This window comes from Ornithorhynchus anatinus, chromosome X3 (genome assembly GCF_004115215.2).
Source record: "Ornithorhynchus anatinus isolate Pmale09 chromosome X3, mOrnAna1.pri.v4, whole genome shotgun sequence".
NCBI classification, from domain to species: Eukaryota; Metazoa; Chordata; class Mammalia; order Monotremata; family Ornithorhynchidae; genus Ornithorhynchus; species Ornithorhynchus anatinus.
In genome coordinates, this window is record NC_041751.1 from 20,639,567 (window position 1) to 21,152,763 (window position 513,197).

Sequence of the window (513,197 nt, forward strand, 5' to 3'; positions counted from 1 at the left end):
TCGATCTGGTATAAAGCGGTGCCGTTTTGGGGAAAATGACGTTTAGCCGTAACTTCGTTTCTCCTCATTTTCATTCTTCCTGCCTCCTTCATAGGAGAGGCGGGCGGGGCCAGAATTTCCCCGTAGCCTCTTAGCCTTTGTTCTCTCCCCACATCAGCCTATCGCCGGGGGGAAGTAGAACTCGAGGATGTCGACGGGGTGGATAAGAGAAAGGCAAAAATGTCAGTGGAGAAAGCTTCTCCGGTTATTAGGTCGAAGGTGGCAGACAGTACCGTCGACTTCTGCCGTGCCATCCGGGTATGGATCTAAAGTTGGCCCAACAAAGGATATCGTCATCGCCGGCGGTATTTAATTGAGTGCTAACTGTGTGCGGAACACTGTGCAAAGCGCTTGGGAGAGTACAGTACGACAGAGTCGGCAAACGTGTTCTCCATCCGCAAGGAGCCTAGAGCCCCTTCCCCTGCTCTGTCAGTGTCTTTGATGCTGTTGACGTTTGAGGGTGGTCACGTACGCAGCCCCCCCCCCCCCCCGTAAAAAGCACCTAATCTCGTCTCAGACCACAAGCTAAGAAAGAGTTGTTCTTTACTGCTGTTAGTAATGATTATTGCCGTTCTTGCTCGAAATGTGAACTTACAGACTTATTTACTTTCCACAAATGACTGTAGAGCCCTGCATGACCCTTTATAAATATTTAAACAGATTGTTCAACTGTTAGCATGTGAGGCATGCTGAGGGAATTATCTGCCTTTATGTGCTCCAAATGAGCATAATTTACTAGAGTTAGTAGCAGATGGGCACTGTTCATTTTTTGGCATTCATAGACACGTATTTAGTATTTCCAGGTGGCTCTAAAAAGGCTATGAATATTGTGGTACCATTTATATCTGACTGTGCAGTGTAAATAAATATATAAAATATGTATCCTGTATATTTATCTCCATCCTGGTTAGACTCCTCACGCTAGGCCAACTGCTAGCGTTCTGGGGTAGCCACCTTAGCGAGTAAAAAGGGGTAATACTGAAGAGACCGGCCTTCATTCTTTGCCTGCTTATGATTACCGACTTTCAGGGCTTATGGAGAAATCTGTGAGGGGTGGGGGTGGGCTGGAGAGGAGAGGGTTTAAGGGAAGAGTGCCGGCTGATGGAGTAGCGTTGATGGGGGTGGGTGGTTTGGGACAAGAGTGAGGGAGGAGAATGTGGACGAAGTGACCGGGCGAATGGTGTTTCCTCTGCCCGGGTAATTTCCGAGTTTCCTTCCGGGACGATGCTCCAGATTCATCTCCTCATCTCTTGCCTCCTCTGTCCTTCTGCTCGCCGTAGACAAACGTATCTGTGTTTCGGGCCATTTGCTTTTAGGCGATCTGCGTTCTCAGAGAATTTTTTCCGTTTGGAAGCACACTCCAAACTTGGCCTCACTCATCTTGAACTAGATAGGGACCGGTCTCACAGTGGATTTAAAAACGGTCATTCCTTTTTTTTTCACCTGATGTATGGCTGGATCAGTTAATTAGTTAAAACCTAAAAAGCTTTCCAAGTAGCAATTATAGTCGTCGTGTAATTCGAAAACATTCCCATTCCCACCCTGAAATGGAAAATATTCTTCCGAATCATTAGGCAGCGTTAGGTTTTGTTCGCCGATCCTTTCCGTTCTTCGCTCATGCTGCCGAAGATGCCTTAATCTAATTTAAATCTCTTTCCAACCCGTGTCTTTTCCTTAAGCGCGCTTGTCATGAATTTAGAATGGTAATTGTAACCCCAACCCTTCACCCCGTCGTCAGTCGGCTGCCAAGTCCCCAGCCTGATTTGCTGGTGCCGGTGGGACCGGCCCAGGGGAGAGCCGGGGGGCTTGGAGGAGTGTGGAGAGGGAAGTCAAGAGGCAGTCTGTCAGCTCTTTGTTTGGGGACCCATCTGTCTCAAATGAGACTACAGGAATAGCAAATAACCTGCCAACATAATTGCTTTGGGGATGGCTGTGTTATTTATACTTTCACGTTCACATCAGTGTGTCAGCAAACAGAGCCGACCCCAGGGTGGTGCAGCCTAGCGAGCCGTGATCCTGGGCTCCCTGGCCAGCCGTTCCTGGAAGCAGTAATCTATCCGAGCCGGCCGTGGGGAGCCCAGAGTTGTGGGGTGGGCCGGCGGGCGTGGGGAGCTGAGAGTTGTGGGGTGGGCCGCCCACGTTGGGGCGGGGGCCTGGGGGCTTCCACGGGAGGAAGCGAGACGGTGCCCGACTGCCTTTTTCCCAGCCAAGAAAGACCCTAAGGACCCCCGCGCCACCCCTCTTCCGCCTTCCTTCAGCGGCGTGCTTCCGCCGAACCTGGCCGATGCCCTCGTCCCCCGACTCCAGCTCCGTTTGGGTTCCTAGGCGCTCAGGGCGAAACGAGATCGATTTAGTCCTCTCTGTACATCCCACAGTCTAAGAGAACGAGGGTCGTTTCAGTAAACATTTTTACTAAATCAAGAGGTTTAGTCTCATTAAGTCATATCCAATATCTGAGGTGATATTGGAAATTTAGAGTCAAGCAGATGACTTGGAGATGTCTTCTGGAAACAATTCAGATGAATGAATTAAACACAGATCTTTTCAAATGCTTGTTTTATTTAAAATACGTTCCAGTTTGCATCCTTCATTTATAGCACTCCTCTCCCCAGTGGATATTAGGGAGGAAAAATCAGGAGATCTCTCCTGAGCCTGGCTTAATGTTAATAGGGATAATGCCTATTGCCTGGGGAATCAAGTGTTTGAAATTCATCACTGAACCCACCAGCTAGGGGAGGGACCATCCTTAATTTGTATTTGGGGAGGGGGAGGGGGGATGGAGTCACTTGCTACAGGCCTTGTGCTCTGAGAGTTCTTGAAAACCTGCTTCGGGGTGAGGGGGTCCAGGCCTCATGAATTATGCTGTGGCAATCGCAGGCCTTGCTTGGATAGACTCTTTGTGATGCACGTCCAATGCAAAGCTTTCTGTCCGCCCCTGGGATCTGCAGTCCCTTTAGTAGTGCGGGCGAGAAGCAGCATGGCTGAGTGGAAAGAGCACGTGCCCGGACCTGCCTTCTAATCTGGGCTCCACCACTTGTCTGCTTCGAGACCGTGGGTAAGTCACTTAACTTCTCTATGCCTCAGGTACTTCGTCTGTAAAATGGGGACCGAGAGCCCAGGTGGGACACGGACAGCGTCCAACCCGATTAGCCTCCATCTACCTCGGCGCTTAGTACGGTACCCGACGCGTTGTAAGCACTTAACAGATACCATTTTTTTAAAAAAAGGCTCCACTCTTGGGATCCCATCCACTATTGTGCTTCACTATCACTTCCCATCCTCCTCCCCTCCCCACCCCCCTTTTCCCTAGCCCCAGTGGGTCTTTTAGCGTGCCTCTCTCAGAATGGGAGGATTGGACAGAGCTGGGCAATATTTATTATTTCTGTTTTTCCCTATACAACAGGAGTGACAGTAGGTCTTACCAGTGGGGTATCAGGGTGTTTTATAGAAGTGAAGTCTTTGCATCTCTTGGGAAAATACACTTGGCTGAGATATAATGGCTCAGTGTCAAGCTTCCGGAGAGTGAACCTCTTGCAAAGCGCGCTGCGACTTCATCATCATCCGAGAACCCCATCCGCAAGGACCAATGTGAACCGTGAACAGGCACTTCTCAGTGACACAGTCCTGCAGGCATCCTTCAAACACACGCGTGTAGCAAGGCAACCGTGTTGGGGTTGCTGGCCCGTTCATTCAGTCGTATTTACTGAGCGCTCACTGTGTGCAGAGCACCGTTCTAAGCATATGGGAGAGTACAATATAGCCATAAAGGGACACGTTTTCTGCCCACAGTGAGCTCACAGTCTAGAGGGGGAGACGGAAGCAGTGATATTGGTGGGGGGAGAGCCTGTCCCCCTGAATCAACAGCTTAATCAGACAGGTGACCTGCACACCCCGAAGCTTGCTCGGTGCCACTCGAGTGTCCACCTCTGAACCCAGTGGTCATCGCCCTTGACCCAACCCCCTGCAGTTCATCTGGATGGAAAATAGTGCCTTACCGGTAGAGACAGTCTTGACCCCGGTATTCCTGACATCTGCATAAAAGAGGTTGAGTCAGGAAGAAAGATAATCAATTAAGTGACCTGAACCGGGCTGTTCTCTGCACTCGGGGAACCTGCAAAAAAAGTGAAACACACAGCCCCGACCTTCAAGGAGTTTATGACGTAACGGGAAGATGTAGGACATAAAATGCCAAATATATCCTAGGCCCAAAGGTAAAAAGAAGTGCCAGCCACAAAAAAGTAACCAAGTAATTAATAAAGCGATTTGCCAGTGAGGGATGCTGCTGGGATGGAATAAGCTGGAAGACTGACGCCTGTCTCTCCCTCTAGACTGAAGACTTGTTGTGGGCAAGGAACACACCTGCCAACTCTGTTGTATTGTACTCTCCCCAGAGCTGCATTCACGCATTCAATCTGTCACCCAATCCTCTTGGTTCTGCCTTCGCATTGCTAAAATCTGCCCTTTCCTCTCCATCTAAACTCCCACCACCCTAATCCAAGCACTTATTCTTTCCCGTCTTGATTACCGCTTCTGCCTCCTCACTGACCTTCCGGCCTCCTTGTCTCTCCCCGCTCCAATCCATACTCCACCCTGCTGCGTGGATCGTTTATCAGCAGAAACGTTCAGTCCGTGTCTCCCCACTCCTCGAGAACTCCCGGCGGCTGCCCGCCCGCCTCCGCATCGAACAGAAACTCCGTACTGTCGGCTTTAAAGTGCTCAATCAGCTTACCCCATCCTACCTCACTGCACTGATCTACTGTAGCCCAGCCCGCACACTCCGCTCCTCTAGTGCCGGTTTAGTCACCTTGCCTCGATCTCATCTGTGTCGCCACTGACCCTTTTCCCACGTCTTCCCCCTAGCCCGGAACTCCCTCCCCCTCCGTACACGCCAGGCCCCCGCTCTCTCCATCTTCGAAGCATTATTAAGGTCACATCTTCTCCAAGAGGCCTTTCCCGATTAGGCCCTCTTTTCCCCGACCCCCTCTCCCTCTGCGTCATCTGTGCACCTGGATCTGTGACCTTGGAAATTTGATATTCGCCCCAACCCTAATGCCTCAGCATTTATGCACGTATCTTTATATGTTATGAATGATTTATTCGTATCAATGTCTGTCTTCCCCTCTAGACTGTAAGCTCATTATTTGCAGGGAACGTACCTGTTAATTCCGTTGTATTGTACTTTCTCAAATGCTTAGTACGGTGCTCTGCACATAGTCAGTGCTCCATAAATACTATTGATTGATCGATTGATTGATTAAGCACTGATCAGTGATGGATTGACTGCACAGTCAGGGGAATGCCTCTCTGGAGAAAAGGCTTCTTAGGAGGACTTGGATGGAAAAGATTGCTGGGTAGAGCATTCTTTTGAGGGGTGTCCTTTGCAGGGGGAACGGAAGAGTCCTGAGCAGGGTTCAGTTGGAAGATTGCTTGGGAGGTACTGAGCACGAGTGGAGATAATAATAATAATTACGGTATTTGTTACGCGCTTACTATGTGCCAAGCACTGTTCTAAGCGCTGGGGTAGATATAAGGTAATCAGGTTGTCCCACCTGGGGGTCACGGTCTCAATCCCCATTTTGCAGATGAGTTAACTGAGGCATCGGGGAGTGAAGTGACTTGCCCAAGGTCACACAGCAGACAAGTGGCGGGGCTGGGATTAGAACCCATGACCTTCTGACTCCCAGGCCCCTGCTCTATACACTACACCATGCTGCTTGAATCCAGTGATTAGGAATTTTTGTTTTATGTGAGAAGAAACGTGTAGCCATGGGAGGCTTTTGAGGAGGGGAGTTCTGAATAGTGTTTGAGGATATTTGAAAGAGAGAGAGAGGCTGGAGTCGAAGAAGTCAGGTGATCAGTAGTATTTATAGAGTGCTTCTTACGTGTCAGGAGGTAGACTGATGTAGAAATTTGTGCCGGGCGGCGGTAGGAAGGATGAAAAGGAAGCAGCGGATCTGAAATATAGGGGCAAAACGTAGCCCGAGTGAGGAGTGCTTGCGAATTTTAGAACAGGGAAGATGGCACTGTTGTTAGGATGAGAAAGATAGGAGGAGGAGGAGGAGGAAGTTTGGGGCAAGAAGATAAGCCGTTCTACTTTTCGCATATTGAGTTTAGTGGAGTGGTGGGTCATCCAGGTGAAGGAGGGTCATCCACGGGCAGGAGGAGAGATGAAACTGGGAACTGGGGACGGGCTCAAGCGGTCGCCGCGAGAGCCAACGGCACAGAGGGTGTAGCTGAGCCCCGGGGAGCTGAGGAGCTCCCTGAGGGAGTGATTGAAAAGTGTAGAGAACCCAGAACTGAATCCAGAACATTCACAGTCAAAGGGTGTGGAGGGAAGTAAGTGCCAGCAAAGGAACGGGGATAAGCAGTGTGGTCTTGTGGTCAGTGCCCAGGGATGAGCGTCCGAGCACCTGGGTTTTCATCCATGCTCTGCCACCCGTCTGCTGCGTGACCTCGGGTAAGTCACCTGTAGCTTCGCTAGGCCTCGGTTTCCTCACGTGTACAGTGGGGAGCGAATACCTGTTTTCCCTCCCCCTTAGTCTGTAAATTCCATGTGGGAAAATAATAATGAGAGAAGTATCTGTTAAGCGCTTATTATGAGGCAAGACCCGTACGAAGTGCCAGGGTACATACAAGATAATCTGGTCCCCCGTGGCCTAAATAGGAGGGAGAAAAAAGGATTGGATCCCCATTTCACAGATGAGGGAACTGAGGCACAGAGAAGTGAAATGACTTGCCCTAGGCCGCACAGCAGGGAAATGGCAGAGCTGGGATTAGAACCCAGGTCCTCTGACTCCCAGGCCCGGGCTCTTTCTTTTCAGACAGGGAGTGTGTCCAACCCGATTATCTTTTATCTATCCCAGCACTTAGCACAAGGCTTGGCACATAGTAAGTGCTTAACGAATGCTACCGTTATTTTCATAAACTGAGATTGTCAACTCAGGAGGGGTGGTTATAGAAGAGAACCAGGAGAGTACTGCATTTGTGAAACAAAGGGCAGAGAGTTTGAAGAGGAGAGACTAGAAGGGTCTGTAGCATTCAAGGGACTAAGAGGTCAAGGAGGATTAAGACAGCCAAGTGGTCTTTTGAATTTGCTAGATATCGGTCACCGCCGGATGAACTCCGTAGCATGAAGAGGGCCAAATCCAGGTTGCACGGGGTCGAGAAAGCCAAGGCGAATTAGAATCGTGTTTTCCAAGGCCCTTGTCGTGCTGCGGTCCCGTTTCATTTTCACCCTTGACCGAATGTGTTCATCCATGAAAATACCCGAAGGTATTTGTTCGTTCCCGGACCGCCTCTGGACAGCACTGCTAAAGTCCTCACAGTTTGACGCTGGCCATCACAGTTTTGAGTGGAGACATTCAACCCCTGTGTCTCTCCCGCCTGTCGGCGGAATCAAACAGTGGATCGTTAATAGTAAAGACGGAGAGGCTCAGAGCAGAAATCCACGTCCGGTCCTCTCCCTCGGAGTGCTTATTGGGTGCAGATCACTGTGCTAAACGTTTGGGAGAAAACCCAACGACCGAGTTGGTGAGCACGGTTCCCTGCCGAGGTGGGTAACTAAATATCTAGAGTAGTTGGGTGCTTTTCCTTTTCAATAATGATAAGAATAATTATTATCATATTTGCAAAGTGCTGACTGTGTGCCTAGCATTGTGCTTAGTGCTGAGGTAGATCCAATATAATCGGACGGGACAGAATCCCAATCCCACACGATCCCACGTCTCTCGCATTTGCCTTCTCCAGCATTATCACCGTCACTGTCGAGAAGTTCTTCTTTCTGCCCGAAAAAGACTCTCCTACTTCATTCATTCATTCAGTCGTATTTATTGAGGGCTTACTGTGTGCAGAGCACTGTATTAAGCGCTTGGAAAGTACAGTTCAGCAATAGAGACAGTCTAGAAGGGGGTAGACAGCCATTAAAATGAGTAAACGGGCATCGGTATAAATGAAGGGAATTATAGATATATACTCATCGAAACCACTAAACAGGCATCAGTATAAATAAATAGAATTATATATACATAAGTGCTGTGGGGTGAGGAGAGGGGAGTAGAGCAAAGGGAGCAAGTCGGGGCGACGCAGAGGGGAGGGGGAGCTGAAGAAAAGGGGGGGTTAGTCTGGGAAGGCCTCTTGGAGGAGGTGAGCCTTCAGTAAGGCTTTGAAGGGGGGGAAAGTGTGATTGTCTGGCAGATTTGAGAAGGGAGGGCGTTCCAGGCCAGAGGTAGGACGTGGGCCGGGGGTCCACGGCGGGACAGGTGAGAACGAGGCCCAGTGAGGTGGTCAGCACTGGAGGAGTGGAGTGTGTGGGCGGGGATGGAAAAGGAGAGAAGGGAGGTGAGGTAAGAAGGGGCAAGGAGATGGAGAGTTTTGAAGCCAATAGTGAGGAGTCTTTGTTTGATACGGAGGTTGACGGGCAACCGCTGCCGTGCCCAGAACGTTTCCGTGGAAAGATAATCCGGGCGGCAGAGTGATGTATGGACTGAAGTGGGGCGAGGCAGGAGGTAGTTCGATTTGAAGCTATTTATTTGCTCTTGTTCTGTTCTGAAGGGACAAGGAGAACAACTGATCAGCCCCCTCTGTATACTGTCAGCTCCCTTGAGGGCAGGGATCGCGTTTATCAACTTCCCAAGCACTTAGTATACTGCTCTGCACACCCTCAGCGCTCAGTAGATCAGAATCAGTGCTATTTGTCGAGGGCTTACTGGGTGCCGAGCACTGTACCGAGCAGATAGGTTCCCTACCCGTAACAAGCTAAATACCGTCGATCGATTGACTGACTGATCCCCCGCGTAAAACCTTTCGTTAGCTGGAAGACAGCGGTTAAGTCTTTTCTCAATTTCCTCTTCGTCAAGCTACGCACCCACAATTCCGTCAGTCTCATTTCCCCCTAGTGCCTTGTTCCAGTCCAGTCGCCTTCTTTGGCAGTCTTCTTTGACCCTCCCCTAGAACCTTGCAGGGCCCAAAATTTCATAGCCAGACCCGACTCAGCCTTCAGCAGATGACCGAGAGAGGCTGGATGGAGAGGAAAGGGTGGATTTTAGCAGTGTTGCGAAGGTAGGACCGACGGGAGCTGGTGACAGGTCGAATATGTGAACCGAATGAGAGATACGAGTCGAGGATGACGCCAGGGTTACGGTCTCGTGCTGGAGAGAGGATAGTGGTGTTGTCTACAGTGATGGGAAAGACGGGGGGAGGACGGGGCTTGGGTGGGAGGATGAGGAGTTCAGTTTTGGATGCTTAATTTGAGGTGTCGGGGGGGGGGTGGTGGTCACCCAAGTAGATACGTATTAAAGGCAGCAGGAAATGCAAGATTGCAGGGAAGAAGAGAAGTCAGAGCTGGAGATGTAGATTTGGGAGGAACTAACAACCTGCTGGGCCGATTCAAAATGATTTCTCGTTTACGATTTGTGGGTGGATGCAGTATGTACTCTTGGGGATACGTTGGGTAAAATTAGAGAAATGATATAGCCTTATTCTTTCCTGTTTTCTTGACCTCTCTTCAATATTGTACATTCCAAGCACTTAGTACAGTGCCCTGCACACAGTAAGCGCTCAATACAGTCGATCGAATGAATGAATGAATGAATGAATATTTTGTGTAAAACGCCCCCTCCTTTCCTCTCCCCCTGCTCGCTGCACCTGTTCCCCTTGTCGGGAAGCCATCCTCCTTCATTAGTTATTCCAGTCTGTTACCGTGAATGTGGTTTTGTCAAGTTATAAATTCAGCGGAATGAAATCCACTCTAGGTTCAAGTCCGTAAATGGGTGTGTTTTGAAGAATAAAATCCTTGGGGTAAATGGAAAGTGTATTTGGCCGAAAGCAAAAGACAGAGAAGAGAAATCATAAAAACACCACTCTGCAAAATAATAAGCCCTGAATGTTAAATATTTGCGGTGTGGTAAGCTCCCCTAAGTATAATTTTCCCTTAAAAGAAAAATGATATTCTAGCAATAAAATACGTATTTCCAAAAAGTGCCTAAATCTAGTTTTTACCATCACTTTCCTCTAGTCTCTATTACTGGTGCAATGACTAAATAAAGTTTTCCTATTGGGTTAGAGAAGAGAGGAATTGAGGGCATTAGGAATAGCTATACTGTTTGCGATGAGCCAGTTGGAAATACATGTTCCAAGGTAAATGTGCACAGTAAACTACTGTACAGGAAACGGATTCATTTATAATGAAGTAATTTCATCCCCTTTACCTTCCCCAGCATCAGCACATTGAATTGCTCATAAGAAATACTGAAATATCTACTGCTGGTGCTCCCGGGGTGGAATTGCATCTGTTTCGCTTTCAGATGTGAGAGGAAAATTGTATGCAGGCACCGTCTGTCCAGGTGCTTAACTGGCAGCTAATTCACGTTGGTCGATACCCGATTTTGGAAGGACTTACAAAGCTATCGAAACATCATCATCAAAACAGTGAGAGAGACAGTCTCCTCGGATGTGAAGCTCTGGAGAAAGGATTGGGAACGCACTGAATTGATGCAGAATCCAAATTTCTCTTTTCCCTACATAAAAAATTATTCAGTGAAACGCAAACGATGGGGGGTGAAAGAACCTGGCGTAAAAACGCATAGTTGGCTCAGTGGAAAGAGCCCGGGCTTGGGAGTCAGAGGTCGTGGGTTCTAATCCCGGCTCTGCCAGCTTATCAGCTGTGTGACTTTGGGCAAGTCACTTAACTTCTCTGTGCCTCAGTTAACTCATCTGGAAAATGGAGATGGTTCCGTGAGCCCCACGTGGGACAACCTGATCACCTTGTACCCTCTCCAGCGCTTAGAACAGTGCTTTGCACGTAGTAAGCCCTTAACAAATGCCATCATCATCATCATAGTTCTTTATTTTGTGTGTTTTTTAACCTCGACATTTCTAAAACTTCCTCTCCCCTCCAAAAAATGTAGCTGTCCCCCATCAAAACCATTATCTTTGTGCTTCTTTCACGATAGTGTTACGGAATTTCAATGCGGGTGTATTTCTTACAGCTCAGTCCCTTCATGACAGTGCACCAGTTTGCCCACGTTTGGACTCCTAAACTGCGAATTGGATTCCTTCTGTGTTTTGGGTCCACTGCACTACCGCTGTATATCAACACCCACAGCCTCGCTGTTCTACACTGAACTTACCCGGGCCGATAAATAACAGCCCAGCGCTCTTTGATCTCAAAGCGAGTCTCAAATGGTGCGACATAGCAGCAGTCTGCTTGGGCAGCAATGGGGACATGCTGCAGATTCTTGGAGCGGAGGCTTTGGGGTGGCGTGGATACTTAACAAGCGCACTCGAAACTAGTATCGGCTGCTACGAGTGGTAAACTACAAGAGCTGAAATTAATTGTGTCGAAGCGAATGACTACTCTGAGAGAAATATGGAAAAGCTTCTGCTTCGGTGGGGCCAGCGGTGAAGACAATTACAGTTTTTATTTCTGCGCCTGTTAGCATTTAATTGTTTACAATTAAATTGTTCAATTTACAATTAAATTGTTTAATTCTTTCATGCTTTTATCACTGGTGAGTATTCAGATTGCTGTTTGATCATGTAAGTTGAGAAACAGCGGTACTGTATTCATTCAGTTGTATTTATTGAGCGCTCACTGTCTGCAGAGCACTGTACTAAGCGCTTACTGTATGAGTAAAGTATAGGCTGGAGAGGGGGAGAGAGGGGAGGCAGGGAAGTCAGTGAGGATCTGCCTTTGGACCAGTGTTGGGAGCATTTAGGTGGAGAGGAAGGGAGGGATTCTGAAACTGTCATAGAGGAAGAACTGACAGGATTTGGCAACAGGTCTGATGAGGGGCTGAAAAAGGACAACGCCATTTTTTTTTTTTAATGGCATTTGTTAAGTGCTTACTATGTCCCAGTCACTGTACTAAGCACTGGTGTAGATCCAAGCCAATCAGGTTGGACACAATACGTGTCCTCTCTGGTGCTCACATTCTTAATCCCCATTTTACAGATGAGGCAACTGAGGCACAGAGAAATGAAGTGACTTGCCCCAAATCACAGAGCAAACAAGGGGCAGAGCCGGATTAGAACCCAGGTCCTTTTGACTCCCCGGTCCGTACTCTATCCACTAGGACACTCTGCTTCTCTAGGTTTCGGTCTTGAGATTTGGGAGGATGATGGTGGTGTTGACTGATAGAAAGATACGGAGAGGAGGAGAGTTGGGAGTGGAAATGAGAAGTTCAGTTTTGGAGAAGTGACAAAGAATGCACTCTTTGAAACAAGCTTTTTTTTTTTAACAGTGTTTGAGAAGTTGCTTTTTTTTTTTTTTTGATAAAAAGGTTTTTATCAAAAGCCATGTTGGTATTTGTTAAGCGCTTACTATGTGCAGAGCGCTGTTCTAAGCACTGGGGTAGACACAGGGCAATCACGTTGTCCCACGTGAGGCTCACAGTTAATCCCCATTTTACAGATGAGGTAACGGAGGCACAGAGAAGTTAAGTGACTTGCCCACAGTCACACAGCTGCCAAGTGGCAGAGGCGGCATTCGAACCCATGACCTCTGACTCCCAAGCCCGGGCTCTTTCCGCTGAGCCACGCTGCTTCTCTTGTAGAAGGGGTGCCTCTATCGACCTAGCCCATTGAAGTCAAAATGAACCCCGCATTGCAGGCTGTTTTTCACCCATTACAAGCGAACGTGTATCCATCCAAAATTTAATGTCTCTTTCTCAGAATTCTCTCCCAGCTATGCGTCCTTTATGTATTAGGTGGAGTTAATCAATCAATGGTATTTATCGAGTGCTTACCGTGTACAGAGCGCTGTAGTAAGCGCTTGGGAGTGTTCAGTCAAGTTAGTAGAGACGATCCCCATCCTCAGGGTCGGTGGGCAGATCACTTGGAAGCGTTTCATAAAGTCGGAAGACACGATCCCTCATCTCGAGGAGCTTGGAAACATTTTGTCCACTAGTGTGGAGGAGCAAACTGTAGAGTTGGAATCCTGTGGTTTGAAATCTCTCCTTCCTTCTAGGTGCCACCTCATGTCTGGCATAATAATAAGAAGAATTGTGGTGTTTGTTAATCCTATGTGCCAGGCACTGTACTAAGCGCTGGGGTAGATACAAGGTAATCGGGTTGGACTCAGTCCCTGTCCCACCTAAGGCTCCCAGTCTTCACCCCATTTTCCAGATGAGGTGACTGAGGCCCAGAGAAGGGAAGTGACCCACCCACGGTCACACAGCAGACAAATGGCGGAGCTGGGATTAGAATCCAGGTCCTTCTGACTCCCAGGCCCAAGCTCTAGCCACGTCCCCCGCTGGCCATCACAAATTCATTTAGGTAACTTGGACTCTCGTGAGGCTCTTTCCTCAGAAGGGTGAATTTGGGGCGGCTTTGCTGTTCGCCGCCGGCCGCAGCTACAGTTACTGACCACCTTATGTTTGATGCCATCCCAGTCAGATTTGAGATCAGCCCTTCCGTCCAGGGCCAGGTGGGCTGTTCTGTGGGAGGATTCAGCGCCCCAGACCAAACTCAACTCCCAAGCCAGACGAGCTCAAAGCTGAGATCTAATTAACAGCACAAATGGGAAAATATCACAAAAACGGATACAATAGACAAGGTTTGCAAGGTTTAACTCTGTCAGGGTCGAGCTGAGGAGTTAATTAACACAAGTCATGCGGTGAGAGGCCAGGTGCTTAATCATGTGCTAGGCTTGGTGAGAAGGCTGTTAACTAAAGTTTAATCTGTAACCTCAAATGAAGAAGATAACCAATTAACCATCTCTAGCTTTCCTCTGACTCCAACCGTACCTCTGGTAGAGAGAATCAAATTCCCACATGAGCCCCTCTTTTGGGTCAGGAGGCAGGAGGAGCAGCATGGCAGAGGCCTAGGAGTCAGAGCGCCTGGGTACTAATCCTGACCCTGTCGCTCGATGTGGGACCTTGGGCAAGTCACTTAATTTCTCCATGCCTCAGTTTCCTGATTTGTAATACGGGGATCGAACACCTTTTCTCCCTCCTACTTAGACCGCGAGCCCCATGCGGGACAGGGACTGTGTCCGACCTGATCAACTCGTATCCACCCCATTACTTGGGACGGTGGCTATCACATAGTGAGCCCTTAACAAATGCCATAATTATCATTGTCGTTATTATAATAATAATAATGTTGGTATTTGTTAAGCGCTTACTATGTGCCGAGCACTGTTCTAAGCACTGGGGTAGACATAGGGGAATCAGGTTGTCCCACGTGGGGCTCACAGTCTTCATCCCCATTTTACAGATGAGGGAACTGAGGCCCAGAGAAGTTAAGTGACTTGCCCACAGTCACACAGCCGACAAGTGGCAGAGCTGGGATTCGAACTCATGAGCTCTGACTCCAAAGCCCGTGCTCTTTCCACTGAGCCTTGACCGCCCGTCATAGCTATAACTTCAACTAAATCAATCGTATTTATTGCGTGCTTTCTGTGTGTAGACCACCCTCTGAAGCACCTGGGGGAGATGCAGGGTAACCAGGTTGTCCCTCATGAGGCTCACAGTTAATCCCCATTTTACAGATGAGGTAACTGAGGCACAGAGAAGTGACTTGCCCACAGTCACACAGCTGACAAGTGGAAGAGCCGGGATTCGAACCCATGACCTCTGACTCCGAAGCCGGGCTCTTTCCACTGAGCAACGCTGCCTCTCCCAGGCAGCTTCTCCCAGGTAGACACACCTGCCTACCCACAGTGAGCTTACAATCTATAGGGGGAGATGGTCATTAACGCAATTAAACTATGGACATAAAATACCTTTTATTATTCTTCAATCTTAAATTATTTTTAAATTCTTAAAATTAAATTCTTAATCATTATTAGTGATTCATAACCAGACGGCATTGAGGATACGAGGTTGGAATCTCCCTCTGAAAGTTCCAGACAAGTCTAGATCCAGACACGATGTCAGTGGATCCCAGAACGAGTTTCAAGAAACTGATTCAAGCGCTGATGGTTTTTGTAGTGTCACTTGTGCCCTCTAATTAATTCCTGCCCATCATGGTCCCGCCGGAAACCAGTGGGTGGGTCGTGGGGAGAGGTGCACAATACATGAGAAGACATATGTGAGTGCTAAAAAGATATGGAACGGAGAGTGAGTGCTATAATCTTTAGGGCTTCCGATTGGTTGCACGCATCATTCGTTTCTTCTGAGTATTACACAGCTGCATTCTATTGGGACCAAAAGAGGTTCGAATATTGTAATAATGGAGAAGGGAGGTGTAAAGGACTAACCCCTATATCCTATTTATTGCCATTGTTCTTGTCCGTCCGTCTCCCCCGATTAGACTGTAAGCCCGTCAAAGGGCAGGGACTGTCTCTATCTGTTACCGATCTGTACATTCCAAGCGCTTAGTACAGTGCTCTGCACATAGTAAGCGCTCAATAAATACTATTGAATGAATGAATGAACTTAGGAAAGTACAGTACAGCAGAATTGGTAGACGTGGTCCCTGCCCTCTAGGAACTTACAGCCTGAGAGTGGGGTGACTATAAAAGTGCTGAAGTGATACAGACCCAAGTGCATAAGAAAAGCAGACAGGAAGGCCAGTAGGAGATGTGAGAACTGAGTCAGGGAAAGCGTCTTGGAGGAGATATTAGTCCATGCGAATTTAACATTCATGGTGTCTGTTACAGTCTAATACCAAGGTGAACTGACAGAGAATTGGGCGGATGTTTAAAAAAATACACACAGTGATCATTTTTCAAGCAAATTCAAACATTAAATACTGTGTCTACATCTTGTAAATCATCTCAGGTCTCTCACACTTCCCCCCTTCAAAGCCCTACTGAAGGCTCATCTCCTCCAAGAGGCCTTCCCAGACTAAGCCCCCCTTTTCTTCAGCTCCCCCTCCCCTCCGCGACACCCTGACTTGCTCCCTGTGCTCTACCCCCCTCCCCACCCCACAGCACTTATGTAAGAATGTATATATAATTCTATTTATTTATATTGATGCCTGTTTAGTTGTTCTGATGCGTATATATCTATAATTCTATTTATTTTGATTGATGCCTGTTTACTTGTTTTAATGTCTGCCTTCCTTCTAGACTGTCTCTCTTAATTGCCAAATTGTACCTTCCAAGCGCTGAGTACAGTGCTCTGCACACAATAAGGGCTCAGTAAATACGATTAAATGAACGAAGGAATGAATGAACCTTGCTACCTAACAGAAGCAGCGCTCAGTTTTGCTCCCTCCGCTGACGGCTCCGTCGTCTTTGGAAAGACAGAGTTATCTTTACACACAGTTTGGCTTCACCTTTAAACAGCCTGTATCCCTGCTGCCAATAATAATACATGGAATACATGTAAGTTACACCTGCGTTATTATGTAAAGTTTATGATATAAAGCTAAGTAAAATGCTTCATGTCATTTTCAGTTCTCTAAGAGGATTAAAGCAGCACAGAATCTATTCTTAAGGGTGAAAAGCGTGATGTTCCTTAGTTTTTCATTTCATTTAAGAAGGCACAAACAACAAAGTTTTAATTTTCTCTTGAATTTCTGGTGATTGGCAGGGTCTGTTTTTAAAGGGCGAGGATGTAGAGAGGAATGAAAGTGCATGAGAAAGAGCTTGGGCCTGGGAGTCAGAAGACCTGGGTTCTAATCCCAGCTCTGCCACTTGCCTGTCTTGCGACCTTGGGCATGTCACTTCACTTCTCTGAGCCCCGGTTTCCTCATCTGTAAGATGGGGATTCAATACCTATTCTCCCCCTCCTCTAGCCTGTGAGCCCCACGTAGGATGGGGTCTCTGTCCGATCCGATTAACTCGTATCTATTCCAGGGCTTAGCGTAGTTCTTGGCACTTAGGAAACTCTTAACAAACGCTATCGTCATTATCATGATAATTCTTACGAAGCCTCCGGATCAACCGTGAGAGGAGTCCCCTGAGTAAAATCAAGTATGGTAATAATGCAGGCGTATCCCTAACCCCGAGTAAATGTTTGTGGTCTGGTTGTTTTCCCCACATTCCTTTCCTCCTCAGTATTGCAAGCAGAGCGATCAGCCCCAGTTCTACATCCCCTCTGTATCTCCCAACAGCCTGGCCCGTACCAGCCGACGCTCACTTGCGAATCCGGGAGTCATGAGAATCCCGGGCGGTCTGGTCCAGTCCCTCCTGGGATCTGCCCAGGCTGGGGAGTCTCCCTCTGACCACGTCCTCACTGCCGAGGGAATACTTCATGGGCAACTGGGATGAGTTCGGGGACCCTCTTCCCGAGATACTCTGGAGGTTCCAGTGTATCCCGGGAGAAGCCCAGCCAGTCGTAGACTGGGGGAAACCGGCCAATAAAATAATAATATTAACAATACTTATGGTATTTGTGAGCGCTTACTATGTGCCAAGCACTCTTCTAAGCTCTGGGGTAGATACAAGGTAATCGGGTTGTCCCCTGTGGGGCTCACAGTCTTAATCCCCATTTTATAGATGAGGTAGCTGAGGCACAGATAAGTTAGGTGGCTTGCCCAAGGTCACACTGCAGACAAGTGGCGAAGCTGGGATTAGAACCCACATCCTCTGACTTCCAAGCCCGTGCCCTTTCCACTGAGCCACACTGCTTCTTAGGTGATACTAAGGCATCATCTCTACCATCGTCTTACCGTGCCCCTCTAGGAAAGCACTTTTCCGAATTTGCCGAGTCCTGTGCCACGCTCCCCAGTAAGAGACCGTGTCGAGGGTCACCCGTGAAGCTGAAATGCTTCTTTGGAAGGAAGCTTTATGAGTTTTTCTCGAGCTCGAGAGATACGGATAGTGACGTAGCACACGACTGAGACCGTTCTCTGTCATCGGAAATGGTTCTTTGGTTGCTGGGCCAGTTTAAAAGCCAGGGTGCGTTTGGGGCAGAGAGAGGAAAAAAAGAAGAAACTCTTTGATCTGTCTTCTGTTCCTTCCTTGAGTCTCCTCGGCTTGATGATTGCCAAGTGTGGGGAGCCTCCGCGGTGCCATCGTGAGCAGGTAGCTGCCGCCGACCGTATTTTTTCCTCTCCAGACCTTGGGTGGCCTAGAAACTCGCTTTCATCTCCTTCCCTTGTCCCTCTCCCCTTCCACCCCACTTCTCTTTTTCCACCCTTGCCCACCTCCGCCCCCACACAAAAGCAGGAGCCCCGAGTGTGATATTATTTTGGCAAACTCAAAAGCAATGGTGTGTTTATTCGTCGTTGTTTATTGTTTGGGGGGGTTTTTTTGAGCAGCTGGGTTTTAGGAGTGAAAATTAAAAGCATTTATAATGGAAGGACTTACGACGTGCCTATCAGGATAGCACGGGAGTTATAACCGATCATGAGTTTTGAGGTGTGAGGATTCTAGAAACGATTTCCCTGATCAGCGGAATTTTTACCCTCAGGCTGTTTTCCCCCATCTTTCTCTTCCAACTCATTCTGTTTTAAAGATCCAGCTGTGATGTAGAGCTCTTAGGTAGCTGTCCCAAAATAGGGTTGCCGGCCAATTCCCGGCCGGTGGCTACGGTATCTTCTGTGCCTTCCACATCAATGCCGTTTGAGTCTTTGCCTTTATTCACAGCTGTTAGCAGTTTCTAACTAACCAGGGTGTTGAAGAAACATTGCGGCGATATTTCCGGTTCTCTTCCCACCGGAGGCTGCAGTCTGGTTTGGTGGGTGACCTGTCCTGCTCCCACAGCCCTTTGACTCTCCGTTCTTTGGCTCGCGCATGCTACTTCCAGCCTCGAGCATTTCTGTGCAGAAGAAATGACCCACCTCTGATTTCCCAAACCGAGGTGCAGCGCTGCAGAATTTTCCATTTACTCATGCTCTTGCCCTTACCAAATCATGGCAGCTCTGTTCGGCCCCGTCAAGAGGGTATGCCTTTTTGGAGCTCAATCAGTGGTGTCCGTGTACACGGAGGACGTATACTGCGACAGAGTTAGTAGGTGCCATCCCTGCCCACGAAGAGCTTAGAGTCTGCAGTGGGAGACGGACAGGCAGCGTGGCTCAGTGGAAAGAGCCCGGGCTTGGGAGTCAGAGGTCGTGGGTTCTAATCCCGGCTCCGCCGCTTGTCAGCTGTGTGACTCTGGGCAAGTCACTTCACTTCTCTGGGCCTCAGTTACCTCATCTGGAAAATGGGGATTAAGACTGTGAGCCCCACGTGGGACAACCTGATCACCTTGTATTCCCCCCAGCGCTTAGAACAGTGCTTTGCACATAGTAAGCGCTTAACAGATGCCACCCTTATTAAAACAGAAGGGGGATAGGGGAAGTAGCAGAGTAGGAGGTGGTGTCTTTACACTGTGTGGCGGGAAGTAAGCTGTTCCCACAGAGCAGCGCACCCCTCCTGCGGCAGAGCCTCCTCTCGCCCAGAAAGCATCCCGTCCCTGGCACATTTGCAGAAGTCTTCTGAGAAAACCATCCCCTTAGTCCCGATCTGGCGGGCACTGCATTTCTGGAGAATAATAATGGTTTTTGTTAAGCGCTTACTATGTGCCAAGCACTGTTCTAAGCGCTGAGGTGGATACAAGGTCATCGGGTGGTCCCTGGTGGGGCGCACGGTCTTCATCCCCATTTTACAGATGAGAGAACTGAGGCACGGAGAAGTTAAGTGGCTTGCCCAAGGCCACTCGGCCGACAAGTGGCGGAGCGGGGCTCAGAGCCCACGTCCTCTGACTCCCCTGCCGTCATAGGGGAGACCCGTTCATTTCTGTGGGTGGAATAGAAAGCGTCCTCCTTTCCTAAGTAGCAAATGTTGTCTGGTCTTCGCCTGTGAACGAATGGATCTCCTTCCAAGCCGAGTAATGACAGGAGATGACACTGGGTCAGGGGTCCAGATAAAAGTCCTTGCTGGCCGTTGAAAGCAAGGGCAGAGGCTTAATTTCCCAGTAAAAGTCAGACTGACATAATAGTTCCCTCTAGATGTAAGCTCGTTGTGGGCAGAGAACGTGCCTGCCGACTCCGTCGTACTGTATTCCCCCAAACGTTTATAGTACAGATCTCTGCCCAAATTAAGTGCTCAATAAATACCACTGATTGCTAATAAAAAATAGTGGTATTTATGTAGGACTTACTGTGTGTGCAGCACTTTGTTAAGCTCCGGGGTAGGTACGAGATCATCAGGCCGGAAACAGTTGCTGTCCTGAACAGGGCACACGATCTAAATAGGAGGGAGAACGGGTTCTTAATCTCCATCTTACCGATGAGGAAACTGAGGTATGGAGAAGTGAAATGACTTGCCCAAGGTCACCCGGAAGGCAAGTGGCAGAGCCGTGATTCAAACCCGTTCCTCTGACTCCCGGGCCTGTACTCTTTCCATTAGGCCACACTGCCGGGTGCCTGATAATCTGTCAGTCGATCGTATTTATTGAGCGATTCTTCTAGCCGTCATCCATTTTAATAGCCGTCTCCCCCATAGGCCGTAAACTCTTTGCGGTCAGGGATTATTCGATCGTATTTATTGAGCGCTTCCAGTGTGCAGAGCGCTGTACTGAGCGCTCACGTCTACGAACTCTTGGACTGTACTTCCCACGTGCTCTGTATACAGTACCGCCCTCTCTGTTTTTGGCTCTTTTGTTGGAGCGTTTGGTTCGATCTCTCCCTATTCATCCGTCCCCAGTTCCCTCTCCCTCTTTTCGCTTTAGGGACCAGGACCGTGTCTAATTCCCACCTGTGTATTCTTTCCCGGTGCTTAGTATAGTGCTCTGAACATTGTAAGTGCTGAATAAATACCGTTACTACGTAATCTGTGTGCAAAATCACATGTAGCTACTGATGTGATTCATTATACGGAAGATCGTGCTTGGCCGATTTTTTGTCAGGGAGGAGGATTTTGACACTGTTGCTGCCAGAGAGTACATTTCCTATAAGCAAATGATACATTTGGGTTTAAAGGTTATTTCCAATCCAGTGGGCAAGCGTTGCTGAAAACATCTTTTCAGCCCTAATCGGTGGCAATGGAAGAAAGGCCCGTTTGAATTTAGCCATCTATCTCCCGTGCCTTTTCCGGCTCGATCTTGGACTCCGGAGACAGTTCTAATTCTAGGGAGACGGCCAGCCCCCGGGCCGGCAATCAATCAGTCCGTCCAGAGATTCCACCAGACTCCCCTTGTGGATGGGTTTACGGCTTTGTCACATCTCCACCTCCACACTCTTACGCGCTGTACTAACCTCTGAGGTACATTGAGGATCACCATGTTGGACCCAGTCCCTGGATCACAGGGAGCTCACAGTCCAAGTGGAAAGGAGGACAGGTATTGACTCCCCACTTTACAGATGAGGAAATGGAGGCACAGAGAAGTGTCACACAGCAGGTAAGTGGCAGAAGACAGCTCCTCTGACTCTCAGACCCGTACTCTTTCCAGTAGGCTACGCCGCATCTCCGAGAGACGGGAAGGAATGCGTTACTCCGTGTAGACAGAGATCTACGGCCTTACGTCGTCTATAGACCTCACAGCCGCAGAACCTTAAAAATCAGAACGTTTATCCAGTGACTACTTTCATAAAGACTCATTTTTAGTCAGCTAGATTTTCTTAAAAACAAGCTGGTGTTTTGTTGACTTTCTACTTCGTAGCGTTTCGGTTCGGCCTGGGCACCTGCCCCCAGGTGAAGTAGGGGTTCTGATAGAAGCTTTCTATTTTGTTTTCTTTCCCTCTGTCAAAAGGAGAGAGAAATTGTCGATACACTAAATGCCTGAGTACTTGGGGCAATCTATTTCCCAGCTCGCCCGGCGCAGCAGCCAAAGAAAATGCTAGATCGATGTATTATTCATATATTTTTTTTTGGCCTTCTTAGTAGTGTGCAAACCCAATGGATTTTTCAGGTACCACATCCTCTATGCCAGCCTTTGGCAGGCAGGGACTGGGGAATACTAGAGAACAGATTTAGCGGGATTGACCTGGGCCGGAGCCTATCTGGGCACCGAGGAGCCTCAGATGAGTTAAACTTGTAATGGAAAAAGGACCTGGCAAGCATCTGTTTCAGGAAGATGAGGAATTTGCTCTTCTAATGACATCTGCAAAGGGGAAGGAAATGCAGCCATGCCTGGTTGTTCATTTTGTTAAAAGAATTCACCGCAACCCAAGGAGCTGTCGTCGTCCTGCTGCGATAATGTAGTGGAAGACTCAGGAGGACCCTCTCGAAGATCTAGAGGCAGTTTAGGCCTTCCATGCCTTTTGGTTTTCATGGTATTTATTGAGTTCTTCCTGTGTGCGGAGCACTGTACTGAGCACTTCTCCAACCTGACTCGGATCTCCACTCTCCCGGCTGAATGAGAGCGGAGCAGCATGGCCTTATAATAATAATAGTGATGGCATTTGTTAAGCGCTTACTATGTGCAAAGCACTATTCCAAGCGCTGGAGGGGATACAAGGTGATCCCACGTGGGGCTCACAGTCTTTTACGGATAAGGTAACTGAGGCACAGAGAAGTTAAGTGACTTGCCCAAAGTCACATAGCTGACAAGTGGCGGAGCCGGGATTAGAACCCATGACCTCTAACTCCCAAGCCCGGGCTCTTTCCGCTGAGCCACGCGGCTTCCTTACGGAATGAGCACATGCCTGGGAGTCAAAGGACCTGGGTTCTAATCCCAACTCTGCCACTTCCCTACTGGGTCAGTCAGTCGTATTTATTGAGAGCTCACTGCATGCAGAGCACTGTACTAAGCGCTTGGGAGAATACGACTTATCAGTAAACAGACACGTTCCCCGCCCACAACGAGCTTACGGTCTAGAGGGGGAAACAGACGTTAATATAAATAAATCACGTGCAGATATGTACCCAAGGGCTGTGGGGCTGGGACGGGGGGACGAATAAAGGGAGCAGGTCAGGGTGACACAGAAGGGAGTGAGAGAAAGGAGGGCTTAGTCAGGGAAGGCCTCTCGAAGGCTTCGAAGGGGGGAAAGCGTCTGTCGGAAGTCATTTCACTTCTCCGTGCCTCGGATTTCTCATCTGGAAAGTGGGGATTCAATACTTGTTTTCTCTCTCTCCTTTACACCGTGAGCCCCATGGGGGACAGGGACCGCATCCGACCCGATTATCTTATCTGTACCCCAGTGCTTAATGCAGTGCTTGTTATAATGAATGCTTCCCCAATACCACAGAATTGTTGAATTTTGTTACCTGTGTATATTTTGGAAGTAGGTGGGAGTAAGCTAACCCCTAGACTTTAAGTTCTTTACGGGAAGGGAACGTGTCTGCCAATTCTGCTGTATCGCACTCTCCCAAGCGCTTAGTACAGTGCTCTGCACGTAGTAAACACTAAATAAATTCCATTGATTGATCGATTGATTGCACGTGTGCGTACATGTGAGCACTTAAAAGGGTATTTTAAGCATTGCTCGTAATCGGTGTTTCTTTGACATTAAGCGTACTTTTTCCATGTCCTTGTGTTCAGGATTTTTGCCCAGCTACACAGGGATTTAGGAGCCAAGCCTGCTCATCCATTTTTCATCTTATTCCCTGTTGGAAGTTTGGCTACACGTAGCCACCAGGGGCCTTCCCAGGCCTTCCCAGGCCATCCTACTTCCAAATATTGGAGCTACGAGGTGGTTATATTTTGAGTGGTGTAAGGAAGGCAGATGACTGGGATCAGGAGAGGCGGATAGTCAAAGAGTTTTGTGTGTGTGTGTGTGTGTTTTTAATGCCAGATCAATCAGTGATATTTAAGAAGCACTTACTGTGTCTAGAATGCTGAATTAAGTGCTCAGTACAGTGTCTACAAACAGAGTGGACACATCCCTTGCACACAAAGAGCTTGACGTCTAGAAGGGAGAGAGACATTAATATAAATAACTTAGAGGTACGTTCATAAGTACTGAGGGTGGAGCGAATATCAAGGGATTAAAGAGTTCAGGTTCAAGCATGAAATCAGTGAACTTAAGTCCCAGAGTAGCAGAGAGAGAGAGGACCTCTGCTAACAATAGCTGTTCATCGGTCTTTACAGAGTCCTAGCTCCTCAGGACCCTTTTTTTTGTGGCCGTGGGTCCGGCCCTTCGGGTGTGCTGGGCTGGGAAAAGGGAATCCGGAATTGAGTAATCCACTACTCTTCCACATGGCCCTCTGTAGGCAAGATCACCGGCCTTTTCCAGTGAGCTGACTCTTTTGCATTCACCCATTAGCCTCATCAAATCTGGTGGGGGTTGGGAGAGTAGAAGCGATTTCTCAGGGTTTTATCATTGTCGGCATCAACTGAATCATCTTCAAATTCATCAAGTGTATTTATTAGACATTCAGCTGCACAATGTGCTGTGCTTGTTACTCAGGTTGAAAAACAGTGGCCCATGCCCTCAGGTGGTTTACAATCACAACATTAAGAAAAAAAATGCATTAAAGATGTTTGGACAAATGAACTAATGCATGGACCAGATTAGGAAAACTGGAAACCAAAAGGGCTTGATTGACTTAGAGAAAACGTTACCGGGGTAGTTGAGTGTTTCCATAGGATGGAGGCTGAGGGAAACTGAAGGTTCAGTTTGTCAAACAGCTCCTTCGCAGGAAGGACACTGGTGCCGGAGAAGAGCTCACCTTATTTGTTAGATTTGTTTTAACCGGCCCTGGCTCTCCGTAACAAAAATCGTAATAATACTTCCTCTGTCTCCCTCATAGCAGTGCTGTGGAGATGAAAGAATGATCTGATGTGAAGTACCATGTAAATACAGTGACAGAGTACTATATTATCATTAAAACCGGTGTTTCAAATACAGAAAATAATCTGAGATGGTAGAAAGAGTTAGAAGGTTTGCTTGGGTGTAAGATTAGAATTTGCTACTCTGTCAGTTTCTGGCTGATTTTGTGGGTTTATGTGTGTACTTAAAACATCCCAGCTAATAAAGAAGAGGATGTTGTTTATGTATTTAAAACCGTACCTCCGAGAGAGCCTTATGAGAGACATGCTTTGCTTTTTATAAGAACCTCAAGAGGTGATGTGGTAGCTCCATACAGCCTGGCGATACAGAGTGGGCGAGGTTGGGGGGGTGAGATGGGGTTGGGGGAGCGGGGCGGTGATTCAGATGAGAGCGGTCATTTCTGGTGTATTAGGCAGCAACATGAAATAAAGCTAGCCTGGTCAAGTGAACTAAATGAAGGGTAGAAGAAAAATGCATCCGAAGAGTTTATAAGAATTCAAATGCGAATGAAACGTAGGCTCGCTATTCTGGAATGGATAGAAGGCATGAAATCTGCTTTCGTACAGCCAAGTAAGCCATTCTTAGATGACTTGGGAGTCTGTGGCCAGTCCCGTAGGCTAAGTTAGGAAAGTTGGATTGATATTGATTGAACTCTACATGGCACCATAAATCTAAGACCAAAAAAAAAAAAAATACATGCACTATTTGAAAGGTCGGTCTAAGCTACATAAGTGAACTTTCTTGTTTCTGGAACATTTTGTTTGTATGCCAACCAACACTTTTCAGTGGAATGACACAACTATGTCTGTTGATGATATTAGGGAGTTAGAATTAAAACCGGTTTTGAAGAGAGCAAATGCTGAAAATGCAGGTTAGACTTTTATATATAGATATAAAATTCCTAAGGTGGCAAGCTCTTTGGGGGCAGGGATTATTTCATCTTTCTCTGTTGCATTTTCTGCCAAGAATATGAGCTCAGTAAGTGATATCAATCGATTGATTGTGATGGTCAGTAAAGTTATAAGACTAGCAAGTGCTTTAATTCAACCTCTGATTCAGATTTATGCAGAGTGCTTTAAGTAAGGTTATGTTTTGGGAAATTAGTAGGATCCCAACAGAAGTTCTAGAGGAAGCATAAAATGAGCAGTGCCCTTATGTTGAGGATTGCTTATTTTATTAGTGGTTAGATGACTTAGAGCAAAGGGGTCTATTGCCCAAGTTTCTGTCTGTAGAATAATAATTTGTTTCTTTAACAATACAGTGCACCATAGAAGACATATGATATGTAAAGATAGAGCATGTAGGATTCCTTTTTGCAGTACTTAGCTAGAATATTGTACAGTCCACATTTTGACCATTTGCCCATAGATTTATCTCTTATATATTGTATACTCTCCCAGGATTTTGGTGATTTAGAGTAAAATTACTTTAGATATACAAATCATAGCCTTCTGATTCAGGAATCCAAAAAGGTCACTGTGGGCCGGAAACATGTCTACCACCTCTGTTATACTTTCCCAAGTGCTTAGTATCAGTCAGTCAATCAGTCATATTTATTGAGCACTTACTGCATGCAGGGCTCTGTACTAACTACTTGGGAGAATATAGCACAACGTTATAACAGACACATTGCCCGTCCACGATGAGCTTACAGTCTAGAGGGGAAGACGGACATTACTATAAATAAATGAATGACGGATATGTGCATGAGTGTTGTGGGGCTTGTGGGGAGGGCAGTGGGTGGTAAATAAAGGGAGCCAGTCAGGGCGATGAAGAAGGGATTGGGAAAAGAAGAAATGAGGGCTTAGTCAGGGAAGGCCTCTGGGAGGAGATGTGCTTTCAATAAGGCTTTGAAGGTGGGGAAAGAAATTGTCAGTTGGATGTGGAAAGAAAGGGTGTTCCAGGCCAGAGACGGGACGTGGGTGAGAAGTCGGCGGCGAGGTAGATGAACTTGAGGTACAGCGAGTTGGTTGGCATTAGAGGAGTGAAGTGGGTTGCAGTAGGAACGTAGCAAGGTGATTGAATGCTTTAGAGCTGATGGTGAGGAGTTTGTGTTTGATGCGGAGGTGGGCGGGCAACCTCTGGAGGTTCTTAAGGAGTGGAGAAACATGGACTGAATGTTTTTGTAGAAAAGTAATCCGGCAGCAGAGTGAAGTATGAGCCGGAATGGGAAGAGACAAGAGGCAGGGAATCAGCAAGGAGGCTGATAGAGTAATCAAGGCGGGACAGGATGAGTGCTTGGATTAATGTGGAAGCAGTTTGGATGGAGAGGAAAGGACAGATTTTAGCAACGTGAAGGCTGAACCAACAGGATTCAGTGATTGATTGAATATGTGGGTTTAATAAGAGAGAGGAGTCAAGGATGACGCCAGGGTTATGGGCTGGTGAGACAGGAAGGATGGCGGTGCCGTCTGCAGTGATGGGAGAGTCTGGGGAGGACAGGGTTTGGGTGGGAAGATAAGACTTCTGTTTTGGGCTTGTTAAGTTTGAGGTGACGGCAGGACATTCAAGTAGCGATATCTTGAAGGCAGGAGGAAATGTGAGACTGCAGTACAATGCTCTGCACATTTTTAGTGCTCAATGAATACCATTGATGATGAAAGGTTGACAGCAGTGGAGGTAAGAATACCGACCAGGTGTTTGGCTAGACAATGTTTCGGCTGCTCGCGTATTCCTTTCCCCCAAACCCATAAATTAGGACAGAAAAGCAGTATTTTCAAAACAAGTAAGCAGTGGGTGGTAGGGCAGCGTGGCTCAGTGGAAAAGAGCCTGGGCTTCGGAGTCAGAGGTCTTGAGTTCGACTCCCGGCTCCGCCACTTGTCAGCTGTGTGACTGTGGGCAAGTCACTTAACTTCTCTGTGCCTCAGTTCCCTCATCTGTAAAATGGGGATTAACTGTGAGCCTCACGTGGGACAACCTGATCACCCTGTATCTCCCCCAGCGCTTAGAACAGTGCTCGGCACCTAGTAAGCGCTTAGCAAATACCAACATTATTATTATTAGGGCCACATAGCATCAAGCCACTCAATGGTGGGAAATCAGGAAAAACGCCCTAAAATGCTGCGAGAGCATCACTTCCCTGACTTGTGAGGAATTTTCTTCTAGGGTGGATGGGAAGACTAGGGAGAAGAGACTGGAAATGAGGGATAAATCGCTTCCTGGAATGGTTCCCAGAAGTTAGATGGGCAGAGTATTTACATACTTTGTCCCAAAACATCTTCCTCAGAGGGTTGACTACTATTCAGTTTTGACTGAGAATATTTATGACACAATCAATAGATTTATTTCAAATCTTCACATCTTATGCCTGCATATTGAAGATCTTTTTTTGGCCAGCACTGACGTGCAGGAAGAACTGGTCTAATTAAATGAGCGGAGGTCATCAGTTGGAGAAAGACTCTTTCAGACTTAGCTCTCATCTTGCCTTGTCTTTTACCGTCTAGTCGTTTCTGACCCAGAGCGACACCACAGACACATCTCTCCCAGAACGCCCCGCTCTCCATCTGCGATTGTTCTGGTAGTGTATCCGTAGAGTTTTCTTGGTAAAAATACAGAGTGGAAAAGAATAAACCAGCGTGGGGAAAGCAAAATACTTGCAGCAATAGAAGCTAATACTGTCAGTTTATTTAGGGCTTTCGAAAATGGTCGATTTTTAGGCAATTGGGAGAAAATGAGCTTTATCAGTGTTACTCATGCTTTCTTGTTGTACTCCTAGATCTCCTTCTCATTCTTTTGGATTGCTATTGTATTTCTAGTCACTGGGAACAGATAGGGCTCCGGATTGAAAACCTCTTCCTGTACACTATAATGGCTAGGTTTATACCACTTGAGTGACACCTTAGGGTTGTTCTGGAGGGAGTGCGTTAATAACGACAGTAGCCACATTAATAATTGTGGTATTTGTAAAGCACTTACTCATTGCTAAGTTTTGGGGTAGATACAATACCGTCAGAATAGCTGCACCCCTGTTTCACACGGGTGAAAGTGTCTTAGGCAACTCACTTTCTAAGGGGGAGGGAGAACAGCTATCGAAGCCCCATTTTACAGCTAGGACACTGAGTTTCTTCAGCTGCAAAATAGAGATTCAACACATGTTCTCCCTCAGAACTCTTTGTAATTAATAGCAAAAGGTTAACTTGCCACTGGGTATTTTTTTTTGGCACCTATATCGAGAAGCTGCAAAAGTGAAGAGTTTGGAACAGGCAGCATTAGTTCCAACTGGGCTAATTATTTCCAGCACCTACTCTTTTCAGAGCTCGGCAGCAGCATGGAATCAGACTCCCACCTGAAAGTCCACAGAGTTGGAGTATTTTTCAGCCTTCTCGGGGACCGGGAGACTGAGACCCCACACATATATCACGTGGCTTAAGGGATAACGCTTAGAACAGTGCTTGGCACATAGTAAGAACAGTGCTTGGCACATAGTAAGCGCTTAACAAATACCGTGATTATTATAAAGCACAGGCCTGGGAGACAGAAGGACCAGGGTTCTAATCCCGGCTCTGCCGTATGTGTGCTGTGTGACTTTGGGCAAGTCACTTCACTTCCCTGGGCCTCGGTTACCTCATCTGTAAAATGGGGATTAAGGCATGCGGGGCCCGGGCTGTGTCCAACCTGATTGAGTTGTATCTACCCCAGTGTTTGGAAGAGGGGTTGGCACATAGTAACGGCTTAACAAGTACATGTCTTAACAACAAGACTCAGTGTCAAATGGCAAGACACGATCACAAACAGTGAAGTCCCGGAAGGTGGTCATCAAAGCTCTGGTCACTTGGGACAAATGAGGGGAATGAGTGACAACGGGATACCCAAACACCTGCTGACTCGAGAGCGGAAATGGGGAAACCTGCACGTATTTCAAGGATACGGGAAAACAGAGGCTCAGACGTTGCTGCAGCCTATCTGAAACCCGGGAGTCATTTGCCATCAAGAAAGGAAGGGGGTCTTTCCCTGCAAAAGCTCTGTGGGGAACGAGAGAAAGGGAAAGCAGCACCGGGAACTGCAAACGTCAAACATAACACAGTAAAGGGTGGCCTTTTCCTTTGGTGAATGTGGCCGGATCTGTGAGTCCCGCATTGACTGTTTCGACCACACTGGCGCCCCTACGTGAAATTCACCATCAGTGGCGTCTTCTTTGAATGCAAAGGACAGCTCTATCTTTGGCAAGAAGTGCGAATGGCTACCTGTAATATTTATAAAATATGGTTTTGCTTAAAAGAGTGCCGTGGGTTACTCGTTAGGATAAACGATGACCTCCTACCAATAATGAAAATTGTGGTATTTGTTAAGCGCTTACTCTGCGCCAAGCACTGGGGTAGCTACAAGGTTATAATAATAATAATGATAATGTTGGTATTTGTTAAGCCCTTACTATGTGCCTAGCACCGTTCTAAGCGCTGGGGTAGATAAAGGGTAATCAGGTTGTCCCATGTGAGGCTCACAGTCTTAATCCCCATTTTACAGGTGAGGTAACTGAGGCACTGAGAAGTCAAGTGACTTACCCAAAGTCACACAGCTGACAGGTGGTGGAGCCGGGATTAGAACCCATGATCTCTGACTCCTAAACCCGTGCTCTTTCCACTGAGCCACACCGCTTACAGTCCCTGTCCCACCTGGGGCTCGCAGCCTACATAATCCCGTCTCTCATCCCATCTATTAACGCTTACTTGACTCTTCAGAGTCAAAAGATGAACTGCAAATGCCCGACAAGCAGCTTGGCGTAGTGGAAAGAACACGGGCCTGGGAAACAGAGGTTCAGCCGCTCGTCTCTTACGTGACCTTGGGCGGGTCACTTAATTTCTATGCTTCGGTTACCTCGTCTGCGAAAATGGGGATTAAGACCGACCGCCTCATGTGGGACCAGGGACTGTATCCAAACTGATTATCCTGTATCTACCCCAGCGCTTAGTACAGTGCCCAGCACATAGTAAGTGCTTAAAACAGACCACTGAAATAGTTTTATAAAAGGCGGTAGAAGCTAGGCCATCGAGTTCCAGTGAGCTTCTCAGATACGTGTCCGTGGTGGCTGTCGGGAGAGGAGTCAGAATGGATAAGTGAAATCCACAGGTAATCGAAAGCTTCGGTTTAACCACCCGTTTCATCTTTCTTTCCCATGAAGTCTTTGATTAGAGCCGTTAGGAAACAGCAAAATTATTGACCCAACTGAGTTTCACCTCTTCCTCTTTCCCACCCTCTGGCAACGGGAAGTTCAAGAGTCTGAGACCGTGAGGTTCATGTGGGACGGGGACTGGGACTGTTCTGATTATGCTGTATCTGTCCCAGCACTGAGCACAGTGACTTGCACACAGTAAGCACTTAAGAAATATTACCATTGTGGTTATTGATGTTGTTATTATCGTTCGGAGTTATTATTTTTACTACCAATAATAATAACGAACAGAGAAGTGGCCGAGAACTAAGAGGGGGAGGTAAAAGAGCGAGCAGTTTGGGTAAAACTACATACTGGGTAATGATAATAATGATTATGTTATTAGTTAAGCGCTTACTATGTGCCAGGCACTGTACTAAGCGCTGGGGTGGCCATAAGCAATTTGGGTTGGACACAGTCCCTGTCCCATATAGGCCTTACGGTCTCACTCCCCATTTTACAGATGAGGTAACTGAGGCACAGAGAGGTGAACTGACTTGCCCAGGTCCCACAGCAGACAAGGGATGAATGGTCCCCAAGTAATTGAGAGTTATTTAACCTCTCTGCCAATGACAGAAAGAGGAATTGGAGAGTGGAAGTTTGCCCCAAAGATTCCATTTTATATGTGTAATTTTAGAGTGGCAGACAATTAAAGGCCATGAAGACATAAGGAAAGTGACTTGAACTTTAAAATTCTCCTCCACCCTCCCCCTTCTTCATCCCGGGGCCTTCACATTTGTCCTAATTATCTCTTCAGCCTTGTAAGAGCATTCCCCAGTGGCATCTGAATTTCATGCCTAGACCCAAATAAATGTCACAATCAGAAATGGTGTCCGCAGTCTCTCTCGGATGATTTTGGAGAAAACGAGCAAGATTTTGTAGAAATTTCGTGTCACGCTTTCATGCCACGGGGATGCCTCTTAATACGAGATCAACCTTAGCCTTCAAGTCCCATCACAAATCCTTCCCCCACACAGTGTCCTACAGTAGTACCTAACTTGGCGGCTGTGAGAATTTTTGAGGACCTTGTTGATCGTGAGATCGTTGCAAGGCCGTTCTCAGTCTGCACCCACTTTCTCGGCGATCTCATCACACCCCCAGGCGGATGACTCCCAGAGTTTCCTCCCTAGCCCCGACCTCGCTCCTTCTCTTCAATCTTGAATCTCCTTCGGCCTCCAGACATCTCTACGTGGATGTCAGCTAACACCTCAAGCTCAACGTGTCCGAAACCAAACTCCGCGTCGTCCCTCCCAAATCCTCTCCCCCTCCTAACTTTCCTATCACTGTTGACAAAGCCACCACCATCTTCCCTGTCTCTTTGGCCCAGAACCTTGCCATTATCTTCCACTCTCTTTCAGCTCTCCTATTCGGTCAGTTACTCTAGACCAGAAGCTCCTTGTGAGCAGGGACCATATCGAGTAACTCTGTGATAGTGCCGGGCCTGGCATATAGTAAGAGCTTCACAAATACGACGGTTATTAATTATTATTATTAGTGCGTACTCTCCCAAATGCTTACTGTAGTGCTCTGCACATAGTAAGCGCTCAGTAAATATGATTGATCAGTTGACTGATTGGCAACAGCCCAGAATCCGTTTCTTCCCCATCTAAGCGTGTCCAGGAACTTGTCAGATCCTGACTTGATTACTGCATCAGCCTCCTCATAGACCTACTTGCCTCCAGCCTTTCCCCTCTCCAGGCCAGATTTCACACAGCTGCTCCGATCCTTTTTCAAAAGCATCGTTCTACGCAGCGTCCCCACTCCTCGAAAGCCTACAGTGGTTTCCCACCCGTACGTAGACGTCGGCCTGGTGCGAGAACATTGTACTCGAGGAGGAAAATCTCTCATCCTTAACATCCAACAGACCACTGCTCTCCCCAGCTTCAAAGCCACTATGAAATCACCATCCTATTTCTCTCCTACTGTCACGTCAGCTTCTCCACCTAAATGACACGTACATCTCTTTAAACTCTGTTGCTTCCTCCTTTCTGTATTTTATTGTAATGTCTTGTAAGCAAGGTCCCAAGGACAGGAGTCAAGGACAGCTAACTCTTGTGTACTCATCTAAGCGTTGAGTGCTCTGGTCAGAGTAAGAACCCAATACATATGATTGATTTGTTGAATTTTTTAGGGTATTTGTTAAGCGCTTACATTGTTCTAAGCACTGGGGTAGATACAAGCTAATCAGGTTGGGCACAGTCCTTGTCCCACATGGGGCTCACAGCTTTAATCCTCATTTTACAGATGAGCTAACTGAGGCACAGGGAAGTGAAGTGACTTGCCTGAGGTCCCAGTGGCGGAGCTGGGATTAGAACTCAGGTCCTCTGACTCCCAGCCCGTGCTCTTTCTACTAGATGGTGCTGCTTCTCTTCATTCATTGACTTTCAAAGTTATACACTGACAGGATTGTCAGTGCTTTTCCAAGCAATTTTAGACTAATCCCTTTGGGTACACTATATAGAAGAAGGGAATTTGTTTCCTAGAGGCTGTGATTTACAGCTGTAATCTTTTCTAATAGCTCAAAACGATTCTTATTAATAGTAAGGTGTGCTGCTTCTAAGCAGGTTTTAATTTTATTCACTGCAAATGAAATTTTTACTGGCTGAAAAAAGATTTTTCTTTCCACCTTATCCTTAGCAGTTTCTGTTCAAAATCTCCTAATCCGCGCGTGCAGCATAACAAGATTTGTGCGAAATTATTAGAAAGCTAAAATTCATGGTTAATTAGGAATTATACAAACACCTTTGAATATGCAGAAGTAGAATTACAACTCACTAAAGACTTTTCATTATAAACCAAAGTGGTAAGCATTGATAAATTGAAATACCGTGGTGCTGGGTAAAGAGCATTTTATATGCAGTTGACTTCTGAGGAACTGACAGGGCTGGGTGAGACCCCAGTGAGACGCGCTAGAGTTTTGTACTTTTCCAGGTTGAGATGGGGCGTAAGATTTCTGGCCTACTCACAGCCCTGCCCCTTAGTGGTATTAATAGGATTCATTCATTCAATCATTCATTCAGTCGTATTTATTGAGCGCTTACTGTGTGCAGAGCACTGTACGAAGCGCTCGGAAGGTACAATTCAGCAATCCGCAGGTGCCCGTCCCTGAAAACTCACCCGTAATCTGGCATTCAGGAAATCAGTCAGTCGTATCGGGCGCTTACAGTTTGCAGGGGAAGGCACCGTACGCTTGGGAGACTTAAGTTGGTAATTAAGTCTAATTATAATGAAGTATAATTAAGTTGGTAGACACGTTCCCTGCCCGCCACGAGCTTACAGTCCAGGGAATGAGTTTACAGTCTAGAGAAGGAGTTTACACTCCGTGGTATTCATTGAGTATTTACTGTGTGCAGAGTACTGGAAGCAGCGTGGCTCAGTGGAAAGAACCCGGGCTTGGGAGTCAGAGGTCATGGGTTCGAATACCGGCTCTGCCACTTGTCAGCTCTGTGACTGTGGGCGAGTCACTTAACTTCTCCGTGCCTCAGTTATCTCTTCTGTAAAATGGGGATGAAGACTGTGAGCCTCATGTGGGACAATCTGATTACCCTATATCTACCCCAGCGCTTAGAACAGTGCTCTGCACATAGTAAGCGCTTAACAAATATCAACATTATTATTACTAAGTGTTTGGGAGACTACAGTGTAATAGAAACGGTAGACGTGATCCCCGCCCATCAGAAGCTTACAGTCTAGGTGGGGAGACAGACATTAAAATAAGTTACAGGTGGAAATGGTGGATTATAGGAATAGGAAAGTACATAAGTGTTTTGGGGCTGAGGTGGGGTGAATGAGTTTGGGACATGGGCTGAAGTAATCCCACTGCTAAATAGCTTTCTTATTTCCTTTAAGAAGGGGTATTATTATACTGCAAATGAGGTCACACATTTGGTCAAGCATCCCTAGTCAAGTGAGAATTTCAGTTGTTTGGCTAACATTATCAATTATTATTCTGTGGCATCTGTTAAGCGTTTATGTGCCAGGCACTTGGGTAGGTACAAGCTAATCAGGTTGGACACACGGTCCCTGTCCCACCTGGGGCTCACAGTCTTAATCCCCATTTTACGGACAAGGTAACTGAGGCACAGAGAAGTTAAGCGACTTGCCCAAGATCACACTACGGACAAGTAGAGAAGCAGCGTGGCTCAATGGAAAGAGCCCGGGCTTTGGAGTCAGCGGTCATGGGTTCGAATTCCCTCTCTGCCACTTGTTAGCTGTGTGACTGTGGGCAAGTCACTTAACTTCTCGGTGCCTCAGTTACCTCATCTGTAAAATGGGGATTAACTGTGAGCCTCAGGTGGGACAACCTGATTACCCTGTATCTACCCCAGCGCTTAGAACAGTGCTCGGCACATAGTAGGCGCTTAACAAGTAACAGCATTATTATTATTATGGTGGAGCTAGGATTAGAACCCAGGTCCTTCTGACTCCCAGGGCCATGCTCTGTTCACTAGGCCTCGTTTCTTCTTATCTTCATCTTCAAAATCTTTATCTTTATCTTCTTTTAGAGAGGTGAAAAATCAGAAGAGAATGGTAAAGTGCATTTAACTAACCAAACCCCGGTTATGCCCTATCACGTACATTAATTATTCTTAATTTAATATTTTGAGGGTCTATCATTGGAAGTTGTTCCCATTTGAATCCGTTTAATTACGGAATTTAACCTACTTACTTGACTTAGGCGAACAGCGTCCTCTTGGTAGTTAAGTGCTATGATTTGCAGAGAGGAATCCATTTGTATTTCTCTCCATCGTGGGATACTTTCCTTTGATGTATACTGCAGGATTTGAATAATTAAGTGGCTTCTGACGGGACAGAGCGTCTTTCAACTTGCAGTCGTGGAAATCTGATTTTTATTTTTAGCTAAAACATTAGGGATAATCATTTCGTAGGTAAATTGAAGTGGTCCGGTGAAAGCATAAGTACAGTCTTCGGAATGGGAAGGTTGCATTTTATATTTAGGTCATAATCAGAAATTTCCAAATTTCTTCTTTTACCTTTTAAGCATATGCCCGTTTAATATTTAAAAAGCCAATAACCATGACAAAGGTAGCCAGCGATGACTTGAACGTGAAAGCCAAATGATTTCCAGAGCTCTAGGATTAGTGTGCTCTGGTGTTGCATCTCTCAGGGTCCACCCACCTTCTCTATGCAGCTGCCAAGCTTTCTCGCATAATTTTCTCGACGGCTGGTGTCCTCATTCATATTTCAACCCTCCCTCTGCCAAAACTTGGAAGCCATACGCCCCGGGCAGGGAAATAGAGTTCCCTCTCGCACAGGCAGTATAATCCCTCCTTCCAATGCTTCGCCGAGACCCGAGCTGGAGCCATTAAGCCGAATCCATTTGAGCCAGGGAACCTTCTTTCTGGATTTTGAGTGAGCAAATGAATGGGCTGTACCCACTAACTTGTTCCAGGATCCTCCCCCCCCGGCCTTGGAGGGTTTCTCTGATTACTTCACATCCCAGAATCAATAAGAGAATCTTTCATGTCGAATCCTTAGAGAATCCTCCACATTCTTTTATGTGGTTATTAAAATCCCATGTGTTAGAAGCCAACGCTAGAACTTACCAGTGCTCCATCTATTTTTAGACCTTTATGCCTCGAGCGTCGAGGCAGGCCGTGGGGAAGGTTTCGGAGCCTCTCGGCAGCTCCCTGTTAAAATACCTGAAAAAAGAAATCGAGGGGCAGAAACGAGTGGTGAAGAAAATTATTTACCACATTCCTCGTTGCCAGACTCTTTAGCTGTTAATCTCTGGAAGGACAGGCATCGATAGCTTCTGACACCGTGAACCACCCTTTTAGCCTGGAAACAATATCTAACCTGGACTCCACTCTCCTGGTTCTCCTTCTATTTCTCTGAACGCTTCTTCTCAGTTCCCATTACGGGCTCCGCCTCTGCCTTCCACCCCCTAACTATAGGAATCCCTCAAGGCTCGGTCCTGGGTCCCCTTCTATTCTCCACCCACCCCCACTCCCTTGGAGAACTCATTCGCTCCCATGGCTTCAACTACCATCTCGATGAAGATGATTCCCAAATCTATATCTCCAGTCCTCACCTCTCTCCTTCTCTGCAGGCTCACATTTCTTCCTCCCTTCAGGGCATCTCTACTCGTATGTCCTGCTCAACCTCAAACTTACTATGTCCAGAAGCGAATTCCTCATCTTCCAACCCAAACCCAAATATCTTTCCCAGCACTGTAGACGACACCGCTAGCCCCCGTCTTAGCATTAGCGTGACTCATCTCTCTCGAACAACCCACACATTTGATCTGTCATCGTATCCCTTCAGTTCTACCTCCACATCATTGCTAAAATGTGCCTTTCCTCTCCAGCCAAGCTGCTACCATGTTGAGCCAAGCACTTATATCCCTCCTCCCCCAGACTATATGGTCATCATTCTCCTCCTCTGCGAGGTAGGGTGCCAGTGGACTGTAGGAACTTTTACTGGGAGGTAGTGGGGGAAGCCCGTGTTGCGTAGAGTATTGAGAAGCAGCGTGGCTCAGTGGAAAGAGCACGGGCTTTGGACTCAGAGGTCATGGGTTCGAATCCCCGCTCAGCCACTTGTCAGCTGTGTGACTGTGGGCAAGTCACTTAACTTCTCAGTGCCTCAGTTACCTCATCTGTAAAATGGAGATTAAGACTGTGAGCCCCACGTGGGACAACCTGATTCCCCTGTGTCTACCCCAGCGCTTAGAACAGTGCTCGGCACATAGTAAGCGCTTAACAAATACCAACATTATTATTGTTATTATTATTATTATTAATACGTATTTATAGTAACATGTGTTTATTATTAAACATTTCCCGGGTGCAGAGCACCCGACCCAGGGCCCGGAGAAAACGCATAGATGGGAATTAGTCACCGTCCCTCAGGGGGCTCACAGTCCAAAAAAATCAAAATGAGGAGAAGGGGCTGGGAAGAGTGAATTGGCAACCGACGCGTAAGAGCAAAGCAAAGATCTGTGGGATACTGTGGCCGGAGGAGTAGAAATCCTGCTGACTACATCTCTCCTTTTGCCCATTTAGACTGTGAGCCCGTCACTGGGCAGGGTTTGTTTCTATCTGTTGCCAAATTGTACATTCCAAGCGCTTAGTACAGTGCTCTGCACATAGTAAGCGCTCAATAAATGCTACTGAATGAATGAATGAATGAAATACAGCTCCCCACACCTCTGAATCCACAGCCCCAACCTCGGCCAGACCGCAGCCGACAGCAGGAGCTGCCAGAGAGTGTCTTTAGTGCCCCAGCCAGTCGCCACCTGGGACCATCTCTGAGCCAACTGCAGAACTCAGTGATGGCGACACTGTCCGTCCGTTATACCGTATTTGCTCTCATAAGTCTGCCTCACGTCAGTTTTTGAAGAGGAAGTCCGAGCCTCCGCTCCTGCAGACCCAGTACCCGACAGCTGTTTTGTTTTTACTTCGTGCATTTCCCTCATCTTACATGGTTTTATTGTGTTTTTACAGTTTCATCTCCTTTCGTGTCACCCCGTTTGTACTTGGGGTGTGAACCCCTTGAGGGTCAGAGACTCCATCCCCGTGTACTCTTTCCCAGCGCTTAATACTGCTCTTTGCCTTCAGTAAGTACTTAATAAATACTATTGCTTCTAATAGTACAGAGCTTTATATGTAATAATAATAATAATAATGTTGGTATTTGTTAAGCGCTTACTATGTGCCAAGCACTGTTCTAAGCGCTGGGGTAGACATAGGGGAATCAGGTTGTCCCACGTGAGGCTCACAGTCTTAATCCCCATTTTACAGATGAGGAAACTGAGGCACAGAGAAGTTAAGTGACTTGCCCACAGTCACACGGCCGACAAGTGGCAGAGGTGGGATTCGAACTCATGAGTCCTGACTCCAAAGTCCGTGCTCTTTCCACTGAGCCACGCTGCTTCTCTAATCCTCACTATGTCACTGGCAGTCGATTAATTGATTGCCTTTCTGAACTGACCCTTTTCTTTCGGAGGAGAGATGAGTAGGAGGCGGGGGAAGATACCTGTGTATGTATTTATGTATGTACGTATGTATTGGAGAAGCAGCGTGGCTCAGTGGAAAGAGCACAGGTTTTGGAGTCAGAGGTCATGGGTTCGAATCCCACCTCTGCCACTTGTCAGCTGTGTGACCGTGGGCAAGTCACTTAACTTCTCTGTGCCTCAGTTCCCTCATCTGGAAAATGGGGATTAAGACTGTGAGCCCCACGTGGGACAACCTGATTCCCCTGTGTCTACCCCAGCGCTTAGAACAGTGCTCTGCACATAGTAAGCGCTTAACAAATAGCAACAAAAATATTATCATTATTATTATTATTATTTTTATTATTATTTGTGAGATGCAGCAGCCTGGAAAGAGCACAGGCCGGGTAGTCAGAGGATCCGGGTTCTGATCCCGGCTCTGCCACCGGCCTGCCGTCTGACCTGGGGCAAGTCACTTCATTTCTCGGTGCCTCCGTCTCTTCATCTTTAAAGTGGGGATTCAGTAGCTGTTCTCCTTCCTACTTAGACCCCGAACCCTATGTAGGACAGGGACAGTTTCTGACCTGATTATGTTGTAGCTACCCCAGCATGTAAGTACAGTGCTTGTCACGTAGTTAGTGCCTAACCAATCCCACAATTCATTCATTCAGTCGCATTTATTGAGCACTTACTGTGTGGAGAGCACTGTACTAAGTGCTTGGGAAAAGTACAGCACAACAATAAACAGTGACATTCACTGCCCACAGTGCGCTTACAGTCTAGGGGGAGGGAGACAGACATCGATGCAAATAAATCAAATTACAGGTGTGTACCTAAGTGCTGTGGGGCTGGGAGGGGGGAAGATCAAAGGGAGAAAGTCAGGGTGATGCAGAAGGGAGTGGCAGATGAGGAGAATTGGGGCTCGGAGGAGATGTGCCTTCAATAAGTCTTTGAAGAGGGGGAGAGTAATTGTCAGATGTGAGGAGGGAGGGCGTTCCGGACCAGAGGCAGGAAGTGGGCTAGGGGTCGGGGGCCAGACATGCACGATAGAGGCACAGTGAGAAGGTTAGCGCTGGAGGAGCGAAGTGGGCGGGCAGGGTTGTCGAAGGAGAGAAGCGAGGTGAGGTAGGAGGGGGCAAGGTGATGGACCGTTTTAAAGCCAGTGGTGAGAAATTTTTGTTTGATAAGGAGGTGGATGGGCAACCACTGGAGTTTCTTGAGGACGGGGATGACATGTCCTGAACGTTTCTGTAGAAAAATGATCCAGGCAGCAGAATGAAGGAGGGACCGGAGTGGGGAGAGACAGGAGGCAGGGCAGCTCAGCAAGGAGGCCGATGCAGCAATCCAGGCAGGATAGGATGAGTGATTGTATTAATGTGGTATTAACAAGTACAGTTATTGTTTCCCGCCATGGTGATGACACCTGATGAGCATTTCATGTGTGCCATTTGCAGAGGCTGGGTGAAAAAAGCTGCCATGGCAGCCGTATCAAGCCTCACGAGAGTCACCGCGCGTCCCTCCGTCACACGGCTCCTGTCTGTCTGGGCCAGACGGGCCAGCGGCGGCGGCAGAAAGGCTCCCTTCACCCCCACGGAAGCGTCCTCCAGGACCCTAGAGCTGCTAGGCAAGTCGTACCCTCTGGACGCCCACAGCAACGTGAGGGAGACCATCCTGGCCAAGGTGGGCAGGAGCTTGCACAATCAGCGGCAGCATCCCCTGTGGCTCATCAAAGAGCGGGTCAAGGACCACTTCTTCCGGCAGTATAGAAACCGCCCGCGCACCCCGCTCTTCTCTGTGTACGACGACCTCTGCCCCGTGGTCACGACCCAGCAGAACTTCGACAGCCTGCTCATCCCGACCGACCATCCCTGCCGAAAGAGAGACGATAACTACTACATCAACCGGACCCACATGCTGCGATCTCACACCTCAGCCCACCAGTCCGACCTGATCCACGCGGGCCTGGACGCCTTCTTGGTGGTGGGAGACGTTTACCGGCGGGATTCCATCGACAGCCTCCACTACCCGGTTTTCCACCAGCTGGAAGGTGTCCGACTGTTCTCAGGCCACGAGGTAAGGGGGCCGGCTTCTCCGGCCCGAGCGGCCGCTAGAGCCCAAGGACCGGGTTTTCTGACTCGGTGGTCCAGACCGCCTGACACCGACCCAGTGTTTGAAGGAAAAACCAGACCACGGGACTTGTTAGAAGCTTACTCTGGGCCGAGTTCTATACCCAGCGCTTGGATTGCGTTTTCGATTTCCCTCAAAAAAAAGGAGATTTGTCATTCGTTCTTTTGAATGTGCTTTTTTTCTGGTCATTTGCACCCCATTTTGGGAGGAACAAAAAGGCACCTTGTTGTAGCCTGTGAGATTAGTCCTTGAGAGCGGTCCCTGGGGGACCTGAAAATCTGCTCAATTGGTGATTCCGAGAAGCAGCGTGGCCTAGTGGGTAGAGCTTGGGTCTGGGAGTCAGAAGGACCTGGGTTCTAATCCGGGCTCTGCCACTTGTCTGCCGTATGACCTTGGGCATTTCCTTGACCTCTGTCTGCCTCAGTTACCTCAGCTGTAAAATAGGGGTTGAGACCCATGTGGGTCATGGACTGTGTCCAACCTGATTATCTTATACCTACTCCAGCACGTAGTACAGTGCTTGGCACATAGTAAGTGCTTAACAAATGCCATAAAAAAAAATAATGCCCGGGGAGTCCTTATTTATAATAATAATAATGAAGATGATTATGGTATTTGTTAATAATAATGCCAGTGAGTCCAGTTTAGTTTGATGAGGCAAGCGCTTAGGACAGTGCCCCACACAGAGTGAGTGCTTAATAAATGCCACTGATGGTGATGAGGCAGGTTCTTTTTCGAGACCCTGTTTCGTGCCCCACCCCTCATTCGGGGTGAGCGGTGCATTCCCGTATCGGGCTGCTGGAACATCCGGGGGGGCAGCTGCGTGACGCTGCTGGGGCTTCAACGGCCTCGGGACCGGCAACTGTACCCTCCGAACCATCTCCTCGTGTCAGGCACGTCAGAGTGTAGGTTAGGGGACATATCACCCGCAGTAGAATATCGGCTTGAGTGGCTTTCCAGTAGTGGTTTTAGATTGTGCAGAACCAGCCCCAATCTCCTGTTCGGTCCTCTGGTCGTGTAATGAGAGATGGTTGGGTAATGGATGAACGCAGCGTATGGCCAGGGCACAGGGTATTGCTGTGTCTCTTTTCAGCATCAGACCTTGCCGGGTCCATTCGTCGTCGTTGGGTGAACGCCTCACGTGACATACCGAATGAGGAAAATGAGGTGTGACATGTCGCCATAGAACAAACTACCTCTGTACGCTTTTCAGAACACCCCCTCTCTGTTCATAGGGAGTTATGGTGGTATTATTATTGCTCTTTATTAGAGACTTTTTAGGGCTACCTATTCGCAATGACTATTTTACAGTCACATTTCTGAGTATGAGTAATTTATTCCTTATTAGTAAATAATGAGGTGGTTCTGCCTAGTAATTACTTGTATTCCCATGGAATTATTCAGTCAAAGGGTGACCGGTGACTAATTTAGAGGCCTGTCCGGGCTATTTGTTTTACAGCAAGTGCTGCCTACTTAGTGTAAGCCCTAGTTAATGAATAAGGAACTCCATGTGGTTCTGGAAGAGTTAGTGCGGGCAGTGAGCAGTGGGAGTCAGTAACTCCAAATCCCTCTCTCTACAAGCTAATTTTTGAAGGAGTTTCATCTGTGAGCCAGTCATTGAACCAGAAAATCACTGAAGCCTCCCCTTCCAGCCCGTGGGACTTTTTTAATGAGAGGTCGGTCGTGAGCCGGGAATGTGTCTACCTCCTGTCTTGCTTAGTTCATTCAGTCTTATTTATTGAGCGTTTACTGTGCGAGCTTGGGAGAGTACAAAACAACAATAAACAGACACATTCCCTGCCCACAACGAGCTTGCAGCCTGGGGGTGGAGCTGGACATTACTATAGATAAATAAATGACAGATTTGTACATAAGGGCTGTGAGGCTGGGAGGGGAGAAGAGCAAAGGGAACAGGTCGGGGCGACACAGAAGGGAGTGGAACAGGAGGAAAGAGGGGCTTAGTCTTTTAGGGACAGGGAAGGGAAGGCTTCTTGGAGAAGGTGTGCTTAGTGCAGCACTTAGCACATAGTAAGTGCTCAATAAATGCCATTAATAATGATGATGATGAGAAGAGACAGAAGTGTGGCCTAGTGGAATCAGAGGACCGGAGTTCTAATCCCGCTCTGCCACTAAGGCACTCAGTAAATACCACTGATTGACTTCTGTGTGACCTTGGGCATATCTTATAATAATAATAATAATTTTTGTATTTGCTAAGTGCTTACTATATACCAGGCACTGTACTGAGTGCTGGGATGGATACAAACAAATCAGGTTGGACACAGTCCCTCTCCAACGTGGGACTCACAGTCTCAATCCCCATTTTACAGATGGGGTAACTGGGGCACAGAGAAGTGAAGTTACTTGCCCAAGGTCACACAGCAGACAAGCGACAGAGGTGGGATTAGAACCCATGAGCTTCTGACTCCCAGGCCCGTGCTCTCTCCACTACGCCATGCTGTGTCTCAGTGCCTCAGTTTCCTTATCTGAAAATGGGGATTCAATCGCTGCTCTCCCTCGTACTTAGACCGTCCCTACTTTCCCATGTGGGAAATGGACTGCCTCTAACCTAATAATAATGTTGGTATTTGTTAAGCGCTTACTATGTGCCGAGCACTGTTCTAAGCGCTAGGGTAGACATAGGGGAATCAGGTCGTCCCACGTGGGGCTCACAGTCTTAATCCCCATTTTACAGATGAGGGAACTGAGGCACAGAGAAGTTAAGTGACTTGCCCACAGTCATACAGCCAAGTGGCAGAGCTGGGATTCGAACTCATGAGCCCTGACTCCAAAGCCCGTGCTCTTTCCACTGAGCCACGCTGCTTCTCTGATAATCTTGTATCTGTCCCAGCGCTTAGAACAGCGCTTAACACCTAGTAAGCTCTTAACAAATACTACAATTATCACCATTATTATTAGATTTACCAGTGTTGGACAAAAGCCTTCATACAGGGGCTCTGATCAAGCTGCAGTGCCCTCAAACAGTCCATTCATTAGTTACTTAGGGTATACGTGGAAGATTATTAATAGATTGAAGAAAGATGGAGGAGACGTTCAGGTGTGTGACGTTTGCGAGGAAAGGAGACTATCCCTCTGAACCCAAGAACACAGATAAAGCTGGTTGTGTTTGAGGAATTCAATATGTACTGGGCTAAAGAGGCCCTGTCTCTGGGATATTGGGACCTAAATAGTAATAATAATAATTATGATATTTGGTAAGTGCTTACTGTGTGCCAGACACTGTACTAAGGACTGGACACAGTCCCTGTCCGGAATGATCCCCATTTTACAGGTGAGGTAACTGAGGCCCAGGGAAGTGAAGTGAGTTGCCCAAGGTCACACAGCAGACAAGTGTCAGAGCCGGGATTAGAACCCATGACCTTCTGACTCCCAGGCTCGTGCTCTATTCACCTGGCCGTGCTGCTTCTCAGATGCTTCTCAGATCTGGTGTCTGCAGTTGGGAAGCTCTGAAAACCTTTCAGCTACAGTGATGGGGATTAGTTTCTTTTTCTGTTTCTCTTAAGGTTTTCACTTGAAAGAATCTACTGTTACTGGAATTAAAATAACTCTGATGAGACCAAGCTGAAGATCTTCTTCCTCTTTTCTGCTATTGCCCTCCTTCCCCATTCATTTTTTTTCTGAAGGCATAAAATTGCCTTTTTGTATTCACAAACCTACTGGGGCCTTCATCTTATATAGGTGGAGCTGTCTGCCTTTCATTTCTTCCCGCTGCATAATGTGTTAGACCAGGTGTGCATTACTGTTCTGTTTCCAATCCCTTCGCTTTAACAGTTTTAAGGATTGTGCTGAGGGAGATTAAGCAAGCAATCCCGCTTCCAGGAAAGACATATAAAGAGGTGTTAGAGATCCTTAGGTTTCATCAATTTACCCTTGCCCCCGTTCCTTCCTTAAAAAGGAGAGGTGGATTATGCTTTGGAGGCAAAATCTGTAGCCTAGCTTTAGGCACTTCACTGAAGCTCGGTGGCTAACAAAGTCCGGTGGCTAACAAAGTCCGTCATGGAGGGGAGGAGGGGGTGGCGGGGGTTGGGGTTGGGAGTCAGGGCAGGAGCCAGCCAGAATTAGGGGACTGCCTGCCGGGTCAGTGCCATCAGTGGGATAGATAGCTGACCGAAGAACCCTCTCTCCATCCCACTGCCACCTCCAATTATCGTTCCATTTCTCTGCTCCCATTCTACAATCTGGTTTCTGCTTTCTTTGCCCCACTTCCTTAGGTCGCCAAAGACTCCCTCCCTGCCATATCTGTCTCCTCTCTCCTAATCCTCCTTGACCTCTCAACCATTTTGGAAACTGTGAACCACGCCTACCTTCTGGAAGCACTATCTTGGTTTCAGTGACACAGTTCTTCTGGTTTTCCTCCTACCTCTCTGACTACTCTCTTTTGATCGATCTCTCTTGCCGACTCCTCGTCTTTCATTAACTCACCTCCTAACGAGCCCTCAAAGACTCTGTTCTGGGGCCCCTGCTCTTCTCACATTATACTCAATCCTCCAGGCTCATTCTGCCCCACGACTTCAATTATCACCTCGATGTAGATGACGCCTAAATCTATCTGACTAATCTGGATCCCTCTCCTTCTGCCATCTCACATATCCTTCTGCCTCCTCCAGGACGTTTCTACGTGGATCACCTACTTGCACTTCAAACTCAAAAGATAAAAAAATTCTACTCATATTTTCCCCTCAAATTCTCTCCTCCCCCTGCCTTTCCCAATGCGGTCGGCAACACCACCATCCTACCTGTTTGGGAAGCCCGCTATCTTGCCATTGGTTAGAGAAGCAGCGTGGCTCAGTGGAGAGAGCACGGGCTTGGGAGTCAGAGGCCGTGGGTTCTGATCCCGGCTCGCCACTTGTCAGCTGTGTGACTTTGGGCAAGTCACTTCACTTCTCTGGGCCTCAGTTACCTCATCTTTAAAATGGGGATTGAGACTGTGAGCCCCACGTGGGATAACCTGATGACCGTGTATCTACCCCAGGGCTTAGAACAGTGCTTGGCACAAAGTAAGAGCTTAACAAATACCAACATTATTATTATTATTATTATTGTCCTTGACCCTTCCCACCCTTTCAGCGCCCGTATTCGATCTGAGCTTAATGGTGTTGTTCTCCCTTTGCCTTATGTCTCACTTTCCATGTGAAGTTGGGCTCAAAGGGAACCACCCCCTTCTTAATGGCAGTGTGCCATACAGGTCCGTCCTTAGCAACTGACTCTCAGTTTTCAGCCAGAATGCAGGATCGTGTGAGGCTTTGTTTTACCATATCCTGGAAATGCTACCTCTGTCTTCCTGGCTTTCAATTTCCCAATTTCAGCTTCCCCTACAGCAACTGTGGGTAGAGCACCGTATTAGGTGCTGGGAAAGAATGTACAACTGGGAGCGAGACACCTAGATTGATTGATGATCGATTCTCTTATGGTGAAATTTCCATTTTTGTTGACCAAGCCTGGCAGAAAACTTGCTATTGCAGTGAAAAGATCCCCGCGGATTTTTTTGTTTCGCAGTTGTTTGCCAACATCCAAGATGGAGGGGACCTCCAGCTGTTTGAGCAGAGCTGCCGCACCGCTCATAAGCAGGAGACCCACACCATGGAGGCAGTGAAGCTCGTGGAATTCGACCTGAAACAAACGCTCAGCAAGCTGATAACACATCTGTTTGGAGACCGTAAGTGCCTCACCCACGCTGGGTTGGCGGTGGTGGGATGGGCTCACAGCTTCAGGTTCTTGTACCTCTGTTATGCATCCCATGCGTTTAGTACATGGCCTTACACTCAGTAGGCAACCAACCATCTCTCTCCCCCGCCGGTTTGTAAACTCCTCTGACCCTGGCTCTTGGATCTGTCCTGTGCTCAGACTTGTAACCTCTAGGACGTCCCGACTTGATTCCGGGATTCCTCTCCTTCCCCGCTAAACCCATCCCCCATCCCAATCTTCCTCATCACAGATGACAGTGTCACCATCATCCCTGTCTCACAGCCTTGGTTTTATGCTCTGACTCCTCAGTACCTTTTAACCCTCACATTCAGTCTGTCGCTCTGTCCTGCCAGTTCTTTCTCCACAATGACTCTCGTATCTGCGCCTTTCTTCCCACCCAATTGTTGCCAAGACCCCGGTTCAATCTCTTGCCATCTCCCAACTACACTGCTGAATAACCTCTTCGTTGGTCTCCTTGCCTCCTATTTTGTAGCCCAGGATCACACATCTCTCCCCTCGGCAGTCAAGACTATCTACCGTCTAGCAGGGGAGAGACGCATACATCAATTACAGATAGAAGGAAAATGAGATGTATATATGAGGCGGTTATGGCCTTGTGGAAAGAGCACGGGCCTGGGAGTGAGAGGCCTCGAGTTCTAATCCTGGCCCTGCCATTTGTCTGCTGTGTGACTTCGGACAAGTCAGTTGACTTCTCTGTGCCTTAGTTACCTCATCTGTAAAATAGAGATTAAAGCTGTGAGCCCCATGTGGGACATGGACTGTGTCCAACCTGATTATCTTGAATCTACCCCACCCTTAGTACAGTGCCTGAGGCATAGTAAGTGCTAAACAAATACCATAAAAAAAAAACAAAGGAAGATATGTACCCAGGAGCTATTGGAGGTTGTCAGTATTTAAGTGATTAAGAGTTGCAGAACTGCTGAAAGGGCAGCTGTTGCTGGGCGAGACATAGAGGGGAGCTGCGTGAAGCTGTGTAGTCTGTCAGATTTGCATCGGGAGGGCTTTCTGTGGAGGGAGTTCTAGGCATTGGAGAGAACGTGAGCGAGACTTCAGAGACAAGAGACAAGAACGGGGCACAGTGAGGTTAACTTGAGAGGAGTGGTGATTGTGAGCTGGGGAGAAGAGGATGCGTAAGTGGGAGGCATCTGATTGAATGCCTTAATTCCAGTTGTCTTCAGATTTTGTTTAATGCAGAGAGGAATGGGTAACTCTTGGAGGTGTCCAGGGAGTGGGGAGGCTTGTGCAGAATGACATCTTAGAAAAACGATCCAGGTAGCAGAGGGAAATGTGGACGGGGAGGGGAGAAGGCGGGATACTCGGGGGAGACTAGCGAGGAGGGTGATGTGGCGATTAATTGGGAATACGACCAAGTGCCTGGGGCAGCGTGGTGGCCGTTTGGATTGAGAGGAAGGGGAAGATCTGGAAATGTCGTGGAGGAAAATAAACAACAGGATTTGGGGTCAAACTGAATTTGGTGGTTGAAGCAGCGTGGCTCAGTGGAAAGAGCCCGGGCTTCGGGGTCAGAGGTCATGGGTTCGACTCCCGGCTCTGCCACTTGTCAGCTGTGTGACTGTGGGCAAGTCACTTAACTTTTCTGTGCCTCAGTTACCTCATCTGTAAAATGGGGATTAACTGTGAGCCTCACGGGGGACCACCTGATTACCCTGTATCTACCCCAGCGCTTAGAACAGTGCTCGGCACATAGTAAGCGCTTAACAAATCCCAACATCATTATTATTATTATTAAAGAGAGGGACTGACTAGTCAAGGATAACTGTCTCTATCTGTTGCTGAATTGTACTTTCCAAGCGCTTAGTACAGTGTTCTGCACACAGTAAGCGCTCGATAAATACGATTGAATGAATGAACGATGAGGTTACGGGCTATACGGGTGGGAAAATGGTGGCGTTGTCAACCGTGATGGGAAATTTGGTGGAGGAGAGGATTAGCGAAGGAAGATGAGTCCATTCCCAAGTGCTTAGCCCAGTGCCATGCTTAACTCCTCAATAAGTACCAGTGAGCGATTAATTAACCGATAAATGAAATATTAAATTTTCCCTCTGCCTTTTGATATTCTTTTCATAGACGTTTCCTTTAAAAAAATTATTCCACATTATGAGTTTTGAAGTCCGTTAAACCTTACTGACACAGCAGTCTTTCTGCTAACCGCAGACATCCTTAAATTCAGAATTGGCAAAGAGTTTTGTAGCTTTCTCATTTTGGAGAAAAATCTTTGATTCTTTTTATCGATGCAGAACCAGCTTGCAAGTTCCTAGATTTGATTAGAGAAAAAATATTATAGACTAGAGAAGGCTGGGGTGTTTGCTATTATTTCATAAATCCCAGTGGTTGCCTACTTTCAGATTATGGAGTCAGCAAAACAGTTTAAATGCATTACATATTCCATCCATTTGGAGAACATATATAGTTCATGTGCACTAAAATAGAAGGGGGTTTGTGAAAATATTGCACCTTCTTCTCCCTCCAACCCACAGATGAGTCGAACTAAGCTCAGAGAGCAGTCGTCGTACTTCCAAAACTTAAAGGCACGGCGATGCTCATTCTAGGTGTACTTCCACTTCTAACTTTGATTTGGAAACGAAGTCAACTGTCAGGGAATGTCATCGTTATTTTTTTGTGCATCTGCTAAGCCTCTTCATTAAGAATGTGGTATTTTAGGGCCTGCCGATCCATCCATCTATCAGGCATCGATACCTATTGAGCACTTACTTTGTTCAGAGCACTGTAACCGGGTTGGTAGACACGATCCCTGCCCATGAGGGGCGTACGCTCTACAGGGTTACACCAATAGCCTTTTTTCTATTGTAGAACATTATTATTATTATTGTTGTTGTACTTGCTAAGCGCTTACTATGTGCCAGGCACTGTACTAAGCACCCGACACAGTCCCTGTCTCACGTGGGGCTCACAGTCTCGCTCCCCCTTTTACAGATGAGATAACTGAGGCCCAGAGACGTGAAGTGACTTCCCCAAGGTCACGCAGGAGGCGGGTGGTGGAGAACAGTTTCGCTTGTGCATCCACAGCCTATGCGTTTTCATTTTAAAAGAAAACACACATACACAGCCAGGGCACATAACCCACCTGTCAATCAATCAATCAATCAATCAGTACTTAGGTCTTGCAGAGCACAGTAGAATTACTAGACCCATCCCCTGCCCTCATGGAGTTTACGGTCTGAGGGTTGTTTTTATTTTATTTTTCAATGGTATCTATCAATCGCTTATTATGCACCCAAGCACCGTGTTAAGTTCTGGGATAAAGACAAGATAATAGATCCCATAGTAGGCAGAGCAGGTATCTCATCTCCATTTTACAGATGATGAAACTGAGGCCTAAAGAGGTTGAGTGAGTTGCCTAAGGTCGCACAGCAGGGCAGTGGCAGAGCTGAGATTAGAACTCAGGTCTCCTGACTCCTAAATCTGTGCTCTTTTCACTAAGCCACGCTATAATGGTTTCATTTCCTTTCTCACAGTTTTCTTAAAAAGTGTGTGCTTATGCATGAGCACCATAGAAAGTGGTGATTATTAGTATACGTCGAACATCATAGAAACAAGTCATTTTGGTTAAATGCTTGGGAAGGTAAGCTTCTGGGTGATCAGATAAGTGGAATTATCCTAGGTTCTGGCCCGTCATTAAATATTCAATTTTAGCACATTCATATTGTCAGTCAGCAGAGGAGGTTTTGACTTAAGTTTTGAATTCCGAGACCTATCGGAAATACCAAGAAGGTGCATTTTTTTTTTAAATTAATGACACCCTTGGTAGATTGTTAAACCACACAAAACCTTTATATTTTTATATTTTATTGCTTCAGCTTAGCTTGTCCCCATGATCTGTCTATTGCCTTTTGAATATGATTTTGCATGAAGAGAGAACTTAAAACGGCATCCTACTTCTCTTGTATTGGTTTAGGGTCTTATTACCGAAGTTCCTCTCTCGGCCAGTTTAATATTTAATTTGATGTTTTGGTGGTAGCTGTGCCTCGAGGTTGCCTTTGCAAAGACTGTGGTTTCGGAAACCGTTTTACGCCGGTGGTGTTTTGTCTTTTTCCTAATTTGCTTTCTGTTCAATTTCACAGCCTGTAAGAAGAGTCACCCGTCACCAACGTTCAGGGCAGCTTGACATTGTTTTTCACTTACAGTGTTCCCCCTGCTCTACTTCAGAGAGGCAGCATGGCCTAGTGGCAAGGGTGCGGGCTTGGGAGTCAGAGGTCGTGTGTTCTAATCCCGCCTCTGCCACTTGTCTGCTGTGTGACCTCGGGCAAGTCGCTTCACTTCTCTGTGCTTCAGTTACTTCATCTGTAAAATGGGGATTGAGATCGGGAGCCCCATGTGGGACAGGGACTGTGTCCAACCTGATTGCCTTGTATCTATCCCAGTGCTTAGAACAGTGCTTGGCACATGGTGAGCGCCTAACAAATACCATAATTATTATTAATTATTATTCTTTGTTGGGGAACCTTGAATTCATTTCCCCATGCTGTCTCCCCTTCTAGACTGTAAGCTCGTGATGGGTAGGGAACATGTCTGCTAATTCTGTTGTATTATACTCTCTCAAGTGCTTAGTACAGTACTCTGCACATAGTAAGTGCTCAGTAAATACCAGTGATTGATTGATTATGTAGTAGTGACCTTGTGAGCACTATTGGGTTAATCCAGATAAGTGACAGATCATCTCAGATGTACTATGAAATGCTCAGCCTAAAGTGACATCCTCCCATCTGACAGTTCCCCAAACTGCATGGGAGGCATTTGTCAGTCAGTCAGTCATTCTGTCCCGAAACCGAGCCGGGAGGTGCCCGGGGGATGGATGTGGGCGGGGGAGTGGGCGAGGGTCACACTTCTGGCCGACCCTGAAGCTCGCCCGAAAAGGGGAAAGGTATTTCGAAAAATCGAACCCAGGCCTCACCCAGCCCTGAGCCCAGAAATATCTGGGCCAACAGGAACCTGGCAGCTTGGCTCTCTTCCAAGGGAGTGAGTTGGGGTTTAATCAGAAGGCCATCAGAAACCCCCAAGGAAGAATGAGCCCCGAGTTGGACCCCTCACTCCAGTCAGCACTCCTCCTGCCCCTCCAGTAAATAAATGTTTCAGCCCGCCGACCCAAAAGTTGGGAAGCAATTTCGTCTGTGATCACTTAATTCCTTTCTCATTCCCAAATGGAAAAACCACAGCCACGCACTGGGCCGTGACTTGGTGTCCGCACTTCACTTTGACCTCTTCATCTGTCACCCTCCGTCTTCCCTCCTTCCTGGCAGCCTCTGGAGTCGCCCGGCTCCTTTGATCCTCTCCTGCCTCCCCTTCTCAGAGCCCTGGGAAACTAAGCCGGCTATTAGCTTGGGGCCCGTCTAATGCCCTCTTTTCTTGTCACCTGCAGATCTCATAATTGACAAGCTGTCATCGACAGCTCTAGTCAGGTTCCTGAGGTTATTAGACTCTGACAGGGCTTTTCCCCCATGAGATTGAAGTTCGCCGAATATCCCCGAACTAGACTTAAAATTCCTGACTACTGAGATTATCCATCTCCACCGATACTAGAGATGTAGCATGGCCCGGCGGGAAGAGCGTCGGCCCGGTAGTCAGAGGACCTGGGTTCTACCACTTGCCTGCTGCGTGACCTTGGGCAAGACACTTAATCTCTTTGTGCCTGCAAAATGGGGATTAAATGCCTGTTTTCCCTCCTACTTAGACTGTGGGCCCCATGTGGGATCTGGTTATCTCGTATTTACCCCTGCTCTTAGTAGAGTGCTTGGCTCATAGTAAGCACTTAACAAAAAACCCAATTATCCAAGAAAAGTAAGGGATTAAAAACTCCCATCAGGATGTAGTGGAAAGTCCTGGGAAGACCCCAGCAACCCCAGCTGGGCCAGAATAACAAAAAAGGTACCATCAAAATTGTAATTTAATTAGTACTAAGAACTGGAAAAGGACCGCAGCAGAAAATACTAAATTTAAGGCTCAGAAGGTATTATTTAAAGGCGCTGACGTTTACACTGCTATTGTCCAGTGGATGATCTGTCAATCAATTGTATTGACTGAATGTTTACTGTGTGCAGAACACTGTACTGAGCGCTTGGGAGAGAACAATATAACCGAGTCGATAATAATGTTGGTATTTGTTAAGCGCTTACTGTGTGCAGAGCACTGTTCTAAGCGCTGGGATAGACACAGGGGAATCAGGTTGTCCCACGTGGGGCTCACAGTCTTAATCCCCATTTTCCAGATGAGGTCACTGAGGCACAGAGAAGTGAAGTGACTTGCCCACAGTCACACAGCTGACAAGTGGCAGAGCTGGGATTCGAACTCATGACCTCTGACTCCAAAGCCCGTCCTCTTTCCACTGAGCCACGGATAGGCATGTTCCCTGCCCACAATAAGCTTTGACCTTCCTTGAGAGCTTTGCTTAGGGAAATGGATGAAAATAGGGTTCTGTCTAAGACAACCTCCCAGTTAACTAGCCATCAATTCCCTTTCATACCAGATAAAGCTTAAGTGAAGAGAAATAAATGTCTTAGGACATGAACCTCTTTATCTTTGCCTTTATCTGGCTGTGCACCCAGGAGAGGAGCCAGCCTCCTCTCCCTCCCCCACCACCGAGGGGTTCCAGTCAATTTTGCAAGGGGTTTGTCCTCTGGTTTGTCCTGGGACCTGGCTGTCCTACAGAATTCAACTAGTTAAGTTCAATGTTAGATGATTTATCATGCTACCGGACCTCACTGGCTTGAGCCGTATACCGAATGGCAGTGTAATCGGCCGCAGGGCAACGGGGGAAATGTGAACCCTGTTTTCATCCTCTTCTGCCTCATCCTTTGTCTTTTCCATCCAGGCCGTTCCTTCAACCAAGCGACTGAGGGAATATGACATTCGTATTAGGCAGAGGAGGGAAAGAGCATGAGACGGTTGCCCATCAGTGTAGTGACCTTTACTGCCCTGTTTTGGTTTTTTTTAAGTTATTTGTTAAGCCCTTCCTATGCGTCAGACTGTACTAAGATCTGGGAAAGATACAAGCTAATCAGGTTGGTCACAGTCCCTGTCTCACATGGGGCTCACAGTCTTAATCCCCATTTTACAGATGAGGTAACTGAGACATGGAGAAATGAAATAATAATAATTAATAATTATGGTATTTGTTAAGCGCTTACTATGTGCCAAGCACTGTTCTGAGTGCTGGGGTGGATACAAGGCCATCAGGTTGTTCCACGTGGGGCTCACAATTTTAATCCCCATTTTACAGATGAGGTAACTGAGGCCTAGAGAAGTTAAGTGGCTTGCCCCAAGTCACACAGCAGACAAGTGGTGGAGCTGGGATTAAAACCCAGGTCCTCTGACTTCCAGATCCGTGTTCTCTCCGCTAGGTCACTTTGCTTCCCACTGTTGGGTAAAGCACAAAGGAAACAACCTCTTTCCTGAGGAAGGTCCAGGGTTGTCCCCTCTCCCTGTCACCCCACTTTCCCCATGGTGAACTCGGTCCCCGCCCTTGTCTTCCAGCCCCTTCAAGCTTCCACTGGCCCACCGTGTCTTTTCTCTCTTTTAATATAGATGGGACAGGGACTGTGTCCAACCCGGTTTGCTTGTATCCACCCTAGCGCTTAGTACAGTGCCTGGCACCTAGTAAGCACTTAACAAATGCCATTATTATTATCATTATTATTATTATGATGATGGACCTATTTCCCTGACTTTTCCTCTAGGAAATAAATTGAAGTGCAGTAATGTCTTCCTAAGATACAAAATCTCCTCCAACACAATATAAGCATATCAAAAACAGTGATTAAAAAGTCAGTAAACATAGTTGCAGGATGAAATAGCAATGAATAATGGATGATTTTTTATTAGATATTACTCTGAACACATGTAAATACAGTATATATTTTTCCAAGCGTCATCTTTCATATCCTGTTCATCACAAAGCACAATATCTGCACTAAAATGACAGCGTTCTCTATACTAAGTGATAATGTTAAGTGGAAATGGGCTATAATCTATTCAGGGCTGTCAAAAATACCGTCTTACAGTGTACGTATCGGCATTAAAATTTGAACGAGGGTGAGACAAAAATCACTTGACCCAACTGTGGAACTTCTTATACGGTGTGGGTCTGAGAACGCATCCGCCTGTCCGGCATCCCCTCCAGTTGGGGCTGGAGACAAAGGCTGGGGAACATAGGGCCAAGAGCCCGAATCACCTTCCCTAGGCCTCGGCGGCCCAAGACCTTCTGGTTCCCAAACTTTGTTGTAACTAGTGGGTAGAGCCCAGGTCTGGGAGCCAGAGGACCTGGGTTCTAATCCCGGCTCTGCCACTTGTCTGCTGTGCATCCTTGGGCGAGTCGCTTCACTCTTCTCTGCCTCAGTTACCTCACCTGGAAAATGGGGATTAGATCCTCCTCCCTCTGGCTTAGACTAAGCACCCTATGTGGGACAGGGACTGTGTCCAGCCTGATCAGCTGGTGTTTCTGAAGCACTTTTTCTTTAATGGTGTTTATTGAGGGCTTAAAAAAAGCAAAAAAACCCTCAACCTCCCACCCCCAGCCAACGCCCGGTTGACAGATTCTGCAGCTCTGTTTTCTTCATTTCTTCCTCGCCAACTTGCCAGGACTCGGGAGACTTTTCGTAGTCTGACTTGGTGACAGCAGGCTTTCCCGGTCAGGCTTGGAGGTAAGACTAAATGACACCAGGCTCTGCTGCATTAGTATTGTCTGCACGGGATGGTCCCCGGTGCCGTTAGCTTGAGGCTTAACTTTAGACTTGCCTCGGCAGAAAAGAACTTGCCCTGTGCAGACATGGTCCTTGTCAGCTTAAGATCGAAAACCTAATCAAAGGGATTCTTGTCAACATAGATCCCACTGTAACGGCCTTAACAGGGCTGAGACGAACCAACCTTCCTAACAACAGCGACAGCAACAGAAAGACTAACATTCTTGGGCCCCGTTATGCGATCGTCAGGCGGGTTTTAAAAATAATTCCTCTCTTTTTTGTTTTTCTTAAAGTGTGACTTATAGGAGAGGATAACTGTGGCAGAACTGGCCGTAAGATCTTGCAATGTGGGCTTCGAAGCCCTCACTGGAGGTTTTTATTACTCTCTGTAATGAGGAAAACACAGTGTGTAATGTTAGATTTATAGCAGTAGGAATTTAATCCACTTAGAAGTATGCAGTCACATCCTCAAGGGCTCAGACAAACCAGATGGGAGGACGTCCTTACCTACCAAGGTGTTAGGGAACCTAAAGCTGTAAACTCAATGACTCCTCAGTTTTTCTGGGGGAAAGGCTGTGGAATTCAAATCAGCCCACTCCTCCCAAATGAATGTTTCTGGAATCCCCCCCCCCCACCTCCAGAAGTACCTTCTCCTGGTCTTTACTCAGCGTAAAGGCAGTATTACCCAGCAAAGAGTCTTTTTGGTTTGCAAAGGAGAGAAGGAAGCAGGAAGGAATTATGGCCCCACAATTGGCACATTGTTTGGTCCCTTAACCCATGGGTTCTAATCCTGGCTCTGCCACTTGTCTGCTGTGTGACCTCGGGCGAGTCACTTCACTATGCCTCAGTTACCTCATCTGTAAAATGGAGATTGAGACTGTGAACCCCATGTGGGACAGGGACTGTGTCCAACCTGATTGCCTTGTATCTATCCCAGTGCTGAAGGACAGAGGCTGTCTCCGGGACTGTTTCGATAAATGAGCGCTGAGGAAGGAGCGTAGACTGGGTGTATTTTAAAAGCCAGACCTTGGTAGGAAGGAGCGCAGGGCTGGGAGACAGGAGTCCTGAGTTCTAATCCTGACCCTGCCACTTGTTGACTGAGTGACCTAAAATGAGTTACTTATATTCTCTGTGCCTCACGGTCCATATCTGTAAATTGGGGATTGAATACCTGCTCTCTCCCTCCCCCTTGGAGTGTGAACCCCTCTGTCTGACGTGACTATCTTGTATCTACCCCAGAACTCAGTACAATGCTTAGCACATAGTAAGTTCTTAAAAAATACCACAATTATTAGTAGTAGTAGTAGTAGTAGCATGGCAGTTTCGAGGAAATGCCCGATAGGGGGTTGATAAACGGGTGTTGAACTGGGGAGAATGAAGTGATGCCTAGGGGAAAAATTTAATATGAAGGACGTATTCAGGGTCTCACACCTTGATTTTTTTTGTTTTGTTTTTGTGTTATGGTATTTGTTAAGCGTTTCCTATATGTCAGGTGCTGTCCTAAGCGCTGAGGGAAACACGAGTTATTCAGGTTGGGCACAATCCCTGTCCCACATAGGGCTCACAGCCTTAATCCCCATTTTACAAATGAGGTAACTGAGGCACAGAGAAGATAAGTGTATATATCTATAATTCTATTACATATATATATCTATAATTCTGTTTATTTTGATACTATTGACGCCTGTCTACTTGTTTTGTTGTCTGTCTCCCCCTTCTAGACCGTGAGCCCATTGTTGGGTAGGGATAGTCTCTATCTGTTGCCCAGTTGTACTTTCCAAGAGCTTAGTACTGTGCTCTGCACGCAGGAAGCGCTCAGTAAATACAATTGAATGAATGAATGAAATCCTCCCCGACTGATTCACAACACCTGTCACATCGGACCAACATCCATCCGTAGCATTTGCGGACTTTATCCTGGCCTCAACACTCCTGTAAATTAGAGCCACAGTGTTTATTGAGCACCCCGGGTTCACTCATCATCATCAGCATCTACATGACATCTTTAGTAACATTTACTGACTGCCTTCTGTGTGCAGCACACTAGACTAAGCACTTAGAGGAGTCAAAAGAGTGAGCAGACGTGATCCCTCCCCAAAAGACTTTAGTCTAGCAGGGAAGAAAAGCAGTTTATATATATATATATCTTAACTATATATGAGATATATAAAAGCAGTTACGTTAGAGGGAGAAATACAATATGTTAGATATGTACATCATCGTTATGGAGGCTGTGGTAATATGAGTGCTTAGGTAGGTGGAAAGGCCTAAGATGGCAGCTAGGGGATAAAAGCTGGGGTGATTAGAGAATATTCAAGGAAGGTCTCTTGGGGGAAAAGTGATCTCAAAGTAGCTTGGAAGATTGAGAGAGCCGTGACCTGTTGTCTGTGATGAGGTGGTAGTTCCAGAAAGTGGGGAAGGCTTGAGTAAGAGATTGGTAGTGGGAGAGTTGAGAACGACGCACTGTGAAAAGACTGGCTTGAGAGGAATGAAGAGTGTGAGCCGGATTGTCATGGGGGAAGAGGGTTGGAAGTAATAATAATTATGGTATTTGTTAAGCGCTTACTATGTGCCAAGCACTGGTCGAAGCGCTGGGGTAAATGCAAGGTAATGAGATTGTGCCACGTGGGGCTCACCGTCTCAATCCCCATTTTACAGCTGAGGGAACTGAGGCACAGAGAAGTGAAGTGACTTGCCCAAGGTCACACAGCAGACAAGTGGCAAAACCGGGATTTGAACCCACGACCTCCGACGCCCAAGCCCCTGCTCTTGCCGCTAGGCCATTCTGCTCCTCTAAATAGGCAAGAGAGAGCTGATTGAATACTTTCAAGCCAAAGGTCAGGGATTTCTGGCCGTAGGATGGTGTTTGGAAGAGGGGGAAGATGGGGACTGGTGTGGTTTAGAAAGACGATCCAGTCAGCAGAGTGAAGTGTGGACAGGAGCGGGGAGAGGCTGGAGGCAGAGAGATCAGTGGGGAGGCTGATGTGGTAGTCAGTCAATCAGTGAATGTTATTTATTGAGTGCCTACTGTATGCTGAGCACTGAGATGCTGAGCACTGAGCTAAGCACTTGGGAAACTGTGATACAACAGAATTGGTAGACATGGTCCCTGTCCACCAGGCGCTTGCAATATAGAGGGGGAGAGAGATATTAAAATAAATTACGGGTATGTACATCGTGCTCTGGGGCTGAGGGCGGGCAGCATGGCATAATTGATAGAGCACGGACCTGAGAGTCCTGGCTTCTGATCCCAGCTCTGCCACTTGTCTGCCGTGTGACCTTGGGCAAGTCACTCTACTTCTCTGTGCCTCAGTCATCTTGTCTGTCAAATGGGGATTGAGACTGTGAGCCCCACGTGGGACAGGGACTGTGTCCAACCCGATTCGTTTGTATCCACCCCAGCGTTTATTACAGTGACTGGCACATAGTAAGTACTTAATAAATATCACAGTTATTATTCTTATCATTAAAGGGAACAGATCCAAGTGCGTAGGTGACACAGGATGGAGAGAAAGTTACAGAAATGACGACTGTCAGGCCAGGCCTCTCAGAGGAGAGGTGATTTCAATAAGCCTTTGAAGCCGGGGAGAGTGATGGCCTGTCATATAAGAAGGGAGAGGGAGATCAGGCCAGAGGGAGGATGTGGGCAAGGGGTCGGCAGCAAGACAGATGAGATGGAGGTACAAAGAGTAGGTTTCATTACAGGAGTGAATTGTGCAGGCTGGGTTGTAGTAAGAAATCAGCAGGTAGGAGGGGGAGAGCCATTCGAGTGCTTTAAAGGACCTTCTCTTTGATGGACAGCCGCTGGAGGTTCTTGAGGAATTGGGGGCCGTGGACTGGAGTGGTAAGAGACAGGAGGCAGGGAAGTCAGCGAGGAGGCTGTTGGGGTAATCATGGTGGAAAGCTTGGATCAGCTTGGATCCTCTAGATTGGAAACTTGTGGGCGGGGAATGTGTCTGTGTATTGTGAATTCTCCCAAGCGCTTAGTAATAATAATAATTGTGGCATTTGTTAAGCTCTGATTATGTGCCAGGCACTGTACTAAGCGCCGGGGTGGACACAAGCAAATCGGGGAGGACACAGTCCCCATCCTACGTCCAGTCTCAATCCCCGTTTGACAGATGAGGGAACCGAGGCACAGAGAAGTGAAGTGACTTCCCCAAGGTCACGCAGCGGACAAGTGGAGGAGATGGGATTAGAACCCATGACCTTCTGACCGTCCGCTACGCCGTATAGTGCTCCGCACACGGTAAGCGCTCAATCAGTGCGATTGGATGATTGATCGATTGACCGACCGATCAGCTTAGTCGCAGTTTGGATGCTCTCCGCTGTCTTGGGGGTTTGGTGATGGATTTTGATGGATGCTGTTGTTGCGTCGTGTGAATTCGGAGCCCATCAGATGATGGTCTTCCCAGCCCTCTGCTTCTGGCATGGCTGAGGCGATCCAAACATTCTTCAAGTCCCTCTGCCATCTTACGAGAAGCCCGTTCTGGGCAGGTAGCATGTTGCTTGTATTGTTGCGTCGGACTCTCGCAAGAGCTCTGCACACAGTAAACGTTCAATAAATATGATTGATTGAAGAGCTACCACTCTTTTGATTTTAATTTTCTTTGGAGGGTAGAAGGCGGGGTTGGTGATTTGGAATATGCTCTACACTTAGCTATTCCAATAAGTTTTTCATTTCTAAAAAGTTCAGTTTATTATTTATTCAGGAACTGGAATGAAGGGAGACCTTCAGGTCACTAGAGAGTGCTAAAAATAAAGACAGCAAAGTGGGGAAAAAAAAGATCTCCTTCCATCTATGAGTAGCTGTTAGTCACTTCCGCTTAGAGAGAATTACCTGCTTCCCCATGATCTCCGCTCATTTTCCTCCTATTCCAAGTGGTCGTTCGGGAATTTGACGATTGATTTAGTTTCAGAGAAGCCTTGAATTGCATAAAGCGTTTTTCATATTAGAAGAGACTTGACCATTTTTTCCCAAGATTCGAGATTTATCGCCTCCTACTAAAGTGTTACAAATTAGTTTGTTTGCTCTTCATTTTCTTCAGGAATACAGTAATTGGTGCCATTAGCTGAAGGGCAACTTTGATCGTAGCAAGGGTGGTAGCCCTGTAACACTCAGTATTTGTTTGTTTGTTTCACACATTTGTTTCAGGACTGGAGATTAGATGGGTGGACTGCTACTTTCCCTTCACTCATCCTTCCTTTGAGATGGAGATCAACTTCCAAGGAAAATGGATAGAGGTGCTGGGCTGTGGAGTCATGGAGCAGCAGCTACTGAATTCAGGTACCGTGTTTTCTGCAGTGAACAACCACTTCCTCCCTAATTCATTTCCTAGCAAAGAAGGTACACAGTCTCACATTTGCAGCCTGCCACAGGAGAGGCTAGAGACCCAGTCGTTCGTTCGGTCGTATTTATTGAGCGCTTACTGTGTGCAGAGCACTGCACTATACGCTTGTAAGCAACTCAACCAGCCCGTGTCTGACTGGAACACCGTGTTCATCTTTGCCCGTTCTCTAAGATGGTGGAGATGTTGGGGTGGATATAAAGAGTAGAGCTGCCCTGCTCCCTTTTTCCCCCCAATCTCAAAACATTAAAATCTACATATTTCTGAGCTTTACTGACACGTCCTCTCCTCTGGCCGATCCTTTTCATCCCCTTTCACCAACTCATTTTCTTCTCCCTGCCCCCACCCACCCCCCAACAGTGGATGTCCTTGAAGACTCTTCCCTTTCCCTTTGCCCTTCACACTCTGTTGGGATGCTCATCCCCTCCCAAGATTCCCACGGAAAGGACTCTCTGATGTTTCTGATGCCCAGTATGTTTCCAGAAAATAACAGTGTGATGGGGAAGGAAGGGTTGTGTTTTTTATTTAAAATGTTTTTAAATTCAAGGAAGCAGCATAGCATAGTGAGTAGAGCACAGTCCGGGGAGTCAGAAGTTCCTGGATTCTAATCCCGGCTCCTCCACTTATCCACTGTGGGACCTCGGACAAGTCACTTAACTTCTCTGTGCCTCAGTTACCTTGTCTGTAAAATGGGGATCGAGGGTGTGAGCCCCACGTGGGATAGGGACTGTGTCCAACCTGATTTGCTTGTATCCACCCTAGCGCTTAGTACAGTGCCTGGCACCGAGTCAACCCTTAACAAACACCATAATTATAATTATTAATTATTATTATTTTGGAAATCATCTGCATTAACAGGGAATTGGTGGGAGGGGAAACCTTAGGTATCCTTTTTAATGCGTTTCGTCGACCTGACCATTTAATCCTATTCTCCAAATGCTGCCTGTTTGGGATGATTTAAAAAAAAAAAGCCATACAAATTTCAGTTCTGCTCAAGGCAAAGGCCAGTGCTTCAAAAAGAGAGGCTTGTTAGGACAGAAATGTTATTTTCGGTTAGCTCAGAAGGTATTTCGAAAAAATAACAAACTTTGCCAACTATGGAAAAGCACACCGCAGACCGCACTGTCCTTTCAAACTAAAATAATTCTTGATTACTTGGATAGAATAGACTAAGAGAACAGAGACTCCTTCGGGATTTGTTTAGAGCCTGACTAGATCCAAGATACATTAAATTTTCAGAATCTGCTTTCTAGCTTGTATAGAATTTAGTACTCTAATGGAAGAGTTCAGATTTGACAGTGAAAAATGAGGCACCGTCCCAGAACTTTCCAAAGACGATTTAGTTTTCTATGTGTTTCCTTCATCATCGAAAGCACAGATCTCTACACGATACACGCCTCGGCAAAGGAAGAATTAAAGCGTACAGTCTTCCGAGTCCGAATGGCCGTCTCTCTGATGGGTGGTCTCCAGGCCCTGGGCAATCACCGTCACCAGTGGTGTTTATTGAACGCTTACTGTGTGCAGAGCGCTGTAGTAAGGGCTTGGAAGATTACACTGCAACGTAGTTGGGCAGACATCTTCCTTGCCCACCACGAGCTAGCTTAAGACTAGAGGGGGAGAATGGTCAGAATCTACCAATGATGCCGTTGCCCGATTCAATCATTCCTTTCCGTTCTTGGAGATTTGTTCTGTCTGAAGCCATCTTCAATTAAATTGAGTTTTAAAAAAACCTGATCGGTGCCAAATTCGGCCGGGCCCCTTGACCCGGGCAGTGAAGGTGGGTGGCGACCAGAAGTGGTGAGCCGCAGTAGTGGATGGGGAAGAATGGAACAGTGCTTTCCTGAGTGACTTCACTCCTCCCTCTCCCTTTTGTAAAAGGCAGCAGGGACAGGTCCCATTCCCACAGATAGCCAATGGATATATAAAAAGTTTTGAGCCTTGGGCAAACTTCTTCACTCTCTCTCTCTCCCTTAATTATCCTGAAGGCCCTTTGATAGTAGGGATTTTTATGCTAATCCAGAGACAAAAGGGCAAACTGTTAACACCAGGAAGAATTTCTTGCATCATCTACCTCACAGCTTCCCACACCATCTCTCCTTTTAAAAGAAGCGACCAACAGATATAACGAAGATCACATCGGGCCCCTCAGTCTAGGAAATCCTTGCTCACTTTCCTTTTTTCCCCAAGAGACGATCGATCGATCGATCACTGGTATTTATTGAGCGCTTACTGTGTGCAGGGCAATGTACTAAGTGTTTGGGAAAGTACAATCAACAGTTCTGTAGACACATTCCCTGCCCACGAGTATCCACCCCAGCGCTTAGTACAGTGCCTGGCACACAACAAATGCCACAATTAATAGCATTATTATTAGCTACCCATGAGTTGGAATCCTACTGTGGCCATGAAAGAAAGGGAATCGGGGTTCATTTTAAATTAGATTAAAGCTGCATGTCAAACTGAATGGGTGGGTTCAGACAGGAGAGTAACGACTTTCTTTTCTTGGATTATTTCTGATCGAGATTCAGTAAGTTCAGTGACATTGTGCTTCTGACCGGCTCCGGCCCTTCGAGAAGGAAAAGAGTGGAGGGGCAGAGCCAGGGGACGGAGGAGCTGGGGAGATTAGATTATGAGCTGGATCATGGGGTGGACCCGCCTTGCCTCTTGGCCCAACAGTCTAATACCAAGGCATGTGTATTTCCACGGATCTTGGATCACCTCCATTCTCTTCCGGCTCTAGTACACACGGAAAACATTGGCAAAAGCTAGTTGAGGATTTTCCTAGCAGCTGTTTGGCTTCAAACAAACCTCAGGTCCTGAATTTAATTTGTTGGGAATGAAGGGCAGGGTTCTGCCTTCTAGACAAGTGAGCGTTTTGCCATATTACTATTATCCCAGGGGATAGGGATGCATTGTGCAGGCCCACCTAGAAAGATTGCAACAGGTTTCTGATGTTAAGATCAGCTCTACAAAAAAGCCCATCAGACTCTTAATTAAAGAACCCCCCAAATCAAAGAAAATCAAATTCTTATACAGTAAAGGTTGATTTCACCTATTTATGAACTTCTTGCTACATGGACCAGGTGTACAGAAACATAGTCAAATTTTCCCTCGAGGCACTACGTAACTTTCTACCTTGGAAAGAAGAAAATCGGAAATTTAGCAGGTATGTGTGGTTCTGTGAATGAGCCTTAATCCATCCTTTTCAAGTATTTATCTTTTACGCTTTTTAGGTTGAATTTGTCTTACTTAAGTTTAGGTTAGAGTCTCATGAAATTGATATATTATGTCCGCAAATGAAATAATAATATAGTAAAATGTATACCAGTGCTGTTAGAACATGGCCATCCTTTCTTCCTTTTCCCCTTTCTGCTTTGGAATCTTTCTCCATCTATTCCTCTACCTCCCACCATTCCCTAACTGTGGGGTCCCTCCTGGATCAATTTCCAGATCTGCTTCTCTTCTCAATCTCCGGACACTCCCTTGGGGAAGCTATCTTCAACTACCCACTTTCTCTGTATAACCTCAACTCTTCCTCGCTCACCTTTTGTTTTGTTTTTTAATGGTATTTGTTAAGTTCTTTCTAGGTGATAGGAAGTTCTTTGTGGGAAAGAAACCTGTCTGCTGACTTGTACTCTCCCAAGTGCCTCGTACAGTGCTCTGCACATAGTAAGTGCTTAATACATAGCCACTGATAGTGCTGTACAGTGCTCTCCGAAGCACTTAGGGGCAGTGCTCTCCACACAGTAGTCGCTTAATAATCATCATCGATTGATTGGGTGATCGATTACTGTGTACACCGTAGTAAGTGCGGGGGGAGAAGACACAGGTGGGAATTATTCATTGTCCCCCTCCCTCGGGGGGGCTTAGGAAGCAACTTGGGAAGCAGCGTGGCTCAGTGGAAAGAGCCTGGGCTTGGGAGTCAGAGGACGTGGGTTCAAATCCTGCCTCTGCCACTTGTCAGCTGTGTGACTGTGGGCAAGTCACTTAACTTCTCTGTGCCTCAGTTACCTCATCTGTAAAATGGGGATTAATTGTGAGCCTCAAGTGGGACAACCTGATGACCCTGTAGCTCCCCCAGCGGTTAGAACAGTGCTCTGCACATAGTAAGCGCTTAACAAATACCAACATATTATTATTATTATTATTACCACCTAGGAATATAAGTGGGGAGAAGAGATTGGAGACAGGCACATCAGACATGATGATGACGAAGTGGGTAGAGCACGGGCCTGGGAGTCAAGAAGTTTGTGGGTTCTAATCCTGGCTCCGTCACTTGTCTGCTGTGTTACCTTGGGCGGGTCTGTTGACTTCTCTGGGCCTCAATTGCCTCATCCATAAAATGGGGATTGAAACTGTGAGCCCCACGTGGGACAGGGACTGTGTTCAACCCGCTTCTCTCGTATCCGCCTCGGCGCTTAGCACAGTGCCTGGCACATAGTAAACGCTTAACAAATACCACAATTCTTCTTATTAAACATTAAAACACAGCACAGACAAATACATAGAAGAAAAACAGAATTAGTAGGGTGCTGAGACTAGAGGAGCAGAATTTCAAGCTCCCTGGGGCTCGGAGTTTGGGGCACACCCACAGCCTCCAGCCTTCCTGGGGATTTGTGGAGACCTCATGCCATGAGTGCCCCCCGAGAGCAGCTTGTGTTCCCTTCCCGGCGCACACGGAGTAAGCCGGGAGCAAGGACCCTCGGTGGCGGGAGGGAAAGCGGCAGTTAGCACGGATGTTTTCTCAGCGGTGTTGGAAGGGTGCGAGAGCGAGCGGGAGCAGCTGCAGTGAGGAAACATCAATAGGATAAAGAAGGTTTTAGATGCATTAATGGATGAACGCTCCCTAATGCATTATTAATGGGTGAGATGGGATGTTGGAGGGAAATGTAAGGAATATCGGATGTCACATCCAGAACCGGGAGGATGAAAACCTGGGCAGTGATCACATCATTTCTCCAAGAGTGTTTTGGTATCCATGAAGGAGACAGAATATGGAGCTGGATTAACAGTCAGTGGCATTTATTGAGCGTTTGTCGTGTACATAGTACAGCGCTTGGGAGATTACAGAGTTGGCAAGTAATACTTCTGCTGGACTTTTCAGTTGTTCTGTTTCGAACACCGAACTTTAGAAAGTCTATGGAGAGGCTAGAGAGGGCCATCCGAAAGAGTGGCAAAAATGATTAAAGGAATCGAAAGTAAGTTTTCTAGGGAAAGGTTAAATTGGGGTTGTTTAATTTAGAGCAGAGAAGCCTAATGAGACTCAATATCAACCTTTAAGAATACGAAAGGGTTTTATGAGTTGGAAGCCAACCAGTTGTTCACTGTGCCCACAGGGCTCTGAACATACGGAAATGACTGTAAATTAACACCCGTGAAATTTTGGTTGGGCATAATGAAGAACTCAGTGATTATCGACGTTTAAATATACACTGGATCAGTCTCCTTTGAAAACTTCAAGGAAAGAATGGACATTCTCTTCATATCTGGTAGACCACTGGTTTCTCCCATCTTCAAAGCCTTTCTCAAATCATGTCTCTTCTAGGAGGCCTTCCCTGCTTAATCATTCATCTCCCCACCTCTCCATCCAAACTGCTACCCTTTAATCCAAGCACTCGCCTTAATTACTGTCTCAACCTCCTTGGTGACCTCCCTGCCTCATTCGGACATTCACTCAATCGTATTTACTGAGTGTTTATTGCGTGCGGAGCACTGTGCCGAGCCCTTGGGAGAATACGGTAGGACGATAAACAGTCACAGTCCCTGCCCACAATGAGTTTGGAATCTAGAGGGGTGGGAGACGGACATCAATACAAATAAATAAAATTACAGGTATGTAACCTAAGTGCTGTGGGGTTGGGAGGGAGGAAGAGCAAAGGGAGTGACTCAGAAGGGAGTGGGGTTGAGGAAAAGTGGGACTCAGTCTGGGGAGGCCTCTTGGAGGAGATGTGCCTTCAGTAGGCTTTGAAGGGCGGAGAGTACCTGTCTCCTCCCCACTCCAGTCCATACGTCGCTCTTCTGCCCAGTTCGTTATTCTACCAAACCGTTCAGTTCACGTTTCCCCACTCTTCAAGTACTTCCAGAGGTTGTCCATCCCCCTTCTCATCAAACGAAAACTCTTTATCATTGGCTCTGAAGCACTCTATCACCTTACCCCGTCCTGCCTCACCTCCCCGATTTCCTAGTACAGTCCAGCCCACACGTTTGGCTTCTCTGATGCCAGCCTACTCGGTGTACCCCCATCTCGTCCGTCTCACCGCCGACCCCTTGCCCACGTCCTGCCTCTGGCCTGGAATGAACTCCCTCTTCATATCCGACGGACCATCACTCTCCCCACCTTCGAAGCTTTATTAAAAACCCATCTGCTCGAAGAGGCCTTCCCTGACTAAGTGCTCGTTTTCCTTTTCTCCCTCGCCCTTCTGCATCGCCCTTGCACTGGATCTGCACCCTTTGTTTACCCCTCCCTCAGCCCCGCGGCACTTATGTACCTATCTGTAATTTATTTATTTATTTCCATGTCTGTCTCCCCCTCTAGACTGCAAGCTTGTTGTGGGCAGGGATCGTGTCTACCAACTCTGTTATATTGTGCTCTCCCAAGTGCTTCATACGGTGCTCTGCATACCGTTAAGTGCTCAATAAATGCAATTGATCGATTAATTGATTATATCACACCCCAAAAGAATCGTCAGGATTTCTGGGGCAGTTGATTACTCGCTTCCTACTACCCCCGTAGTACTTATGCACAGATCTTTTAACTCAGTTTCTTTCCCCTACCTATTTTTATTTTAGTGCCTATCTCTTGCGTTAGACCATAAACTCCTCGAGAGCAGGTATCATATCTGTTAACACTCTGATGAACTCTCTCCAAGTGCTTAGTAATAATAATAATGTTGGTATTTGTTAAGCGTTTACTATGTGCCGAGCACTGTTCTAAGCGCTGGGGTAGATGCAGGGTAATCAGATTGTCCCACGTGAGGCTCTCAGTCTTAATCCCCATTTTACAGATGAGGTCACTGAGGCACCGAGAAGTTAAGAGGCTTGCCCAAAGTCACACAGCTGACAGGTGGCGGAGCCGGGATTAGAACCCATGACCTCTGACTCCTAAACCCGTGCTCTTTCCACTGAGCCACGCTGCTTCTCAACAGTGCTGTGCCCAGAGTAAGAGCTCAGTAGGTGTTATTGATTGCTTGACACCATCACGCAGGATGATTTATTTACCACGGGTATGGATGAGGTGGTCATTCCCAGTTCCTTTCTGATTCTGTGATTTTTTTTTTTCCCTCAGATTGTTATCCTGCCATTTCACGTATCAGAATTAGCCCAGAAATGTTGACTCCTAGAACTTTATTACCTAAGTCAGTTTCATTATGTTTGTCGGAATATAGTATGCATGGGAAGAATTAATGTAACCTTACTGGCAAATGTGTTTGTGTTTGCATAGAGTTAGCAAACTTTGCTTTGCATTTTATGAAAATTCAATTATGCCTGTCTCCAGGACTCATGATCTACTTAGTATTTGTATGATGGAACTCGAACTGTTTTCTGAATTTGAGTTTCGGGAATCCAATCAGTGCACATTTTTAGAGTCAATGGTTCTAAATATTCCTGCATCTGCACATCTCTCCAGACTCAGAGAGAGCCCTCTTTGTCATTTATATTTCCGGTGCTCCAGATTTAGCCAACTCTAGGATATTTGGAGACCTGAGAGTCAAAGTTAGCATAAGGTAATTAAAATTCACAGATCATCCACAAACTTTATTTTAACCAGTGTGGCTTAGTGGATAGAGTCCAGGCCTGGGAGTCAGAAGGACCTGGGTTCTAATTCCGGCTCTGCCACCTGCTTGCTGTGTGACCTTGGGCAAGTCACTTGACTTCTCTGTGCCTCAGTTACCTCACCTGTAAAATGGCGATTAAGACTGTGAGCCCCATGTGGGACTTGGACTGTGTCCAAATTGATTAGTCTGTGTCTATCCCAGCACTCAGTACTGTGCATAGCGCATAGTGAGCCCTTACCAGATACCAAACAAAAAAAATAGTGCTTTCAACATCCTCACCAAAGTTTATATCAACACTGCCATTGGCGTTAATCTTCTCTCCCTTCCTCTGCCACTCTCCAGAGATCAGCGTGGCTTAGTGGAACAGGCACGGGTCTGGAAGTCAGAGGATGTGGGTTCCAATCCCAGCTCCGCCACATGTCTGCCATGTGACCTTGGACAAGTCACTTGGCTTCTCTGTGCCTCAGCTACCTCAACTGTAAAATGGGGATTAAGACTGTGTGGGTCAGGGACTGTGTCCCACCTGATTACCTTGTGCTTATCAATTGGGAGATATCACTATTTCCTTCCCAGCCAACTTTCCCACTTCTCTAATCCATGTCTCTCCCAGTGAACAGTGGTATTTATTGAGCCCTTACTGTGTACAAAACAGTCCTCCCCCTAAACTTGGATCTTTCCAAGCCATTTTTTTCTAGAGGGAGAACAGTGTGTGCATATTTTCTGAAATTGCCTCGATATTCCTCCTGAGCCAGGCAGGAGTGCTCCTTGATATATAGTGCTTGCTCTTCCCAATATACTTTCCAGCACTTCCCTGTAACAGAGCTTTTTTTTTTTTGTTCCGGGGGAAAAAAATCCATCTCTGCTAGTTGTTTTGGTGGTTTGATGTTCGCTTACAAAACTTCTGGAAATGATTTTCATCGAGCACTGTCATTTTCAATATTTACTGAAGTAATATCTAGCTATTCCAGCTGCAGTACCAGGCCTAATTCATTATCCTTCCCACACACACTCTTTTATAGCAAAGGGATGGCTTTTGAACCTCGGGTATATGCTGTTCTCTTGAGATACAATTGGAAGCCTAGTCACATGAGAAACACCCTGATGTGGTGGGTAGAGCACAGGCCTGGGAGTCAGAAGGTCATGGGTTCTAATCCCGCCTCTGCCACTTGTCTGCTGTGTGAGCTTGGTCAAGTCACTTCATTCCTCTGTGCCTCACTTGCCTCATCTGTAAAATGGGGATTGGGACTGTAAACTCTCTGTGGAACAGGGACTCTGACCTGATCAACTTGTTTCTACCCGGGCTCTTAGTACAGTGCCTGGCACATAGTAAACGCTTAACAAATTCCACAATTATTATTATGAGTGGGTTTAGCTGAGTAACATCTGATGTAGTTTGGAGTTCTTTTAAAGCAAAGTAGAAGTAATCTAAGCAGTTCCAAGCAGCAGCATTTTTAAATCAGAGAGAAAGATGTTGCTTTCATTTTATTGTCCTGAATCAGGATATCCCCCCCCCCAGTTTCTTTTTGATTACCTCAGTAGTTGTCACTGAGGCATTGAAAAATATTCCAAATTAAGATTCCTTATAGTCCTAGATAGGGCTATTTCTGTAGTTTCACATGTTCTTAATTAGCAGGGATTGAAAACACTAACTGGTCGCTGCCTTTTCTGAAGCCTGAGATTAAGGTTCAAAGTTAAAACACTTGAACACTCTGACTTGGTGTTGGGGATTATTCTACCTAAGTAGGCGAGTGTCCTGTGTGGGATTAAGAGAGACTTTTCTGATGTATCTGCATCCCTTAATTAAGATTTAGGAAACTACAAGTCAGGTGTGTCACGTGTGGTGACCAGAGTATTTTGCCAAGACAGATGTCCCTTCGGATTGTTTGTATTGGGCTAGTGTGATGATTTTAACAAGTTGAGAGATGATATTATTTCTTTTTTCCAATGGGGAAATTGAGTCAGAGAGCAGGTTCTACACAGAATAGAAGTCTTTGCCCCAGTGAAAATTCAATTTTCTGAGTTTTGTTTTTGTTTATGCTAGTAGCCTCCATATTTTCTTCAACATTTCCAGGGAAAAATTATGTGGCGTGAGCAGGGGAACAAAGGAACCACAAAATCATTATAATTTAAAATTTTTCCAGATTGTCTCTCACTATGTGCTTGTGGGTAAGAAGCGTTTATTGATTTTTAAACTTCTGTTTATTGACCTAAATGTGGCGTGTTCTAGAAAGCAATGACAAAGCAGGAAGCTGAATATTCCCACTTTGACTTTCACCCCTTGTACAATGAAAGAAGAGATAAGCCAATCTCGACCTAGTAGAATTGCTCGCTAGCAGCCTCAGCCAGCTTCTCTGTACTTTCACACATTTCATTTTTCTGGAAGAATGTAACCGGCTTCAGAGGCGCAGCTTTCTGCTTTTACTCCTGCAGCCAAATCCTTCAGGCTGTGTTGCACAGGCTCAAATTTGACTTGGCTCTGCCTTATGCTTTGGGGGTTTTCCTGGACTCGACTTTGTGATCTTTTCAGGCCAGGGTTAGAGGGAAAGAACATTTGGGAAAAGATTGGCCTTTCTCTGGAGAGAAGAAGGTAGAGGCACAGACTGGCTTGACAGAGCCTTGCTTAGATCTGAAGGTGGCTGTTCTCCAAGAGAGGGTGGAGGGGGTGAGCGAGCAAGCTGGTCAGCCAACAAATTCCTGCTGTATTTAAAAGCGCCATCTCATCTTTCCTGAAGAGATGTGGTAGCCCCATGATTTCCCCCAGAATGAATCTTAGCTCAAGCAAGGTTCGGTTCTTTCGTGTCAGGAGAGGCCACGTCAGCTGCGAATGGCACAGTACTATGCCGAGAAATGATTTTGTGCCCTGTCTTTAACAAATATCTCTCCTTGGGGGGGTGAGGGGTGGAGACAGCCCCTCCTCAGTTCGGGGAGGTCAGGGAGATGTTGGCCTCTTGCTGAAAACAAAAAGAGAAAGGAAGGGCAGAGCTGTTGCTCAAGCTGCGGTTGCTGAATGGCAGAAAGAGTGAACGGGGAATCTCACATTTGCCACGATTCTAGGGTCAACAACTGCACCCTCTCCCTTGTCTCTGCCAGTTGGGAGGGGCAGAGCACTTGAGGGGGAGTGAGGGACAACAGAGATATGTTACCATCCACCGGATTCCCTTCCTGACTCCAGCTGAAAACGCCGCCCGCCATCCAGTAAGTGGGCCAGAGAGCACCCATACGTCGGAGGAGGTGAATCGGGGGAGGTTAGCACTAAAGATTGCTTTGGCGAGATCCGTCCGGATCGCCGGTCAGCCCTGCCTTTGCTGTGGGCCACAGCCCTTGTATCTTGTTTTGGGGTGACAACAGGGTTGACCCGAAAGAATGCTCCCCGCTCTCCTTTATTGTGTTTCCAGAGAAATGTAGCTCTAATGGGTTTTTTGGAGAACAGTGGGTTCCATGTAACCCCAACCCCTGATTCCAGGAAGAGTGGGCACAGAGCCATACTCAGCCAACTTTACAAGACCTTCCAGTTCCTCACTGTCCCCCACTGCAGCTCCATCACCCCATGAGAAGCAAGTGTTTGCCCACTTGTGGATGAGTTGGGTCACCTCTGGTTTCCCGGCACTCTGGCCGGTGCTGGCCTGGTCCTGAGACCGTGTAGCTTTCCAGGATCCCCGGGAAGTCGGGCTGTGAACATTTTAGGACTGCCTCATCTTCGCGTTAGAGCCGGCCACTGAATAATCGTGGTATTTGTTAAACGCTTATTGTGTGTCGAGCACTGTTCTAAGCACTGGGGTAGATACGGGTTAATCAGGTTGGTCACGGTCCCTGTCCCACACGGGGCTCACCGTCTTAAGTCGAGGGAGAACGGATTTCGAAAGCCCTATTTTACAGATGAGGGAACTGAGGCATAGAGAAGTTAAGTGAAGTTACGCAGCAGGCAAGTGGCGGAGCCGGGATTAGAACCCAGGTCCTTTGACTGCCGGGCCCATGCTCTGTCCACTAGGTCACGTTGTTTACCAAGAAGGGAGATGTAATGTTAACTAAATGAAAGAACTTCTTGATTATTGCACTGTGAGATGTCCCACATGGCGATTGAGATGATAATAACAATAATAATAATAATAATTGCGGTACCTGTTAAACGCTTACTATGTGCCAGGCACTCTACTAAGCGCCGGGGTGGATAAAGGCAAGTCGGGTTGGACACAGCCCCTGTCCCACGTGGGGGTCTCAGTTTCAATCCCCGTTTTACAGGTGAAGTAAGTGAGGCCCAGGGAAGTGAGGTGACTTGCCCAAGGTCACACAGCAGACAAGTGGCAGAGCCGGGATTAGAACCTCAAACGGTGCTTGCAGGTTACACCTCCTGGGCAGTGGTGTTCTGGGAAGCAAATCTGAGCGTGTGCCGTGTCACCAAAGCCCCAGGCCCATTTTCTTTTCTCTAGGCCACCCTGCTTCTCACTAATCCCATTTTAACTTCACCCAAACCAACTAGGATTTTATTTATTTATTTAGAAGAGACTGGAACATACAATTACATCATGTTTCTATTTGCAGAATCAGAGTATTTGCCGTGAGGATTTTGCCATCCTGAGTTAGAGAGGCCCAAGACTGAAATAGCCGAAGATATTTCAAGTACACTGAGAAAGCTGTGCAGAAGAAGTTCGTGTGGCGATCACCCACACTCTGTCAGTCTCAGAGCAGGACTTTTCGTCCCTCGCTTAAACAAGTGTTAAACGCATGAGACATCAAGGTAGTATGGCTGTTAAAAAAAGCAATATTCTATCATTCCGGTGATAAATATAGAAGGATGCTGAGGGTGTATAGTGAGGGCAAGCAAGTTTTGCAGTGCATGACCAACCAGAAATCTCTAAATATGGCAGTAACATTACACAATATAATATCTATCTCATTGTGTGTGTTCGTTATGCTTACTTTTGGGGGCTGAGGCATCTAGCGATCCATCGGTGACATTTACTGAGCACTGAACTAAGCGTTTGGGAGGGCACAGTCGAGCTGGTAGACATGTCCTTGCCCCCGGAGAGTGTACAATCGGGGCGGAGGGGGAGCATTACATTCAACAGCAGATAGGAGAAGCCGCAGAGTATATAATAATATTTGTTAAGCCCTTAGTATGTACTGTACTAAGCCCTGGGGCAGATAGGACCTCCAGTGTTGCTGTGGAGAATCAGAATGCTGAAGGGGTACAGACCCGAGTGTATAGGGGGTGACCCAGGCGGGGGGAAAAGGAGATGAGATGTTAGTTATGGAAAGCTTCCTGGGGGAGATAGGATTTTCGTTGGGCTTTGAAGATGGGGAGAGGGATGTTCTGCCCCTCTAGACTGTGAGAGTCTACCACCTCTGTTATAACGTACTCTCCCCAAGTGCTTCGTACAGTGCTCTGCGCACAGTAAGCGCTCAGTAAATGCAACCGATTGATTGACTGAACAATCGATTGAGTTCGACTCCTTCACGTCGATTGTGGAGCCAGCTTCAGTGAATATCTTACTTAAACATCAATCTTGTGAAGACGTAGAAGCAGTGAGATTAGTCATGTTAGAAAACAGAACTCTTTTGTCAAGTTAAACAAGACTCAATTAAAGTTAACTCGGGACCGGGCTTTATGCCAGACAGGTCTGCAGATTCCAGTTTACTCAGAATTTTGCTGACTGACAGTGCTCCAGAACTGAGCCAGCTCAGGATCCTAAATTGGCTTCTGGTAGCATCACCCACATTGATTTTTCTGTTCTTACTTATGGCTTTTTTTTTTTTTAAAGAACGTCGTTCTCTTGGTCTTTCTGTGTTGTGTAGTTTGTTACTTCCATTCAGATAATCAAACCTTTGGTTTCACGAGCTGAGGATCTCACGGTAATGATGATAGTTGTTAAGCACTAACTATGTGTAAACACTGTTCTAAGCACTGGGGGAAATAATGGTTAATCTGTTTGGACACAAGTCCCTGTCCCACATGGGACTCACAGTCTCTCAGTAGGAGGGAAATCAGGCACTGAATCCCCATTTTAAAGATGAGGAAACTGAGGCACAGGGAAGTTAAGTAACTTGCCCGAAGTCACACAGCGGGTAAGTAGAGGACCCGGGATTAGAACCCAGGTCCTCCGAGTCCCAGACCACGCTGCTTCCCTACTGGGAGGCTTTATATTTTTATTTTCTAGAAAACTGAGTAGATAATTTGGAGAAGCATATTTTTCAGTAGATCAGAGTGAAAGGTACTCCTCCAAGTTGTATATGTTTCATAATTCATGCCTGTGACAAATTCACTATCTACAAATTTCTCTCTCTGCCTTATTCTGTTCCTTCTGAGCAAGTTCTGTTCAATTTAAGCCCCTCTTTGTTACTTTTTACTTTTTCCTTTTCCTCCCCAAATCTTTCTCACTCTCATTACCTCTTAGCCTTCCATCGCCTTTCCTTTTCGTCTTTCTAGATTGTAGCCTCCTTGAGATCATGTCTAATGATTGTAATAACAATAATTGTGGTATTTGTTAAGCACTATGTTGGTATTTGTTAAGTGCTTACTATGTGCAGAGCACTGTTCTAAGTGCTGGGGTAGACACAGGGGAATCAGGTTGTCCCACATGGGGCTCACAGTCTTAATCCCCATTTTACAGATGAGGTCACTGAGGCACAGAGAAGTGAAGTGACTTGCCCACAGTCACACAGCTGACAAGTGGCCGAGCCGGGATTCGAACCCATGACCTCTGACTCCAAAGCCCAGGCTCTTTCCACTGAGCCACACTTATGTGCCAAGCATTGCACTAGGTGCTGGGGCACCTACAAAATAATCGGGTTGGGCACAGTCCCTGTTCCACATAGGGATCACAGTCCAAGTAGGAGAGAAAACAGGTGGTGAATTCCAATTTTTCAGGTGAGGAACCTGAGGCTTTCTCCCCCTCTAGACCAGAAGCTCCATATGGCTGAGGAACATGTCTGCTGATTCTGCTGTATCGTACTCTCCCAAGTGCTCAGTACAGTGCTTTCCACTTAAAACACTCAATAAATGCCATGGATTGAGTGATTAGAGTTCTAAATAAGAGTGGCCTCTCTGCTTTGCTGGTCAACTCTCAGCCGACGTTTAACCGAACGTTGGGAGATATAGCTTCTAGTCTACCTCAGTTATAACTCTTTAAGCCCCAAAACCTTGTCTAGGAGTTGTTCTCTTCCTTTGGAGAAAGTCCTAGATGGCCACTGCCCAGTTTTTTCTTAGTGTGAAAGCTTTCAAGAATTCCTAGGTAACTAACGACTTACCCGAGACGATCCCTCCCTCCACATTGGAAAAATAATGGTGCTTGGAAAAATAGCTGTGGTATTTGTTCAGTGCCCAATACGCGCCAAGCACTGTGCCGTAGAGAGGTTGGGTGGCTTGTCCAAGATCAAATAGCGAATGGGCCAGTGTCCGACCTGGAAATGGAGGCTGGGTCTGCTAACTAGCCCAGTTCTCTTTCCACTCTCATCCTTGACTTTCCTACAGTGCCACCTGGATGTACCCTATTTAAGCACTCAGCTAAAGCGGCATGGCCTAATGGAAAGAGCCCGGGCCTGGGAGTCAGAAGACCTGGGTTCTAATCCTCGTTCTGCCACTTGTCTGCTGGGTGACCTTGGTCAAGTTACTTGTCTTCTCGGGGCCTCAGTTCCCTCGTCGGCAAAGGAGGGATTCGATATCTGATCTCCCTCCTCCTTAGACTGTGAGCCCCCAGTTACACCTGAGAATCTTGTATCTACCCCTGCGCTTAGTACGTACTTTACGCATAGTTAAGCACTTAACAAATACCACGATTATTATAGCCACTTTCCTTCTTTCTATCTTTCCATCTAATTTTAGCATCTGTTTCCCCTGCTAGACCGTTATCTCGAGGGCGGGGATTATATCTGATAACTATTGTACCCTCCCTAATGGGTCCTATGGTGCTCTGTGTACAATAGGGGTTCAGTAAATACAAATGATTGATATATTTTTCCTCTAATAATCTCATTGAGATGATTAGATTTTTAGATTATTGAGTTACCCTCTTTGGGATTTCTAGTGTCCCCAGATCTTCTGTTTATAATCCTAAATTTCCCTTCGGTAACCTCTGAACTTTTCCAAACACTGCTTGAACTTCTCATTGTTTCCACCATGAACAACTTGTCTCCCAACTGTTATACTGTACTCTCCCTAGCACTTAGTATAGTGCTCTGCACACTGTAAATGCTCAACAAATATCACCGATTGACTAATTAATCGTTTGCGGTTATGGATTCCACGTGTCTATCACTTCACTGAATGAAGAAATGCTCGTTTGGGCATCCCACCTTCCAGGTTCCATGGGCGTGGCCCTGGCCCACTGTGGGATGTGGTGAACAGTAATCTGCCCCCTTCCTTCTTGATTTCAGTTCATTCGTTCAATCGTATTTATTGAGCACCTAGTGTGTGCAAAGCACTGTACTAAGAGCTTGGGAGAGTACAGTATAACAACGGACACATTCCCTGCCCACAGCGAGTTTACATCCTCTATACTGTAAGCTCCAGGTGGTCAGGGAACATGTCTGCTAAGTCTGTTGTCTTGTATTCTCCCAAGTGCTTACTTAGAACAGGGTTCAGCACACAATAAGCACTCAATAAGTAACACAGATCGATTGATTGTATTGAACCCTGGGGTAGGTACAAGATAATCAGGCCAGACAGTTTTTTGGAGGGCCAGAAGGTAAGGTCTACAATCACACATTCAATCGGTCGTATTTATTGAGTGCTTACTGGGTGCAAAGCATTATACTAAGTGCTTGGGAGGGAATACGATATAACAAACTTGGTCGACATGTTCCCTGCCCACAGGCAAAGTCCCGAGTTTAGACTTTCGTCTTCTGTGTCTTTTTCTCTCCTCTCTCTTCTTACCCTTTAGGGTTTGGGGGTCAGAATCTCAGGAAACTAGATCACTTTAAAAAAAAAAAAAAAAGGTATTTATTAAGCACTTAGTATGTGCTAGAAACTGTACTAAGCGCTGGGGTGGATACAGGTTAATCAGATTGAGCAAAGGCCCTGTCCCACATGAGGCTCGCACTCTTAATCCTCGTTTTGCAGATGAGGTAACTGAGGCACAGAGAAGTGCAGTAACTTGCTCATGGTCACACAGCAGACAAGTGGCAGAGCTGGGATTAGAACCCAGGTCCTCCCACTCCCAGGCCTGTGTTCTTTCCGTTGGGCCACACCGCTACAATATCGTTTCACGGATGAAAGCCGGAAGCAGAATGCGGGAGAGGGAAGTTATTTTTATTGATTTATTTCTGGCATCTGCTAAGCATCTGCTTTGTGCTGAGCACTGGTCTCAGCACCGAGGAAAGTTATGAGGAAGTCGAATCTGCCGTGGTCCCTGGTGCGTAGCGGGCTCACTGTGGGCCAACGTTGCAGTAAGAAGGTGAAGGATTGCTGCAGTACATCCCTGCTGATAGGGAATGGTCAGTACTTGGGCTCCTCCCTGCTTTGGGCAGAGCCATCCTCCATCTATTCATCAAATCCTTCCTCCCCAGGGCTCTTTGACTTCTGCCTCTCTCCTCCTCCTCCCGCAGGATGGGAATTCTCCCTGCCAGTCGCAGGGGAAGGGAAAGGGGGAAGAGCCCAATCAGAGATCCCCACCCCGGGCCCTCAGAAGACTTTTGGTAGTTGCGCCTCTTGGTTTTTCCTCCCTCCCTCTCACGAGACAGGTCGTTTTCCTCATGGACCCTGGAATGAGTCCGCTTAAAGTGACAGTAGAAAAATCGATGGGATGTGCGCATCCTTCTAAGGAAGCCATGGAGACTGTTTTCAGGCTGAAAAATAAAGAAAACCCAGAGAGAGACAACCAACAGCCACTCTGAAGCGAAGGAGCTTAAGTGGGAAGCAGGGCCCCCTAAGGAAAATAATATGTGCCTGGGAGTCAAAGGACCTGAGTTCTAATCCCACCAGCGTGGCTCAATGGAAAGAGCCCGGGCTTGGGAGTCAGAGGTCATGGGTTCAAATTCCAGCTCTGCCACTTGTCAGCTGTGTGACTGTGGGCAAGTCACTTCACTTCTCTGGGCCTCAGTTCCCTCATCTGTAAAATGGGGATTAAGACTGCGAGCCTCATGAGGGACAATCTGATTCCCCCATATCTACCCCAGCGCTTAAAACAGAGCTCTGCACGTAGTAAGCGCTTAACAAATACCAACATTATTATTATTATCCACCACTTCTAGATTGTAAACTCACTGTGGGCAGGGAACATGTCTACCAACTGTTATATTGTACTCTCCTAAGCGTTTGATTGACTGATTGCCTGTTGTGTAACAGTGAGCAATTTACAACTTCTCTAGACTTCACTTTTCTCATCTGTGAAAAGGGTATTAAATAACTGTTCTCCCTCCCCCTTAAGACTGTGAGCGGTACAGGGTATCTTGCATCTATCCCACGGCTTGGCACAAAACTCAACAGTTATCATTATTATTAATACTATTCTCATTCACTCTGATCAGGGGAGGAAATAAAGTCACAGAGGGGTGGGTGACTTGATAAAATCACCTAGAGGCTCCATGACAGACCCCCTGGTCTGTTGCTCTATTAAAATGGGAGTATGTTTAAAGTGGTTACTGTGTGCCAAGCACTGGGCTGAGGAGTAGACTGTCCTTGCACCACATAGGGCTCATAGTCTGCTGTCAGGCTCATTCTCCTCATTATTAGTAGAATCTTGCGGCTTCATTTTTTTTTTAACTCACATGGGCCCTAAAAACCTTTACTCCCCCTAATAATTTTTGCTCCCACTAATAATCCTTGGTCCCTTTACTGGAAGTGAAAAAATGAAAAAAAAAATATGATCATCCTTTCAAGCAACTGTGAACCTAAATATTGTCTTCTTGTTTGACTCGAGAAATTAAGTACACTTGACTTTTGCAGTTTATTAAGAGAATCAAAGTTACAGATTTTGGCTCCTGGGGGAGAGTTATGCAAAATTGTTCTTTGGGGAAAACCCTGCCCTGTGGGAGGGAGGTGAGTGTGGTCACTGTCCTCTCCGGTTTCTCCTCCTCTCTCTCTGGCCGCTCATTCTCAGCCTCTTTCGCGGGCTCCTCCTCTGCCTCCCACCCCATAACTATGGGTGTCCCTCAAGGTTCAGTTCTGGGCCCCCTTTTATTCTTCATCTAAAGCCACTCCCTTGGAGAACTCATTTACTCTCGTGGTTTCAACTACCATCTCTAGGCAGATGAATCTTAAATCTCCATCTCCATCCCTGATCTCTCTCCTTTTCTGCAGCCTATCATTTCTTCTTGCCTTCAAGACATCTCAAGACTATGAGCCCCATGTGGACAACCCAATTACCTTGTGTCTACCCCAGCGCTTAGAACAGTGCTTGGCACATAATAAGCACTTAACAAATACCATAATAATCATTATTATTATTTAAGTCCCATACTGGAATGGACTGACTGTGTGTCGGTCTTTTCAAGTCATACCTGCATGCCTGGGTAAGATCTTATCAGTAATATCATCTTCAAAAGCGAAGGATTTCTCTGATTATCCCTCCTTTCTATGGTATTTATGAGCTCCTACTAAGGGCCAGGCACTGTACTGAGCACTGGGATCGATATATTCAGGTTGGATACAGTCTGGACACAACTGATTCTCACAGAGGGACAAGGATTTAGTCCCCATTTTACAGATGTGGTAACTGAGGCATGGAGAAATTAAGTGATGTACTCAGAGTCACCCAGCAGACAAGCGATAGAGCGGGGATTAGAATCCAGGCCCTCTGACTTCCAGGCCCGTGCTCGTTCCACTAGGACATGCTGCTTCCCTGTGTGTATATATGGGTAGATAAAGCTCAACTTGGAATTTTGGGGCAAAATATATGTGAAAATGAATATCCTTAAGGCTTATGATTATTGAGTTTCACATAGCCCCGACGTTTAGTACAGAGATAGGCATATTCATTCATTCATTGTCGTCCTAAGTGCTTGAGGGAGTACAGTATAACAACAGACAAACACATTCCCTGCCCACATCGAGCTCACAGTCTAGAGGGGGAGACAGAAAGTAACATAAATAAATAAATTACAGATATATACATATGTGCTGTGGAGCTGGGAGGGAGGATGAATGAAGGGAGCAAGTCAGGGCGACACAGAGGGAAGAGGAGAGGAGGGCTTAAGTGAGGGAAGACTTCTTGGTGGAGATGGACCTTCAGTAAGGCTTTGAAGTGGGGGAGAGCAATTATCTGTCTGATATGAGCGGGGAGGGCACATTGTAAGTGCTTAACTATTGCAGATTTTGATAATAATATTGACCGATGATGATGATGTAAAGAGAAACTCTCATTATCTTTCATGTCAAAGCCCATAATTTTCCTAATGGTACTTCCCGCCCTCCTGGACAAGTCAGATTGTTATTCCTGACCTGTTTAGAATAGCACATGTGTTGTATAGGTCTACTACTTGAATATTTCAGGTGTCCCCAATTAGACATTTTTCAGCTCGGCAGCTAATGAAAATAATTTTCATTCTAAAACGAAATCCAGGGAGATTTCTGTTATGGTTAGATATTTCTGTTCTCATTAGGATAACTTCTTTTTCATATTATTAGCGAATGCGTTTATATTTTGAGCACAGATGTATTGAAGAAGAATCCATGGTAATATGAGTACATATTTCAGAAAGGGAAACTGACCTGGAAGCTTCAAATCGGTTTCATTCAAAATCACTAGAATGACTGCTAAATATCAAGGTTTGCTCTTTAGATCTTTCATCTCTTCTTCCTATCTGCAGAATGAGCTGCCTGTTTCATGTTGTAATCCGTACCCCGTTTCATATCCTGGTAATTAGCAAGTTAATCAGACTTCCAACAGGTAAAGGATTAATGGGAAGTTACTTTCATTTCTCGAAATGGCGTGATGAGTACCTGAGAACTGCAGGGTTTGTTAATGAGGGACACCTCTTTTTTGTCCTGCTCTCCGTCTCCCACCCCTCAACAATTATCCATTATATTAAACTGGGTCTCCTGGAAGAATATTTTTAAGGTGACAAGAGTTTCAAACAGAAGTCTATTTATAATGAACGTTCGTCTGTGACCGTAGCTCGATTTTGGCCATCGGGTATCCTAGAGCCTCTTTTCCCGCTAGTTTATTGGACAGACGATTTGCCAACACGCTCAACTTGCCAGATTCAGTTAGCCGGATTCTATTCCATTCCCAGGCTGAGGGGAACCCGGGACTAGAAAACGACTAAGATACCCCAGTTGCCACCACCTTCTTCCCCATCCACGGCTGTTTTGACAGGAACCGGTCTCTAGCCGTTTCTAATTCCACCTTTGCCATTTCCTCGGGCCCCTGGAGGGCCTGATCCGCTTTCAGCCAGCTAATGAGGGCTCTCTAGTGTTTCCACATGGCTGTGGCGCTGGGTGGCTGGACCTGCCATGTTTCCTCTGCGGTACAGATCTTTCTTTTCACTAAGCCCTTGGCTGCTCACACCCGCTGTGGCTTGCAATCATCAAGGTGTAAAGTTCTTAGCTCTCCCCGGCTGCAGACTTTTCTGTACAAAAGACTTCCGAGTGACTGGTCCAGGGCAGGCTCTGTGGGCGGGGGAGAGCGGCTAATCCTTTCTCTGGGCGGTTTTCATCCCCTTGGGTGCCAACTGCTTCGAGCGGAGAAAAAACCCTTCTCCCCATCCCCGAGTGTCCAAATCCAGCCTATATCTGCTAATTGCCTTTCCCGTGATTCACACACCATCTGCCGGTCCCTGGAATCTGGTCACATGCAGACAGCTTTCGATTGCGAGGCAGCTGATCTAGCTGGAGGTGTTCTCGTGTCAATGACACTGACTCGGTTCAGCAAGGTTAAACCGACGATACCCTCTTGCAGAAATTAAACGTGAAGACAAAAATACGGACTTGACTGGGGCTCCCTCTTCCAGTCGCTGAGAGTGTGGGGCGAGGGAACGCAGTAAATATTTACCTGGATGTACAACTGAATATCTGCATCTAATATATGATACAGAATTATATCAATCATCACGGTATTCATTGAGTGCTTCTTCTGGGTAGAGCATTGCTTAGCGCTTAGTACATATGATATACGTGATATATGAGAGCTACATCTTCTAATTATATGATACAAGATATGGATAAATAGATTCGATGGATCGATTTTTGAGGTATCGATTCCCATATTCTATTTTCGTGCCTGTCGCTGATATAGCTGGGACAAGATATTTTTGTGCTCACAGGAAGTTTCCAGATTTTACCTTGGAGACTCTGTCCTTGGGACTAGTAGAGAGAGGACTTTCCCCAAACAACATTCAGCATCACTCCCACACAGTGGTCTGAGCATGTGCGGGTTGGCAGCTGAGAGAAAAATGCAGGCAGTAGGGAAGAAGAACAGAGATGAGGGATTGGAGAAAGAAAGGCAGACAGGCACAAATACTCAAAGGCAGATCAAGGGAGAGGGGGAGGGGGGTCGGGGGGAGAGGGAAGAAAGAGAGACAGAGACAGAACGTATATATATATAAGGAGGACAGAGTAAGTGCTCCCTTCTATATGAAAATCCTCCCCTTACCAGTAAATCCTCTCCCTCTCTGAAAACCTGCCGGTCTTTTGAAAACCCTGCATCCCCAAATATCCTCTTCACTCTGCAGCTGACCACATTCCCCTGACAATCTCCCCCTCCTGTCTGATAATCCCATTTCCCTCTGTCACATCCCCTCCTCCACCAACCAGAACTCTTCTCCTCCACAACCATTTGGGACTTTCAGTTTCTGGCCACATGGGGCTCACAGTGTAAGTAGGAGGGAGAACAGGCATTTAATCCCCATTTTACAATGGGGAAACTGAGGCACAGCACGGTGAAATGACAGCCACAGACAGGAAGGTGAGTGGCTGAGCCAGGATTAGCTCTTCTGACTCCAAGGCCTAAGCTCTTTCCACTAGGCCACGTTGCTTCTATACCCTTGATTGATTAACTGGAAAGAATCTCACAAGTTCAGAACGGAACTAATTTGAGATGCAGCATGACAGAGTGGAAGGATCTGGGTTCTAATCCTGGCTCCGCCACTTGACTGCTGTGTGACCTCGGGCAGGTCACTTAACTTCTCTGCGCCTCAGTTTCCTCTTCCGTTAAACGGGGATGAGGACTGTTAGCCCCTTGTGGGACATGATGGATTGTGTCCAACCTGAGTAACTTGTCTTTACCCCAGCTGTTAGAACAGTGCCTGGCACATAGTAAGTGCTGAACCAATACCATTAAAAAGGACAACCACCTCCCTCCCTCCCCAAAAAAGCAAACAACAAACTACCTAGTGCATTCGAGTATCATGGAATATTAGGATTTGGGGCTTGGCTTTTCTAGGAGGCCGAGTATGCAGAAAATTCCCGCAACCTTCCCATTATTCCATTCTTTTTGGGTGGAAGAGGAAGTTAGAGACCTTGTCTCCTTAGTCTTTTGACCTGATGCTCTCTGTTAGGAATCAAGTATTCAGAACTTTAGGCAATCTCTTGCTTGTCCGCAGTACGTATTGTGCCGTCCCTTAAATTGTCTCTCGACTTGCATCTGGGGGGGGGGGGGTTTGGATTTAGTCCTCGCTCGAGCTCCCTCTCCTTCTCCCTCATTTTCTTCCCCATTTTCCTGTTCTCTTCTGCCTCTGACGGAGCGGCCACAGAGCGGGAAGGGGGAAAGCAAAGACTTCAGAGAATCCTGAAAGGATCTGGTAGAACGTGGTCCCGATTTTCTGCGAAATGGTGCGGTGACAGTAGGGGGCGCCACCCGCTTCATTTAATAAGCAAGTCATACACAAAATCTCAAGTCGCTTCCATCTGAGGATCTGAAAGCAAACTGCTGATATTAATTCAGCCTTGTAAAATCTTCTGAGGGAGTAGGGGGTGAGAATTTACCGAAGCCCTCGTCTTACCTAGAGGGAGACTGAGGCATCATGAGGAGATGGGGTCGGGATCTCGAAGAAGAAGAATCATCTGTGCCCCATCTATAGTTTATTTCTCATTTCTAAGTGTCTGTTCTCCCCGACGGAGATCGCGAACCCCTTAAGGGACAGGGACCGTTGCTGAATTTGCTCGTTTTTGTGCTCACCCGAATTCTCGGTGCCGTGCTCTCAGCGTTAAGCAGGAGCTCAATAAGTACCGTGACTGTTCCTACGACTGCTGCTATTACTGAGAGCCGCCTAGAACCCTGAACCTGTTCCCCTCAACCCCAGTTCTGGCCAATATCCTTCTACTGAAGGAGTCCACTGTGAGGACAGTACACTGTGGCCTCTGACCTCCTACGTCCACACTCCGTATCGTCCCCTTACCTGCCTGAATGAATTACCGCTTGAACAATTGTTCCAGTTCGAAGCGGAGGCAGCGTGTGTCTTGTGAGTGTCGATCATTTGCCTATGCCTACGTTTAGTGACTACGGCAAAAGTAATCCCCTCTGCAGAACGGTCCTTGCAGCCATGTTTTGCTTTTGAGTAACAGAGGAGCCCCGGGCCCTTAGAAAAGGCCCCCCCGAAAAGCCAAAGAGATTGGAATCTGAAGAGAAAATCATTTCTACGTGATCTCGTCGGCGCTCATGTTATGAGGTGATTAGAGCGGGGCTTCAATCAACCGGAGGATTCCCCTAGGCAAGGTCTCGTCCCACCAGCGCGTCTAGCCTGCCCCGGCTGACACGGGGGTGACTTGAGAATCGCGCCGAGTGAGGCTGCGGTGTGGTGCCGCAGACGAGCACCGGTGGTTGCCATGGAGAGCGCTAATACGGCTGAAACTCAAAGAAAGGGCACTTGCTGAAGCCCAGGAGCTCGTCGGAGAACGAGCGAGGAACAAGCTGCATGTAGAATAGGCCCACGGCTACTGGTCCCTCGGAGTTCCAATTTCCCATCCTCTCCCTTTGGGTTTTCGTTCTTTCTTCCGTAGAATAGACCGTTCAGCCGAGCTGGTGGCACGTAGATCCCTCTACCCCCTCCCCTGCGAAAGATGTATATTAATGCTGTCGGAATGATGGACAGCGGGGTCGAGAGCAACGGGGTGGGGGAGAAAGGGGTTGGGGGGCGGGAAAGGAGAGGGGGCAGAGAAGCCCGGCGGCCCGTATGGAAGGGCCCGCGCCTCTTGCCGCCGGGGCTCCAAGTTGGTGTCGAGGGATTTGTCTGCAGCATATGCGCTGCTGTTAATGATTGAAAAATTACCACAACAATTAGTCACGGATCGCTGGAGGCAGAGCCCCCAAACACCGTGGACAATGTGATTAAATCCATGTATGTGACAATTAACTCTCCTGCAGGTTTATCCATCAAGGAGTTGGTGCTGGTGGGGAAAGGAGGGGGGAGAGAGTGACAGAGAGAAGGTAGGGGTAACAAAAAGAAAGGAGCCCGAATTATTCAGCAGAATAGATCCGATACAGCTGGCACTATCAATTTTAATCTGACATTGAATTAATCACCTCCTGATTAATCCTGTTCTTATTGCACCTTTTCTCTTGCCCATTTATTTAGCGTTCCCCTGCTTTTATGAACTACAAGCAGGCGTGACTGATGAGATGCTTGCCCATTCTCTGTTTTTAAATTTAAAAATCAAGTCTCTTGGTTAACGCCATGTTCTAGGGAGGCCGACGTGCAATTATCTCATAAAAGCTAAGTAGGCACCAGACGTAACATGCCGGGCGGGAATCCCCTTATGGATCACAGCTGAATAACTCAGAATAAATATTTGTTTGTTCAATATTCTGCTTAAGCAGGAAGAAACTCTGTGATGTCAATCTGCTAGCTTATCCGGGTGAAAAAAGAATGGAAAAACACACACGCACACACACTGTCGTATGTGTGAAACGAATATCGAACACGCCGTGTATTTGATACCTAGAAAAGATGAACATATGGATAATTTGATAAACATACTTATATATGAATGGGTAATCTGGTGTTCTTTATAGATCGTTCTTTAAAATGGGACCAACCTGTTCTCATGCATGGTTTCTTTGGTTCTTACATGAGTGCAAAAATCAGCATTTAAATAATGACACATCTCCAGCGTTACGTCTATTGTCTTGGTTGATCCTTTGTTACCGGATTTGAGTGTCATCAATTAGATTCACAGATGTCAAAACTCCAGCATCGAACTGAAGGACTTCCCCAAACGGTGCTGAGTTTACCCGCTCGTCCTTGGGTGTTATGATTGTTCCAGGCGAATGTATATAGTTGTCTTTCGTATTTGAAGAAGACACCGCTGCCCGTTTCTAGACTGTGAGCCTGTTGTCGGGTAGGGCTTGCCTCTATCTGTGGCTGAATTGTACTTTCCAAGCGCTTAGTACAGTGCTCTGGACACAGTAAGCGCTCAATAAATACGATTGAATGCATGAATGGATGATACAAGTCACCTAGGATTCTGTGTGTGTGTCTGAAAAGGTCAATAAGGGATGTATAGTCAATCAGTCATTGGTGTGGATTGAGTGTTTATTGCGTGCGGAGTACTGTGCTAAGTTGTTGGATGAATACAAATTTAATAGAATTCATTCATTCATTCAATAGTATTTATTGAGCACTTACTATGTGCAGAGCACTGTTCTAAGCGCTTGGGATGAACAAGTCGGCAACAGATAGAGACAGTCCCTGCCGTTTGACGGGCTTACAGTCTAATCGGGGGAGACGGACAGACAAGAACAATGGCGATAAATAGAGTCGAGGGGAAGAACATCTCGTAAAAACAATGGCAACTAAATAGAATCGAGGCGATGTACAATTCATTAACAAAATAAATAGGGTAATGAAAATATATACAGTCGAGCGGACGAGTACAGTGCTGTGGGGATGGGAAGGGAGAGGTGGAGGAGCAGAGGGAAAAGGGGAAAAAGAGGGTTAAGCTGCGGAGAGGTAAAGGGGGGATGGCAGAGGGAGTAGAGGGAGAAGAGGAGCTCAGTCTGGGAACGCCTCTTGGAGGAGGTGAGTTTTAAGTAGGGTTTTGAAGAGGGAAAGAGAATCAGTTTGGCGGAGGTGAGGAGGGAGGGCGTTCCAGGACCGCGGGAGGACGTGACCCGGGGGTCGACGGCGGGATGGGCGAGACCGAGGGACGGTGAGGAGGTGGGCGGCGGAGGAGCGGAGCGTGCGGGGTGGGCGGTAGAAAGAGAGAAGGGAGGAGAGGTAGGAAGGGGCAAGGTGATGGAGAGCCTCGAAGCCTAGAGTGAGGAGTTTTTGTTTGGAGCGGAGGTCGATAGGCAATCACTGGAGTTGTTTAAGAAGGGGAGTGACATGCCCAGATCGTTTCTGCAGGAAGATGAGCCGGGCAGCGGAGTGAAGAATAGACCGGAGCGGGGCGAGAGAGGAGGAAGGGAGGTCAGAGAGAAGGCTGACACAGTAGTCTAGCCGGGATATAACGAGAGCCCGTAACAGTAAGGTAGCCGTTTGGGTGGAGAGGAAAGGGCGGATCTTGGCGATATTGTAGAGGTGAAACCGGCAGGTCTCGGTAACGGATAGGATGTGTGGGGTGAACGAGAGAGACGAGTCAAGGATGACACCGAGATCGCGGGCCCGAGAGACGGGAAGGATGGTTGTGCCATCCACGGTGATAGAGAAGTCTGGGAGAGGACCGGGTTTGGGAGGGAAGATGAGCTCAGTCTTGCTCGTGTTGAGTTTTAGGTGGCGGGCCGACATCCAGGTGGAGACGTCCCGGAGGCAGGAGGAGATGCGAGCCCGAAGGGAGGGGGAGAGGACAGGGGAGGAGATGTACATCTGTGTGTCATCTGCGTAGAGATGGTAGTCAAAGCCGTGAGAGCGAATGAGTCCACCGAGGGAGTGAGTGTAAATGGAGAACAGAAGAGGGCCAAGAACTGACCCTTGAGGAACTCCAACAGTTAAAGGATGGGAGGGGGAGGAGACCGAGAATGACCGGCCAGAGAGGTAAGAAGAGAACCAGGAGAGGACAGAATCTGTGAAGCCAAGGTGAGATAAGGTATGGAGGAGGAGGGGATGTTCGAGACACAATCCTTACCCTAGGAGCGTACGGTCTACAGAGGAAGACGGACACTAAAATAAATTTAAGATGTACATAAGTGCTGTGAGAATGGGGTGAAAATCAAAGTGCTTAAGGAACACAGCCCCAAATTAATGCAGAAGGAAGGGTGAATGGGGAGGTGAAGGCTTAGTCAAGATAGGCTTCTTGGAGGAGATGAAATTTTCTGGTGGCTTTGAAGATGGGAAGAGTGGTGGTCTGGAAGATATGAATGGGGAGGGCATTCTAGGCCAGAAGGAGGATTTCTGGGCAAGGGATCGGAGGTGAGAAAGAAGAGAATCGAGGTACAATCAATAGGTTGGCATTAGAGAAGCCAAGTGTGCGGGCTGGCTCGTTGTAAGAGATGGACGAGTCCCAGTCACATCATGCACAGGAAAAAGCTGCTCTTGATGTGTTGTTATATTTAATGTTTACAGTGAATAATAATAATAGTAATTATAGTATTCAAGTGCTTCCCAGGCACTGGATCGTGTATCGTTGCAAACCAGCAGATTGGTTAGAAGCTTCTCGAGGGCCGGGACCACGTATTAATGCTTCCCGTAGAAAGGCCCCGGCTGGCGGCGATCCGCACCCCATAGGGCTCAGTGAATGTGGTTTTCTTACTGGCTTTTTGGGGGAAGTTAAAGGGAAGCGAAACTGCCAGAATTCAAATCCGTCTTCCTTTCCCTAGGTCTCCCAAGTGCCACTTCCCCCAGTCAACCAGTCTCTCCTGAAGATTTTTCCCCAAGGGGCATGGCTTTGTCTTTTTGGAACAATGAAACCTCAGGTTTCGGCTACCAAGTCAACAGGGAATCAGGCAGCCTGAAAGCAGCCTACCAGAGTGCTTTCCTCCCACAGACAGGAGGAAGCCCTTTTGGATGAGTGAGTCAGCTCGGCGAATAATCTGTCGGGACTGTCGTACTGAAGCGGAGTTGTCATCAGGGAGGTGTGGTCCAAGAGATAGAAAACTGGTTGGGAACGGCCAGCTTGGTTCATGGTGGGAAACATTTAGCGAAATGACCAGGACAGAGCAGAGGAATCTGTTGCTAAGAAAGTGAGAAAGTGTGGAAAAAAAAGGGGGCCCTATCCCAGTTTGGGAGTATCGTACTTATTTTAGTTCGGTATGTTTAACAGCCTTCTGATGAAAAAAATCCCTCGACAAGGTACTGACGGGTAAAATAAACCTTCCCCAAAGAACCAAATGAGAGCAATGCAGAGGAGGTATGTTCTTGTATTTTAATTTTTTCTCAGTGATGCTTAGGTATGTGGTGGGTGACTCCCGAATCTGTTTAATCAGTGCTACCGGACCTATTGTTGAAAAATCTGTTCACCCCTCACCCTCAGCTCAGCTCTCATTGGCTGTAGAAAAGGGCTACGATTTAGATCCTTGCCTTCTATTCCTTTCCTCCTCTCTCTTTGTCAAGTGAAACCCTTTGGCTGAAGGCTCTTTCCTTCCCCAGTCAATAGGCCTGCCACCTGCTTCCTCCACCAAGAGAAGCCCTCTCTCCTGCCTGTGTTCCCAGACACACCATATGGTTTGAGCCACACTGTGCTGGACTGATGTGTTAATAGCCAAGGGGGAAAAGAGAAATAATAGATGCCGGGGAGGGGGAGAGGTGGGAGAGGTACTGAAGCATCACAAAGCGTTTAGCCACAGTCACCTATATATTAGCTAGTTAATGCGGCCTGTGGTCTTCTCGGAAGAGAATAAAGGAATTGGGGCATATTGCGGAGTGTTAATTGGGCTCATAGCTCTGAAGTGTAATTACTGGATGGGTTTTCTTTATTTTTCTTTTCATGTTTCTCTCTCTGTCTCCCCCATCCCCCCCCCACCCGACCCCCACGTCCTCATGCAGAGACAAGGGAACAAAAATAAAAAATACAGCCATTGGTTCCAATTGTTGAATTTTTACATTCAATGAAATTATCAATCGGATCCATCGACGGCATTTATTGAGCAGCTACTGTGTAGCGGCCCGCTGGACTAAGCACTTGGTAGAGCACGGAAGACTGTGAGCCGCCTATCGGATGGGGACGGTGTCTGTCCTGATTATCTTTTGTCTATCTCAGAAATTGGTACAGTGCTTGGCACGTAACACTAACACAGTGCTTGGGAAAGCAGCGTGACCTAGTAGAAAGAACACGGTTCTGGGAGTCAGAGGACTAAACTGGAAGCCCATTGTGGGCAGGCAATGTGTCTGTTATATTGTTATATTGTATTCATTCGTTCATTCATCCAGTCATATTTATTTAGTGCCTACCGTGTGCAGAGCACTCTACTAAGCATTTGGAAAGTACAATGCAGCAACAAAGAGAGACAACCCCTGCTCGTAACGGGCTTACAGTCTAGAGGGGGAAGACAGACATCAATACAAGTAAACAGGCATCAATATAAATAAATAGAATTATACGTATATACAGAAGTGCTGTGGGGCGGGGAGGGGGGGAAGAGCAAAGGGAGCGAGTCGTGGTGACCCGGAAGGGAAGGGGAGCTGAGGAAAAGCGGGGCTTAGTCTGGGAAGGCCTCTTGGAGGAGGTAAGCCTTCATTAGGGCTTTGAAGGGGGGACGAGTGATTGTCTGGCAGATTTGAGGAGGGAGGGCGTTCCAGGCCAGAGGTAGGACGGGTACTCTCCCAAGTGGTTTTTACCGTGCTCTGCACACAGTAAGCAATCATTAAATATGATTGACCGACTGACTGACCAGGGTTCTAAATCCCAGCTCTGCCACTTACCTGCGGTGTGACCTTGGGCAAGTAGCTTAACTTCTCCGAGCCTCAGTTCCCTCATCTGCAAAATGAAGATTCAATAGCTCTTCTCCCTCCTCCGTCGACTGTGAGGCCCATGCGGGACCTGCTTATCTCGTAGCTACGGTGCTTGGAACGCAGTAGAGCTCAACAAATACCATTATTACGATTATTATTACCAACTCGACTGCATTGTACTCTCCCAAATTCTTAGTACCTTTCTGTGCACACCCTCAATAAATGCCAACGATTGATTGATTCTTTTCCGGCAGAAACTTCTTTCTTACGGGTGACTTTTTCCCCCTTCCCAAAGCCTGCTGGTGTCCTAGCAAAATGTCTAGGTGAAATTACCATTGAATGTATATATCTATATATCGTGTGGTCCTCTGCTGAGAAGGATTTTCTTGCATTAGTTGTCTAAAGGTTCTGTCATGAGACAGCAATAGGAAGCGAGGAAGGAAGAGACCACCTGGGACAGGTGACAGTTACCTTAGGAGCAGCTGAAGAATTAGCTAGAGAGAGCTGGCCTAGGAGAACACTGGGAAGGAGATGACAGAGGGACAGAGGAACTTGGCTGTAGGAAGCTCAGCTCTGCTGATTTTTTTGATCCCTAGCCCTTTTTCTCCTCCTCTGCAGAAGTGCCAGCAGTTTCCAGGAATAATAATAAATGCTGTGGTATTCATTTAACGCTTACTGTGTGGCCAAGCACCATACTGTGTGCGTGGTAGATACAAGACAGTCAGGTCAGGCCCAATCCCGTAAAGGCTTCACGGTCTACATGGGAAGGAAGAGCAGGCATTGAATCCCCTTTTTACGGATGAGGAAGTGAGGCACAGAGAAGTTAAGAGCCCAGGAAAATGGCTGATATAGTAATAATGCATAATTATGGCATTTATTAAGCACTTCCAGGTGCCAAGCCCTGTTCTCAGCGCTAAGGTAGGTACCAGCTAGTCAGGTTGGACACAGTTCATGTCCCACATGGTGCTCACTACTAATACGTGTATATCCACAACTCACAACGCGTATACCCACAAACATATCTTCGAACTCCCAACCCTCATTCTCGTCCCAAATATACATATGTGTGCATGAATGTGCATACGTAGATTCAATTCACATACATTTAAGAAAGACTCACATGCTTGAAAATGTAGGATCCTGCTCAGGCACAAGCTCAGAGACCTCCCACATAAGGATTCACACACACACACACACTCACACACATTCAAACACTCACACACATGGCAAGAGCCAGGTAGAGAGTAGAGAAACAGCAAGGTCACATGGATATAGTACGGGCCTGTGAGTCAGAAGGACCTGGGTTTTAATTCCAGGTCTTCCATTTATCTACTTTGTCACCGTGGGCAAGTCACATAACTTCTCTGTGCCTCAGTTCCCTCATCTGTAAAAAGGGGATTAAGAGCATGAGCCCCATGTGGGACATGGATCGTGTCCAACCTGATTAGCCTGGACCTACCCCAGGACTCAGTAGAGTACCTGGCACAGAGTAAATGCTTAATAAATGCCATTAAAAAAAACCACAAAAAACCAAACCCAAGTACAAGACCAGAAGTGGGCAGGAAAAGAGACTTAACATCAGGAGCATAACAGTGGGGAAGGGAAAACAGAAACAGAGAAAATGAAAGATATATTGTCTTTCTAACCTAGGGAAAGATGGCATCTTTACAGGTACGGTAGTTCAAAGTTGCAGGTTGTGCTTTTTTTCTAGCTAGTTGAGCTTAGTTCATTTCATAATGAAATTTCTATTTCAGTAATCAGCGAACTCGCAGTAGCTCCCATACCTGAAAATTATGTGTGAAAATTCATTCTGCCCATAAAGGACTTAACTAAAGTTGTCCCTGTGCAGCCATGTTTGCTTATGTATATTCATGCATTTTGGTGGACATTTTTATACTTTTAAGGTTAGTCACCGATTCATACTATAAACTGCATGTTTAAAAACAAGGCGTTTGTTCCTGTGGTCAGTTCACTGGTTGAAGGACATTTGAGTTGCATTTCAATAAATCGATGGAAGCCATGAAAAGAAAAGGCCACATATGGGGCACGAGGATCGTAACTCCATATTTTGAAAGAGGGCCTGGGCATAAGCAGTTGACTCGTTCTGTTTCACTTTCTTAAAATCAGCCTTGAATGCAGTCATCACTAACCAGTCAAAACCTGGTTCAGTTGCTTAAAGGTTTACCACGCAGAAGTGTTGAACAGTTTTTCTAGCTGTCAGTCTTATGTCTTCTTTATATTTTAACCTCCCCTTCAGGTAAAGGCTGCATGAGTGTTTACCCTGTGGTGATTCAGCAAACAATCAGTTATAAATATTTGTTCAGCAGAGAGAGGGAAAGGGGAGGAGAAAGGTTAGATCACAAGGGAGAGTGTTCTGTCATCAGAATTTCCGAGTAAATTACTGTTTTACTTTTGTTTGTAAAGGGGTTATAGTCAGAGCTGTATCGATTGGCTTCTCCCAATATGCTGCCGGTTGCTAAGCGACAAGCCTCCTCTTCGCATCTTGTTGAGGGGGCAGAAGTGGTGGGAGGCCCAGCGCTTTTAGCTTGGCTTTGCTCCCGCCTTCACTACACACACACTTCTTCACATGGATTTAAAAACAACCAGGTTTCCTAGAGTCCCGAGTCAGACGGGCAGGACATCCAAAGGATGCGACTTCCAGAGGTGGGGTCGGTGGTCCAGCCTCTGAATGCGGGGCAAGGGGAGGGGGCGGAGAGAGAGTGAACGCTGGAGAGAAAGGCAGGGTCTGTGAGAAAAAGAGGCAGATGTCAAGGAGAGCGGAAAAGGCACATCCGACATAGGAGAAATGCAAAGAACGATGATCAAGTCCTTTATACTGTAGTCACAAACCTTAAAACAATCGTGCGATGGCATCAGCAGACCCAGACTCTGGCAGCTGCTGGAAGTGTTTACCTGCTCTGAAAACCGTACAAGATCCCACCGTTATTTTTGTGTGTGCCTAATTACTCTCTTACCTAAATATCCGCTTTCCTTCTTCCTATAATTTATTTCAGGGTCTATCTCTCCCACTCTGTTGTAAGCTCCATGGGGGTAGGAGTTATGCCTACTAATTCTTTTGTACTCTCCCAGGCGCTTAGTGCCCAGTCTGGCCCAGTAGGTATTCACTAAGTACTGTCGGGGGAAAAAAAAAACCCAACCCCTTTCTATGCTATGACTATGGTTGAGAATGGAAGGGTTTTTGTCAGATAAACAATGGAGTAAGTCAGGGATGTGTACTTGTTCCAGTTCTTTTCAACCTGTTTTACACAGGCACGATTGAGGATGCCCGGTAACAGAACACATTTCCACTCCTCTGGGAAAGGATTTCAACTCCGCAGGCCGAGAGCGTCGTCTAAGGTTTCTGAATCACTCGTAGAGGAATTTTTATAGGAAGATGGTCTTACTTGGGAAGCTAACACCCAAGGAAACTCACAGGTGACTATGAACCACTTTTCCCGAATCAACAGAACAGACTGATAATTAGGATGCAGAAAAATTTATGTCGCAAACCACATCTGGCAAGCCCTCCAACACAGTCAAGGATCGGTAAAAACCAATCCGTCAGTCGTATTTATTGAGCGCCTGCCGTATGCAGAGCACTGTACCGTATGCAGAGCACATGGAACAGTGCAATATAACAGAGTTGGTAGACAGGTTGCCCGCCCACATCGAGCTTACAGTCTAGAGGGGCATATACAGACATTAAAATGAAGACATTATGGATATATATGCCTACATATATATGTATAAATTCTTTGGGGCTGAGGGCGGGGGAATAAAGGATGCAAATCCAAGTGGAAGGGTGACACGGAAGGGAATAGGAGAAGAGGAAATAAGGGCTTAGTCGGGGAAGGCCGCTTGGAGGAGATGTGCTTTTAATAATAATGATAATTTAATAATAATAACAACAATTGAAGACGAGGAAAGTAATTGTCTGGTGGATATGAAGAGGGAGGGCACTCTAGGGGAAAGGCAGGATGTGGGCTAGAGAACGGTGGCGAGATAGATGAGATTGAGATACAGTGAATAGGGTGGAATTAGAGGAGCCAAGTATGTGGGCTGAGTTGTAGTAGGAAAGTGGCGAGGTAAGGTAGGACGGGGCAAGGTGACAGAGTGTGTTAAGCCTGTGGTAAGGAGTTTCTGTTCGATGCAGAGGTGGATGGGCAACCACCGGCGGCTCTTGAAGCATAGAGAACGTGAACTGAACATTTTTGTAGAGAAATGATCCAGGCAGCAGAGTGAAGTATAGACTGGAGTGGGGAGAGATAGGAGGCAGGGAGGTCAGCCCGGAGGCTGATACAGTAATCAGGGTAGGATAGGAGGATTGCTTGGATTAACGTGATATAGATATGGCAGACGTTACCGATGTTGTGAAGGCCGAACCAACGGGTTTTGGTGACAGATTGAATACGTAGGTTGAATGAGAGAGATGAGTCGAGGATAATGGCAAGGTTATGGGCTTGTTCATTCATTCATTCAATAGTATTTATTGAGCGCTTACTATGTGCAGAGCACTGTACTAAGCGCTTGGGATGAACAAGTCAGCAACAGATAGAGACAGTCCCTGCCGTTTGACGGGCTTACAGTCTAATCGGGGGAGACGGACAGACAAGAACGATGGCAGTAAATAGAGTCAAGGGGAAGAACATCTCGTAAAAACAATGGCAACTAAATCGAATCGAGGCGATGTACAATTCATTAGCAAAATAAATAGGGTAACGAAAATATATACAGTTGAGCGGACGAGTACAGTGCTGTGGGGATGGGAAGGGAGAGGTGGAGGAGCAGAGGGAAAAGGGGAAAAAGAGGGTTAAGCTGCAGAGATGTAAAGGGGGGGTGGCAGAGGGAGTAGAGGGAGAAGAGGAGCTCAGTCTGGGAACACCTCTTGGAGGAGGTGAGTTTTAAGTAAGGTTTCGAAGAGGGGAAGAGAATCAGTTTGGCGGAGGTGAAGAGGGAGGGCGTTCCAGGACCGCGGGAGGACGTGACCCGGGGGTCGACGGCGGGATGGGCGAGACCGAGGGACGGTGAGGAGGTGGGCGGCGGAGGAGCGGAGCGTGCGGGGTGGGCGGTAGAAAGAGAGAAGGGAGGAGAGGTAGGAAGGGGCAAGGGGATGGAGAGCCTCGAAGCCTAGAGTGAGGAGTTTTTGTTTGGAGCGGAGGTTGATAGGCAACCACTGGAGTTGTTTAAGAAGGGGAGTGACATGCCCAGATCGTTTCTGCAGGAAGATGAGCCGGGCAGCAGAGTGAAGAATAGACCGGAGCGGGGCGAGAGAGGAGGAAGGGAGGTCAGAGAGAAGGCTGACACAGTAGTCTAGCCGGGATATAACGAGAGCCCGTAACAGTAAGGTAGCCGTTTGGGTGGAGAGGAAAGGGCGGATCTTGGCGATATTGTAGAGGTGAAACCGGCAGGTCTCGGTAACGGATAGGACGTGTGGGGTGAACGAGAGAGACGAGTCAAGGATGACACCGAGATCGCGGGCCCGAGAGACGGGAAGGATGGTTGTGCCATCCACGGTGATAGAGAAGTCTGGGAGAGGACCGGGCTTGGGAGGGAAGATGAGGAGCTCAGTCTCGCTCATGTTGAGTTTTAGGTGGCGGGCCGACATCCAGGTGGAGACGTCCCGTAGGCGGGAGGAGATGCGAGCCCGAAGGGAGGGGGAGAGGACAGGGGCGGAGATGTAGATCTGCGTGTCATCTGCGTAGAGATGGTAGTCAAAGCCGTGAGAGCGAATGAGTCCACCGAGGGAGTGAGTGTAAATGGAGAACAGAAGAGGGCCAAGGACAGACCCTTGAGGAACTCCAACAGTTAAAGGATGGGAGGGGGAGGAGGCTTGTGACACAGGGAGGATGGTGGTACTGTCTGTGCTGTCTACAGTGCTGTCTACAGCGATGGGAAAGTCAGGGGGAGGGCAGGGTTTCGGTGGGAAGATGAGGGATTCCGTTTGGACATGTTTTGGGCATTCAGCCCACAGAGCCGAGTGCTGTTACTGAATTCCGTAACCTCGATAACACGTTACTCAAAAATGTAATAATAGGCGAGGTGGTAGAAAATGAAATCCAGATGGCTAAGATGTCCTTTGGGAGGCTCAAAGACAGAGTGTTCCATCATGGAATTAAGATTGAGCCCAAACTGATGCTATTCGGGAGAATCATAGTGTCTGGCCTTCTTTATTATGACTGTGAACCCTGGACCTAACTTAGATGTTATATTTGGCTTCCAGTCGCTCAATCTGCGGTGTTCATTTAGTCCTTACTTGTGCAAAGCACCGTACTAAACGATTGGGAGAGTACAGTAGAACAGAGTTGGAAGGCACATTCCCTGCCCTCCACAGGCTGACAGTTCCACCCCTTCCACCAACGTACGATGGTTCTATCAAGTGAGAAGACAAGATGACAAACAGTGAAGTCTGGGCTCATCACGTTCGCACTGGGCTAGAAATATAGAAGAAGGGACACCACCAGCCAAACAGCTATCCGAGGGTGAGCTGAAATGGGAAAGCCCTCGGCAAGGTGGCCAGAAGAAACACTATGAAAAGCTAATGGGGCAAAACCTTCAACATTCATTCCTTCATTCATTGTCGTATTTATTGAGCGCTTACTGTGTGCAGAGCACTGTACTTAGAAAGTACAGTTCAGCGATAGAGAGAGACAATCCCAGTTGTCGAGAGACAATTGACAATTGAAAGAGACAATAGAGAGAGTGTGAGGGCTGGGATGTAGAAGGAGAGAAGGGAGGTGAGGTAGGAGGGGGCAAGTTGATGGAGAGCTTTGAAGCCAATAGTGAGGAGTTTTCGCTTGATCCGGAGGTTGATAGGCAACCACTGGAGGTTTTTGAGGAGGGGAATGACATCCCCAGAATGTTTCTGTAGAAAGATAATCCGGGCAGCAGAGTGAAATGGGGACAGACTGAAGTGGGGAGAGACAGGAGGTTGGGAGATCAGAAAGGAGGCTGATGCAGTAATCTAGTGGGGATAGGATGAGCGATTGTACTACCGTGGTAGCGGTTTGGATGGGGACAAGGAGGTGTGACAACAGACATTCATTCATTCAATAGTATTTATTGAGCGCTTACTATGTGCAGAGCACTGTACTAAGCGCTTGGGATGAACAAGTTGGCAACAGATAGAGACAGTCCCTGCCGTTTGACGGGCTTACAGTCTAAAAGTTGAGACGCGTCAGCAGTCAGTGATATTTATCGAGAGCTTACTTTGTGCAGAGCACTATGCTAAGCCCTCGGGAAGTACATCGCTAAAATCCACCCTTTTCTCTCCATCCAAACGATTATGCCACTAATCCAAGCACTTTTCCTATCCCGCCCTGATTACTGCATCTATCTCCTGGCTGACTTTCTTGCCTCTGGTCTCTTCCCCGTTCCAGTGCATACTTCACTCTGCTGCACGGATCCTTTTTGTAAAAAACCGTTGGGTCCACGTCTCCCCACTCCTCAAGAACCTCCAGCGATTGCCCACCCACCTCCGCATCAAACAGGAACTCTTTACCATCGGCTTTAAAGCACTCAATCTCCTCGCCCTCTCCTGTCTCACCTCCCCGATTGGCTCTTCTAACACCAGACTACTCACTGTACTTCGATCTGATCTGTCTCGCCACTCACCCCTTTCCCATATGCTGCCTCTGGCCTGGAACTCCCTCCCCCTTCATATATGCCAGGTCACCACTCTCTCCACCTTCAAAGTCTTATTTAGGTCACATTCCCTCCAAGAGACCTTCCCCTATTTAGCCCTGTTTTCCCAGCTCCCTCTCTCTTCCGCTTCATTCGGACCTGTGACCTCTGGGCATTCGATATTTGCCCCACCCTCGACACCGCGGCCCTTATGTACGTAACTATAAATTATATACAGTAAATGATTTGTTTCTATCAATGTCTCTCTCCCCCATTAGATTGTAAGCTCTCTGTTGACAAGGAACATGTCTACCAACTCTTGCATTGTACTCTCCCCAACGCTTAGTACAGAACTCTGTGCACAGTAAGCACGCGGTAAATTCCATTGATTGATTGACTGATACAGTATCACAGAGTTGAGAGCCGTGATCTCTGTCCACAAAGAGCTTCCAATCTACAGGAGGAGAACGCCAATTGCGGAGAAGACACATCACAACCTGGAAGGCAGCAGTTGAAAACGGGGTGGTTCTCCTGGATCAGTGGCAAAGCGACAACAAGATCAGGCACTGGGAACAACAGGGCAGCCAAGGCCAACCTTTGCATGTACTTGTCATCTTCAGATTTAAAGAAAAGCAGGGTGGAGACTTCTACTTGCCAGTTGGAAGTTCTCCCACCCGCAGCCGGTTCGCCTGCTTCGCGGCCAACTCATTGGTCTCATTGGACCCCTTGCTCCCACCCTCCTTTCCGCCTGGAACGCCTTTCTGCCGATTTCTGACTTCTGCTCTCCCTATCTTCAAAACCCTTCGGAAACCCCATCTCCTCCAGGAAGGCTTCCCCGCTTAATCTCTCTTAATCCCTATCCTATTTCCCCACGTACTGCTATTTCAACACTTCCATCCCAACCTAGTTAGTTGTGTATTCACTCCACCGCCACCAAAGCGTTTGTGTGTATAACTCCCGTTTCCTGGGACTTGTCATTTAATACAAAGATCAGCAGTTTCATCTTCCAATGCAAAGATCATCAACTCGGTATGCAAGTATGAAAAGCGAGCGGGGAGATCAAAGAGGTGGGAGAGGGAAGAAGGTCCGCTGCTTCCTGGAGAAGGTGGAAGCCCATTGGATGTTATTCCAACCTTCTAGTTAATCAATCCCACTACCTTTTGAAAAATCCAAAGAGGTCCAGAGAGTTGAAGAAAATTGGGAAGTGCCAATATTGTTCCATTTCCAAACTTTTAAGATCCGTGAGACTAGTCCTCACCTTGGTGAATTTGGATGCAGGCTGTCCTCTGTATTATGACTTGTAGTCATAAAATATTTTCATTTTATCTTTAATTCCTCACTAATCCTGAACTCATTCTAAAAGCTGTTCCCCGAAAAGGACATGAGGCACCTCATAATAAAAAGGAAGAAAGTGTCCAGCCTACTAGAATCATTTTCAGTGTGACCTTCCAAGTTGACTTCAATAAGGAAAAATCTTAATATGAAAAGGATGAAACCAGGCTTTCTGGCTGACTGATTGTCTCTCAGAAGCCATGCATCACTTAGAGCTGCCCTCAGGCGCATAGATTCCTAGTCAGGCAAAAATAGCGGGGAAGTCTCTCCTCCCGTCAGGTTTTATTTTCAAATATTTTTATTGGTTCAGAAAGTGGTTTGGAGATTTAATTATTAAGCAGGGGAGCACATCTCTACAAACGGAAGCTGCAGTGTGACCTAGAGGAAAGCATGGGCCTGGTTGTCAGAGGCCTTGGGTTCTAATCCTGCCTCTGCCAGTCGGCTGCAGTGTGACCTCGGTAAAGTCACCTAGCTTCTCTGTGCCTCGGTTTCCTCAACAGCGTGGCGTAGTGGATGGAGCACGGGCCTGGGAGTCAGAGAGTCGTGGGTTCTAATCCTGCCTCTGCCGCTCGGCTGCAGTGTGACCTTGGGCAAGTCACTTAACTTCTCTGGGCTTCAGTTACCTCATCTGTAAAATGGGGATTAGGACTGTGAGCCCCATGTGGGACAGGGACTGGGTCCAACCCGATTTGTGTGTATCTACCCCAGCGTTCAGCACGCTGCCTGGCCCAGAGTAATTGCTTAACAAATACCATAATAATAATAATGATTATTATTATTCCCCGTTCTCCCTATGTCTTAAACTCTGAGCCCCGTGAAGCCAAAGATTGTGTCGAGCCTGATTATCCTGTGTCTACCCCAACACTAAATACATAAGCTAATTATTATCATTATGATTATCATCATCATCATTATGTGAAACTGTGATTAAAAACTGCAACAGTTACATGATCAAATAGCAATAGCAACATCTACTTATAAAAGGTTATGAATGAAATTGTATAGGTACATACATAAATATTTAATTTTCAAAGAGTTATCTTTCAAAGTGGTTTTCCTCTACTTTTAATATGGCCTTTCTGCCAACAGCCTAGAGAAGCAAAAACACCCTGAGCATTGATTAATAGATTAATTACCGTGGGTTCATTACTTTGCATAGCTGCAAAAATTCAAGAAAAATTCAAATACTCCAAGTAGAAATATCTGAGTGAATTGTCCCAACTTTTCTAAAATTAACCTATTCTTATTAAATTCATTTATTAGTTAATTGCTCAATTTTTTAGTGATTCTTCTCAGTCTGTTTGGATATATCTTCCCCTGCTTCCCATTCCCTAACTATGGGTGCCCATTCTCTTCTCAATCCACACTCAATCCCATGGCATCAACTGCCCCCTTGATATGAATGACTCCCAAATCTGCCTCACTAGCCCTGACCATCTTCTTTCTCTGCAAGCTCGCATCTCCTCCTATCTCCAAAACTGCCCTTCAAGCTCAGTGTGCTAAAAACTTACCTCCTCAGGCCACTCCCTAAATTCTCTTCCTCACCCAACTTTCCCCTCACCGATAATACCGCTCTCCTCCCTTTCTCTACGAAGCCTACATCTTTTCTCTCTCTTTTTAATGGTATTTCTTAAGCACTGTGTGCCAGGCAAGATCATCGGGTTGGATGCAGTCACGATCACGATAGGGTTCACGATCTTAATCTTCGTTTTACAGATGAGGTAACTGAGGCACGGAGAAGTCGAGTGGCTTGGCCAAGGCCACACAGCAGGCAGGTGGCGGAGCCGGGATCGTCCTGGCATTATCCTGGACGCTCCTCTCTCTTTCAACCCCCACATTCAGTCAGTCACCCAATCCTTTTGGATAGTTATCTGGGGTATTTCCAGGATCTTCCCCTTCCTCTCCATCCAAAAGGGTCTTATATCCCAACTTGCCTCCTCCATTGGCCCCTTTGCAGACCTCCCCAACTCCAGTCTATCGCCTCTCCAGTCCTTGGCTTAGTGGAAAGAGCATGGGCTTGGGAGTCAGAGGTCGTGGGTTCTAATCCTGCCTCCGCCACATATCAACTGTGTGACTCGGGATGAGTCACTTAACTTCCCTGTGCCTCACTTACCTCATCTGTAAAATGGGGATTAAGACTGTGAGCCCCACGTGGGACAACCTGATTACCAGATACAAATCTGCCCCAGTGTTTAGAACAGTGCTTGGCACGTAGTAAGCCCGTAACAAATACCATAATTATTATTATTATACTTCACTTTGCTGCCTGGATCTTTTTTCTAACACGTCATTTTGCACTCGTCTCTCCACTCTTCAGAAGCTTCCATGGGTTGTCTGTTTCTTTTGGCAGCAAGCAGAAATTCCTGACCATTGGCTTTAAGGCACACAATCATTTCTCTTCAGTAGTATTTTTTCATCAAAGCACCATGCCTAAAATTTGGGACATTAAAATAGAATTAGTTCTACTTATCCACTCTCTTCTCCCATTACACCCAACTCGCACTCTTCAAGCTAACCTACTCATTCTGCCTTGTTTTCATCGCTCCCAAGCCCGATCTTTTGTTCACCCTTAGCCCGAACTCCCACCCCCTTCAAATCCAACAGGGCACAACTTTCCACATCTTCAGTGCCCTCCTGAAATCACATCCATTCATTTGTGAAATAGGGATCGAGACCGTGCGCCCCATGTGGGACGTGGGCCGTCTCCGACCTGATTAACCCGTATCCACCCCAGCGCTTAGTAAGGTGCCTGGCACGTGGAAACACTTAACAAATACCATTAAAAAAACCACAGCAACAAAAAACTATTCTAACGAATCTTTCCTTCTTGATTTGTACTCTGCTCACTTTATATCTCCCATCTGTCACTTCAGCCTTTCTGTACCTCCAAAACACTGAAGTATTGATAATCCTGTAGCAACTGTGTACATACTTCTATACTTTATTATGACCTCCTATCAGCAATTCATTTGATTGCTTGTCTCTCTGGCTAAATTTTAAGGATCTTGAGGGCAGGGATCGGTGTCCACTAATTCTCTTGTGCTCTCCCAAGCACTTGTTAGAGTGCTCTGCACAGAGTAGGCACAGAATAATAATATTGATTGGTGTCGTCGTTGTCTCTTTCAATAAGTTACATGGATTGCTGTAGTAGATTATTTTAGACCAATCTACTATCTATTTAGTACTGACTTTGTTTTCGTGGGGCAGGATATGGTGGCGTAGAAAGATCTGCAGTCATTTCCTTTACATTACAGAAAGTCTTTTGACACCATATCGTATTTTAAAAAGCCTTTTAGAAAAGTCAGAAAGGTCCTCTCCGAACAGAAATTTCTCAGCACGTTTCAGGTCACAGCTCATTATCCATTCAACCCCCAGGTCTTGTTCTACATTACTGCTTTCTAAATAGCCATCTCCTATTTTATATCTATGGTGATGACTAGGTCTCCCTGTGGGTATATTACCTTACCTACATCTGTAGTAAATCCTTTCTCGTTTGTATCGGCCCACCTGTCCGAGTGCGCCATGGTACTCTGCAGATTTCTGTGAGGCAGGAAGAGGAGGAGTTGGACCATCCAAGGCAATGGATTCTGTGGCTTTCGCCGTCCGTTGGCTATTCTACCCGATAGGTGTAACTGGAATGGATTCCCATAAGCTTTCCTCTCCTACACTAGAATTAGATGGTTTTCAAAAGTGGGTGTCGTAAAGAAAGTAGATGTATCTGCTTTCTCATCTGAGAATGTGGAGCAACTTTGCCTTGTAGGATTGGAAATCCAATCCATTTGCTGCTGAACTGCTTGAGCTGTTCCAGAATTGGTAAAGCAGTTGCACCCTCATCATTTGGACAAGTGTTCTTCAAATCCAGGTGGTCTCAGCTCTCCCAGATGGTAAATTCTCTCCTATCACAAAAATCGAAGAGTCGGGCAACTGGAATGGATTCTGAGGTTGTCCACTCCACCTTCTTACCTTTAAGCAGGACCAGAACAAATGAGGAAAGCCCCTTTTGTTTTGTTCTTTGAGAGAGATGAAGAACAGGAGGTTACTAAACTTGGTCACAGCCCTTCCCCTTTGCCCTGAAGGGGGCAGTCCTGAGGATTTTCATCAGGAGTGGCCAAGTTGTACGTTATTTTTTATTAGCAGGACAGACCCTTTCTTGTGAGTATCTACAGTGCCAAAAGATGAGTTGATTAAATTTCAGTTTATTGCCTTTAAGTCTAATAATAGTGGAGGCCCTCAATTTGTATACAAAGCCATAGATTATGTGATTGAATAATGCTGTCATAGTAGACTTGGAAAGAAAAGTGAGGTTGGGCTCTCATCTAAAAGTCCTCCAAGGTTTAGAGATTTCGTTGATAAAGATCAAGCCCCTGTCCGTTTTCCAATGAATGGAGAGACACTGAACATGATTGCTTGCTGATGATAGTCTCCTATTGCAAGAACTTGCCTAATTAATGCAGGAATTACAAGCAGAAGGAGCGAAAATGGGATCCAACATTTACTTTGGAAAACAGTGGATGAAGAATGAATTGTGGCAAATGTTCCTAAAATCTCACCTTCTACAGGAAATCTTTCCCAGTTCATTCACAAAACACCGCTTAGGTCCGACCAACTTTGACGCTTGGCGTTTGTGTACTTAAATTCCATCCCATTCAGTTGTTGCTTCCATTATTTCATCCTGTGCGATGTTACTGCTTCCTGCTTTCTGCCTGTTGTCCCTCCTGCTGTTACTAACTGTAAATGATTCACGTCTGTTTGCCCCACTATACTGTGCCTTTTTTGAGAACAAGGAACGTATCTGGCTGCCGTTTGTACTCTCTTAAGTGATTAATACGGTACGTGCCTTCGAATGATTGAGTTTCAATGTTAAACTCCTGAAGGAAGTTAAAATACAGAAGTTTGAGACTTCTCTACTGATCTTTTAGGTGTAGAATTGAGAAAAAGAAGAAAGTCAGGATAGAAGGCATTCAGACAGATTGATTGTTCAATTATAGACAGATTGATTGTTCAGTGAATTAATCTCAAAAATAATAGAAGAACTTTCTGGGAGTCCTGTTATGCATGCAGTGATTTATGGTTAGTAGATGATGGAATATAGTCAAACCAGCATTGCCTAGTGTCTACAGCATGAGCCTGGGAGTCAGAAGGACCTTGGGCAAGTCACTTCACTTCTCTGGGCCGCAGTGACCTCATCTGTAAAACGGGAATCAAGACAGTGAGCCCCATGTGGGACAAGGACTGCGTCCAACCTGATGAGCTTGTGTCTACCCCGGCTCTTAGTGCTTGACGTATAGTAAGTGCTTACCAATTACCATCATCCTCATCAGAGGAGGACAAACTGAGGGAGCAACAGAGTATCCTTTGTGGCACATTTCCGTGAAGGACCATATTTCAGGTGAAAGACTGACCAGAAGGAGCCAAGTGTGATTGTCAGAGGAGCACATTATGATTCAAAGATGTGATAAGCAGGCCATGAAATGAGGTTATCGGATAATTGATGGAATGGTAGAGTTACAGAAAGAGAAGAAAAAGCAGATCTCCAGTTAGGTGGGAGGACTCTCTTGGCAAGGTGTTTGGAAGAGTCCCTTGGCAAGATGAACTGGGGGGGGTCTGGCCACCGTCTGGTCAGCTCCAACCTTCCTCTCCCAGACCAGTGGCTCAAGTTCCACTATCTCGGCAGCTACCCTCCAAGGGCCCGCTCGGGCCACTGTAGCCGCTCCTGGTTCCCAAAGAGCTCCAATCCTTCCCGTGGCCTCTCCGGCAGCCTCGCACCCCTCTTTCCAGCCCCTTGGCCTCAATCGATCAATCAGTGGTATTTATCGAGTGCTCACTGCCTACAGAGCAATCTACTGCCTGCTTGGGAAAGAACACGTAGGAGGCCGTGAATGGTTCTGGGATTGTTGCCTATTTGGGGTGGGGCTGAGGTCCATCTCCCCTGGCTGCTCAGCTAGAGGCAGGGAACGAGGGAGAAAGGTATGCATGGAGAGAGGGAATGGAGAAGATCTGAATCGGCCAAAGAGTGGTCCAAATAGAAGGTGACAGGGATTTCGGCTCCTTGCTACTTTGGGCAGGGAAGCTCAGTCAGGAGTCGGGCCTCTGACCCCGACTCGGATGATGTCAGACTGCTCAGGATGGAAGAGAGCGGGAATGGAGAGAATGGGGTGGGGGAAGGATGAATTTGACTGCTTTGATTCAGCAGATTCAAACACCAAAAAAATTTTTTTTTAAATACTGTGGCACCATTTTGGCGGGATGGGGGATATGCGGGGGGAGGGGGCTAGCTCGGGGCTCAGTTAGGATGCTAAGAACAGGGGTAAGGGTGAGGATTTGGAAGGACAGGGAGGGATTTATAGTGTCATTTTTCAACACCTTTAGGCCTTGACCATCTCGTCAGGGCTGGTTCTGGAATGGAACCTAACAAATTGTATGTAAGCCTGTGGAAGAGCAGATCCCATGACACAGCCGTATCATGGACTCTGCTAGGGGGTGAATAAATAGACTGTCAACAGAGATGCTTTGATGAGAGGGAAGAGGCAAGACACCTGATTTTATAACAATAATAATAATTATGGCATTTGTTAAGTGCTTACTATGTGCTGGGCACTGTACTAAGCGCTGGGGTAGATACAAGCAAATCGGGATGGACACGGTCCCTGTCCCACGTGGGGCTCACACTTTTCATCCCCATTTTCCAGATGAGGTAACTGAGGCCCAGTGAAGTGACTTGCCCAAGGTCATACTGCAGACATGTGGCGGAGCCGGGATTAGAACTCATGGCCTTCTGACTCCCAGGCCCATGCTCTATCCACTATTCCTTGCTGCTCCTTATTCTTCTGTCATTCCTTCGTCCTTTATTTCACCATGGATCTAGTTTTACAGCATTTTTTTTATGTGTGCCTGCTTCATTTTTTGGTGATTATTAAATGTATTTGGGGCTTCATAATTAGATTATTTTGAGGCCTTTGTAGAGGTAATTGAAGTCTGAATGAATGTAGCCAGAAAACACATTAGTCTAAAGTGATAAATCTTGCATCGCTAAACCAATTTATGTTAATAACTTTTTCCCACCGTGTGCCTATGTAATTTGCTTAGTGATGGCAGCCGGGTTCCTCAGCAGAGAAGCCTGTGCTCCCGTTGGAAGCCTTTTGGTGCTCTAAACGATTTTTAAAATTCTGTAGAGTTAAAGAACATTTTCCTTTCCCCCATTCTATTTTCACTGTCACTTGTCCCGGTGTTGGTAATATTTTTAAATGCCGAATGAGACTCGGGGGCAGTTCCAAACCTTAGAATTAGGCCAATATTGTTCATTATACAAGCTCCGTGGGGCACGTGCTTGCTTTGCCCTTAGAGGCTGAGCGCAGCTTAGAATGAAGGGCTAACTGATGTGGGCTAGAAGGCCTGGGAGAAGCAGCCTTGGGAGGTGCGTGGTGGTGACAGACGCTTAGCCATTACAATTCTGGGACCTCCCCCCTGCTCCCCCCAATTTTTTCAGCACTCTGCATTGCTTCTTGGGGCCCTGTACCCGTTTCCTGCCCCTTGAGTCAGCACCTCTCTGATGTGCTGCACAACCCATCCTGCACGCTCCTCTCTTCTAAACCCCGACCTACTCACGGGACCTCAATTTTGTCTTTTGTGATCTTAATACAGTTCTGGAGGTAGGGAGGATGATGGTCTGTAGGATAAGGACGGGGAGAGAACTCCAGGACAGAGGGTGGATTTGGGCAAGGGCCTTACCTAGACACTATTAGGATTATTATGGTATTTGTTGAGCTCTTACGATGTGCCGAGCACTGTTCTAAGAGCTGGGGTAGATGCAGGGTAGGCAGGTTGTCCCACGTGGGGCTCACACTTTTCAACCCCATTTTCCAGATGAGGTAACTGAGGCACAGAGAAGTTAAGTGACACACAACCGACAGGTGGAGGAGGCGGGATTAGAACCCACGTCCTGTAGCTGAACCTTTTAAGCACTTAATATTCACTCCGCCCCCAGCCCCACAGCACGTCGTACATATCCTTATACTCTGCCCGTGTAAGGATCTGTAATTTATTTGAATGATTGTCTTCCCCTCTAGACTGCGATCCCCTTGTGGGCAGAGCACGAGGCTACCAACTCTGTGGAACCGCACTCCCCCAGGCATTTAGTACAGTGCTCTGCACACAGTAAGCACTCGACAAATACCCTTGATTGATCGAACGATTGGAGGCGGTGACGTGAACCCTGGACCAGCAGTCCAGACCGCTGGGAAAGTGGTACAAAACGTAGGGTGGAAGTGTGACAACCCAAAGCAGTGGGGCTGGAGCCACAGGGGCAGCTAGGTTATAGGCGGAGACTGGCCGGTCAAGGTGGGTGACCTGGGGCCCCCGAGACCCCCCCGGAGTCTCTCGTCGACGATCAGAGATGAGCTTTGGATCCGAGGCTTCGAGACTGAGCGTGGAGCAGTCGGGTAGAGCAGTATTCGACGGTGCAGCTCCACTGACAGTCCTCGTTCCCGCTGGTCGGGTTCCTGCCGGGGCACAGGGCGCAGCAAGGAAATAGGCGCGGGCAGGGATGCAGCACTTTTCAACGTGCAAAAAAAAGTTGTGGTTTTTTTTCCGGCAGCAGCCATTTTCGGCTGTCGGACCCGCAGTTCTGTGCGACAGAGCGCTGCGGTTTCATGCCCTGGAAGGCGGTGGGCTTGGTAGCCGTAACAGTCTAGGCTTTTCACGATTCCCGCTAGGAATACCGTAGGTTGTTTTTTGCCTCAAAATCCCTCACCGCTGAATGCATAGCACTAACAGGCAGAACCAGGACGGGCAGTCAGATCCCCTCATTCCCAGAGCTCTCTCCACTAGACCAACGATGACGGACACTGGACAGCTGGCTCATCCGTTATACACTGCCAGTATCGAGGTACAGTCTACATTCTAGATATTCTTCAAGATATCCTAATCCTTTGAAATCATTTTAATTAATCCCATCACGTGCTTCTTGTAACATCAGTGAGTAGCCGTTGGAACAATCAGTTGTGTTTATGGAGTGCAGAGTGCTGTGCTGGGTCTTTTTGAAGAGTCCAGCAGAGTCCGAGAAGTAGCGTGACCTAGTGGAGAGAGCATGGACCTGGGAGTCGGGAGGATCCTGGGTTCTAATTCTGGCTTCGCCACTCGTCTGCTGTGTGACCTTGGACGAGTCACTTAACTTCTCTGCGCCTCAGTTACCTCATCTGTAAAAAAGGGGATCAAGACTGTGAACCCTACGCGGGACCGGGACCGTGTCCAACCCGATAGGCTTGTATCCACCCCAGTGCTTAATACGGTGCCTGGAACATAGTAAGGGCTTAACAAGCGTCACGGTTTTTGCAATAGAGTTAGAAGACACACTCCCTGCCCTCAAGGAGCTTTCATTCTGGCAGGGCTGACAGATTCTAAAATAAATGATAGAAAAGGGGAAGTGACAGGGTTTGAAGATAAATGTCATAGTGGGGGAGAGGGACGAGACTCCTCAGTGGAAAGAGCACGGGCTTTGGAGTCAGAGGTCACGGGTTCAAATCCCAGCTCGGCCACTTGTCAGCTGTGTGACTTTGGGCAAGTCACTTCACTGCTCGGTGCCTCAGTTCTCTCATCTGTAAAATGGGGATTAAGACTGTGAGCCCCACGTGGGACAACCAGATTCCCCTGTGTCTACCCCAGCGCTTAGAACAGTGCTTGGCACATAGTAAGCGCTTAACAAATACCAACATTATTATTATTATTATTAGGGACGAGTGTCCAAGGGCTTAGGCGAGGAGGACTCAAGTGCGTAGGTGATGCAATGGAAAGAGAAATAGGGTGAGGAGAGAAGAGTTTAGTCAGGGAGTGCTTCCTGAAAGAGGTGTGGTTTTAGAGGGACTTTGAAAGTGGGGAGGGTGGTACTATATCGTTTTTGCAGGGGGAAGGGGCACCAGGTAGAAGGGAGGTAGCTTAGGTACTTCAGGTTTTTACGATAGGAAATTTACAGTCTTCGAGGAATTTATAGGTACCACATAGAAAACTTTAAGGCTTTTGGTTGGCTTGGACTGAGATTTCTAGTGTAACATCTGGATTCCTGGGGGGAATTATTTATGGTGGTATTTGTTAAGCGCTTACTATATGCAAAGCACTGTTCTAGGTGCTGGGGGGATACAAGCTGATCAGGATGTCCCACATGGGGCTCACAGTTTTAATCCCCATTTTACAGAGGAGGTAACTGAGGCGCAGAGAAGTGAAGTGACTTGCCCAAAGTCACACAGCTATCACGCGGCGGAGCCGGGATTAGAACCCATGACCTCTGACTCCCAAGCCCGGGCTCTTTCCACTGAGCCATGCTGCAATTCAGGATCTCCACCTGAGTTCCCAAGGGGAAAAGGCCGTGATGATTGGAGGGACAGGTCGGGGAAGGTATTTGGGCTGGCAGTGTGGAGTATTTTATGTTGGCGGGAAAGTAATGATGTGTCCTCACCTTAAAACCGAACTAGGCTGTGACTCAACACGGACTTCCCGTGTGCCCCGAACGTCGTAGCGATCCGCTCGGTTAGCATCCTCAGATTTAAGTATACACTTAAAGCAGAATCTGTTCAGACCAGGTGGTTTACTGGAGAAATTTCTATTTTCTTTGGACAGATGTTCCAAAAGCGAGTAGGGTCTAGAGTCCTCTCTTATTGATTCCAGAAGTCAGTAAGATTGGGGCTTGGATTTTTCCTCTCCGTAGAAGAGTGAAATGGTTTCCTGCTCTGGAAATGGTGAAAGTCTGATAAGCCTTTGATCCAGAGTGGAGGGCTAGCTAGGAAATGCAAATTTGACATCGTTTCCTGCTCTCATTTTACCTTTTCTTTGCTGGGCTGTCATTTTTTCCCACTTGATTGCTTTTCCATGTTACAGTATTTTCCCCCATGTAAGACTCTATGCTCCAAGTGGAGCTGGGGGAAATTGGACATGGGGCTTTGATATTTTGCCAACTGTTTGCTGTCATTAAAAATGAATTGGAAATGGGAATATAATCCCTCTTCTGCTGAGGCTTTTCTACTCTATAATGGAAGCAAGAAATGAGCCCTGCAAAACTAAAGGTCAGTGAGTAGGGAGGAGAAGAGATGACAGGTGACTGTGAGGTTCGGGGAATTGATAGTAGGATAAGAAAAGTATTGTCTCGGAATCATCGACCCAAACTGACTCAGATCATCCTCCCAACACCTCAAGCTAAACGTGTCCAAGACGGAACTCCATCTCCCCCACCAAAACCTGTTCCCCACATGTTTTTCCCATCGCTGTAGACACCACCACCATTCTCCCTATCTCAAAAGCCCATGTCCTTGGCATTATCCTTGACTCATCTCCCTCATTCAACCCACATATTCAGTCCTCCACCAAATCCCGTCAATTCTGTCTTCACAATAACGCTAAAATTTGCCCTTTCCTCTCCATCTAAAATTCCTCGATGCCGATCCCTTGCCGTTTCTCATCTCGACTACTGCATCGGCCTCCTTGTTGACCACCCTGCCTCCAGCCTCTCCCCTCTCCAGTCCATACTTCACTCCGCTGCCTGGATCATTTCCCTAAAAATCTTCTGCACTTTTCGTCCCACTTCCCCCAAACCTCCAACGGCTGTTCGTCTACTTCCGCATCTAGCAGAAACTCCTCGCTGCTTTGGAGTCAGAGGTCATGAGTTCGAATCCCAGCTCTGCCACTTGTCAGCTTTGTGACTGTGGGCAAGTCACTTACCTTCTCTGTGCCTCAGTTCCCTCATCTGTAAAATGGGGATTAAAACTGTGAGGCCCATGTGGGACAACCTGATTCCCCTGTGTCTACCCCAGCGCTTAGAACAGTGCTCTGCACATAGTAAGCGCTTAACAAATACCAACATTATTATTGAAGATCAGCTCAGCTCTCAGTCAGTCAGCTCTCTCTCTCCTATTTATCTAGTCTGCTTTCCTGCTATGACCCAGCCCGCTCACTTGGCTCCATTAAAGCCAACCTTCTCAGTGTGTCTCCTTGTGGTTTCTCTCACCGTAGACCCATGCTCTCACCCCCCCTCCTTTCTGGAACTCCCTTCCTCTTAACCTTTGGCAGACGCTCCCCATATTTAAAAACCTACTAAAATCATACCTCTTCCTGGAAGCCTTCCTTGACTAATCCCTCATCTCACCATTGCATTTTCCTTCCTTGTGTTCAATCGTTCAGTCGTATTTACTGAGCGCTTACTGTGTGCAGAACACTGTACTAAGCGCTTGGAAAGTGCAATTCAGCTGCAAAGGGAGAGACAGTCCCTGCCCACAATGGGCTCACAGTCTAGAAGGGGGGAGAGACATACATCAAAACAAGTAAACAGGCATCAATAGCATCGATATACATAAATAGAATTAGAGAGTTATATATACATCAAACAAGTAAACAGGCATTAATATAAATAGAATTATAGTTATGTACGTAGATACACAAATGCTGTGGGGCAGGGAAGGGGAGTAGAGCAAAGGGAGCTAGTCGGGGAGCTGTGGAAAAAGGGGGCGGCTAGTCTGGGAAGCCCTATGTTGTCACCTAGGCATTTGAATCCATACCCCGCTAACCACTTAGGTACTCGCTCCCAATCCCCACAGCACTTAGGTTGCCCTTGCCGTACTTTATTGGCAATATCTGCCTCCCCATCTAGACTGTAAGCTCCTCAACGGCAGGAATCGTGCCCGTTGACCTTATTGTTAATGGTGCTGGTTAAGCGCCTTCTGTGTGCCGAGCCCTGAACCGCGCACTGGGGTAGATGCAAGTGAATCAAGTCGGACACAGTCCCTGTCCCCCATGGGACAAAGTAGGAGGGAGGGGGATTTAATCCCCGTTTTACAGATGAGGTAACTGAGGCACAGAGAAGTTAAGTGACTTGCCCAAGGTCACACAGCAGGTAGAGCCCAGATTAGAAGCCAGGGTTTCTGACTCTCAGGTCCGTGCTCTTTCCACTAGGCCATGCTGCTTCTCTCCCAGAAGTACATTCTTCTGCAAACAGTAAGTGCTCAGTAAGTATCAGTGATTGACTGACCAGGAGTACTTTTTGAGTGCCTACTGGGTATACGGCATTCTCCTGAAACTGTGCTTCGCACTTTGGAGAGTATAGTGCGGCTAAGGTGACCAGCCCCGCTTCCAGAGATTTACTAGAAAATTCCAGAAATTTACTAGGCAACAGGCGGATAACCAATCAATCAGGGGTATTTGTTGAGCACTTACTGTGTGCAGAGCACTACCAACCCCTACAGAGAGTACAGTACAACAGAACCGGTGGACGCGCTCCCTGCTCGCAAAAAGCTTACATGCAATGCCTGAGTATATTTAAGTGCTGTCTTGGTAGTTTGGAGAATCAAACCTCGGGAGAAGAAAATTAATTGGAGAAGGCCTCCTGGAGGAGTTGTGACATCAGGAGGGCTTTGAAGGTGGGAAGAGCTGTGGGGTGACAGTTTGGAAGAGGGTGGGAGGTCCAACTAGGTTGGGAGGTGGGGTGAGGTGAGGTGATGAGTATGAACAAGGGGCTGGGGTTGGAGAGTTGAGAATGAGGGACAATGTGATGGTTTGCTTGGGAGAAATGTAGAGGGTAGACCTCTAGACTGTGAGCTCGCTGTGGGCAGGGAATATCACTGTTTGTTGTTGTAGTGTACTTTCCCAAGCGCTTAGTACAGTGCTCTGCACACAGTAAGCGCTTAATAAATACCATTGAACGAATGAATGAATGAATGAATGAATGAATGAATGGATAAAAAGGAAAGGTAAGAATCATCCGGCTGGTGGAGAGACTTGAAAACGCCTGGACAGGAGGTTGTTGACGAGGAGGAAAATGCATAGAGTCATTGGAGGTTTTTGACGAGGGGAGAGCAGTATGACATTTTTGGAAAATGATCCATACTTTAGGGTGGATGATAGATTGACGGGGGAGAGGTCGGAGGCAGGGAGAGAAGTGAGAAGACTGATAAAGCGATTTAATCTAGAGATGATGAGACCTTGAACCTGGGTGGTGGCCATTTGGGTGGAAAGGAAGGGGGAAGAGCCAAGAAATATGGTGATGAAAAACCTGCAAAATTAAGTGACAAGGTGAAAGTGAGGGTTAAAAGAGAGTGAGAAATCAAAGATGACACGAGGGTTTGTTGGCTTCTGGTACGGGGTGGTGGAGAGGTTTTTGACAGAGATGGGGAAGATAAGAGGAAAGATGAAGAGTTCAGTGTTAGATGGATTCAGTTAAAAGTGCCAGGAGGACATCCATGTGAAAGCGTCCCAGAGGCCGGAGGAAATCAATCAGTCATTCAGTCATAGTTGTTGAGTACTTACTGTGTTCAGAACGCTGTTCTAGGCGCTTGGAGAAGTACAATATAATGTGAGATCCTTTGGCAAGTTGGGGCTAGCGAGGTCGATTTGCAAGTCATCCACCTCAGAGGTGGCTGCTAAAGTAAGGAACTTCAAGGCTGACAAGCAAACAATGATTGTTTTCTATTGAGCACTTAATGTGTGCAGAACACTTTACTAAACGTTGGGGAGAGTACAACAGAGTTGGTAGATACAACAAGCTCACAGTCTAGAGTTTACGCTCTACAGTCTAGCACTAATTAGAATATTCCTAAAACATTCCGTTGTCCTTTTCTTCCTTTTTTTTTTTTTTCCTAAGGTATCGTAAGTCATTTATCCACCATTTTGTTGGATTCTGTCAGTGTGCTAGATACTGAGCAGAGCAGAGAGGAAAGCGGGCCAAGTCTTGATTAACTGTGCGATGGCGGGCAAAGATATCATGGCTAAGTGATTTCGACAGACAATCCGAGGACCTCATTTGGCTGGGTAGTTAGGAAGTCTCTCTCACCCAACCTTTCAGTAGAGCTGCCGATAGCTTGTGAAGTGGACTGATTTGAGTTTCACTACTCCCCGTCTCCTCCCTCACCCTCTGGTGGACATTTCGACGAGCAGCGAAGTATCCGAAGTGTGAACAGTGCAGGGGGAGAGGACGGGAAGCGAGCTCCTCCTAGGTGAATCCACAGATTGTACCATCGGCCCAACAACAAATGAAAGCTGACTGGACCAATGTAGAAGTAAAGGAAAAGGAAGGTGACTGTGTGGACCTATCCGACTTGCCCGTCAAATCGTCGGCAGAAAGCACTTCAGAGGGGAAGGCTTTTTCGTGTTGGGGTGGCGTTCCATTACACAGATTGTCAGGAATTTCTTCAAGGGTCTCCAGGTAAATTTTTCTTCTAGCCTTTTCAAAACTTGAAGCATAAAACATTACCCCGCTTCTATGTGAAAGAAAGTTTGTGCAGAGTGGTTGTGTGTAAGTAACTAAAATCAGCGGTACTCCTATACCTGAGCCGGTGTTATTCTCAGCAGGTTCATCTGCTGCTTTCTGCTTGCTGTCTCTGTTCTTGCTCCTTATTCCTTATCCCCTCCCCTGCTCTCCCCGGCCCCTCACAAAATTGCCCCTTGCCCTGGGTCTTGAACTTTTCTTTTGCATTTGCCCTTTTTCATGAGTGCTGTCTGTTCAGGCTGCAAATTGTACCCTTCAGCTAGCAGCAGAAGCACTGTCCTTCGGCTTAAAGATGACCCTGATGATGGCGAGACTGCATCTGAGGGAGGATCTCGTGCACAGTCACATGCTTGGTCCAGGAACGTAGTCCCTTACACATTTTTTGGATCCCCCGCAAGCCCTATCACCGACCGAGCAAGTCCTTGAATTGTTTTTGTGGTGGTGGAGATGGTTTGCAGTGAGTCATCCACACTCTCACCTGGACCTGACACAAACAATCGGTAGGCAGAACAGTGCAGGGCAGGGTCACAGTAGAAAGCCATTGAGACTTTAACATCAACAGACACCACTACGTCCTCACCCGTTGTAAGCTCCCATTGAGTTTTAAATTAAGAATGTCTTATTAAGGGCCGGGAGGCTGTTCCCCTTCCTTGAGGAAAACTGGAGAAAAATCAAAAACAATAAAAAACAAACAGAGAATAACAGCAGGAGTGAAAAACACAGTCATCTCACCTAGTAATTCGGTATTCGATAAGTGACTAAGAAAGAGGGTTGGCAGGATGAGTTTTTATGATAAAGTAGTGAATACAGCTTCAGAGAACAATCTTGACATCTCCTGAAACTAGGACAAGTGCTTAATGTCAGTTTTGTCACTTAGACCTTCATAAATGAGATGAAGGGCAAATAGAGCGGGACCTCAGATAACTAGTTCTGTAGCCGTAATCATCGGAACGGTTAGAAAAAACACTGTATTACTGTTCTTTAACAAGAGATAATACCGTCTGTTAGGTGCTTATATTAAACTTTTGGAAAGGTAAATAGGGTATTAACGTTGAAAATTAATGCCAGAGGTATTGAAAGTTCTCTGCAGTTCTCCTAGAAAATGTCATAAATGCTCAGCTTAATGACTTGATTCTGTCTAAGGTCTAAGTTTTTAGTTGGCTAGGCATCTGATTGGTTCACTTCTATAAAAAAAGGTTTTAGAACTTTTCCAGTATTTGCTCCCTCAGAAGATGAATTTATTTTGTGAAAATGTAAAGGGACATCAAATTCCAACTGGAAGTTTCTGCAGTTGTTTGGCTTAATATTTAAGTGGCTCTCATGGTCCTTAGCCTAGTTGGCTTCATGTATTCTTTTGCGAAAATGTTCAGGGACATGTAATTCCAAGTGAAAGTTTTTGCAGTTGATTGGCTTGATATTTAGCTGGCTCTCGTATTCCAGCTGGCTGTAATTTAGAGATTATATAAGAGATACTTTGGTCCCGAGATCTGCTTTTCATTTTGTTCGTGGATGATCTGTGGGCAAGGAAAAAATCAGGAAAGACTCACAGCTAGATATTGGAAAACAAAGGCACGCAGTCACACAACTGCAAAGAGACACTCGGTCAAGGAGACAAATTTAGCAAGCTACAGAGTAGAACATGGGCAGGAGAAGCATGGAAGACAGATCAATTAATCAAGAAGTCATCTTTCACCCAAACCGTGTCTCCCCCCCGTCTTTGCTTTTACTGTAGACACCACTATCCTCCCTGTCTCACAAGCCCATAACCTTGGTATTATCCTCAAGTCATCTGTTTTATTCAACCCACCTATTGAATCCGTCACTAAATCCTGTCAGTTCTTCCATCACTAAAATCCATCCTTTCCTCTCCATCCAAACTGCTACAACATTGATCCAAACACATTCGTCCATTCATTCGATCGTATTTATTAAGCAGAGCACTGAAAAACAGACACGTTCCCTGCCCACAATGAGCTTACAGTCTAGAAGGAGAGGCAGACATTAATATAAATAAATTACAATCTGTACATAAGTGCTGCGGGACTGGGAGGCGGGGAAGAAAAAGGGAGCCAGACAGCGTGATGCAGAAAGGAGTGGGAGAAGAGGAAAGGGGGGGGTTTAGTTTGGGAAGGCCTCTTGGAGGAGATGTGTCTTCAAGAAGGCTTTGAACTGGGGGAGAGTAGTTGTCTTTTGGATTTGAGGAGGGAGGACGTTCCAGATCAGAGGCAGGATTTGGGTTAGGGGTCGGGGACGAGATAGGCGAGCTCGAGGCACAGCGAGTAGGTTAGCATTAGAGGAGCAAAGTGTGTGGGTTGGGTTGCAGAAGGAGAGTAGCGAGGTGAGGTAGGAGGGGCCAAGGTGGTGGACTGCTTTAAAGCCAATGGTGAGGAGTTTTTGTTTGATGCAGAGGTGGCTGGGCTACCACTGGAGTTTTTTGAGGAGTGGGGAAACGTCCTTGAATGTCTGTGAGGGAAAATGATTCAGGCAGCAGAAAGAAGTATGGACTGGGAAAGACAGCAAGGAGGACGATGCAGTAGTCCAAGCGGGTTAGGGCGTGGTAGCATTTTGGATGAAGAGGAAAGGGCGGGTTTTAGCGATTTTGTGAAGGTGGGGCCGACATTCCGACCTGATGACTGCGTCAGCCTCCTCCCTGACCTCCCTGCCCCCACTCCCCACTTCACTCCATGCTTCAATCTGCCTCATATCAGACAGGTAATTGCTCTCCCCTACTTCAAAGCCTTACTGAAGGCACAAGAAACCTTCCCCAACTAAGCCCTCCTCTCCTCTTCTCCCACTCCCTTCTGAGTCACCCTGACTTGCTCCCTTCATTCATCCTCCCTCCCATCTCCACTGCACATAGGTACATGTCTGTAATTTAATCCCAGCTCCTCCACTTGTCTGCTCTGTGACCTTGGGCAAGTCACTTAACTTCTCTGTGCCTGTAAAATGGGGATTAGGACTGTGAGCCCTTCGTGGGACAACCTGATTACTTTGTATTTACCCCAGCACTTAGAACAGTGCTTGGCACATAGTAAGCGCTTAACAAATACCATCATCATCATTATTATTATTATTATTGTTAAAATGAGTTTTTGGATATCTGTGTATTTAAATGATCTATACTCTCCCTGCACCCCATTTCCATGGCTGAGGGGAAGCCCCTTTCTCTTCATTTTTCCCAAATCATTTCTAAACTTCACAGATCGTAGAATCACTGCAGACCGTAAGATGCTTGTGGACGGAGATCATGTCTACAAACCGTATTATACAAACCACCCTCTCTACTGAACTGAACTCACTCATTCCCCTAGCCCTCCAACAGTCGCCTACCACTAGTGGATGGAGCACGGGCCTGGCAGTCAGTCAGAAGGACCTGGATTCTAGCCCCGGGCTCTGCCACTTGTCTGTCGTGTGACCCTGGTTAAGTAACTTCACTTCTCTGTGCCTCAGTTATCCCATCTGTAAAATAGAGAAGAGGAGAGGAGGGCTTAGTTGGGGAAGGTTTCTTGGCGGAGATGTGCCTTCAGTAAGGCTTTGAAGGAGCGGAGAGCAATTACCTGTCTGATATGAGGAGGGAGGGTGATATGAGGCAGATTGAAGCATGGAGTGAAGTGGGAATGTAAAAATTAAGACTCTGAGTCCCATGTGGGACAGGGACTGTGTCCAACCTGATTATCTGTATCTACCCCAGCACTTAGAATAATGCCTGGCATATAGTAAGTAAGATATACCATATCTATATATAAATATATATATATATATACACCACTGATACCTCAAATTTAGCATGTCCTTATCTTCCCACACAAACCCTGTCCTCCCCATGATTTTCCCATCACTGTGGACAGCACCCCCATCATTTCTGTCTTATAAACCCATAATCTTGGCATTATACTTGACTCCTCTCTCTCTCATTCAACTCACATATTCAATTCATCACTAAATCCTTGTGGTTTAACCTTCACAACATTGCTAAAATCCACCCTCTCCTCTCCATCCAAACTGTTACCATGTTAATCCAAGCACTTATCCTATCCCTCCTTGATTACTGTAACAACCTCCTTGCTCACCTCCCAGCCTCCTGTCTCTCCACACTCCAGTCCATACTTCACTCTGCTGCCCTAATTCTTTTTCCTTTGGTACTTGTTAAGCGCTTACTACGTGCCAGACGCTCTTCTAAGTGCTGAGGGGGAATTAAGGTAATCAGGTTGGACACAGTCCATGTCCCACCTGGGACTCACAGTCTTAATCTCCATGTTACATACGAGGTAACTGAGGCCAGAGAAGTTAAGTGACTTGCCCAAGGTCACACAGCAGACAAATGGCAGAGCTGGGATTAGAACCCAGGTCCTTGTGATTCCCAAGCCTGTGCTCCATCCACTAGGCCACACTGCTTCTCTTCATAGTAAGTGCTTAAACTTACCACGGTTATTACGATTAGTATTGTTACCGTTATCACTTGAAACAGGAACATTTGAAAATAGGAGAAATGAGTCAAGAGACTGGTATCATCCTGGGAAGGTGGGCATTGGCGTTTTCAGCAAGGGCTTATGGGTCATTTACCTTTCGGTCTGTCTGGAGGAAAAAGCTTTTCTGGCCATTAGGGATGTGATTTGGGGAAAGAGCACGTGGCACCGTGGGTCAGGATTTCCTCTAGCTCCTAGGCTGAGTGGATACTATTCTGGGACAGACCCTGTGAGAACAGACCAAATCCTCTTTGGCCAAGGAAGACGCCTGAGGAGGGTTGAGTTGGCTGCCTACATCCAAGCGCTCAGCTTTCGAAGCACCAGCGACCCATGCGTTGATCATGAGCCACCAGCTTTTTGTGCCTTTGGCCACCTGGAGCGGGGCAACCGAGCCTTTTGGGCATCAGCCATTGGCAACTGCAGCCTGGCGGTACCCCCTCACCAGAGCCAAGCACGGCTCACAGTTGCCCCGTTTTCTTATTTTCTAAGCATTTATTCTTTAGCCTTGGCCTGAAAGCGTTATGGCAGGGAATGCTAGAAAACCGGTGCAAAGCTGCTTTCTCCAGGATGCTTTCAGTGACCTTCAAATCGCTGCGTCGCTCCGTATTGTGGCCGCTTAGCCCCTGACTGTGCCTTCTGCTCACATTGAATAGGTTTTCAGCTTTCCCTGTGGGTTTAACTTCCCTTCGAGAGCCTCCTCCCTTTCCCAGATATGATTTGCTACGTAGGGCACCTGAAATCCTGGCAGAGGGGCATGCCGGTTTACCAAGCTGAGGAAGCAGTTCGCAAATGTGTTGTTTTTATGAAAGAATAATTTCCAAAAGAATTCCCTGGGTCAGCAGATCTTCCACTCGACACAGTATGAAAAGCCTATTGGATATCTTGATCCAATTCCTCTTTGCTCAATCGTATTTATATTGTGTGGAAGCTTAAATTTCCTGAGCCGGGGAGGAAGTGTGTGGTGACGTCATATGTTCTTTCACCTGAGGTCACCTCGCATTTGACAGCTCACGGAGAAAGAGCTGACCCAAGAGCTGCCGGGAAGTAGCCTGACCTAATGAAAAAACCAGGGGCCTGGAAGTCCGAGGACCTGGTTCCTAATCCCAGTTCTGCCATTTACCTGCTGTGTGTCCTTGGGCAAGCTATTTCACTTTGCTGTGCTTCAGTCTTTTAGAAAGAACACACAGCTGGAAGCCAGAGTTCAAGGACCCGGGTTCCAATCGCGGCTCTGTCATTTGCCTGCTGTGTGACCTTGGGCAAGTCACAACTTCTCTAAGTCCTATTTTCCTCATTTCTAAAATGGGGGTCCATTACCCATTCTCCCTCCCGCTTTGACTTTGAGCTCCGCATGGACTTTCTCTGACTTGATTTCATTGTATCTACCCCAATGCTTAATGTCATGCTTGGCACATGAGCGCTTAATAATAATAATAAAAATGTTGGTATTCGTTAAGCGCTTACTAGGTGCAGAGCACTGTTCTAAGCGCTGGGGTAGACACAGGGGAATCAGGTTGTCCCACGTGGGGCTCTCAGTCTTAATCCCCATTTTACAGATGAGGTAACTGAGGCACAGAGAAGTTAAGTGACTTGCCCACAGTCACACAGCTGACAAGTGGCAGAGCCGGGATTCGAACCGCTTAAATAATAGTATTATTATTATTATTATTATTTCTATTCTACTGCTATTACTACTACTAATAATAATGAAAGGCATATGTAATCAGAACCCTGGACCATTTATTTACCTGGCTGAAATGTCCTAGGTTTGTGGGTAGGAGCTATTTTGGGGGGACAGCTGTTTTGCAAGCACTTATTCTTCACAATGACTCTATTGAAGAGACCAGTATAATGGACACTTAATTTAGAAGGGGGAGCGGAAAAGTCCCGTAGGCCACAACGCCTCTCATAGATTTCTAGTCCTAATGGTTGCTTGCTTGATGACCGTTTTGACATTTAGTAAGCACTTACAAAGTCCACTGTACTAAATGCTGGAAAACCTCGCAAGGACGTTGATTTAGGCACAGTCTCCAGCACACAGGTGGACTATAAGCTTCGGGTGGTGGGAACGAGAGATGGACGATGTAGAGGAAGACAGACATTGAGTGCCTTAAAGCACTCAAGTGAGGAGTTTCCATTTAGTTGTTCTTGAGGAATGCAGTGATGTAGACTGAATGGGCTTTAAAACTCTCCGTCTTCTTGCCCCTTCCTACCTTATTATTATTACCTTCCCTTCCTGATTTTCTACTCAACCCAGCCCGCAAACTTTGCTCCTCTACTGCCAACCGACTCACCGTACCTCAGTCTCATCTGTCTCACCTCCAACCCCTCTCCCATGTCCTGCCTCTGTCCCGGGAACACCCTCCCTCTTCAAACCCGACAGACGGTCACTCTCCCCACTTCAAAGCCGTGCTGAAATCTCATCTCCTCCCAGAGGCCTGCCCCGACCAAGCCTTCATTTCATCTTCTCCCTCTTCCTTCTTCTTCGCTCTTGCGCTTGGATTTGTACCCTTTATTCACCCCTCGCTCAGCCAACAGCACTTACGTACATAGCCATAATTTATTTCTTTATATCAATATCTGCTGTCTCCCCCTCTAGACTGTAAGCTCGTTGTGGGCGGGAAACACGTCTACCAACTCTTTTGTACTGTACTCTCCGAAGCATCTAATACAGTGCTCTGCACACAGTAAGCTCTGTATTAATACGATTGATCGAAAACACGTACCGTTATCAACGTTCGCCTCTTCCCCTGCCCCTGTCGGGATTTTTTCCCCTGCTAGTAGATTTCTTTATCGTGGGAAGCTTTCCCTCACCTCACTTAGCAGACCCCTACATCCACTTTGCTGGCTGACATTTGCTCTGGGGTGGCAGGGTGAGGGCCTCAGGAAGAATCTTATAAAACACAAGTATCCTCTGGACTGAATGGGGAAAACATCTCCTGAAGCTATTTTTCCGTCTTCACCCCAGAATGCTGCCCTGTCCTTTCTCCCTCCCAGTCACCCAAATTGACAGCCTGGATTTCCAGTTGCAGTGACTGCCTTCAAAGACATCTTTTTTTCTGTCCTCTTTAGAATCAAAACCCTTGTTAATAATAATAATTGGGGCATTTGTTAAGCAGTTACTATGTGCCGAGCACTGTACTAAGCCTTGGGGTAGATACAGGATAACTAGTTTACCTGAGGGGCTCACGGTCTAAGGAGGAGGGAGAAGAGGTATTTAATCTCCACTTTCCAGATGAGGAAACTCACAGAGAAGTTACGTGATTGGCATGAGGTCTCGAGGCGGGCAAAGAGCTAGACCCGGATTAGAATCCAGGTCCTCTGACTCCAGGCCGGTGCTCTTTCCCCGAGCCCACACTGCTTCTCTCTAGTGAAGAAGAGATAGTAATGACATCGGAGGCGGATGAGCTGGCAGGAGAGAAAAAAAAATCAAGCCAATATCCAACTGACGACAAAATGCGTGCTCCCACAGTGACCGAGGCAGTCCGGGGAAGAGGAGGCGAGGTGAGGAACAAATTGAGGAGTGAGACAGCGGGCTGGGCTGCGACAGGATGAACCTCCTGCTGGAGGAGAGGCTTATTTGGGCACTTGTGAGCTCTGCTTGATGAATGTCCCTGAAAGTTCACGAACAAAAAAATAGCAGGGAAGATATGACTTAGGATAAATCATTAACGCTGCTCTTGCCGCTCCAGAGAAGGTCCATGGGGTGAGGCCAGTAGGCTAAATATGTTTTTAAAGAATTCCCTCCTTAGGGGTATGTGTCTATTAAAAACGAATTTGATTTTTCAACCCGGGATTTTTATTTTTCTGCTTTTCTAGCCGGCTGAGTGCTTGTGCACCGCTGTTCCGGATTTCAGATCTCTTTGAAAGCTGATTGGTTTTGCCAGCTAACCTGCCACCTCTCCGCTCCAGGACTGCAATCCTGGCAGCCTTTCAAAGGCCGAGATGTCGGTGGGGCAGGGACGACCGATGAGGTCACATACCACCTCAACAGTGTGGATGGCCGGAGCATTTACTTGCCGTAATTGACTGCCGGGCCCCGGTTTTGACTCAGTTTGGACCGTGTCCAACCTGATTTGCTTGTATAATAATAATAATAATAATGTTGGTATTTGTTAAGTGCTTACTATGTGCCGAGCACTGTTCTAAGCGCTGGGGTACATACAGGGTAATCAGGTTGTCCCACATGAGACTCACAGTCTTAATCCCCATTTTCCAGATGAGGTAACAGAGGCACCGAGAAGTCAAGTGACTTGCCCAAAGTCACACAGCTGACAGGTGGCGGAGGCGGGATTAGATAGAACCCATGACCTCGGACTCCTAAACCCGTGCTCTTTCCACTGAGCTACGCTGCTTCTCCACCCCAGCACTTAGAACAGTGCCTGGCACATATTAAGCGCTTAACAAATACCACCATTATTCATTATTATTTTGAACGTGGTGCCGCATGAGAAGCAGCAGGGCCTGGAGGAGAGAGCATAGGCCTGGGAGTCTGGGGACCTGGGTTCTAATTCCGGCTCTGCCACATGCTTGCTCTGTGATCTTGAGCAAGTCACTTTACTAAATTTCCTCATCTGTAAAACGGGGATTAAATCCTATTCCCTCCTGCTTAGTCCGTGAACCCCATGTGGGACAGGGACTGTGTCCGACCCGATCATCTTGTATCTACCTCAGTGCTTAGTACAGTGCTTGGCACACAGTAAGCGCTTGCTAAATGCTGTAATCAATCAAATCAGAAGTCAAAACCTGTTTGCCAACGTAGCCACGTTTTTCATTTCTATGTCCATTACCCCTTTCGCCCACACCCAACAGAGGAACAAAACCACCTTAATCAGTGATATTTATTGAGCGCTTACCTTGTGCAGGACACCGTACTGAGCACTTGGTAGAGTTCATAGACATGAGTCCTGCCCTTTGCTTTATGGTATTTGCTAAGCACTTTGCGTCCAACACTGCTTTTAATGCTGGGATAGGCAAAAAATTAATTAGATTAGACACAGTCCCTGTCGCATATGGGGCTCACAGTCTAAATAGGAGGGAGTAGGATTTAATGCCCATTTTACAGATGAGGGGAGACAGACATTATGCTAAATTACAGGTCGGGGAAGCAACAGAGCATATGAATGTGTACGTAAGTGCCGTGGTGTGGGGTGAGTATCAACGTGCTTGGGGGTACGGGCCTCTTCCATCGCAGCTGAGTCAGAGGAGCGCCTTGCACTCCCTCGATCTGCCCCAGGAACTCTTTCTCTGCCTCCAGCATTCTTTGCCCACACCGGGCCAGGTATAAGAGCCGCCGCCCTACCTCTTCATACTCCCTTCACCTTGGCCCCTCTTCACCTCCGGAGCCGAGCGAAACGTGCGGCTTTTTCAGCCTGGCCTCCCGGCCCGCTCTCGGCTCCCCTCACCGTGGAGGGGAGGGACACCGGCTCCCCTCCGTCTTACCACCCAACCCCCCCCCCCCCCCCCCCCCACTGATCCCATCCTGCTTTCCACTGCCCAGGCGGGAAAGAGCACAGCACCTGCAGCGGGAAGCCTCACAGAATCACAGGAAAGCTAGTAACTGCATAGCCGTGGCTCTGGGCTCTGAATCGCCAGGAGAAGTTCTGCTCCTCTAGCCACAGCTCCCTGCCGTCTTCTGTTTTTCTTTTGTGTATTGTGGACTTGTCCTTCTCCCTTATGCTGTTTTAGTGTCTCGTTGCTCCCAGTGTATCTGTCGCCACTCCTCCCCTACTCTCCCCTCTCTTTCTATTCAGCGATTGTGAGTCCCTCAAGGGACAGGGTCCATGTCTAATTTCCACCTATATTCTCTTTCCCATCATGGCAGTTCAGTGCTCTGCACACAGAAAGCTCTTAATAGATACTATTACTATTCATTCATTCATTCATTCGATCGTATTTATTGAGCGCTTACTGTGTGCAGAGCACTGTATACAGCTTGGAAAGTACAATTTGGCAACAGATAGAGATAATCCCTACCCACAGGCTCACAGTCTAGAAGGGGGAGACAGACAACAAAACAAAACAAGTAGACAGGAATAAATGGGATCAAAATAGATAAATGGAATTATAGATATATACACATCATTAATAAAATAGAATAATACATATATACAAATATACACAAATGCTGTGAGGCAGGGAAGGGGGTAGAGCAGAGGAAAGGGGGCTCAGTCTGGGAAGGCCTCCTGGAGGAGGTGAGCTCTCAGTAGGGCTTCGAAGAAGGGAAGAGAGCTAGTTTGGCGGATATGAGGAGGGAGGGCATTCCAGCCCAGAGGTAGGACGTGGGCCAGGGGTCGACGGTGGGACAGGCGAGAACGAGGCACAGTGAGGAGGTTAGCAGCAGAGGAGTGGAGTGTGCGGGCTGGGCTGTAGGAGGAGAGAAGAGAGGTGAGGTAGGAGGGGGCAAGGTGAGGGAGAGCCTTGAAGCCAATAGTGAGGAGCTATTGCTTCATATGAAGGTTGATAGGCAACCGCCGACCTCAGTACATAAGGCGACGTAGAAGGGAGGGGGAAAAGAGGGGATAGTCAGGGGAATGTTTCCTGGTGGAGATCAATCAATGAATGGTATTTACTGAACACTTACTAGGTGCAGAGCATTGTACTAAGTGCTTGGGAGAGTACAGTACAGCAGAGTTAGCAAATACGTTCCCTGCCCGTAATGAGCTTATGGTCTAAAGATATGATTGTAGCAGGACTCTGAAGATGGGGAGAGTGGTGGTCTGCTGGACAATAAAGGGCAGGGAGTTCCAGGTAAGAGAGAGGGCGTGAGCAAAGGGGCCACGATGAAGGGAGACAAGATTGAGGTACAGTGAGTAGGTTGGTGTTTTGTCTTATGCCGTCGAGTCGTTTCCGACCCATGGTGACACCACGGACACATCTCTCCCAGAACGCCCCACTCCCTGTCTGCAGTTGTTCTGGCAGTAGATCCCTAGAGTTTTCTTGGTAAAAATACGGAAGTGGTTTACCGTTGCCTCCTTCCACGCAGTAAACTCGAGTCTCCGCCCTCAACTCTCTCCCCTGCCGCCGCCGCCCGGCACAGGTGAGTTTTGACTTGTAGCAGATGGCCTTCCACTCGCTAGCCACCTGCCAAGCTAGCAACGGAATGGGTAGGCCTCTGGTTGACTCTCCCTCCCGTAGCCGAGACTGGTAGAGGACTGGAAACTCTCCAGGTGCGACCCTGAGAGGGGAAGGTTGGTGTTAGGGGACCAAAATGTGCAGGCTGGATCGTAGTGGGAGAAGAGCGAGGATAAGTAGGAAGGAGATAGCTGACTGAGTGCTTTAGAGCCATAAATTAGAGAGAAGGGAAGAGAAAACTTGATTTGCGCCACTGATTTGGGAGCTAAATTGAGAAAGGGATTGGAGAAGAAGGAAAAAGCCATCTTCCAGGAGTTGGGAAATGGAAAGAAGCGAAGGTCAGGCAGTGGTGTGACGAATGGTAACTTGTAAATTAAACTTGAACAACTTTTCAACTAAATATATATCAGGTAGTTACCTAATTTGATTGCCTCATGCTATTTGTTATAATGTTTCGTTTTCAGGTGCATATGCTCAAATGCCCGAGGTTGCGGAACACAAAATATTATGAAAACAAATTAATCACAAATAGATAGCATTCCCAGCTACCTCCAGGAGCAGACAGAATTAAGAACTAATGTCATACCCACAGTGTATGCTAAGCACCCAGAAATAGATAAAAAGATGGATTTTGAGCTATATAATGTAAAAAAAAAAAGAGTTTGTTTCACGGGTTCAGTGATGCCCCATATGTGATCTAGGTAGTACTGAGGGAGATGATACTAAGGCTTGAAGTAGCCTTGTTCCTCACTCTCTCTCTAACTTAACGGGGCCTGAGCAAGCTTAAGGGAAGTCGCAGCTCGTGCAAAATCAAATGGTCTTCCTGGGATACAGAGCAATGTGTTATCCATCTACCCGCTAGAATCTTCTTTTCTTAATATATATTTTTATAAGTAGATCCTTTCTCATCTTCCCGAAATCACCTGTGCCCACTCTTCTTCCTTCCCTGACCACCATCTTCAAATGCTTACTCCCTAGTGGCTTGTCACCCTCTGCCTTTGAACATGTTGATATCTCTCCTAGCCTAAAAAAAATAATCTGGATCCACTGTGACCTCCAGCCATCACCCCATCTTCCTCCTCCTGTTCCTGCCCATTCCCACTTCCTCTCCTCCAGCTCTCTTTTTGGCATTCTAAAATCTGGCTTCTACACCTTTCACAAATAATAGTAGTAAGTAGTAGATAAAGTGATTCAGTGCATACTCTGTGCAGAACACTATACTAAACACTGGGCAAGAACCCAATGTGTCTTCCTTGCCAAGCCTAAAGGACTCTACTGGATTTACTATATCCTAAGCCACTTTGGTCCAACCCCTTCTCCTGGAAAGACTACCAGACTTGGGTTTTCCTGACACTCTCCTAGTTCTCCTCTTGTCCCGTTTACCAATCCAATTAGAGAAGCACTGTGGCCTAGTGGAAAGAGCATGGGCCTGGGAGTCTGCCGCCCGACCTTGGCAAGTCACTTAACTTCTCTGTGCCTCAGTTACCCCACCTGTAAAATGGGGATTAAGATTGTGAGCCTCACGTGGGACAACCTGATTATCTTGTATCTACTCTAGCCCTTAGTACAGTGCCTGGCACGGCAAGTGTTTAGCAAATACCATTTTAAAAAAAATCCTTTTTCACCGCCTCTCCCTCTGCCTTCCAGTTTGGGGGATCCTCAAGGCTCTGGTCAAAGTCACAGAACAGGCGATTGGCAGAGCTGGGATTTGAATTCAGGTCCTCTGGTTCCCATGCCCTTTTCACTGTTTTCACAGAGAAATGAATCCAGATTTGGTTGCAGATTTTTTTTGTTTCCTTGAGTTGACCTCCAAGATTTGCTATCCTAGAGGGGTCAAGAATGTCATAGGGGCAAGAGGGGCCTTTACAGCCCTGAATTGGCACCGAGGGCATTAAACCATTAATTCCCAGGCCACCCCGTCGTCCCTGGCGCCTCCCCAGCCTGCCATCGACCAGCCAATCAATCCGTGCTATTTGTTGAGTACCTACTGTGCGCAGAACACTGTACGAAGCGCTTGGAAGAGTACAGTACAAGAGTGGGTAGACACATTCCCTGCCCAAAACAAGCTTACAGTCTGTACTCTCTGAAGTGCTTAGTACAGTGCTCTGCACCTAGTAAGTGCTCAATGAATACCATTGATTGATAGAGGGGTGACAGACTTTAATATAATTACAGACATGGAATTACATAAAGTGCAGAAGTGCTGTAGGACTGAGGGTGGGGTGAATATCAAAGGCTTAAGGGGTACAGATGTAAGTGCAGAGGTGACACAGAAAGGAGAGGGAGTATAATAATAATGATGATGGTATTTATTAAGTGCTTACTATGTGCCAAGCACTGTTCTAAGCACTGGGGTGGATACAGGCAAATCAGGTTGGACAAAGTCCCTGTCCCACATGTCCCCATTGTACAAATGAGGTAACGGAGGCACAGAGAAGTTAAGTGCCCTGCCTAAGGTCACACAGCAGCCAAGTGGTAGAGCCGGGATTAAAACTCATGTCCTGTCTCCCAGGCCCGCACTCTTGCCACTAGGCCACGCCGCTTCTGGGCAAAGAGAGCTTAATCGAGGCAGGTTTCTTGGAGGAGATGTGATTTTAATAAAGGCTTTGAAGGTGGGGAGAGTGGTGGTCTGGCGTACGTAGAGGGGGAGGGAGTTCCGGGCCACAGAGAGGACTTCGGAAAGGGGTTGGCGGCAGAGTAGATGAGATCGGGGCACAGTGAGTAAGATGGCGCTGGAGGAGCGAAGTATGCAGTCTGGGCTGTAATAAGAGATCAGGGAGGTAAGGTAGGAGGGGCGAGCTAATTGAGTGCTTTAAAGCTAATGGTAAGAAGTTTCTGTTGAATGCAGAGGTGGGTGGGCAGCTGTTAGAAGTTCTCTGGGAGCCTAGAAGCAGTGGGGCCAACCAGTGGAAGCCCAGGTCTGGGATTCAGAGAAATAGCTAACGCATGCGTAAAGAATGCATCGATAACAGATTATTGATATATTTTTCTCGTTGGCAGTTTTACCAGAAATTAAAAAGCGGTTTGGGAGGGAGGAAGCTCTTAATTTCCCTTATCTATATTTTCAAGTTCAAGATAGATATGCCAGTATTTTGTAGGCGGTGGGGAGACGAGCCCCCTTCTCCTTTAGAAAAGCTCTTCTGTAGAAGAGGAACGATGACTTTTTCAGAGAAAAAATTGGTCGCTAATCGTCATAGAGATCTTGCAATGCAGAGCTTTTGCAAACTTGGCTGCATTTTAAATGGTCACTGAGCATTAGATGGATTTGCCCACGACTCCTGAAATACTCAAACCGGGCTCTCTTCTGAAAGGTACTATGTAACAAATGGAGCGAGAGCCTCCTACTAGCCCATTCACCAGTGAAAACACTCTGAGCCAGCCACATCCCATGTTCCCAAGCTTTTTCACAGACCATTAGCAGTTCCTAAGAGGCCTTGTCTCTTTTTTCTTTTTTTTGTATGATCATCTTCCTTCCTGTCTTAAAGCCCTGAGTAACACTTGGCCCAGCTACATACTAAAGGGTTTTAAAAAAAGAAAGAAATGCCCAAAAAGTTACATAGTTTAGTACTCATCTTTCATGTAGAATGGACAGTGGGGAGGATGCCGTGACCCTCCCCGTCCCCCTTCATCCCCCTGCGTTCTTTGACTTTTAAAAGTCAGCATGGATGGTCATTCTGACGCTAACAGATTCTTCCCGGCAGTGCTGCAAACCCCATTTTTGTTTAACTCAGCCTTCCAGAGCTTCACTTGGAGGGAGTTTAGTTCATTCAGTCGTATTTTTCGAGAGTTTACCGTGTGCAAAGCACTGCTCCAAGCGCCTGGGAGAATACAGTACAACAACAGCGACATTCCCTGCCCACAACGAGCTCACAGCCTAGAGACGAGCTCACGGTCTCGTTTCCTCTGGGGAGACTGAAGTTTCTCCCCCTTTTGGTTTCGTGTTCCCTTGTCTTACCCAGGAATGGATTGTGGATTTTATTGTAAACCATAAACTTCCATTTTCATCATCCTTCCCTTGTGGTGTTTAAATGCCAGTCAATCAGTCAGGGACATTTACTGAGCACTTACCGTGTGCAGAGCACTATACTAAGCTATTGGGAGGGTACAGTCCAGTAGAATCGGGAGATACGATCTCGGCCCTAGGGGAATTGGTGGGGGACAGACATTATAGTAAAATTACAGGTAGGGAAAGGGGCCGAGTAGAAAGTTCTGCACCTAAGTGCTGTGGGTAGGCAGGGAGGGTGAGTATCAAAGTGTATAGGCAGTGCAGAAGGGTGGGTGAATAGAGGTGGGAAATGAGAGGTTAGTCAGGGAAGGCTTTTGCGGGGAGGTCTGATTTTAGTAAGGGGACATTATCTGAATTTCCAGCCACGTTATTGTAGATCGAGGTGAAGGAGGCCCTTAATCTCCGTCATTTGGCTACTTTCATTGGAGAAAGGCTTTTCTGCTCCGCAAACCGCATCTGTGGGGTGATGGCGGCGATGGCCTGCCCGGTTGGAGTTGTTGATCGGGCTTTTTCCTAATAAGATTAGGATTTTTCTGGATCTGATAAACCTTTTAGTGATGAAAAGAAGTTAAGCTGCATCAATCTACGGATAAGCCCTTTTGTTTGTATGAGTTTAATTAGCATGCTGTAGCATAGCACAGAAGTGTGTTCACGGACTTGCCAAAGTGTGATTTGGGTTTTGCCAACAATGAGAATATTTTCATCCAACTCTGCTGCTTCTGCCCTTTTAGGCTCTCTTCATTCTGTCGAGTCTCTCGCAAAACCGTAGCCGAGGCTTGAAAAACGCATGGCATTTGCGAGGGAATAAGTGGGTCAGTCTCTCCTCTCGACAGAAAAGTGCATCTACGGCCGCCGGCAGGGTGTGGTGTTTGGAGAAAGCTGAGACATTCTTCTGACCTCCAAAGTTTTTGGAGGAAGTCATGTAATGAGTCAGTGGCATTTTTTGAACACTTACTGTGTACAGAGATCTATATTAATTCTATATTATTCTCTATCTATATTAAGCCCCCTGGAGAGTAGAATGCAACCGGGTTGGTAGACATGTTCCCTGTCCACAAAGAGCCTACCATTTAAAGAGGGAGAGAGACATTAAAACGAATTAAGGATATGTACAGACGCGCTGTGAAGCTGAGGGTGGAGTGAATATCAAGGGGTTAAAGGGTACAGATCCAAGTGCGAGAGCGAGGCAGAAGGGAGAGCAAGAACAGAAAAACAACATGTATTCAGTTGTGGGGCTGCACAAGCAGGATCACCCACCTCAGAAAAGACCCCAGGAAATCTGAGGTATCTCAGCCTGGGTAGCTCCTCTTAGGTGACCCCACTGTGCACAGCGAGCCCGCAGCTTCTGCGTTGGACAGCTCTGCGTTTGCTTGAACGGTCTGCACTGGGAGAAATAGGCTCTCGGACCACGGGAGATCCCAGGATCCCTACTAACTCGATACCTCGATTTTCTGAGTAGGCAACCGGTGAGCCGCAAGACTCAGGAAAACTACTGGCCAGTCTCCTCCTCAAAAGATCATTTGTGTGGGGCTAAGAATATGACAGTCTACAATCCATAAATCACTAGGGTAATTCTAATACATTTCGGTTGCAGTCCGGGGGTCGACTGTGTCTGTATTGGTTTGTTGTTTATTTTTGGAAGGGTCAGGGAATATTTACACAACTCAGTATCTCCAGTAAAACCTAAAGTAACAGTCTGTTTTTCTTCTCCTGTTTCAAGAGATGGAATCGTCCTTCCAAACTGCATCTCTCTTCATTATTATCCGGAATATAATTAAAAGTCGACATTTAAAAACAAACATTGAATCAGACTGGAAGCCCCTCCAAACGGAATCTTTTCACTTCTCCTTTGAGGGTTGACAAATTTCCAGATAAGTTCATTGCTGGGCAGGAGATAGAAACGCAGATACATACTTATCTGGAAATCTGTCAACCCTCAAAGGAGAAGTGAAGAAGTTCTGTTTGGAGGGGGTTCCAGTCTGATTCAATGTTTGTTTTTAAATGTCGACTTTTAATTATATTTTGGTTAATAATGAAGAGAGATGCAGTTTGGTGGTGAGAATAAATCTTAAAAAGCTCAGTTGCTCCTTCTCTACTGCTTAAAACCAGTCCCCCTGGGAAAGAGTATTTCATTAATTGTCATTACTTGGGAATTGTGGAATTAGAGCAGCTGACATTTATTTTATCATTCATTTCTTTAGTGACAGTTGCATTACTTATTCTAAATTGAGTTCTTTGTTTGGAAAAAAAAGTAAATTAATTACAAACTGTGAGAAAAGAGCCACTTAGAACATTAGTAACTTCTATCTTGAGAAACGATTTTTCTAATAAAGATAATAAAAGTGCAATATTTCAAAATCAGAAGGGATATGTCACGTATTAATCTTTGCTTCACCACCGAAAGAAGCATAATCAATCAGCCAATCGTATTTATTGAGCGCTTATTGGGTGCAGAGCTCTGTACTAAGCACTTGGGAGAGTACGACGTTACAGAGTTGGTAGATGCATTCCCTGCCCACAGTGAGCTCTCAGTCTAGAAGATGCATAAGCGTTTTCCCAGTTAACTCTTCACATATTCCGTACCCGGAAAGAGAAAGGCTGTCCATAGAGAAAACAGGGTGTGCTGTGACGACGGCGTGCCATACACCGTGCCATGGGGCATTAGACTCCTGGCAGTAATAGAGCCGTAAGGTGGCAGAGCAAGAGTTGGCGGTTCTATTGAGGGAGGTTTGGGAATCTCCTCGGGAATTTGAAAACAGGCAGATTCTCATCTCGTCTGCATGGTTTAACGTGGTCTTGGCCTAAGATCGAAGGCCTCCTTTAGGCAGGAGAGTTGGGCCTGGCCACCGTGGAGATGGTGAGGCCCGTGCCGAGACTCCCTGAACCCGCCTGCGGGGCAGCTAGGTAGCGGAGAGAGGAGTAGCCACACCTTTCCCCCCGTCCCCCAGGGCTGGGTGAGAGTCCCAGTGGCGGATCTCTTGGTAGAGGTAGTCCAGGCCCGCCACCTCCAGAACGGCCTGGTTCCTGACCATAAGCAAAGCCTCCTTCCCCCACACTGCAGCCGCACTGGCAAATCAGTCAATCGTTGAATGCCTCCCATGTGTCTGGGAGTAAAGCAAAAGCTAGACCTGTGGTCTCTGCCCTCAAGGAGTTTTCATTCTAGTGGGGTAGACCAGACCAGACAAATTATCTATGGATCGTGGAATGCAGAGAAAGAACAGTCGGGCAAGTATTGATCGCAGAAGTGTGACAGGACGAATAAAGTGTAAATGAGTGTGATCGATCAATCGATCGTATTTATTGAGTGCTTACTGTGTGCAGAACAGTGTACTAAACACTTGGGAGAGTGCAGTACAACAGACACATTCCCTGCCCAACAACGAGCTTACATCTAGCGGGGAGACATTAAGAGAAATAAATAAATGATGGCTATGTACATAAGGGCTACGGGGCTGGGGGTGGAGAAAAAAAGGGAACAAATCAGAACTACACAGAAGAGAGTGGGAGAAAAGGAGGTGAGGGTTTTGTCAGGGAAGGCCTCTTGAAGGAGATGTGCCTTTAATAAGGCTTAGAAGGTGGGGAGAGGAATTGGCGGATATGAAGAGGATATGAGAGACGAGATTGAGGTACAGTGATAGTTTGGCATTAGAGGAGCGAAGTGTGCGACCTGGGTTGTGGTAGGAGAGCGGTGAGGTAGGAGGGGGCAAGGTGATTGAGCGCTTTAAAATTTCCAGTCCTCTACCAGTCTCGGCTACGGGAGGGAGAGTCAAGCAGAGGCCTACCCATTCCAGTCCTAGCTTGGGCAGCGGCTAGCGAGTGGGAGGCCATCTGCTACAAGTCAAAACTCACCTGTGCTGGGCACAAGAGAGAGTCACTCAAATTTACCGTGCGGAAGAAGGCAGCGGTAAAGCACTTTCTTATTTTTACCAAGAGAACTCTATGGATAAACTACCAGAATGATTGCAGGTAGAGGTGGGGTGTTCTGGGAAAGATGTGGCCATGGAGTCACTTGGGGTCGGAAACGACTCAACAGCAGAAGACCAGATTACTACTACAGGGATGATGGTGTTGTCTGCTGTGCTGGGAGAGATCGGAGGAATGGGTTTGGGAAGGAGGGCATCAGAAGCAAAGCACACATTCTCGGTCCGTGTGGAGCTTACAGTCTAGTTGACGAGACGGACCGCCGTGACTTTCAAATAACGGGAGCAGAGAGAAGAACAAGGATAGATACAACTAATAGTAATATAAATAGGTCGTTGCGAAAGAGCTGAATAAGTGATCAAGTATGCGATTGAATGCGAGAGAGGAATTAGGGAGAAGAGGTGGAGGGGGCAGAATTCAGAGTACCCCTAGGATCGCTGAAGGGGAGGAAACGAAAGACTCGGGGAAGAATTTGCAGTCTAATTTTTACTTAGCATTCGGACCCAGCCGTCATGTCAGGGCTGATTCTGGAACGGAACGTAAGTTCCCAAGGAAAAAATATTCAGTCTTTTGTGATGTGTCTACATTTTGGGGGAACATATCACAGCTGTATGGGCTGTGCCCGTAGTGATATTTATTCAGCATCCACTGGACCTTGGAAAAGTCCCACAGAAGCAAGAAGGTTGTCGCCTGCCCACGAGGGAACTGGGAACCATTAGCCAGATGGGAATTAAGAAAGTTCAAAGTCTGAGAGAGGCGGAGTGAGGGGACGGATACAGTAGTCCAGCCAGTGAGTTTAAAATAGCCATTTCAAGATAATGGTACTGGCTGTGGAGATGTCTTGGGTACAAGAGGAAATGGGAGACTGCAGAACAGGTTAGAAGTTGGGGCTAGCGAAGTAGATTTGGGAGTCATTCTCATACAAGTGGCAACTGAAGCCAGAGGAGCGGTTGAGCTCCCCAAATGAGTGAGTGAGTGTACAGTGGAAGGCCAGGGAATCCACACAAGCTTTGTGGATGAGCCAGCCAATCAATCAGTTGCATTTATTGAGCACTTACTGTGTGCAGAGCACTCGACTAAGCTCTTGGGAGAGTACAATATTCATTCAATTGTATGTATTGAGGACTTACTGTGTGTAAAGCACACAGACAGGCGCAGCATGGCCTAGTGGCAAGGGCACGGGCTTGGGAGTCAAAGGATGTGGGTTCTAATCCCGGCTCCGCCACTTGTCTGCTGTGTGACCTTGGGCAAGTCACTTCACTTCTCTGTGCCTCAGTTACCTTATCTGTAAAATGGGGATTCAGACTGTGAGCCCCATATGGGGCAACCTGATTACCTCGTATCTACCTCAGCGCTTGGCAAAGAGTAAGCGCTTAACAAATACCATCATCATCATCATCATTATTATTAATAAAGTCTCTTTTATGGTTAGTGAAGTTTATGAGGCTGTCACTGGGGAGAGACCAATTACGCTTGCTTTCAGTGTTTTTAGATTCTGCTCCTACATCCTCCCCCACATGATGGGAATGCACTTAAAAACCATAATTCTGCTCTCGAGTGACAACCAGGGGATCTATCGACAGAAATGTTTTCGACAAGAACCATTATCCTCACAGTTATTTATTAAGTGTATGGCACTCATCATCAAGCATCCGTTCAGTCAATCACGGTCCACTGGAAATTACCAAACACAGTCCACAGTGTCAAAGGCAGCTGAGAGGTCGAGGAGGATTAGGATGGAGTAGAAACCTTTGGATTTGGCAAGAAGCATCACAAGGATTCCGCTACCTCAAGAATGAACCAGGTCAGAGGACCTGGATTCTAATCCTGGCTCCGCCACTTGTATGCTTTATGACCTTGGGCAAGCCACTTATCATCCAGTCAGTGGTATTTATTGAATGCTTACCGTGTGTTCAGCAAAGTACTAAATACTTGGGAAAGTACAATATAGCGGAGTTGATAGACATGTTCCCTGCGAGGAATTTACAGTTTAGAGGGGTAGACGTACCTAAGAACGAATTGCGGATATGTACGTAAGTGCTGAGGGCGAGGCGAATAAAGGGTACAGGTGATGGTGATTAGGGTATTTGTCAAGCGCTTACTATGTACCAAGCATTGTTCTAAGCGCTGGAGTAGATGCAAGGTAGTCAGGTTGTTCCACGTGGGGCTCACAGTCTCGATCCCCATTTTCCAGATGAGGTAACTGAGGCACAGAGAAGTTAAGAGGCTTGCCCAGAGTCACACGGGGGACAAGTGGCGGAGGCGGGATTAGAACCCACGACCTCCGACTCCCAAGCCCGTGCTCTTTCCACTAAGCCACGCTATACAGATCCAAGTGCAAGGGAAAGGGAGAGGAAGGAGGGAAAATGAGGGTGCAATCAGGGAAGGCCTCTTGGAGAAGCTGTGCCTCCAATGAGCGTTTGAAGGTGACGGGAGTCTTGGTCAGATGTGAAGCGGGAGGGAGTTACAGGCCAGAGGCAGGATACGGGTGAGGGGTCGGCCGTGAGACAGACGGGATCAAGGTAGAGTGAGTAGCTTAGGGTTAGAGGAGTGAAGTGTGCCGGCTGGGTTGTAGTAGGAAATCAGTGAAGTAAGATAGGAAGTTGCAAGGTGATTGAGTGCTTTAAAGCCAACCGTAAGGAGTTTCTGTTTGATGCGGAGGTGGATGGGCAACCACTGGAGGTTCTTGAGGAGTGGGAAAAAATGGACTGAACTTTCTTGTAGAAAAATGATCCGGGCAACAGAGTGAAGAATGGACTGCAATGGGGAGAGACAGGAGGCAGGGAGATCACCTAGGAGGCTGATTCAGTAATCAAGAAGCAGTCAAGAGAATCAATAAATCAGTCAAGAGAAATAGCGTGGCCTAGCGGATAGAGCATGGGTCTGGGAGTCAGAAGGACCTGGGTTCTAATCCCAGCTGCGCCACTTGTCTGCTGTATGTGACTTTGGACAAGTCACTTAACTGCTTTGTGCCTCAGTTATCTCATCGTAGAATGGGAATAACACTGTGAGCCCCATGTGGGACATAATAATAATGTTGGTATTTGTTAAGTGCTTACTATGTGTCGAGCATTGTTCTAAGCGCTGTCCAACCTGATTAGCTTATATCTGTTCCACCGCTTAGTACAGTGCCTGGCACATAGTAAGCGCTTAACAAATACCATAAAAAGGAGGGATAGAATAATGCTTGGATCCGCAAAGTAGCAGTTTGGGTGGCGAGGAAAGGGCACATCTTAGCAATGTCGTGGAGGTGGAACCGGCAGGATTTGGTGACAGACTGACTGTGTGGGTTGAATGAGACAGATGAGTCAAGGATTATGTCAAGGTCATGGGCTTGTGAGATAGGGAGGATAGTGATGTTGTCTACAGTGATAAGAAAGTCATGGGAAGGACAGGGTTTGGGTGGGAAGATGAGGAGTTCTCTTTTGGGCATGTTAATTTTGAGGTTCATTCATTCAGTTGTATTTATTGAGTCCTTCCTGTGTGAGTACAATATGGCAATTAAACTGAGGTGTCAGCAGGACATCCGAGTAGAAATGTCCGAATGTCCGGAGGGTAGGAGGAAATTCGAGACTGCAGAGAAAGAGAAAGATCAGGTCTCAGTTACCTCATCTGTAAAATGGGGATTAAATCTTCCTCCCTCTGATTTAAACTGTGAGCCCAATGTTGAACAGGGACTGTCCAACCTGATTATCTTGTATCTACCCCAGCACTTAAACTACCACAAGTACCATTAGAAAAAAAATGAAAAGATTATACAGAAATGGGTTGCTTTTATCGCGTCTTCTTCAGGTTATTATTTGTTTGAATTTTATCTACAAATACCATAATAATATGCAGTTCCTGGCACATAGCCCATCCCAGTCCTCTCCTCGCACCATACCTCCACCTTCCCCTCCACCCTAACCACCCCCCCACCCCGTGCCATCCTCACCTCTCTCCCCCACCCCATCCCTGTCATCCTGTCCCAGCCCCACCCCTCGTAGCCCTCCCCCTGTACCGGCCCTTCAACTCACTCCCATCCAACTTCTCCCCACCCCTCGTGCCACCCTCTCTCCCAGAACCCGCCCCACCACAGCCTCAAGCAAGTGCGGCCGGTGGAACACTTGCTCCATCATGGGGAAGCTTCCCTTCCTCCTCGACCTGTTCCTGTCCCGCTCTCTCCTCCTCGCCATCGCTGAAACCTGGCTCTTCTCAGACTACACATTCCCCCCTACTGCTCTCTCCAGAGGTGGTCTTTTCTTCTTCCACTCCCCCAGACTCACTGGGAAAGGAGGAGGTGTCGGCTTCCTTCTCGTGCCCCAGTGCCGCTTTTGTACCATTCCACCCCCCCGCATCCCTTTCTTTCCCTTCCTCGAAGCCCATCTCATCCACCTCCACCACCCACTCCAGATTCTCGTAACGGCCAATGAATTTTAAATGGATATGGCTCTCCCAAGTGCTTAGTAAGGTGCTCTGCACATAGTAAGCACTCAAATACCATTGACTGGTTGATTGATATGACCGAGAGTCCAACGACTCAGGTTTCACAGAACATTCAGCCTTTCCCGGCGCCTTCTCGCGAATCCTCCTCCTCTTCTAAGAGTGAGTAGGGGAGAATGGGTAGCACCAGCTGAGAGGCAGCCACAACGTGACCCAGTGAGACACATTTCCCAGGAGACTGTGAGAGAAACAATCACTCCCTCAACCTATGCCTGGTCTTGAAATCATTCTCTCCATTTAAAGTCATTTTCTCAACCTTTCCTCCCCTCCATTGGCAAGGCTCCATTTCCTTCTTGGACCTGACTCTGGATTGGAAATCATGACGATGAAAGCCTGAGCAGAAAGCCTGACACGTAGCTTCTCCGCCTTCTCCCCTTCCTTCCTACCTGGAGCTGCCTGCAGCTCTATGCAGCATCAAAGGGGAGAGTCTCTCTCCCTCTCCCTCCCTCCCTCTGTTTCCTCAAGACTGTAAGCTCATTTGGGGGCAGGAAACTTATCTGCTAATTCGTTTTACTGTACTCTCCCAAGGACTTAGTACAGTGATCTCCACACAGTAAGCACTCAATGAACAACAACAATAATAATAATAATAACAATAGTGTTTGTTAAGTGCTTACTTTGTGCCAGGCAATATACTACGCGTTGGGGTGGATACGAGCAAATCGGGTTGGACACAGTCCCTGTCCCATGTGGGGCTCGCAGTCTCAATCCCCATTTTACAGACTGGGTAACTGAGGCCCAGGGAAGTGAAGTGATTTGCCCAAGGTCACACAGCAGACAAGTGGCGGAGCAGGGATTAGAACTCATGATCTTCTGATCCCCAGGCCCGTGCTCTAGCCATTACGCCATTGATTGAATACCATTGATTGGTTGACTACTGGGCAGGAGGTCAAGGTTTAGTCCTTGACGCTCCGGCCCAGTGGAACGGTTCTCCAGGCCACCCCTGCACAAAATTGCTATTCTGAGTTAAGCCTTTTGTTTGCTAAAAATAATCTCTGAAAATCGCATCGCCATGGCTGTATTGCTATTTTCTCATCATATTTGTTCCCCATTTGCTTGCAGTATTCCCTTCTTACCTCCCCTTTCCTTGGACTTCTTTAAAAAACAGCAATTCTTTTCGATTGGTTACTTAAGCTAATTATCAACACACTCACGGTTGAACACCGAGCAGCTATAAGTATGGAAATGGAAATCTCATCCAAAACTCTCAGTAATTCATTAACCTACCTCTGCAGTGCTATATTAGTGCTATATCTGCACAAGGCAAGATGATGCTAATAAATCATTTTTTACTGAAAGTTCCTTACTTGATTTTTGAAGTAGAGAGAACAGAGCAGACTCCGACACACCTCACAGTAGTATTTTATGAAAGCAGTTAACCGGATGATAAAATCTCTCCCCAAAAGGAAGATAGGGTTGGATTCGATGGGAGAGAACAAGAGGACTTTTTCCCCTTAAGTCGATAAATAAATGTTTACTTTTTTGCCTGGAGTTCTGATCAGTGAGTTGTTTAGCATTCAAAGATGCCTGGTGCCGTTTTCCTTTTACAAGGGAATTTGAACCAGATTGTATGGGGAAACCCATATATATCAATTATATGGAGATGGGGGAGGAATTTTGCTGCAGATGAAGAGAGCATTTCAGTGCATGAGAGTGTTTGTTGCTTTTTTTTTTTTTTTAACATTACTTGATTAACATTCTGCTTACTGGGACTCCACGCAGCACTTTCTTTCCTAGGCCTCGTTCATCATAATTTGTAGAGGCCCTGGGTGTTCCTTAGTTACCGAGTCTGGATAACAGGCTCAGAGACCCCTCCCCCTTTCCCCCTCAAAAGAATCCACTCTATTTCCAGAATCTCTAGATGGATTGAGGAGGAGTTGAGATAAAATCAGGTTTGCCTGAAAAGGCGCTAGTTGGGACTGAAAAATGGAACAGCCAGAGTGGAAATCTGTTAATCCTGAAGAGGTGGGACAGAGGGGAGGGGCAGGGAGAAGGAGACATGTGAGAAGAGGAGAGGTGGGAGAAGGAGAAGAATCTGATTTTTATTAGCTAAATTTTCCTTCCTGCAAGGAATTAAGACTGGTGGTTAAAGCCTGGATAATTGAGAATGCCTTTTTTTTTTCTTTTGATCCTAGAGTTTATAACAATTTTTTTTAATGGCATTTGTTGGGCTCTTGCCATGTGCCAAGAACTGTTCTAAGTGCTGGGGTGGATACAAGTTAATCAGGTTGAACACAGTCCACGTCCCACGGGGGGCTCACAGTCTTAATCCCCATTTTACAGATGGGGTAACTGAGATCCAGAGAAGTTAAGTGACTTGCCCAAGGTCACATAGCAGACATGTGGCAGAGCTGGGATTAGAACCCAGGTCCTTCCGACTCCCAGGCCCGCGCTATATCCACGAAGCCTTTGGTTTGGCAGGGGCACAGGCAACGGTGTTCGAGCTCTGACTAGGCACCTCCTCCTCTTCTTTCCAGAGCCTGTGGGGTTTACAACGGAGAAGGGGACTGCTTTGGAGCGGCCTGTATTTTAGAGACACTAAAATAAATAACCGGGGTGGGGAAGCACCAGAATTTACAGAAACGGACATAAGTGATGTGAGGGGGAGGGAGGAAGTGGGAGGAGTACCTAAGTGCTCAGCTGGTGAGGACTCAAGTGCATAGGTGATGCTTTAAAGGAGACTTCCTGAAGGAGATTTGATTTTGAAGGATGAGGGCGGGATTGAGCCAGAGGGTGGCAGAGAGAGACCAGAGCAAAGCACAGTGAGACATGACTCCTGCCCTCAAGGAGCTTTCGGTTTAGCCAAGGAGGCAGACACTAACATAAAATTCCCGGTAGAAATCTAAAGGCATGTACGTAAGTACAACCGGGAGGACAATACAAACAGTAAGTGCGAAGCTGAGGTTGCAAGCCGGGGGTTTAGGGTGGAGAGATGAGAGTTTATTCAGGGAAGGCCTTCTGGAGGAAATGTGATTGAAGATGGGGAAGCAAGTTCCAGGTGGAATGAGGTGGGAAGGACATGAGCAAGAGGTCTACAGCAAGTAACTGAAGCCTCCCCAAGTCACACTGTGTCCCATCATACCCTGGTTGGTCACGTTATTTTACCAACTGGTTCCCTCTTCCCTCCTTCTAAGCTATGGTTGATTTTCCCTGTTTCTCTCCTCACTTCCCATCCAAAAGAACTAGATATACAGATATGTGGCAAGTTGTGGGTTGGACACGGTATTTAGTACAGTGCTTGGCACATAAGAAATGCTTAACAAGTGCCATAATTATCATTCGTTGCAAGTTCCTCATCACACAGACTGCTCCCTCGACTCCCTCTGCCCTTCATACCCAACTTTCCCCAAACATGGAAATGTATCAAGACCTCCACGCATCTCAGCGGTAATATCTCTTTTGTTGTTGTTGTTCCTCCCAGAAGTAGACAAAGAGTTAGAGGCTAGAAAAGAATAATCCAATAATGATGAAAAATGGGGCAGGAGATGATAAGGGAGAAGGGCGGCAGGGGAGGAAATTCAGAGGCAAAGCAGTGCTAATCAGTGGGAAAGAGGTGTTATAACAATGTTGCCCAAACTCCCGTTCCAGTTTCCACAACCCCCTCAGACCCTGCCGAAGCACCCTAAGGACCCCCAAACTCTAGTTTGAGATAAAGTAATGAACATCTTTGCTGCTCATCTATTTGCAAACGGTGATGAATCACCTAGATAACTTGGGCCTCTGCCCAAGAATTTATCGGGAGAAGCCAGTCAGTATGATAAGTTGCTGAACCTTTTGGAACCAGAGGAAATCTGGGGGCTTTGCCAGACCAGAAGGGAGGGCTCGTGAGAATTGTTTTGCAGAAATAATAAATACTTAGAGTAATGATGGTGAAGATGATGATGAGTTAAAGGCTGAGGAACTGTAGGATTGAAGAAAACGCTTGGGCCAGAAAGCAGTGTTCTGTAGAAGAGATGGGCCATGGAATTCAAAAAGCAGCATGGCCTAGTGGAAAGAGCATGGGCCTGGAATCAAAGGACTTGGGATCTAATCCTGGCTCTGCTAATTGTGTACTATGTGACCTTGGGCAAATCATTTAACTTCCCTATGCCTCAGTTATCTCAACTGTAAAATGGGGATTCGTTCATTCATTCAGTTCATCCAGTCATATTTATTGAGCGCTTACAGTGTGTAGAGCACTGTATTAAGTGCTTGGAAAGTACAATTCGGCAACAGAGACAATCCCTACTCAACAACGGGCTCACAGTCTAAAAGGGGGGAGACAGACAACAAAACGAGTAGACAGGCATCAATAGCATCATTATAAATAGAATTTTATATACGTATATATACATCATGAATAAGATAAATAGGATAATAAATATGTACACATATATACACAAGTGCCATGGGGTGGGGAGGGGGTAGAGCAGAGGGAGGGAGTCGGGGCGATGGGGAGGGGAGGAGGAGCAGAGGAAAAGGGGGGCTCGGTCTGGGAAGGCCTCCTGGAGGAGGTGAGCTTTCAGTAGGACTTTGAAGGGGGGAAGTGTGCCAATTTGGCGGATGTGAGGAGGGAGGGCGTTCCCGGCCAGAGGTAGGACGTGGGCCAGGGGTCGACGGCGGGACAGGCGAGAGCGAGGCACAGTGAGGCGGTTCAAAAACCTGTTCCCCCTCCCAATTAGACTGTCAGCCCCAAGTGTGACAGAAAATATATCCAACCTGATTAATTGTATCTACCCAGGGCGTAGTGGATAGAGCATGAGCCTGGGAGTCAGAAGGTTCTGGGTTCTAATCCTGGCCCCGCCACTTGTCTACTGTGTGACCTGAGGCAAGTCACTTCAATTCTGTACCTCACTTTCCTCATCTGCAAAATGGAGATTGAAACTGTGAGCACCACGTGGGACTGGGACTGTGTCCAACCCAATTTGCCTGTTTCCATTCCAGTGCAAAGTGCAGTGCCTGGCACACAGTAAGTGCTTAACAAATACCAGAATTATTATTGTTATTATTGCTCCAATGCTTAGAACAATGTTTGACCCATAATAAGTGCTCAACAAATGCCATTAAGAAAAAAAAGATCCCCCGTGCCAATATTTCTTAACTGTTCTTAATAGTCATGTAAGGTGGCTATTTAATTATCAAACACCTGCACACTTTTGGCCACCTTTCTTTCCACCCCCAACCCCATGCCTCCAATTCCATCACATGATGGGTACCTGTATCTAGAAAGTGACTCACCTAACTTTCATTGTTAAATTTTTCCGTTCGCTGCTTCTGGTAAATTACGAGGAAAAATGTATGTAAGTATCACCATAGCCCATCCCTAACCTTCTGTTTTTTCTTCCCAAATTGAAGCTGGGGCTTCGGAGAAGATTGGATGGGCATTCGGCCTGGGATTGGAGAGGCTGGCCATGATCCTGTATAACATCCCTGACATCCGCTTGTTCTGGAGTGAAAATGAGGAATTTCTGGAACAGTTCCGGGTGCCTGACATCAATGAGAACATCCAGTTCCAGGTACATTTTTAATCATACTAATAATGACAGTGATGGTATTGATTAAATGCTTACTTTGTGCCAGGCACGGTACTAAACGCTGGGTTGGATACAAGCAAATCATGTTGGACATAGTACCTGTCCCATATAGGACTCACAGTCTTCACCCCCATTTTACAGATGAGGTAACTGAGGCACAGAGAATGAAGTGACTTGCCCAAGGCCACACAGCAGACAAGTGGCAGACCTGCGATCAGAACCCATGACCTTCTGACTCCCAGACCCGCGCTCTATCCCCTGTGCCGTGCTGCTCCATGCTGCTCCTGTTCATTCATTCATTCATTCATTCATTCAACTGTATTTATTGAGCGCTTACTCTATGCAGAGCACTCTACTAAGCACTTAGGAGGGTACAATACAATAATAAACAGACACATTCCCTTTCTGGAACGAGCTAAAGTCTAGAGCGGGGAACAGACATTAATATAAATAAATAAATTACAGGTATGTACGTAAGTGCTGTGCAGCTGGGAGAGGGGAAGAACAAAGGGAGCAAATCAGGGCGACACAGAAAGGAGTGGGAGAAGAGGAAAGTGGGGGCTTAGGGAAGGCCTCTTGGAGAAGAAGTGCCTTCAGTAAGACATTGATGGAGGGGAGAGTAATTGTCGGATTTGAGGAGGGAGGGCGTTGCAGGACAGAGGCAGGCCGTGGGCGAGGGGTCGGCAGTGAGATGATAGATGAGATGGAGGTACGGTGAGAAGGACGAAGTGCAAATCCAGAGACTGAAGGAGATCCATGCGTGTGATAGAATTCTAGGTGAAAGCCTCAACCTGAAGAGGAAGGTTATTAGGGAATCTCCATCGCCTCTGCAGAACCCTTTGGGGATCGGATGGAACATCTGTCTGGGTTTACGGATCCAAGGGGTAGAGGGTAAAAGGCTACATTAGGGCACAGTTTAGCTTCAATTTTACATACTGTAGTCAGCCGGCACCAGGCGTACACCTGTACTGGGCAACTGAAATTCAGGGGGACTGTCATCAATCGGACATTACTTGAAATTAGCACACAATATGGTAATTGCAGAAGCCCGCGGCCAACAGTATACCAACTCTATAATATTGAACTCTCCCAGTTGTTTATCACTGCAGGGTGGCCCCCAGCCCAGGATAGCTCTTCGAACAGTTCCATCAGGGTCGTTTATGGTCCAGGGTCTACATCAAATAGCAAAATCAGATCGGGAGCCACAGAGTTCTGCAACTATAATCAGTCTCCCAGCCTTGATGCTATGCTCACCTCAACACAGTTACTACCCAGAGCGGGACATGAGAAGAGAACGGGTGACATCAGGGTACCTAAGCAACCTGCTATTTGAAGAAAGAGAACCGGGAAACAGTTTTTTTAAAAATGGTATTTGTTAAGAGTTTACTATCTGCCAGATGCTGTACTAAGCACTGGGGTAGATTCAAGATAATTAGGTTTGCCCCAGTCCCTATCCCACACGAGGCTCACGGTCTTATTTGGCACTTTACAGATCTGGCAACAGAAGCACAGAGAAATTAAGTGACTTGCCCAGGGTCACAAAGCAGGCAAGCGGCAGAGCTGAGATTATTCGCTAAACCAGTGCTGAAGAGATCCAAGACTATGTAGATTATCATTAAAGAAGACATATGACCCTGGATGTACTATCACAATCGATCAGTGGTATTTATCGAGAGCATACTCTGTACAGTGCACTGTACTAAGTGCTTGGGGGAGTTCGTGGACACGTTTCCTCCACACAGCAGAAGAGAACAGATAGCTCCAGGCTTCTCACAGATAATGTGAGAATGCTGCAGACGTGACAACCACCTCTTGAACGTCAGACCCCGTAAAACAGAGTGAATCTACTAACTTTAACAGTCGTGGCTCTTTTTCTAACTATTGAGGAAGTCAGCCAGGGCCAGGGAAAATAGCAAAATTCCTAAACCTGGGCCAACCCTACAAGCCTGGAGCTACCAGCAACGTTGCTTAAGTAGGTATACGTTTTTCCTTGGCTCACGCAAAGTCCACAAGAGGTCATCTCATCCCCTTGATTATATTTATTGCTATTGTTCTTGGCTGTCCGTCTCCCCCGATTAGACTGTAAGCCCGTCAAAGGGCAGGGACTGTCTCTATCTGTTACCGATTTGTACATTCCAAGTGCTTAGTACAGTGCTCTGCACATAGTAAGCTCTCAATAAATACTATTGAATGAATGAATGAATCTAATCCTCAAGGACACCACCGTCATCACCATCTTTAAGAAGTTAGAAGATTAGGTGGTGGTAATTGCGTCATTTCACTGCTCCCTCTTGCTGGCATCTAGTCATCGTTCTGTTGGGGTATCTATTATGAAATCAGTCAATCAATCAGTGTTTATTAAACACTAAACCATGTGCAGGGCACAGTACTAAACACTTGGGAGAGTCCCATATTAGAGAGTTGGTATATTATTGGATCCCTTGGATCCCTTAAACCCAGAGAGATGTTCCTTCCAATCACTGTAGGGAAATCAATTCCCTCTCCTCCCGCTCCTCTGCTAGTTCAGCCCCATCTCTGCCCCAACCAGTTACTTGAAGCTTACATTCATTCATTCAATAGTATTTATTGAGCGCTTACTATGTGCAGAGCACTGTACTAAGCGCTTGCAATGTACAGTTCGGCAACAGAGTCAGTCCCTGCCCAATAATGGGCTCACAGTCTAAACGGGGGGACCATTATGAGTTTCCCAAATGGTGATCAGAGGGTCAGAAACAAATGATAGCAAAGAGGAACTGATTTTGAGGGAAAAAAATGAAATATGGATATGTCTATTTAATGTAATAGTATTTTTGAGTGCTTACGGGGTGCAGAGCACTGTGCTAAGGGCTGAGGAAGAGTATACAGGTGAGAATTAGAAACAGATACTGTCCCTCATGAGGCTGTCAATATGTGTAATATATTACGTATTGGTTAAGCACCTACAATTTACCATAGCACTGGGCTATTAATTGGTGTGGATTCAATATAATCAGATTGAACACACTGACTCATTGAAAGAAACAGTGAGGGAGAATAAAGTGAAGGTAAATTTGTCTCAGGACGTCATTCTGTGGTATTTATCGAGCGCTTACTGTGTGCAGAGCACAGTACTAAGCACTCGAGAGAGCCCAATCCAAAAGAGTTGGTAGACATTTTTGCCCACAGTGAGCTTACGGTTTCGAGATAAATCGAGAAGCCATAAAAGAAAAGGAAATTTAAGTTGGGATTTCCCGAGTTTTCAAATTATAAATGGTCTTCTAGTGAAAATGGGGTAACCTCATAAAACTTCCCCCAAAATCTGATTTTGTTCACAGCTGAATGATTTGAATAATAACAGCCATTTACTCTATCAGAAGTAATCGATATTTAGCCGAGTTCCTCATTCTCAAACTCATGAAGTTTTATTAAAGAAAAAAAGACAAAATATTGTGAAATTCAAAGTCTGAGGAACTTGAAGATAACAGATTACATGATAGTTTTTCCGATTCCAGTACATAAACACAGGCAATATTTGTCACAACATTTCAGTTAAACCAAGAGATATTCTTCCAAGTAACCAAAAAAAAAAAAAAAAGGGGGCAGCAGCTTTTTCCTGTGAGCAAAATAGCACAAAATAATCTTTTTAGAAACAGTTTTGAGTTCTTTTCCTCTATGCAGATTTATAGAAATTAGATGTGCAGAAGTCTTTTTGTTCAAAGTCATTCTTTCTGTGCCGTGCTTCATATTCAGAGAAGACAACTCTGATGGTAAGGATCAGCTATGAGTACCTGTGCAGCTGAGAAGGCCAAAGTGGAATCCACAGGCCCGGCCAAAGTGAGCACACAAAAATCCTGTCCCCTGCTTAATGTTTCTAGTACCTGGTCAGTAGACTGTGAGCCCCATGTGGGACAACCCGATTTGCTTTGTAACCAACCCCAGAGCTTACTACAGTGCCTGGCACATAGTAAGCGCTTAACAAATACCGTAATTATCATCATTATTATATTATTAGCCGACTCGCAGTTTTCATCCGGGATGCATCGTTTCCTGAAGCGTTGTTTCTTGGCCTTATTATACTTTCTAGGTCCTCCTGGCTTTCTGTTTCCAAGTTCCCTTTCTTCAAATAGCAGGTGTTTGGTTATTCTGCTGTTACCCGTTCTCCTCTCACGTCCCCCTCTGTGTAGTAACTATGTTAAGGTGAACATAGCTTCGTGGCTGGGAGACTGATTATAGTTGCAGAACTTTGTCGTTCCCGGTCTGATTTTGCTATTTGATGTAGACCCTGGCCCATAAATGACCCTGATGGAACTGTTCAAAGAGCTATCCTGGGCTGGGGGCCCATCCCGCAGCCAGGAGTTCAGGCTCAGCTCAGTCTCGGAGCAACTGGGGAATAATTAGAATGATAATAAAAACTGTGGTACTTGTTAAGCAGTTACTAATTGCAAGCACCATACTGAGCGCTTTCTAAACAGAATGTACACGTACCTACTAAATACTGTAGAAGCAACATGGCCTAGGTGGAAAGAGCACGGGCTTAGGAGTCAAAGGACCAGGGCTCTAATGCTGACTCCACCGCTTGTCTGCTGTGTGACCTGGGGCAAGTCACTTCACTTTTCTGTGCTTCGGTTCTCTCATCTGCAGAATGGGGATCCCCAAACCTATTCTCCCTCCTATTTAGACTGTGAGCCCCGTGTGGGCCCTGATTATCTTGTATCTGCCCTCAGCAGTTAGCACAGTGCTTGGCACATAGTAAGCGCTTAATGAATACCACAATTATTATTAATCATTATTAGGGTAGATATAAGGTAATCAGGTCAGAGACAGCCCCTGACCCCCCTGGGGCTGACAGCTTAAGGGGCGGGGAGAACAGGTATTTCATCCTCATTTTTTAGATTAGCATGGTCTCCCAGAGAGTGGGGGCAGGAGGGGGTTTGTTCTGCCCCCACCATGAAAGGGTTGCAGACGTGAAGAGCAGGGAATCGGGGAAAGAGCGAATGTCTGGGAGTCCGACCGAGATCCAACAGCTCCGAGGCGGCAAGGCCCACAGTTAATTGGGTGACTGGATTGCAGAGGAGCCAACATCTCCAAGCGTAGAGTCATATCGAGGTGACTGATCGGTAGAATCTGTCCTGGTTATCGAACCGGAAATGAAACCAAGAAGATACCGACAGGGCCACGGAAGGATGGGGAAGCACCTTTCCGGGCTCAACTGCTGCCCTTCTGATTCCGACTCACACAGCAAGAAGCCTTGCGAGTGAACTGCTCTCTTCCATCAGCTTCCGTGTAATTCTTTAGAAGAACATCCCAGATGGTCTGCTATTAGCGTGCCGCTCTGAAATGATTTACATTTATCATCCTTTCCTGGGATTAGCTTTATTGCCTAGAGTAGGAGAAGTAGATTCATTGACTGCTTCAGTTTTAGACTTTTCATCAAGAGAGGGTAAACTTCATTCTTAAATGGTTATCCATTTATTATGTTTATTTTCATATCTAATAAAGGTAAATAGTCAGCCATTAGTATGTAAATTTAACTTGAGTCCCTGAACAAATAAAGTTCAGCTTTAGACATTATTTATTGGCTAATTAATTTTAGTGTAATCAGAGAAAATAAGCATATAGGATTGTTGGTTTATGTTCAGTAAATACCATTTCTTCTGTCTAGTTTCACTCAAACCTGTTCCTCTGCTAACCCAAGTGTGTTGCGGCATGCTACGTGGTTGGTAATTATTTTGCCTTAAGATTGTGAACACATTTTAAAGGAAAGTAGAGTTAAAACGGATGATGGACTAGAAAAGATCTAATTAGGCGAGTCAGTCAATGATTTATTGAGCGCTTGCTGTGTGAGAGCATTGTACTAAGTGCTTGGGAGAGTAAAATACAACAGTGAGCAGACACGTTTCCTGCTTACAGTCTGGAGGGGGAGATAGACATTAATATAAGGAAATGACAGAGATGTACATAACTGCTATAGGGCTGGAAGGGAGAAAGAACAAAAGGGAGCAAGTCAGATTGAGGCAGAAGGGAGTGGGAGAAGAGGAAAGGGGGGGCTTAGTCTGGGACGGCCTCTTGGAGGAGATGGGCCTTCAATAAGAGAGAATGGGAGAACGTTCCAGGCCAGAGGCACGATGTGGGCAAGAAGTCAGCGATGAGATAGATGAGATCAAGGTACAGTGAGAAGGTCAGTGTTAGTGGAGCGAAGTGTGTGGGCTGAGAGTAGCGTGGTGAGGTGGGAGGGAGCAAGGTGATCGAGTGCTCTGAAGCCAATGATGAGGGAGCGAGATCAAGGCTGGAGATGTAGAGTTGGCTATTATCCGCCTAGAGGAGGTAGGTGAAGCCATGTGAGCAAATGAGTTCTCCAGGGGAGTAGATGTAGATGGAGAATAGAAGGGGATCCAGAACTGAACCTTGAGGGACACCCACAGTTAAGGGGTGGGAGGCAGAGGAGGAGCACATGAAAGAGACAAGAGAATGAGCAGCCGGAAGGATAGGAAGAGAACCAGGAGAGGAGAGTGTCAGTGAAGCCGAGGCTGGATAATGTTTCCAGTAGAAGGGAGGTGGTCGAGCACGTGGAAGGAAGCTGAGAGGTCGAGGAGGATTAGGAGAAAGTAGAGGCCGTTAGATTTGTCAAGAAGGAGATCATTTGCGGATCTTTGAGAGGGTGGTTTCTGTGGAGTGAAGGGCACGGAAGTCAGATTGGAGGCGGTCAAGGAAAGGATTGGAGGAGAGGAACTTGAGTCAGCGGGAGTAGACAACTCGCTCAAAGAGCTTGGTGAGGAATGATAGGAGGGAGACGGCGCAATAACTGGAGGTAGCCATGGGGTCAAGGGAGGGGGTTTTTTAGGTTAGGGAAGACATGGGCATGTTTGAAGCAGTGGAGAAGAAACCATTGGAGAACAAAGAGTTGAAGATGGCTGTTAGGAAAGAAGCGAGGGGGTGAGAGTTTTGATAAGGTGTGAAAGAATGGGGTCAGATGCGCAGGGGGAGGGGGTGGCTTTTGAGAGGAGCCCGGAAATCCCCTGTAGAGATACTGCTGAGGAGGATGGGAGAGTTGAAGAGGGGGCCGTAAGTGGGAGAGGCTGATGAGGGGCAGGGGCAATTTTAGGGACATCACGTCTGATAGTGTCATTTTCTTAGTAAAGTAGGTGGCCAGCTCATTGGGGGCAAGGGATGGGGGAGGCTGGGGGACAGAGGGCCTAAGGAGGGAGTTAAATGTCTGGAACAGCTGGTGAGGGTGATGGGCGTGGGTATCAATAAGGGTGGACAAATTGTTTTTCCGGGCAGAGGAGAGGACAAAGTTAAAGCATTCAAGGATCAACTTGAAGTGGACGAAGTCGGCCTGATATCCAGATTTCTGCCAGCAGAGCTCTGTGGCTCGTGCACAAGAGCGAAGGAGGTGGACTGTGGAAGTGATCCAGAGCTGTGGATTAGTGGAATAAGGTTGTATGATTTAAAACCAAAAATGTTAAGGTGGTCTTTTTTGACAGAGAATAAGAAGGAAATATCTCCCAAAACGTTTGAACATTTGAGTGAAATGTAATTTACCTAGAAACAGTACAGAAAGCTGACTGGCCGTGGCCAATCATTTATAAGCTGAGTCACGCGTGATTTCGGAAGAGGTAGGCCTGCTCAATTGACAAATGAAAAATCACCATGGCAACTTGGCTATTATTTGATATTGCAAACAGTGCTTTTTCACATGTATTTAGATATGATATCTTCAAAGTATTTAGTACAGTGCATTGCACTCATTGGGCATTCAATAAGTACCCTTGCAACTGCTTGGTCTGAGCCAAGCGTTGTGCTAAATGCCGGGTAAATGATGGTGTGGTAATACTATTTTTGATCAGCCATTTGGTGCAGTGCTCTGAACTAAACATATAGGAAGTACAGAATAAAGTACTGATACTTTCCCTGTCCACAGGAAGCTTAATCTCTAACGGCTAAGACAAGCACAAAAATATTAGCAGGAGTAGTTAAAATGAATGGTTGAACGTACGACCCAATAGATCTGTATATGAGAGTGCTGATTCAGTCAGTCATACCCATCTGCTGAGCATGGGTATAAATAGGATAGGAAGTGCTAGAGTTGACTGATAGGTTTATATGGTTTAGGGTGCAGGGTAATTAACTGGGGACAGCCTGTTGGAAGGGAAGGGATTTTAGGAGGATGTCGGTTGTGGGGAGAGGTGTAGGCTTGTTGAGTTGGGTAGGGAGGAAGTTCCCATTTGGGGGAACGGCTGAAGTGATGGGAGGAGACGGGAGAATTGAGAGTGAGGTACGGCTAGGAGGGTGACTTGGTAGGAACAAAGGGTGCCAGTTGGGGAATAGCGGGTAGAGAGAGTAGATACGCAAAGTGGGGAGAGTTGTTGGAGAGCCCTGTAGCTGCCTGACAGGAGTTTTTGATTGATGCAGAGTGACCCAGGAAGCCACTGGAGGGGTTTTAGAAGGGGAGAGATGTGAGCTGAACATCACTTTGAGAATCTGTGCGGCGGCATACGGTATGCATTGGTAGGGGGAGAGGCTGGGCAGTACAGTAAGAACCAGTGAGATTTGAAAGTGGATTGAATGACAGAGCTGAAGAAACAGCAAGGAATTGAGGATGAGCCCAAGGTTGCTAGGTCCTGGGACAAGAGGATGGCGGTGTTAAGTGACTGAGATGACAAAGTTAGGAAGAGGAATTGGGTTTGAGGAGTTCAGTTTTAGATGTATGGAGATGAAGGTGCCAGCGGAGATGTCCTGGAGAGCAGCGAAGGCGCTGGATTGCAGGTCAGATGAGCGGTCAGGGCCAAGAGGTAGATTTGGGTCATCCATGGAAAGATGGCAGCTGAAGCCGTGTGAGTGAATGAGAGCTCTGAGAGAGTGCGTGTAAAGTGAGGAGAGCAGGGAACCCGGAACTGAATCTTGGGAATGCCCACGCACAGTAAGAGGAAGAGAAGCAGCCATAGAGGAGGAAACAGTGGACAAAACTGAAAAGAAGTGGTCAGAGAGGTGGGAGGAGAACCAGGTTGACACCGAGTCAGTGAAACTGAGTACCGATAACGTTCCCAGGAGGAGGGAGCGGTGCACGGGGTCAAAAGCAGCCGAGAAGTCGAGGAGGAGGACGACGACAGAGTACAGTGGCCCTTTGGACTGTCTCTAAGCTGGTCACTAGTGGAGCAAAGGGGCCGAAAGATAGACTGTTTAGGGGCCTGAAGAGAGTTTGTGGAGAGGAAATCAAGGCAGAGGGTGTGTGTGATCCCATTTTAAGGTGTTTGGATAGGAATAGGAGCCTGGAGGTGGATAGGTAGCTGGAGGGGGCAGTGGGATCAGTAGAGAGCTTTTATAGAGTGAGGGAATTCTGAGCAGGCCTGAAGACAGAAGTGAAGGAGCCCTCAGAGAATGAGATGTTGAAAGGGGTAGTGACGCTGGGTAGGAGCAAAGGAGTTAAGAAGATGAGAGGGGAGAAGGTCAGAGTCGCAAGAAGAGGAGTTGGTTTTATGGTGTCGCAGGCACGAGACCTCATCTTGAGAAGCAACTGAGAAAGCATTAGAGAGTTGAGGGGTGACGGGGAAGCTTTGGGAAATTCATAAGTTCAGCAAGTGAATAATAGTAATAATAATATCTGTGGTATCTGTTAAGCACTTACTCTGTGCCAACCACTGGATTGAGCATTTTATTGCTCTTGATTCTATTTATTGCTCTTGATTCTATTTATTGCTATTGTTCTTGTCTGTCCATCTCCCCCGATTAGACTGTAAACCCGTCAGAGGGCAGGGACTGTCTCTATCTGTTACCGATTTGTCCATTCCAAGTGCTTAGTACAGTGCTCTGCACATAGTAAGTGCTCAATAAATACTATTGAATGAATGAATGAATAGAAGATAATCAGGTCAGACACAGTTCCTGTCCCACATTGGAACTCGCAGTCTAAGGAGAGAGAGAACAGGTATTTCCTCCCTATTTTTAGAGATGAGGCCCAGAAAAGCTAAGTGAGTTGCCCAAGGTCACACAGCAGACAGGTGTCAGAGCTTGGTTTAGAACCCAGGTCCACTGGCTCCCAGGCCCAAGCTCTTTCTACAGGGGACAGGATATGATAGAATGCTTGGCAGAATGTTACATACAAAATCAACTTCTGTCCCGGGTGACCCGCCGCCTAATGCCAGTAGTTTACCATTGCACATATGCCAGCAGGCGGTTGCCAGGGTAGTCATTGCAATCTCCGCTACCCACCGCAGCCAACTATTTAAAAAATTTCCTCAGGCTCCATCCACCATGATAGATGCCCTGGGTGGTTTTTCGGCGATGAACCTTCTGTTCTGATGGCCCAGCCCCAGCAGATGGCCTCTTCTTCTGGCCACCGAATCCTCCGGCACAGTGAAGTGTGGGTTGGATCTGGAGACAACCGGATCTCCAGTTTGAAGATGAGGAAATAGAGTTCTAGCGTAGACTCATTTCGTTATGGATTGCCCTGCTCTCTCTCTGGGATATCCGCTGTCTTTCCTTTATCACAAGGTAAAGGCTGTAGGAGATTTAAGCTGCAAACTATAGACTCTCCTGTGGCTGTTGCTTTCACTTTATTTCCTAAAGCTAATTTCTTCCCATTTAAATTGATGCTGCAGAAATGTTCTTGTGACTTTCATGATTTGTGTCTCAAACAGAATGCTTTTTTCTGTGAATCCATATAGGATTCTGCACTGTATATATCTCAGTATGGTCTAGTGGATAGAGCACCGGCCTGGAAGTCAGAAGGACCTGGGTTCTAATTCCACCTCCGCCACTTGTCTGCTGTGTGACCTTGGGCAAGACATTTAACTTATCTGTGCTTCAGTTACCTCATGAGTAAAATGGGGATTAAGTCTGTGAGTCCCCTGGGGGACAGGGACTGTGTCCAACCCGGCACTTAGAACCGTGCCTGGGACATAGTAAGCACTTTACAAATACCTCGATTATTATTATTATTATCATCATTATCTCCAAAGTTGGCCTATCTTCCTTAACCCAGGCAGGCATACTTTGGTTAACGTAGGTCGAAGGGTCCTTCCCGAATGGTCTTGTCTTATGCCGTCGAGTCGTTTCCGAACCATAGCGACACCACAGACACATCTCTCCCAGGACGCCCCGCTCTCCATCTGCAATCGTTCTGGTAGTGTATCTGTAGAGTTTTCTTGGTAAAACTACAGAAGCGTTTACCACTGCCTCCTTCCACGGTGTAAACTCGAGTCTCCGCCCTCGACTCTCTCCCATGCCGCTGCTGCCCGGCACGGGTGAGTTTTGACATGTAGCCGATCGCCTTCCACTCGCTAGCCACTGCCCATGCTAGGAATGGAATGGGTAGGCCTCTGTTTGACTCTCCCTCCCCTAGCCGAGACTGATAGAGTATTGGAAACTCTCCAGGTGTGACCCTAAGAGGGGTTCCCGAGTGGTACTTCACTGTAAATAATGATGGTGTCTGTTAAACGCCTACTATGTGTTAAGCATTGGGGTAGATGCAAGGTCATCAGTTTGGATACAGTCCCTGTCCCACATGGGGTTCCCAGACCTATGTTGTACACTATCTCCTTCAAGAGACCTTCCCCGACTAATCCCCCATCGGTGCTCAATAAATACGATCGATTAATTGATCGATTAACTAGTGGCCCGGAGGGTGAACCTCGCTCTCAGCATCAACGACAGATCTCCTCGTCCCTCCCCGGCCTTTCCAACAGGAGCAGCAGCTGCTGCTGGGGTTTCTGGAGCAGCTGTTCTGACCTGCCAAGGCCACGCGTGGCGGGAGTTGCTGGCCAGAACTCTAAGCCTACTGCCGGGCCGGAAACCCCTTTTCTTCCGCGGCCTCGGGGGTGGATTAGAGCGGCCGTGGCCCGGGCCGCCACTGCAGCAGCAAGCAAGTCAGCGGGCGGAGGCAGGACGGGTCAATTGGCCCACGCTCTCCTGCCGCCACCCCGGGTCCGGCTGTGGCTCAGTCGGCCGGACCGGGGCTGGGCTGTTGCTTCTTTTGCCTCGCCGGCAGAGGGTGGTGAGAGGCAGCGGGGCCATTGAATGCCTTTTCCCTTCTCCCTTTTCCTTTCCCCCCATGCCATCTTGTTTTCCTTTCCCCTTCTCTCTGCCTCTCTCCTCCCAGGTCTCAGCTCGGGGATCGTGAGCCTTGTCTATTTAGGTTTAGAAGCGAGGGAGAGGGTGGGGAGAGGAGTTAAATACGTGGGAATGTCCTTTATTTTGGTTTTCAGCTCCTTCGTCCTGAGCACAGCAGAAGATTGCGGGGCGTGTAAATATGCCCGGCATGCAGGGTAACAGCTGTTCCCGAGATGACGTTCTAGCTGAGTGCCACAGCAAGTAAATCACTCCCTTCTCCTCCCCTCGCCAGCTAAGAGTAGAGAAGCAGCATAGCCTATGGCAAGAGCGAAAGACCTGGGTTCTAATCCCTGCTCCTCCATTTGTCTGCTGAGTGACCTCGGGCAAGTCACTTCACATGTCTGTGCCCAGTTCCCTCATCTGTAAAACGGGGATTAAGATTGTCAGCCCCATGTGGACTGTGTCCAGCCTGATTATCTTGTTTCTAGCCCAAGTGCTTAGCACAGGGCCTGGCACGCAGAAAATGCGGTACAGTGTACAGATCTTGGAGGAAGTCCTGCCGGACTTTGAAGGCATCGAAGAGCTCCCCGAGCAGGTATGTGACATCAGCCAATTCCCTGCACCTCAGTCAAGAGAATCATCCGACAACGGTTAGTTTCTAAACTTCTTGTGGGCAGGGACGGTGTGTACCATCTGTTGTAGTGAACGCTCCCAAGTACTTCAAACAGTGCTCTGCTCACCGTGAGTACTCAATAGCGTTGATGGATCGATTTCGTGACACCTTGAGGAATATGACCAGACACTGAGGGACCAGAATCCACAGCACTGCTCACCGACTCGTCGCGGGCAAGAAACGTGTCTACCAACTCTCTGCCAAGTGCTTAGTTCAGTTCTCTGCACTCAGTGAGCACTCAATAAATGCCACTGGTTGATTGACCCTGGCCCAAGTTTCCTCCCAAGGCCTGCATCAGATGTGCACCTCCAGCCCTACGAAGTAAGCACCGTTGCTCTTCGCTTTATAGCATCTTTGTAGCATCTTACATTTATGCCTCTCTCCCCATCTGGAATTTTGCATTTGCTCATGCCTGCAAGTCATCTCCATATGGATATCCCGCTGTCACCTCCAGCTCAATATGTCGCAAACCGAACTCTTCATCTTCTCTCCCAAATCCTCTCCCCCTCCTAACTTCACCATCACATTTGACAACACCACCATCCTCTCCATTTCCCAAAGCCAGCTCTGCCGCTTGCCTGCTGTGTGCCCTTGGGCAAGTCACTTAACTTCTCTGTTTCCCCATTTGCAAAATGGAGTTAAAACATCCATTTTTCCTCCCCCTTTGATTGCAAGCCCAGGTAGACAAGAGACTGTGACCTGCTTTTCTTGTATCTACCCCAGTGCTTTAAAGGGTTTGACATGTAGTAAGTGATTAACAAATGCCACAGTTACAATTGTTGCAAGTCTGTAACCTTGGCATTATGTTTGACTCTCTCTCTTTCAAACACCGTAGTCAGCCTGTCGGCTGTTCCTCGAAAACATTTCCAGAATCCACTCCTTCCTCTCCATCCAAATTGCCCCACACTGGTCGAGGCCTTTGTTGTTTCCCTCTCGTTGAGGGCGGGGGAACGTTTCTCCCAACTCTGCTAACTGCTTAGTACGGTGTTCTGCAAACAGTAAGCGCTCACATCCTTTGATTAATCGATCCCAACTTGACTACCGCCCCAGCCTTCTCGCTGACCTCCCTGTCTCCAGTCTGGCCCTTCTGCCCATACCTCACTCTGCTGCTCAGATCGATGTTCTAAATTGACGTTCTGCCCACGTTTCCCCATGCCCCAGAGACCTCCAGTGGTTGCCTATTCTGCTCCACGTCAAACAGAAACTCCTGACCCTTGACTCTAAGGCACTCCCTCCCTCCCTCTCACCTATTAACTCTCTTATCATAACTATGCCCCTGTTGGCGTGCTCCATCCTCCCAAACTCATCTTCTCATGTTGTTTTATCCTTGACTCTCCCACCTCCAACTCCAGACTCTCACCCTTCCTCCTGTCTTTGAACCTCCAAAGGTCTCCCCATCTTCTAAGCCTTTCTGAAATCCCACCTCCTCTAGAAGGCTCCCCTGATTAAATTTTCTTCTCCCCGGGCCATATTCTTCCTATTATCCTTTTAGGATTTTTTCATCACCTCAGTACTTGTATGCAAACTACTTTTCACCCCACTGCTGTATGCATCTGTGTGCATACTCAAATATTTGAGCACTTTGTCCTCGTTTTTGTATATTATTCGATGTCTCTCTCCCTCTCGAGGGCAGGGATCGTGTCTACCTATATCGCTTTCTTCCGAGTGCTCGGCGCAGTGCTCTGTGCGGTGTGGGTGATCAATATTGATCGATTGAGTGATACCGGGATACCAAGCACAGGGAGGACTCAACCTATTTCTTTTCCCAAGGTTCTGGAATGGATCCTAATCTATACCATGTTTATTAAATATTTAGGATCCTAGCAGCCCTTCTCAGTTTACAGAAAGCAAGAATACGTTACCTCCTCCCGTTACCATTCCTGCTCACTTTTGTACATATCTATAAATTATGTATTAGAAATCATTCATTCATAGTAATGTCTGTTTTCCCTTCTAAACTGTTATCGAGCACTTGTGTGCAGAGCCCCGTAGTAAGCGCTTGGGAGAGTACAATGCAACAATAAACAGACACATTCCCTGCCCACGATGAGCTTACAGTCTGGGGGGGAGCAAGACATGAATAAAAATAAATAAATTACAGAAACGTACATAAGTGCTGTGGGGCTGGGAGGAGGGAAGAAGAAAGGGAGCAAGTCAGAGTGATGTAGAAGGGAGTGGGAGAAGAGGAGAGGGGGACTGGGTCAGGGAAGGCCTCTTGGAGGCCTGCAATAAGGCTTTAATAAACGGGGGGAGAGTAATTGTCGTTCGGATTTGAGGAGGGAGGATGTTCCAGGCCACAGGCGGGATGTGGGTGAGGGGTCAGCGGCGAGATAGATGAGATGGAGGCACAGTGAGAAGGTTAGAATTAGAGGAGCGAAGTGTGCGGAGTGGGTTGTAATAGGAGAGTAGTAAGGTGAGGTAGGCGGGGGTAAGGTGATTGAGTGCTCTATAGCCAATGGTGAGGAGTTTTTGTTTGATGCAGAGGTGGATGGGCAACCGCTGGAGTTTTTTGAGGAGTGGGGAAACAGGGCCTGAATGCTTCTGTGGGAAAATGATCCGGGCAGCAGAAAGAAGTATGGACTGGAATGGGGAGAGACAGGAGGTTGGGAGGTCAGCAAGGAGGCCGATGCAGTAATCCAGGGGGGATAGGATGAGTGACTGCATTAAGGTGGTAGCGGTTTGGATGGAGAGGAGAGGGCAGATTTTAGGGATTTCGTGAAGGTGGGATCGACAGGATTTAGCGATGGATTGAATGTGTGGGTTGAATGACAGGAGTCAAGGACAACCCCAAGGTTACGGGCTTGGGAGACAGGAAGGATGGTGGTGCCATCTACACATCATTGCGGGCAGGAAACCTGGCTACCAACTCTGTTGGACTCTCCTAAGTGCTTAGTGCAGTGTTCTGCACAGAGTAAGCGCTCAGTAAATACCATTGATGATGGTGATGATGACGGTGACTGTCGTGCTCTCCCAAGTGCTTAGTACAGTGCTCTGCACAGAGTAAGCGCTCAATAAATACCACTGATGATGACGATGATGACGGTGATGATGTTCAGTGCAGAGCTACCAATTATCGAAGGGAAATTTAGCGATAACCTTTGCAGTAAAGGCGGATTTTTTGAGAGATTTTGAAAGGTCTTTATTTTGTCCTTCCTTGAAAGAAATTCAGTCAGATGCCACAGGCTCCTAGCTGTGCCACTTTCGTTACTGAACATTTGTCCCTTAGGACTCCATACATTTGTACATGCAACCTGGCCAGAATTGGCCAGCCAGGTGCACTGATCGAGACACTGTGAATGTACACTGGCCGTACCGCACCCAGAATCTTCGTCCATCTGGCAGCTGCTTCCTATAAGGGGTGGGGAAAAAAGGAAATGTTTACTACGCTATTTTATGGGATTTATTTCTACTTGGATAATTCTCCTTCAACGGACCGCGGACCGACCGGTCACTGGATGCATCTACCCAGGATCAATCCTGGAAAATTTTCCATTTCCTGGTTAGGCTATATCCTGACTGCATGTACCACAGCCCATGACTTCATAGGCTTGCTGGTTTTGAAGTCTCCCAGTGTCAGGACCAGTTGTTTGTACTGCTCGCATCCTAAGTGCTCACAGCATCTGCATGGGTTTGGAGAGTGAACACCTTTAATGGCTTGATTGGTTTGGATCAGATTTCATAAATAAAATAACCCTCTCTTGGGCTTGAGAAATCCAAACCCTGAGTTTCATCTGGATATATTGGAGAAGCGGCGTGGCTTCGTGGAAAGAGCCCAGGCTGGGGAGTCAGAGGTCGTGGGTTCTAATCAGCGTGGCTCAATGGAAAGAGCACGGGCTTTGGAGTCAGAGGTCCTGGGTTCGAATCCCGGCTCGGCCACTTGTCAGCTGTGTGACTTTGGGCAAGTCACTTCACTTCTCGGTGCCTCAGTTACCTCATCTGTAAAATGGGGATTAAGACTGTGAGCCCCACGTGGGACAACCTGATTCCCCTGTGTCTACCCCAGCACTTAGAACAGTGCTCGGCACATAGTAAGCGCTTAACAAATACCAACATTGTTATTATTAATCCAGGATCGGTCACTTGTCAGCTGTGTGACCTTGGGTAAGTCACTTAACTTCTCTGGGCCTCAGTTCCCTCATCTGTAAAATGGGGATTAAGACTGTGAGCCCCACGTGGGACGACCTGATCACCTTGTATCCCCCCAGTGCTTAGAACAGTGCGTTGCACATAGTAAGCGCTTAACAAATGCCATTATTTATTTATTTTATATAGTGGGTTCACTGGCTAAGTTACAATGTCAGGAAAAAAACACCTGATTTTTTAGGTTGTCATGAGTAACCTAATAGTACTATAGTCTAGCAGATGACATGATGGGATAGTCTCTCTTTTACTTTCAATCTCACAATTCAGTGGCTTGAGTTTTCTGACAGTATCGTATGGATAGGGGGCTTGATGATTGCTTAATGCTTGCTTAGCAGAAACCTAATATGCTTTGATAAATAAATGTGCTGCAGGGTTTGGGGATTTCTAAGCATCACTCATTTATCATTAGACTAGTGAAACCTTTTTAAAAAGCAGCTTGCAAGTGCAGATTCCTGAAGCTGAATACATAATCCTTCCTTTTCTTATTAGATTTCTTATTATAGAACGTAACGCTATATTGAAAACACTTAAATGGCCACAAAGGATTTTTTTTATCAGATAGTTTTTTAATTCATTCTATTGTATTTATTGAGCGTTTACCGTGTGCAAAGCACTGTACTAAGCGCTTGGGAGCGGACAATATAAGATCAGACACATTCCCTGCCCACAGTGAGCTCATAGTCTAGAGGGGGAGACAGACATTGATATAAATAAATAGACGAATGAATAAATAAATAGATCAATTACAGCTATATACACATGTTCTGTGGGGAAAGAAGGGAGAATGAATGAGAGAGCAAAGTATGAGCAGTGCAGTGGGAGTGGGAGAAGAGGAGAAGAGGGCCCAATCAGGGAAGGCTTCCTGGAGGAGATGTGCCTTCAATAAGGCTTTGAAGTGGGGGAGAGCAGTTATCTGTCTGATAGGAGGAGGGAGGGCGTTCCAGGCCAGAGGTAGGATGTGGGCGAGAGGTCTGCGGAGAGATTAGACGAGATCAAGGTACAGCGAGAAGGTTGGCACCAGAGGAACGATGTGTGCGGGCTGGGTTGCAGTTATGAGAGCAGCAAGGTGAGGTAGGAAGGGGAAAGGTGATCAAGTACTTGAAAGTCATTGGTGAGGAGTTATTGCTTGTTGTTGAGGTGGATGGGCCACCACTGGAGTTCCTTGAGGAGCGGGGAAAATGGTCAGAACGTTTTTGAAGGAAAATGCTTTGCGCAGCGGAATGGAGTATGAACTGGAGTGGATAGAGATACAGTGCAGAGGCATACAGGGCAGGGCACTGTACTGTGGCTCAGTGGAAAGAGCCCGGGCTTGGGAGTCAGAGGTCATGGGTTCTTATCCCGGCTTGGCCGCTTGTCAGCTGTGTGACTTTGGGCAAGTCACTTAACCTCTCTGTGCCTCAGTTGCCTCATCTGTAAAATAGGGATTAAGACTATGAGCCCCACGTGGGACACCCTGCTAACCTTGCCATTGCTTGGCACATAGTAAGTGCTTAACAAATGCCATCATTATAATTACCCCGCTTCTAAACTGTGAGCCCGTTGTTGGGTAGGGATTCTCTATTTGTTGCTGAATTGTAATAATAATGATGATGGGATTTGTTAAGCTCTTATTATGTGCCAAGCAGTGTTCTAAGGGCTGGGATAGATACAAGGTAATCAGGTCGTCCCACAAATGGGGCTCACAGTCTTAATCCCCATTATACAGATGAGGGAACTGAGACAGAGAGAAGTTAAGTGACTTGCCCAAAGTCACACACCTGACAAGTGGCGGAACCGCGTTGAGAACCCATGACCTCTGACTCCCAAGCCCGTGGTCTTGCCACTAAGCCACGCTGCTTCTCCACTTTCCAAGTCCTTAATACAGTGCTCTGCACACAGTAAGCGCTCAATAAATACGATTGAATGAATGGAGATAGGAGGAAGGGAGGTCAGCGAGGAGCCTGATGCAGTTATCAAGGCTTACAGTCTATCATCAAGTTATAGATTATCTTGTATCTCCCCCAGCCTGTAGTACAGTGCTTGACATATAGTAAGGGCTTAACAAATACCGCAATTCATTCAATAGTATTTATTGAGCACTTACTATGTGCAGAGCACTGTACTAAGCGCTTGGAATGAACAAATCGGTAACAGATAGAGACAGTCCCTGCCCTGTGACGGGCTACCACAGTCATTATTATTGTTTGGAAGAAAATCCAGGACAGGACAAAGAACAGCGTTTTATTTCCTCCTGAAGAGGGGATTGCTTATTCAGATGGGTCAACAGCAGATCCAGGCTCTCCCGTTCGCTTTATTCCATGACCTTGGTCAAGCCACCTCTCTGTTTACCTCTGCCCAGGAACAAGGAATATTTTGCATTCGTGTCAGAAGGGGGAACATGCTTGCTCCTGGTGCCTCTATATTATAGGCTCTTTGCTATTTCATAAAAAATTATGAATCCTTGAATAGAAGGTCTAAAGGTCTGGGTCCATCCCTGGTCTCGAGTCCTAGCGATCCCCTCCCGTCCTCCCATCTCTCGGCTCACCCACCCTGGGCAACAGATGAAGCAGAATTGCCCAAACTTCCAAATGAACCGATCAATCTTTAAGCTAAAGAATGGGCATTCTAACTCTTTTTTTTTTTTAACCAGCTCTAGTCATTATCTCAGCTGTATCGGCACCGGCTCGGCATATCCAGGGATTTCATATATTTTGAGGCAGAGGTTTTTGAAGCCAATATGAAATGCACTCTGTATTCCGTTTAATAGTGCCCAGGGAGAAAGAGCATCTAGGGTTCTGTCAAAAGCAAGTTTCCTCGTTGATTGCTTTAACCGCATCTGCACAGGCACCTCCTCCTGCAAATATCCACCTGCCCAAAAAGGAGGGGAAATTAAGATGTAAAAAATACATGGGAATCATCATGTACGTCGTGAAGGGGTAGGAACGCCCAGCTGTAGAAACTGTAATTAGGAAACAGGAGGGAGGGTTTGTGCATGTGTGCTTTAACTCAGCCAGATGTATATAGCCTTAATAAAATCCTGGTTTTCAGCCTCTTCTCTGATCAGAATAAGAATTAGGCTTCAGGGAAGGGGAGCAGCGCATGGCGGCCGAGGATGAGAGATACATTGTAGGACTCGCCCCTCCTACTCTGTCATCCTGGAATTTGGTAGTGGTGATCTTTATGAATTACTACCTAAAACACGGTGGAAAAAAGAAACGAACCTTCAGGATTCTGTAGGCAGAGGAAGAAAACTTTCATGTTTCTGCTGAAAGGAAGATCCCGAGAGGATCCACCCGGTCTTGGTTTCAGCTGCGGGTCTTGGAGAAGCAGCGTGGCTTAGTGGATAGAGCAGGGGTCCCGGAGTCAAAAGGTCATTGGTTCTAATCCCTGCTCCGCCATATGTCTGCTGGGTGACCTTGGGCAAGCCACTTCACTTCTCTGGGCCTCAGTTACCTCATCTGGAAAATGGGGATTAAGATTGTGAGCCCTCTGTGGGACAGGGACTGCGTCCTACCTGACTAACTTGTATCTACCCCAGTGCTTAGAAGAGTGGTTGGCACATAGTAAACGCTTAACAAGTGCCATCATCATTATTACTGTTATTAGCTGCGACCCCTGCTGATGAATGGATGGGTAGAGCCGCCCGATGATATTCATTCAGAAGCCCGATTATTTGGGATGATTCCAACGTGGGAAAAACTGGAAAAATAATGAGGTGAACAGTAGCTGTGCAAAATTCCTCAGACCTACAAAAATTCCCATTTGCTCCACTGAATTTTACAGATAGATTCTATCTGTATCCTAGGCTAGGCCACCCCCTCCCCCGAATCCCAAACAGCACAATCTGCCTTAGTAAGTGTTAGTACAGTGTTCTGCCCACAGTAAGCGCTCAATAAATACCATTGATTGATTACCTGGAGCAGATATAAGCAAATCCCAAACACTGTCCTAAGCACTGGGGTAGATACAAGATAATCAGGTTGGACACAATCCCTGTCCCACATGGGGCTCACAATCCTGATCCCCATTTTACAGATGAGGGAACTGAGGCACAGAGAAGTTAAGTGACCTGCCCAAGATCACACAGCAGTCAAGTGGCAGAGCCGGGATTAGAACCCATGACCTCTGACTCCCAAGCCCGGGCTCTTTCCCCTAGGCCATGCTGCTTCTGGAATATGGAATTTAGAATTCCCTTGGAGCCCTGGGCCCTAAGGGAGCATTCTGCAGCCAGGACCTTCCCTGTCCTGGGTGATGCACCTAATTTCACTGTTACTGTATCCTGAAATTGTAACACTCTGCTATTATGTCACCTAGATGGGGACTCCAGAGCCCTCTACGCCTGCACCCAAGAAAATAGACGCACCGGGTTGTAAAGTTGTAAGGTTCTCTTTTATGCCTGCTACTCTTGTAAGCTAGTGGGTGAATGTTGATTTTTGTGGCTGGTGCGCTGGCCCTGGGAGGAGAATGAGAGCAAAGATTTATGATCCGGAGTTACTGAAGAGGTGAAATTCTTGAACTGCCCGACTGTAGTATATAAGTACTGACATATGTATATAGGTGTAATTTATTTAGGTATGTTAATGTCTGTCTCCCCCTCGAGATTATGAACTTGTTTTAGGCAGGGAATGTGTCTGTGTGTCATTCATTCATTCAATAGTATTTATTGAGCGCTTACTATGTGCAGAGCACTGTACTAAGCGCTTGGAATGTACAAATCGGCAACAGATAGAGACAGTCCCTGCCCTTTGATGGGCTTACAGTCTAATCGGGGGAGACGGGCAGACAAGAACAATGGCAATAAATAGTGTCGTGTACAGTGCTTTGTATACATTGCGCGCTCAGTAAATACGATTGAATAAAGTAACTGGATGTCCTGAGAGAGGAGAGACAAGCAAGCTTTCCAGGGCTCAGGGACCGCCCAAAAGCCCTGAGGCGTCGCTGTGGGCGAAGTGGCCTCTCCAGGTCAAGAATTGGGAGGCTAGAGTGGGCATCGGATGGCCACTGGAAATCAATCAATAGATCGTATTTATTGAGCACTTACTGTGCGCAGAGCACCGTACTAAGTGCTTGGGGGGGAGTACAGTATAACAAAGTTAGTAGACACGGTCCCTGCCCGCAATGAATCGTGGAGCTTCTGGTCCAGTCAGCAGCCATCCCAGCGTTCCTCTCCAAGCATCCAGACTGCTGGCCTGGATCAATCATTGGCTTGCCCCAGTTATGTCCTGGATTACTGAACTTTGTTCTTACTCTTCTGCAGCCGCTGCGTCTCTGCGATGAGCTGCACACCTGTCCAGTGGCCCATTTGATGAGTTTATCCCAACTTAGCCCACAGTTTTCCAATGTCTATTGAATATGAGCTAGAGAGACCCTCTCCCCACTGAGATGTCTGCTGTGCGACCTTGGGCCGGTCGCTTTGCTTCTCCATGCCTCAGTTCCCTCATCCGTCAAATGGGATTGAAGGCCGTGAGCCCCGTGTGGGACAGGAAGAGTGTCCGACCTGATTACCCAGCGTTTAGAACAGGGCTCGGCACATAGTAAGCGCTTAATGAATACCACAATTATTATTATTGCTAGACCGGAGGGGGGTCTGAAAGGTTCCGTATCATTCCGGCACCCCAAAGTGTCGGTGTGCTCCACGGGACTCCTGAGCTTTGGGAATGTTCAGTGGATGGAGGAGGGTGCACGTATATCATTCAGGCCCATCAAGCACATGCTCGTGAGGCCTGAGGTACAGCCAGCCCGCACCCTTGGAGACCAGCCCAGTTCCAGAGACCCCGCAGAGGTGATGGATCTGGTGGGGAGACCTAGGCCCGCGGTGATCAATCAGGCTATTGATTCTGAGGATCCCTGGGAGGCTGAATTGGTTCTCCCGGGGGTTCTGATCTTTTCAGGTGTAGATTTAGGAGGCCACTGAATCAACTTGGCCTGCCCGGGCCCAGATTGACTCCCTAAAGTAGGACCCAGGAAACCTGGAGCGTTCCCGAGAGGCTGCGCTCCGGGCCTTTGCATCCCTGCAGGCCAAGGACCCACCTTCTTTATTTTTGAGAGGCTGGTGAGCTCCAGAACAAAATGGAGGTACTCTAAAGGTAGCGTGAAACCCTGCTCCCCCACTGGCGGAGAGGCCGGCAAGCCGAACTTGGCCAAGGGGTGCGCCGCAGTGTGGGAAGAGGAGGAGGAGAAATGGGGAACCAAGAGAATTCACAAAAAGGTATTCAGCAAAGTCTGTGGCTGCTGTTATCGTTGCCATTGAGATTGATAGATCTTGTAGATCCTCTCCCCTGGCCATATCAAAATTAATAGTGTTTCGTTTTTCCTTTTGTCCAGCTCTAATATGAAGGATTTCTAACTACAGCTGTCAGTTATAATCACATAAAAGAATTTGCTTAGGAAATAATAAGAAAACCAATAGAAAAGTGACTTCCATCCCTCAATTGAAACAGATTTAGCCCCGGGAACAAATTCTTTATTTATTAAACTGGTAAAATGACTGCTCCAGAGAAGGGAAAAAAAAAATGTTTGCCATTCAACTGAATGGATCCTCTTTTTTGGGGGGGGGGGGTATTTGTTAAGCTGGGGTAAATGCAAGATAATCAGGTTAGTCCCAATCCCTGTCCCACATGGGGCTCACAGTCTTAATCCCCGTTTTACAGATGAGGTAACTAAGGCACAGAGAAGTGAAGTGACTTGCCCAGGTCACACAGCAGACAAGTGGCAGAGCCGGGTGTAGAGCCCAGGTCCTTCTGACTCCCAGGCCGGTGCTCTCTCCACTAGACCACGCTGCTTCTCTTATTTCACGCCGATCCCTCATTTCGGTCAGCGTCCATCAACGACCAAAGAGGTCACTAGGCTCTTGAGTGTAATTCTGCCTTCTTCATGTCTTCCCACCCACTTGCCCTCAACAGGAAAATCATTTCTATGCATGACACATTCAAGATCCCTCAATGCCAAGTCACACCCTGCCATGAGAGCGGTCGGGCAGAAGAGACGTGCTAGTTACAAGGTCTTTTGGAAGATAAACATTTTGGTAGCTCGACAGCATCATCCCTCACGTTCACCGTAGCTGCAGAAGTTCAAGGTCCATTTGCAGCTTAAGCCTTTTTAGGTAATCAGCCAACTTCTCCGGGTCCCCCTCCATCATTCCTCAGCCCTCTTCTCCACTCCCTGGCCCCCTTTCTGCTTTTATGCCAGAGAACAGGCTGAAACGATAACCACGGTAGTAGAATCCCTGTCAAAATCGCAAGGAATGTAAATACTCGGAGCCCTCCTGAAAAGCTGATGTGGTTATTGGTTCATTAGTAGCAGACGTGCCTAACCAAGGCACGCTTTAAAGTGCAGGCAGGATTCAGTTTGACACTGAAGGATTAACGTGTGTAACAACCGAAGGGAAGTTCAAGGTTTTCTAGATGAATTTATCAATCAGCCGATCTATCGCTGCGTTACCTTATGTCTGAACGGCAGTGACCCCGAGAAGAAAGATAAGATGCCTCTTTAGAATATCTGGGAGTATTGTGTGGGCACAGTAGCATGTCTGAAATTAGCGGAAGTAAATATTCAGAGGTAGGTACAGTGAGGGAACTGTATGAATGAGACTTCACCGGGGCAGGTAAGACAGGCAAAAATCGTGGGTTACACTAGGAATCCATATTTTACTCCGAACATTGCTCTCAGAAAGGTTTCATGTTTCCCTATTTTTAACCTCAGCATTGATTAAATTTTTCTGGCTTCTCTCTAACTGTTCTTTGTATTCTAACAATGCACTGTAGATAATGGATTGATTGTAAAAGATTTACTGACTTTAACAACTCAGAAACTGAATTTCTGTGAGCCCGTCATTGGGCAGGGATTGTCTCTATCTGCTGCCAAATTGTCCATTCCAAGCGCTTAGTACAGTGCTCTGCACATAGAAAGCGCTCAATAAATGCTATTGAATGAATTTCCCATCATTTTTGCAGCGTGGCCTAATGGAAAGCCCCTGGATCTGGGCATCAGATGACTCGGGGGACTAATCTTGGTTTTTGCCACTTGCCTGCTTTGTGACCTTGGCCAAGTCGCTTAATTTCTCTGTGCCTCAGATCCCTCATCTCTAAAATGGGGATTAAATCCTCGTGTTCCCTTCCCACTTAGACCGGGACATGGCCTGTGACCGACCTGATTATCTTGTATCAACCCCCGCCGCATAGTACAGTGCTTGGTACAAAATAAGTGCTTAACAAAGGACACGTATGATTTTTGTTTTGAGAAAGAGATAGCAGGGGAAGAGGGCAGGAGTGAGCGAGTCTGTTCCATCAGTGAGAGTTTGGCGAGGATGGAGTGGCGGGGGGGGGAGATAGACGGTGGTAGAATTTGCTGATTTCTGAAACTTACAGTTTCGAGGCTTATAGGCTAGTTGGTTTGAGGGCAGTTCCCCATTAAGCACAGGGAATGCAACTTCCAGGTTGAAGTTTTGACAACAATGTTAATCTGCCCCTTTGGGAATTTCCCAGATCTCCTCTTTCCTCCCGCTGCCAGCATTTCAGCAATTTTATTGATTATTAACTCTTCTACCAGAAGAAGGGGGAAGGAGAGAAGAGACCGTGAACCTCAAATCAGTTAAAATTCCTCTTAAACAGATATTTTAAAAGGTTCGGAAGAGGGGAAGTTGAACCTTAAGGGAAAATTGAGGTTGGGAAATTATCTATCGATTTAATCTATCCATACTATTCCTTTTCTCAACAAGGAAAGATAAAGTCGGCTGAATTCCCATTACAGACGTTTCCACTGAGTCGCAAAATCTTTGTTTCAGGGTTTTATGTGTGAAAATGAAACTATTTCTTTTCCTCCCTGGAATGGTATCAGCAGCAATTATTCCTAGGAGCGTAAGAAACTAAGCAGTGCCATTACTGGGTCCCGTTACTGGGTCCGCACAGTGGCCAACGTTCAATCCCCGACTGTAACATTACCCCTGCCATACTGCCGCGCCATTCATTCAATTGTATTTATTGAGTGCTTACTCTGTGCAGAGCACTGTACTAAGCGCTTGGAATGTACAGTTCGGCAACAGATAGAGACAATCCCTGCCCAATGACGGGCTCACAGCTCCAGCACTTCCGTGTCACCCAGATATCTATGGGAAAGAGCATGGGCTTGGGGATCCAAAGACCTGGGTTCTGAGCTTGGCTCTCCATTGGCCTGTTGTGTGACCTTGGAAGAGTCACTTAGTTTCTCTGTGCCTCAGTTTCCCCATCTAGAAAATGAGGATTGCATGCCTGCCCTCCCTCCTATTTAGACTGTAAACCCTGTGTGGGACACGAACTGTGTCCGATCTGCAAAAAACTGTATTGTATCCCTGTCTTTAGTTCAATACTTGGCACACACTTAGCACTTAACAAATACCGTAATTATTTTTGTTATTATCATTGCCTGGATTCTCGGGTTCCAACCCCTTCTGCCGGCTCTCCTCAGTGCTGTACTGTACAACTATTTCGCACTCTCCCAAGTGCAGTACCCGGCACTGAACACAGCGTGAGCGCTCAATGTATGCTATTAATGGATTGATGGATAGTCATAGGATGTTTGGAAGAACCCCATGATGATCGCGCTCTTTTACATTGATACCAGTGTGTAGAGGCATCATCTGACATCCAAGTCGTTTCTCCTTCAACATCTCTGACTTTTCCTTTGCATTTGTGTGTGTGTGTGTGTATGTCCTTCTCTTTCAAAGATGAGCCTAATTTATCCATGCGTGTGAGTATGACTGAAAAGACCCAATGTGTGATTGACACGTCCGCCTCCATTGCTTGCAACTAAAGCTAGAGAAAGATAAAGATAGTAAAGATCGACAGAAACCCGTCTCCTGATTGCTGCCCATCAGGCTGATCTGTCTGCTGCTGTGGCCTCCCAGCGGTCCACTGCCCTATCCCAGTATTTGAGTCCATGCTGCTCTAAGTCTTCACATTTTCTGCTGTTCCACTCCATACGTGTCCCCAGTCAATTCACCGTTCAGGAATTCCTTTGGTTTACTTGGGTTTATTTTCCTTAGGTGGGTATGGATGATGGAGAGTTGACTGTATTACAGGACACATGATGTGTAGTTCATAGGTGGTCCTGGTAAAACTGCTCCAGAACCTGGATGTGCCCTAGGTCCAGGTCCCGTGGCCATATAAAAGGTTGGACACCACGATAGCCTGGAAGAGCCATTATAACCAAATATAGATTGATCTTTATTTCCCATTACAGGTTTTTGTAGGCCTCCATTTTGTTATGATCGGGAGGAATTGTAAGATGTTTCTAATGTGTTTTCTGTTTTGCTGCAAGTAGTTTTTCAATCTCTGAATAATTTCCTCAAAGTATCCATTCGATCGTATTTATTGAGCACTTACTATGTGTAGAAAACCGTACTAAGCGCTTGGGAGAGGATAATATAACAACAAGCGGACAAATTCCCTGCCCACATAGGGTAGTCGTAATAGTGCCTGCCAAACGCATTAGTAAACTGTTCAACAGTGTCCCTGAAGAATGCAGATTTACTCACTGATCTTAGGTAACTCGAGGCTGGAGTTCCTTGACCCCCAAAGCTGCTTTGTTTAATAAACACTTAGTACAGTCCTCTGCATACCGTAAGCGCTTAATAAATTCCATCGATTGATTGATAAATTGATGTCGTTGTCCCAGGGCACATTCTAGGCGTCCTTATTTTCCAGGAGTTGGATATTTAGTCTGCTTGATGGTTTAGATAATAATAATAATAATTGTGGAGTTTGAGAAGCAGCGTGGCTCAGTGAAAAGAGTGCGGGCTTGGGAGTCAGAGGTCAAAGGTTCTAATCCCGGCTCTGCCGCTTGTCAGCTGTATGACCTTGGGCAAGTCACTTATCTTCTGTGCCTCAGTTACCTCATCTGTAAAATGGGGGTGAAGACTGTGAGCCCTACGTGGGACAGTCTGATTACCTCGAATCTACCCCAGCACTTAGAACAGTGCTTGGCACATAGTAAACACTTAACAAATACCAACATCATTATCATTATTATTATTATTATTATTATTAAATGTTTACTATGTGCTAAGCACTGGGGTAGATGCAAGAGAGTCAATTTAGACCCAATCCCTGTCCCACCTGGGGCTCACAGACTAAGTAGGAAGGAGGAACACATTTGGAATCCCTATTTTTACAGATGAGGCACAGAGGCACAGAGAAGTTAAGTGACTTGGCTAAGGTCACCCAGCAGGCCAGTGGCAGAGTCGGGATTAGAACCCAGATCCCCGGACTCCCAAGCCCATGCTCTTTCCACAAAGTCACGCTGCTTCCATGCTTCCACTTGTCAATACATCGGTTGTTTCAGTAGTTCCATTTGGAGGCTTTGAGCTGATGGCCAGTAGGGCACTTGAGCCCCTCACGTGACCACAAGGAACTATCCATAATTTCAAGGCCCACTGATGGATGATATCATCTATGATATGCCATTATGTCGGCCTCGGGTGACTCCATGATGCCTCTCTCTTATTTGAGGAGCTCTGCGTGGTCTTGTTGATAATAAGCTGATATTTAGCATCCTCACTGAGTAGAAATAAGCCATTGTTATTGAGTTTTCCTGTCCCAAAAGGACCAATTATTTGTTTCTCTGTTTAGGCTCCTGTGCATTGAAATCTGTCCTGATGATCATATTCTTGGATATTGGAATTATATAATTTCTTTGTTTATTGGAACTGGATTGTCTTGCATCTCCCCCAGTATTTAGTTCAGTGCAGGGGACATAGTATACGTGCTTGACAAATACCACAATTCTGTAGATGATTTGTAACAGCTCGAGATATGCCTTATGACATAAAAAATGTGAAATGAATTTTGACTGACAATTTTTGAGGATGGAAGTTTGGTTTTTTTTTTAATAAATAGCTATTTGCCAGAAGCTGGGCGAGCTCACCACAGTATGTGGAAAATAGGTCTACTTGACTTGCATCCATGATTTCACAGGGGGATAAAGCAGCATCTGTAGGACTGATGGGCAACGGACAATAAATTTTCCTCTACGTGCATGTAAAGATTATAGTGTGTTGTGCTGATGTGCTTGCTGTTTGCAGCGCCTGTCACTCTTTTCAAATTCTCCTCTTGCCATGGAGGTCTTCCGGTAACCGCTGTTCACAAAGAGCTCTCACTCTCCTCATTGCCCTGTCAGGATGGTCTCTTTGCTACTGTAGTCTCTAACTGCCCCCTTTTATGTCACATTTTTGAGATCGTCTCATCATGTCTTTAGAATAGTTCTGTTTTCCCCACTTGCCTGTGCCCAATTTCAATTTGTTGGATAGCAGCTGCTGAGGAAACTGTATTTTGACCACTCTAGTCGTAAGTATTTTTATGTTTATCTCCCCCTTCTGAATTTGACCTCCTCTGGGGCATGGAAAATGTCAATTTCCAGTCAATTCATCTGTGATATTTATTGAGCACTTACTGCGTGCAGAACACCGTATTAAATACTTGGGAGAGTACAACAGAGTTGGTAGACACATTCTTTGCCCACAGGAGTTCGCAGAGGGAGACAAACATTAAAATGAATTACAGCTGTGCTACAGAAGTGTCGTAGGGCTGAGGGTGGGGTGAATATCAAGTGCATAAAGGTTACAGTTCTAAGTGTGTAGGTGACACACAGGGAGAGGGAGTAGGGGAAATGAGGGCTTTGTCAGGGAAGGCCTTTTGGAGATGTGGTTTTTGAAGGATTTTGAAGGTGGGGAGAGTGGTGTTCTGTCATGAATGAAGAGGGAGGGAGTTCCAGACCAAGGGGTGGCGGCGAGAAGGACGAGATCGAGGTACAGTGGGTAAGTTTGGTATTAGAGGAGCCAAGTGAGCATGCTGGCTTGTAGTAGGGAATCAGCAAGGTAAGGTAAGAGGGGGGTGAGGTGACTGAGTGCTTTAATGCCGATCGTAAGGAGTTTATGAATGCGCTGCAGCAAATGGACCCCGTTACTATAGCAGTAGAAGTTCTCCGTTCTCTTCTGACGTCCCATCCGACGATGCTGTGTCGCAAGGAACGTCGTCTCGGTGCTGGTGAATGGACTGTATTCCAAGATCTTGTCGTTGGCGGGTTTTTTTTTTAATTTAATGGTTCTTGTTAGACACTTACTGTGTGCCAGACATCGAGGAAAGTCCTGGGGTCAATTCAGGATAATTAGGTTGCGCGTAATCCCCGTTCCACCTGGGGCTCATAGTCTAAATCAGAGAGAGGAAGTGGATTTAATCCCCATTTAATAGGTGAGGTAACTGAGGCACAGAGAAGTTAGGCAATCCTGTCTTCACATCGAGTTTGGCTCTGCAGATACTTTGGAGCATACCACAAGAAAACGGAAGGCCAGTATGAGGGGAAACGTCAAAAAAAAGTTTGTGAAAATGGTGTGGTTCACATAAATCCTAAGTGAAATCATGGAATAAAACCTCCCGAGGAGGGATTTACCTATCTACACATTCCACCCAGCTTGCCTGGGCACTGAATGAATTGAAATAATAATATAAACTAAATAGTAGACTAAGTGAGAAAAATCCCTAGGCATATAGAGGATAACGGAACCATTCATTGGACCAGTGTGGTTCATACAGAACAGATAATGGCCAGCCAAACCTGAGTTTATTTTTGTGAGATTACAAAATCAGTATATAAAGAAAATGCAGGGATTGATAATATACTTGGACTTTAGTTTACTAATTTGATACTGCACCTTGCAATTTTGCAGGAAAAAGGGGTCCAGATTTGTTTAAGATTGAAACACAATCCCATGAATGGAAAAAGAACTGCGACAGTTTCATCAAAAAGAGCTGTCTTAGGGGAAAACGTGTCATGGATGATATTCAGGCAGTGGTGGTTTGGTTTGATCCTGTTTAGCCCTCTTGTGTTCTAAATAGAAAGAGGGGCTAAATTCAATCGTATCTATTGAGCGCTTACTGTGTGCAGAGACTGTACTAAGCGCTTATGGACCGGTTGGGGAATCTGAGGAAGATACTGGGGTGTTTTATAGGATTTCATTTTATAAGTGCACATGATTAGAATTGCACAGCTATAGTGCTTGGCACCTAGTAAATTCATGACAAATCCCATGATAATGACTCAATGGTAATAATGAAAATGCCTATTATTACTATTCTGAGATGTAGAACTAAGATCACAGTACGTAGGAACTGGAAGGTAATTTTCCCATTTTCCTTGGCGTAGTAGCAAAACCTTGTACGATACCGCGTCTGATTTTAGGCAGCAAAATTTAAGAAGCGTATGGAAAATGTGGAGTGAGTCCAGAGGAGAGCAACAAGCGTAATTGCCTGAAAAATAGAATTTGTGAAGGAAAGATTAAAGGCATTAGAATTTTTGAGCTGAAGAAGGCCCATCTTCAATTATATAAGGGGAGTTAGCGTATTGGGAAGGGTGTCGTCTTCACCGTCTCCCAGAGGACGAGAACGGGAGTGTGTCGTCAGCTGCACCAGGAAGAGATTTCAAGTGTGTTGACATAAGGGAGGATTTGCGGCGACCAGGGTAGTAGGGCCTTGGGATGAGCTATCCAGGAAGGTTGTGTCTTTCTTGCCGTGGATGGGCTAAGGTGCACAGCCAGGGACAATCATTTGGCTTCCTGATTAATTGCTCTTCTCTCCACTCTGTTTCCCCCAACTACGGCCACTTGGACGCTCACATTCTCCCCCGGAGCACTTCCGTATGTACCTGTGAACTCTGTGGCTTTCCCTGTAATTTCTTCTTGCCTCTCTCCCCCATCCCATCATAAGTTCCTTGAGTGCAGAAGGTGCCTACTAATTCCACTGCACTCTCCCGAGATCTTTCTACTGTGCTCTGCACAGAATAAGCACTTAGTAGATATTACTTTTTTGGCACATAGTAAGCGCTTAACAAATACTATTATTATTATTATTACTGTTTGGTTGGCCACTCTGAGGTGAGGGAAAAAAAATCATGCCCCCACCTGGTTCTGTAAAACAGATAGATTTTGTGGGGCCCTTAAGGTGACGTGTGATACCAAGACAGTGCTCTGCACATAGTGAGCGCTCAATAAATGCTATTGAATGAACGAGTTAGGTTGCGTCTGACAGCCGTGGAGCCTTCTCCCCGGTTTAACTGATCAGATCCTAGCAAGGAGCCTCCCCGAACCTCGCGCTTCTTCTCAGGACCCGTCTCTCGGAGTCCAGCGGCTTCTGATTGTGAGCCCCCGGGGGGGCCTGGGACTCTGTCTGGTTTCCACCCGGCTGCCCTTCCCCAGCGCTTCGCCATCAGTAACCTCGTCCTAAATATTCTCCTACTGCTCTTATGGGTGCCTTGTGTGACACGGCCATCAAAATCTCCCTTTAACCAGCCCTCGCTGGTGATTGAAACCATTGAGAAGCAGTGTGGCTTAGTGGAGAGAGCACGGGTCTGGGATGGAGAGGACCTGTGTTTTAATTACCACTTTGCTGCTTGTCTGCTGGGTGACCTTGGGTAAGTCATTTAACTTCTCTGTGCCTCAGGCAGTGATCTCACCTGTAGAATGGGGATTAAGTCTGCGAGCCCCGACCTGATTAGCTTGCATTCATTCATTCATTTATTCATTCATTCATTCAGTCGTACTCGTTGAGCGCTTACCATGTGCAGAGCACTGTACTAAGCACCTGGGTAGGTACAACAGTAAGCGTGACAATCCCTGCCCACAACGAGCTCACATTCTGGAGGGGGGGACAGCCAGCTGTCACCATGCTTTGGGGTGCAGGGCTGCGTCTCCTGCCCCCATTTGGCTGCCCCCTCTGACGTAATGCCCTTGGGTGACGGCACCTCACTCGCTGTCTGAAGCCAGCCCGCCGGAGTGGGTGGGGATATATTAGGTAGCTGGTGATCCTTTTCCATTTTTATTCTTTGCACTCATTTTTCTCACATGCATTCCTTTTCAGAAAGTCTGCTAAGCTTCCACTTGGCAATTTAATGAGAAGAACTGGAAATCAAGAGAAGTATTTTGTAAATGTCCATCTTGTTTAGTTTTGGCCTTTGCCGAAAACAGAACAATTTGTTGAGGAAAGCTGATTTCAAAACTCGATTACCTCTATTTGTGCCTCCTATTCTGTACTTGTGCACTAAGCAATTTTCAATTAAATTTTTAAACTCCATACTGATGTGAAGAACTCTTATTGTCCTCTTGAGGCAGGATTTATTTAATAGACAATGATACGTGATTGAAATAAGTGTCTTTCTCAATTGTGTATTTACCTGAATGTGATGGCACGATTCCCCGTGGGATCCTTTTCACCACTCTTTTCCCGAGAAAGTCGTTATGGTACAAAAGAGTGTGATTTGCTTAGTACAGTAGCCATTCATTTGTGTGGATTAAGTGTCCTTGGTCATATTTATGACAAATCTAATTCAGTCAATCGATCGAAGATATTTATGGAGTGCTTATTGAGTGCAATAAACCGTATTTAGTGCTTGGGGGAGTACATTACAGAAGAGTTGATGGATATGATCCTTGCCCTGGAGGAGATTTCATTCTACGGGGGGAGGGGGAGGCAGGCGTTAAAATAAAATGCAGTAGGCAAAATAGTAGAGACTATGCTATGGGGCTGGGGTGACTATCGTAGTGGATGAGGGGTACCCAGCCAAGTGCAAAGTTGATGCAGAGGGAGGGTGGATGGGGGAAATGAGGGCTTAGTGTTAATCAGTGGTATTCATTGAGTACTTACTGTGTACCACGCGTCAATCTAGATGTTCAGTAGAGAACAGTGCAGTAGAGTTGATAGACGTGTTCCCTGCCCGCAAGCATTTACTGAGCTAACCAGTGTTTTGCCGTTACGTTTTCCCCTTCCTTTTAAATCCTATTGCTGTATTAAGGAGAGATTGTTTCTTGGCACTCGGCAGAGAAGTAAAGTTACAATTTTAGTTCCAGGATAAATATTATGCCTCTTGAAAAATCTTCATGCTTTTTCTCCCAAATACAGGGCAAAATATTGGCAGGAAAAGGTGGTTAAATCCAGGGCAGTAGATATATGACAGCAGTTCTTTCAATCTATCCTAACTAACTAGATCTAGAGCCTTTGATTGACCAAGACAATTCGGCGTGCGTGTTAAACTTGCATTTATCCTGGAGTTTTCCACTCACCTTTTCTCAGTTTTGCCTGTAATCAGGAGCTACTCGTTTTCTGTAGTGCTCCACCCGGAAATTACTATCCCCACGCCCATCAGCCAACTCATGGAGTGTCTCATCCCAGAGATGCTGGAGAGTGGTAGGTGAAGAGAGCAGACATGTAAGAGGGAGGGAGTGGATGGAAAGCCTTGAAGCCGGTTGTGAGGATTTTTTTGCTAGATGTTGAGAGAAATGGGGAGCCAGTGGAGGGTTTTGAGGACTGGAGAAACGTGTTCTCGTTGGCCCTTGGGGAAGATGATCCATAGAGCAATGGGTGATATCTATTAGAGAGAGGAGAGACAGGAGACAAGGAGACCAGTGAGGAGGCTGATACAAATGTCTAGCTGTGACATTGAAGCAGCGTGGCTCAGTGGAAAGAGCCCGGGCTTGGGAGCCAGAGGTCATGGGTTCGAATCCCGGCTCTGCCACTCGTCAGCTGTGTGACTGTGGGCAAGTCACTTCACTTCTCTGTGCCTCAGTTACCTCATCTGTAAAATGGGGATGAAGACTGTGAGCCTCACGTGGGACAACCTGATTACCCTGTATCTACCCCAGCGCTTTGAACAGTGCTCGGCACATAGTAAGCGCTTAACAAATACCAACATAACCAGAACTTGTACCGAAGACCATGCATGTGCATGTGTGGGTGGAGAGGAAGGGATTGCTTCACGGAGCTGCTGTCTCAAAAGACTCAATAGGATTTAGCAGTAGATTTAATGTGGTAGGTCAAGGCGAGTGAGGAGTGAGTCGTGGTTGCTGACTTCCTGGGTCAGAGGGCCAGTGAGGTTAGGAAATCAGGAGAAGGAATAGGTCTAGGCGGGAAGGTGAGTGGTTTGGTGTTAGATAATGAAGTTGGAGCATCCAAGTGGAGATGTCTCGGAAGCCAGGGGAGAATCTAATTACAGGTTGGAGGAGAGGTGGGTGCTGGAGGGGAGATTTAGGTGAGTTCAAATTTGGGCAGGGGTCTTGCCTACCAATTTTACTGTATTGTACTTTCCCAAGTGCTTAATACAGTGCTGTGCACATCGTAAGTGCTCAGTAAGTACCAATAATTGACAGCGGGGTAGTTGAGGTCCTGGTAGCGGATGAGCTCACAAATGGAGTGTGTGTAGAGCAAGAAAGAGTAGAACTTTGAGAAATGCCCACGGTAAGAAGCCGACCCGTCATTGGGCAGGGATTGTCTCTATCTGTTGCCGACTTGTCCATTCCAAGCGCTTAGTACAGTGCTCTGCACACAGTAAGCGCTCAATAAATACTATTGAATGAATGAATGAATGAGAGGTGGAAGAGGAGCCAGCGAGCGAACGTGAGAGCGAGTAGGGAGGAGAACCAGCTTAGCACCACGTCAGTCGAACCGAGATCTGAGAGTGTTTCGAGAAGGAGGGAGTGGGGCACAGTGGCAAAAGCAGCTGAGAGGTTAGAGGAAGATCAGGATGGAGTAAAATATTTTGCTTTTGGTGATAGGATCATTCGTGACCTTAGAAATCAAGTAAATAGTGAATGGTTTTAATATATATATATATATATATTTACAAAGCATGACCCCCATAATGGCTTTTTAAAATATCCACTTAGATCAGCACTTTGGGTTCCTACGATGTTAGGGAAATGTGTGTCTGGGGAAGAAGCAAGTTTTCTGGGTAACAGCATGTTAGAATCGGAGCCTAATTTGGCTGCTGTTATGAGAATGCTAATACGAAGTTACACTCATTTAGCTCAAAGCAGCTATCTTTTCCCTGTTCTTTTATTCTCATTCTCTTTTCTCGTGCAGTGCTGCTGGGTTGTATGTATAGCTCAGCTTGGATATATTGAAGAGGAGATTTCTGCTTATTCTTGGCAAATAAGGCCTCTTTTGACTTAATAATTCATGCCTTTAAATTAGCTCAGCAAGCTGCCGTGATCTATTGGAACAGAAGAGTATCACCGTGCTGCAGGGGTGGGCAAAAGAAAACCACCACAGAAAGATTTTTTTTTTCTTACTAATTACTGTAACTGCACTGGCCATTAACCTAGATGACTGTTTAACAGCACTGTTTCAGCTTTGCAGTAGAAAAGGAAAATGTTTCTGACTTGAATTGTTCTATCAAGAATATGTATGTAGTAGTTGGTTTTTTTTTATTGTAATTTTAAAATGTGTGCGTTGGAGGTAAATTCATTTGACAACATTATTCATACTGCAGGTTGAATAATCATCTGTGATTCCCTCGAGAGTTGATATAAAAGTTGTTCTGAAGTCCTTATCAGATAGTCATTGAAGATGTACAAGTTACCTAAGACTTGTATAAATCAGTGCAGGGTAAATTTAGCTAACAAGTGTAGAGCTTTATCAGGGAGTCACTTGGTAATTCCCAACTGCCATAAAACCTTTTCATACAAAGTGTGCATGATTGATTGATTTAGTACACAGTACGGAACAAAGGCATATGCTTGGGAGGCCTAAACTACTTATACAGGAGCTAATAATGATTATGTTGGTTCTTATTAATCACTTGTTATGTGCTAAGCACTGGGGTAGACCCAGTAAAAACAGATCAGAAACAGATCCTCTCCTGCACGGGTCTCACAGTCCAAGGAATGGGGAGAACAGGTATTGAATCCCCATTTTACAAATGAGGAAACTGAGGCAGAGAGAAGTTAAGTGACTTGCCTAAGAACTCACATTAGGAAAGCTACATATCCAGAACCGGACCTGGAACTAGGATCTGAGAGTGGGAAGGGAGGGTTTCCTATGATCTTTCCTCTTCGTTTTCCTGCCTCACAGTGTGTTTTTTGTTACTGTAATGGAAAAATACTAAATATCGATCAACTGGTTAATAGCAAGGAAGGGGAAGGACTTTAGGAATTTGTATTGATTGCAGTTTTGTTTGTAATATTTCCCTGTTTTAGAAAAAAATTTAATGGAACCACAATATTCAAGTTTAATATAATAATTGATAATTACAAATAATAGAATTATTATTCTCTGAAGTAGCCAATAGCCACGATGATTTTTGTCCACAGGGGTTCTCCCTAAGTACTATAAGGAATAATAATAAAAAAAGGCCTCTGCTTCCTAGGTCTGAACTTTTTGTCTTCTCTAGTCTACTAGCGACTCAACACAATGAAGGGATAAGCCCAAATTGTTGGATATTAAACCGAACATTTGGGGAGATAGCAAAATGCATCCCATTCTTCTCCATTCTTCAAGGTATGCAAGTTCAGCAGGGAAGGAGTGTGTTGGACCGAGGTCTTGTGAACACAAAGAATACACTACTATGTTTGTTTTTCTAATTACACGATCCCATTATGCTTGAGTTGTTTATGTAACAAATGAAAAGGCCAGCAAATAATGGTCAGAAGTTGAGACTTCCAGTAAAAAAAAAAAGTTGAATTTGGCAATCCAAGCATTGATCAAGGCAAAATATGCAAGTATTTTAGAGATTTGCTTCCTTCCCATCCCATCAAAAACCATTTCTGATCAGGTGGAGCTGGTTTCCTTCTTGAGGTGGCTTCTATCTGGAGGGTGAACCCAGGAGTAGAAGTCTCCTTCCAGGGGGAGATTTTGACAGTTTAGTTTGCAATCATTTGCACTGAGTGACTTGAGTTTTTGAAAACTGCTGATGAATTGTGCTTGTCGATGATTGGCTATTGCCTGTTTGATTTTCTGCAGTTTGTTGTTCTACATGAATTTGGTTAAACGTATATGGGAGAGGACTCTGTAACTCTGAAAATGAATCTTCTAAACATTAACAACAGATCTACCTTTTCTAATGAATGTTTTTTTTCCCCCGGTCAGTTGGTCAGAAGTCTTACCGTAGGATCAAAGTGTTTCCATTCACGCTAATGATTTGTTGGCTTTTTTCTCATTTTTTTTTTTAGCCTCTTAGCAAATATCCTCCTTTGATAAATGACATCTCCTTCTGGCTGCCTTCTGGGACTTTCACCGTTAATGACTTCTATGATTTAGTTCGAACGATTGGAGAAGAAATAGTGGAAAAGGTTGACCTCATAGACCAGTATGAACATCCAAAGTAAGTAAAGCGTTCCGTGGTGTTTCTTCTAACCAGGTGGAAAATGCGGTCTGGAAATGTCATTAGTAATGCTCGTTCACTGGGGCCCTCACATTTCCTGTGGGGGAAAGAACGTATGTGAAAAACAGAGATTACCAACGCTAAGAAGATACCGTGAACAGCATTTCCAGTTAGATATTTGAGAAGGTCAGTGGGTGAACTGCAGTCTTTTCCATTTATGGGAGATATGTAGCTTCTCTGCTGGCTAGCAGTTGTAGTTATCGATCGCCGGGCCTGCTTGAGGGTGTAGCTTTTTTATTCCACAGGCAGTGTGGCACCTTTGCTCAAAGTAATACGCTCCGTGTCTGATGGGGGCTACCATGATAGGATGCTGCTGTTGCTATCCGGGATCGTCCCACATTGTAAGATCCCGCAGGCCAGAATGCCTCTTGTTTTCTCCTTCTTCTCCGGTATTTCCTTTGCTTCCACTTCCTACTCAGCAGTTGCTTCAGTGTCCTATTGTTATCCATTATCCAAGGGTCAGAAATTCCACAATAAGTTTGTCCTGTACTCCATCCTCTCAGAGCCCCTCCTTCCTACATTTCAAAATTTCATCCCTCTGGGCATCTAGCAGCATTCCCTCTATTCTCACCCTCCCCAGTCCGCTTCCCAGCTAATTACCCCACCTCTCTTAGCCATACCCTCTTCACCAGGCTTCCCCTGTCATTTGTTAAAACTGTTCCAGTCCCATCATGGCAGATAAATAAGTGAATAATTGCATGATTAGGAAGAGCATCATACCATCCTTACAGAAGCATCTCCCTCAAAAAAAAAAAATCCGAAGCAGGGGGCTTGTCCTTCCCTCATGTTACCTTCAGGCGGAGGGAGCCTGAAGGAAGACCCTGAAACAGTTGGACCAAGGTTCACCTAAAGAATCAATAGCAGACCTAGATCTGCTAATTCCAACCGCGAGATCTTCAGAAGATGTCAGCAAAAATCATGTCCATACCAGGACGTGTATAGCAGGGTACCGTCGTATAGTGAAATGAGAACTCTGCCTGAAAATGTACCGGAATAAGAAGTCCGTGAAAAGAACCCCAGCCATGATCCGCTCCCGGTGGAGAGCAGCCAGATGCGCTCTTGTCTTCCAGCATCTGGGTGGCGTTGATGGCCGGTAAAAGGGCTAAATGGGAGGATCCTGACCCGCTGGAAGGAGCCAGTGGTTTGACCTTGGTCCGACTCTGTAGAGTCTGGCTGCGTTGGCTAGACCCAGGTATAGGGCCTGGCGCCAACAGCAGTGAGTTCTAGAGGAGGGGTGGGTGGGGAACTGTCGGTGGGAAGACTGGTTATGCTGGTAGGTGAATTCCCTCAAAAGGCTGCTTGAAAAAGAATGAAATATACCATCCCCATAACTGTAACACTTATAACACATCCCCATAACACTTTACCAGTCTACCCTAGCATTCGCTATCCTCCAAAATTTCTGCCTGTCCTATCAATTGATGCTTTAAAATCAAGGACCCTTTGGCAACGCCCCTTTACCGTTGTTCTGTCAGTATTCCACCTCTGTCGCCTGAGGATGTCCGTCTAAGCTCCAAAGTCACAAAGAGAAATGCTCGCTCAATTACTTTTCACCCAAAAGGGTGCATTGCAAAAATCCCGTTTGCACCCTCCGACATTCCCTTCAGCCTTGTTTTTTCTGGTCACTGAACAAGAGCCTATCTGCATTGTTAGTGGACAGATTCCTCCAACTTTACTACTTGGTTTTCTCTTTGCTGATCTCTTAAACCTTTTTTTAAAAAAATCCAATAAAGGCCACTTTTCAGGCCCACAGAGGGTTGATTTCCTTGGTGAACTGCCACGAATTTTCCCGTGGCCAAGAGAGTCGATCGTGTGGCTGAAAAGGCACTGCTTTGGTGAACCCCAAGCCTGACCTTTCTATTTCCTATCCTCACATCAAGAGGAACAGGAGACTGAAAGTTAAGGCAAAATGCCACCAGAGTGTGGAGCAGTGTTGGGAGTGTTTGGAGAGAAAGAGGCTGTGGATGCCATTGAACATGGCTTATTCATGATTCCTAAATGGCAGCATTTATGATGGCTGTGGGGTTCTGTGTTAGAACCACCCTGACACTAGGGTGCCAAAGTTTGAGATTTGGCTGGAGAATAAGTCTGCCTGGGGAAGTTCAGGGAGAGAAGCGAAACAGATTAAGAAAGGTATAAAACCGTCATGCAGAAATGAACCACGTCTTTGGTGGTACTTAACGGATTAAATTTGTAATCGGAACAACTAAAATTACTCTGTGAAGGCACTTGGGAGCTAAGAAGCAAAATAATTTGGTAAATATGGTTAATATTTCTCAATTAATCAGTGGTATTTCTTGAGTGCTTACTATGTGCAGAGCACCATACTAAGCACTTGTGAGAGTACAATACAACAGAGTTAACAGGCCCATTCCTCGCCCACAACGAGCTTACACGTGGCATTACCAAATTTGGCATGAAGCGGGGGCTGGCTAATGTAGTTTGGAAATAAATTACTTGGGAACAGACTGCAGATAGGGGTTCCGTATACATATGCAACTGTCTGAGTAAAGGAATGTGCCTAGGGCTGAGAAGGCCTGGGACACCGTGCTCCCAATTTTAAGGCTCTGACTACGGAGGATATTCATAAATCAATCAATCATTCAGTGGTATTTATTGAGCACTTACGATGTGCAGAGCACTGTTGATCTGGATGTTGTTGGGAAAAGGGTCCAGTTTAGTGGAGACAGAAAAAGTTGGCAGATCTGGCTCAGGACTGGGCTCTCATAGTACCGGATCACAATTACCGAGTTTTTTTCCTTCCTTAATTTTTTTAAAAACCACATTAATGATCTTTTCAGCAATTAAAGTGAACAGTGCTTCCAGAACCATTTGTAGGTTGCACTGTGAATGTGTTTTCTTCCTTTTTCGCCCCTTTCACAGAGCCTGGCTTTACAAGTGCTTTTCTGCAGTGTAGCAAAACAGACCTGATTGTAAACAGCATTGGATAAATTCAGGCGCAATTAATTCCTTCCCCTAACGCCTTGCTCTTTCTCATCCCCCAGCACATCCCAATTTGCAGAAGGATTGCCGGAGATTAACTTTACAGTTGCCCTAGCAGGTTCTTTTCCCATCTCCCTGCCCAGGTTCTGGGAAAGCAGAAAGACTATATAAAGTGAGGGGTGGGCAGAGACTTCTGTTTAATGAGCTGTTTCCGTTAGATCTCTGCTGCTTTCCTAAACTCCTTTGGTCAGATAAATGACACAGCCTATTTTTGCCTCCGATTAATAATTCATAGTAGGTCCTTTGAAAACTAGATTCCCTTCAAACCACCACATCTGTTGACCCCCGCTGATGGGTGGACACCCAGATTCGGAGGTGGGGCTCTTGCATATCTTTTGGAACTTTCTGTAAGTTGTTCTTCAGTCAATCACCGTGAGCTCCTTGCGGGCAGACAGCACGTCTACCTACTCGGTTACTTTGTACTCTTCCCAAGTACTTGGTACAGAGTTCTGCACACAGTAAGCCCTCAGTAAACGCGATTGATTGACCGACTGTACTAAGTGGTTGGGGGAGTACAGTCGAGTAGGTACACATGATCCTCCCTCTCTCCTTCCCTCATCCTTGAGTCTAGGTCTTTATGACCTGGAACTCAGGCAGTCTGACCTAGCCCCGGACCACCAACTAGTCTAATAATTGGGTTTCCGGAAAGCTTGTGAAATTGGAGATCACGATGTCTTCTGCACCGTGGACAGTATCTCTCCCTTCAATGAAAACACACCCTGCATCCTGCCCCTACTGTAATTTGAGGCATTTCCTGGGAATGGCAGATTTTGTAGTAGCGGACAGCATGAAAGAGTTGGAAAGTGAGTTGGGATGACAGGTGGGATCTGACCATTTCCATTCACTTCCAATAAAATCTCTTACAGTGAATGGAGCGATTCCCCTAGCAGCTGCTTCATCCAGCACTAAGCATGCTGGGGAAGTTGGAAAAAGTAGGATGAATTGTGGAACAAGCACCCTAAATACGTGAAGGGGGCCCTGGCATTCCCCAGATAAAAGGGCATGGTTTTTCAGATGATGTGGCTGTAGTTTTTTCTTGAGACAGAGTTGGCTCACCTGGCCCAGGGACCCGCTTAAGGTGGCACGATGTTCGTGACCATCACTCAAGAGTACGGAAAAGAAAGACAGAAGGAGGAAATGAAAAAGTACATCTCTTAAATTCTCTGAGAGAATAAAAAAGCCTTCTTTCTCCCATTTTTGAGCTCTCTTCATCAGTCAGTCAGGGGCATTTATTGAGTGCTGGCCCTATGCGAGCCCTGTACTAGAAGTAGAATAGAATCTTTGGGTATAATCCCTGCCCTCAAGAAGTTTACAGTCTAGTGGGGGAGACAGTAAAATAAATTACAGGTGGGGGGCAACCAACTTTAAGGACCTGTACACTAAGGGCTGCTGGGAAAAGGAGTGGGGTGAGCTCCCCAAATGCTTAGAGGATGGATGAGGACTCGAGTGCATAGGTGATGGAGTAAAGGAGGCATTAAGGTGGGGAGGTGAGAAAATTAAACCATGGAAGACCTCCTGGATGAGGGGGTTTTGAAGTGAGCTATAGTGAGTAGGTTGGTGTTAGAGGAGCAAAGTGTGCTCACTTTACCCAGTGGGGTCAAAGCAGCGCTGGAAGTAAGTGGGGCTGCCAGAACTGGCCAGACCTCGACTACCGTATAAGAAAAATCCTTGAACGGATGAATGATTGGGAGGTGGGAGCAGAGGGAATTGGAGCCATCGCCCCCCCCCCCCCCCCCCCACCCCCAACCACCTCCCCAGTTCTCCGCCCCTCGGGAATCCCTTTCACCATCAGCACACCAGTTACAAAAGTCTTTTTTTTTAATCCCGCACTGTGTCGAAGCTAGAACTCGTAAACAGGCTCAACAGAGATTAGCTTAGTTCACCAGGCAAACGAAATTGCCATTCATCAGCTGATCTGGGCCTCACATTCAGAGTCCTGGTTCTAGCATTTCTGCCTGTTTGATGTTTTATCTCAAAACTTATTTTCACCTGCTTTTGGGTTTGCTGATTCCCTACTTGTCAATCTTAAATGTGCAGAGAAGATGGGCAGTCAGAACATTTTTTTTTAAATGGTGCTTATAATTATCATTAATACGTGCCAAGCACTGTACTCAGCACTGTGGTAGATACAAGATAACCAGGCCCCCCATAGGACTCACAGTTTAAGTAGGAGGTAGGACAAGCATTGAATTCTCATTTTGCAGATGAGGGAACTGAGGCACAGAGAAGCTGACTCCCTAGGTCTCTCAGCAGGCACCAAGCAGAGCTGGGATTAGAACCCAGGTCCTCTGATTCCTAGGCCCGTTCTCTGTCCAACAAGATTATGCTGCTTCTCGTGGCACTTGTTAATAATTGTGACATTTGTTAAGAGCATACTATATGCCACACACTGTACTAAGCTCTACAAGATGATGAGGTTGGGCACAATTCCTGTCCCATGTGGACCTCACAGAATAAATTGGAGGATTTCATCTCTATTTTACAGATGGACATGTGGGTTGAACGAGAGAGTTGAGTCGAGCTCATTGTGGTCAGGGAATGCCTCTTGCGTAGAGGATAGAGCTCGGGCCTGGGACTCAGAAGGACATGGGTTCTAATCCCAGCTCCATGTGCCTGCTGTATGACCTTGGGCAACCCACTTCACTTCTCTGGGCCTCAGTTCCCTCATCTGTAAAATGGGGATTGTGACTGCGAACTCCACATCGGAGAGGGACTGTGTCCAACCCGATTGGCTTGGATCCACCTCAGCGCTTAGGACGGTGCCCGACACATGGGAGGCGCTTTACAAATACTATCATTATCATTATTGTTAGTAGCCGTACTTTCCCAAGCACTTAGTACAGTGCTCTGCACACAGTATGCGCTCAGTAAATATGGCTGAATGAATGAATGAGAGGTTAATGCCAAGGTTACGGGCTCGTGGGTTACAGGGAGGATGGCTGTCTTATCTATAGCGGTGGGAAAGTCTCGGGGAGGAAATTGGGACATGATGAGTTTGAGGTGTTGGCTGGCAGGAAAGGGTTTGGGTGGGAAGATGAGGAGTTCTAGATGGGACATATTAAGCTTGAAGCGGCGGTGGGGCGTCCACCTCGAGCTGTCCTTAATCAGGAGGAAATGCCAGAGTACGGTGAAGGAGAGATCCAATAATAAAATAAATGCCTAAAATAAGGAGTCGTGCAATACACATTATTAAATAAAGGCATGGGGCACATGTGTACTGAATACTATATAATCGTCCTTTGTATTTGAAAAAGACCCCATCGATGGTGAAATTCAGTTCACATTGAACTGAAAAGGTCAGTGTGAGACCCTGACCTGTGCACGTAAAAAGGTTTTCCCCTGTTGTGTTATCATGCTTGATGTTAGCAGTGCTTGGCGCTGTTAACTCTTTTGCCTCCTTGTACCTATGAATGCATATTATATTCATATGATGATGATGTTACTGATGGTTATACAGAGCACTAAATCTGTCTGACTTTGGCCCTTGTGGATAGCGAGCAGTGTATTCACCTGGGCAGGATGATGTCACACGGGCCCTTTCGTGGCAGCACTTGGAGTTTGGCTGATCCTGGAGCATTTATTGCTTCAAGAGAGCTTTGGTGGCATCGCGTCCCCTCCCTCCCACGTTGACTTTCGCCAAAACCTTCGTGTTCCTTTGTCCGGTCCCGGTGAACTTGGATGAAACTTGGCGCTGGGCATCGGATTGGAAGGATCTGGTGTCTAAACATGGGACACGTAAGTGCCTGGTGCTGAATCCGGAGTGGGCAGGTCAGGCCTGCTGGAAAGCAGACTGTCGCCTGTCAGACCAGACAAACGGCCAGGCTCGTCCGCATTTATTTTTTCCAGGCATAGAGATTATCCTCCATCGGGTGATTTCTCCTAATAGAAGCACAGAAATGACGGCCTGGACTTAGCCCAGAGAAGAAGAGGGGTTTTGGAGGCATGGGAACAGAGGAAGAGATGGTTTCACTCTGCCCTTTTTCATAGCAGTTCCTCTTACCAACATGGCCCTCCGGCCACCACAATGTATCCATCCCCCAGCCCGGCAGTCCTGAGGGGCAACAGGAGAGAGATTATCCTTCCCATCCCTCATTCCCGCCTCCTGCCAGAGGGCCGACAGGCCTAACAAAACGCCACATTGTGGGCACTGGAGGGAAAGCGAGAACAAGAGGAGCCCAAAGCAAGGTCAAACTGCAGGATCAGGAGCTCCCTAATGGGCTCCCTGGAGCTTCTGCCTCTAGCTCCCACCTTCTTTATCCTCAGACAAGGGTTGTGGCCTAACTGCATTAGGCAGCAGTGGTGGGAATGCCGGAGAGGCGGGTTGGGTCTTGCGGGGGGCGATGTTTCATAACCCTTCCTGCCCCTGCTGCATCCCCCCTTCCCCCGCCACCCCGAGGTCTTGGTGGTGTCTGTGCAGCAGACGGAGAGAGAGAGAGAGAGAGAGAGAGAGCGAGAGAAAACGTGTGTCGTGAATCTCGACATGTTTGTCTTTCTGTGAGTCAGGGAGAGTTCTGTGCCCGTGTCTCTCTCTTCTTGAAGCGACCTATATTTTACCATAGCAGATCCATGCTTTCTTTGCACACTGAGCAGTGAGCAGCTGATACAATTCAGTCTTGGATGTCAGAGGAGCAGAGTATCTTAGTATTTTGAAGGGAAATCATTCTTAATAAAAAGGGACCTTTGAAATAACGCAGTGAGCTATTTTGCTAAAAAGGTGTTCCTGGAGCCATTTTAAGACATCAGATAGTAAATCAATCAGGCCCATAGATAGCTAGCACAATTTAGATTTATGCACACTTTTCCTAAATAATAGTACCGATCTGATTTTAGGCTAGGACAAAATGCAATACTTCCTTCAGTTTGATCTGATCTATTACAGCTGTTTCTCTCTCCCGCTGCCTTCCACAACCCCAACAGATAGGGGAGAAGCAAAATCTTAGCAAAGCTGGATGAGCTCAGAATTATCAATGTCTGTGGAAAGGATGCACTTTCACACTAACTATATGGCAATGAAGAGCACTCGGAAAGCCCTAAAAGCGAGCAAGTATTTCTTATGATATTGTTAGGTGCTTTTATCCTACAGGTGGAAGGATTTTAAATTTAGTACATATATAATAATAATAATAATGTTGGTATTTGTTAAGTGCTTACTGTGTGCTGAGCACTGTTCTAAGCGCTGGGGTAGATACAGGGTAATCAGGTTGTCCCACATGAGGCTCACAGTTAATCCCCATTTTACAGATGGGGTAACTGAGGCACAGAGAAGTGAAGTGCCTTGCCCACAGTCACACAGCTGACAAGTGGCAGAGCAGGGATTCGAACTCATGACCTCTGACTCCCAAGCCCGTGCTCTTTCCACTGAGCCATGCTGCTTCTCTATTCATGTATTCTCTATTCATGTATTCTCTATTCATATATTCATGTGAGCTAGTGTGAACTGGGTCATAGCTGAAGTGATGATTACCATTTTTGAAAGAAAATATTGTTTTATAACATTAGGGAACAGGTGTGTTCAGGAGAGGAAATGAGATTAAGATGGCAACCTGATTTCAGCAGGACACTCCTGAAATTAAAGTTCTATCTCACCATGAACTTTAGCGTCCAACCTGATTATCTTGTATTTACCCCAGTGCTTCCTACATCTTGGCTTGGTTCATAATAAGCGTCTAACAAACAGCAAAGGCCTAGTGGAAAGAGCATGGGACTAGCTGTTCTAATACCTGGCTTCTAAAACCTGCTCCACCACGCATCCGCTGTCTGCCCTTAGGCAAATCACTTAACTTCTTTGTGCCTCGGTTTCTTCATCTGTAAAATGGAGATTAAATCCTAATCCCTCTTTCTTTGAATGATACACCTGAGTGAGGCAGGGATAGTGCCCTACCTGATTACCTTGTATCTGCCCCAGCACTTAATATAGTGCATGGTACCTAGTAAGTGCTTAACAGATACCATAATTATTAAAAAATTCCCACAATTATTATTGTTATTTGGGACATTCAAGTCCAGAAAATCCAGTGCTTATCAAGGATATTTTCACAGGTTGAAAAAAATGCTTACCCATCTCAAGCTTTTGTATTGCAGTGATGCAATTATTTCGATTCAACAAAATGATTAATATAAATTTACATAGTCTAAAATGGCAGTTTTATTCCTACATTTGCAGGCACCGACCCTACACCGAAGTCCACCAAACTGTGCTTTAATAGGAGGAGAAGCTGTGGTTGGGGGAGACTGAGGGGCCGGGGGGTGGGGAGCGATCCTCAGAACTGCAGGTATAGTCTGATTTGGAATGTGATGAGCAGTTACTGTGATGTTGTTACTGAATTTTAATAGTTCTCGGTGGTGTTCTTTAAAGAATGCACACAAATAATTCTGACAAGATGAAATCATTTTATCATGATGTATGGATGCTTCGGAATCAGAATCCTGGTAAAATAATACATCAAATCTAGCTAGAGACACATGCAGCCTGCACTAATTTGCTCCAGGTAATTTTCCTTCTTTGAGAGTACAGCATGAGGAAGTGCAATATTGGCCTTCGAATACTAATATCTCTGGTCAGGGAAGTGTAATGAATAAGCCAAAAAATTAATTACACACTATGTTAAAATAAACACCCTTGGATAACGCCAGTGAAATAATGGCAGTTTTAAATAGAACTAAGCTGGTTCTCCAAGGGCCCGGCGAAAAGAAACATAATTTAATAATTGCTTAATGCTCTGTTTTAAAATGACTATTTAGGGAAAGTTGGCAAATAATATCTTAGAAAAATGTCCCGCAGGCGGCAAGGGCACCTTTCATGGAACTGAAGCATCCTGGGGCCCTGAGCCTAAACCGTCACTCACAGAGGGGTGTCGGACTGTTCTGGCAGCTTCCGTGAAACCTCAGCGAGGCTGTTCTCGGTGAGGATCGGGAATAGTGTAATAAACAAGGAGGGGGATCCGGACCCATATTTAGGAGCATACGATCTGGAGGGGGAGGCAGAGATTGATGTAAATAATTTGCTTGGAATCTAGCAGTTATCCATTTTCCTCACATTTTCCTCCCAGGGGAGCTGTGCTGGTGTGAGCAGAGCTTCTCTGCTGGTGCGCCTGCTGGGTTTCAGGACCTGTGGTGGGTGGTCTCATCCTGCCGGGGGATGGGGAGTACGGTTTGGAGGGGTCGCCGATGAAAGCGGTCTAGGGACTGGAGGGAACTTGTGAAGAAAATCCAGGTCTCTCGGGCATAGAGAAGGTTGATCCCCAAGGCAGCCCGCAACTTGGTAAGGGGTTCTGATGCCCCATTGTTACCATAAGTTGCCCGGTGGTCAGGGCTGGGTTCAGACATTTGACTGCCCCCTTGCCAGAGTCCGGTTGACCATTCCACCGCGAATTTGGTGATGTCAGCTGGTGGGCTGTGTGATATCATCACACTGGGGCATATGCCATCTGCGTGGCAGGTTTAGGCAGCCCCTGGCTTTCCACTGGGTCCTAGGAGGTTGGACTAGGCTCCAGATTTGGGCTGATGGAGAATGGGGAGGGGGAGAGCCTGCGAGTCTGTTGTGTGGCCTTGAGCAAGTCACTTTACTTCTCTGTGCCTCAGGTACCTCATCTGTAAAATGGGGGTTGAGACTGTGAGCCCCACGTAGGACAGGATCTGTGTCCAACCCAGTTAGCTTGTATCCACCCCAGCGCTTAGTACAGTGCCTGGCACATAGTTAAGTGCTTAACAAATGCCACAATTACTGGGAGTTGAGTCACCGCCCAACCCCCACAGTAACTAGTGTGAACCAACTGCCCAACTCAGCTCCCACTGCGTGTGGGGGAGAGGGGCACCGGCTACTCCGCTCCCCCAAAACCATCCTGGGTGGTGGGAAACACTGCTCCGCCATGGGGCCGGGTGATGCCCAAGCTTCACCCTTTTCCCCCACATCAGACCAAATCCCCCTGCTCGCCGAGGCTCTGTAGCCTGCAGGCCCCACCCTGGCTTCCTCTCCACCACCCCGGCTCCAGGAACCGAAAGTTGGTAATGTAGTTAACACCGCGCCACGCTCCCTTCCCCATCACTCTGCTCGTCCAGGCCCTGACCCCGCACTCTCCTCGGGGAGGCAGCCCACTCCGTACTTGCAGGACACAACACCAAGTCCACAGAGCATCCCTCGTGCCCAGGGCCAGGGCCAGAGCAGTAAGAGCGGAAGCCACTGGCTCCCGTGGGCTCAAGATGCTCAGGAGTGGGGGCTCAGGGTGTGGCCAAGTGATAGGGTTGGGGTCTCCCAGTCTCCATATCCCCTTCTGTGCCCCGCTCCCGGAGCCGGAGCTGGGATTGGGGCCGGATTCACCACTCCCACTCCACTCACCGTTGGCCGCCTTCCCCGCCACAGCTCCTACCTCATAGTAACCCCTTCCCCCATCTCCTCCCCCAACCCACCCCCTCACCACCCACCCCACACCATCTAACCTCCACGACATCCAACCCGTGAGATGGAGATGAGGGTACTTCCACCCACCCCACACCATCTAGCCTCCACGACATCCAACCCGTGAGGTGGAGATGAGGGTACTTCAGGAAAAGGAAGGGAGAATCGCGAAACCGATACGGCCCCCTCCCACCCGCAGCATCAGATCTGGCCGACCGAGACTCGGTTCAGGGATGGTGGCCATCTTGAATAGGTCAAGAAACCCGCCTGCCACCCTGAGACTTATTACGGATTGCCTGAAGCCGGGTCTGCTGGGAACATTGTATTTTAAGGTCTGGCCTGATGGAGAGCCAGAAAGCTGACATTTAATACTTTGGAAGGGACCTTTTATGTAATGGTCCGGGGGTGCCCTGAAATAGTTAATGGGAGCTAATTTCCCTAAGGCTCTTAATGAGTCAGGTTGTATCTGTACGCAACTTCATTCATGTTTTCTATAACTAACTCGGGCTTCACTCAAGAGATACTGCGTTGAGATTAACATTTAAAACGCAGAGCATATATTTTGGGGAAGAGACATATATTTTTGCAAAACGTTTAGGTTATATTAATAACCAGCTCCAGTCTAAGAATAGTCTTTCGTCTCTGCCATAATTTGTATAATTTCATGAAATTTATTTTTGAAAGAAGTAGGAGATGGCATATGGTGAGACAAAGGACTGAAATAATCCTTTGATCAAACTTCCTTGTTACAGTTTTCATTCTGAAGATGATTTCTAATCAATGTGCACTAACACAGCACACTGAGGAGTAATTACTGTACATGCATTTTACTCGAGGCTGTGATTAAAAACAAGATGTGAGATCAGAGGGGCATAAAATGAATAAAGGAAAAAAATCTGAAATGTGCAGACAATTTATTAAGCGTGCACTAGAAGAGAAAGACTTATTCTAGGTCCTCTGAATTTTTTCACTCTGGCCAACAGCAGTGCTGCAGTAAAGGGCGAAAGAATCACTTCCGTTGGAAACCTTCCGATATATGAAGATTATCGATTATTGAGAGCCCACTGTGTGCAAAATGCAGCACCAAGCACTGGGGGAAACTACGATAGAGTGAATAGACATGATCCCTTAGGGATTATCCAGTCTTGCAGGGGAGACAGACCTAAAACACTTCCACAGTTATGTGGGAGAAGGAATATACCTGAGAGTTAGTGCTCAAGTAGTAACGAGGTAGGTAAACTAGGTCCCGAAGCGCTCCAGGAGGTACGTAAACGTGAAAGTGCCACAGAAGAGCTCGACCAGTAGTTGCGGGAGAGAAATCGTATCCTGGAGGAGATATGAATTCCACAGGGCTTTGAAAACGAGGATGTCTGTGGTCCATCACAGTTAACGGGGGAGGTAGTTCCAGGCAGCAAGAAGGGTGTGGGAGAGGAGCTGGTGATGGGAAAGACAAGAAAGAGGCACAGCGAGGAGGAAAGCTTGGGGGGCATGGAGAGTATGTGCTGCAGTGTAGTGAGAGAAGAAAGTGGAGAAGCCGGTCGGAGAGCTGATTGAGTACCGTAAATTTCCTCATAATGAGAATTTGCGATTATTTGTGGTTTTCATTTGTCCATGTTTGTGCTCTCCTCAAGCAGCCTAAAGTAGATCAAATTCTGCCCTCTCCGTCGTCTCTTCTATAAATCACATCTCTTTTCATTTTAAGCTCATTCATTCATTCGATCGTATTTATTGAGCCCTTTCTGTGTGCAGAGCACTGTTGGAAAATACAATTCAGCAACAAAGAAAGACAATCCCTGCCCACAACCGGCTCACGGTCTAGAAGGGGGGAAGACAGACGTCAAAACAAGTAAACAGGCATCTATAGCATCGATAATAATAGAAATAAAATAAATAGAATTACAGATATATATACACATCAAATCAAGTAAACAGACATTGATATAAATAAAAAGAATTATAGATATGTACATATAAGCACAAGTGCTATGTGAGGAAGGGTAGAGCAAAGGGAGCGAGTCGGAGCGATGGGGGAGAAGGGAAGCTGAGGAAAAGGGGGGGCATAGTCTGGGAAGGCCTCCTGGAGGAGGTGAGCCTTCAGTAGGGCTTTGAAGGGGGGGAAGTGTGATTGTGGCCATGGAACCTATCTACCAACTCTGTTTTATTGTACTCTCCCAAGCACTTAATAAGCTCTGCACACAGTAAGCGCTCAATAAATATGATTGATTGATTGATTGACTGACTTTGTTTCTGTTCCAGCAGCGTGACTGACCAGACTTTGATTTATACATTTGATTTTCTATGTTTCTGATTCCTTTTTAAGTGTGGAAATGCTTCAGCTGCTTTAAGCAAGCACTGAACGATTCTATATGTTCCCAAATCAAAATTTAAACAGTTGAATTCTCTATAGAGAACATTTACCAGCCCAGGATCTAGAAGACAATAAAGAGCAGAAGCAGAAGCATCCTAGGGGATGGAGTACAGGCATGGGAGTCAGAAGGACCTGTGTTCTAATCCTGGCTCCGCCACTTGTCTGCTGTGAGACCTTGGGTAAGTCACTTCATTTCCCTGTGCCTCATTTACATCATCTGTAAAATGGGGGTTAAGACTCTGGGACAGGGACTGTGCCCAACCCGATGAGCTTGTATCTACCCCAGTGCTCAGTACAGTGTCTGGTACATACTAGGCACTTCACAAATACCATAAAAAATAAAAATAAACATTGGTAAACTTTACTCCTCTAATGCCATCCTACTCTCAGTTCCTTGATCTCCCCTCACTTGCTACCAACCCATTGCCCACATCTTCACTCTGGCCTGAAACTCCTTTCCCTTTCATATCTGACAACCCACCACTCTCCCCACCTCGAAACCCTTCTAAAATCATATCTCCAAGAGGCCTTCCCTGACTAAGCACTCATTTCCTCCATCCCCTCTCCCCTCTGTGTTACCTATGCATTTGACTGTCTACCCATCGAGCAGTTGGATAATGGCCAGCCCCACTTCGCTCATGTTCATACCCTTCTCCTGTCTTGTCTTATGCTGTCGGGTCATTTCTGACCCAGAGCGTCTCCATGGACCCGTCTTCCCCAGGATGCCCCACCTCCAGCTGCAGTCATTCTGGAAGTGTATTTATAGAGTTTTCATGGCAAAAATATGGACTTACCATTACCTTCTTCCACGCGGTAAACTTGAGGTCTCCTCCCTCGTTTCTCTCCCATGCCGCTGCTGCCCGGCATGGGTGAGTTTTGATTTGTAGCAGATGGCTTTCCGCTCACTAGCCACTGCTCAAGCTAGGGATGGAATGGGGATGGCTCTGCTTGACTCTCTCTCCCATAGCCGAGACTAGCAGAGTACTGGAAACTCTCCAGGTGCCATCCTGAGAGAGGGGTGCATATCCTTATTCTCTACTATTTCCCCTCTCTGTAATTCATTTTGATTTCTCTCCCTCCGACTGTTAGCTCCTTTTGGGCATGGGTTGCATCTACTAACTCTGTTCTTTCATATTTTCCCATGTGCTCTGCACACAATAAGACCTCAGTAAATTCTGTTGATTGCTTGACTGGCCAAAATCCGTCAAAAGACTTTTGTTGATGGCTCTGTTCTTCTAGGCACAAGCTATTGCAATCCCCAGTGTTCTATATCTGCTGAGGTGCCCCAAAAAATTACAAATATTCATTCAGTCGTATTTATTGAGTGCTTACTGTGTGCAAAGCACGGTACTAAGCACTTAGCACTGTAGGTATAGGTATTACCTGCCCAAGAGACCTGATGGAAATTCTTCAAATGAAGTGCCTAAATCCACTGCCAGGTATTAGTTTAAACATTGGGCGAACTACATTCATTGATATGCCTGTAATTCTTCTCCTAATCACAAAAATTTGGCAGGGAGCAGGATAACCCATTGGTTTTTGTTGGTTTGTTCTTTCCCCTCTAGTCTGTGAGCTCGTTGTGGGCAGGGAACGTGTCAACTGACTGTTATATTGTACTCTCTCAAGTGCTTAGTACAGTGCTCTGCGCAAAGTGAGCACTCGATGAATAACATTGATTGATCTTAAAAGCACCAACAGTCTTGAGGTTCACTGGTATTTGAAAACCGAACTCCTTATCTTCCCACCCAAACCCTGTCCTTCCCCTGACTGTCCCGTCCCTGTAGACAGCAGCACCACTCCTCCTGTCTCTCAGGCCCATATCCTTGACATCCTCCTTGACTCTTCTCTCTCATTCAACCCACATATTCAGTCTATCACTAAATCTTGTCAGTCGAACCTTCACAACGTGGCTAAAATCCGCCCTTTCCTCTCCATCCAAATTGCTACCATGTTAATCCACGCATTTTTCCTATCCCGCCTTGATCACTGTATCAGCTTCGTTGCAGACCCCCCCCGCACCTCCTCCGGTCCGGTCCGTACTTGGCTCTGTCCCGGAATCATTTTTCTACGAAAACATTCAGTCCGTGTTTCCCCACTCCTCGAGCACCTCCGGCGGTTGTCCATCCACCTCTGCATCAAAGAGAAACTCCTTACCATCAGGTTTAAAGCACTCAGTCACCTTGCCCCCTCCTACCTCACCTCGCTACTCTCCTACTCCAACCCAGCCCGTGTATTTCACTCCTCTAATGCCTACTTACTCGCTGTACCTTGATCTCCCCTATCTTGCTGCCTCTGTCCTGCAACGCCCACCCTCTTCATATCCGACAATTACTCTCCCCCCCACCTCAAAACCTTATTGAAGGCACATCTCCGCTAAGAGGCCTTCCCTGACTAAGCCCTCTTTTCTTTTCCTTCTACTCCCTTCTGCATCACCCTGACTTGCTCCCTTTATTCATCCCCACTCCCAGCCCCACAGTACTTATATACCTATGTAAATAAAATAAATTTATATATTTATATTCATGTCTGTCTCCCCCTCTAGACTGTAAGCTCGTTGTGGTCAGGGAATGAGTCTGTTATAGTACAGGGCTCTAGACACGGTGGGGGCTCCATAAATACGATTGATTTATTGATTGACGACTTTTAGGAGACGCGTACGACCTGGGTTCTAATCCTGGCTCGGCCACTGTGTGGCCTCGGGCAAGTCACAGAGCATCTCTGTGCCTCAGTTTTCCTACCTGTAAAATGGGGGTTAAATCCTGCTCCTTCCTGCTTTGACTGGGAGCCCCATGAGGGACAGGGCCCATGTCCAATCTCATTATCTGGTATCTATCCCAGCACTTGGCCCATAGTAAGTGCTTAACAAATACCAAAACAACAACAACAATGTAAAAGCGTCCAGAGAGGCATCTTTTTGATAAGAACCTGTTAACCCCTGAGTCTTTCCAAAGATAGAAAGCTTAGTCTAAACAAAGACCCTGAGGGTTCAGATCCCTCTGGCTTCACTGGAAACTGCAAATTCATTATCACTTTATGCAATTAAGGCAACTTTTCCACATTACTGCACCGAGCAGATTGCCTGATCAAGCATGGAAGAGGGAATGACATGGGCGAACAGGCCGAGGAAAGCTTTTTAGTATTTGCTGTTGTTATAAGAGCTTTAGGGGACTGACTATCTCTCTCTCTCTCACTCTCTCTCTCTCTCTCTCGCCATATATATATATGGCGAGAGAGAGAGAGAGAGAGAGAGTTACACACTGTGGAAGGACTTCTCCTCCTCCTCCTCATCCTCTTCCTTTTCCTCCTCTTTCTCCTTTCCCTCCTCCTCCTCTTTTACTACTATGTGTCAAGCACCGTTACAAGTGCTGGGGAATAGGGGCAGTTGGCTCCTGTCCCAAGATAAGCTTGCATGCATATAGCTTTAGTGCCTTTCCCATCCTCATGAAGTGGGTTTTGGTTTGGGGAGCTCGAGCTATTAGTGGTAATTTTGGAAGCTGTAGTAAGCTTCGATTGAACTGGCAGTTTTGAAAGAAAATGACGCAGAAGAAGAGAATGGTTTCATTTATAAGGCCTTCAAAAGGAGAGGGAAGCATATATAAAGCAGGGACTTTAAAGAATAATGAATTTTCTGTCCTCTGTTCCAAGTAGCTTTCCTTTGATTCTGATGTTGGCACCCAGAAAGAGAAATGGAACAGAAACTAGAAATGAGTTGTAGTTCACAACGGGGAGAGAATGGGAAATCTGGGGCTCATGGAATCACAGACAAAGAGAGTTGGAATACTTCCCTTCCTGCTACACCTCCAGGATCATCAAGGTGCCATTTCCAAAGTCCAGTTCTTGAGTCTCCACCCTGTAAAATTAAATTAAAGCACATGGGGAAGTGCACAGAATTCCCTGTAAACAATATGTGATCTGTAGCATTGAACTGAAATCTAAGTAACAGCAATTTGTGTTCTTTGCTTTTCATCAAGAGGAAAATCGTCACCACCTTACTATCAAGAGTTGAATTTTCCCAGGTTTCCTAGCACAAAGTGAATTGCAGATAACAGATGGGCCTGGGATTACTGGCACTGAAACTTTAATGGAGGGTGAGGAGGTGAAGGGGACTTGATCGTTTTCCCTTGCAAAGAACAAAGTTGTTAGACTTTGAAAACCTTGGTGCCAAACACTCAACCATAAACTGTTAGATTGGATGTGTCTGTGCATACTTCATTTTTGTTTTCAATTATTTGGGCTTACGTGCAACGACTGCCTGCTTCGTCGTGGCAGAACTCAGTACTGGCACCCGGCCTTTCTTTCATGAATTTAGAATTACTGCCGTTCTGCAGTCGGGGGAGACACTTCCTTGAAATATATCTACTTTGGACAGAAACCAGTGTTTTCTCTGTGATTTCCCCCAACTCTTCCTCCTCTATGGAATCACACCGTAGGTATATTCCATGGTTCCTTGATTTCTTTCCATCAGTCCAGAAGTAATGATCAGTCAGTGGTGTTGAAGATATGGTGAGAAGAGAGCAGTGAGGGGGGAAACTTCCCAACTTGTTCTTCTGTAAACTTTTACTCCATTGCCATTCTTCACAGGGTCTCTCTCAGTCATCACCTGTTCCTCTCCCCTTGACCACTGGCATGTGTCAGTCAGATAATATTTATGATTTGCGGAAATAGCCAGTCTGTGGCTGCATTCTCAGCTTCTCTTTCTCCCTTTGCTGAACAAATTCTTTCTTTTTCTTCACACATTCCCGTTCCTTTCTGCCTGTTCCTGCATAGGCCTGGGGGTACTCCCACAGCCATTCAGAAGGCCCATCTCACAGAGATGGAGTGGGATTGGAAGCAGAGTCTTTGGGAGAATGGGGAGGTTTGGCATTTTGGGGATAGGCTGGGCAGGGTTTTGAGAGAGAGGAGAGAAGAGGGAAGACTTAATTTGCTGCCCACTGGCCTGAAGATTATTGCCCCACTGTAATGTATTAATGATAACATTTTCAATCATCAGAAAACTGTTGTCTATTATAAAACTATATTTCTTTCATTGTGAACTTACTTCCAAATTGACCCAGCTCGCCCCGTAATCCTTGTAACACTTTTTTTATGTTTAGTTCCCCTGAACCTTTCTTCTGTCAGTCATCACTGTTTCTGAAGGAAGCTCATTGTTTCATGTTCATAACCTCATTACTCCCAAGGCCAGCTCGATTCCAGGCCACTGCGGTCAATCAAGGAACCCTGCTCATTTCGCCGTTTTCTTGCTATACATACGGTCAATGTGCAGGCCACCCATCTCAAATTGAAAAGATATATTTAGGTATCATATATTAATAAATGTGAACCGTTTTGTTTGTTTATTTTTGAGCCGGCGGAGAAACCTACCTAAGATTTCTTTGTCCATTTTGAGTCCCCACACACACTAGACCATTGAGTTCCATGGAGGGCAGGGCCTCGCTCCGATGTATTTGTACCATCTCTACCTCAGAGTAAGTGCTTCAAATTACTACTAAAAAAGAATATTGAGAAATTGTTGTCAGTCCAGAGAATAATAATGATTATGGTATTTGTTAAGCGCTTACTATGTGCCAGGCCCTGTACTAAGCACTGGGGTGGATACGAGTAACTCGGGTTGGACAGAGTTCCTGTCCCATGTGGGGCTCACAGTCTCAATCCCCATTTTACAGATGAGGTAACTGAGGCACAGAGAAGTAAAGTGAACTGCCCAGGTCACACAACAGACAAGTGGCAGAGCCGGGATTAGAACCCATGACTTTCTGACTCCCAGGCCTGTGCTCTATCCACTACACCACGCTGCTTCTCTAGAGCTACCAAAATGAATGAAAAATTGGAAAATAAATTCCGTGAGGAAAAGCCGAAGGCTTGTGGTTTTTTCCCTGGGAGGAGGAAGCTGAGTGACTTCATAATTGTTGTTCAGTGTTTGAAAGGTTTTATGGGGAGGATGTTGACCAGTTATTTTCTAGGTCCTTTACATCCATCGGCTTTAAAGCACTCAAATACCTTGCCTTCTCCTACCTTACCTCGCCACTCTCCTCCTACAACCCAGCCCGCACACTTTGCTGTCGACCTCTCTCCCACATCTTGCCTCTGGCCTGGAACGCCCTCCCTTCTCATATCCGACAGTTACTCTCCCCACCTCCAAAGCCTTAATGAAGGCACACCTCCTCCAAGAGGCCTTCCCTGACTAAACCCTCATTTCATCTTTTCCCACTCCCTCCTGCACCATCCTGGCTTGCTCCCTTTATCCACCACCCCCGACCCCAGCCACACAGCGTTTATGTACGGATCTGTTATTTATTTATATTATTCATTCATTCAATCGTATTTATTGAGCGCTTACTGTGTGCAGAGCACTGTACTAAATACGTGGGAGAGTACGATGCAACAATAAGCAAGATACAGTCACTGCCCACAGTGAGCTTATAGTATAGATGGGGGAGATGGGGGACATTAATTTAAAAAAAAATTATAGATATGTACATAAGTGCTGTGGGGCTGGGAGTGGGGAAGAACGAAGGGAGCAAGTCCGGGTGACACAGAAGGGAGCGGGAGAAGAGGAAAGAGGGGACTTACACAGAGAAGGTGTCCTGGAGGAGATGTGCCTTCAATTAGGCTTTGAAAAGTCAGTTTCCCCCTCTAAACTGTAAACTCGCCGTGGGCAGGGAATGTGTCTGTTATATTGTTGTGTCGTACTCTCCCAAGTGCTTAGTACAGTGCGCTGCACACAGTAAGCGCTCAGTAAATATGATTGATTGATTGATCGACCAATTGAAGTAAAGTAGGAGAGATTTTGGCTGGCCAGAAGGAACCACTTACTGATTGTCAGGATCTGAATAGTAAAATACTGGAATAAGTGTTATCGTGCCAATTTCTGAAGAAACAGAATTTCTTGAGCATCTACCGTTTGCATCACCGTGTGACAGGTGCTTGGGAAATGCAAACAAAATTTAAAACACGATCCTTGCCCTCAAAGAGTTTATAATCTAAGAAGAAGATAGAATATATTAATGCACAAATATACCAGAGTTAACAGTGAGAGAACAGTGAGCTACAAATAAATACCATTGATCGATTGTCCATCTCGGTCTCTCTGTTGCAACTGACTCTATCCCTTTCTCACCTAGTTCTCCTGGCTAATCTTAGATCACCATTCCTGCCCCCTTGGTGGGAACTCACTAGCAGTGTCTCCGCATCCATCATTCCATTCACCCGTCCCACTTCCTTGTGTTGTGGGGGGATCATAAGATGACCAATCATTTGTTAATAAAATGAGCTTTTTAAAAGTGCAGCAGATGTCCCTCATGCACAGGAATGATTTTGACTTTCCTGCTGCTCTTGACTCTCTCAGCTTTGCAAATTCCTGCTGCAGAGAGTCAGCTCTGTGCTCTTCTGTGGATTGAGTCACCCTGACCCTGATCTCTTCCACTTGAGACAGGCTTTTCAGTCGGAGAGCAGTCACGGAATTCTCTGTATTGTTTTGTGAATGACTCCCAAGTGTGTTTGCGGGGCAGATCAGAAACAGTCTGCTTAAGAGAAGGAAGGAACTAGAGAAGTGTAAAAGATCAGTGAGGTTCTTGAAGGCCTGAACAAAGATAGTTTGTCTTACAAAGGGAGTAAGGTTGATCGGCAGGCACAGTGCTACCCGCCTAATGTTCTTAGTTCCCGGAAAATGGAGCATTAAGTGAAAGAGACTAAGGGAAATAGATTTCCCTTAGGAAGTAATGTAAAGGGCAGTAATATACTCTGGAGGTCCAAAAAGTTGACCAAAACAGTATAAGTGTATTTTTTAAATGATAAAAGCACAATCAGTGATATTTATTGAGCTTTTAGTGTGTACAGACCACTCGAGTAAGTGCTTGGGAAAGTGCAATACAACAGAATTTGTAGATGCAATCCCTGCCCATCGCTAAACCCCTCCCTTTCCTCTCCATCCAAGCTGTTATCACTTTAATATAATAATAATAATAATAATAATGTTGGTATTTGTTAAGCACTTACTATGTGCAGAGCACTGTTCTAAGCACTGGGGTAGATACAGGGTAATCAGGTTGTCCCACGTGAGGCTCACAGTCTTAATCCCCATTTTACAGATGAGGTAACTGAGGCACAGAGAAGTTAAGTGACTTGCCCACAGTCACACAGCTGAAAAGAGGCAGAGCCGGGATCATTCCCCCATCCCGCCTAGATTATTACACCAGCCTTCTTGCTGGCCTCTCAACCTCCTGTCTCTCCCCACTCCAGGCCATACTTCACTCCACTGCCCGAATCATCTTTCTGCAAAAACGTTCAGGACATGTCACACCCCCTCCTCAAAAATCTGCGGTGGTTGCCCATCCACCTCCGTATCAAACAAAAACTCCCTTCCATTGGCTTTAAAGCAGTCCATCATCTTGCCCCCTCCTACCTCACCTCGCTTCTCTCCTTCTACGACCCCGCCCACATACTTCGCTTCTCTAGTGCTAACCTTCTCACTGGGCCTCCAGCTCGCCTGTCTCACCTCCGACCCCGGGCCCGCTTCCTGCCTCTGGCCTAAAACGCCCTCCAGACAGTCACTCTTCCCCCCTTCAAAGCCTTATTGAAGACACATCTCCTCCAAGAGGCCTTCCCAGACTAATCCCCCCTTTTCCCCATCTCCCACGCCCTTCTGTGTCACCCTGATTTGCTCCCCCTTTGCTCTCCCCGCAACTCCCAGTCCCACAGCACTTATGTCTATATCTGTAATTTTCTTTATTTGTATCGATGTCTCTCTCTCCCCCGCCTCCCCTCCAGACTGCGAGCTCATCGTGGGCAGGGAATGTCACCGTTTATTGTCGTATTATACTCTCCTAAGCAGTTAGTGCGGTGCTCTGCACAGAGTAAGCGCTTAATAAATACGACTGAATTGAATGAATGAGTGAATGCCCACAAGGAGCTTACAGCCTACACAGTTAATACAGTTGCATGATCAAATGGCGACGTCGATAAATACCGAAAATGAAAGATACTTTGAATTAGTTTCTGTAGGCATATGTAAATAAAAGTTTACATTTCTGCTAGAACACGTGTTGGATGTAACACAATGGATGTATTTTGGAAATGTTCTTCCCACAACATGAGTCTGGGTTTGACACCATCCACAAGTTGAAGCAGGTAGGGCTTAGTACAGTGCCTGGCACATAGAAAGCGCTTGACAAATGCCATGAAAAAAGTAATTTCGGTACGGGAAGGCACAGTTGTGCTCACGCATGTGACATCCTGTCAGTTTAACCTTCATAATATTGCTAAAATCCATCCTTTCCCCCAAACTGCTCCCACAGCCCGATTTACTTGTATCCACCTCAGGGCTTAGTTCACTGCTTGGCACATAGTAAGCGCTTCACAAATGCCGTAATTATTATTATTATTATTATTATTACAGTGAGTAAGTTGGCATTAGAGGAATGAAGTGTGCGGGCTGGGGTTGTACTGGGAGAGGAATAAATACGAATCAGTGAATGAACGAGGGTAGGTAGAGGAGAGGGAGCTGGGCAAGCATCTTAAAGCCATTGATGAACAGTTCCTGCTTGATGAGCAAAGGGATGGGCAACTGCTGGAGGTTTTTTATTAGAGGGGAAACATTAACTGAGTGCTTTTTTAGAAAAATGATCTGGGCAGCCGAGGGAAGTGTGGAGTGGGATGGGGAGAGGCTGGAGGCGGAGAGGTCAGCGAGGAGGCTGAATAATAATAATAATAATATTGGTGTTAAGCGCTTACTATGTGCAGAACACTGTTCTAAGCACTAGAGTAGATAGAGGGTAATCAGATTGTCCCACATGAGGCTCACAGTCCTAATCCCCATTTTACAGATGAGGTAACTGAGGCACAGAGAAGTTAAGTGACTTGCCCACAGTCACATCACTGACAAGTGGCAGAGCCGGGATTTGAACCCATGATCTCTGACTCCCAAGCCCGTGCTCTTTCCACTGAGCCATGCTGCTTCTCTGAAGCTGAAGCAGTAGTCGATGTGCAATATGAGAAGGGGTTGGGCTTGGATGAACTCTAAAAGAAGAGAGTTAAAATGGGTATCACAACAGTCATAGCCGAGTCCCCGTGTTTTGACTATCTAAAATCTGAAACCGTCTGAAAAGAATCTTGTTTGTGTGGACATTGCAGATGTCTTTGAAGCAGCATCTGAGCAGCCAAAGGCAGCGGCGTCTCGTCAGTTCAGGGAAGGAGCAGGTCATAGGCATCAGTGGAAATAGCATAACCCGATGCAAACTTAGTAACGCTAATATGTTTGGATATTAGATCAAGGAGAATATGATGGATGAACGGCTCAGTTCAGCACCGCTGTATGCAGTTGTTATTTCTGTTTCAAGATCAATAGCTGTCATAAGAGCAAACATTTGTCCCCTATTCTTTTTTAGCTCTGCCACCGCAGCCTGAAAGCTCAGCTACATAATTGCGTCTAATCCATAGATTATGTGACATCATGTAGTTTTAAAGGAGAAAAGAAACTTTTTCATCACAGAGAAAAGAAAAGCTTACTTTACTGTTGCCTTCCTGGGGCTTAAAGGTACTGTGAAATCCCTTGAGCAGTCTAATCTCTAGTCCAGGGCTCAGGAATCTTTGGTCCCAGTGCCAGAAATTGGGATTCCATACAATCCCATACATTTTGGAAGCCAAGAAATTCATGCACTTGACTTAGACCCCCAGCAAAAGCAGAAAAAATATTGAGTTTGGTGGTTATTTCACATCCAGTTCATCCTTCACCCTCTTTCCTCCATGCTCCTCTTGGTCCTGGAATGACTTAGCCAAAACAATTGCCGAGGATAACGTCTCCATTATGTGTCTGGGCTATGGATGTTATCTAATAATAATAATAATGATAATGGCATCTGTTAGGTGCTTACTACGAGCCGGGCACCGTTCTAAGCACTGGGGTAGATATGAGGTGATCAGGTGGTCCCACGTGGGGCTCACAGTCTTCATCCCCATTTTACAGATGAGGGAAGTGAGGCCCAGAGAAGTGAAGTGACTTGCCTACGATCACACAGCAGACAAGTGGCGGAGCCGGGATCAGAACCCACATCCTCTGACTCCCGAACCCGGGCTCTTTCCACTAAGCCACGCTGCTACTTTCCGTGTGGTAGGTAAAACAAAATCCCCGGGGGTTAGTCAGAGTCGCCGTTAAAGTTCTGTCCCACTGAGCGAGTGTCCAAGAGACGTTAGGCTGGAGTGAGGAATGAGGACTTCATTTCATCCCGAAGCCTCTAAACGTTTACTGGGATAACTTAGACTTGGGGCTTGATTCAATTACGTCAGGTTGAAAGGGATAAGCCAATTGATATGGGAGGCTGGTAAAAAATTTCATATTAGAAATCATTTTGACCCACTCCAGAATATAGAAGATGTGTGTAAGATTAACGTCACATGCCCCCCCCCCAAAAAAGATCCCCAAAACTCAAAATCTGAGAAGCAACATGGCCTAGTGGATAGAACACGGGTCTGGGAGTGAGAAGGACCTGGGTTCTACTCCCAGCTCTGCCACCTGCTAGCTGTGGGGCCTTGGACGAGTCACTTCACTTTTCTGCCTCAGTTACCTCATCTTGAATGAATGAGTGAATTGAATGAATCTCTGAAATGGGGATTAAGACTGCGAGCCCCATGTGGGATGGGGACTGCGTATTTTGTCATTACCCTATTTATTTTGTTAATGAGATGTACATCACCTTGATTCTATTTATTTGCTATTGTTTTAATGAGATGTTCATCCCCTCGATTCTATTTATTGCTATTGTTCTTGTCTGTCCGTCTCCCCCGATTAGACTGTAAGCCCGTCAAAGGGCAGGGACTGTCTCTGTTACCGATTTGTACATTCCAAGCGCTTAGTACAGTGCTCTGCACATAGTAAGTGCTCAATAAATACTATTGAATGAATGCAGTGCTCGGCACATAGTAAGTGCTTAACAAATACCATAAAAAAATACTGAAGATTTTAAGAAATCCCGGTTTACTTATGAAAACTCATGGCACTTCAAAATGCCTTTTAAAGACTATCAGAGGAGTTGCCAGGTTTCTTTCAGAAACTCCCTTTGAGCACTATGAGTCGGCGAATACTAGTGAATTCGGGTCTTGCAAGTGGAAAAGTGGAGTTTTGCTGAAATTTTCATGGTCCACAATACCACATTTACAAAAGAGTGATATTCATGGTCCATGCCTGCCTCAGTTCAGCCTTCAAGCAAATATATTCTATAATATTTTCTTAATAAACTTTACCTTTTAAGTACATTTTTACTTGTGTAGATTTTAAAGATGGGTATGTACGAACATACTTTGTGAACTGAGGCGTGGGGTAGTTTAGGGGCAGTGTAAACTATGTGAATGTTCATGTGATACATCTAAATAACGAGTGTCAAGAAACTCATTATCCCAAGGCCTCCAGTAATTAATTTCGACCTACGTCGGGGGACTTGTGGTGCATTAGCTAAACTTATGCTATCTTAAAAGAAAGGTTGCAGTCGGAGCTGTAGTCTTTTTACAAAGTGTTTATTATAGTTAAATGTAAATCATTTGGAACTTGTTGCTTGCCTCCAGAGAAGCAGCGTGGCTCAGTGGAAAGAGCCCGGGCTTAGGAGTCAGAGGTCATGGGTTCTAATCCCGGCTCCGCCACCTGTCAGCCGTGGGACTTCGGGCAAGTCACCGAACTTCTCGGTGCCTCAGTTACCTCATCTGGAAAATGGGGATTAAGACTCACCTAGGACAACCTGATTACCCTTTATCTACCCCAGCGCTTAGAACAGTGCTCGGCACATAGTAAGCACTTAACAAATACCAACATTATTATTGTTATTATTACAGTCGAGATGGAGGAAGTTACCCTATCCAGGAGCCCGTAGTAGTTATTTCCCACCATGAAGGAACAAGCCACCCGTCGATATGAGAGTCATTTTCACTCTGCTTCTGGGCCCATATCTCCAAGATTGAGGGGATCGAGTGGCTGATAAGAATAATAATAATAATAATAATAACGATGTTGGTATTTGTTAAGTGCTTACTATGTGCAGAGCACTGTTCTAAGCGCTGGGGTAGATACAGGGGAATGAGGTTGTCTCACGTGAGTCTCACAGTCTTCATCCCCATTTTACAGATGAGGGAACTGAGGCACAGAGAAGTGAAGTGACTTGCCCACAGTCACACAGCTGACAAGTGGCAGAGCCGGGATTCGATCCCATGACCTTTGACTCCCAAGCCCGGGCTCTTTCCACTGAGCCACGCTGCTTCTCGACTGAGGCTAAATGGTTAGTCCCCATCATCAACAACATATTTAACGAGTACCTCGGATATACAAAGCGGTCGTCTCTTCTCATTCATTCATTCATTCAATAGTATTTATTGAGCTCTTACTATGTGCAGAGCACTGTACTAAGCGCTTGGAATGTACAATTCTCCACACTGTGTCTTATGTGTTAAGACTCAAGCCCTGGGCTTGAGGAGCGTGCAGTTTTATGGGGAAGATCAGCAGTGGATCAGTCAATCAATGGTATTTATTGAGTGCTTACTATGTGCAGAGCACTGTACTAAGCGTTTGGAAGAGTACAACAGAACAGAATTAGCAGGCAGGTTCCCTGCCCATGATGAGCTGACAGTCTAGAGGGGGAGACAGACATTAATAGGAACAAATAAATCATTTATAATGTATAATTTAAATATATGTGCATAAGTGCTGTGGGGTTGGAGGTGGAGCGGATATCCAGTGTCCAAAGGTCACAGATCCAAGATGCGTGGACAACGCAAGAAGGGACAGCGAGCCGGGGAAAAGAGGGCATATTTGGGAAAGGCCACTTGGAGAAGACGTGACCTTAGTAACGCAGTCATAAATTAGTTAAAACGGGATGTTAATAAATCAACTGACCACAGAAGTCGGGTGTGTAAGAATCAGGTTGCATTTCTCAGTCTAGAATGTAATGTTAATAATAGTAATTGTGGCATTTGATAAGCACTTATTATTTGCCAACCACTGGGGTGGTTACAATACAGTCAGGTTGGACACAGTCCCAGTCCTACATGGGACTCACGGGCTCACCTGTCTGCCAACTCTGTAGCATTATCCTCTCCCGCGCCCTCAGTACAGTGTTCTGCACACAGTAAGCACTCAATAAATGCCACTGATTGATTGATTGACAAGGAGGGGTAAAAGGTTCATTAGTGGGACCCCTTCTAGACTGTAAGCTCATTGTGGGCAGGGAATGTTTCCGTTTATTGTTACACTGTACTCTCCCAAGTGCTTATTGGGCAGGGATTGTCTCTATCTGTTCCCGAATTGAACATTCCAAGCGCTTAGTGCAGTGCTCTGCACATAGTAAGCGCTCAATAAATACTATTGAATGAGTAAGCGCTCAGTAAATGCGACTGACTGACTGATTGACCTGAACAGAAGTGAAAGAAGAAATTGTTCAAAGTGTGCTTTGATAGCTTGATAGCTTACTATTTTAAGATAAAAGGCTGAAGGGAGGGGGGAACACACTTTTGAACCATCTGTGGCCTCTGAAGATGTCCTAAAATGGACTTGGATCTAAGGTACAGGCTCACCACAATCTAAAAGGGCCAGGCCCTTGATGTGGACATGACGCACTATTAGTTTACCGCTGTCATAAATTATTAGTAGTAATATTAGTATTTATTGAGCCCCAACACTGTGGAAAACACCATACTGATCTCTCAGAAAGAAGTCACCGATGAGAATTAGAATTAGTCCCTGGCCCCAAAGGGACTCCCAATCTAAAGATAAGTCGGGGAGAAGGGACTGGTGACAGATGAAGGAAAGAGGAAGCAATAAAACGTAGAAACAACCTAAAAGACAAGGACAGTGATAAATGCACAAAATAAAAAAGATAAGAACGCTGCGGTATTGGGACCCCTGGAGCGGAGTCTCAGATGTCGCCCGGGGTCTGGCGGGGTCCGGGAGTGACAGCTTCAGCTGCAGAAACATCAACCGCTACGGCCTTCCCGATGTTCTGAATCTCGTAGGGGCACGCGGGCACTGCTTCTTTCCCGCCCCCCTCCCCTTCACGCCCCCAGCACGGGACGGGCTTGAGAGCACGGAGGGGAAGGGGCACCGGTCCCCAGGGAAATAGCTCGGCATGCCAGTGGGGTAGGAAGCCAAGGCTTCAGGCAGTTGCCGCCTCATAAATGTAATGTCTATAACATATAGTCAAACGCTCAAGCGTTGAACGAAATCCCAGCTTTTTCTCTAAAGCACCAAATTCTCCCTATGTTCTGGTCTGTGCCACGCCCTGTTATTAAGCTATTCATTCAATAGTATTTATTGAGCGCTTACTATGTGCAGAGCATTGTACTCAATCATGAGAAGCAGCGTGGCCTAGTGGAAAGAGCGTGGGCCTGGGAGGCAGAAGACCTGGGTTCTAATCCCAGCTCTGCCGCTTGCCTGCTGTGTGACCTGGGGCAAATCACTTCGCTTCTCTGTGCCTCAGTTACCTCATCTGTAAAATGGGGATTAAGACTGTGAGCCTTAGGTGGGACGGGGTCTGTGCCCAACCCGACTGTCTTGTATCTACCCCAGCGTGTAATACGGTGCCTGGCACCTAGTAAGGTCCTAACAAATGCCACTGGAAGAGAAAAAATCAATCACTCATGAAGATGTACTGACCGCTTTGCGTGTGCAGAGCACCGTACTAAGTGCTTGGGAGGGTACAAAAGAGTTGGTACACACAGTCCCTGCCTTAAAATGAGTTGACGGTCTAGCAGGGGAGACAGGCACAAAAGTAAATTAGAGGTAGGGGAACCATTAGAGTTTAAAGATATGAATATACGTGCTGCGATAGGAGGGTGAGTACCTACGTGCCGAGGGGCTGAGAGCTCAACTGCAGAAGTAAAGCACGTAGGGGGAGGGAATGGGGGGGAAGATAAGAGGTTAGTCAAGGAAAACTTCCTGGGGGAGGTGTGATTTTTAGTAGGGCTTCAAAGGTGGGGAGAGTAGTGGTCTGCCCAGATGTGAAGAGAGAGCGAGTTCCAGGGAAGGTGGATACTGGAATCTGTGACCACTGAGCATTTGATATTCACCCCACCCTCAGCCCCACCGTGCTTATGCACATATCTGTAAATTAAATAGTATAAATCATTTATTCATATTAATGTCTGTCTCCCTCCCTAGACTGTAAGGTTGTAGGGACAGGGAAAGTGCCTGCCAGCTCTCCCAAGAGTTTAGTCCAGTTCTGTGCACACAGTAAGCGCTCGATAAATACCATTGATTGATTGTTTGATTGAATCATCTACTATCACATGTCGTTTTGCAAGCCGGTGGATAGGGCGTGGGCCTGGGAGTCACACGGGCCTGGGTTCTAATCCTGGCTCCGCCACTTGTCTGCTGTGTGACCTTGGGCGAGTCACTTCACTTCTCTGGGCCTCCGTTCCCTCATCTGTAAAATGGGGATGAAGACTGCGATCTCTGTGCGGGACAGGGACCGCATCCAACCCGATTATCTTCTATCTACCCCAGCGCTTGGAACGGTGCCTGGCACCTAGTAAACGCTTACCGAATACCGTAATAGTTATCATTATTCTGCCCAAGTCCACAATGTGGAGAAGGAACAGGCTCTCCTCAGTGACGAAGGAGCCCGGGTGCAGAAGGTCGCCGATGCTGCTTTCATCGCTTCATTATTTGTCCTGAGCCACGGTTAGTGGTGGAGTGGCCTGGGGTCGCTGTTTGGTCCTTCTTCCCACGTGGAAGCTTCCCTCTTGCTCCCAGTGCTTCGTGAGCCCTCCCAGAGATGGAGGGAGCAGGGACGGCCAAGGTGGCGACGGGGCCATCTGCAGCAGGGCTCCACGACCCAAGTCGATTCCAGAATCTTCTCCCAATTATAACGGTGCTCCTTGTCAACCGCATACTACATTTCAAGCGCTTTACCAAGCACTGAAGTAGATAGATCGGTCGCGCGTATTTGCTGAGCGCTCACCACGTGCAGAGCGTTGTGTAAGCTCTTGGGAGAGTACGGCACAGAGGATGCAAGATAATCAGGTCGGAGACCCTCCCAAGTAAGAGGGAGAACAGGGATCGAATTCCCATTTTACAGATGGGGAAATTAAGGCGTAGAAGATAACGGTAATAATAATGATAATTGCGGTACTTGGTAAGCACAGACTATGGGCCAGGCACCGTACGAAGCGGTGGGGTGGATACAAGCAAATCAGGTTGGACACAGTCCCTGTCCCACATGGGGCTCACGGTGTTAATCCTCATTTTACAGATGAGGGAACTGAGGCACAGAGAAGTTAAGTGACTTGCCCAACATCACCCAGCAGGCAAGTGATAGAGCCGACATTAGAACCCGGGTCTTCTGACTTCCAGGCCCTTGCTCTTTCCACTAGCCCACCCTGCCTCCAAACCTGGTGGACCCTGTGCTTGCCAGACTGGCTTCCATCCCTTTGTTCCTCCCCTTTTAAACCACCTCCCTCCCTTCTGAAAACTTTCCTCTGCCCTTTTGCTTACACTGACTTTTGCTGGTAAGGGATTTGAGGATTCTTTGTATGAAGGATGCTACACATTCATACATTGAATTATTGATATAATTTCCAGGGCAGCCTAACTTTTCCAGGTCTGATTTCAGGGTGGAGAGGTAGGTCTTAAAACTCTGGGGAAAACAATACCACTTTCCCTCTTTTTTCCACTTAAATTGTATTGGAAGTTTTATGACATCTGAGTCACAGTCTGGCATTGATCCAGGGCTGGGTTGCAACCAGACCTGTCAGAATGAGGTCAGAATGATTCATGAGAGGAACTGAGTTCAGTTTCCATCCAGAAAATTCTCATCCTTTCAGTTCAGCCACGGGAGCCAGTTTCGACAGGGTCTGTGTGGAAGATGAGGTGCCCCACTCCAGAATGCTAAGCGCCTCTACCGATCGCAAGCCGGCCCTCCCTCTCCAGAACACACTCTGCAGTCGGGGCCGATATCTGCTCCCGGCTCTGTCAGAGATGGATCCCGCCATTTGCCGTCACGCAGGTTTTATCGCGTATCGCACCTTAAAACGTACGGGGGCGGGGAAGCTAATACCGTCGACGCGAGGAAAGATGCATGTAAATGAGATCCTGGGAACACTGCGTTTTCAAAACCATTCAGTTCGGGAGCGTTATCTTTCTCTCCTAGTCAGTTCATGTTAATATTGACACTAGTCCACTAGAGAACGTGCTCTTGGAACAAAGAAAAGCGGAGAGAAATCAGCCTTTTCATATTTTGGACGTTTTTGATAGTACACACAGATCTTTGTGGGTTTTACATTGGTATTTATAGTTGTCTGAAGTTGCGTGTTTGCCCACTGATAGAAATGCGGAGATAAATTATTTACATTACTTGTTCCATACAACTAACTCCACCCCTCTGCTAAATGGCTATAGGCAACTTATAGTTCTTGTCATTTAGTTTGTATGGGTCATGTCACCTCTCGGGGTCGCACCCGGAGAGTTTCCAGCCCTCTACCGGTCTCGACTACGGGAGGGGGAGTCAAGCAGAAGCCTGTCCATTCCATTCCTAGCTTGGGCAGTGGCTAGCACGCGGAAGGGCACCCACTTCATGTCAAAACTCACCTGTGCCGGGCAGCAGCGGCACGGGAGAGAGTCGAGGGCGGAGACTCGGGTTTACCGTGCAGAAGGAGGCAACGGTGAACCGCTGCCGTATTTTTACCAAGAAAATTCTATGGATACACTGCCGGGAACGATTGCAGATGGAGGTGGGGCGTGCTGGGAGAGATGCGTCCATGGCATCTCTATGGGTTGGACACGATTAGACAGCACAAGACAACAACAACATGGGTCATGCTCTGATGGTGGTTGTATGTTCATTTTTATTCACTGTTCCTCCCATAAGGTCTTTGAGTTGGGTTTTTGGGCTGAATGTTAAATGAACATCATGTTTGCCTAATTCCTTCTTCTCAGAGTTGGTTAGTCATAGTTGCCTTTTGTATTTGAAGACAGCATTGGCGGGATAGGGAAGCGTTATCCCACCATCAGGAAGCCAAGTGCGTAAGTTAGTTTTTCCGTAATGGTGATGGATTGCACTGAGCCGTCCACACTCTCTTTCCAGGTCCCCCGTAGCCAACCGCATGTACTGTGAACCGGTTAGGATAAGGGAGCAGTCCCTGACCATGGCAACTTCCTTGTCCAGTGTTGAATGAGACACTGGCATTCGCTGAACCACTTGTTAGGACCTTCACTGGGAAAGCAAGTACGGTCTGTGGCACGCATCTCTCAACACCCTCTCGGCAGCATGTTCTCCTCTGGCCTTCCCTAATAATGTTGGTATTTGTTAAGCGCTTACTATGTGCAGAGCACTGTTCTAAGCACTGGGGTAAACACAGGGGAATCAGGTTGTCCCACGTGGGGCTCACAGTCTTAATCCCCATTTTACAGATGAGGGAACTGAGGCACAGAGAAGTTAAGTGACTTGCCCACAGTCACACAGCTGACAAGTGGCAGAGCTGGGATTCGAACTCATGAGCCTTGACTCCAAAGCCCGTGCTCTTTCCACTGCGCCACGCTGCCCTAGTTCGTGCACCATTAAATAAGGCCCTTAATTCTACTGTAAAGGGTACTGAAGCTCAGAAGGGGTCTACATTACAAAATAGAAACTGAGAGCTTAAACTCTGATGCCTCCCCCTACGTGTAAATGATTTACAAGCGTCCATCGCCCCTGCTGGACTGTAAGCTTCTCGAGGGCACAGATCATGTCTGCTAACTCTCTTTGACTGTCTCAAGTGCTTAGTTCCGTACCGACCATCGAGGAAGTGTTCAATAAATACTTCTGATGGATCAGTGCACTGAAAATGACAGTATTTGATGCCATCGTATTTCAAACGCAGTATCCTACCCAGTCGGCTGAGATATCTGACTCCGGATCCTCACTTTGTTTCCTTTATTCATTTATTATTGTATTTGTTAAGCGCTTTACTGTAGGTCAAGCACTAGAGTAGGTACAGGTTTATCAGGTTGGACACAGTCCCTGCCCACAGGGGGTTTCCAGTCTAAGTTGGAGGAAGAATAGGTGTTGAATCCCCATTCTACAGATGAGGTAAGTGAGGCACAGAGAAATTAAGTCACTTGCTAAGGTCCCACAGCTAGCAGTTGGCAGATCCGGGATTAGAACTCAGATCCTCTCACTCGCAGGCTCATGCTCTTTCCACTAGGCCATGCTGCTTCTCTTTATTTATCAATAATTCCAATAACTATTTACTAGTGATTTCCAATGATACAGAAAAAGTCCCCAAGCACTGACTTCCACCAGTGAACCAGCTCTTTGTTATTATCAGCATTGAAGGGCTCCCTGACCCCCGTGGATTCCAGCACTCGAATTTGATAGTTATCACAGATGGGTTTCAAGAAGACTTACTGGCCAGCTAGTGGGTGTGGTGGCTAGGGAATATCCACTTTACTCTGCAGAGTGTCCCCTTGAACAGGCATCTCCCCCAAATACCGTTTTTTCCTACAAAGACTCAACATTTTTTCCAGTTTGGGCCTTGCGCCTTTTTCCCGTGGGCTGGGTCACGAAGAGCCCAGGACGGTCGCACCTTCCAAGTGCTTAGGGACCACGGCACCCTGCTTTTACAACCAGTAGGAGATGAGCAGAGCATCCTGAGTCTTCCCCCGGGCAAGAGTCTGGATAGAAAAGTGGGCTTTAGACCCTCCAGCAGGGTCTTCCAGAGGTGACGAGTCATCAGCCAAAGTGCTCACGGCGACACCCATGACTTTTGACATGTAAGATGACCTCAGCGACCTTATCGTCCGTCCCCCAAGCGTCATTCTATTGTTCCTTTGCATGCGAGCGAGTTTGGACGTGGACCGGTGTTAATGGGAACGTGGCTTTATTACTTGAAACATCCCTCTGACTGAACAAGAACATGCCTTTGCGAACAAGATGGGACACGAAAGTGCAGGTGTACAGACGTGGACCGGTGTTAATGGGAACGTGGCTTTATTACTTGAAACATCCCTCTGACTGAATAAGAACATGCCTTTGCGAACAAGATGGGACACGAAAGTGCAGGTGTACAAGCCCGTGGCAGTGCGTGTCTACAAACACTTGGAAGCCATTTACAGTTTGTAATAAGAAATATATTTCTATTTATTTAGCTGAGACTCCCAAGCAAAATCATCATCTGCAAGAGATGCACAGGGACTTTGGGTCAATCTCATATATCAACTTCTGGCAGTCAGCACAGATAGAATTCATTCATTCATTCAGTCCTATTTATTGAGCTCTTACTATGTGCAGAGCACTGTACTAAGTGCTTGGGAGAGTACAATACAACAATAAACAGACACTTTGCCCACAAAGAGAAGCAGCGTGGCTCAGTGGTAAAGAGCCTGGGCTTTGGAATCAGAGGTCATGAGTTCGACTCCCAACTCTGCCACTTGTCAGCTGTGTGACTGTGGGCAAGTCACTTAACTTCTCTGTGCCTCAGTTACCTCATCTGTAAGATGGGGATTAACTGTGAGCCTCACGTGGGACAACCTGATTACCCTGTATCTACCCCAGTGCTTAGAACAGTGCTCTGCACATAGTAAGTGCTTAACAAATACCAACATTATTAGCTTGACCCAACTTCAGTGTTGTTTCAGGGGCCTAGCAGAAAGAGCCCAGGACTGAGATTCGGGAAATACAGGTTCTAGTCACGGCTATACCACTTGCCTGCCGTATGACCCTGGAAAAGTCATTTAACCTCTCCGAGCCTCAGTTTCTTCCAGTGTAAAATGATGGTAAAACACCTCTTCCCCCTTCTTCTTAGGCTGTGAAACCCAGGTAGAACTGTGTCCACTCTGATGTTTTCGTATCTACCCCAGTGCTTGGCATATAGTAAGCCCCAAATCAATCGATCAATTGTATTTATTGAGCATTTCCTGTGTGCAGAGCACTCTACTAAGCTCTTCGGAGAGTAGAGAAGCAGCGTGGCTCAGTGGAAAGAGCCCGGGCTTGGGAGTCAGAGATCATGGGTTCAAATCCTGGCTCTGCCACTTGTCAGCAGTGTGACTGTGGGCAAGTCACTTAACTTTTCTGTGCCTCAGTTACCTCATCTGTAAAATGGGGATTAACTGTGAGCCTCACATGGGACAACCTGATTACCCTGTATCTACCCCATTCATTCATTCAATAGTATTTATTGAGTGCTTACTATGTGCAGAGCACTGTACTAAGCGCTTGGAATGGACAAATTGGTAACAGATAGAGACAGTCCCTGCCCTTTGACGGGCTTACGGTCTAATCGGAGGAGACGGACAGACAATAACAATGGCAATAAATAGAATCGAGGGGATGAACATCTCATTAAAACAATAGCAAATAAATAGAATCAAGGCGATGTACATTTAACTAACAAAATAAATAGGGTAATGAAAATATATACAGTTGAGCAGACGAGAACAGTGCTGCGGGGATGGGAAGGGAGAGGGGGAGGAGCAGAGGGAAATGGGGGGAGAAGAGGGTTTAGCTGCGGAGAGGTGAAGGGGGCCGGTAAAGGGAGTTGAGGGAGAAGGGGAGCTCAGTGTGGGAAGGCCTCTCGGAGGAGGTGAGCTGTAAGTAGGGTTTTGAAGAGGGGAAGAGAATTAGTTTGGCGGAGGTGAGGAGGGAGGGCGTTCCGGGACCGCGGGAGGGCGTGGCCCAGGGGTGGACGGCGGGATAGGCGAGAACGGGGGACGGTGAGGAGGTGGGCGGCAGAGGAGCGGAGCGTGCGGGGTGGGCGGTAGAAAGAGAGAAGGGAGGAGAGGTAGGAAGGGGCAAGGTGATGGAGAGCCTTAGAACAGTGCTGTGCACATAGTAAGTGCTTAACAAATACCAACATTTTTATTATTACAATACAACCAAATTAGCAGACCCGTTCCCTGCCCCATAATGAGCTTACACAAATACCACCGTCATTTTACAATTATTATTGTTATAAGGATTCACCTACCCTAGAAAATGCAGTCTTAGAAGGGAACTTTGAATGTGAATCCGTATTCTTGGAGCTCCAAAATATCTGGTTTGTGTTTTGTGGTGCTTCTGTGCTGCTTCTATCACCGGCTTGACCAACTGGTGATAGTTTGCTTTAAATGATGATGATGGTATTCGTTAAGCACATACTCTGCGACAGGCACTGTTCTAAACGCTGCAGTAGATACAAGCTAATCAGGTTGGACAAAGTCCCTGTCCCACATGGGACTCCCAGTCTTAATCCCCATTTTACAGATGAGGTGACTGAGGCACAGAGAAGTGAAGTGACTTGCCCAAGGTCACACGGCAGATAAATAGCAGATCCAGGATTAGAACCCAGGTCCCTCTGACTCCCAGGCCCAGGCGCTTTCCACCAGGCCACGCTGCTTCCCTTCCGCACTCTCTTGCCTGGTACCCCTAACCCTATCCCACCCAAGCAGGTACTGAACGGCAAAGGCCGCAAAAAAAGTTGGATTTAGGGCTTGACCATTAGAGGATTGAAGCTCTCTTGCCTGGTACCCCAGTGCCGGGCGGAGGGAGAGTGGTTGCAGTCATGTGTCACAGAGCAGAATTAGTAGTATTTATTGAGGGCCTTCAGGGTGTAGAACACTGGACTAAGCGCTTTGGGCGTGTACAGTGCGATGGAGTTAGTAAACCTGATCCCTGCCCTCAAGAAGCTGAAATTCTAAGAGAGAACCCCGGGTCAAGGGGATGGAAAAGGGGATATATGCACAGTGTTTGGCACGTCGTAAGCGCTTAACAAATACCATCATCATTATTAAGTAATAGAGTATTTGGGGTGTGTGACATAAAGTGCTATGGAAGTTGGTGAGTCCATGAGGTTCAAGTGGTGCAGAAAGGCCAAGGTGGCAATAGGGGGATGTAAGGTATTTTTTCTTCCTCTTCTATTCAGTCGATCAATCAGTCGGTGATATTTATTGGCTGCTTACTGAGCAGAGAGCGCTGTATTGAGCACTTGGGTATGATGCAGCAGAGTCGGCAGACATATTCCCTGCCCACCTAAAGCTCATATTCTAGAAGGATGAGGAAAAAAGCACAGTGAAAAGCTTGGACAGAGCATGTGAGCTGTGGTGGGGTCTTGCAGTGGAGTCACTTCCCTCTCCCTCCCTTACTTCATTCTGCTGCCTGGATCAAAATTTTCTAAAACTATACTCCAGACATGTCTTCTCGCTCCTTTAAAGGCTCCACCGATGGCTCCTTCCTCTCCACATCAAGCAAAGACTCTTCCGGCATTCAGTCAACCCTCTCCCTGTACGTATCCTCACTCTTCTCCCACTACACTCCAGCTCACATTCTTCGTTCTTTCTAAGCTTACCTATTTACTGTGTCCTCAACTTCTCCCTCTCTTCTCCCTCCTTGCTTCCAGCCCAGCAAGACCCTGAAAACCCCCATTAGGATGGAGGAGGAGGAGAAGAAGGGAGGTGGGTAGGCACCTGACATTGGGAAAACAGTGGAAATTGGCAGCACACACACACACCCACCCCCGCTCCCAGCCCTGTTGCTGGATTCTAGACTCCTACTGAGGAACCTTTTTTTGCCATTTTCTATCATACGAGTTGTCCCCAACACTGCTATGAGTGAACTACTCTTTGGGAAGCCTAATGGAAAGAGTCGGGGCCTGGGAGTCAGAAGACCTGGGTTCTAATTCCGGCCCTGCCACTTGTCTGCTGTGTGACCTTGGGTAAGTCACTGAACTTCTCTATGCCTCAGTTCTCTCATCTGTAAAATGGGGAGTCAGTCCCTGTTCTCCCTCTGACTGTGAGCCCCATGTGGGACCTGATTCTCTACCTCAGCATTTAGCAGAGTGCTTGATACATAGTTAGCTCCTAAGAAATACCATTATTATTAAGTATTGTTATTAAAAATTGGTCTCAGAAACAAGGGCATTATTTGCCAACCTAGAAATTGGTTTCTGAGACCAATTTTTAAAAATTCCTTCCCATAGAGAAAGTAAACCAAATAACATTGTTTGGGGAATTCACCTCATGACAACTATCAATGTTAATAGTAAAAATACTAGTATAATAAACATCCGAGTCAGACATACAACAGAAATTGTCAGCTGATGAAGACATCTTCCTGATTTCATGAAGGAGAATACAATGCAAAGATAGTTGATATAAATAGGTGAATGTGAGTGAGCCTTTTGCAAGTTAGTGTTGCCGCTTACTAGGGGCATAATCTGCTTATTTCTGGGGTAAAGTTGTGCCTAGTCACTGTCTATAGTGCTGCAGAAATGCAAAAATACTTATCCCCCACATGATGGCAACTTACATGGAGCAAGAGAAATCTTCATTTTGAGGTGTTAGATTTTGAGGCCAGAATAAGCAGAATACTTTGTTATTTAAAGTAGAGTTGACCTTTGAATTAGCAGAAATTTCTGGTCACAAGCAGGGGTGCTGACATTTCATTTGGAACATAGGGGCAAATTTAGGGGTGGAGCTTTGAGGGGGGTAGTGCTCTGAAAGGGTGGGGCTTTGAGGGGGCAGGAGAGACAGAAGTGAGCTGGAAGGATGAAGGGAAGGGAGAATAAGGGTGAGGGATTGGAAAAGGGCAAGTAACGAAGGGGGAGGGAGAGCGGTGGAGAAAGGGTAATAAAAAGTACAAAAGTTGTGGGGGGCAGGGTGCCCCATTCTCCACCGCCGCTTCTCTGGTCCCGACATGAAAGGAAATAGATTTGTCCTTTCAGTCCAGCTTTGGCTGGCAGCTGCAGAGTTGCCTACTAATTCACGACTATGTCCAAGTTGCTGATTTCCTCGTTTTTCTAAATTGGTAAAATGAGGATAATGCTCTCTGCTCCTAGCTCCTAGCTCACACAGTGTGAGGATTAATGAGTTTTTAATGTCGGTTAGAAGTATACTCTCACTGCTCAGCAACACAGTCAAGAGAAAGTCACCAAAATGATTTCCTGGAAATTTTGTTGTTTTGGAATGTGAAGCAAATTCCTGAAGTGTGAATAAACCTGTGAATATACTAGGAAGTTTCTCCTTTTCATTTAGTGGTTGGAGTTAATGGGTTTATTCAGGTTTTCTCTACCCAGTGGGCAGCTGAGGAATTCTTAACATTTTTTTAACATTTAAAAAAAAAATCCAGATTTGAAAAACCAAGCAGCAGATGCACTCCTGCAATTCTGCGTGCTAAACACTGCTGCATGCATACAAATGAAAGCTCACCGCTACAATCGTGTAGTATTGGAATCAGATGGGCATTGTGATTTTGCATTTAGCTATGATTTCATATCTCTGAAGAACCTCACAACTATTTAGTTAACCCTTATTGTGTATCGTCTCCACAAAATGAGAAAATGGAGATGTCGTATTCAAAGTCGCGTAATGGGAAGGCTGGGGTCAGATCTGCAGAAGACTTGTCCCCTCAGGCTTCCCGTCAATTGCTGTAAAATCCTGTAAGAGTGTGTTGTCTTTACAGGGGACTTTGGGCTTTGGGAAGAGGTAGTGGGAAGAAAGTGAAAGAAAGAGACAGAAACAGAAAGAGGGAGGAAGAGGGATAGAAAGAGACAGCCAAAAAGGCTGAGGAGGGAGATAGAGAGAGATGGAGCGAGACAGAAAGAATGAGATAGAGGCAGAAAGAAAAAAAAGATTGACTTTTGGTGTCTTAGACAAAGTTAAAGCTAGGGCCTAGGGAGGAAAAGATCATCACTGACAGAGGAAGGAGCTGTATGTTTTGGGGTTTTTTTTTTACCAGATAAACGGGCCTGAAGGAGAAGATTGTTTTCAGAATGAAAAGTGTTTGGTGCAGTTACAAGCAGCGTGGCCTAATGGGAAGAGTCAAAGAACCTGGGTTCTAATTCGGGCTCTACCCGTTGAAGGCTGGGTGACCTTGGGTGACTCACCTAACATCTCTGGACCTCAGTTTCCTCATTTGTAAAATGAGGATTCGTGGCATGTTTCTCCCTCCCTCTTCGACTGCGAGGACAGGGACTGTGCTCGACCCCATTATCTTGGTCTCAGTTTCCTCATCTGTAAAATGGGCATTCATGACATATTTTCCCTCCCCCTTTAATTATGAGCACCATGTGGGAGACAGACTGTGTCTAACCTGATTATTTTGCACCTGACCCAACACTTTGGCACAAAGTTGGTGTTTAATGAATACCTCAATTACTAATTAGTATCATTCCTTTTTCGGGAAAAATAATCTTATTTCCTCCCCCAGAATCAGAAGCGGGGGTGAGGGGCGTGTGCTATGCAGTGGGTGTAATTATGTGGGTGAATTTGGTAATTAATTCTCTTAGGTCAGAAACCAATGGTGCAAGAGGAAAAAAACTCTGCCTTTTTGGCCAGGTAGAATTCTTTTCAGGCTTCAGGGATAGTGTTGCTTAAGTGGCAGAATGACCTCTTTGATTGACCTTGGATGATATTGTAGTGACTCCTAATAAGTAAGGAAATGTGGGGAAATTGGGAAAACAAATGGGGATCCAGTCTCAGGCCCAGGTTCGTAGGAATCGTTCCCTTTCGCTATCACAGTGCAAGCCCGGATGTATTTGTAAGTTGGCCTTCTAACCCCACTGGGTTCTTTGTACATCCGGAAGTGGGAATGAGATCTGTTGCTACTTGAAGTTCTAGGAAAAGATAGCAAACATAACCCGACATTAATCTTTAATGTCCTTGGGGTGGAATGGATTTAGGAGGAAACAGTCACACAGACAGTTGTCAAATGTTGTCAGCTAGCATTGATGAAAGAGAAAAATGTGTCATCTAAAACCTACTTTCAAGATAATCTAAATATTTTATTTTCTCATAGGAAAATCCCTGTAAATCTTCCCCCCACTCCACTAATCTTACAACAGACTGGTGATTTATGGAAGAGATATAGTTTGGCTTTTAAACTGTGAGCAACAGGTGAATGATTGCTTTTAAAGTGTTGCCATTCAGTGAGGTTTTAATGGAGGGGATAACCCATTTACATTTTTACTACGGAAGTTTTGCAGTGCTTTAGGGATTCATTTATCCTTTGCAGTTACCAGATAGCTGTGCTGAAAGAAAATGAGCATAAAGCATCATGTGGAAATACTCTAGTTTCTCAGGAAAATAAACTACTCGCTGGCAATTTAGGCTGGGCAAACATGCTGAATAACTCCTCTCCTTAAAGATGTAAAAGGTAAAATGAAAATGTCTTTCCTTATGTATGCCATGAACTCCACATGTGCCTGGTCCCTTCCCTCGAGTAAAAAGGGGTGAAGAAGGGACATTACCCATTGTGACCATTTAGCTTTTGTGAAAATGTAGAATTTTTTTGAGAAATGTCGCTGCTACCTGCTGAAAATAATTAATCGTGTTGATCCGAAAGGTTTCCACTTTCCGAATAAAAGCGAATTAGGAGAATCAGTTGAGTAGTCCTTGCCCAGCCATGGGAAAGACCAGAACCAAGTCAGAAAGGAAGAACCAAGTCAGAAAGGAGCCTCCACACAAGTGTTCTCGCCGGCCCTATCTCCAAAGACTCTTCCCTTAGTCAGCCAGTCAGTCATATTTAATGAGCACTTCCTGTGTGCAGAGCACTGTACTAAGCGCTTGGGAGAGTACAATACAATGATAAACAGACATATTCCCTGCCCACAATGAGCTTATAGTCTATAGGAGGAGACGGGCATTAATGAAAATAAGCAAATTACAGATATGGACATAAGTACTGTGAATCAGGGAGGGGAGATGAATAAAGGGAGCAAGTCAGGGTAATGCAGAAGGAGAGGAGGAAAGAAGGGCTTAGTCAGGGAAAGCTTCTTGGAGGAGATGTGCCTTCAAAAAGGTTTTGAAGGAGAGGAGAGTCTGTTGGATAATTGTCTGTCCCTCCTCCTGCCCTCTCTGTGCCAGGGCTTGTTTTAATTAATAGGCCCTGGCCCAGCTGGCAAATGGCGTGCTCAGAGCCAGTGGATAGGAGAGAGGCGCTAATACCTATGGAGTCCGCTCCCTTTCCTCCACTCCCCAAGCATGGCATCGCACACTGGGGCTGCACTTGGAGAAAGCAGCTTCTTTCCCACATGGTTTGCTGATAAATTGAATTTAATGCTTGGTTAAAAATGATGAATTTAGAGTAATTGAGCTGTTGGGAAGGAATTCTAAGTCTTTTTTTTTTCATTTTCTTAGTCTACTTAAAAAAATGCATTCAATAAAAGACCCGGTATATGTAGAAAATTTGTATCAAGTAAATAGAGAGAATTTATGTCTGAGTTATTTCTTATCATTAGTATACTGGCAATAGCGTTCCTTGGGAAGTCCAGGAAGACGCTGTGGCCTGTTCCCTGTCGGTGAGGAGCTCACATTCTAACAGGGGAGACAAACTTTAAAAATAATTACAACTAGAGTGATCAGAATAAATAATTGAGTACACAGATTCCTGAGGAGGGTATAAGTAAGTTCATAAGTGGTAGATTTGGCTGAAGGGATGATACGGCTCAGGAGGCTGGATAATTCCCTGGAGAAGGCTTGTTGGAGGAAGACCAAGAAGCTGTTTTTCTTGTCAGGAGGGCGGGGCCCAGTGGATAGAGCACGGTCCTGGGAGTTCGAAAGACCTGGGTTCTAATCCCAGCTCTGCCACTTGGCTGATGGGTGAACTTAGGCAAGTCATTTCTTTTCTCTGTGTCTCAGTTACCTCCTCTGTAAAATGGGGATTAATTCCATGAGCCCCATGTGGGACATGGACTGTGCCAGACCTGATTAGCTTGTATCTACCCCAGCAGTGAGTACAGTGCCTGGCACACAGTACGCTCTTAACAAATGCCATTTTAAAAGAGGTTCAGTGTAGACCTTTTCATTTTCAATTCATTATTTCTCTTGTGTTCTGCAACTGACCATAAGAGTTAATGTGAAGAAGCCAACTTCATCCAAAAGCGAAGTGACCAGTGGATCCCAAGTCACTTATTTTTGAATGTTTTCCTTCGTCTTTTCTGCAGGAAACCCAGTTTGAGGTTAACGTGAGTTACAGCGCTAGAGACAGCCGGGTATAATAGATGATCGAGGATCGAGGCACTCATTTTGTGAAACAGTAAATGTCTTAAATTGTCTGAAGCATCCCCTCCTCTTCTCCCCCATCTCAAGCGACAATGTTCATAGTGAATCAACTAGTCTTTATTAATAATAATAACATTTAGTATTATTATGGCATTTGTTAAGCGCTTTCTATGTGCCAGGCACTGTACTAAGCGCTGGGGTGGATACAAGGACGTCGGGTTGGACACGGCCCCTTGTCCCACGTGAGGCTCACAATCTCTATCCCCATTTTCCAGATGAGGTAACAGGCCCAGAGAAGTGAAGTGACTTGCCCAAGGTCATGCAGCAGGCACGTGGGGGAGCCAGGATTAGAACCCGTGACTTTCTGACTCCCAGGCCCTCACTCTATCCACTAGGCCATGCTGCTTCTCTAGTGAAGCAGTGAACTTATTCCACCTGACCGTGCTAGCCCCTGAGGGATTTCAGAGAATGAATTCGGTTTGGTCCCTGGCCCTCCCTGGGCTTGCACCTTAATGGGAGAGCCGATGGGCACAGCGGTTACTCAGTTATTCCTCGGTTTCCCTTTGCTTTGCAAGCTACTGCAGCACTACGACTTAGGGTCTTTCACCAACAATAGCTATTCTAACCTGGAACAGGTGAAAACAACTACTCCCCATCATTTGCACACTTAGGGCAGTACCAGAAGCCAGATTTCCACACCCAGTTCTGCAACCCTGTTGCTAGAGGCAGTATGTCCTAATAATACCATTATTATTAATATCTCGGTATTGGTTAGGCGCTTGCTACATGCTAGGCACCGTACTAAGCGCTGGGGTCGATGCAAGCTAATCGGTTTGGGCACAGTCACTCTCCCACGTAGGACTCACAGTCTCAATCCCCTTTTACAGATGAGGTAACTGAGGGACAGAGAAGTGAAGTGACTTCCCCAAGGTCGCACGGCAAGCAAGTGGTGGAGCCGGGATTAGAACCCATAACCTTCTGACTCCCGGGCCCACGCTCAATCCACTACGCCATGCTGCTTCTCCTCAATCACTCAGATCATCGGTGGAATTTCTATTGAGCACTTACTGTGTGCAGAGTACTATGCTAAGTAGTTGGATTTATGAAGTGTTTACGGTGTGCCCTACTAAGTGCTGGGAAAGAGAATACAGTGGGATTTAGACGTGGACCCTATCTCTTGAAGGGACTCACAGTCTGTGAATATAGGTGGTGGGGTGGGGAAGGGGCTGGAGATAAACTCATTGGGAGCAATGAAACATCAAAACAGCAAAAAAGGACAAGGAAAACTACACAGTACACGAAATAACGTCAGAATTCAGTAGGAAGCTATGGCTAGAGGAGCCGAATTTCTTCTCACGATTCAGTTTCCACAGAGGTGGTAGGCACTCTCCCATCTTCAGGCGGCTTACAATCTTACGTCCTATTGAAAAGAAAATGGAACTGGGAATCGGGACACCTGACTTTTAGACCCATCTCTGCAACCGCCTCCTGTGTGACCTTGGGCGAGTTCCTTGACTTCTCCCTGTCTCCATTTCCTCATCTATAAAATGTCGATAAACTGCGTATCCCTCCCTCTTGTGCTGTGAGCCCCATGTGGAACATAATAATAATAATAATGATAATGTTGGTATTTATTAAGTGCTTAGTATGTGCAGAGCACTGTTCTAAGCGCTGGGGTAGATACAGGGTCATCAGGTTGTCCCACGTGAGGCTCACAGTCTTATTCCCCATTGTGCAGATGAGGAAACTGAGGCCCAGAGAAGTGAAGTGACTTGCCCACAGTCACACAGCTGACAAGTGGCAGAGCCGGAATTCGAACCCATGATCTCTGACTCCCAAGCCTGAGTTCTTTCCACTGAGCCACGCTAGTGTTGAATAGATACCATTGTCATTATTATTAGATCAGCCTTTATTATTATTATTATTATTATTATCATGATATTTTTCAAGCGCTTACTATGTGCCAGGCACTGATCTAAGCACTGGGGGAGATACAAAGTAATCAGGTTGTCCCACGTGGGGCTCACAGTCTCAATCCCCATTTTGCAGATGAGGGAACTGAGGCACAGAGAAGTTAAGCGACTTGCCCAAGGTCATACAGGAGACAAGTGGCAGAGTCGTGATTGGAACCCACGACCTCTGACTCCCAAGCCCGGGCTCTAGTCTTCTTGAGGGGCCCAACCATTTGAAAGATTTCCCCAGGGAACTACTATTATCCCTCTTATCACTCAATCGTGTGTTAGAGGAGCAGAATGAAATATGGACTGGAGTGGGGAGAGACAGGTTGCAGGGAGGTCAGCAAGGGAGGCTGATACAGTCATCAAGGTAGGCTAGAATAAATGCTTGGATTAACACGAAAGCAGTTTGGAAGGAGAGGAAAGGGCAGATTTTAGTGAGGTTGTGAAGGTTGAACCAACAGGATTTAGTGGTAGATTGAATGTGTGGGTTGAATGAGAGAGAGAGGAGTGAAGAGATCAAACTGGGCTACTTCTTTTTCTAGGACTTGAGTTAGCGTTGAAAGATACAGCTTACCACCAACGCCCCCTAAATCATTTTTTTCCAAACTGTGGTGCCCTGTTCATTCATTCAATAGTATTTATTGAGTGCTTACTATGTGCAGAGCACTGTACTAAGTGCTTGGAATGTACAATTCGGCAACAGTTAGAGACAATCCCTGCCCAATGACGGGCTCACAGTCTGTTCACTAGCTGTGAGGCCTAGTGGAGAGAGCACAGTCCTGAGAGTCCGAAGAAGCTGGGTTCTAATCCCAGCTCTGCCACCTGTCTGCTGTGTGACCTTGGGCAAGTCACTTCTCTTCTCTGTGCCTCAGTTACCTCGTCTGTAAAACGAGGGTTAAGACTGTGACCCCCATGTGGGGCAGGAACTGCGTCCAACCTTGTATCTACTTATATCTACTCCACTGTTTAGAACAGTGCCTGGCACACAGTAAACACTTAACAAGTACTACAATTATTATTATCGTTATTATTATTATGGACGTTGAGCCATCTCTACCCTCACATGCTCAGACTCTATATGAGATGGCTGACGAGACCCCACTTGTACCCTACATCATTTTGTTAGCCATTAAGAATCCCCTTAAAATCTGGAGACGATTTGAAACTGTAGACTGTAAACTCGTTGTGGGCAGGGAATGTGTCTGCCAACTCTCTAATATTGTACTCTCCCAAGCACTTAGTAGTACTTAGTGCCCTGCACACAGTAAGTGTTCAGTAGATTCGATTGATTGAGAAAAGTAAACATGAAAAATGACACGTTAAAGGCAAAATCCCCTATTGTTCATTCATTCAACTGTATTTACTGAGCGCTTACCATGTGCAGAGCACTGTATCAAGAGCTTGTTAGGGTGGGTGCATGTAACCCCCAAGAATTCCAGACGGTGAGATGCGCACGGGACGTTACCTGCGTTATTCCAGCCATGCCCGTACCTCGGTGATGTCCTGCGTGCCCGTGTGTGGAGATGTGCCGAGTTCTCCCAAAATATCCGTCGTTAAAGCATCCAGTGGCATATCCATATCGGGTAGGATACAGAACCTCTTTGGTCTAAACCGGAACGACTGCCCACCCTCATCATCACACAGACCAGAGCTGGAAAATGGCAGGTACCCCAGGAGGGTAGTACAAATTCCCAATCGATCAACCAATCAGGAGTAATAATAATAACTGTGGTAATTGTTAAGCGCTTACTATGTGCCAAGCGCTGTTCTAAGGGCTGGAGTAGATACAAGGTAGTCAGATTGGACACAGTCCCTGTCCCACATTGGGCTCACAGTTTTAATCCCGATTTTACAGCTGAGGGAATGAAGAAATGAAGTGACTTACGCAAGGTCTCACAGCAGACAAGTGGCGGAGCCGGGTTTAAAACCCAGGTCCTTCTGACTCCCGGACCCGTGCTCTACCCACTAGGCCATACTGCTTCTTAGTAGTAATATTAGTACTTATTGAATACTTACTGAGCACTTATTGAGCACTTACTCCGTGCCGAGCACGGTACTAGGTGCTGGGCTCACAGTCTAGTTAGGGGAGACAGACACAGGTAGGGAAAGCAACCCAGTTTTAAGCTCTGTTCAGACGTGCCTTCAGGGAAGGAGGTGGGGTGAGTCCTTGAGCCCTTACGGTGGGGGTCACCAGTCACTTCGGTCTTCGGGCAAATCTGAAAGGCCCCATCTCAGCCTCCGTCAGACTGGGAAACCGCGGCTGTTCTATCGAGCAACTCCGGGCTCTCCCAGAGCATTTCAGTGAGCACCCATCCGACACTGCAGCCTCACCCGGTGCTCAAACGACTGACTCAAATGTCAGTATTGACTCAAATATCGACTCAGACGTCCCGTGCTTTCGGTGCAAAAACCCGTGTCCTCATCCTGCGGCCCCCGCTCCCCCATTCAGAAGGAGGACCATATGGAAGTGACATTTGTAGATAGGGAGCCAGAGTTAAAAAATCCTTAAAAGATAAAAGGCCACACTCAACACTGTATTAAGAGTGTCATTCGGCTGCGGCGATGAAGAGGGAGGCTGTGGTTTCAGGGGCAGCATTCAGCATATGCTTCCAGGCTAAACCAGAGCGAGATGACTTATTGATTGTTTGCGCTGTCCCAGCTAATACTGGGTCTTTGCAGTATTGACCAGTGGCCTTTCTCTGGAGAGCAAACAGACACTATAGGTGTCACTCCAAGTGCTGCCCAGGGACAGCTAGCAGACAACCTTGATGAATCCGAATAGCCAGATACCTTCAAATCGTCCAGCGGGGGGAAAAAAAAAGACCTAGCAGGAGACATTGGCAGTAAATTCTTCTACCGCACAATCCTCCAAATCCCATGTATCCTTTTGATCCAGGAAAGGGAGCTTTTTCATTCCTCGACTCTTACTTAATTTTCACAGAAAAGATGAGCCCGGTGAAGAGGGAGGGTGGCTACCGTTTGCCTTGGCGGTAGAGAGGGCTTTACGGCTTGAAAATCGAACAAAATCAAACCATCGATCTCAATTATTGGGGAGAGGAGACAGTTGCAAAGCAGGAGCTGCGGTGCCCAGCTTTCTGCAGCTTCTCACAGGGTGGAGCGGAATTGACACCCTCCCCTCCCCACGCCCACCCCCAGAGGATCCAATCCCCTCTCCGCTCCTCCCCCCAAGCAGGTAGTAAAGGGCAAAGACCGCAAAAAAAAAGTTGGATTTAAGGCTTGACCATTAAAGGATTGAAGCTTGAATTTTAACCCTGGCCTCACTCAAACTGTTTTTTTCCTGGTTCTCTTCCTAGCTCTCTGGTCGCTCCTTCTCAGTCTCTTTCACAGGCTCCTCTTCTGACTCCCATCTTCTAACTGTGGGGGTGGCTCAAGTCGCAGTTCTGTGTCCCCTCCTCATCTCCATTATTCCTTCAGTTCATTCAGTCGTATTTTACTGAGCGCTTACTGTGTGCAGAGCACTGTACTAAGCGCTTGGAAAGTACAGTGGAGCAACAGATAGAGATAATCCCTGTCCACGATGGGCTCACAGTCTAGAAGACGCCATTGCACCCACTCGGTTGAAGAATTCTTTCATTCCCACGGTTTCAACTACCATCTCTATGCCGATAGTTCCCAAATCTACCTCCCCAGCCCTGACCTCTCTCCATATTTCCACCTGCCTTCAGGATATCCCTGCTTGCATGGCCTCCTGACTCCTCAAACTTATCTTGCCCAAAACAGAACTCTTCATCTTCCCACCCAAACCCACAGTGATAATCGTGGTATTTGGTAAACTCTTGCTGTGGGCCAAGCGCTATACTAAGCGTTGGGGTAGATGCAATACAATCAGATCGGATGCAGTCCCTGTCCAAGAGGGAGGGAAAACAGGTATTTAACACCCGCTTTACAGACGAGGAAACCGAGGCACGGAGGAGTTGGGTGACTTCCGGAGGAGCCCAATCTCCAAGGATGTGGGGGGGGTGGGGGCGCGATAGGGGAAGGAGAGCTGAGTGAGGCCGTGGGGGGAATGAATTGCGGCCAATCGGGAAACAGCTGGAGGACACAGGTAGATCACGGCCTTGCTTCTCTGTCCCCCTGTAGACGGTAAGGTCCCTGTGGGCAAGGTGTGAGTGTATATTCCCAAGTATTTAGTAGCGCATTGTGCGCACAGGAAGCGCTCAGTCAATACCACTGATTGATCGATTGATTGTTTGATATGGTGAAGGGTTTCTTAGCTGCCGAACAAGAAAGAACACAAGCAATGTCCTTGCAGTGGACACTGATGCCAGCTTTAGGGTTGGCAGTCTAAGTTCTGCTTTGGAGACCCAAAAGGGACCCAGACTTCCCATTGCTTCCCAATGATGTCCACCACATCTATGAGGGCAAAAGGTCACAGGGAGGAGCCCAGGATTCTGGACACATTCTGCCTATTTCTCCAAACCTCCCTCAGTTTTGGGCATAGCTACGATTTTTGGTCGTCATTTATTGGCCTAGCATGTTGCGGGTGTTTAATAAAGATAAAATGGCGATGCCTAAGGCAGTACAGTTACTCTTAATTAGACATTACCTCAAGGTCTCAGAATTGGAACTTGTATTTCTAAAAAGGCAATGCATCATTCGGGGGGTTCATTGTGGGTGAAACTCTCAAAAAATCTCCTTGGGGGTAACATAAAAGCAAGCTAAGAGGGGTTGCTTCCCCTAGGCTGCAGTTTAGCTATAAAAGTTAAGAGTTTGGAGGACTCAGGCGCCTGTTCCCAAGCTGGGAAGAAGAGGTCGGGAGATCAAGCCAGCAATCGATCGGTGGTATTTAATAGTTAATAATAATAATAATGGTATTTGTTAAACGCTCAGTATGTTCCAAGCAGTGTTCTAAGCACTGGGGTCTTGTCTCGTCTTATGCCGTCGAGTCGTCTCCGACCCATAGCGACACCGTGGACACATCTCTCCCAGAACGCCCCTCTTCCGCCTGCAGTCGTTCTGGCGGTGTGGCCATAGAGTTTTCTTGGTAAAAATACGGAAGTTGTTTACCGTTGCCTTCTTCTGTGCAGTAAACTCGAGTCCCCACCCTCGACTCTCCCATGCTGCTGCTGCCCAGCACAGGCGATATTTGACTCGTAGCAGATGGCCTTCCACTCACTAGCCACTGCCCAGCTAGAGATGGAATGGATATGCCTCCGCTTGACTCTCCCTTCCATAGTCGAGACTGGTAGAGTACTGGAAACGTCCAGGTGCGACCCTGAGAGGATAAGCACTAGGGTAGATACAAGATAATCAGGTTGGACATAGTCCGTGTCCCACGTGGGACTCACAGTCTTAGTCCCCATTTTACAGGTGAGGGAACTGAGGCACAGAGAAGTGAGGTGACTTGAGGAGGGCCTGGGGAGCAAAGAAGTCGAGTTCGGTGGAGAGGGTGGTGTTGAGGCTGTCTACGTGTGCATCAAGAGAAGGTAATTTGGGTATGGCAAGCAAACAGGGCACGGTGGGGTCAGAAGATCAGAGGTCTCTGTTTGGAAATAGGATAGATTTACCAGGGGCGTATGGGAAAGAGAGCAGGTGAGGAGGTTGTTGGTCTGATGGAGGGATTTCAGAGTTGATGAGGGTAGAGACTACACAGTGACTAGAGATAATGAGATCAAGTGTGTGTCCGAGTTGCTGAGTGTGTGAGGTGGGGTGGAGCGGGAGGTCGTTGGAGTTGCGGAGTGAGAGGAGGCGGACAGTGGAAATGTCCTCAGGGACATCCGCACGAAATATTACTACCAATCTGGTGCAGACTATGAGCCTCCATCTTTTTAAGAGTTTAAACTTTCTCTGTCTACAAATGCCGCTTCCGTAGCCTACCCCAGCTGACCTAGAAGCCACTTCAGGATGATGACAACAGTTATCACCCGGAAAGGACGGCGTGCCCGCCGGACCTCGGTTTCCCCTGCTTCGAAGCAGGTATTAACCTTCCCCTCTGGGTGTCGAAAGAATGTCGTGAGAATGAAATGGGATGACCTGCATGGAAGTTTCTTAAATTAAAAGGATTTTCTAAGTCCAAGGTAGAAATAATAATACTGCGTAGGAAGTAATAGGTAGAGGTGCCTTTGAAAAAATAAATCGGTGTTTTAAGTAAATAATGCCCTTTACTCCTTTAAACCAGGACTCAGGTTGTTGCTATTACTTTTTGAAAATCTGTACATGGTGGATTGAACAGAAGAAGTGGAATTCAGTCCATTAAAGGAGTTGGGATGGGAGGGGCTTTTTGGAAGGCAGCTCAGCCCCAGGAGTTCTCAAATGGACACAATAAAATATCAAATAAAAGCCTCATTTTCCTTCCTCCTTATTTCCGATCTTTCACCATCCTGACAAGAGTCTAATGCATATTTAACCATTGGCACTTGTGGTAATTTAATTCTACTCATAATAAAAAAAAAATGGCATCTGCTGCCCTCTGTGTTGGGCGCTTTATCTTCCTGCTTATGTTTCTGAATATAACAAAGAGGATGAAGCAGATGGGGTCGGGGGAGGGGACAACGCCGAGCCCACTCGAGGGAGCTGTGTTCATTAAGCAAAATTGTAATATTTGTCCGTTTATTTTATAAAATCGTAGCACAATCGGGAAGACATTTGGAAGTCCCTAATTGAACAGAAAAGCCCACTTTGTGTTTTTAGGAGCGGCCGGGCAGCAGTCGGTGCTCTGAAACACAAATTCACTCGCGGGCAAGCGGCTCCTTCTCTTTCGGCCGTGTTTCTGGTCTTCTAGGCCGTGTCCTAGTCCTCATTGTGAGGATTAGGAGAAACTTCAGGGGAGCACTCCCTTCCCCGGGAACAGTTGACACCGTCTCGAAACAATGAAAATAATTGGGCCCAGTGTAGCGGACTGTGTTACCCAAAAGGGAACGGCGATGCAAGTAGCAAAAGGAGAGCCTTTTCAAAACAGATGTGGGATTTCTGTGCATGGAAGCGCATCTTGAAGCTTGCCATTGATCTGGGGACTTTTTGCCATCTGTACTCATACAGCCATTTCCCAGTGGGTTCAAGTGTTGAAGCTGGAGGAAAACTACTTAGGGTGCCATCGTAATTTTGTGAATCGCTGAGTTTTGTGGAAGGAAGTGACTCTATCCGCATTTCAGGAGACCGGTGCCATGTGGGATGCGGTGATGGAAGCGGGGCAGCCTTCCCGTCTCAATAGGGGAGTTCCTGCTGCTTCCAAGCCAGGTGGACCAGTAATGGCCATTGAGTGGCTTGTGGTGAATTTTCTGCGAAGCCTGAGGAGGAAAAGAAATGCTTTGTGCGTGGGTGTGCTCCAAAGGCACAATCAGCGCAGAGGCCCCGGGGAACTTACTTGCGTTCCTCCTTTTGGCTTTGTTTTTCTCGCTCCTTCGTATTAAAGGATCTGCTTGGTATCATCATCTTGTTGCCGTATCAGCTGAAAGAAACAAATTTCCCTAACGGGTCCCTGTCACTACCTCCTTTTGGGATATCAGCATGGGGCTAACTCAAAGAAGCCTCAGGTGAGGTCTTCTTTACTGATAAAACCTGCCTTTCCATTACCGATCAGGGAACCATCTCTCACCAGCAGTACAGGGAACTGAAAAATAAATGCAGTATCAGGAGAGAATTGAGAACTTGACACATGGCAAGTGCTTAACGAATACCACAATCATTATTATTGTGATTATTATTAGAACTAGGCCTCTGGGTTTACACGAGTACGCGATTAGCCACGGTGAAAACCCGAAACCCATTCTCTTTAGAAGCAGCTTCACTGGTCATCATCGTTTTCGTTGTCAGCAGTGATATTCATGGGGCACCTGTTGTGTGGGAAGGAATATACTAAGCACCTAGAGGAGGACAATGATCACTCCCTCCAGGAGCTTACAATGTAATGGGGCGGACAGTCAGACGAAAAATATTCATAAGTAATGGGAGCAGGAGGAAGGGTAAGGATACAAAAAGAAATAGGACACTATCAGCATGCAACAGTTAAAGAGTTGACTAGGCAAATAAAATATAAATATAAGTGCTTAGGGTAGGATTGTTGGGTTGACGTAACTGGGTATACTGGCAAGTAATCAGGGAAGGCTAACAGAGAAGGTGAAATTTTAGGTCTTTGGAGATAATAATAATAATGATGGTATTTGTTAAGCGCTTACTCTGTGCCAAACACCGTTCTAAGCGTTGGGGGAGATACAAGGTAATCAAGTTGTCCCACTTGGGGCTCACAGTCTTAATCCCCATTTTACAGATGAGGGAACTAAGGCACAGAGAAGTTAAGTGACTTGCCCAGGGTCACACTGCAGACAAGTGGAGGAGCAGGGATTGGAACCCACGACCTCTGACTCCCAAGCCCAGGCTCTTTCCACTGAGCCACGCTGCTTCTCTAGATGGAAGGAGCATGGGCCTAGGAGTCAGAGCACCTGGGTGCTAATCTTGCTTAAGCCACTTGTCTGCTGTGTGATCTTAGGCAAGTCACTTAACTTCCCTGTGCCTCAATTACCTCATTTGTAAAAATGGAAATTAAATCCTCCACTCTCTGACTTCGACTGTGAGCCCATTGTGGGCCAGGGACTGGGTCTAACTTGATTACTTATATCCACCCCAGCACTCAGTACCATGCCTGGCACATAGAAAGGGCTTAACAAGTGCATTAAAAAAAATAGATGGGGAGAACTTTAGTCTGTCCGACTTTGTGGGATGGGGAAGTTCATATGCAGGCAACAGATTTAGCCAGGCATAGGGAGAGTGAGTGAAGCTGAAAAGTGATCTTGAGGGAAATAAAGTCTCTGAGCTGGGAAGCAGCAGATGAAGAGAACTGCTATTTAAATGGGAGAAGCTGATGGAGGGCCTTGAAGCTGATAGTATCGAGTTTCTGAATGATCTAAAGAGAGATGGGTAACCACTGAAGGTCTCTGAGGAATGGAGACATAGGTGCCAAGCAGTGCTTTAGGAAGATGATCTGGGCATCAGGGTGTGGTTTAGACCAAAGTGAGGAAAGACTGAAGGAAAGGAGCCCGGGGAAGAGGCCGATAAAGGAGCCTCACCCTGATATAACAAGATCTTGGAACCAAGCAGTAGCTATTTGGATAGAGAGGAAGGGGCTAATCCAGAATGTAAGCTCCTTGTGGCCAGGCATCACTCCCTGGGTTATTATTCTCTCCCCAGTGCTTAGTCCAGTGTTCTGCCCACGGGAAGCCCTGAATAAATACCACTGATGGATTGAAATAAAGTGGAGGAAGAACTAACAGGTTTTAAGAGCTCACATGATTGGAGATTTGAAAGGCAGCGAGGAGTTGAGGATGACACCAAGGTCGCAGGCTTCCGGGACAGGGAGGACGGTGTTCTGTTAAGGGGAGGAGTGGGTTTAGGAGGAAAGAAGAAATATGACGTTTTAGGCTAGAGGAAATGCAGACTTGTACCTTAAATGGGAAATGGGTGCTAGATTTGAGTTAGGTCACCTGTGCCCTTGGATCTTCACCCTTTAAGCACTCAATATTCACTCCACCCTGAGCCCCACAGCACTTTATAAATGGATAAATGAATTTATGTATATTAATATCTGTCTCTCCCTCTAGACTGTAAGCTCCTTGTAGACTGGGAACATGTCTACCAACTCTGTTGTATTTTACTCTCCCAAGCACTTAGAACAGGGCTCCGCACACATTTTGCACTCAATAAATACCACTGATCGATAGAGGTGGTGGCTAACTCCGTGCGGGTGGGATAGCTCCTTAAAAAGGTGAATGTACAATAAAGAAGATTAGAGGAACCAAAAGAAAAATCTGGGGGAGACCGACAGTTATAGGGTGAGAGGTGGAAGTGGAGCCAGAGGAGAGTACCTCATTAGCCAAAGCAGAGTTTGAAGGTGTTTCAAGGAGGAAGGAAGGGGTTCATCCACCGTGTGAAAGACAGCCGAAGAGTTGAGGAGAATTAGGACCGACTAAAGCCCATTGGATTTGGAAATGAGGAGGTCATTGATGGAATTCAAAAGTGCAGTTTCAGGGGAGCAAAGAGGCAGAAAGCCTGATCGTAGTGGGTCAGGGAGGGAGCTGGTGAAGAAGAAGCAAAGGTGGTAAGTGTATATGACCAGCTGAAGGAGTTTGATCAGGAATGGGAGCAGGGAGATGAGTTGATAGCTGGAAGGGATGGAGGGAGCCTGAGATTTTTTTTAAAAGTATAGGGAAGACTTGTTTGAAGGCAGAGAAGAAGGAGCCATTTAGGAGAGGGAAGTTGACGGTAGTGTTAAGGGAGGGAAGAAAATTGGAGCAAGTGTTTTAAGAAGTGGGAGGGGATAGAATGAGACAGCAGCTCAGGAGGCTTCCTTGAGAAACAGCAGGGAAGGAGGAGAAGTGGCAAGAAAGCGGCGGAGGTCACTTGCGGAAAGTTCAGTCCTGGTGGATTCTATTTTACCAAGGAGGTACTGGTGAGGTCATCAGTATTAGAGAGGGGGGTAATGGGGCCCTCAGGAGGGACTGAAAAGTGTGGAATCATTGGTGCGGTTGTGGGCATTGACGAAGGCAGAATAAAAGAGTTGTGGAGCAGAAGAGTTGAGCTGTGTTATAGCAGCGCAGCCTGGTGCCTGGATTTCCTCCAGCTGTGATCAATTTACTCAAGTACAGGAGCAGAGGGAGTGGACCGTGGGGGTTAGAGGTTAGTGGTGCGAGAACATCCGGGAATGGGGTTGGGGGTGGGTAAGGGAGTTAAATTTGGAGGAGAAGGCAGATTCAAGTGTGTGTACAAGCAAGGAGGGGCCTTAATCCTCAAACATCTGCATGAGGGTTTCCTCTACCTGAGAATCACCAAGGAAATGCCATCACCATTCTCAAAAAGAAAGAAAGACTGGGAAAGCTAAAAGTGAATCTTCCCTGATTCTCATTACATATCTGGCAAATGTGGTGGAGGAGAATCCAACAGGATTTAAGTGACAGACTGAATTTGAGAGATGAAAGAGAGCAAGGAGTGTATATTAACCAGTGTTTATTAGTCATTAATTTATTTTAATATCTCTATCCCCTGCTACATTATAATCTCCTTGAGGGCAAGGATCCCGTATACCAAATCTATTGTACTCTCTCAGGATAGGGTAAGCACACAATAAATGTTATTGATTGAGAAACAAATATCGTTTCTCCCATCCGATTACAAAGTCTTCTGGGGCAGAGTGAGCTTTAACTTCTCTTTGATGTTCTGTAGCACTTAGCACAGTGCTGTGCACACAAAAGGCAGGTAATTAATGCTGAGTTATTGATGGCTGTGAGGAGTCTGCACTAGGATGAAGTGGTATTCGTTAAGCATTTAGCATATGGCAGCACTGTACTACTCACTGGTATAGCTGTAAGATAAGCAGGTCGGATGCAGTACCTGTCCCACATGGGGCTCACAGTCGAAATAGGAGGGAGAATGGGGATTGAATTCCCATTTTACAAAAAAGGAAACTGAGGCCCAGAGCAGTTAAGTGATTTCCCTAAGGTCACCCAGCAGGCAAGCAGCGTGGCTGGGATTAGAACCCACGTCTGCTGACTCTCAGGCTGGGATTCTTCCCACTAGGGCAGGAAATCAGTCAAGGTTGCCACTCAGAAACATGTACTGTTCTCTGAGCCTACTGTGGGTCAGAGAGGGACATTTCTGATTTGACCACAAGCAGTTTGTTGTGTCTCTCATCAGGAAAGCTTTGGTTGTGCAGAGCTTCCCAGTTTAATCTTGTTTATATTTTTCCATCAGCAACATCCTTGCATATGCTATCCACAGATTAGCACTGTCACATCCCTGCAGTAAAAAAAAAATATATTATGTGTTAAAAAGCCATGCACCCTTATTTTGCTGGCAAAGGATCTTCTCCTGAAAATTGAATGTGAAATTATTAAGTCTGGTTTTTCAGAGATAGCCTGTCACCCTTTCCAAATATGGCTTGGGTTTCTATTAGGGTTTTCACAGCAAACTGGGAGCTGGGGATTTTATGGGTTTACATGAAAATTAGACCGGAAATTATTTCTCCTCTTTCACTTCAGTTTAAACATCATTCCCAGCGAAGTCGGCAAATGGCCGCCATTTTGCTTTCATAGGAAACGGAGCAAGGTGGCGACTCTGAAAGGTTTTAGCTATTGCCAGGAGCAAGCTGGTGTGTCAGCCATGCTCATCTGGGAGTTGGGGAATTTATAACGGCTGCGGCAAACCAAGCAGTTGGAGCCCTTGATCCATCCCCGCCAAACATTATTCAATCCAGAGTGTGAAGAACACCCTTCTTTTGAATTTAACGGAGGATAAATTACCCTTTTTTCCCCCGAGATCTTCAATCTGAAAGGTTATTTCAAAGGTATCTTGAAATACCTGATGAGGATCTTGGGAGGGTAATGATGGTGTAAGGGAGCGCAGGAGCGGGGACACAATAATAATAATAATAATAATAATAATAATAATGACATTTGTTAAGAGCTTACTATGTGCCAAGCACTCTTCCAAGAGCTGGGGAGATTACAAGGTAATCAGGTTGTCCCACGTGGGGCTCATAGTCTTAATCCCCATTTTACAGATGAGGGGACTGAGGCACAGAGAAGTGAAGTGGCTTGCCCAAAGTCACACAGCTGACAAGTGGCGGAGCCGGGATTAGAACCCACTACCTTTGACTCCCGAGCCCGTGCTCTTTCCACTAAGCCACGCTGCTCCCACAGTCAGAAAGAATTAGAGAAGCAGTGTGGCCTAGAAAAGCAGCGTGGCCTAGCGTATAGAGTACGGGCCTGGGAGTCAAAAGGAGCTGGTTCTAACGTCGCCAGTTGTCTACTGTGTGACCTCGAGCAAGTCACTAAACGTCTCTGTGCCTCAGTTACCTCATCTGTAAAGGGGATTAGGACAGTAATCCCCTTGTGGGACAGGGACTGTGTCCAACCCGATTTGCTTGTATCTACCCCAGCGCTTAGTACAGTGCCTGGCACATAGTAAGTGCTTAGCAAATACCACAATTATTTACAACTCAATGCATTCTGATTCTTGGTGATATGCTGTAGGGGGCTCACTATTTACTACGGTATTTAACCCTCTACCTCTTCAACTCAAGATTTAAATGAAACCCAGGCAAGAGGGAGGGTGTCCGGAACCTGCCCCAGCTCTTCCACACCCAAATATCAGTCTTTACTCTTGAAAAAATCATTAAGTGGCTTTTCTAGCAGATGTGAACTTTACTACGCCTCTAGGATAGAGTAGTTTGCAATGTGATAAAACATATTAGCATCCAAATCTCCTTTTCCCCTTTATCGAGTGGATTACACTCAGTTGAAAAAAATGATTGGCTGCAATTGAAAGAAATGGTGAGATGTTGTGCTATCTGGGGATGCAGAAAGTTAATAGGCCACCTTCGAAAGGGTGACTGCAGGATCCAGGGAATAGCCAGCATTTTTCCTGGGTCCCCAGGATCCTCAGGCAGAGAGGCTCTTCAGGAGAACTTTATGTGATGGCGGGCAGGGAACAGGTCTGCTTGTTCTCTTGTATCGTACTCTCCCAAGCACTTAGAACAGTGCTCCGTGCATAGTAAGCTCCTTTAGACTTTGAGCTCGTGGTAAAATGTCACTGTTTATTGTTGTGTTGTACTTTCCCAAGCACTTAGTATGGTGCTCTGCACACAAGTATGCGCCCGATAAATGTAATCGAATGAAGAAATACCTTCGATTGGCTGATTAGAAGGTCAGGGGAGTCTTTGGCATGGTTTTGGCCGTGATCTCGGACATGCATGCGGTAGTAATAATATAATTGTGGTATTCGTTAGGCACTTATTCTGTGCCAAGCACATATTAAGCACTGGCATAAGTACAAGATGATCAGGACAGGCACTGTAGCTGCTTCCTAGGCAGAGATTCATTTCTGCACTATTAAAATGGAGACCTCAAGAGTTATAGGGGCTAAGTAAGGCTTGAATGTGACATCTTTAGTGTAAAACCCAGGTTCAGCAGGTACACTTATCAGATCTCCAGTGATGCAGGAAAAATTCAGGACGAAGCACGTAATCCTACATATAAATAGCAAACGCAGAGGTAAGATATCGGGACATTAAGAGAAAACATCAAGCCGAAGCAGACAAAAATGAGCAGAAATCTTACAAGCAAAGACGAAGGATAAAACAGTGGTAGTTTTGCTTGTTGCACAAAGTCAACGTTGGTGAGCCATGTATAAAGTAATAATAATAATAATAATAATGGTATTTGTTAAGCACTTACTATGTGCCAGGCACCGTACTAAGCGCTGAGATGGATACAAGCAGATCGGGTTGGACACGGTCCCTGTCCCGCCTGGGACTCCCAATCTTAAACCCCATTTTATAGATGAGGTAACTGAGGCACAGGGGAGTGAAGTGACTTGCCCAAGACCACACAGCAGACAAGTTGGGGAGCTGGGATTAGAACCCATGACCTGCTGACTCCCAGGCCCCTGCTCTATCCAGTATGCCGTGCTGTGAATTGTGGTATTTGTTAAGCACTGTGTCGAGTACTGTTCTAAGCACTGAAGTAGATACAAGTTAATCAGGTTGAACACAGTCCCTGTCCCACATGGGGCTCACAGTAAGGGTGAGAGAGAGCCGGTATTAAATCCCCGTTTTGCAGATGAGGGAACTGAGACACAGAGAAGTGAAATGACTTCCCCAAGGTCACGTAGCAGACAAGAGGCAGAGCCAAGATTAGAATCCAGTTCCTCCGACTCCCAGGCCCGGGCTCTTTCCGCTCGGCCTCACTGCTTCCCGGTGTACTGGAAATAATAAGAAAAAATAGACATCACTTCCAGCCTCCTAGAAGAGCGGCTCTTTGTAAGTGGCTGGGAGACTAAGAGGTCAAAAATAGCAGCAGTCACTGCGACGGAAAGTACATCGGCACAGCAGGGGTCAATCTTCATGGGAGCCAAGCTTGGGAGGGACTCAGTCTTTTCATCCCCCACCTCCACGGGAAAGTTTCTTCGGGACGTATCACATGAACCAGGATGACCACTGACCCCTGATCTAACTATTAACCTGGCAGCACAGGTTGGGGCATAAAGCCACTTCTGTGCATCCAGGGGTCAAGATTGGCAACGTTTTCTTTATCGTTTCTCCGGGACCAACGTGGTGACATCCACAAAGTTGAATAGAACAGTTTTAACTCCTTTTTGTTTTCCTGGCCGTGACAACTCCTTCCTTTAAATCGGAATTTTTCCATAGGTGTATTCAACACTCTCAGTGATTCTCTTGGTTTCTGCTACTTTCTTCCTTCAGGGCCCTGGAAAGGCCGAGGGATCCAGGGATCGGGAATTTTGTTCTTAGGTGTGCATAAAAAAAGATCTTGTAACGCAAGACAGCGATTTGTCATGCTTGTTTGGATGGTATTTGTGTTGAGTTTTCAATCGGGGAGCTTGGGAGGGCTTTGTGTTTCCAGTGATGTTGGCTTAAGTCATTCTTCAGAAGGATTTTAGAGAATGATTCTTTTAATCCACTGTGAGTCTCTGCAGGAGGAAACATTCATTCATTTAGAGGGATTTGGAATTGTGAGGTAGGGAATTTAAAACTTACGCAAATTAAATAGAAGCCATGCCCCGTAATGGGATAATGTATTTAACTGTCACCTATTCAGGGCCTGGTTTGGGAGCTCCCGGAAACTCCTACAGGCCGATTTGGCATTTTTATGTTTTGGTACTCAATTATTTATTTTGACCACTCTAGTCACAGATATTTTTATGTGTGGCTCTCCCGTTAGAATGTAAGCTCCTCATGGGAGGGGAACGTGTCCTTTCTTTATTCTGTACTTCCCTATCGATCAATGGTATTTATTGATCGCTTACCGTGGGCAGAGCTCTGTACTAAGCGCTTGGGAGAGTACAACAGAGTTGGTGGGCACGTTCCCTGCCTAACGCACCTCGAACGGGGCACAGCACCACCGCATTTCTCCTCTCCCACCTCTTCCCCCTTCTCCTCCTCCTCTTCTTTCCCGGCTTCCAGTTGCTCCTGTTTGCTTCGCCCTTCAGCCGCCTTAGGCACCCGCTTCTCACACCTAAACCAGTGAAGCTGAACTCCGGGAAAGGGCTCCTGGGCTGATTGCACTTCAATAGCTGCCATTCCGGTTGGCTATTCCACGTTAAATGTATATTGCAGCTGTCTCCGGCGACATCTGCCCCTGGCACACAGGCTTGGCCGGAGATTCTGCCCTGGGGAGCAGGGTTTCCTTGACTCAGATGCCATTTTGATGGTGCCAGCTTTCCAGTTTGCTCCACACTGATTCCAAGCTGTTACGCTGTCTGAGTCTTGAAGCGAGTGAGAGTTCTGAGCCAGCTCCATCCCTCACATGGGGCAGATTTCTCTGATGGAGTCTCCCAGCATTAGCAGTGGACAAGCCTTGGCCAGCCTCGAAGATGTGGGGACCAAAGGCCTGCGTGAAGAAACCGATTACAGCGATCCCAGGGGCTCTCTGCAGCACTCCTGTGTGTTCTTATCCCTGCTAGTCACGTTCCTGCCCCACAAGCAGACAGACAGGGTACAGCAGGCCGCGAGGCGTATGCGGGATTTCTACGTACAGAATCCGGGTACCACTGACTTGACTGCATTGTACCTACACTGTGGCATGGTGCCATAAAATAGAGGGCAGCCGCCTGTGTGATATGGCTATTTTCGCTGTACCAAGCCCCAGAAAACATTCGATAGCAGGATTCGAACCTACGTGGGGACACCCCAGTGGATTTCAAGTCCGTCGCCTTAACCACTCGGCCACAGCTACATCCAGATTGGCTCCAAGAGGGAGACCAGTGGTAAGGAAAGGGAGAAGTGAGATAGGAGTGAGTGCCTTAACACCCATGAAAAGAAGTTTCTCTTTGATGTGAAAGTGGATGGAGGCATTGGAGGTTTTTGAAACATGGAGAGATAGGGACTGAAAGGTTTTTCAGAAAATGAGCCAGGCAGCAGAGTGAAATATGGGCTGGAGAAGGAAGAGACAGGAGGCCAGGAGGTCACGGAGAAGGCCGGTGCAGTAGTCAAGGTGAGAAATGATGAGTGCTTGGGTCAGCATGGTAACAGTTCGGATGGAGAGGAAAGGGCGGATTTTAGCAATGGTGTGAAGGTTGTACCAACGGGATTTAGCCATAGATTGAATACATGAGTTGAATGAGAGAGATGAGTCGAGACTAATGCCGAGGTTATGGGCTTGTGAGACGGAGGATGGTGATGTCTACAGTGATAAGGAAAGTCAGGAGGAAGACAGGGAGATCAGCGGGGAGAGATGAGGAGTCCTGTTTAGGACATGTTTAGTTTGAGGTGTCGGCAAGATATTCAAGTAGAGCTGTCCCGAAGCCAGGAGGAAATGAAGGACTGCAGAGAAGGAGAGAGGTCAGGTCTGGATTCAAAAGGATTCTGTCTTCCAGGACCCCGTCATCTCCCACCACTTGGAAGGTTTGGCAGGGGGAGAGTTCGGAGCAATGGGAGCAGTGTCTCCTCATGCTACTTCCATCTTCTCTTCTCAGAAGAATCGAGAGGAACTCCATGAATTGATTTCACATCTTGCTCACTAAGAGCTCGAGAACCCTTGGAACGGAAACACCAAATAATAATAATTGTGATATTCGTTAAGTGCTTACTGTGTGCCAAGCACTGTTCGAAGCACCAAATTAGATGAGAGGTAATCAGGTTGGATACAGTCCCTGTCCCACATGGGGCTCATAACCAAACCTTAGGCAGACGTACGGTTCCAGAGGTGCCCATAACTTTCACAGAGCTCAGAGTGCTGAACCTTAAGGTTTCCCCTTTCTTCCTCTGCCTGTGTTAATCCTCTGAGCTGGGAGGCACACTCTGAAACTTGAAAAACAAAAAACACGTATTTACCCCTTAGGGGATAAGTATTTGGACTTTATTACTGTAGACAATTGTTCAGGCAGTCAGTAGAATTCATGGATGGAAATCTATAATGGGTTACCAGAGGGAAAAGTAAGAGACATTCAGTTCATTCATTCATTCAATCGTATTTATTGAGCACTTACTGTGTGCAGAGCACCGTACTAAGCTCTTGGAAAGTACAATTTGGCAACAGAGAGAGACAATCCCTACCCAACAATGGGCTCACAGTCTAGAATGGGGAGACAGACAACAAAACAAGTAGACAGGCATCAATAGCATCAAAATAGATAAATAGAATTATAGATATAGACAAATCATTAATAAAATAAATAGAATAATAAATATGTACAAATATACACAGGTGCTGTGGGGCGGGGAAGGGAGTAGAGCAGAGGGAGGGAGTCGGGGCGATGAGGAGGGGAGGAGGAGCAGAGGGAAAGGGAGGGCTCGGTCTGGGAAGGCCTCCTGGAGGAGGTGAGCTCTCAGTAGGGCTTTGAAGGGGGGAAGAGAGCTAGTTTGGCAGATGTGAGGAGGGAGGGGATTCCAGGCCAGAGGTAGGACGTGGGTCAGGGGTCGATGGTGAGAAAGGTGAGAACGAGGCCCAGTGAGGAGGTTGGCGGCAGAGGAGCAGAGTGTGCGGGCTGGGCTGTAGAAGGAGAGAAGGGAGGTGAGGTAAGAGGGGGCAAGGTGATGAAGAGCTTTGAAGTCAATAGTGAGGAGTTTTCATTTCATGCATAGGTTGGTAGACAACCACTGGAGACTTTTGAGGAGGGGGGTGACATGCCCAGAGCATTTCTGTAGAAAGATAATTTCTGTAAAAAGATATTTCAGTGACTCAAGAATGGACATCAGTTAAGCAGGTGAGCAGGTGTATACTTTTCATTCATTAATTCAGTCAGTAGTATCCTCCCACTCCCTTCTGCATCGCCCTGACTTGCTCCCTTCATTCATCCTCCATCCCATCCCCACGGCACACACACACATATATGTATATGTACATAGAATTTATTTATTTATGCATATTAATGTCTCTCCCCCCCTCTAAAATGTGAGCTTGTTGTGGGCAGGGAATGTGTCTATTTATTGTTATATTGTACTCTCCCAAGCACTTAGCGCAGTGCTTTGCATACAACAAGCGCTAAATAGAGGAGAGGAGGGCTTAGTCAGGGAAGGCTTCTTGGAGGAGACGTACCTTCCATAAGGTTTTGAAGTGGGGAAGAGCAGTTATCTGTCTGATATGAGGAGGGAGGGTGTTCCAGGCCAGAGGCAGGATGTGGGTGAGAGGTCAGTGGCAAAATAAATGAGATGGGATACAGCAAGAAGTTTAGCATTAGAGGAATGAAGTGTGTGGGGTGGATTGTAGTAGGAGAATAGCTAGGTAAGGTAGGAGGAGGTAAGGTGATTGAATGCTTTAAAGCCAATGGTGAGGAGTTTTTGTTGGATGCGGAGGTGGATGGGCAATAATGGAGTTTCTTGAGGAGGGGGGAAACATGGTCAGAACGTTTTTGAAGGAAAATGATCCGGGCAGCAGAGTGAAGTATGAACTGGAGGGGGTAGAGATAGGAGGCAGGGAGGTCAGCGAGGAGGCTGATACAGTAATCAAGGTGGAATAAGATAATTGCCTGGATTAATGTGGTACGATTTTGGTCGGAGAGGAAAGGACAGATTTTAGCCATGTTGTGAGGGTTGAACCTACAGGATTTAGTGGTAGACTGAATACATGGGTTGAATGAGAGAGAGGAGTCGAGGATAATGCCAAGGTTATGGGCTTGTGAGACAGGAAAGATGGTGGTGCCAGCAACAGTGATGAGAAAGTGAGCGGGAGGACAGGGTTTGGGTGGGAAGATAAGAAGATCCATTTTAGCCACATAAACTTTGACGTGACGGGAGGACATCCAAGTAGAGATGTCTTGAAGGCAGGAGGAAATGAGAGACAGCAGTGAGGGAGAAAGATCAGGCCTGGAGATGTAGATTTGGGTGTCATCAACATCGAGGTGGTAATTGAAGCCGTGTGAGCGACTGAGTTTTCCAAGGGAGTGGGTGTAGATGGAGAATAGAAGGGGACCCGGAACTGAACCTTCAGGGATCCCCACAGTTAGGGGATGGGAGGAGGAGGAGGAACCTGCAAAGGAGACTGAGAATGAGCGGCCAGAGAGATAGGAGGAGAACTAGGAGAGGACAGTGTCGGTGAAGCCGAGGTTGGATTATATTTCCAAGAGAAGGGGGTGTCGACAGAGTGAAAGGCAGCAAAGAGGTCGAGGAGGATTAGGATAGAGTAGATAGAGGCTGATGGATTTGACAAGAAGGAGATCATTGTTGACCTTTGAGAGAGTGGTTTCTGTGGAGCGAAGGGGAAGGTAGCCAGATTGGAGGGGGTCAGGGAGAGAATTGGAGGAGAGGAACTTGAGACAGCAGGTGTAGACAGCTCGCTTAAGGAGTTTGGAGAGGAATGGTAGGAGGGAGATGTGGCGATAACTGGAGGTATCCGTGGGGGTCAAGCGTTGTTTTTTTTTAAGGACAGGTTGTGTTTAAAAGCAGTGGGGAAGAAGCCATTGGAAGGTGAACAGTTGAAGATGGCAGTTAGGGGAAGGGAAGAAGGAAGGGGGCACATGTTATACTAAAACATGATGATTAGTGCAAGAGCTACTAATCCTTAAAGTCTTCGTACAACGTTTCAAGGCGATCTACTACCTCTCTATGTCTTATATATCTACTCTCCTCACCCAGAACTCCCAGCTGGCACTCTTTACTCCTGCCAAACCCACCTCCTAATTGTACCCTACTCTGGTCTCACTCTTCTCTAGCTCCTAGCTCATGTTGGCCCGTGCTCTGTACCCTTGTAGACTTTGATATTCACCCCACCCTCAGCCCCAGTAGCACTTATGTACACATCCATAATTTAGTCACTTACATGAATGTCTATCTCCCCATCTATTCTGTAAGCTCATGGTGGGCAGGGAACGGGTCTACCGACTCAGTGATATTGTACTCTCCCAAGCACGTAGTACAGTGCCTGCCCAAAGTAAATGCTCGATAAATACCGTTAATCGAAATGTGCCATCGATCGATTGGCTCCCAATCTGGAACTCCCTTCCCTCCAAAATATGCCAGATCTGTCTTGTTTCATTTTTTCTTAAGAGGTTACTACATGACAGGCACTGTGCTAAGTCCTGGTAGATACAAAATCATCAAATTGGACACAGCCCTTGTCCCACATGGGGCTCACAGTCTTAATCCCCATTTTACAGATGAGGTAACTGAGACACAGAGAAGTTAAGTAGCTTGCCCAAGTCACACAGCAGAGAAGTGACAGAGCCGGGGTTAGAACCCAGGTCTTCCGTGTTCTAATCCCAAGCCTGTGGTCTTTCCACCAGGCCACGCTGCACCGTCGTAACCCTCCTAAGATCCCATCTCCTCCAAGGCCTTCCCTGATTAATTATCCACACCGCAAGTCATCTCAGCTCAACAGTTCCCTTTTGCACTTATGTTCCAATTTATACCCATCCTCAGCACTTCATTTTTGAGGATTTTGTTTAACATTCAGCGTATCTAATGTGAATCTACTAATTTACGTCTGCCACTTGGATGACCCAGTGTGGCATTACTTCGGTGCATATTTTAGGGTGTTTAGGGAGCTTTCTTTGCCCAAAATGTCCTTTGGAGCTATCCTACTGTGGGAGATCCGATTTCGGGCTCCTGAAGACTCACCCGTGCTGCATGTCATTGCACACAGCCAATGCATTCACAGTATTGGAGTGAAACGGATGCAGGAATTGCCAGCAGATACTCTATTCCAAATTGGGCTCTTCCCTTCTCACAGTTCATTTGCTTTGTCAGAGGTTGTTTTTAGGAAAGCTCAGGTATTAAAGGTAAACAATACAATATCGTTGAAATGGTTCTCAGAGCTGAAAATGCTGTACGTATCGAATGTTAAATAATTCAAACAATACACCGATAAGTGGAAATTTAGTGTAGTGATAAACCTTTGGTGAACTGAGCAACTCGAGCTCTTGCAAATTCTCCATTAATGTTTCATTAACAACTGCCGCATCCTTTGTTCATTTTGCTTGGAAGTGGGAGGTCAGAATCGCATGGATGTAGTTTCTTGGAAAACTTAAATAGCAGAATCTTGCCCAGCCTGCATATTCATCCAGTAATTTTGTGTTTATTCCAGATTGTCCTAACAACTGTGAATGACCATGCTTTTTGCCGTCTTTCGCAGAGATTACCCCATTATAATGTTGAAAGTAGAATGTGAATTATGGATTTTAGTCCATTATAGCTTATTGTTTTCTCGCTTTCCTCGCTTTTGAAGTGAGGATATCCGTAAACCAAATTGACTGGAGACAGGATAATGCCTCTGATCTAGAAAGAATGTGGTCTTCAAAATGATTTTCGCTTTCGGCCACGTTGAGTAAAATACTCAAATCATTCTTTCCTTGAGTAAAGTGACAGTAAGGAGCCATTCTCTACAGGAATTAGATCCATCTGGCAGGAACTTTACATGCACACAGGGTGACTATAAATATAAAGTGAGAAACTTGGACTCATTGCCCCCGAAATGCTGCCTGATCCTGATGTCACAGCCTCACACTGCTGTCCTGGCTCCACAACCTGACTGCTGCGTGACCTTGGGCAAGTCACTTAACTTCTCTGTACCTCAGTTCCCCCATTTGTAAAATGGGCATTGAGACTGTGAGCCCCATGTGGGACATGGATTGTGCCCAACCTTGATTATCTTGTATCTACCTCAGCACGTAGTTCAGCTTTTGACACTTAGTAAGCCCTTTACAAATATCATTAAGAAAAAAAAGGACCTGGAACTCATATTCGCAGAAACACTTGTTTAGAGAGAAAGTCTGGAATCAATCAGTCATATTTATTGAGCACTTACAGTGTGCAGAGGGTTATACTAAGCACTTGGGAGAGGACAGATTAACAGAATTGGTATGTGGAGCTGGATGGGCAACCACTGAAGTTTCTTGAGGAGGGTGGAAACATGGACCGGATGGTTCTGTAGAAAAATGATCCGGGCAGCAGAGTCTAGTACGGGCTGGGGCAGGGAGAGACGCCCGACTACTAGTTTTGTTTTGTTGTCTGTCTCCTCCGTTTAGTCTATGAGGCTGTTGTTGGGCAGGGATTGTCTCTATCTGTTGCTGAATTGTACATTCCAGGTGCTTAGTACAGTACTCTGCACATTGTAAGCACTCAATAAATACGAATGAATAAATGAATGAATGAATGAATGAATGAATGAACAGGAGGCATTGAGGTCAGTAAGAGGGCTGATGCAGCGATCAAGGCAGGATGGGATAAAGGTTGGATTAACATAGTTGTTTGGATGGAGAGGAAAGGGTAGATTTTACTGATATCAAGGTTGAATTGACAGGATTTGGCGACAGATTGAATATATGGATTAAAGAAAGTGATGATTCGAGGACAATGCCAAAGTTGGAGGCTTTTGAGGCAGGGAGGATGGTGATGTTGCCTACAGTGATGGGAAAGTCTAGGGGAGGGCAAGGTTTGGGCGAAAAAATCAGGAATTCAATTTTGAACATGTTAAGTCTGAGGTCCTGGTGGGACATCCAAGTAGAGATGTCCTGAAGGCAGGAGGAGGAGAAAATGCGAAACTGCAGAGAAGAAGAGAGATCAGGGCTAGAGATGTAGATTTGGGAGTCATCTGCATAGAGATGGTAGTTGAAGTCATGGGACCGGTCGGATTTCTCCCAAGGTGGGTGTGTGGGTGGAGAATAGAAGGGGACCCAGGATCGAGCCTTGGGGGGTTCCTATAGTTAGAGGGTGGGAGGCAAAGGAGGAGCCCGTAAAAGGAACTGAGAAGGAGCAGAACTAGATTGGGGGCCAGAGCTAGATTCGGGATAGCTGCACCGAAAACCCCTGGAGAGCAGCTTGCAGCAGCTGCCTCCATGACGGTTCGACAGGATAGCAGGGCAGCAGGGGAACAGCCGCCTTGGGCACCTCTCTGACTGCTGGTGTTCCTCGCTGCATGAGTGAGTGTGTGTGTGTGTGTTTGCGTGCATGTGTGGGTGTGCAATTTATTCGTCTTTCTCTCTTTATCTTCCTTGTCTTCCTGCTCTGGAGTCTCATTCCCTCCCTCCTATTCTACTGTAAAATCAGGAAAATGTGGTCTCTTTAGGCTTGCAGCCACCGAGATTGTCAACATCTATTTCGTGAAATCCACCATGTGGATAATTCAAGAGTCGACCGTACCTCGGGGACAGGTGACCAGGGCCCGCAAACCCTCCGGTGCATGACCAGACATTGAAAAGGGAGCCCTTGTGATTCAGAAGTCTAGTGGTTTGATTATTTGGGGCTTAGCTGGTGCTGAGATGGGGCAGATATACTATCTAATCTCGTGGCATGCAGTGCAATCTTGTTTTCTTGCACAGTGGCCAAGTCTCATGCCAGAAATACGATTTAAGTTACGCTTTGTTAAAATTGCTTAAGGCACGTGCCCAGACATTGTGTGGGTGGCCCACCAGCATAGAGCGCTGGGCAGGGTTGATGCACGGGGCCTAGTAGAAGGAGCACAAGCCTGGGAATCAGCGGCCTTGGGTTCTAATCCTCACCTGCCTGCTGTGTGACCTTGACCAAGTTGCTTCACTTCTCTGGGACTCAGTTTCCTCTTCTTTAAAACTGGGACTAGATACCTCTTCCCCTTCCCATTTAGACAGTGAGCCCCATGTGGGACGGGGACTGTAACTTACCTAATTATCTTGTATCTACCCCCCAGAGCTTAATACAGTGTTTGGCCCATAGTAACGCTTAACAAAGGCCACTGTTATTATTATTACTGGTAGTAGGGGGTGGAGCAATTCTGATATGCCTCAGCCTTGTGGATGGGATTTTTGGAGGAAAGGAGAGGACTTAGACAACATTAGTAGAGAATTAAGATGGAAAACCAGAAGCAAAAGCCAGCAGCTCCAATTTACCAAAGATGATGGTTTTGCCCCTGTTATCCAATTCCCTCCCAATTGGTGCTATGGAGAATCTGGGAAAATATTTTCTCTCTCTCTCTTTTTTTTTTAGGGACACGATGGGACATAACATGATATGTTTCTCACTGCCCACATTCCTTTAAAATCCATTATATGGCCATCTCCTCAATACATACGTATTCCAGAAGATTGTGAAATTTGAAAAATGTGTTCTTGGACTTAATATTTATTAAGCATTTTCTTTGTGCAAAGCATTGGTCTGTGCACTGGAGAAGAAAGGGTTTACAGTCTTAACGATAAGCATGGTCAGGTAGCGGAGATGGGTGTTGGCAACAGTCATAGGAGGAAAGGCAAACAAATAAAAAACAGAGATGAAGATAAGTGTGAAAGGAGCAAGAGTATTTTAGGGTTCTCTGGACTAAGAGTCATAAAATTCACAGCTGTGGTTAGAGAAGTGAAACGTCAGGATCAAGGGCACTAAATCTGGAGCTCACCTCTTCTCTTTTCATAGTGAAAGAAAACAATGTTCCTACTACCAGGCAAACAGAGATTTTTGATTAATGTCTTTTATGGCTGCAGGTATTCTGTGACAACTTTAGTTTCAATGGCTCTTAGCAGCCACAGAAGTCGTTCACATAGCAAGTATCTGTAGCTCTCCTTGCTCAAAACTAAACTGAATAGAGCACTTAAACGGGCAAAATCAAGCATCCCACAGCAGGAAGGGGCTAGGACCCAAGCTGCTGATGTTTTGGGTTGATTTTGAGCCTGTACTGCCTAAGCTTCATTTCAAGGTGACTGGAATTAATCGTTTTGGGGCTAATGGCCGAGTAAAGCTCATCAAGTGGTGTTCAAGGCAAAAAGACACATTAAACAATTTACACCTGAATGGCCAAAGTACCGATTCTTCCAGGTGAAAGAAAAGCAACATGGCCCACGAGTCAGAGGGATAGTGCACGGGCCTGCCAGTCAGAAAGTCCTGGGCTCCAATCCCAGCCCCGCCACCTGTCTGCTGGGTGACCTTGGGCAAGTCATTTCACTTTTCCTGTGCCTCAGTTCCCTCATTTGCTAAATGGTGATTAAGACTGTGAGCCCCATGTGGGAGAGAGATGTGTCCCACCCAGGGCTTAGAGCAGTGCTTGACACATAGTAAGTACTTCACAAACACCATCATCATTCCTTGACCAACAGTCATGATTTTCTTGCACTTCCTGCCCCACTCCAGCAGGACGGAGCTTGATCCTGATAATACCTGGTGGGACAGGGAATGGAGCCAGCCCTGGTCCTGATCATTCGTTCACCCACTCACCCCATTTTACATATCTGCACATTCAGTGCCCTCCTAAAATCCCACCTCCTTCAACAGACCTTCCCTAGCTAGTTCCCAGCACCCCAAGTTGTAGAGTGAGAGGTCAGATTGACTGACTTGTGGAGTCTCCCCGGCCTTCACCTCTTCTGGCAACAGTTTACAGTTATTATATATATATATATATGGATATATATATATATATATATCTACCAAATGATAAGGCAGGGTAACTTCTGAAGGCTATCCTGTCTATGTGTGACACCATCATATTGTTACCGAAGTGCCCCTAATTGTTTTAGTAAAATCCCCATCTCGAGACTTGTTTTGCCTTAATAGCCTCCCCAGACCCTCTCAGTCTTGCCAGCTGACTCCTTTAGAATGCTTACCTCAGTTTCGCTCTGAGATGTGCCCCAAGTTGTCATTTTGTTACTTTCGTATTATCAGCAAAAAGCAAAAAGGACAGCTGATTAAAATTTTATTTTTCTCTCTTAAAAAAACCTTGAAATTTGTATGTTAATCTCAGCCCCAAAGGAGTTTTTACTATGGTATTCGGGCTGTTTATTATGAAAATGGTGACAGTCTTAAATGGAACAGGAAAAAACAGTCCCTCGAAATGAAGCTAAAATCTCTTCAGACCTTCAAGTGATCCTCTTTGCCTCGTGACAGAGAGGTTGGGTGTTTCTAAATGCTGCACATATCGAGCCTGTTTAATCTTTGCAATTACACATCTTATAAAATCCCGTGTTCTTGCTCTCTAATAATAGTGATAATGAGGATGGTGGTATTTGTTAAGCACTTACTGGGCATCAGGCACTGTTCTAAGCACTAGGGTAGATACAAGTTAATGACATTGGACACAGTGACTGCCCCACATGAGGCTCAAAGTCTGAGTAAGAAGGAAGACAAGCATTTAATCCCCATTTCACAGATGAGGAAACTGAGCACAGAGAAGTGAAGTGATTTGCCCAAGGTCACATAGGCAATTGGCAGCGTCGGAATTAGAACCCAGGTCCTCTGACTCCCAGGCCTGGGCTCTTGCCAGTAGGCCACACTGCTTCCCTCACTCCCTTTTCCGGCCCCTCCCTGTGTATAGACAATCCCCCCTCCCTAATCAATGTAATTAGTTTTGAATAATGATGTTTGTGGAAAACTTTGGCTGCTTTTGAATTTTCTTCAAGGCACTCGTCCAAGGATCTGCAGTTTGACTGTGTAGGTGCCCCTCTCAAGCACTAGAGCACAGCTAAATACACTGTGTGGGCAGATGATAGATAACCACGTCTGGAGAAATAACAGAGCAACCCTCGGCTAAACGGCACAAATTCAGACCTGGATATGGGGTTCTTTGGAAGCAAAGAGTAAGACATTTTCTCGAAAACAAGGAGGATAAGGCCCTGCTGGGGAGATCAATCCATAATATTCATTTATTGAGCACCTACTGTGAAAAACACTGTACTAAGCTCTTGGAGAGCCCCACAAAGCCAAAAGGGCCTTGCCCTCAACAAACTTAGAATCTAAAAAGGGAGACAAGCAAAACATTTTACAGAAAGTAATCGGAAAGATGGAGAATAAAGAAGTGCTTAAATAGCAGAATTTGTAAATCATTGTGTACAAATGTGCTACAGGTAGCTGTGAATGCCCAAGTACTAAGGTTGGGAAGAGAAGACTTGAAGGGAAGAAGTGTGGGAAACTGGCACAGTTTTGCAGACGAATGAATGGCAAAGCTAAAGAAGCAGAGAACGAGGTGAAATAACTGGGGAAGCAGCATAGGCGTGTTTAGAACATGGGCCTGGGAGTCAAAAGGACCTGGGTTCTAATCCTGGCTCTGCCACTCGTCTGCTGTCACCTCCCTTATCTGTGCCTCAGTTCCCTCTTCCGTAAAATGGGGATTAAGACTGTGAGCCCCAGGTGGGACATGGACTGTATCCCATCTGATTAGCTTCTATCTACTCCAGCGCTTAGAATAGTGCTTGACACGAGGTAAGCAATTTAACAAATACTATTCTTCTCAAAAAGTCTCAGCAATGAGCAAATCCTCAGTAATCTACTTTTTGGAAAGGAAGTAGCATGGCAGGTATAAACCGTAAGCTCTTGTGGGCAGGTGTCATATCTACCAACTCTCTTGTATCATACACTCCCAAGTGCTCTGCACACAGTAAGCACTCAATAAATTCCATCGATTGATCAGAAATTTAAGACCCTGGGCTGAATCTTTCATATTAATAAGATATAAATCCACCTAGAGTAAAAGAAGTTTTGGTTTTTTCTATGCCAAAGAAAAATCAAACTTATACAAATTCTTCAGAATAATTTTTGGTCATTATTTCTGTAGGGTTTTTATATTAAAGGAAACACCATATGGTAACAGAAGGAAGACATGGTTACCAGTCACGAATCTAGTCACAGCTACATTTCCAGCAATTAAATTCACACACTTATCATGTACTGCTAGACCCCACGTTTGGAAAAAAGTTTAAGTTTCAGGTTTCTTGAAAACATCCAACTTTTTTTTTTAAGGTTCCTTCATTGGTATGATTTTCAGTGACTTCAGAATGAGAACTTGTGATTTCTCCATCGTTTGTTTGGCACCAAAATGACTTTTCAGCAGCAGCAGTTTACTCGGGGATCAGTCCCGTCTTCCCATTGTTGATTGGGAATGTACTTGTGTCTGTGTAATTTTCTAGTCTCTCGAGTAACCTGCATGGACATAGGCTGGTAGAAGAACAAGGCACTTCCTGTGCCTCACTCACCTCTCTCTCACCTTCAACCGTTTCCTCACCTCCTCCTTCCTGCCCGGAACTCCTTCCCCTTCCGACAGACCTACGCTCTCCCCGTCTTCAAAAACCCTGCTGAATCCCATCTCCAGGAAGCCAACCCTAATTAATCTCTCATCTTCGCTCCCCATTCTCCCTCCCTTCTCCATCACTTATACACTCGAGTCAGGGTCCCCTAGGCACTTGATACCCACCCCTCCCACATAGCATTTATGTCAGTATCCTTAGGCAAGTCTCTAAGGCCATGGCAAGAAGAGAATGGTTGGGGTGGGAGCAGGGGCCCAGGAGCCCAGCGTGGCCTAGTGGAAAGTGGACATGGGAATCAGAGGACCCGGGTTCTAATCCCAGTTCCTCCACTGGCCCACTGTGTGGCCTTGGGGAAGTCACTTATCTTCTCTGGGTCTCAGAGACCTCGTCTGTAAAATGGGGTTCAATACCTGTTCTCCTTCCCCCTCAGACTGTGAACCCAATGTGGGGACTATATCTGCCCTGATCGTCTCCTATCTACCCTAGGACACATAGTGGCCACAGAGCACATATTCACCCCACGCTCAACCCCACAGCACTTATGTGTATATCCATAAATTATTTGTATCAGTGTCTACCCCCGCCCCCCCAACCGTAATCTCGTGCACAGGAAATGTGTCTATATGATTCTGTTATATTGCGCTCTCATCAGTGTTTGATACGGCGCTTTGCATATAGCAGGCGCTCAGTAAATACACTTGATCGATTGGCTGCTTAACAAATGCCACAGTTACTATTATTGTTAGAACTGACGGTGGAAGAGGATGTCGACCGGCACGTAGGACCGTGGCCTCATGGGATCATCCTGACCGCGGTGCCCAGGGGCAGAGCCAGCCCGTTTGGGCCTGTGCCGTGCTATGCAAAGACAGGCCGAGGTCACCCTTCTCAGGGCCCATTTTGCCCAGCCAACCTGGCCTCCGAGCAAGGGCCCAAATGACACCAGGTTAATCCGGCAAAGGAAAGGACTATCCAGTGATATAAATCTGGCTGCTAATGCCAACCTTCCACCCAATTCCAGATTGGTGAAGGCAAGGAGCAGGAAAGGTCACTGCCTATGGACAACGGTTCGGCGTGCTCCCAGGTCAGCAGATGGACCAGATCACTGCTTTTTTTTTTTTTTTTTTGCCCTGAATGTTGTCAGACGTGCATCTTAAATCGACTAACCCTTCGTGCTTCTGAGACAAAGGCTTCACCTAGGGGTTTCAAAAGAGTATTTTCTTCCTCCAGTCTTGGCATCCTAAACATCTTGACAGAGATGCTGTGGAAAGGTTGACCTGAAAACCCTCTTTCACTGGCTTTCTGTTTGTGTAGTGTTTCTCTTCCAAGGAGCTTGAGGAACACACTGTCAATTTTGCCTAAGGTTGCCTTAGGGTGGATGTGGAGTCATCACACTCATAGGACCCTTCATTCTAGAATTCAAAAAACCCATTTTTTGACCTCAAAGTGAAAGGCTTTTTGTCCTGTCTGTTCATCCAAGGAAGGCACGCAAAACTCAGTAAAAATAATAATAATAATAATAATTGTGGTATTTGTTAAGCGCTTACTATGTGCCAGGCACTGTACTAAGCGCTGGGGTAGATACAAGTTAATCAGGTTGAACACAGTTCATGTCCCACGGGGGGCTCACAGACTTTTTACAGATTTTACAGATGACAGAACTGAGGCACAGAGAAGTGAAGTGACTTGCCTAAGGTCACACAGCAGACAAGTGGCAGAGCCAGGATTAGAACCCAGGTCCTTCTGACTCCTAGGCCCGTGCTCCATCCACTAGGTCACACTGCTTCTCTATCTGTATTTGTTGCGTGGCTCCTGGAGAGTAAAGTAGATTTAACTCTCTGGGCAACATTTTGGAGAAAGATTTTTCTAGAGAGATGGAAAGTATGAACTACCGGATGGAAAGCCTTAATGAGGCCCCAGAGTTAAGCACTTTCTTTTGCCAGGACAGGAAACAATCTCGAGTGAGGATCTGAAGTGAAAAACTTTCATGTGAACCAGGCATGCGAGACTGTTATGCTAGGGTCCATGCCTGACATTTTGCTTGCGTGAGTATTTTTGGAGAGTGGGAGAAGTGACTGTATAAATGGAAGGAAGTGGAGGGTTGTGTGACAAGAACACAAACTATCCGGGGCCAGGACTTCAGGGTCCTCATTAAATGAATGAGCGTTTAAATAGCCGAAAGCCACAGTGGGCAGCAAAATGTTAGAAAACATCTTCCGTCCTCCCTCTCCTCTGCCCTCTTTTCATCCGAGGAGAAACAGCCTTCTCCAAGGACCAAATGGCCACTTGGGGACTTTTGAAAAAACCAGGATCTTGATAGAGCCACTAGGAACTTTCATTTCAAACTGCTTGAGTTCGTTTTCATTTATCTCCCCGCTTGCGTGAAGTCAAAAATGGTGACACCACCGTGCTCCAGATGGGCCCGGGGGAAACCGCCAACGGGAGACAGCTTTCATCTTCAAAGAACAACTGGGACCATTATCCCTGGAATCAAATAAGGGGAAACACTTTCCTCTTCTGTGATCTGTGAAAAATGATGCTACTAAAGGCTTTTACACACCAGAACTTTTGTCGCTTTTTGTTCAGTGGTATCCTGTAGTCAGCTCCTTTAAGACAAGAATTATCCACATGTCCTGCTCTCAGCGAAGACTTGTTACCACCAGGTATCTGTGTGGTCGAATCTGTGATCCAAATCACTAGACTCTAAAAAACTAAAATGGGTCGGTTCCGGTTTGTCGGGTCTAGCATCGGTAGCTAATTATTCACTTCTCTTTGCCCTGCTTTTCCACCATTTTACCCAGTCAACCCCAAGTCTTCTTTAAATCCTCATAAAATGGTAGGTATTGGGTGCCGATTCCACCCTGGCAACTTTCTTTAGCAGTTTCAGCCCTGTCTGTCCCCATTTGGCACCAAAAAGGGCCTTAGAACAAGCCAACGTGCGGGCTTAAAATCCAGTCGTATATTACAGAAGGTTTGCAGCTCTCAGAAAGGGTCGTTCCTTTCTTGATTGCTGGGCACCGTGGTGATCTGTTTACTTCAGTCGACTCCCAGTTTTCAGCTGACCCTGTCTTCAAGCTGAGATTTTCAGCTTGCTTAAGGCTTTGTTTTACTGCATCCTTAAAATGTTTCCTCTGTCCTCTGTGTTTTCACTTTCCAAATATCAGCTCACCATATAGCAGCTGTTTGGGTAGCCTACTTCTGTCTGTCCTCCTCACATTTCCCACCCGGCCCAGCTGTGTGGGCATAGCTTCAGTGCTAGAAGACTGACTTCATTCTAGGGTACTGTCTTAATAATAATTGTGGTATTTGTTAAGCGCTTACTCTGTAACGGGTACTGTTCGAGGTGCTGGGATAGACACAGGCTAAAGGCACAGTCCGTGCCCCATGGTCTCGGTCCCCATTTTGCAGATGAGGAAACTGAGGCACGGAGAAATGAAGTGACTCGCCAAGGTCAAGGCAAGTGGTGGAGGCGGGATTAGAACCCAGGTCCTTCTGACTCCCAGGCCCAGGCTTTATGCACTAGGCCACCGCATTTGATGTTGAGAAGAGTCCAGAAATGATGCTGCTGGAACTGCTCGAGGAGTTGAGCTGCTGTGGCGAGTCCAGGTCTTACTGCCATAGAGAAAAGTTGAACAGCACTTCAGCTCTGTAGAACTTTACTTTGGTCTGGGCCCGACCACCTCACTACGCTTGACAGTCTCCCAGAGGACGCGCTGGGCTTCTTTATTTGATTTTCTACTTCGTTTTCTAATGTTGCATTGTTGATTAATGTTGCTACGTAGGTAGTAGACGTCTATGGCAATATCACGCTCTGTGTTGCCAATATAAATTTTCAAATGTTTATCGCTTCCCCGGTGTGGGCTGATATGTCATCTCAGTTTTCTTTCGATGTATTGTGCTTCCATAATGCCTGATTCGGCCAAGCACTTTCATTTACAACTACCGTTTGCATATAGAGATTCCCAAAAGAGTGGAAGGGTGTTCTATAGCTACCTCTAGGTCTCTTTGTAATTACCATCGACTGATGATTGAGCTAATCTGGGAGAACTCAGGCTAGGATTTTGCCTGTGATGGAGGATTCTGAGATCAATTAACCAATCAGTGGTATGTATTGAGTGCTTACCGTGTACAGAGCACTGTACTAAGCACTTGGGAAATATAAAGTTGGTAATCATGATCCCTGCCTACAAGGAGCTTTACGTTCTATATGAGGAGACACATTAAAATCAATTAAGGATAAGGGAAATAGTGGAGTAAAAGGATAGTGACATAAGTACTGTGGGGCTCCCCTCTCGGGATCACACCCGGAGAGTTTCCAGTCCTCTTCCAGTCTCGGCTACGGGAGGGAGAGTCAAGCAGAGCCCTACCCCTTCCGTTCCTAGCTTGGGCAGTGGGTAGCGAGTGGAAGGCCACCTGTCACAAATCAAAACTCACCTGTGCTGGGCAGCAACGGCCCGGGAGCGAGTCGAAGGTGGAGACTCAAGTTTACTGTGCGGAAGAAGGCAATGGTAAACCACTCCCGTATTTTTACCGAGAAAACTCTCTGCATACCCTACCAGAACGATTGCAGATGGAGGTGGGGCGTTCCGGGAGACATGTGTCCATGGCGTCGCTATGGGTCGGAGACGACTTGACAGCATAAGGCAAGACGAGACTGTGGGGCTGAGGGGTGTATCAAAGTGCTCGAAGGATACACTGCCAAGGGAGAATGGGGAGGGGAAAGGAGGACTTAATCAGGGCAGGCTTCTTGGAGGAAATGTAATTCTAGGAGGGTTTTGAAGGTGGGGAGAGTGGTGGTCTGTTGGATGCGAAAGGGGAGGGAGTTCCAGGCCTGAGAGAGGATGTGGGCAAGGGGTTGACAGAAGGATAGATGAGAGTATCGCGGTGTCCTGTTGTGACCACAGTAATTTCTGCAAAGGGCTTTATCACTGGTCTTCTCAAAGATGGCAATGTCATTGGCAACTTGGAGATCCTGTGGCTTATCTCCAGTATTTCATAATGATAATAGTGGCATTTGTTAAGCTCTCACTCTGCTCCACGCACTGAACTAACTGCCCATTTAGAAGCAAGATAATCGGGTCGGACACAGTTGCGTAGGCTCAGGAAGAGTTTTTGTATTGTTCATCGCTAAGATTCCTGCAGCAGGGGGAGAGCCAGTCATTTTCTGAGGGTTTCTCATCTCCCACGGATCCAATCTGCAGTCGGAAGCTTTCACCATCCATCACTTTGCATTCACTCTTTCCGCACCTCTTCTCAGCCTCTCATTTTGTTGGCCCCCCTCCCACATCCCTTCTTCATCCCTTTGATTCCAAACACAGTTCCTTTGAAAGAATAAAGCCCTTGCTGGCCCTGAAGTGGATTCAGTTCCCAGGGATTGTGTTGGGTTGTTTTTTTATCAGTATGTTTTATTTTTTCCATCGTATGTATTACTTTCTAAGGATTCACTTCAATGAGAAGTGAACTGGAAGAAAGTCTCTTTAGAAGTATTAAAAAAAAAAGTCTCCCTACAAAGACACTTTTCTTCCATTTGGCAAACATTGATTTTTTTAACCCTTTCGGGCCTGAGTGTCTAGAAAACAAAGCTGAGAGTCGGTCAAAGGCTACTAGCAAGTAAAAGGAAATGGAACCGGGTAACACTGAGTATCTAAGCATCCAACAGCAATTCACCTCACTTCCTTTCTTTCTACTGAAAGTCAAGGTGACTTTATTGTCCTAAGAAGCTTGGACTGGGTCACCTACTCCTACCTCCTTAGGTCGTCTCTTTTTGTTCATTCTAATTTCATTCTAAAAGACCATTTTCGTCTTTTTTGTCTCCCCATTCCTTTCCTGGCAGCTCCTTTTTTAGATTTTTCAGGAAAACCCAAGGGATTCTGACCTGAAGACTGATCTGAACTTTGAGCATTTGTTAGTCGCCCCACCTTCACCTTCACTACACTTACGTTCATATCTATAAATTATGTATTATAAATTATTTATTGATATTGGTGCCTGCCTCCCCCCTCTAGATTGCAAGCTCATTGTGGGCAGGGAATGTAGCTGCCAACCTTGTTGTATTGTACTCCCCAAGTGCTCTGCACATAGAAAGCACTTATTAATACAGTGCAGTAATACCCAGGATTGGTGACTTGTTGGTCTTTCAAAATCCATGCCATTTCATTGGAAGAAGCAGGCATTCTCTGCCCACCCAGCACTATTTTCGTAGTTCCCAAAGTTCCCCTTAATTTGCAGTTCTTCAGACAGTCCAAAGCATTGGAAAGTCTTGGGCTAAGATCAAGCATTGCAGTTCTTACAGGTGTTGAAAGGCTGCAGGACTTAATCAATGCTAGTAGTTTGGTTGTCCCTTTGTAACTTTACAAACAGCCTGAGTATCAAACGGTTAGAGTCATGATTACGCAGCTGTATGAAAGTTTAATGCTAGTAGATGATCAGAATGAAGCCTTGCAAAGAGCAAAACTCAGTACTGTTACACGCTGTGTTGCTGTAATAAGCAGTCTTGGCTCACTGCACGTTTTACAGGTTTGTGAAGGAAGGGTGGGGCCACAATCTGAGGAATGAGAGTGTTAACTGTGTAATTTACTGTTTGGAAGGAGAGCCATTGAAATTGGGCTTGAGTTGAAAGTTTAAGGCTTCAAAGCCGTCTTTAATGAAGATGAAAAAGGTCAGGGAAGAAATCCATTTCTTTCTATCCCTGCATGCCTGCTTAAGTAGGAAAACAGTTTTTTCTCAGTGCCGAAGACCTTTTGTTCTGAGAAGCAGTTAGGGGTAGTGGAAAGAGCACGGGCTTGGGATTCAAAAGACTGGTTGCTAATCCCATCCTCGCCACATACCTGCTGAGTGACCGTGGGCAGGTCACTTGACTTCTCTGTGCCTCAATTCCTTCATCTGCAAAATGAGGATTCAGTGCCTGTTCTCCCTTATTGGACTGTGAGCCCCATTTGGGACCTGATTATCTTTAGAAGATAATCCATCCCAGTGCTTAGTACGGTGCTTGGCGCATGATAAGCCATTTCCAATTATTATCATTATTATTTGCAAAAGAAATTGGTTGTCAGGACCCTTGGTAGATTATAAGCCAGCCTTGCAAATAAAGGCAAAAATGTACTTGCATGAAAAAAAAAAGGCAAGCAGCCCACATTTCCCTCTGGAGGTAGAAGACAGTAATATAGAGTAATGAGAAACAATGCAGGTCTACCTCACTTCAGTTCTGACAGGGAATCTGTCCATTATATTATTGTGTCGTACCCTCCCAAGTGCTTAATGCAGTGCTCTGCTCACAGTAAGTGCTCAGTAAATTTGATCGATTGATAGGTAAGGGACAAGAGACTCTTCACATGCCTGGGGCATCTTTAAAATTGTCCTAATGCAAGTTTTTTCCTTATGTCTTAGAGATGTTGCAGTATGCTGAACAGTTCTGGGTAGCGTGTAAAGAGCTAAAAGATCTTGGAAATAATTGGGTCCTATCTAGTGTGGTGTAGGAAAGGTGAGGATTCTGCACTGTTGTAGAAGGGCTCCGGTTGCCAGGGCAGAAAGGAAACAAAATTGTTATTGCTTAAAATGGGATTTTAAGGCTGTTGGATGACGTTTCCCAAGCCACTGGGATAATAATAATAATAACGTTGGTATTTGTTAAGCGCTTACTATGTGCAGAGCACTGTTCTAAGTGCTGGGGGAGATACAGGGTCATGAGGTTGTCCCACGTGAGGCTCACAGTTAATCCCCATTTTACAGATGAGGTAACGGAGGCACAGAAAAGTGAAGTGACTTGTCCACAGTCACACAGCTGACAAGTGGTAGAGCTGGGATGGATATCAACCTTCACGCTGTTGCACTAGGAATCGTTATGTCCTGATTAGAGATAAAACACCAGCTTGGAAGGACCATTGATCTTCACCAATAATGACATTGAATCTAGACTGTAATAATAATGTTGGTATTTGTTAAGCGCTTAATATGTGCAGAGCACTGTTCTAAGTGCTGGGGTAGATACAGGGTCATCAGTTCGTCCCACGTGAGGCTCACAGTTAATCCCCATTTTACAGGTGAGATAACTGAGGCACAGAGAAGTTAAGTGACTTGCCCACAGTCACACAGCTGTCAAGTGGCAGAGCCGGGAGTCGAACCCATGACCTCTGACTCCGAAGCCCAGGCTCTTTCCACTGAGTCACGCTGTAAGCTCCTTGTGGACAGGGAATGGGTCTACCAAGTCTATTTTAGTATAGTCTCTAAGTGTTTAGTATGGTCCTCTGTGCACAGTAAGGACTCAATTGCTACGATTGATTGGTTGATAGTCTAAAATTCATATACCTCAATCACAACCAGAATTAGCACCGCTGAGTGTTTCTGTAGTCACCTTCCTGCTCTCTCCACCCAAGCCTCCCCCACCAGTTTATCTCTCGTCCATCCACAAGCCGAGACGAGTTGACAGCCTTCCCATGGAGTCTTGGGGGCCCCAGCTGGGGTTCGAATCTTCTGTGAGGAGTAAGGAAGGATTCGGTCACCACACGAACTCTAACGGACCAAGCAAGTCCTTGTTCATTTTTGGTTTTTTGCAAGAGCTGTTCTCTGTTTATAGTATTTAAACACTTACTCTGTGTCAAACCCTGTTCTAAACGCCAAACACTAGAGTAGTAGATTGGTCATGGGTTCAAATCCCAGCTCCGCCGCTTGTCAGCCGTGTGACTTCGGGCAAGTCATTCACTTCTCTGGGCCTCAGTTACCCCATCTGTAAAATGGGGATGAAGACTGTGAGCCCCACGTGGGACAACCCAATCAACCTTTGTATCCTCCCCAGCACTTAGAACAGTGCCTTGCACATAGTAAGCGCTTAACAAATGCCATCATCATCATTATAATTATTATTAGAGTAGATACAAATTAACTAGGTCGGACACGCCCCTATCCCTTATGGGGCTCACGGTCTAAGTAGGAGGGAGAACAAGTATCCCCAATTTACAGTTGAGGAAATGGAGGCACAGAGAAGTTAAGTGACTTGCCCAAGGTGTCACAGCAAGCAGTTGGCAGAGCGGGGATTAGAATCCAGGCCCTCTGACTCCCAGGCCTATGCTCTCTCCACCAAGCCACGCTGCTTCTTTTCTAAATGATTCACAAGGTAGGGCATGTGAAGAAAATGGGTGCCGACGGGTTACGCAAGCATTTCAGCTCTAAGGGATAGCCATCAGCAACAGCTGAAGAAACACTTGAAAACAAAACAAAGCAACAGTTGAGGTGATGAGACTTCACCGTGGACAGCAGCGAAGCAGCAGGACAACAACCTCTTGTTCAGAAATTTGAAATTAGATGATTCTAATGATAGCAGAAGCTGTCATAGGATGAGAAAGGGATTGTTAGAGAAAGTCTTATTAACCACACTTGAACCCCCAGGTAACATCTCATCAACACTATCAATCAGTGAGCACTTATTTTGTGCCAAGCACTGTACTAAGCCTTGGGAGAGTACAATGCAGTCCAATACAGTTGGTAGACATGATCCCTACTCCTCAAGAAGTTTGCGGTCTAATGGGGGAGGCAGACATTAAATGAATTAATACTTAGGCGAAGCAACTGTACCTAAGTGCTGTCAGGATTGGATTTGGAGGGAAAGGGGGTGTGCACCTAACTGCTTAGGGAGTGGGACTAAGTGCACGGGAGAGGCATTAGAGAGGAAAAGCTCTGTACTAAGTGCTCAGGAAAGCACAGTATATGTAGGAAATATGTTCCCTGCACTTAAGGTGCTTCAATTTAACCTCGTAACTTACAGAAAGGAGGAAGAGTGCTTAAATCAAGTATATTTAATCTGTCACCAAATCTTGTTGGTTCAACCTTCACATCACTAAAATCCGCCCTTTCCTCTCCATCCAAACTATCACGTTGATTACAATCCCGCCCTGATTACTGCATCAGCCTCCTTGCTGTCCTCCCTGCATCCTGTCTCTCCCCATGTCGGTTCATACTTCACCCTGCCATCTATATCATTTTTCTACAAAACCTTTTGGTCCGCGTCTCCCCGCTCCTCAAGACCCTCCAGTGGTTGCCCATTCACCTTTACATCACAAAGAAGCTCCTTGCCATCAGCTTTAAAGCACTCTATCACCTTGCCCCCCCCCCACACCCCCACCCCGACACCTCATCTCCCTGATTTCCAACCCAGCCCGCACAATCCGCCCCACTAACACCAACCTACTCGTTGTTCCTCAGTCTTGTCAATCTCATCATCGACCCCTCTCGCACATCCCTCCTCTGTCCTGGAAGTTCCTCCCTCTTCATATCAGAAAGACGATCTTAAAAGCCTTATTGAAATCGCATCTCTGCGAAGAGGCCTTGCCAGCTAAGCCTTCATTTCCTCTTCTCTCCCTTCTGCATCATCCTGGCACTTGAATTTGCACCCTTAATTCACCCTTCCCTCAGCCCCACGGCACTTATCTGTGTATTTGTGATTTATTTATATTAGTGTCTATCTTGCCCTTTAAACTGTAAACTCACTGTGGGCGGGCAGCGTGTCTACCAACTCTGTATATTGTGCTGTATTCTGCACATAGTAAATACTCAATATGATGAACTGACTGATTGACTATATAAGTCAAGGTGGTTGAAAGTGCAGAGTTTTCTTGATTTAAAAGAAGTCCACAAACAGAAGCAGTGAAAAGTCCGAAGTCCTTGTTCCATTCCAGAATCTGAGCATGAACATGCATAAAGGAGGTGGAGGGGCAAGAGAGGGTAGGGTCCCAAGCTAGAGCCAGAGCATATGCTTAAGACAACCCTCAAACCTAGATTTCCCTGTTGGCCTAAGCTTGGCCATGTCAGCACAGCATTAGATTTGTGGGCAGAGGTTCAACCAGTATGGGTTTTCTAATTCTTTTGTTCGTGTTTCAGGTCTCACAGATCATGTCACTTTTTCATCTATGAATCGAACATCCACTGAGTTTTGCACAGGGAGGGATAACAAGCTAAGGAAATCACGGTGATAAGAATGTCTCAGAAAGCGTTGATTTTTTTTCACCCAGTGCAAACCACAGTCAGGTGCTCTGGGCTCTTTGTGGTAACTGCTTGTTCAGTTGGTTCCGGGTCCTTAACCTCCCATTTCTGCACTTGCAAATGACTCTTGGAGGTATCCGCTCATCCACCTGGCTTTTTCATTCCTTACTGATAAGTAGGAGAGTGAATTTGTTAACCCTAATGGTGGTGATAAAAGTAACAGTAATGAGTTTGACTCTCCTGGCTAACACCGCTGAGCGCTGAGCGCAGAGGAGAATGACTGACCGTGTTCCTTCTGGCCTGAAGCACGTGAATCCCTCTCCGGGCAGCAGTCAGTTGTATATATATTGAGCGCCTACAGCATGCAGAGCACTGTGTTAAGTGCTCGGGAGAGTACAATATAACAATAATCGGACACATTCCCTACCCACAACGAGCTTACGGTCTAGAGGGGGCTTACAGTGTAAAGGGCATTCTGCAGACTCTGCTCAATGCAGATCTTGAAGTGTCTAACCAAGCATCAAGGAGTTTCTTGGGCAATCCTGGATTTTTAGAGGGCTCCGGGCAGTGTTAGGAAAATAGACTGATGCATTTGGGCCATCATCATCATTATCGTAATCAATGGTACTTATTGAGCACTTACTGTGTGCAGAGCACTGTACTGAACTCTTGGGAGAGCACAATACAACGGAGTTGGTAGACACGTTCCCTGTCCACAGTGAGCTGACAATCTAGAGGAGGAGACAGACATTAATAGAAATAAATAATATATAATATCTACTGTGTCAGCTGGGTCTGCTGGGTGACCTTGGGCAAGTCACTTCACTTCTCTGTGCCTCCGTTACCTTGTCTGTATAATGGGGATGAAGACTGTGAGCCCCAGGTGGGACAGGGTCTGCGCCTAACCCGATTTGCTTGTATCCAGTGCCTGGCACACAGTAAGCAAGCGCTTAACAAACACCATTACTATTATTATAAAATTCATAGATACGTACGTAAGTGCTGTGAGGCGACAGTCAAAAGCTCAGAGGTCACAGATGATGCAGAAAGGAGAGAGAGCTGGGGGAAAGAGGGCGTAATCGGGAAGGGCCTCTCGGAGGAGTTGTGACCTCAGTAAGACTTTAAAGGTGAGGAGAGTAGTGGCCTGGAGTATATGGAAGGGGAGGGAGTTCCGGGCCAGAGGGAGGATTCATTCATCCAGTCGTATTTATTGAGTGCTTACTGTGTGCAGAGCACTGTACTGAGCGCTTGGGAAGTACAATTCGGCAACAAATAGAGACAATCCCTACCCAACAACGGGCTCACAGTCTAGAAGTGGGGAGACAGACAAGAAAACAAAGCAAAACAAGTAGACGGGCATTATCCATTTCTATCAGGGGGGAAGAGACTCTCAGGGGTTACATGACTTGACTGAGTCACACAGCTTGCCAGTGGGAGAGTCAGGACTAGAACCCAAGTCTCCTGACTCCCCAGACTCTGGAACTTTTCATTAGGCCCCATGGCCTCCCTCAAAGCACATCCCAAAGGATCTGCTACTGGGGCACAGTGAGCAAGTTGGTGTTAGAAGTGTGAAATGTGCAGGCTGGGCTGGAGTAGGAGAATAGTGAGATGTATGGTAGGAGGGGCAAGCTGTTTGAGTGCTTTAATGCCAGTGGTAAGGAGTTTCTGTTTGACGCAGAGATGGTTGAGCAGTCACTGTAGGTTCTTTCGTTTGTTCATTCAATCGTATTTCTTAAGTGCTTACTGTGTGCACTGGGAAAGCACTTGGAAAAGTACAGCACATCAATAAACAGTGACATTTCCTGCCCACAGTGAGCTCACAGTCTAGAAGGGGAAAGACAGACCAATGCAAATCTATAAAATCACAGATACATAAGTGCTGTGGGGCTGGGGTGTGGGGAAGAGCAAAGGGAGCAAGTCAGGGCTACGCAGAAGGGAGTGGGAGATGAGGAAAAGTGGGGCCTAGTCTGGGAAGGCCTCTTGGAAGAGATGGGCCTTCAATAAGGCTTTGAAGCGCGGGAGAGTGGCTGTCTGTCGGATTAGGGGAGCGAGGGCGTTCCAGGCCAGAGGCAGGACATGGGCCAGGGGTCAGTGGCGAGACAGATGAGATTGAGACACAGTGAGAAGGTTAGCACTAGAGGAGCAAAGCGTGTGGTGTGGGCTGGGTTGTAGAAGGAGAGAAGCGAGGTGAGGTGGGAGGGGGCAAGGCGGTGGACTGCTTTAAAGCCAATGGAGAGGAGTTTTTGTTTGATATGGAGGTGGAGGGGCAACTCCTGGAGTTTTTTGATGAGTGGGGTGATAGGTCCTGAATGTTTTTGTAGAAAAATGATCCGGGCAGCAGAGTGAAGTATAGACCGGAGTGGAGAGAGACAGAAGACTGATACAGTAATCCAGGCGAGATAGGATGAGTGATTGTATTAATGTGATAGCGGAATGGATGGAGAGGAAAGGGCGGACTTTAGCGATGTGGCTAAAGGAGTGGGTTTCAGGCCCCTCACCACTCTGAGAAGCTGGTCCAGAGTCCAACTTTTCAAATGTTGGTGAGGAGGGACATAGGGAGTATGTTTTTCCATGCACTTCCACACATTTTCTAGACCGTAAGTTTGTTGTGGGCAGGGAACATGTCTACCAACTCTGTTGTACTCTCCCAAGTGCTTAATACAGTGCTGTGCACCCAGCAAGTGCTCAATAAGTACGATTGATTGATTGATTTTCACTGTCCAATCATTGTTATGCTGGGATGGTCCGGGCCAGACTCACACAGTAATAATAATAATAATAATTGTGATATTTGTTATGTGCTTGTTAGGTGCCAAGCACTGTGTTAAGTACTGGGGTAGAGAAGCTGAGCAAACTGCTCATGCCTCAGGACCCCTCCCAGAGGGGAAGCTGTTAGGCCTCGGGTATTGGGACTCCCCCAGCTGTAGATCAGGAACGAATATAAGATCGGGGAGCGTGTGTATTTGTTGGATCTAGCTGAAGATTTCATTGTTCAGTTCCCGTTGCTGTTGAAGTGTGAAATCAAATAAACACTAGTCACTGGTTTGTAAGTAAAGAGAGCTCCTGAGGAGCCTGTGCATGGTGAACTCATAATTCGGTGAGACTCACCATTGCAGGGTAAGACTGTGCACTCCGTATGACGCCCTCCCGTTCTCAGCCACCACCCAGCAGGGGTAGAAGAAGCTAGCTGAACCTCAAATTCTTCCCTTGCCATTTGGGGGTATTAAACGTTCATCCCTCCCCCAGCTCCACCTCAGCTACGTACCTAGCCATAATTTATTATAATGTCTGTCTCCCTCTCTAGTCTGTAAGCTCCTGGTGGGCAGGGAATGTCCCTCCCAACTCTTTTGAACTGTGCACTCCCAAGCGTTTAGGACAGTGCTGTGCCCACATTAAGTGCTAATAAATACCACTGATCGACCAATTGATTGATCGGGACAGGAGGTGATGGCAACAGACCGACAGGCAATCGCAGGGCACACCTGCGTGGATCTCTGCCGTGGCCAAAATAAGTTGTTTGCAGATAGAACGAAAGTGGGGAGTCCACCCTCGAAAAGTGACCACTGGGTGTGAGCTGTGAGCCATGACATAAGAGAGTGGCCAACACCTCCTAGGTATCCTGAGCCCTAGGGGAAAGGGCAAGCCCTAGTTGAAAACCCACGGCTTGGCTCCTGGCCTCATGTTGTTAGGAAGAGCTGGCGAAAGTCGGCTCAGAGGTCAGACAGAAACACCAGTGGAAAGGAAGGTGTGGCAATCTGAAAATGGCATTAAATAGCTACCAAAAAAATGGGGGAATTCCAGGTTTGGGTCTTGTTTGTTCATCATCAGCATTGTTTTAATCAATTAATACTTAGGTTTGTAGCACACCGCAAGATATTATTGCTTTGGCTTTTGCTAGAGAACCAGGATATTTTTTTGTCATGAGGTGAATTAGCATCCTGAGGTGTAATTCTGAAAAAGTGGCATTCATAATAGATTGCCTGCTAATCTTCCTTTCGTACTGGCAGGGTATTTAAAAGATTTAAGGAAGCAGTGTTGCCCAGTGGAAAGAGCACAGAGCTGGGAGTCAGAGGCCCTGGGTTCTGATCCCAGTGCGGCCACTTACCTGCTGTGTGACCTTAACTTCTCTGTGCCTCAGTTCCCTCATCTGCAAAATGGGGATTCAGTACCTGTTCTCCCTCTCCTTTAGAGTGTGAGCCCCATGTGGGACTTTCATTCATTCAATAGTATTTATTGAGCGCTTACTATGTGCAGAGCACTGTACTAAGCGCTTGGGATGAACAAGTCGGCAACAGATAGAGACAGTCCCTGCCGTTTGACGGGCTTACAGTCTAATCGGGGGAGACGGACAGACAAGAACAATGGCACTAAACAGCGTCAAGGGGAAGAACATCTCGTAAAAACAATGGCAACTAAGTAGAATCAAGGCAATGTACAATTCATTAACAAAATAAATAGGGTAACGAAAATATATACAGTTGAGCGGACGAGTACAGCACTGTGGGGATGGGAAGGGAGAGGTGGAGGAGCAGAGGGAAAAGGGGAAAATGAGGCTTTAGCTGCGGAGAGGTAAAGGGGGGATGGCAGAGGGAGTAGAGGGGGAAGAGGAGCTCAGTCTGGGAACGCCTCTTGGAGGAGGTGATTTTTAAGTAGGGTTTTGAAGAGGGAAAGAGAATCAGTTTGGCGGAGGTGAGGAGGGAGGGCGTTCCAGGACCGCGAGAGGACGTGACCCAGGGGTCGACGGCGGGATAGGCGAGACCGAGGGACGGTGAGGAGGTGGGCGGCAGAGGAGCGGAGCGTGCGGGGTAGGCGGTAGAAAGAGAGAAGGGAGGAGAGGTAGGAAGGGGCAAGGTGATGGAGAGCCTTGAAGCCTAGAGTGAGGAGTTTTTGTTTGGAGCGGAGGTCAATAGGCAACCACTGGAGTTGTTTAAGAAGGGGAGTGACATGCCCAGATCGTTTCTGCGGGAAGATGAGCTGGGCAGCGGAGTGAAGAATAGACCGGAGCGGGGCGAGAGAGGAGAAGGCTGACACAGTAGTCTAGCCGGGATATAACGAGAGCCCGTAACAGTAAGGTAGCCGTTTGGGTGGAGAGGAAAGGGCGGATCTTGGCAATATTGTAGAGGTGAAACCGGCAGGTCTTGGTAACGGATAGGATGTGTGGGGTGAACGAGAGGGACGAGTCAAGGATGACACCGAGATTGCGGGCCTGAGAGACGGGAAGGATGGTCGTGCCATCGACGGTGATAGAGAAGTCTGGGAGAGGACCGGGTTTGGGAGGGAAGATGAGGAGCTCAGTCTTGCTCATGTTGAGTTTTAGGTGGCGGGCCGACATCCAGGTGGAGACGTCCCGGAGGCAGGAGGAGATGCGAGCCCGAAGGGAGGGGGAGAGGACAGGGGCGGAGATGTAGATCTGCGTGTCATCTGCGTAGAGATGGTAGTCAAAGCCGTGAGAGCGGATGAGTTCACCGAGGGAGTGAGTGTAAATGGAGAACAGAAGAGGGCCAAGAACTGACCCTTGAGGAACTCCAACAGTTAAAGGATGGGAGGGGGAGGAGGCTCCAGCGAAGGAGACCGAGAATGATCGGCCAGAGAGGTAAGAGGAGAGCCAGGAGAGGACAGAGTCCGTGAAGCCAAGGTGAGATAAGGTATGGAGGAGGAGGGGATGGTCAACAGTGTCAAAGGCAGCAGAGAGGTCAAGGAGGATCAGAATGGAGTAGGAGCCATTGGATTTGGCAAGAAGGAGGTCATGGGTGACCTTAGAGAGAGCAGTCTCGGTAGAGTGGAGGGGACGGAAGCCAGATTGGAGGGGGTCTAGGAGAGAATGGGAGTTAAGGAATTCTAGGCATCAATTGTAGACGACTCGTTCTAGGATTTTGGAAAGGAAGGGTAGTAGGGAGATCGGACGATAACTGGAGGGGGAAGTGGGGTCAAGAGCGGGTTTTTTTAGGATGGGGGAGACGTGGGCATGTTTGAAGGCAGAGGGGAAGGAGCCCTTGGAGATTGAGTGGTTAAAAATAGAAGTTAAGGAAGGGAGGAGGGCAGGGGCGATGGTTTTAAGAAGGTGAGAGGGAATGGGGTCCGAGGTGCAGGTGGAGGGGGTGGCACTTGCGAGGAGGGAGGAGATCTCCTCTGAGGATACTGCAGGGAAGGATGGGAAAGTAGGGGAGGGGGTTGGTGGGGGGGAGGGGAGAGGCGGAGGGGTGACTTTGGGGAGCTCAGACCTGATCGTGTTGATTTTCGTGAGGAAATAGGTGGCCAGATCATTGGGGGTGAGAGATGGGGGAGGGGGAGGAACAGGGGGCCTAAGGAGAGAGTTAAAGGTTCGGAACAATCGGCGGGGGTGACGGGCATGGGTGTCGATGAGGGAGGAGAAGAAGCTTTGCCTGGCGGAGGAGAGGGCAGAGTTAAGGCAGGAAAGGATAAATTTGAAGTGTGTGAGGTCGGCTTGGTGCTTGGACTTTCGCCAGCAGCGCTCAGCAGCTCGAGCTCTACCTTAGCACCGAGTACCATGCTTGGCATATAGTAGGTGTTTAACAAAAACCACAATTATTTATAATTTCTGGAACAGTGACAGAATTTCCCACACAAGATTGACTGAAACCACCCCTGCTGGATGCTTTACAGAAGGGCTGTTTCTTTTCCCTCACATTCCTTTTGTTGATAATGATGGTATTCATTAAGCGCTTACTATGTATTAGATACAGTCTAATCAGGTTGGACACAGTTCCTGTCCCACGTGGGGCTCACAGTCTTGATCCCCATTTTACAAATGAGGCAACTGAGGCACAGAGAAGTTTATGCTGTTATTGATAGTGATTTAGGGGAAAAGTAAACTTTTCGTTCAAAATGAAAGAAGAAACTCTATCCGGTTTTCCAAAGCACTTAGCCAGCCTTTGGGATGGCAATTCTCAACACTCAGGAAATTCTAAAATGAATCCATAAAGGAGCAAATGAAGGTTGTCCTGACCTTGATTCAGTTCCCAGACAGATAACATCCTTATTCTGGCATATTTGCAGTTTACCAGGTACAAGTCATAAAGAGATTCACATCATAAAGAAGTAGTTGAAGGCAGGTAATAATTCTGGAAAGCTTCAATTACTATCACATAGATTGGCTGAATAACTCATCAAAACAAAATGTAGAGGTAAGATTTGGGGGCAGAAAAAATGTCTTTTACAGAGGAACTAGTCCTAGAACCTACAAAGCAAAACCTGGGACAGGATTATATGAGGTTCAGCTACCTCCTGTAATAGAAATCATAATTCAATTATGCTTAATTCAATCCAGTGCTTAATAAGTGCCTGGCACATAGTAAGCGCTTAACAAATACCATAAAAAATAAAAAGATAAAATAAATAAAATTCAATCCCCGACTAGATAAGCTCCCGAAGAGCAGGAATCATATCTAACAACTCTACTGTACTTTCCCAAGTGCATGAATAATAATAATGATGGTATTTGTTAAGCGCTTACTGTGTGCCAAGCGCTGGATACAGTGCTCTGCACATGGTTAAACACTCAATACATACCATTGATTGATTTAATATTTTTGCCGGGGAGGGAAAACGAAAAAAGCCCCCAAATTAACCAAACCAAGACTATTAGATTTTAATAAAGGAGGCGATGATAAAACCCAAACTATTGTTAGGACAAGGAGGAACTCAAAAAACGGAGGTGGTTTTAAAAGGGTCACATTAGAGCCCCAGGAAAGAATCAGTGGGAAAAAAACAAGATAATCAATAAGCAAATAGAAACCGTGCACGGATACCTGGCAAAGTGAAAGAGATCTTCAGAGGAAAAAAAAGTCGGTCAGTCGTATTTATTGAGCGCTTACTGTGTGCAGAGCACTGTATAATAATATAACAGTAAACAAGACGTTTTCCCTGCCCAAAACAAGATGATTAAAAACATGTGAGTGAGAGGTCGGCGGCGAGATAGACGAAATGGAGGTGCAGCGAGAAGATTAGCATTAGAGGAGTGAAGGGTGCCGGCCGCATTGTAGTAGGAGAGCAGCAAGGTGAGGTAGGAGGGGGCAAGGTGATGGGCTGCTTTAAAGCCGATGGTGAGGAGTTTCTGTTCGATGTGGAGGTGGGTGGGCAACCACTGGAGGCTCCTGAGGAGTGGGGAAACATAGCCTGAATGTTCTCCCTCCTACTTAGGTTGTGAGCCCCATGTGGGCCGGGGACTGCGTCTGACCTGATTATCTTGAATCTACCCTAGCATTAGTACAGTGTGTGGTATGTAGTGAGCACTTCACCATTACCACTGTTTTTGCTATTATTGCTGTAATAATATTAACAATTCCCGATCATTAGAAACACCATTATCTGGCGGATGAGTATGGTTGGGTGGAAAGAAGCAGTTAGCGAAGCAACGTGGCTCAGTGGAAAGAGCATGGGCTTCAGAGTCGGGGATCGTGGGTTCTAATCCCAGCTCCGCCACTTGTCAGCTGTGTGACTTTGGGCAGATCACTTAACTTCTCTGTGCCTCAGTTACCTCATCTGTAAAATGGGGATGAAGGATGAGCCCCACGTGGGGCAACCTGATTACCTTGTATCTACCCCAGCGCGTAGAACAGTGTTTGGCTCATACTAAGCACTTAACAAATACTATTATTATTATTAAAGAACATGAGTCTGTGAGTCAGAGGACCTGAGTGCTAATCCCAGCTGCGCTACTGACCTACTCTGAACTGGGTCAAGTCACTTAAGTCTCTTTGGGCTCAGCTATAAAATTGCCATAATGCCTGTCTCTCCATTTTTTACATGGAAATCTGGGGAATTAAATTACATAATTGATGTAGAAAAGCACTTTGGAAAAGCAAGTGCTATACCAATTTAAGGTATTATCACCGTATTGGTATAATCAAGCCCCTCGTGGGCATAGTGGTTTTCATCCCAAGAGCCAGTATGGACTTCGCACATTTAACTAATAATAACTGTGGTTGGTTAAGTGCTTAGTATATGCCAAGCACCGTTAAGCACTGGAGTTGACAAAAGATAATGAGGGTGGACACAGTCACTGTCCCACGTGGGGCTTACGGTCTAGGTAGGACCTGGGGACAGGTATTTTCAGATGAGGATACTGTGGCACAGAGAAGTTGAGACTTACCCAGCAGGCAAGTGGTGGAGTTGGGATGAGAACCCAGATCCTCTGAGTCCCAGATCCATGCTGTTTCCACTAGTCCACACTGCTCCTGGTCAGCTCCCGGTCAGATCGGAGCTGACCAAGGAGGTCCGGTCCAGGGCTGGTGTTCCGGCGGCCAGAGAGCCTGGGTTTACCCGGAGCACTGCTGCATGGCGAAAATAGAGTAGGCCACCTTTCCATGTGTGGGGCTGCATTTCCACTTGACAGCTATAAAAACGCCACCCAGAATAAAGGGTCTAGTGTCTAAGCTTAACCTAATGTCCCCCATCCGAAGGGGGAAAAGTCTGCTTCCCGGCCTCGGAGAATTATTAGGACTAATGGACGGGGCAGCACCTGGAGAGAGTGGGATGGATGGGAGAAAAGCAGCCGCCACCTGGCGCTGCATCCATAAATCCTCAGGAAGACAGGGCGGCTCCCGCTGGAGTGCTCGCTGTGGCCGCGGTTGCGACCGTGGACTCTTGAGCCTCATGGAGCCTGAGATTCTCCTCCTCCCGCCACAGTACCCTGCTGCTCTCGTTGTCTATTGCCTTTATGTTTTCTTTGTATTTCCCTTACTCTCCCCTCACGTGTCCATTCCCGGTGCCCTCCACCCCCTTTCTATTTTCAGATTGTGAGTCCCCCGAGGGACGAGGGACATGACTAATTCCCGCCTGTGTATTCTTTCCCAGCACTTACAGTGCTCTGTACACGGTAAGCACTTAAATAGTATTATTACTACGGCTACAGGTTGCTAAATGAAAAGAAGGTGAACAGATCTCACTTGTTTCTGAACAGCACTAACGTTACCAGCTCTGTTTCCAGCGGAATGCTGGAAGAACGGGTCCTTCCGTCCGATACAACCCAGTGGGGCGGGAGACCCCTGACTTGGCCCAAGACTAGGCCTAACTGGGACCCTGCTGCCTGGAGGTGCCGGGCCCTTGGCCCTCTCGGCATTTTCCCCCTCAGGCTGATCCTGACCCCGCCTGGTGAATCTCTATTAAGGAAGCTCTTGCCTAATCAGATGGATGTGGAGACAGTAGAGATGGCTGGTAGGTGGGACTAGCTGTGTATTTCCTTAATATCTGTTTGATCTGACCAGTTTAGGCACCTCAAACATTAGGCACTTAATCTCACTTCCCTGGTGAGGAAAAATAAACTCTGTACTGTTCAATTCACTCCTCCAACCCCCCTCCCTTCAGGTGGATGCATCCAATATATTGTGTAAAATAGGACTTGGGCAGTTACTAATGATAATAATAATGACTGTGGGATTTGTTAAGTGCTTACTATGTACCAGGCACTGTACTAAGCACTGGGTGGATACAAGAAAATGGGGTCGGACAAAGTCCCTGTGCCACAGTCTTAATCCCAATTTTAGAGATAAGGTAACTGAGGCACGGAGAAGTTATGTGACTTGCCCAAGGTCACACAGCAGCCAGGTGGCTGAGCCAGGATTAGAACCCAGGTTTTTCTGACTCCCAGGCCCGTGCTCTACCCACTAGGCCATGCTGCCGAGTTGCTCCCTTAAACTAAAAGCCCCATGTGGATCAGGGACTGTGCTCAACCTGGTGATCTTGGATCTGCCCCAGAGCTTAGCACGGTGCTTGGCCTAGTGGATTGAGCCCAGTCCTGGGTTTTAATCCTGGCTTGGCCACTTACCTACTGTGTGACCTTGGGCAAGTCAGTGCACTTCTCTGTGCCTCAGTTACCTCATCTGTGAAATGGGGTTTAAGTCTGTGAGCCCCACGTGAGACAGGGACTGTGTCCAACCTGATTATCTTGTATCTACCCAACTCAGTACAGTGCCTGGAACATAGTAAGCACTTAAATGCCATGAAAAAAAAAACAAATCCAAATACCCCAATTGTTATTATTAGGATGGAGTAGTCAGTAAGATCCAGGCCAGAAAGTTAGTCCCTTTCTATTATAAGGAAAAGCAAGACACAGGGAACCTTGGCCCAAATTATCCTTTGGAGCAAGACAGAGAGACCCTAGGTTGGTTAGTTCCCCAAACTGAGAAATGAAGGAACATAATTGAGATGGAAAAAGCCAGGCTGGGTAGGAGTATTCCCTGCTTGGGTTCTTCATCTTATATATGGTATAGCAGCTTTTAAATGGCAAATGGGAAAAAAATTACACCACATCCCTCGGGAAGCTTTTTCCAAAGCCGTTTAGATCCATCAAGAGAAAATATTTACTGTAACTCAGCCTGCGTGCGCCTTTCCGCGCTGAGCTCTGCCCCTGCATTGCCCCGAGCCTTTCTTCTCCATCGCTTGCGTTTATCCTCGTAGATTTTAACTACACTTAAGGGCAGGATGTGTTTTGCTTGTACCATACCAGGAAGCCGACGCTCCTCAGTATTAGACTATGGGCAGTCCCAGCTGCCGGTGTTAAAATGGAAACAAAGTGATAGAGCTGATAGAGCAGCTTCAAAGGTCAAAGTAGCCTTGTGGAAAGAGGCTAATAATAATAATAATAATGTTGGTATTTGTTAAGCACTTACTATGTGCCGAGCACTGTTCTAAGCGCTGGGGAAGACACAGGGGAATCAGGTTGTCCCACATGGGGCTCACAGTCTTAATCCTCATTTTACAGATGAGGTAACTGAGGCACCAAGAAGTTAAGTGACTTGCCCAAAGTCACACAGCTGACATGTGGCCGAGCCGGGATTCGAACCCACGATCTCCGACTCCAAAGCCCATGCTCTTTCCACTGAGCCACGCTGCTTCTCTGAGTGGCCATAACGTCGGGCGACCTGTGTTTTAATCCCAGCTCTGCCATTTGCCCGCTGTGTGACCTTGGGTAAGTCACTTAACTTCAGGTGTGCCTCAGTGTCCTCGTCTGTAAAATGGGGATTAAATACCTCTTTTCCCTCCCCCCGAGCCTCACGTGGGACAAGGACTATGTCTGTCCTGATTATCAACACTTAGTAAATACCACAATTATTATATTATTAGGCCCTCTGTCAATTAGGGAGGTTACTCTTTCTCCCATTTGATTTTTAGTAGCTTTAGTAGCTTTAGCTACTTAGAGTCTTCATCCCAGTCATCCCTTTCTGCTCTATTATTTGGTTGGCTGCCACACAGTATACTTCAGTCCATTTTTCTCCATCTCTCCAAAACCCCAAGCAGCATTTATTGGGTGCCTACTCAGTGCGTCTCACTGTATTAGGCACCTGGGAAATCAGTCTTTCCATAAAATTGTTGAAGGTGTTAAAGTCTTCTTTTCAAAACTTTATCTTTTAAAAGATACAGGAGAACAGTAAACCTGAATCTAAAACCCCTCTAGACTGAAAGCTCATTATGGGCAGGGAACGTATCTGCTAATTCTGTTGTACTGTACGCTCCCAAGCTCTTAGGTCACACAGCAGGCAAGTGGCTGAGCCAGGATTAGAACCCAGTGCTCTGCACAGGTAAGCCCTCAGTAAACACCGTTGATTCGTTGATTAAAACCCTGCTCTTGGGATGCTTGGCCCTTTTTCCCTGAGGGTGGCTATTTCCTGAGGAAGGCGATGGTCTGCCTGAGGAGTTGATGGTAGGAAGACCAAAACTCCAGAGCGGTCTCGTGGGCTCGGCTTTCTTAACGAGCAAGGGGTAAGAATAATCCAAAATAAGAATTTGATTCCTTTGCACACTACAATCTCCGGACGTCACTTGCCAATAAATTCCCCCAAGGAGATTGGTTTAAATAATCAGTGGATCAGTGGTATTTATTGAGTGCTTACTATGGAAAGAGCGCTGTAAAGTGCTTGGGAAAACACAGTCGAGCTAGTATGCACAATCCCTGCCCTCAAGGAGTTGACACTCTGACAGAGGATCTTACAGTCTAGTCTACTCAGTCCCTGCCAACTTCTTAGCTCCTCAGTTCCCCAGAAGGCAGGGGGAGAAAATGCCAAGCTCCCCCTCGCCCCCATCCTGAAAAACTCTGGCAGGAATTCTTGGCTCCTCAGCGGGCTGGCCCAGCTACAAACAGGAACTTGCCCTCTACCCCCAAGGACAGCTGGCATCACCGGCTAGACTCTAAATCAATGACCAGGTGACTCCACAAAGTCGCCTTGAGCAAACCAAGCTCTAATCATCAATCACTCAAAAGGGCCCCTGGAAATCACCAAAGGAGATGCTCTCTGATCTCTTTTCCCTGAGTTCGCCCCCAAGGGCGTGCGTGTTCTACCAAACATTTTTTAACACCATGAATGTGACATTTCCCCTACTAATCATCCTTACCATGGATGAAAGATAATATAGTCCTCAGACTAGCTGTGCCTTGGGCTTTTCATTGAGTTGCTCCTTCAGGATGAATTATGTGCACAGTGGTGGTTTTGTAATTTGGGCTCAGACGTTAAGGGCTGGATTCATTTAGCATCTCGGTTGGAATGTAAAAATGTCCTGAGAGGTGAAAGATCAATGATTTATATGATGTACTGAAGAATCTTTCCTCTCCCTCCCCCCCCCCCAACCGTCTTCTTTCCATGTGAAAAATGTGTCATAACTGATACAAAAGTGCCATGAATTGACTGTATTTCTCTCCATCCACCCCCACTCCCCTCTCCCCATTAAAAGTCTGTGCAGATTTCATAACTAGCTTAGTCCGCATCATGGAACATTTTTAATTAAAAGATAAATGGCAAAATAATGTTGTGGATGCTTTCTAATTGTAGGTTGTTAATTTTTAATTACTCATTTTTCTTGAAAACCAATACACAAGACATCTGCGCACATTTGCTTCCGTTCTCCCTTTTTAATCCCAGAGAAAATGTTCGCAGTCGCTGGCAATATAGGTTTCATCTTCAGTGGAAAGCCACTTGATCTTACCCGACAGTGACTCAGCAATTCCCTGAATCCAATTAGCTCCTTTATAGCATCTTAGGCAAGGAATCTGAAGCAAGTATCTGCTTCAAATGGCTCCAGCAAACCGGTCTGTGGCACGCATGATGGACATGTGCATTTAAAGCAGCTATTGTGTCTGGTGTGGGATAAACCAGCTCGTCAACCCTCTTGGAATCGGTATTTTCTCTCTCTCTTTCAGCCTCTTTTATTGTTACCTGAAAACCGACTACCCTGACAAAACAGTGTACTAAGAGCCCTTGGGGAGTTGGGGTAGGGGAGGAGGGGTTTGTGTGAATGCGCGTGAGAGATTTTGTATGTGCGTGAGAGATTTTGTTAATGAAAGTCACTTATTACCTTTCTCAGTAATTGTGTCATTGACCAAGGGGAAGAAATTCTCCAGCCCTACAGTCAAATAACACATTTACTGAAAGCTCCCACCTCTCCATCCATCTTTTTTACCTTGGGTGTTCAGCAGTGCACTGTGAGCATTAATATTTTTTTGTTGTTTCACCCTCCCCAAATACAGAGGATTTAGGTGAATGGGAACATAAATCAGGCAGGTGAGTTCTTCTTGTCTACACAGCGCAGCCTGCAGCCCATGTCTTCCTTCCCCTCTCACTTCTCTGCCATGCCAAGTACATTGAAGTGTCCCAAATTGAGTTCTGCAGCTTTAGTTTGCCCGGCTCCTTTCCTCTGCCCTCCCCCCAGCCCCTGGACAGGTCACTCCAGCCAACTGGCCTTCCCTGCACTGATTTTGCTCCAGAGAATCTGCAGTAATTGTTTTCCTAATTCTGATAAGTAATCAAGCAGGCATGTACTGTTTCCTGGAAATCATTCCAGTCAGTTGTAAGTTGCAGAACTTTGCAGGGGCAAGCCCTAACTACAGCTCAGTAGTTTTGCACTCTTTCTCCTCCTTTTGGTCTCCCTGCTTCTAGCTTCTTATTGAAGCAGCACGGCGTAGTGGATAGAGCTCGGGCTGGGGAGTCAGAAGGTCATGGGTTCTAATCGCGGCTCCGCTACTTGTCTGCTGTGTGACCTTGGGCAACTCACTTAACCTCTATGTGCCTAATTACCTCATCTCTGAGGTAAAATGGGGATTGAGACTGTGAGCTCCACGTGGGACAGGGACTGTGTCCGACCCGATTTGCCTGTATCCACCTCAGCGCTTAATACAGTGCCTGGCACATAGTAAGGACTTAACGAATACCATATTTATTATTATTATTTTTAGCTTCTGTCCTCTCTGGTTTATCATGCATGCAGTTACCCATGTCACTCTCCTCAAAACTTCCAATAACTACTCTTTTCTTCTTGCTAAAAACAAAAGCCCATAGCCATTGGCATCACTGCTCTCCACCAATTGTTTTTCATTAGCTCTTGTCAGATTCTAGCTCAGGAGAATTACTTCCCTGAGATTCTCAACACAAAAAATAGAAAGACACATTCAAGATGTCTTTTAGAAATGAAGGAAATGCCAAAGCTGGAAAGGACCATTGCTTCTCAGTGTTTTGGGAGAAAAAGACATATTTAACTGATTCGATTTTGTCATTTACTTCATACTGGGGGCTTCTACTGAAGTGCTGAATCCATAACTTGAGATTGGGTTGAGGTTTAGGGGAGGTCAATTTGACTTGTCCAATGAGCGAAGGGAATCCAGAATGAGATCCTGGATTCCCAGAAACCTAATCCAGCATTTTTGCTACTCCGCATAGGATGGGCATTCATCTAATTTAAATGGGATCATCATGTTTTCAACTGATCTGTGAGGCTCAAAAGCTTTTGATTCATGAAAGTAAGTTTAAGGCCACCTAATAGCACTGAACTAGTACTAAAAGGGACAAAAATCAGGACCCTCCTATTCAGAATAATCCAGAGTTAAAGACCCCTTTTATAGTGGTTGAACTGGATTCCCAAAGGGAATAATAGCCAAAGTCAAAGTTCAATCAAAATTGCATAGTGGAAGGATTATCAATAGAGAGAGAACGATTGAGGTATATGGAGTGATATTTAATGATACTGAAATTTAAAGCTACAAATGCAAATCGTGATTTTCTGATACACATAGATGCCACTCCCTATGTGTTTGGCCACATACTGTACCAAACAAAGGGGGGGGGGGTGTACCTGAAGACTTTTCTTGGGAAAAGTGAATGGAAAAGTGGTATAAATGACCCCAAATTAGCTCACTGTAGCTTCCCTTTTGTCCAGGCATAGTCTAAGCAGAGAGAAATAACTCACCCCAAGGAATTTTTCTGGCTGCATTCTTGGGGAGCAGCAAACAACACAACACGCCAAACAGGCTTTTTGTTTTTTCCAGTCAATCAACCAATGCCATGGTATTATTGAGTGTCTACCGTCTGCAGAACACTGCAGTAAACTCCACCCCTTCCAGAGGCAGGTAGAGCTATATATGGCCTCTTCCATTCTTGGCAGAGAAGCCAAACCACTCCTAGAATGCCCTCAATGGCTTAAGGGAAGTATACTGCCTTTGCACCCTGGGTTTTGTAGTTCTTCTTGTCTTTTCTTGACAGGCTGTCGGCCAGGCGTTTGAAAGAGTTCTAAAGCACGCAGCTCCAGCTGTGACCCAGTCTAGAGCTCAAATTTCCAAGCCACTGACTAAATCTCCACCGTCTTCTTGAGTTTTTGACAGGTTTTGGCTGAGCACACTTAGAGTTAGATCTTTAAAAAAAAAAAATCAATCCTATTAAACATTGAATCTTCGACTCTTGTCATTGTCATGCATTTCAGGCAAAAAGAGTTTTACTGAAGGAAAAGAAAGCTGCCAATTTTTTTTGGCCTGAAAAGCAGTTTCCTCAACAGGATCTCACATCACTCAGTCCCAGGTCAGAAGCAAGCACATTTTATGAGGAGGCAGTGGCGACTCGAGCCTATTACTGATTTCTTACTGTACGTAGGGCATGAAACAATCTCAACACTGTTACTCAAACGACAACCCCTTTACTTTCCTCTTCATCTTCCAATGATGCTTCCTTTTTTTGTTTGATTGGGCCATGTGACATTTCTTGAAACATTACCAATAAAAAGGTTTATAATTACAGGCATACCCAGGATGCAACTTGAAAATGTGGTTGTGTCATTTCCCATTGACTGACATGTGAATTAGTACCTGTTCCAGATCCTCTGGGAAACTAATGTGAAATTCCTTTTATTATAAATTCTCAAACATTAAACATCAGTAACCTATCGTTTAATGGTAGTAATAGTAATAACAACAATGATAATTGTGGTATTTGTTAAGCGCTTACTATGTGCCAGGCACTGTACTAATCGCTGGGGTGGATACAAGCAAATCGGGTTGGACACAGTCCCTGTCCCACAGAGGGCTCACAGTCTTAATCCCCATTTTACAGATGAGGGAAGAGAGGCACAGAAAAGTTGTGACTTGCCCAAGGTCACACAGCAGACAAGCGGCAGAGCCAGGATTAGAAACCAGGTCCTCTGACTCCCAAGGCTGTGCTTTTTCTAGTAGGCCATGCTGCTTCTCTTTAGTAGTAGAGATATTTATGGAGTGCCTACTGCTTTCAGTGCTCTGTTTTCAACATTTGGGAAGTACAAAAGACACACAAGACCCTTTCCCTGTCCACAAGGAGTGTACAAATAAAGAAGTATTGACTATGCGTACATACCCAAATGCTGAGGATGGCCATGAAGAAAGAATTAAGTGCAAGAGACAGCCACAGGATTAATAAGAATTCAAGTAATTCTATATAATCAGGGAAAGTCTGATGGAGGAGGTGGGATTTTATGAGGACTTCGAAAGTGGGGAAAGGGAGGGCCAGGCTCTGAAGACTTGTGGTCAGATGTGGGCAAGGTGAGAGTGAGTTGTAGGGGGGGCTGGGCTTGAGGGGAGCAAAGCATGGGCAAGGGAGTAGCCGATGAGGAGAGCTGAAAAATAAGGTAAAGAGAGGTAGTGGAAAGCCATGAAGCCAATTACTTGACGCGGAGAGATGGGCAAAAATTGGAGGGTTTTGAAGAGAGAGGTGTGCGCTTGGGCAACGGGGTGAAGTGTAGACCGAAAGAGGAAGAGGCTGGAATCAGGGAGACCATCAATGTGACAGTCCGATCACGATAAGACGAGGGCCAGAACCAGAGTGAAGACTGTTTGGGTAGAGAGGAAGGGACAGCTCCGTGCAATGTTTCTGAGGAAAAAATTCTAAATCTTAGTAGGAGACTGAGTGGGAAAGTGAGGACCGAGGATTTTTTTTAATGGTATTTGTTAAGTGCCTACTTTGTGCCAGGAACTGTACTAAGCGCTCAGGTAGGTACAAGCTACTCAGAGGTTGGACACAGTCCCTGTCCTACATGGAGCTCCCATTCTTAATCCCCATTTCACAGATGAGGTAACTGAAGCACAGGGTAGTTAATTGACTTGCCCAGGATCACACAGAAGACAAGTGGCAGAGCTGGGATTAGAACCCACATCTTTCTGACTTCCAGGCCCGGGCTCTATTCATTAGGTCATGCTGCGTCATGCTGCTGCGTCTCCTACCAAAGCTGCGGGATTTGCCCTCAGAGTAACTTCTGCTAGAGAAGATTTGGGCTCCAGGTACCCTTGGAGGAGTGGGGGGAAGAGAACCAAGGGAGTAGAGCTGGCCAGACCCCCTCGAGTAGAACAATCTGGTTGTACAGTAGGCATGGGGTCCTGTGGCCAAATTTGGTTTGCATCAATCCCCGGCTGGCCTTAAACCAGATTTTGTCACTTACATTTTCAAAGCCCAGTGGGTGTCCATGGATATATAGCTCAGCTGATCTCCAGGCCTCATGCAACTGGGGGCCTATTGGTCTGTATGTATTTCAGGGGCTTGGCGTGCCCTGCTCAGTCAGAAGTTCCAGGTTGTGCAAATTGGAGCACTCCTGGGTGCTTCAAAGCTCCCTCTGGACTTGAGTGAATGTTTGGTTCAGAACCCAAGTCACCTGCAAAACACAAGTCCCTGTGGACCTCTCCAGCGACACAGACAGAGAGCAGAAATGAAAAATGTGTATTTGAAACGACACTGTTTTGGGGTCTCTTGCCCTCAGTCTTCTTTCCTCAAGAACTGGATTAGAATTCTTTCCCAGTGCAGATGCTGCACTGGGCTTGCTCCTTTCAGCTCACTCCGGGGGACAGAATTCGTGGAGAAAGGAATATAGAAGCTGTAACAGCATGAGGCATCTTTACGGTTCAAAACCAGATCTGGTGAGTGAGATCATAGCTCGTTGGCTTCATTTCCTCTAATCCCCACTGGCCACCCAGATGAGATCGGCTGAGTCCCGTTTCTACCCTTCTTCCTATCCAGTCTACATCCACAGACTGACTGTCCCCACCTCCTTCTCTTATCTCCCCACACTCACTCTTCTCTTCTTTCCCGTCCTTTTTAGTCTGATTTTTACATGTCAGTCTAGATCCTCCCCTGGGCCTCTTCCACTTGGTCTGACTTCTTAAAAGCTCAGCTCTTCATTTGAAATTCATTCTCTTCACATGGAGATACCACTTTGCCTCTCTTCCTTGCATTTGTACTAGCGGTTTTAAGACCAGACTTAAATGTCTAGTCTACAGTGGCCATGTCGGGATGGAGGGTCCCATCAACCCTTTTGATTTGAGAAGAAGATGAGAAAATTGATTCCTCAGGTGCAGGAATTTGCTTGCTGAAGACATTTTTTCTAACCCCCTTCTATAAGTAAAACCATTATGCAATGGCAAAGATGGAGCTGGGTTCTCTCACTCCAAACGCTACTCCATTCTAGTTTCATCTTTTTCCTTTGGCTTTCATTTAATAAGGACCCATCAATTTGCTTTAAAAGAGTTTATTACTTAAGGCCCTTTGAAAACTTGTGTATCTGTAATGATTTTCAAACATCAAGTTTCAAAAAGTCCCACAGGAAGAAAGTGTCACCCGAGTCGGAGGCGGAGAGATTTGATATCAGGCCCAAAATGGTGTTGGTTGGGCCAGAATGGCTCCCCGGAAGCCCCAAGACCCTGTTTATTCCCTGTCAGTCGTTGCTGAGGAAATGGCATCCTGGATTCACTGCACTTTTCTCCATGTACTGCTCTCTGAGCAATCAATCAGTCTATTTATTGACTACTTACAGTGTCCAGAGCACCGTACTAAGCATGTGGGAGAGAACACTGTAGCAGAGTTGACAGACACATTCCCTGCCCACAACAAGCTTACATTCTAGAGAGGGAGATAGACCTTAATAGAAATAAATTATGAATGTGTTCAGAAGTGCTGTGGGGCTGAAGGAGGGGTCAATAAAGGGTGCAAATCGAAGCGCAAGTGAGCAGGTTGCTGCTGGTAGCCTACGGCAGATTGATGGGCTATATGTGTTCCCCTTTGAGGGGGATAACGTTTGGTGCCTTCTGAAGTTTGATGGTGTGAGGGTACACTGAGGCTTATTTCCGAAAGAAGCAAGAGGCATCCGAAAAGGTACCTTGTGACAGCCTCACCTATTCCATCTTGACCTGTTGAGTAGTCCCTTGGTCGGACACCGGCTGTGCTGCTTTGATCGTAAATTGTCTATTTTGGGACGATTGACTGTCCCAAGGACACCTGACGACAACGGCTGTGTGCACGGAGAGGGGAAGAGAAACCATTGAGAATGTTACGGGAGATTATTTTTTGGGCCGTCCCTCGATGGGTTCTTGCTTTTATTTTTTCCAAGTCTGCAGCATGTTCAGTTGCCAGTGTGAACCAAGTGGTTGTGTAATAGAAAATGCTTTGGCCCCCTGCTGTCTCTCTGATCCAGCCTGACTTCTTTCTTACAGGGCTTGATGGTTTTAAATTCTTTTATAAATTCCCTTTTAAGCCCATTACCGGATACATTTTTAATTTGACAGCAACATTATTTTTAGTAAGACTTTTTGTACTCATTAATTTTACCATGTAGCTGGTCAAAAAGAAGGTGGAGAATAAAGAAGTCCTGCTAAATATTTATGCCTCCTTTCTTTAATCTATTATTTAAGACAACTGGAAACTTATAGCCCTTCCCCATTCTTTTCCTTATAACCACAACAAGGCCTTTAGGTGCACACAGCTCTGACTACTGGGATACTCACAGCCAAACCATTTTTCAAGAAACCTCAGCCATGGTTCTTCAATAGAGTCAGAGAGCCAGAGAGCCAAGCAGAGGCTATGCGACCCTCCCGCCTGTCTGAGAAGCTGCAGAGCCTTGGACAAGGTAGAACAGTAGTCAGAGGGCAGATTAAAATTGTGGAAAACTGCTGAAAGATCGGTACTGACTTTTCAGATTTTTGAGAAACTTATCAACTTAACTGCTAAATTGCTGGCAGGAGTTTGGAAACTCAGGCAGGAAAGGAGGAAAAGATGTCTGTTGAAGGCCTCGGTTATTTTCCAGGCATTACATGGAGCTTTCTCAGTATATTAATTGGCCCTGGAAGTCAAATAGAAGAGAAGGCTTGAGGACAACGAGCAGCTGAACACATAAGCCAGCAGGTTTTACTTAAAATTTTCTAGGTTCTTCAGTTTTTCAAAGAGCCCTGGGCTGAGGATGGAAGATTTGGACCCCAGTCTGAACTCCCGTGAGGTCCACATCATCTACTTTTGCTTTATGCTCCAAAATACATAGTACAGTGCTCTGTACACAGCAGATGCCCATGACAGCGCTCTCCCCCAGAAGATGCTCAGTAAATACTGATAATGATGGTGACCAACTCCGTGGCACTTTTTTCATCTTATCTTGGTTTTCCTAGCCACGAAATTAGGGATGACATAGTACGTCTCCTACCTCGGTCACTAGTATTTTCTAAAGGTAAGTGAAAAGATCACTGTGACAGGATTTTAACTCTTGGGAGCAAAGGCAGGGTATTTTAGAGTTTTATTTTTGCTAGATTGCCATTTCGGATGAATTAGGCAATTGTTCCACACATTGTTCCCAGCGAAGAGTTTTTGATTGGTTTATAGTGTTTAATTGTGCTCTAACATATGCATACTCAGGGCAGAACAGAGGTCGAATCGAAATTAGACAGTTTTGCGGTGTGAAGCAGTGTGGCCTAATGGTTAGAGCACGGGTCGGGGAGTCAGAAGGACCTTGATTCTAGTCCTGGCTCTGCCACTTATTTGCTGGGCAAGTCACTTCATTTTTCTGGCCTCAGTTCCCTCATCTGTAAAATGGTGATTAGGACTGTGGACACCATGTGAGACAGGGACTGTGTCCCAACCGATGTACTCGTATCCACCCCGGCATTTAGAGCGATACCTGGCCCGTCGCAAGCACTTACCAAATACCACAGTTATTATTTTGCTTGCTGCTAGCAGCTTGGTAAATAGTTATGCTATTTATTGAGCACTTTTCACTGGGGTAGATGCAAGTTGATCAGGTCATAACAGTCTCCATCCCACAAGGAGCTCACAGTTTGCTGTTGGTATGAATAAGTGCAAAATTATTGTAAAATTGTTTTAATTTTTCCAGACTCCAACAACTTGCTTTAAGCAAGTTTCTTTTAAAGTACGTGATCTTTCTTCCAGATTGTTTCTGAACTGTTTGAAACAAATCGAGGGCCTTGCTTCGGCCCCATGCAGCACCGGCAGACCCCAGCGTCTCCTGGCTGTTGCCAAATGGGTGCTGAATTGCTATTTGAAGCTGAAACTGGGGACTGGGGGCGCACACCGCCCACCGGTAGCTGGGCTGGTCACGGCCTCGCCCTTCTTGCCAAAGCCAAATCATCCTCCGGCAGGAAGTCAGGCCACTTGAGCAGCACGTGAGGATTAAACCAGCCTTTGAAATCTCCCATCTGAAATCCCATCTCCTCCAAGAGGCCTTTCCCCCTTATTCTCAAATCGCCCCAGGTTATATCCTCCAACTGTCACCTCACCGCTTCTGGGTTATATCCTCCAACTGTCACCTCACCGCTTCTGGGCTACTATTTCCATGGTCATGGTGGCGATTATGTTCAGTGGGAAACTATACTTGGTCGAAGGCCTTTTCACTTAGCAGTTTCACTGTGGGCAGGAATGTGTCTACCAACTCTACAAGTGCTTGTACTCTCCCAAACACATAGTAGAGTGCTCTGCACACAGTAAGCACTCAATAAATCCCGGTTGTATCCTGGCTAGACTACTGTGTCAGCCTTCTCTCTGACCTCCCTTCCTCCTCTCTCGCCCCGCTCCGGTCTATTCTTCACTCCGCTGCCCGGCTCATCTTCCCACAGAAACGATCTGGGCATGTCACTCTCCTTCTTAAACAACTCCAGTGGTTGCCTATCAACCTCCGCTCCAAACAAAAACTCCTCACTCTAGGCTTCGAGGCTCTACATCACCTTGCCCCTTCCTACCTCGCCTCCCTTCTCTCTTTCTACCGCCCACCCTGCACGCTCCGCTCCTCCACCGCCCACCTCCTCACTGTCCCTCGGTCTCGCCTATCCCGCCGTCGACCCCCGGGCCACGTCCTCCCGCGGTCCCGGAACGCCCTCCCTCCTCACCTCCGCCAAACTGATTCTCTTCCCCTCTTCAAAACCCTACTTAAAACTCACCTCCTCCGAGAGGCCTTCCCAGACTGAGCTCCTCTTCTCCCTCTACTCCCTCTGCCACCCCCCCTCACCTCTCCGCAGCTAAACCCTCTTTTCCCCCTTTCCCTCTGCTCCTCCCCCTCTCCCTTCCCATCCCCTCAGCACTGTACTCGTCCGCTCAACTGTATATATTTCCATTACCCTATTTATTTTGTTAATGAAATGTACATCACCTCGATTCTATTTAGTTGCCATTGTTTTTACGAGATGTCCTTCCCCTTGACTCTATTTACTGCCATTGTTCTCGTCTGCCCGTCTCCCCCAATTAGACTGTAAGCCCGTCAAACGGCAGGGACTGTTTCTATCTGTTGCCGACTTGTTCATTCCAAGCGCTTAGTACAGTGCTCTGCATATAGTAAGCGCTCAATAAATACTATTGAATGAATGAATGAATGAATGAATGAATGAATGAATGAATGCGACTGATTGATTAATGGAACTGATTAAGAGCACACTCCTAGAATTTTCAGTACACTGCTGATGGCTTAGTGGAAAGAGCACGGGCTTAGGAGTCAGCATGGCTCAGTGGAAAGAGCCCGGGCTTGGGAGTCAGAAGTCATGGGTTCTAATCCCGGCTCTGCTGCTTGTCAGCTGGGTGACTTTGGTCAAGTCACTTAACTTCTCTGTGCCTCAGTCACCTCATCTGTAAAATGGGGATTAAGACTGTGAGCCCCATGTGGGACAACCTGATAACCTTGTATCCCCCCAGCGCTTAGAACAGTGCTTTGCACATAGTAAGTGCTTAACAGATACCATCATCATCAGAGGCCGTGGGTTCTAATCCCGGCCCCGCCACTTGTCAGCTGTGTGACCCTGGGCAAGTCACTTAACTTCTCTGTGCCTCAGTCACCTCCTCCAAGAGGCTTTCCCAGACTGAGCTCCTCTTCTCCCTCTACTCCCTCTACCACCCCCCCTCACCTCTCCGCAGCTAAACCCTCTTTTCCCCCTTTCCCTCTGCTCCTCCCCCTCTCCCTTCCCATCCCCTCAGCACTGTACTCGTCCGCTCAACTGTATATATTTCTATTACCCTATTTATTTTGTTAATGAATTGTACATCGCCTCGATTCTATTTAGTTGCCATTGTTTTTACGAGATGTTCTTCCCCTTGACTCTATTTACTGCCATTGTTCTCGTCTGCCCATCTCCCCCGATTAGACCGTAAGCCCGTCAAACGGCAGGGACTGTCTCTATCTGTTGCCGACTTGTTCATTCCAAGCGCTTAGTACAGTGCTCTGCACATAGTAAGCGCTCAATAAATACTATTGAATGAATAAATACTATGGAATGAATGAATTACCTTGTCGGTAAAATGGGGATTAAGACTGTGAGCCTCACAGGACAAGCTGATTACCTTGTATCTACCCCAGCAGCGTAGAACAGTGCTTGGCACATAGAAAGCACTTAACAAATACCATTATCATCATCACCTTCCTCCCTCTATGTCATTTGTGTTGGGTTTTGTGACAACCCGATATACAGGGAGAACTCGGATTTGCCGAGGAAGATGCTCATATCCTCAGACTTAAGGTTCAAGGAACAGTAGTAGAGGAGATGAATATGAGCAGCGGCTCTGCAAGCCTGGCATCGTTTTTGCAGACCTAATGGCTATAAAAGCTATTAGCAAGGGTGGACTGGTTACTTCCCTTCATGAGGTTAAGCCTCTTCCACCAGAAGTATTTAGGGAAACGGTCAAAGGCCTATAAGCTAGGCTTTCCATCAGGAGAACTCCTGCCTTGCCTTTTTTTCTAGTCGCATCAAATCACATCCCTCTGGCCCCTCCTTTTCCCTGCTGAGCCGTGTTTCGTTATTTACTGTGTTTCATTATTTGGAAGCCCTAGGCTGGCTCAGAGTACATAGGACACAAATCAATTAAAGCTTAATGAAAAGAGAAAGGAGTGGGGGCCTGGAAACTGCGTGTTTTACCGTAGAACGTTGTACAGAGCAGCAGTACCCACCAAATTCAGTGTTCCCGATTTGGATGCGTGCCGCAGCTCTGGACTCTGCCCTAGGTAGCGCCAAAGGAAAACCGAGGGGAAAATTTACCATTTCTCAAGTTTGGAGCTGTGGAAAAATCTACAGGGAGTCGTTATTGTCATCGTCATCATCATCATTGTTATTGTTGTTATTGTATTTTTAAGTGCTTACTATGTGTCAAGCACCGTCCTAAGCACTAGGGTAGATGCAAGATAGGTCGTACGCGGTCCCTGACCTACGTGAGGCTCACAGTCTAAGTGGGAGGGCGAACAGGTCTTGAATTCCCATTTTACAGATGCAGAAATTGAGGCACAGAGATGTTAAGTGATTTTCCTGAGGTTACACATGAGGCAAGTGGCAGAGCTGGGATTAGAACCCAGGGCGTCTGACTCCCAGGCTCATGCTCTTTCCACCAGGCCACACTGCTCCGTGCTTTGGACCAGACTGAACGCCAAAGTGTATCAATCCTTCAGGCCAGTAGATCTGCCGTGACCTAGAGATAATGTGAGAAATGGTCTTAGGCTTCATGGGGAGAGGTGAAGATTACTAGGTAGCTGAGGTAGCCGTGAGGATTTACCCTCAGGCCCAGTCACCCGGGCTCACCGTAGCCCAGCAGATTGTCACTGAGGCCATGAAATTGTCTTCACAGCCCTTCCCCGCTTTACCTTTGGAAGCATGCCCACTGTTGAGCCTGCCCAAGATGGGTGGCTGGCCAGGGCACAGGAGGAATTCGGGTGCCCTAGAAGCTGGTTAATCCTGAACAGACCAGTTTCTGCTCCCTGGCCCACCTCAGAGGCCTCATTTGGACGGATGGAGAGCCCTGACAGGGAAGAGGGGGTATGGGGTGGAATATTTCGCTAATACCCAAATATCAGAAACCAGGGGCAGATTTAGCCTCGTGGTAGCTCTGGACTGACCGACCAGAACTTCCAGTTGCCCACTGAGGCCCTGGCTCCGCTGCCAAAGCAAAGTAGAGAACCGGAGAGATTGTCCCGAGCATGAAGTAGCTGTATAATAATAATAATAATAATAATTACCCTGATACAGGGTAATCAGGTTGTCCCACATGGGGCTCACACTTTTAATCCCCATTTTACAGATGAGGTAATTGAGGCACAGAGAAGTGAAGTGACTTGCCCAAAGTCACACAGCCGACAAGTGGCGGAGCCGGGATTAGAGCCCACGACTTCCGACTCCCAAGCCCGTGTTCTTTCCACTAGGCCACGCTGCTTCTCTAGGTCATGGGTCATAGGTAATGGGCTGAGGTCGTGAGGGGGTTACTCAGGAAAGGCTTCCTGGAGGAGATATGATTGATTAGGATTTGAAGATGGAGAGAGGGATGGTCTGTTGCATCTGAAGGGGAGAGAGTTCCAGGCCAGAAGGAGGGTATGGGCTAGGGGTCGGCAATGAGAGATGATATTACGATGAGGTGCAGTGGGTGTGTTAGCATTAGAGGTACAAAGTGAGTGGTGTAGGTTACAGTAAGAGATGAGGAAGGGGAGCTGATGGAGCGTCTCAAAGACAGCGGTCCGGAGTTTCCGTTTGAGTTTCCATTTGATGTAGAGAAGCAGCATGGCCCAGTCAGTGGAGCACAGTGGAGCACGGGCCTGGAAGTCAGAAGGACCTAGGTTCTAATCCCAGCTCCTGCACTTGTCTGCTCTGTGACCTTGGGAAAGTCACTTAGCTTCTCTGTGCCTCCTCTGTAAAATTGGAATTAAGATTTTGAGCCCCATGTGGGAGGTAGCATGGCGTAGTGGTTAGAGCACAGGCCTGGGAGTCAGAAGATTGTGGGTTCTAATCCCAGCTCCGCCACTTGTCTGCCATGTCACCTTGGGCAAGTCACTTCACTTCTCTGAGCCTCAGTTTCCTCATGTATAATGGGGATTAAGACTGTGAGCCCCATGTGGGACAGGGACCGTGTCCAACCCGATTTGCTTGTAGTAATAATAATAATAATGTTGGTATTTGTTAAGCATTTACTATGTGCAGAGCACTGTTCTAAGCGCTGGGGTAGACACAGGGGAATCAGGTTGTCCCAAGTGGGGCGCACAGTCTTAATCCCCATTTTACAGATGAGGTAACTGAGGCACAGAGAAGTTAAGTGACTTGCCCACAGTCACACAGCTGACAAGTGGCAGAGCTGGGATTCGAACTCATGACCCCTGACTCCAAAGCCCGTGCTCTTTCCACTGAGCCACCCCAGCGCTCAGTACAGTGCCTGGAACACAGTGAGCTCTCAACAAATACCACAATTCTTCTTCTTACTAGTACTATTATCATTATTATTATTATTTACTGTGTCCTATCTGATTAGCTTGTGTCTACCCTAGCACTTAATACAGTGCCTGGCACGTATTAAGTGCTTAACAAATACCATCGAAAAGGATAGGCAACCATTGGAGGTTTTTGAGGAGGAGGGAGATATAAACTAAACCTTTTACAAAAAGAAATCTTTATGGCAAGTCAGTGGTTGAAGGTGGCGGTCAGGGAGGGAAGAAGGAATAAACTGACTGTGGGCGGGGAACGTGGCTATCGACTCTCTTGATTGTACTCTCCCAAACTCGAAGTGCGGTGCTATACACGTGGCAAGTGCTCAATAAATACTGTCTGTTGATTGATTGGCGAGGGGAATGTTCCAGAGGGTGACACATTCACTCAAACTGAAAGCAACAAGTTGAGGCCTAAAAACCTGACCTATGAGGAAAAGTTCAAATGTATCAGAACCGCCCTGGAGCCAGGAAATTCAAGAGGAAACGTAGTCCTTGTCTTGTCTTAGGCCGTCGGGTCGTTTCCGACCCATAGCGACACCACGGACACATCTCTCCCAGAACGCCCCTCTCTCCGCCTGCGATCTTTCTGGTAATGGATCCGTAGAGTTTTCTTGGGAAAAATCCGGAATCGGTTTACCACCGCCGCCTTCCGCGCAGTGAACTCGAGTCTCCGCCCTCGATTCTCTCCCGTGCCGCTGCTGCCCGGCACGGGTGAGTTTTGACTTGTAGCTCGCTAGCCACTGCCCAAGCTAGGGATGGAATGGGCAGGCCTCTGCTTGACTCTCCCTCCCGTAGCCGAGACTGGTAGAGAACCGGAAGCTCTCCAGGCGTGACCCTGAGGGAGGAAACGTAATAACTGCCTTCAAATATTATGAGGAGGACTGTGACCAGCCGCTTCCCATCTCCTGGAGCCCTGAATAACGGGAAAGGGTTTGCTTCAGTGGAGGTTAATTCCTTGACTCTAGGGCGCTTAAACGTTAGAGAGCCTGCCAAGGGAAGGAGTGAGCTCTCCAAGCTGTGAACATCATATTTAAAAGAGGAGAGATGATCACTGCCCTACCTGTTGCAGATGCAGGGAGTTCGACCAGGTCTCTGCCACCGATTTACTGTGATATCATTTCTTATCCCTCTCTTTTCCTTTTCCTCTTCCCAGGACTCGGAAGGTCAGCCACTGTTACCGCATCGTTTACCGCCACAGGGAGAAGATGCTCACCAAGGAAGAGGTGGCCCGGGTTCACGAAGCCATTCAGAAGGCAGCCGTGCAGGTGCTGGGAGTGGAAGGCAGGTTTTGAGGTCCCCGTGGTTCACCTGGGTTACCAGGACTGGCCACCCGCCTCAGGGAGATTCTTCCAGACCAGGAAAGGCTACTCTGTCGGAATGTGGGTGACAGACAGCTTCTGGTAAATAGATCGCTTTTAGGGCTTCAAGAAAATAAAAGATTACTCTGGAAAAACAACAGAATATTTGCCGTTTGTTTTGGGAAGGGGAAAAGCGGGAAGAGGCAGTAACATAGGATTTCCCTCCCGTTACACCGTAAAAGATCTGCCTGGTGCACCCTCCCGCCCCGGCCTCTCCCAGCTCCGGCTCCTTCGGCCGCCTAAACTGCCACCCCCCCCAAGCCCAAGTGTTTCCGGCCCCCAAATCCTGCCTAAATGTCTGTGGGAGTCCTGGGCTGCCCCCGCCCTCCTTGCCCGAGATGGGGAGAGCCAAGCCCAGCTCATCTATACAGAGCTAGACTGTAAGCTCCTTGTGGGTGTGGAATGTGTCTGTTATACTGTTATATTGTACTCTCCCAAGCGCCCAGTATAGTTCTCTGCACAAAGAAACCTCTCAGTGAATACAATTGACTGACTGACTGTCTCTCTTCCCCCTCGGAGAGTGAGCCCCACATTGGACAGGGACTGGTCTGACCTGATGTTGTGTCACGTGATTGGCACAAATTAAGTGCTTAACAAATAGCCCCATTATTATCAGTAAGCTTGAAGAGTGCTGGGCCCAGAAAGCTTAAACTATAAATTCCTTGAGGGTAGGGATAAGTGTCTTTGGCTTTCTTTGTACTCTCCCAAGATTGGGAGTCACCCAATATAGTCTATTCATTTTGATTGGTCGTTTGAGCAGACATTCACCAAATACCATTGAGAGAATGAATGAATAAGGCAAATCTCCCCGGCCATTGGGTTGGGAGTTGGAAGCAGCGGGGCTCAGTGGAAAGAGCACGGGCTTGGGAGTCAGAGGTCATGGGTTCGACTCCCAGCTCTGCCACTTGTCAGCTGTGTCATTGTGGGCAAGTCACTTCACTTCTCTGTGCCTCGGTTACCTCATCTGTAAAATGGGGATTAAGACTGTGAGCCTCACGTGGGACAATCTGATTACCCTGTATCTACCCCAGTGCTTAGAACGGTGCTCTGCACACAGTAAGCGCTTAACAAATACCAAGCTTATTTAACCTCTTCTGCGGGATAGGAGGGGCGAGGCAGAGCTGTGAACAAGTAAGGCCCATTTTGGACCCGCAACCTCCAAGTCAGATCCGAAGGGGAAAGGGGCTCGGCTCAGGGTCGGGGAGCAGAAACGGCCCTTTCTTTCTAATCTGTAGTCACCCGCTGGGGAAAGTGGAGTATCATTTGATGCTATTAGTGCTGAGGGCAGGGTCAATATCCTTTTTCCAGTCCATCCTCCCTCCCCTCCCCACCCCCCAAACTCCATTCTGGAAACCTTGAGGGAAGGGATCAGTGGAAAGAGCCCGAGCTTGGGAGTCAGAGGTCAGGGGTTCTAATCCTGGCTCTGCCACTTGTTAGCTGTGTGACTGTGGGCAAGTCACTTCACTTCTCTGTGCCTCGGTTACCTCATCTGTAAAATGGGGATTAACTGTGAGCCTCACGTGGGACAACCTGATCATTCATTCATTCAATAGTATTTATTGCACGCTTACTATGTGCAGAGCACTGTACTAAGCGCTTGGAATGTACAAATCGGTAACAGATAGAGGCAGTCCCTACCCTTTGACGGGCTCACAGTCTAATGGGGGGAGACAGACAGACAAAAACAATAGCAATAAATAGAATCGAGGGGATGAACATCTAATTAAAACAGTAGCAAATAAATAGAATCAGGGTGATGTACATCTCATTAACAAAATAAATAGGGTAATGAAAATGTATACAGTTGAGCAGACGAGTACAGTGCTGAGGGGAAGGGAGAGGGGGAGGAGCAGAGGGAAAGGGGGGAAAAGAGGGCTTAGCTGAGGAGAGTTGAAGGGGGGGTAGAGGGGGAGAAGAGGGAGCAGAGGGAATGGCTGTAGAAGCAGCGTGGCTCAGTGGAAAGAGCACGGGCTTGGGAGTCAGAGGTCATGAGTTCGAATCCCTGCTCTGCCACTTGTCAGCTGTGTGACTGTGGGCAAGTCACTTAACTTCTCTGTGCCTCAGTTATCTCATCTGTAAAATGGGGATTAACTGTGAGCCTCACTTGGGACAACCTGATGACCCTGTATCTACCCCAGCGCTTAGAACAGTGCTCAGCACATAGTAAGCGCTTAACAAATACCAACATTATTATTATTCTTATTATTATTACCCTGTATCTACCCCAGCGCTTAGAACAGTGCATTCATTCATTTATTCAATAGTATTTATTGAGCGCTTACTATGTGCAGAGCACTGTACTAAGCGCTTGGAATGAACAAGTCGGCAACAGATAGAGACAGTCCCTGCCGTTTGACGGGCTTACGGTCTAATCGGGGGAGACGGACAGACGAGAACAATGGCAATAAATAGAGTCGAGGGGAAGAACATCTCGTAAAAACAATGGCAACTAAATAGAATCGAGGCGATGTACAATTCATTAACAAAATAAATAGGGTAATGGAAATATATACAGTTGAGCGGACGAGTACAGTGCTGAGGGGATGGGAAGGGAGAGGGGGAGGAGCAGAGGGAAAGGGGGAAAAGAGGGTTTAGCTGCGGAGAGGTGAAGGGGGGGTGGCAGAGGGAGTAGAGGGAGAAGAGGAGCTCAGTCTGGGAAGGCCTCTCGGAGGAGGTGAGTTTTAAGTAGGGTTTTGAAGAGGGGAAGAGAATCAGTTTGGCGGAGGTGAGGAGGGAGGGCGTTCCGGGACCGCGGGAGGACGTGGCCCGGGAGTCGACGGCGGAATAGGCGAGACCGAGGGACGGCGAGGAGGTGGGCGGCGGAGGAGCGGAGCGTGCGGGGGGGGCGGGTAGAAAGAGAGAAGGGAGGAGAGGTAGGAAGGGGCGAGGTGATGTAGAGCCTCGAAGCCTAGAGTGAGGAGTTTTTGTTTGGAGCGGAGGTTGATAGGCAACCACTGGAGTTGTTTAAGAAGGGGAGTGACATGCCCAGATCGTTTCTGCAGGAAGATGAGCCGGGCAGCGGAGTGAAGAATAGACTGGAGCGGGGCGAGAGAGGAGGAAGGGAGGTCAGAGAGAAGGCTGACACAGTAGTCTAGCCGGGATATAACGAGAGCCCGTAGCAGTAAGGTAGCCGTTTGGGTGGAGAGGAAAGGGCGGATCTTGGCAATATGGTAAAGGTGAAACCGGCAGGTCTCGGTAATGGATAGGATGTGTGGGGTGAACGAGAGAGACGAGTCAAGGATGACACCGAGATTGCGGGCCCGAGAGACGGGAAGGATGGTCGTGCCATCCACGGTGATAGGGAAGTCTGGGAGAGGACCGGGCTTGGGAGGGAAGATGAGGAGCTCAGTCTTGCTCATGTTGAGTTTTAGGTGGCGGGCCAACATCCAGGTGGAGACGTCCCGTAGGCAGGAGGAGATGCGAGCCCGAAGGGAGGGGGAGAGGACAGGGGCGGAGATGTAGATCTGCGTGTCATCTGCGTAGAGATGGTAGTCAAAGCCGTGAGAGCGAATGAGTTCACCGAAGGAGTGAGTGTAAATGGAGAACAGAAGAGGGCCAAGAACTGACCCTTGAGGAACTCCAACGGTTAAAGGATGGGAGGGGGAGGAGGCTCCAGCGAAGGAGACCGAGAATGACCGGCCAGAGAGGTAAGAGGAGAACCGGGAGAGGACGGAGTCCGTGAAGCCAAGGTGAGATAAGGTATGGAGGAGGAGGGGATGGTCGACAGTGTCAACGGCAGCAGAGAGGTCAAGGAGGATCAGAATGGAGTAGGAGCCATTGGATTTGGCAAGAAGGAGGTCATGGGTTACCTTAGAGAGAGCAGTCTCGGTAGAGTGGAGGGGACGGAAGCCAGATCGGAGGGGGTCTAGGAGAGAATGGGAGTTAAGGAATTCTAAGCATCGATTGTAGACGACTCGTTCTAGGATTTTGGAAAGGAAGGGTAGTAGGGAGATAGGGCGATAACTGGAGGGGGAAGTGGGGTCGAGAGCGGGTGTTTTTAGGATGGGGGAGACGTGGGCATGTTTGAAGGCAGCGGGGAAGGAGCCCTTGGAGATTGAGTGGTTAAAAATAGAAGTTAAGGAAGGGAGGAGGGCAGGGGCGATGGTTTTAATAAGGTGAGAGGGAATGGGGTCCGAGGCGCGGGTGGAGGGGGTGGCACTTGTGAGGAGGGAGGAGATCTCCTCTGAGGATACTGCAGGGAAGGATGGTAAAGTAGGGGAGAGGGTTGGTGGGGGGGAGGGGAGAGGCGGAGGGGTGACTTTGGGGAGCTCAGACCTGATTGTGTTGATTTTCGTGAGGAAATAGGTGCCAGATCACTGGGGGTGAGAGATGGTGCTCTGCACATAGTAAGTGCTTAACAAATGCCAACATTATCTTGTCAGCCAACTGTATAGTTATTGCCCCATGGCCTAGAGCATTGCTCTGCACACAGTAAAGGCTCAGTAAATATCCACTGGTTCCCAAATAATGTCCTGGGGTATTTGCCGGGGCACCCTCCCCTCCTCCCCAAGACTCTAAGCTCAATGTGGGCTTGGAATGTTTGTGTTATATTGTTATTCTGTTCTCTTCCAAGCGCCTAGTATAATTCTCTGCACACAGTAAGAGCGTAATAAACATGATTGCCTGACTGACTGACTGCTGAGGTATTTATGGAGATGGTTTGCAGGATTTGGGGCTTTAGGTAGAGCTCTGTATCGCCTTCTTTTCTCCTTGCCTCCTTCCCCAGCTCCTGATAGCAAATTTGCAGCTCAATTTGGCTTATCTGGTTCCCTCACTCTTGTAAAGAGATTAGGATAGGAAAAAGATCTAAGCAGCAAATTACTCTGCAATTCAGAGAATTGGGACATTAGCCACTTGCTCTCAGATAACCTTAGTGGGAAGGGTAAACAGGTATACTATCTTGACAAGTGTCTCCTACGGAGAACCATAATCAAAATCTCATTAATTTCCTCTAGCCCATTTTCCTCCCCATTACCAAGGGAAGAGCTTTCTCTCCTCACTCCCCACTTCTCTTCCAACCAGCCCTCCCACTTTAGCACACTAGTGATGGTATTTTAAGGTCTATAGTGAGTTTAGCTTTGGCTACTTGATAATCTCTATAATCGTATTGATGATCAGAAATTTTTTTTTTTTTTACTAGAAAGGGAAAAAGGGAAAAAGCTTTGTGGTGCTTTCTGCTGATCCTTTTCTAAATAATGTCCTCTAAGAAGCTTGCAAGCACTAAGATCAAGGAATCCTGATAGCATATCAATGAAGTCAATGGATGCTGCCTTGTTCTGTGACTTTAGTGGAGTAATAGGAGTAATTCTGGCCCCACCACTTTTCTGCCATGTGATCTTGACCACTTCCCTTTACCTCCGTTACCTCACCTGGAAAAAGAGTATTAAAGCTGTGATCTCCACGGGCTTTGGAGTCAGAGGTCATGGGTTCGAACCCCGGCTCTGCCACTTGCCACCTGTGTGACTTTGGGCAAGTCACTTAACTTCTCGGTGCCTCAGTTCCCTCATCTGTAAAATGGGGATTAAGACTGTGAGCCCCACGTGGGACAACCTGATTCCCCTGTGTCTACCCCAGCGCTTAGAACAGTGCTCGGCACATAGTAAGCGCTTAACAAATACCATCTCCATGTGAGGCATGGACTGCGTCCAACCTGATTATCTTATCCCTACCCCTCTTAATACAGTGCCTAGAACATAGCAAACACTCAACAAATACCATCAAAATAGTAGTAATAGTATTTTGAAAGCACTACTCCGTACAGAGTACTGTACTAAGCGCTGGGAAAAAGTACACCGGTTTCTAAAGGAACCTGTTCCTCCAGGGACTCAGAATCAATGAACGTAGGGGTGGGAGAAGACTGGAGACAGACAGGGCAGGAGGAATGGAACAATTAAAATACTAAAACAGCTTAAGGGACAAGGATGAATCCGCAATTCAGAAAATAAAAGCCAGACTCAATTAGAAGCTGTAGCTAGAAGAGCAAAATTTCAGGCTCCTTGTGATTCAGAGTTTACAGTAAACCTGAGGCCACCGCAACTTGTGAGGTTGCAATCCATCAATTGTATTTAGTGAACGCTTACCATGTGCAGGTCACTGTACTAAGTGCTTGTGAGAATACGACACAACAATATAACAGACGCGTTTCCTGCCCACAGTGAGTTTAAAGGGGTAGACAGACATTAATACAAATAAATAAATGACAGATATGCACATAAATGTTGTAGGGTGGGGTGGGGGTGAAATGAAGGGAGCAAGTCAGGGTGACACCGAAGGGAGTGGGAAAAGAGGAAATGAGGGATTAGGCAGGGAAGGTCTCTTGGAGGAGATGTGCTCTCCAAAAGGTTTTGAAAGTGGGGTGAGTAATTGTCTGTCAGATATGAAAAGGGAGGCCATTCCAGGCTAAGGGTGGGATGTGGGTGACAGGCTAGTTGCCACTGAGGTACAGTCAGTAATTTGGCATTAGAGGAGCAAAGATTGCAGTCTGGGTTGTAGTGGGAGAGTAGTGAGGTGAGGTAGGAGGGGGGAAGGTGATTGACTGCTTTAAAGGAGATGGAAAGGAGTTTCTGTTTGATGCTGAGGTGGATGGGCAACCACTGGAGGTTCTGGAGGAGTGGGGAAACATGGACTGAACATTTTTGTAGAAAAATGATCCTCGCAACAGAGTGAAGTATGGACTGGGGTGGGGAGAGACAGGAGACATTGAGATCAGGAAGGAGGCTGATGAGGTAATCAAGGCAGGATGGGATAAGAGCTTGGATTAACATGGTAGCAGGTTGGATGGAGAGGAAAGGGTGGATCTTACCGATTTTGTGAAGGTTGAACAGATGGAATTTAGTGATAGATTGAATATGTGGGTTGAATGAGAGAGGGGAGTCAAGGAATGATCAGGTGTTTAGCTTGGCTGGGCGGGAAGAGGGCCTGAAGAGGCCGAGCAGTGGCTTTTATACCCATCCCAGCACGTGCAGAGCGTGCTGGGGGGCAGGAGACAGTTCCTCATCTGCTCTATGGGGGCCGAGGGCACTCGAAGAGATGAGGCTACCCGGCTCCGGGTCTCTATCACCTGACAGTTCCCCAGAGTGAAGATGCAGTAATGTCTCGGAATTCTACCCATCAATTCTACTACTACCGTTATTAGAATGAAACTCAAAGGCCACAACCCTAGATGCTGCCGGCTCTGCAGGGGTGATGGGAGCCATCGCCCCCCACGCTCTGAGAGCCAACCACTCACGCCTGCACATCCCAGGGATTCGGCAACACCCGAGTGCTCCCAATCAGGGACCACAGGCGGGCTTTAAGAAAGGGGAGAGCTGTTGTCTGTCCGATAAGAAATGGGGGGAAGCTCCGGGCAGCGGGGAGGGTTTGAGTGAGAAATTGGCAGTGGGAGAGATGAGGAGGAGGCAAGGTGTGTTTGAGAGGATCGAAGAGTGCACTGGGGCTTAGTGGGGGTAGAAGAGAATGGATAAGTAGGAGGGAGAGAGAGATGATCCAGTGCCTTAAAGCCAATAGTCAAGACTCCCTCTTTGATGTCGAATGGAATGGATAACCAGTAGAAGTCTGGGAGGAGTGGGGAAATCTGCGCAGAATGATGTTTTAGAAAAATGAAAGAGTAAGAGCCGGCTTCTAGAAAAGCACTGCAGTGAAAACGCTGCACTTGAGACTATCGCATTCTTTATTACACGCTCTTGCACTGGGCCCTGAAATTGGTATTTTAAAGATCCTTTACTAAGAAGTTTTGGAATCAGGGACAAATGAGGAGTCAAGGGGAAGATGATGTAGCACTGGCCGTGTGGGAGACCGCATGACCTATATGTCTACGTGCAAGTAGCGCTGTGACTCCGCAGGTGCTCAATACATACTATTGAATGAAGGAGGCACTCCTCATCCCAGACTGAAACATATTCTGGGATGGATACACCTGCTTCTTAATATCCCTAGCGACCCCACTCGTATCAGCCAGTGAACATTCATAGAATTTTTGTCCCAATTCAGCCTGGCAGAAGCCGGATTCCTCTGTACCTGAGGAAGATCATAGTGTTTTATAAGTCCTAGAGGTCGACAAAGTAAGAAGTCTTTTGACCCCATATTTTTTCTGGCCGGAAGTTCCATTCTGAGAATTTAAGATACATCGCCTGGATCTTGGGCACAACAAAGTCCACTTCATCAAGAAGGGCCTGCTGTGTAATCTTGGGGAGGTCACTTAACGTCTCTGGACCTCATTTTCCTCACCCGTAAAATGGGGATCCGGTATCTGTTCTCTCTCCCCCTTAGACTGTCCCATGTGGGATAGGAACTGCGTCTGACTTATCTTGTATCTATCCCAATGCTTAGTACAGTGCTTGGCACATAGTGAGCGCATAACAAATATCTTAATGATTATTGATATTTTTATAATACTTGTTAAGCGCTTGTTATACACCAAGCACCGTACTCACAGTGATTATCATCATCATTAAGGGAAACAGACATCTCGATTGGGTGACAAAGAGAAGCTTCTCATTTGCCTGCTCACGTTCGCACTCTTCGCGGCCAACGGGGCCGCGATTGCCGAGGTTTACTTTTCTAGGATATTTGGCTGCCAAATCTGGACCGAATTTCAACCCGGTGTATCCCATCATTTGATTCCCCCAGTGAGATGATATGTGGGAACCTATTAGCTCCTCGGTGTCCTCCCCACCTCCCTGAGTAAAGATGAATATGACATACAGCTTCACCCCAGAGCCGGGACAAGAGATGATGCCCTGCAAACCCCCGGGACGATCTACTTCCGTATGGCCATTCGTTTGAAACACGTCCCTTTTGGGTACGCTAAGTGCCAGTGCTTCCCAGGAGGTCTTAGCTCAGTCTGGTCTCGGTGAGAGGGACTGCAGCAGTTGGCTTCTTCTAGAATGTACGTTTGTCGTGAGCGTAACCACTCTCTTATATTGTGCTCTCCCAAGTGCTTAGTACGGTGCTCTGCACATACTAAGCACTCAATCAGCACTCAGCAGTGCTCAGTGCTTAGAACAGTGCTTGGCCCACAGTAAGCACTTAGCAAATACCATAATTATTAAGAAGTGCAATCGCTTGATGGATCGGCTCCTTCAAGCCACTGACCGAAACCAGGACTCGGTCCCCAAGCATTCTGTGCCTCCATCAAAGGCTGGATGGTCAGAGAACTACAAGACGCCAATCAGTGGAGTTGCAACTAAACCCGTTCTCCGTACGACATCGGTGAGACATTTCCCGTGGGAGATGATGGGTATTATAGGATGCCCGAGCGAAAGTACGGAACTCCTTGTAGTCATTACCGCACTACCTGGCCAAGTGGAAAGGAACCCGAGGCAATATAAGATGGATGGCTAATTGGAAACAGGCATTTAGCCTTCTGAAGGTTGCTTCAGTAGGTTTCTTCGGCTGGTGCTATTGGGGTGGTTGTTGGCTTGCTCTTTTTTAAGCCCAAAGATTGCAAATACACATATTGGATCTTCTAGGTTTCCAAAAGTCACAGTGTTTATAGGTGTTTGAAGAGCGGGGAGAGTGCATTACTTCATCGGTTTGTTTTCTGAAATAGTTTCGGCTTTTCTGAAGAGAGGATGATCAATTGGATATGAAAATCAAAGTCTTAGAACTAGCTCCGAGCAGATGCCTCAAAGGGTGACTGATCAATGTATCTTTCCTGTACGTCTCCCTGCAGGCCCCCGGACAATAAGCACAATTTAAACCAAGTAAAAGGCTAAACTCAGAAGCATCGTTTGGAAGGATAGGATCTTGATCAAATGAACAGTAGTTACCAAGGAGACCGTCACTTCTTTCTTCTTTAGCGGGTTAACGGCTATGACTACCAGCTTGCTGGGTGGAGAGAGTTCAAAATGTTTCCAAAGTCAATTCCACTGGTCACCTCAGGAATCAGGCTGAGAGAGTACAGCAGACCTTTAGGAGATGCTCTCTTCTATGAGGCCTTTTGGTTTGATCTTTTCGTTTAAATGAATTTATTTTCATCTCTCTTCAAAAAAAAAAAAAAGCACCAGCATTTTCTGCTCTGTCCAATTCCAGGGAGCCTGTGGTACATCAAGTGTCTCTGCTGAGCACTGTCAACAAGATTCCGATGCAGGAACGTGCCATTTCATAATATGATGGTTATTGTGTCTGTGAGGAAACTAGAAATAAAGAGCCTCAAACCCACCTGCTCAATGCCTGGCATGCCTCCTCTGTGGCCAGCCACATTATCTCAAGACCTTAGGAGGTGCAGCAGCATGGGTTTGGGCTAGGGCTGGGGAGTCCTGTGGAGATAGTTTTTTAAAAATTATTATTATTAATAATAATAATAATGGTATTGATTAAGCACTTACTCTGTGCCAGGCACTGTACTAAGTGCTGGGGTGGATACAAACAAATCGAGTGGGACGCGGTCCTTATCCCATGTGGGGCTCACAGCCTTAACCCCATTTTACAGATGAAGTAACTGAGGCACAGAGAAGTAAGCAACTTGCTCAAGGTCACACAGCAGCCAAACACTGAGTACAGTGCTCAAGCACTTAGTACAGTGCTCTGCACACAGTAAGCGCTCAATAAATACGATTGAAAGAATGAACGAATGATGAGTGGTGTAGCCGGGTTTAGAATCCAAGACCTTCTGAACTCCCAGGCCCTTGCTCGACCCTCCCAAGCTAGTTAGATGACAGATTTTCCCCGCAGGAGATGCTCTTTTGGGCTCTCTGCCTTTAGTGTCAGTCATTCAAGCAATTGTATCTTCTGAGCCCTCACTATGTGCAGAGCACTGTACTACGTACGGTCTCCCTAGGGGACTAAGCTTGTGGGTTAGGCCCCGTGTGCTGGGAGGTGAGTGTGGGCTGGATTTCTTCAGAGAGCGTTCAGACCCTCGGCTGACAGCCCGCTGGCTGTCCCGGTGGAGTCACCCATTGTAAATGGCAGACGGGCCTCAATCCAATCAATCCCAGTGATATTAATTGAGCGTTTACTGTGTGCAGAGCATTGTAATAAGCGCTTGGGAAAATACAATATATCAGAGTTGGTAGACATGTTCCCTGCCCACAAAAAACCTACAGTCTAGAGGGAAGATCCAATCAGAAAGCATTGGGGATCGCGTGACGGAAATGATTACAGAGCTAGCGGTTCGCACAGAGCCTCTTGCGGCTTTCTCCCCTGCCAGCCGTGCTCGCGCCAGGACAGTGGGGACCGAGGCAACCTCCCCAGAGTTGGAACCACACTGCACGACGACAAGGGCGCCGGTCATCCGGAAGCCGGGGAGGGCCTGCCGAAGCTGTGTTATGCGTGCCGAACCATGAAAACGGTGGCACCGCTCTTGGACAAGCAAATGTTCTTCGGACGGCGGCGATATCTCGATTCTGCTTTTCCAGTTGGACGGGATGATTCAGCTAAGATACTGGCTATTCTAAATTGTATGTGTTTCCCTGGGAGCAGAGGAAGATAGTTTAAAGGCCCTGAAATGGCAATTAACTCAGCATGCTTCCCTCAAAGGCTAAGTATTGAGAGATTCCTTTTGGGGTTCGTCCGTGGGGAAGGACACAGTTTTGGTGTTTGTGCTTTATATGCAGAAAGGATACTATCCTGCTAGAGTAGCTGGAGATTGGAGCTGCTTCTCATTAGGGTAATATCAAGTACAAGACTGTGTATCTTCCAGTTTTTAAATTGCCCTATTCTCTCCCTGCAGGGGAGGCCTGTTGACGGCTGTGAATTTGCTAGGCACTACTAAGCCTCTGCAAGCATACTTAAGATTTAGTACGTACCAGTCCACACTTTCTTTCTTAAGGAGAGTTTCAGATTGAGTCTGCGTTTAGCGGGTAGTTACGGGAAAACCCGCGTTTAGCATCCACATCCATCATCAGAAATTTCCACCAGGAGGTGGTGGCGGGAGTGGTATTTATTAAGCACTGCGAGCCGTAAGACTGTGAGCTCCACGTGGGAGTGGACCGGGTCCAACCTGATTACCTGGTATCTACCCCAGCGCCTAGTACAGTGTCTGGCATGTAGCAAGCACTCAACAAGTACCGTTAATACATCCCCCCAAAACGCTTACTCTGTGTCAAGCTCTGTTCTAAGAGCTGGGGCGGGTTCGAGATAATCAGGTTGGACACAGTCCCTGACCTACATGAGGCTCACAGCCTAAGTGGGAAGGAGAACAGATATTTAATCTCCATTTTACAGATGAGGAAACCGTGGCCCAGACAAGTTAAATGACTTGCCCGAGGTCCCGTGGCCGGCAGTTGGCGGACCCGGAATTAGAATGCAGATCCTCTGCTCTCCCGGGCCTGGACTTTTTCACGAGGCCACGCTCCGCTGCTATCCTGGAGGAAGCACTGGCTTAGCTTCGTCATCACCATTAGCGGGACCAACTGAGTTCCAGCTGTGTGCAGAGGACTGGATGAGGCACTTGGGGGACATGAAGAACAGTACACCTTTCAATTGCTTATAATCTAGAGAGGTAGAAACTGAGAAATACAAGGTAGTTAAAAGACGGTGGGTCTAGATAGGAATAAACAGGTTTATCGATTAAATAAACGGCCCTGGCCGTTTCTGTCCACAACTCAACCTCAGTTCCAAGTGACTTCACAGAGCACATCACCAACCCCCAGAGCCACACGTGGCCCAAAATTCTGAGTGGGGACACCCGAGAAATGCCTCCAGCAGGCCAACCAGAGTCAGTTTGGGCGCAGATGCACCTGGACGCAGTCAAACAATATGGCTGTCTAGTGGTTTAGTAAGGATGACCTGAAGAAGACTGTATTTTAGGACCAAAGCAGCCTCTTCTTTAACAAACCACTGCTCTTCCTGGGCTCACGCGGGCTCTGAAAGGGGATGTGTCAGGAAGCTAGACTCACATCACAATGGACAATGTCAGGAAATTTTTTAGTGCTCTACATCAAGCATCGCTTGGGTCAATCAAAATGCCCCACATCAATAATTAAAATCCAAAGAATCCTCCGGGGGAGGCCGGAGCTTAAGTTTCAGTTATTGGTCCTATTTCACCTATTGGTTCTTTCGACCTATGCTTAAGCCACTAAAATGATTTCCCATTTTATGTGTGCAGGGGATGAGGGGTGGAGAGTGGGAGGGTTGAAAGAAGCATTTAGAAAACTCTGGAATAGATGACGAAGAATTTCAATCCAGATCCAGGAGCTTGGTAAGCGAATAATCTGTGTTGTCGGATGTTCTCGAGTCGTTTCCGACCCATAGCGACACCATGGACGCATCTCTCCCAGAACGCCCTATCCTCCATCTGCAGTCGTTCTGGTAGTGTATCCATAGAGTCTTCTTGGTAAAAATACAGAAGCGGGTTACCGTCGCCTCCTTCCGCGCAATTAACTTGAGTCTCGGCCCTCGACTCTCTCCCGTGACGCTGCTGCCCAGCACGGGGGAGTCTTGACTTGTCACTCTTAATGTTTTAGTCTCCCCTGCTGGATTGTAGGCTCCCTGAGGGCAGGGATTGCATATCCTAATCTGATCATCAATTGATCAATCGATTACGTTTGGGTTTTTCTTCGACACGGTGTCTGTCCACTGGCTTGGCCTGGGAAAAGGGGCTTCGGGGGCGATATTACTCCCTTGCCCCTTACCTCCTGACTGTCCTGTCAGATAGAGAGAACACTTTCATGGTGTCCAAACCACACCTGTCCATGGATTCTCATCATGGAAACACAGAGACCGGAGGCAGGAGGGGAGCATACGGAATACGCCATCTCTCTTGAAATTATCACCATTCCTCCTCACATCTGGCTACTACTTTTCTGTCCTTTATTCTCTTCCTTCTTTCTTTCCTGCTACTCAACAACCTTAGTGATTCTAAAACAGAAGGGCATCTTTTAAATATAATAGTGATAGGAGTTGTAGTAGGGTGTTGGCGGGTGGGGTCCCCAAAAGGCCAATTCTGCGGTGAGCGGCACTGGAGGTATTTTTCCACCGCCTGTCTGTGTGGGGGGAGGAGGCGGTGGCTTGGGGCCAGGATGTCCAACACAGAGCCTGCCCCCACGGACCCTCCACAGTCCCGCAGACAAGCAGGGAGCTGGTGGGCACGGAGCCCCCGGGGAAGCAGCCTGGATGGACCACCGGGCTGGGAGTCTGAAGGCCCTGGGATCTAATCCCAGCTCTGCCACAGGTCTGCTGGGTGACCTCGGGCAAGTCACTTCGCTCTTCCGTGTCTAAGTTACCTCCTCCATAAGATAAGGATGAGGACCCAGCCCTACGTGGGCCAGAGACTGTGTCCAACCTGATATGTTTGTATCTATCCCCCTGCCGCAAAGTGAGCGCTTAACAAATACTATAAAAATAATTAGAAAAAGAGCATAGCTCTGGGAGTCAGGACCTGAATTCTAATCCTAGCTTTTCCAGTTGCCTGCTGTGTGAACTTGGACAAGTCACTTACCTTCTCTGTGATCAGTTTCCTCATTTATAAAGTGGAGATTCAATTCCTTATTTTAAATGTAGTGTTCATTAAGCACTTACTATGTGTCAAGCAGTGTTCCAAGAGGCCTTCCCTGACTAAGCCCCCCCGTTCCTCTTCTCCCGCTACCTTCTGTGTCACCCTGACTTGCTCCTTTTATTCATCCCCCTTCCCTGCCCCACAGCACTTATGTACGGATCTGTAATTTATTCATTTGTAGTAATGCCTGTCTCCCCCCATCTAGACCGTAAACTCGTTGTGGGCAGGGAGTGGGGCAGTTTATTGTTATATTGTACTCTCCCAAGCACTTAGTACAGTGCTCTGCACACAGTAAGCGCTCAATAAATGGGATTGAATGACTAATAGCAGAAATAGTCATAGTGACAGTAATACTTGTAGTAATTGTAATAATAAAAATATTTATTGAGCATCCATTGGATATGATGAACCATACTGAAGTGCTTGGGAAAGTACAAAGGAGCAGAAGGCGCAATCCCTTTCCACAAGGAGCTTACACTCTAACGAGGGATACAGGCATAAAAATATATGAATTAATTAATTCAAATTAATTTGTTAAACATTTACTATGACCCTAGCACTGCCTTAAGTAGAGGTGTAGATACCGTAATTCAGATTGGACACAGTCCCTGTCCCATATGGGGCTCACAGTCTAAGTAGGAAGGAGAAAGTATTGAATCCCTATTTGAGAGGTGAGGAAACTGAAGCACAGAAAAGTTACGACTTACCCAAGGTCACACACAGCAGAAAGGTAGCAGAGCTGGGATTCGAACCCAATCCCTCTGACTCCCAGGCCTGTGCTCTTTCTACTAGGCCACGCTTCTTATTACAAACGGAGTAATCGGGATAAATACATTGACTCTATAATCATTCACGCATCCATGTGTAAGTGGTGAGAGAAGGTATAAATAAATATAAATAAATAAATTAATTAAATAAATAAATAGTGCCTACCGACTCTGTTATGTCATTTTATTTCACTCTACCAATCACTTAGTACAGCGCTCTGCACAGAGTAAGCATTTAAATAAGAATTATCGATTCATCCTATGTACCTCACTGTCAGCCTGACCGGTTCGGTCTCCTCGCTTATCCCTGGGAACACCTTCCCATCTCACATCAGACAGACCCACAGCTGTCAGCATGGCCTAGTGGAGAAATCAGGGGCCTGGGAGTCAGAAGGACCTCGTTTCTAATCCCAGCTCTGCTATTCGTCTGCTGTGTGACCTGGGGCAAGTCACTTCGCTTCTCTGTGTCTCAGTTACCTCATCTATAAAGTGGGGATAAAGGTCTGTGAGCCCCACGTGGGACAGGGACTGTGTCCAACCTGATCTGCTTTTATCCACCCCAGTGCTTAGTGCAGCTCCTGGTACACAGTAAGCATTTAATACATATTATTATTATCATTCAAATCCTTCCTAAATTCCCACCTACTCCAACAAGCCCTCCCCGACTAATCTCCCAGTGTGCTGAGACACACGATTTCATCAACCAACTCTAGAGTTTATGAATTTATATGCACCAATCCCAGCACCCATGTGTACTAAAACATTTACATTCTGACCACTCTAGTTGTCAAAATTTTTACGGTTGTATTACCCATTAGACCGTGAGCTCCACGTGGGCAGGGAACGTGCCACGCCTTTCATTTTGTACTTCTCAAGTGCTTAGGACGATGCACTGCACCTGTTCTTCCTCTCCCTTTAGACTGTGAGCCCTGTCGGGGACAGGGAATGTATCTGACCTGATTAACTTGTATCTACCCCAGTTCTTAGTACAGTGCCCGGCATGACGTCAACACGTAATACGTGCATCATTATCGTCGTCGTTGTCGTCGAAAGGGTGCTCAGTAGATACCACTGTGGCTACTAATAGAAAAAGAGAAATGAGGACTGCACAAGACAAAAGATGTAATGAAAGTTGCTCTCCAGACAGGACAGCAAGATCCCAAGAATGGGTGAATTAGGCCAAGTGTTATCCGCGATGATGAAACGCTGCAGCCGGTGGTCATGAAATATTTATGAATGGGGAGGCGATGCTCCATTCTGCACTGCAGCACGAGGAGAAGTGAGGTTTCAGGAATGCTGTAATAGCACACAGCTCGCCATTAATTATCGGAAGCAAGCTGAAACACCGGTTCCTATAGCAACGCTATCCCCTATGGATTTTGCACTTTTTTTCTTTGGTCGCTCCTGCTTACCTTAGGGGACTGTCTTTGTTTTCCAGGGCAGGTTGGAGACTGCCATGCCGGGCTCACGTAAGCCTCTCGCACGACTCGGGCCGGGGTGGAGGACGGGGCAGAACGTGCCGCTGGGTCCACTGGTCCTGGGGGATCGACAAGATGATGCAGCGGGGGGCAGAAGGTGAGCACGGACTTTGGGATGGGAATGGTCGGGCTCTTCTATGTGGGAGCAGCTCACCGGTGTCCCCTGCAACACTGCCTCTTCCGTGGAGGCTCAGAGGCAGGCCAAGGGGAGAAACCATGGCAGATGCCAAGGGAAGAACATTCAGGAAGACACACAGTTAGAAAGGATTCATTCCAAAACAATAATGACGGTCTTTACAGATTCTTTTCCAGAGAGAGCAGCCCTCCAAACCAGACGGAGTCCCAGAAGAAGAGACAACAGACCGGCAGCACTAGCGACAACTTTTTACTATATGGGCCCAGTCTCATTCAAGGATCGGGCAGATGGAGCGCGGAGGTGTTTCCAAGTTGTTGGGGGGGAGATAATAATAATGATATTATTACATTATGGTATTTGTTAAGAGCTTACTCTCTGCAAGCATTGACACTGGGATAGATACAAGACAATCAGATAGTAATAATAATAATAATAATTTTGGTATTTGTTAAGCACTCACTATGTGCCAGACATAAACCCCCGGGGTGGATATCTGCAAATAGGGTTGGACGCAGACTAATCCCACACGGGGCTCACAGTCTCAATCCCCATTTTACAGATGAGGTAACTGAGGCACAGAGAAGTGAGTTCCCCAAGGTCACCTAGCAGACAAGGGGCAGAACCAGGATTAGAACCCATGACCTTCTGACTCCCAGGCCTGTGCTCGATTCACTACGCCGTGTTGCTTCCTATCAGACATCAGACATGGTCCCTGTTCCAGGGCTCAAGGTGCGGGGAGAACAGCTACTGAATCCCCATTTTGCATATGAGGAAACTGATGTCCGGATGCCCAAGGTCCCACAGCAGGCGAGCAGCAGAGCCAGGACTAGAACCCGGGTATCTTTCCACTAGCCAAACTACCTCTCAGCCTTGGTGGTCGAAGGATAACAATAACAATAATAATAATGTTGGTATTTGTTAAGCACTTACTATGTGCAAAGCACATAAGCTCTGGGGAGATACAAGGTGATCAGGTCATCCCACGTGGGGCTCACAGTCTTAATCCCCATTTTTCAGATGAGGTAACTGAGGCCCAGAGACGTGAAGTGACTTGCCCAAAGTCACACAGCTGGCAAGTGGCGGAGCCGGGATTCGTTCCCATGACCTCTGACTCCCAAGTCTGAGCTCTTTCCACTGAGCCACACTGAACGGTGGGGACAACAGCATCCTCACGACTCAGGAAGTCTCTATTCTCCCTTGACCCGGGAGTCAAGGGAGACTCCCCCGCTCATAAATCCTTGGCTATCAGTTGAAATTGTTTTAAATCACTTCTGCCGTTTGCCGTCCAGTTCCGATGCAGCCCGGTGTCTTCCCAGGTGAGGGGGCTGCCCTGGCCTGCCCTTGGATTCGGAATGACTCCTGCCCCTGTGTCTCACGCCGATGAGCGCTACGCCTCCTCCAACCCACCTAAACGGGGCAGGGAGGTGGGCGGGCTATTGGCGGGGAAGAGTTCTTTGAAATTCTGCGAGCAGTGTTTACAGGAATGACAAAACAGAGTCCTTAATAGAAAAATACCAACTCTTCATCTTTCTTCCTGGCACATGCTCAGTTCATTGATCCATTCAACAGCATTTATTGAGCGCTATGTGCAGAACATGGTACTAAGCGTTTGTGTACTGTTGCTACATCTGAGCCACCAGCACGGAATGTGGATTTCTAGCTAGAGTTCACGAGGAGGGAGGGAGCAAGCAATCCCCGGCCCAGTACTTCATATCTCCCCTTCCCTGGAGTGTTTTCCCAGTGCTGACCAAGTCAGCCTGTGGGGACCCAACACCGGCAAGACCACCGGGATTCCGGACCAGTTGGAGAATCCTTGCCGCTTCAGCTGTAAAGATTCTTCAGGTTTGGTTTGTCCTTCGTAGCCTGCCCCTCGGTCCCTGTTTGAAATGATGCCGGAGCAGCCTGTTCTACCTTTCTGCCAGCCACGGCGGTCAGCAAATTCCTCCTTAGGAGGTTCCTCCTCGTCATCACCTAGCGATGGGGCGAAGTCTGTCTAGGTTTTGCAAGTTGGGCCTTTCGAGGCTTTGCAACGGTTAACGGAGGCTTGGCCGAAGCCCGGACCAAAGTTTGGGTCTAGAGATCGGCGGGCTTGGACGCCCGGAGACGGCGGGAGGCAGACGATGGTATCTGTGGAAGGAGCTAACCGTGGGATAGTCACCCTTCCCCCTTCAGATGAATGGATGTCAACCCAAGGGCAAAGCAAAATCAATCAATCAATCACTCAATCAGTGGTATTTATTCAACACTTCACCCATTTCCTGTGGGAGCAGCTTTGTCTGGGGAGTAAGATCACTGGAAATATTCATCTCCTACCTTTAGCTGGAGCAATGGGAATCACTCCATGTGTACATGTTTGCAGACACCCGACCCCTGGAAGGAAATTGGGAAAATAGAGAAGCACTGTGGTTTTGTGGAAAGAACTCAGGCCTGGGAGTCAGGAGACCTTGGTTCTAATCCCAACTCTGCCATCTGCTTGCTGAGTGACCTAAAGGGAATCATTTAACTTCCTCCGTTTCCTTATCTGTAAAATGATAATTAAATACCTGCTCTCTCTTCTCCTTCAACTATGAGCCCCATGTAGGACGGGGAGTGGGTCTGATCTGATTGTCTTATATCTACCCCAGTGCGTAGCACAGTGCACAGTACATACTAGGCATTTAACAAATAACACAATTTGTAAGTCGAATCATTAAGATGTGAGACTAGAGCCACCCAATCAAAGTAGAAAGTGAGAAATTTCAGGGTCCTGACATGACTTGCTTATCCCCGCTGTCCCCAGAACTGATTTTCAGAGCTGGAAGTAAGCTGAGGAATCATTCCGTCCATCCCCCTGCCTGCAGACAGTGTGACAAATGAATGAAGTCAGAGGGATCAGGACCAGGGTGAGGGCATTCTGTACCTGGTGGGTTGAATCCTTTCGCTTGAGATGCTGGCTCTGGTTGAAGCCCCCGATGACTCCCTCGTTAACCAGGGACTTCTGAGAGGAGAGATTCATTCGATAGTATTTATTGAGTACTTACTCTATGCAGAGCACTGTACTAAGTGCTTGGAGAGTACGATTCGGCAATAGAGACAATCCCTGCCCACACCGAGAGATCTGGGAATGCGGATGGGGGGAGAGCTGGGCCTCCCCTCCCCTTGCTGTCCCTCTCAAAAACGGTGTGGGGAAGGGTGGGCTGGTGGATAGAGCACAGGCCTGGGAGAGAGGAGACCTGAGTTCTAATCCCGGCTCCGCCACTTGCCTGCTACAAGGGCATGAGCAAATCACTTCTCTTCTCTGTGCCTCGGTTTCCTCAGCTGTGAAATGGGGATTAAATACCTGTTCTCCCTCCTACTCAGTCTGTGTGCTCCATATGAGACAGGGACTGTGTCCAACCTGATTAATTTGTAACTACCCCATCGCTTAGTCCAGTGCTTACATTTACTGTGTTTAACAAATATCACAATAATAGTAATTATAATAAAAGATGTGGGAAGTCCCAACTCTACAGAACTTGAATGAATGCCAGTGCATCAGTATTTGCCTAGGATGACTGCTTGAAGAGTGATTAGGAAGTAGAGCTAGTGCTGTTTACCCATTCCCATTCCCAAAGTTGAAACTCCCAAAGCACCCCAAAGCATCCCAGAGCTTGGGAAAGGTGCAGTTTGCTTCTCTGCTCTGTTCTAATAACCAGTGTGTGTGTGTGTGTGTGTGTGTGTATGTGTGTGTCCCCCAAAGAGTACAGTTCGTTCTATAAAAGGAAAATTGTTTGCACTAAACCTGGGAGTGAATGGCCCCTTTCATTAATTCTGAGATTTTATGGGCAGGCTGCTGCTGCTGCTGTTTACTCTCTCTGGTGATATTTTGTTCAGTCTCCGCAGGGATTACTGTGAGACTGGGGAAACAGAGAAGGCTTAGGTGAAGGACAGAAATGTGTGAATTCCAATGACATTGGGCCAGGGAAGGAAAGGGGTGTGTGTTCTGGAAGCCTAAAGAGGTAACCTAATTTATAACCTAATTTATAGATGTTCATTACCAGATTCTACCACGTATGAATGGAGGGAATGACAAATGCAGTTAGTGCTGGCTGGTAGACTCTAGTCTCCTCTCCTTCCCCCCACCCAGATGAGGGAAGAAATCCCAAATATCGCACCCCACACCTCCACTCCTAATTCAATATGTGTACATCAGTGACAGGGGACACGTGCTCTAGGAAATTGTACAGAGAGACTCCTAAATCTGTGCCTCAGCGATCCCCCAAACCTGTAGCTCAGCGATCCCCTGGAATCTGCAGGATTTTTTTTTTCCTCTTATGGTACTTGTTAAAAGCTTCCTACTTACCAGGCCCTGCACTAAAGCACTGGGGTAGATGCAAGATTATCAGCCCCTGTCCCACATGGGACTCACTGTCTAAATTGGAGGGAGGAGAATTTAATCCTCAATTTGCTGATGAGATAGAGACATAGAGAAGCTAAGTGACTTGCCCAAGGTGGAGGTGGGATTAGAACCCTGGTCCTCTGGCTCCCAGGCCCTTGCTCAATTCACTAGGACACGCTGCTTCCCTGTAACACACCCCGGCCCCCCGCCCCAACGTAGGCCTAAATTACTCATCCGGCATTGAGAGCGATTACAAGGGATGAGGTGGGATTAAACCTTCCAGCCAGGACCCAGTGGAGAGCTTTGAGGAGGCTCCAGTGGTCATGGTTGAACCAGATCCTCACGCCTCTGACCAAAGCCGGGATTTAATCATCCATACTACAAATTGGAAAGAATACAGCAACAGAAAAATGCCAGAGCCCAGGGTTACAAGATGATATTTTCAGCCACTGATGTTCAAAGCTGCAATAGGGGAACTTGAAGATTTGATTAACAGAAATCAATAGCCACGTGATTAGCTGCATGGCTTGCCTGAAAGCTTTGCTTGGGGAACTGGCTGGGAAAGGGGCTTAGTCTAAGGTCAACTCCAAATTAACCCACTCCAGCTTCCTTTCTACCTCAGGTATAGCTTAAACCTAATCAGTCAATCAATCAGTGGTATCTACTGAGCACCCACTACGTGCAGAGCACTATACTGAGTGCTTGGGAGAATATGATACCATAGGGTAGGTAGACACGATCCCTGCCCAAGAGGAGTTTACAGACATTAAAATAAATTACAGATGGATAGGTACCTAAGTGGGGTGGGATGGGAGTGCTCCAGGGGTACATTCCCAATACGTAGGCGATACAGAAAGGAGGGTGAATGCGTAAGGGCTTAGACAGTAAAGGCTCTTGGAGGAGATGTGATTTTAGTAGGCCTATACCACAGGGAACTTCGGGCTAAGTCTTAGAAGAAAGGTCAGGCGCAGCACACCCCGGGAAGTTCAAAAATGGAATTTCCTCCTGCAGCTCTCCCTGAGGAAAATTCAGCCCCACACCCAGGGGGCGGGATAATCCCATTATTGACAAAAGAGCCAGTCTCCACCCAGAGATTCCCAATGATTAGTGGGAAATGAAGGCTAAACTAGCCTCTTTGCACCACGGGATTTGTAGTTTGTGCTTTTCTCTTTTCCCCCTCCAAATCTCCTGCCAGGCTTACTGTGATGGATTTTAAAGTCACCTGTGACTTTGCTCTCTAACACACTCAGACACCAACGCCTAACGTGAAAACAAGCCATGGTTTGGCAGCGGGAAAGGGAGGAATACCAGGAATGAAGCTCTCGCCTCTGTTGCCGTTTGATTGTTGGTATTTGAAGTGTCACTTGTTAGGCGCTTACTATGTACCAGGCACTGTATTAAGCATTGGGGTAGATACGGGTTGATCAGGTTGGACACAGCCCATGTCCCACGTGAGTTTTGCAATTAGAATCCCCATTTTAAAGATGAGGTAACTGCAGCGTGGCTCAATGGAAAGAGCCCAGGCTTGGGAGTCAGAGGTCGTGGGTTCGAATCCTAGCTATGCCACTTGTCCGCTGTGTGACTGTGGGCCAGTCCCTTCACTGCTCTGTGCTTCAGTGACCTCATCTGTAAAATGGAGATGAAGACTGTGAGCCTCACGTGGAACAACCTGATTACCCTGTATCTACCCTAGCGCTTAGAACAGTGCTCTACACATAGTAAGCGCTTAACAAATACCAACATCATTATTATTATTATTATTAACTACAGAGGTTAAGTGACTCGTGACGAGGTCACCCAGCAGACAAGTCGGAGAGCTGGGATCGGAAGCCAGGTCCTCCTGAATCCCAAGCCCTTGCTCTTCCCACTGAGCTGTGCTACTTCTCAGCTCCGGGTTCCTCCAACTACTCTTGGCATTCCAACCATTTTCACTGCCAAGAAACAAGACTGTGAAAAAAAAACCCCTTCTCCCTGCCCCGCTTGCAGGAAGCCAGGTGAACAGGGAAGGTGGGTTTAGTAGAAATGAGCTACTTTTAACGGCATCGACCCATCAGAAGGCTGGCCCACCCAAGCAGCTTCTGAAATGATCTAATAAACTGGGGAAACGTGTAGCTCTGTAAGGGATGATTCTCCAAGTCAGCGAGACCCTAATTAAACAAAGGCTCAGCCAGCTGGGCCATGCAGGTAAGGTGGCCATTTGCCCGGCTTTAGCAATAGACAGTCCAGTCTTCTGTTGGCCCATCCCCTGCCCCCTAGAGATTCTGGACAAGATGCTTTTATGTCCAGAATTTTAATTTTCCGCCTCCCTGTGCTCCGGCCCCGGCTGTCATGTTCTGCGTCTCGGAAGCGGTGTCTGACGTTGCATGGAGCGGGAAGAAAATGCCCAGGCTCTGGGCTAGTGGGGGGGTAGGAATGACTTTTTTTGTTGGTTTGTTTTTAATGGTATCTGTTAAGTGCTCACCATGCGCCTGGAATGACACTAAGCGCTGAGGTAGATGCAGGGTAAGCATGTTGGACCCAGTTCACGTCCCACACGGGGCTCACAGTCTTAACCCCCATTTTGTGGGTGCCCCGGGTCAAAATCAAGCAAGCATCATGGCTGGGATTAGAAACCAGGTCCTCTGACTCCCAGACCTTTGCTCTATCCACTAGGCCGTGCTGCTTCTCTAAGGGAATATTTCTGGAAAAATGCTCTAGGACCTCCTGAAAGGGAAATGCTTCTACCATCATGTGTTCCCAGGAGAATGCATGTGATGCTGTGTGTGTCTCCCGTTCTGATATTCCCAAGGGCTTTCAGTGGCCACCTTCCGTGTGAATGGGCAGCCGAGGAAATTCTGCCGCACCATCACACCGCCTGGCCAAACCCAACAACCTGAGCCATTGAAGGGCTACGGGACGCTAGGGATCGAACGTCTTTCATGGTTTAGTAATTCACTGGAGGGAAACATCCTATCATTCAGAGGCATTTAGGAAGCCTTCTGATGTCATTCTTCAAAGTTTCTCTCCGGCTGCCTCAGGCTGCCCTGAGCAATGAGGATCACTTCACAAGAACATATTAAATAACCTTGTGGACTGACCACATCCTCGCCTCAGCCCTCCACTCATTCCCCAATACTTGCTAGAAAACCTATCTATAGGAGTAGTAATGGGGAAGGAAAGAATTCTTGAGAAGCAGCGTGGCTTAGTGGAAAGAGCCCGCGCTTGGGAGTCAGAGGTCGTGGGTTCGAATCCCAGCTCTGCCACTTATCTGCTGGGTGACGTTGGTGAAGTCACTTAACTTCTCTGGGCCTCAGTTACCTCATCTGTAAAAATGGGGATTAAAAAATGGGAGCCCCACATGGGACAACCTGATGACCCTCTATCTACCCCAGCGCTTAGAACAGTGCTCGACACATGGTAGGCGCTTAGCAAATACCATAATTATTATTATTGTCCGGTTTGTATTTTAAGAAACAATTTACTGTTTAGCCAACACCCTCTCTGCCAGGTGAATCCCCATGTTCAGAGCCCTACGATAGGGTGGCTAAGCTTAGTCCGTTTTCTGATTTCGTTATTAGCTGTGGTATTTGTTAAGTGTGTTAAACACCGTTCTAAATGCTGGGGAGATACAAGTCAATCCGGCCACACACAGTCCCCGTCCCATGTGGGGCTCACAGTCTACGTAAGAGAGAGAACGGTGCGGCCTAGTGAATAGCGCATGGGTCTAGAAGTCAGAAAGACTTGGGTTCTGATCCCGGCTCCGCCATTTGTCTGCTATGTGACCTCAGGAAAGTCGCTTCTCTTCTCTGTGCCTCAGCTACCTCATCTGAAAAATGGGGATTAAGACCGTGAGCCCCACTGGGGACATGGACCTTGTCCAACCCGATTAACCTGTATCTACCCCATCACTTAGAACAGTGCCTGGCACATAGTAAGGGCTTAACGAATACCATTAAAAAAACCCAATAGGTATTGAATCCCCATTTTGCAGTTGAGGAAACTGAGGCACAGAAAAGTTGTGACATGCCCAAGGTCCCACAACAGTCAAGTGGAGGAGCCAAGATTAGAACCCAGGCCCTCTGGCTCCCAGGTCTGTGCTTTATCCACTAGGCCACACTGCTTCACAGTCCTTACTCTGTGCCAAGCACTATGCTAAGCACTGGGGCAAAAATAAACAAAGCAGATCAGACCCAATCCCTGTCCTACAGGGAGCTTTCCATCTTGATGGGGGTACGCCGATAAAGATGCAAATGACGACAAGCAACCGAGCCAACAAACCAAGACCACCATGCCGACACAGAATAGATCTCGGAGGTGGGAATCCTCAGACTTCAATCGACCAATTAATCAATCAGTGATATTTATTGGGCACGTACTGTGTGCCGAACACTAGACCAAATGCTTGGGGGAGTACACTGCAAGAATTTAGACACCATCCTTGCCCTCAAAAAGCTTGCAGTCCTCCAGGTAAACCGTTCTTATTTACAAACCAGCTCAGTCTCTCAGGCTGTGAGTCGAGACAGGTTTCAGTGGTGAGTCTGGACAGTGGGAAGCCAGGGTGGGATTGGGAACCAGGTGATGGAAGCCAGGGGGTTGGGATGAAGATCAAAGGATCGGCCTCCATCTTAGAACCGTTAGAAGACATTAAATCAGACCATCTAGATTATCCGGAGGAAGAATGAGTTGAACATCTGTCCAAGCTGTTTCCGAATTCCTGTTGACGTCCTCGGCGCTTAGCGGAACGTACATCAAGGAATCAGCAAGATTAGCCGGTGACTCAGCGTGCAGCCAGCAGGACGTCTGTCAGTGCTGCTCTCGCCACTTTCAAGAAGCAAGAGTCAGGGAAATGGGCCTTTTCGGCTCAGAGTTATTTATTAAATCAAGAGACGGTTCGACTGTCCGGCGATCGCATTATAAGTGCCTGGAATCTACTGGGAAAGGGGGGAAATCACTTAAGGAGTCAAATGAACTGTTAGAGGATCTGAGAGCAGGAAAGGCAGAAGAACACCTAAGGAATCCTCTCTGCTGCATTTAATGGGCAAATGGGATGTAGCCTAAGCTTTTAAGTGACTAGCAAATCTGATGTCTCGTTCCAGGAGCACATCTTTGTAAGAACACGTGATGTCTCAATGGGGAAAAAAAAGAGAAAGAAAACAGTACTAAATGAGGGCTTTCTGGCTGGCAGAATGCTTGAGAATAATGGATTTCATGCCATGGAACACTTACAATGAAGTGAGTGTATTAGTTTATGGAAAGTGCCTACCATTAAGTATTCATTGGTGCATCTTCATCAGAAGGGCCTCAACTGGGCACTTCAGCATTCTACCTGAAGTATTACGGCAGCTGGTTCTAATCCAGCAGGCGGGTCATGAAATTTCACTGTTTCCTAGTTAATAATGGTATTTATTAAGTGCTTACTATGTGCCGAGCACTGTTCTAAGCGCTGTGGTGGATACAAGGTAATCAGGTTGTCCCACTTGGGGCTCACAGTTTTAATCCCCATTTTACAGATGAGGTAACTGAAGCACAGAGAAGTTAAGTGACTTGCCCAAGGTCACACAGCAGACAAATGGCAGAGCCAAGATTAGAACCCGTGTCCTCTGACTCCCAAGCCCGTGCTCTTTCCACTAAGCCACGCTGCTTCCCAAGTTGACCCCTGATCTGCACTGATCTGCACTGAGTCTAGGGGGCAGAGCAGTTGACCATGGCAAATGGGTGCTAATCCTGGTTCTGCCAGCAGCTCACAAGAATAATACTAATAATGACACTTGTTAAGCACTTACTATATGCTAAGCACCAGGGTAGATAGAAACTAATTAGGTTGGACACGGTCCCTGTCCCACATGGGGTTCGCACTCTTAATTCCCATTTTACAAATGAGGTAATTGAGGCTCAGGGAAGTTGAGTGACTTGCCCAAGGTCACACAGAAGACAAGTGGAGGAGCCGGGATTAGAACCCAAGTCCTTCGGACTCCCAGGCCTGGGCTCTATCCACCAGGCCATGCTGCTTCCTCTAGCAATGTGCAAGTGCTCAACTCCCTCTCCATCTCCCCTTCTTTCCAAGGAGAATAATGTCTCGGAAGCATTGTGAAGGGAGAGGTGACTTTAATTCTCTGTGCCTCGGTTACCTCATCTGTAAAATGGGGATTGATGAATCAAACAATGGTATTTACTGAGGGTTTACTATGTGCAGAGCACTTACTAAATGGTTGGGAGGGTACGATTACGACAGAATTAGCGGACGCATTCCCTACCCTTCACACGCGTACAGTCTAGAACCTCCGGGCTAGATTATCTGTGAGCCCTAAGTGGGACAGGGATCCTGCCCAACCCGATTATCTTGTGTCTACCCCAGCACTTCGTACGCTGCCTAGCACATAGTAATTGCTTCACAGCTACCATGAGAGATGATGAACTACCACTTTGGGGTTTTAAGGGGAATACATGTAAAAGCCAAGACACCATTCCATTTAAACCCTATCGCCCTTGCAGGGAAATTTGATCTTTGACCACCTCAACCTAACCCTAAGGCTTCTGGAACTTCAGAGGCTTAAAAATAATAATTACAGTATTTTTAAGTGCTTATTATGTGCAAAGGACCGTGGTAGATACAAGATGATCAGGTCAGACACAGTCTCTATCCCCTATGGGCCTCGCAGTCTAACGAGGAATGGGAAAACAAGTATTTAACCCTCGTTTTACGGACGAGGAAACTGAGGCACGCATATGTTGAGGGACTTAGCCAGATTCACAGAGCAGGCAAGTGGTTGAGCTGAGATTAGAACCCAGGTGCCCTGACTCCCAAGCTGGTGATTTTTCCACTAAGCCATGCTTCTTCTCTTCATTGAATTGTAGGGCCTTTTCTGTTTCAATTCTATTGAGCTGGAGCTGCTGTCAATATTCTCTCAGATAAGGACACAGCTTCAAGGACGTGGTAAAGCAAAGCCTCAGACACTACTGCATCCCCGCGGAAAACTGGGAGGCAACTGCCGAGGGTCGAGCGGCAGGACATACTGGAAAGGGGTGGCTCTTTTTGAACAATAATAATAATGTTGGTATTTGTTAAGCGCTTACTATGTGCAGAGCACTGTTCTAAGCGCTGGGGTAGATACAGGAGAATGAGGTTGTCCCACGTGAGGCTCACAGTATTCATCCCCATTTTACAGATGAGGGAACTGAGGTCCAGAGAAGTGAAGTGACTTGCCCACAGTCACACAGCTGACAAGGGGCAGAGTCGGGATTCGAACCCATGACCTCTGACTCCCAAGCCCGGGCTCTTTCCACTGAGCCACGCTGCTTCTCTATCTTCCTAGGGAAATCAATCGATCAATCAATTAATCAGTAGAATTTATTGAGCACTTCACTGTGGGCAGAGGACTGAATTAACTCGTGGGAGGAGATTACAATACACAGAGTTGGTTGATAATAATGTTGGTATTTGTTAAGCGCTTACTATGTGCAGAGCACTGTTCTAAGTGCTGCGATCTCTACCCACAAGGAGCTTACAGTCTACAATGGGAATCACCCAGGGTATTCTCAAGCTGCCAGGTGTTGCTGAATTGTACTTTCCAAGCACTTAATACAGTGCTCTGCACACAGTAAGCGCTCAATAAATACCATTGGATAAATGAATGAAATCATCAATGGCGTTTCCAGCTTTGTTTTTCCACTAGCCTGCTGCGTGACCTCGGGCAAGTCATCTAATCTCTCTGTGCCTCAGCTCCTCCACCTGTAAAATGAGGATGATAGCTCATCTCCCTTCCTCCCTGACCCACCCCCACCCCCAACAAGACTGTGAACTCCATGAGGAACAGACTGCTTATATTATAATTATTTAGTCATATTTATTGACTGTACTATGCGCTTGAGAGAGTACAATACAACAATAACCAGAAAGATTCCCTGCCCACCGTAAGGAAGAGAGATAAGAAGGCAAAAAAGAAAACACCACCCCACTTTTTAAAAAAATGATATGCGTCAGGCACAGTACTAAGCGATGGAGTAGATACGGGCTAATCGGATCGGATGCCTCCCAGTCTTAATCCCCATTTTCCAGATGGGGTGAGTGAGGCACAGAGAAGTGACCCACCCAAGGTCACCCAGCAGCCAAGTGGCAGAACTGGGATTAATACCTATGTCCTTCTGACTCCCAGGCCGGTGTTCTATCCACTAGGTCACGCTGCTTCTCGACAACACAAGGAACAGCCCTTACGTGTGCGTAATATGCCTGGGACGGTGGATCCCATAGTGGTCTTTTCAGCCACACCTGCACTCAGAGGTGAATTTCACAATCAGTGATGTCTTTGAATAATGTGTATTTTCCCAGACTAGACAGAAGCACAGGTTCCACCTGAGGCTGTCGGGAGGGAGGCCCCAAGCACACTACGGGAAGACTGCAGGATTCATTTATTCAATCATTCAGTCGTATTTATTGAGCGCTTACTAAGCTCTTGGAAAGTACACTATAGCAGTAAAGAGAGAGAATCTCTGCCCACACCGGGTTTACAGTTTAGAGGATTGCTCTCTCTCCCTCGAGGAAATAGAGCCCTCGATTAGGGTTCCGTGAACTTTTAGTGCCGTTCCGAGCTACGAACTGTTTATCAGGCTAAATCCTTCAAGGTGACCCGATGCCGCTTCATCTTGCCGTCTCATCCATTGCCTAGGTGGTTCAAACGATGTAGCCAACAGCCTAGCGACCAGGGGGTGGAGGGAGGTGGGACTTTCCATGACCCTGCTCCCCCCAGCTCCTCCCCATCCCACAAAAGCCTCACTGTCCCCTCCGGGAGTGGCACATCTCAGAACACCGAGGAGGCCCAAGGAGCCGGGCAAGATGGAGGCTCAGACGTTTGGTTGAGCCCAGCTCCCACCGTTCCGGGAGCCCCCTCTCCGTCTCACCCGCCGGAAGGTGCGCTGCAGGACAGACAGGATTCCCGAGGAGCCAGAGGGGCAGCCACTTTGCTTTTTTCTTCCTTCCCCTCCTCTCTCCTCCAGCTGCTGCAGACTGTGCTATGGACACAGTGACAGCAGTGGGGCGGTGGTGTGGCCGGAGTGGCGGGGAGAGGGGAGAATACTGAATTTGAGTTTTCAGAAACATATTCTCTCTCCCTCCCTCTCTCTTCATGTCCCCCTCTCTCAGGTCAGAACTCCCAGGTTCCTTACGAGGCACAGACACACCAGTCCACCCTTTGTTTGTCTTCATGTTCCTCCTCTCTTGTCATAGACCCTTTGCTCACATCGTCTCTCCTGACCCCTTCATATCTGACAGACCACCGCTCTCCCTACTTTCAAAGCCCTGTTAAAATAATATTTTCTCCAGGAAGCCTTCCTTGTTGAATCTCTCCTCTCCCCATCCCATTCTCCCTTCTGCAGTGCCTAAGTAATAATAATAATAATAATGTTGGTATTTGTTAAGCGCTTACTATGTGCAGAGCGCTGTTCTAAGCGCTGGGGTAGATACAGGGTAATCAGGTTGTCCCACATGAGACTCACAGTTAATCCCCATTTTACAGATGAGGTCACTGAGGCACAGAGAAGTGAAGTGACTTGTCCACAGTCACACAGCTGACAAGTGGCGGAGCCACTTGGGGTACTTGGGGTGGGGGTGGAGAGAGGGTGAATTGCAAAGTTCTAGGGAGTGTGAATCCACCTCACTTTCCCAAGCACTAAGTGCCGCGCTCTGCATCCAGTAAGAACTCGTAAAACAACAATGATTTCTCCATTGATCTGATTGGCCAGTGACTTTACAAACTAGTGGAGAATTCCAAAATTTTCAGCAAAGTTTTGCAGAGACAGCAGGATGGAGCTGCCAGGGGGTGCCAGGCCCAGTGAGGAGAGGGAGGGGGAAGGAGGTGAAAGGAGGGAGGAGCTTCTTCTGCCCCCCTTGACCGTGCGCTCCCGAGGCACCGCCCCCTTTCTGGTTGTTTTTTCCCTCTCCCTGCCCCTTCCCTCCCCACAGCACAGTTTTGGGTGAGACCCTTCCTGGAGCTATGCAATTTCCATAATGGACTTCCCCTACCCTTCCAGAACTCTGACTCAAAAAACAACAAAATATTGCGAATTTTGGCAGAGGAGGTGCTGAATGAAGGAACTAGGACAGGGTAGAGCTGGTAGAAAAGTCTGGGGACAGTGCTTCATGTACAATCCGTGAAAAATCTCTAAGAGGCAGCCCGCAGTCTTCTGAGCACCTTCTCTGAAGCCCAATTTGTAATCGTCTGCTTCCACCCCCGAGTCATACCTCAAGAACGGCTGGCCATCCTGTGTGACCAAGAGGGTCCGCTGGCTTTTTAACCCATCCCATGCTGATCAGGCAGGATCCCAACATCCGAGGCTCCTATTATCCAAATGAATAGGAAGTGTGCATGACTTCATTTCTCTTCCCAAGACCCCTCCGAGGGAGGGACGAGCTTTTGTGAGGGGGAGAAACTGAGGCCCAGAGAGGTCATCCAGTCTACCAGTTAAAGACGAGGACTTTATTATCGAAATGTATCAAAGGCATTTATCGTATGCTACCGCATGCACATTAAGCACCTGCAAGAGCAAAATACAAAAGAGTTTAGGTGAATCCCGACCATAAGAACCTTACAGACTAGGCATTGAAAGACGTTACAGATGGGTATGTGGGTAAGTGGTAAATGTGGTTCTTGCCCAGGGCCTGCGCCTAGGGTGGAGTAGTGTCTTCCCAGATCCGGCCAACATCTTCACCCACATTGGGCAGGCAGAAGAAGTCATGGTGACTAGGAAGGCATCAGCATTAACAGCTAAAGTGGCTGAAGGGGAAACACTTTCTCTCTTCCCCATCCTTTTGCCCCTGCTCTTAGTTCTGGGTGCAAGGGAGAGGAGCAGGGAAGAGCATGGGCAGAGGATTCAGGGGACCTGGGTTCTAATCCTGGCTCCACCACTTGCCTGCGATGTGATCTTGGGCAAGTCACTTCTTGGTGCTTCAGTTTCCTCATGATAGCAAGAGAACTGCCAAAGCGGTCACTGAGTTTCATATAAAAGTACACTCATTTTAATTACTTAGTTATGTTGATGTATGTTTGGTGGTAGACTTTCAATTTCTGTTTGCTGGGAAATTACCTAGTCGACTCCGCTTAAAGAGGATCAACTGACATTTTAATCAAGGAACGGGAATGTCAAGTCTGCTGAGTACTGTGTGAAAGAAAGCTGATGCCAGGAGTCATTTATTGCCTTAACTGATTAAAAGCTTAAAATCAGATCAAATAGTCAATGTAAAGAGAACTCTTAAATTTTGTTTCCCATTCTCTGCCCTATATCTTCAATATTCACGATTAAAGTGAGGCTTATCAAAGACACCTTTTTCTCTTAAATCGAAAGCCGTCTAACGTGTTTTCTCCCTCCCATTTTATCGCAGTGTAAGAACTCTATTTACAGAAGCCAAAGTTGGTTTAAAATAGAAATCAAGTTCAGGCATGAGAGCGGATGGTCAAAACCATGAACGGATCTGAAAAAATTTTTGGATTATTCTAATTCATACTACGTGGGGTGGTACCATTTGCAACCCTCCTCTGCGGCGCCCAGGACAGTACTCGGCACACAGTGGAAACTCAGTAAAATACTGATGATTGACTGACTCTTGCTTTGGAAAGATATGAAAGACATAATCAAAATGAGGGCAGCTTCCTATATAATTAAGACAGACTATGGATATAAACCCAGTATAATTAAACTAGAAGAAAATGATTAAACGCAAATCAGGGAAACTATAAATGGAATATTTTCTAAACAATCACTGAAGAGTGACTGAAATTTAGACACCACTTTATGAGGGGAGTTGGGAGGGGCAGGATAGAGGCTCTGTTGGGTCATAGCCCCCCACAGTCTGCTCACCTGGGATCACACTTTTTCCCTTCCCAACACACCACCTCCCCCAAGTTTCCAAACCCTAAGGAGTAAATTAATTTACCAGCTGAGGCAAAATCCTCCATGGTTGTTTATGAAAACTGGAGAAGAATATAATTTAAGTATTCTTAAATACTCTTTCCCACCCTTCCACAATCCTCCCCGCCTTCAATTATTTCCAGCTGATGGGAGATGAGTTTCAAAGCCCCCTCCTGACCCACCCACCCCCTGCTACTTTATAGGGCAATTTTGCTTCTCGATAAGCACCCCGACAGACTCACACATTTATTGATCATTTATAAGGCTTGTTTAGACTTTGATTCGATCAGTTCTACTCCCTCGTTACGGGCAGGGATTTTCTCTATTTGTTGCTGCACTGTACCTGCCAAGCGCTTAGTACAGTGCTCTGCACAGAGTAAGCGCTCAATAAATATGATTGAATGAATGTTTTTTATGTTTTTAAGATAACCGCAGCAATACACCATCACTTCAGTGACTGGCATTGTACCCTCCTGTCCTGGAAGACTCAATGTAGTTGAAAGCACAGTAGAGAGAAGCAGCGTGGCTCAGTGGAAAGAGCAGGGGCTTGAGAGTCATAAGCCATGGGTTCAAATCCCAGCTCTGCCTCTTGTCAGCTGTGTGACTTTGGCCGGTCACTTAACTTCTCTGTGCCTCAGTGACCTCATCTGTAAAATGGGGATTAAGACTGTGAGCCCCACGTGGGACAACCTGATCACCTTGTATCCTCCCCAGCGCTTAGAACAGTACTTTGCACATAGTAAGTACTTAACATCCTCCTTAGGCTTCTGCAATGTGGCTTAGTGGAAAGAGCCCGGGTTTGGGAGCCAGAGGTCATGAGTTCGAATTCCGACTCTGCCACTTGTCAGCTGTGGGACTGTGGGCAAGTCATTAGAGAAGCAGCATGGCTCAGTGAAAAGAGCACGGGCTTTGGAGTCAGAGGTCATAGGTTCGAATCCCGGCTTGGCCACTTGTCAGCTGTGTGACTTTGGGCAAGTCACTTAACTTCTCTGTGCCTCAGTTGCCTCATCAGTAAAATGAGGATTAAGACTGTGAGCCCCACGTGGGACAACCTGACTCCCCTGTGTCTATCCCAGCGCTTAGAACAGTGCTCGGCACATAGTAAGCGCTTAACAAATACCAACATTATTATTATTATTCTCTGGGCCTCAGTTACCTCATCTGTAAAATGGGGATGAAGACTGTGAGCCCCACGTGGGACAACCTGATGACCCTGTATCTACCCCAGCGCTTAGAACAGTGCTCTGCACATAGTAAGCGCTTAACAAATACCAACATTATTATTACCTCTTCCTAGCTACCAATCAATCAATCAATCAATCAATGGTATTTATTGAGCACTTACTGGTGCGGAGCACCGTACTAAATGTTTGGGAAAGTACAATAGAACAGAATCGGAAGGCTCGATCCCTGGACGCAAAGAACTTAGTCTACAGAGGGAGAAAGACATTAAAATAATTACGGATAGGGGAAATGGTAGAGTATAAGAGTGTCTGCCCAAGTACTGTGGGGCTGAGGTTTCAAATACAAGCCACGGGCCTATCTATTAAATTAAAGTGGACAGGTTAATAAGTGCATATGTTAATAGTGGGCAATGCCCACGTCATATTGCATCGTATGACTTGCAGATAATTCAAACGACTCAGATCCCGGTCTGCAGGAACCAATCAGAGGATGTGGCTCATTAGCAGGCCATAAATCCACCCTTTCAACTGTGTAGTGGAAGATCAGATAAGGGTGTCCAGGCACATCCATAATCCAATCAGATGCCCTACACAGTTAGCACCCAAGAAGACGGAACTTGTCCAAACCTTCCTGCTCCTTCAGCATTCCTCCCTTGCCCTCTGTTGCTGTTGTTTCCTGAGAAGCCTCACCTTCTCCCACTACTCAGAAGAGCAGCGAGGCCTAATTATTAGAGCACGGCCCTGCGAGTCCCAGGGTTTTAGGCCTGGTTCCGCCATTTGCCTGCTGTCCGACTTGGGGCAGATCACTTTCCTTCTCTGCCTCAGTTCCCTCATCAGTACAATGGAGGTACAATACCTGTTCTCTCTCCTGCTTAGACTGTGAGTCCTATATTAAACAGGGACTGTGTCTGACCCGATTATCTCGTATCTACTCCAGCAGCGCATAGCACAATGCAAGTGCTTACTACAGTTATTATTCCCCTCCCTCAACCCCTGCCTTACTGGAAAGAAAAGGATTCAGCCTGTTCTTTGCCCCCCACAGTCTGTTGTTTCGGCTGTATCTTGGCGGCTCCATCTCTCATCTATTCTTCTTTCAAATTCACTCATTCATTCAGTCGTAGTTACTGAGCACTTACTGTGTGCGGAGCACTGTACTAAGTGTTTGGAAAGTACAGTTCAGAAACGAAGAGAGACAATCCCTGCTCACAATGGGCTCACAGTCTAGGATGGGGGAGACAGATATCAAAACAGGTAAATGGGCAAAACAATAATTCCAGAACGTCCGTTTCTACTACCCACTGCAATTACCCCTGGTTCCACGCTGCCTTTCTGCCAGACTTTGACTCCTCTCTCTTCTTCCTCCTCTCTCTCCCCCTTCATTTACGCAGATTCTCAAGAACCTCATCCTCACTGTGGATGATCCCTTTGACCCCTTGGCGGCCCTGCTGGCTAGCCCTATTCACCGCTGCTGACGTCTTGCTTCCCCATAGCAGTGTGGCATGGGGCTCCCAATTTGTAAGGGATTGTTGGTGATGCCCTGGTCTTACCAGCCACACCTGCATGCACTGATGAAATCTCACTGCCTGTAGTGTCATCTGCAAACTCATAGGACAGCTAGAGTCGCCCCTCACCATCTGTGGGGAATCGGTTGGAGAAACCCTCCATGGATGGGGTACACGCATGAAATCCACTTGCACCCGATGGCAGCTGCACTTAAAGCAGCAGAAAATTTATTCTGTAATACCTGCTGTGTGACCTTGGACGAGTCACTTCTCTGTGCCTCAGTTACCTCATCTGAAAAATGGGGATTAAGACTGTGAGCCCCATGTGGGACAGGGACTGTGTCCAGCCCGATTAACTTGTATCTACCCCAGGATTTAGTACAGTACCTGTATATTTTAAGGGCTTAACAAATACCATTAAAAAAACCCACAAAAAACACACAACCACCCGGCCTTTCTGAAAGTGTTGGGGTGGAGCTGTTGCCGTTGGTGACCAGAATGACAGCAGACTGGAGGGGCTGGAGGTGGGACATGGGCCCCACTGTCACTACTCTCCATTTTATAGTCCCTTCTGAAAGCCAGGCGCTCCCCTTGGCATCTGTTTTCTATCAACCCAAGTATTATTGACCTAGGTAGCAGAATTCAGTGATTGCTTTAAGTTCAGTGTCTGCAGAGTTTCTCAGGTCTAGGCTGGTACAGGCCATGGCACTGAGCTGCAATTATTTTACAGCCCATCAGAACAATGTAAGTAGGCACATAAAATCAATAACTTGTTAGCAAAGAACTATAGCTGCTCCAAGGCAATATCAATATGTACATACTTCATTGGTTAAAAATTGTTTTAATGACTGAATGTGTACAATGGATTTTGAACGTGTGTCAGGCGTACACACACACGGAAACTCACACACAAATGCATCTGCTTTGCACACAGTAAGTGCTCAATAAATATGATTGAATGAATGAATCTGCAGTTCGAACATGAGAGTCTGGGATTTCATTAAACTGAGCTTTTCTCTCCTGCTGTGATTTGCAACATCTCATATTGATTTCCATCGGGTCCCTCTCTCCCAGCCCCTTAATCACTAAGAATGGAGCATTTTGGTCCCTCCCTTACGTTGCCCGTAGGAATGGACATGATTCCCAACTCTGTAACACTCTAGGAACCATTGTATCCCAGAAGAGCAGGGAAGAAGCCAATCTTAACCACTAGGAGAAGATGATAATGTGAGACCTATTAAAGTCAGAAATGGGGAACAATATGACCCAAGAAAGGCTGATGCAGCTTTCAGACCAATGGGTCAGTGAACCAATCCCTGGTATTTGTTAATCACTTAGTATGTGTCAAGCACTGTTCTAAGCACTGGGGTAGATACAAGCTAATCAGGCTGGATATAGTCCCTGTCCCACATTCCCACATGGGGTTCACAGTCTAAGGAAGAGGGAGAACGGGTATCCAGAAGCAGTTGAGACGAGCAGTACAATGCCATTGTCCACCTGGTATCATGGGACCATGATATCAATTATTATGAGTTTTTGGAGAGAAGGGACCATGTTCTAACTCCCCAGAACTTCCAGTTGAACATTCCTGCTGACCTCACCGGGTCCCCTCGATCCCCTCCCTCTAGTCACCTCATCCCTGTCCTTCTTTCTCAGACCCATCTCACGGACCCCACCCCCCATGCTGACACCCTGTGAGCTCACCCTCATCCAACCCCTCAGCACCCCTCGAGCCCTATTTTGAATCACTGCATCCAGGGCTACCCAGATCTAACCTTATCTATGGGAAAGGACCCAGTCTTACCGCAGTAAACATTACACGGTGGCTGAACTTCCACGGTGTTAAGCCGGTGAGCTCCAAATAGATGGCAAGTTATGCACAGCTGGGCTACCATATTAGAAATGCAATAAGGCTGCCTGGTAAAGAATATTTGTCAGTAAACTACAAGAGTGTTACATTTGTGCACTTCAGCTTATCTGTATGCAGCGTGGTGCAGGCTAGCAGCTTTTATTCTCTGCAGGCATGTTGAATTTGAAAGCAGTGTTACTGTATTCTCCCTCCCTTAGGGGAGAAAAGGCAGGCCTGCAACCTTGTGACTGATTTAGCTCACTGCCAACGACGACAGGGGAGCTGGTATCTCTTGGTTGTTGTCAGAGCCAGAGGACTTAAAGAGGGAGCCCTTGCAGGCTTTTGCCAAGCGTTGTGATGAGAGGGAAAGGGAAATTCAGGCGTATACCGTCAACTGGGGAGAGTGAAAAAGAGAGAGGTAGAGAGAGAAAGGAGAAGAGAGAGAGAAGAGAGGAGAAAGATGAGGATAAAGAGGACAGAGAGAACAGAGAGAACAGGAGGAAGAGAGGTGAACCACAACAGGGGGACTTTTACTTCTACAAGAAGTGTGTTTGTTGTGTCATCTTTCCTGGGAGGAGGCCAGGAAAGCCCTACCCTCACCTTGCCCCCTCCATACCTCCGTTTCCTCTGCTATTCCACCCGCCCCACCCTCCTCATCACTCTTTAAAAATTTCCTGTCCTCCTCATCTGCCCTCCCACTGCGGCTCTTTAAAAAGACATTTTCCTGTTCCTCACACTGCCTGTTCAAACACTCACTCCCCAGAATCTACCCATTCCAGTCCCCACCACCCACTGAGACTCCCTCCCCAGCCGAGGATGCGGTTAGCACTCCACCTCTCACTCCAGGAACCTTTAAAAAATAACCCTAGGGGTTCCAAAATGGAGCAGGTGTACAGGAAGGGGGCCAGAGCTGGTGGGAAAGGGGGACGTGCTCTGGATCCCTGTTTACACAGCCTGTCCCTCAGTGTCGGACCCACTTGAGCAGACTTTATGTCTCTGGTCTCAGAGCTACAACTCAGAAAGCTACATTTGGCCAGAGGGCCAGGGTGTTCGTGGGTTAAATGATAAGATAGGGAACTTGTTCAGAGATGAGCCTCAGGAAGCCCGAGGTGGGTGACTTAAAGGTGTGTGTGTGTCCATGTGTGTGTTTTGTCGATTTGGGAAACATGTCAAATTTGAAATACACACAGAATTGGAAAAACAATGATTTGTGTTCATTCTGATCGCAAGACTAGGTCCAACCTGATTATCTTGTATCTATTCCAGCGCTTACTGCAGTGTTTGACACATAGTAAATACTTCATAAGCACCACAAATAAAACCCCAAAATAAACTCAGAATCCCTGTCCTACATAGGGCTCACAGTCTAGGTAGGAGGGAGTAGGATTTAATCTCCACTGTACACATGAGGAAACTTGGGCACAGAGATAGCAAAGTGACTTGCTCATAGTCACTCAGCAGACAAGTGGCGGAGCAGAGATCAGAACCCAGGTCCACTGACTCCCAGGCCCCAGCTTCTTGCTTATTTGAGAAATTGCAGAGTCTCCTGCAATTACTGGGTTTCTCGAACTGGCTTTTTCTGAGGAAGAAGAAAATAGCCGAACACAAATGACCTCGGCAGCCTGTAGCCCTGCGATCCTAGCCCCGCGACTGCCATGTGTCTGTGGCGAGACAGGGATGACCAGTGAGAAGCCAAAGCTGGGAACGCCGGGGGAGGGAAAAGGGCCCCAGAGGCTGGCTCCCTCCTGCTTTGGCAATTGATCAATAATATTTCTTGAGCACTTACTGTGGGCAGAGTATTGTACTAGTGCTTGGGTGAATACAATGTAATAATTAGCAGCATGGAAAACTGGCCGGAAGAAAAGAGCAGCAACAGGAGCTGCCAAGGCAGTTAACGGAAGTAACCTTTACTACCTCCCTCAGATATTTCCTTCCTTCCCCAAAACACCGTCCAGAACCAGGGTGGGGTGGGGGGCATGGCGCACACAAGGGTGGTGATAAAAAGAGGGCCCCGAGTGGGGACCCTCAGCTACCACCAGCGCTTAGTACAGTGCCTGGGACATAGTAAGCGCTTAACAAATACCATCATCATCATCTCTGGTTTAGCTCTAGCTGTACAAACACTAGCTGGGTGATCTTCAATATCAGGGAGGAGGAGGAGGAGGAGAAGAAGAAGAAGCAGCAGGAAGAGTGGTAGTAATGATATTTACTGAATGCCTACTGAAGGCAGTATGCTAAGTGCCCAGTACCTTCCCTGCCCACAAGGCACATTCACAAGCAGTGTGCTCCATAGAGATGATTGATTGATTCAATAAAATGAAAGGTTCAATTGAAGTCCACCCTACGTAAGCGCAAAAGGCACCTGAAGGCTTGGTGAAATTCAGGATGAAGATGGTTCATAGAGAAAAGCTGGTTGAAGGAGGTGGGATTCAAAGAGGGCTTTGAATATGAGGAGGGAAAGAAGTCTAATACCCTAGTCGTTCATTCATTCGACTGTATTTATTGAACGTTTACTGTGTGCATAGCACTGTCCTAAGCGCTTGGGAGAGTACAATACAACAATAAACGGACACTTTTCCTGCCCACAATGAGTCTAGAGGGGGGAAGACAGGCATTTATATAAATAAATAAATAAATGAATAAATAAATAAATAAATAAATAAATAAATAAATAAATAAATAAATAAATAAATTTCAGATATGTACAAAAGTGCTGTGGGGCCGGGGGGGTGGGGGGGGGGGGTTGAGTGATGCAGAAGAGAGGGGAAGAAGAAGAAAGGCTGGGCTTAGTCAGGGAAGGCTTCCTGGTGGAGATATGCCTTCGGTAAGGTTTCATTCATTCATTCATTCAATAGTATTTATTGAGCGCTTACTATGTGCAGAGCACTGTACTAAGCGTTTGGAATGAACAAGTCGGCAACAGATAGAGACAGTCCCTGCCGTTTGACGGGCTTACGGTCTAATCGGGGGAGACGGACAGACAAGAACAATGGCAATAAATAGAGTCAAGGGGAAGAACATCTCGTAAAAACAATGGCAACTAAATAGAATCAAGGCGATGTACATTTCATTAACAAAATAAATAGGGTAATAAATATATACAGTTGAGCAGACGAGTACAGTGCTGAGGGGATGGGAAGGGAGAGGGGGAGGAGCAGAGGGAAATGGGGGGAAAAGAGGGTTAAGCTGCGGAGAGGTGAAGGGGGGGTGGTAGAGGGAGTAGAGGGAGAAGAGGAGCTCAGTCTGGGAAGGCCTCTCGGAAGAGGTGAGTTTTAAGTAGGGTTTTGAAGAGGGGAAGAGAATCAGTTTGGCGGAGGTGAGGAGGGAGGGCGTTCCAGGACTGCAGGAGGACGTGGCCCGGGGGTCGACGGCGGGATAGGCGAGACCGAGGGACGGTGAGGAGGTGGGTGGAGGAGGTTTCGAAGCGGAGGGGGAGAGTAATTGTCTGTCTAATATGAGAAGGGAGGACGTTCCAGGACAGAGGCAGGACAGAGGCGAGGGGTGGTTGTCGAGATAGGCGAGATGGAGGCCCAGTGAGAAGGTTAGCAATAGAGGAGCAAAGTGTGTGGGCTGGGTTGTAGTAAGAGAGTAGTGAGGTGAGGTAGGAGGGGGCAAGGTGATGGACTGCTTTAAAGCTAATGGTGAGGAGTTTTTGTTTGATGCGGAGGTGGATGGGCAACCACAGGAGTTTTTTGAGGAGTGGGTTGATGTGTCTGACTCCTTCACTCCTTATAGTAAATCAATATTTGATTTCCCACTAGACTGTAAGCTCCCTGAGGGCGGGGGTCGTGTCTACCAACTCTGTTCTATTGTATTCTTCCAAGCGCTTAGTACAGTGGACTCATAGAAAGGTGCCACTGATTGCTTGCTTGACTGATTAAAGAAGGAGTAGTGTGGCTTAAAGGAAAGAGCTTGGGACTGGGAGTCAGAGGACCTGGGTTCTAATCCCCCCTCTGCTACTTGTCTGCTGTTTGACCTTGGGCAAGTCACGTAAATTCTCTGCGTGTAAATTTCCTCATCTGTAAAGTAGGGATTAAATCCTACTCCCTCCTACCTAGACCGTTAACTCTCTCTGGGATGGGGACTATGTCTACTTGATTATCTTATATTTACCCCACAGCTTAGTACAGTACTTGACACATAGTAAGTGCTTAACAAGTACCAAAAAAAAAAAGAATAACTCCAGAAAGTAGCATGCCCCATGAGAAGCTATTATTAGGGGTCACAGTAGTTTAGACAGTAGTTAGTAGTTTATCTCTCGTCACCCCAACAGTAATGATGACAAAAATAACCCCCTAGAGCCACTGTGTCTCCCTCTGCCCCCCTCCCCACACCCCCTCCAGTGTTTCAGAATTTCAGGCACGTTGCCAGCATTAGACTGGTCGTTCCTTAGACTAGTTAAAATCAATCTATCAATCAGTGGTATTTATTGAGGGCTTTCTGTGTGTGGAATAACGTACTGAGCGCTTGGGAGAATACAATGCAGCCAAGTCGGTAGGCACCTTAAAAGACCAACTTGCTGGGATTTAGACAATCAAATAGGGCCTCAGAGCTGCGATCCCGAGTTACTACGTGGGTAGAAAGAGCTTTGTGGGTAACGTTAAAGTGGCCAACGAATGGTGGATGGTGTTATGGATTGCACTTATCTGGCCACAGCCTTTGGGAGTAGATGTAGAGAACAAAAGCAGGGAAACCTAGGGGCCCTAGGCTAGCAAATCAGTTTAAAAGTCTTGGAGACCTCTGATTTGTTTTTACCTATTTCTGAGGAAAAAAAAGAGGTTTTGTTTTGGAGAGAAGGTATCGTTGAATTTAGGATGTGGGGTCCACCAAATTGAAACAGGAAAAATGCTCCTTTACCCTGCTTACTTCACCAGAGAGGTGGAAGTGGTGGAACTGGAATTAGAATCCAGGTCTCCTGACTCCCGGGCCTGGACTTGATTCACTAGGACATCCTGAAGTTTGGGAAGATTATGGAAAATGTGACCTCGATGTCAGGGAAACATAAGATTTCGCTTTCATATTCCTTGCTTATAGAAGCCTGCCTAAGCAAATGTGGCTTTACCAAAACACCCTTAAGATTCGATGATTGACATTTCCTTTATGATTTCAATCTGAACAACCGTACCTTGAAAATGAGAAACTAAAGGGTGGCCAGGCATTTGGAAAACGAGGCAGCAGGGCCTCTCTTATCCTTTCTATTTTAGTAGTGCAGCATTTAGGAGAGCGGGAGTTTTCAAAGGGAAAACCAAGGATATTTTCATCACTGTCTGACCAGCAGGAAAGAACTGATGGGTCTTAAACCACCAAAAGAGAAGGGTTCAAGTGTTAAACGTGTTGTGTGGGAGGAGAAGACATCTCCTGCTCTGATCTGGCTGACGGGGGGGGCGGGCGGGAGGGAGAGTGGGAACAAGAGTAGGACAAAGCTATAAAAAGAGTGGCCGGTTATCTGTTTGTCACGGCCAAGAGCATCAGGTCTTTGAAAAAGCAGATCTGGCTTAGGGACACAAAACCAAACACAGTATGGATCACCTGGGTGGCAATGCAACCCAATTGATTTTGGTCTTGGTGTCTCCACCATTCAGGTTGAATCTGTGTGGTGCATTCTGAGGAGGAGCTCTGCAGGTTAGCTGCTTCCCAAAGTCATCTACCAGTGGCTCGTCGGTACGTCTGTAGCTCCTTCTCTTCGCCCAGAGGCTCAGGCTCTTCTGGAGAATTTTCCATGGGCAGCATTTGCTCCCCACATGCAGCTGCCTTGGTTTCCAGTTCACAAAGGCCCGAGGCTGCTTTCAGAAGCTTCTAATACAGTCGATCCTCGGTCAAGTACAGCAGCGCTGGCCAACATTCCTTACTTTTTAATAAGCCTCTTCAGGCAGACTCCCTCTTGGATTCCAGCCTGGGTAGGGGTGATCCCGGTCCCGTTTAATATTGGGAAGCGGCGTGGTGAAGTGAAAAGGGCACAGGACTAGGGGACAGAAGACCTGGGTTCGAATCTTGGCTTTGACACGCCTCTTCTGTGACCTCGGGCAATGTCTCGGTGCCTCAGGTTCTTTATCTGTAAAATGGGATTAAATACCTGCCCTCCCTCCCCCTTGGATTGTGAGTCCTGTGTGGGATAGGGACTGTCTGACCTGATTGGATTTTATCAATCCCAGTGCTCAGTACAGTGGATGGCACGAAGAAATACCACAGTTATTTTTTATTATTTTTAATGGTATTTGTTAGGTGCTTTTTACACATTAGGGACTGTGCTAAGGGCTGAGGTAGATACAAGCTAATCAGGTTGGACACAGTCCGTGTCCCACATGGGGCTCCCAGTCTTAATCCCCATTTTACAGATGAGGTAACCCAGGCACAGAGAAGTGAAGTGACTTGCCCGAGGTCACACAGAAGACAAGTGGTGAAGCAGGATTAGAATCCAGGTCCATCTGACTCCCAGGTACTATCCACTAGACTACGCTGCTTCTCTAAATCTCTAAGCTATTATTAGTGTGTTGGAAACAGGGGAACTAGGGAAAATAGGACACAAACCATACAAAGAAGGACAGGCTCTAAAGAATAAAAAAAATTCCCTGACACCTTTCCTTTGTCTTGACGGGCACAGTCCAAGTTGGAAAGCAGAATGGAGCCTTCATTCTGTGAAGGAAAAATGAAACCAGGACACATGAAGAAAAAAAGGAGGTTACAATATAAAGTCCATATTTGTGTTTGTTCACGTCGGTTTCTTCAGGAGAGAGGGGAAAGAAGAGGGCGAGGAGGCCAATCTTCAAAAGATTGGTCCAGTATATCAGCACGTCCTAGGGTTAGAACAGATTCTGGTCTTTACTTAGGTCAGACTAATTCCAGAGCCTGACCTCACCCTCCCCAGGATCCCACAGCTAATTCTTCCTCTGAACTCATTCCTCTCCCGGCATCCCGCGGCCAGCGAGGAGGTGGAAGCCCGGAGGTGTGGGATCGGTCCCGCCCGGGGTTCGGAGCGTCGGGTGCATTAGCCCATGCATTTGTGAAGCCAGATTCTATGCGCTGATTGAGGCTAGGGATTTTGTAGGCGACACCATTTCCAGTTAAGTGGTGGGCTCAAGAGAGAGAGAGAGGGAGGCTATTACAGCACCTAGCTTTGAGGTGTTTGGGGTTCTGCACCAAGCAGAAGATCTCCCCCATTTTCATTAGCAGCAGGAGCAACTGTTTGCATGGGCTGGGGATCACCCCTGAGGATCCTAAAGGATGGGGCAGACTGAACAGGAATCACCCGACATCCACCGTCCCTTTCATCAGGAGCAGGAGAAGCCTGGAACTAAAGGATGCAACCAGAGTCTAGTCATGATGCAAAGGCTCAGCCCAAAGTGTTTTTATCCCTGCACTTCCAGGCCCCAGGGACCCTAGACCCTCATGTCAAAATGGAGGGCCCCCTATTTAGAGGGTTGCAACTGTGACCCCCATTCGTAAATTAACTAATCAACCAGTTGTATTTATTGAGCGCTTACTGTGTGCAGAGCATTGTACTGAGTCCTTGGGAGAGTACAACACAACAGAGTTGGTAGGCACGTTTCCTGCCCACAACGAGCATAGGACAAAAAAAAAAATGAAGGATTAGCAAGACTGCAACTGGGGAGGGGCTAAGGGGGGGGATTTCCTTCAGAATCGCTTCGTGAAGAGGGAGGGACCTCCCAGCACTTATGCACATATCTGTATATTGATGTCTATCTCCCCCTCTAGACTGTCGGCTCGGTATGTGTCTACCACCTCCCTTATTCTCGCAAGCACTTTGCACAGTGTTCTGCACCTGGTAAGTGCTCAGTAAATACCACTGACTGCGGATTAACTGGACCACTGCATACAACCTCTGGCAGCAGCAGATCAGCTGTCCCCTGCTCAGTTGAAGGCAGCTGCCTCATCCCGAGCAGGGCCACAGAAACGTACGTAGCCGTCCCTGCTTGACGAAATGCAAGTTGCTGGAGTTGCCCAGGTGGCTGGGGGCGGGAGGGAATCAATCAATCAATCATATTTAATGAGTGCTTACTGTGTGCAGAGCACTGTATTAAGTGCTTGGAAAGGACAATTCGGCAACAAATAGAGACAATCCCTGCTCCTAGTCTAGAGGGGAGCAAGGAGAGGGAAGTGACTGAGGGAGAGAGGGTAGGACCATAGTGATGATGTGATCTGGATAGGTCTTCACCATCTGTTTCCTGTCTTTGCTGGCTTCCTTGCCACCACAAAGCATCAATCTGCAGGGACGTCAGAGTTTCTGACCATCACCACCCAGCACTTGGAGCAATTTCAGAACCGGGATGCCCGGTGTCTGTATTAGCAGTGGAGAGTCTGGAATTGGCGTCTTTTCCAGAGCTGGTGCCCCCTACTCTCCTGAACACTAAAGATGCTCTCCCGCTGCAGGGTTTCACGTTGCTGGTTTTATCCTTCTGCCACTCACTCTGTGGGTCCCCCTCCCCCCAGAGAGATTGGCACTCTAGGTTCTTTCCCTTCTCTTTTCTGTTTTGTTTACACCATTTGCTATTTCTGAAATTAATAAATAGCTGGAACCCAGCAAAAGGATCAGCCAATGAAAGCCTGGGTTAGGAGCATTACATCACCAGGAAGAGCCACCACTGGCTGGTTTACTCCAAGGTGCTAACGATTCGAATGGACTGATTCCCCCACGAGTGCAGCAGGACCCATTAACCCTTCCCTAGAACTCCAGTAATCTGCCTCTTTAGGGTCCAAAAGACCCTCCAGAGCAATGGCCCCTCAAGCTGAGCCCCTACGTCGTAGAGGTTCACCTCCCTTGGAACAGCTGCCATGCTAAAATCTGCCTTTCAACCTTCCTCATCTTTAAGCCTCTGCACCATGGCTTGTTAGGAGCCCTACAGGTATTCTACGGGCATTGATCAGCTGGGCTCTTACAACGATAATGATGATAATAATATCCTGGGATGCGATTAATATTATTTTTGCTCATCCAAGGCTAGTGTGCTCCTCTTACGCTTTCTAAATTCATATATTCTATATTCGAAATCATTGATTTACATCAGCGCCTCTCTCCCCCTCTAGACTGCAGACTCATTGTGGATGGGAAACAGGTCTACCAACTGTCTCGTACTGTACTTTCCCGAGCGCTTAGTACAGTGTTCTCTGCACATGATAAGTGCTCAATGAGTACCGTTGGTAGATTGATTACATATTTAATTGGACAATCGATTACCCCTCAAAGGTACCTTCTCTATATATGTAAGTAATAGGGAGAAGTAATGGTATTTATTAAGTGCTTACTTTGTAGAGTACTGTATTAAACACTGGAAGAAAAAAAACACGACGAAAGACAAGGAGGATAGATAGGAGAGGAACGGACAGGGCACCGTGGCCAGAGAGGCAGAATTTTAGGCTCCTTTTGGTCACCTCCTGCTGCAATGACAGTCAGGGCGGCTGCCCCCATCTTTCCAGGATCAGGCAACCTTAATAATAATAATTACTGCACTAGTTGAGCACTTACTATGTGCCAACCACTGTTCTAAATGCTGGGGTAGGTACGAGTTAAGCAGGTCGGACACAGTCCCTGTCCCACATTTTACATATGAGGTAACTGAGGCCCAGAGAAGTTAAGTGACTTGCCCAAGGTCACACAGCAGACATGTGGCGGAGCTGGGATTAGAACCCAGGTCCTCCTGACTCCCAGGCCCATGGTCTATCCACTAAGCCACTTAAGGGACCCAAACTCGGAGGAGAAACACCACTCACCATAAATGTTCTGATTTGGATGTTTGGCACCAGAATTGCTCTCCCAAACCAAGTTACCTTTCAATTTTTCTGGAAACTCAGCTTGATTAGCATCAAGTGATTAAGGAGGCTCCCCTCTTGAGGAAGTTTTTTTGGTACATCAATCAATCAAATCCACCCATCATTGGTATTTATTGCGTGCCTACCACGTGTAGAGCACTGTACTAAATGCTCGGGAGAGAACAGTAGAGTTAGTAGAAGTTATGGGAGTCAGTGTGGCCTAGTGGCAAGATTTAACAGTTAAGATGATGGTAATAATAATAATAAACATGATCTCCACCTTCCTGGGCCAAACAGAAAAAGCACATTCTTTGTCTCCCTATTTCCCTCCCTAGACCCCCTTCTTCCCAACCTCATTCAGCTAGTCAGAAAGATAGACTTTTAGGGTTCTGATGTGGATTTAAAAGTAGAGTAAAAGACGAGGTGCTCAGAGGTGCACAGAGTCCAGGTGGAATGGAGCAGTAGATCCAACTTGAGGAGAGAGTTAATAATAATAATTATAATGTTGGTATTTGTTAAGCATTTCCTATGTGCAGAGCACTGTTCTAATCACTGGGGTAGATACAGGGTAATCAGGTTGTCCCATGTGAGGCTCACAATCTTAATCCCCATTTTACAGATGAGGTAACTGAGGCACAGAAAAGCTAAGTGGCTTGCCCACAGTCACACAGGTGACAAGTGGCAGAGCCGGGATTCGAACCCATGACCTCTGACTCCCAAGCCCGGGCTCTTTCCACTGAGCCATGCTGAGAGTTCTCTGAGTAAGCAAAAGACGGGCAGGGGTGGGGCACGGACAGGTGGGTTTATCAGTGATTTCAACTGTTCAGCATCGAACAGGAGCTGCAGGCCATTGATTGGCTTTGAGGCTTTCTCCCACTTCTCTCCTTGGTATCTTCCCGCTGTCTTCTCCCAGGATACGCCTTGTCTTGTCTTATTCCTTCGAGTCGTCTCCGACCCACAGCGACGCCATGGACGCATCTCTCCCAGAACACCCCAGCTCCACCTGCAATCATTCTGGTAGTGGATCCACGGAGTTTTCTTGGTAAAAATAAGGAAGCGGTTTACAATTGGTCAACTTGAGGCTCCGCTCTCGACTCTCTCCCGTGCCACTGCTGCCCAGCACGGGTGAGCTTTGACTTGTAGCAGATGGCCTTCTGCTCGCTAGCCACTGCCCAAACTAGAAATGGAATGGGTAGGCCTTTGCCTGACTGTCCCTCCCGTAATCGAGACTGGTAGAGTACTGGAAGCTCTCCAGGTGTGACCCTGAGAGGGACAGTATATGCTACCTCCATCCAGATTTGCCTCCTAGCTCAGGGGTCAGCAACCTTTTTGCTCAGAAGAGCCAAACAAAATGAATCCTTTGAGCAGTTGGTGAACAAAGAGTCAATCATAAATTTTATATCCTCATGAATAATAGTTTACTTCACTGTGGAGGAGCTGTGATGATTATTTGGTCAGGGCTCAGTATGTGCCACCCACTGGGCTGAGTGCTGGGTTAGATACAGAATAATTAGATTAGACACAGCCCCTGTCCCTCAGGGGGCTCAAAGTCTAAGGTTCGTGGCGGGCGGGGGCAGATGAAAAACCGAGGCACAGAGAGGTGCCTTGCCCAAGATCACCCAGCAGGTAAATGACACACCTGGGATTACTCTTTCCCCCTTGTCATTCTGCTTAGTTCATATAATAATAATAATAATAATGTTGGTACTTGTTAAGTGCTTACTATGTGCCGAGCACTCTTCTAAGCGCTGGGGTAGACACAAGGGAGTCAGGTTGTCCCACGTGGGGCTCACAGTCTTAATCCCCATTTTACAGATGAGGTAACTGAGGCACCGAGAAGTTAAGTGACTTGCCCAAAGTCACACAGCTGACAAATGGCCGAGCCGGGATTTGAACCCATGACCTCTGACTCCAAAGCCCAGGCTCTTTCCACTTAGCCACGCTGCTTCTCTGATTTATTTCCATATTTCCATTGCCATTTTCTACCGGGTCTTCCAGTTCTGCATCAAAGAAAATGCCTCCCCCTTGCCACTGCATGAAGGTGGTTTTTAAGCACCTCGTTCTCCCCACCCAGCCCAGGGCTAAATTAACAGAGAACCCTTAGGGGTCACAGCTCAGGGCCTCAAGCTAAGGGCCCCCATGGGCCAGGAACCCCGCCAACCCCTCCGCCCATCTCTGCTTGAGAGCCCTCTTGCCTGCAAACACAGCCAGATGGAACCCATCCTCCCCTCAGACCCTGCCAAGTCCTCGGGCCCCAATCCCTCCCGAGCCTGTCGCTTCCCACCTGGTCCCTTGTAGCTCCCTTCCCCTGTCCGAGCCCGGTCATAGCAGGGGGGCGGGGGCAGGCAGTCTGGGCAGGGGAAAATAGACCGACGAAGAGTAGATAGACTGGCACAGGGGCAGAAAGATTGGGGCAGGGACAGACGAGGGCAGGAAAGGACACCTGTTATTGTGGGCATGATGCTGCCCCTCAGTACTGCCCCTCCCCTCCTCTATCCTCTCCCTTCCCTGAATGGGGGCAAGGGGGAATGCATTCGTTCATTTAATCGTATTTATTGAGCGCTCACTGTGTGCCGAGCACTGTACAGAAAGTACAAATCGGCAACAAATAGAGACCATCCCTACCCAACAACGGGCTCACAGTCTAGAAGCATCGCCTGAGGTATTCTGGGCCCCAGGCTGCAGGCAAGGACCACACTGCAGGAAAGTCGCCTGGCACTAGCTCCCGCTTCCTTCGGCCGCTGCAGGTGCTGCCAACGACACAGCTGCCTTCTGTGGGTGCTCTGCCCTGAGTGCTCTCCACTCTCTGCTCTCTGTTCTGTCAGCAATCTCAGCTCAGCCCTCTCCGTTCTGCACTCTGTGGTCTTCGCTCTCTGCTCTCCCCTCTCTGCCCTGTGCTCTCCGCTCTGCGCTGTGTGATCTGCACTCTCCACTCTCTGATCAGTGTCACCAACTCCGCTCCATGCTCTCTGCTCTGTGCAGCGTGCTCTCCACTCTCCACTCCCTTTCCGGCATCTACACTCTCTACTTGGTGTTCTGTACTGCGGTAGCCCAGAGAGCCTGGCACCAGTGCTGTTTTTCACAGAGCAGGGGGCAGGACGGAAGGGAGGAGAGAGCGAGGGGGTACTGGCTTTGCCAACTTGCGATGCACCCAGTCCTCAAAACCCCTACTGTGGTCCCCGGAAGGGCCTCTCCTTGCCCTGGGCCTCTGGAACTGAGACTGGAGTCGGGTTTCCACAGGAAAAGGACTCAGGCTCCCACTCTGCTATCCAGGAAAGGCCACCCCCATCCCTTCCTGTTCCTGCTTCTGCTCCTCTTTCCCCTTCCTGGAACTCCCTTCCCCTCTAAATCCATCAAACCACAGCTCTCCCATTCTTTTAATTCCATTTCATTCATTCATTAGTATTTATTGAGCGCTTACTATGTGCAGAGCACTGTACTAAGCGCTTGGAATGAACAAGTCGGCAACAGATAGAGACAGTCCCTGCCGTTTGACGGGCTTACAGTCTAATCGGGGGAGACGGACAGACAAGAACAATGGCAATAAATAGAGTCATGTTCCCAACACCTAATATGGCATTCAACTGGCACTTAGTACAGTGATGTGTAGCTCAGGGCACTGTTTAGACACCCACGGGTATCACTGAATTTATTTCTTCCTTTGCACCTTCCTGGATGGGAAGGGAAGGACAGCCCAGCCGGGATAAATGATGGACAGATAAATCTGGGGGACCTGAGGACCTACTGTTTTCTCTGATTTCTGGGCCCTGCCCAGCAGCCCATTGTGCTGCATACAGTAGGTGCTCTGTAAGTGCTACAGATGATGAAGAGAGTGAAGATAAGATGACACATCTCTACACTAGTAGGAAGGCAACGATTTCTGGAAGCAACACAGGTTTGACTCCGTTTCACCGGCCATTTGGGCCTGAGACCTGGGCAGCAGTTATCGATCCAGACCTGTTTCCCACCCTGTTACTCAAGGAAGACGTTATGGGGCCTTCTGGTTTTTCTTTGAACATAATGACTCCTGCTGAACTTCTCACAGTGGTCACTGGGAGGGAAAATGTAGAGATTTGATGTTCTATCCCAGCCAGAGTGTCTCTGCCCCAGCCAAAGCCAAAGAAAGGGAGCACTGATGAGTTCAGGGCTCACTAGCCATACTAGTATTCACTAGGGCATCCATCTAGCCAGAGGCAGTGATCTCCCAGATAAACAGCAACCTGATTGGGAGTTGGAGGGGAGTTCCCTGGCAGACAGTTCAAACAGAGAGCAGCTGAGACAGGAGGAAGAGGCAAGCCTGTTTCAAATAATCCTGGCATTTGTTGAATACTGACTCTGTGCCAAGAGTTGGAATTGAGTTAAAATCATCAGATTGAAGATGGGTCCTATCCCACATGAGGCTCACAGTCTAAGGAGGGGGGAGAACAGGTATTGAATCCCTATTTTACAAACAGAGAAACTGAGGCCCAGAGAAGCTAAATGACTTGCTCAAGATCTCATAGCAGACTAGTGGTGGAGTCCGGATTAGAACTCAGGACCTCTGCCTATCAGGCCCCTGCTCTTTCTACTAGGCTGCGCCACTTCTCCGTTCCTCAGCCGGGGTGGAGTGGAGCTGTGGTGCTAAGAGGTGGACTGTACATTGATTGACTGAAATTGGATTTGCTGACATACTGTCAGCATCTGATGGGAACGGAAGGATTGTCCACCAATCTCATTCAAATAGAAGATTTCCCTGGGGATCCAGGTGGAGCTGTTGGTGTTGGGACAGAGCAGTTAGAAGAGTGGGTGATGCAGTAGTCAAGGCAGGATATGATAATTGCTTGCATCAACGTGGTAGCCATTTGGACAGAGAGGAGAGGACGGATTTTAGCCATGTCGTGAATGTAGAACTGACAGGATTCGGTTATAGAAAGAATGTGTGACATGAATGAGAGAAATGAGTTGAGGATAATGCCAAGGTCAAGGGGCTTGAGAGACAGAGAGGATGGTGGTGCTGTCTTAAGTGAGGGGGAAGTCAGGAGGAGGACAGGGTTGTAGATTACAGAGCTCACACTGATGCAATTTCTCCAGGACTGGGATGGGTCCTCCACAACAACTCAGGTCTCACTGCCATCCACTACTTTCCCTGTCTTTAAAGCCCTCCTCCAGGAAGCCTCCCCTCACCAATCTCTCATATCCCCAACCTATTTTCCCTCCCCAATGCGTCACCTATGCTTTTGAGTCCAATCCTACTGATCACTTGGTACTCACCCCACCGCCCACCCTCACAGCTCTTACGTACAGGTCCATCTACCTGTATTTGATTTAAATGTCTGTCTCCGTCACTAGACTGTAAGCTCTTTGAAAGTTGGGACCTTGCCTAGCGAGTCTATTGTATTCTCCCAAGTAAGTGCTCAGGAAATACCATTGTTTGATTGATATAGAATCATAACAACCTTGCTAACCTTCAACTTGGCCGGAAGGTTGATGCTCAGGGGTCTCCACTCTGTCTTGTCATCTGCTGAAAGCCACGCTGGCCTTTTCAGTTCTGTTTGCTGTCTTTCTGAGTAGCCAAGTGTCATGCAACGGTACTGACAAGGTAGCAGAATTTGGCGCCAGCTTTAATGATGCCAAAAAAATCCAGGCAGATCACAAATCTGCCTAATGGAGAAGCGTAACTCAGCGTTCTGTTTAGTCACTGGGTCATTTCGCTATTCTAGTGACCTTGTTGTACCCGCTTCCATTTTTCCGACTCAGTCTCACTTCTTCTCTGAGTAGAATGAGCAACAAAATCAAAGCTAATGAGAAAATTGAAATGATCTTGCAGGTCAAATAAAAAACAGTCTTCAAAAGAAACGATCCGATACCTTGTTATTTTTTTTTTCCGGAGAGTCAGTACTAAAGGTGAATTACTGAAATATCCAATAAAGTATCAGTTTTCAACTCATTCCTAGTCACTGCTGGTAAGCAGGGATATAATATATATGTGCATTTCCTGTTCAGAACTGTATCCAATTAGCATTTGGAAGACTGTAATTATAGACTCAGTTGTGCTCTTTGTAGGTGCTAAAATTGATTTCTTGGTTGAATTATTTTGCAAAAGACTAAAACCACTAATTGTACAGCTAGATGAAATCGAATGTTAACAAACTAAATAACTTTTATTTTACTTCTGACGATAATTTATTGATGCAAATTCAAATCCTTAATTAAATCTGTATCAACCAGGTGTGTTGAGACCCCACATCAAGCCATCCTGCCACCCAGCTTTGGTGATGATTTTTAATTTTAGAACAATGCCTTGCTATTCTTAGATTAAATTGTATGTTCATTAAGGATGGTGGAGCCGGTGAGTTGTTTCAGTTGAGCAGTTCCTTGAATCCCCAAAGGCTTTAGGATAGATCTTTAGTGAAGAAGTGCTATTAATTTATGAATTCTAATTAAATACATCTGAGATTGAAACCTGGTGTTGCTATTCTGGAAACTGATCTCTCAATTTGGGAATTTCATGACCATTCCTCAGAAGGGAGGAGGAAATGATAAGAGACTGAGGAGGACTAAATCCATTCCACCCAATCAATGGATATTGGGATCTTGATCAAAGGAAAAGTGCTTCTACCAAACAAAAACAGCTGTAGCAATGTATTTCAGGACATCTACCCAGATAAACAAAAGCATGTTCAATAAGTAAGTGACTGCAGTAAAGGAGTACGGAGCAGCATGGCCAAGTGGGAAGAGCATGATTTTGAGTGTTGGAGGACGTGGGTTCTAATCCCTGCTCTGCCACTTGCCTGCTGTGTGACCTGGGGCTAAGTCACTTAACTTCTCTGTGCCTCAGCTCCTTCATCTGGAACGTGAGGATTCAAGAGAGCCCAATGTGGGGCCTGACTTTCTTGTATCTACCCCAGTACTTAATAAAGTGTTTGGCACATAATAAGTACTTAACAACTAACATTACTGTATTTATAATAATAATATTATTATTGTACCAGGGTAATTCCCATGAATAACAAAGCTGGTCTGTAAAAACATATTAGCAAATCTTTTGGAGTCTACCGACAAACTGTATGGCTAGATCTGCACAGGGTGAACCAAATGGTAAGGTAAACATGTAGGCAAAACTTTTTTAAGTTTCTTAAATCACAGTACTCTCTCACACTCTAGCCAGCCATCATTTAGGGACATTCCACACTAGTCATCCCTCTTTTGAACAAACACTATAGTAAGAAACATTGCATTTTTCGGAACACTTTTAGAAGGGCAATTTGAATGTAATGCTCACAGCAACACAGCTCTCCTAGATGGGGCATAGGATTTCATGACAACAGGCTTCCCAAGCAACCCCTTCATGAGGAATTGAAGGAGACACATACAGAAGCCAGGAAGATGGAAAAGACGATTAAAAGCTCTGATGAAGCAAGCATCCCAGGGCATGACTGAAAATACTGATATGGGACTGACATTTAAGGAGATTGGTCAGAAAAGGACAGCCTTAAAAACCTTAACTTGCTGTCGTATTCATTCATTCATTCATTCATTCAATAGTATTTATTGAGCGCTTACTATGTGCAGAGCACTGTACTAAGCGCTTGGGATGAACAAGTCGGCAACAGATAGAGACAGTCCCTGCCGTTTGACGGGCTTACAGTCTAATCGGGGGAGACGGACAGACAAGAACAATGGCACTAAACAGCGTCAAGGGGAAGAACATCTCGTAAAAACAATGGCAACTAAATAGAATCAAGGCGATGTACAATTCATTAACAAAATAAATAGGGTAACGAAAATATATACAGTTGAGCGGACGGGTACAGTGCTGTGGGGATGGGAAGGGAGAGGTGGAGGAGCAGAGGGAAAAGGGGAAAATGAGGCTTTAGCTGCGGAGAGGTAAAGGGGGGATGGCAGAGGGAGTAGAGGGGGAAGAGGAGCTCAGTCTGGGAAGGCCTCTTGGAGGAGGTGATTTTTAAGTAAGGTTTTGAAGAGGGAAAGAGAATCAGTTTGGCGGAGGTGAGGAGGGAGGGCGTTCCAGGACCGCGGGAGGACGTGACCCAGGGGTCGACGGCGGGATAGGCGAGACCGAGGGACGGCGAGGAGGTGGGCGGCAGAGGAGCGGAGCGTGCGGGGTGGGCGGTAGAAAGAGAGAAGGGAGGAGAGGTAGGAAGGGGCAAGGTGATGGAGAGCCTTGAAGCCTAGAGTGAGGAGTTTTTGTTTGGAGCGGAGGTCGATAGGCAACCACTGGAGTTGTTTAAGAAGGGGAGTGACATGCCCAGATCGTTTCTGCAGGAAGATGAGCCGGGCAGCGGAGTGAAGAATAGACCGGAGCGGGGCGAGAGAGGAGGAAGGGAGGTCAGAGAGAAGGCTGACACAGTAGTCTAGCCGGGATATAACGAGAGCCCGTAATAGTAAGGTAGCCGTTTGGGTGGAGAGGAAAGGGCGGATCTTGGCGATATTGTAGAGGTGAAACCGGCAGGTCTTGGTAACGGATAGGATGTGTGGGGTGAACGAGAGGGACGAGTCAAGGATGACACCGAGATTGCGGGCCTGCGGGACGGGAAGGATGGTCGTGCCATCCACGGTGATGGAGAAGTCTGGGAGCGGACCGGGCTTGGGAGGGAAGATGAGGAGCTCAGTCGTACTGTCGCTAAACCCTACACTGGAATCTCCCGAAAACCCTGATGGTCTTTTCAAGTTGGTTTTCTTCTCTTTACCTGTGCATCACTGGACTGGCTAGATAAGGGGATTTGGTAACCACTTTAAGTTCTGTGTTGCCAGTAAAAATCACTAGTTATCTGTAAGGATTTCCTGGCTATGGGTCTGTAGTCGTTAGTTCATAGTGCTGAGCTGAATCTCCAAAGCAATTTATAGTAATTTGCTCATCTTCTGGTGTATATACCTAAGGTCCTCACTCATCCACATATAACAGTTCCCCAGTCACCATCTCAGAGACTGTGAGCGATGCTCAGAGCCTGATGAGTTGGAGAATTTCCTGGTGGACCTGAAGCAAATCCTGACTCCAGCTTCCAGATCTCTCATTACCTCTTCAAGCATGACAAAGAATAGCTTGAACAGAAACGGTTCTACCACACAGTCCTGCTTCACTCTGTCGGTAATGGGGAGTGAGCCAGGCGGGGAAGCTCAACTCTCATTTGACCAGCTATTCCGAGGTACAGTAGCCTGAGGATCTTGGCAAATTTCATGGTACAGATGAATTTCTTTAGCAATTGCCGAAGTTGAAGGTGTCCAGTGCTTTTATAAAAGTCAGTGAGCGGTTTCCCTGACTGTGACCCTCTCTCTGCCCCGAAGCTGAGTGGCGGGGTCCCTCCCGGCCTAGAATGTTCTGGCCTCCTGTTTTTCCTATTGGCCGAGTTGTATTCCACTCGAAGGAAGTCGGGGGACTGAACGTTTTGGAATTTCCCTGAGGCTTCAGGAAATCAGCATTTTCAGCGAAGTGTGGGTCCAGCGCTGAAGGGTGCCCCTCCATCTTGTTTTCCCTGGCGCCTTGTTCCCCTTAATTCTGCCTCACCACCCCAGGGAAGGAGCAATTTGGGAGTTTTTATAAGCCCACAGCCAGGAAGGAAATGAAAAGAAAATCAGTTTGTTTAAAAAAATAGCAAACTGCAAATAAAAAAGGCAGCATGCAACCCTCCTTCTCCTCTTCTCGACCTAAATTCAACCAAAGCACTAGCATAAGACCCACCATCCCCCCCAACCCTCCTGCCCAATCCCAGAGAACCTTCCGACAGCCTGGGAAACAATACACAATCAGGTTTCTTCCCTGGCAGAGAATTTCACTCGTGCTTAGTTCTAAATTTCCTCCATCTGAGAAAGATGCAGGCCTAGGCCCAGATGGGTTAAATGTTCATTTTATGAAATAGCCTGCTGGAAATGAAAAAAAGAGAAAGAAATCCAGTATCTCCCTAACGGATGTTTTAGGAAGTTTCTGCTAAATATTGCATAAAATAAACTTAAAACAATTCTCGTGGCTGAGTTTATGACTCAGAATATGCCTCCCGCAAGAGAATAAATGATTATAGAGAAAGAAATATTTACCAAGCCAAAAGTGGGAGTCATTTATTAAGTCATTAACTGTGAGGCTGGTAATGTTAATGTTATTATGCTAAAGAATTTCAATTCCAAAAACACATAAATAAGGCTATGTTCATAATTTAGAGATTTCATTTTTAACTGCTCATTTAAAAGCAAAGAGTTGTTTAAATAATCTGAGGTTGAATAATCTGCTATTTCAGTTTGCAAGCAGAGTTCAACAAGCTTTGGGAATTAGTGTATTTGTAAGGCTCTTTGCTAAGAAAGTGGTAGGAATATCATAGAACATAGGAGAATAGTTTGAACAGAAATGGGCCTAATGCCTCCTATGTTCTATTGTACTCTCTGAAGCACCTAGGACAGTGCTCTGCACACAGTAAGTGCTCAATAAATATGATTGATTGAGTGAAGGAGTCCAGGAGACTTGGATTTTCATTTCGCCATGTTGACGTTCATTTGGATGGCCCTATCACTTATCTGTGTGCCACCTGTTTCCTGCCTCGCTCCATTCTTTCAAGATTTCAGTTGAAACAAATCAACTGAGCATATTCTAATGATATTCTATTCTCCTTTTCTCCAAAAGGAGAAAAATGGTAGAACACACACCCGTCGTCCATCCGGACATTGGGATTTTAACATCATCTACACCTAGGCGAAGTGGATATGGTGAGCCCTTAATAAATGTCATTACTATTTTGAAAGACGGACATTTCCCCAGGGCTTTTCCAGCTTTTAGCCTACCAACTGATAGCTCTAAACTTGTGCATCAAACGAATATGTAACATTGACGAAATGGCGAACAAGCATTTAGTATTAATTGACCTTCGCAAGTCCCTGGAGAAAGAGGTGGACATTTCTCAGAACTGGAAAATTCCATCATTTTCTTAGGCGGAAGTACCAGTCTCAGGGACGCCTAGTACTAATGGCATTTATTAAGTACTTTGCGCAGAGCATTATACTAAGCACTGGGAAAGAGAATCCAGGTGGGAATTAGACACAGACCCTCTCCCTTGAGGGGCTCACGGTCAGTGAGTATAGATGGACACGGGGGTAGCGTAAGCAGCCTCCCACTCTTTGCCATCTTGACACCTTGCTTTAAGAACCGCCTCCTATTTCCCAGTGCTGGGCTGCCAGGTATGGTTCCAGGGATCCCAAAATACGCGTAGGGGATCACCCCTTCCCCCTCCTCTCTGCCCCCCAGTTATGCTCCATCTTGGCTCCCTACTCCTTAAATCCTGGCCGATCCCTCAGGAAAAAGACATCTTGAATAGTGTTCGAAAGGGCCTAATCGAGGTGTGAGATAGAATCACAGGAAAAGCAGTGTGGCTTAGTGGAAAGAGCCCAGGCTTGAGAGTCAGTGGTCCTGGGTTCTAGTCCTGGCTCTGCCACTTGTCTGCTGTATGACCTTGGGTAAGTCACTTACCGTCTCCATGCCTCAGTTACCTCATCTGGAAAATGGGGATTAAGACTGTCAGCACACGAGAGACAACCTGATTACCTTGTATCTACTGCAGCGCTTAGAACAGTGCTTGGCACATAGTAAGTGCTTAACAGATAGTCCTGATGGAGTTGATGCTGTGGGTGGCAATTTGTAATAATAATAATAATAGTGCTTGTTAAGCACTTACTATGTGCCGAGCACTGTTCTAAGCGCTGGAGTAGATAGATACAAGTTAATCAGGTTGGACACGATCCGTTGTCCCTCATGGGGCTCACGCTCTTGATCCCCATTTTACAGATGAGGTAACTGAGGCCCGGAGAAGTCACACAGCAGACATGTGGCAGAGTTGGGATTGGAAGCCAGGTCTTTCTGACTCCCAGGTCCATTCTCTATCATCATCTTCATCATCAATAATATATATCAAGCTGCTATTGGATCCAGAGTGCTGTGGTTGTGGTTTAAGAAGTAGGGAGTTGAGAACATACAATAGAGGTGAGAAAACATGGTCCTTGCCTTCAGTGAGATTACAGTCTAATGCAGAAGATGTGTGGTCACCAGGTTGCCAAAAATGCAATTTATCACCATCATCATCATCAACTGTATTTTTGGAGCGCTTACTGGGTGCAGAGCACTCTACTAAGTGCTTGGGAGAGTACAGTGCAACTGAGTTGGCAAAAACATTCCCTGCACACAACGAGTTTACAGTCTAGAGGGGGAGAAAGACATTACTATAAATACATAATTTAAAATATATAATTTAAAGATATGGACATAAGTGCTGTGGGGTTTGAAGATGGGGTGAATATCAAATGCCCTAAGGTCACGGATCCAAATGCAATTGGTAAAAGAGTGAACGCAAACAGAGGATAAAAACAAATTCAAGCAATGAAATCATTAGATCATTAGATAAATAAATGAGTCCACCCTTGTACCTACACCGAGAAGCAGCGTGGCTTAGTGGAAAGAGCACAGGCTCGGGAGTCAGAGGTCGTGGGTTTGAATCCCGGCTCCGCCATTTGTCAGCTGTGTGACTTTAGGCAGGTCACTTAATTTCTCTGCCTCAGTTATCCCATCTGTAAAATGGGGATTAAGACTGTGAGCTGTTTGCCAGTGTGCTTGGGTGACATTTGCCAAGTTATTGGCTCTATTGGTATTGCCTATCAACCTTCGCATGAAGCAAAAACTCCTCACTATTGGCTTCCAAGCTCTCCATCACCTTGCCCCCTCCTCCCTCACTTCCCTTCTCTCCTTCTACAGCTCAGCCCGCACACTCCTCTCCTCTGCCGCTGACCTCCTCACTGGGCCTCGTTCTCACCTGGTCCGCCGTCGACCCCTGGCCCACGTCCTCCCTCTGGCCTGGAATGCCCTCCCTCCTCACATCTGCCAAACTAACCCCCTTCCCCTCTTCAAAGCCCTACTGAGAGCTCACCTCCTCCAGGAGGCCTTCCCACACTGAGCCCCCTTTTTCCTCCGCTCCTCCTCCCCTCCCCATTGCCCCGACTTCCTCCCTCTGCTCTACTCCCTTCCCCGCTCCACAGCACTTGTGTATATTTGTACATATTTATTATTCTATTTATTTTATTAATGATGTGCATGTATCTATAGTTCTATTAATTTTGATGCTATCGATGCCTGTCTACTTGTTTTGTTCTGTTGTCGGTCTCCCCCTTCTAGACTGGGAGCCTGTTGGGTAGGGATCATCTCTATCTGTTGCCAAACTGTACTTTCCAAACACTTAGTACAGTGCTCGGCACACAGTAAGTGCTCAATAAATATGATTGAATGAATGAATTAATTAATTGGTAGTGAAAGCCGGGGATGGATCAGGGGATGATCAGTCCAGTACTCAGCCCCACAAATGAATATTCTTCAGGTGTTGCTATTGGATGAAAATGAATATTCAGAAGTTTGCAGTGGTAGTAATGTTATTTATTGAGTGTTTACAGAGTGTAAATCACTGTGCCACTTGGGAGAGCCAACAGAACCCTGCCTGGATCCCGCGTGCATCAAAGATGTCCTTCAATTACAAAATAAGCGACAGTCTTGGTTACTGTCACTATTTACAGTTTCCCTGTCAGCAGTGCCATCTTTGAATCAAAGGAAAATTCTAGTACTACACAGCCAAAGCATACCCATCCTCGGAATTCTCTATGCAGTTCGGGTCACTGCATCTTAAAAGAGATGGAATAGAGCTGGAGAAGATCCAGAGGACCTAAGCGTTTCATTATTCATCCCCCAGCCCTTTAGTGCATATATTTAATTTTGGGTGCTTCCCATAGCAGCAATTTATTTTAATTTCTGCCTCCCCTGCTAGACTGTAAACCCCCTGGGAGCAGGGATTGTGTCTACCTACTTTAGTGTACTCTCCCAAGGGCTTAGTAATAATGATGATATTTATTAAGTTCTTTCTTGAGCCAAACCCTGGGGTAAAAGAGAACAGAACAGACACAGTCTTTGTCCCAAAGGGGCTTCCAGTCTAAAAGGGAGGAGATGCTGTGTTCTGCACACAGTAAGCACTCACTGAAAATCAATGCCAGAGGAAGAAAATAATAATAATAGTAATTATGATACTTGTTAAGCGCTTACTTTGTTCCAGCCACCGTTCTAAACGCTGGGGTAGATACAAGATATTCGGATTGGACGCTAGTCCCTGTCCTACATAGGGCTCACAGTCTCAATCCCCATTTTAAAGATGAGGGAACTGAGGCATAGAGAAGCTAAGTGACTTGGCCGAGGTCACAAAAGCAGACAAGTGGAGGAACTGGGATTAGAACCCATGGCCTCTGATTCCCAGGCCCGTGCTCTATCCATCCGTCAGTCAGGCTGATGGAGAAGCTGACATATAAAGAATAGGACCTGTCGATCTGGCAAGATGTAGGATGAGGGGATTTGATGGAAGCTTAGACTATTATGAAAGGGGTATATAGGGCAAACATGGAATTATGGTTCTCTAAGTATCTATCTTTTTTCTCTCCTGGGTTTGATAATCAATAATAAAGGAAAGAGTAAGCAAGAAATACACCGAAGATTAATGTTAGGAAGACTAGCTATGAAGAGCCTGGAAAAAGTCGTGAAATGTGCTGATGTAACGATTGCCACAAAAATACAAATTGTCAACTCTATGGGATTTCCAGTGACAATGTATGGATCTGAAAGCTGGACAGTGAAAAATCAGGATAGAAAGAACATCGATTCTTTTGAAATGCGGTGTTGGAGAAGGCTTTTGCGAATCCCGTGGACTGCCAGAAAAACAAACAAATGGATTTTAGAGCAAATTAAACCAAAGTGGTCTTTGGAAGGCCAAATGACTTGACTTAGATTAGCATATTTTGGCCATATAATCAGGAGGACTAATTCTCTAGAGAAGACACTAATGCTAGGAAAAATCCAGGGAAAACGTGGAAGAGGAGGACTGGCAGCTAGATGGATAGAGACCGTAATGACGATAACGGAAGAACTGTCAGAAAGGTTGCGGATTATGGCAGGGGACAGGACGTTCTGGAGAAAGTATATCCGTGGAGTTGCTATGAATCGGAAATGACTTGACGGCACTTAATAATAATAATATCTATTACAGATGAACGAAGGCACAGAGAAGTTGAGTGACTTGCCCAGGATCACTCAGTATTCATTCATTCATTCATTCAATAGTATTTATTGAGCGCTTACTATGTGCAGAGCACTGTACTAAGCGCTTGGGATGAACAAGTCAGCAACAGATAGAGACAGTCCCTGCCGTTTGACGGGCTGACAGTAGGCAAGTGGTGGAAATAGGATTAGAACTCAGGTCCTCTAGCTCCCAGAACCATGCTTTATCCACTAGACCACGCTTTTGTGTGCAGAGAACTGAACTAAGCGCTGGCAAAGAACACATGATTGGGAATTAGATACAGTCCCTGTCTCTCAGGAGGCTCCCAGTAGATAGGAACAGATTTCCCTATCATCGGAGTGTTAAATTCTTTTTGTAGGAGTTCTAGGTAGAGGTGAATGGATGTAGGACAGGGACTGTGTCCAACCTGATCAACTTGTATCTACCCCAACGCTTAATGCAGTGCTTGGCACTTAACAACTATGACTACTTTTATCATTATTATTATTGTTACATTATAACACCAACAACCTTGTAGCCTATTGGATCCTAGATTCAAAGATGAGAATTCCTAGTTCCCCATGGTAGGTACAGACCCCCAAAACATCAAGCTTGAGCCCCCCAGATAAAGATTGTGTATAAAGCACATCAAGCCTCTGAGTTGAGAGGGATTTTCAGATGCCCATCAGCCCTCCAACTCCCCCTTTTCTGCTCCTTCCATGACTGATGGCAGCAAAAGAAACTGAAACCTGCAATTATTTCTGTTGGGCATGGGAGAGATGGACTGGGGGCAAATTAGAGGACAGGTAGGAGTTGCAGGCAGTAGCTTCATGGGAAGTTTCCCTTCCACCTATTTGCACCTTGAACACACTGATTTGATACAGCCCAATTCCAGCCAGCACCTAATTTCATGTTCGGTTTCCTAGGAAACCAGGGGATACTGCTGGGACAAGCTGCCCTGTTCTTTCCCTGCTGAAGCCATTAAAGAACATCAACTCTGCCGCCAATAAGAGGAACATGGGGCCATTTCAACTTCCAGTCGTGTTCCCGTTTATTTATTTATTTCACTGCCAGAACGGCAAAAGGAATAATTGAACCCTACAGTGTTTTTTATGGTATTTGTTAAGCACTTACTATATGTCAATCACTGTTCTAAGTGCTGGGGTAGATAAGAGTTGATCAGGTTGGACACAGTCCCTGTCCCACAAGGGACTCACAGTCTAAGTAGGACAGGGTAGGACTGAATCCCCATTTTACAGCTGAGGAAACTGAGGCACAGAGTAGTTAAGTGATTCACCCAAGGTCACACAGCAAGCACTTGTTAGAACCAGGATTGAAACCAGGTCCTCTGACTCCCAGGTCCAGGGTCCTTTCCACCAGGCCAAGCTGATAAGGGTCACTTCCTCCTGAAGTCTATTAGAGTCAGGGGATGGCCTTTCAATCAATTACTCAATCAGTGGTATTTGTTGAGCAGTTACTAGGTGCAGAGAATTGTTCTAAGCACTTGGAAGAGCACGATATGAGTTGGAAGACAAGGTCTCTGTCTAGAGGGGGAAGGCAAACCTTAAGCTAAATTACAGATCGGTAAGACTACAAAGATATGCACATAAAATGCTGTGGGGCTGGGGGTGGGGTCAATAGCAAAGTGTTTAAAGGGTACAGACCCAAGTTCACAGGTAAAGCAGAAGAGAGGGAGAAGAGGGTGGGGAAATGCATTAGTCAGGGGAGGCCTCCCCGCCACAGCAAACCCGGCAAATTCCTTGCTTTGTTTCATGGATTTCATGACTCTAACCTATTGTGAGCAAGAGCTGGCTCCCAGATCATACTGAGAGTGTCTAATTCTTATGGGGATTTTTCAAAGGAACAAGAATATTCTTTCTGAAGAGAAAGATGATATGCTGCAGGGGAAAATGTCAAAGCTCTAAACCCAATGTCAAGGATGATCTCAATAAATGAAAAATTGTTGTTTTCCCAAACAATTAAATCTCATCTAAAATTTCATTAATGCTAGGGGAGGTTCACATTTTGTTATTAAGATTCTTTGGGCCTGATCTACCTAATTGTTTCCTAGTGTCCAGTAATGCTTATAGATAATCAATCAATCATACTTACTGGGTGCTGACAGAGGATACGTACATAAATACTGTGGGGCAGTGGACATGAGTTAATAAGGGTCTAGAAATATTGATGTTGTGCAGAGAAGAGGGCAGAGTTATAGCAGGTGAAGATGAGTTTGAAAGGGACAAGGTCAGCCTGATGTCTGGAATTCAGTCAGCAGTGCTCTGCGGTTCCAGCCCAAGAGCAGGGGAAACATACCTGATTTGCCTGTATCTACCCCAATGCTTAGTACTGTGCCCAACGTAAAGTAAGTGCTTAACAAATACCATAATTATTATTATTAATACCATGGCAGGCCTGTATCTACCCCAGCACTTACCCCATTGTTCTTGTCTGCCTGTCTCCCCCGATTAGACTGTAAGCCCATCAAAGGGCAGGGACTGTCTATCTGTTGCCGATTTGTACATTCCAAGCACTTAGTACAGTGCTCTGCACATAGTAAGTGCTCAATAAATACTAATGAATGAATGAATACAGTGCCCAGCACATAGTAAGTGTTTAACAAATACCATAATTATTATATTATTAATACCATGGCGGGGATCCAGGACTGTGGGTACTTTTTCCTTTTAATGGTATTTGTTACATGCCAGGCATTGTATTAAGTGCTGGGATAGATATAAGATAATCAGGTTGTATACACTCCATGTCCCACATGGGTCTCACAGTCTTTATCCCCATTTTACAGATGAGGTAATTGAGAAGTGAAGTGACTTGGCCAAGGTCACACAGCAGACTAGTTGCAGAGCTGGGATTAGAATCCAGGTCCTCTAATTCCCAGTACTCTTTCCACTAGGCCATGCTGCCTCTCAGAGTTGGTGGTATGAGACTGACAGAAGGATCAGGGAGTGAGGGGGTTGAGTTTAGTGGAGAGGGTGAAATTGAGGATCCCAGTTTTTTGCTTCAAGAGAAGGTAGGATGAGTATGGAGACCAAGGGGTAAATGAAGGGGTCAAGAGATCAGAGGTTTCTGCAGGGGACCAGGACTGTTTGGCAGGGTGGTGGGGGAGGGTGTATGGGAGAGAAGACAGGTGAGGAAGATGTGGGTCAGAGAGTGGGATTTGAGAATTGATGAGGTTACTGATTAGAGATAAAGCATATATGGGTGAAGTAGGTGGAACAGCAGGTCAATGGATGTCAAAATTCTTGAGAATCAGCGTTTGGAACAGAGAAGGAGAGCAGGAAAATGAGTATGGCTTCCAAAGTTGGAAGTAGAGACTGGGGGTGGTCGGCAGGTGATGTCCACTAGTAACCGGAGTGAGCTAGAAGGTATGAACTTTAAGGGAGGAGAAAGAGAAGGTTAGAGGGATGGTGTGAAAGAGGGTTGGCAGGCAAGAAGCAGGACAATCTCTCACAGTGAGTCTTGGGGAGTGGGAGAAGAGGAGCCCCCCTTTTGGGAGAGAGCGACTGAGGAGAGAGTGTCATCTGCCGAGTGCCAGGTTTCAGTGATGGAGAGGAGGAGCAGGGTGAAAGGAAGGCGTTAGATGGGAGTGTACTGACTTCCGGTGATATGGGGTGGTAGTGAGAAAGAACAGGAGTGATGCTTTATTCACAGGAAAAAGATGAATACCAAAATGCTCTATTTGCCAGCTTCATGGGCTGTTGTCTGAATTGGGAGATCACTAGGGGGGAATATAAGTTCCTCAACCAGCTCCACAGAGGAATAGGTTTGCCTTGTCTAAGGAGTGTAAATGGCCCAATTCTTTTAGGAATGTTTTCTATGACCTCAAACAAAATCCTTCCAGTTGCTTACTTCCCTTTGCCAAATTTTGGAAATGTAGAAGTTTTGCCGAAGACTTGGGGCATGGTAACAAAAGGATTTTTGGACTACTCAAGCCCAGCTTTGCAGGAAGATTCAAAGCAATTACCAGGCATCAAACTTCCTCATCAACTATCACAGCTGCCCACACTCCATCCTATGGCTTTAAGGCCTAAGCACCCACATGAAAGACCACATTTATCCAAGCTCCTGCTTGCCAAGAGTCAAATTAGGTCAGGCCTAATTTCTCTCAAGGTTTGGGCTTCAGCTGATGGGTATGATCGCAATGGTCTTGCTTCTACACTGGGTATTTGCATTTGATTTCAGAAGGGATGGATCTCTTTTGTAATTCTCATTCCCACAAATCACATGACTTCACTGAAACTTTATCCCACTGAATCCTGAAAAGTAGAGTTAGGATGAATCATGTACTGAACTTCAAAATCACCTTCCTCAAGTGCGGCCTGGTGGACTGTAGGAAGAAGAGGAGTTTTGGTGCCTTTGAGACCAGAGAGATTTATGTAATCAATCAGTCAGTGAAATCAACTGAGAACTTACTGCATATGAACCATCCAGTCCAGATCTCTGCAACAGCCTGCCATTCGCTGCCTGCAGATACTAGTTGTCAACAGAGAATCTCAGCTTCTTGGGGTCAGTAAATCCTAAACGGAAACTCTGGTGGCATGAATGAATGAATTCTTACAAACTTTAGTGGAAATAGTAGCAGCTTCTAAAGAGAAATTGAGAGTTCAGGCAATTATCCAGGTTATTCAAGCTAAACAAAATGAGAGAAAGCGGGAATTTGGGCAGGTTTGTTTCTTTTGGTTGCCTTCGCTGGGTAATCGCTCATCTCTCAGCCTCACTTATCCTAGATGGAAAAAGGCATTTCGCATCATGCCTGCTGCCTATTGAACTTAGTCAGTCATATTTATTGAGCCCTTACTATATGCTGAGCACTGTAGTAAGTGCTTGAGAGAGTACAATATAACAATATAACAGACACATTCCCTGCCCACAACAAATTAGGATGTTTTAGGAAATGGATGAGGACATGGACAAAACTGTTTTCAGCTGCTCAGAGAGAAGCACAGTATACACAGACAGTAGGATAATGTCTTTCACTTACTTAATCCTATTTTTTTTCCCCAGATATTTCAACCTAAATTACCCAGATTCACTGACCAGCGCACCTGAGTGAGACCCCTAAATCCAAGAGGCTAGTAGTCATCTTCTCCAGATACCAGGATGTTTTTTGCATGTCATTTTAGCACTGCACTGCAGTTAAGTGGAAATTTATGAGACAAAAAAGGGACTAGCTATATCATCGAATCTTATATCCTAGAGTCCATCATGGTTGCCAGTGGAGAATTTCTGATTCTAAAACCAGCCAAGACATGAAAGGCTTAGCTTTCCCACCCACCCAAATAAGCCTTTTCTGCCCTAAAACAATTTTCCTTAATAATAATGATTGTGATATTTTTACAGCACTTACTATGTGTCTAGGACTGGAATAGATACAAAACGATCACATCAGACACAATCCTTTCCCATACAAGGCTCACAGACTAAGGGGTAGGGAGAACAAGTATTTAATCCCCATTTTATTGATGAAGAAACTGAGACACACGGAAGATAGTGACTTGCCCTAGGTCACACTTCAGGCAAGTGGCAGAGCCAGGATTAGAATCCCTGTCTCCTGACTCTCAGTCCTGTGCTCTATCCACTAGACCACACTGCTTCTTAGGTGTTCTTTGCTCTGATACCTTGAAGATACTGTACCTTTTCATGGCCAAAAAAGACCCATAGGGCACAGCAGGAAATAAGATGCAGCGATGTGCTGAAGTTGAAAAGAAAATTGAGTAATAATTCAGCTATTATGAAGAATTCAGCATAAATAAGAACTCAGCTTACTACTCCTTTAGTAATAATAATGATGGCATTTTTTAAGCGCTTACTATGTGCAAAGCACTGTTCTAAGCACTGGGGAGGATACAAGGTGATCAGGTTGTCCCACTTGGGGCTCACAGTCTTAATTCCCATTTTACAGATGGGGTAACTGAGGCACAGAGAAGTTAAGTGCCTTGCCCAAAGTCACATAGCTGACAAGAGATCATTTCCGCTCTTGAATTTCATGATCCAAACACTTAAGAAGTTTAATTTCTCTCCCTACTGAACTTCATTCCACTCATTTCTGACTGGTTCTTCTGTTGGACATGGGCCTGCTGACAATGTGTGTCAATTCAGTTAGTCTTTCTGGAGAACTTAGCATATTACTGCAAAAATTGAGCCCTTCTTTTTCCTCACAGATACATTTCTCTTAACTGCCCTAACAGTTAACAACGATTTTGCTAAGGCCGTATCAGTAATAATGATAATAATAATAATGATGGTATTTAAGTGCTTACTATGTTCTGGCATTGTACTACTCACCGGGGTGGAGACAAGCTAATCGAATTGGACACTGTCCCTGTCCCATGAGAGGATTACAGTCTCAACCCCCATTTTACAGATGTGATAGCTGAGGCACAGAGAACAGAAGTAACTCGGCCAAGGTCACGCAGCAGACAAGTGACGGAGCTAGGATTAGAACCCATGTAAAATCCTTGAGGACAGGGACTGTGTTTGTACTCTATTGTACTCTCCTAGTACAGTGCTCTTCACACAGTAAATGCTCAGGAAATACCACTGATTAACAACAACTATTCTTCCTGAACCAGGAGCTCACCACTTCATTGTTATCTGTAACTGCTCGCGGTCTTTCTTCTGCTGTTGGCGGTTCTGTCTTGTTGGGTCAGTCAGGTCATCCAAAAGATCCTGTTTAAGTTGGAAAAGGAATTGTAGGGAAGAGAAGGAAAAATACATTCCCCAGGAAGCAAAGGGACTGCTGTTTTCACCAAGGTAGAGGATGGTCCTGGGCAGGGCAAAGCCCCAGGGTAGTAGCCTTGACATTGGGATGACCCTTCTGCTCTTTTCCATCCATTGATGGGGGAGTTAGGAACTTCAGAGGTGGCTCCACAAGGGTAAGCTCCTACCCCCTGCTTAAGCTGATAGGAAAGTAGGCCAAGGAAGAGAGGATGGATGATCTATTTGGGAGTTTTCCTGGTGTGGATCTTAGTTTGTGGTTTTCAATCTCCATTTCAATTTACTTTCTTTCATTCCTTTTGATCACATCTCTGATTCAAATATTATTTGTTAGACAAGTAATATCACAGTATATCACATAGAATGGACCATCACGATCAATCAGTGGAATTTATTGAGTGCTTACTGGGTGCAGAGTGTTGTAGATAGCACTTGGGAGAGTGCAATACAGCAATACAACAGAGATGGTAGACATGCTCTCTGCCTACAACGAACTTACAGTCTAGAGTCAACAGTATTTAAACGCCTCCTTTGTGCAGAGCATATTATGAGGCACATGAGGGACATGCAGAAGAAATCCCTGCCTTTGAGGAGCATATGGTCTATAGAGACATCAAAGGGACACAGACCGAGAAATATACCCTTAGTGAAGAGTGTGATAATGATAGTGGTATTTGTTAAGTGCTTATTATGTGCTAAATTTAGCACTGTGCTAAATGCTGGATATCATTGAGTTGGACACAGTTCCTCTTCCACATGGGGCTCACAGTCTTGATCCCCATTTTACAGATGAGATAACTGAGGCACAGAGAGGTGAAGTGACTTGCCCAGGGTTACACAGCAGACAAGTGGTGCAGCCATGATTAGAACCCATGACCTTCTGACTCCCAGGCCTGTGCTCTATCCACTATGCCATGCTGCTGATTCTCTACTCTATAGAGGGCAGAAAAGTGGCAGGATGAAGGATTTAGATTAAATAAAGGGGGAATGATGTCTTGTGAATGGGTGACTGTAAGCTTGTGTGGGCAGGGAATGTGTATGTTTATTGTTGTATTGTACTCTCCCAAGAGCTTAGTACAGTGCTCTGCACACAGTAAGCACTCAATAAATACGATTGAATGAATGAATGAATGAATGAATGAATGAATCTCTCCCTGGACGTTATACAAATCCCAGAGATTTTTCCTCTAACTACAGTTTTAAGCATGGGCCTGAATGAAGGCAGATCGATGAGAGAGAAAGAAATCCTTTGTAGATCATTTCCACTCTTTAATGTCATGATCCAAACACTTAAGTTTAATTTCCCTCCCTACTGAACTTCATTCCACTCATTTCTGACCAGTTCTTCTGTTGGACACAGGCCTGCTGACAACATGTGTCAGTTCTGTTCATCTTTCCAGAGATAGATAATAGCCGAACTGCCTCGCTGTAAACTGCCCACAGTCCCTCTCCCTCCTCTCCGCCCCGGCCCCCAACTTGTCATGCTTGGGACCCCTTTTCCTACCTGCCTTGCTCCATCTGAGTGGGAGGGGCAGAAAAAATGGCAGCATCAGTGTAGCACCACCTTCACCAAAGATAAAATGTTGGATTGGAAGGCTGTAGCTGTCCTGGTCATTGTGGTTGAGGATTGCTGGATCGCTGAGGCCCGGGGAGCCCACGACTCTACTTTTCTACTCTAGTACTACTTTATTTGGTTGCTATTTGGGGTATTTATTTCTGTCTTGATCTTTTATGTTGTTTTTTGTTCTTACTGTTTATCTTTCCTATGTGTCCGTTGCCAATCCCCAATTGGACTGTGAGCCCTCTTAAAGCCAGGAACCCTGTCTAATGCTCACTCACTCCATCCTATTTATTGAGCACCTACTGTGTGCAGAGCACGTGGGAGAGTATAATATAACAGAGTTGGTAGACCCGTTCCCTGCCCACAAGGAGCTTACGCTCCAGAGGGAGAGACAGACAATAAATAAATTTTAGATATGTACATAATTGCTCCGGGGCTGAGGATGAGGTCAAGTGCTGAAAGGGTACGAATCTAATGGCAAGGAGAGAGGGAGTAGGGAAAATGAGGATTAGTTGGGGAAGGTCTCTTGGAGGAGATGGGATTTTAATAAGGCTTTGAAGGTGGGGAGACTAGGGGAGTCTGTTGGATATGAAGAGGGAGAGAGTTCCAGGTTAATGGCAGGATGTGGGCAAGGGGTGAATGGCGAGATAGACAAGATCAAGGTACAGTGAGTAGGATGGTGCTGGAAGAGCCAAGTGAGTGTCCTGGGTTGTAGTAGGAAATCACTGAGGTAAGAGGGGAGGACAAGGTGGCTGACTGCTTTAAAGTCAATGAACGGTAAGATAGGGATTTTTTTAGGATAGGGGAGACATGGGCATATTTGAAAGCAGTGAGGAAGAAGCCATTGGAGAGTGAACAGTTGAAGATGGCAGTTAGGGAGGGAAGAAGGGAGGCAGTAAGTGCTTTTGATAAGGTGTGAAGGAATGGGGTCAGATACACAGGTTATAGGGGGTGGATTTTGAGAGAAGGTAGGAGATCTCTAGAGATACTGCTGGGAAAGATGGGAGAGTTGAAGATGGGACCAGAGGAGGGAGGTACTGGGGAGATTTCAGGAAGATCGTGCCTGATAGTGTCAATTTTCTTAATACAATAGGTGTCCAGGTCATTAGAGGCAAGGGATGGGGGATGCAGGGGGACGGGGGTTCAAGGAGTGAGTTAAACAGGTGGAACACCTGGTGAGAGCAACGGGAATGGGTGTCAATAAGGATAAAGAAATAATTTTCCCAGGTAGAGGAGAGGGCAGAGTTAAAACACGCTAGGATGAACTCGAAGTGGACGAGGTTGGCCTGATATCTAGATTTCCTCCAGCAGTAGTCTGCGGCTGACTCTTTTTTTTATACACCCTTCTACTTGGCCCCCATCCAATATCGAAGGCTTGTAAATGCTACTTACATGGTAAAATCGCTTGTAAAAGAAGATGTATAGCCCTAAGAAAGACCCTTAAATTGTTTTGGCTTTTTCACTGAGTTTTGCAGGCAGTGAAACGTGGCTGGTTATTTTTCCCAGCTAGTTGGGCCTGAAAACTCTGGGAAGAAGTTGCAGGAATCCCAAGTGGTGCCGGACTCGAGTGTTCCAATGATTTGCTACTTTCTACCAATAGTCTTTCTGGTTCACATTAGTTCCTGGATGCTAATTTGCTGTCAAGAAATTGAAAGCACTCAATCATCTTGCCCCCTCCTACCTCACCTCACTACTCTCCCGCTATATCCCAGCCCACACACTTCTCTCCTCTACTGCCAACCTTCTCACTGTACCTCGATCTCATCTATCTCCCAGCCGACCTCTTGCCCACATCCTGCCTCTGGCCTGGAACGCCCTCCCTCTTCATGCCCGACAGACAGTTACTCTCTCCCTTCAAAGCCTTATTGAAGGCACATCTCCTCCCAGAGGCCTTCCCTGACTAAGCCCTCCTTTCCTCTTCTCCCACTCCCTTCTGTGTCACTCTGACCTGCTCCCTTTATTCATCCTCCCCCTCGTCCCCAGCCCCACATATTTGTCATTAATTTATTTTTTATTAATGTCATCTCTGCCCCCCTTTAGGCTGTAAGTTTGTTCTGGGCAGGGAATGTGTCTGTTTATTGTACTCTCCTAAGCACAGTACAGTGCTCTGCACACAGTAAACACTCAATAAATACAACTGAGTGAATGAATGAAAGAATACAGGTATCTAAACCAATGTCAGTGCAAATGCTTGGACAGTTATTCATAGAATCACAAGTGTCTGCCTCTAGGAACTACTTACTGATCACAAAGTTAGTTAACTCTCCTTTTCAGGGGTTGCAATCCAGTTTGTAGACAACCCTTCCTCTTCCTTGTTTTTTTTTATACTATGGAAGAAAGAGAAGTTTATTTGGTCTGAATCAGCCATTTTGACTGTCTACACAGGTCATATTATCCAGAGATTTCTCCACTCTCTGCTGCCCTGTTCCCTGGAATGGATAGCTTTGTGATTATAATTATTATTATTACTCATATTAGTAGTAGTGGAATTTACTGAGTGTCCACTTGGTGCAGTGGACTGGCCGTGCATTGGTGCTTAGAAAGTTCAGATTAAAGAAGTGACATGTTCCCTGCCCACCTGGAGCTCACTGATGAATCTGCACTGACATGCTCAACAGCACTGTTCTAAGTGCTGGGGTGGACACAAGGTAATCAGGTTGGACACAGTCCCTGTCCTACATGGGGCTCAAGGTCTTTGTCTCCATTTTACAGACAAGGTATCTGAGGCATAGAGAAGTTAAGTGACTTGCCCAAGGTCACACAGCAGACAAGTAGCAGAGCCAGGACCCTGTCCGACCTGTTATATTGTGCCTGCCTCAGTGCTTGGCACATAGTAAGCACTTAACAAATACCACTACTACTAAGTGATGAGTCCAACTGGCATTTCAGAAAGATGACTGTATGGTTAAGTGTAGGCTGGATTAATGAGAGGAGAAACTGAAGTTAGGAAGGCCAGTAGTAACATTCTATCACTGCATCAGTTGGGAGTTTCTTATAGACAACCAAAATTCTTGCTACATTTACATAGTAGATTTTCCTCTAGGCCTATGGAAATGTTAGAGAGTTTCTAGCTATTCCAAACATTGGTTTTAGGAACCGTAGTGGATTCCTTCACCCGTTCCCTGCAGCTTCCATCCATTCACAGGTCAGAAAGGCAGGAACCGGCCATCTTGTGGTGATGGGAATGACATGCTTATTCAGATCTAACTTGGTTGTAAGATGACTGATGGTGGCCAAGAGAAATAATTATACTAAGCTGGGAGCTCTCAAACTACCCCTCAAACAGGTGTTCTGCTCTTCAAGAAACATTCTAGTGCCCTCCAGGCCACACTGATGAATCAGTGAAAGAATGACAGGAGTAGCAATTTCCTGCCTTTAACACAACTCTCTTCTTCTCCTGGATTTCACCCTCTTCACTCCACTGAGAATGCTCTCACCAAAGTTTCCAATTAACTCCCCTTGGCCAAATCCAATCATCTCTTCTCCGCTCTAATTCTCCTTGATCTCTCTGCTGCTTTTGACACAACTGATCATCCACTTCTTCTGGAAATTTTTCAATGGCTTTGATTTCAAGGATACAGCCTACTTTTTTTGACTATTCCTCTGCAGTCTCTGTTGTCGACTCTCTTCTTCTCCTCACTCTAAGCACCAAATTAGCATCCCAACTGGGTCTAGGAAAAGGGATAAATAGAGGGTCAAACAAGAAGTCTGAGTCTTGGGCTAATGTAGAAAGTGGGGAGTGTGCAGGCATCCCAGGCAAAAGGGATGACTAAGCACATGTGGCCAAGACTGAAGATAGATCAATCAGTCAATCAATTAATTGTATTATCAAGCACTTACTGTGTGCAGGGCACTGTACTAAGCATTCGGGAGAGCATAATAGAGTTGGAAGGTGTATTCCCTGCCAATATTGAGCTTACAGCCTAGAGGGGGAGACAGACATTTGGATAAATCCATTAGTGCTGTGGGACTAAGACTGGAGTGAATAAAGGGGACATATCCAAGTGCAAGGGTGACGCAAAGGAGAGTGGGGAAAAAAGGAAATGAGGGCACAGCTGGGGAAGGCCTCTTGGAGGAGATGTGATTTTAATAAAGCTTTGAAGTTGGGGAGACTGATATGAAAGGGGAGGGAGTTGCAGGACAGAAGGAGTACGTGGGCGAGGGCTCGGTGGCGAGATAGACAAGATCAAGGTACAGTGAGTAGGTTGGCGTTAGAGGAGTGAAGTGCGCCGTCTGGGTTGTAGTACGAAGTCAGAAAGGGGAGGTAGGAGGGGGCAAGATGACTGAGTGGTTTAAAGCCAATAGTAAGGAGTTTCTGTCTGTTGCAGAGCTGGATGGGCAACCACTTGAGGAGTGGGGAAACATGAACTGAACACTTTCGTAGAAAAATGATCCGGGCCGCAGAGTGCGGGAGAGACAAGAGTCAGGGAGATTAGCAAGGAGGTTGATGCAGTAATAATGTAGTAATGAAGGAGCATGGTCTAGGGGAAAAAGCACAGGCCTGGGAGTCAGAAGGACCTGGGTTCTAATACTGGCTCTGCCACTTTGCTGTGTATCCTTGGGCAAGTTGCTTCACTCCTCTGGTCCTCAGGTAACTCATCTGTTATGGGGATTAAGACTGCGAGCCCCATGTGGGACATGGACTGTGTCCAACCTGATTAGCTTCTATCTACCCCAGCGCTTATTTAGTGCCCCTCACATAGTAAGCACTTAACAAATCCCATTAAAAAAAAAAAAAGAAACAGGGGCTACCCAGGCAAACACTCACCTCTTACCCTTCAGCCAATGGATCCTGGAGGCTGCCTGAGGGCAATCAGCGGTGTTTATTGAGTGCTTACTCTGAGCAGAGCACTATATGGAGCGCCAAGAGAGTACGATAGATGTGATCCCTGCCGTCAAAGGGCTTACAATCTAGTTGGGGAGGCAGACAATAAATTACATATATTGGATATATATCCATATATTCTGTTTCTTCCTATATATATGTACATATATGGGATGTGGGGGTGAGATGAGTATCAAAATGCTTGGAGGTATTAACGTGTGCATAGATACACAAAAGGGAGGAAGAATAGGCTGTGGAGATGGAGTTAGTCAGGGAAGGCATTTTGGAGGAGATGTGGCTTTAGTAGGGCTTTGAAGATGAGAAGAGTGGTAGTCTGGCAGATTTAAAGGGAGAGGGAGTTCCAGGGATTGATGGTCAAATCTTGTCAGATCTACCTATACAACATTTCTCATATCTGCTCTTTTCTCTCCATCCAAACTGCAGCCCTGCTAATCCGAGCTCTTATCCTATTCCACCTCTAACCACCGCATCAGCCTTCTCTGTGTCCTCCCTGCCTCCCGTCTCTCCACACTCCAGTCCTTACTTGGCTCTGCTGCCCGGATCATTTTTTTTTTTTTTAAAAAAAGTTCAGTCTACATCTCCCCACTCCTCAGGAACCTCCAGGGGTTACCCATCCATCTCCATGTCAAATGAAGCTCTTTACCATCGACTACAAAGCACTCGAGTTCTCCCCCTCCTACCTTACCTCATTGATTATCTACTACAACCCGGCTGGCCACTTTGCTTTTCTAAACACCACCCTATTCACTGTACCTCCATCTCATCTATCTAACCCCCAACCGCTGCGTCCTCCCCCTGGCCCGGATCTCTGACCCCTTTCACATACAACAGACTGCCACCTTCCCCATCTATTAAGATCACATCTCCTTCAAGAAGCCTTCCTCCACTAAGCCCTTATTTCCCCTACTCCCTCTCCTCTCTCTGTCACTTAAGCACTTGGATCTGAACCCTTGAAGCACTTGATATTCACCCCACCCTCCACCCCACAGCATTTATGTACATAAACATAATTTAGAGTGTCATTCATTCATTCAATTGTATTTATTGAGTGCTTACTGTGCGCAAAGCACTGTAGTAAGCACTTGGAAAGTACAATTTGGCAACAGAGACAATCCCTACCCAACAATGGGCTCACAGTCTAGAAGGGGGGAGACAGACAACAAAACAAAGCAAAACAAGTAAACAGGCATCAATAGCATCAATATATTTATATTTATTTTATTTTATTTAAATAGAATTATAGATATATACTCATAATTAATAAAATAAATAGAATAATAAATATGTACATATATTCACAAGTCCTTTGGGGAGGGAGGTAGAGCAGAGGGAGGGAGTCGGGGTGACGGAGAGGAGGAGCAGAGGAAAAGGGGGGCTCAGTCTGGGAAGGCCTCCTGGAGGAGGTGAGCTTTCAGTAGGGCTTTGAAGGGGGGAAGTGTGCTAGTTTGGCAGGAGTGAGGAAGGGAGGGCGATCCAGGCCAGAGGTAGGACATGGGCCAGGGGAGACCGTGGGACAGGTGAGAACGAGGCACAGTGAGGAGGTTAGCGGCACCAGAGGAGCAGAGTGTGTGGGCTGGGCTGTAGAAGGAGAGAAGGGAGGTGAGGTAAGAGGGGGAGAGGTGATGGAGAGCTTTGAAGCCAATAGTGAGGAATTTTTGCTTCACACGAAGGTTGACAGGCAACCACTGGAGATTTTTGAGGAGGGGGGTTACATTCCCAGAGGGTTTCTGTAGAAAGATAATACAGGCAGCAGAGTGAGGTATAGACTGAAGAGGGGAGAGACAGGAGGTTGGGAGATCAGAAAGGAGGCTGATGCAGTAATCCAGTCGGGATAGGATGAGTGAATGTACTAACAACGTAGCGGTTTGGATGGAGAGGAAAGGGCGGATCTTGGTGATGTTGTGAAGGTGAGACCGGCAGGGTTTGGTGACAGATTGGCTATGTGGGGTGAATGAGAGAGTGGAGTCAAGGATGACACCGAGGTTGTGAGCCTGTGAGACGGGAAGGATGGTAGTGCCGTCCACAGTGGAGGGAAAGTCAGGGAGAGGACAGGGTTTGGGAGGAAAGATAAGGAATTCAATCTTGGACATGCTGAGTTTTAGGTGACGGGAGGACAACCAGGTGGAGATGTCCTCAAGGCAGGAGGAGATGCGAGCTTGGAGGGAAGGAGAGAGAACTAGACTGTAAACTCCTTGTGGGCAGGGAACATGCCTATCAACTCTGTTGTACTGTACTCGCCCACGGGCTTAGTACAGTGTTCTGCGCACAGTAAATTCTCCCTCTAACTTGGATTGTGAGTCTCATGGGGACCCTGCTTATCTTGTAACTACGGTAGCGCTCATTACAGTGCTTGACGCGTGATAAGTGCTTAACCAATGCCACAATTTTCATTATTATGAACTCGAAGTCTACAGTCTCCTTCTACGCCTCTCCCTACTTCTATCTCTCAGTCAGGCGCTACTCACACACACATAGCCTTACCCCTAGAGAGAGCTAAATTGCTGTTACCCAGCTGCTATTGCTGCTGGCTGAGCTAAAATCCTGGCTTGGATCCTGTAGGTGCTGGTTCAGTCACTCACCCTGCCAGCACTTGGGAGGTTTAGGCAGCAGTTATGTGTTCTTCTCGCTGCTCCCGTGTCTTACGTTTGGGCTCCCTGCCTCACTGACAAAAGCCAGCTCTCTGCTACTGGGGACTAGGCAAATTTGCCTGCCAGCTCTTACAGCTGGGATAGAACCTCGGCCAGGATTTCACCCTGGCCAACTGCAATAGCAACAGGTCTTTTAATCCTTCCTTTCCTGTTCTGGACCCTGGAGCTGCACCAGTTCTTTCCCTTCTGACTCAGGACATTTATGTATTTCATTCTCTCCCTCTAGGAGGGTTGTTTTGGCTGCCCTGAAATGATGAGGTCCTTTTTTAAAAATATGTTAAGCACTTACTATGTGTCAAGCTACGTTCTAAATGCTGGGGTAGATACAAGGTGATCAGGCCAGATGCAGTCCCTGTCCCACTTAGGGTTCACGGTCAAGTAAGTGGGTGAACAGATATTGAATCCCCATTTTGTGGTTGAGGAAACTGAGGCACAGAGAAGTAAAGTAACTAGCCCAAGGTCACACAGCATGCAAGTGGGGATTAGAACCCAGCCCCTCCAGCTCCCAGGCCTGTACTTTTCCCACTAGGCTAAGCTGCTGAGGGGGAAAACTCTGGAAGTCTCCTCTCTTCCAGGGTTTCCCCTATTCCACTGCTAACCCCGATCCCCACCGTCAATGGGGGTGGGGCCATGGTGGTGAGTGCGGGAACAGCAGCTTCCAGGAAAGTCGTGGCTTTGTCCATTCAAAACATTTGCCCTTCTCAGAGTGGGCAAACTGGGTAGAGCTTAAGCACTGATCCCAGTTCCTAAATCCAAGGGCCAATCCTTCTTTGGTAGCCATCAACTAGCCAACGAGGGACCCAATAGTCCCAAGTACTTTCTTATAGGAGTCTTTCTTATACACTCTCTAATAATTATAATAATGGCATTTGTTAAGCACTTACTAAATGCAAAGCACGTTCTGAGCACTGGGGACCTGTTCTATACAAGGTGATCAGGTTGTCCCATGTGGCACTCACAGTCTTAATGCCCATTTTACAGATGGGGTAACTGAGGCACAGAGAAGTTAAGTGATTCGCCCAAAGTCACACAGCTGACAAGGGGAAGAGCCGGGATTTGAACCCATTACCTCTGACTCCTTAGCCCCTGCTCTTTTCACTAAGATCAGTGTGGGCAGGGAATGTGTCTACCAGTTCAGTTATATTGCACTTTCCCAAACACTTAGTACAGTGCTCTGCTCCCAGGGACTGTGTCCAACCTGACTACCTTGCATTTACCCCAGTGCTTGGATCCGTGCTTGGCTCATAGTAAGTGCTTAACAAATAGCACCATTATTAGTATTTTTTTAATTATTATTATTATTATTAAATAATCCCAGCCCTGTGGGCTCCACACAACTTCCCTCCTATGCTCCCAGACCAGTCATCTGGGAAGGTAAGTCAAAGAACATAAGGAGCGAGCTAAACAGAAGACAAAACTCTTCCAATAATAATGTTGGTATTTGTTAAGCGCTTACTATGTGCCGAGCACTGTTCTAAGCACTGGGGTAGATACAGGGTAATTAGGTTGTCCCACATGAGGCTCACAGTCTTCATCCCCATTTTACAGATGAGGGAACTGAGGCACCAAAAAGTTCAGTGACTTGCCCAAAGTCACACAGCTGACAGGTGGTGGAGCCAGGATTAGAACCCATGACCTCTGACTCCTAAACCCCTGCTCTTTCCACTGAGCCACGCTGCTTCCGATGTTACGCTGCTCCCAGCGATTGGTGTTTTGACTCAAATAAAACTACTTCTTGTCCATCTCCATTTCGGCATCTTAGGAGGGAGGTATTATTTCCAGAAAAATAGTTCATATACCTAATAAGCCGTCTCCTTGCCCATTCAATTCGGCCTTTCACCTTCTTATCTAGAGATCTGAGTGAGTGCATCAGATAGAAAAAAAGAAACAGTGGAGAGAGAGAGAGGGTTTATTAAATTTTGCTTTACCTGGGGGGGGCTGACTAGAGAAACAGGTTTGAGAGCATTTTCTACCCCTCCTGCCTCTTCTTCAATATGTATTCTCCTCTTCACTTGGGTTTCCCCATTCATTCATTCAATAGTATTTATTGAGTGCTTACTGTGTGCAGAACACTGTACTAAGCGCTTGGGATATACAATTCGGCAACAGAGACAATCCCTGCCCAACGACGGGCTTACCATGGCCCCTCTTATGGCTGATGGGACTACGCTAACATCAGATTCCCCCTCTGAGGTACCATTTAGGAAGAATTTCCTGAGCTTGTGAATACAGAGGAGGTGTCCTTTGGTAAGAGCCATGGGACCCTCCAGGACGGGGCAATCTTCTGAAGTCGGTTGTCAGGATCCCCACGTCCCTTGTTTTTACTATCGGTCCCCTTCTGGACTCATTCATCTTGCTTCCAAGGTTTGAGAAGTGGCTTTTTCAACTACACTCCAGGATACATCAGCGACTTGGAGACCACTAAAGCAAGACCGCCGAACCCAATTAGCAACTTCAAGGTAAAAGAACAAAACTGATTTCTCCCTTGCATGAGATTTACTAAGTAGGTAATGAAGGTGAACAAAATGTTAACCTGTGGCTGAGGAACAGTATCTGATGGATTAAGATGGCCACACAAATGTGGATTTGGGACTTAGTATGACAAAAAGGACAGCGATTCCTAACACAGTGTCTCACTCTGCTAATCATGCCAGAGAATTGTTTCAGCCCCTCACACTGCTCCTCATTAACAGCGGAAGCTCCAGAAGAAACAGAAAGTAGCCCCCCCCCCACCCCGCTTCTAGGTCCTCGCTATGTGACTCAAAAGAAATATTCTTTGAATTTCTAAAGCTTCTGGGAGGGTTTGCATATTATATATTGCTGTTGTTTCAGTAGCCCCAGAGCAAACATGACTGGGAGGGTCAAGAGAGTGCAAACTGACCCCAGGCAGACCACTCCAACTATAATCAACTCCTTCGTACGTGGGCAGTCCGGACATCTGAGGCTCATTGGATGCTCTGCATGGGAGAGTCCATCATCGTTATCGTATTGGAGGGGAAGATGAGCATAAGGAGAGTCTACATGCGTTAGAGAAGGATGACCAGGAATGAACTGATCTGGGTCTGAGGGAAAGAGACACAGAGAAAGTTAGAGAAAAAAATATACATATGTGTGTGTCTGTGTGATGGGCTGGGGATAGAGAGAGAGAGAGAGAGGGAGAAAATGAACCTCTATCTGCTTTCCAGAAACCCAGAGAATGGTTGGCAGATCATGAAAAGATGGTTATTTTTGTGCTACTATTCCAGAGATTTCGGTCTATCCACTTGCGCTACTGAACCTCTGTTCTGTCAATCAATGATGTTTATGGAACACTTCAATCAGTCATATATATTGAGCACTTACTGCATGCAGAGCACTGTGCCAAGGGCTTGGGGCAGTACAATGCAACAGAGTTAGGAGACACGTTGCCCCGCCCACAGTGAGTTTACAGACTAGAGGGGGAGACAGACTTTAAATAAATAAATGTTATAATATATAATTTATAGATATGTACATAAGTGCTACGGGGCTGAGGATGGGCTGAATGCCAAATGCCCAAAGTTCACAGATCCAAATGCATAGATAACTTCTACTGTATTCACCAAAAGTTGTGATGCAAGCATCTGACTCCTTTTATGTCAGAGGCTGAACCCCTCAGTTGAATGAAGACCTTCCAATCCCTCCCAGACACACCACCCCTGCCTACAACAGAATTTCCAGCCAGTGTCAGTAGCATTTACCTCCCTACCAGCTCTTCCACTCCACCGCAGTGCAGCCTTCCGAGCCAATCTGCCCCCAGAGCCCTGAGTCATTGGGAAGGGAGGCTTGGTAAGCTGCCTAAATAGAACGTGATGCCTGGGATCACTCATTCATTCATTCAGTCATGTTTATTGAGCACTTACTATATGCAGAGCACTGTACTAAGTGCTTGGGAGAGTGCCATACAACAGTAAACGGACACTTTCCCTGCCCACAACAACCTTACAGTCTAGAGTTGGGGAGGCAGACATATGTAAATAAATAAATTACAGACGAATAGATTACATAAGTGAGGCTGGGTGGGGGAAGAGCAGAAGGAGCAGGTTAGGGCAATCCAGAAAGGAATGGGAGAAGAGGAAGGGGGACTGAGTCAGGGAAGGCCTCTTGAAGGAGATGTGTTCTCATTAAGGCTTTGAATGAGGGGAGAGTCATGCCGTAAAGATCGTGTCCTCTGACTGGCACAGAGATCTAAAGCCTCGTTGAGATTGCAAGTGCGCACGGTTAACAATATTCTTCAATAATCTGGTTTATTCTACCTAGAACCTTGGACCTCTATAATCTTCCACTGGCTTGGCCCTAGAAAAAGGGGCTTCTGGGGGGGTGTAACTCCCAGCCCTTTGCCTCCTGGCTACCATCAAACATGGAGAGCATCTACCTTCATGTTCACATCTGTGTATTTTTTTAAAGTTTCTTTTATGATATTTGTTAAGCACTTACTATGTGTCAAACACTGTTCTAAGTGCTGGGGTAGGTACAAGTTAATTAGGTAAGACACAGTTCCTGTCCCTCTTGGGGCTCAGGGTCTAAGTAGGAGGGTTGCCTCAGTGGAGTCTCACCTGGGAAGGGGGCATCTTTGAAGGCACCGCAAATCCTCTCTTGAGTCATACCCAAAGCCAGGCAGCAAGATGGCAGCAGGTAAGGTAAGTTATTTATGTCTTTATGATTGCATTAAACATTAAACCACACACAGACACCATATACTTTATTCTTTTTCATTCCACTCCATCACGTATACAACTGGCATTTCTCCATCTAGTTCCCTTTGGTCTCCAGTAGTTCCTACCAACTAGTTGGGAGAGCCGCATGATCCGCTGCTGCAGAGAGGGATATTCTGCCCCTTTGCCACACATCCAACTTGGTTACCCGAAGAAGACCCCAATGTGCAATCCAGATGTGGACATAGCAGGGTCTCTCTCAGGGAACTCATTCGCTTCCACGACTACGACTATCGTCTCTTGGATCTGCACTTGGGTCTGTGACTTTTGGGCATTTGATATTTGCCCTACCCTCAGACCCATATCACTTATGCACATATCTATAAATTATATATTATAAATTATTTATTTATAGTAGTGTCTACTTTCCCTCTAGACCTCACTGTTGATCAGGAGACCAACTTTGATGTATTGAAGTCTCCTAAGTGCTTAGTAGAGTGCTCTACACACAGTAAACACTCCATAAATACCACTGATAGTGATGACCTCTATATGGATGATGCCCAGATCTACCTCTCTCTTTCTTTGAAGTCTTGCATTTCCTCCCGTCTTTAGGACATTTATATGTGGACGTCATGCCGTCACCTCAAACGTAACATGTCCAAAAGGACTACTTGACTTCCCACCCAAATCTTCTCCTCCCACTGACTTTTAAGAGTGCCACCATCCTCCCTGTTTCACAAGCTCTTTGGCATTGTCCTTGACTCATTTCTCTCTTTTAACTTGAAAATTCAGTCACCATGTCAATTATACCTGTTGGCTCTACCTTCTCCTCTCTAAAATCAGCTCCTTCCTCTTCAACCAAAGTGCTATCACTCTAGTCCAAGCACAATCCCATCTCAAGTCTTGCATCAACCTCCTCGCTGACTTTCCTGCCCCCGGCCTCTCTTCACTGCAGTCCATTCTTCATCCTGCTGCCCAGATGATTTTTCTAAAAAAAAAATTCCAGTCCATGTTTCCTCAAAAACCTCCAGTGGGTTTTTGAGGAAACACTGTTGCTCATCCATAACTCTAACAAATAGAAATTCCTCATCATTGACTTTGAGGCACTCAATCAGCTTCTCCCTCCTACATAACGTTGCTTCTCTCCTACTAAAACCCAGCCCACACACTTTGCTCTTGCAATTCCAACCTACTTACTGTGCCTTGATCTCAGTTCTCTGACCATCGACCTCTTGCTCACATCCGCCCTCCTGCCTGGAACTCCTTCTCCCTTCATAGTCAACAGACTCTCACCATCTTCAAAGCCTTACTAAAATCATATCTCCTCCAGGAAGCCTTTCCCGACTGACCTCTCACCGCCCCAGCCTATTCCTTCTTCCTTCTTTCTTCCTTCCGCATCATCATTTAGGTCTATACTCCTTGACACTCACCCTACCACTGCCCTCCATTAGCACTTGAGCATATGTTCTTATTCTCTGATGTTTCTCGCTCCCTACGTGCATTCATTCACCCAGTCATATTTATTGAATGCTTACTGGGTGCAGAGCCCTGTACTAAGCATTTGGGAGAGTACAATACAACAGTAAACACACACATTCCCTGCCCACAACAAACTTACAGTCTAGATGGGGGGAGATACACCTTAATAGAAATAAATACATTACCAATATGTATATAAGTGCTGTGGGGCTGGGAGGGGGGATGGAAAAAGGGAGCAATTCAGGGTGACACAGAAGGGAGTGGGAGAAGAGTGGGAGGGCTTAGTCAGGGAAGGCGTCTTGGAAATGTCCCTCGATAAGGCTTTGAAGGTGGGGAGAGTAATCGTCTGTCAGACTGGAGGAGGGAGGGCATTCCAGGACAGAGACAGGACATGGGTAAGGGGTCAGTGGTGAGATAGACGAGATGGAGACACAGAGAGAAGGTTAGCATTAGAGGAGCGAAGTGTGAAGGCTGGGTTGTAGTAGGAGAGTAGTGATGTGTAGGAGGGGACAAGGTGATTGAGTGCATTAAGGCCAATGGGCAGCCACTGGAGTTTCTTGAGGAGTGGAGAAACACGTCCTGAACATTTGTGTAGAAAAATGATCTGGGCAGCAGAGTGAATTATGGACTAGAGTGGGAAGAGGCAGGAGGCCGGGAGACCAGCAGGGAGGCTGATGCAGTAATCCAGGTGGGATAGGATGAGTGATTAAATTAACGTGAAAGCAGCTTGGATGGAGAGGAAAGGGAGGATTTTAGGTGATGCTGTGAAAATGGGACCGACAGGATTTAGTGCTGGATTGAATATGTGGATTTAGTAAGAGAGAAGAGTCAAGGATAACGCTAAAATCACGGGATTGTGAGACAGGGTAATTTATTTTCATGCCTGTCTCTCCCACTAGGTTGTAAGATCCTAGGGGCCAGGATTGTTTCTATGAACTCTATTGCACTCTTCCTGACACTTAGTACAGTTCTCTGCATACCATAAGCACTGAATAAATGCCATTGATTGATTATTGATTAAGATCATCTGGTCCAATGCCACATACTGCACCCAGTCTTACTAGCGCTCTTGTACTACGTGCTCTTGGATGCAAAGAATCTGGGCAAGAGTGTGACTGACTCAGTGCAAACCATCACCACTCCTGAAAAGCAGATTTAAGTGTAAATCAATCAGTGGTTTTTATTGAGTGTTTACTGTGTGCAGAGCACTGTTCTAAGTGTTTGGAACGTGCTGTGTCTGTGGGCTATTCACCAACCCCCATACAAGTAAACTGTCTGGTGACTGGTAAACATCTGGTGACTGAAGAGGCAGCAGCACTTTTCAGCAGTAAGGAGCAGCCCTAATTAGGAACACACTGCTTCATCAGTCAGGCAGAGGATTAGATTAAAGTGGCCTTAAGAATTGCCTGCCATTATTTAAGCTCCTTCCTGTTTGTCAGTCTTCAGCAGTTCTAGAGAACATGGGCGCCGCCTCATAAAGCCTACATATGCTTGAAGACTACCTTTTCCTGATCTAATTTCATTTTCCCAACCTTCTAGCCAACAACCCATCAATCAGTGGTGGTTATTGAGCACTGACTTTGTGTTGAGCACCACACTAAACACTTGGAAGACTACAATACAGTTGATAGACACAATCCCTGAGGTCAAGGCACTTAGAGTCTGTCTACTTTTGATCTTTTTCAGAAGGATGAGTAAAACAGTTTTGTCAGTTTTGGTTTTCATAGTCATAAATCAGCTTTCCTTTCTTCTAGAAACCTCTCCAGAATATTGGTCTTCCTCTTTTGGCTAGTATAATTTAGAATGGCTTTGTTAGTTTTCTGCTGTTACTTTTTAATCTTTTTTGAAAATTTCATTTAAGCATTCCTAATTTGGCTTCCTTCATAATTATGTCATATCTTTGTGTTTTTCTTTAGTGATCAGGCCTAAATTCCCCTTTTTGTAGTTTCTTGTTTCACATTTTATGTCCCTGAAGTCCTAGGGCCAGCCAACTTAACATATTTCATTACCATATTGGGCTTCCTCTGTACATTTGCTTTTTGGACTGTCTTCCATTCAGTTCTTCATAATAAGGACTTCAACCCAAGCTAAAATTTATGTTATCAAAGTTCACTTTCTCACTGTGGGCAGGAATGTGTCTACCGACGCTGTTATATTGTACTCTCCCAGGCTCTTAGTACAATGCTCTGCACACAATAAGCACTCAATAAATACCATCAATGGATTATCTTTGTTACTATTTTCTTCCCTTTTTTAGGATCTTGAATAGGATTAAAATTATGGAGGACCTCTTCTGGTAGATTCCTCTACTTTGTCTTCTGGAAGATAGTTCCTGAGACAGTCCCAACTCCTGACCTTCTCTCTCCCATTATCACCAGACTAAAGAACTGCTGCTCTCTCCATCTTCAAAACCTTTCTGAAATCACATCTCCTCCAGGAGGCCTTCCCTAACTAAACTCTCATTTCCCCACCCTGTTTCCACTGCTGCTGCATCATCAGTGAACTTGAGTCCTCCCTCTCCAAGCACTTAGTTCCTAATTCTGCCTCCCCACCACAGCGCTTCTATACATATCTTTAAACTCCAATACATCCCCTGTCTCACAAGTCAATAACCATCATCCTTGACTCAGCTCTCTCATTCAACCCACATATTCCTTCTGTCACCAAATCCTGTTGGTTCTACCTTCATGACATTGCTAAAATCCACCCTTTCCTCTCCATCCAAACTGCTACTTTGCCGATCCAAGCACTTATCTTGTCTCACCTTGACTACTGTGTCTGCCCCCTTTGCTGAACTCCCAGCCTCCTGTCTCTCCTCACTCCAGTCCATACTTCACTCTGCTGTCTGGATCACTTTTCTAAAAAAAAAAATTCAGTCCCTATCTCCCCACTCCTCAAGAACCTCCAGTGGTTGCCCATCCACCTCTGCAACAAAGAGGAACTCCTTACTATCAACTCTAAAGCACACATTCAACTCACCCCTTCCTACCTCACTTCACCTCACTACAGCCCAGCTTGCACGATTCACTCCTCTAGCTTCAGCTTGCTCACTGTGCCTTGATCACATTTATCTCCCTGCTAATCCCTTCCCTACATCCTTCCTCTGGCCTGGAACTCCCTCACCCTCCATGCACTTCAGACCACCACTCTCCCCACTTTCAAAGCCTTAATTAAGGTGACGTCTCCTCCAAGAGATCTTCCGTCTAAGCCTTCTTTTCCCTTGCTTCCTCTCCCTTCTGTGTTGTCTGTGGAATTGGATCTGTACCCTTTGAGCACTTGATATTCCACCCCACCCTCAACCCCAGAGCACACATAGATATAATTTTTAAATTTACATTAATTTATATTGCCTGTCTCCTACTTCTGACTGTAAGCTCATTGTAGGCAGGGAACATGTCTACCATCTCTGTTATATTACACTCCCCCAACCGTTTAGTACAGTGCTCTGCACACTTTAAATACTCAATAAATACAATTGATTGATTCTCCTACCTGTAATTTATTTTATGGTCTGTCCCCCCTTCTCTCTCAACTCTCCCAAGTGCTTAGTACAATACTTTGCAATTAATCAAACAATTTGACTGTGTGCTAAGCGCTAGGGAGAGAGACATATTCCCTGTCCCATGGAGTCTGCAGTCTGCACAGAGTAGCTCTCAGTCGATTCAATTGATTGGTTTCTTTTTAGTTTTTGAATTTTAAGTAGTTTGGCAATGTTCTTGGTGATAGCAAATGCTAGGCTCCGAGTTCTTTACAAGGGGATCTCCGCAGGTCACATGTCTGAATGCTGTAAACTAGTGTGACTCCTCTGCACCAAGTTAGGACCTTAGGGCCTGATTTCCCAGTCCACTAAGGCCAATAGAAGAAGAACCTGGGCTCTTTTTACCCAGAGAACCTTTTTTTCTGAAAGCTGTAGAAGCACAACTTAGGGAATGTGCGATTCCTGGGAGATTGTATTTGGAGGTGTAAGTAAAAATGAGTCAGAAGCCTAGTTGTTGATAATCTTGAGTCCAAGAGAGGTTGGTCACTTCGTGCAAAATAATTTACTGAACATTTATATCGAAGCCTTTTGGGAAGACTAAAAGAGGTCACTTTAAGCCCGAGTAAAAAAAAAATGATCAGAGTCTTTCTGAATCAAGGTCTACAGGAGACCAAAAATCATGGGGTTGGAGCTTTGAATAAAGTTAGTACTGTTTCAAAAATTTAATGTGCCTGAAGAAAGCCTCTTTTCTGCCTCTGCTATGCTACCTATTTAATTCAGTCCAACAGTCATAACTATTCAGGCTGCTGCTTCTCTATTCTTTTGAAACCTGATGTTCTTCATGACTCCAAGGTGAGTCATTTTTGCCCCAAATTCTGCCTTACCTCATTAACCAAACCTTTTTTTTTTCCACAAGAGGACACTTTTTTTTCCTTCTGCCAGAAGAACAGAAAGGAAACCATACTCAATTTGTGTTGCAGTTCCCCAGATCCACTGTTGACCACAGTCTGAATTTTGAAGAGAAGAGAGGAGGGTGCAGAAATAGTGGTTTCTGTGTAGAAACTATACTTTCCATTGTTTATGGTTTCATTCCTCCCAGATTAAAGGGTTTTCTCTCATGGATGGCATTGTGGCCCCTTTGAAGTACTGGTCTAGACAACTCTTGGGGAGTGATAGCTTGCTCTTCTATGTAAGAAAATAAATTCAGCTCCTTCATATGTGCCCCAGAGATGGCAGTCCTTTAGCTGGCTAAGACATAGCTCTTTTTGCAGACCTGATCAATAACTAGTACCCTTTATCTATCAATCAATATAACAGAGTTGGTAGACATGTTCCCTGCCTACAATGAGTGTACAGTCAGAATTAAGTATTAGGAGATTGGGTTGGAGTGGGTGGAGAGAAATTTCAAGTATTTCCATTTGGGTTTAAGTGTGCAGAGCATTCCTCGATCTTAGATGCCCGACTGTACAGCCAAAGTGAAGTGCCATATTTTTTTACCTCATCCAGTTTTCTCAAATGATTATGCCCCATTAGTCTCCATGCCCAAACTACCTTCCCCTTGACCAAATTAACACCTTCAACATAACCCTCTCTACTGAATTCAATTCACTAGCTCCCCTATCGCTTAGCTGATCTCTTACCACTAGCTTACAGCCCTGGATCACCTCCATAGTTCACTTCCTTCATTCCTGTGCACAAGCCACAGAGTGCTGCTGGTGGAAATCCAGATATCAGGCCAAACCTGTCCACCTCAAGTTCATTCTTATGTGCTTTAAGCTCTGCCCTCTCCTCTGCCCTGCAAATTATTTTTCCATCCTTATTGACTTCCATGCTCAGTGTCCTCAACAATTGTTCCAGGCATTAAATTCCCTCCTCAAACCCACTGTCTCCCCGCCTCCCCCATCTCTTACCCTTAATAACCTGGCCAAGTATTCGATTGAGAAAATTGAAACCATCACACATGATCTCCCCAAAATCTCCCCTGTTCCTCTCCAGTCCCTCCCTCCTCTTGCCCCTTCTTCAACTCTCCCATCTTTCCCAGCAGTATCTCAAGAGGAAATCTCTTGCCTTCCCTCAAAATCCACCTTGTCCTCCTATACCTCCACTCCCATTCCTTCACACCCTATCAAAGCACTTGCTACCTCCCTTCTTCCCTCCCTGGCCACCATCTTTAACCGATCGCTCTCCAATGGCTTTCCCCCCACTGCTTTCAGACAAGTTCATGGCTTCCCGTCTTATAAAAAAACACTCCCTTGACTCCACGGCTCCCTCCAGTTATCACCCCGTTTTCCTCCTACCACGTCTCTCCAAAATCCTCGAGCGAGTTTGCTACACTCACTGTCTTCATTTCCTCTCCTCCAATTCTCTCCTTAACTCCCTCCAATCTGGTTTCCACCCCCTTCATTCCACAGAAACTTCCCTCTCAAAGGTCATCAATGATTTTCTTATTGCCAAATCCAGTGGCCTTTACTCCATTCTAATCCTCCTCCTCTGCTTTCAGCACTGTTGACCACGCCTTTCTCCTGGAAACATTATCCAACCTTGGCTTCACTGACACTGACTGAATCTCCTGGTTCTCCTATCTCTCTGTTCACTAATCCTCAGTCTTTCTCATAGGCACCTTCTCTGCCTCCCAACCTCTAACAGTGAGAGTCCCTCAGGGTTCTGTTCTGGGTTCCCTTCTATTCTCCATCTACACCCACTCCCTTGGAGAACTCATTCACCATGATTTCAGCTACCATCTCTGTGAAGATGATTTCCAAGCCTGCAACTCCTGTCCTAATCTCTGTCCTTCTCTGCAGGTTTGCAGTTCCTCTTGCCTTCAGGACACCTCTGCTTGGATGTCCAACTGACACCTAAACTTGACATGTCCCAAACAGAATTCCTTATCTTCCTACCAAAATCCTGCCTTCCCGATGATTTTCCCATCACTATAGACAGCATCACCATCCTTCCTGTCTCACGAGCCCGTAACCTTAGCGTTATCCTCAACTCATCCCTCTCATTCAATCCACATATTCAATGTCACTAAATCTTTCCAGATCAACATTCCTAATGTGGCTAAAATCTGCCCTTTTCTCTCCATCCAAACGTCTACCACATGAATCCTATCCCATCTTGTTTACTGTATCAGCCTCCTTGCTGATTTCCCTGCCTTCTCTCTCTCTCCACTCCAGTCCATGCGTCACTCTACTCTCCAGATCATTTCTCCACAAAAACCTTCAGTCCATGTTTTTCCTACTCCTCAAGAGCCTTCAGTGGTTGCCCATCTACTTCCATCTGAAACAGAAATTCCTTACCTTTGGCTTTAAAGCCCTCAATCACCTTTCCCCCTCCTACCTCACCTTAGCAGAAGCAGTGTGGCTTAGTGGATAGATCACGAGCCTGGGAGTCAGAAGGACCTGGCTTCTAATCCCAGCTCTGCCACCTGTCTGCTGTGTGATCTTGGGCAAGTCACTTCACTTCTCTGGGCCTCAATTGCCTCATGTGAAAAATGGGGATTAAGGGTGTGAGCCCAGTGTAAGGCAGGGACTGTGTCCAACCTGATTAACTTGAAACTATCCCAGCACTAAGAACAGTACTTGGCACATAGTAAGCACTTAACAGGTACCATAATAATTAATTATTATTACCTTGCTGCTTTCCTACTACAGCCCAGTGCACACACTTCACTCCTCTAGGGCCAACCTGCTCATTGTGCATTGTGCCTCAGTCTCATCTATCTTGCTCCTACCTTTTGTCCACATCCTGTCTCTGGCCTGGAACACCCTCCCTCTTTATAGCCGACAGAAAATCATTCTCCTCACCTTCAAATCCTTATTGGAAGCACGTCTCCTCCAAGAGGCCTTCCCTGAGTAACCCCTCATTTTCTCTTCTCCCTCTCCCTTCTTTGACATCCTTCCACTTAGATTAGTACCCTTTATTCAGACCCACAGCCCTTATGTACAGAGGCATAATTTATTTATTTATATTGTCTGTCTCCCCCGCTGGACTGTAAGCTTGTTGTGGGTGGGGAACATGTCTACCAACTATGTTATATCGTACTCTCCCAAGTGCTTAATACAGTGCTCTGTGCACAGAAAGTGCTCAATAAATACAATTGATTAATTGATTGATATTGACAATTAGCTGGTGAAGGGGACCAGTCTAGATCATTCGGAGTTCAATAATTCCCCAGGAAAATGATCTGGTCACTCACCAGATGGTTTCCCTCTGGGAGGCAGTGTGCTCTAGTGGAAGTAGCCTGATTCCAGGAGTCAGGAGATCTGGGTTTTAGTCCCATCTCTGCCACTTGCCTGTTGCGGCTTTGGGCAAGTCATTTAAACTCTCCGTGCCTCAACTTCCTCATCTGTAAAATGGGGAAAAAATAACTGCTCTCCTAATCTCTCAGATTCTGAGAACTGTGCGGTCATGAACTGTGCCTGAGCCACTTTTTTTTAAATCTACCCCAATGCTTACTTAAGTGTTGGCCACCTAGTAAACAGCTAAGTACCTTTATTATTCAGTATTGTAGAGAAGCAGCATAGCCTCATGGAAAGTGCACAGGCCTGGGAGATAGAGGATCTGAGTTCTAATCCCAGATCTACCACTTGTCTGCTCTGTGACCTTGGTCAAATCACTTCACTTCTCTGGGCTTCAGTTATCTCATCTGCAAAATTGGGATTCAATATCTCTTATCCCTCCTACTTAGCCTGTGAGTTCCATGTGGGACCTAATTCTCTTATATCTACCCCAGCACTTAATACAGTGCTTGGCACATTTACTATGTGCTTAATAAATATCACTATTATTATTGTTCATAATTTGTTCTGTACAGGCAGCAGCAGTGTGGTCTAGTGGAAAGAGCACAGTATTGGGAGTGAGAGGACTTGGGTTCTAATTCTGGCTCTCCCACGTGTCTGCTCTGCGACCTTGGTCACAAATGGATTTTCAGAGATGGAGTGGTGAGACCTCTTCCCTGCCCTCCTCAGACCCGGGCATCCTGGCTGTGCACCACCCAAAAGGGTTATAGCCTTGGGCACTTAACTGATCTGTGCCTCAACTACCTCACCTATAAAATGGGGATTAAATCCTACTCCCTTCTACTTGGCCTGTGAGCCCCATGTGGCACAGGGACTCTGTCCAACATGATTATCTTACATCTAGCTTAGCTTAGTTCAGTGCTTGGCATATAGTAAGAACTTATTATCATCACCTCCTCTCTCCCCCATATTCTCTCCTCTAGGCCGCCTTGCCCCTGACTCGAAATGAGAATTGTTCAGAAACCACCAGCAATCATGCTTACTGCACAGCTCTGTGGGAAGAGGTGTTCAACTTATTCGCTTCTAGCATCCAGAGTGGATCATCCCCTTTCTCTCCTCCCCTATTAGAGGAGCACCAAACAGAGAAGAGAGCGGGAAGAGCAGGGATGTTAGATGGTAAACTGTTAACCATCATGACATACTGACTCCAAGCTCCTTATGGGAAGGGATCCCAAGCTTTTAGTACAGCGCTCTGCACACAGTAAGCAATACAATACATATTGATACATATAATCGGTATATTGATTGATGTTTTATGAGGGTAATCCTCCCTCTCTTCCTTCAATCATCTCTTTGTCATTCTTAGGACCCTGCTAGGCTTGGAGGGATCACTATTCTCATCCAGTAACTGTCTTGCTGATGTCCTTATGGAAACTGCAGGAGAGCTTTGTTCTAGCCTTCCATATCCCAGGTCCAGCCAACTCTTCCCCTTTTCCACCTAGCTATAACCCCTTTTAGTAGTGCACAGCCAGGATGCCCTAAGTAGCACTGGGTCTGAGGAGGACAGGGAAGAGGTCTCACCACTCCATCTCTGAAAATCCATTTGTGCGGCCATCCGTCCCAGTCCTGCAGGAAGTGATGGGAGGAGCATGGGGGTTGTCTGCAGATATTTTCTAGCTCTTTGCCTTGTGTTCCAAGGAAAACATTTTAATACTGGCAATCCTTTGGAGGGTGAGGAGAAGCTCCATCAGGCAGGTGGAGCTGAGGAGGGCTGATTTTGCAAGGTGTCAAGAGCTTGATTCTGAGAAGCTTTTTCTGGCATCACTGCCTGGTGTTTTCCATGTTTTCAATCTCAGATAATGGGGATGGTTCAAAGTATTCAATTTTAAGGCTCAATAGTACCAGAAAATCTTCCGTTCCTTACTCCAGGGTCAGGCGGAAGATCCGGGCAGGGTAAGGCTTGAACAGGGTAGGTCAGAGAAATGACCACCATGCAGGTAATTTTCAGACTTAGTGAGTTGCCTAGTCGGTGCCCCAGTGTGACTCACTGATGTCATGAAGTACCCACCAGTCGCATCACAGCCCAAGGGGCTTTTTCATACCCCTGCAGTCATCGTCTCATTGGGCAGGATTGAATGTCACATCATTAAATGGCACTGCCTATGGGGGACACTGGACACCTCTAGCAGATCTGAAACAAGAGATTAAAAATCTTCCACAACTAGGTCACTGCTTCTGAATTGTCCCATTATTCTGATCTGCCTGAAGTTTGCTGCTATCGGATAACATGGGGTTTCTGATGCAGTGAAAATGATGAGTGACAGATTAAAGCCCCTTGTAAAAGCTGAGGGACCCCAGGTTGAAGGCCTCCATTCTCTGACCTCCAGATGAAGGAAGGCAAGCCCAGAGGTAGACACTCGACCCCTCTATCAATCAATCAATCCAACCATCAGTGGTATTTATTGAGAGTTTACTATGTACATAGCACTGGGAGAGCAAAATACCACAGAGTCAGTAGACACTTTCTCTGCCTACAGTGAGTTTCCAGTCTAGAGGGGGAGAATGGGGTTCCAGCAGCTCTAAAGCCTGGATCCCTCTCCCATCCTTCAGGGTCTCGTTAGGTAGATTGACAGCTTGGGGTGAAGTAGTCCCCTAAAATTATGGGACCCCCACTCCCCCAACTCTTGCATCCTCAGCGTGCCGGCAAGTCACTCCATAACATGCCAGCCACAACAGGGAGCCTCCTGAGCTGGCCAAGCAAGGCAAGACTCGCAAGTGAGATTAGACGGGGAAGAGCTCAGAAGTTTCTGAAATCGTTAATATTCATTCCCACCCAAATGGAAGACCAATTTGCAAAAATACCAATCCCTTATCTGATGGCTCCACCTAAAACACAGCCAATGTCTGGGGAGAATTGGGACAAAAGAGGAGGGTGCTTCCTAAATGGGGAAGAAACCCCATGGCATAAGTTGAATTGTTACCGATTTGTACATTCCAAGCACTTAGTACAGTGCTCTGCACATAGTAAGCGCTCAATAAATACTATTGAATGAATGAATGAACCAAACATTCAGAGGGGATTGGAAGCGGAGAGCTCTCCCCGGCTGGGAATCCTGAGGGAAGGGCCCAGGGAGCAGGCTGGAGAAGGTTGAGTTCCCTGAGAAGGCTGTGATTGGCAGAGTGAGTTGTCCAGAAAGATCTATGGATGTGGCTGATCGTGGAAGAGCTGCTTGCAGAGAAGTTCAGAGGTTTTTGTTTTTGTTTTGGCTGTGAAGCTTGGTAAAAATATTAGCTTAAGGGAGAGGTGTTTTTGGCATAAGGACTGTATTTATAGCTGTGACCTAATTAAGAACGTTACTGTTACATTCCTAATCCATTAAAATACAGCTGAAATGATGAACCACAGAGTCTGGGCTGAGCAGAATGAGTAAGGCTGAACAGGACAGAGCAGAGGAAGTAAGAGAAGGGAAGCTTCCCAGAGCTCCAGCAACCAGCCTTCAGGAAGCAGGACTGGCTAGCTGGACCCTAGATGGTCCCCTTGCTGGGGAGAGCTGTCCATCTAGCAAGCCAGGGGATAGGGGCGTCAAACTGAGGAGTAAATTTGGAGGGCTGGATTATTATGAGCCCTAAAATCCATCCTGTCCTTGGAATGGAAAACAAAGCAAACAAGCAAACAAAAAACCCCCGAGGTGTCTAAGTCCCTGGAGATACCTCTGAGCTTCCAACCCCTTCTACAGGTGGATTTGGGGTTAATTTGGCCAGAAAAAAGTCTGGGATCCCCTCCCCTCATCACACACACCCCTCCCCACTCAAACCATCACACCTTCAAACAGCAGGACTGGGGTAATCCCTTGCTCTTTGTCACAAATTCACGCTACAGTTTGGGGGAGGCCTGGGATTCCCCCTTCTTCCTCACTGCTGTGGATCTTCCATCAGCAAGTGAAAACCGTGGCCACAAATTCCTTCAACCTCCAGGAGACCTAGTAGTGACTCACTGTGATTGGGAGTTTAGTCACAAGTCATATTTATTTTCTTTACTCCAGAAAGGAAGAAAGCTATAGCTCGGGGGACGGCTTATCCTAGCAGGGAGTGTTGGCCTGAAGTTATCACCAATAACTGTGATATTTGTTAGAGTGTGTCAACCACTGTACGAGTGATGAGATAATTCGGTCCGACTTAATCCCTGTCCCACATGGAGCTCACGGTCCAAGGGGAGAGGGAGAAGAGATATTGAGCCCCCATTTGACAGATGAGGAAACTGAGGCCAAGATCACACAGCAGGTAGGTAGAAGAACCAGGAATAGAACCCAGATCCCCCGATTACTAGGCCCACGCTCTTTCCACTAGGGCACACTGCTTCTCAGGCCAAGGGTGAACTGGGACCCTTCAATCCCTACCTAAAACTAGCACCTGGGTGCTTTCCTCTAAATCACACTTCATCAGAAATTATGCTCAAATCCCTGCCATCTCACCTCCTATTTACACCTAGTTTCCATTCTGGTACATTGGCTCACACAGGTGTTGTAAAACAATTTTAAAACAGAGTGCTCATTTTGCTTATCTCCAAAGTGTGAAACTTTAAAAATATGGTGCCAAACGAATTGCTGCATTCACTGTATTTTTTATCAGTTGATTTATTTATCAGCTTCTTCATTCATAACCTCTCTTCTATGCTTTGGAAATTTCAAACCAGGGATAGGCCAACAGGATGAAATGAAGGACTGAGCTAATTGCCCATATAATTCAAATTCCCAAGCCTGTAATTGAGGGGAAAGAAAACATTTTTAGCTTGCATGATCCAGATTGTTTTTCTAAACAGTTGCAGACAACTGGCAGATTGGTCAGCTCTCTAATTCACTTTGCTCTGAACCTGAATTCCAATCAGGGCTCTTGACCACCGAGAAGAACACTTTTCTTCATGAAGCAGATGCTGCCCTCCTCCTCCCGTCCGTCTCGCCGCCGACCCCTTCCCCATATTCTACCTCAGCCCTGGAACTCTCTCCACCTTTGTATCCGACAGTCCACCACTCTCCCCACCTTCGAAACCCTCCTAAAAATCCCATCTCCAAGAGTCCTCCGGTGATTAAATTCTCATTTCCCCTATCTGCCCAATCATGCACTTGGCTGGGTAGCCCTTAAGCACTTGGATATTCACCTCAGACCCGCCAAATTTATCTACATATCTTTTCACTCTACCATTCCCCCACCGTCTGTTATTTATTATCTGTCTCCCCCTGTAGATTCTAAGCCCGCTGTGGGCAGGAATCATGTCACTCAACTTTGTCGTACTTTCCCAAGCACTCAGTACAGTTCTCTGCACATGAAGTGCTCAATAAATACCACTGATTGATTGATGGGAGTTAATGTAATTTTACTAGAGCATATCTTGTTCTTGTCACTATCGTGCCCCATCTCTAGGTTTATCAACTCTGACATACCACTGACCTGCCATAACCTTCTGACCTGCCACCTCACCACTCCCCCCTTGGCCTGAATTTCAGTCTTACCTGCCTCTGTGATCTCTGAACTCTGGATCTGCTCCATCTATCCCAGGCCATGACACTCCTCCTGGACTGGACTCCCCACCAACCTTCTCATCCTCTGATGCCAACATGGAATTCCTCAACATTTCCCACCCCACAAAACTCAATTCCCTTGGGCCTGTCCCCAACCTACATCTATCCGTCGCCCTCATGCCTCCACCCCACAGCCTATCTCACTCCCCCAACTTCCTGCCCAGTCCACTTTCTACTCCTGGACTTGTGCAGTTGAACACAGCTGGCAGAAATCCAAGCTCCAGCCTATTTCAAATTCCCTCTATTCTAACTCAGATGGCATTCTCCTCAAAATGGCCCCTGCAAGGCAGCTCCATTTTTAGGCGATGCTGCCCTAGGACAGACCCAGAAGGGAGCCCAATTGTTTCAAGATCACTGCCTCAGCCTCCTCCCCATTCTTCTCAGTAATGATCCCATTCCCAGGATTGGAGTGATTAACACAAATAAGTGCTAATCACTGCCCACCCCCACATCCCCCAGCTTCATCTCCCAGAGAAGTAATGTAGATTCTTTGGTTGGGAGAGGTCTTGAGGCTGGTTATGACTAGGAAGGAGAACAGTGTGTTACTGTTTAAGGGGCGTAGAGGTGGCCCTTGTACTGTTTTCTCATTATGTTTTCTGCGGAGTGCTGCTGGGGGCAGGATGGGGTTTTCCCAGTTTTCCAGCTCCAGGAAAATTGGGTGAGGGGGAGGTAAATGGTTGGTCTCCTGGGAGGTGGCCCTTTGGCCGAGGAAATGGGACTTGTTCCACCCTCTACCCCACCCTGCTTCTTCCTCCCTCCCCACTTTTTGCTGGAATGTTGAAATCCAGCTTTAGTAGACTTGGTAAAGGGAATAATCGCTTTGATGAGCCCCTTCTAAATTGATCTAAATTGATCTAAATTGCCTGTCTCTCCGCCGGCCTCTGGGCAACGTCCTACCTGGACTGGAACACCCTCCTTCCTCAAATCTCCCAGACAATTACTCTCCCCTGCCTTCAAAGCCTTACTGAAGGCACATCTCCTCCAAGAGGTCTTCCCAGATGAAGCCCCAATTTTTTTCATCTCTGTGTCACCCTGACTTGCTCCCTTTGCTCTTCCCCCACAGCACTTATGTATATATCTATAATTGTATTTATTTATATTGATGTCTGTTTATTTGTATTGATGTCCATTCCCCCTCCAACCCCCACCCTCCGACCCCTCGCCACACTGTGAATTGTTTGTGGGCAGAGATTGTCATTCTTTATTGTTGTATCAAATTTTCCCAACTTCTTAGTGCAGTGCTCTGCACACAGTAACCGCTTAATAAGTAAGATTGAATGAGTGATCACTCTTAGGGGAATTTGCCATACATGATTCACCTCTGTCCGTAGGGTCGGATTAGCTTCATGGTTCCCAGCCCAGGTATAATCTTGGACTCTAAAATGTCCTGAAACAGACTCAGGTCCACCTCAGGTCCAGAACCGGCTCTGCCACTTGTCTGCTATGTGACCTTGGGCAAGCCACTTCACTTCTCTGTGCCTCAGTTAACTCATCTGTAAAATGGGGATTAAGACTGTGAGCCCCATGTGGGACAACCTGATTACCTCGTATCTACTCCAGCGCTTTAGAATAGTGTTTGGCACATAATAAGCGTTTAACAAACACCATAATTATTATTAGTAGTAGTAGTAGATAGACTCTTCATTATAACCCAGCATAAGGACATCCCTCTGCAGGCTCCTGGGAGTTTCAGGGAGACTCAAATTCCATCCAGCTAATTAGGTGAAGGTTTATCATGAGAGGAAAAGAAGAATTACTGTCCCCAGGAAATGAATTAGGGATTGATCTGATCATCTTGCATTTGCCCTGGGGCTTAGCCCTGTGCTTGGCACCTAGTAAATGCTTAATAAATTCCATTATTATTGGGGCCTTCAGCATGGTAATAATTTTTAACTCTGATATATCTCTTTATGCAGGAGCTTTTAAAGCTTTTGATGGGTTTTAAAAAGTGAATAACTATTTGCCATTTAAAGTGTGTGTGTGTGTAAAACGGGTGCTTCGTTTTTGATGGTCAGAGCCTAACCCTGTGTTTGAGAGCATGAAGACCAGTGTAAGGCCAAATCTCGCTCTCCCGTGTTGTACTGTGCTTAAAGATGTGAACAGGTTTGTCTCTTACAAGGTCTGCTTCTGCTTTAAAGCCTACTTCTTAGTAACCCACAGAACTTAGAGAGCCCCATCCCCACCTCCTACCTTGCCTCCCTACTAGATCCCTCTGCCTTTTCCCTTTATGAGCTTCTTATTTGACTTTTTGTAGTAATAATAATAATAACAATAATGACGATATTTAAGTGTGTCCTATGTTTCCAGCACTGTTCTAAATGCTGGGGTAGATACAAGCTAATCGGGTTGGACACAGTCCCTGTTCCACATTGGGCTCACAGTCTTAACCCCCAATTTATAGATGAGGTAACCGAGGCACGGAATAGTGAAGTGATTTGCCCAAGGTCACACAGCTGACAAGTAGCAGAGCCGGGATTAGAACCCAGGTCCTTCTGCCTTCCAGGCCCGTGCTCTACCTATTAGGCAATTCTGCTTGTTTGATAAGTGCTTACTATATGCCAAGCATTGTGCCAAGCACTGGGGTAGGTACAAGATAATCAGGTCAGACACAGTCCCTGTCCCACATACAGTCTAAAAGGGAGGGAGATAATAATAATAATTATTATTATAAGGGAGTATAATAATACTTATTAAGGAAAAGGAAAGAAGCTGTGTCTTCTCAAATTCTAATTCAAATTCCTCATCACTCTCCCCACCCACCTCTGTGAAGGAGTGCTGGTGGGGGAGGATTAATGGTCCGCACCTCTCCCCCTCACCCCGGCCTCTCCTTCAAATGGGCCCCCTCTCTTCTCTTCTCCATTCCCCCCCACTGACCTCATCTTTCCTCTCCTGCCCCTTCCCCCAGAGACCCAACTGTCTCCACTCGTTGTGGGCAGAAAACGTGTCTACCAGCTTCGTTGTCTTGTACTCTTCCAAGTGCTTAGGATGGTGCTCTGCGCACAGCAAGTAGTCAATAAATACCACTGAATGATCGATTGATTGATCAGCCTACCACCAGGCCTCCCTCCCCAACCCCTTGACTCTTCCAAGAGATGAAGTGGGGTGACTGATTCAGAAAGTTTTCTGCAGTTCTTGCCCCAAATAGGCCAGGGGCCTCATCTCAGGGGGCCAGCAGACCAGGGCTGACCCCGAGACCTGGCAGAGGGTGCCGAACGGAACTAGAGTCAGAGGGGGGCAGAAACAAAGCAGCTGAGCCTAGAGCTGAAGGCAACACAGGGATGAGATGAAGAATGCTGGGAATTTGGTAATGGACCAGGTGCAGGAGCTGGAACTGGGCTGTGGTGGGGAGGAGGAGAGCTGGGGCCCGAGACCCTGGCTAAGAGCAAGGGCCAGAACAATGGGACTGCAGCCCTCTAGATTTTAAGCTCCTTAAGGGTGGGGATTGTTCCTCTCTCTTGTACACTCCAAAACACTTAATACAGTTCTCTGCATAGAGTGAGTGCTCAGTAAACTCCTAAAACCAGAACTGGAGGGATTTTGAGATCTGACAAAGCCATGGGAACCAGGAAGGAGAGGTCTGTAGGAGCCAGCTACAGATCTGCCTTCGCCCAGAAAGTCTCATCTTCCCCTTTTCTATCCTCTGACACCTTCACTCCAGATCTGCTTCTCGCCCCAAGCCTCACTTCTCTTCCCACTTTGCTTCTCTTCCCAGCTCAGAACATTGAACGTTCTGGGTTTCAGGCTCAGAATTGGAAGGAGGGCCTTAGCTGAGCTGTGAAACTGGGTCGAGCTCCTGAGTTATTGCCAAAAAGCACTCTGGGTCATAAACCAGCGTCACCATCTCTGCAGCGCCTTGGATCCTTCCCACGGAAGGGTCCGGGGACACTGACTTAGCCAGTCACAGGGCCTACTCTGGTAACACCCTGCCTTCTGTAACAGGATAATGGGACAGTGATGATGATGATGATGAAGAAGGTATTTGTTAAACACTTACTATGAATCAAGTGGAGTCACCGAGATCACCATGTTACAAGTGTACCCTGTTGGACACGGTCCCTGTCCCACTTGGAGCTCACAGTCTAAGTAGAAGGGAGGGTAAGTATTGAATCCCCATTGTGCAGAAGAAGAAACTGAGGCACAGAGAAGTTAAGTGACTTGCTCAAGATCACACAACAGGCAATTGGAGGAGTCAGGATTAGAACCCAGGTCCTCTGATGATAATGATGATGATGATGACTGTATTTATTAAGCACTTAATCTGTGTCACCTACTAAGGTGGAGGCGAGATGAGCAGGTAGGACAGAGTTCCTGTCCCAAACAGCACAGTCTAAAGGAGGAGGTGAACATTTACCCCCATTTTATCCCTACTTTATAGGTGAGGAAACTGAGGCTCAGAGAGGTTAAGTGACTTGCCCAAGGTCACTCAAGATGCAAGTGGCATTGCCGGCATTAGAACCCTGGTTCCCTGACTCCAGGGTCCTGTGAGCCCTCAGAAGAGCTGTGCTGCTCTGCCTAGAGAATAACATTTGGTCACCTTAGAGAAGAGCCACCTCACTCGACTTATTACAAATCATAGCTCCTCACTCTCCCCGAGGTAGGGAGGGCCCTGAAATGAAATGCTCTATGAGGGAGGGAAATATATTAGTTGACTAGAAATGTAGGGCTCTGAAAAATGTTAATTGGGTTACCAGTGTGGTGTCTGGGCTTTTTTTGTTTTTTCTGGAAGCAAACATCATCACATCTAAATGATAGACAATCATCACTATTTTTTTTTTGGTCATGGTACTTGTTTAAATGCTTACTACGTGCCAGGCACTGTACTAAGCGCTGGGGTAGATGCAAGCTAATCGGGTTGAACACAGTCCATGTCCCACACGGGGCTCATCGTCTTAATCCCCATTTTACAGATGAGGTAACCGAGGCAGAGAGAAGTTAAGTGACTTGTCCAAGACCACCGGCAGATAATCAATTGTATTTATTGAGCGATTGCCGTACGCAGAGTCCTGAACTAAGTGTTTGGGAGAGTACAATACAACAATATAACGGTTGGTAGACATGTTCCCTGCCCACAACGAGCTTAGAGTCTAGAAAGGGAGACAAGAGGCAGAGCTAGGATTAGAGTACAGGTCCTCTGATTTCCAGGCCCATGCTTTATCGACTAGGCCATGCTTCTTTACCCTAACCCCGCCCACTCAATATTTATTTGGTGATTACCCAGAAACCCTACGCAGGGCTCTACGGAGTGCTTCACGTGCCATATGGAATGTAAAGCCTTCAGCTATAACATGTTGAAATTCAATGAAAGACTTAGGGAGAGCTCGGGCAGATAGCTGGACTTCAGAGGAGGACTCGACTCTTGATGTGGAGCATGAAGGATGAGAAACTGGGAGTCACCTGAAAGGAGAAATGGTGAGGGGAAGAAGAGCAGAAAGTGGAGGACAGAGTGAGCCAGGACAGAGGCATGGTCCAGGACAGTGGATGCATTGGGGAGAGAGACATAAAATGTGGGTGGAACTGATGATAGGGCCTAAGGACACCTCAAAGGTCTGGGAAAGATATAGGAAGTAGGAATCCAGAGGGATTTTTTTTTTAATGGTATTTTTGAAGAGCTTACTATGTGCCAGGCCCTGTAGCAAGCCCTGGGGCAGATACAAGCTAATCAAGTTGGACACAATCCATGTCCCACGTAGGGCTCACAGTCTTAATCCTTATTTTGCAGATGAGTTAGCTGAGGCACAGAGAAGTTAAGCGACTTGATCAAGGTCACAAAATGGCAGGGCCCAGATTAGAATCCCAAATTCTCTGACTTCCAGGCCTGAGTTCTTTCCACTAGGCCATGCTGTTCTCAGAGCTGGCATGAGATACGAGGAAAGTTGAGCTGCCTAAGATGCCGGGGAGACAGACCCCGTAAGGTTAAGGTGGGAAATAAGGGCATTCTGTAGCTGAAATGGAGGACCCTAGAGCCAAAGGATTGATCAGAGAATAATTACCATTCTCCTGTAGGAGAGAGAAGTAAAGAGTTAAAAATTTCCCTAAGTGTTCCCAACCACTTCAGTTGAGAGAGGTGTTCTCCCTGAAATGGATATCTGGATTATGTAGGTATTCTGCAAATTAACCTATGACCTGTCTTTCTTCCTACTACATTATGAAGGAATTATAACGTGAGAGCCCTTTCCATTCTAATCTAAAAACGCCTCTACTTTTGATCGGAATAGCACGATACCATGTGCAGATGATGATTAATAAACACGATTTCATATGGCTTGCAATCTCTCTGTTGCAGCAGCTGCTAAATAATTCCGGGTATGTATTTACTTCACTAGTTTTCGTTTTAAACTCAGCAGATACTGACAGCTTCCAAGCCACGTCTTAAAAATTGTTCGAGAATTTTCATTTAGCTTTTTCCCAGTGGGCCTCCAGAAGAGAAATGGTGATTGCAGAAGGTAAGGACACCAGAACACAGGTCTGGGAACTGTTTTTAATGCAAATGTGGAATGCCTTCCTCCTCCCCTAGCCTGGTCACTGGTCTCCCAGCCTCCAGGCTCTCCCTGTTCCATCCCATACTACCCTCTTCCCTCTTTCTCCTCTTCCACTCCCGTCCCTTGCTCATGCTGCTCCCCCTACTCGGAACTCACTCTCTTCCCACATCCAACACACCTCAGTTCTCCCTACGTTCAAATCCCTCCTAAACTCCTCCGGCAAGCCTTTCCCAATTAATTTCCCAGCACCCGAGGACATATTTATTTCTCTAAGCAGACTAAGATGAGCAGGGCCAGGAGAAAGAGCTGGCATCCAGGTTTGGGGCTTGTGCTCATAGAGGGCAGAGAATGTGTCTGTTTACTGTTATATTGTACTCTTCCAAGCATAGAGTTGGAGTGCTTTGCGCTCAATAAATACGGTTGAATGAATGAAGTGCTATGCTTTCATCACTGACTCTGCACAGCAAATCTTGGTTTCCCCATTTCTGAAAGAATAGTCGATAAGAATTCAAAGAGAGAGAACAGCTTCAGATGAAGATGATTCTACCAACAATGAGTCCCTATCCATGGGCGTGAACCTGATTGTGTGAAGGCCATTGCATTCAATCAATTAGCAGGGTAGTACAGAATTGTTTAGACCTCACTGTGTTTCAAGCACTGTTCTAAGTGCTGGGGGTAGACACAAGTTAATCAGTTTAGAACCAGTCCCTGTCCCACATGGGGCTCACAGTCCAATTAGGAGGGACAACAGGTTAATTGAAGCCCCCTAGTTCAAATGAGAAAACGGAGGCACAGAGAAGTTAAGTGACTTGCCCAAGGTCATAGAGCAAGCAACTGGCAGAGCTGGGATTAAAATCCGGGTCCTCTGACTCTCAGCACAGTGCTCATTCCACTAAACCACGCTGCTCTTCATTTGGAAGCTGCCCCCTGAGGGCTGAACATTTCATTTTCCCATAGTGATGGTATTTATTGAGTGCTGAGAATTGTACTACATTCCCTTTCACACTGTTCAGACAGGAAGATGGATCCTTGCCGTGTTAATGGGTTTGTCGCCTACCAGGTCCTCTGTCAGTTTTCTAGTTTGTTTCCCAATATCTTTACTCAAAAAAAGCAATCCCCATTCTGCCAAATTGCTGGAGGCAGTATAGCTTTAAATCCTTACCTTCCCACTTGAACCCTGCTCCCCACCTCCATTTTTCCCATTACTGTAGACAACACACACCATCCTTCCTGTCCCATAAACCCAAACTTTGGCTTTATCCTCACTCATTCAACCCACATATTCAATCTGTCTCTAAATCCAGTCAGTTCGACCTGCCATTTTGCTCCATCCTAACTGCTAACACACGAATCCGAGCAATTAACCAATCCCACCTTGATTACTGACCGCTAAGCTTCCTGCCTCTCCCCACTCCAGTCCATATTTCCCTCTGCTGCCCAAATCATTTTTCTACAAAAACATTCAGTCCACATCTCCCCACTCCTCAAGAACCTCTAGTGGTTGCCCGTGGCTCAGTGGAAAGAGCCCGGGCTTGGGAGTCAGAGGTCATGGATTCAAATCCCGACTCTGCCACTTGCCAGCTGTGTGACTGTGGGCAAGTCACTTCACTTCTCTGTGCCTCAGTTCCCTCATCTGTAAAATGGGGATTGACTGTGAACCTCACATGGGACAACCTGATCACCCTGTATCTCCCCCAGTGCTTAGAACAGTGCTCTGCATATAGTAAGCGCTTAACAAATACCAACAGTATTATCCACCTCCACATCAAACAGAAACTCCTCACCATTGGCTTTAAAACACTCAATCACTTTACCCCCTCCTCTTTTACCTCACTGCTCTCCTGATACAACCCAGCCCACACACTTCTCTCCCCTGGGGCCAACCTACTCTCTGTGCCTTGATCTCATCTATCTCACCTTGGACTTCTCTCCCACATCCCGCCTCTGGCCTGGAATGCCCTCCTTCTTCATATCTGACAGACAATTACTCTCCCCACCTTCAAAGCCTTATTGAAGGCACATCTCCTCCAAGAGGCCTTCCCAGACTAAGCCCTCATTTCCCCTTCTCCCACTCCCTTCTGCATCACTCTGATTTGCTCCTTTTATTCACCTCCCGCTCAGCCTCCGGCATTTATGTACATATCTGGAACTTATTTATCTATATTAATGTCCATCGTCCCCCGTAGTCTGTAAAACTCTTTGTGGGCAGTGAACGTGTCTACCAACTCTACTATATTGTACTCTCCCAAACGCTTAGTACGGGGCTCTGCACCCAGTAAGTACTCAATAAATACAATTGGCTGAATGATTGAAATCATTTATTCTGATCTCCTAGTTGCCTGTGTATCCTGTCCTGCTCCCTCCACCCTCCTCACGTCCCATCCAGTGGAACTCTGTTGTGGTGGGCTTCGATGATGGTGAGCTGACTGAGTACCAGGACTGCCTTGTGGATAGCTTGATCCTGCCATTTGATGTTGCATTTGGTCCATAGGTGATGCTGGTGAAACTGCTCAAGAAGCCGGATGCGTCTTCCTCCCCCAGGAAGCCTTCTCCAGCAAATTCACCACACTTCAGTTTGGTCAGCCCAACACCCTGAGCACTGGAATATTTTTAATTTCTTCCTCAGCCTTTGGTTACAGGTGCATACTTTCATTTATTCTTCCATTTGTCTGGACACTTATTTTTTACTATTTTTATGGTATTTGTTAAGCGCTTACTATGTGCCAGACACTGTACTAAGCATAGATACAAGCTAACCAGGTTGGGTCACAGCCTTAATCTCCATTTTACAGATGAGGTAACTGAGGCACAGAGAAGTGAAGTGACTACGGGGCACGTCAGGCCGAATACTCAGAGCTTAGCTTCAGCTCTCAGGCGCCACCCTCTTTCTCCTGCCTCCCCTTTGGCTACCATCCCACATAGGGAAGCAGCGTGGCTCAGAGGAAAGAGCCCGGGCTTGGGAGTCAGAGGTTGTGGGTTCTAATTCCGCTCTGCCACTTGTCAGCTGTGTGACTGTGGGCAAATCACTTCACTTCTCTGTGCCTCAGTGACCTCATCTGTAAAATAGGGATGAAGACTGTGAGCCTCATGTGGGACATGATGACCCTGTATCTACCCCAGTGCTTAGAACAGTGCTCAGCACATAGTAAGTGCTTAACAAATACCAACATTATTATTATTATCCTCCCAGCCACACCAGCCCCGGGAATGAGGCAGCCCACCCTGGTCTGCCTATTAAAGCGGATGCCACTTTTAAAAGGGCTCAGCCCCGGCTAGGGGGGCAGGAGATGGACTGCCCGCAAGAGGAATGAAGCCAGCAGATTGGGGGTGACTGGGATGTCCTCTGCCTCCCTCCCTCCCTGGGTCCCGGCAAAATCTGTGGGGTGAGGGAGGTCCTGTGTGGTGGGAAATGGGGGCAAGCACATTGGTCTTAGTTTGGCGGTAGAGATTGCTTCAACACCTCGCCCTTTCGCTCTTGGCCACTGGCTCCCCTTTGCTCACTCTTTCTCCTGCCCTGTCCCCGCAATCATGGTCAGAGTGGTATCTCTTGCTACAGCACCCACACACTCACGCACGAGTGAGAGATTCGCAAAGCTGGGTATGTATTCTCTCTGGTGAAAGCCAGGCCTTGCCCTTTTCCCTCAGCACAGCTCCTGCAGCAGCAGAGTGATGAGGAGGGGGTGATTAGGAGACTTGGGCATATGTGGCCTGCCACGGCTGCCTAAGAGGACAGCTCCAATGATTAGCCTCCCTGGATCTATCCATTTTCCAACAAGTTCCTCCCCTTTGCTCCAAGTTACTCCCTCCACCCTGGAAGAGGAAGGGGAAAACTCAATCTCTCCAACATTTCCCAGGCACGAATCAAAGGAGATTATCAGCAAGGGTATAGAAAACAAAACAAAAAGCATTGTACAGCCACAACAGAAAAGCATGTATAAATTCTAGTTGCCATTCAGTCAAGCAGTGGGATTTATTGAGGGCTTACTAGGTGTACAGCACTGTGCTAAGATCTTGGGCGAGTAGTACAGTGCAACTGAGTTGGTAGACGCATTCCCTGATTACAACCAGCTTACGAAAGCCTAGAGGAGGAGACAGACATTAAAATAAATTACAATAGACTAATGCCTGCCACACCTATTTGGCCCTGGTAGAAACTCCCATCCTCCACTCTTAAGCTAGAAGAATGAAAAAAAAGGGAAGGATGGAGCTGGCTTTTCCCTGCAACAAAACTGCCAAATGGCAACCCCTTTCTTCCTTTCATAACCACATGTTCTTTTTCTATGGTGACTTATTTCTTGTTCCGCGTGATCATGTGTTTGTGAGAATGTAAGAAAAGCCTCCAGGAACTCACTTTTAATAATAATGTTGGCATTTTTTAAGTACTTACTATGTGCAGAGCACTGTTCTAAGCGCTGGGGTAGATACAGGGTAATCAGCTTGTCCCACGTGAGGCTCACAGTTAATCCCCATTTTACAGATGAGGTAACTGAGGCACAGAGAAGTTAAGTGACTTGCCCACAGTCACACAGCTGACAAGTGGCATCGCCGGGATTCGAACTCATGACCTCCGACTCCCAAGCCCATGCTCTTTCCACTGAGCCACGCTGCTTTCTCTATGATATGCATATATATGTATATGTATATATATATATATACATACATTTATATAGACATATATATATCTGCACCCAGAGACTAATGAACAATGCATTTATGCAAAAAAATCACAAATCAATGAATCAATAATGGAATTCTCGCATTATATTTCCCACAGGACATAACAGATCAAGTAACAAGCCAGAGTGCACAGGAAGGTATTCGTGATGAAAGTCTGCCGCATGAAATGAAGACACTGTAGGTGACGTATAGATCCTGTCACGGAATGACTTCCGTTGTGCTGTATTGATGAAATGCTTCCTGTAGTTTTAACACGCATACAAGTTAAGCTTCTGGGAAGCAGAGTGGCCCAGTGGGAAGAGCACAGGCCTGAGAGTCCGAGGCGCTGGATTCTAATTCTGGCTCTGCTACTTGTCTGCTGAGTGACCTTGGATATGTCACTTCTCTGTTCCTCAGTTCTCTCATCTGCAAAATGGGTATTCTATACCTGTTCTCCCTCCTACTCGGCTGTGAGCCCCATGTAAGATTATCTTATGTGCACCCCAGTTCTTAGAACTGTGCTTGGCGCATAGTAAGCACTTAATGAGTACCATTAAAAAAAAAACAACCCTCCCCCCAAAAAAACCCCAAAGTCCATACCTGGTATTGCCAAATGTTCTAAGGTTTGTGTTGAAGAATGCATATGGCATGCCTTTTCTCCCTCTTGAAGTTCTCCATTCCAACTTATCTATATTTAGCCAAAGCCATGGGAACTAATTTGCTGGAGATGTTTCTTGGTACCTAGAGAAGATCACAGCTCAATCTGTGGGAGGGTCAGCCCTGAGTCACAAACTAACAAAGGCCCCTAGCAATTTTCCACTGTCCATCTCAAAGGAGATCTCAAATCCTCTGTGGGAAAGGAAACAGAGTGACAGCCTCTGGTCCGCTGATCCCATAGCATCCACCGTCAGTCAACCAGGCTCAAATGGAATCGTCCCTGGTTGACATTATGATCTAGCTTCACCGGCTCAAACTTGCATTTTGTCTCACCTGAGAAGGAAATGGTAGAGAAGTTGAAATTTAAACAAAGCCGTCGATGATTTAATCACGATGATTTAATCACTTCAACAAACGAACAGCCCTGGAAGCATTTTTTTTTCTTCATCGATCTTCAGTCAATCTGAAGGGCAGACCCCTTCTTCTCTGATTAGAGGAGCAGCAGATATCCAACAGTTGAAAAATCTTCCTAGAAGCCTGAGCTTTGAGGCTTTGAGGGCTCCTGAACCCTGCCTCACTTCCGTGATCCTCATAGGACCAAAACTAGACAACTCAGATCCACTGCTGATAATGTTTCGTTCATTCAATTGTATTTACTGAGCACTTAATGTATTCAGAGTACTGTACTAAGCACTTGGGAGAGTACAATACAGCAATAAATACATTCCCTGCCCACAACAAGCTTACAGTCTAGAGGTGGGGAGACACGCATTAACATGAATAAATAAATTACAGATAAGTACATAACTGCTGTGGGACTCATAGAGGATATGAAGAAAAGCAGCAAGTCAGGAAAGGAAGTGAATAATAATAATAATTTTTTATCATTATCATTATTATTGTTGTTATAGGCACCATTCAGTTCACACCTAGATCCTTTATGATTCACATAGATCAGTGACATAATTCAAATCGGGACTTGAGACTTTTGTCATGGATCTCCCTGGTTGCCCTAAATGGAAAATGAAACTACTTCATTCAGGCTCTGTCTTCCCAAACCGAGGAAAGAAAAAAGTTGAGGCAATCATATAGATAATTCATATTAATAACCTAATCTAATAACTGAGGGAAATGCATTGTGTTTATTGGTCTGAATTGTCCAGATTGGCTCTCTGCATCAATCAGAATTTCCCCAGTTTCTCCGCTTTACTTTGGTCAGACTCTGCTTTAAACATCTCTATTGTTTGGAGTACATATGTAATGTGTATATAGACACACATTCATCTACATTTGCATGAATATATGTATATATATATATATATATATATATTCTACAGTTCTTCCATTGCTGCTCTGTTTTCTTTTCCTTTGCTGCCTCCTTTCATTGCCTTCCTTCTACTGCAGATGTATTAAAAGTTTGTATTCATTACTAAATACAAACTGTACAATGGCTCCAGTTTCGACCGTGACACTACTGATGGCAGAACTTAATTCATGGGTGCAGGTAGAGTGGAAAAGGGCACACCCAGCCAACAGTTTATTCTGGAGTGTGGACAAGCAAAGGCTGCCCTTTGCGGTGCTGTTGTATTTGCTCTTTTGAGTTCACGGGACTCTACTGATATCGCCTTTGTGTATCACAATCTCCCCCAAGTCTTGCTCCATCCCCACTCCTAAATGAAGCACTCCTAGCTGGTCTCTCTGACACTGTTGTCTTCCAGCAGCCCAGAACTATGCCAAGGATTTTGCAGTTGGGTGTCTCTGATCTTTCAAATATCTCTTCATGACAAGTGGAAAAAACAGCCCGGAATTCAACAACTACAAGAAAGGGCTACTTCCAGTGGCCTCCAGAACCTCGCCTGAGCAGACGAAAGGAGCCTCCCAAGAGGAGCCAAAGCCCACCTAAAGGAGAAATGGCAGGTCAGAAGACCTTCTTTCCCCCCCTCCCTCCCCCTTAGCGGGCTGGTGCGTCCCCCTTGTCAGCTCCAGCAGAGCCGCAGCTCCGCACCATCAATTACCAGCCCACGATCCCCCATTACAGCCCGCCATGTCATCTTTGAATGGCACTTTGATTAGTCGAGTGAACATGAGGCCAGTGTTTTTCCAGACTAATTACTGCTTAGTTCCCGTAAAGTCATTTCTCACCTTACTGCAGGCTTCACAGTAGTTATTTTCACTTCCCTTGGAGCATTAAGCCTGCCCCCACCCCCAGTTCTGCATCCTGCCCTAGGAATATCAGTGTTGGCATTTTAGAGTGCACCAGTCCTCTTTCCACAATTACGTTACTAAAGGGGAATTAATGGGGGAGGAGGAGAAGGATGAAGAGGAGGAGGGTGAAGAGAAGTGGGGAGGAGGAGAGAGAGTGAGAGGAAAAGGGGGGCAGAGAAGGAGAAAGACAGAGAGAGGGACCTGGGTTCTAATCCCAGCTCCATTGCTTATCTGCTGTGTGGCCTTGGGCAATTCACTTACCTTCTCTGTGCCTCAGTTACCTTATCTGTAAAATGGGGATTAAGATTGTGAGCCCCATGTGGGTCATGGACTGTGTCCAACCTGATTAGCTTGTATCTATCCCGGCATTTAATACAGTACCTGACACATTGTAAATACTTAACAAACAGATAAAAAGAGAGGGGGAAAAAATGGGAAAAAAGAGAGAAAGACAGAGAGAGGAAGAGAAGAGAAAGGGAGGAGGGAGAGAGAAAGGGAGTGGGGGAAAGAAAGAGAGTGAGAGTGCTTAAGCTATTTAAATTGATAGATGGGATTTGCATTAGAAAGTATTTATTGAGCACTTACTGTGTGCAAAGCACCATTCGTGTGTCCGAATTCTGTTTCAGCCTGAAATACGTTACCAAGAGAGACTGTCCTGGAGAAGGGAGCCCTTCTCCATAGAGTATCAGGCAAAAGTTAGAGAAAAGGTGAGATCTAGTAAGGGTTGGGTTAAGGATTGGGTGAAGCGTTCTTGAAGCCTGGAGAGTGGACTGAGGGACCTCTGGAAATCCTTTCCATGCCCAGGATTCTCTGGTCTCTGGCTTTGTGGGAGGGTGTGTGTGGGTAGGGGGTTGGACTGCAAAAAGCCCTCCCTCTCCCCACCAGCCCCCGGTGACAGCTCTCTGAGCATTCGGGCTCTACTGGGACTGGCAGGGTTTTAGTGCAGCTGAGCTTTTTTTTTTTTTAGAAGGCGCTATAAGAATTAAAGTGAAAGAAAAGAAAAAGCTAGTGAGGCCTCTCTCATGTGCTAGCTGTATAATAGTTGTGGAGGGATTTTCAATGTATCTGAAAGGGAAGCTCCTTCCTAGCCCAGAAAGTTCATCCGACAACCTCGAGGGCCCCAAGGTTTCTGGGTCAGGCTGCCTCCTGATCAGCCCGGGTAATCCCATGACTGACAGCTGTTGCCTGGAGACTGGAAGGCTACACTTACCCTCCCATCTCACTACAAACCCGCCTGGTATTTGGGGAGTGACTCGAGGCCAGCAGCATGGCGGCTGGGTAGAGGGACAGGGACGGAGGGTTATAGAAGTCTGCAATGTGTTATGTCCATCAGACAAAAGTACTGACTAAAGCCAGGGCTTCTGGGGTTCCCTTACCATACCCTCAGGACAACTCCTCTAATATTTGTTTCGTCTACAAGACTATGAAACTGTTCACCTTTGGTTGGTGGCCCAAAATGGGCTAAGCCTCTGTGAAATGAGGCCAGGAAGCTATTTTTAGTGGAAATTTCTCTGCCCCAAAACATACTTTCATGGAGAGCTGAGCTGAGACAGGATTTAGAGAGGGAAGTGTTCAGATGAAGTTTGGAGTCTCCTAGAAAACTAAGATCCCAAATTCAGAATGAACAAATGAAAAAGTCCGTGCTGGCTGGGGAGCCAGAGTCCGTTAGAGCGGATGAGGAAGCTGCCTGGCAAGCATGTAGGTAGTGCAATTCCCCAGGCTCTGTCCAGTTTCATGGGTCAGTGGAGGACCAGATTAGCAGCCATAGCAGCAGCAGCAGCAGCAGAAATGTGACCTGACTCTACACAAATATAGGTACCAAAACTCATACATACACCCACAAAACTCTCTCTCTTACACATACACTGTAAGCTCATTGATATATTGTACTCCCCCACTTATCCCACTCCATACCTCATTTTCCACGGGACAGGACCTGTACTTAACTCCCAAACCTATGTGACCATCACACCCGATGCTGTATGAACACACAGAGGGCAAGAGTTCAATCAATTGTATTTGTTGAGCGTTTATTGTGCACAGGGCACTGTACTAAGCGCTTGGGAGCTTACAGTGTAACAATATAACAGACACATTCTCTGCCCACAATGAGCATACAGTCTAGAGGGAGAGAGAGCCATTAATAGATACAAATTACAGATATGTACATAAGTGCTGTGGGGCTGGGAGAGGGGATGAAGAGAGGGAGTAAGTCAGGACAACACTGAAGGGAGTGGAAGAAAAGCAAAAGAGGGCTCAGTCAGTGAGGGCCTCTTCGAAGGAGATGTACCTTTAATAAGGCTTTGAAGTGGGGACTGTAATTGTCTGTCGGATATGAAGAGGCAGGATGTTGGCGAGAGGTCAGAGGCAAGATAGATGAGAGATCTGGGTACGGTAGATAGGTTGGCATTAAAAGAATGAAGTGCGGGAGCTGGGTTGTAGTAGGAGAGTAGTGAGGCGAGGTAGGAGGGGGCAAGGCGATTGAGTGCTTGAAAGCCGATGAGGAGTTATTGTTCTACGTGGAAGTGGATGGGCGACCAGTGGAGGTTCTTGAGGAGTGGGGAAACGTGGACTGGGAGTTTTTGTAGAAAAATGATCCAGGCAGCAGGGTGAAGTATGGACCGGAATGGGGAGAGATGGGAGGCTGGGAGGTCAGCGAGGAGGTGGACACAGTTATCAAGGTGAGATAGGAGAAGTGCTTGGATTAGCGTGATAGCAGTTCGGTTGGAGAGGAAAGGATGGATTTTAGCGATGTTGCGGAAGTCGAACCGCCAGGATCTAGGGATAGATTGAATCTGTGAGTTGCGGATTTAGCGGGAGGCTGAAATCTGTGGATTGTATGAGAGAGAGGAGTCAAGGGTGATGTCCCATTAGGCGGTCGACTCCTTAGCGGGAAGGACGGTGAATTTTACCTTCTGCTGTGTTCTTGCAAACGTTGTGCACCCGGTAGACACTTAATACGTTGAATGAATGAATTGAATGGATGAATGAATGATTGAAAATCGTTTCAAACACCCTCCCGGAAAACCGTGAGTTCGGCAGTGAGGGTGTCTGCTCTCCCTCTCCATCCTTCCCTTCTCCTTCCATCCCCTCTGCCAGCCACCCCCCGGCACCTTCTAGCCCCGTCCCCCTCCCCGTTATTTTCTCGCCAGTTTAACAGCTCCCTGGATGGAAGCAGGGCTCGTCTCCGTGATGATGAGAGCTAACGAGACGGGCTCGGGTTCCTGATTTAATCCGGGTGCCAGGCGATCGCCCCGTTGGGGCGACCCACGGGCTCCCGCGGGCGACGGGGGCGGGATGGGGGGCGGGGACAGAGTCCGCTTGGCCCAATTAGGCGGGGGGGAGGGGACCATCAGCGAGCGGCAATAATCTTAATAATAATTATGGTGCCAAGCGCTGTTCTAAGCTCTGGGGGAGATACAAGGTAATCAGGTAGGCCCACGTGAGGCTCACAGTCTTAATCCCCCTTTTGTTCCAGAGGAGGAAACTGAGGCACAGAGAAGAATAATAATAACAGGGAAGGATCGAGAGGAAGAGGAAAAACCCTCACTGCCGAGCTCACGGTTTTCCGGGAGGGGGGCGGGTTTGAAACGATTTGCAATCAATTATTCATCCATCCCATTCATTCATTATTATTATTATTATTCGTTCATTCATTCGATCGTATTTACTGAGCGCTTACGGTGGGCGGAGCACCGTGCTAAGCGCTCGGAAAGCATCATTATGGTATTTATTCAGCGCTTACTCTGGGCCGAGCACTTTCTAAGCGCTGGGGGAGATACACGGGAACCAGCTGGTCCCAGGTGGGACTCCCGGTCTTCATCCTCATGTTACAGATAAGGGAACTGAGGCCCAGAGAAGTGAAGTGACTCGCCCAAAGTCACCCAGCTGACAAGTGGCGGAGCTAGGATTAGAACCCGCGTCCTCTGACTCCCCAGCCCGTACTCTTTCCACTAAGCCACTCTGCTTCTTGCCCAAAGTCACCCAGAAGACGAGTGGTGGAGCTGGGATTAGAACTCAGGTCCTCTGACTTCCCAGCCCCGCGCTCTTTCCATTAAGCCACGTTTAGGGAACTATATCCAGGGATGAGGGATATCTGGAGAAAGGCGGCTCGCCCTGGGGACTCCCCTGACCATCCAAAACCCTCCCCCTTCCACCCTACCCCATCCCTCCGGGCCCCACATCCCCCAGCCCAGCTCGGAGGTCTTCGCCGGGATGCAATTCCCTTGCCAACTCTTTTCCTCATCAACCCACTGGACGGGGGGAGAAGACAGCCAAAAGCCCGAAAATGGGAGGGAATGGGCGCCGTCCCCTTCCCTTTCGCCCCACGCCCGGTTGATTTCACCTACGTTTACCGTTTCCTGATTCCAGGGGAACACCTAGGATCGGAACCCAACGCTGCCCAGTAGGACCGTGGGCGGGAAACGAATTGGAAAGAACGGACCTCGTTCTTTCTAACTGGCGCAGTGGAGACACGAACATTAAAAGGCCGCCGCGCGATGGAACGAAGAAGATCGACTCTCCGCCTGTCCGTCATCTGCGAAAATCAAGATCATCTCGGGTTTCTTCCTAGGGAGGGGACAAGATTAAAGGGGCGGGGGAGGGGAGTAAAAGGGAAAAGCAGACCCCGGTGTTAGAGAGCTGGGGACCTGGGATCGCCTAAGCCAACCGAGTTAATCATGAAAAATCCACTCTGCTCCCAGGGCTGGAGGCGTCTGGCTTCCCATCTGGGACGGGTTCGTTGCCGGGATTTAATACGTTGGGGAGATGCAGATTGGACGGCGACCCGCTGGCTTTGATTTATGAACGGTTCCATGCGCTACGGTTTACACATTGCATTTCGGAATTACGGACGGTGGCGGGGGCTCTGCCAGAGAGGGTTGTTGCACCCAATTCCACCCCGCCTCTTCCAGCCTCCTCTCCCCTCGCCCCCGCCCCATCTCGCCCGGAGAAAGGCGTCTTTCCCCTGAAGAGGCCCAGCTTAAAATAGCCTCGGTCCCACCGGCCCTCCCCGCTCCCCTCTCTTCATTCTCCTGACTTCAGTCCGGGTTAGAATGGCCCTGTTTACTCTTGAATGTTTACTTCTTTAGAAAGCCACCGGGAGTCTATAAATAGGAGAGGTTGAAGTAGCGTCGGCTTCCCAAATCAATAGGGCCCCGTCTCCTCTCCTTTTCAGCTGAGCTGTCTTATTAATTATGAAAAAGCTCATCTGATCCCTCCCGGGGAAGGCAGCCTTTCTCTCCATCTCCCGCCACGGTTAATGGTGGTCTCTTTTCCACGTCGGAGCTGACTTTCGACTGGAGTTCGCGGGAAACCACACACTGTTTCTTCTCTTTCCCTTCCCACCCTTCTCTCTCGCGCGCCTCCAATTGCAGATCGTTTCTTCTCCTGTGCCCCATCCGGCCCCCCACCCAGAGAAGGAGTCTTGGTCTACCCTGTCCACGGATGGAGACAAGAGAGGTTGCGAGAGCTAGTCGGACCGCAGAGGCTCCTCCGCTCGTCTGCTGTGTGACCTTGGGTAAGTCACTTAACTTCTCTGTGCCTCAGTTACCTCCTCCGTGAAATGGGGATTAGAACTGTGAGCCCCACGTGGGACAACCTGTTGACCTTGTATCTATCCAGCGCTTAGAACAGTGCTTGGCACATAGTAAGCGCTTCTCCAATACCAAAATTATCATTATGATTATTGTGAGTAATCCGTTGTAACAGTAATAATAATGATCGTTCGGCGCTGCACTCTACTAAGCGCTAAGGTAGATACCGATCATCGGTTCAGACACAGTCTCTCTCCCACATGGGGCTCAAAGTTTAAGTAGGAGGAAGAATAGGTACTGAATCCCTATTTTAGAGATGAGGAAACTGAGGCCTAGCAAAACTTGCCCAGGGTCACCCAGCAGGCCAGTTTCCCTGACTCCCAAGCCCTTGCCTTATCCACTAGAGCACAACGCTTCCCTATTTGAGGAGGAGGAGAGAGAGGAGGAGGAGGAGGAGAAAGGAGGAAGGAAGGAAGAGGAGGAGGCTGTTGAGGGAAGGGGGCGATCTGAGTTGAATACTCCAATTAAAGGCGGTGTTTTCTGGCACGGTGCAAAACGCAGGCTCTCCCAGACCCCAGTGGGAATTGTTGTTGGCTAAATCAGTTGATTTTAAAATGTATTTTCGGAAGGGATTCTCAAGCAAACAACGCTGATGAGTCACACCACTCACACACCCGTCTCTTTTGAGGAATCGCCTGGAGGCAGGCGGAGGAGGGTGAAACCGCTTTCGGACCGACCTCTTCATCATCGATGCCCTCTTTCTACGGGGAGTCCATTTAGACCTGTCTCTTAATTCCAGGAATCCGGGCGAAGTCAGCAGCCGTGCCTTAGGCAATAAACGACACCCTCTTTTCAAACAATACTTTTTATTTTATACTTCTTCTCTATAACTTTGTAGCAAATTTTTTTGCTGATTTTAATTTATAATAAACTTCTTAAATTACATCTCTCTTTTTTAAAATCAAGGCTCTTTTACGTCAAAATGTTATACTCTACTTTAGGTTAACATTTTAAGCCCCCTTTGTGATCTACACCGTTGGATATTCAGGCATTACTGTATGTGTAACATCTAAGACGAGAGAGGGAAGGGGAAACGAAGGCAGTGAACTTGAAAAGATGCCTTGACAACAGCAGGTAAAGCTAACGGTCAGTAACCTTAACAGCATCCATTCCAGTGGTCGATAGATACCTCTACTCTCCTCTCTCCCCCTCCCAGCCCTCTCCCCGTTTAACTGTCCTTTTTTCTTTTCTCCAGGGAAAATTTGCGGGGGAAATGATCAAAACAAGATACTGTGGAAGAAAGATGCAATAGAGATTGTGAATTATTCACCATATGCTTCACACGTAGACATCTATCTTCAATCCGATTCCCGTGGCCTTCTCCCCACATTTTTGTATATATTAAGAGGAGCCCATCCCTTGTCATGTGTTACCATGATTTATATATTAGATGGCCCAGGGCCGTTCCTGAGATTCTTTTGCAAAAAAAAAAATAAGAATAATAAGAATAAAAGGGGGTGGACTGGCGTTTTCTATTTTTGTTTGAAGACATAATAAAGCTGAGGTCCGATTTTGGCTGTTGTTGCTCACTGTTTGGTAACATTTGGCAAATCAAATACACAAAACAATAAAAGGAGAATAACGTATTCCACGATCCTACATGGGTGTTTTCAGCATCACAGAGAATCACAACGTCCCCCCAAACGGATGGAAGCTTCCTCTATAAATCCAGTTTCTGTGGAGTGAGTGTGGGTTTGTGTGCGGGTGGGAAAGAGAGAGAGAAGAGAGAGACTCTGTGTGTGTGTGTGTACGTGTGTGTGTACTTGTGTGTATACTTGTGGGTGCGCACGTGTATGTGTCAGCGCAGGGCCGGCGCCTCCTCAGATCGAGATCCAGGTCGCTAGGGCAGCAGAGAGAAGCCCCCATAGCAAAGGGAAGGCCGGGAGGAGGAGAGAAAGGGGAGCCGACCCATTGCTTTCTCCGCACAGTTCAAATAAGCTGCCTTGGAAATTGAGGTTTTTGGATTCTTTTTTCAGTTTTTCCCAAAGATCTGTCGCCCCTTCCTGGCAATCCGCAAGGGCTGTGGTGGTACAGGCATGGAAATCGTCCCAGTATCTGGCGAGGAACAGAACAGAACAGGAAGCAAAGTCACTTTATGGGCTTTCGCCTCCCCCAACCCCGCGTCCCTCCACACCCCCCGCGCTGGTTCAGCCAACCTCCCCCCGACCAAGCCATCCATCCCTGCGCCCCTCACCTCGCCCCGCCCGCCCCCTAGCCCTCCTCGCCTTGCCTTCCTCTGTCGAGTCGGGAGCTTTGGCTAAAGAAAAAAATAACCCCCCACCCCCCGCAAAAACAAAAACAAAGACCAACAACCAAAAAAAACCCCTCCGAAAAGGGAGAGGCGGGGTCCCCGGGGGGCCCAGGTTCTTGCCGGCCCTGGGGGGAAGCAGGGAGACCCCATTCGAACCCAACTGACTGCTGCCCATTAATCTTCCATCTAGAAAGGTTTCTCGTTTGCCCCCTCTGGTCTGTCTCTCAGTCTCTCTCCCCTTCCCCCGTCCCGCTCCCCTTTCCCTCCCTCCTTCCCCTTTTCTTCCTGTTCGTCTCTTCCTCTCTCTCTCCTTTCTCATTTTCATCTTCCTTTCTACTTCTCCCACCAAGGGCGAGTTCTACTATTCGGTGCCCCACCTCCTTCCCCTTCCCACTCCCCCCTATAACGGAGTAAAGGAAGTGGCCCAAATCCCTGGCCGGAGACCACTCTGAGTTTCTGATGACTAGAAACGCAGGGGCGGCTTGGCTAGACTGGGGCTAGACTGGGGCTGACTGGGCTGGATTGGGCTACACTGGGGCTGCACGGGGCTACACTGGGCTTAGACTGGCCTGCACTAGGCCTCACTCGGCTGGACAGGGAGCACTGGGTTACGCTACGATGGCCGAGAATGACTTGGGTGACACGATCTTGGACTATCCTGAACTGGACTCCACTAAGCTGGACTGAGCTGGGCTTAACCATGTGCAGAGCACTGTACTAAGCGAGCTCCTTCTCTGCTTCTGCCGTCCTCTTCTCGCCCTCGCTGGAGACTTTTTATTCCCGGACTTCACCCGATCCCTCTCCCGCCCAGCAACTCTGTCCTTCCCTACGCCCTCTCCCGGGAAAACTCCACCCAGGGGCCCGGGGCTGACTTCTTCCCCGTGGGACGCCGCTGGCCGCTCGACCTCGGGGCTGGGGGGGGGGGGCACCATCCACCCTCCCTACTCCCATCCCCCTCCTTCTGCCCACCTCTCCTCGGCCGGGGGCTCCCGAGGGAGTGACTGCCGGGGGGCGTGGGGGGGGGATGGGTGAGTGGGTGTGTGTTCGCGCGCCCTTCAGCCCTGATCTCGCCTCCCGAGGGATACAATAATAATAATAATAATGTTGGTATTTGTTAAGCGCTTACTATGTGCCGTGCACTGTTCTAAGCGCTGGGGTAGACACAGGGGAATCAGGTCGTCCCATGTGGGGCTCACAGTCTTCATCCCCATTTTACAGATGAGGGAACTGAGGCCCAGAGAAGTGAAGTGACTTGCCCACAGTCACACAGCTGACAAGTGGCACAGCCGGGATTCGAACTCATGACCTCTGACTCCCAAGCCCGTGCTCTTTCCACTGAGCCACGCTGCTTCTCCACAAACCCTCTCCAATCTTCGTCCCACACCGGGAAAGCCCGGCGAGCGGGGAGGGAGGGGAGGAGAGGATGAAGCGGGACAGGAGAAGCTAGGGCAGGTCACGACAGGGCAGGGTACGGCGGGACAGGACAGGGGAGAGGAGGCCACGGATGGGCAGGGCGGGATCAACACAGGGAGGGAGCTCTAGATTCTAGACTGTAAACTCGTCGTGGGCAGGGAACGTCACTGTTTATTGTCGTACTCTATTTTCCCGAGCGCTTAGTACAGTGCTCTGCACACAGTAAGCGCTCAAGAAATACCACCGAATGAATGAAGCAACCGGAGGAGCGCGAGAAGAGACGCCGCTGGCAGGACCTGCTCCTGACCTGAACCGCATCAAGGATGGAGCTCGCCGCCCCCCCCCCCCCCCACCGCCACACACACATCCCCACCCCGCCCTCCACCCCCGCCCCCACACGAAGCCAACTGTGAGTGGAAAAATCGAATTCTCGCAGCCTCCAATAAGACCCAGGTCCTCCTGAAGAATTAAGGAACCCGGCATATTTTTAATCGGGGTCCCAGCAGATACGGAGGATTCGGATTCTGGCCAGTTTCCACCTGGTGGAAATGTTAGACGGGGACAACGGCCTTTTGCGCAAAGCGCCCCTCGGTCCAAACGAAAAGGCAGAACGAAAATAAGCTTTTTTTTTTTTAGGCCGTTAGCATGGCTGCTCATAAAGTTCCACGCGCTTTCAAGCGAAAAGGATTCCAAAAGCCAGTCCGGTTCCCTTCTTGGGCGTTCCCAAGAAGGTGTCCTATGGGTGCTGTATATCACCTACAGAGAAACCATTTGAAAATGATATGATCTAGATATCGAATACCTGTCGTATGCGGGTGCGTCTCCCAAGAAGGAATCTGCCTTGTTAACGAAATCTTCCATCGTTCTGTTTGTTCTTCGTATAAGCTCGATGATTTGGAGAACAAGAAGAACCATCTCCCTCCCGGCTCGGGAATCAGAGGGGCCGGAAGGGCTATTTCTGAGGATGGACTGTAACCTTGGCCCGTGTGTGTGTGTGTATGTGTGTGTGTCTCCGTGTGTGTTGTGGGGCCGGGGCTTGGCATCTCACTTGGGGCCAAAAAGAAAAGAAAACAAAACAAAACAACCTAGGGGCAAATCGGTGTCGGGAAGCAGTCGGCCCCCTGTTAAGAGCCCTGTCAACGCCGGCAGCAGTCCTGCGACCCCCTCGATCGTTAAGATGTTGAATGCAACATCTCGTTTGGAAGAGGCGCCTCTGCAAAATACCCGCACTGACGCGCTTCTCCTTGGAGACAAAACGCACGTAGAGATGGATGCGTGAATATTGCACAGGGCGAGAGGGAGCCTGCAAGTCCGTTCGAACGACAACGATTCCGGGGCAATCTAACCGTTCCGAGTCAGACTATCAGCGGCGAGCGCCGCAGCTGAGGTCAAAACAGAAAGATGCGGGGAAGAGGTGGGCAAGGTTGGCAAGGGGGAGGATGCGCTGCCCTCCAGGACAACGAGCCGCCAAAGCACCTCTCTCCGGGAGAGGGATGGGGAGGAAGGGAGGGAGGGAAGGAGGAAGGAGGGAAAGGGAAGAAGGGAAAGAGGGAAGGAGGAGAGGAAGCGCAAGAAAGAGAGAGGTGCTATTAAGCTCAGCCCGTGGAGGGGAGACTGGGTGGCTTGAGGGCGGGAGGGGGATCGAAAGGGCCGGGTTTTCAGGCTAATAAGAGCTCCCAAGTAAAGAAATGAACACGAAGACGGGGGAGACTTACTCGCAGACGGTTTGGAGGTTTGTCTTGTCGTCCAGGCCCTGCGGGTAGTTGGCCATGCTGTCCCCCAGCTTGAGCAAACAGTCGGAAAAGCCCTTAAAGACAGCATCGCACTTCCCGGCTGCCTTCACCGCTTGCACCAGGTACGCTGCGGGGGAGGAGGGCAGGGGACACGGATCAGCACCATCGCAGCTGGGACACATCCCGGAGGCCCCACCATCCCCTCTCGCTGGAGGAGCCGCCGCCGCACGGCTTCGGGCCCGGGCCCGGCCCCGCCCGACACCTTGGATTCCTTCTCGCGAACCCAACCCTGAGAAACAGGACCTGCCGCCTCCGCCAGCAGCCTCTACCACTCCTTCCCCCTCCTCCATCTCCTCCTCTCCCTCCTCCTTTCCTCTCCCTCGCCTTGCCTCTTCCTCCTCTCCTTTTCTTTCTCCTTGTTCCGTCTCTTCATTTCCTCTTCTTTATTTTCCTCCTCTTCCCTCCACAATTACCACCCCCTCCTCCTCTTCGGCAGCGCAGCCTGCTGTCCCCATTAGCATCTCCGCCACCAGACACGATTAATTTTGAATGAGAAACGAACGGCAGGAACGGCTGATTTGGAAACGGGGAAAGGCACCGCGCCGTGGGCTTCCTGCAGAACGATCTGGGGGGATCGGGAGGGCGGGAAGCTTTCCTTGGACCCTATTTCTCCCGACCGCTCATCTCCACCTCTCCTCTCCTCACACTCTCCTCCGTGTTATGTAAGTGCTGGTTTCTGTTTTCAGTTCCGGTCGTGCCGAGAGGAACCGAGATCAAGAAGGAAGGATAATAAAGTAGTTCGCTTTAAATCAAGGTGGGAGAGTGGAGAGGGGAACAGAGGGAGGAGAAGGGGGAAGGGAAAATAGTTTCTGGATTCCCTCTCATACCAATTTTTACCTTACGCGACGAAAATTTGGACATGGCGGAGACACCCCTCCGACGCACACACAAGCACGCGCGTACACCCACACACAACACACACAACACACACAACACACAAACACCCCTCCCCCTACTGTTGGGAAGGCAGATTCCGACTGAAGCACATCGAACAATATGGCCCGTGCTGCATAATGTAAACAGAAGACGAGGGGAACCACCAGCGGGAGAGGGAAGTGATGCTGCATAGGGAAGGGATTGATTGGACTCTCTCCGGACGGAGCGACAACTACAGTCCCGAAAGAGATGGATGTGGGCCGGGGGGGTGATGGAGCCGGGAGGGACACGGGGGTGTGCGGGTCACGTCCCTCCCCCGGGGGCCCGTGGCTGCCGCCGTGGGGCAGCCCGAGGGCCTCGGCCTTCGCCGCACTGCAGGCGGGCCGCAAGCCTTCCCCGCTCAGCCCCCCCCCCCAACCCCGAGCCCCCCAGGGGGGAAGCAGGGTCCCCGACGGCTCTTCCTCTGGGAACGCCCGCCTCACCGCTCAAGGGCAAGGAGGGCGACCCCGGGGCAGGGGCCGAGGTGGAGCGGCGCCGCCCCCTTCCCCCCTTTTCTGGTTTTCCACCCATCACCTCGAAGGGGGCGATAGGCGAAGGCGCGGGACGCCCACGCCCTGTCCCACCCGGGGGCCCGGAAAATCCTCCCTGGGGGAGGAGGGCGAGCTCCCCCCCACCCCTCGGGGGAGGGTCCGGAGAGGGAGGGAGGGAAGGGAAAGAAGGAAGGAGGGAAGAAAGACAGGGAAGGAAGGGAGGGAGGAACGAAAGGAAGAAAGGGAAGAAAGGGAAGGAAGGAAAGGAACGAAGGAAAGGAAGGGAAGGGAAGGAAAGGAAGGAAGGGAAGGAAGGAAGCCCTTCTCCAATTCCTCCTAGGGGACGGCGGTCAGGATCCCCGAGAGTGAGTGAATGACTTCATCTCACTCCTCTCCACGCCCCCACTCCCCCCCGCCTCTCCCCCTCCCACTCTCCACCAGTAACTCCATTAGGCCCCAGGCTCGGCACCAGTTGTACCGGCGCTGGAGATCCGGAGGGGGAAGAGGCGAGAGGGCGGTGGAGAGGGGCTGGGGAAAGGGGTCCCCCAGTTGCACTAATCTCAGGCAAATTGGGCTTGGTGAGTAGGGCTCCTGCTCGGCTCAGATCCTCGGGACCCCACCCAGGGATCTCCGGCCGGGGTCCACTCCGCCTCCGGGGACAGAGACAGACAGACACCACATACACATGAGAAGCTCAGTCCTCCGCCGCGGCCGGGGAGGTCGGTCCCTATCCCTCGAGCAGTCCCCGGGGGCGGCGGGTCCTCACGGTCGGCTCTAGGGCACCTTGGAGCTCAGAGAAGCCGAACGATGCAGCTGAGCACCCTAAGAGACAAATCGCCGACGATCCCTAAGGGTCCCGCCACTAGCCACGTAGAGCTACAACGGCTCAACGCACTCTCCGAAATGCGGAATTGCTGGTTCAACTCGCCTCTTCCCCTCCCCAACCCCAACCACCTTGGCAGCTCCAGCCCACTCATTCCAGGTACATGCGGTTGGTTAAAAAAAATTGCTCAGTCGAAGCCCCGCTCGAAGGAAAGGCCCTCGAGCTTGTGTGTGTGTGATTAAAAGAACCGAATCTTGCCCCCGCGAGCCCATTTTGTTGGACTACATTGCAGAAGGACGTGAGATTTGCAATCCGGGGCTGATTTGGGAGGCACACGTCAGAGTAGGTGCCGGTCCCGGTCTATAATTGCGACTTCCCTTAATGTGGCTTCTAATCGGGTCTCTTAGTGTAAATGTTGCTTCCCCGCGTTTAATGCGTGTGTCTTCTCCGATTTCCTTAATTTTCTTCCCTAGTATCGTCTCCATTCATGCAGTCGATCATTCCCAGCCCCTCTCACTACCCTCCTCTTTCGTTCTCCTCTCCACCCCTCCCCAGTTCCACTTTTCCTGCCAAATGTCAATGATTTCGGACGGCTCCTAACCATGAATTAATAAAGACCCGGGAACTATTGCGGGGAAGTGCTTGCATTCGGGAACAAATAATTCGTTAAGCTTCAATTCCATGCCCAACCTACGGTCATTTCTGAGCAGAGGTTAATGCATCCGGAGTACAAGACAGCTTGCATTTCGTCCGTCTACAAAGCAAAGCTCTTCCCACCGGGACTCGAGCCGGATAGCTCACTTCAAATGCATTCTGCTTTGCTTGGAAAAACAGAGAGCAGACCATTTCTTTTCGGATTCGAAACTTCAACCTCAAATTCAACCGTTTTCCGGTGCTCCTCCAAAGTTTTCAGGAAACTGCCGATTTCATTTTATTTCCAATATCCGCCAATTCGGATTCAATAAAATGCCCATTCATTTAAGCTCTTTTTTTTTGCACTCGTGCCAGTATTAAAGAGATGAAATATTCATAGCCAAGTCGGCTCGACTCTTTCAAAGACAAACCAAGCCACAGTGACATTCACACACCGTTCTCCTCCTCCCTCCCTCCCCCAAATCCCATTCTCTCCTCTCGTATCCCACTACCAGGTAGGATGAGAAAACGGTTTGGTATTTGGAAATTATTTGAAACTGTAAAGATTCTTGTTCAGAACATTTGGGCATTAAAACCAACACAAAACACTAACCTCCCCCTCCCCCCCAAAACCCTGCAGATAGAGTCTAGTGTTCCGACGTCCGGCTTTTCCACTCCTCTCCCCCAAAACACTCTCTATTTCCTCAGGAGGCAATATTAATACACCGTGTTTCCCCTTCCCAGTCCTCTATATCTTCAACCTGTATCTCACCCCCAACCCAGAAAAAACCCCGCAAAGATCTGTACTGCCTTAAAAGATGTTCGCCTGTAATTTCCTCCGTCGGCGGAAAGCCCGCTTGAAGAGTTTTCTATTTTTTTTTTTTTTCCCCCTCTGTGGACTCCGTTTGGCAGCGCCTTCGCTCCGGGTCATTTTAATTAGCGATCCGACCAGAGACCACACACTGGGATATTCCCAGTTTTCCCCTAACATTTGCCCGATTCCGGATGCAAACAGGTTTAGCATTCAAGCTCTCCCTAACGTGTGCGATTATAAACATTCCATCACAGAGGACGTTGTGCAAATGCACCTGACTCTCTTCTCTCTCCTTCCTCCCTCCCACCCGCAAACATCAGGGTATTTTAGAAACCTATTCTATTTTAAGTAACCCATCCCCAACACGCGTGTGCTTGCATATCGATGGGTCTGGGTGGATCGAAAGAGCCTAGTTCACCCCGTGGGAACCAGAATGCCACGAAATCTTCTGCTTTTTGTTCTGTCAGGCATTCAGTCCGGTCAGCAAGATTCTCACTGCTGATTTCCCACTTGGCACTTTCTGGGGCTCCCTTCTCCACCCGCTGCAGCTGGGAGCTACGGAGGAATGCAAAGTTCTAGATGCAGCAGAGTGAACCCGGGGACGAGTCCCTGGCTCTCGGTCCGTAAACTTTTCGGTTCTAGCCAGGTCACCCCACCCGCCCCTCAAAAATATGCCTTTCGGTCCCCTTGGACTCCAAGTCTTTCTCCCAGCTCCCATCCACCACGAGAGGACTACGGCCCCAGAAGCAAAAATGGATGAACGCGGTAAAAATGACAGAGAATGCGAACAGCTCTTGCGAGCTGAAGGCCAGACCAGTCCGCTCACTTAAGGCAATCGCCAAAACGGGGTTCGAGTTCCACCCATTCGTCCCTCTCTGTGGGTTTTGACCCCTTTGGCCAGAAAACGAGAGAGCCGTCCACAGAGCGCACCGTCTGTCCCCAAGGCATCACTTCGCTCCATCCCTTCAAGTTATTTAGGACGTGCGCTGGCTACAGGCACCGACTGGGGTGTTTTTTGGGGGGGGCATAAAACTTGATCAATCTTTTGGCCGGTCACTTACCTAGCTGCACAGCGAGGATCAGTGAAATACATCTGCCGTTCAACTTAAGTCCCATCCTACATTTAGTAAAACCATTTGCGACTGCAGATCTTTAGAGAGTTGCCTTGGAAAACGCGGGGAAACGCTGAAAAATAGGCATCGCCAATAAGTTCCCGCAGCAGAGACTTTGCAGACAGAGGGGGGAAAAAGCGAGAAAGAGAGAGGGACGGAGGGGGAGAGAGAGGAGAGGGAGACAGGAGAGAGAGAGAGGGAGAAAGAGAGGGAGAGAGAGAGAGAGGAGCTAGAAATGGTTCACTCCATTAGGCGGGGGCGGGGGGAGCTCAGCCCCACGCCCACCGGCAGGCCTGACGTGGAGAATGACACTGAATGATTTTTTTTTTTTTTAATATAGGCACCTTGGAAGAGAATCGCCATTTATAGTCATCAGAAGCTGGGATTATTCAGCTAGTGCTCATTAATGTGCAATCGGAACGGCATCTCTCTTCCCTCGGTGAAAATTTTTCCTTCTGATCTCCGTCACCCCCTCTCTCCCCCCCTTCGATTGCGGAAAACCCCGTTTCTAACCCCAATCGAGCGAGGACCCGTCTCTCGGGTCGCCACTCCACGACTGCATTTCTCTTAACCGCCCCCTCTTCTCGTGCCTTCCCTCCCCACAATACCCACCAGCAGTTTCACATCGAAAAATCCGTCCCTCTTATGAAGGTTTTAATACTGCAGGGAGTTTCTAGAGCAAAATAATAATGATAATTTAAAAAAACTAATCACGATCTATTAATCCTGGAGCGTTCCCCCTACCCCTATCTCTCCTCCCACCCGAACAGCTGAGCTTTGTATGCAGCCTGGTGCGCGGGCGCACACTCAACACACGGACACACACAACACACGCATGCATGCACACGCACACAGAGCTCGGAGTATTTAATCACGTCTTTTTTCTAACAAATGGAAAATCTTTGTAGTTCGGTCAGCAGAGAAGCGACTCGATTTTTGGGGGGGTGGTGGAGAAGAGAGACAAGGGATGTAGTTGGTATTTTGGGCTGGTTGATTTAGTGCAACTGCAAAGGTGAGTATTTGCAGCTTTTTCTTGAGCGACAAATACTCTTATAAATTTCACTATATTGTGAACTTCCTGAAGCGCAGAACGCATCTGCAGCAGCCTTCGTTCCTGAAACCCGATTCCCCCGCTTGACGGTCTTCTCGTTACACACTATTCTGGGGGGTTGGTACGTTACAGACGACACACCTTCAGCCCGTTCCTCAACTCGAGGCGTCCGTAGCTCTATTTTCGTGGTAAAAACGTTCATGCTGGGTGCTCGTAAAAGCAAATGCCATCTAAATGTGAGCCCGTCATTGGGCAGGGATTGTCTCTTTCCGTGGCCGAACTGTCCATTCCAAGCGCTTAGTACAGTGCTCTGCACATAGTCAGCGCTCAATAGATACTATCGAATGAAATGCCACTTTGTCTTTTAACCGACTTTTGCTTTCTTTTTGCTTCTTCGTTTTTTGCTGCACCTTCTAGAGAGCGCAGCTTTTTAAGAGAAGGGAGTCGTCGCACCTGGCGGGTTTATCATTATTATTTCAAAAACCCCGGGAAGGAAAGTCCGTCCAAGTGGAGGAGAAATAACCACCGGTCACTAATCACTATAAAGTCCCAGTCAAATCAGCCCAAATAACCACCGGTCACTAATCGCTATAAAGTCCTAATCAAATCAGACCCACAAATGCTCATTTATGCTGCTTCCTATCCAGTGTCCTGCATCCATCCATCCTTCCATCCCTCCATCCTTCCTCCCACCCGGCATCCGGGCTTCTGCAGGGCGGGGGTTTTTTGGAGATCGATTGATAATTAGGCGAGAGAAAGAGGCAGAGCGAAGGCTCGGAGGGAGGGGGTGAGGGGGAGTCCTCCCCGGCCCGCACCCGGGGCCCGGGTGGAAGGGGTGGGCGGCGGTGGCCGGGCCGGGAAGGAGGGAGGTTTGGGGGCGCTCGGGGTGACGTCATGGCCCAGGGCGGGGCTCCAGCTCCGCGCCGGTTCCCGGGGGCGGCGGGGGGCAACCCGGGTGTTTCCCCTCCCCGGGCTCGGCCGGGAGACGGCGGGAGGGGAAGAGCTTCGGTTCCGTCCAATGCGGAGGGAAGCACTAGCTCCTCGGGGAAGGGGGGTGGGGGGAGTCACGAGGCAACCGCAGCCGCAGCCCCCCCCAAAAAAAACTCCGCGCGCGCATGCGCGCTAGGAACGGGAGTCTCCCACCCCGAGAGCGGAGTAGCTCGGGCTGGAGGCCGGCTGAGGTTGGCGGCGGCCACCGCGGCTCCTCGGGAAACCCGGGGGAAGGACAAGGGGAAGGGGAAGCCGCCGCTAAGGGCGCTCCGTCCACCAGCTCGCCCGCGGCTGCGGGCCCGCCGCCATCACCAGCTGTCGAGCGGGCGCGCATGCGCGGAAGGGGAGGGAGGGAAAGAGGGAGAGAGCGAGTGAGGCCGCGCAGGCGCATACAGGTCCCGCCGCTGCGGCGGCCTCCCTCCCTCCCCGCTCCGGCCGGGCGCCTCACCCCTCCGTCTCCTTAAACGCTTCCACTCCCGACCCCTTTTACTGCATAGCGCAACTCCTCGGCCCGCTGCCCTCCCCGGCCTCCGGCCTCCATCCCCCTCCCCCACAAGTTTGCATTCGCCAGACGAAGAGGAAAGGCCTTTTCCAAGGCGGAGGCAGTCGGGGCCTGCTGCAGCCCTCTCCTGCAGAGGGGAAGACGGCAGAGAGGGGCGGGAGGGGAAAGGCATCTCACAAACCCGGGGAGACGGCGAAGCGAGCAAAGAAACCGACGACGACGGAAACCGTGGGCGGACTAACATTTCCGATTCTGCCGAGGCTAGAGGCCGGATCGTCAGGGCAGGAAGAAAAACGGCCCGACCTCTGGGACGGCCCATTTTGCCTTTAAAGGCAACTCGTTTTCCACACCAAGACGGAAAACCCCGTGTTCGACATCGGGTCGTGGACGGGCCAGACGACCCGATACCGTGCTCGTAGTTCTGAATTTGGGGAGTAGGGATTGTTGAACATAGACCCGCATAACCAGCTTATAAAGGGAGAGGCATTTAGGCAGCTGAAAGAGGTGCAAAAAAAAAAAAAAGATTCAATTAAAAATCTGGTTGGGCCAGCAGATACTCGATGTGCCCAAGGGGAACATTCCCCATCGCCAAGTTAGGTTTGCTGCAGTCTCACACAGAGCAAGAGTCTGGCTTGGCAGTGGTGCAGTACCTTAAACCAAGTTGATTTCTCAACTGACTCTAAAAATCCTAATTGAACTTGCCAGGAGCTGTCATCCGCATTGTTCTGAAGTTTTGTTATTTTTTGGTTTGTTTTTTTTTTTAGCAAGAGCATTTGCCAGGAACACCACAAAAGGCTTCGAGGTCATGTCAGATCTACCTCCGAAATACTCGAGTTGTCCTACCGATACATCTCTGTTTCTGCCTCCTAATTCAATCTATTACTTTTATGACCTTCATCTAAAAAAACCCCCACTTGATCAGATCATTAGCATCACAGGTCTTGCGGAGAGGCTCCCAGACTGGCTGTCTAAAAAGATTTTGTGTTGGAAATCAGTGCTTCGGAAATGTGTGGACGGATCCGAGCCCCGTTTGAAAGCATTTTGCAAGTAACTCCAAGTTCAGTCCTTGCGTTCAAGGGCTGGCACTGACTAGAGTGGAGGTTGATAGGGTGTTTGGCTCCTCACCAAAAGCTGAAGAGTAATGGGGATTACCGACCTTCTGCTCCCCGAGACGCAGATCTCTACTCTTCAAAGCCTTCCCGAAAACAAACCCATCCTCCAGGAGAAGTGGATAGGGCACGCGCCTGGGAGTCAGGAGGAGCTGGGTTCTAATCCCACTCTGCCATCTGTCTGCTCTGTGACCTCGGGCAAGTCACTTCACTTCTCTGGGCCTCAGTTCCCTCATCTGTAAAATGGGGATTAAAACCTGAGAGCCCCACACGAGACATGGACTGGGTCTAACCTGATTAGTAGAGTGCATGGTACCTAGTAAGCGCCTAACAGGCACCGTTAAATCACTTCCACTATCCCTGGGTAATTATGGCTGTAGCTTCTCTGAGCACTGATAGTCAATAGTATTTTGAGGGAAGAAAAGTAATGTTACTGAACAGAAGAAGGGACAGAGTTAAAGCCAGCAAGAACGAATCTGAAATGGTTGAAAGTCACTTTGGCGCCTAGATTTCCTCCCACAGCGCTCTGCAACCCGACTACAGGAATAGAGGAAGAGTTCTATGGATCAGTCAATCAGTTTTATTTAATGAGTGCTTACTGTGTGCAGTACATTGTACTAAGCTCTTGGGAGTGAGTACAAAACAATAGAATTGGTAAACACAATCTCTGCCCACAAGGAGTTTACAGATTACAGGGGGAGACCGACATGAAAATAAATGACAGGGTAAATGGCAGAGTAGAAGGACACATGTACATGAGTGCTGTGGGGCTGGGGTGGGATAGATATCAAGTGCTTAAAGGGTACAGATCCAAGCACCTAGGCAACCCAGAAGGGAGAGTGAATAGGGGAAAAGAGGGCGATGTAAATTTTAGCCCGGGAGATGTAAGATTTAGTAAGGAGGAGAGGTTGGTGGTCTTTTGTTGGGTATGAATGTGGAGGGAGTTCCAGGCCAGAGGGAGGAAGTGGGCAAGAGATAGGTGAGATCGAGGTACAGAGGTTGATGTTTGAAGGGCAAAGTGCGTTGGTTGGGTGGTAGTAGGGGATCAGTAAAGTAGGAGGGGATGAGCTGGTTGAGTGCCTTAAAGCCAATGGTAAGTTTGTGTTTGACGTGGGGTGTTGCTGGTATTAAATGGATGGAGGGGGAAAAGGAAAGTTGACCACTGACTTTAAGGCATTCACTCAGCAATCTCCATCCCACTCGTCCACTCTTCTCTCCCCAAGATCCTTGACACTTCAGCATTTCCATGCCAACTCCTAGTTCATATATTTATACTACTTTACCAAGAAAACTCTACGGATCCACTACCAGAACAATTGCAGATGGAGAGCGGGGCGTTCTGGGCGAGATGTGTCAGTGGTGCCGCTACGGATCGGAAAAGACTCGACAGCATAAGACGAGACAAGACTGTCTTATGTCTTAATTCGTTGTAGCGTCTGTCTCCCCTACTAGATCATAAGCTTCAGGAGGGCGGGAATCATGATCATAGTAATTCTGTTGTTCTCCCAAATGCAGTAGTGTTCAATAAATATTATTGATTAAGCATTTACACAAAGCTGTGTCTCTGTATCTCTGCATATCTAATTACGGGCTTCATTCATTAACTTTGTGCCGAATTGTATTTCCCAAGCACTTAGTGCAGTGCTCTGCACACAGTAAGCGCTCAATAAATATTCATTCAATAGTACATATTGAGCGCTTACTATGTGCAGAGCACTGTACTAAGTGCTTGGAATGTACAATTTGGCAACGGATAGAGACCATCCCTGCCCAATGACGGGCTCACAGTTTAATCGGGGGAGACAGACGGACAAAAACAGGACAACATAATCAGGATAAATAGAATCAAGGGGATGTACACCTCATTAACAAAATAAATAGGGTAATAAAAATATATACAAATGAGCACAGTGCTGAGGGGAGAGGGGGAGGAGCAGAGGGAAAAGGGGCTTAGCTGAGGGGAGAGGAGGTGAAGGGGGAAGGGGGAGGGAGCAGAGGGTGGAGGGGGAGCAGAGAGAGCAGAGGGAAAAGGGGAAGCTCAGTCTGGGAAGGCCTCCCGGAGGAGGTGAGCTCTCAGTAGGGCTTTGAAGAGGGGAAGAGAGTTAGTTTGGTGGAGGTGAGGAGGGAGGGCATTCCAGGACAGTAGTAGAAATATGATCGAATGAATGAATAAATGAACTTCTAATTATAGCTATATTTTTCTTCCTGCATCCACTCTGTGAAGGCAATTGATGCCTGTTGGCCTCCTCCATCAGGCTGTATGCACCTTGAAAATAGGGACCATGTCTTTTGCTTCTTTTGTACTCTTTCCCTGAACTGTTTGAACGCTAGTATTAGTTCTAAGATTCAGTACAGTGCTCTACAAAAGGCATACAATACATACTACTGAAAGAATGAATGCAGGAATGAAACCTTAGGTGAGAAATGTTGGGATATTTAGGAGAAGTAAGTGCTTAACAAATACTTTTACCTAGGCTGGAAGGGTAAGGAAAGGATTCATTGCAGGGCTCTGGAAGGGTAAGGAAGGAATTGGCTGCAGGGCTCTGGAAGAGTAAGGAAAGAATAGGTTGCTGGGCTCTGGAAAGGTAAGGAAAAGAATGGCTGCGTGGGTCTGGAAGGGTAAGGAAGGGATTGGTTTCAGGGCTCTGAAAGGGGAAGGAAAGATCGGTTGCAAGGCTCTGGAAGGGAAAGAAAAAGATTGGTTGCAGGGATCTGGAAGGCCAAAAAGAAGATTGGTTGTAGGGTTTTGGAAGGGTAAGGGAAGGATCGGAAGCAGAGCTCTGGAAGGGTCAGGCAGGGATTTGTTGCAGGGCTATAGAAGGGAGAGGAAAAGAATGTTTGCAGGGCTCTGGGAGGGTAACGACAGGATCGGTTGCAGGGTTTTGGAAGGGTAAATATAAGATTGGATGCAAGGCTCTGGAAGGGAAAGAAAAAGATTGGTTGCAGGGCTCTGGGAAGAAAAGGTAGGGATTCATTCATTCAGTTATATTTATTGAGCACTTGTGTGTGCAGAGCACTGTACTAAGCTCTTGGGAGAGTACAACACAATAAACAGTCACATTCCCTACCCACAGCGAGCTTAAAGTCTAGATGGGGGAGACAAATATCATTGCAAATAAATAAAATCACAGAAATGTACCTAAGTTCTGTGGGGCTGGGAGGGGGGAAGAGCAAAGGGAGCAAGTCAGAGCGACACAGAAAGGAGAGGGAGATGAGAAGTGCAATTTAGTGTGGGAAGGCCTCTTGGAGGAGATGGGCCTTCAATAAGGCTTTGAAGTGGGGGAGAGTCACTGTCTTACGGATTTGAGGAGGGAGGGTGTTCCAGGCCAGGTTGTGGGCGAGGGGTCGGTGGCGAGACAGGCGAGATGGAGGCAGAGTGAAAAGGTTAGCACTAGGGGAGCAAAGTGTGCCGGCTGGGTTGTAGAAGGAGAGAAGCGAGATGAGGTAGGAGGGGGCAAGGTGGTGGACTGCTTTAAAGCCTATGGTGAGAAGTTTTTGTTTGATATGGAGGTGGATGGGCAACCACTAGAGTTTTTTGAGGAGAGGGGGGTGATGTGTCCTGAACAGTTTTATAGAAAGATGATCTGGGCAGCAGAGCGAAGTATGGCCTGGAGTGGGGAGAGAAAGGAGGCTGGGAGGCCAGCGAGGAGTCTGAAGTATGGACTGGAGTAGGGAGAGACAGGAGGCCGGGAGGTCGGCGAGGAGTCTGATGCAATCATCCAGGCGGGATAAGATGAGTATTAAGTATTAAGAATGAACACGGTAGCATTTTGGATGGAGAGAAAAAGGCGGATTTTAGCGATGTTGTGAAGGATTAACCAGGGGCTAGAGAAGTGAGGAAAGGATTGGTTGCAAGGCTCTGGAAGTGTAAGGAAGTGAATGGTTGGAGGGGTGAGAAAAGGATTGGTTTGGGGGCTCTGGAAGGGTAAGGAATAATAATAATAATGTTGTTATTAGCACTGTTCTAAGAGCTGGGGTAGATACAGGGTAATCAGGTTGTCCCATGTGAGGCTTACAGTTAATCCCCATTTTACAGATGAGGTAACTGAGGCCCAGAGAAGTTAAGTGACTTGCCCACAGTCACACAGCTGACAAGTGGCAGAGCTGGGATTCAAACCCATGACCTCTGACTCCCAAGCCTGGGCTCTTCCCACTGAGCCACGCTGCTTCTCTGGAGAGGATTGGTTTCAGGGATCTGGTGGGTTCTTTATTTGGAGAGTTGGAGCGTCTTACTGAGCTGGTAAGATATGCCCATGGGATGGGCCCCCCATTCAAACCTGCCCTATTGGTGACTGGGGCCACCCCCTGCCCGCCCAACTGCGGTCACTGGGGAGAAGACAATCTCCTAGGGATGAGCAGACAGGAGCTTCCTTCGAAAATAGCTATGTCATAGGAAAAGGTGGATACAGTCATAGCATATCCTAGGAATGGAGAGGGGCCTAAGGACCTATCTACCCCCAGCAGAGAGGGATGGCCGCTCCTCTTGTTGATGTTGAATTGTTGCTTTGGTGGAGTTTAGCCCGTTCATTTTTTTCCCCCTGGGTCTGTTCCTTCCCCGCTCCCCCCAACCTCCTGCCCCGGCTTCTCGTTTGGGGGCCGGGAACTCTGCTGAATCAATATCCCTGTATCTTTCTCAGAACGGTTTATCCCGCTAAGCTACAGACCCACGGGGGCCTTGGACTTGAAAGTTCTCCCCCTCTCGCTCAAGCCTTTGGCCCCCAACAGGGATGGGGGATTGCTTGGAGTCCACCCAGCCACCAGAGGACTCCACAGTGATTGGCTGCCCGTTGTCTGTGACTTTTTGATTAAAGGTCAGGTAGCCACTGCCGGCACTAGAAAATCCCAGACATCTTTGGTTGACTTGGAGGCGACAGATGTTGGTTATACGTGTGCCTTAAGTATGTGAAAGAGGTTACGTATCTTGCGACAACCCCCCTCCCCGTCAGCAACGTACAGGGGTCCCTACAAGAGAACCACCCCAAAAGGGGAAAAACCCAGCCGTGGCCCCAGAATAATTACCGATCACGACCGGATGGGGGACAAGCCAGGTGAAAGCTGGACTCTTTGGGATAAAACTGGACAAATGGCCATCCTGCAGGGAGAGTTTTAGTTATGCTTTGGTGGTATTTTCCTGCAGACGAAGCCACCGTCCTAATGGTCTCCTCCAACAGGTTTCAGTACTGCGGTTGTTTCCTGTGATGTATAGCAGTTGAATAATCTTGAGGTGAAAACACCATATGTCAGTCAATCTGTCAACGGTACTGAGTGCCTCCTGTGTACTGTGCACAGTACTAGGTTTGGGGCAGGTACAAAAAGGAAAAGCGAGACAGGGTCCCTGCCCTCCTGGGATTTACAATGTAATGAATGAGGCAGGAGAGATGAAAATGTAACAGTACAGGTTCACAAATATGAGGGCCATGGAGGTATATGACCTGATCTCCCATCCTCCTGTCTCTCCCCGCTTCAGTCTATACTTCACTCTGCTGCCCGGATTATCTTTCTACAGAAACGCTCCGGGCACGTCGCCCCCGCCGCCTCAAAAGTCTCCAGTGGTTGCCTATCAAGCTTCGCATGAAGCCAAAACTCCTCACTCTTGGCTTCAGAGCTCTCCACCACCTTGCCCCCTCCTACCTCACCTCCCTCCTGTCCTTCTCCAGCCCAGCCCGCACCCTCCGCTCCTCTGCCGCTGACCTCCCCGCTGGGCCTCGTTCTCGCCCGTCCCGCCGTCGACCACTGGCGTCCCACCTCTGGCCTGGAACGCCCTCCCTCTTCACATCCGCCACACTAACTCTCTTCCCCCCCTTCAAACTGAGAGCTCACCTCCTCGGGGAGACCTTCTTAATCCCCGCTTTACAGATAAGGTAACTGAGGCATGGAGAAGTTAAGTGGTTTGCCCAAACTCACAGAGCAGACAAATGGCAGGGCGGGGATTAGAACCCGGGTCCTTCTGACTCCTGGGCCCGTGCTCTATCCACTAAGCCATGTTCCTTCTCCTCTCCCACTACGTCCCAGCTCGCACTTTTTGCTCCTCTCAAGACAACCTACTCACCATGCCACACTCTCATCTCTCTCAAAAGCAACCGTATTCTCATATCCTCTTTCCTGTCTTAATTTCCTATCCCCATTTCCCACCTACAGCCACTTCGGTACTTTTGCGTCATTTAGAAACTCAACCCCAGTAACCATATACCGTTGCCCTTATGTACATTTCGTTATACACTAGTACTTCCCCTTACCTGTCATTTATTTTAATATTGGTCTCTCCTGCTAGAGTTTCAGTTCCTTGAGGGAAGAGATCATGTCTAGTAACGCTATTGTACTCTTCAAAATGCCTAGAACAATACTCTGCACATAGCGACTGTGAAGAGAAGCAGCGTGGCTCAGTGGAAAGAGCCCGGGCCTGGAAGTCAGAGGTCATGGGTTTGAATTCCAGCGCTGCCACTTGTCAGCTGTGTGACTTTGGGCAAGTCACTTCACTTCTCTGAGCCTCAGTTCCCTCATCTGTAAAATGGGGATGAAGACTGTGAGCCCCAGGTGGGACAACCTGATCACCTTGTAGCCCCCCAGCGCTTAGAACAATGCTTTGCACATAGTAAGAGCTTAACAAATATCATTATTATTATAGCAACTGCTCTGTAAATACTACCGATTGGTTGATTTTGTCTTTGATCCCTCACATTGTTCCCAGGGGGCCTTATCAGTCAATCAATCATATTAAGTGCTTACTAGGTGCAGAGCACTGTACTAAGCGCTTGGGACAGTCGAATACAACAGGATTAGCAGACGTGTTCCCTGCCCATAATGAGTTTACAGTCTAGCTACCAGTTTTATCCCACAAATCCACCAGACCCTAACTCTCCCTCCCTAAACTCCCAACTTAATAATAATGTTGGTATTTGTTAAGCGCTTACTATGTGCCAAGCACTGTTCTAAGCGCTGGGGTAGACATAGGGGAATCAGGTTGTCCCACGTGGGGCTCACAGTCTTAATCCCCATTTTACAGATGAGGGAACTGAGGCACGGAGAAGTTAAGTGACTTGCCCACAGTCACACAGCCGACAAGTGGCAGAGCTGGGATTCGAACTCATGAGCCCTGACTCCAAAGCCCGTGCTCTTTCCACTGAGCCACGCTCCCTAAGTAATTATCAGTGTCCCAGTCCTTAGCAACCCTTTACCCACTTATTTATTTATTTTTGCCCGTCCTCAGCCCTTGTGTACATATGTACAGTTCGGTGAACTTTCCATTTTATCTATTCCGATTCCACTGCTTATATTTCCGTCTGGCTTCCCCATTAGAATGGAACTTCTCTGCTGTTTCCATGTTATTTTCCAAGGACGGCATTGCATTGAATAACTGCTCAATAAATCCCAATTACTGATACTACAAGCAGACTTCACTATCGATTCTAAATTTCTGAGTGTTTTCAGCTATTCTACCAGCCCCTAATTGATCTTCAGTTCCCTCCTGATAGTATGTTGTCTTAACTCCCTGCTAACTAAACCAGGCAATGGCAGCTGTATACAGCAACACGAAACAAGTTAATCCATTATTATTATTTTTAGTACAAGTTGTAGTGATATATTTGTTAAGTGCTTACTATGTGCCAAGCACCATACTGAGCGCTGGGGTAGATCATCGGGTTGACCACAGTCCCTATCCCAAGTGGGGCTCACAGTCTGAATAGGAGGGATAAATTTGATTTGTTTATTTGCATTGATATGTTTGATATTTAATTTTTCAAGCCATATCTGCAGCCTGACCTTTCTTCCGACATTCACATTTAAACTCCCTGTTAAAGTTGAACTGTATTAAGCTAACACGGATGAGCAAATTATTCATGGCTATTTATTTCTAGCCACTACACTATCAGGGATGGATGGTTTTAAAGATGGTATGGGGGGGGGTGCAGTTTGAGGATGGGCAGCTCTTCCTCTGACATCCAGGGAGGATCAAAGGGGAAAGAGCTTTGCCATATTTCTGATGAGGCTCTCCTTCCCCTCCACATTGCGATTTGGATCAGAGAAAACTTGGCTTTACTAGGCTCCCAAGAGATCAGAAGGAAATAGCTACATGATAGAGGTCAGTTTGGCAAAAAGTCAGAACTTTGGTGGTTCTGGAGAGTGTCTCCAGCAGTGTCAGAAAATCTGGGATGCCTTTTCAGCCCTCATTTCGCAGGGCAGCTGAAGGCACCAGAGAGAGAAAACATTCCTTCCTCTTGGGCTCAAAGCGAATATGAATTTTGACTTTTTTTTCTGGTATCTGATAAGCTCTTAGGTACTGAGCACTGGGGTAGATACAAGCTAATCAGGTTGGACGCAGTCCACGTCGCACATAGGGCTCACGGTAATAACCCGCCCTTTTACAGATGAGGTTACTGAGGCACAGAGAAGTGAGGTGACTTGTCCAAGGTCACATAAGCAGACGAGTGGCAGAGCTGGGATTAGAACCCAGGTCCTTCTGACTCCCAGGCCCGGGCTCCATCCACTGGGCCACACTTCTCATCTAAATGAATTGAGTGATTTTGGAAGTACCTTAGGTCGCTCTCTCTAATGTAGACTGTGAGTCCATCATTGAGCAGGGATTGTCTCTATCTGTTGCCGAATTGTACATTCCAAAAGCTTAGTACAGTGTTTTGCACATAGTAAGTGCTCAATAAATACTATTGAATGAATGAATGAGTGTTTTCCTCCTTTCCCCCTTCAATTAATCACTCCATCAACGGTATGGATCGAGTGCCTACTGCATTCAGACGACTGTATTAAGCACTTGAGAGAGTCCAATGGAGTTGGTAGACATGGTCCCGGCCCTCAGGGAGCTTACATTCTAGTTGGCGGGGGGAATCATGCTGTATTATCTGTGAAATAATTTACAGATAAGAAGAAGAAGGAAAAAGAGCTACAAAATAATCATTGGGGTACTTGATAAAGGTGCCTAACTGCATGCCAGGCACTGTACTAAGCACTGGGGTAGATTCAAGAGAATCAGGTTGGATGCAGTCCCTGTTCCACATGGGGCTCACCATCCAAGTAGGAGGGAGAAGAGATACAGAATCTCCATTTTACTTATGAGGAAATCAAGACCCAGAGAAGTAATGTGACTTGCCCAAGTTGACACACAGGCAAGTGGCAGAATTGGGATTCAAACCCAGGTCCTCTGACTCCAAGCTCATGCAGGACACGTGTTGCTTCTCAAATTTACATGAATAACCTTAAGTACCAGGGCACTTAGGACATGTACTCAAGTGCTACTGAAGGTTGTGAGCTGAGAAGTGCCGAAGTGGCCACTGTGGGGATTGGAGGCTGGAGAAAGTAGAAATTGACTGGGGATGAGCTCCTGGAGGTAACGTGATTTCAGGACGGCTTTGGAGATGGGGAGAGATGAATTCTAGTGCTTTATTCTACTGTATTTAATAATAATGATGATGATGAGGGTACCTGAGGCACAGAGAAGTTAAGCGATTTGCCTGAAGTCACACAGCTGCCAAGGGGCAGAGCCGGAATTAGAACCCACGACCTCTGACTGCCAAGCTCGGGCGCTGTCCACTAAACCATGCCGCCTCTCAAACTGTCTCTCTACCTTGAACCTCCCTACTTGCTCTCCTGCTTCCTACAGAGAAATTAGTGCCAACCATTTCCAGAAAAGTGCTTGGGCCGGGCCAGCTGGAGGAAAGATGGCAAGCTGCTAAAAGGTAGTGATTAGAGCACTGATCCCTTGCAGACTCCGCAGTGTTAGGAGGCGGCTCTGCATTACAATGAAGTTGATTGAACAAGAAATCTCCTTGATTTTTTTTTTTTCTTTTTCAACCCTCACCCTTGCTCATAGTGGCAGTGCTTGGGGCCCTCTCCCAATGCCAGCCCACAAAATCTCAGTACAAGCGTCCAGGCGGGGGGTAGTGGTGACTATCATTTACCCCTTTTATTTTCCAAAAAGCTGAAGAAAAATGTGAGTTTCCCCAGGCTTGACAGCATGGGTGTGGAAAAGCACTGCCTGTAAAACCGACGGTTTCAGGACAGTGGGGAAACAGGTTAAGTGAGACATTCTGTACTCTATAGTAGCACATTCTATACCTCTAGTCAGAAAGAAAAACTGTTTATCCGTTTGCCGGGAAAAACAGACGGTTGAAGGTCTTCTGAAAAGTCATTTCTTTTTTTTTTTTGAGGGAAGCACACAAATGACCTCAAGGTCTTGAGAGGCAGGTGGGGACAGTCTGCCTTTGATCATTACATTGCCAACTCGTATTGTACTCTCCCAAACGCTTAGTACAGTGCTCTGCATATGGTAAGTGCTCAATAAATACCACTGATGATGATGTTGATCATCATCATCCACATAGAAGGCGGGCAGCAGAAGGGTCATCAGGAACATCTATCACCCCTCAAGTCCTCACTCACCAACTTGGACACACACTGGATCTCATCATCTCTAACCACTGCACAATCTCTACCCTCACCCTGATTCAACTTGTGTGTGGGTGTGTCTGGTTGGGTGTGAAGAGCACGTTCAAAATACGCAGAGTGGCCTAGTGGCAAGAGCACAGGCCTGGGAGTCAGAGGACCTGGGTTCTAGCCCCAGCTCCGCCCCTTGTCCGCTGTGTGACCTTGGGCAAGTCACTTTACTTCTCTGGGCCTCAGTTATCCCATCTGTAAAGTGGGGATAAAGACTGTGAGCCCAACGAGGGATATGGATTGTGTCCAACCTGATTATCTCGCATCTACCCCAGTACTTAGTACAGTTCCGTGGCGCATGGTAAGTGCTTAACAAATATGATAGAAAATGTGCTACCTATCACAATATGGATTCAGATCAAAGATCTGTGGAACAGCTGTGACCTTCGCAGTGCCACAGATACAGGAGACGCGCACAGGGTAATACCACAAGACCTTTATGCCCTGTTCGTTGCCCTTACAATAAGCATTTGACACATAGAGAGCAGGGCCCTGGAGATTCCTAAGCAAATTACACTATCCTGAGAAATTCACCCCATCAGAATGATTGATCAAGGCAGAGTTGAAGGTGCTCTGTCTCACCCTCTCGCTATCACTTTGAGAATGAAGCGGGGCTGTGTGGTAGATACAGGCCTGTTCAACCCATTCTCTACTGCCTCGATTGAGAAAGCCACAAGAGATCAGTAAACTTCAGTCTGAATGTGTTTTTGATCTGTGGGAAAAGTCTTTCCTGTTCAACAGGCTTAGGAGCATTATCTAAAGTCTTTGAGACAGCGGTTCAGAAAATTAAATATAGAGCAATGACTAAACTCTAGAGGTTATACATACAAAGACATGCAAATGATCATGAATCATTTTGCAGATTCCGCCAGCATTATGGCCTGATGCTACTACAAAATAACGTGGGTATTTATTAAATGCTTACACCGTACCAAATGCTGCATTAAATGCTGGGTCAGATACAAGATAATCAGTTCGGATACAGTTGCTGTCCCACCTGGGGCTCAGAGTTTTAGAGAGAGAGGTTGAACAGGTATTTTCATCCCCATTTTACTGATGTTGAAACTAGAACTGAAGCGACTTGCCCAGCGTCACACAGCGGAGAGGTGAAGGAGCCAGGATTAGAATTTAGGTCTCCTGATTCCCTTTCCTGTGCTCCTTCCACTAGGCCACGGTGGCTCCTTAAGTGTGAAAAACACACAAAGTTATGTAGAGGTTTCACTCTAGAAACCTTCTATGCAACCATACATCCCGACTGCAGCCACAGAACTTAGCGTCATCATGGAATTCCGCTACCTAAGTGATAATAATAATGAAAATTGCGGTATTTGTTGAGTGCTTACTTTGTTCCAGGCGCAAATACAAGCAAACTGGGTTGGACACAGTCCCTGTCCCACATGGGGCTCCCAGTCTCAGTCCCTTTTTTACAGATGAGGGAACCGCGGCACAAGAAGTGAAGCATCTTGCTCAAGGTCACACAGCAGACAAGTGGTGGAGCCCGGATTAGAACCCAGGACCTTCTGACTCGCAGGCCTGGGCTCCATCCACCATGCCGTGCTGCTGCCCATATGCCATGTAGCTCACTGTCCAACGGTGCCCAGATAAAAAAATAGAAAACAGAATAAAACTGGTCAGGCTGAGTTTCGTTAGACTACAAGACAAAGTATGTTACGATGAGACATCAACTCCACGTCGAAGGGTCTACATGGTTGTTGAGGTGTCCAACTGGCATATGGCTGTGCCTTGGGTGACCTGAATGTACTACAACAGATCCACCTCTTGGAACAGTCCCACTGGCATCACCTATGATCAATTAAATCCATCAATCAATTGTATTTATCGAGTGCTTACTATGTGCAGAGCGCCTGAGAGAGTAAAATACAGCAGAATTAGCAAATACGTTCCCTACCCATAACAAGCTCACAGTCCGGGGGCGGGGGGAGAGAGGGAAATGAATAGGAATAAATAATTTATAATCCATAACTTAAAGATATGTACAGAAGTGCTGTGGCGTTGGCGGTGGGGCAAATATCAAGAGTCAGATTGCAGAGTGAGCTGGGGAAAAGAAGGCTAAACAGGGAAGGCCTCCTCATTCATTCATTCAATTGTATTTCTTGAGCGCTTACTGTGTGCAGAGCACTGTACTAAGCGTTTGGAAAGTACAATTCAGCAACAAAAAGAGACAATCCCTGCCCACAACGGGCTTGCAGTCTAGAAGGGGGGAGACAGACATCGAAACAAGTAAACAGGCATCGAGAGCATCAATTTAAATAAATAGAATTATAGATATATACACATCATTAGTAAAATAAATAGAATTTTAAATGTGTACATATATACACACATATGAACATACACACACACCTCCTCTTGGAGGAGATGTGACCTTAGTAAAGCTTCGCAAGTGGAGACAGTGGTGGTCTGGTGTATATGGAGTGGAAGGGAGTTCCAAGCTGGGGGGTGGGTGACATGGGAAAGGGGTTGGTAGTGAACTAGATGAGATCAGGTTATCAGACGGAAACTCCTTACCATTGTCTTTAAGGTGCTAGTAACCTCGCCCTCACCTACCTTGTCTTGTCGAGTCGTCTCCGACCCGTAGCGACGCCAGGGACGCCTCTCTCCCAGAACGCTCCACCTCCATCTGCAATCGTTCTGGTGGTGGATCCGTAGAGTTTTCTTGGTCAAAATCCGGAAGTGGTTTACTACTGCCTCCTTCCGCGCCTTAAACTTGAGTCTCCGCCCTCAACTCTCCAACCTATGAGGAAAAGTTAAAATGTATCAGAACTGCCCTGGAGCGGGGAAGTTCAAGAGGAAACGTAATCCTTGTCTTGTTTTATGCCGTCGAGTCGTTTCCGACCCATAGCAACACCACGGACACATCTCTCCCAGAACGCCCCGCTCTCCGCCTGCGATCCTTCTGGTAGTGGATCCATAGAGTTTTCTTGGGAAAAATCTTTACCACTGCTGTTTACCACTGCTGCCTTCTGCGCAGTAAACTCGAGTCTCCACCCTCAATTCTCTCCCGTGCCGCTGCTGCCCGGCACGGGTGAGTTTTGACTTGGAGCAGATGGCCTTCCACTTGCTAGCCACTGCCCAGCTAGGAATGGAACGGATAGGCCTCTGCTTGGCTCTCCCTCCCCTAGTCGAGACTGGTAGAGGACTGGAAACTCCAGGCGCGACCCAAAAGGGACCTCTCCTACCTTGCCACCCTGATTTCCTACTACAGCTCAGCTTGCATGCTTCGCTCCCAACCTACCCGCTGTACCTCGGTCTCGTCTATCTCACTGGTGACTTCTCGCCCGCATCCTCCCTCTGGCCTGGAACGCTCTCCTTCTTCATAACTGACAGACGATCACTCTCCCCACATTCAAAGCCTTATTCAAAGCCTGTCTCCAAGAGGTCTTCCCTAAGTCCTCATTTCCTCTTCTACCACTCCCTTCTGCATCACTCTCGAATTTGGATATGCAGCCTTTACTCACCCCTCCCTCAGCCCCGCAGAACTTAGGTGCATATCCCTAATTTATGCACTTAATATTAATATCTTGTCTCCCCATCTAGACCGTAAGCTCACTGCCATTGTTCTTGTCTGTCCGTCTCCCCCGATTAGACTGTAAGCCCGTCAAACGGCAGGGACTGTCTCTATCTGTTGCCAACTTGTTCATTCCAAGCGCTTAGTACAGTGCTCTACACATAGTAAGCGCTCAATAAATACTATTGAATTGAATGAATAAATACTTTTGAATGAACGTGACTATTAACTCCGTTACATTGTACTCTCCCATGTAAGGACTCGATAAATACGATCAATGGATCAGCCAGAGGAGTTGTTGGGTTTCGGGAAGCCATGCTCTCACCCTCAGTCGTAATTTCTTTGAAACTGTAGTGGTTCTGAGGATGGAGACTAGTCTTGGTCCTGAGGTGGAGATCCCGCTTGGTGGAATTTGCCGTAGTGCTAGTTTTTTTGCACAGTCACGTAGCGTGGCTTAGTGGCAAGAGCCCGGGCTGGGGAGTCAGAGGATGTGGGTTCTAATCCCGGCTCTGCCGCTTGTCCGCTGTGTGACCTTGGGCAAGCCACTTAACCTCTCTGTGCCTCGGTTACCCCCTCTGTAAAAGGAGGATTCAGACTGTGAGCCCCATGTGGGACATCCTGATTACCTTGCATCTACCGCAGCACTTAGGACGGTGCTTGGCACAGAGTAAGTGCTTAACAAATACCATCGTTATTATTATTATGATTACCCTCTCTCCCCTTCCAGGCATATGCCCGCCGGGACAGGTGTGCAGCACATGGTACGGGGACCCTTTACAGGGCCACGTGACCTCACCATAGTCCAGGCACCGTCCCATGGCATTTTGACCTTGCAGGCTGTCCTCTTTGTGGCCCACGGGCCAGCACTTTTTCTGGATTCTTGCTGAAACGGTTCATCTCCTGGTTCTTAAAATGAGAAATCTTAAACCCTAGCAGGCACAACCAGGATGAGAACCCAGCTCTCCCGATTTTTTTTTTTAATGGTGGTTGTTAAGCATCGACTCTGCGCCAGACACCGTTCTAAGTGTTGGGGAAGATACAAGATAATTGAATTGGATACAGACCCTGTCCCACATAGGGCCCACAGTCTCAATCCCCATTTTCAGATTAGGTAATTGAAGTGCACAGAAGTTACGTGACTTTCCCAAGGTCACACAGCGGACAAGTGGAAGAGGCAGGATTAGAACTCAGATCTTCTGACTCCCAGGCCCATGCTCTTTCCGCTACACCACACTCCTTTCCAAAATGGCGCCCTTTCCACTGGACTCCTCAGGAGCATAACCTTACTAAACCTAAACCTTAGAAACCTTACAAAACCTTACTAATCCTAAGCCTTCCTAAACCTCACTAATGAGCAATCTCCTCATTGACGCTGTCCGTAAACTGCTGCTTGCATTTGCCATGCTACGTAAATAAGAGAAATCCTTGCCCTCATAGACCTCTGGATAATCTGAGTACTAGTACATATCTTATGCGTTCCGGAAAAAATATCCTTGAGCCTTGTACTGTCACAGCAGATGAGAAGCCTTGCCCATCAGGTCAGTCCACATGTCCATGTTTTAAATTTCCAACCAGTGTGGCATTTGGAGAGGTTTTTTTTATTGTTTTTGATAATATAAAGAACAGTTCAAAAGTGAGTATGAGGAATTTGAATCTGCCAACAGTGTGAATTCACTCATCCCATTAACCTGCAGTCCAGGCCCTCACTTTCCCCTTTCTCCTTCTCTGCTCCCTCCTTCTTAGCCCTCTAAACATTCGGTTTCCTTCTCAGCTAGGGCTGTTAGACAAGACAGCAGAATAAACCCCCCCGTGGAGAACATTTCTTCAGGGAACTGACTGCTGGCTCGTGTACCAGTGTCTAACTTTTGCAGTTGATTTCTTTTTTTTTTCGTGGACTTGCCCACGTTTTAGAGAAGATAGGTCATGCCTCAGCATTTCAAGTCTGAATGGTATATAGACTTATCAGTTTACTATGAAGGGTCAAAATGACTTTCTTATGAATGTTTAATCGTTCTGACATTTAGGGGAGAATAAAAATCTTAGCAATTGCACTTTTTAAAATTCAAAGCCCCAAATGCACTGTTCTAGTTGTAGCATTGCCAGAAATACATTTAATTAATGAAACTGTGCTTGCTTTCAGGAGTTGTTTTTCTAATCGGGGTGGTCCGAATTAGGGACAAAGTTGCAAGTAATTTAGCCTTACGATGATTTAAAACCCATTTTCGGAGAATTCAGAATATAATGACTTGGGGTTCCTCATCAGATTTTCCAAGGAAGAACTGGTTAAACAGAGTTGACCATTTGCCAGTTTGGGAATAAATGAAAAAGGGGATGATGGGTTTGGCTAAATTTTCCCGGGCGGCTGTGTCTGCACGGAGAAAAGTCTGCATGAAGAGGAAGTTGAAGTTTTGGTAGAAAAATGAACCCCACCTAACACAGAGCACCCAGTACACATTAGCAGAGATTTCTGTGTAGAAAAGATCAACAGTTTTAGAGGAACAAACCCCTGTTCCCTCTTCCAATCTGGCCCTAGGAACCTGATCTATATGACTGATGAGCGGCTATTTCAGTTTTCTCCTCTCCCACTCCCACCCTGGCCCTCCAACCCCAGGGCAGAGACAAAAAAAAAAAAATGCCAGGAGGAAATTTCCCTGGTGAAGGCTGGTTAACAAGTCCAACTCTTGCTAAGACGCAGTTGGATTCCATCACATTTGTTCAAACTGTCATCATGTTGGCCTTGTGCAGTCACATTCAGGATGTGATTTATTAATAAGACAAATCAAACCTGCAACCAAAATAGTTTTGTGCCCACTAGCACAGAGACGTATTTTAGGCAGTAGTTCTGGGCTGTACTGCGTAAGAATACTGCATAATTTATCATAGGTTAGGTAGCAATTTCAGACAGGGGGAAATACATTTTCCTTTTGGAAGCTATTTGAGTTTCAATACATTTAGGATCATGAAGGTATCAATCAATCAGTCATATTTATTGAGTGTTTACTGTGTGCAGAGTATCGTATTAAGCACTTGGGCGAATAATAATGATTACAATAACAATTGTGATAATTGTGATACAAGTTAAGCCCTTACTATGTGCTAAGCACTGTACTGAGCACTGGGGTAGATGGGGTTCCCACATGGGGTTCACAGTCAGAAGTAATAATAAATAATAATGTTGGTATTTGTTAAGCCCTTACTATGTGCAGAGCACTGTTCTAAGCGCTGGGGTAGATGGAGGATAATCAGGTTGTCCCATGTGAGGCTCACAGTAAATCCTCATTTTACAGATGAGGTAACTGAGGCACAGAGAAGTTAAGTGACTTGCCCACAGTCACACAGCTGACAAGTGGCAGAGCCCGGAGTCGAACTCATGACCTCTGACTCCGAAGCCCAGGCTCTTTACCACTGAGCCACGCTGCTTCCCAGTAGGAGGTAGGAGTAGGAGGAAGTAGGAGGTAGACCAGGTGTTGAATCCGCATTTTGCAGGTGAGGGAACGGAGGCCCAGAGAAATTGACATCCCTACGGTCACACTGCAGGTGTGGCGGGGTCAGGATTAGAACCCAGGTCCTCTGACTCTGTGGCCTGTGCTCTTTCCACTAGACCGCACTGTTACAATATAACGGAGTTGGTAGATGTGTTCCCTACCCACAAGAAGCTCAGCATCTAGAGAGCTGAGTATTAGAATGAGTTGTTTGAAAGGATGACCTTCTCTAAGGATGCGCTGCTCACCCCGAATGGGATGTCCTAATCATTTTATGTCACCAAACTCAAATGGGACTCACTGTATATGGATGAGATTTTACCATCAGAGAAGCATCGTGGCTCAGTGGAAAGAACCCAGGCTTGGGAGTCAGAGGTCATGGGTTTGAACCCCGGCTCCACCGCATGGCAGCTGAGTGACCTTAGACAAGTCACTTAACTTCTCTGGGCCTCAGTTACCTCATCTGTAAAGTGGGGATGAAGACTGAGCCCTACGTGGGACAACCTGATTGCCTTGTATCTACCCCAGTGCTTAGAACAGTGCTGGGCACATAGTAAGCGCTTAACAAATACCAACATTATTATTATTACTATTACCAACTACAACCCCCCTACCAACTCCCATATCCTTCCTCATCCACAGCACTTATATACATATCCTTATTCTTGGTCATCTCCCTACCCGTAATTCATTTTAATGTTTGTCTCCCCCGCTTGACTGCAAAACTCCTTGAGGGCAGGGATCATGCTCTCTTTTCTATTCTCTGAAGCTCTTTAGTTCTTCCCACCATAAGCACTCAATGAATACCATTAATCGATTTACCCGAAGCTTCATCTCTGAAAACAAACGAAAGCTGTGTGAATTGACAGGATGGAAGAATACGTAATGGAAGAACACAGAATACAGAATAGAAGAATAATGCTAAAAAGAAACCCATTTCAATAGTTTACAGATTGCTTGGCTCTGAAGGTACGGTGTTCATTGCTGTTATTCATAAAACAAAAAGACCAAAAAAAACCCAACAACCCCCCCCCCCAAAAGAAGCCCAAACTACCTCATCTAACCTGTGAAGTAAACCTCTGGGTTCTTTTAGGCTGAAGTTCCTAAAGTAGAATACTGATGCTCAGTTGTCTAGCCACATCATGCCGGTCGTTGGTCTGTTCTCCATTTACACTCACTCCCTCGGTGAACTCATCCGCTCTCACGGCTTTGACTACCATCTCTACGCAGATGACACGCAGATCTACATCTCCGCCCCTGTCCTCTCCCCCTCCCTTCAGGCTCGCATCTCCTCCTGCCTCCGGGACGTCTCCACCTGGATGTCGGCCCGCCACCTAAAACTCAACATGAGCAAGACTGAGCTCCTCATCTTCCCTCCCAAGCCCGGTCCGCTCCCAGACTTCTCCATCACCGTGGATGGCACGACCATCCTTCCCGTCCCGCAGGCCCGCAATCTCGGTGTCATCCTTGACTCGTCCCTCTCGTTCACCCCACACATCCTATCCGTTACCAAGACCTGCCGGTTTCACCTCTACAATATCGCCAAGATCCGCCCTTTCCTCTCCACCCAAACGGCTACCTTACTATTACGGGCTCTCGTTATATCCCGGCTAGACTACTGTGTCAGCCTTCTCTCTGACCTCCCTTCCTCCTCTCTCGCCCCGCTCCAGTCTATTCTTCACTCCGCTGCCCGGCTCATCTTCCTGCAGAGACGATCTGGGCATGTCACTCCCCTTCTTAAACAACTCCAGTGGTTGCCTATCGACCTCCGCTCCAAACAAAAACTCCTCACTCTAGGCTTCAAGGCTCTCCATCACCTTGCCCCTTCCTACCTCTCCTCCCTTCTCTCTTTCTACCGCCCACCCCGCACGCTCCGCTCCTCCGCCGCCCACCTCCTCGCCGTCCCTCGGTCTCGCCTATCCCGCCGTCGACCCCTGGGTCACGTCCTCCTGCGGTCCTGGAACGCCCTCCCTCCTCACCTCCGCCAAACTGATTCTCTTTCCCTCTTCAAAACCTTACTTAAAAATCACCTCCTCCAAGAGGCGTTCCCAGACTGAGCTCCTCTTCCCCCTCTACTCCCTCTGCCATCCCCCCTTTACCTCTCCGCAGCTAAAGCCTCATTTTCCCCTTTTCCCTCTGCTCCTCCACCTCTCCCTTCCCATCCCCACAGCACTGTACTCGTCCGCTCAACTGTATATATTTTCGTTACCCTATTTATTTTGTTAATGAATTGTACATCGCCTTGATTCTATTTAGTTGCCATTGTTTTTACGAGATGTTCTTCCCCTTGACGCTGTTTAGTGCCATTGTTCTTGTCTGTCTGTCTCCCCCGATTAGACTGTAAACCCGTCAAACGGCAGGGACCGTCTCTATCTGTTGCCGACTTGTTCATCCCAAGCGCTTAGTACAGTGCTCTGCACATAGTAAGCGCTCAATAAATACTATTGAATGAATGAATGAATGAATGAATGAATGAAATGCTCTAATCTAGGAACACATTTTAAAGCTAAAAAATAGAAAATACTCCTGAGGAACTCCAAATCTGGATAAAGCATTCATTTGGTAAATCACTCCCCTCCCCAACTCACCCGACTCTCCCTGTGCTAGTCAACAGGATATTTGCCATTTACCACTACGATAGATTGAATCTTAATAATCCCCAATTAGACTGTAAGCCCATCAATGGGCAGGGATTGTCTCTATCTGTTACCGAATTGTACATTCCAAGAGCTTAGTACAGTGCTCTGCACATAGTAAGCGCTCAATAAATACTATTGAATGAATTGAATATAGTGAGTGTGAAATTCTGTCGGTTTTCAAACATAGTTCTTCTGACTCTGGGAGAAATGTCATACCTTTCAATACTACTTAGGACTGAAGAAAAATGACTAACCCAAGAGATTGGCTGTAGCCCAGAGGAGACTCTGGACCACATCTAAGTCATTCAATAGGGAAGCAGTGTGGCTCAGTGGAAAGAGCCCGGTCTTGGGAGTCAGAGGTCATGGGTTCGAATCCTGGCTCCGCCACTTGTCAGCTGTGTGACTGTGGGCAAGTCACTTCACTTCTCTGTACCTCAGTTACCTCATCTGTCAAATGGGGATTAACTGTGAGCCTCACGGGGGACAACCTGATTACCCTGTATCTCCCCCAGCGCTTAGAGCAGTGCTCTGCACAAGCACGGGCTTTGGAGTCAGGGCTCATGAGTTCGAATCCCAGCTCTGCCACTTGTCGGCTGTGTGACTGTGGGCAAGTCACTTAACTTCTCTGTGCCTCAGTTCCCTCATCTGTAAAATGGGGATTAAGACTGTGAGCCCCACGTGGGACAACCTGATTCCCCTATGTCTACCCCAGTGCTTAGAACAGTGCTCGGCACATAGTAAGCGCTTAACAAATACCAACATTATTATTGTAAGTGCTTAACAAATACCAACATTATTATTATCACGCCCCGTGAGATAAGGACCATGCCCGGTTTAGCGGCACAGTATCTATCCCAACAGTTAGTGCAGCGATCAGCACATTGTAAGCACTTAATAAATACAACGCTAGCAATAATGACTATAATTGGAGTATTTGTTAAGCCCATACTATGTGTCAAGCATTATACTAAACACTGGGGTAGATACAATTTAAACAGATTGTTTCCACCCTTCTTTCTTCTGGATTCCAGCTACTGTCCCACCTCCCTGCTCCCATTCCCGTCCAAACTCCTGGAATGGGTTGTGTGCATCCACTACTTAACTTCCCTTCTTCTGACTTTCTTCTCAATACACTTCAGTCCCGCTTAGGTCTCCCTCACTCCACTGAAACCACAGTCTCCCAGGTCGTCAGTGACCTCCTCCTTGCCGGATATACTGGGCTCTACCTAACCTGATCCTTCTTCACCCCTCAGCTGCCTCTGACACTATTGAGCAGCGTGGCCTAGGGGATAGAGTCTGGGCTTGGGAGTCAGAAGGTCATGGGTTCTAATTCTGGCTCTGCCGCTTGTCTGCTGTGTGACCTTGGGCAAGTCGCTTCACTTTTCTGGGCCTCAGTTACCTCATCTGGAAAAAGGAGATTAAGGCTGTGAGCCCAATGTGGACCAGAGACGGTGTCCAATACAATTTGCTTGTATTCCTGCCCAGGTGCTTAGTTCAGTGCCTGGCACATAGTAAGGCCTTTACAAATACCATAATAATAATGATAATTATTATTATCACTTTCTTCCCTCGGAAATGCCAAAGCAATCGTGATTTTATTCACACACTTGACTCCTAATTCACCTACCTTTCTGCTCACTCCTCTCAGGTTCTTTCACTGGCTCTGCTCTGCTCTGGATCCCTTTCTCTTCTCAACTTCCATGCACCCCTGTGGGGAGCTCATCTGCTTCAGTGTCTTCAGCTACCACCTTTCTGTGGCTGACTCCCAAATCTGTCATATCAAGCCTGATCTTTCACTTCTTCTGCAGTTTCGCATTTCCACTTGCCTCCAGAACATCTTCATGAGGGTGTCTTGCTGGTACCTTAACCTCAATATGTCTAAAACTGAACTTATCTTCCCACCCAAACCCACTCCTCTGTCTTTTTTTTCCCTCCATGGCTGACAACACCCCCATCCCCCCGATTTAGAAATTCTCAACCTTGAGCAGAGTGACCTAGTAGAGCGAGCACAGGCCGAAAGTCAGAGGACCTGAGTTCTAAGCCAGGCACCACTGTTTACTTCTGTGTGACCTTGGGCAGGTCACTTTACCTCTCTGCACCTCAGTTACCTTATCTGCAAAATGAGGATTTCAATACCTGATCGTGAGCCCTTTGTGGGACCCAATTATCTGGTATCTACCTCGGGGCTCAGTACAGTGCTTAGCATATAGTCAGTGCTAAACAAATATCATTATTATTATTATTATCATTATTATTATCTTTGACTCTTCCTTGTTCTACTTCGACACTCACATTCAGTAGGTTGCTAAATCCTGTAGGTTTTTCCTCTAAAAGTTTCTCAACTTTTCTCAAGTTTCTCAGCCTCCTGCTGTTTCCACCTCAATACTCTCCACTCCAGCGTGGCTCAAGCAGAAGCAGCGTGGCTCAGTGGAAAGAGCATGGGCTTTGGAGTCAGGGCTCATGAGTTCGAATCCCAGCTCTGCCACTTGTCGGCTGTGTGAGTGTGGGCAAGTCACTTAACTTCTCTGTGCCTCAGTTCCCTCATCTGTAAAATGGGGATTAAGACTGTGAGCCCCACGTGGGACAACCTGATTCCCCTATGTCTACCCCAGCGCTTAGAACAGTGCTCGGCACATAGTAAGCGCTTAACAAATACCAACATTATTCACCCCGCTTCTTACAAAGCTCTAAGGTTTACTGATTCTTCTCCATATCAGGTAGAAACGTCTGACCACTGGATTTAAGACACAGCTCTCTCGCTCTTACGTGGCGCTTCTGTTCTCCCACCCCACTTCAGCTCAGACTCTCCATTCCTCTACACCGAATTTTCTCACTGGGTTTTTTTCTTGACCCTCCAGACTCCAACTGTTTGATAACTCCCTTCCTGCTTCCTGGAGCCCCCTACCCCATCAGATCTGCCAGGCCACAGCTCTCCAGATCATCAAAACCTTTCTGAAAATCCACCTTCTCCAGGAAGCATTTATTAAACAGTCCCTCCCCAAGTCTTGTTCATCCAACAACAGCTGCCTTTAAGCACTTATTCACATCCTTGACTGCTATTAACTTTATTTATCCTTTCATCATTTTGCTAGCCACAACCGTAGCATTTTGTTAATGGCCTGTGTCTATTAGCTTCTTCTGTTGAATTGTGAACCTTTTTCTTGAGGGAACAGTGTCTCTTACCTCAATTCTACTCTCACAAGTGTTTACTATAGTGTTCTTCCCCCAACAGACAATAAGTAGCATTGATTGATAGATACTTTGGGCCGATTGGCAAATTTATGACAATTTCCTCCCTTCGAGAAGTATTTCACATTAGAGATTATGAAAGAGAGAGAGAGAGAGAGAGAGAGAGAGAGAGAGAGAGAGAGAGTGCTTTGGCCATGTTGCGGTGAGGTTAGAGAGTCGTGTGGCTGGGAGAGGAAGACAAGGAGAGAGCTTGTGCTGGGGATCCTGGATGGACACAGGACACAGGGCATGGGGAGGGACCGGAGAGGATCTCTGGGGGTTCAGAGTCCAGTGGCCAGGATTCCAGAGAAGTGAAGCTCCTGCCCCTGAGTGGGAGAAGAATGTGAGCCCGGGGATGCCTACTGGGAAGTGCAGACTGGGAAATGCAGATGGTCCTGGAAGGAGGAGAGTAGTAGATCCGGGGAGAGGCAGTGTGACCTGGATTTATTTTCATCTGTTACCTTGTTGAGAATTTACTGAATACTGCTGAGATCTTGTCATCTGCCCGCAGTAGAGGCTGGAGGAGATAGTGGGGATATCTGGGGAGACATATGGGCCTGGGGAGCTGCGGGCGTGGGAGGGAGTGCTTTGCCTGTAGGTTTCCTGCAGCCAGCCCTGGGAGGGGACGTTGATAGGTTAGTAATCTCTGATGGTCTCTATGCCTTTGGGGAGACACATGGGTGTGTGGTGATGGCAGTGACAGGGCTGCAGGGACTTGGGGAGCACTGAGGATGCCTCCCAAATTTGTGTTAGAAAAGCGGGAGAACCAGGGGTTTTAGGATTCAGAGGAGGCTGACTGGGGTCTGGATGCTCTTAAAATGACACTGGGGGCTTTGGGGCCAGGATTTAGGGCTGAGAATCCTGGTAACATCTCAGAGGCTATGACAAGAGTACAACCCTTGAGTTCTGGGAGAACTGGGTATATTTAAAAGTCCATGAATTGATGGAAAATGTGAGTATTAAGATGCCTGCACAGGTGTAACAGTCCTAATGTGAAAAATCAAAGCAAAGCTGGTGCAGTGTGGGGACCTTTTAGGGTAAGATAAAAAGATAGACATAGAATGAAAACCAGATTTAATACTATCCTCTATTTGAAATGGCCTTCATTTGAAAAAAAAAATCATAGCTTCCCACAGTAGATAAAAGAAGTCCTAAGAGACGGAGTATAGATAGTGTGGTTGAAAAAAATGACACTTGCAGCTAACTTCAACATTTTACTGAGAAATTATGCGGATCTGGGAAAACTAGGTCAGAATCCTCCAACTGTCTTTTAACACTTAAAAAGCATGTCTTCTCTGACTCTCCATCATCCTTGAAATCTGAGGTATTTTATGAATGATTATGAATAATAACACTATAGGGTTCTCTAGAGCACTTTCTGAAGATCTCAAAGTGTACCCAAGCCGATCTGGTTTAAAGGCACACTTCTCCCCATTTTTCAGAACCGAGGGATCGGAGTTTTGAGTCTCACCAGAAGTCAGTATTAGAGCTGAGACCAGAAGGCAAAAATTCCGATTTCCAGTCCAGATTATCATTTGCTTGAACCCTCCTTCTTTCTCTGTTTCTTACTGCTCAATAGTCATGGGCAGAAAGAAAGCCGGTCAAGGGATGATCACGTTTGTTCTTATCCCGGCTTTATTTTCCATAGCTAGTATTCCTAACATTAATCTTTGGCGTATTTCTTGGCTACTGTTCCTTTGTTATTGATTATCAATCCCAGGAGAGGAAAAATTGTCAACTATTACAATCTTCTCTCCATCCACTACAAATGTGTTAAAACTTCCAGCTGTCATGGTTTTTGTTTTCTTGACCTTCAAATATAGGCTCATCCTTTTCCTCTGTTCCCTAACTTTTAATAATAAACCCTAGTGAGTGCTTAACAAATCCCATTATTATTATTATCAGTAATAATAATAATAACGTGCTTTACTAATGACTACCTTGGCTTCTCCAAATGTCAGGGCGGCAAAGGTAGTTGGAAATGGGAACTTTGTGTTCTATTCCTCTTCCCTCATTGGCTGCTCCAGGATGAAACAAAGGCATTCAAGGATATACGACTATAAGATTCAGAGATATTTTCTACTTTTGGCCGCTGTTTGTAACCAGAGAAGCGGTGTGGTGTAGTGGTAAGAGCACAGGCCTGGGAGTCAGAGGACCTGGGTTTTAATCCCAGCTCTGCCAGTTGCTCTGCCAGTTGCTTGTTGTGTGACCCTGGGCAAGTCACTTCTCTGTGTCCCAGTGTCCTCACCTGCAAAAAGGGGAATACCTGTTCGCTCTCCTTCTTGGACTGGGAGCCCCATGTGGGACAGGGATTATGCTCAACCTAATTAACTTCTACCTACCCCATGAATTGCCCGATGTTCAAGCAGGATTCCGGAAAGGACGAGGGATGTGAGATATTATTGCTGATGTCTGTTGGACAATTGAAAGGACGAGAGAATATCAAAAGGAAGTCAGCATGTGCCTCATTGATTATAGTAAGGCCTTTGTGTGGATCAGGAGATGCTCTGGACCCCTTTAAGGAAAATGGGCATGCTGGACCATCTGACTGCATTCATACAGAGCCTATATGCCAGACAGGAGGCTGCAATAAGAACAGAAAATGGAGAAACTGATTGGTTTCCCATTAGTAAGGGTGTAATAATAATAATGTTGGTATTTGTTAAGCACTTACTATGTGCAGAGCACTGTTCTAAGCGCTGGGGGAGATACAGGGTAATCAGGTTGTCCCGTGTGAGGCTCACAGTCTCCATCCCCATTTTACAGATGAGGTAACTGAGGCCCAGAGAAGTGAAGTGACTTGCCCACAGTCACACAGCTGACAAGTGGCAGAGCCGGGATTCAAACCCATGAACTCTGACTCCCAGGCCCGGGCTCTTTCCACTGAGCCATGCTGCTTCTCAAGACAAGGATGTATCTGATCGCCTTATCCATTCATCCTTTATGCTGAATACATAATGAAGGAAGCTGGACTGGATGAAGCCAAACAGGAAGCAAAGATTGGAGGAAGGAATATAAACAACCTTCATTAGGCTGATGATTAGACCCAACTAGCTGAAAGCGGAGAAGATTTAAAGGGCTTTATTATTAAAAGTTAATAATAGAAAGATGGGCCTGCATTTCCCTGTCAAGAGAACAAGGATCATGATCATGATGATAATGGTATTTGTTAAGCACTGACTATGTTTCAAGCGCTGTTATAATGATAATAATAATGATGACATTTGTTAAGCACTTACTATGTACAAAGCACTGTTCTAAGCACTGGGGAGATTACAAGGAGATCAGGTTGTCTCACATGGGGCACACAGTCTTAATCCCATTTTACAGATGAGGTAACTGAGGCACAGAGAAGTTAAGTGACTTGCCCCAAGTCACACAGCTGACAAGTGGCGGAGTCAGGATTTGAACCCAGGCTCTCTGACTCCCAAGCCCAAGCTCTTTCCACCAGACCACGCTGCTTCTCTAAATGCCAGGGTAGATACAAGCTAATAAGGTTCGACACAGTCCATGTCCCACATGGGCCTCTTATTTATTCACCTATTTTTTCTCATTTTCATCTGCTCATATTCTTGCCGTTTCCAGCTGTTGCCTTGTTCTTCCTTCTTCTCGCATTATTTGCAAATAACTTGAGTCCATCTCCTTCCCATTTGATTGAAAGATCCTTGAGGGTAGGAACCATGTCTTTTTACCTTGAGTGTTTTCTTCCAAGAGCTTAGTACAGTGCTCAGTACAGAGCAGGCGTCAATAAATGCCATTGGTCGATCGATTGATTGTGATTGACTGAGTTATTGCGGTAGGAAGTCGAACAGAGAAACAGCATGGTCTGGGGAACGAGCATGGCCTTGGGAGTCATGGGACCTGGGTTCTAATCCTGACTGCCACATGCTTACTGTGTGACCTGGGGCAAGTCACTTAACTTTTTCCTTAATCGGTAAAATGGGGATTAAATGTCCCTTCGCCCTCTCATTTAGACTGTGAGCTCCAAGTGGAGGGACTGTATCAAACCTGATTAACTTGCATCTACCGCAGTGCTGACACATAGTAAGTGCTTTATCAAAAAATAAAATTAAATTAAAAAAAAACCAAAGCACAGAGCCAAACATCCCTGGGGGAAGACCTGGATGAAGGATATTCACACCTTCCATCATTTTTCCACAGAGAATGACCTAGGTCTGGTCTAACTGCAGGGGTAGGAAGTCCCCTGATTCACACCCTTGATCTCGAGAAGCAGTGTGCCCTATTGGAAATGCACGGGCCTGGGAATCAGAGGACCTGGGTTCTAATCCTGCCTCTGCCACTTGTGTAGTATGCGATCTTGGGCATGTTACTTAACTTCTCTGTGTCTCAGTTCCCTCATCTGCCAAATGGGTATTCAATATCCGTTCTCCCTCCTATTTAGACTGTTAGCCCATTGGGGACTTGATTATTTTGTTTCTACCCTAGTGCTTATACAGTTCTTGTCACAAATACCACAATTATTATTATTGTTATTATCATTAATAATAATCTGGAGATCCGTTCTAGGAGCCCCTATGGGAGTAGAGTTTACACTAGGGAAGGCTAGGAGCCTCTAGGATAAGAATAATTCAAAGAGAGGTCAGATTTCTCCGAGGGCTATCCCTCACCCTAAGGGAAGGAGTTGGTAGAAGAAAACTTAAGGCAGGAAGAGACTACCACATAAAACAGTCAATCCAGAGTCCAGCGAACCTTACCAAAATCATCTAGTCTACCTTATCGAAATCATCTAATCTACCCTCCCACCATGTCAAATATCATTATTATTCTAAAATTATAGGTGAAGAAATGGAGGCTCCAAGCTGAAGTCACGCTGAAGCATGGACAGAACCCCAAACCAGCCTGCCAGTTCTAAAACATCCTGGTATAGGCTGGACTTCTTTGTGGCCTTGACTATGGGAAGGGAAGGCTGGTGGGTCAGTCCTGAGGCCCCCGGGAATCACTGAAATAGCCCAAACCATGTTTATGCATTAGAGGTAGCCTCTGCTGACATTGGGAGTGATGGCATTCAATAAAGGCAGAGGATAAAGAAAAGTATGCCAGGAAAAAATAGTTCAACCTTCTTATCGGGGAGAGTCATTAAACCTTGGATAAGGCCAATTTTTTTCCCCAAACCCTACAACGTTGCTGGCTATTTGTTTATTTTGTAATTGCTTGTTCATCTGCACTGAGCAGCTGGGCCTATGTGACCACACGTAGGCTCACTCCCAATTACCCCATTCCAAGAATAAATGGAAGATACAACAGATGGAGGGAACTTCCCCTGGGGGTTGGCGGACTGACTGTGTTTCAGAATCTTTTTGCTTGTAGTCCTGTCTTGCCATTTCAAGTAGGGGCACTCATGAAAGTGCTTTTGAAGTTAGATGTAGTTTTTTGTGATAAATCCAAGTCTCCCTGTCCATTAGAACAGTACAGATTCCCCAGTAGAACTTACCTGAAGCCTAATTAGGGCCAATGCAGAACCACCCTCTATATTGTAAATCTCTCAGAGGACATGCTTGTCATTTTGGTTCAATTATCAGTGCCAACAAGATTTTTGAAGGAGTTGAGGGTCCTTGACACCTATCCTAATCAGTCAATCAATTCATTACATATACTGAGTGCTTAATATGTGCAGAACACTGCACTAAGTGCTTGCAATATAACAGAGTTGGTAGACATATTCGCTGCTCACAATGAGATTATAGTCTAGAGTGGGATATGGACCTCAATATGAATAAATAACTTATGGATACGTACATTAGTGCTATGGGGCTGAGGGGGGGGGTGAATAAAGGGTAAAAATCCAAATGCAAGGGTGACACAGAAGGGAGGGAGAGAAGAGGAACTGAAGGCTTAGTCAGGAAAGGCCCCTTGGAGGAGAGGTGCTTTTAATAAGACTTTGAAGGTGGGAAAAATATTTGTCTGTTGCATATAAAGGGGGAGGGCATTCCAGACCAGAGGCAGGACATGTGTGAGAGGTCAGCAGCAAGATAGACGAGATCAAGGCACGTGTAGGTCGGCATTAGAGGAGCGAAGTGTGCGGGCTGGGTTGTAGTAGGAAATCAGGGAGGTAGGGTAGGAGGGGGACAAGGTGATCGAATGCTTTAAAGCCGATGGCGAAGAGTTTCTGTTTGATGTGGAGGTAGATGGCAACCACAGGAAGTTCTTTAGGAGTGGGGAAACATGGACTGAATGAATTTGTAGAAAAACGATCAGGGCAGCAGTGTGACGAGTGGACTGGAGTGGGGAGAGACAGGAGGCAGGGAGATAAGCAAGGAGGCTATGCAGTAATCAAGTCGGGATAAGATGAGTGATTGTATGAACACGCTAGCCATTTGGATGGAGAGGAAAGGGTGGATTTTAGCGATGTTGTGAAAGTTGAACCGACAGGATTTGGTGACTGATTGAATGTTTGGGTTGAATGAAAGAGATGAGTTGAGGATAACACCAAGGTTATGATCTTGTGAGAGAGGGCGGATGGTTGGTGCTGTCTATAGTGATGGGAAAGTCAGAGGGAGGGCAGGGTTTGGAACAGGGGATGAGAGGAGTTCTGTTTGGGACAAGTTAAGTTTGAGGTGTTGGTGGGACATCCCAACAGAGATATCCTGAAGGTAGGAGAAAATGTGAGACTGCAGAGAAGGAGAGACATCAGGGCTGGAGATGTAGATTTGGGAATCATCTGCATAGAGATGGTAGTTGAAGCTATGAGGGTGGATGAGTTCTCCAAGGGAATGGGTGTTGATGGAGAATAGAAGGGGACCCAGAACTGAGCCTTGAGGGACTCCCACAGTTAGGGGGTGGGGGGCAGAGGATGAGCCCCTGAAAGAGACTGAGACTGAAGGGCCAGAGAGGTAGGAGGAGAACCAGGAGAGGATAGTGAAGCAGAAGTTGGATAATATTTCCAGGAGAAGGTTGTGGTCAACAGTGTGAAAGACATCTGAGTGGGAGAGGAAGATTAGGATGGAATAGAGGCTGTTGGATTTGGCAAGATGGGACACGGACTGTTTCCAACTTGATTAACTTGTATCTATCCCAGTACTTAGAGGTTTAGGAAGATTTGGACGGAGTAGAGGCCGTTGGATTCGGAAAGGAGGAGATCATTAGTGAGCTCTGAGAGGGCAGTGTTTGTGGAGTGAAGGGGGTAAAATCCAGATTGGAGGAGGTTGGGGAGAGAATCGGAGGAGAGGAACTGGAGACAGATGGGATAGACAACTCGCTCAAGAAGTTTGGAGAGGACTGGTGGGAGGGCGATGGGGCAATAACTTGAAGGAGTCAGGGGGTCAAGGGAGGGCTTCTTTAGGATAGAAGAAACATGAGCGCATTTGAAAGCAGTGGGGAAAAAGCCATTGGAGAGTGAACAGTTGATGATGGCAGTCAGGGAAGAAAGAATGGGGGGAGGAAACACTTTGATAAGGTATGAAGGGATGGGGTTGTGGCTCAGGTGGAGGGGGTGATTTTGATAGAAGGCAGGAGATCTCCTCCTGAGAACCAGCTGGGAAAGATGGGAGAGTTGAAGAAGAAGCACAGATCGGAGGGACTGGAGAGGAGCAGAGGAGATTTTAGGGAGATTATGCCTGATGGTTTCATTTTTCTCTTGTTAAATGTTAAGGAATGTACCATCTAGTATCCTTTATTTTTTATTCCATTTCCCCAATTTTCCCTCTAAGTAACCTGCTTGGACTGCTTGTTTTTAAATCTGTCTAAACCCTCCTTGAACCCGTTGAAATTTTTGCCAGTGTTCTTCCTGTAGTAACAAATTCCAAATGTTTGCCATCTCCTTGGAAGAAGAGTTTCCTTTCTTTTGTTTTGACCCTACCATTGTCAAATTTTAATGGATGTGGCATTTGGTGAAAAAGAATTCTGCGTTTGCCCTTTCTACAACCTGCGAGACTTTGCTCATTTTTCCATGTCATCTCAGTCTTCGATTTCCAGACTGAAGGGTCTTAACCGTTCATTCTATCCTCACGTGGAATCATCTCCATCCCCTTGGTGAGCTCGCGTGCATAGTGTTGCCCATTGGTATTGCTATAACCTGGTTAGCGATCTCAATTTCTTCCATGATAAGAGAGCAGTCAGCAAAAAAGGGCTAAATGAAGTATAATTTCCCTTGGGAAATAATGTAAAGAGCACGAGTGCATTCCCAAGATCCAAAATATTGACCAAGACAATATAAATACAAAAAAAAAGTGATAAAAAGCCACAGTGTAGTTTATAGATCAAATGGCAGTGCAAATAAATCCCAATAACAAAAGACTTTGAATTAGAGCTTTTTAGCTGTACATATGTAAATATTTAATTTTCAAAGTACTTTTTACCTCCTACTTAGCAAAAAGTCATCTTATGTAAAAACACCAGACAACTATTTTTAGCTATGCTAAATAGACCTGCTATTCTCTAATGGTAAATTTACTTTGATTTTAATCACTATTCAAATCAGTGGTTATGGAGGAGAGGAAGGGAAGTGTTAAAGCCAAAGTTTCCAGGATGGTCTCAAAGTGAGGAAGCATCCATTCTCTAATCAATCAATCAATCAATCAATCAATCTTGTCTCCTTTAGAAATTTAGTCCCTCCATTTGCACCTCCAACCCCATACCCTCCCTACCACTTAATCAATGGTATTTATTGAGTGTTCACTTTTCCCCAGCACTTATTTAAACACTCCTGTCCGCCCTTCTCTCCCTCAAGGCTATCCTCAGTCCCTCATTTTCTAAAGGCCCACTCTCCTCCATTTTCAAATACACCCCAAGTATCCACTCTCATAAAATAAAAATCCTCCCTCAATCCCACTGTCCCTTCTGGTTATAGGCCCATCTCCCTCTTACTATTCCTGTCAAATTCCTTGAATTAATTTACTCCTAAATAATAATAATAATATACCTGTTAGTTATTTACTATGTGCCAAACACTGTTCTAAGTGCTGGGGTAGATACAAGTCAATCAGGTTGGACACAGTCCCTGTCCCACTAGGGGGTTCACAGTCTCAATCCCTGTTTTACAGATGAGGTAACTGAGGCCCAGAGAAGTTAAGTGACTTGCCCAAGGTCACCTTTAACACTGTGGACCACCTTCTTCTGGAAACAATGTCAGATCTTAGTTTTTCTGACACAGTCTCCTCCTGGTTCTCTTCCTATCTCTCTGGCTGCTCCTTTTTGGTCTCTTTCCCTGGCTCCTTCTCTTCCTCCTACTTCCTAACTGAGGCGGGGGGTGGGGGGGGGGGCGGGGCGGCAGCGGGGAAGGTGTCTCAACGCTCGGTTCTGGATCCCTTCTGTTCTCCATTTACACCCACTCCCTTGGGTAGTTCATCTGCTGCTCCCACGCTCCCACGGCTTCAAGTACCATCTCCATGTGAATGATTCTCAACTCTACCTTTCCAGGCCTCTACTCTCCCCTTCTCTGCAATGTCGTATTTCCTCCTGCCAACACGACATCTGTACCTGGATGTCTGTCCCACCATCGCCTTTAACTCAACATGTCCAAATCTGAAATTCTCATCTTCCCTCCCAGACTCTCGCCTACCCTTGACTCTCTTGTTAACACCCTTCTTTTTGTCTCACCAGCCTGCAACCTTGGCATTATTTTCAACTTTGTCTCTCTCCTTCAATACAAATATTCAGTCAGTCATTGACTACTACATCAACCTTTCTCCTCCCAAGTTCCTACTTCACTTTGCTGCCCAGATAATTTTTCTAAAAAACTCTTCTGCACACATTTCCCCACCCTTAAAGTGTCAACGTTTGCCCATCCACCTCTGCATAAAGCAGAAATTCCTCACCTTCAGATTTGAGACACTCACCACCTCTCTCCCCCTTATTTATCCACGCTCCTGTCCCTCTGCAACCCAGCTCACACGCTTTGCTCCTCTACTACCAACCTAACCTAATCAATATCTGTTGCTCTTTCCTCACTCACCGTCAACCCCTCCTTCTCTCTATGTATCTGACAGACCAGCATTCTCCCCATCTTCAAAGCCCCTGTAAAATTATATCTTCTCAAGGAAGCCTTCCCAGACTAAGTTTTCACCCCCACCCATTTTTTCCTACCCTACTGCCTCACCCATACACTTATTCCCATCACCTAAGCACTTAGGTACTCACCTCCCCTTTCCCCACAGTACTTATATCCGTATCCTTATACTTGGTTGCTTCCCTTACCTGTAATTTATTTTAATGTCTGTCTCCCCCGCTAGACAACTGTGTCTACCAATGCAAGTATTGCATTATCCCTAATGCTTGATACAGTGCTCTGCACAAAGTAAGCACTCAGTAGATAGCATTGATTGATCGATCATTAAAATTCAACAGTGCTATTGTGAAAGGGCATTTAGAAGCAGAGATTTATAATGGAAGGTACTGTGTTTATGTCTGTTTCGTACCGTTCTTTCAGTTCATATCTTTTTCCTCTCTTACAAGCACACAGATGTTGACTAAGCTTCCTATATTCTTTTGTGGTTATTGTTTTAAAGTCTTCCCGTCACCTCCCCAATATTTTCCTTCCCTAAGTCCTATCTTCCATCCTTTCCAGCCCTTGCTCAAGAGGAAATCTCCTGTTTGCCTTCAAATCTCCCCCCTCCCCCCATGACCTGTGCTTCGGACCTCTCACTTTCTAAAAACATTGATGCCTGTAATTCTACCCTCTCTGACCACCATCTTCAAACTTTGATGGCTCAGATGGTTACTAAGGGGTAACACATGTCTAAAGGACTCATTCTATTCTAATCCTCCTTGATCTTTTGGCTGTGTTTGATACCATGGACCCCTCCCTTCTCCTGGAAACACTGTCTAACCTTGGTTTTTCTAACATTTTTTGCCTGATTCTTTCCCTATTTCTTTGGCTAATATTTCTGTCTTTTTCACCTGCTTTTCCTCTGCCTCCCCCACCTAACTCTGGGTGTCATGATTATGTTCTGGGTCCCCTTCTCTTCTCACTGGACACTTACTCCCTTGGAGAGCGATCCTGCTTCTATGACTTCAATTATCACTTCTATGCAGATGAATCCCAGTCTTGCTAACTCCAATTTCCCTCCTTCTTTGCAGTCTCTCATTTCTCCTCACTTCTAGGACATCACTACATGTATGCCAAACAGCACCTCAAGCACCTCAGCACCAAATCCTCTCCTTTCTCCTCACAGTTGACCCTTCCTTCCTTCCTTCCTTCCTTCCTTCCTTCCTTCCTTCCTTCCTTCCTTCCTTCCTTCCTTCCTTCCTTCCTTCCTTCCTTCCTTCCTTCCTTCCTTCCTTCCTTCCTTCCTTCCTTCCTTCCTTCCTTCCTTCCTTCCTTCCTTCCTTCCTTCCTTCCTTCCTTCCTTCCTCCCTCCCTCTCTCCCTCCCTCTCTCCCTCCCTCCCTTTCCTTCCTTTCCTTCCTTCCCTTCCTTCCCTTCCTTCCCTCCTTCCCTCCTTCCCTCCTTCCCCAGTCTGTACTGTCTGGACCATTTTTCAAAAATTTATCTTGTATGCATTTTCCTCTCCACACCAAGCAGAAACCCCTGACTCTGCTTTAAGGCACCCTGAAGGGTCTAGGCCTGGACTCCATTTCATTTGGTCTAACCAACATTTGCTTGCCGTGGGTGCATCACCTACACCATAAACCTTTCCCGAAAGTGAAAAATCCAGATCCAATTATCATTCTAAATTCTCCCCTTCTGATCTTAGTAATTACAATTTTACCCAGAACATTTCTTTGCATTAAATTTCCATATTCCAGTTTATCCAAATTATACAAGAAATGAACACATTTTCCTTACATTTTCTCTTCACCACACATTCAAGTAGGTTCTATAGTGAACATATCAAGACAAATTTCCTTGTTCAAACCATCACATCCTTTACTAACTTAGCAAAAACTATGCTAAAACAGGAGAATTTTTGATAGAGTAATTAAATCACCATCCCTACAGCCATTTCTAACCTGAAAGAGCAATTGCAAATTCTCTTCTCCCAATTATCTCCTTTGTATTCTCTCACTTAACCAGTTGAGAACTAGCTTTCTCAAAAATGAGATTCAAACTTCTCAATAAAACAAGTTAACCATTTACTTGAGGGAGGCTCCTTTCCTCAAACAAAGGTTATCTTTAATCTTGTAAACAGATAGTTGCAGGCCCTTAGAGTTTTTCTTATTCTCAATAAAGTCCGGAAAAAAAAAGAGTTTGGTTAGGTTCCCTACCCCCATGTCTCAGTTGCAGATTCCCTGCAACTAACCAGATGATTTAAAGATTTGCTGAGGGAAGGAAAAGAGATTAGAAACACCAAAGGAAAAAGATGACTCTCCACCTGTGAGGCATCCAAAATTATTTTAGGAATTTCTCTTCACCACGCATATTTTCACAACACTGACCAGTTCATCTAACTCCCCAACACTCTATGCACACTCTTACACAGACACAAGGATGCACCCAATCCCAAAACATTCATACAGTACTTTGAGCATCTTAAAACAGAACCCAGATGTTCTTCAATCACTTTGAGGATCTTTCTTCATTTAGCTGAAGGGATCAGGGATCAGCTATCAAGCACACGCTGGTCTTTCATGAGATGTTGATTTGGAGCCCCCTACTTAAACTTGGTTAGTGCCAATTTCAATTTATCCTTTGATCCCAGAAGTACCCCGGTTGTGATCCCATTTTACAGCTTTCATTACATGAACTCTGGCCAGTTGATGTCCCACGTGGGGCTCACAATCTTAATCCCCATTTTACAGAGGAGGGAACTGAGGCCCAGAGAAGTAAAGTGATTTGCCGGGGTCACACAGCAGGCAAATAGCAGAGCTGGGATTAGAACCCAGGTCCTTCTGTCTCCCAGGCCCATTCTCTATCCTCTAGGCCACGCTACTCCAGAATGGCAGTGTGTTGGGTTTTAATGTCGGCTGTCACCTGTAGCACTGCAGACTTAGATGCATTACCAAGGGAGAGGAATGAGCTCTGGCAGCTATTTCCTTCTGCATCTCTTCTTGTTTATTGGAGGATGCTTGCAGTGTGGTTGCCAATAACCCCAACAGTGCAGCTTTCCCTTCTCCTTTCTTACTCTTACTTGCATTTTTCCACTTACAAAATGCTTCCCATAATTCATTTATTTCTGCCAAGTGGACAGTTACCCAACCCACTTCCCAAAGAGGGGTTCTCCACCCTTCCTTTTCTAGGTGTAGGAGCAGCGCGTTGGGTTCGTTCTGCCCAGAGGATCCTATTCCAGGCGCCAAATCTGTCACCGGTCAAGTCATCCTGTGGGAATTAAGAAAGAAGCTGAGGAATCTATGGCTGAGGAATCTATGTGACACCTCAAGAAGCACAGATTTCTTGGGAAACGGCCTGGGGGTGGAGCATCTTCTTATATGACAGGGGATTTTAGGTCCACATAAAACCCCAGCTCTCAAAGCGACTATTAAGGGTTAACTGGAATAGGAGTAGGCTGAACAACTTTGTTAGCCAGTAATCTTAAGAAGTCCAGTGATAAGGGGAAAGCTGCACACAGAGGAGAGATTTAATTGCTAAGACTACCAGTTAAGAGTATGGGCAAGTGTAAAAGAAAGACTTTATCTGTTTAAAAATGGAAAACAAATTAGGGAATTAACCAAGAAACCACAGGGAGTGTCCTGGCCAATTTGGAGGGCTATTCGGGAGCTAATCCAGCTGTTACCCATAAGGATCTCCTTGATCTCCCAGTCTCTCAGGGCTGAAGGCATTCCTGCCTAGGACTGGGAAGATTTTGGCTTCCATACATACCTGGGTTTATCACCCTGGTTGGCCCTTTAGACATCTTCTTGAGGAGATCTGCCAGACAGTGCTGAGGGAGACAGGAGGAGGAAGCCTTTGGTTCTTTGAAAGAGGAAGTGGGAGTGTTTCAGTTCCCGGGTAACAGTCGACCTCAGTCTTCTGAATGACGTGGCTTGACGAGCAGCCCAATCGTACCGGGAAAGTGTTTAAGTCATCACTGCCTGACTGTAACTTGATAGATACTTTAGCTGCCCTACTAAGTGGGGGTGATGGCTCTTCCGGCTCAATCCACTGTAACCCCATTGCTAGGGGTTGAGGGGGCTGCCGTTTTTAGCGGGGGAAGCCCTACCGTGGCTGGAGAATACCTCTTCCCCTGGACAAGAACTGCAGCGGTGGCAATAGCCACTCCTAGTGAGATCGTGAGCGGCCAGCTACTGCAGACAGCAGCTGTACTGGAAATGAGGGCAGACTGGCAGGCTCGTGAGGGGGCACGTTGGTAAAGTGTGGCCCACCTGGCTGGAGCCCCACAGGGTGCCTTCAAACGGGTTCTCTTTTGTATGGTGTACTCTGCGGCCAAGAGGATGATCGCCTGGCTGCAAAGGGCCAAGATACCCCATTGACACCCCTAGGCTCCTGCCACGGTGATCCCAGTGGCCTTAGGAGGGCGCGTCTGGATGCACAGAACTTGTTAAGCGCTTACGGTGTGCCAAGCACTGTTCTAAGCGCTGGGGTAGATACAAGTTAATCAGGTTGGACACAGTCCCTGTCCCGCAGTGTGTGTGTGTGGGGTCACACTCTTAATCCCCATTTTACAGTTGAGGTCACTGAAGCACAGAGAAGTGAAGTGACTTGCCTGAGGTCACACAGCAGGCATGTGACAGAGCGGGATTAGAACCCAGAACCTTCTGATTCCCAGGCCCATGCTCTATCCGCTAAACCTCGCTGCTCCTTAGTTTGCCGGTGGACCGATGAACATAACAATGCCACCTCCTTGGTAGATGACCGAGGTTGCATGGAACGGCAGCCGTACCGATATCTTTGTATCCGACCTCCCCCTCACTTCACGGACCTGTGCGGATCCGATGAAGTCAGAAAAATTTGTACTTCAACATCCTTCTGGGAAACTCCCTTTGTATAATCTAACCATGACCCCGGTATCCAGGGTCGAGTAGGAGGACGGCTCCTGCTCCCCTTCCCCAGTTCGAGGGTGCCGCTTCAACGCCCCCTTGTGATTGCCGGTCACGTCTACTACAGCTCCAATGCCTTACCGAATGGCACTTCTAACGTCACGTTAGGCCGCATCCAATGGAATGTACCGAGTGACCCGCCCAGGGGCTACAAGAAGTGATACGCGCTAGCACAGACAGTTTCTTAGTATCAGATCGAGAAGCTAGGTGAGGCACTCAAGCACAAAGGGGTGGTCAAGCTGCGGGTCACGTCGTCAAACTCACCCAAGACAAAGAGGTGACAGCTGGTCATCACTGGTGGGACATTTCTATGAGATGGAGCCCCTCTGCTATCACTTTGTTGAATCTTACATTGCACCTGATTGTAATCCTGTGATGGTTACAGGTTTTACTATTGCTAGGCACCCTGTTACCTAGAAGAAGAAGCAGAGGAGCTTAGCCTCCCTGGGAGTTGACGGAGCACTAACTGTACAGCGACTATGTAACAGGGGCTGGGGCAGGCCCAGGAGAGTCCCGCTGGGACAAGGATGGATGGCGTCCAGTCCAAGAGCTGGGGGGTGGGAGGGTGAGGGCCTTCCCCTTATTTCGCAAATGAGCAAACTGAGGCCCAGAGAGGTTGAGTGACTTGCCCATTCTTGCTCCCATTCTTCGTAAAGAATTCTGTCTGCCCCACTCCTGGCCTTCTGTGAGATAGCTGACCGAGGACCAGCTCCTCTTGCTGCTGCTGTTCTCTCCCAAGAACTCAGGATAATGTGCGAATGATGAGATTCTGGCCTTTACGTTGCTCCTCGGTGTCTCCGGCAGACACAGAGGGCCAGAGAGGCCAAGCTGAACCTCTGGTGAGGCAGATATGGGATCGAGAGGGCCGAGCTAAGGGGTTGATGGAGATGGGAAGCTGAAGTTAAGGGTTTAAATTAGGTTTCAACCAGCAGTCTGGAGGGAGTGCGCAGAGTGCAGAGACCCTGGGGGAACACAGCAGGTGGAGAGAGCACCGGGGAGGCAACTGGAGGAGCACAGAGGAAGGAAAGTACTCAAGGAGCTTCCAGCCTAACCCCCGTGGAACTGTGCTCCCTCCTCAGTCGGAACTGGTGAGATGGGCCTATTCCCAGCACTTGGCCCAGTGTTCTGCACCCAGAAAGTGCTCCCTCAGTACCCCGATGGCTCCTCCCATCGCTGTTGGTCCCCGCCTGCCATCTTTGCCGTATCCGGGCAGCTCTCCGAGGAGGACGCCAACCTCCAGGAGCACATGGGGAAGGAGACAGAAGAGAAGAAGAGGTTGAGCCGCACCAGTGAGGAAGTGCCCTGGAAGCTGCAGATGGGAGACCCCTCCAGCCATGTCAGGCTGTCTCCCACCTTTCTGGTTCACCACACCGGGCCCCCTGTCCCACGCCAGAGGGAGCGTGGCCCCCTGAGATGCATTAAAACAGCTGTTACCTTGAATATGCTACAGTCCACAAAAGTCCTAAACCCCTCATATAATAACGGGCAACCCCAGCTTCCCCTGGGGCCAGGCAAGGGGGAGCATCGCGGCTGCAACAACACACAGGCTTCAGTAATTCTGGTGACTAGAGTCCCTAGGGGTGGTAGAATGTGACAGGCCTGGGTCCTGGACTCCATTTTGTTCGGTCAAGCTGCCATTTGCTTGATACGATTTGCCTCACAAACACCACAAGCCTTCCCTGAAAACAGCAGGGAAAGATAAGATAGGGAAAGATAAGGGCACAAGTCTCAGATTAACAGATGCCATTCAAACACTCCCGACCTACCTACCGCAGTTGCTGATGGTGGGGGAGGAGAGGGAACCCCTGAGATCAACAGATGCTTTTGGAGACCCCCAACCATAACTGTGGATGATGGGGCAAGATAAGGAAGTGGAATTCTCCCACATCCCTCATTATGAGCAAAACAAAGCAGAGCACAGCCACCCCAGGCCCCATAAAAATCGGGACCATGAAATGGCCACTTACAATGGGACGAGATCACCGTTAGCCACTCTATCACTGGTTTCTACCCAGAATATGGGACGCCCACTCTGCGATGGCACGGCGAGGAAGATGGGGCACCTGACTGGTCATTGTTTTCTTATATATAGACCCTGCTTTGACCTAGGTCTGAGCAGCTACGGGCCGTGGCTGTGATGAATTTTACCCTGAACGCTAGCATGTTGGATGACCTGGATGAGCCTGGTGACTATCTGCTTCTTCCTTTCCTTAACTGTGCTTGGACTTGTGTGTGAGGGGGACCAAATTAAAGGAACTAAATTTCTCATATACATGTGTCATGGTTTGTTCCGTCTAGCCCCTGGCTCACACTGGTGGGTGTGAGTGGGATAGCGAATCCCAGATCTAATTGAGTGGTGACAGACACTCAATCAACAATCGCCTTCCTATTGACTCCCTTTTCCCACCTCATCACAGCTCACTCTCTTCATTTTTCTTAAGCTACTCACTACGTCTTGTTCTCATCTCTCCTCCTACTGACCTCCTTTTCACAGCCTTACCCCTGCCAGGATCTCCTTTCCCTTTCAAATACCACAATCTACAGCTCTCCCCTTCTTCAAAGCCTTTCTGGAATTGTATCTCCTTCACGGGGGTCTTTCCTGGTGAATTTCTAATTCCCCCAGATTATATCCTTACAACGGTCACTTTAACACATCTGTGCTACCTAAGTGCTTGTGTACTCACAACCACAATCCATCAACCGCATTATTGAGTGCCTACTATGCGCAGAGCACTGTACTAAGCCCTTGGGAGAGTACAATATAACAGAGTTAGTAGACCGGTTCCCTGCCCACAAGGTCTGGAAACCTTTAAGATGAATAAACTATGGATATGCCCAGAAGTGCTGTGGGGCAGAGGGAGGGGTGAATAAATACTACTACTAATAATAATGTTGGTATTTGTTAAGCGCTTACTATGTGCAGAGCACTGTTCTAAGTGCTGGGGTAGACACAGGGGAATCAGGATGTCCCACGTGGGGCTCACAGTCTTAATCCCCATTTTACAGATGAGGTAACTGAGGCACAGAGAAGTTAAGTGACTTGCCCACAGTCACACAGCTGACAAGTGGCAGAGCTGGGATTCGAACTCATGACCTCTGACTCCAAAACCCATGCTCTTTCCATTGAGCCACGCTGCTTTGCAAGAGTGATGACCAGATTGACACTCGCAACACCACCCTCTCTACTGAACTCAACTCATTCGCTCTCCTATCCCTTCGTCGATCTCGTACCACTAACCCACAACCCCGGATCACCTGCACACTCTTCCCCCAGCGGTGTTCTGTCACTTGTGCACAAAAGAGAAGGAGGCAATCTAAATATCAGGCCAACTTTGTCCTCTTCAAGTTTCTCCCTGCATCTTTAACTCTGCCCTCTCTTCTGCCCGGGAAAATTATTTCTCCACCCTTACTGACACCCACTCCCATCACCCTCACCAGTTGTTCCAGACATTTAACTCCCTCCTCAGGCCCCCTGTAACCCTGCCTCCCCCTTCCCTTGCCCCCAGTGACCTGGTCACTTACTTTATTAAGAAAATTGACACTACCAGGTGTGAGCTCCCTAAAATCGCCCCTGCCCCCGCAGTCCCTCCCTCCTCACACCCCCTCTTCAACTCTCCCATCCTTCCCAGCGGTATCTCTATAGGAGATATCCTGCCTCCTCTCAAAATCCACTCTCTCCACCTGCACATCTGACCCCATTCCTTCACGCTTTAATAAAACACTTGTCCCCTCCCTTCTTCCCTCCTTAACATCCATCTTCAACTGTTCACTCTACGGTGGCTTCTTCCTCACTGCTTTCAAACATGCCCATGTATCTCCTATCCTAAAAAAACCCCTCCCGTGACCCCACGGCCCCCTCCAGTTATTGCCTCATCTCCCTCCTACTATTCCTCTCCAAACTCCTTGAGCGAGTTGTCTACACCCACTGTCTCAAATACCTCTCCTCCGATTCTCTCCTTGATCCTCTCCAATCTGGCTTCTGTCCCCTTCACTACACGGAAACTACCTTCTCAAAGGTCACCAATGATCTCCTTCTGGTCAAATTCAATGGCCTCTACTTCATTCGAATCCTCCTCGACCTTTCAGCTGCCTTCGATACTGTCAACCACCTGCTATGCCTGGAAATATTATGTACCTTTGGCTTCACTGACACTGTCCTCTCCTAGTTCTCCTCTTATCTCTCTGGCCACTCATTTTCAGTCTCCTTCGCAGGTTCCTCCTCTGCCTCCCACCCCCTAACTGTGGGGTGTCCCTCAAAGTTCAGTTCTAGGTCCTCTTCTATTCTCCATCTACACCCACTCCCTTGGAGAATTCATTTGCTTACACGGCTTCAACTACCACCTCTGTGCGGATGATACCCAAATCTACATCTACATCTACATCCCCCTCCCTCATATTGGATGAGATAGCACCTAGATAGAATCTTAAGAATGCTTAATGGAATCAAGAACTGGTCACACCTATGGTGAACCAGAGAAAATCATCATTAAGTTTTCTTTCAGAGTTAGGTTTATGTCTCGATGATAACAGGAGGGTGAGATTATCTTAAACACGTCAAGCCTGAAGCTTAATGAAATTAAATTTGGCCCAGTAGAGGGCAGTGTCTGTTTGTGTGTGCATATATCATAATACAAAATAAATAATCAACAGCATAGAAGTATGAATATATAAATATATATACACAGTAAACACATTCTGATCCTACAGACATGGATGTGGAACTGTGAGTTTCAGAAGGCTTTATAGTGGTATTTATTGTTGCATTGCTCTACGTGACTCTAGCTTATAAAATAAATCATTTTTTTCCATGTAAAGTGTATAATTAATCAGTCATATTTATTGAGCGCTTATTGTGTGCAGAGCACTGGGCTAAGTGGGGCCGTGGGGTCAAGGGAGGGTTTTTTTAGGATAGTACAATATTGACAGTACAATACAACAGAGCTGGTAGATACGTTTCTTGCCCACAATAAGCTTACAGTCTAGCGGGGAGACAGACATTAATATAAATGAATAAATTATAGATATGTGCATAAGTGCTGTGAGGGAGGGATGAATAAAGGGTAAAAACCCCAATGCAAGAATGATGTAGAAGGAAGTGGGAGAAGACGAAATGAAGGTTTAGTTGGGGAAGGAGATGTGCTTTTATTAAGACTTTGAAAGTGGGGAGAATAATTGTTTGTTGGAAATGAAGAGGGAGGCCATTGCAGGTCAGAGACAGGATGTGGGCAAGAGGTTGGAAGAGATAGATGCGATAGAAGAGAAGCAGCGTGGCTTAGTGGCAAGACCACGGGCTTGGGAGTCAGGGGTCGTGGGTTCTAATCCCCGCTCTGCCACTTGTCAGCTTTGTGACTTTGGGCAAGTCACTTAACTTCTCTGTGCCTCAATTACCACTTCTGTAAAATGGGGATTAAGACTGTGAGTCCCACGTGGGCCAGGGACTATATCTACCCCTGCTTGTATCTACCACTGCTTGAGAAGCAGCGTGGCATAGTGGAAAGATCCCGGGCTTGGGAGTCAGAAGTCGTGGGTTCTAAATCCGCCTCCACCACTTGTTTGCTGAGTGACTTTGGGCAAGTCATTTAACTTCTCCCTGCCTCAGTTCCCTCATCTGTAAAATGTGGATTAAGTCTGTGAGCCCCACGTGGGACAACCTGATTAGCTTAGCTACCCCAGCACTTAGAACGGTGCCTAGCACACAGTAAGCGCTTAACAAATACCATAATTATTATTATTATTGTTACCCCAGCACTTAGAACAGTGCTTGGCACATAGTAAAGCGCTTAACAAATACCATTTTTTTAAAAAAAGGGCGTTGAAGGTGGGGAGAGTAGTGGTCTCTCAGTTATGAAGGGGGAAGGAGGGAAAGAGGGGGTTCGAAGAGTTTCATGTTAGTTCCAGGTCAGAGGCAGGACATGGGCAAAGGGTTGTGGTGAGATAGTGAGATCGAGGTACGGTGAGTAGGTTGGTGTTAGAGGAGCTAAGTGTGCGGTCTGGGCTGTAGTAGGAGATCAGTGAGGTAAGTAGGAAGGGGTAAGGTGATTGAGTGCTTTGGAGGCAATAGTTAGGAGTTTCTGTTTGATATTATTCCAGAATACTGGAATAAACTTCTAAGGAAGCTTGTGCATTTTCCACCCCCAGAGATTTTCAAGAAAGGAACAGAGATCAACTATTCCACATGCTTTGGTCATTCTTCTGCCTGGAGACAGGGGCCTGGTTCGGATCATCGCGTAGGGTCTAGGCCAGCTTTGTGATCCTATGAGAGCAGAGGATCTGATGACCACACTGTTTTACCGAACACGAGCTAACAACAGCCTTAGATGTGTTTTCTTCCGCGTTAATCTCGGAGGGTTTTCCAGTAGAAATTTGAAATTTTCTTCTATTTGCTTTGAATATCTCTATATATGCTCTAAAACATCCCAAATATGGTGGTTTGATAAAATGCAGGTGTCAGAATCTAAGCCAAGTGGAGAAAATGTGTCACTTCTCTGGTCACACATGACATCTGGCTATATCTCCTCATCTCTCTCTCTCCATATGTATCATACTGAAGGCCTTGCATCTCATGCCCGGGCAGGCGAGGCTTCTATCAACCTGTAGAGCCCTGCAACTGGATGAAGGAACCCAAAATCTGGGGCCACAATAGCAGCCCAAACAAGGTTGATGGATATGATGCCTGCCCTCAAGGAGCTAACAATCTAGTTGGGGAGACAGACGTTAAAATAGATGATAGCTAGGAGAAGGGGGAAAGTATGAGGATATGTACATAAGTCATTGTCCATCCACCTCTTCATCACAGACTCCTTGTCTTGTCTTATGCTGTCGGGTCGTCTATGACTTGTACCGACACCACGGACACATCTCTCCCAGAACAGCCCACCTCCATCTGCAATCGTTTTGGTAGTGTAGCAGCAGAGTTTTCTCGGTAAAAATACAGAAACAGTTTACCGTCGCCTCCTTCCGCGCGGTAAACTCGAGTCTCCGCCCTCCACTCTCTCCCGTGCCGCTGCTTCCTGGCACAGCTGAGCTAGGAATGGAACGGGTACGGCTCTGCTTGACTCTCCTTCCAGCAGTTGAGACTGGTAGGGTACTGGAAACTCTCCAGGTGCGACCCTGAGAGGGGAGAGACTCCTTACCATTGGCTTTAAAGCATTCCATCACCTTGGCCCTTCCCATCTTACCCACCTACAACCCAGCATGCTCACTTCACTCCTCTAACGCCAACCTACTCACTGTACCTTGATGTCAACTGGCTTGCCCACATCCTGTCTCTGGCCTGGAACTCTCTCCCCCTTAATATCTGACATAAGATCACTTTCTCCACCTTCAAAGTCTTATTAAAATCACTTCTCCTCCAAGAGGCTTTCCCTGACTAAGCCTGTCCTCATTTCCCCTACTCCCTCTTCCTCCGCATTGCCATTTCCGTTGGATTTGTACCCTTTATTCACCCCACCCTTAGCCCTTCAGCACTTCTCTACAGTCTGACGTTTCCTCCTGCCTTCCAGACATCTCTGCTCTGCACAAGTAAGCACTCAATAAATATGATTAAATGACTGTCCTGCCATCACCTCAAACTTAACATGTCCAGAACAGAACGACTTGTCTTCCCACCCAAACCCTGACCTTCCCGTGACTTTTGATCACAGTAGGCAGCACCGCCATCCTTCCTGTCCACAAGCCCATAATGTGGGTGTTATCCCAGATTCATCTCTCTCATTCAACCCGCATATTCTCATTCAACCCTCATGACTGCTCGCCCCCATCCTACCTCTGGCCTGGACTGCCCTCCCTCCTCATATCAGATAGATAATTGCTCTCCCCCACTTCAAAACCTTATTGAAGGCACATCTCCTTCAAGAAGCCTTCCCTAAGACCTTCTCTCCTCTTCTCCTGCTCCCTCTTACCTCTTTCTTACTTGCTCCTTAATTCATCCTCCTTCCCATCCCCACAGCACGTATGTATATATCTGTAATGTACTTGATTACTTATATTAATGTCTGTCTCCCCCTCCAGACTGTGCGTTCACTGTGGAAAGGAATGTGTCTGTTTATTGTTATATTGTACTCTCCCAAGCACTTAGTACACAGTAAGCGCTCAATAAATACAATTGAATCAAATGAATGAATATTCAATCCATCACTAAATCCTGTCAGTTCGACCTTCACAACATCACTAAAATCCATTCTTTCCACTCCATCCAAACTGCTCCCATGTTAATCTGAGCACCTAGCCTATCACACCTTGATTACTCTATCAGCCTCCTTGCTGACCTCCCCGCCTCCCGTTTCTCCCCACTCCAGTCCAGACTTCATTCTGCTGCCCGGATCATTTTTCTAAAAAGATGTTCATTTCATGTTTCCCCACTCCTTGAGTGGTTGCCCATCCACTTCCACATTAAACAAAAACTCCTTCCCATCGGCTTCTAAGCACTCAATTACCCTGCCCCCTCCTACCTCACCTCGCTGCTCTCCTACGACAACCCAGCCCGCACACTTTGCTCCTCTAATGCCAACCTACTCACTATACCTCGATCTCATCTATCTTTCTGCCGCCCTCTTGCCCCATCCCGCCTCTGACCTGGAACAGCCTCTCTTCATATCTGATGGACAATTACTCTCCCCCTTTTCAAAGCCTTAATGAAGGCTCATCTTCTCCTAGAGGCCTTCCCTGACTAAGCCCTCCTTTCCTTTTCTCCTACTCCCTTCTGCGTTCCCCTTATTTGCTATCTTTGTTCACCCCTCTCTCAGTCCTGCAGCCCTTATGTACATATCTGTAATTTATTTCTTTATATTAATGTCTGTCTCCCCCTCTAGACTACAAGCTCGTTGTGGGCAGGGAATATGTCTCTTATATTGGTACTCTCTCAAGCGCTTAGCACAGTAAGTGCTCAATAAATACCATTGATTGATTGATTATGTACATATCCATAATTTATTTCATTGTCTGTCTCTCCATCTAGACTGCAAGCTCCTTATGGTCAGAGAATGTGTCTACCAACTCAACTATGTTCTCAAAATGCTTAATACAGTGCTCTGCCTACAATAAAGCACTCAGTAAATACGATGGATTGACCGATTTGATTGTCGTGGGGTTGGGACGGGTACCGAAGTGTCTTGGACCACAGATCCAAGCTCACAGGAGATATAGAATGGAGGGAGAATACTACGGGATTCCTGGGAGAAAGGGAAAGGAACCCCACTTGCTCTCAGAGCCCCCAGCCCCTGACTCCCACACTCGGCTGCTCTGCGAGAAGTCGAAGCAGCACTACGCAGCCTCCTCCTCATCTTCCTCTACATTCAATAGTATCTATTGAGTGCTTATGATGTGCAGAGCACGTGCTGGGCAAACTAGCTATGGCTGCCCAACCTGCTCCAAAAGCTGGGGGGGACAAAGTTAATGGTGTTGCCCCCACAGTGCTGAGCCATGAAGTGGGAATCCGCGACTGCCCCCGCCAACCTCCCCTGGTTGCCCCTCAACTAAAGGTTCCTGGCGCTTCCAGCGTGCCTCTCAGACTTTGACTTACACCCGGCTAATGGATCCCTTCCAACTCACTGCTCCATTTGCCAAGGGCTATAGCGGTGGCCATCTTTGACTGAGTGGAGCAGCTGGTCCCACGATGGATTGGCGCATTCTGTGATTCGTTAAACAGGCAAAATCCTTTAAGATGATCCCATAAAGCACTGGTTTAGAGCACCTCCTGCTCTTCTGTCTGCATAGTTTAAATTACTGAGTCTTCCAACCTTCTAACCAGGAAGTGGCACTGGGGAAGAGGGAGGCAGGACAGTCCTCCGGAGCTGACCCCCGTGCAGGGGGGGACCTCAGTCTCATCTGCCACAGCCGGGGGTCTCCCGGTGGGGTGCAGAGAGCTGCTGCTAAAGCCTCCGCTGTTGCCACATCGTGCCAGGGAGTCCTGGAGGAATGGCAGCCAGCGCTCCTGAACTCAAGATCGCAGGTAGAGAGGGAACTGGGGCTTTCCCAGTAGGGTGTGGACAGTCGCTGCTGTCCCCATCGTTGTGTCGGAGACCGCGGGAGAGGTGGGAGTCTGGGGTCTCCCAGCTGGACACAGAGAGCTGTCACTGCCCTGTCACAGCCTGGGACCGCGAGAAGGCTGGGAGCTGGGCCTTTCCCAGCAGGGCTCGGACAGCTGCTCCCCCCGCCGCTCTCAGCGCCGCCGTCGCCATCGCACCAGACGAGGGCCGTGTGGGTTTCCATGGCCCCTCCAAACAGTCTGCTGGGGACACGCGTTGGGGGCAGGCCCCAGGTCTGTATCAGATTGGGGTCACGTGACTGGAAGATGTCAATTGTAGGGACGGCAGCGGTATTTTGGGTGGGCTCTGGATTGGTAACACTGAGAGGATGTCCAAACACATTTTTAAATGAACCAAACGCCTCTTATGGAAATTGCCCCCTTGTCACGGACCCATGCTACATAGCGGCCATCTTTGAGTAGGGCCTTTGTGTCTGTCTCCCTCCATACGACAATCTTTACCATCTGAAACAAGCCCTATCATGACCTAGAACAGCCCCTGCAGGTGTGTGTGTGTGTGTGTGTGTGTGTTTGGGGGATATTTGAGCACCGGAGTCTGGGAAGTGGAGGAAGAGGCACATGAGGGGAGGTCAAAGGTAAGGGGGGGATGTTTGTGGGGAACAATGGGAGTTTCTGAATGACTGGGTATCACTGTGTGAGCTTGTGTGTGGATATGTGTGACTAACTCTGTGAATGTATGCACATGATTGGGTATATGCAAGTGTGAATGACTGTGGAAATGTATTGATTTTGAAAAATCCATACCCTCCCATTATTATATGAAATGAAACTCATTTCTGATTAAAGCAGGAGTCCAGAAATTTCTCAGTCATTTCCAGTGGTACCTTGAGCTACAACTTTCTTCATCTTCAATTTCCAGTATGATTAATTTCAATCAAGATTATTGAGTCCTTTCTCATTTCTTTTCTATTTCAAATTAGAATGGTCCATAATACACTTCTAGATTCTATAATGATTTCCTGTGGTCGAACTGAAATAAAGGGAGGCAAAGAATTTGTTTGCCTCATTCTATGATTCCAAATGTCAAATACATCACATAGGCACCGTAAGGCACTGGGACTACATTAGGTTAATAATTTCAGGATGCTTTAGAACAAGGCAAATACTAATACTCCGATTTGAAGGTTCATTCACAATTTTGAGCAAGGTTGTAACCTGTTGTGACTTGGAACAGTAGGTAGAAAAGTAATCTAATGTATGAAAATGCTGAAGAAATAAAACTCTCTAATGTTTACCTTAAAATAGCCTTTAGGAGATTACATATTATTTGGCAAATTGAAAAAAAATCTTTTATATGTCAGATAAATATTTAGTCTTTTAATGTCTGAGTGTTTGGATAATTCATGCTCTTTGAAAAAAGCAGATGAGAGGCAGCCTGTAGTCCAAAATAGCATTAGTACATTATTTTTAGCATATTATGCTGTTAATGCCATGACTAGTGTGAATATTTTAGATCTACCTGAAGAAACACAAAGTAAGAAAAGAAAAAGGAAAGCGCACTTGAAATTTTAGATGTTCTTCCATTGTGCTATAGTGAATGTGAGTCTGTGTCCGTGTGTTTGTGTGTAAAGATGTTCTTCGAGGCCCAGAGAGGAAGTTACTAATGGTGAGATTTCACCGGTGAAGATAAGTGCTGCTGACATTCCTTTGAGTGTGAAGTGCGCATTAAGACCTTGCCTTGGCATTCTCTAATGTTTACTACTCCAAGGAACTTGGCCATCATTTCAATTTCTACCTTTTCAATGAATCGACCGGTCAATCACTTACTGGTTGTACTTACTTCCTTTGTACTAACCCCTTGGGAGAGAACAATAGAATCAGTAGCCATCATGCTGCCCTCCAGGAGCTTCCAACGTAGCAGGGGAGACAGACACTAGACTACGTTTCAGGTAGGCGAAGTAATAGGGTATAAAGAAATGTACGTAAGTGCTACGTGGAGTGGAGGTTAGTTAGTATCTCTATTGATCTTCTTAGAATCTTCACCGTAGGAACGTGATCCCATTGTTCATGGCCGCACATCAGGCTCTTTCCCCTTCTCCAAGCCGTCCACAGCTTTGCCGTGGGATCGAGGTTTGGCGTCACTGGGTCTTTTAAAATGTGTCTTCTGTCCTAACTGCGTGTGGCTCCCCTCTGGACAATGTTGTCTTGTTTTTCTTTTGTTCTGTTTTGCTCTGCTGTCCGTCTCCCCCGTTAAGACTGTGAGCCCGTCATGGGGCAGGTATTGTCTCTATCTGTTGCCGAAGTGTACATTCCCAGCGCTTAGTACAGTGTTCTGCACATAGTAAGCACTCAATAAATACTACTGAATGAATGAATAGTTCCACCCAACAAAGCATAGCTGTTTGAGTATCCTGCGGTCATCCTTCTCTTTGCATGCCATGTAATAATAATAATAATAATAATAATGATAAGAAGAAGAAGAAGAATTTAAGTGCTTACTATGTGCCAAGCACTGTACTAAGCCTGGGGCAGATCCAAGATACTCAGATGGAACTGCTTTAGAAGTCAATCCATCAGCACCAAAGTAGAGTGGGTATTGTATCTACTCCAGAGCTTAGAACAGTGCTCTGCACATAGTAAGTGCTTAACAAATACCAACATTATTATTATTATTATCATTACAAAACATACAGCATAACAAAGGACAATCCTGCCCTTTGACGATGCTTTACTCCTCAGACCCACACATGACTGTGGAAGTTGAATGTGACACCTGTAGCAAATCATAACCAAACAGAATGCTTTGTAGCCACATTAGCTCTACAGACTTTCTGTTGGGTTGGAAGATGCCTTCTGCCTCGCCAAAGAAATGCTGACTTCTTAACATTTTCCTCTTTCTCTTACTTGATGTCCCAGATCGATATGCTGTCCAAGTAGGAGGATTCAGCAACAACATTCAGCTCTGGGTTACTGATGGAGATCCTTGGTTGGGGGGTAAGATTTTCCAGATGAAGGTAAATTCATCAGCTTAGTTGCCTCCAGGCAGGGTGTCAGTCCATATCACTTTACCAAGTCTTAGAAGTGTTTTTTTTAATGGTATTTGTTAAGCGCTTACTATGTGCCAGACGCTGGGGTAGATAATAATAATAATAATGTTGGTATTTGTTAAGCTCTTACTATGTGCCAAGCACTGTTCTAAGCGCTGGGGTAGATACAAGGTTATCAGGTTGTCCCCCATTAATGTCTTCATCCCCATTTTACTGAGGCTCACAGTTAATCCCCATTTTGCAGATGAGGTAACTGAGGCACAGAGATGTGAAGTGACTTGCCCAAGGTCAAACAGCAGACAATTGGCGGAGCAGGGATTAGAACCCACGTCCTCTGACTCCCAGGCCTGAGCTCTTTCCACTAAGCCTATGGGACCCGATGATTTTGTATCTACCCCAGAGCTTAGTACGGTGCCTGGCACATAATAAGTGCTTAATAACCAACACAATAATAGTAATAACAAAATAATGATGGTATTTAAGTACTTACTATGTGACAAGCACTGTTCTAAACGCTGGGGTAGATTCAAGGTAATCAGATTATCCCACTGGGGATCACAGTCTCAATCCTCATTTTACAGATGAGGGCACTGAGGCACAGAGAAGTGAAGTGGCTTGCCCGAGGTCATGTAGCAGACAGGTGGCAGAGCTGGGATTAGAACCCACATCCTCTGTCTCCCCAGCCCGGGCTCTTTCCGCTAAGCCAAGCTGCCTCTCTATTATTATTACTGTTCGGTTTTTGTAAAGTCTACGGACAATGTCTGAAGACTGCGATGTTGTCTGAAGTTTCGTATTTGAAATGCGAGAAGGGCTGTCTACTGTGCCACACTCCATGGTCTCCCCCACAACCATAATGGGAGGGATGCATGTGTAACTAAGTCCCTCATTTGGTACAAGACACAGCAGGAAGATAATTTATTAAAGGCCTACCGTGTGCAGAGTACTGCATTCATTTCTTCTAGACTGGAAGCTTGTTTGGGCAGGGAACCTATCTACCAATTCTATTGTCTTGTGCTCTGCACACAGTACGTGCTCAATAAATAGCACTGATCGATTTCCTCCTACTTAGACTCTGAGCTCCACGAGAGTGAGGGATTGTATCTAACCTGATTACCTTCTATCTATCCCGGTGCTCGACGTTCATTCATTCATTCATTCATTCATTCATTCATTCATTCATTCAATAGTATTTATTGAGCGCTTACTATGTGCAGAGCACTGTACTAAGCGCTTGGGATGAACAAGTCAGCAACAGATAGAGACAGTCCCTGCCGTTTGACGGGCTTACAGTCTAATCGGGGGAGATGGACAGACAGGAACATTGTTGTACCCTCCTAAACTATTAACACAGTGCTTTGCACACAATAAGTGCTCAATAAATGACTGAATGATTCTTGCGGGAATAAAATGACAAATGTAAATTTCACCCATCTCTAAAGTGAATTCTAAAGCCGAGAACTAGTATAATTTACGATCAAGAGGGGAATCTTCTGAGGTCAAGGGAAAACCGGCTTATTCCAGCGTTTGACACAGAGCTTAACAAATAGCACAATTGCTATTAATAGTGAAGGATCCCCGAATTCCCCAATACTTACAGTCAACTTCTTGAAGATGGTGATGATGCTATAATCTTTTGCATCACCAGCAGGGTGAATGCGGCCTGGAGGGAGGGGCTGGGGGGCTAGGGAAAGTTGGTGTTGCTCGGAGAGTCTGCGGTGGTAAGTGGGAGTAGAACGATTCAAGTCTGGTGGACCCACAGACTCTTTTAAGCGATTGGAAAGGCCGACCTTCCAATCACTTGTGTCGTAAAACTTTTTAATTCAGACATTCCCAATTCGGTCTGAGCCTGAAATAAACCAGGGAAATTCAACTTCACTCGATATGACTGGATCCTCGACAGAGAGAATTTCAAATGCTTCAAAGATCTTCCTGCTGGAGCCCCTTGGTTCCAGTTATCTCATCTGTCCAAAATAAAGTTTCACTGAGGTTTTGCAAGTAGGCTTCTCTAAACTGCAAAGACGAAAGCACTGACTCGTTTTGGGCATCAACCTCCACACCAAGATGATGGGTAAGTGGGCCCTTGCGGTGCCCAAACTCCGCTATGGCCGCGAGCGCCGCACCTACTACAGAAGACCCATCCAGCTTTTTGAACTCTTCACCCCTGTCACTTGGGAACCAGGCTCAATATCAAATGAGAGGACAGGGCTTACCAGAAATGAGGTCCCGGGACGACACAGCAGGCTTCCTCAGCAGCTGAAAGGGGTCACCGGCCAGCTGAGAGGGTGAAATCAAGGATATAAAATGCAATGAGGAGCAGTCGCCATCGGTGTGGAATATCAGCAGGCCACCGAGAGATGGCTACAGCAGATAATAATAATAATGTTGGTATTTGTTAAGCGCTTACTATGTGCAGAGCACTGTTCTAGTGCTGGGGTAGACACAGGGGAATCAGGTTGTCCCACGTGGGGCTCACAGTCTTAATCCCCATTTTATTCATTCATTCAATAGTATTTATTGAGCGCTTACTATGTGCAGAGCACTGTACTAAGCGCTTGGGATGAACAAGTCGGCAACAGATAGAGACAGTCCCTGCCGTTTGACGGGCTTACAGTCTAATCGGGGGAGACGGACAGACAAGAACAATGGCACTAAACAGCGTCAAGGGGAAGAACATCTCGTAAAAGATGTTTTACAGATGAGGTAACTGAGGCACAGAGAAGTTAAGTGACTTGCCCACAGTCACACAGCTGACAAGTGGCAGAGCCAGGATTTGAACCCATGACCTCTGACTCCAAAGCCCATGTTCTTTCCACTGAGCCAGTCTCCGGCCGAAGGCACCAGTCGGATCCTGGGTTGCTCTCCTTGAGCAAAGGGTTCCCAAAGTTGGGCATACCGAGAGGCAAGCTTGAAAACAGAGGCAGACCCTCTGGGACACAAACCATTAGCTCTTGGATCTTATATGAGAAGCAGCGTGGCTCAGTGGAGAGAGCCCAGGCTTGGGAGTTGGAGGTCATGGGTTCGAATCCCCGCTCTGCCACTTGTCAGCTGTGTGACTGTGGGCAAGTCACTACACTTCCTCTGGGCCTCAGTTCCCTCATTGGTAAAATGGGGATGAAGACTGTGAGCCTCATGTGGGACAAGCTGATTACCCTGTATCTACCCCCGCGCTTAGAACAAGTGCTCGCACATAGGAAGCGCTTAACAAATACCAACATTATTATTATTATTATGAATCCTTGAGGGCAAGTAATGCAGCAGGGTGCGGTGGTCACACCTAGGACTTTTTAGCCACGTCTGCACACAAGTATTGGATCTTATGAGCAGTCACATCATCTTTGTAAATATATATGTGATTATATGTACACACGCACATATATTCATACATACATAAATGTCGTTGTATTATACTCTCCCAAGTGCCTAGTACAGTGCCTTGCACACAGTTAATGCTCAATAAATATGATTGAACACACAAATATGTACATATGTGTGTGTGTTCTAGAATATGAGAACTGAGTTCTTGCAAAACCTAGCAGTAAAAAAAACTCACCCGGCAGTACTCACCCACTTTTATAGTGCATCCTTGCACATAAGCAGTTTTATTGGTGAGACAGAATGCCAAGTCCAAACAAGCTGACATTTTCAGAAGAACATTCCACACTGTGGCCTAGGGGAAAGAGCACTGTCCTGGGAGGCAACAGGTCTGGCTTCTAATTCCGGCTCTGCCACATGTCCGCTGTGTGACCTTGGACAAGTCACTTCACTGTTCTGTGCCTCAATTTCCTCATCTGTAAAGTGTAAAGTTCTACTTAGACTAGGAGTCTCTTGTGGGACAGGAACTGTGTCCAGCCTGATTATCTCGTATCAACAACAGCATGTAGGATGGAGTTTTGCATATTTAGTAAGCACTAAACAGATATCACAATTACTGTTATCCAAGATGAGCGTCAAAAACATGGATTGTGGCAGAACTGCCTGTAGGTCTAGAATATGTGATGCAGAGCTCTCTTTGTTGGATAATTGGAAGAGGCTTGCTGACAAAATAATATATAAAATTCTAAAATATCCTAGAGCAGCTGAGCTTTTAGCAACTGTGAAAGAGAAGTCTTAAATGCTTTCTAAACAAATAAATATCCTCCCATCATAAAAGCAACAGGCATCATATACATTACCATGCAGCGCAAGAGAATTCCACTTTGGGACCCTGCTGAAATATCACTCGCACAACGCTTTCACTCTTAGTTCCCTCAGGAGACCATTACTCTTTACTACAAAACTGCTTAGAAAACACACTTAGCATTATGCTTTTGCATTTTGTTAGGCGGGGTGATTGTCACATCAGCATTTGACTGCACAAAAAGATATCACTGTTGATGCACATAGTAAGTGCTCAATAAATACTATTGAATGAATAAATGAATGCTGAGATTGGGGAAGTAGCACGTGAGTAACCCTGATCAGTTGTCTGTGGGACCCCAGACCCATCCTAATTATGCCCCAAAACAAGATGGTTCCTGGATACACTATTGAACTTTAAGGACCTGGAAATGAATTCAGTTATGTTCCTTGGGGTTACAATCTTCCCAAGGTCTCTATTTTACCTTCTCATTATTGTCACACATCAAGCTGGGCTAGCTGCTGCTGGTGTGCTCCATCATTTCACATTAGGTCCCGATCACACGTCATCTGTCTCTTTGCTTGGAGTTCAGCTCAGCTCATTCAAAAGTTTGGGTTTCCTTCCGTCGTCGTCACCTTCATCGTCCTCAGCGACAATACCTATTAAAGGCCTATTATGGTACTGGACCGGCTTCCAGTAGAAGTCTTTGATGTTATGGACCATCCCCTTAATCTGGGAAAGATCATCTAAGCTTGGTTTCATTAATATTATCTCCTCCTGGTTCTCCTCCTAATTCTCTACCTCAGTCTCTTTTGCCTACTCCTCCTCCACTTCCCACCCAACAGATGTGCAATTCATCAAGGCTTAATCAGCATGGCTCAGTGGAAAGAGCAAAGGCTTTGGAGTCAGAGGTCATGAGTTCGAATCCCAGCTCTGCCACTTGTCAGCTGTGTGACTGTGGGCAAGTCACTTAACTTCTCTGTGCCTCAGTTCCCTCATCTGTAAAATGGGGATGAAGACTGTGAGCCCCACGTGGGACAACCTGATTTCCCTGTGTCTACCCGAGCGCTTAGAACAGTGCTCTGCACATAGTAAGCGCTTAACAAATACCAACATTATTATTATTATTATTAATCCTGGGTCCTCTTTTAATTCTCTGTTTTCACCCGCTCCCTTGGAGAACTTAGCCTCCCCGACAACTTGAACCATCATAGAGATCTAGGCTTGATGATGCCCAAATATACCTCTCCAGCCGTGACTTCTCTCTTTCTCTGCAGTCTCACATTTCCTCCTGCCTTCAGGCCATCTAGTAGGAGTAGTGGGAAGGTATACAGTGGTGGGAATTAGACACAGTCCCTGGTCCTCCAGGGACTCAAAATCTAAGAATAGAAGTGAGGAGAAGGGCCTGGAGACAGACATGTCAGAAGAAATGGAACGGCGAAATACTAAAACAGCATCAAAGACAAGGACAAAGACACAAAATAAAAACAAAATCAGCAGGGTGCTGTGGCTAGAAGAGAAGAATTCCAGGCTCCTCGGGGCTTCTGTAAAATGGGGATTCTTGTACCCCCTCTCCATGCTACTTAGGCTGTGAGCCTCTTGATGGACAGGAACTGGGCCCAACCTGATTACCTTGTACCTACCCAAGCACTTAATACAGAGCTTGGCCCATAGTAAATTATTAAGGTGAAGATGGCATTTGTTAAGTGCTTACTATTTGCCAAGCACTGTTCTGAGCGCTGGGGTAGATACAAGGTAATCAGGCTGCCCCACGGGGGGCTTACAGTCTTAATCTCCATTTTACAGATGAGGTAACTGAGGCCCAGAGAAGTTAAGTGATTTGCCCAAAGTCACACAGCTGATGAGTGGCAGAGCTGGGATTAGAACCCACGACCCAACAAATACCCTGCTTATCATTAGAAGTGTTTAACAGAGTGGCAGACAGACTCAGAGCCTTTGAAGATGTGGGCCGGGGGGCTTAGAGATCCAACGTGCACCAGCGGGGATACCTGCCAGGTTAGGCCGTGGCCCTTAGCCCAGGGGCTCAGCCATGGATGCTTTATGGTGGATGAGCAGCCGGCGAGTCCAGACTAGGGTCCGTGAGGGCCTTTTGGGAATCGAAATCTGCTCGTAAACATTGAAATGGCTACTTGCTTCCATTCTCGGGGACGAAAATGCTTCCTTGTCCAGTGCTGAAAGTGGTATCTGAGGGATTCGGCAGTCTAGATAAAGGGCAGATTTTGTTGCTGAACACGAACGTTCTTTTGTCTGATGGGGCAGTATGTTCTTTTCTCTGGCCAGAAAGAAAGGCTTAGCAGCCTCCCACACATACCCCTAGCCCTTCTCTATTTCCTCTCAAATAGGTCTTATCGCCTGGTTTCAATTCCTTTGTTTGGTCTGGTTCTTGACAGAATCAAAGCTCTATTTCATTTTTAATAGAGGCTTTTGTCTCCCTCATGCTTATATCGATTAAGGCAATTATATACTTTTTGCTCTTTCTCAAACTACATTAGCCACATTAACAGCTGGACCAAAATGCCATTATAAAGCCATACAGATCCTGGTGGAAGCGAAAAAGGAAATGCATCTTAGAGAGTCGCCTGTGCTTCCAGTAAGGCCTTCTCTGGACGGGGAAGTCTGGCGGTAGCGGCATTTCCTCTTCTCGTTGGCCGGAATCCTCGAGAGCTTTCTGACTTCCTGCCAACTGCTTACTCATCTCTGCCTCTCCAGAGGAGAAGAGCCCGAGAGGGGAGGGGTCAGTGGCTTCTCTGCCCTCCACTAATGAGATCCCAGCCCTGCCTGTTTTTTGCCACCCTATGCTTGCCGTTGCCAGCCAAAGTGTCTCAAGGCAAGCAGGCACCTGGTCAGAGTGAATTTCGCTTTACTGGACTCATCTGACATTTCCTTAAGCGTCTCTAACTTCATCTGTGGCCATTCTGGCTTGGGCATGTGTCAATCTGACACCCTCAGAGTCTTGGAATTGGGATAGAGGCTTTCCTCTGAGTCACTCAAAGAACTTATCAAATATTGTTCAGTGGGAAATACAGTGAGGCAGGCTCCTTTACCTTCTAGAGAAATGGAATCGGTCCTAGTAAATATCCTTTAGGAAGCACCTTGAAAGGAAGTAATATTCTTTAAGGGACTTTGATTGGCTTTTAGAAAATGGATGGACATTTCCATTTCTTTCGTTATTTCTGAGGCATTTGCCACCATAGAGTTTTAAGATAGGCTTATAATAGAGGGGGAATAATAGCTGCAGTAACAACGCAAGGCAACGTGATTACGTCTGCTTCAATGGCCGAAGAAAGGCGGTCAAAAATCACACCTCCTTTCATAGCTTTGGGCATTTTTCAAACTGATTAATGAAAAATTCATCCAAGTCTGTATAGACAACTAGACCAAATAAAAGGCTTTAGAGGCCGGAAATGAGTTATTGGCTACCACAGTGCTGGCATTAACCTTTTAATTGAGAAACACCACAGCATCAATTCCTTCTTATTGAAGGAATTACTCATGAGTCCCCAGTTGGGATGCTACAGAACAGAGGTGAGCTATGTCTTGACAGGGTGCTGAAATTTAGGTTGCCTACAAACCGGAGGGGCTAGGTAAGAACCTCCAGTGGTTGCCAATCGCTTGCCACAGCAAGCAGAAACTCCTCACCAGTGTCTTTAAGGCTCTCAACCAGCTCTCTCCCTCCTACCTAGTCTCATTCCTCTCCCACTACAACCCAGGCTACATGTTTTGCTCCTTTATCACCAACTAACTCACACTACGCCTTGCTCTCATCTCTCTCACCATCGATCCCTCACTTACACCTTCCCTCTTTCTAGAACTCTGTCTTCTGGACCACAGTTGGGCTAGAAAATAATATGATTTTATCAAATCTTTACGCCTATTTATTTGTATTGATGTCTGTCTCTCTTCCCCCTCCCTCCCCCTGACTGTAAGCTTGTTGTGGACAGGGAATATGTCTGTTTGTTGTTGTACTGTACTCTCCCAAGCTCTTAGCACAGTGCTCGGCACATGGTAAGCGCTCAGTCAATACGACTGAATCGAATGAACCTAAAACTTACAAGTATGAGGAAAAAAGGAAATGCTTATTTTTGTGCTATGATTTTGTATTATATAATTAATTTCTTTCAAAATGCAGATACATCTTTGATGCCACTCAACTCATTTTGTTATATTTTATCACAGATGTTAACCCCAAATTCTTACTATTCAAGTGTTCTGTGTTTCTACAGTCAAAGAAAATAATGATTCTTTTTTTATTGACATGTTTTCTGGTAGGTTTCTTCAGAGAAGACTGGAGTCAGAAGATCGTGGACCTAGGGACATGTTAGGCTTAAATCTGGACCTGGAATGATGATAATGGAGAGTGCTAAAGGGCAGGGGAGAAAGAGGGGACGCCTATGGGTAGCAAAAAAGGTGAGCCCACCCAGAAAGAATGGGATAGGCCAAACAGGAGCTGGAGGTCAGAAGCTAGAGAGAGGACTCATACTGACAGAAGGCCCTTTGGGTCCTAAACCAAGACTATCTGCCTCTGGAGGACTTAATGGAGCGGAGTGGTTTGGTTAAATGTCCTCATAGAGACTAGAAAGGTGAAAATGAACTCAGGAAGCTATGGAGTGAATCGGCATTTTAGTCTCACTGAGGGCCAGGCTTGGTGGAGGCCACACAGATGATTGGAGAAGAAGTGGGCAACTGTCCAGGGCTTACAGCCATAGGGGCCAAAAATGAACTCAGGAAGCTATGGAGTGAATCGGCATTTTAGTCTCACTGAGGGCTAGGCTTGGTGGGGGCCACACAGACGATTGGAGAAGAAGTGGGCAACTGTACAGAGCTTACACCCATAGGGGCCGCAAGGCTGTCTGGGAGCCCTCCATGTCCAGTTGGACGACACATCCCCCTTCTTGCTTTCCCCTCCGCTGTGGTTGCTAGTCCATGCTACAAAGAAGCCGGGAGGGAGGCTTCATTCATTCAATCATATTTATTGAGCACTTACTGTGTGCAAAGCACTGTAGTAAGAGCTTGGGAGAGTACAGTATAACAACAAAACGGACACATTCCCTGCCCATAACGAGCTTACAGTCTAGAGGGGGAGCCAGATGCTAATATGAATAAAAGCGGCGCATGTGGAGCTTTGACACTCCTGCCCTACAGAAAGGCAAGGAGAGGCAAGCTTGGCCCAGGGGTGACACCTGAGAAAGATAGTTTATTCCCACTGAAAACAGGGAGGCTGGTCTGGAGGGTGTGAGCTAAGGCTTTATAGAACAAGGTAATCAGGGGAGGAAGAGGGAGGGGAAGCTCGAGTTTGCTGAAGGGAGTCGAATCAGGGAGAAGAAAGGAGTTCGAGGAAGAGGGAGAGGGAGGAGGAGGGCGACAGTGGGAGATAGCTCTGAAGTGGGGGCAGGAGATGAAGCTAACTGGGTCAGTAGAGGGCTTAGAATTTATACAGCGTAGGAGAACCGCAGACTGAAAATAATCAGTCGGTTTTTTTCTGGATACCCAGAGCCATTCCATGGGGCTGGGAGCTCTTGCTTTGGAACTGAGTGGGGTGTGAAATTTTCCAAATTGTTTAAAAATGTTTGGAGCGCAAAATGCATCTGAGTCTGCCCGAGTGGAAGCAGTTTAGCCCGGCTTTCCCGACTGCCTCTCCAGACTGGGTTCCTTTGTGAGGAGCTGGATTTACACAGCCTGTAAACTGGGGGCTGGAGGTCACTGGGAGCCTTAGCAGCTACTCGGAGATTGCAGTCCGAGGGCTCCACCGGACACACTGTATCGTCTTCGAAAAACAAGCTGGCACGGGGAGACTTTCCTGCATATGCCGCAGCTTCCTGCTCAAACTGAATACAAGTCACTGTGTTCCTGGCGATCCTGAAATGGAATCGTTACTGATTTTTGACTCACTGCTGTTGCAGATGTCTGCCTCTAGGCAAACGACAGTGACAGGAAAGTTCTCCATGTGCAATAAAACCAGAACTATCTCAGAGAATAGTTTGGATATTAACTCCCATCATGACAGGAGCAGAAAAGATTGTGATAGCGCTGGTTTCCATAAAGAAATTATTTTTTCCTTTGCAGAAAATCAATCAATAGTATTTACGGAGCACTCATTGTATGCAGAACACTATATTAAGCACTTGGGAGAGTACAATAGACGGCAAACTCTGTCTTCAAGAGCTTTATGATTTACCAGGAGAACAGACACAAAGTGATTTCTTTTATGGTATTTGTTAAGCACTGTGTGTGGGGCACTCTATTAAGCGCCGGGGTAGATGCAAGATAATCAGGATGGATTATCCCACGTAGGGATCACAGTCTAAATTCCCATTTTACAAATGAGATAATAACAATAATAATAATTATGGCATTTGCATAGCTCAGTGGAAAGAGCATGGGCTTGGGAGTCAGAGGTCATGGGTTCGAATCCTGACTCTGCTACTTGTCAGCTGTGTGACTGTGGGCAAGTCACTTAACTTCTCGGTGATTCAGTTACCTCATCTATAAAATGGGGATGAAGATTGTGTGTACAGATGTGCTGTGGATGGGTGTGAGTGCAGAAGTGTTGGGAGGAGAAGCCGTGTAGCCTAGTGGAAAGAGCATGGGCCTGGCAGTCAGAGAACTTGGATTCTAATCCAGCTCTGCCACTTGTCTGCTGTGTGAGCTCACGCTAGTCACCTAACTTCTCTGTGCCTCAGTTACCTCATCTGTAAAATGGGAGCAAGACTGTGAGCCCTAAGTGGGGCAGGTTCTCTGTCCAACCTGGTTATCTTGTGTCTACCCCATTACTATGCCTGGCATATAGTAAACACTTAACAGATACTATAAAAAATGATAGTTGAGAGGATATGCCCTGTGGAGAAGAAAACTTAATTAGGGAAATCCTCCTGGAGGTGATGCGATTTCCAAAGGCTTTGAAGATGGGGAAAACTGTGCTGTGGCAGATTTACAATCTCTCATCATATCCCAACTGGATTACTGCATCAGCATCCTTTCTGATCTGCCAACCTTCTGGTTCTTACCCCTTCAGTCTACACTTCACTGCCCGGATTATCTTTCTGCAGAAAAGCTCTGGGCATGTCACTCCCCCCCTCAAAAATCTCCAGTGGTTGCCTATCAACCTTTAAATGAAGCAAAAACTCCTCACTCTTGGCTTCAGAGCTCTCCATCACCTTGCCCCCTCCTACCTCACCTCCCTTCGCTCCTTCTCCAGCCCAGCCCGCACACTCCGCTCCTCTGCTGCTCACCTCCTCGCTGTGCCTCGTTCTCGCCCGTCCCACCGTCGACCCCTGGCCCACATCCTACCGCTGTCCTGGAATGCCCTCCCTCCTCACATCCGCCAAACTAACTCTCTTCCCCTCTTCAAAGCCCTATTGAGAGCTCACCTCCTCCGGGAGGCCTTCCCAGACCGAGACCCCCTTTCCCTCTGCTCCCCCTTTCCTCCCCTCCTCCCCCACCCTCTGCTCTTCCCCCTTCCCCTCCCCTGAGCACTGTGCTCATTTGTACATATTATTTATTACCCTATTTATTTTGTTAATGAGGTGTCTATCTCCTTGATTCTATTTATCCTGATGATGTTGTCTTGTTTTTGTTTTGTTCTGTTTTGCTTTGCTGTCTGTCTCCCCTGTTTAGACTGTGAGCCCGTCATTGGGCAGGAATTGTTTCTATCTGTTGCCGGATTGTACATTCCAAGCGCTTAGTACAGCGCTCTGCACATAGTAAGCGCTCAATAAATACAATTGAATCAAATGAATGAAAGGCAGGCTAAGGGCTTAAAAAGGGCCCAAAGAAGAAAACCATTTAACATACAGCCACCAACGTGGCCTAGGGGAAAGAGTCCAGTCCTGGGAGTCAGAAGGTCACGGGTTCTAATCCCAGCTCTGCCACTTGTCTGCTGCCTGACCTTGGGCAAGTCAGTTCACTTCCCTTGGCCTCAGTTACCTCATCTGTAAAATGGGGATCGAGACTATGAGCCCCACGTAGCATAGGGACTGCATCCAACCCGATTTGCTTGTATCCTCCCCCAGCACTTAGTACAGTGCCTGGCACATAGTCAGCACTTAATAAATACCATTTTTATAATTATTATTATTGTCTGCTGTGAGCCCTTGGGCAAATTATCTGTGCCTCAGGTATCTCATCTGTAAAATGGGGATTAAGACTGTGAGCACCATGTGGGAGATGGACTGTGTCCAATCTTGTATCTACCCTAGTGCTTAGTAAACGCTTAACAAATACCATAAAAAAGTGTCCTTGAGCTCTGTCTCCTTTCACAGGCCAATAACCTACCAAATCTATAATCTAATTTTAAATTTCAGTATTTTTTCTTCCCTCTACCCACCCCCAATCTTAAGCATCTGTCCCCAAGGCTCCCCCGGGCCACAAATCCTCAAGGAGCTTACAGACCAGAGCAGGAGACAGACATTAAAATAAATAAATACATCACGGATATGTACATAAGTGCTGTGGGGCTGAGGGAGGGGTGAATAAAGGGTGAAAATCTAAGTGCAAAGGCGACGCAGAAGGGAGTAGGAAAAGAAGAAATGAGAGCTGAGTAGGGGAAAGCCTCTTGGAGAGGAGGTGCTTTTAATAAGGAATTAATAATGACGGTATTTATTACGTGCTTATTGTGTGCCAAGCACTAAGTAGTGGGAACTGTTCTACGCGCTGGGCACTGTTCTAAGCACTGTTGCATATGATTCACTCTCTTTCTAGACTGTAAGCTTACTGTGGGAAGGAACTATGTCTACCAACTTTGTTCCACTGTACTCTCCCAAGCGCTTAGAACAGTGCTCTGCACACAGGGTGCTCAAAAAAAATGACTGATTCATAGATTGGTATGAAGAGAGAGGGAGTGCCAGGCCAGAGGCCGGATGTGGGCGAGGGATGGGCAGTGAGATAGATGAGATCAAGGCACAGTGAGTAGGTTGGCATTAGTAGAGTGAAGCGTGTGGGATGGGTTGGAGTAGGAAATCCGAGAGGTAAGGTGAGAGGGCAAGGTGATTGAGTTCTTTAAAGCCAAAGATGAGGAGTTTCCGTTTCGATGCAGAGGTGAATATACAATCACTTGGTATTCTTGAGGAGAGGGGAAACGTGGGCTGAATGTTCTTTAGAAAAAACGATCCCGGCAGCAGAGTGAAGTAAGAACTGGAGTTGGGAGAGTCAGGAGGCAGGGAGGTCAGCGAGGAGGTTGTCGAGTAATCAAAGCGGGATAGGATACGTGCTTGGATTACCATAGTAACAATTTGGATGGAGAGAAAAGAGCAGATTTTCACAGTGCCGTGAAGATTGAACCGACAGGATTTGAGTCGAGGATAAATGCCAAGGTGACGGACTGAAACGGGGAGGATGGTGATGCTGTCTACAGTGAGCCCTCTCAAGGGGTTCACCATCTAATTATGAAAGGCAGGGAGAACAGCCTCGGGATAGACACCTCCAGAGAGATGAAACAACAGAAACACTGAAACAACAAAAACATCAAGGACAAATACCCAACATGAAAACAAAAGCAGCTAGGGTACTGGGGCTAGAGGAGCAGAGTCTTCGGCTTCTCCTGCTTCCGAGTCCAGTCACATGTGTGACTGCCAAATCTGCAGCAGCCACTGTGGTCTCCCCAATCTTCTACATCTTGCGGGGGCCTCAAGCCGCCTCTGTTTCTGGCCATCCCACGTGGTGGTGCAAGGCGGTTCAAGGAGTGAGGCCCGGGACGAAACAAGTGAGGCCCTGTGCGGAGAATGACCGTTGTTGAACATTATTGAGCAGCAGCATGGCGCAGTGGATGGAGCACGAGCCCGGGAGCCAGAAGGTCATGGGTTCTAATCCGGCTCTGCCACTTGTCTGCTGTGTGACCTCGGGCAAGTCACTTCACTTCCCCCGAGCCTCAGTTCCCTCATCTGTAAAATGGGAATGAAGACTGTGAGCCCCACGTGGGACAGGGACTGTGTCCAACCTGATTTGCTTGTTTCCACCCCGGCGCTTAGTACAGAGCCTGGCACAGAGTAAGCGCTTAACAAATACTATTCTCTTCTTCTTCTTATTACTATTCCTGCAAGCTTGAAATGCAAACCATTTTGGTTACAATTGATATCAGTAGTAGTCACTCTAGACTGTAAGTGCCCCGTTTAGAGTTTCTGCTCCTTGTGGGCAGGGAACAAGGCCCAGGATGAAGCGGTCGGAGCCCTGCATAGGTTAGCGAAGGACTAGTGTGGCCTTCTTGTGGGTGAGACACTGAGGATGTGCCGTCAGACCTGTCAGAACTATCAGAATACGCTGTTGGAGAAGGAGATTTAAAAAGTGCAAGAAATGCATACAGCTTCTCTCAGTGTTTTATCTCCTCTGCAGGCTAGAAGGTTCCCAGAGAGGATGATGATAGCACCGGTAAAGCTGTAGCGACTTATTCTTTACGCTGTGGCCATCGTTTATAGCCCACTGCTGATGAAAACTGTTTTTGGCGGTTCACCTGCTGCAAAATGCTGGTAAAAGCAGGATTTCCAGCAGAAATCTTGATCTCCATCTGGTGGTGAGAGAACAGAGAAACAATCTCCCCATGTAGCTGGTGGAAGTGAGAAATAGTTGAAAACACATGATCATGGCTTAAAATGGAAAGCAGAAGATAGAGGGAAGTGTGTGGCACTTAATGCCTGCAATTCTTTAGGAAACTGCCAGTTTTACTGGTGAAACAGATTTGGGCGTGGCTGTAGGGTGGGACAGGGCAGCATCGATCAATCAAGGGTATTTACTGAGCACCCTCTCTGTACGGAGTAGTGTATTATGTGCTTGGGAGAGTACATCCCATCCTCAGGGATCTTACAGTCTATTGGGGAGACAGACACTACGATAAATGGGAAAGCAATAGAGTTTAAAGATAAGCATTTAATGCTACTGGGTTGGGGAGTGGGAGGGGAGGAAGGTGATAGCTCTCATTGAACATTCATTCAATAGTATTTATTGAGCACGTACTATGTGCAGAGCACTGTACTAAGCGCTGGGATGAACACATTTTCCTGGAATGAGTATCAGCTTCTCATTCCCCAAACGCAGGCCCTAGAAAAGCCATACAGAGTGTCCATTTTGGGGGGCATTCTTTCGTCTATTCCTGAGAGCTTGAAATATAAACCGCTTCGGGCACAATTTATATCACTATTTATTCATTCAATAGTATTTATTGAGCGCTTACTATGTGCAGAGCACTGTACTAAGCGCTTCACTACTACTTCCCCTCTAGACTGTAAGCTCTAGCTCTAGAATATAAGCTCCTTGAAGGCAGGGAACATGTCTACCAATGCTTTGTTGTACTCTCCCAAACACTTAGTACAGTGCTCTAAACACAGTAAGTGCTTAATAAATATTGCTGCTCGAAAGTAGAAGTAATAGAAACAGTAATGGCGTTATTAGTTTTGGTAACAGCATCTACTGAGTGTCCACTTGAGCACTGTACCAGATGCTTGGGAAATAAAGAATAATGAGGCAAAGCACTCCCTGCCCTCAAGGAGTTTGCTTGCATTCTAATCAGCATCGGGACTTTAGGGTTTATTTTTTCACACCCTACCATCTCATCTGTTGGGATAAAGTCAATCCATCAATTGTATTTATTGAGCACTAACTATGTGCAGAACACTGTACTAAGTGCTTGGGAGAGGACAACACAACAGAATTAGCAGACACGTTCCCTGCCCCAAACGAGCTCACAGTCGAGAGAGGGAGACAGATATTAATATGAATAAATAATTTATTATATATAATTTAAAAGTATGTACATAAGTGCTTTGGGGTCAGGGGTGGGGCGAATATCAAAAGTCCAAAAGTCACTGATCAAAGTGCATAAGCAGTAAAAGCTGTCACTATGTGCTCTCAGCTCTTTCCACTGTGGTCAAACAAAACAACGAGTACTAGAAAGGTAAGGTTCTGTGCAGTGGATTGAGACTCGCAGTGGCCGTTTGCGGGTTGCCTCGATCCTGAGCGTGGGATGCCCACTCTCTCCGCAGCAATCGAGGGGCTGTGGGACAGGTGAGTGTCCCGCTTAGTGCTCGTGGGGCTGGAAACTAGGTGCTTAACACCTAAATGTATTCCTCCTGAGAGGGAAGCATTCGTGGATGGGACCTACACGCTTGACCACGTGTGAGTAACACATGGGTGTATTCCTACCGAGAGGTTCATGGGCTGTAGCTAGGTGCTTGACCACGTATAAGTAACGCAGGAGTATATTCCTCCCGAATGGGAAGTTCCATCTGCCACGTAGAATAAATTTTGCATGGCTCAGCAGCCTTTCTGACTCGGCTCTCTCACTCTCGCCACGCCGCTCTTCGAACCCATCCCCGTGTGATGGAAGATAGTTACTTCACTTTTCTGGGCCTCAGTTTCCTCATCGTTAAAAGGGGGATTCAATCCCTGTTTCCCCTCCAATCTAGTCTGCTAACCCCATGTGGGACAGGGACTGGTTCCAATCTGATTATCTTGTATCTACTCTTGAGCTTAGTACAGTTCTTGAAACCCCGAAAGTGCTTAACAAACACCATTATTATTACTAATTATCATAGCGGTTTTGGCCTGAATTACCAGGTAAATGGTCCAACTCTTTGCTTCTCTTGGTCTGTGCAGATCCAACCAACTGCTGGTCATACTCATCGGACAGTGCTCATGGGAAATGCAGGTGTTGTAGGACGAGCTTAGAATAGGTGGGCCTTCAAGATGGTGGACCCCTGGGGGTGTCCCCGGTCTGTCGAAATCCTCACAGTGGCCCGGGGTCCCAAGCCATCTGAGTTCTGAGGTCTACATTCTGAGGTCAGTCCTGCCAGCCGCACAGACTAAAAAAGTAATGATAATAATAATAATTATGGTATCTGTTAAGCACTTACCATGTGCCACTGTACTAAGCGCTGGGGTGGATACAAGCAAATCGGGTTGGGCACAGTCCCTGTCCCATTTAGGGCTCCCAGTCTTAAACCCCATTTTATGGATGAGGTAACTGAGGCACAGAGAAGTGAAGTGACTTGTCCAAGATCAAACAGCAGACGAGTGGAGGAGCTGGGATTAGAACCCATAACCTTCTGACTCCCAGGCCCACACTCTATCCACTAGGCCATGCCACTTCTCCAACGGTGAAAGGTCAATACCAGCATCGTGTCTTGCTATCTCTGTCCCTGCTCTACAAGGGTGGGATGAGGATAAAATGAGTGATTTGTCACCAATCTGTGTGGAAGCTCTTTGGGTCTTTAAGAAGGAAAGTGCTCTATAAATCCCAGGAATTGCTACTGTTATCAAGTAAGTAAGTCTTCCTATGAGAACCAGTTGGTCCATAATTGAGGCTCATTTTCAAAGTGAAAAATTGACTCTATTCTGAAGTCAGCAGAGGTTCTCTCCAACGTATGAATGTGGAGACACAATAAAGACTTTCAGACAGCTAACTGAGGATGAACCCTGGTGCAGCTTCCTTCCGCAGGAGCAGGAGACTCCAGGGAAAACATAGAAAGCTAGAATTACTTAAGGAAGGTCTATGGCTGAACTAACGTTTTGGAAGTTTCCAAGCAGTTTCTGAGGAAGAACTTGCCGGAAAGCTCATTACCTGTGAGTTGCCACGGGAACTTCTGTGGGTCAAGCTTCAGGTTGGCGGGGTCCTCCCCCATGTGCTATCTCTCCTGGTTTCGAGGAAGAAATGGCTCATTCTGAAGACGGTGTCTGGTGAAGGCGACTGTTGGAAACCTGTCCGGCCCTGGAGCAGCACAGACTTGATGGATTCTCTCCTGCCAAAAAAAAAGGTTCTGCAGAAGTTGGAGTCTTCTGTTCAACCAAAGATGAGGCTTCTGAAGTCAGTCGATCGGATCTATTGAGAGTTTACTGTGGGCAGAGCTCTGTACTATAGGCACTTGGGAGAGTAAAATATAAATATATATCGGACACATTCCTGAGACTAGAACTGGCCAATGGGGCAGAGACACCTGCTGTCTACCCACGCGGGATTTCGGAGCAGGAAAACCTGGTCCCAGAAGGCCAAGGCCTCATTGCAGAAGAATGCCAGGATCTCTGGCAGGCCCTAACCCTAATCCCTCATTTGAGTCACCAAGCAGGGATTACGTCTTCATCTGTGATTTGAGTCCGGGGGAGGGGGAGAGGTGTGCTTGTGTTTTTGTGTGTGTGTGTGTGTACATGCAAACACGCCTCCACTGCTCCGTACACATTTAAACAGCAGTAACGATCCGCCAGAGATAAATTGCTGCTGGATACCTGGGTATCTGATAGGCTGCTTTTCAAAGTGCAAACACTGCAAGACCCTTTTTATCAATTTCTCTTAACAAATAGAGAACACAAAGCACCCTGGGTCCTGAATAGAATACAGAGCTCGTCTCAGGGTTTGCTCCAGGAGCTTTGGACCAAAAAAGCCCTAAAGTTAGGTTTCCCAGGTGGTTTGAACCTGAAAAATGGGACAAAGAGATGCCAATCAAAATAGCAGGCTTAACAGTCTGGACTCGAGGAGCAATAGGAAATGGAAAATAGGGACATTTGGTAAATGGTTGTGGTATTTATTAAGTTCTTTTTATGAGTCATTCATTCAATCTTATTTATTAAGTGCTTACTGTGCTTGGGAAAGTACAGTACAACAATAAACAGTGACAATCCCTGCCCACAATAGGCTTACATTCTTAAGGGGGAGACACACATTAATATACATAAATACATAAATTACAGATATGTACATAAGTGCTGTGGGGCTAGGAGGTGGGGGGGAAGAGCAGAGGGAGCAAGTCAGGGTGACGCAGAAGGGAGTGGGAGATGAGGAAAAATGGGGTTTAGTCTGGGAAGACCTCTTGGAGGAGACGGGCCTTCAGTAAGGCTTTGAAGAGGGGGCGAGTAATTGGCAGATTTGAGGAGGGAGGGCATTCCAGGCCAGAGGCAGGACATGGGTCAGGGGTCGGCGGCAAGACAGGCGAGATCGAGGCACAGAGAGAAGGTTAGTATTAGAGGAGCGAAGTTTGTGGGCTGGGTTGTAGAAGGAGAAAAGTGAGGTGAAGTAGGAGGGGGAAAGGTGATGGACTGCTTTAAAGCCAATGGTGAGGAGTTTTTGTATGATATGGATATACATAGGCCACCACTGGAGATTTTTTTTGTGTGGGGGGGTGACATGTCCTGAACGTTTCTGTAGAAAGATGATCAGGGCAGCGGCGTGAAGTATGGACTGGAGTGGTGAGAGGCAGGAGGTTGGGAGGTCAGCAAGGAGGCTGATGCAGTAATCCAGGTGAGATAGGATGAGTGATTGTATTAATGTGATAGCAGTTTGGATGGAGAGGAAAGGGTGGATTTTAGCAATGCTGGGAAGGTGGGACCGACAGGATTTGGTGACGGATTGAATATGTGGGTCGAATGAGAGAGAAGAGTCAAGGATAATGCCAAGGTTACAGGCTTTTGAGACAGGAAGGATAGTGGTGTTGTCTACAGTGACGGGAAAGTCTGAGAGAGGACATGATTTGGGTGGGAAGATAAGGAGCTGTCTTTTGGACATGTTAGGTTTGAGGTGACGGGAGGATATCTGAGTAGAGATGTCTATTCTCTAGACATCTAGAGAGGGTCGATAATTACGCTAAGTACCTGGGTAGAAGCCTGCCCCACATGAAGCTCACAATCTAGGTGGGGTAGACTTCAAAAGACAAAAGTAACAGTGAATTCATTCATTCAATTATATTATTGAGCACTTACTGTGTGCAGACCACTGCTCGGGAGAGTACAGTACAACAATAAACAGACACATTCTCTGCTCACGGTGAGCTTACAGTCTAGAGGGGGATTGTAAAGAACCACGAGCAACAAAGTCAACAAATACAGCAGTCTCAAGAGGAGTAATAAGAATAGATCTTGGCGGTGAGAGTCATCAGCCTCTCTGTCCTCCAAGCTATACTAAGGAGAAATTGCCCAGGGATTTTAGTCAGAATTAAGTACATAAGTACACTTTTTCTTCTTGCCCAGCTAAGGAAGGCATAGTCAAATCCTCTTTTTTTTTTTTTAGAATGGAACTACTTTATGGGCTTATTCTTATTTTTCCATTTAAAGAGTAATAACCATTTGTTGGTGAATATGGGTTTCTCATACTGGGCACGCAATAGCATAAACTATGGTGTTTTTGAAAAGGTGAAGCATTCTTTCCAGCGGACAGAATAACATGTAAATGTTTTTATGGGAAACATTTGTCTCTGTCTTTTAGAGCAGAGGTGGAGAAAGAGCATGTTGTAGGTGGCCATGAGCAGAGCAGCAGTAGAGCAGAGAGTTGAGTTGAATTTAGCATAAGCATGATTGTCCACTCCAGTGCTCGAGTGGAATTAGGAAATATTTGTCCTTTCATGATGTGGCTGACCATGTTCTTAACTGACCTTTTATTTCATCTCAGGAAGATGGGTCACAGGGGGCGATGTTGGCTGGGAGGAGAAGGGAGTTCCTGGATCGGGGGGCTGCTGATAGATCTTCCGAAGCTACTGGCCTCAATAATGAGGGAATTTTAAGCTTACTGGAAAAAACAACAACAACGAGAAAAAAAAAATTGTGAAGTGCAATAGCTATTTTGGGCAGTAGTCTTGTTGTGAACAGTCTTAATTGATCACTTGCACAATAAAGATTATGCAACAAAAGGTTCAGGCATTTATTTTGGGCAGGACAAAAATGACAAACTCTTCATCAATCTTTCTGCTTTGGGAAATAAACAGATCTCATGGCTAAGGTCAAGCATTTTTACTCTAAGACCTAAGGCGGAGAGCTGACTACCATTCAGGTGCCTTATTGGAATTTTGCTCCTTCATCTAAAATGTCTAGCATTGCTAAGCATTGAGGCCAAGACAGAAAATGACCGGCAGTTCTTTCCCTATTGCATCTGTCAAGGATCAAACAGCTGCAGTTCCTTTGGAGTTCGGGGGTTTTGAACAGTTTTCGAAGGGAAATACTGTAGAAAGGATGTTGAGCATGAGAATTAATGTAAAAGATACGAGTGAGTCACAAGCTGACCAAGGAAGAAGAGACACACTTTCTCGAATTGCCTTCAACTAGGCACTTATGTTTACCTCCAATATCTAGGTATATATGTTTTCAATCATATGTTTGATTATTTATTTTGATCACTCGTTTTGCAAATACTTTGATGCCTGGCTCCTCCAATAGCATGGAGGATTTTTGTGGGTGGAGAATGTGTCACTGGCTTGGTTTGCACTTTCCAAGCACTTAAAACAATGCCTTGCACCCAAAAGGTGCTCAATAAATGCTGCTGCTAATACTGACACCAGGCTAGAAACTTTTGTGGACCACCTAGAACTGTTCATGGTGCTTATTAAAGGGAATGATGAAAACCAGACTTCTTTCCACCCACGCGGCTTGGGAAGGCAGCTTTTATCATCGAGGCAGACCACAAAGAAGCTAGTGAATAGGAAGGCTGAGGGTCAGCTATCAATCAGCAATGGGAGAGATACACTGTGATGGAGTGAGGATCTACTGTTACTGGACCACTGCCTAGGACCCACCGGTCAAAGGGAGGTCCCAGGAGCTCCGAGCAGTTTACCATGACTATTAGGGGCGTCTCTAGATCTCAGGGACAGCTATGGCTCTGGGGCTAAAGATCATCCCAGCACACAAAGCTAAGGGTGTGCCTTTAGAGCTGGGAAGCTTAATGTCCCGAAAGTCACATGCTAATTTTAGTGGAACCATTCCCTGCTGCTCTTCTCCTCCTTCTCCTCCTCCTCCTCCTCTTGGTAGTCAAATGCATTGGCCTCATTTATTTCCTGGCTGAAGTAGATGTTACTTTCAGTTTCTTCGATTTCTTCGCTATTCCTGAATAAATCTTGCTAGACAATTTTCACTCCGTATCCATTCGGTCTTTCAGAAGTGCATCTCTAGCCTAACTTAAGGTGATAATAGCTGCATTTTCTTCTTCCAGTTTCACTGCATCAAGCAAAAAAATAATTCGTCAGTCAATCAGTTGTCTGCCATCAGTCCTAATTTCCTTTTTCCAGTTGAGATTATTAAAAAGTGTCTCTGATGTGGCAATTAACAACTTCGGTGGGAGCGTATCAACTTGCTTGAATCATCTGGGTCAATATAGCATGGGCTGTTAAGGGGATTTCTGTTATGCAAGTGGACTTTGTTTTCTCCCCATAAGTCCACATACTGTATGCTAAGTAGAGTCCAATTTCATCGGAGATATGAAGAACAGTATTGAATTCCACTAAATTAATCACTTCACTGCAATCAGCAGACCTGGATTTGGTACTCTTGACTTTTTTCCATTAGTTTAGAGAGGCAGCAATCGGAAACGACTGTTGAAAATCCCAGGTTTTACTGGTTTATCCACTGATATAATGAAGTTTAATATATTCATTTTTAGGCAATTTTATAAGAATCTGGTAAATATTTTGTGCATTTAAAAGAGTTGTTGCTATACAGTGCACAGAGGAAAATTAAGGGCTTAGTCTGGGAAGAACTCTCTTAGGAGATGTTGATTTAGGTGGGTTTTGAAGGTGAGGAAGAGAGTGGTGGACTGTCAGATATAAAGGGGGAAGGCGTTCCAGTTCCAGGCCCGAGGGAGAGAGTTGGCAAGGGCTCGGTGGAAGAATAGACAAGATCTAGTTGTTAGAAGAGCAGAGGGTAGGGGTTGGGTTGTAGTGGGAGATCAGCAAGGTTAGGTAGGAAGGAGCGAGGTGATGGTAAAGAGTTTCCGTCTGATGTGGAGGTGGATGGACAACCACCTGAGAAGCAGCGTGGCCTAGTGGAAAGAGCAAGGGCCTGGAAGTCAGAAGGACCTAGTTACTAAATCTAGCTCCTCCAATTGTCTACTGGGCAACCCTGGGCAAGTCACTTAACTTCTCTATGCTTCAGTTACCCGATCTGTAGGATGGGGATTAAGACTGTGAGCCCCATGTCAGATATGGACTGATTAATTTGTATATACCCCAGTGCCTGTACCCCAGTACAGTGCCTGACATATAGTAAGCGCTTAACAAATACCATGAAAAAACCAACCAAAACATTGGAGGTTTTTGAGGCGTGAGGAGTCACGGATTGAATTGTCTTTCAAAAAAATGATCTGGGCAGCACAGTGAAGTATGGACTGGAGTGAGGCGAGACGGCAAGCGGGGAGATCGATGAGGAGATGTGAGACAAAAGAGAAAACAATGATTGTGGTGAAGTGCTTACTATATGCCATCCATTGTGCTCTGCGCTGGGGAAGATAGAATATCAAACAGTACAAAACAGCTCTAGGAGTTGCAAGGGGAAAACATGTTAGCACAAGGGACAATATTTGTGTATGCACACTGTGGAGTCTTTGTCAGTGGCATTTCTTAGAGTACAAAGGACAGCTTTTTTCTCTCTATTTTAGACAGTAGTTTTTAAAAACTTCATAGACTTGTAAACTTGCCTTTGATCTTTTTCACACTGAAGATTGCACTTATTTAGAATGCATACATTGAATCAATCAAGCAGTCAATCAACGGTATGTATCGAACGCTTTCTGTTTGCACTTTGGAGAGTACAACACATAGAGCTAAAGCTAAAGCTAAAGCTTCATGAGGATCGGGAGATCAATCAGTCAATCAACCAATCGGCTAATTTCATGGGTTCACCTCATAAGCGACAAGTTCAAATTCTTCCCAGATTATTTCCATTTTTTTAATTCTGTGTTTGCTCTTCGCTGAATGCGATTTTCTTTCACGTAGGTCCCAACTCTGTCCCTTGTCTGCTTTGTGACCTTGGGCAAGTCACTTAACTTTTCTATTAAAGTTAAAGTAAATAACTTGGTAAAGTAAAGTACTCCACAGCACTTACGGGCATAATCTATAATTTATTCATATTAATGCCTGTATCCCCCTCGAGACTGTAAGCTCACGGTGGGTAGGGGACTTGTCTACCAACTCTGTTGTACTGTCTTCTCCCAAGCACTCAGGACAGTGCTCTGCACACAGTAAGCACTCAATATGTAGGATTGATCGATTAGATGATATTATTGAGCACTTACTGTGTGCAGAGCCCTGAACTGAGTGCTACTGATGGTGTTCTGAGCCACAATCACCTTGCCAGATTTGGGAAACACTCATTTCAAATCGACTTACCTGGACAGATCACAAGAGAAGAAGGGGTGGTAGAGACGGATTGCACACTGGTCTTCCAGTCAAAAAATGTGATTTGGATCTCATCATGAGTAGAACAGAAGGCACAGCATGAGGTCTCCACAAAACCTCAGGAAGATTGGTGGCTACTGCAGCAAGTTCTGTGGACTTGGACTCTGACCCACGAAGACCCTGAAATTCATCCATCCGTTCATGTATTCGATTGTATTTATTGAGGGCTTACTGTGTGCAGAGCACTGTACTAAGCGCTTGGGAAGTACAATTCAGCGACAAATAGAGACAATCCCTGCCCACAACAGGCTCACAGCCTAGAATGGGCCGGGGGCAGACATCAACAAAAGTAAACGGGCATCAGTAGCATCATTATAAATAAAAATAATTATAGATATATACACATCATTAATAGAATTATAATTATAAATCTGTACATGTATATACAAGTGCTGTGTGGGGGCGGGGGTAGAGCAAAGGGAGCAAGTCGGGGCAATGGGGAGGGGTGGGGGAGCACTTCCACGTCAAACAGAAACTCCTTACCACTGGCACCTTACTGATTTTAATTTTGTACATTTGTCCTTGCCTTTTATTCTTAGTGCCTCATTGTTCTTTATATATCTGTCTCCAGTCCCCTCTCCCCAATTATTTTCTTAAATCGTGAGCCCCTTGAGGGCCAGATCGTGACTAATTCCCACCAGAGTATTCTCTTCCAGCTCCTAGTTCAGTACTAGGCACACAGAGTGCTTAAAAATGTTATTGCTACTATTATTTTATTCTTCAGAAATGAAGAACTATACATCCATGGCAAAATAACTTCCATTATTTTCCTTATCAGTAAACAGAAACTCTGTATCATTGGGTTCAAAGAGCTCCACCAGATCCTTCCTTCATACACATCTGCCCCATTGTAGCTTACACGCTTCACTCTTCCCAAGCTAATATTACTATAACTTATCACTCACATCCTTGTCCCTGCCTGAAACTCTCTCCTGTTTCATATCTAACAGATCACAGCTCTCCCCATCTTCAAAGCCCTTCTGAAAACACACCTCCTCATCCAGCAGGCAAGAAGTTGCAGGGACTAAGTTTGACGGAGCGATTTGGGCAGATGAAGAGAGCAGAGAGATAAGAAGAGGATAATTGGTGGAGGGCTTTGAATTCAATGGTGAGGAAATTCTGATGGGTATCCACCAGAAGATTTTGAGGACAAGTGAGCAGCAGAGTGTAAGGCACTAGTACGAATGACCCAGTGGTAAGAAACTTGAAGAGGTGAAAAAATATCCAAGAAAGCCAGCGATTCATCTCAAAGAGTGTTTTGCCAGTTATTAATGAAAGGTACCAGTGATGAAGAAGGACAAAAAGAGAAATGGGATAACAAATTGGCTAAATCCGGAGGTTTATGGAGACTGGTGTGGCCAAACTACAAAGAGAAAATTAGCCTGAATCACTGACACAGTGAAAGAATAGCAAGATCAAGGAGGGGCAAGATTAGAGAAGCAGCATGGTTCAGTGGAAAGAGCCCGGGCTTGGGAGTCAGAGGTCATGGGTTTGAATCCCGGCTCTGCCTCTTGTCAGCTGTGTCTGTGGGCAAGTCACTTAACTTCTCTGTGCCTCAGTTACCTCATCTGTAAAATGGGGATTAACTGTGAGCCTCACGTGGGACAACCTGATTACCCTGTATCTACCCCAGTGCTTAGAACAGTGCTCTGCACATAGTAAGCGCTTAACAAATACCAACATAGAAAAGTCTAGAAAAGTTCCCCCTCCCCCCGACTTCGCCCTGACTCACTCCCTTTGCTCTACCCCCCTGCCCCACAGCCTTTGTGTATATATGTACATATCTATAATTTTATTTATTTATATTAATGCCTGTTTTACTTGTTTTGATGTGTATGCATAGCTCTAATTCTATTTATATTAATACTATTGATGCCAGTTTACTTGTTTTGATGTCTGTCTTCCCTCTTTTAGACTGTGAGCCCATTGTGGGCAAGGATTGTCTCTCTTTGTTACTGAATTGTACTTTTCAAGCACTTAGTACAGTGCTCTGCACACAGTAAGTGCTCAATAAATACCATTGAATGAATGATTAGAAAAGGTAAGGTTGGAAAGGAATGCAAGTAGATCAACAGATTAAAAAGGGAACCAAATACAAGCTGCGATCACATTATGACAATCACTGGCCCTCAGCCTGAGAGTCAGAAAAGAAAACTTGATAATGGATGAGTGAGAAAGAGACTTAAAGGTTTTCTTTTCCTCACTTCTTTCTTTACCAAAAGTCAATCAGATATAAAGAAATCCCACAGGTGATGGAGTTTTGGAAACTAAAATAAGGGTAAAATAAGAAAGGAAAATTGAAAAAAACCTCTGATATATGGAAATCAGTAGGGCCTGATGCTGTCCCCCTTAGATGATTTAAGGAATTTTCTGATGCTATTGTGGGGCCCCTACCTTTTGTTTTGAAGTGCACCACTGTGTCCCTACTTGATTATGGTGACCCTCTGGGGACTTGAGTCAAGTTCTGTTGAATGTCTTTCTCAATAATGTGGCTTAAAGAATTGAGACTGGGCTCACCTAATTCATAAATCATGTTAAATTTGGTGAGGTTACCAATCAACTGGAAGTCAGGAGTAAAATTCAAAGAGATACTGGAAAAATGATCCTTCCCAAACAAGATGTCATTCAATGTAAATATGTATGGAAGAAAGGCAAACAACTCTGCTGGGAAAGACTGGCAAAGCACAAATACAACTGAAAAAGACCTGAGGTTCATAGTGGATCCTAAACGGAATATGTTTTAGCAATGTGGGGACATTTTGAGAAAAGTCAACATGGTACTGGGAGTTTTTCAACAGGAGCAAAACATACACACTCTATTGTCAACATTTATTAGAACTGTGTCTCCAATTCTAGTTAGCCCACTTTCGAATGGTTATAGGGAAATAGGAAGGAGTCCAAAGAAGAACCGAAAAACAAATGGAGTGAAAAATGTAGCTCACTCTTGAGGGTGAGTTAAATAATGGGGATTGTTTAGTCTAGAGAAGAGAAGTTTAAGAGGGGGTGGTTCATGAGTTTCTTCTGTAGATGACAACCTGTCCCAGTGAGGTTGGTGACCGGGTGTCCCTTACAAGAAGAAATTGACATGAATTAAAGCAGGTGAGATTTTAACTGGATCTAAAAAGGAAAACCAGGGTGAAAAAGATGAGAATAAATGTAACCAAGAACATGAAATAGGTCCTTGCTCTCTGGGTTTCTGGGAAAAATCAGGGAGATTTTCATTCAGTTGTATCTATTGAGAGTACAATACAACAATAAACAGACACATTCCCTGCCCACAATGACCTTACAGTCTAATAATAATAATAATAATAATGTTGGTATTTGTTAAGCGCTTACTATGTGCCGAGCACTGTTCTAAGTGCTGGGGTAGACACAGGGGAATCAGGTTGTCCCACGTGGGGCTCACAGTCTTCATCCCCATTTTACAGATGAGGGAACTGAGGCACCAAGAAGTGAAGTGACTTGCCCAAAGTCACACAGCTGACAAGTGGCCGAGCCGGAATTCAAACTCATGACCTCTGACTCCAAAGCCCGTGCTCTTTCCACTGAGCCACGCTGCTTCTAGTCTAGAGAGGAGGAGACAAACATTAATGTAAATAAATAAATTACAGATATGTTCATAAGTGCTGTGAGGCCGGGACAGGGGAAGAACAAAGGGAACAAGTCAGGGCGATGCAAAAGTGAGTGGGAGAAGAGGAAAGGCAGGGGCTTAGTCTGGGAAGGCCTCTTGGAGGAGATGGGCCTTCAATAAGGAGGAGAGTAGAGGAAAGTAATTGTCTGTTGGATTTGAGGAGGGAGGGCATTCCAGGCCAGAGGCAGGACGTGGGTGAGGGGTATTTGGCTAGTTAGACGAGATCGGGGGACAGTGAGATGGTTAACATTAGAGGAGCAAAGTGGGCGGGCTGGGTTGTAATAGAAGAGTAGTGAGGTGAGGTAGGATGGGGCAAGGAGATGGACTGCTTTAAAGCCAATGGTGAGGAGTTTTTGTTTTATGTGGAGTTAGATGGGCAACTACTGGAGTTTTTGTCAAGTGGGGTGACATATCCTGAACGTTTTTGAAGAAGAATGATCAGGACATCAGAGTGAAGTATGGACTAGAGTGGGGAGAGACAGGAGGCTGGGGGGGGGATCAGCAAGGAGGCTGATGCAGTAATCTAGGCGGGATAGGATGAGTGATTGTATTAGCATGGTAGCAGTTTGGATGGAGAGGAAAGGGCAGATTTTAGCAGTGTTGTGAAGGTGGGACCGACAGGATTTAGTGATGGATTGAATATATGGGTCGAATGAGAGAGAGGAGTCAAGGATAATGCCAAGGTTGTGGGCTTGTGAGACCGGAAGGATGGTCACGCTGTCTACAGTGATGGGAAGATCAGGGGGAGGACAGGGTTTGGGTGGGAAGACAAGGAGTTCCGTTTTGGATGTGTTAAACTTGAGGTGATGGGAGGACATCCAAGTAGAGATGTCTTGAAGGCAAGAGGAAATACGAGACTGCAGAGAGGGAGAGAGATTAGGGCTGGAGAGATAGATTTGGTTATCATCTGCATAGAGGTGGTAGTTGAAGCCATGGGAGCAGATGAGTTCTCCAAGAGAGTGAGTGTAGATGGAGAATAGAAGGGGATCCAGAACTGAACCTTAAGGGACCCCCACAGTTAGGGGTGGGAGACAAAGGAGGAGCCCACAAAGGAGACTGAGAATGAACGGCCAGAGAGATAAGAGGAGAACCAGGAGAGGACAGAGTCAGTGAAGCCAAGGTTGGATAATGTTTCCAGGAGAAGGGGCTGGTCCACAGTTTCCAAGGCGGCTGAGAGTTCGAGGAGGATTAGCATGGAGTAGAGGTCGTTGGATTTGGCAAGAAGGCGATCATTGGTGACCTTAGAGAGGGCGATTTCTGTGGAGTGAAGAGGATGGAAGCCAGATTGGTGGGGGTCAGGAGAATTGGAGGAGAGGAATCTGAGACAGTGAGTGTAGACAACTCTGTCAAGAAGTTTAGAGAGTAATGCTAGGAGGGAGATGGGAGATAACTGGAGGGAGCCGTGGGGTCATGGGAGGGTTTGAAAGGCGTAGGGAAGAAGCCATTGGAGAGTGAAGAGTTGAAGATGGCTGGTAGGGAGGGAAGAAGGAGGGGGGCGAGAGTTTTGATAAGGTACAAAGGAATGGGGTCAGATGCACAGGTGGAGAGGGTGGCTTTGTTTCATGCGTCAGACTGGAGTCACTTGCTGATCCTGAGCCTGGAAGATGCCTTTGGCCCTCTGGGTTTTTGCTTTGGGTTCAACACCACCCCAGAGTTCCCATTAGAAAGTTCCTATTTACATAAGCTTTGTCGTTCGTTCTTTCCTGAGCCCAGTTTTAATGACCTCAGAACAAGTGTTCAGTGGAACAGAGCAGTGCATTCATTTCAGAGAACTTTTAATTACCCAGGAGGCCAGAATACAGTACATGCTCTTATTCCCCATCATAAGCTCACACGTGGCAAAGGGATCGTGCTTTTCTTTGCTTATTGATTGTTAGTTGGGTAATGTGCTTTTAAATATAGCTGAGAGTTCATTTTCCTACACAGTGGACGGAAACCTCAGGTGGGCAACTCCTAATGCAAACGACAGAGAGAAGTAGAAAGGACAGTGCGGAGGGGAAACAGCGGATCAGAGGTTGTACCAGATGATGGTAAGAGGTCCTGGATTCTCTTCTCCTCGCTCTGTTATACCTCAGAAATGACTGGAGCGGATGAGTTTCAAATCAAAGAGGATGATTCCTTCACAAAGGGGTTCTGAGGCTTACTGCTAAAAGCTGCTATAAAGAAAGATCTCAGAACAGGTATGTAACAGTCGTCATTTGCATCTTGATTAACTATTGCATCCAACAACCCCAGGAGGCAGGAGTTTCATCAGCTGTTCCAGAAAGCGGATGTGATTTGTCTGGGGGCAAGAAGGAGGGGTCAGAGGCAGGATTGGAACTTGGAACCCTCTGAATAAGAGTGTAGTTAGGCCAGCAGGCCTTATTTGGATATGAGAAATCCTGTTGATGTGCAATTAGAATAAAAACGGGCCATTTCTAAAGACATTATTGACTTTCATTGGGCTAGTTTCATTTAGTGAGTCATGGTATTTATTTTTGCAGTTGCTATATGTGAATCACCCAAGCACAATAGTAAATTCCAGATTAAACAAACTAGATGTGATCCCTGCCCCACAAGGGCCCCATGAGACACACAGAAGAGAGAAATCACTTTCAGATAACACATTTCAGAAAACTGGGCCATTTAAAACCTCAAAGGGTAAAGAAGCAGTGTGGCCTAGTGGAAGGATCTTGGACCTGGGAGTCAGAGAACCTGGGTTCTTATCCTGGCTCTACCACTTATTTGTTGTATGACTTTAGGTAAGCCACCTAACTTTTCTGGGTCTCAGTTTCCTCATCTCCAAAATGGGTATTAAATATCTGTCTGTTCTTCCTCCTCTTTAGACTGTGAGCCTCTTGTGGGACAGGGGCTGTGTCCAACCTGGTTCTCTTGTTTCTAACCCAGCACTTGACCAAAATCACAGTGATGAGGACTAGTATATGAGCACACATCGTGGGAAGGGTCTGGTGATCCCCTGCTTTCTAGGCTAATCTTTCATTCCAACCTACTTCGACCCCTAACACTCTAAGGACTGTGACAGTCCCCCACTCCTGGGAGGTCGGATGGGAATGGGGAGAGGCAGCCCCCCCAGGAGACGTGAAGCCACGGTCACCAGTGGCTGAGAATGATTTTATTCCATCAGTCGATTGTAGTTATTGAGTGCTGACTGTATGCAGAGCACTGTACTAAACGCTCAGGAGAGTACTATGCAACAATATAACAGACACATTCCCTGCCCACGATGAGCTTGGATTCTAAAGGGGATAACAACAGCAAGACTGAAAAGCTACCAAGTGTCCAAAAGCCTTACCGAGTGATCAAAAGCAGTGGTGAGCAGGTCTCCTCGCCGGGGGAGAGCGGGCAGGTGGCTGTACATGCTGGGAGTAGCCGACCCGACTTGCGGCCGACTCCGTCGGTAAAAATGACAGTCAGAAGTTGGCAAGCCTGACTTCCCAGCTGCCACTGCTGTAGATGGCAGAGATGGCAGGGCAGGAGCAAAAGCTGCCGGGCAGAGAGGATGGGGCAGCCAGAAGCCCTCCTGACTCCATATTTAGCCATCTGGATATTTTTGCAGGCTTTATAGACATGACTGATTTTAGTCCACTTTTCCATGCCATCTGTAAATCCACAGGCAGTTGGCAAACGCTTTATATTAACGTCTGTTTCCCCCCCGAGACTGTAAGCTCGTGGTGGACAGGGATTGTGTCTGTTCATTGTTATACTGTACTCTCCCAAGTGCTTAGTTCAGTGCTCTGCACACAGTAAGTGCTCAATAAATACAATTGAATGAATGAATGAACGAACAAACCATGGCTCCATCCCAGCCTTCTCCATGTCCCACCAGTTCAAGCTTTCCCTTTCGAAACAAGGTGGAGATGCTAAAAATGCTACAGCCCTGAACTAGGAAGGAAGAAATGATGGTGAATGGAGAATGTTTTCCAAGAGCATTCCAGAAGATGATTTACAGGCTGCAAAGTTCTGAAAAAGAAGTTATGAATAGCAACATAAAATAAGGGGACCTTGAAGAGAATCCAAAGCATTTTAAAGTGGTGATAGTTTATGCTGGTGACAAATGTAAAATGAAAATGGAGAGACAGTGATGAATCGAGATGGATGAAATCCACACAATAATGACAATAATGGTCATATTTTTTATGCATTTTCTATGTGCCAAGCACTGTTCTTGCACATAAACAGATTGGTCCACATGGGGCTCACAGGCTAAGGGGGAGGGGAAACAGGTATTTAGTCTCCATTTTACATATACGGAAACCGAGGCACAGAGAAGTTAAGTAATTTGTCCAAGCTCACACAGCAGTCAAGTGGCAGAGCTGGGATTAGAACCCAGGTCACCTGACTCCCAGGCCTGTGCCATGTGGGCAGGGAACACGTCTACCAACTCTGTTTTACTCAGCTCTTTCAAATGCACATAATAGCACTCCATAAATACCACGGATTGACTGATATAATATGATATATGTGGCAGACATAATCACAGCCCACGGGTTTCCTACAGTCTGGTGAGGCTGTGTTGGTCGTGCTGATGTCTTGAGATGTCATCGGCAGTAATGGCATTTTGTGAAAGCCCCCTGTTTGACTAGCATAATTTTGTGGCGGCTTTAAGCTGCACACCATCGATGGATACTACTCTAACAGGAGCTTTGGTCGGAGCATGAACTCAGTATATCGTGCTAGGTATCTCATGCCAAATATGCAGTCTATCGTGAAGACTGTGCACAAGCAGAGCACAATCATCCTTGAATAGTCCTCTGTTTTTGCCCAAAGTCACTGAAAATTTGCGAGCCCATCATCTAGGCGAGACTGCCCCCATGTCCTGCAACTCTGAATGCGTCGGTGAGCAAGGCCGCGAACATCACAGTGGAAATCGCTGATGCAAGAGCACGGCCTTAACCACGAAGGTTGTCACAAAACAGCCTCGATCCAGAACTCTGACTGTCCCTGTGATGGCAAGCAACATTTCTGGAGAGCCAAACTTGGGAAAAATGGTCCCCAGGCCAACAAGATGTACTGATCAGAAGTCTTTGTGAGACTGATGAATGTCATGTTACAGGTCTTAGTTCTGTTCTTTCTATTTCTCTTGTAGCTGCCTAGTGAGAAAGATTTGTCAGTAGTATGGCTCTAGATCAAAACCTGCATTAACTATCAGGAAATGTTTTGTTTTTATTTCCACCAGCCGGTTGGTTAGATGGTTCTTGATTATTCTGGCTTAAAATCATTCCTACAGCTTAATGGTAACTTGTAGCTTAATGTGCCATGTAGCTTAAAGGGTTAGGATGAGCTAACCATTACAGTAATGGCATGCCCTAGTAGAAAGAGCTCAGGACTGGGAGTTGGGTGACCTGGAGAATCTGTATGGTCTAGTGGAGAGAGCATGGACCTGAGGATCCGAAGGATCTGGATTTTAATCTTGGTTCCAACACTTGTTTGCTGCGTGAACTTGGGCAAGTTACTTCACTTTTCTGTGCCTCAGTTACCTCATCTGGAAAATGGGGAATAAGACTGTGAGTTCCACGTGGGACATGGATTGCGTCTAACCTGATTAGCTTGTCTCTACCCCAGGACTCAATATAGTGCCTGGCACATAATAAGCACTTAACAAATACCATAAAACATCCCCAACCTTCTCGGCCTCCTCCCCCCACCAAAACCACCTGAGTTTTAAC

The 513,197-nt window shown here is 46.8% G+C and overlaps 2 protein-coding genes, 1 long non-coding RNA gene and 3 other non-coding genes across 7 annotated transcripts; 1 reads left to right on the forward strand and 5 right to left on the reverse strand.

The window, feature by feature from the left end:
- Window positions 1-16,108: 16,108 nt before the first annotated feature.
- FARS2 (phenylalanyl-tRNA synthetase 2, mitochondrial) lies at window positions 16,109-297,351 on the forward strand. The gene is made up of 8 exons (XM_029053621.2): window positions 16,109-16,309; window positions 38,179-38,291; window positions 40,121-40,739; window positions 46,311-46,470; window positions 60,387-60,518; window positions 144,520-144,680; window positions 182,483-182,634; window positions 297,049-297,351. Exons 3-8 carry the CDS (start codon window positions 40,143-40,145, stop codon window positions 297,185-297,187), a joined length of 1,341 nt encoding a protein of 446 aa, XP_028909454.1. The 5' UTR covers window positions 16,109-16,309; window positions 38,179-38,291; window positions 40,121-40,142; the 3' UTR covers window positions 297,188-297,351.
- LOC114807710 lies at window positions 126,752-126,889 on the reverse strand. Its single transcript, XR_003755785.1, has one exon. It is a non-coding gene; the product is annotated as a small nucleolar RNA SNORA7 (small nucleolar RNA).
- Window positions 155,931-156,068, reverse strand: LOC114807731. Its single transcript, XR_003755806.1, has one exon. It is a non-coding gene; the product is annotated as a small nucleolar RNA SNORA7 (small nucleolar RNA).
- Window positions 197,340-197,477, reverse strand: LOC114807722. The gene has a single exon (XR_003755797.1). It is a non-coding gene; the product is annotated as a small nucleolar RNA SNORA7 (small nucleolar RNA).
- A 117,930-nt stretch (window positions 297,352-415,281) lies between the features above and the next one.
- Window positions 415,282-424,947, reverse strand: NRN1 (neuritin 1). Of its 2 annotated transcripts, XR_003755727.2 has the most exons (4): window positions 424,687-424,947; window positions 419,872-420,016; window positions 418,959-419,399; window positions 416,461-416,547 (listed from the first exon to the last, which is right to left on the reverse strand). XR_003755727.2 is itself a non-coding variant. In XM_029054082.2 (3 exons), exons 1-3 carry the CDS (start codon window positions 424,739-424,741, stop codon window positions 416,313-416,315), a joined length of 435 nt encoding a protein of 144 aa, XP_028909915.1. In that variant the 5' UTR covers window positions 424,742-424,947; the 3' UTR covers window positions 415,282-416,312. The 2 variants fall into 2 exon arrangements, 1 of the variants encoding a protein (XP_028909915.1); XM_029054082.2 differs by lacking the exon at window positions 418,959-419,399 and having other exon boundaries at window positions 415,282-416,547.
- Window positions 424,948-464,762: 39,815 nt separating this feature from the next.
- Window positions 464,763-465,495, reverse strand: LOC120638113. Its single transcript, XR_005659597.1, has 2 exons — window positions 465,427-465,495; window positions 464,763-464,925 (listed from the first exon to the last, which is right to left on the reverse strand). It is a non-coding gene; the product is annotated as an uncharacterized LOC120638113 (long non-coding RNA).
- Between the last annotated feature and the right edge of the window lie 47,702 nt (window positions 465,496-513,197).

Excerpts from the sequence above, each read along its gene's own strand:
- NRN1 (XM_029054082.2), bottom strand. The coding sequence starts at position 424,741 with ATGGGACTTAAGTTGAACGGCAGATGTATTTCACTGATCCTCGCTGTG. Across the intron at positions 420,017-424,686 it reads GATCCTCGCTGTGCAGCTAG|CGTACCTGGTGCAAGCGGTG; the intron begins GTAAGTGACCGG and ends CCTCCCCCGCAG. Across the intron at positions 416,548-419,871 it reads AACCTCCAAACCGTCTGCGA|ATACTGGGACGATTTCCATG; the intron begins GTAAGTCTCCCC and ends GTTCCTCGCCAG.
- FARS2 (XM_029053621.2), top strand. The coding sequence starts at position 40,143 with ATGGCAGCCGTATCAAGCCTCACGAGAGTCACCGCGCGTCCCTCCGTC. Across the intron at positions 40,740-46,310 it reads GACTGTTCTCAGGCCACGAG|TTGTTTGCCAACATCCAAGA; the intron begins GTAAGGGGGCCG and ends TTTGTTTCGCAG. Across the intron at positions 182,635-297,048 it reads GACCAGTATGAACATCCAAA|GACTCGGAAGGTCAGCCACT; the intron begins GTAAGTAAAGCG and ends TCCTCTTCCCAG.